This window comes from Bufo gargarizans, chromosome 4 (assembly GCF_014858855.1).
Source record: "Bufo gargarizans isolate SCDJY-AF-19 chromosome 4, ASM1485885v1, whole genome shotgun sequence".
Taxonomy (NCBI): domain Eukaryota; kingdom Metazoa; phylum Chordata; class Amphibia; order Anura; family Bufonidae; genus Bufo; species Bufo gargarizans.
The window spans coordinates 515,344,813-515,921,528 of record NC_058083.1 but is presented as its reverse complement, the minus strand read 5'-3'; the positions used below and the strand labels follow the sequence as shown (position 1 = coordinate 515,921,528).

General features: G+C 45.0%; 5 protein-coding genes and 1 pseudogene across 12 annotated transcripts; all 6 read left to right on the top strand.

Moving 5' to 3' along the window:
* Nucleotides 1–7,221: 7,221 nt before the first annotated feature.
* Nucleotides 7,222–30,613, top strand: LOC122933678 (oocyte zinc finger protein XlCOF8.4-like). Of its 2 annotated transcripts, XM_044288627.1 has the most exons (7): nucleotides 7,222–7,248; nucleotides 13,359–13,507; nucleotides 13,637–13,810; nucleotides 13,938–14,007; nucleotides 14,091–14,161; nucleotides 14,922–15,006; nucleotides 29,692–30,613. In XM_044288627.1, the coding sequence occupies exons 2-7, from the start codon at nucleotides 13,430–13,432 to the stop codon at nucleotides 30,432–30,434; spliced, it is 1,221 nt and encodes a 406-aa protein (XP_044144562.1). In that variant the 5' UTR covers nucleotides 7,222–7,248; nucleotides 13,359–13,429; the 3' UTR covers nucleotides 30,435–30,613. The 2 variants fall into 2 exon arrangements, with proteins under 2 accessions (XP_044144562.1, XP_044144561.1); XM_044288626.1 differs by lacking the exon at nucleotides 7,222–7,248 and having other exon boundaries at nucleotides 13,173–13,507.
* Nucleotides 30,614–104,469: 73,856 nt separating this feature from the next.
* LOC122933679 lies at nucleotides 104,470–138,992 on the top strand (annotated as a pseudogene).
* A 43,573-nt stretch (nucleotides 138,993–182,565) lies between these two features.
* LOC122933673 (gastrula zinc finger protein XlCGF26.1-like) lies at nucleotides 182,566–466,991 on the top strand. Of its 4 annotated transcripts, XM_044288614.1 has the most exons (8): nucleotides 182,566–182,681; nucleotides 204,050–204,199; nucleotides 204,329–204,508; nucleotides 204,591–204,705; nucleotides 432,927–432,967; nucleotides 433,001–433,057; nucleotides 434,119–434,221; nucleotides 463,994–466,991. In XM_044288614.1, exons 2-8 carry the CDS (start codon nucleotides 204,122–204,124, stop codon nucleotides 465,673–465,675), a joined length of 2,256 nt encoding a protein of 751 aa, XP_044144549.1. In that variant the 5' UTR covers nucleotides 182,566–182,681; nucleotides 204,050–204,121; the 3' UTR covers nucleotides 465,676–466,991. The 4 variants fall into 4 exon arrangements, with proteins under 4 accessions (XP_044144549.1, XP_044144548.1, XP_044144551.1 ...); XM_044288613.1 differs by having other exon boundaries at nucleotides 432,927–433,057; XM_044288616.1 differs by lacking the exons at nucleotides 182,566–182,681; nucleotides 204,050–204,199; nucleotides 204,329–204,508; nucleotides 204,591–204,705 and adding an exon at nucleotides 432,796–432,847.
* Nucleotides 182,633–558,909, top strand: LOC122933675 (gastrula zinc finger protein XlCGF57.1-like). Of its 2 annotated transcripts, none has more exons than XM_044288622.1 (2): nucleotides 182,633–182,681; nucleotides 556,930–558,909. In XM_044288622.1, the coding sequence occupies exon 2, from the start codon at nucleotides 556,962–556,964 to the stop codon at nucleotides 558,603–558,605; it is 1,644 nt and encodes a 547-aa protein (XP_044144557.1). In that variant the 5' UTR covers nucleotides 182,633–182,681; nucleotides 556,930–556,961; the 3' UTR covers nucleotides 558,606–558,909. The 2 variants fall into 2 exon arrangements, with proteins under 2 accessions (XP_044144557.1, XP_044144556.1); XM_044288621.1 differs by lacking the exon at nucleotides 182,633–182,681 and adding an exon at nucleotides 511,948–512,052.
* LOC122933680 (oocyte zinc finger protein XlCOF19-like) lies at nucleotides 207,099–217,516 on the top strand. Its single transcript, XM_044288628.1, has 3 exons — nucleotides 207,099–207,488; nucleotides 207,682–207,784; nucleotides 216,676–217,516. The coding sequence occupies exons 1-3, from the start codon at nucleotides 207,444–207,446 to the stop codon at nucleotides 217,431–217,433; spliced, it is 906 nt and encodes a 301-aa protein (XP_044144563.1). The 5' UTR covers nucleotides 207,099–207,443; the 3' UTR covers nucleotides 217,434–217,516.
* Nucleotides 319,279–400,709, top strand: LOC122933674 (gastrula zinc finger protein XlCGF26.1-like). 3 transcript variants are annotated; one of them, XM_044288620.1, is made up of 4 exons: nucleotides 319,279–319,315; nucleotides 335,489–335,604; nucleotides 336,672–336,774; nucleotides 397,429–400,709. In XM_044288620.1, the coding sequence occupies exons 1-4, from the start codon at nucleotides 319,291–319,293 to the stop codon at nucleotides 399,105–399,107; spliced, it is 1,923 nt and encodes a 640-aa protein (XP_044144555.1). In that variant the 5' UTR covers nucleotides 319,279–319,290; the 3' UTR covers nucleotides 399,108–400,709. The 3 variants fall into 3 exon arrangements, with proteins under 3 accessions (XP_044144555.1, XP_044144553.1, XP_044144554.1); XM_044288618.1 differs by having other exon boundaries at nucleotides 397,414–400,709; XM_044288619.1 differs by lacking the exons at nucleotides 319,279–319,315; nucleotides 335,489–335,604 and adding an exon at nucleotides 336,243–336,478.
* Nucleotides 558,910–576,716: the final 17,807 nt, after the last annotated feature.

Here is a 576,716-nt window from a genome sequence, read left to right as displayed (position 1 = left end):
CTTATCTATGGACTGCTGTGGATCTGCAGTCGTGGTTTGGCTGTTGCATTCCAGAAAGGTCGATTAGGCCCATGGGTGCTGCTCTTTACTACTTTTCCCACTCCTAATAAAGTGACTAGAGATGAGCAAATTTCATATTTTGAAATATGCTCACGCTTCGTTTGGTGGTAAAAGCGGAATTGCGTTAAGGATTCTGTTACCACGGACCATAATGCAATTCTATGATGGAATGCATAGCATCATAGAATTTTCCCCATTTTTACCCTCTAAAACCTAGGTGCGTCTTATGGGCAGGTGCGTCTTATAGGGGCGAAAAATACGGTAGCCATATTTCAAGACCTGGCGCCATCTACGCTAGCAAAGCAATGTTCACTTAAGCCACTTACAGATGTTCTATGCCAGAGGCACTTCATATTTCGCTGGCTATTCCCGTTTGGCATCTCCATCTCGGCCAATGGAAAACGCTACACAGCCCGCACGTCAGAAGAAGTGATTCAAGTAGCAGCGGAACAAGACATCCCATTGGACCAGCCACCAGTACTAGAAACAGCACATTCAAACATTGACATACCAACTCTACCGGTGCTGCTGCCATTGGAAACAGTCGAGAAGCCCAAGAACCAAGAAGAAGCCACAAACAACCTCAACTTCATCAAGACGCCTAGAACCAGCGTGACCAGTGGAAATGCACCTCCTGAGAGACTGCTACTAATGTAAGTATTATATTCAACCTTCTTTCTTTGTTAATGTTACTCAGTTTTATGGGTATGCCTGATAGTAACCCACCTACTATGTTACAAACAGTACAAAATGTTTAATTCTATGTTAGTAGACACCATACACATAATACCACTACCAATCACTTCAATGGTAGTACACACCTCACCTCTACATTTGCCTTCCCAACTTTTGCCTCCCATATCACAGAAATCATGTCTCATGCTCAGGTTATTGATTACCACACTCCCAGATGGCTGCTGACATACAAACAACGACTTTCATCTCATATAACGTAAGAGGTCTTAAAGTGGTTATCCCATCTCATTGATCCTATTTTAATTTGTTATAGAAGTGCCTGTGAGCATTTTTGTAATTATGTTCCTATCTTGGAAAAAAAATCTTTCAATCCTACCCCACTGCTGTCTTCTGGTATCCACTAGACACGGCCACCGCTTGTGGGCCGCGCCCGCGTAGAACACATCTTCTGCCCCCGGTTGGGCCGCACATCGCTGTCTTGAATGCGCATATCGCTGTCTTGAATGTGCACGCCGCCGCTCACGCGCAATGGTGACTTCTTCCTGGCCGAGTAGAGTACAGAGACGCGCATGAGCTCTGTATGCAGCGCAGCTCTGTACTGTACTCGGCCAGGAAGAACTCACCATTGCGCATGCGCGGCGGCGTGCGTGTTTGCGGCTCTGTACTATACTGGCCAGGAAGAAGTCACCATGGCGCATGCGTGGCGGCGTGCACGTTCAAGACAAGCCTTCAATCAAGCTCACTAAGCCCGCTTAGCCTCACAAGCCGGAAACCAGGAAATGAACAGCGCAGCTCGCAGCAGGCGAGTATGAAATTGCTAGATGGGACAACCCCTTTAACTCGCCAGTCAAAAGATCTCAGATCTCAGCACACCTTAATAAAAACTAAAAGCAGACATCTTACTATTATAAGAAACTAATCTCATTCAATTCAAATCCCCCACTTTTCACAAATCCTTCTACAATCAGTGGTACCACTCATACTCAACATCTAGGGAGTCGCCATTGCTTTTAACAAACATGTACCGTTCCAACATCAAGATGCCCTTGCAAACGACCAGGGTCGTTATATCTTTATTAAAGGCAAAATAGCCAACACGCTAGTAAGGCCTCTTTCACACGACCGTTTTTTTTTTCCGTTTTGCGGGCCGTTTTTTGCGGTCCGTATACGGTCCGTATACGGAACCATTCATTTCAATGGTTCCGCAAAAAAAACGGAATGTACTCCGTATGCATTCCGTTTCCGTATTTCCGTTTTTCCGTTCCGTTTAAAGATAGAACATGTCCTATATTTGGCCGCAAATCACGTTCCGTGGCTCCATTAAAGTCTATGGGTCCGCAAAAAAACGGAATGCATACGGAAATGCATCCGTATGTCTTCCGTATCCGTTCCGTTTTTTGCGGAACCATCTATTGAAAATGTTATGCCCAGCCCAATTTTTTATATGAAATTACTGTATACTGTATTTGCCATACGGAAAAACGGAACGGAACAACGGAACGGAAACGGAACCACAACGGAAGCAAAAAACGGAACAACGGATCCGTGAAAAACGGACCGCAAAACACTGAAATGGACATACTGTCGTGTGAAAGAGGCCTTACACTGGGAAACATATATGCTCCAAATAAGAATCAGGACGCCTGGATTGCACGCACCATGAAAAAATGCTAACAATTTATAGAAGGAATCTTCCCATAAGGCCCCTTTCACACGGGCGTTGCGGGAAAATGTGCGGGTGCGTTACGGGAACACCCGCTATTTTTCTGCGCGAGTGCAAAACATTGTAATGCGGTTTTTTACTCACGTGAAAAAAATCGCGCATGTTTTGTACCCACTTCACAGAAGTTCGGGCTTGGGATCAGTGTTCTGTAGATTGTATTATTTCCCCTTATAACATGGTTATAAGAGAAAATAATAGCATTCTGAATACAGAATACATAGTACAATAGGGCTGGAGGGGTTAAAAAAATAATAATTATTTAACTCACCTTAGTCAACTTGTTCGCGTAGCCTGGCATCTCCTTCTGTCTCCTTTGCTGAACAGGACCTGGGGTAAGCATTAATTACATCAACAGGACCTGTGGTGACGTCACTCCGGTCATCACATGGTCCGTCACATGATCTTTTACCATGGTGATGGAGCATGTGATGGAACATGTGATGACTGGAGTGACGTCATCACAGGTCCTGTTCATGTAATGAATTCTCACCCCAGGTCCTGTTCAGCAAAGGAGACAGAAGGAGATGCCAGCTACGCGAACAAGTGGACTAAAAGGTGAGTTAAATAATTTTATTTATTTTTTAACCCCTCCAGCGCTATTTTACTATGCATTCTGTATTCAGAATGCTATTATTTTCCCTTATAACCATGTTATATATAAACTTGCTTGCGGATGCTTGCAATTTTCACGCAACCCCATTCATTTCTATGGGGCCTGGGTTACGTGAAAAACGCAGAATATAGAGCATGCTGCGATTTTCACCCAACGCACAAGTGATGCGTGAAAATCACCGCTCGTGTGCACAGCCCCATAGAAATGAATCGGTCGGTATTCAGTGTGGGTGCAATGCGTTCAACTCACGCATCGCATCCGCGCGGAATACTCGCCCGTGTGTAAGGGGCCTTAGGAGGAGACCTTACACCCACACATGGACACATCCACAGGGCACTCAATACTAAACGAACGCTCACCCGAATCCACAAAACCTTGCACTCTGCCCAACTTGAGGACACAGACATATCCACCCAACAGAAAGAGATTACACCCATTTCTTCCCAGCACAACATTCGTACGGGCGTATAGACTACATATTCCCCCCCCCCCACCTTCGCTTTTGACCATCAGAGAAACAACTAGGTCATAAGTACAAATACAAATGGTACACTTGTTATCTCAGGACAATGACATTGATTGTTTTACTGCGATTACTCGCGGTTTATTGAAATCTCAGCCTTTTGATGTAGCTGTACGACGAGAATTAAGGATGGGAATCTCTGGTAGGTAGAATCTTCAAAATGCAGGTAATACAAACAAAAATACCTATACTCTCCCTATACGCCCCTCCCTGAGCCTCAGCCTAGGGACACCCCTTAAAGGTAGGGGTTCCTGTCCTAGTACCTAGCCTAAAAATCTCTGTTTTACCCTATATAACCAATTAAAATGGGCAAAAAGGGGAAATAGGCTATTAAAAACTGCTGAGTGATTGCTACCAGTGTGCCACAAAAATGGCAAAACAAAAAAATAGTGCTAAATCTATACTAGAACAGAAAATCGCGACGCAGCGTTTCCCCAGTCCCTAATACAGAGACCAGTTCGTCAGGGGATTGAGAAAAAAAATATCTACTTAGCTGGAGTCTCAGGGTAAAGACTCTCACAGTGGTGCCTACAATCAGGAGACTTGGGCGAGGATGCAGGCTTCATAATGTCAGGTGTCTCAATGCTACATTCAACATTGGCGCCTTATAAATCACACATCGCATAATAAATAACATTGGATCTTTCTGATCCGATAATTCGAGCTATGGCATCTGTTTCAAATATTAAAGGCTATATCAGACATCCTCAAACTGCGGCCCTCCAGCTGTTGTAAAACTACAACTCCCATAATGCCCTGCTGTAGGCTGATACCTGTAGGCTGTTCAGGCATGCTGGGAGTTGTAGTTTTGCAACAGCTGGAGGGCCGCAGTTTGAGGATGCCTGGGCTATATTGACAGGTGCATAGAGAATAAGTGAAGGTGAAACAGAGCTGAGTAAAAATAAAATGAAGTAAAAAAAAAAAAAAAAGAGATGGAGTACCAGGGATATATACCAGTTTGGTATATATCCCTGATCCCTGGTACTCCATCTCTTTTACCCATTATCCTTATCACACAGACAGCTCTGCTGCATACACATGACACAGAGACAGCTCTGCTGCATACACATGACACAGAGACAGCTCTGCTGCATACACATGACACAGAGACAGCTCTGCTGCATACACATGACACAGAGACAGCTCTGCTGCATACACATGACACAGAGACAGCTCTGCTGCATACACATGACACAGAGACAGCTCTGCTGCATACACATGACAGAGACAGCTCTGCTGCATACACATGACACAGAGACAGCTCTGCTGCATACACATCACACAGAGACAGCTCTGCTGCATACACATCACACAGAGACAGCTCTGCTACATACACATCACACAGAGACAGCTCTGCTACATACACATCTCACAGAAACAGCTCTGCTACATACACATGACACAGAGACAGCTCTGCTACATACACATCTCACAGAAACAGCTCTGCTGCATACACATCACACAGAGACAGCTCTGCTACATACACATCACAGAGACAGATCTACTGCATACACATCACACAGAGACAGATCTACTGCATACACATCACACAGAGACAGCTCTTCTACATACACATCACAGAGACAGATCTACTGCATACACATCACACAGAGACAGCTCTGCTACGCTACATACTCATGACACAGAGACAGCTCTGCTACATACTCATTACACAGAGACAGCTCTGCTACATACTCATTACACAGAGACAGCTCTGCTACATACTCATTACACAGAGACAGCTCCGCTACATACACATCACACAGAGACAGCTCCGCTACATACACGTCACACAGAGACAGCTCCGCTACATACACGTCACACAGAGACAGCTCCGCTACATACACGTCACACAGAGACAGCTCCGCTACATACACGTCACACAGAGACAGCTCCGCTACATACACGTCACACAGAGACAGCTCCGCTACATACACGTCACACAGAGACAGCTCCGCTACATACACGTCACACAGAGACAGCTCCGCTGCATACACATCACACAGAGACAGCTCCGCAACATACACATCACACAGAGACAGCTCCGCTACATACACGTCACACAGAGACAGCTCCGCTACATACACGTCACACAGAGACAGCTCCGCTACATACACGTCACACAGAGACAGCTCCGCTACATACACGTCACACAGAGACAGCTCCGCTACATACACATCACACAGAGACAGCTCCGCTACATACACGTCACACAGAGACAGCTCCGCTGCATACACATCACACAGAGACAGCTCTGCAACATACACATCATACAGAGACAGCTCTGCTACATACACGTCACACAGAGACAGCTCCGCTACATACACGTCACACAGAGACAGCTCCGCTACATACACGTCACACAGAGACAGCTCCGCTACATACACGTCACACAGAGACAGCTCCGCTACATACACGTCACACAGAGACAGCTCCGCTACATACACGTCACACAGAGACAGCTCCGCTACATACACGTCACACAGAGACAGCACCGCTACATACACATCACACAGACAGCTCTGCTACATACACATCACACAGACAGCTCTGCTACATACACATCACACAGACAGCTCTGCTACATACACATCACACAGACAGCTCTGCTACATACACATCACACAGACAGCTCTGCTACATACACATCACACAGACAGCTCTGCTACATACACATCACACAGAGACAGCTCTGCTACATACACATCACACAGAGACAGCTCTGCTACATACACATCACACAGAGACAGCTCCGCTACATACACATCACACAGAGACAGCCCTGCTGCATACACATCACACAGAGACAGCTCCGCTATATACACATCACACAGAGACAGCTCCGCTGCATACACATCACACAGAGACAGCTCCGCTACACACACATCACACAGAGACAGCTCTGCTGCATACACATCACACAGAGACAGCTCTGCTGCATACACATCACACAGAGACAGCTCTGCTGCATACACATCACACAGAGACAGCTCTGCTACACACACATCACACAGAGACAGCTCTGCTGCATACACATCACACAGAGACAGCTCTGCTGCATACACATCACACAGAGACAGCTCTGCTGCATACACATCACACAGAGACAGCTCTGCTACACACACATCACACAGAGACAGCTCTGCTGCATACACATCACACAGAGACAGCTCTGCTGCATACACATTGCAAAGACACAGCAGGACTACATACACATCACACAGAGACAGCTCTGCTACATACACGTTGGAGGAGATTTATCAATACTCTTGTAAAAGAAAACTGGCTTAGTTGCCTATAAGAACCAATCAGATTCCACCTTTCATTTTTCAGCTCTCCTTTGGAAAATAAAAGGAGGAATCAGATTGGTTGCTATGGACAACTAAGCCAGTTTTCCTTTACATCTGTTGGGTAAATCTCCCCTATTGCAATCTCAGCTCATCCAGGGTCAATCACAACCGATACAGTGGTACCTGGTCATGTGATCTTTGACTCCTCCCAGACATGATCACATGGACATGACATCATCATAGGTCCTTTACCTCCTCCAGCTGCATAGCCTGGAGCCTGACTCCTCCCACACAAGATCACATGGTCATGACATCATGAAAGGTCCTGTAACCCAGCATTTAGGTAAGTGTCCTGTGTGTTGGGCTGTGGGACGTTTTCTCTGTGTTCTGTGCGGTCTCCTGTGGGGTTATTAGGTTCAGGCTACTTTCACACTGGCGGTTTGAATTCAGTTTGTGAGATCCGTTCAGGGATGTCACAAACGGTTCAAAACAGATCAGTTCAGCCCCAATGCATTCTGAATGTATAAGGATCCGCTCAGAATACATCAGTTTGGCTGCGTTCCGCCTCCATTCCGCTCTGGATGCAGACCCCCAAGCTGCTTGCAGCGTTTTGGTGTCCGCCTGGCGATGCGGAGCCAAACGGATCCTCAATGGGGAGTGTAATGCCAGCGGCAGCCGCGCAGTGGGGAGGGAGGGACTCCCTCCTTCTCCACTGTGCGGCTCAGGAAAACATGGTCATATCGCGGTCCGGCAATATAGGCGATATGCACAAAATCCATATCGTGGCACAAATTCATATCGCATATCGCCCACCCCTAATAGGCATATTCTCTTAGTGCCGGCAATGTGTGGTCCGCAAAAAGGGGAACGCACATTGCCGCTGTCCGAGTTTTGGGGATCTGTGGATCCGCAAAACACACACGGATTTGTGAATGGACCCGTTTCCAATTGCACCATATTGTGTCAGTGAAAACGGATCCGTCCCCATTGAATATATATTCCCCAAGGAGGCCTGCTAACCTCCACCTGAGGCCTCCGTTTTGGCAGGCATCCCTCCCCCGGGGCGGAGGAGGGGGGGGGGGGGAGACTTCATGTCAGGCCACCTTCTGCTAACTCTTATAGATGCAGCATAAGTGGGTGAGCGCCTTCTGAGGGCTTGGTCCAACTCGCCCCCTTGTTATGGAGAGGCAGGACTTCAAAAGCCATTGGAGTAGCTGTAGGAAAAAGGCTACTCAGCTGAAACATTGCACACGCATTAAGAAGAAAACACACACCCCTGTCTTGCTTTAATCCCCACCAGCTGCCCAATAAGCTCCGCCCCTGCCTTCTGCTTAACCCCTTCCTTGCCTCAGTACTACTGGGCTGAGGAAAGAGCTTATTGGGCTCTCTGCTGAGGCTTACAGTGCTGGTTATAAGTACAGACGGCTGTGGGTGCAGTTCCCCTAGCTCTGTTTTGTTAGACGGAGTAATTGCCCTTGCACTGGATAGCATACGGCCTGTAGCATTACCCTCCTTCCATAGGAGGAGTAATTGCCCTTGCACTGGATAGCATACGGCCTGTAGCATTACCCTCCTTCCATAGACGGAGTAATTGCCCTTGCACTGGATAGCATACGGCCTGTAGCATTACCCTCCTTCCATAGGAGGAGTAATTGCCCTTGCACTGGATAGCATACGGCCTGTAGCATTACCCTCCTTCCATAGGAGGAGTAATTGCCCTTGCGCTGGATAGCATACGGCCTGTAGCATTACCCTCCTTCCATAGACGGAGTAATTGCCCTTGCGCTGGATAGCATACGGCCTGTAGCATTACCCTCCTTCCATAGACGGAGTAATTGCCCTTGCACTGGATAGCATACGGCCTGTAGCATTACCCTCCTTCCATAGACGGAGTAATTGCCCTTGCGCTGGATAGCATACGGCCTGTAGCATTACCCTCCTTCCATAGACGGAGTAATTGCCCTTGCACTGGATAGCATACGGCCTGTAGCATTACCCTCCTTCCATAGACGGAGTAATTGCCCTTGCGCTGGATAGCATACGGCCTGTAGCATTACCCTCCTTCCATAGACGGAGTAATTGCCCTTGCACTGGATAGCATACGGCCTGTAGCATTACCCTCCTTCCATAGACGGAGTAACTGCCCTTGCGCTGGATACCGTACAGCCTGTAGCTTTACCCTCCTTCCACAGGCGGTCTACTTGCTCTACCGCTGGATACTGTACAGCCTGTGCCATTACCCTCCTCCTGTAAGAGTAGTAATTGCACCCCTGCTGGGTTCTGTACGGCCTGTAGCATTGCCCTCTTTCCTTAGGCGGAGTAATTGCACTTCCACTGGGTACTGTACAGCCCGTAGCATTATCCTCTTTCCATGTGCAGAGTAATCCTTTATCGGCGGAGTGTTTACATCCTGTTGGTTCCTATACGTCCGGTAGCATTGCCCTCTTTCCATGGGCGGAATATTTATACAGCCACTGGATACCGTACATCCTGTAGCATTACCCTCCTTCCGTAGTGGGAGTATTTGCACTTACCCTGGGTACTGTACATTCTGTAGCATTACCCCCTTCTATAGAGTAATTGCCCTACCACTGGATCCTGTACAGACTATCGCATTACCCTTCTTCCTTAGATGGAGTTTGCACTTCCACCGGATACTATATGTCCTGTTGAATTGCTCCCTACGCAGGCGGAGTGATTGCAGTAATGCTGGATGTCATCTGTCCTGTTGGTTTTCCCCCTTACATAGGTGGTTTAGTTGCACCACAGTCGCATTCTGTAGATCCCGTAGCATTATCCTGCTTTTATAGAGTAATTGCACTATCACTGGATCCTGTACAGACTGTCGCATTACCCTCCTTCCTTAGGTGGAGTATTGCACTTCCACCGGATACCATACGTCCGGTTGCATTAACCCCTCTGCAGGCGGAGTAATTACTCTTATACTGGATATCATCTGTCCTGTCGGCTTTCCCCCTTCTATTGGGGGATTAGTTGCATCACAATTGCGTGCTATAGATCCTGTAGCATTACCCTCCCCCATTGATGGAGTAGTTGCACAACCAGTAGTACTTGCACTACCAGGGGACCCTGTACATCTTTTCGGTTCCCCTCTTTCCGTCAGCAGAGTAATTCCACTACCACTTGAAACTGTTCCTTCTATTACATTATCCGTATTTCTTAAGTGGAGTAATTGCTTCAGCATTGTCTACCACGACTACTATCATTTGTTCCTTGTTGCATGGCTTCCCGTTCCATAGGTGGCCTATTGGCTAGACACAGTACCTACAACCGCCTTATCCCCCGTCATAAGTGGTGTTTTGGCACTACTGCTGGATACTGTGACTGCTTCTCACTACCCCTTTCCTCAGGTAGTCTTATTTTGGATTGGTGCCTGGTGCCTACGTGGCAGCCTTCGTCTTACAGGTCGGTCTGTAGCTCTAACAGTTTGTTGGTATACCTCATACCTTTCCTCGTGCCTTGAGTCCCTGTGTGGGAAATTCTCATTTGGTAGATTGTAATTGGCACGCCCAGCGTCCACACGCCTTCTGTACGTGGAACGTCTGCTCTGATTGCCAGTTTTCTTCCTTCTCAGGTGGAGTGTTGCGCTAGCACCAATTTTTACTGGCTATTGCTGTTGTCCTCATTTTCAGGTGGAGTCTCTCCTCTGACCCTAGAGGCCATAGTTGCTGCTGCTCCTGTGAGGCAGTATTTGCGCAGCCCATAGATATTCTGGCTACTTCGGTTCCATGGCTACTACTGCGTGAATCCTTCCCAGGGGGAGTTTTTGCGTTCATCCTTACATGACGCATGGGCGGGGGACACTACATTTATGGTTTTCTCCTCATCCCCTTCCTCCGTGTGGAGTATCGGCCCTGGCATTCCGGCGGTATCTACACAGCATTCCTCCTTCTAGGCATGGTGCCTTCTCGCTAGTTGTAGTTGTGATCGTGTCTACATTTCTTTCTTCCACATGGAGCACTTTGCTTATGTTCTGCCATGACACACTGTGGCTGATGAGTTTGCTCACTTCTGCTGGCGTTAGTACGTTTTCTTTACCTGGTATCACCTACCAATTTCTAAAATGCTGGCTTAGCGCCTTGTTGCCTTTACAGGTACCGCATTGCCTCTACAATCTACTGAGGTGACAGCATCAGCGTTCCCTCTGTGTGGAGTTTGGATATGCACTTATTCAGTTTGCATATGTGAGTTGTCTACATGGCTCCCCTCACCGGGTTGAGTGATTGTACTGCCCTTCTTGTCACCCCTAAGTGCTGGTTTTCTACTAAGCGGCATCGGCTGCTTCTACTTCTCCCCTTCCGCAGGGCAAGTAGTTGCGCTCCCGCACATACTGTTACTGCATGCTTGACCAGTGTTCATAGCCATTGGGTTCTTGTATGCCCCCTTTCTGCTGTGGGGTGCCTGTGTGGGTGGTGTTGGTTCTGTTCCAAGTTTTTTTCTGGGACTTTGTGGCATTCGGGGTCCACATTGCCTTCCTGGCAAAATATTTTTCCTATCTCCGGTTCCTGTCTGCAGCTTCCGATTAGGTCTGCCAGTTCAGGCAGCCTTCCATGGAGTATCAGACGGCTTCTCTCCTCTCTTGTTCTGGAATTTTTTCTTGTGGGCCATTCTTATGCCTGACTTCCAGGTTCTCTAGCCCTGACTTGTTCGTCATGGTCCCGCTGGAGTGTTCTTCTCTTCTGGCAGTCCGGTATGGTGTGTGGGGCCTTTGCCTTCGGGCATCCCTACTTCTTCTCCCATTGGGGGGGGGGCGGGGGGGGGCGGGGCAAGTTTTGTCACATCTGCAGTCTTTTGGCCCTTGAAATCCAGACACTATTTTCAGTTTGTCTTCTTCCTCTGGATCCAGGTTACGTATTTCTCTCCTGTATCTTCCGCAATCGCTCCGTTGCTTTGTTGTTTTGGTGACTGTCTTGTCTTCACTCTTGTCCACCTTGTGGATATTTTGTGTGCTCTCCACTTCTTCTGAAGTCTCCTAAACTGTGACTTATATTTACCGGGCTGTTCTTTCTTCTAACCCGCCGGAACCTCTGCATATTCAGCCGCTCTCTGGCTGGCCTTCTGGGGAATGGGTCTTCCTGTCCCTTTTCAGGGTTCCTGGTGTATCTTTCCCCCGCATTTCTGTGCGGGGCCTTATGACCGGCCTTGGATTCGTTCTGTTCTTGTTCCCTCCCCATGGTACTGCTCTTTAAGGTCCCATGGTCTTCTGTGTCCCCCAATGACACAAGTGAGAAAATAGGATTTCTTGTGCTTACCTGTGAAATCCTTTTCTCGCTGAGTTCATTGGGGGACAAAGCTCCCACCCTGTATGTACATTGCTAGGTTCTCCTAGATGGGTCCTTCTGGTTCTTGATGATGACCCATCTATGGTTTTCTTCCTTTTTATTGTGTTCTGTTGGCTTCTCCTGGCTGCTCCTACTGCTTTTGTACAAACCGATTAGCTCAGGGTCTGCAGGAGGGATATAGCTGAAAGGAGGAGCTAACCCTTTTTTTGCTCAGTGTCCCCTCCTAGTGGCAGCAGCTATATCCGTGGTCTTCTGTGTCCCCCAATAAACTTAGCGAGAAAAGGATTTTACAGGTAAGAACAAAAAATCCTATTTTCTGCGACTGGCGCTTAAAGGGATTCTGTCACCAGGTTTCACCCCCTCCAGATAAAAATATGATTATGTTCAGGGAGCTTTAACTATTCCTAATGTGGTCTTATAAATGTAATCTGTAGGCTCATTTTGAAAAAAAAAAACGCTATTACTAACCTGTCAGTCATAAAAATAAGGTGCCCAAGGGGATGTAAATGGATCCAAGCTGCCGCCCGCACCCGCCACCGTTCGTGCCCAGCTCTGCCTTTCCCGACCTTAGCACCCCCTCCTAATCCTCTGTGACGCCTCCGGCTCTCCCTCCCTCCCCCCTTCTCCTGCTGTAACATTGCGATGTTACAGCAGGAGGAGAGGAGAGGAGAGGCGTCACTGCGATGTTACAGCAGGAGGAGGGGGGAGGCGCCACAGCGATGTTACAGCAGGAGGAGGGGGGAGGCGTCACAGCGATGTTATAGCAGGAGGAGGGGGGAGGCGTCACAGCGATGTTACAGCAGGAGGAGGGGGGAGGGAGGGAGAGCCGGAGGCGTCACAGAGGATTAGGAGGCGGCGCTGAGGTCGGGAAAGGCGGAGCCGGGCACGAAACGGCAGGTTAGTAATAGCGTTTTTTTAGCAAAATGAGCCTACAGATTACATTTATAAGACCACATTAGGAATGGTTAAAGCTCCCTGAACATAACCATATTTTTATCTGGATCTTTTTTTCATATTTTATCTTTAATTGTTTACACTGGTAATATGAAGACATGCTTTGATCTGAAATATAGAGTAACATGTTGAGATAATAATGTGTAGGTGTTGAATATCTTCAGTAATTGTGTTTTACATGGGATTTTTCATTCAGGTTCCTACAATATAGGATCCGCTCAGCATATATCTCCTGTATAAGATCATCTCCTGATTGACCCATCAAGGATGGATAGGGATGGGGACAAGATGGCAGAGAGTATAATAAATCTCACCCTAGAGATCCTCCTCCGGCTTACTGGAGAGGTGAGAGATTCTGATTATGTCATGTTACATCATCTTCTCTATGTTACTTACAGATGGACATGGCTGGAGAGGTGAGGGACTCTGGAGATGTATGGAGTGATATTTATTATTGTGTCTCTCCATAACCAGGAATACACAGTAGTGAAGAAGACCTCTAGTGACCACTGTCAGGCCCCTGTGTTTGAAGGATGGAGAAGAACGCCAAGCCCATTCTCTGGGCCAACACCTCACATCCCGATACATGAGGGAAGAGAGAAGATCCTAGAGCTCACCAACAAGATCATTGAGCTGCTGACTGGAGAGGTGACATCACTGTGAATGTCGGGGCATTATACAGTAACACTATGATGGGATCTGGGTGATGACTGTATCATTGTGTTGTCAGGTTCCTATAAGGTGTCAGGATGTCACCGTCTATTTCTCCATGCAGGAGTGGGAGTATTTAGAAGGACACAAAGATCTGTACAAAAACGTCATGATGGAGGATCATTATCTACCAGGTAAAAGACATGACTGAATACACACATCCTCTCATTATTTATATGTAAGGAATTAATTCAGTCACTGGATCTGTTCCCTATAGTTAAAGAAGAGAGAACAACGCCGGAGAGATGTCCTAGTCAACAGGATAATAATGTTCCGCAGTATGATCAGGTAGATGGAGATATGAACCTCATGAAAGGTGCACTATGATCCTTGTATAATGAGAAAGGTGGAGATGGCAGCTGACCATAGACGTTACTTGTCATCTTGATTTTCACACAATTTTCTTGCTATGGAGACAGCTGGTCAGAAAAAGAAGCCAACGGGTTGGATTTATGCAAGAGGCCTGCTGTTATTTAAAGAGGACCTTTCACTAGAATAAAACATCGATTCTAAACTAACTATACAGACATGGAGAGCGGCGCCCATGGATCTCCCTGCACTTACTGTTATACCTGGGCGCCGCTCCGTTCTCCCGTTATTGCCTCTGGTATCTTCATAGTTAGGCTCCACCCAGTTAAACCTGCCGGCGTCTCATTCTCCCATGCTGTAGCGCTGGCCAATCGCAGCTCTCAGCTCATAGCCTGAGAGAAAAAAAAGGCTCTCAGGCTATGAGCTGAGCGCTGCGATTGGCCAGCGCTGCAGCATGGGAGAATGAGACGCCGGCAGGTTCAACTGGGTGGAGCCTAATTATGAAGATTCCGGAGGCTATAACGGGAGAACGGAGCGGCGCCCAGGTATAACAGTAAGTGCAGGGGGGTCCCTGGGAGCCCATGGAGCTCCATTAGGCTCCATGTCTGTATAGTTAGTTTAGATTGTTTATTCTAGTGAAAGGTCCTCTTTAATCACAATAATTAATGATAATTTCTGGTCTTCTAAAACATGCCACACGACTTCTCTACAACTGACCTTTACTATATTTGTTTCACAGCTTTTGAACAATATTAAGGCTGAAGATACATATGTGAGGAGTGATGAGCAGATCATAGAGGATATTCCCACAGATAACCACCCAGGTGAGTAGTAACCACTACATAAAGCAGAGAAGACTCACAGATTCTGCTCCTTCACTGGCTACTGATTACCCTTTCCACTGTCATGTACTGGTGGCAGTTTCGGGGGCAGCTACCTTTGAAATGTTAAGTAGCACACAATTGTTATTGAATTTTTGGGAATTGGAAAGCTCTAAGGCTACTTTCACATCTGCATTTTTGCTGGATCTGTCAGGGATCAGCAAAAACGCTTACATTAGGATAATACAATCGGCTGCATCCGTTATGAATGGATCTAGTTGTATTATCTCTAAAATGGCCAAGACGGATCAGCACTAAAACCATTGTCAATGGGCGCCGGATCTGTTTTATTTTGTGTCAAGGAATCAGTCTTGCTCCACATCCCATGATGCAATCAAAAACCGGGTTTGTTGCGTTTTTATGTCCGGCATGAGAACGCAAACAAGCGGAACGGAATGTATTCTGGAGCATTCTGTTCATTACGTTTTGTTCCTATTGACAATGAACGGAGACAAAACTGAAGCGTTTTCTTCTGGTATTGAGATCTTCTGACGAATCTCAATACCGGAAAGGAAAAACGCTGATGTGAAAGTAGCTTAAGGCCCCATGCACACGGCCGTTGTTTTGGTCCGCATCCGAGCCGCAGTTTTGGCGGTGTGGATGCGAACCCATTTAATTCAATGGGGCTGCAAAAAATGCGGACAGCAGTCCGTGTGCTGTCCTCATCCGTTGCCCCGCAATAAAAATAAAACATGTCCTGAGAGCCGAGTTATTTTGGGGGCGGGGATTGCATTGGCCCCACCCTCACACCAGCGGCAGAGTAGAGGGAAGCACCTGGCGGGACGCTGATGGTGCTTGCTTCTTGGAGGGACACAGGCTGGGTGAGTGTTGTTTGTCCCTTCTTACAGGGCCTAGCCTTTCCCTTTTCCTTATTGGGGTGCCAGGGGTATCATTATGTCTGAACCCAGGCCCCAGGTCCAAAAGCAAGCGGTCCTTTTGGTGAGTCATTTTGCCTGTGCATCATGTCGTGCAAAATTTCCATCCCCTTAGTCAGGCTCCCTCTGCTTTGCTTGTGCTGCACCGCCATCTAGTGGCTCATCTCCGAACCCATTGCTTCCCGCTGCCCAAGCTACGGAAGAACCGGAATGGGCGCGTTCCCTGTCTAGGGTGGTGCAGGATGTCTCCAATACCAAAAAAGCTATTGTGGATATATTGGGACATTTGTCGGCAAGGCAGTCCTCTGACCGGTCCGACTCTGGAGATCATGAGGCTCGTGGCCATCGCAGGCCTCCCCACAAAACAGGCCAGAACTTCCCCAAAAAGGGTTCTGTGTCTCCTGTGTCCTCGGCCTCTCCTTCTCCTGCTAGAAAGTCTCACTCTGATATGTCCTCAGTAGAAGAGGCATGTTCCGAGGAGAGAGGGTCAGATGAGGATGTTGTCTCTCCGGAGGGTCAGTCGTCCAAGCTATCCCGCATGGTGGACAATTTAATTACGCCAGTTATTGAGACGTTGCAAGTTGAGGATCCAGCTCCGTCATCTGCCAGCGTGGGTGTTTCCTTTAGGAAGTCCCATAATTTGCACAAGTGTTTCCCCAGCCACCAGGAGTTTGATTCCTCTCTCTCCAAGGAGTGGAATTTTCCTGATAGACATTTCATGTTGCCAAAACCCTTGAACGTCCTTTATCCTTTCCCGGAGGATTTGACTAAGAAATGGTCGGCTCCACCTGTAGTGGACCCGCCAGTTTCCCACTTGGCTAAACATATTACCTTGCCAATGGCGGATGGGGCTTCTTTTTCTGATATCAAAGATAAGAAGCTGGAAGCGTTTTTAAAATCTGCAGGGCTATGGGGGAGTGGGCAAATAACTTACGTCAGGGTCTTGAGTCGGGAGTCCCCTCAGAGGAACTTGCAGATGTGGCCCTGCAGCTCTCACATGCCAGTGCATATATTTGTGAAGCATCTTTGGACGCAGCCAGGTTTATGGATCGCTCGTCAGCCTTGTTAAGTGTCTTTCCTTTTTGTATTGTGTTTATTTACCTGTCTCTTGGTACCAGACCTGAGGCAGACTCTTGTTCTTTCATCTGGAAGGAACAAGTCGTCTGTGGCCCAATCACTATCTTCAGGGCCTTCTAAGGTGAGCCAAGCTTTGGTTCCTGCGGATGAACAGTCCTACCATTGGGGTCTGTTCATTCTGTTAGCAGTCAGGGCTCAGGTTGGGATTTTATTAGGTGGTGACCTTTCCCCTTTCCCTAGTTTGCAGGCCTGGTACCTTCTCCCTCCCTCTTGTGTTTGGTGTGGAGTTCCCCTCCCACACCACGCCGTGACACAAGGAGCGGAAAAAAGTGGATAGATCTGTCCCATAGAAGTGAATAGGGACTCCATACTTATAATTACACTGCTCGCCGCTGCAATTGCTGCGGCATGCAGGTAAACAGAGCATGGAAGGCATTTGTACAGTAATTGCCTTCTCTTCAAACAGCTGATCAGCGGGGGTCCCATTTGTCGGACCTCCGCCGATCTGATATTGATAACCGATCCTGAGGATAAGTTATTAATAGTTCAAAGCGGACAACCCCTTTAACCACCTCAGCTCCCCTAGCTTAAACCCCCTTAATGACCAGACCACTTTTTACAATTCTGCACTACACTACTTTCACGGTTTATTGCTCGGTCATACAACTTACCACCCAAATGAATTTTACCTCCTTTTCTTCTCACTAATAGAGCTTTCATTTGGTGGTATTTCATTGCTGCTGACATTTTAACTTTTTTTTATATTAATCGAAATTTACCAAAATCTTTGCAAAAAAACATCATTTTTCACTTTCGGTAGTAAAATTTTTCAATTAAAACTACATTTCTATATAAAAAATGCAATAAGTGTATATTTATTGGTTTGGGTAAAAGTTATAGCGTTTACAAACTATGGTGCAAAAATTTGAATTTCCGCATTGTGAAGCAGCTCTGACTTTCTGAGCACCTGTCATGTTTCCTGAGGTTCTACAATGCCCAGACAGTAGAAACACCCCACAAATGACCCCATTTCGGAAAGTAGACACCCTAAGGCAGGGATGTCAAACTCGTGGCCCTCCAGCTGTTGCAAAACTACAACTCCCATCATGCCTGGGCATACTACAGGTATCAGGGAATGATGGGAGTTGTAGTTTTGCAACATCTGGAGGACCATGAGTTGACATCCATGCCCTAAGGTATTCGCTGATGGGCATAGTGAGTTCATTGGAGTTTTTTGTCACAAGCTAGCGGAAAATGCTTTTTTTTTTTTTTTTACAAAGTCTCATATTCCACTAACTTGTGACAAAAAATAAAATTTTACATGAATTAACCATACCCCTCATGGAATACCTTGGGGTGTCTTCTTTCCAAAATGGGGTCACATGTGGGGTATTTATACTGCCCTGGCATTTTAAGGTCCCTAAAGCGTGAGAAGTAATTTGGAATCCAAATTCGTAAAAATGCCCTGTGAAATCATGAAAGTACTCATTGGAAATTGGGCCCCTTTGCGCATCTTGGCTGCATAAAAGTGTCACACATGTGGTATCGCCGTACTCAGAAGAAGTAGGGCAATGTGTTTTGGGGTGTCTTTTTACATATACCCATGCTGGGTGAGAGAAATATCTCTAAAAGACAACTTTTCCCATTTTTTTATACAAAGTTGTCATTTGATAGAGATATTTCTCACACAAAGTTTGGGTATATGTAAAAATACACCCCAAAACACATTGCCCTACTTCTCCTGAGTACGGCGATACCACATGTGTGACACTTTTTTGCAGACTAGGTGCGCAAAGGGGTCCAAATTCCAAAGAGTATCTTTTAGGAGGGCATTTTTAGGCATTTGGATTCTCACGCTTTAGGGCCCCTAAAATGCCAGGGCAGTATAAATACCCCACAAGTGACCCCATTTTGGAAAGAAGACACCCCAAGGTATTCCGTGAGGGGCATGGCGAGTTCCTAGAATATTTTTTTTTTTGGCACAAGTTAGCGGAAAATTATAATTATTATTTTTTTTCTTACAAAGTCTCATATTCCACTAACTTGTGACAAAAAATAAAATTTTACATGAACTCACCATACCCCTCACGGAATACCTTGGGGTGTCTTCTTTCCAAAATGGGGTCACATGTGGGGTATTTATACTGCCCTGGCATTTTAGGGGCCCTAAAACGTGAGAAGAAGTCTGGAATATAAATGTCTAAAAAAATTTACGCATTTGGATTCCGTGAAGGGTATGGTGAGTTCATGTGAGATTTTATTTTTTGTCACAAGTTAGTGGAATATGAGACTTTGTAAGAAAAAATATAAAAAAAAAATCAATTTCCGCTAACTTGTGCCCAAAAAAATAAAATTCTTCTATGAACTCTATGAAAGTGATCTTTTTATAGCGCCGCAGCGATTTTACAGTGTTTTTGCAGTGATCAGAAAAAATAAAATTCTGTCACTGCGGTGGGGCGGACTGAACGCAAGTGTGAGCACAAGATCAGGCCTGATCGGGCGAACACTGCGTTTTTTGTAGAGCCTATAGAACATGTCCTATTCTTGTCTGCAATTGCGGACAAGAAAAGGCATTTTCTATATAGTTCTGGCAATGTGCGGATCCGCAAAATGCGGAAAGCACATTGCCGGTGTCCGTGTTTTGCAGATCCGCGGTGTCCGTGTTTTGCGGATCCGCAAAACACATACGGACGTCTGAATGGAGCCTTACAGGGGGGTGATCAATGACAGGGGGGTGATCAGGGAGTCTATATGGGGTGATCACCCCCCTGTCATTGATCACCCCCCTGTAAGGCTCCATTCAGACGTCCGTATGTGTTTTGCGGATCCGTGGATCCATGGATCCGCAAAACACATACGGACGTCCGAATGGAGCCTTACAGGGGGGTGATCAATGACAGGGGGGTGATCAGGGAGTCTATATGGGGTGATCACCCCCCTGTCATTGATCACCCCCCCTGTAAGGCTCCATTCAGACATCCGTATGTGTTTTGCGGATCCATGGGGTGATCAGGGGTTAATAAGTGACGGGGGGGGGGGGTAGTGTAGTGGTGTTTGGTGCTACTTTACAGAGCTGCCTGTGTCCTCTGGTGGTCGATCCAAGCAAAAGGAACCACCAGAGGACCAGGTAGCAGATAGCAAAACAGCGTCTGATATACCTTTCAAGGGTTAAAAAAATCGCATCTACAGCCTGCCAGCGAACGATCGCCGCTGGCAGGCTGTAGATGCACTCGTTTACCTGCCGTTCCTGTGAACGCGCGCTCTTGTGTGCGCGCGTTCACAGGAAATCTCGCCTCTTGCGAGATGACGCGCCGGCGCGTGAAGGAGGAATAAACCTGCCGCCTTCGGACCGCAATCCTGCATTAGGCGGTCCGGAGGCGGTTAAAGAGGACCTTTCACCGATTATGACACTGTGAACTAAGAATACAGACATGTAGAGCGGCGCCCGGGGATCTCACTGCACTTACTATTATCCCTGGGCACCGCTCCGCTCTCCTGCTATGCCCTCTGGTATCTCCGCTCACTAAGTTATAGTAGGCGGAGTCTGCCCTTGTTCTTCTGTAGCGCTGGCCAATCGCATTGCAGAGCTCACAGCCTGGGAGAAAATAACCTCCCAGGCTGTGAGCTCTGCGCTGCGATTGGCCAGCGCTAGAGCAGAACAAGGCAGACTCCGCCTGCCATAACTTAGTGACTGAAATCTCTGCCTACTCTAACTTAGTGAGCGGAGATACCGGAGGGCATAGCAGGAGAACGGAGCGGCGCCCGGGGATAATAGTAAGTGCAGTGAGATCCCCGGGCGCCGCTCTCCATGTCTGTATACTTAGTTCACATTGTAATAATCGGTGAAAGGTCCTTTTTACGTACTGGTCCTTTGAGAGGTAAGGAGAGTGCACGCAAGCCCTTTAACCCTTAGGATCCATACAATTAATGGATCTAAAAAAAAAGCCTGCTCATTTCTTATGTTTGCCTGCCACCTGCTGGCAAAAATAAGAATTGCAGCTTCAATACCCTGGGTATCTTCCCAGGGTATTGACCCAGCACATTGAAACCAATTACTAGCATCCTCATTGGTCACAGTGGATGCCAGTAAGAAGCGCAAGCTTCTGGGTTTTTCACCCTTTAGATACTGTGATCTCACTGGATCACGGCATCTAAAGATCTTTTACCTCTCCTGACATGTCTGTGTCAATAGTTTCAGGCATCCCCCATGTAATAACAATTCTGGAACATCTATTCTTATGACTCTATGTTGTGCCATTCCTCTATTATTTCTACTACAAGTTATGAATGAATTGCTATTAGCCTTGAGTAAGGGTACAGAGGGGAGGTATCAAGTTGGGGGGGTGTACCTGCACAGACTCACTCTATCCAATAAGTGCTGCCATTTTCAGACTGTGCAGGTACACCCCCCAACTTGTTAATAATTCATTCATAACTTGTAGTAGAAATAATAAAGGAATGGTACAACATAGAGTCATAAGAATAGATGTTACAGAATTGTTATTACATGGGGGGTGCATGAAGCTATTAAAACAGACATGTCAGGAGTGGTGAAAGGTCCTCTTTAACCACCTCCGGACCGCCTAACGCGCCGATGCGTCCGGAAGGTGGTTGCTTTTCTCCTCCTGGACGCATCGGCGCGTCATCTCGCGAGACGCGAGATTTCCTGTGAACGCGCGCACACAGGCGCGCGCGCTCACAGGAACGGAAGGTAAGCGAGTGGATCTCCAGCCTGCCAGCGGCGATCGCTCGCTGGCAGGCTGGAGATCCGAATTTTTTAACCCCTAACAGGTATATTAGACGCTGTTTTCATAACAGCGTCTAATATACCTCCTACCTGGTCCTCTGGTGGTCCCTTTTGTTAGGATCGACCACCAGAGGACTCAGGTAGGTCAGTACAGTCCCACCAAACACCACACTACACTACACTACACCCCCCCCCCCCCCTCCCCCGTCACTTATTAACCCCTTATAAACCCCTGATCACCCCATATAAACTCCCTGATCACCCCCCTGTCATTGATCACCGCCCTGTCATTGATCACCCCCCTGTCAGGCTCCGTTCAGACGTCCGCATGATTTTTACGGATCTGATCCATGTATCCATGGATCCGTAAAAATCATGCGGACGTCTGAATGGAGCCTTACAGGGGGGTGATCAATGACAGGCGGGTGATCACCCATATACACTCCCTGATCACCCCCTGTCATTGATCACCCCCCTGTCAGGCTCCATTCAGACGTCCGCATGATTTTTACGGATCCGATCCATGTATCCATGGATCCGTAAAAATCATGCGGACGTCTGAATGGAGCCTTACAGGGGGGGTGATCAGTGACAGGGGGGTGATCACCCTGATTACCCTGATCACCCCCTGTCATTGATAACCCCCCTGTAAGGCTCCATTCAGACGTCCGCATGCGTTCTGTGGATCCGATCCATGTATCCATGGATCCGTAAAAAATCATGCGGCTGTCTGAATGGAGCCTTACAGGGGGGGTGATCAGTGACAGGGGGGTGATCACCCTGATTACCCTGATCACCCCCTGTCATTGATAACCCCCCTGTAAGGCTCCATTCAGACGTCCGCATGCGTTCTGTGGATCCGATCCATGTATCCATGGATCCGTAAAAAATCATGCGGATGTCTGAATGGAGCCTTACAGGGGGGGTGATCAGTGACAGGGGGGTGATCACCCTGATTACCCTGATCACCCCCTGTCATTGATAACCCCCCTGTAAGGCTCCATTCAGACGTCCGCATGCGTTCTGTGGATCCGATCCATGGATCCATGGATCCGTAAAAAATCATGCGGATGTCTGAATGGAGCCTTACAGGGGGGGTGATCAGTGACAGGGGGGTGATCACCCTGATTACCCTGATCACCCCCGGTCATTGATAACCCCCCTGTAAGGCTCCATTCAGACGTCCGCATGCGTTCTGTGGATCCGATCCATGTATCCATGGATCCGTAAAAAATCATGCGGATGTCTGAATGGAGCCTTACAGGGGGGGTGATCAATGACAGGGGGGTGATCAGGGAGTCTATATGGGTGATCACCCCCCTGTCATTGATCACCCCCCTGTCATTGATCACTCCCCCCCTGGTAAGGCTCCATTCAGCCATTTTTTTGGGCACAAGTTAGCGGAAATTTTTTGTTTGTTTTTGTTTTTTCTTACAAAGTCTCATATTCCACTAACTTGTGCCAAAAAATAAAATCTCACATGGACGCACCATACCCCTCACGGAATCCAAATGCGTAAACATTTTTAGACATTTATATTCCAGACTTCTTCTCACGCTTTAGGGCCCCTAAAAAGCCAGGGCAGTATAAATACCCCACATGTGACCCCATTTCGGAAAGAAGACACCCCAAGGTATTCCGTGAGGGGCATATTGAGTCCATGAAAGATTGAAATTTTTGTCCTAAGTTAGCGGAAAGTGAGACTTTGTGAGAAAAAAAAACAAAAAAAAATCAATATCCGCTAACTTATGCAAAAAAAAAATAAATTCTAGGAACTCGCCATGCCCCTCATTGAATACCTTGGGGTGTCTTCTTTCCAAAGTGGGGTCACATGTGGGGTATTTATACTGCCCTGGCTTTTTAGGGGCCCGAAAGTGTGAGAAGAAGTCTGGGATCCAAATGTCTAAAAATGCCCTCCTAAAAGGAATTTGGGCCCCTTTGCGCATCTAGGCTGCAAAAAAGTGTCACACATGTGGTATCGCCGTACTCAGGAGAAGTTGGGGAATGTGTTTTGGGGTGTCATTTTACATATATCCATGCTGGGTGAGAAAAATATCTTGGTCAAATGCCAACTTTGTATAAAAAAATGGGAAAAGTTGTCTTTTGCCAAGATATTTCTCTCACCCAGCATGGGTATATGTAAAATGACCCCCCAAAACACATTGCCCAACTTCTCCTGAGTACGGCGATACCAGATGTGTCACACTTTTTTGCAGCCAAGGTGGGCAAAGGGGCACCTTTCGGATTTCGCAGGCCATTTTTTACACATTTTGATTTCAAGGTACTTCTTACACATTTGGGCCCCTAAATTGCCAGGGCAGTATAACTACGCCACAAGTGACCCCATTTTGGAAAGAAGACACCCCAAGGTATTCCGTGGGGGGCACGGCGAGTTCCTAGAATTTTTTATTTTTTGTCACAATTTAGCGGAAAATGATGATTTTTCTTTTTTTTTCTTTTTTCCTTACAAAGTCTCATATTCCACTAACTTGCGACAAAAAATAAAAAATTCTAGGAACTCGCCATGCCCCTCACGGAATACCTTGGGGTGTCTTCTTTCCAAAATGGGGTCACTTGTGGCGTAGTTATACTGCCCTGGCAATTTAGGGGCCCAAATGTGTGAGAAGAACTTTGCAATCAAAATGTGTAAAAAATGCCCTGCAAAATCCGAAAGGTGCACTTTGGAATATGTGCCCCTTTGCCCACCTTGGCAGCAAAAAAGTGTGACACATCTGGTATCGCCGTACTCAGGAGAAGTTGGGCAATGTGTTTTGGGGTGTCATTTTACATATACCCATGCTGGGTGAGAAAAATATCTTGGTCAAATGCCAACTTTGTATAAAAAAATGGGAAAAGTTGTCTTTTGCCAAGATATTTCTCTCACCCAGCATGGTTATATGTAAAATGACACCCCAAAACACATTCCCCAACTTCTCCTGAGTACGGCGATACCACATGTGTGACACTTTTTTGATGCCAAGGTGGGCAAAGGGGCACATATTCCAAAGTGCACCTTTCGGATTTCACCGGTCATTTTTTACAGATTTTGATTGCAAAGTACTTCTCACACATATGGGCCCCTAAATTGCCAGGGCAGTATAACTACGCCACAAGTGACCCCATTTTGGAAAGAAGACACCCCAAGGTATTCCGTGAGGGGCATGGCGAGTTCCTAGAATTTTTTTTTTTTGTCGCAAGTTAGTGGAATATGAGACTTTGTAAGGAAAAAAGAGAAAAAAAAAAAAAATCATCATTTTCCGCTAACTTGTGACAAAAAATAAAAAATTCTAGGAACTCGCAGTGCCCCTCACGGAATACCTTAGGGTGTCTTCTTTCCAAAATGGGGTCACTTGTGGCGTAGTTATACTGCCCTGGCAATTTAGGGGCCCAAATGTGTGAGAAGTACCTTGCAATCAAAATGTGTAAAAAATGCCCTGCAAAATCCGAAAGGTGCACTTTGGAATATGTGCCCCTTTGCCCACCTTGGCAGCAAAAAAGTGTGACACATCTGGTATCGCCGTACTCAGGAGAAGTTGGGGAATGTGTTTTGGGGTGTCATTTTACATATACCCATGCTGGGTGAGAAAAATATCTTGGTCAAATGCCAACTTTGTATAAAAAAATGGGAAAAGTTGTCTTTTGCCAAGATATTTCTCTCACCCAGCATGGTTATATGTAAAATGACACCCCAAAACACATTCCCCAACTTCTCCTGAGTACGGCGATACCACATGTGTGACACTTTTTTGCTGCCAAGGTGGGCAAAGGGGCACATATTCCAAAGTGCACCTTTCGGATTTCACCGGTCATTTCTTACACATTTTGATTGCAAAGTTCTTCTCACACATTTGGGCCCCTAAATTGCCAGGGCAGTATAACTACCCCACAAGTGACCCCATTTTGGAAAGAAGACACCCCAAGGTATTCTGTGAGGGGCATGGTGAGTTCCTAGAATTTTTTATTTTTTGTCGCAAGTTAGTGGAATATGAGACTTTGTAAGAAAAAAATAAAAAAATAAAAATCATCATCATTTTCCGCTAACTTGTGACAAAAAATAAAAAGTTCTATGAACTCACTATGCCCATCAGCGAATACCTTAGGGTGTCTACTTTCCGAAATGGGGTCATTTGTGGGGTTTTTCTACTGTTTGGGCATTGTAGAACCTCAGGAAACATGACAGGTGCTCAGAAAATCAGAGCCGTTTCAAAAAGCGGAAATTCACATTTTTGTACCATAGTTTGTAAATGCTATAACTTTTACCCAAACCATTTTTTTTTTTGCCCAAACATTTTTTTTTTATCAAAGACATGTAGAACTATAAATTTAGCGAAAAATTTATATATGGATGTCGTTTTTTTTTGCTAAATTTCACAGCTGAAAGTGAAAAATGTCATTTTTTTGCAAAAAAAATCGTTACATTTTGATTAATAACAAAAAAAGTAAAAATGTCAGCAGCAATAAAATACCACCAAATGAAAGCTCCATTAGTGAGAAGAAAAGGAGGTAAAATTCATTTGGGTGGTAAGTTGCATGACCGAGCGATAAACGGTGAAAGGAGTGTAGTGCCGAAGTGTAAAAAGTGGCCTGGTCATGAAGGGGGTTTCACCTAGCGGGGCTGAAGTGGTTAATGACTGCGATCGGCATTATTGCCAGTCGCGGTCATTAGCCGCGGATCTCTGCTGTTTGAAACAGCGGAGACCCGTCGCCCATGACGCCACTCACACATGGCATGTTTGCCGATCGCTCGAGCGCCATACATATATAGCGCTGGTAGCAATGGGGTTAAAAGCCGGGGAGTGTGCGTGCTCTAGGCACAGAGTAATGAGGCTTCACTGCCAAAGTCAGGCTGCCGCCTGCTGGGTAACAGGCAACTTGAGTGGCTGAGCAGAAAACAGCAGTAGGTCCAGTCCACCAGCGACAGGGAAGCAAAATTAGAGAAGCGGCACCTGTGCCAGCTCAGGAGAGCAGGGCGGTGGCGGGCATGGGTCACCTTCATAACAGTACCCCACCCCCTCTTACCCTCTCTTCATTGGTCTGGACAGTTGCAGGAATTCAGCTCAGCAAAAGCATCAAAGTTCGCACCTGGTTCCCAAGACCTCTCCTAAAATCTTTTCCAAAGGTTTTACTTCTAATCTTCTTCATGCTCAGATTACTCTTAACTTCTTACACATTCTGTTCAGAATCTGTAGTCGGCTTCAGTACCAGTTGGTACCTCAGTACTGAAGCTGACTTTGGATTCCTGTTTTAAAATGTTTTTAAAGTTGTAGAATCGAAGCACGAAGTTATTCATTGGAGTCTTGCGAGACTTTGGACTTAGCAAATTTTGCCTCGCCACAGCACATATATTTTCAGGTCTCCGCACAGCATTAAAATGAAGTTTAGGAACGAATCGTAAAAAATCGGATCTTGGATGCAAAGCTTGATTCGCTCCCCCCTAATGAACACCTTCAAAGGTACAATGAGGCAAGGTTCTAACTTGTATAAAGAAACCTTGAGTCTGATGTTTTTTGAGGAAAGCCAGACTTCGTGCCCAGGAGAAAATTGAGATGGAGCACTGCACCTGCGATCAGCGAACATCTTCACAAAAGGGGAAGCTGGTAGTAGGGGTGTTTTTATTTCTTACCAGATCTGGGTCAAATTGCTGACAGTATACTCAGCTGCCTGAACTCCGTAGGACACAGGTAATAGAAGAGGAACCCTTAAATGACAGCCATTAACTGAAGAAAAGGGGGGAACTTAGAGGTGAACTGTACTCCCAGATCTGACACGATGTGCAGGGACCAACCCCTGAAGCTCCTGGACAGGAGACCAGGTGGAGGCATGAAGTAGGTCATTTTTGAGAATCGATCAAACCACCACCAAGATTACCGTGCAGACAGAGCAAGAAGACAGGTTGGTAATCGAATCCATGGCAATAGGCTACCTCTAAATCTCAATCACTGGCAATAGGAAGAAGGCGTCCTACAAGTCTTTGTTTTGGGGACTTGTTCTGGGTACAGGTAGAGCAGATGTCGTCAAAGTCTAGAACATCTTTAGAAACTGTAGCCACCAGTAATGTTGATGTGCCCAAAACAAGACCTGTTTCTCCTTGGCCACAGGAAGCTTGGCGTGGCTTTAGATAAAGAGATAAATTATGTTCTTGAGGTCAATGATCACAAGTTAATAATCAGTAATATGAAAATTGCGGCACTCAGGTTGTACTTTTGCGTATAAGGTTATTTATTGTTATAGTCCAAACGGACCTTCCTCAGCGGTCTAAGGATCCTTACACCGCTGAGGAAGGTCCGTTTGGACCGAAATGTCCAGTCAAGAATTAAAAAGTGGATATCCATTAATATTTTTTTTTCTGTAACTGGATCATGAACTTTCTTTTTTGGTGTAACAATAAATTACCTTATACGCAAAAGTACAATCTGAGTGCCGCAATTTTTATATTACTGTATATTGACTGTTGAGTCTTTGCTGGCACCAGCTTTAATTTGTGTCCGGTGCTCCACTCTCTAAACCAACAATGATGACAAGTTGGCAGGCATCCTCCTGCAGATGACGCCATTCTTCAAAGGCTAACTTGATTGAGAGCAACTCCCTGTAACTAATGGAATAATTTTGTTCAGCAGAAGATAAACTGCAGATGAGCATCCTGCTGGAAATTCCCTTCTGAGTAAGGACAGTTCCTGCACCCTGTTAGGATGCATCCACCTCATGCAATAACTATTTTGAGACTTTGGGACGGATCAATATCAGTGGATGAGAATGACAGTTTCAGGGACTGAAATGTGGTTTCTGTGTCAGATGTCCACTTGTGGAATTCATGCCCTTCTGAGTCAGAGCTGAAATTGGGGCTGTAAAAGTGCTGAATGATTGTCTTTAATAATGGGCAAAACTCTGTTGAATAGCACTTCGAAATAAGGAAGGAAGAAGTACAATAAAGGGAGATTTCTTACTCAGTCCTGGAATATTTCACTATCTGCAATTGCTTCTGTATGATTATAGAGCTGGGGGACGACACAAAGGAACTGAGAGCTTTCAGTTGGAGGCCGCTCGCAACTTTGTGAAGTATAGCAGAGATACAGTTGAATTCAGAGGGCACCTTTGGCTGCTGTCCAGGTGCATAAGTGCCTGATGCTCCTAATATTAATTAATCCTGAAAGCATCAGACAATTATGTACGTGGCCCCCTGGAAAATTTGGCCAATTCATACCTGAGGACGACTATAAAGGTCTATCATGGAAATTGAATAACCACACTAGGATAATTTTGTATTCACTTAGTCAATGAATTTTAGGACAGTCATCATATAGAACAATGTGAATTTGGAATATGTTCCCTTTGACACAAAAATTAAAAGGGTTATTTAAGATCTATAATGCCCCGGCAGACACACAGGTTGTACTTACCTCTCTCACCAGCACCCGTGTCGCTTCTGATGCCTGCATCTCCCCGTCACGTGGATGAAAAAGCTGGCTTGGGGTGGGAAGGAGCGTTTGGCAGTTTTGGAACAGGTGTAACCAGTCCTACACTGTTTACACTTGTTCCAAAGAGGTGACTTTTTTGTGCATGACCGTACTGCTCCTCTCCTCTGCCGTGTTCTGTGCTACAGTGCATGTAGCCATCAGTGTGTGAGACGGACACCACCTAATAGCACTGACTCACAGACCCCTTCATGATTCTCCACTGAGCATTTCACTAGAAAAGAGAGGTGATGGATACACTGAAATGTGAAGCTATGAAGATGCTGGCTTCAACACAAAAGTGGAAAATACAAGATAACAGCCTGGTGATCTAACATCATCATCTACTGGTCTACTGTGTTTTGCTCCATGTCTTGTAATTTGTATGTCATTTTAAATATATAAATGTTATAAAATAGCAATATAATCCAAAATGTATATTATTTAAAATAATAAAAAGTAGTTTTATTTTTGGCAGATGACTGTACCAGGAGTTCAGAGGAACATCGAACATCTTCAGATTTTAAAGCAGGCGATTATGGTGTCACAGAAGATACACATGAAGCGCATACCATTGTCTCAGGTGTACCCTTGAACTTTAAAAGCAAAGATCTATCATCTGATCTTTTGGATGGGTTCCGATCTTCTGATTCATCACAGACTGTTAAGCAAAGTGTTCAACTTCAAAGAACTGACACAGGGGAGAAGGCTTTTTTATGCTCAGAATGTGGAAAACATTTTAACCATGAATCACATATTGTTATATATCAGAACATTCGCACAGGGGAGAAGACATATCCATGTTCAGAATGTGGAAAGTGTTTTAAACGTAAATCACTTCTTGTTAAGCATCATAAAATTCACACAGGGGTGAAGCCATATTCATGCTCAGAATGTGGGAAATGTTTTATCCGTAAATCACAACTTATTCTACATGAGAGAATTCACACAGGTGAGAAGCCATTTTCATGTTCAGAATGTGGAAAATGTTTTAGTGATAAATCAACACTTGTTGTACATCAGAGAATCCACACAGGGGAGAAGCCATATACTTGTTTAGAATGTGGGAAATGTTTTAACCAGAAATCATCTCTTGTTACACATCAGAGAATTCACACAGGGGAGAAGCCGTATTCATGTTCAGAATGTGAAAAATGTTTTAATCAGAAAGCAGATCTTCTTAAACATATGAGAATTCACAAAGTGAAGAAGTCATTTTAATGTACAGGATGTGGTAAATGCGTTTAACCATTCAAGCAGATCTTGTTACACATCAGAGAAATCACACAGGTGCGAAGCCTCTTCCATGTTCAAAATGTGAGCCAGGTAATAAAATTCAGTCAAGTGTTATCACACATCAGAGAATTCACACTACTGGTGAAGCCATTTTCTCTTCTGGATGTCAGCACTAAATTGCATATCAAAGAAATGATACAGGAAAAAAATTTCATTTCCACAATGTAGGGAATGTTTTATCCACAAATCACATCTTCTTAAACAGTTAAAGGGAGCCTGTCACCAAGAACCTCACTGTTAAATCAGGCATAATGATTGTAGGGCTAGCTCAGCTGAATGTAATGATACCTTTCACTTAGTGATCTGAAAAAGTCATTTTTATTTATATGCAAATTGCACTGCACTGAGGACAGTCCGAAACTGCTCTTCATTCCCCCTGCTTCCTCTGCTAGTCCCTCCCTCTCCTTGATTGACAGGACCAGGAGAGATAACTATGATGGTCCCCAGGCTTGCCCACAGTGTATGCCCTATCATGCTATGTCAGAGACGCAGTCTGATAATGCCTGTTAGTTTAGTATTGACAGTATATAGTACAGTGTACTACATAAATGTGAGTGATCAAAGGATTGCATGTAACAGTTTCCTTGTGGGATTAAAAAGTGCTTAAAAATTTTAAATCCAGTTTAAAAAATCTATGTTAAAAAAATGCACTTTTTCCATTGAAAACATGATTTTCAATGGAAAAAATTGCCAAAATAAAAACACATATCGGGTATCGTCACTTCCGAAATGACCCACACTATAAAATTATCACACAATTTACTTTGGATGGTAAGTGTGAGAGGTAGGTTTTTATATAAAATGTATAAACTATATATTTCTTCTACTTGACCACTAGAGGGCAGCTAATAAGCTATGTAAGGCACATTTTTGTTTGTGTGTTAAACTCACTGTGTGTGGGGGGGGGGAGGATGGAAGTTAGTTTGCAACATTTAAATGCACCAATAAACTCAGGGTTAAAGTTACAGAATCACTCCCACAGGGGCGTTGCTAGGGTCTGAAAAGATCCGGGGCCCAAGCACTAATGCATATGACCCAAGTCTCTAAGTTGAACAACCCCATCCCCCCCTCCTCCTCCCCCCCCCCCCCCCCGCAAACACTAGCACTGAAGACATTTTACTGTACTTGCTATACAGCAGCACCTACCTCTCACATCCAGGGCCTTCCAGGTGACGTCTCCTCTGATGTAGATCTTCACTGTCATCATCTTCTCCATTCGGTCCGGACACTTCTCTCAGCTGCCTTCTCTCTGCAGTTTGACGCACAGACATCTTAGCTTCCTTACTTTTCTGTACCCCCAAATACTATTGTAAAGAAAAATGAGTGCCCCCCATAGTAACAGTACTCCTCATAGTCCCACCAATAGTAATTCCCTTCTAGAATGCTCTCATTAGTAACACTGCCCCCTACTGGACCCAACAGTGATAATACTCGACAAGAGTGTCTCGGATGGTGTTACAGAAAACTAGAAGACACAAATGAAGATCCGACTGACTTGATCCAAAACTAAGGAACAAAAGGGTAAGCCCTGTAACAGCCCTAGCTCTCTCCCTTACTGCTCAGCCTATGCAAAAATCTCAATGGTAGAAAATTGCATATCCCTCGTTCGTCGACTGTATGACACCTGAACACCCTATAATAGTGAGGGGACACAACCACCGTCTCCCTACACTTAATACGGAGGGAGTCAGGGTCACCTAGGATCAAGCCCACAGGAAAACAGAAATAAAGAAACAGACTTACCTTGTCGATGCAGCAGTAACAGCTTCTAGCATCAGCACACTACAGGAAGTATAAACCGCAAGGTAAGGCCGTATGGGGAGGAGATATATAGGGAGGCAATCACTGCTAATAGATGACAGCTGGGAGAGAGAGGAGAGATGTCAAAATGAAAGCAAAACAAAAGATCATGCAGAAGGTACTGAAGAACAGTCTAACAGAACTTCTCAAAGATCTGGTGGTGACAAAGAGTGCCTCCATTAGTAGAGCCCTCAGAGCCCACAGTAGAAATAAGGCCTCCCTATCCCCCCCCCCCCCAGTGGTAATAAAGCTCTCTACAGAGCCTTCAGTAGTAATAAGGCCCCCATAGTGCTCTTAGTAGAAATAATGCAGGATCCCTCCTATAGAGCCCCCAGTAGTATAAGAACGCCTAATGTCCCCTGGATTTAAAATGCCCCCACAGTGCAACCGAGAATTTATATTGCCCCCTACTGTTATAATGCTCGTCCTGAAGTGCCCCAAGTATTTATAATGCTGCCCCCTGTAGTTATATTCCTCCGTTTATTGTCCTCAGAAATTATAATTCCCCAGCATCCTCCTCCATACAGTCCCATGTAAATATCACTATTTACCTCCCTCCGCCATAGACGCCCATATAAATACCATCAAACCATCTCTCCAGCCCCCTCCAATATACAGACCCATGTAAATAACATCCATCTCAATCTACAGCCCCCTCCAAAATACAGTCCCATGTAAATAACATCACACCATCTCTCCTGCCCCTTCCAATATACAGTCCCATGTAAATAATATCTCTCCCTCCCCCAGACACCTTCAACGTACAGTCCCATGTAAATAAAATCACCCCCTCCCCAGCCACCTCCAACATGCAGTCCCATGTAAATAACATTACCCCTTAACTTTCAACCCCATGTAAATAATATCACTCCCTCCCACAGCTGCTTTCAACATATAGCCCCATGTAAATAACATCACCCTGCCCCAGCCCACTCCAACATGCAGTCCCATATAAATAATATTACCCCTCAACAGGTCCTTCAGCTCTTGCCGTTCTGAGGAAGGCAATACAGTTATATCTAACAGGCAGGCAGGACATTCGGGGCCTGGGACAAAACATCAGGGGCCCAGGCCCCCGAATTTTTTGACCTAGCAACGCCCCTGCACTCCCATCTGAGGCCTCATGCAGACATTCGTGGAGCACAGTCCGTGAAATCCTGGCCTGCCGTCCTGCTGAGTGCACAAAGCGCACAGGGTCATAGCAGCTAATAATGCTGTGCACTTTGTGCATTCAGCAGGATGGGATTTCACGGACCGTGCTCCACAGATGTCTGCATGAGGCTTTAAGTCAAGGAGCCAATTACTCTGCCTAAATAACACCTCTTTGGTCTACCTCATACCTACTATAAAAGAGAATGTATCTTGAATAAACTGGGGAAGTTTTTGCATGATACCAGCTTGGTCTCATTGTGAAAGTTGTATGAACACTCATACTTCTAATTGATTTGGCACCACACAAGGAAGACAAAAATCACTAGATTGGCGATAACAAATTGGCATCCCTGGGTGGACAGATTCAACCTAAATAGCATTTGTTCAAAAGAGGAAGAAATACGCTTAAGCGGAACTATTAGACGAGATCATCTGCTAGCAAGGTAAGAAAGCTTTATTTCTCACAAATCTCTAAACTTCCATTTAGGTTGTTTTTAAGTGTTAACAGTACATTTAAGGGTTAAATTATGGCTGATCTGTCCTTTAGAACGAAAGAACCCTATGGATTTCTTCTTTGTGTTGGCTTTTAATGTATTGAAGTGCTGAGTAGAACGGAATGAGTAGCTTTTAGCGAGCATATAGTCGCACTTCCTGTTACGTAGGGTTGGAACCTAGCCAGACTTTGACGAGAGTTCCGAGAGTAGTGAGTTTAGGACTGTGTGTCCCCTATAAGGCTAAATAGCAATAGAACATTTTTAAGACTGTGTGTCCCGTAGGATAGATATCGCTTGAATATTTTTAAGACTGTGTGTCCCATTGGATAAATAACGATTGCATATTTTTAAGACTGTGTATCCCTATAGGTTTAATAGTGAGTTTTGGACTGTGTGTCCCTTAATTGGATAAATAGCAATCAAATATCATTAAGACTGTGTGTCCCGTAGCATAAGTATTGCTTGAATATTTTTAAGACTGTGTGTCCCGAAGAATAAATAACGATTGCATCTTTTTAAGACTGTGTGTCCTGAAGGATAAATAATGATTGCATATTTTTAAGACTGCGTGACCCTATTTGGATAAATGGCAATTAAATATTAATTAAAAATGGGTATTTCTAGTGTCACAGGATGTAATAGCGAATTGTTAATGGCTGCTCAGATAATGGTGGAAAGAGAGGGAAAGGGCTTGGTTAGAAAGTTAAAATCTTTCATGCAAATGGAAGGTATGCCTGGAATTGGTAGACTAAATGAAAATTTGTGGAAAACTATATTGAAGAAGAGAGTTTGGTTAAAGGATATAATAAGCTAGTGTAAGTTGAGTTATGGTGAAAATTGACTATGGAAGTGACTGATAGAAAATTGAAAGACATTGAAAAAGATGGTCATTATTTCTATCACAAGATGGTAAATTCTGATTCTGTGGAGAACAAAGAAATACAGTCAGGCCCAAAAATATTGGGACATCGACACAATTGTAACATTTTTGGCTCTATACACCACTACAATGGATATGAAATGAAACAGACAAGATGTGCTTTACCTGCAGACTGTCAGCTTTAATTTAAGGGGATTTACATCCAAATCAGGTGGACGGTGCAGGAATTACAACAGTTTGCATCTGTGCCTCCCTCTTGTTAAGGGACCAAAAGTAATGGGACAATTGGCTTCTCAGCTGTTCCATGGCCAGATGTGTGTTATTCCCTCATTATCCCAATTACAATGAGCAGTTAAAAGGTCCAGATTTAATTTCAAGTGTGCTATTTGCATTTGGAATCTGTTGCTGTCAACTCTCAAGATGAGATCCAAAGAGCTGTCACTATCAGTGAAGCAAGCCATCATTAGGCTGAAAAAACAAAACAAACCTATCAGAGAGATAGCAAAAACATTAGGCGTGGCCAAAACACTCTCCAGGAGGTAGGTGTATGTGTGTCAAAGTCAACAATCAAGAGAAGACTTCACCAGAGTGAATACAGAGGGTTCACCACAAGATGTAAACCATTGATAAGAGCCTCAAAAACAGGAAGGCCAGATTAGAGTTTGCCAAACGACATCTAAATAAGCCTTCACAGTTCTGGAACAACATCCTATGGACAGATGAGACCAAGATCAACTTGTACCAGAGTGACAGCAAGTGAAGACTATGGAGAAGGAAATGAACTGCTCATGATCCTAAGCATACCACCTCATCAGTGAAGCATGGTGGTGGTAGTGTCATGGCGTGGGTATGTATGGCTACCAATGGAACTGGTTCTCTTGTATTTAATGATGATATGACTGCTGACAAAAGCAGTAGGATGAATTCTGAAGTGTTTCGGGCAATATTATCTGCTCATATTCAGCCAAATGCTTCAGAACTCATTGGACTGCGCTTCACAGTGCAGATGGACAATGACCCAAAGCATACTGCAAAAGCAACCAAAGAGTTTTTTAAGGGAAAGAAGTGGAATGTTATGCAATGGCCAAGTCAATCACCTGAACTGAATCCGATTGAGCATGCATTTCACTTGCTGAAGACAAAACTGAAGGGAAAATTCCCCAAGAACAAGCAGGAACTGAAGACAGTTGCAGTAGAGGCCTGGCAGAGCATCACCAGGGATGAAACCCAGCGTCTGGTGATGTCGATGCGTTCCAGACTTCAGGCTGTAATTGACTGCAAAGGATTTGCAACCAAGTATTAAAAAGTGAAAGTTTGATTTATGATTATTATTCTGCTCCATTACTTTTGGTCCCTTAACAAGTAGGAGGCACATATGCAAACTGCTGAATTCCTGCACCGTTCACCTGATTTGAATGTAAATACCCTCAAATTAAAGCTGACAGTCTGCAGTTAAAGCACATATTGTTCGTTTCATTTCAAATTAATTGTGGTGGTGTATAGAGCCAAAAATGTTAGAATTGTGTAGATGTCCCAATATTTATGGACCTGACTGTAGATAGTATCTTGCCATGTTGTCTTAAAGTAGAAGTTAATACCCATCCCCCAACTGCTTTTACGACTTATCTGGTAACATCTCCTATTTCTTCTCCCTCATCTCCGTATTGTGTTCTTATTGAAACCCCCTTTGGAATTCAACCACATCCATATGGTGAAGGCTGCAGACAAAGGACACATATACTACCATTAGAACTCCTAGGTAAGGCTCAATTCAAGTTATAGGCCCCAGCACTGGATTATATCCAGTAATGTCTACAAATAATCCTTCTGAATGGTATGTTCCACCAGTTTAGAAAAAAAAATATTGCCCGCAGTGATTGCTTCTATGATTCCAACTGGAGGTGCCCTTGTGCAACCTTATCAATCTATTAGACCAACACTTAGTCACTATTAAAATGCAAAAGGCCCTGAGGATACATGGTGCTGATGGTTGTGGAATTGTTAACAGATGGAAATTGGATAGTGTGAAGAAGGAAGATAGCATATCTTCAGGGCTTTGTTCTCTAGCAGAGTATGAAAACTAGATGGATGAAAGTAAGTGATATGGGTTGAGGTATGTAATAACAAGGAGTAGGATAATCCAGTATAATTTGAGATTTATAGATTTGATTTAATGAATTGTCTGTTTTATGTTGGTATTGTGTGTTTATTGTTACATGTTGTGTTATATACTGTAAGTTTTATATATTAAATGTTATAAGTTGGGATATCTGATTAGGACCAGTGCACTGTTAAACAGCAAAGAACTGATTTAGGAAACATGGTACATTTCACCAGACCCCAGGGAGTGCGGAAAAGTGATGTAAAGGGGAGGAAAAAAGGTGGGTTATTGTAATGAGTAAATTCCAAAAGGTGGGGTATTGTAATGAGTGGACTCCTCTCTACTGATACATGATCCTATAGGCAGGAAGAAACCTTATTAGCAACTGTTAGAAAAGATGTTCAAACAGTGTATTGTATCTAACCCAAACCCTGAGATTTCTCCAATGCAGTAAGAATCCTTCTTTACATTTAATGACCTCACATGCAACTATAAGCATATGTCTAATTGAAATTCCCATTAAGAAACTTTCCCTCCTCATTCCTTACAGTTTGATTGCTAGATATTTTACTATGCTGAAGCAGCTGCAACCTGTCCAATTAATAACCCAGATTCTGAGTTTCTTGTAGATGGTTTTAGGTTCTTGGACGACTCGGACAGGATATGCTCCCTCTCCTCAAACTGATGTTGTCAAGTAAGAACCACTCCTTCCAGAATTGGCAGTGTAGAAGGCAGAGCTGAAGACACTTGATGAGGGTAAGACTGATAACCTTAATATAGATTCTAGGTATGCCTTTGGTATCACCCATTGTTATGGTCTAATCTGGAGGAGCAGGGATATTGATGGATCCATGGGTAAGCCCATCAATAATGCATGCTGAGTATGTGAGAGGTGTTTGATGCCCTAGTGCTACCTGAGGAGGTAAAGGTGGTTAAAGTTAACACTAAAGGATTACCTGAAGCCTACTGTAAGCGGAAGACTATGCAACACAGGCTGGTTTAGGGCCATTAAACTTCCAAAAGTTTGAATCTTTTCAGATACAGGCTACAGAGGCTTGAAAGAAAAAAATGATTGAGAATGGACTCTGAAGGTTGGTAAGAAACTCAACTTTCAGAGGGGACTCTACCTAAAGAGGATGGATTTAGAGCATGGGCAAATCAAGAGAGAGAAGGTGTGATTGATTTCAGTGGTGGATGGCTCCTGGGTTCAATAATGCTGCCCTCAGGTTAGTGCAAGGTTGAATGATATGTGCTATAATAATGATGGGGAAACTATGGAAGTTCCAGGAAGGAATATGCCCAGGTCATCTTACCCATTTCAGAGACTGTGGATTGACTGCATTCAGTTACCAAATGTGGCACAGTATGAATATGTCCTTGTCTGTATTGATCTCTATCCAGGATATTTAGAGATCTGGCCTGCAGCAAAGGCAACATAAGATACTGGCTGAGGTGGGCATGCCTACCCCTGGCACTCTTCTCCATCCGGTACACACCAAACCGGATGACAGGCCTAAGTCCTTATGAGATACTCTTTGAGATCGCCCCTTGATTAGGGCTCTGTTTTCCACAACAGCTCCAGATACAGAATAGTAGTCTTTCAAATTATGTTATGTGTCTCACAAACTGATTGTTTAATGTGCATTCCCAAGTTTTAGCTTCTCTTCCAGATCCAGACAGCATGGAGGCAACTCATTCTCTACAACCAGCAGATTGGGTAGTGATGAAATTACATGTACGGAAATACCTAGAGCCACGGGTTAAGGGGTCCACATAAAGTCCTGTTAACCACCGCCACTGCTGTTAAATTAGAAGGACCACCCAATTGGATCCACGCATCACATTGCAAGAAAGTGCTTGAACCTCAAGTGCTAGAATGACTGCAAGGGATGTAATGGTTTTACATGCCTTATTGCTTATGTTATACTCTACAGGGGGGGAAAACACAATCAAATCAGATTCCAACTGTATTGCTTTACCAAGACGAGTCAGGAACTGCTAAATTTGACTTTTGCAGTGTAGTGGGCTGTAGGACAGATAAAAGATAAGACACTTGGATTTGGTCTGATAAATACATCTGTGTGACAGGAACTGACACAGACTATGGTAACTACGCTGTTTTTAGATATAAACATACAGACTGTGGACATTGGGGGCTGGTGGGATGGAACACTAGTCCTAAGTGCTGGGAATATACACCAGTGGAGGCTACTTCTAGAATGAGCAAAGGTGAAAACCTGTTACAAAGAATGACTATCCTAAACACCACCAATCCCTGTAAAATTAATGAGTGCAATCCCCTGTTCCTGTTCATCAAAAATCTAATTTTACAAAATTCCGGAATATACATATTAGGAGCATGGATAAATGGCAAAGATCCCCTAGGCAAATTTGGAATATTGGTACGAGAAAAACCTCAGAGTCCGATTACACCCGTGGCTCCTACATCTGTCCCAATAATTGGAATTAAATATTTGGCCAGTTTAAAATATGAAGATAAATTAGCCTTAGAGACAGGATTTTCTTACACAAATGTATGGATAAAGTGGATCCGCTATACAGTTCTCTCCCAAAAGCGGTCCGACTGCTTGTGCTGCAGCCCGTCCTCACTTAGGAACTGTATCTTTTCTCTTGGATGAGTTTACCGATCTTGAAGTTTTCAAGTGCATCCTTAAAGAGGCTCTGTCACCTGTTTCAAGTATACCATGCTAGATATACACTCACCTAAAGAATTATTAGGAACACCATACTAATACGGTGTTGGACCCCCTTTTGCCTTTAGAACTGCCTTAATTCTACGTGGCATTGATTCAACAAGGTGCTTATAGCATTCTTTAGAAATGTTGGCCCATATTAATAGGATAGCATCTTGCAGTTGATGGAGATTTGAGGGATGCACATCCAGGGCACGAAGCTCCCGTTCCACCACATCCCAAAGATGCTCTATTGGGTTGAGATCTGGTGACTGTGGGGGCCATTTTAGTACAGTGAACTCATTGTCATGTTCAAGAAACCAATTTGAAATGATTCGAGCTATGTGACATGGTGCATTATCCTGCTGGAAGTAGCCATCAGAGGATGGGTACATGGTGGTCATGAAGGGATGGATATGGTCAGAAACAATGCTCAGGTAGCCCGTGGCATTTAAATGATGGCCAATTGGCACTAAGGGGCCTAAAGTGTGCCCAGAAAACATCCCCCACACCATTACACCACCACCACCAGCCTGCACAGTGGTAACAAGGCATGATGGACACATGTTCTCATTCTGTTTACGCCAAATTCGGACTCTACCATTTGAATGTCTCAACAGAAATCGAGACTCATCAGACCAGGCAACATTTTTCCAGTCTTCAACAGTCCAATTTTGGTGAGCTCGTGCAAATTGTAGCCTCTTTTTCCTATTTGTAGTGGAGATGAGTGGTACCTGGTGGGGTCTTCTGCTGTTGTAGCCCATCCGCCTGAAGGTTGTGCGTGTTGTGGCTTCACAAATGCTTTGCTGCATACCTCGGTTGTAACGAGTGGTTATTTCAGTCAACGTTGCTCTTCTATCAGCTTGAATCAGTCGGCCCATTCTCCTCTGACCTTTAGCATCAACAAGGCATTTTCGCCCACAGGACTGCCGCATACTGGATCTTTTTCCCTTTTCACACCATTCTTTGTAAACCCTAGAAATGGTTGTGCGTGAAAATCCCAGTAACTGAGCAGATTGTGAAATACTCAGACCGGCCCGTCTGGCACCAACAACCATGCCACGCTCTCCCATTCTGACATTTATGATGTGTGACGCTGATATCTGTACAGTGTTCATTTTAGGACATGGTCAGATATGAACACTGTACAGATATCAGCGTCACACATCATTTAAATTTATCTCTTATCTAGGGCTTAATAAAATGTTAAAAATGTTTAGAGGCTGAAAGGGGTTTTGAACACCGAAAGCCTGGACGTGGGGCAACGGCATTACCACTGAGCTACCAGCTTGCCTTGTATGAGCTTGGGATTTCTATTCATCTATGTGATGTAGCATACAAAACCACAGTAAACCTAAAATCGTTTGTGACCCTGACAAGTGAAGGAAGTCAGATATCAGCGTCACACATCATTTAAATTTGCCTCTTATCTACGGCTTAATAAAATGTAAACATTTTTAAGCGGCTTAAAGGGGTTTTGAACACAGAAACACTGGGTATGAGCTATCAGCTATGCACTCATATAACACTGTAATGTGTTAGCTTACAGCATTTTAGGCATACAAATACATAGTATATCTATGACTCATTCTCACTTTGACCCTGACCTATGAAGAGTATAAGTCAGGTGTCAGGGTCAGGTGTCACATTGGCATTATTTTGATACTTGACTATGATATCTGACCATGTCCTAAAATGAACACTGTACTGTACAGATCCCCTAGTCAAGTATTACAATTCATCCAAGGATGTATTATATACATATACTGAACCTGGCAAACGTCAGTGAACAAGTAATCCAAGAACTGCTACTAATGCATTATGTTATAAAGACAATGCCAATACCCTATACCCATAAAGAGGGGGGGGGGGGGTGCCAGCAGGAAAGTGGCTGGAGGTCTATTAGACGGTCAATGGATATCAATTTTACTGAAGGCCAGTACAAATAGAGGCTCAAATACATATGTTTAAAAGAACTAAAAATATAAAATTAGATTAAAAACATGGCTAACGAAATCCCTCTCTTGAAAAAAATAACTAATAATAATAGTTGAACAGGTGTTGAATTCCTCCGAGGCTGAAAACATTAGGCATTCAATGGACAGAAAAGGCCTTTTATGCCACTGTATTTACCTAAGACAGGGACCAATATTTGTTCTGGGTGATGGCGGATATTTGTGGGCTGTCATGAGGAAATGCAATTAAACCTGGTTGTCACAGGTGTTGAATTCCTCCGAGATCCATGCTTCATTCATTTTTAGAAATTTGAGGTAGTCCACACTGTCGTGAGCTAGGCAAGTGTTCTTATCGGTCACGGTCCCCCCTGCTGCGCTGAACGTCCTTTCGGACAGGACACTGGACAAGGGGCAAGCCAACAGTTCAATGGCATATTGTGCCAGCTCTGGCCACAGGTCAAGCCTGCACACCCAGTAGTCCAGGGATTCCTCTCTTCTCAGAGCGTCCACATCGGCTGTTAACCCGATGTAGTCGGACACCTGTCGGTCTAGGCGTTCCCTAAGGCTGGATCCGGAGGGCGGCTTTCGATGGGTTGGCTGCAAGAATGATCTCATCCGAAGTGACCAACACATCTTCAAACCGCCCTCTTCTTGCATGCGCTGTTGGATTGGCATCCGCCATTTTGTGTTTGTACCGGGGGTCTAAGTATGTTGCCACCCAGTACTGGTCCTTGTCCTTTATCTTTTTTATACGGGGGTCCCTCTTCAAACACTGGAGCATGAAGGCCCCCATTTGCACTAAACTGGAAGCAGTGGAGTGGCCTGGCTCCTGCTTATTGTCCAGGATAATGTCGTCCTCGGTCTCCTCACCCCAGCCACGGACAACACTAGGGATCCCAGAAAAGTTTATAGCATGCTCTTCTTGCTCCTCCTCCGCCCAGACACCATTCTCCTATGACTCCTCTTCAGACTCCTGTTCACTTGTCTCAGATGGAGTAGCCCCCCCTGGGAATTCTTCCAGCATTGCGACTTCCTCATCTTCCTGCTCCTGCTCCTCTGCGGCTTGATCAATGACACGATGCAATGCACGCTTCAGAATAAAGGCGTAAGGTACGATGTCACTGATGGCGCCCTGGCTGCGACTGACCAGTTTGGTGATCTCATCAAATGGCCACAGAAGTGTGCATGCGTCGCGCATGAGCAGCCACTGGCGCGATGAAAAAAAAACAAAGCTTCCCAGAACCTGTCCTGCCGCATGGTTCGTACAGGTAGTCGTTAACTGCACATTTCTGATGGAGCGGCCTATCAAGCATATACAAGGTGGAATTCCATTGCGTTGGGCAGTCACAAATCAGACATCTGACGGGCAGGTGGTGTTGCCGCTGAACGTCAGCAAGGCGAGCCATGGCCATGTAAGATCTTCTAAAATTGCCAGAGATTTTCCTGGCCTCCCTCAAGACGTGCTGGACCCTGGGGTAATTGGCAACGAATCGCTGCTTGACTAAGTTCAGTACGTGTGCCATGCACGGTATGTGTGTCATTTTGCCCTGTTTCAGCTAGCTCAGCAGATTGGCACCGTTGTCACACACCACTTTAGCAACTGTAAAATTGAGCAAGGTTAGCCACTGATGGGCCTGTGACCGCAAAGCTGAAAGGAGTGCAGGACCAGTGTGGCTCTTGGCTTCCAAGCACAACAGCCACAGCACAGAATGGCAACGTCTCACCTGGCACGTCGAATAGGTTCTGGGGAGCTTGGGGGGCACAGCGGAAGAGGCTGTAGCAGTGGAAAAGGAGGAGTCAGCCGAGGAGGAGACGGAGGATGGAGGAGGAGGAGGAGAAGAAGAAGAGGCAGGCCTGCATGCAATTTGTGGCGGTAACACCAAATTCACACGGGTGCCACGGGTTGCATGCTTGAAGGCTGTCAGAAGGTTCATCCAGTGGGCAGTAAAAGTTATGTACCTTCCCTGCTCGTGTTTGCTAGACCACGTGTCTGTGGTCAGATGTATCTTGGCACCAACACTTTGTGCCAGAGATACATTCACTTGCCGCTGAACGTGGCCATATAGCTTCGGGATGCCCTTCTGGGAGCGGTGTGCCAATGGCCACAAATTTTCTAAAGACCTCCGAGTCCACCAGTTTATATGGCAGTAGTTGGCGGGTTAGCAGTTCCGACAAGCCAGCGGTCACAAGCTTTTTTCACTTGAACATTTGGGCCACGGAAACCTGCCTTTTGCCAGATGAACACGATGACGGCATGGTGGAAGGTGGAGTGGAGGCAGGACGTGGAGCGGCGGGAGTGTGGCTTTGTGGGTTCTGACAGCGTTGCTCCCACTGGGCTCGGTGATGGGAGGCCAGGTGCCTTCTTAAGTGTTGGGCTTACCGCGACTTATGCGTTGACAGCACAGGCTGTAGATGGCAACAATATTGTCAGCAGCGGACACGTTAAAAAAAGCCCACACTGCGGAGCCATGTGCCGGCATCCTGGGAGCGCCAGATTTGACCGTGCATGGTGGATGACTCGCTCCAGATACATTAGCAGTCTGCTTTTTGCCTCCTGTGCACTGTTAGTTCTGCCTGATTCTCATCCTTCTCCTCCCTATCTGCTGCTCAGTCTCTCCTTCTGAACTCCCCTCCTCTTCTTCTCTTAGGGGCACCCACGTGACGTCTATCGACATGTCATCATCGTCATTTTCGCCACCACTGACATTAGAGATCTCGGAGTAGGCAGCAACAGTGGAGACCACCCTCCTTGGGCTGATCTGGGTACTGTCGTCAGACTGCTGGGTCGCGACCATTGATACCTCCTCTTCCTGATCCGATGTCAAAAAATGGCTGTGTATCGGTAAGATCTGGGAATGGATGGGAAAATAATTCCTCTGACTTGAGCGGAGGGGATATGGTGGTGGTGGTGGTGTCTTTGGGGGTGCACACAGCAGAGAGTGAAGAGGGTGCAGATAGAGAGGATGAGGAGGGTGCAGAAGCAGAAGGCTGAGTGAGCCACTCAACCAAGTCTGGTGCATCCTTTGACGTAATCGTACGCACCTTCTGCAACTTCCCACTTATGCTCTGGACTGGTGCACCTGCCCGACCCCTACCACCCCTGCAGAATGGCCTGCCTCTTCCTCTGCCTGTCATTTTCAAAATGACCCTGTGACAAATGTCCCTATAGAAGAGCAGTATTTGTGAAAGAAGATATATCACACCCCTGCCTCAATCAGTTTTTTGGTGGGCAACTGGTATATCACACCAGCAGAAATTATTTGTTCCAATAGCGTTTGTCACTCTGTGTAGCTGAGGTAACGCAGCAAAACCGCAAACAAATGCTGCACTACCCAAATGCACTATATAGAAAGTATATTATTGATATATCACACCCCTGCCTCAATCAGTTTTTTTTGGGGGGGCAACTGGTATATCACACCAGTAGAAATTATTTGTTCCAGCAGCGTTTGTCACTCTGTGAGCTGAGGTAACGCAGCAAAACCGCAAACAAATGCTGCACTACCCAAATGCACTATATAGACAGTGGCGTGCCGACAGGGGGTCCAACGGTCTGGACCCCCCTAGAACCATTTATTTTATCCCTCAGTGCCGCATTGCCAATCGCCACAAGCGGCACGGCCCTGGTTCTAATTGCAGGGTGGTGGTGGGGAGGCAGTAAGAGGTGAGTGCTTCCATTGTGGAAGCGCTCATCTCCATATTAATCTGTATTGCCGTCCTCTGGACAGCGATACAGATGGCTGTGCTGCGGCAGGGGAGGGAGAGGCGTCTCCCTTCCCCGTTCTTCAGATAGGCTGCAGGCACTAATCAGAGGCCGGCTCAGGCGGCGTGATGATCATCACGCCGCCTGAGCCGAACAGCACACAGTGGGGGTCACAGGCCAGAAGAGGCCTGCATCGCATCGCTGCATTAGTGTTTTGTTTTTTTATAGATGGCACATTATAGGAGGCACCTGGTGACACTAGGGCATAGGGCATTTCTTACTGGCCCATTTTTTGGGGAGGGGGGCATCTAGGGGCATTTATTTCTGGCCCATTTTGGGGAGGTAATCTGGGGGCATTTTTTTACTGCCTCATTTTGGGGGAGCACTATGGGGCATCTGGTGGCACTATAGGGGCATTATTTGGGGGCACTATGGGGGAGTGGAGCACTATGGGGGCATCTGGGGGCTCTAAAGGGGCTTTTTTTATTGGTATACGACAAGTGGAGCAATAGTCGATGATTGAAGTACTTAAATAAGGAACCAGATGCTCCTGGAAAGTTTTATAATAATTAGAAACAAAACCATCTGGGCCCGGCGCCCTACCTAATGGGGTGGCTTTGAGTGCAAAAAGAATCTCATCCTCCGAGGTAGATCTGTTTAGAGACGCTAGCTGGTCACCAGTGAGAGAGGGCAAGGAAATCGATGCCAAGAAGGATTGAATACCTTCCTGAGTAGGTTGATGGGTGGAGTCATCGCTATGTAAATTGTACAGACAGGCATAGTATGAGGCAAAGGTGTTTGCGATCTCCTGCGGGTGGCTGACCACTGAGTTATCATAGTGGAGTTTCTCTATTTTAGCCTTCGCTGCTCTACGTCTAAGTCGGCATGCAAGTAGCGCTCCTGCCCTGTCACTCATGTGATAAAAGTTAGTTTTCATCTGCCTCAATGCCCATTCATGTTGGTACAGGAGGAGAGATCTCGGGTGCAACCTGAGGGACTGAACCTCCGCCAACAAAGAGGGAGAAGGCTGAGTCTTATAGAGTCGATTTTCCTCTTCAAGTTTTAATCATGCCTCGGAGAGCTGACGTTCTCTATTGTTTAGAGACGAGCAACTGATTGCAACAGCAACCCCCTCATATACTGTATGCATTATGTGCAAGCCACAAGGTTGTTACAGATACCCCTGGAGTATCATTAAAGCTAAAAACTCTTGAAGGTGAGCACGGTATGCCTCTGCCCTCTCCTCACTCTTAAGTAGGTAAGGATTTAGTCTCCAGTGTGGGGGTAGGGGCCTGGTAACAAATGTTAATCTTTAGGTTAATAGGCGCATGGTCAGACCAAGTAGCGCACCCAATGTCCGACCTGACTACCTTGTGTATTAAATCTCTCGAGACTACAAAGTAGTCAATGCGGGATTGTGATGAATGGGCTGATGAAATATAAGTAAAGTCACGTTCACAGGCTTGTTGGTATCGCCAAATGTCATGAATGATACAGTGTGACAGTCTGCATTCACCGGGATGTTAAAGTCACCACCTATGACCACAGCCTCTTTTGCCACCTTCTTTGCCACCGTCTGTTAAAGAAGGCTATCTGCTGTACATTGGGCGAGTATACAGACACAATAGTATGTTGGACTCCCTCCAATAGACATAGTAAAATAACATAATGCCCCGCAGAGTCTGTAATACATTGTTGTGAGGCGAATGCCACAGAAGATCTGATGCAGATAAAGGTCCCTGCTTTCCGCTTCTTGACAGCTGGTGAATGAAAGATATTTGGAAAGCGGCGGTGCACACACCTATGTAGGTCTGATTGGAATAAATGAGATTCCTGAATCAGGACAACATCGCATTTGGACTTAAGAATATCAGACCAAAGCTGAGAGCGCCTGAACGGTGAATTCAGGCCTCTCACATTATTAGAGTAGACTTTTAACCCCATAATAGGAGAGTAAGTAAGATGTTATACACATGCACCTGTGAGCATATGTGACATATCGACATAAAGGTATATACATGCTCAGGGTAAATTGCTCGGCCCTGAACCTCAAAGAAAAAAAAAGAAAGAAAAAAAAAGTGGGTCCAAAACTAACAAGAAAAAAAATACTCGTTAGGTAAAACTAGTGCAGCTAGAAGCCAACATAGAGACAACAGGTAGTAAAAAGTGCTGTCCATTCCAAGGGGTCTGCTCAGAGGAAAGAACATCTCCTTCACGGAACAGAGCAGATGGTGTGGGGGATATTACAAGTAGTAGTCACTGACTTATCCCGTCCCCCAGGCACCCTACAGGAATGGAGCAGAGATCCAGTGATCTTTCAGGTGACTTCCAATTCAGGACTAATCCTGTCTGGTTTGGAGGAAACATCTTTGAGCGGTTGTTGGAGGTTGAAAGCAACCCCCAGCTGTGAAGACTGCGTGCCATCATCTTGAGGGGTAAGGCAGACATGTTGATTTCCATTGTGGCGAAAATAACCTCGCCACTGGGTTTTGGAAGGGCCTGTTTGCCAACCTCTTTCCTCAGGATTATGGCCCACATACTAACTTTGAAGAAGGTAGACCGGCCAAATGTGACTTCCATGGAATTCGGGAACCCCTGCTCGGATCTGGGTGATTTTTGGATATGTTGTTCACCCAGATCAGAGCTATCCATGGATGTATACATTTGGGGATATGTGGGGTTTTGAGGTGTTTTCTCTGTTTTGGGGAAAAATGTGTGTTTTCTGCCTGTGAGTGATTAAGTTAGCCCATTATGTTTGGTAATTGTATCACAGGCAGAGCCCATTTGTTGATTGCATCAAAGACAATACCTATTCTGTTATTGAGTGCGTCACAGGCAATGCCATTGTGTTTGTTAATTGCGTCACAGACAATGCCATTGTGTTTGTTGAATGTATAGTTTTTGTGTTTAACCACTTGCCGTCACGGTAACGCCGATAGGCGTCCGGACGGCAGTGCTCTCAGGTCTCAGTGGCGCCTATTGGCGTAATCTCGTGAGATCTGAGATTTCCTGTGAACGCGCGCTCACAGGAGAGCGCGTTCACAGGATTGCGCGGTATTCAAGTTTAACTACAGCCTGCCAGCGCTGATCATTGTCTGGCAGGCTGTAGATTTTTAAAAGAACCAATCAATTAGGTATATCAGACTCTATTTTGTAAACAGCTTCTAATATACCTGCTACCTGCTCCTCTGGTGGTCCCTTTTGCTTGGATCGACCACCAGAGGACACAGGCAGCTCTGTAAAGTAGCACTAATCACAACACACATTACACCCCCCCCCCCCCCGGTCACTTATTAACCCCTAATTAACCCCTGATCACCCCATGTAGACTCCCTGATCACCCCCCTGTCACCCCCCGTCATTGATCACCCCCCTGTAAGGGTCCCTTATCACCGCCAGTTAGTTAGCTACTTGTTAGGTAGTTAACGCCCAGCCCACCGCACCGCAGTCACTGATTAGTCGCTGATTAGCGTCATCGCTGTCGCTAATCAGCACTAGTACTATATAGTATCTGTAAGTGATCAAGACTGATCGCAATCAGATCTATATCAGTACATTAGGGTCACCTTAGGCTCTACAAAAAACGCAGTGTTCACCCGATCAGGCCTGATCTTGTGCGCACACTTGTGTTCCGCCCCACCGCAGTGACAGAATTTTTTTTTGGGCACAAGTTTGCGGAATTTTTTTTTTTTTTTTTTTTCTTACAAAGTCTCATATTCCACTAACTTGTGACAAAAAATTGAATCTTACATGAACTCACCATACCCCTCACGGAATACCTTGGGGTGTCTTCTTTCCAAAATGGGGTCACTTGTGGGGTATTTATACTGCCCTGGCATTTTAGGGGCCCTAAAGTGTGAGAAGTAGTTTGGAATCCAAATGCGTAAAAATGCCCTGTGAAATCCGAAAGGTGCTCTTTGGAATGTGGGCCCCTTTGCCCACCTAGGCTGCAAAAAAGTGTCACACATGTGGTATCGCCGTACTCAGAAGAAGTAGGGCAATGTGTTTTGGGGTGTATTTTTACATATACCCATACTGTGTGTGAGAAATATCTCTGTAAATGACAATTTATTTAAAATTTTTATACAAAGTTGTCAATTTACAGAAATATTTCTCTCACCCAGCATGGGTATATGTAAAAATACACCCTAAAACACATTGCCCTACTTCTCCTGAGTACGGCGATACCACAAAAGTGACACTTTTTTGCAGCCTAGGTGCGCAAAGGGGCCGAAAGTCCAACGAGTACCTTTAGGCTTTACAGAGTTGCTCACAATTTAGCCCCGCCCAAAATGCCAGAACAGCAAACACACCCCACAAATGACCCCATTTCGGAAAGTAGACACCCGAAGGTATTCACTGAGGGGCATAGTGAGTCCGTGGGAGGTTTTTATTTTTTTGCCAGAAGTTAGCAGAAATGGAAAGTTTATATATTTTTTTTCCTCAGGAAGTGTCATTTTCCGCTAACTTGTGAAAAAAAATTAAATCATACATGAACTCACCATGCCCCTCCGCGAATACTTTGGGGTGTCTTCTTTCTAAAATGGGGTCATTTGGGGGGTATTTATACTATCCTGGCATTCTAGCACCTCAAGAAACATGACAGGTGCTCAGAAAGTCAGAGCTGCTTCAAAATGCGGAAATTCACATTTTTGTACCATAGTTTGTAAACGCTATAACTTTTGCGCAAACAAATAAATATACACTTATTGGATTTTTTTTTATCAAAGACATGTAGCACAATAAATTCTGACACAAACTTGTATAGAAATGTAATTATATTTGAACAATTTTACCAGAAAAAGTTAAAAATACACTTTTTTGGAGAAAATTGCGGTCTTTTTTGATTAATATCAGAAAAACTAAAAAATCTCAGCAGCAATCAAATACCACCAAAAGAAAGCTGTATTTGTGAGAAGAAAGGAGGTAAAATTCATTTGGGTGCCAAGTTGCATGACCGAGCAATATACCGTTAAAGTTGTGAAGTGCCGATTTGTAAAAAAAAAGGGCCTGGTCACTAGGGGGGTATAAACCTGTGGTCCTTAAGTGGTTAAACTGTAAGGATTGGCTGCTATACTATGTCCTCAGTTCCCAACCAGGTCCACGGGGGTGGTACACTTGTTGGAAAAAGTGTATATAAGTCAATGCTTGTGTGTTCAATAAAGAGTTTTACCCTTCATGTTGAGGCTGGTGTTTGGGTAACTGATCGACACTGGGGATTGCTATATGCTGAAGATTTGCTATACTCCCCTGGCTATAACTACTAGCTCTTGTAAGAGCTGTTCTTGTTAATGGTTCCTGCTCTCTGGATTTAGGAGAGGTTCACCAACTGGAAGTGGGTGGAGGACAGTGAGATCCCGACCAAGCTGCGGCGGTTCGTGGGGTCTGTGGTGGTTATGGTGTCAAGTTGAGTGCTTGGAGCCCTTGGGAAGCACTAGGAGCATCCATGAACAGAGGTACCCAGTCGGGGTGCCAGGAGATCCGTTACATCCATCATAAGAGATCAGGAGCTTGACGGAGAAACTCCAGTGGTATCGAATATGCTGATCCCTTAAAATTTTTGTAATCGGGACGAACTCCCTCCTTTTGGTCAGTGTGGCCGCAGATAGATCGGGAAACACTGAGATACGTTGAAATAAATCAGTGGGGTTCTGCCACATGGCCTTCAGAAACAGCTCATTAACTTGGTAGAAGTGGATTTGCGCCACGATGTCACACGGCAACGAAGAGTCCAAACATTTGGGCTTTGGAATCCGGTGAATATGATCAATAGTTAAGTCCATGTCGGACACAGATGGTATAGCTGCTTTGAGGAGGCATTTGAGGAACGGCTCCAACTCCTCAGTTTCCACCGACTTTGGGACTCCGCATAACCACACGTTATTACGATGGTGGTGGTCCTCCATGTCTTGCACCTTGCTCTTGAGGGCAGCCAAATCCTCTTCAAGCGCTTCGTGAGCATCGATCAAGGCGTTATGGGAGGTGGCGATCTCTACCATCTTCCCTTCAACATGTGAAGTGCACTCTCCTAAGCTCTGAAGTTCGCATGTAAACTCCCTCATGAGGCCCATCATGTCTTTGAGGGAGGAGTGTAGGCTTTCTAGCATGGATCGCATGGCGCCCTGCGTTAATGGGTGAGAAGGCAACCCTGAGAGCAATGGCTCCTCTGTGCCAGAAGTTCCGGTCAACGAAGCGGGGGAAGCTGGGGGTGGAGTGTGCAGCCGGTGGTGACCGGGAGGAGCCTGGAATTGCAGACATCGGTTTGGCAAAAAATTCTGTGAGTTTTTTTGAAGCTTGACGTTTTTTAAGTTTCCCCATCTTGCAGGACACGTCTGCTTGTTCTGGGCACACTGGATCTTCGCTTGGATAGCCGATATGAGCCGATTTTTGGGCGACTGGTGCGGAGCTAGCAAGTTAATCAGCCGGCGCCATTAGCATGCAGGCCACGCCACGTGCAGCTGCTTTATGGTCTGTCCGTCCCTATGGAGCACATGCCATTTTTGATCCGAATGGCTACTAGATGTCCTGCCCCATGTTGAGCGCCGAAGAAAGGAAGCCGGCAGTAGAAGCGCATCCTTTACTCACTGCGCCTGTGCCGAATACTAAACAACGGCGCAGGCGTGGGATATACGGGATGATGAGGAGAACTCGAAAGTCAATCAACTGGACCTGGGCATTCCAAAGGGTGCGTACACTGAGCCTCTAGGTGCTGAAGCAACGCCCTAATAGCACCTAGAGGCTCATTAGCATATTTATAAACGTATTTTAAGAAACCGGCGGCAGGCAGGGAGTTATAAAGCACACTGTTATGTACTGCTGATATTAGCACATCGCTAATGTCCGTCAGCTACATAATGTTATTTCTCATGACAGAAACCCTTTGAGAATTTTATTAGCCAAAGTACATCAGGATTCTTCCCTACCAAGCTATTTCTTCACTTTAAGGGTCCATTCACATGTCCGTAACTGTTTTGCAGATCCGTGAAACACGGACACCAGCAATGTGCGTTCCGCAATTCGCGGACTGCACATCGCCGGCACTATAATAGACAATGCCTTTTCTTGTCTGCAATTGCGGACAAGAATAGGACATGTTCTATTTTTTTCAGGGCCGAAAGTGCGGATCCGGAAATGCGGATGCAGACAGCACATAGTGTGCTGTCCGCATCTGTTCCGGCCCCATTGAAAATGAATGGCTCCGCACCCTTTCCGCAAAGTTGCGGAACGGTTGCGGACCCATCATACGGACGTGTGAATAGACCCTTACTTTCCTAAACTAGTTTCTGAGATGAGAACACAAGACGTCTGCCTAATACAACATGGCCGACCATCTAATCTTGGTTCTCCAGCAGCCAGAGTGAAAGGGGCAGTGCAGGGGCAGTAATCTGCAGGGCACAGAGCAGTCTAACTGAACGGTGTCCACATTGATTAATAGATAAGCAGTTCTGTTAGGGCCTCATTCACAAATTGTCTCACATTCTGTATGTCTTCTCAGTCCATTTAGAAATGTTCTTCATTGTTACCATTGGAACCATTTCTGTGGAGCGTGCAACTTTTTGATCGCTGTTATTCAATGTTTTGGGGGGGAAAGTAAAAAACAATTGGCCTTTTTTTCTTTTTTTCCCGTAATGACAATCAGCACACATTTAAAAAAATTTTTTTTTGAAAGCTCGTACATTTTCTTACGCTGCAATACATAATATGTTTTTTAATTAAAATTATTATATTTTAATATGTAAAATTGGGAGGGGGTGAGATTAGAATTTTAAATTTTTTATTCTCTTTCAGTGATAACTTCTAACCCTCGTAGGGGTCTAGAACCTGAGATCTTCGCATCCCTTGCCCTATTCACCCTATTAGAGATCCATGAGGATGAATGGCATTATACTGCGCTTCCTGCTGAGCTGTGCCTCGAGGAGCGTACCCTGACAGGCCTGGAAAACTTCAGAAGCATCCAGGCTGCCATAGTAACCGATCGTAGCCCCACGATTGACCGCAATTGGCGTTGATTGCGGCATCTGAGGAGTTAAATGATGAGGGAGGAGCGATCGTCGTTCACCATCATTTCAGCCGGCACATGCCACGTATGGAGTGGGGTCACTGCAGCAGCGCACTCCATACTATGAATAGCATTTGTAGATAAGTTAATTCAATGGGCCAGATGTATCATTAGCTCAAGTCAGAATAATGGAGTGAAAAAGTCGCAAATTTTTGCGCAATCACTAAAACTGCGCAAAAATTTGCGACTTTTTTCTGCTCTGCACTATGCTCGCCAGTTTTCTGAAAGTGGGCGTGTTTTCTTATGTAAATTAATCTCTAGACAGATTTACTATTGAGACTATTTAAAAAGTCGCAAAAAAGTCGCAAAAAATTGCGCAATTTCACTCCAGTGAGGACCATGCTTATCTTATGAGACTTTTTAATAGAACATGCGACTTTTTCGTAAAGATGTGCGACTTTTGTAAAGCTGCTTACTGACGGATAAACTGCTACCGTCAAACCATATTTATTACAGTCTTAAAGGGCCGTTCATAAATCTGACTTGGCTAAAACTGACTTTAGCCATATGTGAAAGTGGAGTGAGCTGTCAGAGTCATGATAAATCTGGCCCAATGTGTCTGAATCTAATTTTTTCAAACTTCAGTCATCTCTAATCATCACACATCGTAGAGCCTGACTCCTCCCACACAGGATCACATGGTCATGACATCATCACAGGTCCTTTACCTCCTTTAAAACAGTCTAAAATATGACTCCTTCCACACAAGATCACATGGTCATGACATCATCACAGGTCCTTTACCTCCTTTAGGAGAACAGTCTGAAGCCTGACTCCTCCCACACTAGATCACATGGTCATGACATCATCACAGGTCCTTTACCTCCTTTAGGAGAACAGTCTGGAGCCTGACTCCTCCCACACTAGATCACATGGTCATAACATCATCACAGGTCCTTTACCTCTTCCAGCAGCACAGCCTGGAGCCTGACTCCTCCCACACAGGATAACCTCGGTGACGTAATGTGACTCTGAGATATGCGGTGGTGATAAGTGAGGTTCAGGTAAGTGTCCTGTGTGCTGGGCTGCGGGGCGTCCTCTCCGTGTTCTGTGCGGTCTCCTGTGGGGTCAGGATTAGGGACAGGTTTACAGTCAGGGAGGTTTTGTGGAGAACATTAGTTTTTAGAACAACTTGGGGGCGGGGCTACATCCTCTCAGAAGCCCATACATTCTAGGTGGGTACATGTTGTGTCCAGCAGGGCAGGTAGGTGTGTAGTCACCGCCATTGTCTGTCAGGATTACTGGGGCAGAGGGGGCATTAACCCCCTCACCGCCAGCTCTCTCGGCCAGGCACAGTCAGCCTCCGCCAGCACTCAGCCCACTAGGCACTAGGCTGCCCAGGGACTGACTGAGCTACAGGAGCAGCACCTGGGTCTATCTGAGTGTAATCTGTATGTACAGCGCAGGTATATACATAGTCATCCTCCTGTGTATTATAGTATATACTGTGCTGGTATAACCTGGGTCTATCTGAGTGTAATCTGTATGTACAGTGCAGGTATATACATAGTCATCCTCCTGTGTATTATAGTATAGACTATGCTGGTATAACCTGGGTCTATCTGAGTGTAATCTATATGTACAGTGCAGGTATATACATAGTCATCTTCCTGTGTATTATAGTATAGACTATGCTGGTATAACCTGGGTCTATCTGAGTGTAATCTGTATGTACAGTGCAGGTATATACATAGTCATCCTCCTGTGTATTATAGTATAGACTATGCTGGTATAACCTGGGTCTATCTGAGTGTAATCTATATGTACAGCGCAGGTATATACATAGTCATCCTCCTGTGTATTATAGTATAGACTATGCTGGTATAACCTGGGTCTATCGGAGTGTAATCTATATGTACAGCGCAGGTATATACATAGTCATCCTCCTGTGTATTATAGTATATACTGTGCTGGTATAACCTGGGTCTATCTGAGTGTAATCTATATGTACAGCGCAGGTATATACATAGTCATCCTCCTGTATATTATAGTATAGACCAGTGATGGCTAACCTTGGCACTCCAGCTGTGGTAAAACTACAACTCCCAAGATGCCCCCCTTGCTTGGCTGCTCTCAGAACTGTATAGAAATAAATGGAGCATGCTGGGAGTCGTAGTTTCACCACAGCTGGAGTGCCAAGGTTAGCCATCACTGGTATAGACTATGCTGGTATAACCTGGGTATATCTGAGTATAATTCTATATGTACAGTGCAGGTATATACATTGTCATCTTCCTGTGTATTATAGTATATACTATGCTGGTATAACTACATGATTTTCCTGACCTAGTCTATGACGTAAAGTCATGGTTTTATTAAAGACACAGAGGCTCCTATTGCTATCCCCTTCTTTACTGTCCACCAATAGCAGCAAAAAATACATAATACAAAATTAAGAAAGATATGCAACCATGGTAACAAAGGTCCCTCCCCTGACAGCCCATATATTAGGCAGCTCCTCCTCTGGACCTTCCTCTTTCTTTGTGACCCTGACACCAAGGCCGGAGACACGAACTGGAACCACGAACCGGAACCGTGTACCTGGAGAAATCATCTCGGAACCAACAGGATTCCACAAGGAAGCCAACGTGGCCAAACTGTGCGAAGAAGAACAGATGATGCAGTATTTTGTGACTGGTAGAAACTTCAACCTGAAAAGAGAAAAACAGACAATATAGTGGAAGTAAATAGTGAGTAGACACCAAACTTGTTGGCCAGTCAAAATCATCTGAATGCAGGCATAATAAACAATACAAATACAACGTCCATCAGTTACCAAAAAGGGAGGGAAAACAAGGGCGGGCAATACTCGCCTCCGTGTCTTTAATAAAACAATGACTTTACGTCATAGACTAGGAAAATCATGTAGTTTTACATCAAGACACGGAGGCTCCTATTGCAAGTTCAAAGCTGGTCAATTATGGATGAAAACACATGAGGAGGAGGAGGACGAAAATAAAATTCCCTGAACGTCGTGACCCTAGACCAGTCAGCTAGACGTAAAATGTCCTCCAAACGTGCCCCCGAAATCACCAAAGAGGTGGCAGCCGCACCCCTCGCCGAATGTGCGGTGAAGATGGAAGTATCCACTCCAGCCAGGGACATAACCCACTTCATCCAGCGAGCTAAAGTAGGGATGGAGACTGGGCCGAAAGGGTGGCGAATAGAAAGGAAAAGCTGAGGAACCGTAGGAGACCGATGAGCCCTCCGAGATTCATACTCCCGCAAACAGGCAACCGGACAGAGACCTGGCAAAGTCAGGAAACTGAGATACGATACTGATCTGATGTTGGTCTTAGTGCGTCGGGAAATGTTGAAGGTGACACCTTCAGGAGTAAAGAATCTGGCGTCATGATAGAGAGCCTGAACGTCTGAGACCCTTTTGCAAGAAATAAGGCAAAAGAGAACTAATAACTCGGCCGATACCTGCCGCAAAGAGAGATCTGGATTACTGGGTCATGAAGAAAAGAAGGACAATACGGAAGAAACATCCTAAGTCGTGGAAAAACAAGGCCGGGGAGGGCGAGCCAAACGAGAGCCGCGCAATAAGCGACAAACCGAAGGATGTTGTCCTGCAGGGGTGCCCTCAAAACCCTGATGTGTAGAGGAAATGGCAGCCCTAAAGAGGTTAATAGTTCGATAAGCCTTTCCTGCCTCGAATAAGGAGGTAAGGAACTGCAACAGGTGAGTCACAGGTGCCAAAATGGGATCCAGGTCCCTCTCCAAGCACCAGCTAGCCCAAGATCACCAGGCTGCCCTATAAGATTTTCTGGTGCCGGGAGCCCATGCGTTGTCCAAGAGGCGTCTAGTCATGTCCGAAATGCCCTCGACCTCTCCGGGTGTCCTGAAATCTGGCATGCTAGCAAACTGAAGGGATCCGTCCAGTAGGAGCGGGTGGTGTAGCCCCTGAGGGTCCCGGAGAAGATCTACGTGACTCGGAAGAAGAAGAGGCACATCTATGATGAGTTCCCGAAGAGCCGGGAACCAAGCCTGAGTCCCCCAAAATGGGATCACCACGACCAGATCGGCCAACTGGCGACGTGTCCGCAGCATCCTTGGGATCATCGCAAAAGGTGGAATAGCATAAAGAAAAGAATCGGACCAGTCTTGAAGGAAAGCGTCCACCGCCCCTGCCCTCCTGGTCCGTGCGCCAGCTGAAGAAGCGAGGAAGCTGAGTGTTGTCGCGAGGTGAAAAGGTCTATGAAAAAAGGACCCCAAACGAGTGATATTGCAGAGAAGACTTCCGAGCCAGCTTCCAATCGCTGCCGTCCATGTATCGGGAACTTCAATCCGCTCGACTGTTGTGTAGTCCTGGAAGGTATTCCGCCTGAACCATGATATCCTTGGAGAGGCAATAAGACCAAAATTCCTTCGCCAAACAGAGTGTGTTCCGCCCAAATGGTTGACGTAACGTACAGCCGAGACATTGTCCATGCGTAACCTGATGCACGCGTGGGCAATCCCATTGGTGAAGCTCCGAATGGCAAAAGAGCCGGCCAGAAGTTCCAAGGCATTGATGTGGAGAAGTGCCTCGTCTTCCGACCATCGTCCACCTGTGGAGATCCCGTTGCAGTGAGCCCCCCAGCCTTGGAGGCTCGCATCCGATTCCACTGTGAATTCGGGTTAGAAACCGAAAATTGCCCTGCCATTCCACGCCTCCAGGTTGTCGATCCACCAGGTGAGTTCCTCTCGAGACTCTGAATCCAGGACCAGTGTATCAGCAAACGCAGCACCGGAACAAAGGTGTGCGATCTTCAGTCGCTGAAGGGTGCGGTAATGCAACGGAGCTCTGAACACGGCTTGAATCGGGAGGCCGATAATTCTGGCCAGATGACGCAGAGACAACTGGGGAGCGGACAGAGCGTGTATGAGTTCCTTGCGTATGGAGTGTAACTTTGTCGCAGGGAGATAGAGGGACTCCGCAATCGAGTCCACGGTGAAGCCCAAGAACTCCGTCCTTTGTGACGGGGTAAGGCAGGATTTCTCCAGATTGAGGAGGAAACCGAGGCCTGAGTAACACTGGGGGGAGCACTTTGAGCAGCAAATAAGGCTGCAGCGCCAGCGTCTGGGTATCCTCCCCAGCATGCAGTATTTCCTCAGGGGATGAGGGTGGACTATTTGTGGTGGGTGGCGGGTCAGAGTGGTGCATGAATGCAGGATGTCCACGCCACCAAGGCTTGTTGGGTGCCTAGGAAACAATGGGTAGCCCTGGGGTAGTAGGGAGAGAGAGCAGGCCGCTAATGGGGAATCCTACTGTAATCACCCTGGGAGCGATGCAGCAGGAGCGTGACACCGGGAGACCGAACTTGAAGAGCCGCAATGCAGAAGGGAAGATGGCCGCCGAGATCTCGCAACCGCCGGAGAAGGAGCGTGGGACTGGCAGAGCAAGCGAGAAGAAAAAGGGGAACCAGGACTGAAGAGAGATAAGAGGGGAGCGGTCATCAGTATCTGATTGGTGGGATCTGATACCCGGCAGCCCCGACTATCAGCGGTTGGAAGAGGAGATGATGCTCCAGTGTGAGCGCCGCTTCCTTGTCAGTACACTGCATGTGGTCTCCTGTGGAGCGGTGGCACAGTGTAATTACTGCTACAAGTATGTATTGTAGTATCGGGCATGCTGTAGTATTGAAGTATTATGTGTCACTGTCCCTGGTACAATGTCCTCCTTTATGGGGTTGTGGAAGTGACCGCCCGACGTGTGACGGAGAATTACTAAAAGCTCATTCCCTTTGCTGGTTCTGTACAACGCTGCAGATTTACCGCACAGAAATCCGCAAAGTAAATCTGCAGCTGACCAGTCACGTGTGAACCCCGCCTTATACTGCACTGCGGGCGTTCTCTATGTGCTATATGGCGGAATTATTTCTGTACTGTGCGATGGACACAGCTGAAGGTTTCTTATTCATTAGTTTCTTATTATCATAATTTGTATTTTTCGTGTGTTGTTAATGAATAAAATAAATTGCACTGAGCGTCCTGAGGGGAAATCGGCTGAACGCGGTATGACCACAGAAATGACTGACACACGGCATCAAAGTGGGCATGAGTGTGATTTAAAGGGTTAAATGACTTTGGGCCCCTGACCAGCATAAATGTTCGTATATGGCTGCATTGCTAAGAAAATTGCTATTTTAAACCCTTCTCTACCCGCGGCATACATATACGGCGCAGTATGATGTAACGTGCCATACAGCTACGTTCCAGTGATCGGGCAGGCGAACTGCGATAGAGGGGAGGCGTTTTCGTTGAGTAACACTTGGGGGGGAGCACTTTGAGCAGCAAATAAGGCGGTATAACAGCGAGACAGGACTGAGGTTGGTGAATTTTTTTATTTATTATTTTTAACCCCTCAATAGCCATTTTATTTAGCATTCTGTCTTAAGAATGCTATTATTTTCCGTTATAAACATGTCATAATGGAAAATATTAAAATCACCCGAACTTCAGTGAAAAAGTCCGGGTTCAGATCCGGGTACCCGAACTCGCAAAGTTCGGTACAAACCCGAACTTTGCAATTCGGGTTCACTCAACCCTATTCATGACGGATCTGCCCCCCATTGACTTTCAATAGTGTTCATGACTGATCCGTCTTGGCTATAGAAAAAATAATACAACCGGATCCTCTCATGACGGATGCATGCAGTTGTATTATTGTAACTGAAGCGTTTTTGCAGATCCATGACGCATCTGCAAAATACGCTAGTGTGAAAGTAGCCTTATACTGGTATGACTGTGACCTGTAACTGACTATAGTGGTAATATGAAGGTGTGACAGGCTTTTGACCTGAAATATGGAGGAACTGCCTTGATACACGTTATTATCTCCTCCAGTGTTTCCTCTTCTTATCTCCAGTAATTGTATTTTACATGGGATTTTCTATGATTTTACATCGGTTCATCTTCTTTCCATTCAGGTTCCTACAATATAGGATCCGCTCAGCGTATATCTCCTATATAAGATCATTCTCCTGATTGACCCATCAAGGATGGATATGGATGTGGACAAGATGGCAGAGAGTATAATAAATCTCACCCTAGAGATCCTCCTCCGGCTTACTGGAGAGGTGAGAGATTCTGATGATGTCACATTACATCATCTTCTCTATGTTACTAACAGATGGACATGACTGGAGAGGTGAGGGACTCTGGAGATGTATGGAGTCATATTTATTACTGCATCTCTCCATAATCAGGAATACACAGTAGTGAAGAAGACCTCTAGTGAGCGCTGTCAGGCCCCGGTATCTGAAGGACTAGGAGGAATCCTGAGCCCAATATCCAGGCCTACACCTCACATCCCGATACATGAGAAAGTCAACAGAGAGAAGATCCTAGAGCTTACCAACAAGATTATTGAGCTGCTGACTGGAGAGGTGACATCGCTGGGAATGCCGGGACATTATACAGTAACACTATGAAGGGATCTGGGTGATGACTGTATCATTCTGTTGTCAGGTTCCTATAAGGTGTCAGGATGTCGCTGTCTATTTCTCTATGGAGGAGTCTGAGTATTTAGAAGGACACAAAGATCTGTACAAGAACGTCATGATGGAGGATCACCAGCCACCAAGTAAAAGACATGACTAAATACACACATCCTCTCACTAGTTATATGTAAGAAATTAATTGTCACCGTATGTTTTCCCTACAGTTAAAGAAGAAAGAACAACTTCCATTCCTCTTCTTCTGCAAGAGGAGGGATGTCACAGTCCTCTTCTTCTACAGGATGGTCCAGAAGATAAAAGCATTCCATATGATGATCAGATAGATGGAAATAAGGTCTCATAAAAGGTTCCCTATGATCTGTAGAAGTGCTGTGAAGATCTTGTGTTCAGTCTTGTTTTATAAACCAGTATTATATGTTTTATCCTTGTATAATGAGAAAGGTAGAGATGTCAGGATTACAGCTAACTATAGACCTTACATGTCGTCTGAATCTTCTCACAGTTTTCTGGTCAGTAGAGATTGCTGGTTGGAATAAGGAACCAACTAAATGCAAATATAGAGGAGACCTGCAGATATTTTTGAGTCAGACAATGAAACATGGCACATGTAGATCCACTGTGTCTGTTGAACAGATTTGACATGGTTCTGCTCCAAAGTTATATAAGTGACCCTCTTCCCTCCCATTTTATCCCCTGTACAAGGATCTGGACTTTGTTGCAGGAGAACCACTAGGCTGCTGCACTTGAAGTAGTTTCTGTACAAGTGACTGGTGACACACAGGGTCATGAAAGGCGGAACACATGCAGTCCGATAAATGGTCCGTTGTCAGGGCAAGCAGCTGAGGATCAGAACAGAGATCAGGCAAGGGTCAGGTCAGGCAGCAAAGGGTCCAATCTAGAAGTCAGGCAGAAGTCTGTACACAGAACAGGCAAGCAAGCTTTGCATGAAACTAGAATACTAGAACCTATTGATCAGGCTCCTTTCCATGGCTTGTAGAGATCAGAGTGCGTGCATGCCGGCCCTATAAGAGCCAGAGATAGTGTGTGCACACATGACCTATGGGCAGAGAAGGTCATTATCGGCAGGAAGCAGGCCTCAGCTTGTGTCGGAGGACAGCGTTATTCCAGCAGCCGGGACCACTGGGAAGGGAGAGAGGGATGTCTGTGGGACTGGACCACTGAATCCCTAAAGCTATGGAGCAGGTAAACCAGGCAGCAGACGTGCCCACCAGCTGGAAGGAGAGGAGCTATAGGCATGGACCGCTGCCATAGCAGATAACTCTGCTGTCATTTCATCACTTTTTGTCATTGTAATTAATGATCTTTTCTGGTCACATCAAACATTCCACACGACTTCTCCATCAGTCTGCTGACTTTTACAATTTCTGTTTCACAGCTTTTAAATCCGGGTAAAGATCTGAACAATATTAAGTCTGAAGATACATATGTGAGGGGTGATGAGCAGATCATAGAGGACATTCCCACCGATAACCACCCAGGTGAGTAGTAACCACTACATAAAGCAGAGAAGACTCACAGATTCTGCTCCTTCACTGGCTACTGATGACTCATTGTATAGTCAGGTAGTGGTGGCAGTTTGGGGGTCACATATTGTACTTTCCGACAGGTTTTCCTTTATTAGCACACAATTGTTACCGATACCAGGTGTCCCACAGTATTGATCAGAAGGTTGGGGTTATCACCCATTCTTCTTACTTCTATGAACCCTCTTTCCGTAGTACTTAGAGGCTTTACTGACACTTCAGAATTTTTGGAATTGGGAAAAGCCTTATGGTAGAGCCGAAATAAAAATAACTGAAATAAAGAGCCACCAATGAACAGTAGCAGCTGCCTGTCTGACCATAAAGATCTCACAATGTTCTGCCCTAAAAAAGTAATCATAGGAGGACAAATCCCCAGTGGTCAGTGACAGCTTGCCGGCCATTCTGCTCTCCCCTTCCTGCTGAAGACTTCAGTGCTATACCCCACTCTCCCCAGGGGCTCTGACCAATCCCAGTATATGGGGCCCCAAAATATCTCATGGCAGCTGTTAAATGGTCCCTTGTTGACACCTCAGAGAACAGTCACAGTCCTGGTCTGACAACATATAGGATTATTGTATGTACAGAGTGGTTTTATAGGGGAGCAGTTCTCTATTTGCCTTACACCGTGTGTTATCGGGTTCTAGACACAAATTGTAAACCCAGTGGTGTCCTAGTATCACACCCAAACAGGGAGGGGGGAATTGTGTAATCAATATTGGAGCCACCTATAGACTGTATCTAGTAGTTCAAAAAGTAATAAATTCTTCTCTAAATGTTGGTTTGCATAAAAACTTCATTTTCACTGGAATAATACAATTTTTTTTCATAACTGCTGCGATGCAAATACAGAGCGGCCATTATTAAAAATCCATTAACCCCTTCCCAACATATGACGTAATAGTACATCACGGTGGCAGGTGTGTTCCCGCATTTTTACGTACTTTCACGCCATGGTGATCGGGCGAGCACCGGAGCGGTGCACGCCCAATCACTGCAGGGGCCCAGCAGTCCCTGGTAGCCAGGCCCCTGCTGTATCCGCCGGCATTGCTGTAAAAGCTGATACCGGCGGATTAACCCCTTCCATGCCACGATCAGCGCTGACCGCGGCATAGAAGGGATTTGCGGCGGGTGAGGGAGCGCATCGAGTCCCCGCGCTGCTGTGGCGGGGACCCGAAGGGTGAAAGGCAGCCCGATGCCATACAGAGGCTGCCCAATGCCTTCTACGGCATCGGGGCCTGCCTTCTACGGGTGCCCAGGAGATCTACGGGGTCTCCTAGGCAACCTGTTAGTGTATGACTCAGTGTCATACACTAATAGGCAATGCATTACAATACAGATGTATTGTAATACATTGCAGAGGGGATCAGACCCCCAAAAGTAAAGTCCCAGAGTGGGACAGAAATAAAATTTTACCAAAAAGTAAAAAGATAGTTAAAAAAAAAAAATAATTTAGTTTCAAGTAAAAAAAATGAAAAAAAAGCCCCTTTCCCCTGATTTTATAGAAAAAATATAAGAAACGCACACACACATTCGGTATTGCCGCGTCTGTAACGACCGGTTGTATAAATATATCACATGATCCACCCCGTCTGATAAACACAGCAAAAAAATTAAAATAAAAACTGTACAAAAAAAAGCAATTTTTGTCACCTTACATCAGAAAAAGTGCAAGCGATCAAAAAGGCGTATGCCCCCCAAAATGGTACCAATTAAACCATCACCTCATCCCGCAAAAAAAGAGCCCCTACATAAGACAATCTTAAATAAATAAGAAAAAGTATACATATTAAGTATTGCCACATCCGTAACGATCTGCTCTATAAAAATATCACGTGACCTAACCCCTCAGGTGAACGTTGTAAAAATAAATAAATAAATAAAACTGTGCCAAAACAACCAATTTTTGGGTCACCTTGCCTCATAAAGTGTAATAATGAATAGTCAAAAAATCATATGTACCCAAAAATGGTATGAAAAAAAACCTCAACTTTTTCAGCAAAAAACGAGCCCCTACATAATACGATCGGCAGAAAATAAATAAATATGGAGACACAAAAACACCCTGTGACAATGCCGAGGGGGGTCCTGTGACCCCCCCGTATCGGCGATCGCTGCTGATTAACCCCTTCTATGCCGCGCTCCGCGCTGAGCACAACATAGAAGTTGTTTGTGGTTGAGGGAGCTCATCGAGTCCCTGCGCTGTTGTGGTGGGGACCTCGAAGGGTGAGAAGGCAGCCCGATGTGGTGCAGAGGCTGCCCAATGCCTTGCACGGCATCGGGACCTGCCTTTTACGGGAGCCGAGGAAATCCAGCCTCAGGCTGGTTCAAATAGGCAACCTGTTAGTGTATGACTCATTGTCATACACTAACAGGCAATGTATTACAATAAAGATGTATTGTAGTGCATTGCAGAGGGGATCAAACCCCCAAAAGTTGAAGTCCCAGAGTGGGACAGAAATAAAGTTAAAAAAAAAGTGTATACAATAAAAAAAATACAGTTTCAAGTTAAAAAGATAAAAAACGCCCCTTTCCCCTAATTTTATAATTAAAAAAAACACACATATTAGATATTGCCGCGTCCATAACGGCCGGCTCTATAAATATATCACATGATCCACCCTGTCCGATAGAGACCATAAAAGCATAAAACTAAAAAATAGAAACCGTGTCAAAAAAAGCTATTTTTGTCACCTTACATCACTAAAAGTGCAACACTAAGCGATCAAAAAGGCATATGCCCCCAAAATAGTACCAATCTAACCGTCACCTCATCCCGCAAAAAATGAGCCCCTACATAGGACAATCGCCCCCAAAAAAAAACTATGGCTCTCAGACTATTGAGACAATAAAACATGATTATTTTTTTGTTTCAAAAATTATATTAGTGTAAATAAATAAAAAAGTAGACATATTAGGTATCGCCGCGTCCATAAAAACCTTCTCTATAAAAAATATCACATGACCTAAACCCTCAGATGAACACCGTAAAAAAAATAAAAGTAATAATACGGTGTCAAAAAAGCAATTTTTTGTCACCTTACATCACAAAAAGTGTAATACCAAGCAATCAAAAAGTCATATGCACCCTAAAATAGTACCAATCAAACGTCATCTCATACCGAAAAAAATGAGCCCCTACATAAGACAGTCGCCCAAAAAATAAAAATAAATATGGCTTTCAGAATATGGATACACTAAAAATATTTTTTTTCAAAAATGCTTTATTATATAAAACTGAAACAAACAACAACAAAAAGTAGTTATATTTGGTATTGTCGCATCCGTAACAACCTGCTCTATAACAATAGCTCATGATCTAACCTGTCAGATGAACGTTGTAAATAACAAAAAATAAAAACAGTGCCAAAACAGCAATTTTTTTGTTACCTTTCCTCACAAAAAGTGTAATATAGAGCAACCAAAAATCATCTGTACCCTAAAATCGTACCAACAGAACCGCAACCTTTATCCCATATTTTCCAAAATGGGGTCACTTTTTTGGAGTTTCTACTCTAGGGGTGCAAATGTGACATGGCAAGTTAAAATTATCCCAGTGAAATCTGCCCTCCAAAACCCATATGGTGTTCCTTTCCTTTTGCGCCCTGCCGTGTGCCCGTACAGCCGTTTACGACCACATATGGGGTGTTTCTGTAAACTACATAATCAGGGCAATAAATATAGAGTTTAGTTTGGCTGTTAATTCTTAATTTGTTAGCGGAAAAAAATTATTAAAATTGAAAATCTGCCCAAAAAGTTAAATTCTTAAATTTCATCTCCATTTTCCATTAATTCTTGTGAAACACCTAAAGGGTTAGCAACGTTTATAAAATCAGTTTTTAATACCTTGAGGGGTGTAGTTTCTTAAATGGGGTTATTTTTGCGTGGTTTCTATTATGTAAGCCTCACAAAGTAACTTCAGACCTGAACTGGTCCTTAAAAAGTGGTTTTTGAAATTTTCGGAAAAATTTTAAGATTTGCTTCTAAACTTCTAAGCCTTGTAACGTCCTCAAAAAATAAAATGGCATTCCCAAAATGATCCAAACATGAAGTAGACATATGGGGAATGTAAATTAATAACTATTTTTGGAGGTATTACTATGTATTATAGAAGTAGAGAAATTAAAACTTGGAAATTTGCTAATTTTTCTAAATGTTTGGTAAATTTTGTATTTTTTTTTATAAATAAAAATTATTATTTTTTACTCCATTTTACCAGTGACATAAAGTACAATATGTAACGAAAAAACAGTCTCAGAATATCCTGGATAAGTAAAAGCGTTTTAAAGTTATTCACACATATAGTGACACTGGTCAGATTTGCAAAAAATGGCCTGGTCCTTAAGATGAAAATGAGCCCGCTCCTTAAGGGGTTAAACCTTGTGTCCTGAAGCCATATCTGTGAGGATGATCCCCTGAAAGAAAGCTACCCCTCACAATATATACACACACACTGTATAAGCATGTAATGTGTATGAGTAATGCTCAACATGTGTACAGTATATTCATGTAATTTGTGTGTGTATCTATGTAGTATGTACTTACATGTGTGTAATTTAATGATGGACCTTTATGTGTGTGAGTGAATCTATATGATGCCGGTATCATTTATATGTATGTGGTATATGAGCACTAATATATTTACTACATCTGTGAGATAGATAGAAGGTGGGCTTTCAGCTTCAATTTCTGGTGTGTTTTGTGCTTAAGTGCAGTTGGCGGTCAGTGTGTGAGACGGACACCAGCTTATAGCACTGACTCGCAAATCCCTTGTGAACCTATGAAGATGCTGGCTTCAGCACAAGAGTGGACAATACAAGTGACCAGCCTGGTGTCCTAACATCATCATCTACTGGTCTACTGTCAGATTGTTATCGGTTTTCCCATAGTCAGTTGATATTAGAATTTTGCTCCATGACTAGTAATTTGTATGGATTTTCTTTATATAGAACTGTTAGAAAATATATATGTAATTTTAAGGTTTTATTATTTAAAAATGATAAAACTCAGATTTATTCTTGGCAGATGACTGTACCAGGAGCTCAGAGAAACATGTGATGTTGTCAGATTTTAGAACAGATGATTGTGGTGTCACAGAAGATACACATGAAGAGCATGCCATTATCTCAGATGTACCCTCAGCCTTTCACAGCAAAGATATATCATCTGATCCTTTGGATGGATTTCAATCTTCTGATTCATCACAGACTGTTAAGCAAAAAAAAAGCCACAGAAGAAGTGTTCATCATCAAAGAAGTCATACAGGGGAGAATGCTCTTTCATGCTCAGAATGTGGGAAATGTTGTAAATCTAAATCATATCTTATTAGACATCAGAGAAGTCACACAGGGGAGAAGCCATTTTCTTGTTCAGAATGTGGGAAATGTTTTACTCAGAAATCAACTCTTGTTCAACATCAAAGAAGTCACACAGGGGAGAAGCCATTTTCATGTTCAGAATGTGGGAAATGTTGTAAATCGAAATCAGATCTTACTACACATGAGAGAACTCACACAGGGAAGAAGCCATTTTCATGTTCAGAATGTGAAAAACATTTTAACTCTAAATCAGATCTTACTAGACATGAGAGAACTCATACAGGGGAGAGGCCATTTTCATGTTCAGAATGTGAAAAACATTTTAACTCTAAATCAGATCTTACTAGACATGAGAGAACTCATACAGGGGAGAGGCCATTTTCATGTTCAGAATGTAAAAAATATTTTTACTGTAAATCACATCTTGTTAGACATCAGAGAATTCACACAGGGGAGAATCTATTTTCATGTTCAGAATGTGGGAAATGTTTTCAGCAGAAATCACTTCTTCTTAACCATCAGAGAAGTCACACAGGGGCGAAGCCATTTACTTGTTTAGAATGTGGGAAATGTTTTACTGATAAATCAAATCTAGTTGCACATCAGAGAATTCACACAGGGGTGAAACAGTTTTCTTGCTTAGAATGTGGTAAATGTTTTACTCGCAAAAAAACTCTTGTTAAACATCAGAAAATTCACACAGGGGAGTAGATATTTTCTTGTTTACAATGTGGGAAATCTTTCATACAGAAATCAAATCTCCTTAAACATCAGAGAATTCACACTGGGAAGAAGTAATTTTAATGTTCAGAATGTGATAACTAGAGATGAGCGAACTTTTGAAAAATTCTATTTTGCAGCTTGGTAAAAGTTCAACAAGAAATTTGATTTGTTCCGTTGAGCGCAGGTCCTTCGACAGGTCTTTTTTAGTCAAGAGAGGAGCGGACTGCCTCTACGCGAGCAAGTGGATTAGGAAAAATGATTCGTAATCATGAAGCCCAAAGAAATTCAGCTTCATTTAAAATCAAATTTTTCGACAAATCTGTGCAATCACCATTAGTGATGAGCGTCAGGGACAATATTCAAATTCGTGATATTTCACAAATATTTTGTAAAATATTCATCATATATTCGAGAATTCGAGATTATATTCTTGATTGCTAAAATCGGCAATGTGTTATTCGCGTAATGCGCGCAAAATACCGGCATGGGTCACTTATGCTACATTTTTCCAAGCTGGTATAAGTTTCCTGAGACTGGAGAAAATGTTTGACACGGCGGAACATTAGATTAGCTTTATATGCAGATAGAATGCTCCAATATATTTGCACTTGCGAATTTTTGGCAATTAATGATGCACATTTTTTTTCCGCAATACATGCAACTTGTATAGTAAGGTGCAGGCAACTTTTCTTTTGGTTGCTAGGGATGTTGCTAAGCTGTGACAAAGCTTTCTCATTGGCCCACAAGCTAGAAGAAGGGAGGGATGATCACCTGATGTGTACTGAATATTCGTCATTACGAATATATAGCACTATAGTCTAAATATTCGCGAATTCTCGAAGTGCCGATATTCGCGATATAAATTTGCTTTTCGAATATTCGCGCTCAACACTAATCACCATATGTACTGTAAGATATCTTTTCATGGCTGTACAGTTTCCATGTTTCTCTGTACTTTTATGGTGCCAACATACACTCACCTAAAGAATTATTAGGAACACCTGTTCTATTTCTCATTAATGCTATTATCTAGTCAACCAATCACATGGCAGTTGCTTCAATGCATGTAGGGTTGTGGTCCTGGTCAAGACAATCTCCTGAACTCCAAACTGAATGTCAGAATAGGAAAGAAAGGTGATTTAAGCAATTTTGAGCGTGGCATGGTTGTTGGTGCCAGACGGGCCGGTCTGAGTATTTCACAATCTGCTCAGTTACTGGGATTTTCACGCACAACCAATTCTAGAGTTTACAAAGAATAGTGTGAAAAGGGAAAAACATCCAGTATGCGGCAGTCCTGTGGGCGAAAATGCCTTGTTGATGCTAGAGGTCAGAGGAGAATGGGCCGACTGATTGATTCAAGCTGATAGAACAGCAATGTTGATTGAAATGACCACTCGTTACAACCGAGGTATGCAGCAAAGCATCACAACACGCACAACCTTGAGGCGGATGGGCTACAACAGCAGAAGACCCCACCGGGTACCACTCATCTCCACTACAAATAGGAAAAAGAGGCTACAATTTGCACAAGCTCACTAAAATTGGACTGTTGAAGACTGGTAAAATGTTGCCTGGTCTGATGAGTCTCGATTTCTGTTGAGACATTCAAATGGTAGAGTCCGAATTTGGCGTAAACAGAAGGAGAACATGTATCCATCGTGCCTTGTTACCATTGTGCGAGCTGGTGGTGTAATGGTGTAATTGTGTGGGGGATGTTTTGTGGGCACAATTGGCCATCGTTTAAATGCCACGGGCTACCTGAGCATTGTTTCTGACCATGCCCATCACTTCATGACCACCATGTACCCATCCTCTGATGGCTACTTCCAGGATAATGCACCATGTCACAAAGCTCGAATCATTTCAAATTGGTTTCTTGAACATGACAATGAGTTCACTGTACTAAAATGGCCCCCACAGTCAGCAGATCTCAAGCCAATAAAGCATCTTTGGGATGTGGTGGAACGGGAGCTTCGTGCCCTGGATGTGCATCCCTCATCAACTGCAAGATGCTATCCAATCAATATGGGCTAACATTTCTAAAGAATGCTATCAGCACCTTGTTGAATCAATGCCACGTAGAATTAAGGCAGTTCTGAAGGCAAAAGAGGGTCCAACACCGTATTAGTATGGTGTTCCTAATAATTCTTTAGGTGAGTGTATACAGTGTTATACTTGCTTTGCTAATAAAAAATTTAAAACTAAAATCAAATTTTTCCTAAAATTCAGACTGAATTCCACTTCGGATGGTTTGCTTTGCTGAACACTAACCATAAAGTAGATCTTGTTAGACATCAGAGAATCCACACGGGGAGAAATTATTTTCTGAATGTGGAAAATGAAATAGAATTCAGTCAAGTCTTATCACACATCAGTGAATTCACATAGGGCCGAAGCCACTGTCATGTTCAGGAGGTCATCTGTAATTGCACAGCAGAAAACCTACAGAGGAAAAATGTTTTTCTGCCAAGGGATTTTTTTTAATTTTGTCAACTTGCGTTACAAGGTGTAGTTTTTATGGTGCCATTTTGGGGTACACATGACCTCCTAATTGACTGACTTTTTTTTTTTACTCTTTCTGGGAGAAAGCGTTTTGTGCGGATCTGTCTTGAACCCCTTATTTACATGCACAAATATTATATTAATATTATTACTCACCGGATTCAGATGATACAGGCTGAAGAGCTTGATTGGAGGAAATCTCAGCAGCAGCTGGTCTCGAGGATGAACCTATAAAGGAGCTTTGCAATCTTCTATTCCCGTCTGCGCTGCAGCTTCTAGCAGGAGCGCAGAGCTGGACACAGAGAATTACATAATCGCTGCGCTCTCTCCCCTGCCAGCAAAACGACCCAGGAAAGACAAGAGGTCCTTTTCTCCCCCTCTTTTTTTTCTTCCAGGAACAAAATCAGAAATTATCCTGCGCCATCCAGCGTGAGGAACAACGGCAAGAAGACATTAATAAGTCACTAACGATCATCTTCTTCAACTGACAGGAAAAGGATAGGGGGGGCTCTGGCTACTGAACTCCATGATATGGGGGGCTCTTGTTCCTGACATGATGGTGGGGGGGCTCTTATTACTGGCACATGATTGGGGGGCATCTATGAGGGCACGTAATACTGGCACATTGGGGGCACTTCTTACTGGCACATTATTGGCAGGCACTATAGGGGCATCTACTGAGGCCACAAAGAACTGCTATTTTATATGGGGGCTCTGTATAGGGGCTTTTTTTTATACTGGGACACATTATGGTGGTTACTATGGGGAAGGTGGGAGAGGAGTACTATGCGGTCATTTGCACTGTCACATTATAAGGATAATTATTTCTACTGGGGGGGGGGGGGCATTATGGTGGGCTTTATTACTCCCCCATGGTATGACCCCCTAGTAGCAGCACCAGCCTCTCCCTGCTCTGCTATCCCTCTGCCCCTTCTCCAAATCCTTATTATGAAATCTTTCTCATTAGGATAAAGCACAACATCAGCTCCGCCGAGCCCCCGGCCAAAGTGTTGAAGTGGTGTCCGAGATCCCCAAGGGTCAAGCCAAGTAATTGTAAGTTTTCATATGAAATATGTTTATGTTTTACAGATATAGCCTACACTGTGCCCCACAATATACAGTTTCTTCTGTAAAAATCATCAAGTGTCATGGGGGGGGGGGGGGGGGCCTTATTGTTTTTCGCCCCAGGCTTGTTTCTTTAGATATGGCTTAAGTTATGGTAGTTATTCTCCACCATTCTTAATAGGGGGCTTTATTGCAACATAATACTCTCTTTTAATTTAAATGCTGAGAAAGGGGTGGAACATATGTGATGTCATGATATGGGCAGATCATCTGATAAGGGGGGGGGCGGCAATTTTTATCTTGCCTAGGGCGGCAAAAATCCTTGCACCGACCCTGCTGGTACCAGATGCACATGCAACAGGAATTCCTTGCCCTCATCAGCTGTGGAAGAAAATCTGGACTTAATCAAAGATCTAGTCCAGGTGTCGGCAACCCGTGGCTCTTTTGAACCTTTGCCGCGGCTCCGGGGCGGATGCTAGCGAGGGGAGGAGGCGCACTGTGACACTTACCTGCTCTGGCGTTGCCGCTGCTGACAGGTCGCCGCTCCACACTGCCCGCCCGGTGACAGGCAATAGCGTTGCCGTTGCTAGGTAATGCAACATGGCTGCCTCCATCAGCTCCGCTCCTCAGCTCCGCCTCGCCGCTAGTACAGTGCCTGGTGACGTCAGGCCGCCTGCGTGCGAGGGGGAGGAGTGATGGAGCTGGAGCCAGCCTGAGCCAGCACTGCACGGGAGTGAAGAACACACACACAAAAAAAAAAAGGTAACTTGTTAATTTAACGTTTAGGAGTAATTCTGAGGGGGGTCAAACAAAGAAATTTAAAAATTTAAAAAAAAGTGACAAAAAAGTTATTTTTATAATGACGAGGATGACATTGGGCCCTCATTATTAATATTTACATCAGGCACTGATTATGATTTATGGTACACTGGGGCCCTGATTAATTTTCTCTGGCATTTTGGGGCATTGGTCATTTTCTCTGGCACTTTGGGGCAGTAATTAGTTTTTTATGGCACATTGGGGGCATTGTTATTGGCTGTGTAATGTGCTGTTCAATTGCATTCTTTTTTTTGGTTGGAGTAGGTTGCTGGGAAAGGAAGGGGAGGGGGGTGGCTGGAGCTTGAGGGGGGTGGGCATAGCAAATTTTGCTATGGGGCCCTGTGATTTCTAATTACGTTGCTGTTTTCGACCCCCCGGTAGGCCAGCCATGGATAAAGGCAAGAAGAGAAAAATTTCTGAATCACCGCAATGCAAAGTTAGTTTGGGAAACTATTCTGTGAGTTCAGAGAGGAAAAAACCACATTATCCTTCCCTGTCACTCCCCTGGCGATCGATCCATCCCTATTGAATATGACTGCATTTGCAGGTGTAAGTCAACCTGATCTTGAGATGGAACTGGCCGATATAGCCGACAAAGATATATGGGTGTCCAAGTTCAAATGCTTGACCGCTACTCTTGAGGATGTTGCCTGTCAGAAGGCCATTCTGGCTCAGAATCATAAATGGAGTGATATTGAAAACCTTCCCAAACAGGACAAACTTGTATTCGAAACATGGAATGCCATTCCCAACACTTGGAGTCCTGTCGATCTTCGGCTCCACATATGTATGTGAGCAGGTCTTCTCCAACATGAACTATATTAAAAACAAACATCAATCACGCCTCACAGATGACAGCTGGCAAGCCTGTGTGAAAATGAAGGTGACGTCTTACAGCCCTGATGTGCAGACACTGTGCACTGAGGTTCAGGAGCACAAATCCCATTAACCAGGTAAATTAAATATTTTAATTAGCTATTAATTTGCAAAAATATATTTTACATTGTTAAAGGGTTTCTACCACTTAGGTGTCACATATTTGGCTGTCAGACACTAGCGATCCGCTAGTGTCTGCTCTGGCCAACCATCCTAATATAATTGCTTTTGGGGCGGTGGTTTGGCTAAAAAAACTACTTTTATTAATATGCTAATGAGCCTCTAGGTGCTATGGGGGCGTCATTAGCACCTAAAGGCTCCGTCTACCTTCAGAAACTGCCGCCGCCGAGCGCGTCCCTCCAGCCCGCCCATCTCCTCCTGAATGCGATCCTCGTATGTATTCTGCGCATGCGCAGTGAATGTCTGACCGCTTCCTTGCTCAGACATCTCCACTGCGCCTGCGCGATGACGCCATAGTGCTCCGAGGAACAGGCGCAGTGGAGATGTCTGAGCAGGGAAGCTGTCAGACATTTACTGCGCATGCGCAGAATACATACGAGGATCGCATTCAGGAGGAGATGGGCGGGCTGGAGGGACGCGCTGGGGGCGGCAGTTTCTAAAGGTAGACGGAGCCTCTAGGTGCTAATGACGCCCCCATAGCACCTAGAGGCTCATTAGCATATTAATAAAAGTAGTTTTTTTAGCCAAACCACCGCCCCAAAAGCAATTATATTAGGATGGTTGGCCAGAGCAGACACTAGCGGATCGCTAGTGTCTGACAGCTAAATATGTGACGCCTAAGTGGTAGAAACCCTTTAAGTGAAAAAGTCCTTTTTTCCTTCAGATTGACAGCTGACTGCACGATCCTGTATATAGCATTAAGGTAAGAAACAATATATGCAGTGTTATATTTGTTTTAAATGTCGCAATGGTTTTGCGGCTCCCTTTTTTTTTTTTTCCTTCGGAAACGGGTCCAAGTGGCTCTTTATGTCTTAAAGGTTGCAGACCCCTGATCTAGTTGTTAAATCTTTGGCACCTAATACATGGGCTGCATATGCAGCTGCATGGTACAATTGGAGAACTTTTTGTTCTGCCAACAATATAAAAGTATTAGACAGCATGTTAGTACATAACATCTAATTTGTATTAAATTTATTTAAGAAGGGCCGCAAGGCTGCATACATACAAAAAATATTAGGCGGTTTCATTTTTTCAAAAACATTTTGAATTCTAAACCTTTTGCATCTAGTTTTTTACTCAAACAAATAATTAAAGGGATAAAAAGAGACAACATTAGCATAAATAAAAGTAGGCCGATTTCATTAGATTTACAAAAAAAAATTCCTAGACTGCTTAATAGTGTTGATCGAGCATGCTTGGCCGAACACCAGTTCGGCTCGAGCATCTCGATGCTCAGCACATGGCGGTATTCGGCCAAATACCGCATGTGCTCGAGCGCAATGCTCGAGTCTCTTCCCCGCACATTTGTTGGCTGCTACACAGCCAATAAACGTGCGGGTAAGTACTGCCCTTCACTGTAATGCCGTAGCCATGTTGGTTACTGGCATTACAGTGATTGGCTGGCCGGAACGCATCATCAGGTGCTATATAGCACCCGATGACACCTGTTCGGTTCAGTGTTAGTCAGGGAGAGCTGTGTTGAGGAAGGAAAAAACTTGTCAGAGACCCAAAAGTCCTTTTAAGGACTATTGTGTGTGGCAGCAGCAATATATATTTTTAGTGCAACCTGCACTAAATTGCTAAAGCTTTACAGATCCAAAAGTCCTTTTAAGAACTATTGTGTGTGGCAGCAATATCTATTTTAGCGTGCAATAGTTAGGCCGCTGCAGACAGCGACGTGATCTGCGCTACATCTCCTGTGTAACATGTGCACATCCCAAAAATATCTGTGACATCCAGTGTACTTTTCCGTAGACGGTGTCTGCTGCGGACAGTGACATTACCTGGGGTACATCTCCTTGTGTAACGTTTCCACATCCAAAATACCTGTGACATTCCCTGTAATTTTATATTAGCCGCTGCTGACATCAGCAACATTATCTGCTGTATTTCTTCTGTGTAACGTGTGCGCATCCCAAAAATATCAGTGACATCCAGTCTACTTTTTCCGTAGACGGTGTCCGCTGCGAACAGTGACATTAGCTGCCCTAAATCTCCTGTGTAACGTGTGCACACCCCAAAAATATCTGTGGCATTCAGTGTACTTTTTCCGTAGACGGTGTCCGCTGCGAACAGTGACATTAGCTGCCCTAAATATCCTGTGTAACGTGTGCACACCCCAAAAATATCTGTGGCATTCAGTGTACTTTTTCCATAGACTGTGTCCACTGCGAACAGTGACATTACCTGGGGTACATCTTCTTGTGTAACGTTTCCACATCCAAAATACCTGTGACATTCCCTGTAATTTTATATTAGCCGCTGCTGACATCAGCGACATTATCTGCGGCATTTCTCCTGTGTAACGTGTGCGCATCCTAAATACCTTTTTTTTTTGCACATACACTTACATATCCTACGCTACTGTACGTGTGACATACTTTTAAGCATATATAACATTTAATATGAAGAAGGCGAGTGTCACGGGTAGAGTCACGGGAATCAAGATAGAGCGGAGGTGCACCCCCTGAGCTGCCACCCAGTCCCTTGTCCCTGCCAACTTGCACCACCCGCCCTAGGTGACGGAGCGCAACTGGGCGACAGTCCCTAACCTAATAAGTGCAAGCAGAGAGAAAGAGACAGCAGGGAAGAGGACAGCCACTGAGAAGTTACAATAAGCGAACAAGAGGTAGAACAAAAACGGAAGGCGAGGTAATTATTCATCATTGTTATTCACAGGCTACAACACTTAGCTCAGTATGGCAACGCGTAAAATTACAGACTTTTTTAAAGATCCATCCTCCAGAGAGTCTTGTACCTCTTCACTAGATCATCAAAATTCAAGTGAAGCCCTTTCATTAGTCACAGACAACAGTTCATCTGATCAGATGGCTTTCCCGCTGCCCCCTATGTACAAGAATGCGACTACTATAATACTGCCCACTATGGATAAAAATATCACTACTACCAAAATAAGCCGTACGATCTCTTTGCCACAGGCTTTAATAGCCAGGGCTTTACAATACACAAGAATCGGAATGTACTTGTGATGCGGCTTACCAGATTCTTCCTTGCTGTAACTCGCAAGTTTGGAGAAGCGGGCTTTCCTGTCTGCGCAGGCGAGCAGTGGCAGGCTTTCCTGTCTGCGCAGGCGAGCAGTGGCAGGCTTTCCTGTCTGTGCGGGTGTGCAGTGGCAGGCTTTCCTTCTGTGTGTCAGAGATGGGTCTAGATGAGCTACTAAAGATACTCCCTATGGATAAAGAATATACTATAATATATACAAGAACACTGTTCCTCCTTCACACCCCAGCCATCAATCTTGAGGCTCACCGTACTTCATTACACCGCCTCACTGTTCCTAGACCCCCCACGGCTGACCATTTTAAATTTAAATTCCTCTCTGAGAAGACTGAATTCCTACCTTTCTTGAAATACCAAATCTGTCACATAGGGATTGGAGCGGTAGATTCTGCAAAACTCAATGCAATAAGAATTGAACAGGGACGTCACGTCTGGTCGTTATGGCAGGGAGCACTAGGTTGCTTGGTGGCACTGGGTGGCGGTCTAGGACGAATGCAAAGAGACAGTTTTAGGACAGTCTTATGCACAATTTATTGGACTGTTGCACAGTATAGTATACCCTATAGTCCTCTCTGTGATCTCTGGACAGGAAAATAAACCTCTCAGTGGTCCTGGGTACTTACATAGTAAAACTAACAGCCAACAGGCTAAACAAAACCCTATTTCTGATCCTTATGTTAAAACAAAACTTTCATTTGATTGCTCTGATACCTAAACACAAAGGAGAAAATTGTAAAAACCTGCTGTTTCTCTAGATGACCTTATGTCGATAGTAGTGTTAATAGAGTCTCAAGGGTATATAGAAGTAGGGTACCTGCTTCTATAGATAGAAGCCTGCAGGGCACACTGGGTTTTCTGGTGTGACAGGATGGGCACATGGTCTTCCCACCATGCTGTCCCTGGCACTTCACGAGCAGTCCATAGTGGCGTGTGCTCCCCTGCCCCATGAATGGCATTTCAATTATCGCTGATATATATACTCATTAGACATTTTTTACGGTAGAAAAACTGCTTGTACAGGCATTATTAGGACTAGGGATGAGCAGGTCGACTTTGGATGAAACATCCGGAATCGATTCGCATAAAACATTGTTCCCTAATTGCAACCTCTGCCGCTCACCATGTCCGCGATGCTGCACGCCCTAACCCTGCTGTTCTGTCGAGACTCCACCTGAAGCCCGGCAGGTAACAGCCATATTTTAATGAGGAGCGCAATCGGACCTCTCCTGCACATCAGCCGTACAGTGCATACAAAAATAAGTGTTATGACGGATGGACTAAGTGTAAAAAAAAAAAGGAGGGGTTCCAAAGTCGTTGTCCCAAATTGCTATTTATTACATAACCACAGGTTAGATAAGATGGGGCTACATGATGACTTTGGCAAACATCACAAGGCCAGAGATCACAGTGTAGCAATGCAGCATTGCCACTAGTAAGAGGGGTCATTTGCGACCTGCACATAGTCATGACAGCCTCAATAATGCTGACATCTGTAGGGTTGCAATGCAAACCTGCACTACACTACGATGATTGGTCGTGCCGGCAACAGTGCATTGCTTTCTTTTTATTTAGCACACAAAGTGCACCAGGCCCTGTGACAGAATATTATTGCGTAAACCAGCCATGGAATCCGTTTCCTCTGCAGTTGTGAGGAGGCACAAAGCCCAGCGTTACTCGGCATTGTGTGTGTGGCTGAGCGCACTGCAGCTGTCCACCACCATTGCCCTCTCTTCTCCACCACTTGCTCCATACATGGGGGGCACAGGGCACCCTCAGCACATGGCGCAGTGTAAGCAGAACGCTCGCCTCTGTGCGCCGCTCTTATTGCAGGACTGAAAAACTTGTCTACTTGAGCTAACGTTGTCTATGGAGCATTCGGTAGTGGTGCGCACTCCCCGTTTTCATAACTGAAAAGCAAGCTGCTGCTGTGTTCAGGCGGGAAAAAGGGATGGAGGTGAGAGGAGCAGCCAATGGCAGGGCAGCCCGCGGATACTATGACCAATCAGCAGCCTCCTCACTAATAACAGAGCTCTGCTATTGGATTGCCGTCTGTCTGCTGGATTAAATCCCGATCTTCTTAAAGCGGCAGAGCAGTGGACGGTCTAGGCGCAAATGGCGACAAGACTACAAAGTCTTGTCGGCATTTTGCAATTTTAAGTCGCATTAGCGACCATTTTGGTCGCCATCTGGAGTACTGTAAGGGGAAATGCCCTAGATTACACTGTTATACATTGGGATGGCTCAGTCTTACAGGCCAGCACAGCGCCCCCATAATGGATATTTAACATAGACAGCATCCCTTCCTTATGTGATCCTTTCTGGATCCAGCGGACATTACGCCGACGCCAGTGACACCCAAGATGAGGTAGGAGCGGTTGGTTCTTTAATTTATTGCAAGATGTATGTCACGGCGCGGTCTAGGAGGCGGGGAAGTCCGGAGCTCGCATGCATCATCAGCGCTTCCAGCGTCGCCCGCGCTCCTGATAATACTATGCACGCCCCCCGCGCGTGTATGCGCCTTCATGAGAATGGTTTTAGGGCTGAGCGCCGAGCTGATCACTCGGCTGTGTAGTCTGTGTGGTCATGTGACGCTGGCCACATCACATGACCCCTCTGGCTCCCTATTTAAACAGGCAGTCTGCTGGCCACAGATTGCCTGTTATTTAGGTTCCCCCTGCGACTTTGTCTTTCCTGGCGTACTGACTTCCTGCTGAATTCCTGACGATCCTCTGCCTGCTCCTTGTGTACTTTGCTGCTCTCGTGGTATTCTGACCCCGGCTTCCTCCTGACGATCCTCTACTGACTCCTTTGGTACTTCACGACTTTCCTGGTATTTATGACCCCGGCTTCTCCTGACTATTCTCTGCTTGCTCCATTTGTACTTCGTAGCTTTCCTGGTATAGACTCGGTCCGTTCACATTCTGTTGTTTGTCTGGTCTGTCCTCCCTGCACTTATTCCAAGCTAGGGATTGCCGTCCAGTTGTCCCCGGTTATTAGGACTCACGAGGCAAGTAGGCAGGGCCAGGGGTGAGGGTGGAGGGAAGTGGTCACTTTCCTCCCCCATGTGTGTGTGTGTGTGTACGCGACCGTTACAGTGTATTGGTACCACCTGTGACGATACCGGAACTCACAGCCCCACCTGACGTCACTGGTTACCAAGATGTGACATTACGCCCTCCCTGGGAGTACATAAGGTCAGCTTGGCACAGTTTACACAGACACCTGTCTGCACGGGCACAGGGAGGCACGGGGAGTGTGAGAGGGTTTCAAGGTTATGAGATTATGTGTATGTTTTCATATTGCTTGATTCAAATAATTTCTTTCTTTTCCTTTATTGTAGACATTATCGACTCGCTGATCTGCTATTTTCGATATTGTGAAAATTCTTCTGTTATATGTGTTCTCATACCATAGTGAAACAAAGAAATCGGTTGGTCTATTATTATTTTTTTGTTCCCGACCATAAGTATGTGGATGATGTCACTTTGATTAATTGACGTGTATATATAAGAGTCACTGGGAATTATGACATGTATCTGTTGATGAAGGCTATATGCCAAAACGCGTTATTTTGAAATAATCTCCTGAGCAATAAAGGTTAATATTCGCAACATATTGGCGGCTTGCTGGATTTTCATTGACCTTGTTCACTAGAGTCAGTCTGTATTAGTCCCATCTTTGTGTTATAGTACAGTCGCCCTTTATACACTACAGATTTCCATTCTTCTTTACACACCTGTTCTACTACTTTACACCATGTATCAACTACTTCTTCACATTCATGATCCTTTATCCACCCATCATGGGTCCTTTTGAATCTTTCCCAGACTAGCCTCCCCGGGCCTTCCTCCCTAATTTAGGGTACCACCGTACTAGTACTCCTCCTTCATACCTGCTTTTTCCAACACCTTATCAACATTCTTCAAACCTTCTTTACCTTCTATATTCTCCACCAATTGTTTGGCCGACTTGTACCCCTTAGGTACACTCCCTGAGTTCTCTGTTTCAATAGCTGTTAGCCTAGAATTACTTAATCAGAAAACTATATAAATTCAGACGCCTGTATTTCCCTTATTTATACTGTCAGTACTTCCTTACTACACCCTGTTAGTGTATACTGAACAAAAAGATTCCTCCAGGACAAGTTTTTACCCCTACTCAACAATGTCTAAGATGGTTCGAAGGTTTCTGGTTCTTTTTCATTGCATTTTCAGTAATTCTATATATAATCCAAATAACAACAGCTACATTAATGCAGATGCCCAGCACAAGACCAAAGCGTTCCCAGTCAATTCTAACGTCAATGTCTCATTACCCAGAAATCATAGGAATCATGAGGTTCTTACCTACAAAACAGGCTCGACTGTGAGTAGACTTTTATAACTTCTCCTCAACCTCGAAGGCTGATTTTCAGACAACAGGAGACACAGATGATTGTAAGAAAAAGCTTCTTACCTTTTACAGTGCTGTTTGTTATCTGTGCATCCTTTTCCAAGCCTCCGCGTGGTTTCGATGCCTCGAGGAAGAGTCCACTAGTCGAGCCCCACGTTCGGGCGCCAAGAATTATTAGGGCAACCGGCCCTTCTCTATGATTGTCGAGTCCAACTCAAACTGCAGAGTTTAATGTGCACACAGAGAAAACTGACATAGACACAATGGCTGGATCAAGTAATCTGTTTATTGTTTAAAGAATAAAATCTTATATCAGAATTTTCCTGGCAGACGTCCAACAGCTGTGGGCGTCACATAACTTGAGTGAAAACCACAAAGACAGAGAAGCGAGACAGTTTCTTATCAGAAAAGGATGTGGAACTAGAACAGCAGAAGTTAGCATTTCTGAGAAGAGAGAAGGTGGGGGTCAACTGCTCCCCCGCACCTGCACTATAGCTGACATTTCACTAACCTCTTATTGATCTCTGGTTCAGAGGAACAAGATGGAGTTCTATCTCCCACACAGGCGACAGGAAGTTCTGCATCATTTTGTAGGCCCAAATACCGCTGTACAAATGGTGAGGCCAGAACAAGTAGTGGCAGTATTAGTTTGGATGACTGACAGTGCCTCCAGTTCCTGCACATTGTCTTCTATCCGGTCCCCTGCTGAAAGCGCAGAGTTGGCACCAGCGGCGCATGGGCATCTGTCTTCCACCTCACCACTTGCAAATCAGCCAAGCAATCATGCAGCAGTCACTTATGCTTTTTGATGACACTGCTGGCGGGGGTTCCGTGGGCCATTCACCTAGCCCTTTCTCAGAAATGGAAGAAAATTAGTGCACTGATGCCCAACCACTTATGTTAGAGGATGAGGACGTGGCAGGACTACTGCAGCATGTCTCCTGATAACAAGACACAGGTGTCAACTGCTGTGGTTTTCTGCAGTGTGCAGACCGGGCAGGGGTGAGGAGTGGGTGGAAGATGATGTGGAGGATGAAAGTCCTAGACCCCACATGGAATCAAGATCACCTGAGTGACTTGTTCCGGAGGAAGAGGCATTGGTCACGCAGCTAGCCCCTAGCCAGTATGCCTCCTACTCCTTGGTGTGGCAGTTCTTCAGGCAATGTGCTGATGACAAGACACGAGTGGTTTACATGTTGTGCAGTCAGAGCATGAAGCGAGGCATAAATGTTCCAAACCTGAGCACCACCTGCATGACCAGGCATCTAAATGCAAAGCACGAGCTGCAGTGGAGTAGAAACCTAAAAAACCACAAAAGATCTGAGGCTCCTCCTGCTCCCTCTTCTGCTGTGGTCTTCCTCCCCGTATGGAGCAACAGTACTAACTGGCACTCGCAAAGTGAGGATGTGACAGCATGACCACCAGCAGTGTCATCTCCACACTGTCCCATAGAAGCATTCACCTGTCAATCCCCCCAAACACTTGAGAGAAAGAGGAAGCACCCCCTATCCACCTGCGAGCCCTGACACTGAGCACCCGCATTTTAAAATTCCTGCCCTTTGAAATGCTGCCATTCTGTCTGGTGGAGACGGACAGTTTTAAAAACCTTATGGCGTGGGCTGTCCCACAGTACGTGGTTCCCAGCCGCCACTACTTTTCCAAGCGAGCCATCCCTGCCCTGCACACACAAGTGGCTGACAAAATCAGTGGCAAGGTCCACATAACCACTGACACAAGGATCAGTAAGCACGGGCAGGGACCCTATATCTCCCTAACTGCCCACTGGGTAAATGTAGTGGCAGCTGGGCCTGAGGCAGAAAGCGGTTTGGCGCATGTCCTACCGCCACCGAGGATTGCTGGACGTTTCTCAATGCCTCCTGTTGCCTCCTCCTCCTTTACCGCATCCTCATCCGGTCAGCGTAACACCTGCACCACCAACTTCAGCACAGCCAGGGGGAATTGACAGCAGGCTGATCTGAAACTTATCTGTTTGGGGGGAAAAAACACACCGCGCAGGAGCTGTGGATGGGCATAAAAAAACAGACCGATGAGTGGTTGGATCTGCTGAGCCTCAAACCTGGCTTTTGGTGTGCCATAAAAGGCGAAATCTTGTAGAACCTCCGGGCGTAGCTGGTTTGATGCACATCCCTTACCTGGAGCATTTGGGGAATTTGGAGGTGCAGAGGTTCCTGAAAAATTACCCTGAGATGTCAGAGCTGCTGCAGAAAGTGCAGACAGTCTGTGCGCGCTTTCGATGTTCTCACCCTGCTGCTGCTCGCCTGTCTGCACTGCAGCATAACTTCTGCCTTCCCACTTACTGTCTTATATGCAACGTACCCACAAAGTGGAACTCCACCTTGCACATGCTGGGGAGACTGTGCGAGCAGCAGGCGATCGTGGAGTTTCAGCTGCAGCACGCATGGGTGAGTTACTCTGCGGAACAGCACCACTTCACCACAAACGAGTGGGCCTACATGCGGGACGTGTGTGCCGGGTTGTGCTGTTTCGAGTACTCCACCAACATGGCCAGCGCTAATAACACCATCTTCAGCATTACTATCCCATTTCTATGCCTTCTTGAAAAACGCTTCAGGCGATGATGGATGAATTGGTGGCCCAGGGGAAGAGGAGGAACAGGGATCATTCACACGGTTATTAGGCCAGTCGTTCAAAGGTGGCTTGAAGGGTGGTTTCCTGCATCAACAGCGGCCAGGTACACAACTGTACAGCCAGGGCACAGTTTTGGAGGATGAGGAAGAGGATCCCCGTTCACAGCAGGGTGGCACCCAAATCAGCTCACGGGCATCACTGGTGCGTGGCTGGGGGAATACAGAGGACACAGACGATACAGCTCCCGCCAAGGACAACTTGTCGTTGCGTCTGGGCAGCCTGGCACACATGAGTGACTACATGCTGTAGTGCTGCGCAACAACCGCTGCGTTACCCTGATTGTTACCAGTGCTGATTACTGGGTGATTACTGGTGCCGCCCTTACTTCTGTCACTAAAGCGTGATCGGAAGATGAATACAAGGTCATGCTGCTAGACGCACTACTGACAGCTTTACTACCTGACAGCAGGGGCTCAGTGGAAGCACAAGGAAGAGGAGGGAGTTGCCAAAATGTGAAAAACCTTTGTCAGCATGCCACAACATCCAGCACCACCATCTGATACGGACCGTCTTAGCAGGGGGCAGTGTTTCAGCAACATGGTGGAAGAGTACGTGTCCACATGTCTGCGCGTACTGACTGATGAGTCTGCCCCATTAAACTTCTGGGTCTCCAAATTGGGCACATGGCCTGAGCTTGCCCTTTACGCCTTGGAGGTGCTGGCCTGCCCTGTGGCAAGTGTATTGTCCGAATGTGTGTTTAGCACAGTAGGGTGTGATCACGTACAGGCACATCCACCTGTCTACAGCCAATGTGGAACAGCTCATGTTCATTAGAATGAACCAGGCATCGATTCCATAGGACTTGTCCGTACTTTGGGCTGATTAGACAAGTATAGTGGCCGCACCCAGCCATTGTTATACTCCAGCGCAGTTTGTTTGTTCTGTTTGTCGTTTCCCAATGTCTTGGGGCCTTCCCAAATAAAAAAAAATTAAATTAAAGAGAACGAAAAATGTATTAGCCAAAGTACATCAGGATTCTTCCCTAATCAAGCTATTTCTTTGGTTTAACTTTCCTAAACTCCTTTCCTAAAGCCCCGTAGGGGGCTAGAACCTGAGCTCTTCGCATCCCTTGCCCTATTCACCCTAATAGAGATCCATGAGGATGAATGGCATTATACTGCGCTCCCTGCTGAGCTGTGCCTCGAGGAGCGTACCCTGACAGGCCTGGAAAACTTCAGAAGCATCCAGGCTGCCATAGTAACCGATCGGAGCCCCACGATTTCACTGTGATCTGAGGAGTTAAATGAAGGAGGCAGCGCGATCGTCGTTCACCATCTTTTCAGCCGGCACATGCTGCGTATGGAGTGGGGTCACTGCAGCAGCGCACTCCATACTATGAATAACATTTCTTCACAAGTTAATTCAATGTGTCTGAATCAAATTTTTAGAAACTTTGGTTATCTCTTAGGATACTTTCACACTTGCGTTTTCTTTTCCGGCGCTGAGTTCCGTCACACGGGCTCTATATCGGAAAAGAACTGATCAGGCATATCCCCATGCATTCTGAATGGAGAGTAATCCGTTCAGTCTGCATCAGGATGTCTTCAGTTCAGTCGTTTTGACTGATCAGGCAAAAGAGAAAACCGCAGCATGCTACGGTTTTATCTCCAGCGAAAAAACTGAAGACTTGCCTGAACGCCGGATCCGGCATTTTTTCCCATAGGAATGCATTCAGAATACCGGATCCGTAGACTGAAAAAAAGGTGAAAAAAATAAATGCTGGATCCGTTTTGCCGGATTAAGCCGGAAAGACGGATCCGGCATTTCAATGCATTTTTTCGACTGATCAGGCATTTTTAAGACTGATCAGGATCCTGATCAGTCTTACTAATGCCATCAGTTAGCATACATTTTGCCTGATCCGGTAGGCAGTTCCGGCGACGGTGTGAAAGTACCCTAATCATCACACATAGTGGAGCCTGACTCCTCCCACACTAGATCACATGGTCATGACATCATCACAGGTCCTTTAACTCTTCCAACATCACACCCTGGAGCCTGACTCCTCCCACACAGGTTCACATGGTCATGACATCATCACAGGTCCTTTACCTCTTCCAGCAGCACATCCTGGAGCCTGACTCCTCCCACACAGGATCACATGGTTATGACATCAACACAGGTCCTTTACCTCTTCCAGCAGCACATCCTGGAGCCTGACTCCTCCCACACAGGATCACATGGTCATGACATCATCACAGGTCCTTTACCTCTTCCAGCAGCACATCCTGGAGCCTGACTCCTCCCACACAGGATCACATGGTCATGACATCATCACAGGTCCTTTACCTTTTCCAGCAGCACATCCTGGAGCCTGACTCCTCCCACACAGGATCACATGGTCATGACATCTTCACAGGTCTTTTACCTCTTCCAGCAGCACAGCCTGGAGCCTGACTCCGCCCACACAGGATCACCTCGGTGACGTAATGTGACTCTAAGATATGTGGTGGTGATAAGTGAGGTTCAGGTAAGTGTCCTGTGTGCTGGGCTGCGGGGCGTCCTCTCCGTGTTCTGTGCGGTCTCCTGTGGGGTCAGGATTAGGGACAGGTTTACAGTCAGGGAGGGTTTGTGGAGAACATTAGTTTCTAGAACAACTTGGGGGCGGGGCTACATCCTCTCAGAAGCCCATACATTCTAGGTGGGTACATGTTGTGTCCAGCAGGGCAGGTAGGTGTGTAGTCACCGCCATTGTCTGTCAGGATTACTGGGGCAGAGGGGGCATTAACCCCTTCACCGCCAGCTCTCTCGGCCAGGCACAGTCAGCCTCCGCCAGCACTCAGCCCACTAGGCACTAGGCTGCCCAGGGACTGACTGAGTAAGGGCTCTTTCACACCCGCGTTATGGTCTTCCGGCATAGGGTTCCGTCGTCGGGGCTCTATGCCGGAAGAATCCTGATCAGGATTATCCTAATGCATTCTGAATGGAGTGAAATCCGTTCAGGATGCATCAGGAGGTCTTCAGTTCCGGAACGGAACGTTTTTTGGCCGGAGAAAAAAGCGCAGCATGCTGCACTTTTTGCTCCGGCCAAAAAAACTGAAGACTTGCCGCAAGGCCGGATCCGGAATGAATGGTTTTAGAGTGGTTACCATGGCTGCCGGGACGCTAAAGTCCTGGCAGCCATGGTAAAGTGTAGCGGGGAGCAGCATACTTACCATCTGTGCGGCTCCCGGGGCGCTCCAGAGTGACGTCAGGGCGCCCCAGGCGCATGGATGACGTGATCGCATGGCACGTCATCCATGCGCATGGGGCGCTCTGACGTCATTCTGGAGCGCCCCGGGAGCCGCACGGATGGTAGGTATACCGCTCCCCGCTACTACTATGGCAACCAGGACTTTGATAGCGTCCTGGGTGCCATAGTAACACTGAAAGCATTTTGAAGACGGATCCGGCGTGTAATTCCGGCAAGTGGAGTACACGCCGGATCCGGACAACGCAAGTGTGAAAGAGGCCTTACAGGAGCAGCACCTGGGTCTATCTGAGTGTAATCTATATGTACAGCGCAGGTATATACATAGTCATCCTCCTGTGTATTATAGTATATACTATGCTGGTATAACCTGGGTCTATCTGAGTGTAATCTATATGTACAGCGCAGGTATATACATAGTCATCTCCCTGTGTATTATAGTATATACTGTGCTGGTATAACCTGGGTCTATCTGAGTGTAATCTATATGTACAGCGCAGGTATATACATAGTCATCCTCCTGTGTATTATAGTATAGACTATGCTGGTATAACCTGGGTATATCTGAGTGTAATCTATATGTACAGCGCAGGTATATACATAGTCATCCTCCTGTGTATTATAGTATATACTATGCTGGTATAACCTGGGTCTATCTGAGTGTAATCTATATGTACAGCGCAGGTATATACATAGTCATCTTCCTGTGTATTATAGTATAGACTATGCTGGTATAACCTGGGTCTATCTGAGTATAATTCTATATGTACAGCGCAGGTATATACATAGTCATCCTCCTGTGTATTATAGTATAGACTATGCTGGTATAACCTGGGTCTATCTGAGTGTAATCTATATGTACAGCGCAGGTATATACATAGTCATCCTCCTGTGTATTATAGTATATACTATGCTGGTATAACCTGGGTCTATCTGAGTATAATTCTATATGTACAGCTGGTATAGGTTATACACCTTCTTGTATATAGTGATATGGAGCATGCTGGTATAACCTGGGTATCCCCGGTATATGATTATATACACTACGTGCAGAATTATTAGGCAAATGAGTATTTTAACCACATCATCCTCTTTATGCATGTTGTCTTACTCCAAGCTGTATAGGCTCGAAAGCCTACTACCAATTAAGCATATTAGGTGATGTGCATCTCTGTAATGAGAAGGGGTGTGGTCTAATGACATCAACACCCTATATCAGGTGTGCATAATTATTAGGCAACTTCCTTTCCTTTGGCAAAATGGGTCAAAAGAAGGACTTGACAGGCTCAGAAAAGTCAAAAATAGTGAGATATTTGCAGAGGGATGCAGCACTCTTAAAATTGCAAATCTTCTGAAGCGTGATCATCGAACAATCAAGCGTTTCATTCAAAATAGTCAACAGGGTCGCAAGAAGCGTGTGGAAAAACCAAGGCGCAAAATAACTGCCCATGAACTGAGAAAAGTCAAGCGTGCAGCTGCCAAGATGCCACTTGCCACCAGTTTGGCCATATTTCAGAGCTGCAACATCACTGGAGTGCCCAAAAGCACAAGGTGTGCAATACTCAGAGACATGGCCAAGGTAAGAAAGGCTGAAAGACGACCACCACTGAACAAGACACACAAGCTGAAACGTCAATACTGGGCCAAGAAATATCTCAAGACTGATTTTTCTAAGGTTTTATGGACTGATGAAATGAGAGTGAGTCTTGATGGGCCAGATGGCTGGATTGGTAAAGGGCAGAGAGCTCCAGTCCGACTCAGACGCCAGCAAGGTGGAGGTGGAGTACTAGTTTGGGCTGGTATCATCAAAGATGAGCTTGTGGGGCCTTTTTGGGTTGAGGATGGAGTCAAGCTCAACTCCCAGTCCTACTGCCAGGAAGAAGTCTGCAAGGTAAGAAAAACATGATTTTCATGCAGGACAATGGTCCATCACACGCGTCCAAGTACTCCACAGCGTGGCTGGCAAGAAAGGGTATAAAAGAAGAAAATCTAATGACATGGCCTCCTTGTTCACCTGATCTGAACCCCATTGAGAACCTGTGGTCCATCATCAAATGTGAGATTTACAAGGAGGGAAAACAGTACACCTCTCTGAACAGTGTCTGGGAGGCTGTGGTTGCTGCTGCACGCAATGTTGATGGTGAACAGATCAAAACACTGACAGAATCCATGGAGATTAGACCGATCTCATCTATATTGGGCTCTTTTCTCTATGTGGATATTGACCGGCCGTGCAGATTTATAAATTCTTAGCATGTCAGTTTTTGGTGGGTTTTTTCCGTTCCCCAGAGGCAGTTATAGGTGTTGTCAGACGTTTATATTGATAACCCCGGTTGTCGGGATCGGTCATCAGTATCTGATCGGCGGGATCTGATACCCGGCAGCCCCGACTATCAGCGGTTGGAAGAGGAGATGATGCTCCAGTGTGAGCGCCGCTTCCTCGTCAGTACACCGCACGTGGTCTCCATAGTGTAATTACTGCTACAAGTATGTATTGTAGTATCGGGCATGCTCTAGTATTGAAGTATTATGTGCCACTGTCCCTGGTACAATATCCTCCTTTATGGGGTTGTGGAAGTGACCGCCCGACGTGTGACGGAGAATTACTAAAAGCTCATTCCCTTTGCTGGTTCTGTACAACGCTGCAGATTTACCGCACAGAAATCCGCAAAGTAAATCTGCGGCTGACCAGTCACGTGTGAACCCCGCCTTATACTGCACCGCAGCCGTTCTCTATGTGCTATATGGCGGAATTATTTCTATACTGTGCGATGGACGCAGCTGAAGGTTTCTTATTCATTAGTTTCTTATTCACGTAATTTGTATTTTTCGTGTTTTGTTAATGAATTATGAGAACTTTTCCCAGTGATGAAATAAATTGCACTGAGCGGAAATCAGCTGAACGCGGTATGACCACAGAAATGACTGGCACATGGCATCAAAGTGGGCAGGAGGGTGATCTGACCAACATACATCTTTGTATATGAATCCCTATCAAAAACTACCAGACCGCATGAAGTTATTGATCCATTTTATTAGCAAAATTCATAAGGAAACAATCCATGTATTAAAAACAAGTGCAGGGAAAAGACGGCATCCACCAGAGGCCGTGATTCAAAACATATTTCACAAATAAATACTCATCAAAGTGCAAAAATATTATAAATACATAATGTCAGGAACAGAATGACGGAAAAAGAGAAATAAATGTAACGCACAAGAGTAACTACTGCCCCAAGAGGTGCCCTCAGTCGGGTGGGCTCACCCAGTCCACTCCAAAAAGCAGTAAAATAGAATAAGAATAGCTGGGCACTCTCAGGATATCTGGGCCAGCTGAAATTTATTAGCAGATAAAATAGTTTTTTGTTTCATTGGAACCACCAGGTTCATATCTATATGGGGATGAAAGGGTTTTTACTCAGCTGCAAAGCCAATTTAGAGTATGCTCTCATTTTATATTGTGACTGTGATTTTAAATTTGGAATGGCATGATTTTGACATCAATTTAGCATGTATGTGTATTTATATATTAAAAGTATGTTAGTAATTGGATTTTATATAATATTATGAGGATTTTTATTTTTTTATTTTTATTTTTTATATTTTATTTAGCACTTGAGAAAATATACAGTGTAACCGAACACCAACAGTGGTGTAAATCAGTACCATACACTACTGCATGTAATTATAATGTTGCACAGGAAGTATCTGGGGATAACGGCAGTCACCATCCAATAATTGAGAAAGGCGCGCGCGCTCACAGGAACGGAAGGTAAGCGAGTGGATCTCCAGCCTGCCAGCGGCGATCGTTCGCTGGCAGGCTGGAGATCTGATTTTTTTAACCCCTAACAGGTATATTAGACGCTGTTTTGATAACAGCGCCTAATATACCTGCTACCTGGTCCTCTGGTGGTCCCTTTTGTTAGGATCGACCACCAGAGGACTCAGGTAGCTCAGTACAGTCGCACCAAACACCACACTACACTACACCCCCCCGTCACTTATTAACCCCTGATCACCCATGATCACCCCATATAAACTCCCTGATCACCCCCCTGTCATTGATCACCCCCCTGTCATTGATCACCCCCCTGTCAGGCTCCGTTCAGACGTCCGTATGATTTTTACGGATCCACGGATACATGGATCGGATCCGCAAAACGCATACGGACGTCTGAATGGAGCCTTACAGGGGGGTGATCAATGACAAGTGGGTGATCACGCATATAGACTTCCTGATCACTTCCCTGTCATTGATCACCCCTCTGTCATTGATCACCCCCCTGTAAGGCTCCATTCAGACATCCGCATGATTTTTACGGATCCACTGATACATGGATCGGATCCGCAAAACGCATACGGACGTCTGAATGGAGCCTTACAGGGGGGTGATCAATGACAAGTGGGTGATCACGCATATAGACTTCCTGATCACCCCCTGCATTGATCACCCCTCTGTCATTGATCACCCCCCTGTAAGGCTCCATTCAGACATCCGCATGATTTTTACGGATCCACTGATACATGGATCGGATCCGCAAAACGCATACGGACGTCTGAATGGAGCCTTACAGGGGGGTGATCAATGACAAGTGGGTGATCACGCATATAGACTTCCTGATCACCCCCTGCATTGATCACCCCTCTGTCATTGATCACCCCCCTGTAAGGCTCCATTCAGACATCCGCATGATTTTTACGGATCCACTGATACATGGATCGGATCCGCAAAACACATACGGACGTCTGAATGGAGCCTTACAGGGGGGTGATCAATGACAGGCGGGTGATCACCCATATAGATTCCCTGATCACCCCCTGCATTGATCACCCCTCTGTCATTGATCACCCCCCTGTAAGGCTCCATTCAGACGTCCGCATGATTTTTACGGATCCACTGATACATGGATCAGATCCGCAAAACACATACGGACGTCTGAATGGAGCCTTACAGGGGGGTGATCAATGACAGGCGGGTGATCACCCATATAGATTCCCTGATCACCCCCTGCATTGATCACCCCTCTGTCATTGATCACCCCCCTGTAAGGCTCCATTCAGACGTCCGCATGATTTTTACGGATCCACTGATACATGGATCGGATCCGCAAAACACATGCGGACGTCTGAATGGAGCCTTACAGGGGGGTGATCAATGACAGGGGGTTGATCACCCCATATAGACTCCCTGATCACCCCCCTGTCATTGATCACCCCCCTGTAAGGCTCCATTCAGACGTCCGCATGTGTTTTGCGGATCCGATCCATGTATCCGTGGATCCGTAAAAAATCATACGGACGTCTGAATGGAGCCTTACAGGGGGGTGATCAGGGAGTCTATATGGGTGATCACCCCTCTGTCATTGATCACCCCCCCCCCCTGTAAGGCTCCATTCAGACGTCCGCATGTGTTTTGCGGATCCGATCCATGTATCCGTGGATCCGTAAAAAATCATACGGACGTCTGAATGGAGCCTTACAGGGGGGTGATCAGGGAGTCTATATGGGTGATCACCCCTCTGTCATTGATCACCCCCCCCTGTAAGGCTCCATTCAGACGTCCGCATGTGTTTTGCGGATCCGATCCATGTATCCGTGGATCCGTAAAAAATCATACGGACGTCTGAATGGAGCCTTACAGGGGGGTGATCAGGGAGTCTATATGGGTGATCACCCCTCTGTCATTGATCACCCCCCCCCTGTAAGGCTCCATTCAGACGTCCGCATGTGTTTTGCGGATCCGATCCATGTATCCGTGGATCCGTAAAAAATCATACGGACGTCTGAATGAAGCCTTACAGGGGGGTGATCAGGGAGTCTATATGGGTGATCACCCCTCTGTCATTGATCACCCCCGTAAGGCTCCATTCAGACGTCCGCATGTGTTTTGCGGATCCGATCCATGTATCCATGGATCCGTAAAAATCATACGGACGTCTGAATGGAGCCTTACAGGGGGGGTGATCAGTGACAGGGGGGTGATCACCCTGATCACCCCCTGTCATTGATAACCCCCCTGTAAGGCTCCATTCAGACGTCCGCATGTGTTTTGCGGATCCGATCCATGTATCCATGGATCCGTAAAAATCATACGGACGTCTGAATGGAGCCTTACCAGGGGGGTGATCAGTGACAGGGGGGTGATCAGGGAGTCTATATGGGTGATCACCCCCCCTGTCATTGATCACCCCCTGTCATTGATCACCCCCCTGTCATTGATCACCCCCCTGTCATTGATCACTCCCCCTGTAAGGCTCCATTCAGACATTTTTTTGGCCCAAGTTAGCGGAAATTTTTTGTTTGTTTTTGTTTTTTCTTACAAAGTCTCATATTCCACTAACTTGTGTCAAAAAATAAAATCTCACATGAACTCACCATAAATGTCTAAACATTTTTAGACATTTATATTCCAGACTTCTTCTCACGCTTTAGGGCCCCTAAAAAGCCAGGGCAGTATAAATACCCCACATGTGACCCCATTTCGGAAAGAAGACACCCCAAGGTATTCCGTGAGGGGCATATTGAGTCCATGAAAGATTGAAATTTTTGTCCTAAGTTAGCGGAAAGTGAGACTTTGTGAGAAAAAAACAAAAAAAAATCAATTTCCGCTAACTTATGCAAAAAAAATAAAAATTTCTATGAACTCGCCAGGCCCCTCATTGAATACCTTGGGGTGTCTTCTTTCCAAAGTGGGGTCACATGTGGGGTATTTATACTGCCCTGGCTTTTTAGGGGCCCGAAAGTGTGAGAAGAAGTCTGGGATCCAAATGTCTAAAAATGCCCTCCTAAAAGGAATTTGGGCACCTTTGCGCATCTAGGCTGCAAAAAAGTGTCACACCTCTGGTATCGCCGTACTCAGGAGAAGTTGGGGAATGTGTTTTGGGTGTCATTTTACATATACCCATGCTGGGTGAGAAAAATATCTTGGTCAAATGCCAACTTTGTATAAAAAAATGGGAAAAGTTATCTTTTGCTAAGATATTTCTCTCACCCAGCATGGGTATATGTAAAATGACACCCCAAAACACATTCCCCAACTTCTCCTGAGTACGGCGATACCAGATGTGTGACACTTTTTTGCAGCCAAGGTGGGCAAAGGGGCACATATTCCAAAGAGCACCTTTTGGATTTCGCAGGCTATTTTTTACAGATTTTGATTGCAAAGTACTTCTTACACATTTGGGCCCCTAAATTGCCAGGGCAGTATAACTACGCCACAAGTGACCCCATTTTGGAAAGAAGACACCCCAAGGTATTCCGTGAGGGGCACGGCGAGTTCCTAGAATTTTTTATTTTTTGTCACAAGTTAGCGGAAAATGATGATTTTTCTTTTTTCCTTACAAAGTCTCATATTCCACTAAGTTGCGACAAAAAATAAAAAATTCTAGGAACTCGCCGTGCCCCTCACGGAATACCTTGGGGTGTCTTCTTTCCAAAATGGGGTCACTTGTGGCGTAGTTATACTGCCCTGGCAATTTAGGGGCCCAAATGTGTAAGAAGTACCTTGCAATCAAAATGTGTAAAAAATGGCCTGCAAAATCCGAAAGGTGCACTTTGGAATATGTGCCCCTTTGCCCACCTTGGCAGCAAAAAAGTGTGACACATCTGGTATCGCCGTACTCAGGAGAAGTTGGGGAATGTGTTTTGGGGTGTCATTTTACATATACCCATGCTGGGTGAGAAAAATATCTTGGTCAAATGCCAACTTTGTATAAAAAATGGGCAAAGTTGTCTTTTGCCAAGATATTTCTCTCACCCAGCATGGGTATATGTAAAATGACACCCCAAAACACATTCCCCAACTTCTCCTGAGTACGGCGATACCAGATGTGTGACACTTTTTTGCAGCCAAGGTGGGCAAAGGGGCACATATTCCAAAGTGCACCTTTCGGATTTCACCGGTCATTTTTTACACATTTTGATTGCAAAGTTCTTCTCACACATTTGGGCCCCTAAATTGCCAGGGCAGTATAACTACGCCACAAGTGACCCCATTTTGGAAAGAAGACACCCCAAGGTATTCCGTGAGGGGCATGGCGAGTTCCTAGAATTTTTTATTTTTTGTCGCAAGTTAGTGGAATATGGAACTTTGTAAGAAAAAAAAAAAAAAGAAAAAATCATCATCATTTTCCGCTAACTTGTGACAAAAAATAAAAAGTTCTATGAACTCACTATGCCCATCAGCGAATACCTTAGGGCAGGCATGTCCAAACTGCGGCCCTCCAGCTGTTGCTAAACTACAACTCCCAGCATGCCCTAATAGCTGTAAGCTATCCAGGCATGCTGGGAGTCGTAGTTTAGCAGCAGCTGGAGGGCCGCAGTTTGGACATGCCTGCCTTAGGGTGTCTACTTTCCGAAATGGGGTCATTTGTGGGGGTTTTCTACTGTCTGGGCATTGTAGAACCTCAGGAAACATGACAGGTGCTCAGAAAGTCAGAGCCGTTTCAAAAAGCGGAAATTCACATTTTTGTACCATAGTGTGTAAACGCTATAACTTTTACCCAAACCATTTTTTTTTTGCCCAAACATTTTTTTTTTTATCAAAGACATGTAGAACAAGAAATTTGGCGAAAAATTTATATATGGATGTAGTTTTTTTTTGCAAAATTTTACAGCTGAAAGTGAAAAATGTCATTTTTTTGCAAAAAAATCGTTACATTTTGATTAATAACAAAAAAAGTAAAAATGTCAGCAGCAATAAAATACCACCAAATGAAAGCTCTATTAGTGAGAAGAAAAGGAGGTAAAATTCATTTGGGTGGTAAGTTGCATGACCGAGCGATAAACGGTGAAAGTAGTGTAGTGCCGAAGTGTAAAAAGTGCTCTGGTCATGAAGGGGGTTTCAGCTAGCGGGGCTGAAGTGGTTAAATGAGGCAAATACTGGATCTCCATTTGGGGAGGTCAATTGATGGATGTAGTTGTCTGCTCTTCAAATTTTTATTCTGTTCATGAGGAATTTAGTGGCTTTATCCCCGTGTGCGAAGAACTTAAATTGGGAATTAAGGTAGTATTTAGCCGAATTGTTTTGTAATAGAGCTTTTAATTCAGCACTTGCTTTGGAAAGCTCTTGAAGTTGAGTCTCAGAGAGGGTACGTTTTATGGACAGATTCCAATTTGTGAATGGAAGGGTGCGTAATGTGCTAGTCCCCCAAGAGAGGACACTCACGGTTTTTGGTATCTCCACCCCGTCCAGGAGAGGAGCCGGATCCCCCAGGTCCTGTATATCCCACAGGATGACCAGGTGAGTGTATGTCAGGTACTTAGAACTAAACAAAGGGAAAGGGAAAACAGTGAGAACAACATAAAAAACCACAAAATAAAAAAACACAAAATAACCTAGCTTGTAGATTAATCCACTAGTGTAAAGCATGGGGGATAGATCGGTCGAGGACCAGTAAACATACCGTTCTGCACATAAAATTGCAATCTGAAATTTAGTTTGCATTTGTACGTGCCATCATCGGGATTTTAAGAGAAGGAAAATCTGTTTAAGCCTTCTCAGGGCTGTTGGAGTAGACGGGAGGGCAATAAAAGGAAAATGTTAAAAAATAAAGCAAATTAAAAAGGAGAAAATAAAAGAGGAGGGTGAGAAGCAAGCAAAAGGAGCATGGAAAATGAAGTATAGAGGCAATATTATGGTAAGCTGGACTTAAACCTGGATCCACTAGCAGTATATGAAGCAATCTAAGCAGACATTAGCGATAGTCCCTGTGTGAGGAAGAAGCATATTATCTGGATAGATCCAAGAAGTCCATGAAAAAGAAAAACAGTGCCTCTATGTAGAAATTTTGTAATTGGAAAGTTCCAGAAAGATTAATCTTGAGAAAGTCTCTTAGGTGTTAATTGATGACTTCCTCTTCCCCATTTTGTGGGCCTTAGGGGTATGCTGTAAAGTGAAAGCCTCAACCGTTGGAACTTCAGGAAGAGCATTAAGGTCCTGGAACAAGTCCCAATTTTCGATCGGCATAGGAGGAGCTTGTAGGTGATCAAATACAGCTTCCAAGTCGGCGTAGGTGGTGATATTTATGCGGCGGCCCCCTTGTGAGAAGGAGAGTCCGAAGGGATAATTCCATTTATAAAGGATCCTGTTCGCCCGTAACCATTCCGTCAGAGGCTTGAGGGATTTGCGCTTCCTCAAGGTAGAGGGGGCTAAATCTTGATATATTGATATTTGAGCACCTTCAAATAGGATGTCTTGTTTGTTTCTAGCAGCTTCTTGGACTGCAGTTTTAACTTGGAAGTTGAGAAACTTGCAAATTATATCCCTTGGGGGTTCCTCCGGTTTGGGTTTGGGGCACAGTGCCCTGTGAGCCCTTTCTAGTATAATTTCTAGAGCAAATTCTGGGCCCAGTATTGAGGAGCAGAGGGAGATAACCGCAGCTGGAATGTCACCAGGAAGCACAGACTCTGGGATCCCTCTTATACGCAAGTTGTTTCGGCGCCCCCTATATTCCTGGTCTTCTAGGGCGTTCTGAAGCTGGTTCAGGTAGGAGCCACATTTCTGGAATGAATTGGAGGTGGCCCTCTGGTGATCCAGTATCTGGGCCTGTTGATTCTCAAGCGCCTCAACTCTATCCCCTATGTGACGCATATCTTGGCGCATGGCGGCAAATTCACTTAATAGGGGTTCGAGGGGCTTTGCTCAGGGTGTTTTTTAAGTAATTCCTGGTAATCGGGAGGGCCCCCCTACCTTGCGGTTCTTCATTTCCGCTCTCATCCTCCGATCTGACTTTCTGGTGCTGAGCGGACGCCATCTTGGAATCGCGGGCCACATAAGAAGCGGCCGCTTTTCTCAGAAATTTGTCCATATCTCCTCCAGCGACTTGGCTTTTATTAGTGCTTGTGTGCTCCCCTGCCTTGGGGTTCCCGATTTTGACCATTTTCGGGCGTGATGCAACTGGTAGCTAGTGCATAGAACGGCGTGTGGTACAGAGCTCAGAATCAAGCGGCCATCTCAGACCAAAGCTGGCTCCGCCCCCCTATTATGAGGATTTTGATAAATGGAAATAGATGCAATGAGACAGAGTGGACCAAACAGTTGATCCACTCCAGGTTTTTTGGAATACTTGATCCTGGTTTTGGGAATAGCTCAGCCACTATATAAGAAAGGATTCTTTGGGGGACTGATAGCTACTGAGGAAGGGGTAATGCGATGCCCCGAAACGCGTCTAGCCTAGACAGGACCCCAAAATTCTGGACCACTTGGGAAGCTGGAGAACTGACTGGATTGTCGCAAAGAAGGAATCGTCTGTCACACGAATGATTTACTTGGAATACAACCTGTAAGGCCTGAGTCCATGGGGAAGGCTGAATACACGTGCCAAACAATTGCCAGTGTGCAAAGCTATTGACGAACTATCGGTCTGCAGACTCAGAGGACCATATTATTTCCTTCGTCGACTTATTAAGGGAGACGGTAAGACCGTTCGATTTTATCCAGCTATTTTATCCAGCCATTTAAATCGTATAACTCATATTCCAGTGGGACGCCGCTGGTGAATGCTATAAGCGGGACGCCGCTTAAAGTTTGTGCAGGCTATTGCATATTGGGACTGTAGAATTTTCGGATACCCCTGTTATTTATCGAATGGGACAATAGCAGAGGACACTGTTTTATCGCTACCATTAGTTATGTGACTTTCCCATACGAATATTCGGCTGAATATTCATACGAACATTTTATTATCGATTATTCCATTTTATTCCTCGAATTTTATTATATTTTAGAATTTTATCCAGGTGTTTATAGGGTTGTACTGCATGCTGTGTATTATGATATATTGATAGTTAGTGCTCATCCTCACTGCCAGTATATGCTGGTATTTATTGTTACTCTATGATTTTATATGCTAATACATTTCAACTGGCCCAGATATCCTGAGAGTGCCCAGTTATTCTTATTCTAGGAACAGAATGACGCCAACCCCTACACATGTTTCGGCAAACCTTTGTCTGAGGGTGGCGTCATCACTGAGGGGCAAACATTAAATTCACAGGATTACCAATCGCCACACTCGATACCCAATTATCAGAAATTGTGTTCACCTGATGTACAAGGCTCACAGAAAAAAAGAGAAGGGCCACATCTATATGATGTGTCACATCACATGATGACATCGGCAACCCCGCAATCGTACTAGATACCGGTGGCATCAGATACCTAATTGCGCATGCGCAGGCCCGACGCATCCCCACTGAAAACATAACCACAACAAGATTGACCCAAAAATGATATAATAATATGTAATACTAACACATGATTAGTGCATAAAAAACTGTGATCGACCAAAATAGTATAATAAATAACACACAATTTTTTTTTATAAAACATATGTACACATAATATAGAACATGTGAAAGTGAAAAATAAGTTGAAAAAAAATTAATTGATTGCTTCATTATGTAACCAATACATAATAATATATTGCAAAGAAAAAAATGTGGGGGGTTCAGCCCGCACAACCCTGTATGCATTTGCGTTTTTGCGTTTGTATAATAATATATTGTGAAAAGTGTAAAATGTGAGAATGTAAATGTATGATTTGTGGAATGAAAAAGGAAATACACATAATAAAGTGTGAAATTTTAAAAATGTAATTACATGATTCGTGAAATGAGAAAAGGGGGAAAGAGCCCTTCCTCTTTCTTGCATTTTCTCATTTCACGAATGGAGAACACAGAAGAGTTTGGCCTCGTACTTCATCATACCTCTCGCAGTCCTGACACCGGATTGTGACCTCTTGTCCGGCAGTCACCTCCTCACCTCTCATGTCGGCAGCCGGTTCCGCAGTCAGAAGAATGCCGCCACGCTGCTCTGTAAGTGATCCCATTAGCCCGGTGCAGGGATCAGAGCTCTGCTGTCCGTCCGCCGCTCCTTATCAGCTTGTCCCCAGACATCAGTTTGCCTCCTCACCGGCTGCTCTCCCGTCTCCATGGCTCTTTCCTCGGCCAGACACTACTTGGCCTACACAGTCAGGGATCTGGAGCGGCATGGAGAAGCAGCGCGCCGAAATTGGCCAATGAGCAGCCTCCCTCCCTAATAAAAAGCTCCTTCCTCGCGGCCTACCCTACACCTGCCAGTAAGGAGCTTTGCTATTGGATGCTTTGGGCAACAGCAGTATTACTGTGCTGCCCATGAGATGCACAGCGTGCAGTGCGCTGGTTAGCTACATGAAAAGCCTATTTTCAAAGCTTAAAATGTCCTAAACCGGCATCTATGCCGCTTGTACAGGCGTTTTTGCGACCTCTGATCAGAACCATCTCCCTGTGACCTTCCGGTATGGAACTATGAGCCATAATGGGTTTTGTGGATCTTTGGCTACTAGGACCAGGGAAAGGGAGGGGGATCCTCCCGGGGGAGTGAGGGGCGCGACCCACTGAGGATTACACTGCCTGTGCAGGGCAGAGGCCATGGTCCTTCTCTAAAGGGGGTCACATTGTGTAATGTGTTTGGAGGGACCGTGGACAACCTGCTGATGTCACTGCTCCCGTGTGGCTATAGCATTCATCATCGTAACCCAGAGGATTACTCATCTACCCGGTAACTGACTTTTCATCTGTAACTCTGTTTGTACCATATCATCTGTATTTGCACATCTGACCATTGTATAAATCTGTGTGTATATAGTGTTGTGTCTAGTGCGCCTTTAAGGCAATTAAATATATAAATTAATCTTGCGCTGTTCTGTATCTCGATCACGAATCCCCATGTCCGTGTTTCAGCATAACGTTATAAGCTACCTGGGGTTGGTTCCGACCCGATATAATCCCGTTAACGGACTGGCCTTATATCTAATGAGGAACTGGTGGCAGTCTACCGGGCTGGCAGAGCTCTGCTTCACTGGGGCAGTGAAAAGCTCTCTCAGCTTGTCAGGGTTGTGAGCGAGTGTTGTGTCACGCCGGAGGTTGCGTGGACCACCCTCTATCACTCCCTCCCCGTGACTCCCTGCGCCCGTGTCTGTGTAAACTGTGCCAAGCTGACCTTATTTACTCCCAGGGAGGGCATTACATCACGTCTTGGTAACCAGTGACGATACCGCACCACGTGATCCCGATGTACTGTAGGGTGCATCAGGGGGACTTTAAATGTTACATGGCAACTTAAAATTGTCCCAGTGAAATCTGCCCTCCAAAATTCTTATGTTGCTCCTTCCCTTTTGCGCCCTGTCGTGTGCCCGTACAGCAGTTTACGACCACATAAAAAATATTGAGGTTTATTTTGCTGTTAACCCTTGCTGTGTTGCAGGAAAAATTGATTAACATAAAAAATCGGCAAAATAAATGAAGTTTTAAAGTTGCCTTAATTTTCTTTTAAACTGTTGTGGAACACCTCAAGGGTTAGCAAAGTTTGTAACATCAGTTTTGAATAATTTGAGGGGTTTAGTTTCTAAAATGGGCTCATTTATGGGTGGTTTCTATTATGTAAGCCTGAGGGGCTTTATAACTGAATTGGTGCTTAAAAAGCTATTTTGGAAATTTTCTTAAAAAATTACTTGTAAAATGTTAAACCTTCTAACGTCCTAAAAAAATAAAATGACATTTACAAAATGATGCCGACATAAAGTAGACATATGGGAATGTTGACTGATAACTATTTTACAAGTTTTGTTGTGTTTGTTTTTTAAAGGGAACCTGTCACCGGGATTTTGTATATAGAGCTGAGGACATGGGTTGCTAAAGAGCCGCTAACACAACCGCAATACCCAGTCCCCATAGCTCTGTGGGCTTTTATTGTGTAAAAAAAACGATTTGATACATATGCAAATTAACCTGAGATGGGTCCTCTACGTAAGAGGAGTCAGGGACAGGACTCCTCTCAGGTTAAAGGGGTTCTTCACTTTCATTTAACTGATGATCTATCCTCTGGATAGATCATCAGCTTCTGATCGGCCGGGGTCCGACACCCGGGACCCCCGCCGATCAGCTGTTTGAGAAGGCAGCTGCGCTCCAGCAGCGCCGCGGCCTTCTCACTGTTTACCGCCGGGCCGCCTGCCCACTGACGTCACGACTAGTATCAACTAGAGTGGGCGCGGCTAAGCTCTGTTCACTTGAATGGAGCTTAGCCGCGCCCACTCTAGTTGATACAAGTCGTGACGTCAGTGGGCGGGCGGCCCGGCGGTAAACAGTGAGAAGGCAGCGGCGCTCCTGGAGCGCCGCTGCCTTCTCAAACAGCTGATCGGCGGGGGTCCCGGGTGTCGGACCCCGGCCGATCAGAAGCTGATGATCTATCCAGAGGATAGATCATCAGTTAAATGAAAGTGAAGAACCCCTTTAATTTGGATATGTATCAAATCGTTTTTTTTACACAATAAAAGCACACAGAGCTATGGGGACTGGATATTGCGGATGTGTTAGCGGCTCTTTAGCAACCCATGTCCTCAGCTCTATATGCAAAATCCCGGTGAAAGGTTCCCTTTAAGTAGAGAAATTCAAATTTAGAAAATTTTGAATTTTTCTGAATTTACTATAAATTTAGCATTTTTTTAATAAGTTAAGGATAAGAATATTGACCCAATTTTGCAGCTAACCTGAACTACAATGTGTCACCAGAGAACATTCTCCGAATCGGTTAGATAAGTAAAACTATTCCAAAGTTATTACCACATAAAGTGACACATGTCCGATTTGCAAAAATAGTCCTGGGCAGGAAGGTGAAAACTAGCCTGGGATAGAAAGGGTTAATAGATGCAAATAAGCCTCTGGGAGCAACGGGGGTGTTGCCCTTACACCTAGAGGCTCCTCCTTTCTGCACCTGCCACGCTCATTTCACGGTCATTGACAGGGTCAGGTGTGATTACGTCTTCACTGCCTGGTCCTGTCAATCAAAGTGAAAAGGGCGTGACAGGTGCAGAAAGGAGGAGCCTCTAGGTAAAAAGGCAACACCCCCGTTACTCCTGGAGGTTCATTTGCATATAATAAAACATAATTATCTCAGCAGTGCGGGCACATATCAACATGGGACTAACACAGATGCCTTCAGCTGCCAAGCGCACATGTACCGGGTCAGCCGGTGTCACAGGTACCAATCTGCTGACAGATGCCCTTTATTCTTGTGATTCCAACTGATAGGACGAGGGCAGTCTGAGCTCTAGATCTATGAAGTGATCTACCACATTACAGCTTTAGGCTGCTTTCATACCAGCGTTTTCAATTCCGCTATTGAGATCCGTCATAGGATGAAAACTCTTCAGTTTTGTCTCAATTCATTGTCAATGGGGACAAAACTGAACTGAACGAAACGGAGTCACCAAAATGCTTTCTGTTCTATTTGGTTGCGCTCCCATCGCGGAGAGAATAATGCTGCAAGCAGCACTTTTCTGTCCGATGTTGTGCGGAGCAAGACAGATCCATCCTGACACAATGTAAGTCAATGGGGACAGATCCGTTTTTTCTGACACAATTGAAAACGGAACCACCCCTCCATTGACTTTCAGTGTTGTTCATGACGGATCGGTCTTGGCTATAGAAGACATAATACAAACGGATCCGTTCATGACGGATGCATGCAGTTGTATTAACGGAAGTGTTTTTGCAGATCCATGACTCATCCGCAAAATACGCTGGTGTGAAAGTAGCCTTATACTGGTATTACCGCTGTGACCTGTAACTGACTATAGTGGTAATATGAAGGTGTGACATGCTTTGACCTGAAACATGGAGGAACTGCCTTGATACACTTTATTATCTCCTCCAGTGTTTCCTCTTCTTATCTCCAGTAATTGTATTTTACATGGGATTTTCTATGATTTTACATCGGTTCATCTTCTTTCCATTCAGGTTCCTACAATATAGGATCCGCTCAGCGTATATCTCCTATATAAGATCATTCTCCTGATTTACCCTTCAAGGATGGATAGGAATGGGGACAAGATGGCAGAGAGTATAATAAATCTCACCCTAGAGATCCTCCTCCGGCTTACTGGAGAGGTGAGAGATTCTGATGATGTCACATTACATCATCTTCTCTATGTTACTAACAGATGGACATGACTGGAGAGGTGAGGGACTCTGGAGATGTATGGAGTGATATTTATTACTGCGTCTCTCCATAACCAGGAATACACAGCAGTGAAGAAGACCTCTAGTGAGCATTGTCAGGCCCCGGTATCTGAAGGACGGGGAGAAATCTTGAGCCCAATATCCAGGCTGACACCTCACACCCCGATACATGAGAAAGTCAACAGAGAGAAGATCCTAGAGCTTACCAACAAGATCATTGAGCTGCTGACGGGAGAGGTGACATTGCTGGAAATGCTGGGACATTATACAGTAACACTATGAAGGGATCTGGGTGATGACTGTATCATTGTGTTGTCAGGTTCCTATAAGGTGTCAGGATGTCGCCGTCTATTTCTCCATGGAGGAGTCTGAGTATTTAGAAGGACACAAAGATCTGTACAAGCACGTCATGATGGAGGATCACAAGCCACCAAGTAAAAGACATGACTAAATACACACATCCTCTCACTAGTTATATGTAAGAAATTGTCACTGTATGTTTTTCCTACAGTTAAAGAAGAGAGAACAACTCCCAGTCCTCTTCTACAGGATAAGAGATGTCCCAGTCCTCTTCTTCTACAGGATGGTTCAGAAGAACATCAAAGCATTCCATATGATGATCAGATAGATGGAAATAAGGTCTCATGAAAGGTTCCCTATGATCTGTAGAAGTGCTGTGAAGATCTTGTGTTCAGTCTTGTTTTATAAACCAGTATTATATGTTTTATCCTTGTATAACGAGAAAGGTAGAGATGTCAGGCTTACAGCTAACTTTAGACCTTGCATGTCCCCTGGATCTTCTCACAGTTTTCTGGTTAGTAGAGACTGGTGGTTGGAATAAGGAACCAACTAGATGCATATATACAGGAGACCTGCAGATATTTTTGGGTCAGACAATGAAACATGGCACATGTAGATCCACTGTGTCTCTTGAACGGATTTGACATGGTTCTGCTCCAAAGTGTGTTATATAAGTGAGACCCCCCCTTCCCTCCCATTTTATCCCCTGAACAGGGATCTGGACTTTGTTGCAGGGGAGCCATTAGGCTGCTGCACTTGAAGTAGTTTCTGTACTAGTGACTGGTGACCCACGTGGTCAGGAAAGGCAGAACACATGCAGTCCGATAAATGGTTCGTTGTCAGGGCAAGCAACTCAGGACCAGAACTGAGATCAGGCAAGGGTCAGGTCAGGTCAGACAGCAAAGGGTCCAATCTAGAAGTCAGGTAGAAGTCTGTACACAGAACAAGCTTTGCATGAAACTAGCATACTAGAACCTATTGATCAGGCTCCTTTCCATGGCTTGTAGAGATCAGAGTGCGTGCATGCCGGCCCTATAAGAGCCAGAGATAGTGTGTGTGCACACATGACCTATGGGCAGAGAAGGTCATTATCGGTAGGAAGCAGGCCTCAGCTTGTGTGGGAGGACAGCGTTATTCCAGCAGCCGGGACCACTGGGAAGGGAGAGAGGGATGTCTGTGGGACTGGACCACCGGAGCCCTAAAGCTATGGAGCAGGTAAACCAGGCAGCAGGCGTGCCCACCAGCAGGAAGGAGAGGAGCTATAGGCATGGACCGCTGCCATAGCAGATAACTCTGCTGTCATTTCATCACTTTTTGTCATTGTAATTAATTATCTTTTCTGGTCACATCAAACATTCCACACGACTTCTCCATCAGTCTGCTGACTTTTACAATTTCTGTTTTACAGCTTTTAAATCTGGGTAAAGATCTGACCAATATTAAGGCTGAAGATACATATGTGAGGAGTGATGAGCAGATCATAGAGGACATTCCCACCGATAACCACCCAGGTGAGTAGTAACCACTACATAAAGCAGAGAAGACTCACAGATTCTGCTCCTTCACTGGCTACTGATGACTCATTGTATAGTCAGGTAGTGGTGGCAGTTTGGGGGTCACATATTGTACTTTCTGACAGGTTTTCCTTTATTAGCACACAATTGTTGCCGATACCAGGTGTCCCACAGTATTGATCAGAAGGTTGCAGGTAGAGTTGTTTCGGGTATCGAACTTTCAATACCCAATCGATACTTTTAGCCCGGTATCGATACGATACCGGGATTTGTCTTTTATCAATGCTAGGCTGTGCTACTGCACAGCCCAGTATCGGAGAGTATGGATCGCACGTGCGCCATGTTCCCTCAGCAGCACAGTGAAGATGGAAGCAGTCTCTCCCTCCCCCATGTGCTGCTGCCGCTACCTCCAATGAGAGCGCAGAGGGGCGGAGGAGGGGAGGGGCTGTGGCCACTGCGCCACCAATGATAACTAACGTTTAATTACAAAATGTAGGTGGCAGCAAAAACACATTGCTGTAGCCCTGAAGCCCTAGCTGCCGCAGTCAGCTCCCTGCTGCTGTGTGCACAAAGCAGCAGGGAGAGTGTAAGATCCTATTCACCCTAATAGAGCTCTATTATGGTGAATAGACAAGGGATTAAAAGATCCCAGGTTCTAGCTCCTAAGGGGGGAAACATTTATTAAATAAACTGTAAAAAAACACACCAAAATATTAAGTATAAATCACCCCCTTTCCCAATTTTACATATAAACAAATAAATAAAATATTACATATCGCCACGTCCGAAAAGTCCTAACCATTAAAATATTAAAAATATCTCCTAAGAAAAAGAACTGCGCGATTCAACATTTTTTTTTTTTGTCACATTGTCCCCCCCAAAATAGGATAGGACTGTTCGATTATGGGCCGGACATTCCATAAAATGCGGAATGCACGTGGCTTTTTTTGGCATTTTATTTTTTTCGTGTGGTATCGAATAGTATCGAGTATCGCAATACTTTTTTATGGTATCTAAACCGAATCAAAATTTTGGTATCGAAACAACTTTAGTCTTCTAACTTCTATGAACCCTCTTTCCGTAGTACTTAGAGGCTTTACTGACACTTCTGAATTTTTGGAAATAGGAAATGGTAGAGCTGAAATAAAAAGAGCTGAAATATAAAGAGCCACCAATGAACAGTAGCAGCCGCCTGTCTGACCATAAAGATCTCACAATGTTCTGCCCTAAAGAAGTAATCATAGGAGGACAAATCCCCAGTGGTCAGTGACAGCTTGCCGGCCTTTCTGCTCCCCCCTTTCCTGCTAAAAACTTCAATGCTATACCCCACTCTCCCCAGGGGCTCTGACCAATCCCAGTATATGGGGCCCCAAAATATCTCATGGCAGCTGTTAAATGGTCCCTTGTTGACACCTCAGAGAACAGTCACAGTCCTGGTCTGACAACATATAGGATTATTGTATGTGCAGAGTGGTTTTATAGGGGAGCAGTTTTCTATTTGCCTTAGGCCGAATGCACACTGCCGTGAGCGGTCCGTGGAACCGCGGCCTGGATTCCTGCTGAGAGCAGGAGCGCACAGCGTCATTGGTTGCTATGACGCCGTGCGCTCCCTGCTGCCGCCACAGTACAGTAATACACTGGTATAGATCATACCAGTGTAGCACTGTATTGCGGCGGCAGCAGGGAGCGCACGGCGTCATAGCAACCAATGACGCCATGCGCTCCTGCTCTCAGCAGGAATCCAGGCCGCGGTTCCACGGACCGCTCACGGCAGTGTGCATTCGGCCTTACACCGTGTGTTATCGGGTTCTAGACATAATTTGTAAACCCAGTGGTGTCCTAGTATCACACCCAAACAGGGAGGGGGGGAATTGTGTAATCAATAGTAGAGCCACTTATAGACTGTATCTAGTAGTTCAAAAAGTAATACATTGTTCTCTGAATGTTGGTTTGCAGGAAAACTTCATTTTCACTGGAATAATACAAGTTTTTTTTATAACTGTTTCGATGCAAATACAGATCGACCATTATTAAAAATCCATTAAAGGGAACCTGTCATCAGAAGAGGCCTATTTATTTATTGTATTTATGTTATACATTTATATAGCGCTACTATATTCAGCAGGGCTCTACAGACATTAGGATCACACTGTCCCCAATGGGGCTCGCAATCTAAGTTCCCTATCAGTATGTCTTTTGGAGTGTTATTGACCTATTTACATGTCCCCACTGTACAAGCTGCCGGCTTTCAGAAACAGGTTTTGTTAAATTTGACAATCGGGTTTGTAGGAAAAATCCACTTTTAAAATTTACTTGATGGGCGTGAACAGCAACCACGATGGCTGGACGCAGCTAAAGGGAGCTCCGTGGCCAAAGCTACAGATCGGGACAAATCCTGAGGTTACCACCACCATTTAACAGGCAGTATTCTTCTAACGAAGCCTTGCTAACAGAGGCCGACACCTGAAGTCGGCGAAGTTCACCCGACAGAACGCACACTGAAGCTGCCCCGCAGGGGAACGGAGCAGTACAGGAGCACTCCAGAGCTGAGGGGAGGCAAAGGGGAGCATAGAGAGGCAGCAGGTGAAGTAAAGTCGGTGAAGGCATAAGAGCCGGCCACCATACCAGGCACCTTTGTTTTTCCGCTATTCAGCAATCTTAACTGCTCGCCTGCAGCACGTTGTGAAGGCAGGTGGCTACTGCACTACAAGCATTAAAGTCAGCAGACGGTACAACAACCCTCTTTCATCTTACTGTGCAATCATTGAATTGAACTGCAGACTTCCAGATAACTGACACCGTTCACTGCCCTGCATACTGAAATCTAAAAGAATCCAGTGGAACAACGATCTTTCCACTAGCTAATAGATCTAATGTACAAATAAATACAGTGCTTCCCAGACCCTGCATCTTCTATTACAAGCCCACAGATATTCTGATATAACAATGGGGCCGCAGAAATCGCAGGGTGCTGCCGAGAAATTGCGTGAATTTGCCAGACAACCTTTGCCACATGAAGGAACCCGATCACCATTACGACAGAGAAATGTTCACACCAGGGCAAGTAGAGCATCGGATTTAACAATGCCCGCAGTGCCCACTGAGGAGGACCCAGAAGAACTCACGCTCAAACAAGTAACCGCTCAAGTTCTGGAGGCCATAACAGCGTGTAAGACATCTCTCACAGGGAAACTAGATGAAGTCAAAATTGACCTGGGGCTATTACGCCAAGACCTGCATAACCTGCGGGAGAGAGTTCAGCAAGAACATGGAAGAGCGTGTATCACGCATAGAAGATGTTACAGCTACGGTTCCACGGTCCATATCTGATTTAAAAAACAAAGCGGAGAGTTGGAAACAAAAAGCAGACAACCTAGAAAACAGGCTCCGTAGAAACAACAATCAAATTAATCGGATTGCCAGATAGAGCTTAAGGTCGCACACCTGACGAGTTCATAGAAAAATGGATAAAAGAGCTCTTTGCAGATGCAGAGTTCTCCTCAGCCTACGCAGTAGAACGGGCACATAGAGTACCAGCAAAACTCCCGCCGCCCGGGACACCACCTCCTCCCATGCTTACAAGGTTCCTAAATTGCAAAGACAGGGACAGGATACTTGCTCTGGCCAGAAGACGGCAAGAAATCAAGTATGATAATGCTAGAGTATCCATTTTTCCAGACTTTTCCATAGAACTGCAGAAACAGCGTGCCCCATTTATGGATGTAAGGAGGCACCTGAGAGAAGCAAACATCCTGTACTCCATGAGATATCCAGCAAGGCTCAGAGTGGTAGACTGAGACAGAGCGGTCTTCTTTACATGTCCTGGAGAAATTTCGGAATCGCTGGCCTTTAGGAGAAGATCCCCCAGACACTGAGACTCCCCCAATTCCTAGGGACTAGTCACCAACTGATGGCAATAAACCGGTTTGGTTTACTTAATATATTTTAGACAGTTACACAATTATATCTAGTTCCATGTTAGACAAAGCCATAGGGTGTTATTTTGTATACTTAATTAGTTAAATAGTTATACCATTATTGTAGCCAGCTCCCGCATGCTTCTGCCAATAGTCACCGTAGGCGAAGGCATCCCGGTCTTACTGGGCTATATTCTGGAGTGAGACGTCACTCCGAAGCTATCACTACATGGGAAGATAGCATACCGTTACAGTTTTGTTTGAATTTAAAACAACAATGTTTCATTGGTTAGATGCAGTTATTCCTGTAGTAATGTTGTATAGAATTACACCCGTTGCGCCAAGCTTCACATCTGACAACTCATGTCTGCTGTTGAATCCATTGCCGAGCTAAAAAATCTTATCATGGAATGTCAAGGGATTAGGTACACCACAAAAGAGATCTATGGTATTGGCCTTTATTAGGAATTCAAGCCTGAAAATCCTGTGTCTTCAGGAGATACATTTACAAAAACCCTGGGTCCAGTGGGCCACACATTCTCACCATACCTCTTCTTCACGAGGGGTGTCACTACTAATTCACAAACAACTACGCTGGGAGGTAAAAGACTTTGGCCGTTGATCCAGAAGGCAGATATGTCTTTGTTCACTCTCTAATTAACAATGTACAATATACATTATTAGGTATCTATAACCCCCCTCCCGGATCTATGAAAATATTACATTTAGCAGCTACCTTTGCAGCCACTTACCCACATTCTAGAGAAATTTGCATGGGAGACATAAATATGATGATGGATCCCTCGTTAGACCGGTTTACGGATGCAACCGACCCAATCGGTACAGGGAGCCCCTCGCAACTCAACAGATTCTTGACTGAGTTCAGATGGTTTGACCTCTGGAGGACCAAGCAACCCGGAGATAGGGTGTACTCCTGATATAGCAGTGGGCATAACTCCCTAACCCGAATAGATTATGTACTAGGCAATGAGTCAGCATTATTAAAGAGTTTCTGTCATCAGAATGTGCTAATGTAAGCAAAACATAACTCTATAATTTTTAACTCCCTGCCTGCCGCCGTTCCCTCAAAATAAAAACTTGTATAATATGCTAATGAGCCTCTAGGTGCTAGTGGGACGTTGCTGCAGCACCTAGAGGCTCCGTCTTCTCACCCTTTGGCACGCCCATGTCCAGTTGATTGACGTCCTAGTTCTCTGTGTCCATAAAAACCCACGCCTGCGCCAACCCGTTTAGTATTCGGCACAGTGAGTGAAGGACGCAGAGGAGTACTAGGACGTCAATCAACTGGACATGGGCGTGCCAAAGGGTGAGAAGACAGAGCCTCTAGGTGCTGCAGCAACGTCACACTAGCACCTAGAGGCTCATTAGCATATTATAAAAGTCTTTATTTTGAGGGAACGCCGGCAGGCAGGGAGTTAAAAATCATAGTTATGTTCTGCTGACATTTGCACATCGCTAATGTCAGCCAGATACATAACGATTTTTCTGATGACAGAAACCCTTTAACCCCTTAAGGACTCAGCCCTATTTCACCTTAAGGACTTGGCCATTTTTTGCAAATCTGACCAGTGTCACTTTATGTAGTGATAACTTTAAAACGCTTTTACTTATCCAGGCCATTCTGAGATTGTTTTTTCCTCACATATTGTACTTCATAACACTGGTAAAATGAAGTAAAAAAAAAATCATTTTTATTTATAAAAAAATACCAAATTTACCCAAAATTTGTAAAGAAATTTCAAATTTACAAGTTTCAATTTCTCTACTTCTATAATACATAGTAATACCTCCAAACTTAGCTATTAGTTTACATTCCCCATATGTCTACTTTATGTTTGGATCATTTTGGGAATGCCATATTTTTTTTTGGGGACGTTACAAGGCTTAGAAGTTTAGATGCAAATCTTGAACATTTTCAGAAATTTTCAAAAACCCACTTTTTAGGGACCAGTTCAGGTCTGAAGTCACTTTGTGAGGCTTACATAATAGAAACCACCCAAAAGTGACCCCATTCTAGAAACTACACCCCTCATGGTATTCAAAACTGATTTTACAAACCTTATTAACCCTTTAGGTGTTCCCCAAGAGTTGATGGCAAATGGAGATGAAATTTCTGAATTTCAATTTTTTGCCAAATTTTCCATTTTAATCCATTTTTTCCACTAACAAAGCAAGGGTTAACAGCCAAACAAAACTCTATATTTATTGCCCTGACTCTGCGGTTTACAGAAACGCCCGATATGTGGTCGTACACCACTCTACGGCCCCACGTCAGGGCGTAGAGGGAAAGGAACGCTGTGTAGTTTATTTACACCATGTCCCATTTGAAGCCCCCTGATGCACCCCTAGAGTAGAAACTCCAAAAACGTGACCCCATTTTGGAAACTACGGGACAAGGTGGCAGTTTTTTGGGTACTATTTTAGGTTACATATGATTTTTGGCTGCTCTATATTACACTTTTTGTGAAGCAAAGTAACAAAAAATAGAAATTCAGAAATTTCATCTCCATTTGCCATTGACTCTTGTGGAACACTTAAAGGGTTAACAAAGTTTGTAAAATCAGTTTTGAATACCTTGAGGGTGTAGTTTCTTAAATGGGGTCACTTTTTGGAGTTTCTACTCTAGGGGTGCATCAGGGGGGCTTCAATTGGGACATGGTGTCAAAAAACAAGTCCAGCAAAAACTGCCTTCCAAAATCCATATGGCGGGAAAAAATGGATTAAAATGGAAAATTTGCCAAAAAATACCTGTTTTGGCACCGTTTTTATTTTTTATTATTAACAATTACAACGTTCATCTGACAGATTAGATCATGTACTATTTTTATAGAGAAGGTTGTTACGGATGCAGGGATACCTAATATGTTTACTTTTTTAAATGTATTTAAGTTTTACACAATAATATCATTTTTGAAACAAAAAAAATAATTTTAGTGTCTCCATAGTCTGAGAGCCATAGTTTTTTTTTTTGGCAATTGTCTTAGTTAGGGTCTCATTTTTTGCAGGATGAGATGACTGTTTTAATGGTATGATTTTGGGGTACATACGACTTTTTTGATCACTTTTATTACCTTTTTTTGGAAGTAAGGTGACAAAATTATGGCTTTTTTTTACACCATTTTTTATTTTTTATTTTTATGTTGTTCACCTGAGGGGTTAGATCATGTGATATTTTTATAGAGCAGGTTCTTACGGACACGGCAATACCTAATATGTGTACCTTTTTTTATTTATTAAGGTTTTACACAATAATATCATTTTTTAAACAAAAAAAACTTGTTTTAGTGTCTCCATAGTTTTTTTTATTTTTTGGGCCATTGAGACAATGGGACATGTAGGGGCTAATTTTTTGCGGGATGAGACGACTGTTTGAATGGTACTATTTTGGCGAACATACGACTTTTTTGATCACTTTTATTACCTGTTTTTGGAAGTAAGGTGAGCAAAATTTCAATTTCATCATAGTTTTTTTTTTTTTTTATGGCTTTCACCGTGCGGGAAATGTAACATGACCATTTTATAAATCGGGTCGTTACGGACGAGGTGATATATAACATGTGTAGGGAATGTTTTTTTATTTTTAAGCAGGGATAATTTTTTTTTCTATTTATTATTTTTACTTTTTTTTAAAACTTTTTTTTACTTTTTTTTCCCCCCATACCCACTTGGAAGATCCAGTGGGTCTGATGTCTGTATAATACAGTACAGTACACTATATAGTGTACTGCATTGTATTTCATTCACACTTTGTCTGAACAGATCTCTGCCTTTAGCACAGATCTGTTCAGCACCATGGACAGCAGGATGCCTGAGAAGGCGTCCTGTTGCCATGGGAACCTTCCCCGTCTGCCACAACTGAGCAGACAGGGAAGGGGAAGGAGGGGAGCTCCCTCCCTCTGTCACCCCATTCTGTCCGGGGGCTGCAAAGGCACAGACTGCTGTATGGAAGGGGTTAAAATGGCAGACATCTGCACAGATGTCTGCCGTTTGAATCAGAGTGTCAGCAATGAGCTGACACTCTGATTCAACCGCTCGGCCATCCTGAAAATAAACGGGCGGCGGGAGGAAGATCGCGCACCCGCCCCCCACACTGCCGCACGCCTCCCTCCCGCACCGCCCGCAATCCTCCCCCCCTTCGCTGCGCCCACAGGCACAAAAACACAGAGGGCTGCAGGGGGGGGGGGGGTTTAACATAGAAATATAGGCACTTTGGGGTTTCTGATCCCTGCGGTCACGGACCGCAGGGATCAGAAACTTGCATAAGCGCTAAAAACCGCAGGTCTGAATTGACCTGCGGTTTGTAGCGATTGGCAATGCGGGGGGGGGGGCGGTCACAGGACCCCCCTAGGCATTGTCACAGGGTGCCTGTTCCGATCACTGCCGGCCGTGCGGCAGTGATCAAAACTACACAGGACGTACGGGTACGCCCTGGGTCCTTAAGGACTCGGGAAACGGGGCGTACCGGTACGCCCTAAGTCCCTAAGGGGTTAAAGAGGACCTTTCACCTGAAAATTAAAGTTAAACTAAAGATATAGCCTTACTTACATGCCCCCGGTATTGCTTATTCATTCATTCATTTTTCAATCTCTGCCCCTGTTTGTCTGCGCTGCCCCCCGGAATGTTTGCTGCCTTGTATGCTAATGAGCCATTCGGCTCAACTGGACGGGCCTTCAAAAGTTCTCCTGGGCATGTCATTCTTCTCCCTGGCACGGAGTGCATCCAATCAGCGCGCTCCGCTCTTAGCCAGGGAGAAGACGCTCCAGGTTCTCGCTCCATATCATACTTACCCAGGGGGATATCAGATCATTCACCAATGCTAGGCACTCTAATACAGGGTACTCCCTCAGTAATGTACAGGATGCGCATACATCCGTTCTGGCTGAATGTAATGGGTTCAGCAGATGGGACATCTTGCCAGATAATAGAATTCTTGGAAGTACATGCAGATGAGCCTAATGTAATTTCTTTGTGCACTCCAGCATTTCTTACATTAAAAAAGATACCAAATGCCCGGAGATGAAGATGGAATCTTAATGTAAAATATTTGAGCAGCAATACATCAGTCACCCGACAGACGCTAATAGATATGCATGGCTTCAAGCAGGGTGAGACACAGCGTCATCTGCTCTATCCTGCCCAACTTACTCTCACATAACTCTGCTGACTTCTTGATGTCAGCTTCTGGCAATGGGAAATCTTGCACAGCAGAAGACATTGGCAGGGATCTTGACATCTGCTGACTGTGGTCCCAGCATCTCCTGGGCAAACACAGTGAGTGCTTGAAGTCGGGGTGTATACAGTCGTGGCCAAAAGTTTTGAGAATTACATAAATATTGGAAATTGGAAAAGTTGCTGCTTAAGTTTTTATAATAGCAATTTGCATATACTCCAGAATGTTATGAAGAGTGATCAGATGAATTGCATAGTCCTTCTTTGCAATGAAAATAAACTTAATCCCAAAAAAAACTTTCCACTGCATTTCATTGCTGTCATTAAAGGACCTGCTGAGATCATTTCAGTAATCGTCTTGTTAACTCAGGTGAGAATGTTGACGAGCACAAGGCTGGAGATCATTATGTCAGGCTGATTGGGTTAAAATGGCAGACTTGACCTGTTAAAAGGAGGGTGATGCTTGAAATCATTGTTCTTCCATTGTTAACCATGGTGACCTGCAAAGAAACGCTGCATAAAAATGGCTTCACAGGCAAGGATATTGTGGCTACTAAGATTGCACCTCAATCAACAATTTATAGGATCATCAACTTCAAGGAAATAGGTTCAATTCTTGTTAAGAAGGCTTCAGGGCGTCCAAGAAAGTCCAGCAAGCACCAGGATCGTCTCCTAAAGAGGATTCAGCTGTGGGATCGGAGTGCCACCAGTGCAGAGCTTGCTCAGGAATGGCATCAGGCAGGTGTGAGCCATCTGCACGCACAGTGAGGCAAAGACTTTTGGAAGATGGCCTGGTGTCAAGAAGGGCAGCAAAGAAGCCAAAAAAAAACTCTCCAAAAAAACCCATCAGGGACAGATTGATCTTCTGCAGAAAATATGGTGAATGGACTGTTGATGACTGGGGCAAAGTCATATTCTCCGATGAAGCCTCTTTCCGATTGTTTGGGGCATCAGGAAAAAGGCTTGTCCGGAGAAGAAAAGGTGAGCGCTACCATCAGTCCTGTGTCATGCCAACAGTAAAGCATCCTGAGACCATTCATGTGTGGGGTTGCTTCTCATCCAAGGGAGTGGGCTCCTCACAATTTTGCCCAAAAACACAGCCATGAATAAAGAATGGTACTAAAACACCCTCCAACAGCAACTTCTTCCAACAATCCAACAACAGTTTGGTGAAGAACAATGCATTTTCCAGCACGATGGAGCACCGTGCCATAAGGCAAAAGTGATAACTAAGTGGCTCGGGGACCAAAACGTTGACATTTTGGGTCCATGGACTGGAAACTCCCCAGATCTTAATCCCATTGAGAACTTGAGGTCAATCCTCAAGAGGCGGGTGGAAAAACAAAAACCTACTAATTCTGACACACTCCAAGAAGTGATTATGAAAGAATGGGTTGCTATCAGTCAGGAAATGGCCCAGAAGTTGATTGAGAGCATGCCCAGTCGAATTGCAGAGGTCCTGAAAAAGAAGGGCCAACACTGCAAATTCTGACTCTTTGCATAAATGTCATGTAATTGTAAAAGCCTTTGAAACGTATGAAGTGCATGTAATTATATTTCACTTCATCACAGAAACAACTGAAACAAAGATCTGAAAGCAGTTTAGCAGCAAACTTTGTGAAAACAAATATTTGTGTCATTCTCAAAACTTTTGGCCACGACTGTACATATCTGCGTGCTTCACGTCAGGATCCCGGTGCCGGAACGAGGTCTTCAGTGTCTGCGTGAGATTTCTCACTGCCAGGAGCTGACATCAGGAAGCCAGCGGAGCTCTACAAGAGCAAACTGGGCAGGATAGAGGAGATGACTCTGTTACTTGCCTCATCCAGTGGTACACCCCAGTGACTCATGTTTGATGACCGCAGGTACATTTTAAAAGTGGGTTTTTCCTACAAACAACCTGATTGTCAAATTCAACCAACCCAGTTTCTGAAAGTTGGCAGCTTGTACAGTGGGGACATGTAAAGAGCTCCATAGGCCACTTCTGGTGACAGGTTCCCTTTAATGTATTTTTTAATAACGGCCACCCTTTATTTGCATCAAAACAGTTATAAACCATTTTCACTGGAATAATACAAGTTACGTTTTCATGCAAACCAACATTCACAGAAGAATTACAACTCGATGCAGTCTATAGGTCATTACACAATTTCCCTCTCCCTGATTGGGTGTGAAACCCAGGACACCACTGGTGTATGATTTATGTCTAGAACCCTATAACACATGGTGTAAGGAAGAATGTGAGTTAAACAAATTACTTGAATGTGGACATGACAGCTTCATCAATCTCTGGACTCCAGGATTATGCAATTTTGTAATGTTTGTTCATTTTTTGGCCCCCTGTTTGGGTTTTATTTTTCTTTGTTTAGTAGAGGACCTCATCAGAGGACTGCATCTGGTATTCTAAGTTGATAATATGATGGTGATAGCGGAGGTGGACATCGTGCTTGCTCCTCCATCTGCCCTCCCTTTTCATGGGCATGGTGGGAGAGTGATCATGTGTCCTTTCTTTGCTGTCCCCTTTCCCCAATAGGGGTCACCATTTTATGTTGATAACAGTGGACTGATGATGTCCCGAGATTTGGTGTGAGGATCCATGATACGCGATCTGTGCACCGTATTCCTCTTCCCCTCACTGAGAGTGAGGGTCCCTCTGACTCATCTCGGGGGGACCTCCTCTCCCAGGAGATATTTATCTGCCTTTATATCCCTTTAGATCATCTCGGTTAGCGGCTTTTGTACCTTCACACTTTCTCTTGAGTGTGTGTGTGGGGGGGGGAGGGATTTGTGACACTTGATGGTGCCCCGAGTATTTTTCCCCTCACCCATGACAGTTTCCCTTGCAACTAGGTCCTCCCATGCAGGACAGGGAAGAGAGAAAATGGTTCACACCCCCACCACACCTCAGTTTAGGTTTCTCTTGCTCCCAGCTTGGGTTTACACCCTGGGGCTGGGGAAGGGCTGTGTCTACTCACCGTGAAGGGGCCTATCCCATGTGGCATTAGTCTCCTCAGGTTGCAGTTCACCAAGTCTACCTTCCTTCTGCCTCCTCCCAGCATCTAGGGGATCCGAAGTGGCCTTCTTAAGGTGGCTTCCAATTCAGTCTGGCGCGGTGCATGGCATCCCTTCACAAACATATTGGCTGGAAGCCAATGTGCGTTCTGACTATGCGCTTGGGGACGGGCGGCGGTAAGCTTCCGGCATGATGACGTCACTTCATGTGATGCAATGCCAGAGGAGGAGGCCTAGTCTTAAAAGGAGGCCAAGGCGCGTTATAAATGGCAGCAGGAGAAGGCAGCCAGCTCTATCTTTGCGCACACAGTGCTGTGCTGGATTCGTTGTCTGGTTACAATGTCTGAGCCGGGTGATTCATGACGCGCCGACCCCTTGTAACCCTCGAGGCCCACAATCCCGGTACTGGACCTGAGGCGTGGGGAAGTTACCTCTACATATGGTGAGAGATATCCTCCTAATATTTATGGGTTGTGGTTTGCTTTTGTTGTTAGGTAGCAAAACATCTAAGAAGTCATCTAAATATAAAGAATATAGTGGATGTAGAGTAGCTTTACCAGCATCTTATGTTAGACCACTGTGTCAGGGATGTATGGATACATTGGTTCTGGAAGAGTCACAATGTTTATCCAAAAGTATTAAGGCTTTGGTGAGATCACAAGTTAAATCATCTCTTAAGTCCCTGAAACGAATTCGGCCATGGTCACCAGAAAGGGCTGGTTACAGTAGAAAGACTGATTCTGAAAACTCTGGGGAGGATGATAATTTAAATTCCAGCCACAATATCTCACATGATTTTTCGTCTTCAGAGGGACCTGTTTCCAGCTGAAGATACTGAACTTTTATTAAAGCCTGTTAAAGCTACCATGCAGTTAGAGGACGTAAAACAGCCTAAATCAATAGCTGACCAAGTTTTTCGAGGGACTGGGTCCTAAACATCATAGCGTATTTTCAGTGCATAAAAATATGTTAGCTCTTATTAGAACGGAGTGGAAAAATCCTGATAGGAAATTTTTTATACCAACTACAGTCAAGAGAAAGTATCCCTTTGAAGAATCTGTATGGGATACAACAGTTGCTTAGGCCTGCTATTGCCGCCCCCTGGGTCTCTAGGTCTTTAAGGTTATGGTTGGATCAGCTTGAGTCTCATATTAAGGTCAAGAATCCTAGAGAAGAATTACTTTCTTCTCTTCCTACCTTCCTTAAAGAAGCTGATTTCCTAGCAGATGCGTCCACTGATGCAGTGCGTTTTTTCTGCTAGAGCGGCGGCCATGTCAAATGCTGCCAGAGGAGCTAGCTGGTTAAAGTCATGGAAAGGGGACCAGGGCTCTAAGGCTAGACTTTGTTCAGTCCCCTATGTAGGTTCTAGGCTTTTTGGCCCCTCGTTAGATGATATTCTGGAAAGAGCTTCAGAATAAGAGGGGGTTCCCAGTTCCCCAGAAGCCTACCTTTTTTGTAAACCCCAGTCCAATTTTAGAAAACAAAGGGGAAGGCAGGGTGATAAATGAGAGAGATTTCCCAAAAGATCTAGCTTTTTTTTGTTCCATATCCCAAGAAAGTAGATCTAAGGACAAACAGCAATGACACCAGAAGTCAGGTGGGAGGAAGGTTGTTACAGTTTTTTTTCTGACTGGGGGTCCATTTCCCAGAACAGATGGATTGTAGAGGTTATAAAACATGGGTATCGGATAGAATTCCTTTCTCGTATACTCACCTTTTTCGTTCAAACGATATGCCTCAAGGATCTCCAAAAAATAGATACTTTGGAATTGGAAGTTATGGCTCCGGTACACCCTGTTTCCCGAGTTCTAACTTTAAATCGCAATTGCAGCGTGGCGGGGGTTAATCACAACAGGATGTCCGCTGAAATCATTCAGCGGGCATCCTGTCACAACGTCCGCGGGGGGGGGGGGGGGGGTGTGTGTGTCCTGTGTCGGCGATCACCACAAACCGCAGGTCAATTCAGGTGGCTTTTACCTTATCCGGCGGGCGGCGGTGCCATCGGCTCCCCGTGCGGCTGTAGGGGGGACCCGATGGCATGGAAGGCAGCGCGAATCTGCACTGCCTTCCGGTGACCAGTATGTGAGATCCAGCCCCCTGGATCTCACAGGCCGGGAGCTGTATGAGTAATACACACTGTATTACTCATACAGCCAATACAGAAGTATTGGAATGCATTGTAAAAGGGATTAGACCCCCAAAAGTTGAAATCCCAAAGTGGGACAAAAAAATAAAGTAAAAAAAAGTTGAAAAAATAAAGTTTCCTCCCCCCCAAAATTTTTTTTTAAGTTTCAAGTAAAAATAAACAAAAACGTAATTTTCCCCAAATAAAGTAAAAAAAATTGGTAAAAAATAGAGAAAAAAAAAAGGTATACATATTAGGTATCGCCACGTCCGTATCGACCGGCTCTATAAACCTATCACATGACCTAACCCCTCAGATGAACACCATAAAAAATATAAACTGTGCTAAATAAACAATTTTTTGTCACCTTTCATCACAAAAAGTGTAATAGCAAGCGATCAAAAAGTCATATGCACCCCAAAATAGTGCCAATAAAACCGTCATCTCATCCCGCAAAAATCATACCCTACCCTAAGTAATCGCCCAAAAACGGCAAAAATTATGGCTCTCAGACTATGGAAACACTAAAACATGATTTTTTTTTGCTTAAAAAATGAAATCATTGTGTAAAACTTTCATAAATAAAAAAAAAGTATACATATTAGGTATCACAGCGTCCGTAATAACTTGCTCTATAAAAATATTACATGACCTAACCCCTCAGGTGAATACCATATAAAAAAAAAAACGGTCAAAAAAAAAAGCCAGTTTTTGTCACCTTACATCACAAAAAGTGTAATAGCAAGCGATCAAAAAGTCACACGCACCCCAAAATAGTGCCAATAAAACCGCCATCTCATCCCACAATAATCATACCCTAACCAAGGTAATCGCCCAAAAACTGAAAAAATTATGGCACTCAGACTATGGAAACACTAAAACATGATTTTTTTTTGTTTAAAAAAGAAATCATTATGTAAAACTTACATAAATAGAAAAAAAGTATACATATTAGGTATCGCCGCATCCGTGACAACCTGGTCTATAAAAATATCACATGATCTAACCTGTCAGATGAATTTTGTAAATAACAAAAAATAAAAACGGTGCCAAAACAGCTATGTCTTGTTACCTTACCTCACAAAAAGTGTAATATAGAGCAACCAAAAATCATATGTACCCTAAACTAGTACCAACAAAACTGCCACACTATCCCATAGTTTCTAAAATGGGGTCGCTTTTTTGGAGTTTCTACTCTAGGGGTGCATCAGGGGGGCTTCAAATGGGACATGGTGTCAAAAAAATCAGTCTAGCAAAACCTGCCTTCCAAAAACCGTATGGCATTCCTTTTCCTTCTGCCGTGTGCCCGTACAGCAGTTTACGACCACATATGGGGTGTTTCTGTAAACTACAGAATCGGGGCCATAAATATTAAGCTTGGTTTGGCTGTTAACCCTTGCTTTGTAACTGGAAAAAAATTATTAAAATCGAAAATCGAAACAGAAATTTTTAAATTGTATCTCTATTTACCATTAATTCTTGTGAAACACCTAAAGGATTAACGACGTTTGTAAAATCAGTTTTGAATACCTTGAGGGGTGTAGTTTCTAGAATGGGGTCATTTTTGGGTGGTTTCTATTATGTAAGCCTCGCAAAGTGACTTCACTTTTTTTTTTTTTTTGGGGGGGGGCTTGTTAAAATCGTTATTTAACGACTATTCCCTATATAGGGAACTTACCTTTTGTCTGTGGCTTCTTTTCATCAAAAACGATCTTTTAAAATATGCTAATCACTTCACTACCAGCAAGTAGGGCGTCTACTTGCTGGTAGCCGCCGCAAAAAAACGCCCCCTCCTCTTTTTTATTGACAGGGCCAGCAGCGATCTCCTCCTCCGGCTGGCCCTGTCAGCGCTTCAAAAATCCCGTGCCTGTGTTCGCCTCCTCAGCACTCCCTCAGTGAGCCTGCGCCGATGACGTCACCGAAAGAGAAGACGTCATCGGCGCAGGCGTACTGAGGGAGTGCTGAGGAGGCGAGCCTCCTTATCTCAGAGCGCCTGCACCGAATAAACACAGGCATGGGATTTTTGAAAGGAGGAGATCGCTGCTGGCCCTGTCAATCAACAAGAGGAGGGGGCGGTTTTTTGCGGCGGCTACCAGCAAGCAGACGCCCTACTTGCTGGTAGTGAAGTGATTAGCATAGCACCGGCTTCCTGCACTTAGTACGGACAGAGTCAGGGTCACCTACAATCAAGCCAGCAAGGAAACACAAATAAAGGAAACAGACTTATCTGAGGAATCAGGAGAAGCAGCCTCCAGCAGTGACCACAATCCAGGAAGAAGTAGAAAAAGCAAAGTGAGGCAGTATGGGAGGGAATATAAAGGGAGACAATCTAGTGCAAATAGGTGACATCTGGGAGAAGGAAAGGAGATTGAAAGTGAAACCAAAACAAAGAACATCATACAACAGGTAGAGAAGAACGTCTGCCAGATCTTCTCACATAGCTGGCGGTGACAGTACCCCTCCCTCTACGGGTGGACTCCGGACACTCAGAGCCCACCTTCTCAGGATGAAACCTATGGAAAGCCCTGATGAGACGAGTGGCCTTAATGTCCGCCACTGGGACCCACATCCTCTCCTCAGGACCATAACCCTTCCAATGAACGAGGTACTGGAGAGAACCGCGGATAATGCGAGAATCCACAATCCTAGAGACCTGAAATTCAATATTACCATCAACAACAATCGGAGGAGGAGGCAAAGAGGAGGGTACAGTGGGTTGGACATAAGGTTTTACTAGGGACCTGTGAAAAACATTATGGATCTTCCAAGTCTGAGGAAGATCAAGACGGAATGCAACGGGATTTATGATGGACAAGATCTTGTAAGGCCCAATAAACCTAGGAACCAACTTCCAGGAGGGAACCTTCAGTTTGATATTCTTTGTAGACAACCACACCAGATCCCCCACATTCAGGTCCGGACCAGGCACACATCTCTTATCTGCCACACGCTTATATCTCTCACTCATCCTCTTCAGATTACCCTGAATCTTTTGCCAAATAAATGACAAAGACGAGGAAAATCTCTCCAGACCATGTCCCAAACTGCGGATGAAACCCATATGCACCAAAAAATGGTGACTTATCAGAGGACTCCTGGCGACAGTTATTTAAAGCAAACTCAGCAAGGGACAAAAAAGAATACCAATCCTCCTGATTCTCCGCCACAAAACAGCGCAGATATGTCTCCAGATTCTAATTGACGCATTCTGTCTGACCATTCGACTGCGGGTGAAAAGCAGAAGAGAACGACAACCGAACCCCCAAGCGAGAACAGAAGGCCTTCCAGATTCTGGAAACAAATTGCGTGCCCCTATCTGAAACGATGTCTGAAGGTATGCCATGCAATTTAACAATGTGATCAACAAACGCTTGCGCTAGCGTGTCTTAGCATTGGGTAACCCAGGAAAGGGAATGAAATGCGCCATTTTGCTAAAACGGTCCACTACTACCAGAATCACAGTCTTCCCCAAGGAACGAGGCAGGTCCGTAATGAAGTCTATGGACAGATGCGTCCAAGGTGGGTAAGGAATGGGTAACGGGAGGAGAGAACCCGATGGCCGTGAATGAGGGACCTTGGCACGAACGCAGGTCTCACAGGCTGCCACAAAACCCTCAACAGTCTTATCAAGAGCCGGCCACCAGAATCTCCGAGCAATGAGATCCACTGTGGCTCTGCTCCCCGGGTGCCCAGCAACGACAGTATCGTGGTGCTCCTTAAAAACCTTGTGTCTTAAAGCGAGAGGCACAAACAACCTCCCGGGGGGACAAAGATCAGGAGCCTCTGCCTGGGCTGCCTGAACCTCTGCCTCCAAATCAGGATAAAGAGCAGAGACGACCACCCCTTCAGCCAAAATGGGATCTGGGTTTTCAAAGTTCCCCCTCCCGGAAAACAACGTGACAGGGCATCTGCCTTCACATTTTTAAACCCAGGGCGGAACGTAACAACAGAATTAAACCTAGAAAAGAACAAAGGCCATCTGGCCTGTCTCGGGTTCAGACGCTTGGCCGATTCCAAGTAGGCCAGATTCTTATGGTCTGTAAACACGGTAATAGGGTGTCTGGCTCCCTCTAACCAATGGCGCCATTCCTCAAAAGCTAATTTGATGGCCAACAACTCCCTATCTCCCACATCGTAATTTCTCTCTGCAGAGGAGAGTTTCCTTGAGAAAAAGGCACACGGTCGCCATTTGGCAGGAGAGGGACCCTGAGATAAGACCGCACCCACACCCACCTCAGAAGCGTCCACCTCAACAATAAAAGGTAGAGAGACATCAGGTTGTACCAAAATGGGAGCGGAAGCAAAACTCTCTTTGATACTAGAAAAGGCTTTAAGCGCATCTACCGACCACAAAGAAAAATCTACCCCTTTTTTTAGTCATATCAGTGAGTGGCTTAACAACAGAGGAATAATTCAAAATTAACTTTCTGTAATAATTGGCAAAACCCAAAAACCACATAAGCGCCTTCTGATTCTCAGGAAGCTCCCAATCAAGCACAGCGCGGACCATCTCAGGGTCCATGCGAAAACCAGAAGCAGAGAGAAGAAAACCAAAAAATGTAATCTCTGGAGCCGCAAACACACATTTTTCCAGTTTAACGTACAATTTATTATCCCGCAGAATCAGCAAGACCTGACGTAGGTGGTCTCGATGAGTCTTGAAATCAGGAGAAAAAATCATAATGTCATCCAGATACACCAGTACAAATTTCCCCATTAAATGATGAAAAATGCTGTTCACAAAATGTTTGAAGACGGCCGGAGCATCAAACCAAAGGGCATAACCAAATTCTCGAAATGACCCTCAGGGGTATTGAAGGCCGTCTTCCATTCGTCCCCTTCCCTGACCCTGACTAGGTTGTATGCCCCTCTTAAATCCAACTTAGAAAAAACCTTAGCCCCAACAATCTGGTTAAACAGGTCCGGGATCAGAGGAAGCGGATATGGGTCACAAATCGTGATACGGTTCAGCTCCCTGAAATCCAGACAAGGTCTTAAAGAACCATCTTTTTTCTTAACAAAAAAAACAAACAGCGACAACAGGTGACTTTGAGGGTCGGATGTGTCCCTTTCTCAGGCTCTAATAGATATAAGTACGCATAGCGACTCTTTCAGGTTGGGAGAGATTGTATAAACGTGATTTTGGCAGTTTGGTGCCTGGGATGAGATTAATATGGCAGTCGAACTCCTGGACACCACTCTCGGAAAACACATTCGAAAATTCAGAGAGAAAAGATGGCACAGTCTTGGTAGAAACCTCTGAAAGAGACGCCGTGAGGCAATTCTCTCTGCAAAACTCACTCTAACCATTTATTTGCCTTGCTTGACAATCAATGGTGGGGTTATGTTTTGTGAGCCAGGGTAGCCCCAACACTAGAGGAGTAGGTAATCCGCTTAAGACGAAACATGACATATCCTCAACATGAGCGTCACCCACAGTCAAACGGATATTGTGAACTATGCCCATTAACGATCTTTGAGAAAGTGGAGCGGAATCGATTAGCAAAAACAGGTATATCCTTTTGCAAAGTGCATACCTGGAAACCATGCGTTATTGCAAATTGATTATCAATGAGATTGACAGCTGCTCCACTATGTACAAAAATATCACAAACAATGTTCTTGCTGTCTAGCGCCACCCTGGCAGGTAGGAGAAAACGGGAACTACAAGTAAATGGCAAACCTTCAATTTCCCATCAACCTTGCCAATAGTAGCAAATGGAAAGTTTTTAGAGTTTTTTTTTTCTTTTTGTTTTTCTTTTATTACCCTCAGAAAACTCCATGAATCTCCTAGAGGGGCAAACATTAGCCAAATGATTTATACCCCCACAACAGAAACAAACCCTCCTCTGAAAGCTGAATCCTCTACTATCAGAGGCAAGCAAACCCAGCTGCATGGCCTCCTCCTCAGAGGGGATTGAGAGAGACTGAGACCCCTGCGCACTGAATGAGACAGCCCCACTGTCCTTGGACTGAATATGACAGGAAGTAGTCTCTCTCTCTCTCTCTAAGACGCCTGTCAATACGAACAGCTAGAGACATGGCAGATTCTAACGAGGCTGGTCTCTCATGAAAAGCAAATGCATCTTTCAATCTTTCTGAAAGACCATGGCAAAATTGACTTCGGAGTGCAGCATCATTCCAACCAGTATCAGCTGCCCATCTCCGAAATTCTGAACAATATATCTCTGCTGACTGTTTACCCTGGCATAAAAGACGCAGTTTAGATTTAGTCAGAGTAATACGATCCGGGTCATCATATCTGCCCCAGGGCTACAAAAAATTCATCCACCGATCGGAGGGGCCGTGCCCCGACCGACAACGAAAAGGCCCAAGACTGAGCGTTATCCCTGAGCAGCGAGATGATGATCCCAACCCTCTGCTCCTCATCACCAGAGGAATGGGGAAGTAGGCAAAAATTGAGTTTGCAAGCCTCTTTAAAGTGAACAAAATTCTCACTACCCCCGGAGAACGTATCCGGAAGCGAGATCTTAGGCTCAGAACAAACTCCATGAACGCCAGCAGAACCGGTCACCTGAAACTGAGACACAGTTTTACGGAGATCTGCTACCTCCAGCGAAAGACCTTGCATGCGGTCAATCGAAGCTGAAACCGGATCCATGCTTAAGACGGTTATGGCGGTTTATAATGTCACGGATGGTGTTGCAGAAAGCTGGAACTTATAAATAAACAGCCGACTGGCTTGATCCCAAACTAAGGAGCATATGGGTGAGCCCTATAAAACCCCTAGAGCTCTCCCTGACTGCTATGCCCATGCAAAGGTCTTTATGGTAGACGAGTGCATGCCCACGTACCTTATACTATGTGACACCTGAAAACCCTATAATAGTGAGGGGACACGACCACCGGCTCCCTGAACTTAATACGGACGGAGTCAGGGTCACCTACAATCAAGCCAACAAGGAAACACAAATAAAGGAAACAGACTTATCTGAGGAATCAGGAAAAGCAGCCTCCAGCAGTGAACAACTCATCCAGGAAGAAGTATAAACCGCAAAGTGAGGCAGTATGGGAGGGAATATAAAGGGAGACAATTAGTGTAAATAGGTGACAGCTGGGAGAAGGAAAATAGATGACAAAGTGAAACCAAAACAAAGAACATCATGCAAGAGGTAGCGAAGAACGTCTAACAGACCTTCTCACAGAGCTGGCGGTGACATTGTAGTACTTGTGCTCGTGCTGAGGTGACACATACCCGGCTTTCCGGATCTTTACTTCCGCTGCCCATCCGGTCTAGACCATGGATTTATTTATCCATGGATTTCATCACAGATTTACCTAATTCTTCAGGGAAAACTGTGATTCTGGTTGTTGTTGATCGATTTAGTAAGATGGCGCACTTTATAACATTACCAGGTCTACCCAATGCTAAAACTCATGTGCAGGTGTTTGTCGATAACATCGTGAAATTACATGGTCTTCCCTCTGATGCGGTGTCTGATTGGGGGACTCAGTTTGTTTCCAGATTCTGGAAGGCTATCCGTACTCGTCTGGGGGTACAATTGTCCTTCTCTTTGGCCTTTCATCCTCAGTCGAACGGACAGACTGAATGCACAAATCAGAATTTGGAGATTTACTTGAGATGTTTTGTCTTTGAGAACCAGGAGGAGTGGTCTTCATTCTTGTCTTTGGCCGAGTTTGCCATAAATAACCGTAGACCGGAATCCACTGATAATTCGCAGTTTTTTGGGGCGTATGGGTTCCACCCGCAATTTGTCACATTCTCTGGGACTGAAACTTCTGGTATACCTGAAGAGGAAAGATTTTTGGCAGAAAATTCTAAATAATCTGAAAAAGGTGGGCAAGAAGTATAAATGTATGGCTGACAAGAGACGTATGAATGGTCTAGACCTGAGAGTGGGTGATTCTGTGTGGGTGTCCTTAAGAAACATTAAAGGGTTTTTCCCATCTCAGACAATGGGGGCATATGCCCCCATTGTCTGGTAGGTGCGGTGGACAATAAGGGAGGAGCAGGGAAAAGAACGGAGGGCACACTGCCCATGCGCAGCCGCCCTTCATTCATTTCTATGGGGCCGCCAAAAATAGCCGAGCGCTGCCTCGGCTATTTCCGTCTGCCCCATAGAAAAGAAGGGCAGCATGGGCCGCGCATGCGCGCTGCGCTCCCATTCACTTCTATGGGAGCAGCACATGGTGGTGGACGGACCCCGGGAAATCCGGGGTCCTCCAGCCACAGCGCTCCCCACTTTGTTCTCATTGTATCAGACAATGTGGGTATAAATTAGCGATTTGCCCTCATTGTCTGAGATGGGAATACCCCTTTAAATTAAAAATACCTTCTTGGAAAGTGGGTCCAAGGTTTTTTGGTCCATATAAGATCACTGCCATCGTTAACCCGGTAGCCTTACATCTTGAGCTCCCTCAAGCTTTGAAAATTCATAATGTGTTCCATAAATCATTGTTGAAGATTTATGTTGAACCGTCCTCCTTGCCTCCTGCTCCTGTCATGGTGGACGGTAATTTGGAATTTCTAATCACCCGGATAATTGACTCCTGTATTCTCTGTAGATCTCTCCACTATCTCGTTCACTGGAAGGGTTATGAACCTGAAGAGAGGATGTGGGTCCCAGTGGCTGACGTTAATGCCAAGCGTCTGGTGAAAGCCTTTCACAGAGCTCATCCTGATAAAGTCGGTCCTGGGTCTCCAGGGTCCACCCTTAGAAGGGGGGGGGGTACTGTCACACCCTTGACAGGTGTGAGAAGATCTGAGAGACTGGCCTCACGTGAGTGATCTGACAGTCCCTTTTGGTTTCACTTTTGCTTCAGGTGTTAGCCATAGGGATCATTACTACTCCCTATTTAGGGCTTGTTCACACGAGCCCGTGCTGTGGTCCGCAATGGACGGGCGCCGCCCATGGGGTAGCAGCATGGGGATCACAGACCCATTCACTTGAATGGGTCCGTGAGTCTTCCATTACGCAAAAAGATATAGCATGTTCTACCTTTTTGCGGTATGGATGCACAGAACGGAACCCCAGGAAGCGCTCTGTTGTGCTTCCGTAGTGTCCCGTTCCGCATCTCCGAATTTGCAGAGCCATTGAAGTGAATGGGTCTGCATCCGTGATGCGGAATGCACACTGAAAGGTGCCTGTGTATTGCGGGTCCGCAATACGGCAATGGGCAGAAAACATTCGTGTAAATGAGCCCTTAGGCTGGTTTTACCCACCACTCCTTGCGGTTGATTTTTCCATTCTGGTTGTGGATTGTGTGGTGTCTGGATCTCTGCTGTGTTCCTGCCTATCCATTTAAGTGTTCTTCCTTATTTTGTATTGTGTTGATTTCCCTGTCTTTTGGTATCACACCTGAGGTAGACTCCTGTTTCTTCAGCTGAGAAGAAACAGGTCATCTGTCGCCCTGTTTTTATCTTTAGGGTCTTCTAGGGTGAATTAGGCTTTTAGGTTCCTGCGGATGAACAGTCCTACCATTGAGGTCTGTTCATTCTGTTAGCAGTCTAGGCTTGATTTAGGACTTCTTTAGGTGGTGATTTTCCTGTTTTCAGCACACAATGTGCTGTCCGCATCCGCATATCCGGAGCGCAGCCCCGATCTTCCGATCTGCCGCTCCGGAAAAAAATAGAACATGGCTGGGTTGTTATGAAAACCTGGAGTAAAACTGTGTTTAAGGGCCTGCCAGCTTCTATTGGCTGATAAGGGATATGTGACCGTGTGTATTGCAGTTGGGATATGAAGAGAAAGATTTGCAGGCTTATATTGTCTAATGCAGGTAATTTTTTTGTAATATCTCACGAACGGTACGTCCTAGAGAGCTGAGACTTGGTCTAAAACCTTCCTGGACACCTGATGTACCTGTGTGCCAAATTTGGTAAAGATCGGTCCAGTCGTTTGGTCGTGCATAAAAAACAGACAGACAAACGTCCAGACAGACAAACTTTTATATATATGAGATACACACACACACACACACACACATACACTGTATAAGCATGCAATGTGTATGAATAATGCTCAACATGTGTACAGTATATTCATGTAATTTGTGTATGTCCACAGTGCCCGCCGCTTTAACAGTGATCTCCACAGTGCCTGCCCCTCTAACTGTGACCATCATAGCGACCTGCCCCTTTAATATTGACCTCTACAGCAGCTTCCCCTTTAAGGCTAGGGCTATGTGACGACAAGTGTCACGCGACATTTTGTCGTACCAATGTCGCAGTGTGTCTATCTAGTATGTACTTACAGGTGTGTAATTTAATGATGGACCTTTATATGTGAGTGAATCTATCTTATATAGGCTGGGATCATATAATGATTGCGATATATGTTTAGTTTGTGCATTGGGAAAACTGCCAACATAAAAGGTAAATGTGTCCAGAGGCTTTTGGTCTCCATCTGGCTTCTATACATCAGTATTCCATACAACTACAGTTGCAAGACAAAGTATGTGATCCCTTTGGAATGATATGGATTTCTGTACAAATTGGTCATAAAATGTGATCTGATCTTCATCTAAGTCACAACAATAGACACTAACAGTCTGCTTAAACTAATAACACACACAGAATTAAATGTTACCATGTTTTTATTGAACACACCATGTAAACATTCACAGTGCAGGTGGAAAAAGTATGTGAACCCCTAGACTAATGACATCTCCAAGAGCTAATTGGAGTGAGGTGTCAGCCAACTGGAGTCCAATCAATGAGATGAGATTGGAGGTGTTGGTTACAGTTGCCCTGCCCTATAAAAAACGCACATCAGTTTTGGGTTTGCTTTTCACAAGAAGCATTGCCTGATGTGAATAATGCCTTGCACAAAAGAGCTCTCAGAAGACCTATGATTAAGAATTGTTGACTTGCATAAAGCTGGAAAGGGTTATAAAAGTATCTCCAAAAGCCTTGCTGTTCATCAGTCCATGGTAAGACAAATTGTCTATAAATGGAGAAAGTTCAGCACTGCTGCTACTCTCCCTAGGAGTGGCCGTCCTGTAAAGATGACTGCAAGAGCACAGCGCAACTGCTCAATGAGGTGAAGAAGAATCCTAGAGTGTCAGCTAAAGACTTACAAAAGTCTTTGGCATATGCTAACATCCCTGTTAGCGAATCTACGATACCTAAAACACTAAACAAGAATGGATTTCATTGGAGGATACCACAGAGGAAGCCACTGCTGTCCAAAAAAAAACATTGCTGTATGTTTACAGTTTGCACAAGAGCACCTGGATGTTCCACAGCAGTATTGGCAAAATATTCTGTGGACAGATGAAACCAAAGTTGAGTTGTTTGGAAGAAACACACAACACTGTGTGTGGAGAAAAAGAGGCACAGCAGACCAACATCAAAACCTCATCCCAACTGTGAAGTATGGTGGTGGGGGCATCATGGTTTAGGGCTGCTTTGCTGCGTCAGGGCCTGGGAGGATTGCTATCATCGAAGGAAAAATGAATTCCCAAGTTTATCAAGACATTTTGCAGGAGAACTTAAGGCCATCTGTCCACCAGCTGAAGCTCAACAGAAGATGGGTGTTGCAACAGGACAACGACCCAAAGCATAGAAGTAAATTAACAACAGAATGGCTTAAACAGAAGAAAATACGCCTTCTGGAGTGGCCCAGTCAGAGTCCTGACCTCAACCCGATTGAGATGCTGTGGCATGACCTCAATAAAGCGATTCACACCAGACATCCCAAGAATATTGCTGAACTAAAAAAGTTCTGTAAAGAGGAATGGTCAAGAATTACTTCTGACCATTGTGCATGTCTGATCTGCAACTACAGGAAACGTTTGGTTGAAGTTATTGCTGCCAAAGGAGGTTCAACCAGTGTTTAAATCCAAGGGTTCACATACTTTTTCTACCTGCACTGTGAATGTTTACATGGTGTGTTCAATAAAAACATAGTAACATTTAATTCTTTGTGTGTTATTAGTTTAAGCAGACTGTGATTGTCTATTGTTGTGACTTGGATGAAGATCAGATCACATTTTATGACCAATTTGTGCAGAAATCCATATCGTTCCAAAGGGTTCACATACTTTTTCTTGCAACTGTATATCCAATAAAAAATTAATTTAAAAAAAGTTAAATGTCACTGTATGGTATCTGTCATACACATCAATTCAATGTATACATTCTGGGTGTATATGTTAGAGCCCATAAATGTGATATGAACAGACCATTATATGTACAGTACATGCTGGTATTATTTATATGTATGTGGTATATGAGCAATATTATATTTACTACATCTGTGAGATACAGTGGGATGCGAAAGTTTGGGCAACCTTGTTAATCGTCATGTATAAATCGTTGGTTGTTACGATAAAAATTGTGAGTTAAATATATCATATAGGAGACACACACAGTTATATTTGAGAAGTGAAATGAAGTTTATTGGATTTACAGTAAGTGTGCTATAATTGTTTAAACAAAATTGGGCAGGTGCATAAATTTGGGCACTGTTGTCATTTTATTGATTCCAAAACCTTTAGAACTAATTATTGGAACTCAAATTGGCTTGGTAAGCTCAGTGACCCCTGACCTACATACACAGGTGAATACAATTATGAGAAAGAGTATTTAAGGGGGTCAATTGTAAGTTTCCCTCCTCTTTTAATTTTCTCTGAAGAGTAGCAACATGGCGGTCCAAAAACAACTCTCAAATGACCTGAAGACAAAGATTGTTCACCATCATGGTTTAGGGGAAGGATACAGAGCTGTCTCAGAGATTTCAGCTGTCTGTTTCCACAGTTAGGAACATATTGAGGAAATGGAAAGACCACAGGCTCAGTTCAAGTTTAGGCTCGAAGTGGCAGACCAAGAAAAATCTCAGATAGATAGAAGCGACGAATGGTGAGAACAGTCAGAGTCAACCCACAGACCAGCACCAAAGACCTACAACATCATCTTGCTGCAGATGGAGTCACTGTGCATCGTTCAACCATTCGGCACACTTTACACAAGGAGATGCTGTATGTGAGAGTGATGCAGAGGAAGCCTTTTCTCCGCCCACAGCACAAAAAGTGCCGCTTGAGGTGGGCTAAAGCACATTTGGACAAGCCAGCTTCATTTTGGAATAAGGTGCTGTGGACTGATTAAACTAAAATTGAGTTATTTGGCCATAACAAGGGGCGTTATGCATGGAGGAAAAAGAACACAGCATTCTAAGAAAAACACCTGCTACCTACAGTAAAATATGGTGGTGGTTCCATCATGCTGTGGGGCTGTGTGGCCAGTGCAGGGACTGGGAATCTTGTCAAAGTTGAGGGACGCATGGATTGCACTCAGTATCAGCAGATTCTGGAGACCAATGTCCAGGAATCGGCGACAAAGCCGAAGCTGCGTCGGGGCTGGATCTTTCAACAAGACAACGACCCTAAACACTGCTCAAAATCCACTTAGGCATTTATGCAGAGGAACAAGTACAACGTTCTGGAATGGCCATCTCAGTCCCCAGACCTGAATATAATTGAAAATCTGTGGTGTGACTTAAAGAGAGCTGTCCATGCTCGGACGCCATCAAACCTGAATGAACTAAAGATGTTTTGTAAAGAGGAATAGGTCCAAAATACCTTCAACCAGAATCCAGACTCTCATTGGAACCTACAGGAAGCGTTTAGAGGCTGTAATTTCTGCAAAAGGAGGATCTACTAAATATTGATTTAATTTCTTTTTTGTGGTGCCCAAATTTATGCACCTGCCTAATTTTGTTTAAACAATTATAGCACACTTTCTGTAAATCCAATAAACTTCATTTCTTTTCTCCAATATCACTGTGTGTGTCTCATATATGATATATTTAACTGACATTTTTTATCGTAACAACCAATGATTTATACAGGAAAATCATGACGATTAACAAGGTTGCCCAAACTTTCGCATCCCACTGTAGATAGAAGATGGGCTTTAAGCTTAAGTGCAGTTAGCGGTCAGTGTGTAAGACAGACACCAGCTTATAGCACTGACTCACAGATCCCTTGTGAACCTATGAAGATGCTGGCTTCAGCACAAGAAAATCCAAGTGACCAGCCTGGTGACGTAACCTCATCATCTAGTGTCAGTCCAGGGATGGCACTGCCGCAGCCAGACACTTCCTCTGCCAGTCAGGGGAATGTCAGCTCCGGTAAGCAGGGGACCAGGAGAGGAGGGCAGGTCAGACAGGTGCTGGTAGTGGGAGACTCAATTATTAGGGGAACAGATGGGGAAATCTGTCACAAAGACCGTGATTGCCGAACAGTGTGCTGTCTTCCTGGCGCTAGAGTTCGACACATCGCGGATCGGGTTGACAGATTACTGGGAGGGGCTGGAGAAGATCCAGCGGTCATGGTCCATATCGGAACCAATGACAAAGTTAGGGGTAGGTGGAGAGTCCTTAAAAATGATTTCAGGGATTTAGGTCAAAAGCTTAGGGCAAGGACCTCAAAGGTAGTATTTTCCGAAATACTATCTGTACCACGGGCCACACAAGAAAGGCAGTGGGAGATTAGGGAGATTAACAAGTGGCTCAAGAACTCGTGTAGGAAGGAGGGGTTTGGGTTCCTGGAGAACTGGGCCGACTTCTCTATCGGCTACAGGCTTGATATGGCTCTATCGTAGGGACGGGCTGCACCTCAATGGGGAAGGGGCAGCTGTGTTGTGAAAGAAGATGGCTAGAAGGTTGGAGGAGTGTTTAAACTAGGGACTGGGGGGAGGGTAATTATGTTATAGGATGGGAAGATAGTGCAGATAGAGACCGGGGGCAAGGTAGTGAGACTGGGGGAGGAATGGAAGGAGGGACTAGAACAGTTCAGAAGGAAAGGTGTAGGGTAACAAATATACATAAACCTCTCAAATGTATGTATACTAATGCCAGAAGCCTGACTAATAAAACTGGTGAACTGGAATTAGTGATGTGTGAGGAGGACTATGACATAGTGGGAATAACTGAGACATGGCTGGATGATAGTTATGACTGGGCAGTTAATGTACAGGGTTACAGTCTGTTTAGAAAGGATCGTCAAAACCGAAGAGGAAGAGGGGTCTGCCTTTATGTAAAGTCCGGTCTAAAGCCCACACTCCGTGAAGATATAAGTGAGGGACATGAACATGTGGAGTCACTGTGGGTAAAGATATATGGCGCTAAAAACAATAATAAATTACTAACAGGAGTTTACTATAAACCACCTAATATACCAGAGTCCACAGAAAATCTACTGCTAAATGAGATTGACAAGGCGGCAAATCATAATGAGGTGGTTATTATGGGGGACTTCAACTACCCAGATATAGACTGGGAAACTGAAACTTGTATATCTCATAAAGGAAACAGGTTCTTGGCAGTAACCAAAGACAATTGCCTCTCCCAACTGGTTCAGGACCCGACTAGAGGGACGGCCATACTGGACTTAGTATTAACCAATAGGCCTGACAGAACCACAGACGTGCAGGTTGGGGGACACCTGGGAAATAGTGACCACAAAGTAATAACCTTCCAATTATCATTCAAGAGAGCGTTTCTACAGGGAGGAACAAAAATACCAGACTTCAAAAAAGCTAAATTTAGCCAACTAAGAGAGGCCATAGGCCTAACTAAATGGGATAAAGTCCTCACAAATAAAAATACAGCCACAAAATGGGATATCTTTAAAATCATCCTAAAATCTCATTGTGAGAGGTACATACCGTATGGGAATAAAAGGTTAAGGAACAAAAAGAAACCAATGTGGATAAACAGAACTGTAAAGAAAAGCAATAAATGACAAAAAGAAAGCATATAAAACACTAAAACAGGAAGGTAGCACGGAAGCACTGAAAAACTATAAGGAAAAAAAATAGAACATGTAAAAAACAAATAAAAGCGGCCAAACTAGAGACCGAGAGATTAATTGCCAAAGAGAGTAAAACTAACCCTAAAATGTTCTTCAATTATATAAATGTTAAAAAGTATAAATCTGAAGGTGTTGGCCCGTTAAAGAGTAATGAGGGGGAAGTCGCAGAGAGCGACGAGGAGAAAGCAAAGCTGTTAAATATTTTTGTCTCCAATGTATTCACTGAGGAAAATAAACTGTCAGATGACATGCAGAATGCAAAAATAAATTCCCCATTAAAAGTGTCCTGTCTGACCCAGGAAGAAGTACAACAGCGACTTAAAAAGATTAAAATAGACAAATCGCCAGGACCGGATGGCATACACCCCCGTATCCTAAGGGAATTAAGTAATGTCATAGCCACACCCTTATTTCTGATATTTGCAGATTCTATATTGACAGGGAATGTCCCACAGGATTGGCGCATGGCAAATGTGGTGCCAATATTCAAAAAGGGTCCAAAAACAGAGCCTGGAAACTATAGGCCAGTAAGTTTAACATCTGTTGTGGGTAAACTGTTTGAAGGTTTTCTGAGAGATGCTATGTTAGAGCATCTTAACGGAAATAAGCAAATAACGCCATATCAGCATGGCTTCGTGAGGGATCGGTCATGTCAAACAAATTTAATCAGTTTCTATGAGGAGGTAAGTTCTAGACTTGACAGCGGCAAATCAATGGATGTCGTGTATCTGGACTTCTCAAGCATTTGACACTGTACCACATAAAAAGGTTAGTATATAAAATGAGAATGCTCGGACTGGGAGAAAACGTCTGTAAGTGGGTAAGTAACTGGCTCAGTGATAGAAAACAGAGGGTGGTTATTAATGGTACACACTCAGATTGGGTCACTGTCACTAGTGGAGTACCTCAGGGGTCAGTATTGGGCCCTATTCTCTTCAATATATTTATTAATGATCTTGTAGAAGGCTTTCATAGTAAAATATAAATTTTCGCAGATGACACTAAACTGTGTAAAGTAATTAACACGGAAGAGGACAGTATACTACTACAGAGCCATCTGGATAGATTGGAGGCTTGGGCAGATAAGTGGCAGATGAGGTTTAACACTGACAAATGTAAAGTTATGCACATGGGAAGGAATAATGCAAGTCACCCGTACTTATTAAATGGTAAAACACTCGGTAACACTGACATGGAAAAGGATCTAGGAATTTTAATAAACGGCAAACTAAGCTGCAAAAACCAGTGTCAGGCAGCTGCTGCCAAGGCCAATAAGATAATGGGTTGCATCAAAAGGGGCATAGATGCCCGTGATGAGAACATAGTTTTACCACTTTACAAATCGCTAGTCAGACCACACATGGAGTACTGTGTACAGTTCTGGGCTCCTGTAAACAAGGCAGACATAGCAGAGCTGGAGAGGGTCCAGAGGAGGGCAACTAAAGTAATAACTGGAATGGGGCAACTACAGTACCCTGAAAGATTATCAAAATTAGGGTTATTCACTTTAGAAAAAAGACGACTGAGAGGAGATCTAATTAATATGTATAAATATATCAGGGGACAGTACAGAGATCTATCCCATCATCTATTCATTCCCAGGACTGTGACTGTGACGAGGGGACATCCTCTGCGTCTGGAGGAAAGAAGGTTTGTACACAAACATAGAAGAGGATTCTTTACGGTAAGAGCAGTGAGACTATGGAACTCTCTGCCTGAGGAGGTGGTGATGGTGAGTACAATAAAGGAATTCAAGAGGGGCCTGGATGTATTTCTGGAGTGTAATAATATTACAGGATATAGCTACTAGAGAGAGGATCGTTGATCCAGGGATTTTTATGATTGCCTGATTGGAGTCGGGAAGGAATTTTTATTCCCCTAAAGTGAGGAAAATTGGCTTCTACCTCACAGGGTTTTTTTGCCTTCCTCTGGATCAACTTGTAGGATGACAGGCCGAACTGGATGGACAAATGTCTTTTTTCGGCCTTATGTACTATGTTACTATAGTGGTCCAAGCTACTGGTCTACTGTCAGATTGTTATCTGTTTTTCCATAGTCAGTTGATATTAGAATTTTACTCCATGACTTGTAATTGTATGGATTTTCTTTATATAGAACTGTTATAAAATATATATAATTTTAAGGTTCTATTATTTAAAAATTATAAAACTCAGATTTATTCTTGGCAGATGACTGTACCAGGAGTTCAGAGAAACATGTGATGTCAGATTTTAGAACAGATGATTGTGGTGTCACAGAAGATACACATGAAGAGCATGCCATTATCTTAGATGTATCCTCAGCCTTTCACAGCAAAGATCTATCATCTGATCCTTTGGATGGATTTCAATCTTCTGATTCATCACAGACTGTTAAGCAAAATAAAAGCCACAGAAGAAGTGTTCATCATCGAAGAAGTCATACAGGGGAGAATGCTCTTTCATGCTCAGAATGTGGGAAATGTTGTGAATCTAACTCAGATCTTATTAGACATCAGAGAACTCACATAGGGGAGAAGCCATTTTCATGTTCAGAATGTGGGAAATCTTTTCAGCGGAAATCATATCTTCTTAACCATCAGAGAATTCACACAGGGGAGAAGCCATTTTCTTGTTTAGAATGTGGGAAATCTTTTCAGCGGAAATCATATCTTCTTAACCATCAGAGAATTCACACAGGGGCGAAGCCATTTTCTTGTTTAGAATGTGGGAAATGTTTTACTGATAAATCAAATCAAGTTGCACATCAGAGAATTCACACAGGGGTGAAGCCATTTTCTTGTTTAGAATGTGGGAAATGTTTTACTGATAAATCAAGTCTAGTTGCACATCAGAGAATTCACACAGGGGGCAAAGCCATTTTCTTGTTTAGAATGTGGGAAATGTTTTACTGATAAATCATGTCTTGTTAAACATGAGAGAAGTCACACAGGGGAGAAGCCATTTATTTGTTTAGAATGTGGGAAATGTTTTGCTGATAAATCAAATCTAGTTGCACATCAGAGAATTCACATAGGGGAGAAGCCATTTTCTTGTTTACAATGTGGGAAATCTTTCATACAGAAATCAAATCTTGTTAAACATCAGAGAATTCACACCGGAAAGAAGCGATTTTAACCGCCTCCGGACCGCCTAACGCAGGATCGCGGTCCGGAGGCGGCTGTCCCAGGCAGAGTCACGCGTCGGTGCGTCATCTCGGCCGGTAAGAGACAGGATCTACAGCCTGCCAGCGAACGATCACCCATGCTGGGTGAGATAAATATCTTGGCAAAAGACAACTTTTCCCATTTTTTTATACAAAGTTGGCATTTGACCAAGATATTTATCTCACCCAGCATGGGTATATGTAAAATGACACCCCAAAACACATTCCCCAATTTCTCCTGAGTACGGCGATACCACATGTGTGACACTTTTTTGCAGCCTAGGTGGGCAAAGGGGCCCACATTCCAAAGAGCAGCTTTCGGATTTCACCGGCCATTTTTTACAGATTTTGATTTCAAACTACTTTGCACGCATTTGGGCCCCTAGAATGCCAGGGCAGTATAACTACCCCACAAGTGACCCCATTTTGGAAAGAAGACACCCCAAGGTATTTCATGATGGGCATAGTGAGTTCATGGAAGTTTTTATTTTTTGTCACAAGTTAGTGGAATATGAGACTTTGTAAGGAAATTAAAAAAAATTAAAAAAATTCATCATTTTCCGCTAACTTGTGACAAAAAATAAAAAGTTCTATGAACTCACTATGCCCATCAGCGAATTCCTTAGGGTGTCTACTTTCCGAAATGGGGTCATTTGTGGGGGGTTTCTACTGTCTGGGCATTGTAGAACCTCAGGAAACATGACAGGTGCTCAGAAAGTCAGAGCTGCTTCAAAAAGCGGAAATTCACATTTTTGTACCATAGTTTGTAAACGCTGTAACTTTTACCCAAACCATTTTTTTTTTTTTACCCAAACATTTTTTTTTATAAAAGACATGTAAAACAATAAATTTAGGGAAAAATTTATATATAGATGTAATTTTTTTTGAAAAAGTTTACAACTGAAAGTGAAAAATAAAATTTTTTTGCAAAAATTTCTAACAGCCATTAAGAACGGTAATACGCTAGTTTTTTGGGGTACACATGACCTCCTAATTAACCATTTTAAATCCTTTTTGGAGAAAGATGGGGAAAAACATCAATACTGTTTTTACACTATAAAATTTGCAGAGTTTATTTTTTGGTACAAATGACATAATTACTTTATTATTTGATTATAGTGATACCAAATACATAGTTTTTTTTAAAGTTATACTACTGTTGCACAATAATAACCTTATTCTTTTTAAAGTAGAAACTTTTTTTTTTCTTTTTCTTTTTCTTTCCATTGTCCTGTATGAAGGCTTGATTTTTGCGGGATGACTTAGTAGTAGTAGGTAGTTTTCATTGGTTTCCTTTTGGGGTACACATTGACTTAAATGGGCCTGCAATCCGTAAGATATGTCAAAAGATAGGACATGTCCTATTTTTTGCGGAGCAGCGTCACGGATTGGTAGCCCACGGAAACACTCAAAAGCTCGTCCAAGGACTTTGGAGTCTGTGCCTCCACACCGTAAAAGATTGGACATGTCTATCTTTTGATGTAATTTTCGGATCTCAGACCCATTCATGTCAATGGGTCTGAACCGCCCAACGGACTTCACACGGCCAGTACCCATATTTTGCGGACCGCTATTTGCAGTTTGCAACAGGGGCACGGCAACCATACGTTTGCGTGAATGAGCCCTAACATCAGGACCTGAGCTCTAGAGTCCACTAAATGTAATGCACGCACTCTCAGGTCCTGAGTAATTTTAAGTAAAGTACTGCATGAAACAAAGTAAATGACCCTGCACTGTAATCAGGCGATCCGTCACATGATTCTCTTAGACTTTATATAACTGTGTCAAACATGTTACCATTTGTTAATAAATATCTGCATTTTGGGCCTGTCTCTTTATTCTTTTAGATGATAAGATATGGCCCCAGAACATATGGAGTTAAGGAATAGTTGGTGGTCACTGTGTGTGCAAATGGTGAGGGGAGACTTCCACCATGAATCCCAGACTTTGTGGAATTTTTTAGGACACTTCGAGGGTCATTTATCGAAGAATTTTTTTTATATCCGGTCGTTGATAGCCGTTACACTGTCGAAGGATGTGCCTAATTTATCACAAAACATACAATTCATCATAACTTAGGCGTATACTCTGGCAGTGTGTGTCTGAAGTGAAATTCTACTCCACTCCCTGAGTGGAGTAAATTTTAGACAACTTTTACACCCCAAATGAGTTAAATGTGCCAGGGCCAATTTGCCAGCCCCACCAGTGGCGACAAGAGTGAAAAAATGTCTAAGTGATAAAGTATTGTCACACGGGCTTGGGCCTTGCGACCTTCTATACTTCAAAATCTGGCATGTAAGTAAATGACGCCATTTCTTATATTACACCACCGAACCAAGCAAGGGAGTCTATTTCCATCCATCTCATCACTATACTTTGCTTTGCTAAGAAAAATGTTTTACAATTCACAGTTTGATTCCCATGCACCACTCAAAATGCTCCATGTTTAACTTGGAAAGGTCTTCCACCAAAGCGTGCAATACTCTCAAGAGCAATCAGTGTAAGGCAGAGGAGCCTATCATTAGAACTTCCCAGGCAGATCTGCATAGGGAAACGTACCTGCGCACCAGCTGCCTTGCTCGGGTCCCCACTGTCAATATCCACTTTGACCCCACTGCTGCCCTTGAATCGTGGCAATTGGGTACATAATGCAAGATGAGCAGATTAACACTGTGTCTAGCAATTTGCTGCAAAGCGGCTATTTGTAGCAAGGCAGCTAAGGCCAGGGAGTAAAAGAGTCGGGACCAAGTACTGGGGAGCAGGTAAGTGTGCTCCCCTTTGCAGGTCTGCTTAGAAGAGGGGGCTGCCAAAAACAAAAAAGATGCACAACCTTTTTAAAACCATCAACATTTCAGCCACAAAAGGCTGTTTTGGTTGTGCCATGAGGATGAACAAGGAAAGCAACTCAAACACCAGTTTTGTCAAAAATGTATTTTCTTTTACTTAAACATGGTCATGAACGCAACCACTGATGCTGGTTACACACAATTTACATACTACTCTGAAAGGGCCATACGGTGGGCATAACTACTGTGAAGGGGCCACAAGTAGGCCTGAGCAAACCCGAACTGTAAAGTTCGGGTTCGTACCGAACTTTAGGATTTTTGGACCCAGGACCTGAACCTAAACTTTTCAGTAAAAGTTCGGGTTCGGTGTTCGGCGAGTCAATGGCGCTTTTTGAAAGGCTGCAGAGCAGCCAATCAACAAGCGTTTAACTCGTGTGCCCTTAGAAGCCTACTAATGGCATGGCTGTGATTGGCCAGTGCAGTATGTGACCCAGCCTCTATATAAGCTGGAGTCACGTAGCTCTGCATGTCACTCTGCTCTTATTAGTGTAGGGATAGGATGCTACTGCTGTGAGGGAGAGAATAGGAAAGAATCAATTATCTGAAGTGCTTGTTAACTCAGCGATCTACAGCGATTTTGTTTTGTGGGTGCAGTGCACAATTTTTTTACCCTGCTCTGAGCCCAGTGACACAGAAAAATAACTTTTATCCGTCTATTAGGTGGGCGTCGGCGGCCGTTTTATGCAAGTTCAGTGCACCAGCAAAGCATATTTGCATTTCTGACCGTGAAATACAAGCTTGAAATACTGCAATTATATTCTGGGTTTAAAAAAAACACACATTTTTTGCAATAGTCTACATCTGGGGCCTTAGCTGCATTTGTCACAGTGAAATACAAGCTTGAAATACTGCAATTATATTCTGGGTTTAAAAAAACACCCTTTTTTTTGCAATACCCTACATCTGGTGCCTTTGCTGCATTTGTCACAGTGAAATACAAGCGTTAGTGCTGTTATATTCTTGTTTTAAAAAAAATACCCATTTTGGGCAAGATAATAAATTTGCGGCCTTTGCTGCATTTGTGACAGTCAAATACAAACTTTAAATACTGCTGTTATATTCTGGGTTTAAAAAAACAATTATTTGCAAGACCTTACATCTGTCACAGTCAAATACAACCAGTCAACACTGCAGTTTCATTGTTGGTTGACAAATTAACATTTTTTTGTGACCGTGAAGTAATTGTATAAAATTCACCTGTCACACTATTGTGTGACCTCAAGAAATATTTCCTCTTTATGACACCGGCACTGCCCTACTCTCAGTTAACTTAATTGTTGACTGGTGGTGGTTACACCGTCGCCTGACAAAAACAATCTGTTAGTTTGGTGGGTGAACGCAAAGAATGAGGAGAGCGTCAAATAAGGGACATGGCCCCGGTCGTGGTGCTGCTGGTGGAGCTCCTGTTGCAGGGAGAGGACGTGGTCGATCTGTGCCAGCTACACGCACAAGTGAAACACCTTCCTCAGGTGCGAGTAGGCGACAGAATCTTCAGCATTATTTGGTAGGGCCGAATGCGGCTCTACTAATGGTGAGGCCAAAACAAGTACAGGCGATAGTAGATTGGGTGGTTAACAGTGCCTCCAGTTCCTTCACATTGTCTCCCACCCAGTCTCCTGCTGAAAGATGACAGTTGGCACCTGCAGCCCATGTCCATCAGTCCTTCACCTCACCCCCTTGCAAATCAGCCAAGCAGTCTGAGCCCCAAGTCATGGAGCAGTCTCTTGTGCTTTTTGATAACTCTGCTAGCAGGGTTTCCCAAGGCCAGCCACATAGCCCTGCCCCAGAAGTGGAAGAGAGTGGAGTGCACCGATGCCCAACCACTTATGTTTCAGGACGATGAGGTCCTCGACCCCACATGGAATCAGGGTCATGCGAGTGACCTGTGTAGTTCGGAGGAAGAGACGGTGGTCGCACAGAGCCACCAACACAGCAAAAGAGGGAGCAGGGTGCAAAAGCGAAGCGGCCATTCCCTAGACAGTACGCCTGCTACTGCCCACCACAGCAAGGGACCAAGCACACCAAAGCCAGCTCCAAGGAGTTCCCTGGTGTGGCAGTTCTTCAGACAATGTGCTGATGACAAGACACGAGTGGTTTGCACGCTGTGCAATCAGAGGCCGAGGCGAGGCATAAACATTCTCAACCTGAGCACAACCTGCATGACCAGGCATCTAAGTGCTAAGCATGAGCTGCAGTGGAGTAGACACCTCAAAAACAAAGAAATGTCTCTGGCTCCTCCTGCTGCCGTCTCGGCCTCTTCATCCACCTCTGGAGTGACAGTGGCACCTGCTACCCCCCAAACAGAGGATGTGGCAGCAACGCCACCACCTGGGTCACCAAGCATCTCCACAATGTCCCATGGAAGCGTTCAACTCTCTATCTCCCAAACACTGGAGTGAAAAAGGAAGTACCCCCCTACCCACCCGCGATCCCTAGCCCTGAATGCCAGCATTTCAAAATTACTGGCCTTTAAAATGCTGTCATTCCGTCTGGTGGAGACAGAGAGTTTTAAAAGCCTTATGGCGGTGGCTGTCCCACAGTACGTCGTGCCCAGCAGCCACTACTTTTCCAGACGAGCCACCCCTTTCCTGCACAACTAAGTGGGGGACTCAATCAGGTGTGCACTGCGCAACGCCATCTGTGGCAAGGTCCACCTAACTACGGATACGTGGACCAGTAAGCACGGTCAGGGACGTTATATCTCCCTAACAGCACACTGGGTAAATGCAGTGGTGGTTGGGCCTGAGGCGGATAGCAGTTTGGCGCATGTCCTTCCACCACCGAGGATTGCAGGGCGCTTCTCTTTGCCTCCTGTCGCTTCCTCATCCTCCACTGCCTCCTCATCCAGTCAGCATAACACCTTCACCACCAACTTCAGCACAGCCAGGGGTAAACGACAGCAGGCAGTTTTAAAACTTATCTGTTTGGGGGACAAACACCACACTGTGCAGGAGCTGTGGATGGGCATGGAACAACAGACCGATGAGTGGTTGGTGCCAGTGAGCCTCAAGCCCGGCCTGGTGGTGTGCGATAATGGGCGAAATCTAGTAGCAGCTCTGGGCCTAGCCGGTTTGATGCACATCCCTTGCCTGGCGCATGTGCTGAATTTGGTGGTGCATAAATTCCTTAAAAATTCCCCCTATATGTCAGAGCTGCTGCAGAAAGTGCGGGCTGTCTGTGCACGCTTTCGGCGTTCTCACCCTGCCTGTGAGCGATGCAGCGTAACTTCGGCCTTCCCGCTCACCGCCTCATATGCGACGTGCCCACAAGGTGGAACTCCACTTTCCACATGCTGGCTAGACTGTGCGAGCAGCAGCAGGCGATAGTGGAGTTTCAGCTGAAGCATGCACGGGTGAGTCGCTCTGCGGAACAGCACCACTTCACCACCAATGAGGCCTCCATGCGAGACCTGTGTGCCTTGTTGCGCTGTTTTGAGTAGTCCACCAACATGGCCAGTGCCAATGACGCCGTTCTCAGCGTTGCTATCCCACTTCTATGACTCGTTGCAAAAACGCTTCGGGCGATGATGGAAGAGGATGTGGCACAGGAGGAGGAAGAGGGATCATTTCCAAGGGTTTCAGGCTAGTCATTCACAAGTGGCTCCGAGGGTGGGTTCCTGCACCCACAAACGCCAGGTAGACAATTGTCTAGCAAGGGCACAGTTCTGGAGGATGGCGAGGTGGAGGAGGAGTAACTGTGTTCATAGCAGGGTGGCACCCAAACCAGCTCATGGCCATCACTAGTGCGTGGCTGGGCGAATACAGAGGACACAGACGATATACCTCCCACAGAGGACAGCTTGTCGTTTCCTCTGGGCAACCTGGCACACATGAGCGATTACATGCTGCAGTGTCTCCACAACAACCGCCGAGTTGCCCACATTCTAACTTGTGCTGATTACTGGGTGGCCACGCTGCTGGATCCCTGTTACAAGGACAACGTACCGTCCTTAATTCCGTCACTGGAGCGTGATCGTAAAGTGTGCGAGTACAAGCGCACGCTGGTAGACGCGATGCTGGTGGCATTCCCATCTGACAGCGGGGGCACTGTGGAAGCACAAGGCAAAGGAGGAGGAAGAGGTTGCCAACGCAGCTGGGGCACTACCAGCACCTCAGAAGGCAGGGTTAGCATGGCCGAAATGTGGAAAAGCTTTGTCAGCACGCCACAACAACCAGCACCACCAGCTGATATGGAATGTCTTAGCAGGAGGCAGCATTTCAGCAAATTATCTGAACGTGTGTTTAGCACGGCAGGGGGCGTTATCACAGACAAGCGCAGCCGCCTGTCCACAGCCAATGTGGACAAGCTCACGTTCATTAAAATGAACCAGGCATGGATCCCACAGGACTTGTCCGTACCTTGTGCAGAATAGACATGTATACCGGCCTTACCCAGCCATTGTTATACTACAGCACAATTGATCATTGTTGTATTTTTGATATTTCCCACTCTTTTGGGGTGTACCCTAATTTAAACAAAAATAAATAAAAAAATAAAAAAACAGTGTTGGCTACCTCGTCCTCCTCCACCGCCGCTTCCACCTACACCGCTACGTCCACCGCCTCCTCAACCTCCTACTCCATATGGACCTCCAACTCATAGATCAAGATTATTTATTTTTTATTTTTACGTATTTTATTTTAAGTCATTTTACTAATTTGTCTGATACATTGTTGGGGTACATATCCCAAATTTTGGGCTGTGATATACCCCTGGACAGGTTAATAAATTTCACTAATTTGTCTGTTACATTGTCGGGTGAAATTCACCCATTTTTGGCTGTGATATACCCCTGCTCTACCTAGTGGACAGGTTAATAAATTTCACTAATTTCTTTGTTACATAGTTGGGTGACATTCACCAATTTTTGGCTGTGATATATCCCTGCTCTACCTAGTGGATAAGCAAGTACATTTCACTAATTCGTCTGTTACATTCTTGGGTAACATTTTACGATTTTTGCCGTGAATAAACCCCTGCTCTGCATCGGTGACAGGGACCTAAATTTCAAAAAATCGTCTGTTACATTGTCAGGTGACATTTTACCAATTTTGCCGTATACAAACCCCTGCTCTGCATAGGTGACAGGGACCTCATTTTTGTAAAATTAGCTGTTCAATTGGTTGGTGACATGAACACAGTTTTGCCGTGAATAAACCCCTGCTCTACATAGTTGACAGGGCCCGAATTTTTAAAAAATCATCTGTTCCATTGGTGGGTGACATTAACCCATTTTTGCCGATGAAAAACCTGTGCTCTGCATAAGTGACAGGGACTTAAATTTCTAAAATTTGTCTTTAATTGGCCCTTTCATTTGATCCTTCCGCTTTAATAACTTGTCCCACATTTCAGCTTGATCACATTGATCTCCCTTGGATGTGGTATCCCTTTCTCACGCTCCCTCTCCGGCGTGGTACCCTGATTCACCGCTAACCGTGATCAACATGGTAGGCGCAGAAAAGAACATCAAAAATGGATAGAGCTGATATCCAATTGGATCGTGGACATCATGGGGACGGTGGAGCAGTATGTGTGCACGCGCCTACACGTACTGACTGATGGGTCTGCCTCCTACAACTTCTAGGTCTCCAAATTGGCACATTTCCTGAGCATGCCCTTTACCCCTTGGAGGTGCTGGCCTGCCCTGCAGCCAGTGTATTGTCTGAACATTTGTTTAGCGTGGCTGGAGGGGGTTATCACAGGTCATATTTCCCAATGTTTTGGGGTGTACCCTAATTTAAACAAAAGAAAAAAAATAATTAAACCAAAAAAACAGTGTTGGCTACCTCCTCCACTGCCGCTTCCACCTACACCGCCACATCCACCGCCTCCTCCACCTCCTACTCTATATGGACCACGTCCTCCTAGATCAAGATTATTATTATTTTTTTATGTATTTTATGTTATTTTAAGTCATTTCCCTATCCACATTTGTTTGCAGAGCACATGTCATGCTCTTAACCACATTTTTCTGCCATTTGCAGCCCTCTAGCCCTTTCCATGACTTTTTTAAAGTAATTTTAGTGCTCAAAAGTTTGGGTCATCATTGACTTCAATGCGGTTCGGGGTCAAGTTCTGGTCCCTAACTTGAACTTTTTTGTGAAGTTCGTCCGAACCTGTCGAACCTGAACATCCAGGTGTCCGCTCAACTCTAGTTATTAATAAATATATATTTTTGTTTACAACTGGGTTCTTTTTTCTTTAATTCAGCGCAGAATAAAGAGCTCTACTTAGCTCTTGTTTTGTTTATGAAAATAAGTTGGAATCTCCTTGATAATAGATCCTGACTTGTTTACATCAATAAAAGACTGTTTTTCAGAAGCAGTATAAATATTTAGAGGCACTGCTGAGATCTGCTTGTAATTGAAACAAAAATTTGTTGTGCAAAATATATATTTTATTATTTATTAATTGGATTGAGTTTAGTGCCAATTGAAATGTCTGAGGGTAATAGTGAGGCTAGGCAAGACATGCAGGCTGCTGTAGTAGTTAAGACTGATATGCATGGTAGAGAAACTCAAGAATTAGTAAAATATCATGTGATGTCGTTTCTTCAAGATAGATTGGATATTAAGAGCAGATAATGAATTGGGCAGTTGATCTGGAAAAGAAAGCTGCAGAATATGCAGATGTTTGGTCTGATGAATCGAGTTTTGCTGATTATCTTTGTCACATTACTCAAGCTAAACATAAAAAAGATAAGGATTTATTAATACTTCAATCTTGGCCTGAATTTGTGTATTTGATTTGTGAATTGGCCAACCAATTAGAAAAGGCAAAACATAAAAATGGTCAACAGGCTGATAAAATTTATAAATTACACAAAGAGATAGATGAGATAATAATTAAGGCGCCACGGTTTCTTGTGAATTAGCACAATAGTCTATTAAATGATCAGAGTATTATGACAGAGATAACCAGAATAGAGAAATGAGCAAGGATTTTGAAAGGAAATTAATTTAAAGAGGACCTTTCACCTAAAAAAATTTTTAACCAGTTCTCTGAAGTCTCGCGAGAACTGGAGCGTCTTCTCCCTGGCTAAGAGCGGAGCGCGCTGATTGGATGCGCTCCGTGCCAGGGAGAAGATGGAAGGCACGCCGGGGAGAACTTTTAAAGCCAGCCCATTTGAGGCTGGCTCATTAGCATAAACGGCGGGAAGTATTCCGGGGGGCATAGCGGACAAACGGGGGCACAGAATGAAAAAAGAATTAACGATCAAGAAATCATGGGGGCATGTAAGTAACGCTATGGTCTTAGTTAAAAAATTTTTTAGGTGAAAGGTCCTCTTTAAGCCTCTAGTGAAGTATCAGAATGGAAAAAGTTAAAATCTGATCTAGAAAAAGAATGCGAAATATTATATAATGACAATAAAAGATTGCGAAAAGAGATAGAAAGCCGGGATCCAGACCATCTGCAATTCAGACAGCCAAAATCTGCCAATAGATTAAAGGTAAAACCTTCCAGGGGAAAATCAGATGTAGGAAGTGATAATGGTAGCCTCTCTGAAGAAGAACAGATCTTATATCAAGAAACGTTCTCTTTCTAAATTAAAACCCATCTTTCCTCCTAAGCCCTCCAAATGTTTGTCCCATAAGAGTGATATGAAGGTCTATCAGCCTACGGTGGATATGACCAAAGTCATAACATTTTTAAAAGAGACTGTGGGGTTCTTTACCAAAAAAGGATTGCCTTCTATAATTAGTCATATAGAAACTTATGAAGAGGCGATTAAAACATTACACTTAGAACATGGCAAACAGAAAATGTTATTTATTTCATGGGTATTTGAACCAAAACACAGGTATTTCTTAAATTCCCTCTGTGATATGGGCATAGATACCTGGTCTGAGGTTGTGTCAGAGTTAAAGACAGAGTTTGGTCCTTATACATCAGCTACTGTTTCAAGGAGATACATGTTCACTCTGAAATGCAGGCCGAATCAGAGTCCCATGGAATTTTGGTTAGTTCTTAAAAATGCCTATAGCCTAGCTGAGAAAGATCCTACCGTATTCTTTTGCCCCATAAGACGCACTTTTTCCCCCCTGCGTCTTATGGTACGAATACTAATGAGCGCTTCCATTATGGAAGCGCTCATTAGTACCGGAGGACCAGGAAGTGGTGAAGGCTTTGTACTCACCGCTTCTTGGTCCTTGGCCGTCGGCTGTGCAGCGCTGCGCACAGCATGAGGGAGCTCTGCAACCTCACGCTGTCACACCGGTTCACAGAGCACAGCCGACGGAGGATGAAGACAGAGCGCAGGCAGTGAGCAGCGTCCAGGAGCAGGAGAGGTAAATTATTTATTTCTTTGTGATCTGAGGCTGGGGTCTGCTGAAACATGGCTGGGGGTTGATCAAACATGGCTAGGGGCAAAGAAATATGGCTGGGGGTTATGAGATATAGCAGGGGGCTGATTTTAGGCATGGGGTCTCATCTGAAATCTGAATGGGGGTCTTCTTTATATTGGGCTCTGATCTGAGGTCTGATTGGGGTCTTATTAACATTGGAGTCTGATCTGAGGTGTGATTGAGAGTCTTATTAACTTTGGGGGTCTGATTGGGGCTGTAAGCTGAAGTCTGATTAAAATTGGGGGTCTGATTGGTTTTCTGACCTCAGGTGTAATGAAAATTTTTTTTTCTTATTTTCCTTCTCTAAAACCTAGGTACGGTCATTTTGAAAGCCATGAATTTATCCATTTGTTTTATGACGCTTTGCCCAATAAAATCAAATTTATTCTGGCCAGGGATTACCATCCCAGAAAAACTGGGTTGCTTACAGAGAGCACAACCCTTTATGCCGCATTATAAAATAGCGAGAAGTCTCAAGATAGGAGATTTAAAAAACCGAATGAAGAAATTGCTGAGACTCACATAAAAAGAGATCAGGGACAGTTTGAGGCTCGTAACAAATTAGATAATTGTGGGCGACCACTTGAATCAAACAGAAGAATATGAAATAGTGGTCAGAATTAAAACTTAACATTTAATACGAAAATTTTAGAAAATAAGTCCCATGATAATTGAATACAAAACATAAACAAAAAGAAGCAACGTGGCGGTTTGCCACACAGGTAATAGTGGTGCACAATTCTAGTCACAAAAATAAAGAAAAAGTGCTCGGCGGCACAATAAAATAACCAGGTGGTCCTACCGCTCAGATGAGACGCTCCTTGAAACAACGATTGTCTAGCAGGCGTTAATAGATGAGCACACCGTTGCTAGCGGCAGTTGTTTAGACACAGGGTAGTATGTAGTGCTGGCTGGCCCTAGTGATACCCTAGAGCCCTACAATGGCCTACGTGACCGGATAACGGAAAACCGCAACCAGTCACCTACAGGAACCTCACCCTGGAATTTGTGCGCCCTAGAAAACCCTCGCCTACCTGGTCCCTACACGCATGTTTCGCTAGAGGAGATGAGGGAAAAAAGCTCATCAGGGGAAACAGCTTGGGCTGTGCATGTGCAAGGCGCACTGACAATGATGTCAGATGTGCGCTCAGCACAGAAGCAAAGTATGACCACGATCCTGATATGGATCAAAGTGGGCAGACTAGCTATAGGGGAAGAGGGGAAATCAGATATATGACCCCTCTCCTGATAACAGACTCTGGCGCATGGGCTGATGTAGCCTAGGTAGCGCAGAGAAACGCTACCTTTTAAAAGGAGAGCCAGCCCCAGATTGAGGCTTGGCTAAGACACTCCTACTTCCCTCAGAGTGTGCGGTGCACGCCTGCGCATGCGCAGAGCGGCGAATCGCATAGAGAGAGGGAGGTCAGTGAGCGGACGCAAGTGGTAGAGATGACATCACCGGGTCCTATCTCGCTGATACACGCGAGACGACGCAACGGTTGCCAGGCAAACGGGACGCTGTTTCCAGGCACCGTCGGACAGCGCAGCTCCAGATATGTGGCTGTGCTCAATATATATATGGTATTTAATGGCAACACAAGACGAAAATAGTAGAATCTTGAATATGTTGGCGGTATATGGACACATATGATGAGGGAAAGAGAGGATAGTATCAGAAAGGAGGGGCAAGGGGGGGCGAGGAAAGAAAAAGGCATTAAAGGGGACAGCAAGAGAAAAATATTGAATTGAAAAGTAAATGCAGGTTGGCTAAATGAAACAGCTATAGTTGAGCTGTTCATTAAGGCCCGTGGGTGAGACTGTTCCTAGTGTGTAAATCCAGCGGGATTCTCTCTGGAGTAACACACGGTCCCAATCTCCACCACGGGTTGAACGCACAACTTTTTTGATTCCCATTGCCTTCAGGCAGTTGGGGTTCCCCTGATGGTAGTTGTGGACGTGCCTCGACACTGCTGTGTCCCTATTGTTGGCAATGTCGCCAAGATGTTCACCTGCGCAGCTCTCGTCTGGTTTTTCCCACATACTCTAAACCGCAGACGCAGGTGATCTTGTAAATAACGCCCTGCGTCTTGCAATTGATAAAATCCTTAATGGGAAATGTTTTTTTCAGGTTGGAGCTAAAAAAAGTTTTACCTGTTTGAATAAGACCACAGGCTACACAACCACTACACCTAAAACAGCCCATGGGCCTACGGTCAAGCCAGGTGCCCTGGCTCGGTACCGGTGTGAAGTGGCTGTGCACGAGGAGGTCCTTCAGATTGCTACCCCTTCTGAAAGTTATCTGGGGGTAGTCATGTATGACTCCCTTGATATCCGGATCCATCATTAAGATGGGCCAGTGCTTACTGAGGATCCCTCGTATTCTGTCGGCACACCCATCAAAGGTAGCTAGCAATCGGATCTTCTGGTCCCCAGGTGATTTCACCCTAGGAACCAGGAGGTCCGAGCGGGCTGTGTCGGCCGCCCTGTGGTACGCCTGCCTGAGTACATTGTCAGGGTACCCCCTATTGAGGAACCTAGTCCTTTTCCTGAACTCTGGTCCCTCGGAGCAGTTACGCCTAAGGCGTAAGTATTGGCCACACGGAATACCCCTCTTAAGGGGGGTAGGGTGGCTACTGCTCCAATGGAGGACCGAATTAGTAGATGTGGGCTTTCTGAAGATAGTTGTTGAGAGTTCATCAATACCTTTTTTAGATATGGAGATATGAAGGAAAGGGAGGCTCACTGCATCAGATTCATGAGAGAATTTCAGACCTATGTAATTACAGCTCAATTTGTTGACAAAGTCAGAGAAAGATGATTTGGAATCATTCCAGATGATAAAAATGTTGTCGATGTAACGGGCACACAAGCCTATGGGCCCGGTACTCGACGACAACTCCTCAGAGAACACACTAGTTGCCTCCCACCAGCCCAGGAGCAAATTTGCGTAGGCCGGCGCACAGGAACAGCCCATCGCCGTGCCCCTGAGCTGGTGGTAGAGCTTCGTGCCAAAATAGAAGAAGTTGTGTGTCAGTAGATACTCAAGGAGTCTCAGTACAAAGGCATTGTGCTGAGAGAATTGACAACCCCTCATGCTCAAAAAATGACCCACTGCCTTGAGGCCGGCTGGATGAGGAATGGACGAGTATAGCGCCTCTACATCAATACTGCCCAAAATAGCCTGTGGTTCAATGCTTACGCCATCAGGTCTTTTGAGTAGGTCCATAGTGTCCCTGACATAAGATGGCAGGGACACTACGAAGGGCATGAGGACTTTGTCAATGTATATACCCAGATTTTGGCTAATACAGCCAACACCTGAAACGATAGGCCTACCTTTAAGGGGAGTTGTCCCCTTATGGACCTTTGGTAGGCAATAACCGGGTGTTTAGGATACAAAAAGTCCAGTTCTTCCGCGGAAATTAACTTTTTGGTCTTAGAGTCCTGTAAGATATCCCTGAGTTCTACTAGGTATGAGTCTGTTGGGTTATGTGACAGAACTTTATAGCTTTTCTTATCCTGAAGGATCTGTTCACACATAACCCTATAGTCGGCCGTATCCAGGATCACCGTGTTGCCCCCTTTGTCCGAGGGCTTCACGGTGATCGAGGAGTCATTTTTTAATGAAGTAATGGCTTCCCATTCTTCCCTTGTGCAGTTATTACAGGGGGGAAGAGATGTTATTTGTTTAAGGTCTGCTGACACAAGTTGGAGAAAAATATCCAGGCATGATACATCACTCGAAGGGGGTATCTTGGTGCTTTTATTCCTTAGGGACGTAAATGGACCCAGACCAGTTAAGCCTCCATCAGATTCCTCCAAACTGTGCAGCAACCTAACATCAGAAAGAATACTCAAGGGTATCCCCAGTTCTTGACACTGTCGCTCATCCTTATGTATAAAGAATTTGCGCCACCTAAGTTTCCTGATGAACAGATGTAAATCCTTTGTCCAGGTAAAGGCGTCAAAGCGGCGTGTGGGAACAAAAGATAAACCCTTGCTAAGGACTGCCATTTCAATGTTGTTAAGTGTTCTCTGAGATAAATGTATTACTTGGGGGCCTGCTGGTCCCGTGTCCTCGACCTGTTTCTCAACGGATAGCGGATAGCCTGATCTAAAAAACTCTGAGGTTGGCCTCTCCCTCTACCTCCCCGTCCCCTGCCCCCTCTATACTGATTCTTCCTCCTTGATACTGTGCTTACTTGCTTGCGTTCACTATCAGAGAGGTCAGTCTTCGTGGTGGATAAATCAGAGGCCGCCTCCCTGACAGTGACTTTATCTTTAAGGACAGAATATGCTTTATTCTCCTTAAACTCAGCAAGGTCCTTAGTGAACTGCCGGTGCTTCCCGGTTTGAGGCTCCCAGAAGAAGCTATGCTGAGGTTGTAAAAAGCTCTAGGCCTCCCCATTCAAATCAAGTGAAACCTAGACCAGAAGATAATAAGGTGCCAAAGGTTGGTAAAAAAAAAAAACTGATAAAAAGAATAATTTTGCAAATAGGCGATTTCCTCCCTATAAAAGAAATCAGAGAGGGTATTACAGGAGATTCCAATGTGGACCAGAAAGGGGTCAAATGGTTCTGAATCAGAAAGTTCTGGTAGGTCTCAAGGGTCTAAATTCCCAAATCAACCTCCAAAATTTTATGGGAAAAAAAGAGTTAATATCCATGATCAAATGGATCAGATCCAGAGCCAGTTTGGAATAATGATGCAACGGATGGAAGAATTATCCAAAGCTATCACTGTTAACCTCAAAAATCCTTTTTTACTCCTGTAGAAAGCCATCCCCAATTATAAATGAGGAGGAGCAGGTAAGTGTGTCAAATACTGCAAATGCTGAGGATTTAAATGTATGCAAGAATGAGCTAACTAACACAAATGTTTTTTTCCCTGAAAAGAATTTAACCCCTCCAAAGCCACATGGCAAGGGGGAGGGGCGACATGTTTGTGATTCTATCTTACAGCCCACAAAGTCTCCAGCTATGCAGAAAATGACGTGCAATCCGGAAGGTACAGAAATGAAAGGGGGGTCAAGGGTGAGAATTACAGGTAAGTGACCTAGGTAGTACTAAAAGGGCAAACTTAATTTACGCCAAGAAAACAGTTATATTAGTAGGGACCTACTAAAACAATTGGCCAATCCCAAGGTAATTAGGTATCAAAATCCTCAGGATAATTGGATCCACGATTTGGATGATGACTCTGATCAGTCATAACATAATTGCAAAATGTATGTTATCCATTTCCATTGGAAATAAATCAGCCACTCATTTATTCTTGGTACTCAATGAACCCCGATATCCCATTTACATTTGCAACGATATATTACATTGTTTTCCAATCCACATGGATATGGGGAATTCCACATTGTGGACTAAATTAAAAGGAAATCCTGATAGTTACATGAATGAACATGAAGCCCTCAAATCGTCCCAGATACTGCCATATACAGTCAGTGATTAGTACCAGAAGATGTCATTATCCCTCCAGGTACTAATAATTACTTGTTACCCAGTCAGGTATCAATATAAAATACAACAATTAGGTATTTCAGTAAATCCTACACCTATGGTGAATTTACAACACTTTAAAACCAAAATAATTGTTAATAATTGTATGCCAAATTAAGTCCATTTGTCTAAAGACACTATAATTGGCATGACCTTAGATCAGTGTTTCTCAAATAGTGGGGCGCGCCCCCCAGGGGGGGCACCAGTCTCCGTAAAAGGGGGCGCACAATGTAATATGCGGCAGGGAGATGAGCGCTTCCATTGTGGAAGCGCTCATCTCCCTTCCGCTGATCAGAGGCCGGCGCAGGCGCTGAGGGACTGGGAGGAGGAGCTGGGGGCCGGGAATAGCGGCGGGGCGGTGCAGTCAGTGTACTATAGCCCCGCCGCTCCGGTATAGCATTATAAAATATCTTATTCAATTAAAATGTATTAGATATGCCCCCTCAGTCCTAAATTCCTATTCCTAGGTTCTGTAATGCCGGCAGGTCGGGCGGGCGGCAGCGTAACTCCCTGGTGTCACGTGCCTGCGCCGCCTACTTTATGAATGAAGCAGGCGGCGCAGGCAAGTGACGTCAGTGTGACGCGCCGGCCGCCCGCCCGGCCTGCCGCAATTGTACAGAACCTAGGAATAGGATGTAAGGTCCTATTAGGAATTTAGGAGTGAGGGGGCATATCTAATACATTTTAATTGAATAAGACATTTTATATTTGAATACTGGGGGGCGGCGGTCTGTGGATGGCACTGTTATGGGCTGGGGGGGGCACTGTGGATGGCACTGTTATGGGGTGGGGGGGTCTGTGGGTGGCACATATATAACAGTGCCAGCCACAGATCCCCCTGTAACAGTGCCAGCCACAGATCCCCCCCATAAGTGTCCGTCATCCACAGATCCCACCATAGGTGTCCGTCATCCACAGATCCCACCATAGGTGTCCGTCATCCACAGATCCCCCCATAAGTGCCGTCATCCACAGATCCCCCATAAGTGTGTGTCCGTCATCCACTGATCCCCCATAAGTGTCCGTCATCCACAGATCCCCCCATAAGTGTCCGTCATCCACAGATCCCCCCATAAGTGTCCGTCATCCACAGATCCCTCCATAAGTGTCCGGACACTTATGGAGGGATCTGTGGATGACGGACACTTATGGGGGGATCCACAGATCTGTGGACGGACACAGATCCCCCCATAAGTGTCCGTCATCCACAGATCCCCCCATAAGTGTCCGTCATCCACAGATCCTCCCATAAGTATCCGTCATCCACAGATCCCCCCATAAGTGTCCGTCATCCACAGATCCCTCCATAAGTGTCCGTCATCCACAGATCCCCCCCATAAGTGTCCGTCATCCACAGATCCCTCCATAAGTGTCCGTCATCCACAGATCCCTCCATAAGTGTCCGTCATCCACAGATCCCTCCATAAGTGTCCGTCATCCACAGATCCCTCCATAAGTGTCCGTCATCCACAGATCCCCCCATAAGTGTGTGTCCGTCATCCACAGATCCCCCCCTCAGTTGCGCCCTCTTCTCTTTGTAGACACGAAGTGTAGCAGACCCTCAAGTGACATCATGAAAAAAAATTTATGATGAGAAGACAGGCGGAGAGAGAAGGAGAGAAGGAGATAAAAGAAAGTCTTCCGAAGGCTAAGACGAGGAAATATGACGAGACGTATGTAGCGCTTGGCTTCACTGTGACTATGGTGGGAGACGAGGAAAGACCGGTGTGCTTACTATGTCTAAAAATGTTGGCAGCGGACAGCATGAAGCCAAATAAATTAAGTCGTCACTTAAAGACATTACACCCCAATCACGCTAATAAGCCGCTTGAGTTTTTTCTGCGAAAACGTGTCGAATATTGCAAACAATCATCCCGCTTTCTGACTGCTACTTCAGTAAACCAGCGAGCATTGTTGGCATCATATAAGGTGGCGTACCAAATTGCTCAGTGCAAAAAACCCCACACCATAGCAGAAGAGCTGATACTACCTGCAGCATTAGACATGGTCTCTGTCATGCTGGATGACGCAAGTGCTGCAAAAATAAAAACTATCCCTCTGTCAAATGACACCGTTGCTAGACGTATAAATGACATTGCTGACGATCTTAACGAACAGCTGGTAGATAAACTCAAGGATAAACGTTTTGCCTTACAATTTGATGAAGCAACTGACAGCAACAAAGACTGTTTGTTTATCGCTTATGCACGTTTTGAAATGGCAAATTCCCTGTGTGAGGATCTACTTTTTTGTAAATATGTCAAAGACAGAGCCACTGCTGAAGAGCTATTCAAAATGCTAGACTGCTTCCTGACTGAGAATGGGCTAAAGTGGGAGAATTGCATGGGTGTTTGCAGTGATGGTGCACAGACCATGGCAGGGATGAGAAAAGGACTTCGGACACTCATCAAGAAGGCCTCACCTAATGCTGAGTGGACACACTGTATTTTACATAGAGAAGCACTGGCATCAAGGCACCTTTCCTCTGAATTAAATGAGGTTATGACTGACATTATAGGAGTAGTCAATTTCATAAAGACCAGACCTCTGCTATCTGTGAGGAGATGGGAGCTGAACATCAAGCTGTGCTGTTTCACAGTGAAGCAAGGTGGCTGTCACGAGGAAAAGTGTTGTCCCGAGTTTTTGAGCTCAGAGAGGAGCTAAGAATGTTTTTGGAGCAGGAGCACAAGTATGACGTTGCAAGAAAGTTTAGTGATGTGAACTTTCTGATGAAACTTGCTTACCTGAGTGACATATTTGGAAAGCTCAATGAACTAAATCTACAGCTTCAGGGGAAAAATCAACACCTCCCTCAGGCCACAGACAAGATCAACTCTTTCACTCGAAAGCTTGCAATGTGGGGCAGGCGACTTGATGAAGGAAGTACCGTGTCATTTGAGAACTTGCAGGAATTTGTTGACAATACTACTACTGACTATGATGCCACCTCAGTGATTCCATATTTTAAGCAGCATATTGCATCACTGATAGGATTCTTTACAAAGTACTTCCCTGAAAACAGTTCCCAGTATGACTGGGTGAGAGATCCTTTTAATGCACCAGCTCCTACTGGTTTCAGTCTTGCAGAGGAGGAGCAGTTCATAGAAATCACATCTGACTCCATATTGAGACTAAGTTTCACATCCCAGACACTGAGTGAATTCTGGCTGAGTGTGGAGAAGCAATATCCACTCTTAGGACAAAGAGCTGTGCACATTCTTCTTCCATTTGCAACTTCTTACTTGTGTGAGATTGGCTTCTCTGCTGTTGCTGCTCTGAAAAGCAAATACAGGTCTCGGCTACACATTGAGAAGGAGCTGAGAGTTGCTGTGTCCTGCTTCAAACCCCGCTTCGAAAAGCTATTTATGGCAAAACGTGCTCATTGTAGCCATTAATCCAGACATCACCTCTGATTAAAAAAATCTGTGCTCCTTTAAATCTTTTCTGCTACAGTTAATAAAGCTATTCTTTGTTGTAAATTGATCCACATTTCTTTCTTTTTTTATTCTCTTATACGTTAATAAAGATACAGTGTTATGCAGAGGTGTACTTATTAATTATAACAATTTTATAGACAAATGATACTATTTACAGTCGCGCGGGGGGGGCGTGAAATGTTTTCTTCTTCCTAGGGGGGGCATGACAGAAAATAATTGAGAAGCACTGCACTAGAGGAAGGGTGATTCCTCTTTACTGAGAGCATCTCCACCCTGAATTTGTCAATTCAGTGCGCCACATATTCATTGCACAGGTAGTAAAAATTGCTGTTTATTCCAAGGGGTCTGCTCAGAGGAAAGAACATCTCCTCCACGGAACAAAGCAGATAGTGTCGGGGATATTACAAGTAGTAGTCACTTACTTGTCCTGTTCTCCAGGCACCCTACAGGAACAGAGCAGAGATCCAGTGATCTTTCAGGTGACTTCCCATTCGGGGGCGATCCTGTCTAGTTTGGAGGAAACCTCTTTGAGCGGTTGTGGTAGGTTGGAAAGTAACCCCCAGCTGTAAAGACTGCGTGCCTCATCTTGTGGGGTGAGGCAGACATGTGGATTTCCATCATAAGAAAATCAGGAGCTTGAAGGGGTATCGAATATGCTGATCCCTCAGAATTTTAATAATCGGGATGAACTCCCTCCTTTTGGCCAATGTGGCTGCAGATAGAGCAGCACAACTCCTCAAAGTAGACCTTGGCTTAATATGTTAAAACATAACTTTTACTAATTGTGGTTAAAAAAAAACTTCCCACAAAGTGCTCAAAACAACGGTGAATAAAAAAGTGTTTAAACCACACTCAATAAAGTAGATAATACCCAGTAATAAATGGAATAATCTTACCAGTTCCCTGATGATATATTCTGGTGGGTATCTACCTTTCAACCGTCCTAGGTGGTCGGGCGATTGCCAAATAAAGGAGCAGGGTCCGTATCAGTGCTATGATTCTTCAGGTCCCTACCTAGCAAAATTATGGAGCACCTGCCCCGATACTTTGTTCAGTGTTGTTTAAATACTTTTTAATTCACTGTTGTTTTGAGCACTTTGTGGGACGTTTTTTAACTACAATTAGTAAAAGTTATGTTTTAACATATTAAGCCAAGGACTACTTTGAGGAATTGTGTAGTATTTACAGGGCTTAACCTTTAATCTATACGCAGTTATCGTGTATACAGTAGATGTTTTTTCACAGATAGATCAGGAAACACAAAGATTCCTTGAAATAAATCAGTGGGAGTGGGGTCCTGCCGCAGGGCCTTCAGAAACAGCTCCTTAACTTGGTAGAAGTGTATTTGCGCCACAATGTCACGCGGCAGCGAGGAGTCCAAACCTTTGGGCTTCAGAATCCAGTGAATACGATCAATAGTTAAAGAGGACCTTTCACTAGAATAGAAAATCTAAACTAAGCATACAGACATGGAGAGCAGCGCCCAGGGATCTCCCTGCACTTACTATTATCCCTGGGCACCGCTCCGTTCTCTCGGTATAGGCTCCGGTGTCTTCATATGTTCGGCTCAACTGGGTGGAGCCTGCCGGCCTCTCCTTCTCCCAGGCTGTAGCGCTGGCCAATCGCAGCGCTCACCTCACAGATTGTATAGTCGCTTTGAGGAGGCTTTTTTTTTTTTTTTTTTATTCAACATTTTATTCGATTTTCATGAAGTAAAAACCAGTGTACAATATTCAAGATGATACAGAGAAAATAATTACTTAACACCCTTCCCTCCCCACACCCCAAACACCTTCCCCATCTGGATACGACTCACCCTCATAAATTTTAATTTTCTATGTAGAATTGGTAACCAACTTTGTTTCTACTCCACTTTCAACCTCCCCAATGTCCCTTTTAGGTCCTTTAATAAATACCATTCTGTGTGTTTAAAGTTTGACATTAGCAAGTTAATATCCTCTGTAGATAGATGTCTGGAGATAAAAGCAGTCCACTTATCTAAAAATCTAGTTGACTTCTGATTTTTATGTGCCTCTGCTTCCAGCTGATCCATTAGAAGATAATGCCTCATTTGACCTTGAAAGGCGTAGTCAGACAGGTAAAAGATCAGGGCAGGCGGCACAGGTACAGGTCAGGCAATCCAGATCGGCAACAGGAGAGTTAAGGCAAGCAGGCAGGGATAAGATGGTTAGCAGAATCCAGGAACGAAGTCAGGAACACTTGTGAGTATCAGGAGCTTAGCAAGCACAAGGACTTTGACACTAAGACATCTGGGAAGGGCGCTGAGCCACTTAAATATATGCTCCAGAGGAGAAAGTTTCCCACGACGCAAAGGACCAGCCAGATTTCAAACCAGAATTCAACGCGTTTCAGGGATTTACTCCCCTTCATCAGTTAAAAATAGACTGCACATACATATCAGGATACTAACAAACATTTATAAAGGAAAGAAAACACCTAAAAGGGGTCAAAGGGTAAAAGGGGGGTGGAATATAGGGTGATTGATGTCACCCCATGGCAGTAAAACTTGCAGATTTTATTAAAAATTCTGTGTTACAATGTAAGGATGACCATGTGAAGGAAGATGGGGTTAATGGGAAGGCTGATGTGAAGAAAATGTGATAACTAAAATTGAGGGGCTCGTCCGGAGCTTCAGCGGTGCCCCGTGAGCGCTGAAAGAGAAGGAACTCAGTCACATGACCGGGGCCAGCGTATGTGAGGATAGTTGCCCTGCAACGAGGACGTTGGGGGTCGGAGAATCAGAGGAGGTGGTGTCCCGCTGCTAAGCAGAGGAATTAGAAGCGGCCAAGGAGTTGAGCAGCAGGGGAAGAGGGGTGTGGTTAGGAGACGTCCCGTTGCCACCCAACCAGGAATGAAGAGCGGTCCAGGCTGTGCCAAGGCTTTGGGGCATTACATTACAATTTCCATTACAGGACGCTCCTGTATCTCTATGGACGACCTGTTTGATCTACAGACCATTTCCAATTGCGCACCTCTGAATCTCCCACCTACATCCTTCTCCTCCAATAGTACAGTTCCAGAACCATCGAATCAGTCGCCCTCACCCTCACCATCAACTCCAGCTGATTTGGAACTCTAATCACTCATTACGGTCCATGCCATTTCTCCTTCCCAAACCCATAATAATTTGTCCCACCAGACTCTCAGCACTAGCCGGGACCATCAGAAACACTAAATGCCACTTCTTTCCTGGGCCCCAACTCTTTTTCATCCCTTCCACCCATCCTCACGCCCACCACATTATACCCAATAATGAAGAGTCCCAACACGGTGGCTGTCACAGATTTTTTCCACCCTTTGGGGAAAAGACCAGTAAAAAGAAAAAAAATACAGAAGAGTGCGCAGAGGAGGCAAAAGCAAAAATAAAAATTTTGTACATGTGAAATCACAGAAACAAGAAATAAAAACCTTCAACCTATCCACATACAAACTCAATATAGAAGAAACCTCCCTGTTATCAAGAGGCCTCTCCTTTTGTCCATCTTCTAATACCAAGGGCTTTGACCTATTCCTGGATTTACACAATTTTGTCAGAAAACGAATGCTTAAGAGACACTTTAGTATTTTGGAGAAATCGAACAAGCAAAACACTGGAGGTAAATCCGAGGATGCACCAACTTCAGAAGCGATACAGTACTTCTCGACTGGTTTAAAACCTCCCTCTAACTTTTACCCCACTCATCACAAAGGTAATTTCATAGATACCTTCTACAATTTAGTCATGGAGGATCTCCGCTCAATCCAACAGAAACCAATTCTGAACTATAATCTTAACCCCATACCACACTGGCGGTAAAAAGATTACAAGACAACACTACAATAGTAATCCGCAGTGCAGATAAAGGTGGAGGTGTGGTAATCCAAAACAGGGACGATTATGTTAGAGAAGCCCTCCACATTCTTTCCGATACTATTACCTCCCTTTAAGCGAGGATCCATCAGCTGAACACAAATCAGCCTTCAAGACACTTATTGAATCTGCTAAACACATCGAAAAAGAACAAGAATATATCTTTAATTCTGATCCTGCAATAGCGACTTTTTATCACCTACCCAAAATGCATAAGAACATCACAAATCCCCCAGGCCGTCCAATAATTTCAGGGATATTCTCTTTGATATGCAATCTGTTCCATTATGTGGATGTCCTTCTACAAAAATACGTCACCGACCTACCTTCATACCTTAAAGACTCCACTTCCCTAATCCAATCGCTGAAGGGCATAGGATGGGAAGAAACATATCCATCAATACCTAACGACCAGAATTGTTTTATCTTGGAGTCCATCAGATTCATTCTCACACATAATACATTTTGTTTTGAGGATAAGCTATACCTCCAGACTAAAAGGGACTGCAATGGGTACGCAATTCGTGTCCAGCTTCGCGAACCTCTTTATGGGGGCATTTGAGGACAAATTCATCTACGGGTCCACATTCTGGACTGAAAATATTTTATCGGCGCTATATCGATGATTTACTATTGATTTTGAATGGGGACAAGGATTCTATTGAGCACTTCCTGAGACATCTTAACACCTCCAAATGGGGCATAACTTTTTCCGGAACACACGACCGCTCCAAAGTGGAATTCCTCGATCTTGAATTAAACAGTATTAATAATAAAATAGAAACCTGCACCTTTTTAAAAAAAATAAGTTGACTGCAATAGTTATGTAGATTATTCCAGCTCACACTACAAGAAGTGGAAGACCAACATCCCCTTTGGACAATTCTTTGGACGAGGACTTAATCTCACAAAGCAGAAAGGGTATCCTCGAGAGATTATTAAAGCAGCGTTTAACAGAGCTAGAGCCCTCACACAGGAGAACTGTCTGTCCATAAATAATAAGAATAAAAATTAAGATAAGCAGAAAATGTGGAGCACCAATTTTATTACGACATATAGTAGCAACCCTAACGATGTCAGAGATATCCTGTCCAAGCATTAGCACATCCTCAGAAAAGATCCGTATATAGGGAAATCACTCCCCACTCGTCCTCCCATAACCTATAGAAGAGTGAAGACACTGAAGAACCTGCTAGCTCCTAGCAAGCTACGGGCACATACAGAAATATGTGGGACGCACCATACAAACCTTAAGCAACAGGCTCAATAAACATCGATCAAACATCAAGAAGAAATTCCTGCAACACAGCGTCGCAAGACATGTTACAGATCGCCACCGGGGCACCTTTTCAGACATTACCATCACACCCATTGAACAGGTCAAGACAGACTGCCGTAACATTATGCAGACAATCAAAAGGCGCGAGATGTTCTGGATCTACAAACTGAATTGCCTGAATCCCGATGGACTAAATGAGGCATTCAAAATTAACCTCTAACCACCCGCCGCAATTTTATTGTCCCATTCCCATTCATGTCCCATTTTTTTGCATTTATTTATATTCTTTTTCTTTTCCCCCTCCCCCTCCCCTTTTTTTTCCGCACCATTCAGTACTTCTCATTTAGCCCTCGCCAGTCCCCATACGTATTTTTGGATACCCCGCCTTAAAGGGTTTCTACCACTTCGTTTTCACATAATTAGGTGTCAGACACTAGCGATCCGCTAGTGTCTGCTCTGCCAAACAATCCTAATGGAGCACTATGATGTCATCGGCGCAGGCGCAGTGGAGATGTCTGAGCAGAGAAGCGGTCGGACATTCACTGCGCATGCGCCGAATACAGACGCGCACGGCGCATGTGCGAGAAGTCATCCGCTTGATCGCATTCCGGAGGAGATGGGCGGGCTGGAGGGACGCGCTGGGCGGCGGCATCTTGTGACGGTAGACCGATCCTCTAGGTGCTAATGACGCCCCCATAGCACCTAGAGGGTCATTAGCATATCAATATAAGTTCTTTTTTTAGCGATACCGCTGCCCCAAAAGCTATTATATTAGGATTGTTTGGCAGAGCAGACACTAGCGGATCGCTAGTGTCTGACACCTAATTATGTGAAAACGAAGTGGTAGAAACCCTTTAACAAGCGATCATTACAAAAATAAATTGCATTATTGTTCTATTGCCTGCAGTAAAACATATGCCTGTCCCAGCGGAACACTCATCCCTTCATTTATTATCATTCATTATTTATCATTAATTTTATCATTCATCTATTATTTATTTGCTATCCATTCATTCATTCTTTAGCTGTTAGTCGCTTTTTAATCATTGTGTTTTTCCCACGTCCCATGTGTCACTTTTATTCATATTCATTATTAGTTGTATCTTTTAGCATGTGTTCTTTTTTATACTTTTTTATTCATGTGGCTTATCATGCCCGTACAATTATTTTGTATTTATATTTATTCTCTGCACCTTGAGCGCCCCTCTCTTTATTTTCTTCCAAGTGGGTCACGTCCCTCCTTGTTTTCCTCTATAACAGTCCTTTATGCTTCCCCCAGTGCCCCAAAGCCTCGGCACAGCCTGGACCGCTCTTGATTCCTGGTTGGGCGGCAACGGGACGTCTCCTAACCATACCCCCTTCCCCTGCTGCACAACTCTTTGGCCGCTTCTCATTCCTCTGCACAGCCTAAAGTCTGTGGTGTCCCGAAGCCGCGCAGCTTCTAGGGGCTGCCTGTCCGTCAGCCCTGGTTGCTTGGCAGCAGGACACCACATTCTCCGGCCCCCAGCGTCCTCATTTGCGGGGCAACTATCCTCACACACGCCGGCCCCGATCACATGATCGGGAGGCCGGTCATGTGACTGAGTTCCTTCTCTTTCAGCGCTCACGGGGCACCGCTGAAGCTCCGGACGAGCCCCTCAATTTTAGTTATCACATTTTCTTCACATCAGCCTTCCCATTAACCCCATCTTCCTTTACATGGTCATCCTTACATTGTAACACAGAATTTTTTTATAAAATCTGCAAGTTTTACTGCCATGGGGTGACATCAATCACCCTATATGCCACCCCCCTTTTACCCTTTGACCCCTTTTAGGCAGGTTTTTTCCTTTATAAATGTTTGTTAGTGTCCTGATATGTATGTGCAGCCTATTTTTACCTGATGAAGGGGAGTAAATCCCCGAAACGCGTTGTATTGCTGCAATAATGAAAAAAATTACTGAACCAAGATCTGCTTTGAAATCTGGCTGGTCCTTTGTGCCGTGGGAAACTTTCTCCTCTGGAACTCTGCATCTTCTTGGGGACCCCAGACATCTCCGTAAAGAAGACCCTCCACCCGTGGCTGCAGACCAACCAGTAACCGAGTTCTCAGTATCAACTTTTATGAGCATTTACCAGTGTTGTACCTACAGACAGCACAACCTATCAAGGTGAGCCTTGCATCTGTATTTCCAGTTGTGTATCTCAAACAGTATTACCCTATGGTGCGCCCTTCTGTTTAAATACAGCACAAACCAAGCCTGTGCACCGGATACTTAAATATATGCAGGAGAGTCAGGGTTGGTAAGCGAGGTCATATGACCCAACCCATACAGCCCAGGGAGTGACATGCGCCACCCTACGGGAGTGTAGCAAGAAACCAGCAGCAAGAATGCTGTGGCCAGGGGTGAGAGGAAACTGTGGAGCGGAATCCTCAGAACCACAGCACCGACAAAGCCCCAGACTATAAAGGTGGACAGAAAGGATCAGCGCTGAGCATGGCGCCCAGAACCACGGCTGTAAGCGGGGAAACAGCGGCGTACAGCGGCCGCTGTTACAGTCGCAAACCAACCTCTGATGTAATGCGGTGTCCTAATAGTTCTGAAGTTGAGTGAGCCGGCTTGAGGTCAAGACACAGAGAAACACACAAGATGTGTTTCTCATAATGGCCTTCTTTATTGTAATGAGCAGTTCACCTATTTATAAACAGACTAACGCAATAAAAGTGTCCTAGTGTAGACAAGCTTTGAGTTACTATGTTTGGTTTGAGATAAGAAAATGAATGGTCAGCATGGATGGATTAGGGGCCCACCATGGACTTTGTACTTCTGCCTTCCAAGGCTAAATCCCCCTCCTATCTAAGTGCAGGTTATACATAGATATAAAATCAATACATATACAAAATGGACGCCTTTATGCTTACCCTCACAACAGACAGGGCACAGTTTTCGAGGATGAGGAGGAGGATCCCTGTTCACAGCCGGGTGGCACCCAAATCAGCTCACAGGCATCACTGGAGCGTGGCTGGGGGAATACAGAGGACACAGACGATACAGCTCCCACCAAGGACAACTTGTTGTTGCGTCTGGGCAGCCTGGCACACATGAGCGACTACATGCTGTAGTGCCTGCGCAACGACCGCTGAGTTGCCCTGATTGTTACCAGTGCTGATTACTGGGTAATTACTGGTGCCGCCCTTACTTCCATCACTGGAGCGTGATCGTGTTGGCTACCTCCTCCTCTTCCACCTACACCGCCTCCTCAACCTCTACTCTACTAGGATCTCCGCCTCCTGTTTCGAGATTATTATTTTTTGTATAATACATTATTTCAAGTAATTTCCCTCTCCACATTTGTTTGCAGGGCAATTGTCCTGCTCTTACCCATTTTGCATCCTTTTGCAGCCCTCTAGCCCTTACTACGACTATTTTACAGCACCAAAGTTCGGGTCCCCATTGACTTCTATGAGGTTTGGGTTCAACTTCAGGTACCCGAACTGAACTTTGAACTAAAGTTCGGCCGAACCCGTCGAACCAGAACATCCACGGGTCCGCTCATCCCTAATCATGACTCATTTCATTGATTACTTAAGAATTTTATTAGCCAAAGTACATCAGGATTCTTCCCTAACCAAGCTATTTCTTCACTTTAAGGGGGTTGTCCACTCACCATGTATTTGCTACTACTGTGTGGGAAGCAGGGAATACATTAATTTGCTAATATATGTCATTAAGCAGATCTGCCTGTTTTTTCTATAATCTGAAGCCACGCCCCCTGAGTCCGCTCTGCCCTGCAGCCGAATTGGTCCATGGCTGCACCCGACATGGAGGAGCTTCACAACAAGCTCGTCCATGCCAGATGATCTGTGCAGTCTATCTGCGCCTGCACTCTTCTCCCTTACCTGTCAGAGCAGAGCATGTACAGTCTGCTCCCATCAGTGGTGCCCTCCGAGTCTAAAAGAAATCAGCAGCTAGTGGAGAAGGAGCATGTGCTTCCCTGAAGTTCCCTGCAAGAAAACCCTCCTGAGACCCATATACAGTAAGCATTTGTATAGATTTGTAATTTTGTATATATATATATGTAGAAATAGGGAACTGTGGCATTGCATTGACATAAAAATTTGCGCTGATCCGACCCGAAAATGGGTGAGGTTAACAGAAAGTGTGCGGAGCCTAGATTTTACCAACTGAAACATTGGCAAGTATGATATATATATATATATATATCCACTTAATAGTAAGTATTGGGATCATGTATTTGACCCTGTTCACCTAGTCTTAGTGCATTTAGTAATGTGCTGCTACTTTTTTCAGGTTTTTATACATTGTTGCCTTGGTAGCTTGCACCTGCGATTCTGTCTGGAGGTGCTGTTCTTTTCTTTGGTTATATGTATATATAGTAGAGGAATAGGCGTCCTCTGTGGAACTTAGCACTCCCCGCCCACCCCTTGGTGCTTTTAATCAGAGTAACAATGGAGCTGGATATTCCGTGTAAGAGTAGGTCCCATCTGATGAGAAGCTACCTTGTCGTCTGGTAGATGGGCCCGACATATTTTTGATCAATTATATGCGCTAAGAGCTTCTACCCTGCTTAATAGTAAGTATTGGCATCATGTACTTGACCCTGTTCACACGATCACCTGTTCACCCAGTGCATTTAGTAGTATGCTGCAACTTTTTTCGTGTTTTTATACATTGTTGCCTTGGTAGCTTGCACCTGCGATTCTGTCTGGAGGTGCTGTTCTTTTCCTTGGTTATATATATATATATATATATATATATACATATATACACACAGTATATAAATATATGTTTATATTTACAGTATATACAGTCATGTGAAAAAATTAGGACACCCTTTGAAAGCATGTGGTTTTTTGTAACATTTTTAATAAAAGGTTATTTCATCTCCGTTTCAACAATACAGAGAGATTAAAGTAATCCGACTAAACAAAGAAAACTGAAGAAAAGTCTTTTCAAGATCTTCTGTAAATGTCATTCTACAAAAATGCCTATTCTAACTGAGGAAAAAGATAGGACACCCTTGCCCCTAATAGCGAGTGTTACCTCCTTTGGCTGAAATAACTGCAGTGAGACGGTTCTTGTAGCCATCTACCAGTCTTCGACATCGGTCTGAGGAAATTTTACCCCACTCCTCAATGCAGAACTTTTTCAGCTGTGAGATGTTTGAGGGGTTTCTTGCACGTACAGCCCTTTTCAAGTCACCCCACAGCATCTCAATGGGATTCAAATCTGGACTTTGACTTGGCCATTCCAGGACTCTCCATTTCTTCTTTTTCAGCCAATCTTTGGTTGATTTACTAGTATGTTTTGGGTCATTGTCATGTTGCATGGTCCAGTTCCGCTTCAGCTTTAATTTTCTAACTGATGGTCTCACATGTTCTTCAAGCACCTTCTGATACACAGTAGAATTCATCGTGGATTCTATGATGGTGAGCTGACCAGGTCCTGCTGCAGCAAAGCAGCCCCAAACCATGACACTTCCACCTCCATGCTTCACAGTTGGTATGAGGTTCTTTTCTTGGAATGCTGTGTTTGGTTTACGCCAAACATGTCCTCTGCTGTTGTGTCCAAATAATTCAATTTTGGACTCATCTGTCCAAAGAACATTATTCCAGAAGTCCTGGTCTTTGTCAACTTTATCTCTGGCAAATGTCAGTCTGGCCTCGATGTTTCTCTTGGAAAGCAAAGGTTTCCTCCTTGCACACCTCCCATGCAAGTTAAACTTGTACAGTCTCTTTCTGATTGTAGAGGCATGTACTTCTACATCAACAGTAGCCAGAGCCTGCTGTAGTTCTCGAGATGACACTTTAGGGTTTTTGGAGACCTCTTTTAGCATCTTGCGGTCTGCTCTTGGGGTGAACTTGCTGGGGCGACCAGTCCTGGGCATGTTGGCAGTTGTTTTGAAAGCCCTCCACTTGTAGACTATCTTCCGGACAGTGGAATGGCTGATTTCAAAATCTTTTGAGATCTTTTTAAATCCCTTCCCAGACTCATAGGCTGCTACAATCTTTTTTCTGAAGTCCTCTGACAGCTCTTTTGCTCTCACCATGGTGCTCACTCTCACTTCAACAGTCAGGAGCACACCAAACTAAATGTCTGAGGTTTAAATAGGGCAAGCCTCATTCAACATGCAGAGTAACGATCTACTAATTATGTGCACCTGGTGTGATATACCTGTGTGAGATCTGAGCCAATTTAAGAGGGAATACATGTGAGGGTGTCCTATCTTTTTCCTCAGTTAGAATAGGCATTTTTGTAGAATGACATTTACAGAAGATCTTGAAAAGACTTTTCTTCAGTTTTCTTTGTTTAGTTGGATTACTTTAATCTCTCTGTATTGTTGAAACGGAGATGAAATAACCTTTTATTAAAAATGTTACAAAAAACCACATGCTTTCAAAGGGTGTCCTAATTTTTTCACATGACTGTACATTATATATGTGTATATATACCACATACTGTATATGTATATACAGTGAGGAACAGAAGGGTTTGAACACCCTGCAATTTTGCAAGTTCTCCCACTTTGAAATCATGGATGGGTTTGAAATTCACATTGTAGGCGCTTTCCCACTTTGAGAGACAGAATAAAAAAATAAGGAAATCACATTGTATGATTTTTTTTAATAATGTATTTGTCTTGCACTGCTGAAAATAAGTATTTGAACACCTGAGAAAATCAGTGTTAGTATTTGGTACAGAAGCCTTTGTTTGCAATTACAGAGATCAAACGTTTCCTGTAGTTCTTGACCAGGTTTGCACACACTGCAACGCAACAGTCTCCTCCACACAGATCTCCTCTAGATCTGTCAGGTTTCGGGGCTGTCGCTGAGCAACACAGAGTTTCAGCTCCCTCCAAAGATGTTCTATTGGATTTAGGTCTAAAGACTGGCTATGCCACTCCAGAACCTTGATATGCTTTGTACGGAGCCACTCCTTGGTTATCCTGGCTGTGTGCTTCGGGTCGTTGTCATGTTGGATAACCCAGCCACAAACCATCTTCAATGCTCTGACTGAGGGAAGGAGGTTGTTGCTCAAAATCTCACACATAACTATATATAAAAATGAAAATACGCATATTTTTTCAGAATTATATATATATATATATTGTAAGAAGGTACCTGGAATCACTGTGGTTGGATGGTATGTGTCACCGAGGTTCCTGGCCTCGGTGATGTAAGAGCCAGTATTTTATGTGTCAGCAACAGCGATTGCTAATTGACACCTTGAGAGTTAGCAAGGCTGTCATAACTGATCCGGGACGGCTCTTACTGGGAGTAGTCAAAGTGCTGGGTGGGTGACTACTCCCCATATCCCAGGCCGGGTTTTGCCAGGCATAAAAAACAGCCAGCACTGCCAGGTGTGTGGATTTACCTCCCTCTGCCAGTGGAGCTTAGGAGTCTGTGTGCTGTGAACTGAGGGCAGTGCTGGGATTTGAGGTTTTAGACGGGCTGGAGGTCTCAGGCCCCTCTAAACGCAAACAGCCCGCCTATGGACTTGATGAGGCTGAACTGCTAACAGGGTGTGAATTAACACCCATGAGAAAAGGTGACTTTTATTGTTTATGGACTTTCCTTGTATGTGAACAAACACCAAGCCACCTGCGTTTTGTTATACACCAATGTGTGAATAAACACTGCCGTTTGATTCAAGAACTGTGTACTTTGCCTCTATACTGCATCCACTAGTCCTAACTACCATAGCGAATTCCCACTATATATATATATATATAGTCACGGTAGTGTCACAGTAGGTACGATAAGGGAAGGAAATGGCAAAGCAAACAAAACTGACTAGGCCCCAAAAGCTAGGGAACAAAGGGGTCACCTCCTAGCAATCCCTAAAAGACTTTCCCTTCACTGCTATGCCCATGTGCATATCTCGATGGTAGATATGCACATGCCCACGTGCCTAAGCTGAAACACACTGGACAAAACCCTCAGCAGTAGGGAAAAGGGAAAGAGACTACCAGCTCCTTCAACCACCAAAGAAGCTAGCATCACTCTAGGGGCCTAGTAAAAACAGACACAGAAGGAAAAAGGGAAAAGGACTTATCTTTAGATGAGTTGAAGCAGACAATCCACCAAAACTTCCAGCACACAAGCAAGGAAGAACTATAACCCGCAAAGGCTATAGGGAGAGGGAGGAATAAATAGCCTCCCCAATGACCAAACAAACCACAACTGATAGGAGGTGGGAATCTGTTCAACCCCAAAACAAACTGTCAGATCGAGTCACGTGCAGCAACTCTGACAGATCGTCTCAGAACACCCACAGGGCAGGGCGTGACAATATATATATATATATATATATTTTTTTTAAATATGTTTAAAGGGATTGTCCTGCCAGATTTATTGATGACATATTCTCAGGATAGGTCCTCACTATCTGAATGGTGGGGGCCTGAAACCCGACATCCCCCCCAATAAGCTGGGTGAAGAAGAGGCAGTGCTCCATGCGAGCACTGCTTCCTCTTCATTACACTGCTTGTCATCCCGCAAGTGCCGTGTAATAAAAGTACTCACTCCATTCAGGTGAATGGAGCCAGTGCTTGTAATTATACTTCGTCTTCTTTGATGATCATGAATGTATATGGCAGGACAACCCCTTTAACCCCTTCAGGACCAGGCCATTTTCCATTTTTCTACTTTTGGCCTTCCCGGAGACATAACATAATTTTCCATTATAGCTGTATGAGGGTTTTTTTTTTTTTTTTTTGCAGGATAATCGTTAATTTCTAACGATAATTTGTTTTCCCTTAGTCCTAACAGCAGCACAGATGGGGTTAACTGCCCCTGTGGACTGGTAGGACCGGCGGAATTTTAATGAGCCCAAGAACCAATAAACGATCTTCAGCTCCCTGAAAGGGAGGAGATCACCCCCCAGCCCACCGTGTCTTTAACAAGTATGATGTAAGTTAGGGAGGGATATTTGTGTGCTGCTGTTAGGACTAAGGGAAAACAAATTATCGTTAGAAATTAACGATTCCCTTACGTCCTACCAGCAGCACAGATGGGGAGATAGCAAGATAAAACCCCTAGGGAGGGTCCTCATGCCTGGCAGAAGTAAGAACTGTCTGCCCGAAAGCCGAAAACTCTGCCATCCTAGCATCTATCCTATAATGGGAGATGAAGGTTGACTCAGAGCTCCAGGAGGCCGCCTTACAGATCAACTCTAAGGGGAGAAGGCTTCTTTCCGCAACCGAGGTGGAGACCGCCCTAGTAGAATGGGCTCTCACAAACTCGGGAGGATCTAAGGTTTGGGAGACAAAGGCTTCCTTAATGGCCTCCTTGATCCAGCGACTAATGGTGGCTTTAGACGCTTTACGGCCTTTAGACTTACCGGCAAACAGGATAAGGAGATTCTCATCTATCCTGAACTCTCTGGATCTATCCACATAGATCTGGAGGCATCTAGAAATGTCCAGCGGATCTCTGGCTGGAGTATCAGAGGAGGAGGCTGTAAACAAAACTGGTAAGGAGATTACCTGGTTGATATTTTGAAAAGTAGGCACCTTAGGTCTGAAGTATGGTAAAAACTTCAGGAGTACTCTGTCCTGTAAGAAAATAATATATGGATGAATTGCAGAGAAAGCCTGCAATTCAGAGACTCTTTTGGCTGAGGCTATAGCCAGAAGAAAGACCATCTTTAGAGTTAAATATTTGAAATCAACCTCCTCCAAAGGCTCAAAGGGGGGAGATGCTAGACCCCTGAGCACTACTGAAAGATCCCACTGGGGAATGGGTTTCAGTATAGTAGGCTTTAGTCTTTCCGCTCCCTTCAAGAAGCGTCTGATGAGTGGGTCCCGAGAGTATGGCCTGTTGAGACAGGCCGAGATGGCACACATTTGTACCTTCAAGGTAGCTGGAGATAGGCCTCTATCTAATCCGTCCTGAAGGAAATGTAGTATCGCAGGAAGGGGCGGATCTGCAGACGCCACCTGTTTGGAATCACACCATGCCACGAAGATTCTCATGATCCTGGAGTAGGCCTTGTTTGTAGACTCTGCTCGGGAATGCGACAAAGTTCTCAGGACCGACTCGGAGAGCCCTTCTATGTTGGGAAGGGGCTGATCAACCTCCAGGCTGTCAGGTTGAACCTGTGCAGATCTGGGCAGAGGTGAGTGTCCCACGACACCAGGGTCTGCTCCGGGGGGAGTCTCCAGTATTGTCCCCGACTCATCTGAATGAGCTGGGTAAACCAGGATCTTTTGGGCCAAAACGGTATGATGGCTATTACCGAGGCCTGATCCTGACGGATTTTCATCAATACCCTCGGTATCATGGAAAAGGGAGGGAAGATGTAAGCCAGCCTGAACCTCCACGGTATCGACAGAGCATCTATCGCCAGGGGGTTGTCTTCCCGGTACAGGGAACAGAACCTCAGCACCTTGGTGTTGAACCTGGTTGCCATGAGGTCCACCTCTGGCATACCCCAACTGTGAACTAGCTGCCTGAAGACCTCCGGATGCAGAGACCACTCCATGGTCGGTAATCCTCGACTTAAGCGGTCTGCTATCATATTGAGGGAACCTCGGATATGAACGGCAGATAGATGGGAAAGGTTCAGCTCTGCCCACCGAAGGATCACCCCGATCTCTGATAGAAGGGGTAATGACCTTGTGCCTCCCTGCTTGTTTATATAGAGAACCGCAGTCATATTGTCTGACTGGACTTTCACCGCTTTGCCCCGAATCTGAGGGGCGAAGTGAAGGAGGGCTAGCCGGATAGCTCGCATCTCGCGAAGATTGGAGGAAAGATGCCGCTCCAGGGGGGACCAAGATCCCTGCACTTGGGATCCGTCCAGGTGAGCGCCCCAGCCTACAAGGGACGCGTCTGTAGTCAATATGACCCAAACTGGTTGGGTCATAGACTTCCCTGCTGGCAGTCGAAACCACCATCTGAGGGAATTCCGGGTTTGACCGGACAGGGAGCACAGGGAATCTAGCCCCGCAGGGCTGCCGTTCCATAAGTGTAAGACCTCCGACTGAAGAGGACGGAGGTGCCATAGCGCCCAAGGGACTGCGTCCGCAGCCGCTGACATGAGCCCCACCATCTTCATGAGAGTCCGAATAGAGACTCGACGAGGGACATGAAGGACCTTTGCCAGGTCCTGAATCCATGCTTTCCTTTCTTGAGTCAACCGGAGGGACATCTCCACAGAGTCGACCACGAATCCTAAATATTGGATTGAAGATGATGGGCTCACATTCGACTTCTGCCAGTTGATGATCCAGCCTAGGCGGAGAAGAAAGGAGATTGCGATCTGAAGATGGTGGGTAAGGATCGGAACTGAAGAGGCTATGAAAAGCCAATCGTCCAGATAAGGAATGATAGTCAGCCCTTGGAGTCTCAATGCTGCCACCACCGATACCACCACCTTGGTGAAGATAAGGGGGGCAGAAGAGATTCCGAAGGGGAGCGCGGTGAACTGAAAGTGCCTGCGAACCCCTGAAATCTGGACCGCGATCCTGAGAAATTTCCGGAAGGCGGAATGGATCGGAATGTGAAGATAAGCATCTTTGAGGTCCAGAGTAGCCATGACATCCCCGAGGTTGAGGATATGGGTGACTGACCTTATGGTTTCCATGCGAAACCTTGTTTTCCTTATAAATCGATTGAGAAATCTCAAATCGATGATAATCCGGAGGTCTCCCGTCTTTTTGGGAACCAGGAACACTGGTGAGTAAATACCTAGGCCTCTCTCCCCTGCCGGCACCTCCTCTAGGGCTCCCTTGGAGATATAATCCTGGATGTAAGATTCCAGGACCATTTGTTTGGCCGGCCCGAAGTTTCGTGTAGCGACGAATCTTTCTGGGGGGAGAGAGAGAAAGTCTACCCGGTACCCGACGGAGACTAAGTTCAGAACCCAAGGGTCTGCGATCAACTGACTCCAGGAGTCTTTGAAATGGGAGAGACGGCCCCCCACGGGCGTTTGGGGGAGTGGTGTGGGAAAGTCTAGAGGAGACACTGCAGGGACAGCAGGGCTTATCCAAGAGCCTCGAAGAGGCCCATAGTCAGGAGGGATTTGCCTCCTTAGCGGGTTTACGGGAGCGCCTCGAATACTTACGAGACGGTCCCCCCCAATCTCTGCGCCTAGATTGCTGCCCCGGACGTCCTTCGCGCTTCTTTCCCTGCCTGGGGCGTCCCCGAAAGGGCTGCTGGGGGAGGCTCTTCCCCTTTTTGTCGGAGAGCCCCTCCATGATTTTATCCAATTCGGACCCAAACAGCCTGTCTGGTTCGAAGGGGAGCCCACAAAGATTAAACTTGGACGCGTTGTCCGCGACCCAAGGTTTCAGCCAGAGTGGTCTGCGGGCAGCCGAAACTAAAGCCATGGTTTTGGCGGCCAGCTTCAACTGCATCTGGGTGGAGTCGACTAAGAAATCCATAGCCAGGTTGGCTGACTTGAAAGCTGCTAAGATGTCATCCCTGGATACGCTCTGGTCCACATCTGTCTGGATCTGATTGAGCCTAGAGCGTAGATAAGTGGCCACTTCAGTGGCCGCAATTGAAGTTGATGCGGAGGCAGCGGCCGCCGCATAACTCCTTCTGAGGGTGCACTCTGCCCTCCGATCTAGAGGGTCCTGCAGGCTAGACCCATCATCTGCAGGGACTAGAGTGCGCCGGGACAACTTGGCTATCGCCATGTCCACCTTGGGAATGGAACCCCACGATTCCACCAAGGGTTTAGCCATCGGGTACATGAGCTTGAACTTCCTAGTGAGAACTGGGCCTTTCTCAGGCTTTCGCCATTCTGTGCGCATCACAGAAAGAAGGGTCTCATCCGCTCTGAAGACACGCTGTGTCCGTACGGCGGGATCGGAGGACTCCCCAATGTCAACATCATGGTCCCCCGACCTGATGGACTTAAGTAACTTCTGCGTCTTTTCTGGAGGGAAAAAGCAAGAAGTGATCTCTTCTTCCTCAGAAGAAGACCCCACCGAACAGGGGGTGGGTCTTTCGGGTGGTGCGGCTGAAGCGGCCACATCCATGGGAGTCTGAGAGGGTCCTGGTAACCTCTCATTCAATAAGCGCACCACTCCCTTAATGGAATCATCCACATATGTCTTCGTCCACTGAAACATCTCCTGCATCGTGGGATCCGTGGACGCCGTGCGACAACTCTCACACCTAGAATAGGGACAGCCGTCGTCTAAGGGCGTGTTACAATCAAAGCACGCCAAATGCTTCCTCTTGGTCCCGGATTTTCGCTGATCCGGATCGTTGGGGGAAGCCATAGTCTGTAATTGGAAACAAAAAAGACAGGTCATAACACCAACAAAAAAATTGGAGGTGGAGAAACGAGACCTTAAGGGGGCCCACCAGCACTAGAGAAATATAGAGCTGCAGAAGGAACACACAAACCCACGGTCAAGTAATATAAGGATATTACAAGGCACAGGGAACTCTGGAGCTAGCTTGTCAAAGCAATGCAACCAGAGCACTGAATGACAGGCTCTGGGCGCTTAAAAGGAAGAAGCCCCGCCCCCTGGGCGGGTCCCAATCGTAAATATCTTAAGGTATAAGAGGGCTAACAAAACCAGCTCAGCATGCTCTGGATAGCTGCCCCAGGTCATCCTGGATCACAGGATATCTATAGGTAAATAATTCTTAAAAAAGGGGGGAGGATAGGACCTCAGCCGCTGCGGAAAAAAAAACCAGGAAGTGACGTAGCGCAGCTAGTGCGCGTCACTTCCGGAAGATGGCGGCGCCCATAGCGCCACGTGTGTGTGGCGATGGGGGAACGGGAGACCAGGAGAAAACTGAGAAGAAGAGGGGAGGGGGACACCCCGCTCCCCGCGGTCCCCAGGTATAGCAAATCGCCGCGATCCGCCTGAAAATAAAGGCAAAAGAGAGAGCCATGTAAAAAAATCGGGGTGATCCTTTACATTAGAAAGAAAAAAGGATCCCCTAACTCTCAGCTCCAAAAGGGAGCGATACGCCAGTCCAACCTGTCCAAAGGACAGAAAAAAACACGGTGGGCTGGGGGGTGATCTCCTCCCTTTCAGGGAGCTGAAGATCGTTTATTGGTTCTTGGGCTCATTAAAATTCCGCCGGTCCTACCAGTCCACAGGGGCAGTTAACCCCATCTGTGCTGCTGGTAGGACGTAAGGGAAATTGTATTTTTTATTGACACCATCTACTTTTGAATTTGATGTGGTGTGAAGCTGTAAAAAAAATCGAGATGGGGTGGAATGTAAAAAAATAAATAAAAATCTGCCACAGTATAATTACAGTAATACCACATTTGCTATTTTTTTCTTTTAATACTGAAAAAGATAATAAAAAAAAATATATATATTCTTTTCTTTGCATCTCCATATTCTGATCCCCATTTCTGTTTTAGAATTATGTCTACATTGATGACTGAGGGCTCATTTTTTGCGTTGTGATCTGTAGTTTTATTATTTATACGACTTTGGAGTGTGTGGGTGAGTGGGTTTTTGATCACTTTTTATTCATTTTTTTCAGTTATACCGTTATACCTATTGAAGTGAATGGGTCCACATCTGCAAACTACCAGTGCATTGTGGACCACTATTTGTGGTGCAGCACTCTTGGGTAAAGCCACCTCAGGTGCCATGGTTACAAAAGTCCATGGCATCTGAGGATTAAAGGGGTTCTCCGGGAATTAAGAAGATGAAAATAATTATATATTACTTTATTATAAATATATTCCCATATACCATTCAGTAGTTATAATGGCTTGTTTAGTCTCTTGTGCAATCATTAGGAGAAATAAAATGGCCGCAGTCCTATTAATACAAACAAAACCGGTCCTAGTCACACAGCAGGACAAGTTACTTCAGAGCAGCGAGCTGCCTCATCCGCCTCTCTGCTCTGCTTGTCAGGGATTATAACCCTGAATACAGATGATAAGATCTTTAGCTGAATCTCTGTAGGAATGGAGTTCATGAGAAGACATGAGAGGAGGGTGAGGATGTGGATAATGAGCAGCAGCTCTTGTATGCAGTCTACATTACCACAGTCTGTCCTGTCCGTCCTCTCTGTACTTCATGTCTCCTCATTAACTCCATTCCTACAGGGATTCAGCTGAAGATCTTATCATCTGTATTGAGGATCATAATCTCTGCCAAGTAGAGCAGAGAGGAGGATGAGGCAGCTCTTTAGCAAAGTGTTGTGAAGTAACTTGTCCTGCTGTGTGATTAGGACAGGTTCTGTGTGTACTAATAGGACAGCAGACATTTTATTTCTCTTACCCTAAGTTCACACCTGAGCATTTTACAGCGCGTTTAAACGCGCTGTAAAACGCTCAACACATGAAAACCAATGCTTCCCTATGGGAATGGTTCTCACCTGGGCGTTTTACAGCGCGTACGATCGCGCTGTAAAACGCCCGACGCATAATCAAGTACTTGAGCTTCTTTGGGGCGTTTTGACGTGCGTTTGTGGCCATAGGACACTGCAGTCAATCACACAAACGCGCGTCAAACGCGCGTTTACTATTACAAAAAACGTGCATAAAAACGCACGACAAAAACGCGCGTAAAACGCGCATTTGAGAAACGCTCAGGTGTGAAAGCAGGGTAAATGATTGCTCCCCAGACAAAATGAGCCATTATAACTAATGAAAGGTATTTGGGAATATATTTATAATAAAGTAATATTTAGGTATTTTCATTTTTTTAATTCCCGGAGAGCCCATCTAATTTCTGCTATCAGCATTATGGTCAATCACAGACATTAGCCCTGGGTCTCTTCCCTTAACCCATTCACTACCAGAGTTTTTATTTTATTTTTGCATTTTCATTTTTCTTCCCTATCATCCCTGAGCCATAGCTTTTTTATATTTCCGTTCACATAGCTGGATGAGGGCTTATTTTTTGCGGGAAAAGTTCAACTTTCTAATGTCACCATTAATTATGGCGTACAATGTAATGGGAAGCGGTAAGAAAATTCCAAATGGGCGGAATTGGAAAAACAACGCAATTCCTCCACTATTTTACGGGTTTTGTTCCCGCGGCATTAGCAGAAAAACTGAACCATGCCCTTCATTCTCTGGGTCAGTACGATTACAACATGGGACCAAGCTGTTCCGTTCTTCAAAATACGGAATTCACACGGACGCCATCCGTATTTTTTGTGGATCTGTTTTTTGCGCTGATAGCGAATGGGTTAAAACTTTCAATTTGCAGCTGCTCCGCCCACACATACATATGTTTTTTGTATTAAAATAATATTAAAATTTTAAATATATAAAATTAGAAGGGGGGTGAGATTTGAACTTTTAATATAAATTTTCTTTTTCAGTGATAACTTCTAACCCTGTAGGGGGCTAGAACCTGAGATCTTTGGATCCCTTGCCCTATTCACCCTAATAGAGATCCATGAGGATGAATGGCATTATACTGCGCTCCCTGCTGAGCTGTGCCTCGTGCACGGTGTACCATGGAGCATATAGTCGTCGCCACAAGGGGGCAAGGGGGGGAATAGCCCCCCCCCCGGGTTATTCCTTGCCCCCCTGCGTGCCCCCCAGCTGATGCTGGCTGACACCCGCGTGACGGTCTGTTCTAGTAACAGTAGTTAGGGTGGCCACGGCGACTTTAAGTATACTCACATGATCCGAAGTCACTGTGCAGAGACGTCACACGCTGCCTGCAGATTCGTGCCACTCAATTCTGGTTTGCAGGCGCAGCGGCAAGTAGAAGGAGGAACAAACAACAGACTCTGCGGAGCAGCAGCTGCGCTGAGGTAGTCAAGGCTGCTGCTCCAGTGCTCCTACTGGTCTGAGTCTCTGAGACTGAAAAACTTTGCTGTGGCCGCCTTGTGGCTGTCATCATGTTGCAGCATTGTCCCACCAGGAGGGTAACTTTGGTTTCCATCTGGTCTGGATTAATCCCATGTTCCATCTTCCCAGATCAACAGTAAAGAAGATAATGGTGTGTTGGTGGGAAATTGCCAAGGGACTGCTGAAACTGAAAGGGGGGGAGTTTGTTTATTGGGGGGGGGGGGGGGGGGGGACTGTCACTGTAATAACTAGGAGGGATATTATGTACTAACTGGTCTGTGCTGTGGGCCGCCGGGAATTGCTGAAATGGGTTAATAAATTATGGGGGACTGCTGAGGGGTTAATAACTCTTGTGAAAGGCCCCATTCACAGTTTTTCTTAACCCCTCAGGGGACTGCTGTAAAGGGTTAATAAATACTGTGAAGAGGGGACTGGCTGGCTCCAGTACACCCCCTGTGCCTCCACAAGTTCTTCTCTTTCCTCCCCCCTTTACCCCCTCCCATAAAAGTGTCATCCACAGATGCCCATAACAGCGTCCTCCACAGATGCCCAAATGAGAGACAGAAAGAAGGGGAAAGAGTCCGAGGAAGCAAGCAGAGGACGGCACAGCAGACGACTGAATAGCTTCTTTTGTAAGTAAATTGTTTTATTATAAATGTTGTTTAATATCTGTTTTTGTCTTTTATTATATTCTGGCTTTTGCTTAAAGGGACAGTAAAAAATATATATATTTTTTTTAGTTATGTATGATACTTTTTGATAATAAATACATGTAAATGTAGTGGTGCTATAATGTGGACCCCAGGCCTCTCTGATGTCCTGCAGGCTGGGCTGGCGCTGTGGCAGCATACGGTTATTAGTGCCCCCTGATTTTGGACTGTGGTATCTTATGTGCCCCCCTATATATTGTTCCTAGAGTCGCCACTGATGGAGCATACAGTGACAGGCCTGGAAAACTTCAGAATCATCCAGGCTGCCATAGTAACCGATCAAAACCCCCTGATTTCACTGCGATCAGCGTTGATTGCGGAATCTGAGGAGTTAAATGTGGGGTCACTGCAGCAGCGCACGCCATACTATGAACAGCATTTCTTGACAAGTTAATTCCATGTGTCTGAATCGAATTTTTAGAAACTTCAGTCATCTCTAATCATCACACATCGTAGAGCCTGACTCCTCCCACACAGGTTCACATGGTCATGACATCATCACAGGTCCTTTACCTCCTTTAGGAGCAGTCTGAAGCATGACTCCTCCCACACTAGATCGCATGGTCATGACATCATCACAGGTCCTTTACCTCCTTTAGGAGCAGTCTGAAGCATGACTCCTCCCACACTAGATCGCATGGTCATGACATCATCACAGGTCCTTTACCTCCTCTAGGAGCATAGTCTGAAACATAGGTCCTCCCACACAGGATCACATGGTCATGACATCATCACAGGTCCTTTACCTCTTCCAGCAGCACAGCCTGGAGCCTGACTCCTCCCACACAGGATCACCTTGGTGACGTAATGTGACTCTGAGATAGGTGGTGGTGATAAGTGAGGTTCAGGTAAGTGTCCTGTGTGTTGGGCTGTGGGACGTCCTCTCCATGTTCTGTGCGGTCTCCTGTGGGGGTCAGGATTAGGGACAGGTTTACAGTCAGGGAGGTTTTGTGGAGAACATTAGATTTTAGAACTTGGGGGCGGGGCTACATCCTCTCAGAAGCCCATACATTCTAGGTGGGTACATGTGTCCAGCAGGGCAGGTAGGTGTGTAGTCACCGCCATTGTCTGTCAGGATTACTGGGGCAGAGGGGGCATTAACCCCTTCACCGCCAGCTCTCTCGGCCAGGCACAGTCAGCCTCCGCCAGCACTCAGCCCACTAGGCACTAGGCTGCCCAGGGACTGACTGAGCTACAGGAGCAGCACCTGGGTCTATCTGAGTGTAATCTATATGTACAGCGCAGGTATATACATAGTCATCCTCCTGTGTATTATAGTATAGACTATGCTGGTATAACCTGGGTATATCTGAGTGTAATCTATATGTACAGCGCAGGTATATACATAGTCATCCTTCTGTGTATTATAGTATATACTGTGCTGGTATAACCTGGGTCTATCTGAGTGTAATCTATATGTACAGCGCAGGTATATACATAGTCACCCTCCTGTGTAATATAGTATATACTATGCTGGTATAACCTGGGTCTATCTGAGTGTAATCTATATGTACAGCGCAGGTATATACATAGTCATCCTCCTGTGTATTATACTATATACTGTGCTGGTATAACCTGGGTCTATCTGAGTGTAATCTATATGTACAGCGCAGGTATATACATAGTCATCCTCCTGTGTATTATAGTATATACTATGCTGGTATAACCTGGGTCTATCTGAGTGTAATCTATATGTACAGTGCAGGTATATACATAGTCATCCTCCTGTGTATTATAGTATATACTGTGCTGGTATAACCTGGGTCTATCTGAGTGTAATCTATATGTACAGCGCAGGTATATACATAGTCATCTTCCTGTGTATTATAGTATAGACTATGCTGGTATAACCTGGGTCTATCTGAGTGTAATCTATATGTACAGCGCAGGTATATACATAGTCATCCTCCTGTGTATTATAGTATAGACTATGCTGGTATAACCTGGGTCTATCTGAGTGTAATCTATATGTACAGCGCAGGTATATACATAGTCATCCTCCTGTGTATTATAGTATACTATGCTGGTATAACCTGGGTCTATCTGAGTGTAATCTATATGTACAGCGCAGGTATATACATAGTCATCTTCCTGTGTATTATAGTATAGACTATGCTGGTATAACCTGGGTCTATCTGAGTGTAATCTATATGTACAGCGCAGGTATATACATAGTCATCCTCCTGTGTATTATAGTATATACTATGCTGGTATAACCTGGGTCTATCTGAGTGTAATCTATATGTACAGTGCAGGTATATACATAGTCATCCTCCTGTGTATTATAGTATAGACTATGCTGGTATAACCTGGGTCTATCTGAGTGTAATCTATATGTACAGCGCAGGTATATACATAGTCATCTTCCTGTGTATTATAGTATAGACTATGCTGGTATAACTAGGTGATTTTCCTAGTCTATGACGGAAAGTCATGGTTTTATTAAAGACACGGAGGCGAGTATTGCTATCTCCTTCTTTACTGTCCACCAATAGCAGCAAAGAAAAATTTTTACATCACATAACGTAACCATAGCAACATCACCCTCCCCTCACAGTCCATATAACAGACGGCTCCTCCTCTCAATCCTCCTCTTTCTTTACGAGCCTGACACCATGACCGGAACCACCGAACACGAAACCGGAACCTGGAAACGGGAAACGACCAGCACGGAACCACCGGAACATCCCAACGAAAACCAGCAACTCGGAGCACCGGATCTTCTTGTCAACGAAAGCCAACATGGCTATAACTGGAACAGGTCAATGGAGACCCGAAGCAAATCAACTTCCTCCTGAAAGCAATAAACAGGTTAAGTAATGGGCAGAATAAAACATCGCAAGTCAAACGCGATCCTGCCAGAGTAAACATCTCGAGTCGACACAGCATACATAGCATGCAAATCATACTGCAAACCACAGAAATACATAGTAAGGGAGGGAAACCCAGGGCGGGCAATACTCGCCTCCGTGTCTTTAATAAAACCATGACTTTCCGTCATAGACTAGGAAAATCACCTAGTTTTACAGCAAGACACGGAGGCTCCTATTGCTAAGTTTAAAGTTGAGCAATAACAGCAGAAAACAAATGTGGAGGCGGTCTAAAATAATACTCCCTGAATGTTGACGCCGAAGACCAGTCCGCCAGACGTAGGATATCCTCCAAACGAGCACCCGAAACAGCCAAAGCGGTAGCCGACGCGCCTCTAGCGGAATGAGCAGTAAATATGGAAGTATCAATTCCTGCTAACGACATAACCCACTTCATCCAGCGAGCCAAAGTAGGGCTGGAGACAGGACCAAACGGATGCCGAATGGACAAGAAAAGCTGAGGAACTGAAGACGACCGGTAAGCACGCGTCCGGGACTCGTACTCCTTCAAACAAGCCACCGGGCAAAGAGCCGGCGAAGAAGGAAAAGACGGATAAGACACCGACCTAATGTTGGTCTTCGTACGTCTGGAAATATTGAAGGTGACCCCCTCCGGAGTAAAGGACCTGGCGTCGTGATCAAGCGCTCGAACATCGGAGACCCGCTTGCAGGAAATAAGGCAAAAAAGAACCAATAACTTGGCCGACAACTGCCTCAAAGTGAGATCAGGGTTACCAGGCCAGTTGGACAAAAAGGACAAGACGACCGACACGTCCCAGGTCGTGGTGAAGCGAGGCCGGGGAGGACGAGACATGCGGGAACCGCGAAGCAAACGGCACACAGAAGGATGCTGTCCCGCAGGGACGCCCTCAAAACCCTGATGCGTGGACGAAATCGCGGACCTGAACAAATTAATCGTCCGATAGGCCTTCCCCGCCTCGAAAAGAGAAGTAAGAAAGTCCAAAAGATGAATCACAGGGGCCGAAACGGGATCCAAGTCCCGTTCCACGCACCAAACAGCCCAAGATCGCCAGGCTGCCCGATAAGATTTTCTGGTGCCGGGAGCCCACGCGTTGTCCAAAAGGCGTCTAGTTGCTTCAGAAATATCGACGACCTCTCCAGGCGTCCTGAGATTCGGCATGCCACCAGGCGCAGGGACCCGTCCGACAGAAGAGGGTGGTGAAAACCCTGAGGGTCCTGGAGGAGATCCGCCCGAGTCGGAAGAAGAAGAGGAACATCGATCAGGAGACCCAGGAGAGACGGGAACCAAGCCTGAGTCCCCCAAAAGGGGACCACCACCACCAACTCGGCCAGCTGACGACGCACCTGCAACAGCATCCTCGGGATCATCGCGAACGGGGGGAATGCGTACATCAGGAACCCGGACCAGGACTGGAGAAACGCGTCCACTGCCTCCGCCGCCGGATCCGGACGCCAGCTGAAAAAACGCGGGAGTTGGGTATTGAGGCGTGAGGCAAACAGGTCGATCCCAAACGGACCCCAGTATCCGGACAACACGGAGAAGGTCTCTGGCGCCAGCATCCAATCGCTGCTGTCCTTCAGGTAGCGAGAGCCCCAATCGGCTCGGCCGTTGTGAAGGCCAGGGAGATATTCCGCCTGAACCATGACCTCCCGGGAGAGACAAAACGACCAGAAGTCCTTCGCCAACCGGGCCAAAGTCGCCGAGCGTGTTCCTCCCAATCGGTTGATGTATCGCACTGCAGAGACATTGTCCATCCGCAAACGAATGCACGCGTGAGCCATACCACTGGTGAAACTCCGAATGGCAAACGAACCGGCCAGGAGCTCCAACGCGTTGATATGCATCCGAGTCTCGTCCACAGACCACCGACCGCCTGTGGAGATTCCATTGCAGTGGGCCCCCCAGCCGTGGAGACTGGCGTCTGACTCGATCGTGAGTTCTGGCTGGAGACCGAAAATCGCCCTGCCGTTCCACGCCCTCAGGTTGTCGATCCACCACACGAGCTCCTCCCTTGATTCTGGGTCCAGGATCAGAGTGTCTGCGAAGGAAGCGCCAGCACGGAGGTGCGCGATCTTCAACCGTTGAAGAGCCCTGTAATGAAGAGGGGCCGGAAACACCGCTTGGATCGAGGAGGCAAGGAGGCCGATGATCCTGGCCAAATGGCGGAGGGATAATTGCGGTATGGCGAGGGCACGTCTGAGTTCCTTGCGAATGGAGACTAATTTCGACGTGGGTAGAGAGAGGGAGGTCAGTACGGAGTCCACCGTAAAGCCCAAGAACTCCATCCTCTGAGACGGGGTCAAACACGATTTCTCGTGGTTGATCAGGAACCCAAGACGGGAGAGCAGGTCCGTCGTCCAGCGCAGGTGGACCAGTAAGGTCGGGGCCGATTGATGCATGAGAAGCATGTCGTCCAGGTAGATTATGAGGCGGACCCCGCGACTGCGGAGCCATGCCACTACCGGACGCATCAACTTCGTAAAACACCACGGGGCCGAGGACAGGCCAAACGGGAGACACGTGAATCGCCAGATCTCCCCGTTCCACAGGAAACGCAGTAAGTCCCTGGAAGGAGCGGCAATAGGAACCGTCAAGTAAGCGTCCTTGAGGTCCAGCTTCACAAACCAGTCGCCCGGCAGGAGAAGATCCCGAAGTAGATGGATGCCCTCCATCTTGAAGTGGCGATATCGGACAATCGCATTCAGAGCCCGCAGGTTGATGACCGGGCGCATCTGACCCCCCTTCTTCTGGACCAAGAACATGGAGCTGAGCACCCCCCGTGAACCCCGCGGGGCCCTTTCGATGGCCTGCTTGTGGTAGAGGGAAAGGAGCTCCAGATCCACCTGGGCGGTGCCGGGGTGGGAGAAACGGGAGGTGGGAGGTGGGGCAATGAGGTCTGGAGAGCCCACCAGTTCCACGTGGAAACCTTCCACCGTGGACAACACCCAAGGGTCGGACGTTATCTCCGCCCAAGCGGGGGAAAAACGACGGAGTCTGCCCCCTATGCAATGATCCAAAGAATCCCCCGAGGGGGGAGGACTTACCGTAAGGGCGTCGTGAAGATTGATTTCCTCGATAGGATCTGCCACGCCATTGTCCACCTCTGGCCGGGAAGAAGGGGGATGGGAACTTCTGTTCCTGAAATGCGGGACGTTGATGGTAGGAGCCTCTGCCCGCATTACGGGCTTGGAAATTGGAACGGCCGGACAGACGGCCCCTAGTACTGCCGGCCCTGGTGGAGACCCGTCCCTGAAACACTCTCCTAATGGAGGACTGGGCCTTATCTAGGGCCGTAAAAGCACCTACGAAGCGGCTCAGATCCTTAATAAAGGAGTCGCCGAACAGATGACCCTGGGCGTCTGCGCCGGACTCAGTAAGAGCCAGGTTGGCCAATTTGGGATCCACCTTAAAAGGATGGACTTGCGTCTCTCTATTGATAGAGAAGTGTTGGTATTCCCAGCGATGCAGATCGCACGCTGAACCCAGCCCCTCATCTCTTCCGGGTCAATCTGGGACCCATCCGATCTGGCGCTCTCCGCCAATTCAAACAACTTGGCCAGGGGACCAAAGATATCCAGGAGCTTATCCTGGACAGCTACGGAGAGCTGAGTCCAGACCCTTGCGGGGGTTCCAGCCCGACTTGGCCAGAAATTGGGTGACTTTGGGGTCAACCACGGGTGTGTCACACACCTTGTTAGGCACGATAGGCCTGGGGCATTCAGCCCTCATCTTATTGCGCGCCTCCTTACTAAGGGGGCGGCGGACCCAATACTCCAGATATTTCCCCACATGATCTGCAGGAAGCCATTCCGCCGATCTGGGATGGTGGAGGACGTCAGGGTCAAACATGGGTTCTCCCAACGGGTCAATAAGGGAAGATGCAGGAACGGCTACAGAAGAGGCATCCTTCACTTGGGAAGTAGAAGGGGTGGGGCAAGGGGCGTTACTGGGCCCCGAATGAGCCTCTTCCTCTGAACCTGCACTAGCTCCAGCAAATGCCTCCTCATCTGACCCAAGTTCGGCGTCAGAATCACTCATCAATTGCGCTCTAGCGCTTTTCCAAGACCGCGCCCGTTCTGCCTGGCGTGGATAGGCCCTTTTACGCGATCTATGCGCGTGTTCATGGGTGGCCGGAGGCGCACCAGTCAATTGGTCCTGTGGCACAGGAGGGTTCATAACTGGAGGTTGCTGAGCTAAAGGAGCCGCAGGCAGCACAGGCCCTGAAGCAGGGTGGCCAGCCAGTGCCTGTGCTATCGACTGCGACAGCACAGAGGACATTGAGTCCATCGCAGCAGAAATTGCGGCAGAGACAGAGCGCTGCAGCGCTACTGCCTGGGTGTCATCCATAATCTGAATATCCCTCACAGGGGATGAAGGAGCTGCAGCCTCAGGGGTAGGGTCTGAGAGCGGCATGGTAGGGATGTAGTAATATATATAGGGTAACATGCAGGGGACCGCTAACTAGCCTCAGGGTCTAGGAGGGAGCAGGGGCAAGAAGCTGAGTGTAGGTAAGCTAATGGGCCGACAGCAGGGCAAGGAAGTAGGGTTAGTCACCCGTCAAACCGGAGCTCCGGAACGATGCGACCGCACAGCCGGAGGAAAGCGATGAAAGAAAATGGCCGCCGAAGTCTCGCGAGACCCGGCGGCAAGCACTGACTAAAACCAAAATGGCCGCCGAAATCCCACGAGAACAAGCGGGAGGCGGCCGAAAAGGGGTACCAAGATGGCCGCCGAGATCTCGCGAGATCTCGCGGCCATAGAGAAGACGGTAGCGCGGGAACGAAGCGCCCGAACAGGTAAAAATCCACTGGAAGGGGGACAGAGGGAGAACGGAGACACCGCAAGCGGCACAAAAGAGGGGGAGACCAAAGGATCAATCCATACACGATAAATAAGATAAATAGGGTAAATACCCCCAGAAATAAAACGGCCCCAGGGTAAGAAAACCCTCAAGAGGCCACAACACAATAACTGCACAGGGAACGTGCAGAAAATCCCAAACACGTTAAAATAAGCCAAATCTATAGAACAGGCACAATTAGATTAAACATAAATGAGCTGCCATAAAAAACATGTACTTATCTTGGTGGCAGCAGCAAAGAAAGAGGAGGATTGAGAGGAGGAGCCGTCTGTTATATGGACTGTGAGGGGAGGGTGATGTTGCTATGGTTACGTTATGTGATGTAAAAATTTTTCTTTGCTGCTATTGGTGGACAGTAAAGAAGGAGATAGCAATAGGAGCCTCCGTGTCTTGCTGTAAAACCTGGGTCTATCTGAGTGTAATCTATATGTACAGCGCAGGTATATACATAGTCATCCTCCTGTGTATTATAGTATATACTGTGCTGGTATAACCTGGGTCTATCTGAGTGTAATCTATATGTACAGCGCAGGTATATACATAGTCATCCTCCTGTGTATTATAGTATATACTGTGCTGGTATAACCTGGGTCTATCTGAGTGTAATCTATATGTACAGCGCAGGTATATACATAGTCATCCTCCTGTGTATTATAGTATATACTATGCTGGTATAACCTGGGTCTATCTGAGTGTAATCTATATGTACAGCGCAGGTATATACATAGTCATCTCCTGTGTATTATAGTATAGACTATGCTGGTATAACCTGGGTCTATCTGAGTGTAATCTATATGTACAGCGCAGGTATATACATAGTCATCCTCCTGTGTATTATAGTATATACTGTGCTGGTATAACCTGGGTCTATCTGAGTGTAATCTATATGTACAGCGCAGGTATATACATAGTCATCCTCCTGTGTATTATAGTATATACTGTGCTGGTATAACCTGGGGTCTATCTGAGTGTAATCTATATGTACAGCGCAGGTATATACATAGTCATCCTCCTGTGTATTATAGTATATACTATGCTGGTATAACCTGGGTCTATCTGAGTGTAATCTATATGTACAGCGCAGGTATATACATAGTCATCCTCCTGTGTATTATAGTATAGACTATGCTGGTATAACCTGGGTATCCCCGGTATATAATTATATATGTACAGCTGGTTGCACATCTTCTGTATATACATGAAGGACATAATCAAAGCTTTTGTGGAAACCCAAACTGTCCTGTATTTCGCTCGCGCTCCGGTTTTTCCGTGTATAATCCACAGCTGATTCCATACGGTTTTCCATGTGGAGAAGCCCAGCCCGAGTGTAATCCAGAACCAGCAGTGTATGAGATTAGACCGATCTCATCTATATTGGGCTCTTTTCTCTATGTGGATATTGACCGGCCGTGCAGATTTATAAATTCTTAGCATGTCAGTTTTTGGTGGGGTTTTCTCCAGTTCCCCAGAGGCAGTTATAGGTGTTGTCGGCCGTTTATATTGATAAGCGGTTGTCAGGATCGGTCATCAGTATCTGATCGGCGGGATCTGATACCCGGCAGCCCCGACTATCAGCGGTTGGAAGAGGAGATGATGCTCCAGTGTGAGCGCCGCTTCCTCGTCAGTACACCGCACGTTGTCTCCTGTGGAGCGGTGGCACAGTGTAATTACTGCTACAAGTATGTATTGTAGTATCGGGCATGCTGTAGTATTGAAGTATTATGTGCCACTGTCCCTGGTACAATGTCCTCCTTTATGGGGTTGTGGAAGTGACCGCCCGACGTGTGACTGAGAATTACTAAAAGCTCATTCCCTTTGCTGGTTCTGTACAACGCTGCAGATTTACCGCACAGAAATCCGTAAAGTAAATCTGCAGCTGACCCGTCACGTGTGAACCCCGCCTTATACTGCACCGCAGCCGTTCTTTATGTGCTATATGGCGGAATTATTCCTGTACTGTGCGATGGACGCGGCTGAAGGTTTCTTATTCATTAGTTTCTTATTATCATAATTTGTATTTTTCGTGTTTTGTTAATGAATAAAATAAATTGCGCTGAGCGGTCCTGAGGGGAAATCAGCTGAACGCGGTATGACCACAGAAATGACTGACACACGGCATCAAAGTGGGCAGGAGTGTGATTTAAAGGGTTAAATGACTTTGGGCCACTGACCAGCATACATGTTCGTATATGGCTGCATTGCTAATAAAAATTATATTTTAACCTCTTCTCGACCAGTGGCGTACATTTACAGCGCAGCGTGACATAACGTGCCATACAGCTACGTCCTGGTGATGGGGGGGTGCAGTATCTGCACCCTCCCGATCAGTGGCACAGACCCAGCTGACAGCCCAGATCCTGCTGTATACTCCAGTATCAGTGAATACACTGATGCTGATGTATTAACCCCTTCTATGCCTCGGTCAACGCTGACAGTGTCCTCTTTTTGGTTTGCGGCTTTCATGCTGCGGTGACGGGGACCAGATGGCTGGGAAGGCAGCCTGATGTCTTACACAGGCCTCAGAGCCTGCCAGCACGGAAGATTATAAGACCCAACCTAGGGGATCAGACCCCCAAAAGTTAAAGTCCCACAGTGGTATAAAAATAAAAACAAATTGTTTTCAGAATAAAAAGAAATTGTTTAGAGTAAACAAAACGTTAGAAAGCTTTCAGAAAATTTCCAAAACCCACTTTTTAAGGACCATTTTTGGTCTGGAGTCACTTTGTGAGGCTTACATAATAGAAACCACACAAAAATGACCCCATTTTAGAAACTACACCCCTCAAGGTATTCAAATAAAATTTCTGAATTTCGCTTTTTTGTCCGATTTTCCATTTTAATAATTTTTTTAGGCTAACAAAGCAACGGTTAACAGCCAAATTAAACTCAATATTTATTGCCCTGATTCTGTAGTTTACAGAAACACTCCATATGTGGTTGTAAACTGCTGTACGGGCACACGACAGGGCGCAGAAGGAAAGGAATGCCATATGGTTTTGGGAAGGCAGATTTCACTGGGATAATTTTGAGCTGCTATGTCACATTTGAAGACCCCTGATGCACCCCTACAGTAGAACCTGCTGAAATCCTCTGCCGCAAGTGTTAAAGTACCCTAAGGTAGCAGTTTTGTTGGTACTATTTTAGGGTACATATGATTTTTGGTTGTTCTATATTACACTTTTTGTGAGGCAAGGTAACAAAAAATAGCTGTTGTGTCACGGTTTTTATTTTTTGTTATTTACAATGTTCATCTGACAGGTTAGGTCATGTGGTATTTTTATAGAGAAGGTTGTTACGGACGCGACAATACCAAATATGACTTTTTTTGGTTGTTTGTTTCAGTTTTATATGATAAAGCATTTTTGAATGATTTTTTTAGTGTATCCATATTCTGAAAGCCATATTTTTTTTGGGCGACTGTCTTATGTAGGGGCTAATTTTTTTCGGTATGAGATGATGGTTTGATTGGTACTATTTTAGTGCTCATATGAATTTTTGATCACTTGCTATTACACTTTTTGTGATGTAAGGTGGCAAAAAAGTTCTTTTTTGGCAGTTTCTGTTTTTTTATGGTGTTCGGCCAAGGGGTTAGGTCATGTGATATTTTTATAGAGCAGGTTGTTACAGACTCAGCAATACCTAATATGTCTACTTATTTATTTTTTATTTCACTTTAACACAATAAAAGCATTTTAGAAAAAAAAAAAACATGTTTTAGTGTCTCCATAGTCTGAGAGCAATATTTTTTATTTTATTTTTTTGGGCGATTGTCTCATGTAGGGGCTCATTTTTTGCGGGAGGAGGTGACAGTTTGATCGGCACCATTTTAGGGTACATGCGACTTTTTTGATCACTTTTATGTTTCAAAGAACATTTATTGGTTTATCAGTATAAGTAAGCAAAAAAAAAAACTTACAGTGGTAATTAGCGGGTATGTTATATAGAACAATTACATTTCTTGGAGGTATGCATATTAGTGATCACATTTTTCCATACATTAAAATAACAGTGATCTACTTCCTAACATGAGGAATAAAAACATTAAAGGAAACCTGTCACCATGATTTTGCGCATAGAGCTGGGGACATGGGCTGCTAGATGGCCACTAGCACATCTGCAATAAATACCCAGGTCCCATAGCTCTCTGCGCTTTTAGGCTACTTTCACACTAGCGTTCGGGTGTCCGCTTGTGAGCTCCGTTTGAAGGGGCTCACAAGCGGACCCGAACACTTCCGTCCAGCACTAATGCATTCTGAGTGGACGCGGATCCGCTCAGAATGCATCAGTCTGGCAGCGTTCAGCCTCCGCTCCGCTCAGCAGGCGGACACCTGAACGCTGCTTGCAGCATTCGGGTGTCCGTCTGGCCGTGCGGAGGCGAGCGGATCCGTCCAGACTTACAATGTAAGTCAATGGGGACGGATCCGTTTGAAGATGAGACACTATGGCTCAATCTTCAAACGGATCCGTCCCCCCATTGACTTTACATTGAAAGTCTGGACGGATCCGTCTGAGGCTATTTTCACACTTAGAAATATTTTAACAATATAATGCAGACGGATCCGCTCGGAACGCAAGTGTGAAAGTAGCCTTATTGTGTTAAAAAAAAACGTTTTGATTGATATGCAAATTACCGGAGATGAGTCAAGCGGAAAGGAGCCCAGCACCGCCCTGCGTCCTCCGAATCTCCTCCTTGCTGGCTGACGTCACAGAGCTGGAGCGCCGAAATCTTGCGATGCGCGAGCTAGCGCATGCGTAGTTCGTTCCCTGTGCTGATGCCAGTACAGGGAATGAACATGATGCCGACACTGCGCATGCGCTAGCTCGCGCATCGCAAGATTTCGGCGCTCCAGCTCTGTGATGTCAGCCAGCAAGGAGGAGATTCGGAGGACGCGGGGCGGTGCTGGGCTCCTTTCCGCTTGACTCCTCTCCGGCTACAGGACTCATATCAGGTAATTTGCATATGGATCAAAACTTTTTTTTTTAACACAATAAAAGCGCAGAGAGCTATGGGACCTGGGTACTGCAGATGTGCTAGCGGCCATCTAGCAGCCCATGTCCCCAGCTCTATGCACAATATCATGGTGACAGGTTTCCTTTAATCAGAGCTGCAATAGATCATGATATTGAGACTTGACTTATAGAGAAATACTATAACGTAAATCTGAGGAATGGGAGGAAGACAGCCAAGGTTCCCGCACCCTTTCAAAGGTAGAGAATGTGTCAGTGCGAATAGCTGACATCTTTTCACATAGGAGAATTTTATTAATCCTGTCCAGTACTGCTTGGAAGTTGAGCGATTTAGAGCGTCATTTAAAAGCAATGTGGATTCTGGCTGCTAGTAGTATGAATTGGGATAGTTTGAATCTGGCATAGGTCAACCAGTAGGGTTTATCCCCTAGAAGACATAAAGGTAATGTCAATGGATAGTTACAATCTAGTACTGATGATATCCAGATTGTTATTTGAGCCCAAAAGCGTTTGACAATAGGGCATGACCACCAGATATGTAGCATTGACCCTTCATCATTACAACCCCTAAAGCATCTAGAAGATACTTCTGGGTATATACGGTGAAGTTGGGCAGGGACCATGTATTTTCTGTGGAGAATCTTAATTGATGACTCCGCTAGTGTAACTTGCCACAATCCTTTCGTAAGGGTCTGGGAACGTTGATACCATCTAGAAGATGAGTATTAGTATTGAGTGCTCCATGTATCGTAGACAACAATCCTTGTCTATATAGTGAGTAAGTAATAGAACGTTCAAACGGGGTAAATTCTACAGTTCGATCAGGTGTTTGTATAGCTCTTATGAAAGAAAACACTTGGTTCATATTAAAGTATTCCCTGACAGGAGGTGAGTATTTTTCTTTAAAGTCTGCAAGGGAGATCAGTTTACCTCTAATTAAGAATCTGTGTAATATACAAAGACGGTTGGATAACCACCAAGTAAAGTTGGAATGTTGGAGGCCTGGGGGGAATGCAGAATTTCCTAAAAAATGCACCAAGGAGAAGGTTTGGATTGTAGTGTAAATTTGAATCTGACCGATCTCCAAAGTATCAATGAGTAGTATGACAGAAGGGAATTAGTGCGTATGGTGTGGGGAATAGGGTCAGTATTCCAAATCAGGGCTTTCCAAGTATAGGGGCGTAATATTGGAGTGTTCTATTGCAATCCAAAGAGGGTGTGTTTGTGGGTCCAAGTGAGTTAGGAACATTTGGGCCTGATAGTCCTCCTTGCGACTTGTGTCTGCACATGGTTACTTTAGAAATACGTTGACGCTTGTTTGCCGAAATGAACCTAAGCTAATTTTTCTGAATGTATCTCGGATCCTTTATGGGAATTGGTACCGGTAGAGCCCTAAACAAATAAAGGAGTCTCGGGAGGATTACCATTCTGATAATATTTATCCTGCCCACCCATGAGGTCTGCAAAGATTGCCAGGAACTCAAATCTTGACGTATCTTTCGGTACATTGGTAAGTAGTTCGTTTTATAAACCTCACCAAGTATATTTGGTAGTAATACCCCCAGGTAAGAGATGTATTGAGGTTTATATTGGAAAGGGAATTTTTGTAGTAATAGTGATCTGGTTGTAGTGGTGATGTTACATAGAAGCAGGGCAGACTTGATATGATTTATTGAGAGGCCCGAGGTTTTAGTAAAGCAGTCTAGTAGTTTTAAGATGGAAGGGAAGGAGATGATGGGATTGGTAATTGATAATAGTAAGTCATCTGCAAAGAGACTCAATTTTAATTTGGTTCCCCAACCGATAATCCTTTGATGTCAATGTGGGACCTTATGTGGATTGCTAGTGGCTCAATAGCTAATGAAAATAATGCTGGAGAAAGTGGGCATCCCTGCCTCGTTCCTCTTCTAATTGGAATAGGAGAGGCCAGTGTGGTAGGAAGTTTAAGACAGGCTTCTGGTTTGGAATAGAGTGCTTGAATAGCCATCAGAAAGGGTCCTCTAATTCCCATAGTTGAGAGGACTTTGTAGAGGTAAGGCCACGTGACAGTGTCAAAAGCCTTCTCAATATCCAGGGCCAGTAGTGCTAGTGGAGTCTTAGTTTTATTAGAGATTTGTATGATGTTCAAGATTTTTCTAATATTGTCAGGTGCCTCTCTTCCCGGTATAAATCCAACCTGATCTTTGTGGATAAGATCTGAGAGTAGTCTATTGAGCCGACTTGCTAAAATAGAGGTAAAAAGTTTGTTGTCTATATTTAGTAATGATATTCGCCTATAGTTAGATGGGAGTAAAGGGTCTTTGTTAGGCTTGGGAATAACCGTAATTGTGGCCTTAAGGAATTCCTCTAGGGGCGCAGATCCGTGCATCAATTGGTTGCAGTAATTTGTAATATGGGGGATAAGCAAGGGGGCAAATTTTTTATAGTAAAGAGCAGAGTAATCATCTGGGCCTGGGGCTTTTTCTAATTTTTGGGACTTAATGGTGTGTTCCACTTCCTCCACTGACACTGGTTTACTTAATTCTGACTGAGATTCTGAGGTCAATACTGGTATATGTATTGACGATAGGAAATCATTCTCCTGTAATCCAGAGTCTTCTCTAGGGGCAGAATAGAGTTGTTTGTAGTATTTTTGAAATGTTTTATAGATTGTATCCAGGTTAGAGGTGATTTGACCTGATCGCGTACGTATTTAGAAAATGCGGTTAATCCGTTGTTTAGCTTTGAGTTGGCTAGCTAGTAGTTTGTCTGGTTTGTTGGCGCATCTATAATAGAAGGAGCCTGTCTAGTGGAGGGATTTTTCCGTATTATTAGTGAGAATCATATTTAGTTGCTGTTTAACATCTATTATAGCTTTAAGGAGATACAACAGCGGGGTTCGTTGATGGGCCCATACTAACTTACTCAATTTGGTTTCTAGGCCAACCTGGGCCTGGGTTCGTTCCCGTTTTTGTCTGGAGGCTACACTTATCAATTTACCCCTCATGTATGCTTTATGGGTTAACCACAATATAATTGGGTCAACTTCAGAGGTTGTATTATCTGTGAAGAAGTTTGAGAGGTCGTCCTGGAGTTGGGTGAGCAAGGCAGGATGAGTCAGGAGGGACTCATTTAGCCTCCAAGAGAACGGAGTGCAACCTTGATTGGGAGCTGTAAAATCAGAGATGACCATATCATGGTCTGACCATGAAGACACAACATGTCTGGAGTAAGACAAATAGTGGAGGAGATTTGTGGATGCTAGAATCATGTCAATACGGAGTACAATTGATGAGCTGACGAGTAATATATATAACTTCTTTGTGGGCTGTTGTGTTCCCTCCAAGTATCAGCTAAGGAGAGTGATTGTAGGACGCGTTTAATCTTGTTTACCTGAGCTATAGGACGTGGGGTTGTGGGGGGAGCTGAACGATCTAGTACAGGATGAAAAACAAAGTTGAAGTCCCCACACCAAATTAATTTGTGGATTAAATGTGGTTCAATTACCCCGTTCATGCTTTCAAAAAAGGTAATGGGGTCATCAGTAGGAGCGTAAGCGTTAATCAAACATAAGGATTCCTCCCTGTAAGTCCCCACAATAATAACATATGTTCCATTTGGATCAATATATGACTGAGTGACAGTTAAAGGAAAATAGTTTCTCAACAGGGTAATCACCCCTCTGCATTTTGATGTAAAAGTAGATTAATAAAAGTTTATATACTGTGGATGGAAGTATTTTGGGTGGGAGGTAGGGATAAAATGCGTTTCCTGCAAACATATGACGTCTGGCATGTGTTTAAGAAATATAGAAAAAGCTGTCTTTCTCTTTCTGGGGGAATTTAAACCTTTCATATTATGAGATAATAGTTTACACATGGTGAAGATGTGGGAGCATACTCTTACTATTGAGAAAACGCCAGACGTCATCTGTTCTTAGGCCCGCCTCCAACCCAATGTTCCAATCTGCCACATTACTCCTGGTGTTGGTCATAAGCATATTCTACAAGAAAAAAACAACAATACAGATGAACATTGAAAGGACAGAAGTATACATAAAATGATATAATGAGCTGTTAAACCCAGAACAAATAACAGTTGTAGATGGGATAGGTGAGGAGAGAATTAGCCATACAATAGCCAACAATACATTAACACATAAACCCAGGATTGAGGTCAACATGAAAATCCGCGTTGTCGATTCCCTGTAATAATAGAACTGGCCCTATAAACATTTCTAGGACATATTACAAGAAACCCTTTAAATACGGATTATAATAGAGTTGAACGACACCATTACCACACTGGATATAATGTAGAAAGTACCGATGATTCAGGTGATCTTTGATCTGTTCAGACCATTAGAAGCTGCAGGAACTTTGGTCCAAACTCTAGCTGGTCGTTGCGGCATTGGCGGAGAGGATGACGAAGTTTGGTGTTCGCAGGGGATCCCTGCACGTTGTAATGCCTCAAGTCCCTCTGACGGTCAGTGGACCGTATGAAAGCGGGAATTCAATTGAAAAGTTAAGTTGAAGGGGAATCCCCATCTGTACCTTATTTGCGCTTTCTGCAAGGCTTGTGTGACTGGCCTCATCTCTCTTCGCCTTCAGAGCGTGGAAGGAGCTAAGTCTGCGTAGAGGTGGACAGAAGCAGGTAGTCCAGGTAAATTAGAAAGTCCTCTTGTTGCAGCTAAAAATGTATCCCTCATTTCTGGGTGATGGAACTTGAGGATTATATCTCTTGGGAGATCCGAGTTGCGAGATCTCCCCAGAGCTCTGTGAACCCGGTCCATCTTCAGGAGACTTAACTCCGTTTGTGGCATTAAAGTTGCAAACCGGGTGGATAGGGTGGACTGTATATCAAGATACAACTCAGGGAGTCCTCTGACCCGCAAATTTCCTCTCCAGGACATGTTTTCAAGGTCTTCTATTTTAAGTTCCAAGGCTGTCAGCTGGGTCTCATGGGCATTAATGTCTTTTTTTGCAGGTGATATGCGACAGAACGCGTTTTCGGCTATATTAGCCTTCATCAGACACATTGCCGCTGGAGATGAGAGGGAAAGACACACAAGTAGATCAGGTGCTGTCAGCACCAGTGGTTTGAGGTGCTGACAGCACCTGATCTACTTGTGTGTCTTTCCCTCTCATCTCCAGCGGCAATGTGTCTGATGAAGGCTAATATAGCCGAAAACGCGTTCTGTCGCATATCACCTGCAAAAAATAAAATTGCAACCAAAGTATACCTCTCACTGCTGTGAGTTTGCCTGGTCTGCCGGAATAGCTCTGGTAAAGTCTGTGAGGGAGCTGGAGTATCCGGTAATTTAGGTCTCCCCTTGGTGCGGGTCATCTTCGGGGTCCCTTGCATTCGTTTCAAGGCTTAGTGGAGCCCGGTAAAAGGCGCTAAGATCAGGGTTAGCTCGACTTGCGGAGCGGAGCGGAGCTCACTGCGCGCATTTTTGATCTCTTTTAATACCTTTTCTTGGGAAGTGAGGTGGGCAAAATTTCAATTCCATCATAGTTTTTCTTTTTTGTTTTGATGGCGTTCACCGTGCGGGGAAACTAACATAAGCCTTTCATAGATCAGGTCATTACGGACGCGGTGACATGAAACATGTGTAGTGTGTGTGTATATATATATATATATATATATATATATATATATTTTTTTTTTTTATTAATGTGCAGCTATAAGAAGAAATTCATTTTTTCTTTTCACTTTTTTTTTTACATTTATTTGACCCAGACCCACTTGGCTCTTGAAGATCCAGCGGGTCTGATGCCTCTATAATGCACTGCAGTACGCTATACAGTGTACTGCAGTGTATTGTGACTTTACACTTTTTCCGTTTGCCATGGTAACCATCGGACGCTTCCACAACAGCGCAGTGCTTGATGGGGGAGGGAGCCCCCTCCCTCTGTGAACCCATAGGTTGCTGCATCGGCACATCAGCGCCCAATGGGAGAGGGAGGGCGCTCCCTCCCTGTTAACCCTTTCCATACAGCGGTCCCTATGGACTGCAGCATGGAAGGGGTTAAACGGCTGCCATCGGTGCCAGCACCAATGTCGGCCATTTCAAGCAAAGTGTCAGCTGTATGCTGACACTCTGCTTACTGCTTGGCCATCCTGAAAATGAGGGAGGGGGGCAGCGGATTGCGTGCCGCCTTGCCATCCTGAAATGGCGCACTTAAAGACGTGTCTGTTCTATGGACTTTTCATTGTGTGAATTAACACCAAGACTGTAATGAGTCGTTTTTCTTTTGCCTTTTGTGTGAATAAACATTGACATTTTGATTTACGAACTTGTTTTGCCTCTGTACTGCGTCCGCTTACCCTGCCTACCAGAGCAAATACTCACAGGGGTTAAAAAGTGGGTTTTTGGAAATTCTTAGAAGTTTAGAAGCAAGTCTTAACATTTTTAAGCCTTAACGTCCCAAAAAAGAAAATGTAATTTACAAAATGATCCAAACAGGAAGTAGACATATGGGACATGTAAAGTATTTTGACTCAAATTTACCACTGTCATGAAGTACAATATGTGACGAGAAAACAATCTCAGAATGGCCTGGATAAGTAAAACGTTCCTAAGTTATTACCACATAAAGTGACGTGTCAGATTAGCAAAATTAGGCCTGGACAGAAGGGGGGGTAAATGGCCCGGATGCAAAGTGGTTAAACTGCTGTGGAACACCCCAAGGGTTAGCAAAGTTTGTAACATCAGTTTTGAATAATGTGAGGGGTTTAGTTTTTTAAAATGGGGTCATTTATGGGTTTCTATTATGTAAGCCCCTCAAAATCACTCTATAACTGAATTGGTGCTTAAAAAAGCTAATTACTTTTAAACCTTCTAACGTCCTAAAAAAGTAAAATGAGATTTACAAAATGATGCCAACGTAAAGTAGACACGGGGAATGTTGACTGATAACTATTTTACGAGTTTTGTTTTATTTATGTCTTTTTTTAATAAAGAAATTCAGATTTAGAAAATTGTGATTTATTTTTTTTCTACATTTTCTGTAAACTTAGATTTTTTTTTAAATTAGTTATCCACTTCCCGTCCGCCCATAGGATATAAACGTCCTATGGGTGGATGTTTATCTCTGAATGGACGTTTCTGAATGTCCATTCAGAGATCACAGCTGCACGCTAATCGTGCAGCTGCTGTGTCAGGGGCCTGCGGTCAGTGACAGCAGAGCACCCCAGGGAGAAGGCAGAGGACAGTTCCCAGGTGGCCCTGCCTTCTAGAAAGCTGTATACACAGCACTCAACGAGCGCTGTGTATACAGATCAGGAAGCGCTATGCTAGTGCAGGACCTGTTGGGTTTTCTACAGACCTCGATCAGCCCTGCATTGAGGCTGTACAGGCACTGTATTCTGCAACACCAAGCGATCAAAAAATAGTGCCAATCAAACCGTCACCTCATTCTGCAAACAATGAGACCCTAACTAAGACAATCGGTCAAAAACTAAAAAAGCTATGGCTCTCAGGCTTTAATTTCAAAAATGCTATTATTGTGTAAAACTTAAGTAAATAAAAAAAAGTATGCATATTAGGTATTGCCACGTCTGTAACTATCTGCTCTATAAAAATGTCACATGACCTAACCCCTCAGGTGAACGCTGTAAATAATAAATAAATAAAAACTCTGCTAAAACAACCAATTTTTGGGTCACCTTGCCCCATAAAGTGCAGTAATGAATGATCAAAAACTCATATGTACCAAAAAATGGTACCAATAAAAACATCAACTCGTCCTGTAAAAAACGAGCCCCTGCACAAGACAAATTTTTAAAAATATGGCGTCGAAAATGGAGACACAAAAACATTTTATTTTTTTCAAAAAATGCTTTATTATATAAAACTGAAACAAACAAACAAAGAAAGTAGACCAGTGGCGTAACTACCGGGGAAGCAGCTGCTACGGGGCCCAGCGCCCCGGCAGCGTGTGTGACAGGTTATTTTCAAGTTAGTTAAATATCGTGTTCAGGGCCCCCTCACAGCAGCAGCCATCCACAGATCCCCCCATAAAAGCGCCATCCACAGATCCCCCCATAACAGCACCATCCACAGATCCCCCCATAACAGCACCATCCACAGATCCCCCCATAACAGCGCCATCCACAGATCCCCTCATAACAGCGCCATCCACAGATCCCCTTCATAACAGTTCTATCCACAGATCCCCTCTATAACAGTGTCATCCACAGATCCCCTCCATAACAGTGTCATCCACAGATCCCCCTCCATAACAGTGTTATCCACAGATCCCCTCCATAACAGTGTCATCCACAGATCCCCTCCATAACCGTGTCCTCCACAGATCCCCTCCATAACAGTGTCCTCCACAGATCCCCTCCATAACAGTGTCATCCACAGATCCCCTCCATAACAGTGTCATCCACAGATCCCCTCCATAACAGTGTCATCCACAGATCCCCTCCATAACAGTGTCATCCACAGATCCCCTCCATAACAGGGTCATCCACAGATCCCCTCCATAACAGGGTCATCCACAGATCCCCTCCATAAAAGTGTCATCCACAGATCCCCTCCATAACAGTGCCATCCACAGATCCCCTCCATAACAGTGCCATCCACAGATCCCCTCCATAACAGTGCCATCCACAGATCCCCTCCATAACAGTGCCATCCACAGATCCCCTCCATAACAGTGCCATCCACAGATCCCCTCCATAACAGTGCCATCCACAGATCCCCTCCATAACAGTGCCATCCACAGATCACTTTCTTTCTTACACCGTTCACACAATTCTTATGTACAGGATTCGTAGGATTCGAGATTCAAAAGATTCAATATATTCGAGAACCTTTTTGGATTCAAATTTTTAAAAAAATTGATTCGGCCCACCTGGGCAGGAAGGTGAAAAGTGGCCTGGGGTAGAAAGGGTTAATATATGTTAATAATCCTCTGGGAGCAACGGGGGTGTTGCCCTTACACCTAGAGGCTCCTCCTTTCTGCACCCGCCACGTCCATTTCACTTCCATTGACAGGGTCAGGTGTGATTATGTCTTCACTGCCTGGTCCTGTCAACCAAAGTGAAAAGGGCGTGGCAGGTGCAGAAAGGAGGAGCCTCTAGGTAAAAAGGCAACACCCCCGTTACTCCTAGAGGTTCATTTGCATATAATAAAACATAATTTTCTCAGCAGTGCGGGCACATATCCACATGGGACTAACACAGATGTCTTTAGCTGCCAAGCGCACATGTACCAGGTCAGCCGGTGTCACGGGTACCAATCTGCTGACAGATGCCCTTTAATTTTTGTGATTCCATGAACTGATAGGACCAGGGCAGTCTGAGCTCTAGATCTATGAAGTGATCTACCAGATTACAGCTTTATACAGGGATTACCGCTGTGACCTGTAACTGACTATAGTGGTAATATGAAGATGTGACAGGCTTTTGACCTGAAACATGGAGGAACTGCCTTGATGCACTTTATTATCTCCTCCAGTGTTTCCTCTTCTTATCTCCAGTAATTGTATTTTACATGGGATTTTCTATGATTTTACATCGGTTCATCTTCTTTCCATTCAGGTTCCTACAATATAAGATCCGCTCAGCGTATATCTCCTATATAAGATCATTCTCCTGTTTGACCCATCAAGGATGGATATGGATGTGGACAAGATGGCAGAGAGTATAATAAATCTCACCCTAGAGATCCTCCTCTGGCTTACTGGAGAGGTGAGAGATTCTGATGATGTCACATTCCATCATCTTCTCTATGTTACTAACAGATGGACATGACTGGAGAGGTGAGGGACTCTGGAGATGTATGGAGTGATATTTATTACTGCGTCTCTCCATAATCAGGAATACATAGTAATGAAGAAGACCTCTAGTGAGCATTGTCAGGCCCCGGTATCTGAAAGACGCGGAGGAATCCTGAGCCCAATATCCAGGCCGACACCTCACATCCCGATACATGAGAAAGTCAACAGAGAGAAGATCCTAGAGCTCACCAACAAGATTATTGAGCTGCTGACTGGAGAGGTGACATCGCTGGGAATGCCGGGACATTATACAGTAACACTATGAAGGGATCTGGGTGATGACTATATCATTGTGTTGTCAGGTTCCTATAAGGTGTCAGGATGTCGCCATCTTTTTCTCCATGGAGGAGTCTGAGTATTTAGAAGGACACAAAGATCTGTACAAGAACGTTATGATGGAGGATAACCAGCCACCAAGTAAAAGACATGACTAAATACACACATCCTCTCACTAGTTATATGTAAGAAATTAATTGTCACCGTATGTTTTTCCTACAGTTAATAAAGAGAGAACAACTCCCAGTCCTCTTCTTCTACAGGATGAGAGATGTCCCAGCCCTATTCTTCTACAGGATGAGAGATGTCCCAGTTTTCTTCTACAGGATGAGAGATGTCCCAGTCCTCTTCTTCTACATGATGAGAGATGTCACAGTCCTCTTCTTCTACAGGATGGTTCAGAAGAACATCAAAGCATTCCATATGATAATCAGATAGATGGAAAAAAGGTCTAATGAAAGGTTCCCTATGATCTGTAGAAGTGCTGTGAAGATCTTGTGTTCAGTCTTGTTTTATAAACCAGTATTATACAGTTGCAAGAAAAAGTATGTGAACCCTTTGGAATGATATGGATTTCTGCACAAATTGGTCATCAAAATGTGATCTGATCTTCATCTAAGTCACAACAATAGACAATCACAGTCTGCTTAAACTAATAACACACTAATAATTAAATTGTACCATGTTTTTATTCAATGCCACGTAAACATTTACAGTGCAGGTGGAAAAAATATGTGAACCCTTGGATTTAATAACTGGTTGAACCTCCTTTGGCAGCAATAACTTCAACCAAACGTTTCCTGTAGTAGCCGATCAGAAGTGCACAACAGTCAGGAGTAATTCTTGACCATTCCTCTTTACAGAACTGTTTCAGTTCAGCAATATTCTTGGGATGTCTGGTGTGAATCGCTTTCTCAGCATCCCAATCGAGTTGAGGTCAGGACTCTGACTAGGCCACTCCAGAAGGCGTATTTTCTTCTGTTTAAGCCATTCTGTTGTTGATTTACTTCTATGCTTTGGGTCGTTGTCCTGTTGCAACACCCATCTTCTGTTGAGCTTCAGCTGGTGGACAGATGGCCTTAAGTTCTCCTGCAAAATGTCTTGATAAACTTGGGAATTCATTTTTCCTTCGATGATAGCAATCCGTCCAGGCCCTGACGCAGCAAAGCAGCACCAAACCCTGATGCCCCCACCACCATACTTCACAGTTGGGATAAGGTTTTGATGTTGGTATGCTGTGCCTCTTTTTCTCCACACATAGTATTGTGTGTTTCCCCCTAAACAACTTAACTTTGGTTTCATCTGTCCACAGAATATTTTGCCAGTACTGCTGTAGAACATCCAGGTGCTCTTGTGCAAACTGTAAACGTGCAGCAATGTTTTTTTGGACATCAGTGGCTTCCTCTGTGGTATCCGCCCATGAAATCCATTCTTGTTTAGTGTTTTATGTATCGTAGATTCACTAACAGGGATCTTAGCATATGCCAGAGACTTTTGTAAGTCTTTAGCTGACACTCTAGGATTCTTCTTCACCTCATTGAGCAGTCTGTGCTGTGCTCTGGCAGTCATCTTTACAGGACGGCCACTCCTGTAAAGGGAGAGTAGCAGCAGTGCTGAACTTTCTCAATTTTTAGAGAATTTGTCTTACCATGGACTGATGAACAGCAAGGCTTTTAGAGATACTTTTATAACCCTTTCCAGCTTTATGCAAGTCAACAATTCTTAATCGTAGGTCTTCTGAGAGCTCTTTTGTGTGAGGCATCATTTACATCAGGCAATGCTTCTTGTGAAAAGCAAACCCAGAACTGGTGTGTGTTTTTTTTATAGGGCAGGGCAGCTGTAACCAACACCTCCAATCTCATATCATTGATTGGACTCCAGTTTGCTGACACCTTACTCCAATTAGCTCTTGGCGTTGTCATTAGTCTAGGGGTTCACATACCTTTTCCAGCTGCACTGTGAATGTTTACATGCTGTGTTCAATAAAAACATGGTAACATTTAATTCTTTGTGTGTTATTAGGTTAAGCAGACTGTGATTGTCTATTGTTGTGACTTAGATGAAGATCAGATCATATTTTATGACCAATTTGTGCAGAAATCCATATCATTCCAAATGGTTCACATACTTTTTCTTGCAACTGTATGTTTTATCCTTGTATAATGAGAAAGGTAAAGATGGCAGGATTACAGCTAACTATAGACCTTACATGTCATCTGGATCTTCTCACAGTTTTCTGGTCGGTAGAGACTGCTGGTTGGAATAAGGAACCAACTAGATGCATATATACAGGAGACCTGCAGATATTTTCGGGTCAGACAATGAAACCTGGCACATGCAGATCCACTGTGTCTCTTGAATAGATTTGACATGGTTCTGCTCCAAAGTGTGTTATCTACGTGAGCCCCACTTCCCTCCACTTTATCCCCTCTACAGGGATCTGGACTTTGTTGCAGGGGAACCACTAGGCTGCTGCACTTGAAGTACTTTCTGTACAAGTGACTGGTGACCCACGGGGTCAGGAAAGGCAGAATTACACACAGTCTGATAAATGGTCCGTTGTCAGGGCAAGCAGCTCAGGATCAGAATGGAGATCAGGCAAGGGTCAAGTCAGACAGGAAAGTGTCCAATCTAGAAGTCTGTACACAGAACAGGCAAGCTTTGCATGAAACTAGCATACTAGAACCTATTAATCAGGCTCCTTTCCATGGCTTGTAGAGATTAGAGTGCGTGCATGATGGCCCTACAAGAGCCAGAGATAGTGTGTGAACACATGACCTATGGACAGAGAAGGTCATTATCGGCAGGAAGCAGGCCTCAGCTTGTGAGGGAGGACAGCGTTATTCCAGCAGCCGGGACCACTGGGAAGGGAGAGAGGGATGTCTGTGGGACTGGACCACTGGATCCCTAAAGCTATGGAGCAGGTTAACCAGGCAGCAGGCGTGCCCACCAGCAGGAAGGAGAGGAGCTATAGGCATGGACCGCTGCCATAGCAGATAACTCTGCTGTCATTTCATCACTTATTGTCATTGTAATTAATGATCTTTTCTGGTCACATCAAACATTCCACACGACTTCTCCATCAGTCTGCTGACTTTTACAATTTCTGTTTCACAGCTTTTAAATCTGGGTAAAGATCTGAACAATATTAAGGCTGAAGATACATATGTGAGGGGTGATGAGCAGATCATAGAGGACATTCCCACCGATAACCACCCAGGTGAGTAGTAACCACTACATAAAGCAGAGAAGACTTACAGATTCTGCTCCTTCACTGGCTACTGATGACTCATTGTATAGTCAGGTAGAGGTGGCAGTTTGGGGGTCACAAATTGTACTTTCTGACAGGTTTTCCTTTATTAGCACACAATTGTTACCGATACCAGGTGTCCCACAGCAGTGATGGCCAGTTCGCATTGTTCGCCCCCGAACATATGCGGGCTGCCATCTTTTTTCACAAGTCCGGCGAGGCACAGGTAAGCCCTTACCTGTGCCTGTGCGCGAGCCGGTCTGAAAACAAGGGCGGTCAGCGGGAGCAGGCAGTTCCGAGAACAGCCACCTGGGTCTATTTACATGTCCCCATTATACAAGCTGCCAGCTTTCAGAAACAGGTTTTGTTAAATTTGACAATCAGGTTGTTTGTAGGAAAAATCCACTTTTAAAATGTACCTGATGTCATCAAACATAGCTCAGGTAGTCACTGGGGCGTACTGCTGGATGAGGCGAGACACAGCGTCATCTCCTCTATCCTGCCCAACTTACTCGCACAGAGCTCTGCTGGCTTCTTGATGTCCGCTCCTGGCAATGGGAAATCTCGCACAGCAGAAGACATTGGCATGGACCTTGACATCTGCTGACTGTGGTCCCAGCATCTCCTGGGCAAACACAGTGAGTGCTTGAAGCCAGGGTGTATACATATTGTGACGCTTTGCGATCCACAGCGATACTAGGAAATCACAAATGCGCCATATTTCTCAATCACAAAGACAAAAGAGCCTTCACTAAGAATCTTCTCTTTCACTAAAGGAGTAACTCACAGATCAGAGGTACAATTAGCACCTTCTTGCCAAAGAATCTTCCTGCCCCATGCCAGGTTGAGTACCCATCAATCTGGTATTCTCTTGACAGAACCTCATAAAAACTTCCTTTCTGCAGCCATAGTGTCTCCAATACCAGCAGGGGTCTCACACCTTTAGCCTGGGCAGCGAGCTTAAGAAGAAAAGGACAGATCCTTATCACACAGCTGGTTGGTACAGGAAGGAAGATGACCTGAAAGTCCTCTTCAATCCATAAGCTTCATATTTTTCCCATATTTTCCTAATATTTCATGGGTTATGGAAATGTGAAAGGAACCATCTTTTCAGAGATGGTTTTGGTTCTCCTAACCCACCTTCTAGGAAACCCGCGGACAAATCAGAGATTCCCGCTCTGAGATATAAAGGTTCTCAGGCACCCTGTATTATCTTCTAGTCGTATTTGTTATCAGATGATGCGTAAAATTGTACTGATTATCAATATCAACTATATTTCTTGATTGGACTTACGGGATATGGAGAAATGGGCAAAGCAAAGATGCTGCAAGGTTTTCTCCCTTTGGGGCAAAGGACTGCCCCTGTTCCAATTACCCAAGGCTGGACCTGAACGTGTCATAACCACTCCCCACTTCAGAGTAGGTAAAAACAGTGACACACTCAGGTCCTGCGTCCTTCACCTACCATCTGACGTCGTCTAACATCTCGACCGCCCGCAGGGACACGGGCACCCCACCATCTTGGATTATTATTTCAAAGACTTTGCCTATTACTAGACACTACCACGGTAATTCTGAACTTACAGACATTCTATTCCCTTCCACCTCTTACCTATTTCTATCCAAACCAATCTGTTCACTGGCCGGTATATTTATCTGTCAGCTTTAATATATATATTTTTGTGTATAGTTTTAGAATAAAAACTAGCGATTTCATCGTTCCAGTTTTGCCCTTGTTACTTGATGACCTGATCTATGCTAAGAACTCTGTCCTCAGAAGACATACTACCAAATTGTGTTATTTTTATAAATTGTTAATGTACTAGCTAGGTTGCAAATAACCGTTTCGTCCCTTAAGGATTAGCTAGCCGGGGTCTCTTCGCCCCAATTCAATACGAAGAGTGGTGGCAGCAAATTAATTAGATTTCCAGCGTGAAATCAGTAATTTTATTTTTACCGATTGTACATCCAATCGCGATTGCATCCTGTCTGGGCCCACCAACCAATCTTAAACGTCTTCAGTGCTCACAGTGGATTCGCCTCCAGAAGTCTCTAGTGGAGACCTGTATGGCAACTGTGGCTTAGTACGACGGGATTGGCGGGTGGTCGTCACACATATCTGCCCGCTTCACATGTCAGGATCCCGGTGCCGGAACGAGGTCTTCTGTGTCTGCGTGAGCTTTTTCACTTCCAGGAGCTGACATCAGGAAGCCAGCAAAGGTCTGCAAGAGCAAACTGGGCAAGATAGAGGAGATGACTCCATTACTCGCCTCATCCAGCGGTACGCCCCAGTGACTCCTGTTTGATGACATCAGGTACATTTTAAAAGTGGGTTTTTCCTACAAACAACCTGATTGTCAGATTCAACAAAACCAGTTTCTGAAAGTTGGAAGCTTGTACAGTGGGGACATGTAAAGAGCTCCATAGGCCACTTCTGGTGACAAGTTCCCTTTAATGGGTTTTTAATAACGGCCGCTCTATATTTGTATAGAAACAGTTATAAACTTCTGGAATTACTACTGGATGCTGTCTATAGGTGGCTGCCATATTCATTACACAATTTCCCTCTCCCTGATTGGGTGTGAAACCCAGGACACCACCGGTGTAGGATTTATGTCTAGAACCGCGATAACACACGGTGTAAGGAAGAATGTGAACTAAACAAATTACTTGAATGTGGACATGACTTCTTCATCAATCTCTGGACTCCAGGATTATGCAATTTTTTTTCATTTTTGGCACTATATTTGAGTTTTATTCTTCTTTGTTTAGTGGAGGACCTCACCAGAGGACTGCATCTGGTATTCTTGGTTGATAATATGATAGTGATAGCCGATGTGGACATCGTGCTTGCTCCTCCCTCTGCCCTCCTTTTTCATGGGTATGGTGGGGGAGTGATCATATGTCCTTTCTCTGCTGTCCCCTTTCCCCTATTGGGGTCACCATTTTATGTTGATAGCAGTGGACTGATGATGTCGCAAGATATGGGGTGAGGATCCATGATACCCGATCTGTGCACTTGATTCCTCTTCCCCTATCTGGGAGTGAGGGTCCCTCTAACTCATCCCGGGGGGACCTCCTCTCCCAGGGGATATTCGTCTGCCTTTATATCCCTTTAGATCATCATGGTTAGCGGCTCATGTACCTTTTATCCTCCTCTTGATTGTATGTGTGTGTGTGTGTGTGGGGGGGGTGGCGTGGATACTTGACAGTGCCCAAGTACTTTTCCCCCTCACCCATGACAGCACCCATGCGACTAGGTCCTCCCATCCAGGACAGGGAACCTGAAGAGATAAAATGGTTAACACCCCCACCACTCTTCAGTTCAGGTTTCCTGTCCTCCGGATAGGATGTACCTATGGAGCTCTTGCTCCCAGCTTGGGTTCACACCGTACTGCTGGGGAAGGGCCAGGTCTACGCACCATGAAGGGGCCTATCCCATGCGGCGTTAGTCTCCTCAGGGAGCAGTTTGCCAACTCTACCTTTCTCCTGAGTCCTCCCAGCATCTAGGGGAGCTGCTGTGGCCATGTTCAGGCAGCTTCCAATTCAGTCTGGCAGGGTGCACGGCATCCCTTCTCAAAGATGGCGGCTGGGAGCCAATGCGCGTTCTGAGCATGCGCTTGGGGACGGGCGGCGGTACGATTCCGGCACCATGGAGTCTTTTCCTGTGATGTGACGCTGGAGGAGGAGGCACCTTTTGCCGGCTGGATTAGGCATTTTGGCCTAGTGTTAAAAGGAGGCCAAGGAGTGTTGTAAATGGCAGCAGAAGAAGGCAGCCAGCTCTATCTTTGCGCACACAGTTCTGTGCTGGATTCGGTGTCTGGATACAATGTTGGAGCCAGGTGATTCAGGATGCGCCGACCCCTTGGAACCCTCGAGGCCCACAAGCCCGGTATTGGACCTGAGGAGTTGGAAAGTTACCTCTACATGTGGTGAGATATATCCTCTCCTAATATTTATGGATTGTTGTTTGCTTTTGGTGTTATGGGTAGCAAAAACACCTAAGAACTCATCTAAGCATAAAGAATGTAGTGGATGTAGAGTAGCTTTACCAGCATCTTATGTTAGACCACTATGTCAGGATGTGTGGATAAATTGGTTCTGGAAGAGTCACAATCTTTATCCAAAAGTATTAAGGCTTTGGTGAGATCAAAAGTTAAATCATCTCTTAAGTCCCCAGAAACTAAATCGGCCACGGTCACCAGAAAATTGCCAGTTACAGTAGAAAGACTGATTCTGAAAACTCTGGGCCACAATATCTCAGATGATTTTTCGTCTTTGGAGGGCCCTGTTTCCGGCTGAAGATACTGAACTTTTATTAAAGCCTGTTAAAGCTACCATGCAGTAAGAGGCCTTATAAAGAGGGAATCAATCAGGGAGCAGATTTTGTAAATTTTTCACTCCTACCTGTGTACTTTCAGAGAAGCAATGGCTGTGTTGGGTCATATGACGCCCACTATTGCAGCAGTAACATATGCACAGATTCACTCCAGAGAGCTGCAGACGGATATTCTGAGATCCTTTGACTGCTTCCCTTACTCTTTGGACCGAAATTCCACCTTTCATCAAAGGCCATGTGTTCCCTGTTATGATGGACAATATCGAAGACTCTGTCTGCGGGAGTCCCATGGTCTTTCAAAGATCAGATAGTGGTTACCACAGACCCCAGTCTCTGTGTTTGGCAGGCTCACTCTCAGAACAGGTACTGGCAAGGGAGGTGGGACCTAAACTCAAGGAAAGCCTCCTCCAACTTCAAGGAACTAAAAGCAGTAAAGATGGCCCTAGAATTAGCAGTTCCAGAGGAAAGGAGCAAGAAAATATATTTTTTATTCAGACAATTCAACAACAGTGGCCTACATAAATCGTCAGGGGGGAACAAAAGTTCCACATCTTTTGCTTTTGTCCCAAGAGATTTTTCGTATAGCGGAAGAAAGAATGCTTTTCCTTTCTATCTAAAGGTGAAGGAAAACATAATAGCAGACTTTCTAAGTCGTACATCCATCAAGCAGGGGGAATGGTGTCTGAACAATGAAGTTTTTTTGGAAATAGTCCAAAAATATGGTCTTCCCACAGTAGATTGCTTCCAGAGCTGAACGAAAGGTGGAAAGGTTCTTCTCCCTCAATCCTTTGGATAGTCCTCTTGCAATAGATGGGTTAGCGCAAGACTGGAGTCAGGAGCTGGGCTATGCCTTCCCTAATTTTTGCCTTATTCCCCGAGTGTTGAGCAAAATAGAGGAAGAGGGAGCCTCAGAATTTTTGTAGCTCTAAAGTGGCCAAATAGATCCTGGTACACAAACCTTCTGAGGTTAGCAGTAGTGCCTCCTTGGACCTTACCAACAAGAAGAGATCTACTTTACCAGGGGCCTCTATTGCATCCCAATCCAGAAACACTTCATCTCTCAGTATGGAAATTGATAGGGAAATCTGGTCTAGGAGAGGTTTATCAGACAGAGTAGTTTCCGCAATGTAACCTCTAAAAAATACATTAGGGTGTGATATATTTTTTCTACCTTCCTAGGCTACAGTTCAGATCCTTTAAAAGTTCCCATTGTGCCAAAAGTTCTAGATTTTTTTACAAGCAGGTCTAGATAAAAATCTAAAAGCATACAGATTGCGGTTCTATTTTTTTAAGGCCTCTTGCACACTAACCTTTTTTTTTTTTATTTACATTCCGTTTTTTGCGGACCATATACGGAACCATTTATTTCAATGGATCCGCAAAAAAAACAGAAGGTACTCCATATGCGTTCCGTTTTCATTTTTCCGTTCGGTTCAAAGATAGAGAATATCCTATTATTGTCCGCATATACGGACAAGGATAGTACTGTTCTATCAGGGGCCAGCTGTTCTGTTCCGCAAAAAATGGAATGCACTCGGACGTCATCCATAGTTTTTGCGGATCCGTTTTTTGCGGACCGCAAAATACTGAAAAAGCCATACGGTCTTGTCTGCAGCTTCTAGATTACATCCCCCATTAAGACCCTTATTTTCCCCTTGGGATCTAAACACGGTCCTTTCAACCGGCTAATAATATCTCCATTAAGATTGCTTACCTGCGAGATGGCTTTTCTGATTGCAGTTACTTCAGCTAGAAGGGTCTTGGATGTTTAAACATTCTCAGCTTTTCCCCCTTACATTACTGTGTTGGAGGATAAAATAATCGTTTTGCCCAAATCCTGTGAATCTGTTAGAGTAAAAATTCCACTGTCTGGATGTCAGAAGATGTTTGTTATATTACGGTACTTAGATTCCTCGGCATCCTGGAGAATAGATGAGAAGCTATTAATACAATTCCATGGTAGTTTCAAGGGTCACAAGGCTTCTACTAGTGCCATTGCTAGATGGGTCAAAAATGCCATTTCCCTTGCCTATTCTTCTTTGAACTTGTCTGCCCCCAACTGGGTTTGGGGCATATTCAATAAGAGCAATTGCTGCCTCTTGGGCAGAAAAGGCGGATGCTTCACTGGCCCAAATCTGTAATCCCCCCTAAACAGTTTATTCTCGCATGGGTGCTGTTATGGGTAAGGAAAAAACAAAAATGACTCTTACCGGTAATTGTTTTTCTTGAAACCAGCACCCCAAATTTTTGCCAATTGGGCAGATAGATGCATGACATTGAATAGGGATATAATGTACCGAACTGGTTCCCTTTTTTGTATTTTCTCTTTTCTTATTTCAAGTCTATTCTTTGGTGGTTGGCATGGTTTTGAAGAAAAACAATTACAATACAATAATAGTAAGAGTAATTTTTGTTTTCCACCTACACAAGGCGGAAATGGCTGGGAACCCTGGGTTTCTCCCCCTTGGTGGATTATTCAATAATTTGGCGATTATCATGGCCACCATTAAGTGACATTATGTCCCTTCTTTATATGTTTCAGCGCTTACTGAAGCTATGCGAAGGAGCGCTTATGTAGTTTATTTGGTTGCCTAAGAGCTTCAGCTCCATGTTTCTTATGAAAGAAGCGCAGGCGCAAACTGTAATGGCAATTCACATGCGCAGTGACTATTAGAATGCAGGCGGCCATCTTTGATGTGGTTCTCTATCTGTATATGCAGCTCACGCTGTGATGTGTATACATCTTGGTGGGTCATGAGCAGTGAAAATACAGGGACGGCAGCAGCATGATAGATCCACATGGAGTCCGGGGCAGGGGGAGCCATGTTTTTATTAATCAGCACAGATGCACTTTATGTATTACCACTAATCATGTAATTTACCCATATACTGAGATAACAAGATTAAGATATGAATTTCACTGAATTATGGACAATGATATGTCTGTATAGTTTGTACACTGAATCATGATGATGTTTGTTACTGTACTATTCTTACAGCACTTTATTAACCCCTTAAAGACCTGCTTTTATTTTTGCATTTTTAATTCTTCCTTCCTACGTTCCATTAGCCATAACTTTTTTTATTTTTTCATTCACATAGCCTATTTTTTGCGGGACAAGATACCTTTTTTGATGCCACCTATGTGTTGTATTGGCAAATAGGAAAAAATTTCTTTGTGGGGTGAAATTGAAAAGAAAAACAACAGAATTCCGCTAAGGTTTTGGGGGTTTTGACATCACGGCGTTCCCTGTGCACTAAAAATTACCTGATGTCCTTATTCTAAATAAATGTAAATGTGGCTTCTATACATCAGTAATCCATACAACTATATCTAGTAAAAAAAAAAAAAAAGTTAAATGTCACTGTATGGTATCTGTCATACACATCAATTTAATGTATACCTCCTGGGAGTATATGTTAGAGCCCATAAATGTGATATGAACAGAGCATTTATATGTACAGTACATGCCGGTATTATTTATATGTATGTGGTGTATGAGCAATAATATATTTACTACGTCTGTAAGGTAGATAGAAGGTGGGCTTTCAGCTTCAATTTCTGGTGTGTTTTGTGCTTAAAGGGATTCTGTCATGACATTTTAGGCCTATAACCTAAACATATGGCCAGGTCCGTCCAAATAGCATGAATCTGAAACTGTACTTATTAAATGTGCCTGTGGCTCTATTAGCACATAAAAAAGGTTTTTATAACCTGTCATTCGCCTACCTAAGGTGCCCAAGGGGACGTCGCTTCATACAGGGTGCCTGGCTGCACCAATCTCCGTCTGGTGCCCAGCGCCGCCTTCCCAGTTGAAATCGCCGCCTTCCTCACCTCAGCCCGGCCTCCGCAATCGTCCGGTCCCTCTGCCAGATCCCGCGCGTGCGCACTAGGCATAACCTGAGGGACCGGACGATTGCGGAGGCGGGGCAGGGCTGAGGTGAGGAAGGCGGCACTATAGACAGGGAGGGCTGGGCACCAGACGGAGATGGCTGCAGCAGGGCACCCTGTATGAAGCGACGTCCCCTTGGGCACCTTAGGTAGGTGAATAACAGGTTATAAAAACCTGTTTTATGTGCTAATAGAGCCACAGGCACATTTAATAAGTACAGTTTCAGATTCATGCTATTTGGACGGACCTGGCCATATGTTTAGGTTATAGGCCTAAAATGTCATGACAGAATCCCTTTAAGTGCAGTTAGCGGTCAGTGTGTGAGACGGACACCAGCTTATAGCACTGACTCACAAATCCCTTGTGAACCAATCAAGATGCTGGCTTCAGCACAAGAGTAGAAAATACAAGTGACCAGCCTGTGACCTAACATCATCATCATCTCCTGGTCCAGGCTACAGGTCTACTGTCAGATTGTTATCTGTTTGCCCATAGTCAGTTGAAAATTGAAATTTGCTCCACGACTTGTAATTTGTATGGATTTTCTTTATATAGAACTGTTATAAAATGTATATAATTTTAAGGTTCTATTATTAAAAAAATGTAAAACTCGGATTTATTCTTGGCAGATGACTGTACCAGGAGCTCTGAGAAACATGTGATGTCAGATTTTAGAAGAGATGATTGTGGTGTCACAGAAGATATACATGAAGAGCATGCCATTATCTCAGATGTATCCTCAGCCTTTCACAGCAAAAATCTATCATCTGATCCTTTGGATGGATTTCAATCTTCTAATTCATCACAGACTGTTAAGCAAAATAAAATCCACAGAAGAAGTGTTCAACATCAAAGAAGTCATACAGGGGAGAATGCTCTTTCATGCTCAGAATGTGGGAAATGTTGTAAATCTAAATCAGATCTTATTAGACATCAGAGAACTCACACAGGGGAGAAGCCATTTTCATGTTCAGAATGTGAAAAACATTTTAACTCTAAATCACATCTTGTTAGACATCAGAGAATTCACACAGGGGAGAAGCCATTTTCATGTTCAGAATGTGGAAAATTGTTTACTGATAAATCAACTATTCGTAAACATCAGAGAATTCACACAGGGGAGAAGCCATTTTCTTGTTTAGAATGTGGGAAATGTTTTACTGATAAATCAACAATTCGTAAACATCAGAGAATTCACACAGGGGAGAAACCATTTTCTTGTTTAGAATGTGGGAAATCTTACACACAGAAATCATATCTTACTATACATCAGAGAACTCACACGGGGGAGAAGCCATTTTCTTGTTTACAATGTGGGAAAGCTTACACAGAGAAATCAAATCTTGTTAAACATCAGAGAATTCACACTGGAAAGAAGCGATTTTAATGTTCAGAATGTGATAACTAGAGATGAGCGAACTTTTGAAGAATTAATTTCTGCAGCTTGGTCAGAGTTCAACAAGAAATTTGATTTGTTATGAATTAATTTGTCACGAATTACTATGTTAAAACTCCATTTAGCCTATCAATCAATGAGACGAGTACAGAACGCCTTCCAAAATCTGGAAACAAACCGAGTCTACCTATTCAACACCATATCAGAGGGAATGCCATGTAGTTTCACTATGTTATCGACAAACACCTGTGCAAGAGTATCAGCATTAGGTAGAGCTGAAACGATCAACAACCACCAGAATCACATTTTGTTCCAGAAGAGTTCGATAAATCCATGATAAAATCCATGGACAAATGAGTCCAAGGTCTGGACAGTATGGGTAATGGAAGAAAAGATCCGGAAGGCTGAGTATGTGTCACCTTAGCACGTGCACAGGTAGCACTGGCTGACACATAGTCCTCAACATACCTACGCAACCCTGGCCACCAAAATTTACAAGAGATTAAATCAACAGTTGAGCTACTCCCAGGGTGTCCAGCAAGTACCGTACAGTGATGTTCCTCGAATACCTTGTGACGTAATTCGGAAGGAACAAACAAGTTCCCCGGAGGACAAGAGTCAGGTGCCTCTTCCTGGGTCTCTAACAACTTTGCCTCAAAGTCAAGATATAGGGCGGATATAACTACCCCTTCAGACAAAATAGCACTAGGATCTTCAGATTCACCCCCCACCCCCAGGAAAGCTGCGCGACAGAGCATCCGCCTTGACGTTCTTAACCCCAGGGCGGTAGGTGACAATGAAGTTAAATCTGGTGAAAAACAGCGAACATCTGGCCTGTCTTGGGTTCAGTCATTTAGCCGACTCCAGATAAGCCAGATTTTTGTGATCGGTAATCACCGTAATACAGTGATGCCCTCCAGCTGTTGTAAAACTACAACTCCCACCCTACCCTGATGTAGGCTGATAGCTGTAGGCTGTCTGAGCATGCTGGGAATTGTAGTTTTGCAACAGCTGGAGGGCCGCAGGTTGGGCATCCCTGCCGTGATAAGATGAATTGCTCCTTCCAACCAATGACGCCATTCCTCAAAAGCCAACTTAATGGCCAGAAATTCTCTTACCCACATCATAATTTATTTCGGCAGTCGAGAGTTTTTTAGAGAAAAAAGCACATGGTCGCCATCTACTAGGTGTAGGACCCTGTGACAAAACTGTTCCTACCCCTACCTCGGACACGTCAACCTTTACAATAAATGGCTGAGACACGTGTGGTTGCACCAGAATAGGGGCCGAAGCGAAACATTTCTTCACAGCAGATAAGGCTTATAATGCTGCATCAGACCAGTTAGATATATCAGCACCCTTCCTAGTCACGTCAGTTAAAGGTTTAACCACAGTAGAATAGTTCAAGATAAATTTACGGTAGTTGGTGAACCCCAAAAACCGCATAAGCACTTTCAGATTTTCTGGTCGATCCCAGTCCAACATGGCACGGACTTTCTCTGGATCCATACGAAAACCTGAGTATGAGAGCAGGTAACCCAGGAATTGCACTTCCTGAACAGCAAATACACACTTTTCCAATTTAGCATACAACTTATTCTCTCTTAGGATCTGTAACCCCTGTCTTACATGATCTTGATGAGTCTCCATATCTGGGCAATAAATTAGTATGTCATCCAGATATACAACAACAAACCTCCCCACCAGATGATAAGCGATGTCATTGACAAAGTGTTGAAAAACCACAGGAGCATTAGTGAAGCCAAAAGGCATGACCGGATTTTCAAAATGACCCTCTGGGGTATTGAAAGCCGTCTTCCATTTGTCCCCCTCCTTGATCCTTACCAGATTATATGCCCCCTCAGATCCAATTTGGAGGACACCTTGGCACCGACAATCTGATTAAACAAATCCAGAATCAAAGGAAGAGGGTAAGGATCATGGACAGTAATATGGTTGAGCTCACAAAAGTCCAGACATGGCCTAAGAGTACCATCCTTCTTTTTTACAAAGAAAAACCCAGCAGCCACTGGGGACTTGGACGGCCTAATATGTCCTTTAGCCAAACTCTCGGTGATATACTCCCTCATGGCCTTTCTTACGGGTTGCGAAAGGTTATACAACCGAGATTTAGGCAGTTTAGCTCCGGTAATAAGATTGACGGGACAATCATACTCCCAGTGCAGAGGTAACTCCCGGTTACCACTCTCAGAAAATACATCAGAAAATTCGGAAATAAACGAGGGTACAGTTTTAGTGGTGACCACAGAGAATGAAGTATTAAGACAGTTGTCAATGCAAAAATCACTCCAATCAAAAATCTGTCTTGCTTGCCAGTCGATGGTAGGGTTATGTTTGCTTAAACATGGTAAGCCCAAAACCAACAGAGCAGGCAGACCCTCCAATACATAACAAGAGATAGATACCTGATGAAAATCACCCACTCTTAAATGGATGTCCTGCACCACCTGCGACAAGCATTTTTGTGCAAGAGGTGCAGAATCGATTGCAAACACGGAAATGCTCTTCTCTAATGCACTGGTAGTCAACCCATGCATACAGACAAGCTGCCCATCAACCTGCCCCACTTTCGATAAACACCTAAATTTTCACAGATTTGGACTCTAGCACCACCTCGGCCAACAGGAGAAATCTGGTACTAGCAGTAAATTACAAAAGTAAGTTTTCCGGGTCCCTACCCACACCACGAATAGTTATTTGGGGATTAAACTTTTTTTTTTTGTTTTCACCTTGGTGCAGGACGTACAGACATATATTCACAAAATGTCTTTTTTTACCAGAACAAAAATGGACTCCCTTCATATGACCAAAGCTCTTGCCAGTAGTTCCCGGAGTAGCTCCCCCTAACTGCATAGGCTCATTACAAGGCGTAACCACAGTAGTCTCTCCACCATAAGTGTCAAAGGAAGTTGCCACATTATTTGACAGCACGTCTTAAGGGGCAGGACCCCTAGATCTCTCTTTCAGGCGTCTATCAAGACGTACAGCAAGAAACATAGCTGTCTCCAATGACTCAGGATTTTCATGAAAGTCCAATGCGTTTTTAAGCCTCTCTGGCTATGGAGAGCAGGATTATTTCATTTAGTATCAGTAGCCCATCTCCTAAATTCAGAGCAATAGATCTTTCTGCCGTAAATCACGTAACTTGGTCTTGGCCTTGGAGATCCGATTCGGATCATCGTAAATAGACCCAAGGCTCTAAAAAAATTAATCTACCGACTGGAGGGAAGGTGATCCGGTCAGCAGAGAAAAAGCCTGGGCATCACCTTTTAGCAATGAAATGATCATACCCATACGTTGACTCTCATCCCCAGAAGAGTATGGACGCAGCTTAAAGTACAATTTACACGACTCCCTGAACCAAATAAAATTGTCACCACCCCCGGAAAACCTGTCAGGGAGAACCACCTTCGGTTCAGGACAGGCCTGGTACCCACCACTGGAACCAGCCGCCTGAGGTCTCTGGATCTGCAAGACGGTCGCACGGAGGTCAGCTACTTCCAAAGACAGACCCTGACCAGTGCAGACATAGAATCCATAACTGCACTGACCTGAACAAAAAATGGTCTTGGCGCTGGATAATGTCACAGATGTGGTAAGAGAAAACACCAAACAGACAACAGGAGGGAAAGGAAGAGTTATTAGGCCTTGATGCTAGTGAAAGGGAAAAGGGGCCACCTCCTATAAAACCCTGCTCTGGCCTTGACTCCTATCTGTATGGGCACACCTTGAAGGTAGGAGTGCCCATACACTGGAACCTGGAATCCCTGGAGACCCAGCAGTGCTCTATAGATATTGACAGGGCTGAGACGACCGGTTTATTCCCAGCTGAAAAAAACTGTGTCTCCCTGAGGCCTAGTAACTACCAACAAGGGGAGGGAAAAGAAAACACTTCTCTCTGTAGAGAGATGGACCAGCAGCAACACCAGGGAAGACAAGCACACCAGCTCTTCCAAAACTCAAATGAAGCTATCCAGCCCACGGTTAGGAGGGTGGGGTCAGACTAAATAGGAGAGGAGTAAGATCATTAGGCTGCACCTGAAACAAGGGGTGTGGACATAAACAACAACACAGAATCAAGAGTAGTCAAAGAGGCTGTTAGATTCTTCCACGCTCAGTCAGTCTCCTTGATCTCCTGACATCTGTCACGTGCGGGAGCATGACAGCCTAAGTGATAAAGTATTGTCACAAAGGCTTGGCCCTTGCGACTTTCTTTACTCCAAAATCTGGCATGTAAGTAAATGACCCTAATTCTGTTTTTGAAAATGATCCTTTAATATTAACAATATTACACCACCAAGCCAAGCGAGGGAGTCTCCTTCCATCTATCTCATTGCTATATTTTGCTTTGCTAAGAAAAATGTTTTACAATTCACATTTTGATTCCCATGCACAACTCCAAATGCTCCGCGTTTGACTTGGGAAGGTCTTCCACCAAAGCGTGCAATACTCACAAGAGGAATCCTATACCACGAGCCACACAAGAAAGGCAGCAGGAGATTAGGGAGGTTAACAAATGGCTCAAGAACTGGTGTAGGAAGGAGGGGTTTGAGTTCCTGGAGAACTGGGCCGACTTCTCTGTCGGCTACAGGCTCTATCGTAGGGATGGGCTGCACCTCAATGGGGAAAGGGCAGCTGTGTTGGGGGAGAAGATGGCTAGAAGGTTGGAGGAGTGTTTAAACTAGGGACTGGGGGAGGGTAATTACGTTATAGGATGGGAAGATAGTGCAGATAGAGACCAGGGGCAATGTAATGGGACTGGGGGAGGAATGGAAGAAGGGACTAGAACAGTTCAGAAGGAAAAGTGTAGGGTTAAAAATATACATAAACCTCTTAAATGTATGTATACTAATACAAGAAGCCTGACTAATAAAACTGGGGACCTGGAACTAGTGATATGTGAGGAGGACTATGACATAGTGGGAATAACTGAGACATGGCTGGATGATAGCTATGACTGGGCAGTTAATGTACAGGTTTACAGTCTGTTTAGAAAGGATTGTCAAAACCGGAGAGGGGGAGGGGGTCTGCCTTTATGTAAAGTCCTGTCTAAAGCCCATAGTCCGAGAAGATATAAGTGAGGGACATGAACATGTGGAGTCACTGTGGGTAGAAATACATAAAGGCAAAAACAATAATAAATTACTAATAGGAGTTTATTATAAAAATAATATACTAGATAATATCCACAGAAAATCTACTACTAAACAAGATAGACGAGGCAGCATAATGAGGTTGTTATTATGGGGGACTTCAACTACTCAGATATAGACTGGAAAACTGATACCTGTATATCACATAAAGGAAACAGGTTCTTGGCAATAATCAAAAACAATTACCTTTCCCAAATGGGTCAAGACCCGACTAGAGGGATGGTCATACTGGACTTAGTATTAACCAATAGACCTGACAGAACAACAGATGTGCAGGCTGTGGGACACCTGGGAAATAGTGACCATAAAGTAATAACCTTCCAATTATTATTCAAAAGAGTGTTTCTTCAGGGAGGAACAAAAATACCAAACTTGAAAAAAAACTAAATTTAGCCAACTAAGAGAGGCCATAGGCCTAACTAACTGGGACAAACTCCTCAAAAATAAAAATACAGCCACAAAATGGGATATTTTAAAAAACATCCTAAAATCTAATTGTGAGAGGTACATACTGTACCTTATGGGAAAAAAAAGGTTAAGGAACATGGAAAAAACAATGTGGATAAATAGAACTTTAACCCCTTAAGGACACAGGGCGTACAGGTACGCCCTTGTGCCCTGGTACTTAAGGACACAGGGCGTACATGTACGCCCTGTGCATTTTCGATCACTGCCGTGCGGCTGGCAGTGATCGGAACCCGGCGCCTGCTCAAATCATTGAGCAGGCACCTAGGCTAAATGCGCGGGGGGGTCCCGTGACCCCCCCATGTCGGCGATCGCGGCAAACCGCAGGTCAATTCAGACCTGCGGTTTGCTGCGATTTCTGCAGTTTCTGATCCCCGCGGTCCCTGACCGCGGGGATCAGAAACTTTAGGATTAAAAATTGTTTCCTGTATCCCTCCCCCCTGCACCCCTGAGTTGTTCGAGCACGGTGGGAGGTGCAGGGGGAGGGTTGCAGGCGGTGCGGGAGGCGGGCGGTGCGGTAGGCGGGATCGCGATCCCCCGCCCGCCTCCCATTGCGTAATCGTTGGCGTCTAGTGGGTATACCAGGGTGCCAGCACATTGCTGGCACCCTGGTATAAACGGCTGACATCGGTGATGCGATGTCAGCCGTTTAACCCTTTCCATACAGCGGTCCGTACGGACCGCTGTATGGAAAAGGTTAACAGTAAGAGGGAGCTCCCTCCCTCTCCGATCGGGGGGCTGCTGTGCCTTTGCAGTCCCCCGAATGGAGAGGGAGAGAGCTTCCAGGCAGCCCCCCAAGCCCCGTCCTTACCCTTCCCCGTCTGCGCAGTTCTGGCCACTACTGAGCAGACGGGGAAGGTTCCCATGGCAACAGGACGCCTTCTCAGGCGTCCTGCTGTCCATGGTTCTGAACAGATCTGTGCTGAAAGCATAGATCTGTTCAGACAAAGTGTAAGTAAAATACAGTACAGTACAATATATATTGTACTGTACTGTATTATGCAGACATCAGACCCACTGGATCTTCAAGAACCAAGTGGGTCTGGGTCAAAAAAAAAAGTGAAAAAAGTGAAAAATAAAGTAAAAATCAAAAAACACATTTATCACTGATTAAAAATGAAAAAAATAAAATTCCCTACACATGTTTGGTATCGCCGCGTCCGTAACGACCTGATCTATAAAACGGTAATGTTACTTTACCCGAACGGTGAACGCCATAAAAATAAAAAATTAAAAACTATGATGAAATTGGAATTTTGCCCACCTTACTTCCCAAAAAAGGTAATAAAAGTGATCAAAAAAGTCGCATCTACGCCAAAATTGTAACAATCAAACCGTTATCTCATCCCGCAAAAATCATACCCTACCCATGATAATCGCCCAAAAACTGAAAAAGTTATGGCTCTTAGACTATGGAAACACTAAAACATGATTTCTTTTGTTTCAAAAATGAAATCATTGTGTAAAACTTACATAAATAAAAAAAAAGTATACATATTAGGTATCGCCGCGTCCGTATTGACCGGCTCTATAAAAATATCACATGACCTAACCCCTCAGATGACCACCGTAAAAAAATAAAAATAAAAACGGTGTAAAAAAAGCCATTTTTTGTCATCTTCCGTCACAAAAAGTGTAATAGCAAGCAATCAAAAAGTCATGTGCACCCCAAAATAGTGCCAATCAAACCGTCATCTGATCCCACAAAAAATGAGACCCTACATAAGATAATCGCCCAAAAATTTAAAAAACTATGGCTCTTAGACTATGGAGACACTAAAACATTTTTTTTTGTTTTAAAAATGAAATTATTGTGTAAAACGTACATAAATAAAAAAAATTGTATACATATTGGGTATCACCGCGTCCGTGACAACCTGCTCTATAAAATTACCACATGATCTAACCTGTCAGATGAATGGTGTAAATAACAAAAAAAAAACGGTGCCAAAAAAGCAATTTCTTGTTACCTTGCCGCACAAAAAGTGTAATATAGAGCAACCAAAAATCATATGTACCCTAAACTTGTACCAACAAAACTGCCACCCTATCCCGTAGTTTCTAAAATGGGGTCACTTTTTTGGAGTTTCTACTCTAGGGGTGCATCAGGGGGCTTCAAATGGGACATGGTGTCAAAAAAACCAGTCCAGCAAAATCTGCCTTCCAAAAACCGTATGGCATTCCTTTCCTTCTGCGCCCTGCCGTGTGACCGTACAGCGGTTTACGACCACATATGGGGTGTTTCTGTAAACTACAGAATTAGGGCCATGAATAATGAGTTTTTTTTGGCTGTTAACCCTTGCTTTGTAACTGGAAAAAAAATATTAAAATGGAAAATCTGCCAAAAAAGTGAAATTTTTAAATTGTATCTCTATTTTCCATTAAATCTTGTGCAACACCTAAAGGGTTAACAAAGTTTGAAAAATCTGTTTTGTATACCTTGAGGGGTGTAGTTTCTTAGATGGGGTCACTTTTTTGGAGTTTCTACTCTAGGGGTGCATCAGGGGGGCTTCAAATGGGACATGGTGTCAAAAAAACTGTCCAGCAAAACATGCCTTCCAAAAACCAAACGGCGCACCTTTCACTCTAGGCCCCGCTGTGTGGCCGTACAGTAGTTTACGGCCACATATGGCGTGTTTCTGTAAACGGCAGAGTCAGGGCAATAAAGATACAGTCTTGTTTGGCTGTTAACCCTTGCTTTGTTAGTGGAAAAAATGGGTTAAAATGGAAAATTAGGCAAAAAAATGAAATTCTCAAATTTCATCCCCATTTGCCAATAACTCTTGTGCAACACCTAAAGGGTTAACAAAGTTTGTAAAATCAGTTTTGAATACCTTGAGGGGTGTAGTTTCTTAGATGGGGTCACTTTTATGGAGTTTCTACTCTAGGGGTGCATCAGGGGGCTTCAAATGGGACATGGTGTCAAAAAACCAGTCCAGCAAAACCTGCCTTCCAAAAACCAAACGGCGCACCTTTCACTCTACGCCCCGCTGTGTGGCCGTACAGTAGTTTACGGCCACATATGGCGTGTTTCTGTAAACGGAAGAGTCAGGGCAATAAAGATACAGTCTTGTTTGGCTGTTAACCCTTGCTTTGTTAGTGGAAAAAATTGGTTAAAATGGAAAATTAGGCAATAAAATGAAATTCTCAAATTTCATCCCCATTTGCCAATAACTCTTGTGCAACACCTAAAAGGTTAACAAAGTTTGTAAAATCAGTTTTGAATACCTTGAGGGGTGTAGTTTATAGAATGGGGTCATTTTTGGGTGGTTTCTATTATGTAAGCCTCGCAAAGTGACTTCAGAGCTGTAGTGGTCCCTAAAAATTGGGTTTTTGTAAATTTCTGAAAAATTTCAAGATTTGCTTCTAAACTTCTAAGCCTTGTAACATCCCCAAAAAATAAAATATCATTCCCAAAATAATTCAAACATGAAGTAGACATATGGGTAATGTAAAGTCATCACAATTTTTAAGGGTATTACTATGTATTACAGAAGTAGAGAAACTGAAACTTTGAAATTTGCTAATTTTTCCCAATTTTTGGTAAATTTGACATTTTTTTATGCAAAAAAAAATATTTTTTTTAACTTTATTTTACCAGTGTCATGAAGTACAATATGTGACGAAAAAACAATCTCAGAATGGCCTGGATAAGTCAAAACGTTTTAAAGTTATCATCACTTAAAGTGACACTGGTCAGATTTTCAAAAAATGGCCTGGTCCTAAGGTGTAAAAAGGCTGTGTCCCTAAGGGGTTAAAAAAAAGCAATAAATGACAAAAAGAAAGCTTTTAAATCACTAAAACAGGAGGAGATTAGAGAGGAAGCACTGAAAAAATATAAGGAAAAATATTGAATATGTAAAAGCAGCCAAACTAGAAACCGAGAGATGAATTGCCAGAGAGCAAACCTAAACCTAAAATGTTCTTCAATTATATAAATGGTAAAATATATAAATCTGAAGGTGTCGGTCCACTACAGAGTAATGAGGGGGGAGTTGCAGAGAGCGATGAGAAAAAAGCAAAGCTATTTAATATTTTTTTCTCCACTGTATTCACTAAGGAAAATAAACCGTCAGAAGAAATGCAGAATGTAAAAGTAAATTCCCCATTAAAAGTGCCCTATCTGACCCAGAAAGAAGTACAGTGGCGTCTTAAAAATATTAAAATAGACAAATTGCCAGATGGCATACACCCCCGTATCCTAAGAGAATTAAGTAATGTCATAGCCAGACCTTTATTTCTGATATTTAAGGACTCTATACTGACAGGGAGTGTTCCACAGGATTGGTGCATAGGAAATGTGGTGCCAATATTCAATAAGGGTCCAAAAACAGAGCCTGGAAACTATAGGCCAGTAAGTTTAACATCTGTCGTGGGTAAACTGTTTGAAGGTTTTCTAAGAGATGCTATCTTGGAGCACCTCAATGAAAAAAGGCAAACGCCATATCAGCATGGCTTCATGAGGGATCGGTCATGTCAAACTAATTTAATTAGTTTCTTTGAGGAGGTAAGTTCTAGACTTGACAACGGCGAATCAATGGATGTCGTATATCTGGACTTCTCCAAAGGATTTGACACTGTACCCCATAAAATGTTAGTATATAAAATGAGAATGCTAGGACTGGGAGAAAATGTCTGTATGTGGGTAAGTAAGTGGCTCAGTGATAGAAAACAGAGTGTGGTTATTAACGGTACATACTCAGATTGGGTCACTGTCAATAGTGGAGTACCTCAGGGGTCAGTACTGGAGGGGTCACTGTCACTAGTGGAGTACCTCAGGGGTCAGTTTTGGGCCCTATTCTCTTCAATATATTTATTAATGATCTTGTAGAAGGTTTGCACAGTAAAATATAAACTTTTGTAGATGACACTAAACTGTGTAAAGTAATTGACACGGAAGAGCACAGTATACTGCTACAGATGGATCTGGATAGATTGGAGGCTTGGGCAGAGAAGTGGCAGGTGAGGTTTAACACTGACAAATGTAAGGTTATGCACATAGGAAGGAATAATGCAAGTCACCCGTACATACTAAATGGTAAAACACTGGGTAACACTTCCAGCACATCACAACCTTGTCGGAATATTTATGCTGTCTCCGATTGACAGTCTAAATTATTTATGTGAATAAATTAAAATCTGTAATGAAGGAGATTCTAATTTATTATCATAAATATCAAGCTAAAACAAGCTTGTGATCCGCGTTGAATTGAAGACAAAACCCAGTTACAGACAAAATATATATGTAATTTATTAATACAATTTATAGTGCAAAATAATATATAATAAAATTGGTGATAATAAAATTCAATCAATGATATGCAAAATAGTGAGAAAGTAAAAAATAATTGAGAATATATATACACAATTATGCCTTATTATAATGATACTCCTCAATTATATTTTAAATCAATTAAATACTTGATTTCTCTCAGCCGACAAATGTCTGATTAAACCCAAATCTGGTTTATCTTTTATCTATACAGATATTTATATATATATATATATATATATATATATATATATATATATATATATATATATAATCAACCGTACCAGTCTAGAACTGAATTCAATTCCTTGGAGATAATACCGTGTTTTCACTAGTATATTTTCAATCTCCCTGTATTGGATTAATTTTTGGGATGATGCTGCAGGTACACCCCAATCTTATTCCAAAACAGATACTATACACAAGGTATGGTTAATTGAATATATATATAGATGTGTCTTATATTAATTAATTATCCTATAAAATATAGGTAAGGTTATACTATACCAAAATGTCAGCTAGCAGAAATCAGTTTCAATGGTTCAAAACCTTGAGGAGATCTTGAATAGACAATGACTTTTGTATTTAGTCAAACACCTCGCATAGCCCTTAATCTTTTGACCAGACCTAATTAAATCAAGATACACATGACCATACTCAAGTCATTGTTCTGGGGAAAAGACAGGGTTTGTTTATGATCACCTGTGTCGACATTTCTCCATTCAAGAAACCTTCAGGAAAGCGATCATTAACTTGTGTTTTACACTGAGAGAGATTCTAAAAATGACAGAGGAATTTGTACCTCATTTCTAACCTTAAAACTGAATATATCTATCAGGACCACACTCATATATACTATATATACAGCACACGTATTTAAATTGATGATATAAAAATCAATCTACTCATACATTGATTAATATAAAAACCCCAAAGAAAGATTAGAGTCTTTCTATTCACTGAAAATCATCAAAACTCAGCACATTTCTAATACATTGTCTTATCTAGGCAATTACTTTTCATTAGACCTTGGGACATCTCCTTCTCACAAACCCAACAGACTTGGGTAAACACTTTGGTACATATTGTAAATCTTAGGTTAGTAATTCTGAGTTAAAACCCTGAACTCACCCTGCACTTTTAAAATAAGACAAAATGGTTGTCCTTTAGGCTCATGTCCATACATCTTATATAGGCCTTATACTTATGGACTTTATTTATACCCAATAGTTCTGACAACCTGGACGCCCCACGTGCTGGACACGTGGAGCAGCGCGTCCCATTGCAGCAGCATCCTCACAGGTAATTCCCATATCGCCCTTCACCTTTGGGTTTCTTCCTCTCAGTGCCACCATTTGTAGTGATTTCTCCACAGATCAACTTCCAATTTAATTTCCATTTTTATGGGTTTAATCATAACAGCAACATTACACTAGTGACACCACACTAGTGATACTACAGTAACACTATACCACCCCATCTGTGACCTCCATATTGATTATTCACATGAATTGACCAATTGTTATGGGTACGCGTAACTATATTGTTCAATATATCCTGTTTGTGAAAAGTTAACTTTATATGAACATATATTTTAATTAAACTATAGAGGAGCTATAGATATCAATTTTATGTACCAGCTTTTACCTTTCATCTAAATATGGCGCTGTTTTTTATCTTTTTATCTATTCATGTTTTGTTTGAATGATTTTTCATTTTATCGTCCAATTATTTATTTATTATCCCTTTCATTGCCTTTCCTGACATTTTCAGATATGCAGACAAAAAAGCTAAACATTTTTATTGTCATTTCTGTTACAGCCATGAGCTGACATTGCATTTTCGCCTTTCCAATTTCCTCGTACCCGTCCTTTAGTCTGTTTTATGTTTATTGTATGCATATCTTCTAGACTTGAAAAAGGGGTCCACAGAACCCCGAAACGTGTTGTCTCAATAAAACCCACTGTATTAAAAATCTCTGGTTGCCATCTTGCGCCTATGGTCCACCCCTCTACTTGACTCCTCAGTCCAGCGGAAGTTTACTATATAGTTCTGCTTAGAAGAGGGGGCTGCCAAAAAAAAAAAAAGATGCACAACCTTTTTAAAACCATCAACATTTCAGCCAGTAAAGCAACTCAAACACTAGTTTTGCCAAAAATGTATTTTTTTACTTAAACGTGCTGGATACACAAAAATAAATTTATACACCACTATGAAAGGGCCACAAGGTGGGCATAACTACTGTGAAGGCGCGACAAGGTGGGCATTAGTACTATGTGGTTGCACTACGGGAAATGCCCTAGAAATTGGGATGGCTCAGTCTTACAGGCCAGCACAGCGCCCCATAATAAATATTTAACATGGACAGTTAGCATCCCTTTCTTATATGATCATTCTTTTTTTCTCTACCTTTACCGATTACCTTTTCCGTATCCAGTGGACATCACACCGGATCCACTGACACCCAAGATGAGGTAAGACCAGTTGGTTCTTTAATTTATTGCAAGGTATTTTGGTACCTTTTAAAAGTCACGTTCTCTAGTCGATTACATTTATTTTGGTACCACCTGTGACGATACCGCACCTCACGGCCCAGTCTGACATCACTGTACGTCACTGGTTACCAAGAGGTGACGTTACGCCCTCCCTGGGAGTACTTAAGGTCAGCTTGGCACAGTTTACACAGACACCTTCTGTCTGCACGGGCACAGGGAGTAAGAGAGGGTGGTCCACGCTACCTTCAGGGTGACACACTTGCTCACAACCCTGACAAGCTGAGAGAGCCTTTTCACTTCCCCAATGAAACAGAGCCCTGCCAGCCCGGTAGACTGCCACCTGTTAACAGGGTTATATCGGGTCAGAAACCAACCCCAGGTAGCGTATAACATTATGCCGAGACACGGATTTGTGGATCAAGATACAGAACAGCACAAGAATAATTTATATAGTTAATTCCCTTAAGGGGCACACTAGACACAACACTATATATATATATATATATATATATATATACACAGATATATACAATGGTCCGATATGCAAATACAGATGGTGGTATGTTAAAGGGGAATATTAATCACCAATATTTATGCAAATATCAATAATTCATATTCATAAATGGGCGCGAATCGTCTAGTGATGACACCGCCTATTTATACCTAAATCATATATAAATACCTAGCTAGGTTAACTAGCTAACTACCTCTGTTACCTATACACTACACTGAACTACACTACGTGCGACTTACTATCACTATACTAGGGCGGCGACTAGTAAAAACACCATACACTGTATTATGAACAATAAGGAATATTTATTACACAATACAATTATACAAGTCGAACAATACGCTATATCAATATATATTTATAGATCAATGGATATGAATATATATACATATAGAAGTACACACCGCAGTATAGAAACGGTACTACAATAAACACAATACAAACCTAACTACACTACACAGCACAATCCCAAATTCCACCCCACACTCTAGCTATACTTACAATAATACACTTACATACATACAATTATCGGTAATCCACTCGCCTGGCTACTCACTGTCCCTACGGGGGTACAAGAGGGTTAATCACACAATTGTGGCACTGCAGGGGTTAATACCTGCAGGCCAAGGAACACAGGGTAATGAGTTATCAGGGCAGCGGTAGCAGGGATCAGGCATTGAAGGGGTTAATGGTCAGGACTCTGCAGGGACAGGGCAATGCAGAGGTTAATGCTCTGCAGGGATTTATTCACATACTATATGTCACAGTCTAATATTTGCTTATAATTATATATATCTATATCAATGGAATAGATCCAGGGGTTATTACGGACACTGTTGCTGCTGGGGGTAAGCAGGAGACACAGGGGCAACACCAGTGTAACAGGGGATATGAGGGATCTACAATCCTGGGGGAACACAGGGGATATTAGGATTATAGGGGGACTCAGGGCAGGAGAGGTTAAGGGTAACCAAGGGTTATACAGGGGAAGGTGAGGGTTATAGAGGGATTTGGGGTAAGATCACCAGGGTTATAAGGGGGTGACTGGGCTGCTTCCAGGGTACAGGCTCATCAGGGATTAATGCTGAAACATGAGGTCAGCAGCCAGGGGTTAAGGGATGGTTGGTACTCAGCAATTTCCAGGAGCATGTGGCCGCATGTGGCCTCTCTTCCTTCAGGGAGCTGTTCCTATCCCATGTGTCTCTGATTGATGTTCCAGATGCAAGAGACCCTTGTTCCTGGTTTCAGGCTCCTATATCAGCCTCAGAAACAGCCCACCTCCCCCCTCCTCAGGGATGTGACATCATAGTGTGACTGTGACGTATGCCTGCCAGCAGGGGCGGATTAAGTGCATGATAGGCCCGGGGCTGTCTACCCAACTTGGGCCCCCCCTTCCCCCTCCATTTTAGTTTAGTTTTTAGTTTTTTTTTGTATGAAGAGGCTGCAGTGCTTTATGAGCGCCACAGTCTCTTCTTAGGCCATATGACATCTTCAGACAAAAAAAAAATACCCCAAATTGGGTCCTAAACTGAAAAATTTGGTAGTCAAATTTAAAATACATATAATTGTAATAAAAAAGACATGGAGGAGAATACAGCACCACATACCTGTTACATCCAGTGACATGTCCTGTCATGTAGACCTTCTATTTCCTCTTCTCCTCCATTTGACCCAGACCACCATGGCAAATTCTTTTAGCCGCATCTCGTCTCTACAGTTTGTAACACAGACACGTTAGATTTCTCAATTTTTCCATCAACCTCCTCATCCTGGTGTCCCCACAGTGTCATCCTGCCACCCCCAATACTGTGTCCGTTGTGCTCCCCAATGCCCCAGGAACTATACTGCTGAAAAAATTGTGACCCTGATAGATATAATTGGGATAATTTATCAAACTTATGTAAAGTAGAACTGGATTTCCAAAAGAGCTGTCAAATATGAAAGGTGGAATCTGATTGGCTGCTATGGGCAACTAAGCCAGTTCTGCATTACACCAGTTTGATAAATTACCCCAAATGTCCCTATAGTGTTCACAGCAGCTATAATGTCCCCTAGACCCCCAGTAATAATACCACCCTCTATTGTGCTCCAGGCAATAATCCCTGTATAGTGTCCCCAGAAATAATAGAATTGCCCCTATAGTGCCTCCCCAATAGCAACACCCCCATATGGTAATTTCCACCACACTGCCCCCACATAGTATTCCCCCCATAGTAATTTGCCCCCACACAGTGATTTCCCCCACACTGCCCCCACATAGTAATTTCCCCCAAACTGCCCCCATATAGTAGTTTGCCCCCACACTGTAATTTGCCCCCACACTGCCCCCATATAGTAGTTTGCCCCCACACAGTAATTTGCCCCACACTGCCCCACATAGTAATTTGCCCCACACTGCCCCCACATAGTAATTTGCCCCACACTGCCCCCACATAGTAATTTACTCCACACTGCCCCCACATAGTAATTTCCTCCACACTGCCCCCACAAAGTAGTTTCCACCACACTGCCCCCACATAGTAATTTCCCCCACACTGCCCCCACATAGTAATTTCCACCACACTGCCCCCACATAGTATTTTGCCCCCACATAGCAATTTTCCCACATAGCAATTACCCCACACTGTCCCCACATAGAAATTACCCCACACTGTCCCCACATTGCAATTTCCCCCACACAATAGTTTCCCCCACATAGTAATTTGCCCCCACACTGCCCCATATAGTAATTTGTCCCCACATAGCAATTTCCCCACACTGCCCCCACATAGCAATTTGCCCCCACACTGCCCCATCTAGTAATTTGCCCCCACACTGCCCCATCTAGTAATTTGCCCCCACACTGCCCCATCGAGTAATTTGCTCCCACATAGTAGTCCCTCTCATAATAATTTGCCCCCACATAGTAATTTGCCCCACATAGCAATTACCCCACACTGTCCCCACATAGAAATTACCCCACACTGTCCCCACATAGAAATTACCCCACACTGTCCCCACATAACAATTACCCCACACTGTCCCCACATGGCAATTTCCCCCACACTGCCCCCACACAATAGTTTCCCCCACATAGTAATTTGCCCCACATAGTAATTTGCCCCCACATAGCAATTACCCCACACTGTCCCCACATAGAAATTACCCCACACTGTCCCCACATAGCAATTACCCCACACTGTCCCCACATGGCAATTTCCCCCACACTTCCCCCCCACAATAGTTTCCCCCACAAAGTAATTTGCCCCCACATAGTCCCCACATAGCAATTACCCCCACACAATAGTTTCCCCCACACTACCCCAGATAGAAATTTGCCCCCACATAGTAGTCCCTCCCATAATAATTTGCCCCCACACAGCAATTTGCCCCCACACAATAGTTTCCCCCACACTGCCCCATCTAGTAATTTGCCCCCACATAGTAGTCCCTCTCATAATAATTTGCCCCCACATAGTAATTTGCCCCCACATAGAATTCCCTCATAATAATTTGCCCCCACACTGCCCCATCTAGTAATTTGCCCCCACATAGTATTCCCTCCCATAATAATTTGGCCCCATACAGCCCCCACATTCCCCCCCATTCCCTAATAAGTCCTCCTGTGTCCCCCCCAAGTAGGCAAATGAAATAAAAAATAAAAAATGAGCAAAAAATGAAAAAATAAATACTCACCTATGTCCAGGGCCAGGCGCTTGCTCGCAGAGAAAGGCGGGCGGGATGAGTCAGGCGCGTCACAGTGCTGCGTCCCGGCACAGGCGCGCAATGACGTCATCACGCACGCCTGCGCCGGGATTTCACTACCGCATAGGCCTCAGGCCTACAAGGCCTGAGGCCTATGCGGTGAATGCCGGTGATCGGCGATGGGACAGGGAGCTATGCGCTCCCGTGCCCCGCCGCAGTATGTGGGCGTTCGGGTCAGCGTTGGGCCCCCCAGCGGTGCTGGGCCCGGGGCTGCCGACCCGAACGTCCCTATTGTAATCCGCCACTGCCTGCCAGTTGGCCCCCTGAGGCTAGCAGCACCACACGCCCAGCCATGTCACAAACACAAGGTGGGCAGAGCATAGTAACTAGGCTGATAAACTCAACAAAAGGCCAGATCAATTGATCCCTTAGCCTTTGAAGTCACCAGCCACCTGGAGACATATCCACCCCCCTGCAGGAACTGGCTGAACGCCATACCTATGGGGGAAAATTTAAGTATATATATATATATATATATGTATATAGATACTTGGGGCGCATCTATATACATATATATATATTCATTATAAACCTGGGGCATACATGGGCAATTATAGGCCCATATATATATACCTGGGGGAGAGCCATGGCAGATACACATATATAGATGTTTGGGGCACATCTACCTGCATGTACATATACACAATATAAAAGGGCCAATATACATGCATATATGTAAGGGCATATATACATAAATATTTAAATCCAAACTTCCCTCAACATGGTACAATCAGAGTTAGCAAATAAAAGTCAGTTACCGGATAAAGGCGTAACCCTTTAGCTGTGATGGTGAATGCCATAGCCCCCCGGGAGGCAGTGACATAAGCAGGTTTCACAAGGTTCCTCCAAATACATTACCCTTCAGAAAAAGACCATGCCCGGTGCCCTACACGGGCATTTTAATTCTTAGTCGGTCACGCCCCTCTCTTCCCCTGGGAGGATTCCACTCCCACTTCCTGGTCCTGGTAGCCAAAAATCCACAAAACCCATTATGGCTCATCGCCTCTCACAGGAAGGTCATAGGGAGATACCAATGAATCCACCTGGACTGTTAGAGCATGTGGAGATCAAGCACATCATGGATATTTGGTTCCAATTAGAAGTTCTCCGTATCTCCCATTGCCCGTGTCCCACACGCAAACGAAAACTGGGAGACTGTCCGTCTCGGTCCCAGAGTTGCAGAAATGTAAACGATTTATTTCTGAGATGTGCGGTTAGTTCAGAATTTCTTATGAACTTCTGGTTCCATGATGTCTTGGTAGTTTTTTTGTTCTTTATGTGATCAGTGATTAGCTCAGCCCCCCACCCCCATCCCAAAGGGGGGGGGGGGGGGTTTCTGGCAGAGGTGCTTGCTTCCAGTTTGGCTGAGGAGAGTGTGAAATGTAAACACTAGATCTTATATGAGGCAGGGACACCTGTGTTGCCCGATTTCATCTGCCCAACTACCCCTCATCCTGAGCAAATGGGCAGGAATTAAATCATAACTCCACATATTCCTCACACCACCGTGTGCCCTATGATAGATTTTACTGGGCGCTAACGATCTGTTCAAAAAGAGAATACTGGCCGCAGCAAAACAAAACTTCTTGAAGCAACTTCTTCTTTGAGAAGATTCTTTCATTTACATCATGACTAGGGATGATCGAACCCAGACCGCAATGTTCGGGTTCGTACCCGATCAGCGTAACACCTGCACCACCAACTTCAGCACAGCCAGGGGGAAATGACAGCAGGCTGTTCTGAAACGTATCTGTTTGGGACAAAAACCCCATACTGCGGAGGAGCTGCGGACGGGCATCGAAGGACAGACCAAAGAGTGGTTGGTGCCACTGAGCCTCAAGCCTGGCTCGTGGTGTGCGATAATGGGTGAAATTTCATAGAAACTCCGGGCATAGCTGATTGATGCACATCCCTTGCCTGGAACATTTGCTGAATTTGGGTGAGTATGTCAGAGCTGCTGCAGAAAGTGTGGGCAGTCTGTGCATGCTTTTGGTGTTCTCACCATGCTGCTGCTCGCCTGTCTGCACTGCAGCATAACATCTGCCTTCCCGCTCATCGCCTCATATGCAACGTACCCACAAAGTGGAACTCCACCTTGCACTTACTGGAAAGACTGTGTGAGCAGCAGCAGCAGGCGATAGTGGGGTTTAAGCTGCAGCACGCATGGGTGAGTTACTGTCACGCTGGACAGGATACAAGATACAACAGAAATCCACAACAAGTGTCTAGGCCAGAAGCTGGGGATAAAGGTCACCTCCTAACAAATCTCTACCAGCTCTCCCTAGACTTCTGTGCCCACGTTCAGATCCTAGAGGTGGGAATAAACGTGCCCCCGTGCCTAAGGCTGAAGATTCCCTAAAATCCTTAAGATGGTGACAGGGAGGAAGAGACAGCTTGCTTCCTCAGACCTGGAGGAGGCAGGCATCTCTCTAACAGCCTAGACAGAAAACACACAAGAAAACAAAACCAACTTATCTTGTCACAGAGCAGATACAGCAAATCCTTCTTTCCTTTCTTCCACTGAGCAAGATAGAAGCTATTACCCGCACAGGACACTGGGAAGGGGCGTAATTTAAACTCATACAAACAACCCCACCCAGTGCACCTGAAGGGAGGCGGATACAGCTCAACTCCAAAACAAAAACAAAAAACTACACACGTGCTGCTAACCTCCGCACATAACCTGAGCAGGGCATGACAGTTACTCTGCGGAACAGCAACACTTCACCACCAACGAGTGGGCCTACATGCGGGACGTGTGTGCCGTGTTGCGATGTTTCAAGTACTCCACCAACATGGCCAGCGCTAATGACACCATCATCAGCATTACTATCCCATTTCTATGCCTCCTTGAAAAATGCTTCAGGCGATGATGGATGAAAACGCTTCAGTTTTGTACCTATTCATTGTAAATGGGGACAAAACTGAATTGAACAGAACGGAATGCTCCAAAATGCATTCCGTTCTGTTTAGTTGCATTCCCATACCGGAGAGCAAACCGCAGCATGTTGTAGTTTGCTTTCCGTCCTGGGATGCGGAGCAAGACAGATCCGGCATGACCCATAATGCAAGTCAATAGGGATGGATCCGTTTTCTCTGCCACAATCTGTCACAATAGAAAACGGATCCCTCCCCCATTGACTTTCAATGGAGTTCATGACGGATCGTCTTGTCAACGTTAAAGATAATACAACCAGATCCATTTATAACGGATGCAGATGGTTGTATTATCAGACACGGAAGCATTTTTGCTGAACCCAGTCGGATCCAGTAAAAACGGTAGTGTGAAAGTAGACTTATCAGGCCAGTCATTCACAGGTGGCTCGGAGGGTGGGTTCCTGCACCAACAGCGGACAGGTACACAACTGTACAGCCAGGGCACAGATTCGGAGGATAAGTAGGAGGATCCCCGTTCATAGCAGGGTGGCACCCAAATCAGCTCACGGGCATCACTAGAGCATGGCTGGGGGAATACAGAGGACACAGACGATACAGCTCCCACCAAGGACAGCTTGTCGTTGCATTTGGGCAGCCTAGCACACATGAGTGACTACATGCGGTGACTGCTGAGTTTCCCTGATTGTTACCATTACTGGGTGATTACTGGTGTCGCCCTTACTTAAGATGCATGAATTCAAGTGCATGCTGCTGGACGCACTACTGACGGCTTTCCCACCTGCCAGCAGGGGCTCAGTGTAAGCACGAGGAGGAGGAGGGAGTCGCCAACGCAGCGGGGGAAGCTGCACCACCTCAGAAGGGAATGTTAGCATGGCCGAAATGTGAAAAACCTTCGTCAGCATGCCACAACATCTAGCACCATCATCTGATACGGACTTAGCAGGGGGCAGTGTTTCAGCAACATGGTGGAAGAGTACATGTCCACATGTCTGCACGTACTGACTGATGCGTCTGCCCCATTTAACTTCTGGTCTCCAAATTGGGCATATGGCCTGAGCTTGCCCTTTACGCCTTGGAGGTGCTGGCCTGCCCTGTGGCAAGTGTATTGTCCGAACGTGTGTTTAGCACAGCAGGGTGTGATCACGTACAGGCACATCCACCTCTCAACAGCCAAGGTGGACAAGCAGATGTTCATTAGAATGAACCAGGCATGGATCCAATAGGGCTTGTCCGTACTTTGAGCTGGTTAGATAAGTATACCAGCCGCACTCAGCCATTGTTATACTCCAGCAGTTTGTTTGTTCTGCTTGCAATTTCCCAATGTCTTGGGGCTTTCCCAAGTTAAAAAAAATAAATGAATAAAACAAAACAAAAAAAAAAAAACACAGTGTTGGCTACTTCCTCCTCTTCCACCTACATCGCCACATCCACCGCCTCCTCAACCTCTACGCCACTTGGATCTCCGCCTCCTCGTTCAAGATCATTATTTTAAATTTTTTTGTATTCTACATTATTTTAAGTCATTTCCCTCTCCATATTTGTTTGCAGGGCAATTTTCCTACTCTTACCCATTTTGCTTCCTTTTGCAGCCCTCTAGCCCTTACTACGACTATTTTACAGCACCAAAGTTTAGGTCCCCATTAACTTCTATGGGGTTCGGGTTCCCAAACTGAACTTTGAACTAATGTTCGGCTGAACCCGTCAAACCCCAACATCCACGGGTCCGCTCATCCCTAATCACGACCCTTTTAATTGATTACTTAAGATTTTTATTAGCCAAAGTACACGATTCTTCCCTAACCAAGCTATTTCTTCACTTTAAGGCCTCATGCACACGGCCGTATGTATTTTGTGGTCTGTATTTCACGGATCCGTTGTTATATTTTTTGTATCTGTAGTGTTTCCGTTCTGTTTCGTATTTCCGCAAAAAAATCTCTATGTGGTTTCCGTATGCCATCCGTTTTCTGTAGATCGCAAACGGAAACAGGAACTTGGTAATCATTTTTGGACACATCCCCTTTTTTACTCCCCCTATATAACTTGGTCATGTGATTGTTGTTACTCCATTGTATACAGCTTGTTGCAGCATTGAGAGCTTAGTTGCAATCCTGTGTTTGGCAGACATTGGTTTCTGGCTACTGTTATCTGTTGTATCATGGCGGACGATTCGGAGGAACTGGTTCTCTTCTGCTGGCTGCTTTCTCGGCAACAGGAACAGCAGTTAACTATGCTGAATGTGGAACCGAGGAGGAGGCATTGGGTTCACCCAATTGTCTCTCAGCGGCGCAGGAAAGGTCATTTCCACATGCTGTACATGGATGCTGTACATGGAGCTGTTAACAGCTTTGACTTGTTAACAACTCTGCGCCCTGACCTCACATACTAGGACAAAAATATGAGGCACTGCATTTTCCCTGAGGAACGGCTCATTGTGACGTTTAAATCTATTAACTCTTACTATATTAGCTATTTGTAATATGTGTGATAGTGTAGCTACAATGTGTTAAAGATTTGGTGTGAGATTATTTGTTTATTGCATTTATGTTTTTTAGGTTGTTTTTCTTCTAGTTTTTTGCCAAATGGGAATTAATTTGCATCTCTGCATTTTGAGTTTCTACTGGGAGTCTCAACTATTTCTCGGATAGTTCGTCAAACCTGTGATTTTATTTGGCAGCAACTCCGGGAAGCGGTGATGCCAGAGCCCAAGGCGGAGGGTTGGATCCGAATTTCTGAGGGTTTTTATGTGGATGCGCAGTTTCCAAACTGCATTGGGGCACTGGAGGGCAAACACATACGTGTTAACAAGCCACCTCACTCAGGGTCCCGGTACTACAATTATAAACAATATTTTTCTTTAGTGCTTTTGGCCTTGGCTGACAGTACTTACAAGTTTATAATTGGATATTGGGGCCTATGGAAGCACTGCAGATGTGTGCATTTTCAGTTCTTCTAGAATGTGTGAGATTTCAAGCCAACCAACTAGCCCTCCCAGAACCCAGAAGACTGCCAGGTTCTGCAGGACCACCGGCTCCATTTGTAATTGTGGCTGATGAAGGGTTTGCTTTGGCATCACATGTCATGTGCCCCTTCCCGAGACGCAACCTGGATGACAGCAGACGTATCTTCAACTATCGGCTGAGTAGAGCCCATTGGTATGTTGAGTGTGCGTTTGGAATACAAGTGGAGAGTATTACTGTCATCCTTACAGCTGTCACCAGAGAATGCCACCCTGGTTATTCAAGCATGTGTGATGCTGAATAACTTTGTCAGGATTCATGATGCTCCCTCAGAAGTTGATTTATTAGAACATGGTACATCTTCTTCATCTGGAGGATTGGACCAGACCCTTCTTGGACGAGCTGGAAGTGCAGGGCTAGCAGTTTGGGATCTCTATGAAGAATATTTTTTAAGTCCTAAGGGTGCATTGCAGTGGCGGACGTAGTTCATGGCAGACTATGAAGTGATCTGGACTCTGGTCATCATAGTTTTTGTTGTTTTCTAGTGAGTTATTTTTTTATTTTGGTGAGGGGGGTTATATGTAGATAGTGTAGGGACTCAAGACAAAGAGGACCCTTGATGAAGGCTTGTGGGCTGCGGTTAAACTGTAGCGAATACTTAAAAACATCTGTCTCTGTTACTTCATGCACATTTTTCAAATGTGCATGAGTATGTTATGTTTTTTTTGTCTACAAAAACCCTCTAATACCTCTTTATAATTATATGTTTTGGACCTATTTAACCCTTTCTACCCTGGGCCAGTTTTCACCTTCCTGCCCAGGCCATTTTTTGCTAATCTGACATATGTCACTTTAACTTTTACTTATCCAGGCCATACTGAGAATGTTTTTTAGTGACACATTGTACTTCACAACAGTGCTAAATTTGAGTCAATATATTTATCCTTTATTTATAAAAAAAATCCCAAATTTACAAAAAATTTCTACATTTGAATTTCTCTACTTTTAAGACAGACAGTAATACCTCATAAAATAGCTGCCAGTCATCATTCCCCATATGTCTGCTTTATGTTGGCATCATTATATAAATGTCATTAATTTTTTTTAGGACGTTAGAAGGCTTAGAGGTTTAGAAGCCATTTTTTAAATTTTCAACAAAATTTCCAAAACCCCATTTTAGTAACTACACCCCTCAAATTATTCAAAACTGATGTTACAAACTTTGTTAACCCTTTAGGTGTTCAACAAGAATTAAAGGAAAATGTGGCGAAATTTCTAAATTTATTTTTTTTATGCAGATTTTTCATGTTAATCAATTTTTTCTTGCAACACAGCAAGGGTCAACAGCAAACTAAACCTCAATATGCAATTCTCTGATTCTGCAGTTTACAGAAATACCCCACATGTGGTGGTAAACTGCTCTATGGGCACACAGCAGTGGTTAGAAAGAAAGGAGCGCCATATGGATTTTGGAGGCAGATTTTGCTAAAATTTTGCCATTTTGTATTTGAAGAGACCCTGACGTAACCCTACAGTGGAAACCCTCAAAAAGTCACCCCATTTTGAAAACTACACCCTTCAAAGAATACATTAAGGGCGGTACTGAGCACTTTGACCCCCTAAGCGGTTTACAGAATTTTTCATTTTCACAAGGGGTAACAGGAGAAAAAGTACCCCACAATTTGTTATCCATTTTCTTCTGAATACGGCAACACCCCATATATGGTGGTAAACTGCTGTGGGGGCACATGGCAGGATTCAGAATGGAAGGAGTGCCATATGGCTTTTGCAGCGCAGATTTTGATAGATTGGTTTATGGGCGCCATTGGTTTTTATTTTTTGAGTGATTGACTTATGTGGGGGCACATTTTTGATGAGGTGACTTTTTCATTGGTACCATTTTAGGGTACATAAGACTTTTTTGATTGCTTGGTATTGCACTTTTTGTGAGGCAAGGTGAAAAAAAAGGCTGTTTTGGCGTAGTTTTCTAAAACAAATTTTACAGTATTCACCTGAGGTAGCATATAATGTGATATTTTTATAGAGCAGGTTGTTACGGATGTGGCGATACCCAATATGTCTTATTTTTATTTTTGTTAAGTTTTACTAAATAAATGCTTTTTTTAACAGAATGAAATCTTGTTTTGTGTTGCCATTTTCTGACTGCCCTATTTTTTGGGGGAGGCAATTGTCCTAGGTAGGGGCTCATTTTTTACGGCATTTTGAGGTACATAAGACATTTTGATCGCTTGGTATTACACATATTGTTAGGCAAGATGACAAAAAATGTCTGTTTTGGCATAGTTTTTATTTTTACAGCATTCACCTGAGTGGGCATTTAATGTGATATTTTTATAGAGCCGGTTGTTACGGACGCGGTGATACCTAATATGTCTATCATTTTTATTTTTAAGTTTTACACACTTTTGAACAGAATAAAATCTTGTTTTTGTGTTGCCATTATCTGAGAGCCCTATTTTTTTTATTTTTTGGGGAGATTGTCTTAGGTAGGTGCTCATTTTTTGCAGGATGAGATGGCGGTTTGATTGGTACCATTTTGGGGTACATAAGCCTTTTTGATCTCTTGGTATTACACTTTTTGTGAGGCAAGGTGACCAGAAAATGGCTTTTTTGCCACAGTTTTTTTTTGTTTTGTTTTTTACAGCGTTTATCTGGCGGAGTGGATCATGTGATATTTTTATAGAGCCAGTCAATACGGACGCAGCAATACCCCATATGTCTACTTTTCTTTTTTTCCCTATTTAAAAAAAAAATCTTTATTTTGGGAAAAGGACGCTTTTTTTTGTAAAACTTTATTTTTTTTATTCACAACTTTTGGGGGGCTGATCCACTTTACAATACTTCTGTATTGTTATGCATTGGCTGTAAGTGTATTACCAGTGTAATACAGTTACGGCCTTCTTCCTGGGGGGCTGGATCTCACAGGCTCTCCTAGAAGGCAGCCACGATGCTGGTCGGGAAGTCACGTCCCGCAGTGCTGTACTATTACGGCGCTGGTCGGGAAGGGGTTAATGTTAGATGAAGTGCCCACCTGTTTGGATAGTTTTAACAACATTTTTTCCTTAGGCATGCAGAACACTTTAAGATGCTGTCCAAGGTCCCGACTTTGGAGGTTATCCCAGCACTTAGAACATTTGGAAAATCCTTTGGCATATGTATGGTTGTCTTCAAGTATATGCACAGCCCTAGTTGTAATTAATAAAATAAAGTAAGCTAAACTATGTGTATTATTATTGTACTGTTTGCATTTCAATAAAAAAGTAAATGGTGTTTTTGTTTAAATATTATCACATCTATATACAGTATATATTATGAAGGACGTTTATATGTGTGTGTGTGTGTATGTAGGTATGTTCCACGATCACTCAAAAACACAACCATCGATAAAAAATAAAAAAACTTAGTATACACATCCTTTGCTACCTGGAAATAAATCTTGTGGGGGTCATATTCCCCTACACAGCCGCTGCATGGAGTTTGTATACTCCAACTGTTTTTGCTACACACATATTACTCTGTAACTCAAACTCATCGATCAATTTCTACTAAACTCGGTGCACATATCACTTACTATCTGGGAAAGAATACTGTGGAGGTAACATGCCAGTACACAGCATCTGCATGGAGTTGGTATGTTCCACCAGTTTGTTGCTCCACACAACTAAACTTGCTATACATATCACTAACTATCTCAGAAATAATACTGTTGATGCTGCTTACTACACCCCTGTGCCCTTCTACTTAGGATGCTGTGTGTTCCCAGATATTGCTGCTCATTGCTTGTAGATTCACACAGGTCATGGCAGAAATTTCACACAAATATTTCCTGCTATAGGTCAACTTAAAAGGGGCAGGGTGCTGTGGATGACACTGTTAAGGGAGCAGAGTGCTGTGGAGGTCATAGTTAAGGGGACAGTCCGCTGTTGAAGGGGTGGACCGCTGTGGAGGTCACTGTTAAGGGAGCGGGATGCTATGGAGGTCACTGTTAAAGGGGCGGACGCTGTGGAGCTCTCTGTTAAGAGGGCAGAGAACGATGGAGGTCACAGTTAAGGGGACAGGATGTTGTAGAAATCACTGTTAACGAGACGGGGTACTGTGGAGGTCACTAATCAGGTATCAATCTGGGCTCCAGTATTTGAGGCAGAAATAGGAATGTCTCGAGCCCCCCTTCTCCGCCGTGGCTGTCTCCTGGGTCGTTCTGGGCTAGATGGAAGAGCAGCAGCTCCCTCCAAAGCCGAATACTCCTCCTGTTTCTCAGGACGAACCAGCTGCTCAACACTTTCGGCCTCTTCAACCACAGGACGAGGGGACTCCAGGGGACCAACAGCTTGCTCTTCCTCGGTAGAGGTGGACGCATCAACCCTTGTTCCTCCAGGCTGACAACGGTGCTGTAAATGAGAGATCATTTTGAATAAACAATGTGTGTATAATAAAGGGTATGACCATATAAAACACATTTAAAGGGTTTCTACAATCATAATTATGTAGCTGACTGACATTAGTGATGTGCTAATGTCAGCACTACATAACAGTGTGTTTTTTACATTTGTCCCTGCGGCCGTTCTGCTAGAATACACACTTTTACAATATGCTAATGAGCCTCTAGGTGCTATGTGGGCGTAGATTCAGCACCTAGAGGCTCGACGAAAAACCAACCATTTATCCCGCCCAGGTCCTCCATTCTGCCCGCCCCGCTCCTCTTGATTGATATCCAAGTTCCATGCATCATTGAGAAAATACCGCACCTGCGCCGTTCACTTCTGTATTTGGCGCAGGCGCAATGAGTGAAGGCCGCGCTCCTGGTGCCGGCTTCCTCACTGCGCCCCCGTGTCACTACCAGAGCTTTGAGACGTTCTCACAGCTCTGTTTCTCCACCCCTGTGATGATGTCACTACTAGAGCTTGGAGGAGTTCCCTCTGCCCTGTTTCTCCGCCCCTGTGATGAGGTCTTTACTTTCGGTTTCCTTCCTCCCAGCTGTCTCTCCTGTGTTTGATTTCGCTGCCTTTAAATCACCCCTCCTCCTTTGTAGAGGTGCGGATTATACTTTTCATTTGAGCTGTATCTCTCGCTTGAGTAGCTTCACCTGTGTGATATCTTTTCACTGGATCTGTGTTCTGCTGAAGCAAGTACTTCGGATATTGTCTGCTGACTTTGGATCTGTTTTCACTGCAGCCGCAGCTCCTTCAGATAAGTGTTCAGACATTGTGTGTTTCTGTTTCTTTGCTGACTGGATCCGAGGCGACCCCGGTTCCGTCCATATACTGAGCAGGGCACCGGTGGCCGTGCCCCTTCCACTATTGTAGGGGTTTCAGTGGTCATCAGCCTGAGATACGCGGGCATGTCTCGATCCACCATATGGATCTGGACATGTGCATAGCAGCTTAGGGAGAGCTTTTAGGGTCTGACAGGGGTCACCCTTTATCCTCCCTAGTTTGGGTCCGGTCAGTTGCTATTTACTGTGTGTTGCTCACTTACAGCCGTGACACCCCGCTGACTACAATCACAGTGAGGAAGCCGGCGGAAGTCAGTGTCTACCATAGTGTGGACAAGGACAGTGCACAGCTCCTCCCCCCACAGTATACAGTATATGCACAGCTCCTCCACCTACAGTATATACACAGCTCCTCCACCCACAGTATACAGTATATGCACAGCTCCTCCACCCACAGTATATGCACAGCTTCCTCTACCAACAGTATACAGTATATGCACAGCTCCTCCACCCACAGTATACAGTATATGCACAGCGCCCCCACCCACAGTATACAGTATATGCACAGCTCCTCCACCCACAGTATACAGTATATGCACAGCTCCTCTACCAACAATATACTGTATATGCACAGCTCCTCCACCTGCCCCCTACTGGTCTGGCGTCATTGTCTCTCTGTCTTGGTATTGGGATTAAAGAGAAAACCTCGGCCTCTTCCACCTTTTGGGTAGCTCCACCTCCCCGTCTTCCCTTTACTCCTGGGAGCGTTTTGGAAACTGCTGGCCGGCTTATGAAAGGGCAAAGGTTTCTTGCTTTTCTCCTCCAGGAACCCTTTCTTTTTGTCCGCTGTCTTTTCCAGAATATCATCTAGTACTGGGCCAAAGAGGTGGGAACCTTTTAAGGGGTATAGCGCACAGCTTATTTTTAGAGGCTATATCCCCTGATTTTAGCCACAATGCTCTCCTAGCCATATTAGTTAGTGAATCTGCTTTTGCTGCAAACCTTATGGACTCCGCCGAGGCGCCTGCCATAAAGGATGCGGCCATCTTAAATAGAGGTAATGATGCCAGGATTTATTCCCTAGGGGTGTCCTGCTTAAGATGTTCCTCCAGCTGGTTCACCCATAAATACATAGATCTGGCTACAGAGGTAGCAGCAATATTAGTATTTATATTATTGGCTGAAACCTCCCATGCTCTTTTGAGTAATCTGTCAATTTTCTGATCCATTGGCTTTTTTAACTGGGCCGAATCTTCATAAGGTAGTGTGGTTCTCCTAACCACCTTTGCTACCTGAATATCCACCTTAGGGACCACATCCCATAGTTTTGTATCTTCAGGGTTGAACAGCAATCTGTTTTTAAATTCACGCGGTATATATAATTATCAGCATACGCCCACTCGTCAATTACTAAATCCTTTAAGTTTTCGTTTACTGGAAACAACTTCTTTTTCTTTGCTTTTAACCTGCCAAACATTTCATCCTGCACTGAGCGAGTCTGTTCCTCTTCCTCAATATCCATGGTTTGCCTTACGGCTGACAGAAGGGGATCTAAATCTTCTTGAGAAAAAAGATATCTTCTCTGATCGTCAGCCATATAAGACGAACCCTGATCATCATCCACCTTTGAGGTTTCCCCCTCTGAGAGATATAATCCCTCTTCTTCGGATTCTGACTCCCTTAGTATTCGGGGTCTTTTGGGGGGAGGAGAACCAGCACATGGTTTTTGAACCATACTGGAGCTGGCCGCCTGGATCTCCTCTTTCACAATCACTCTCAAGTCTGCTAGGAGAGAAGATTGTTCATCTTTGAGAATCTTCGCCAGACAGTCACTACATAGGGCTTTTTTATATGACTCCGGCAATTTCTTAGAACACAAAGCACATCTTTTGGCTTTCTTTTTTGGTTCTCCCATAGCTTTAACTGTGGCATCTTTCTCTCCCTAATAGGAAGAGAGAGAGACCGTTAGCTGTATTGCATAAAAAAAAAAGAGGAAACCCGGAATATGAGCCCCCCTGTAGGCACTTACATGACCCAGGATAGGGATGTCTGCGCTAGTGTCCTGCATAGCTGACATCTGGACCTCCATACCTCACTCAGACAAAAAACAGACTCTCAATTTATGTCCTACCTGGTCCATCCTGCTGCCGCGCGGCTCCGCCTCCTCATTTCCTGGCGGGGGGACTCATTCAAACGAAGAGTCAACCCCCCCTGCATGCTTTCGCCGTCCGGGATTAGCGTTCCCTGGGCGCCGCCATCTTCTTCCGACCATGTGACCTCGACTTCCGGTCACATGGTCTGCACGCCGAACGGGAGGAGCGCCGGAGCGCAAGAGCCGCAGCCGAGCCCAGAGCTCCCACCCGGAAGAAGCGGCCTCGGCTTCCCACAATACCGCGGCCAAAGGCGGAAAAAAAAGGAGGTATCGGGGATAGCTAGGGGACCTCTACTCAGAGAGGTGCTAGCATTTTTTAGGCCCTCAGAGTCTGTAAAAGAGAGGCAGAACCCCCCGACCAGACTCGGCCCAAATCATTTACATTCCCAGAGCAGGGAACGACTTCTCTCTGCTCCTATCCCTGTAGGGACAGGAAGAACACTGGAGAGTGGGAGGGGAGGGGGCCTTTTAATCTCTCTCGCTTCCTGTCCCTACAGAGACCAATAGGACAACCTCCATGGGTGCTGTCATGGAGGGACGTCCTGGAAATATAAATGGTTTATTATACAATAGTTTAAAATACAATCAAAAATTATTCAACATAAATTTCAATAATATACAATGATATGAAGTACCCAGAATTCACCACTATATGATACCAACAAAACACTACTCAACCAACACAAGAATATTATGCAATACAGCTTTAAATTTGTGAGAGATATACAATCAATGGATTATGCGGAAAACTCAATCAAGAAGATGACAGATACGAGCCCTTGCTCTGCCCAAAAATGATGACCAATCTTCAGATAATGGTAGTATTGCAATAAAACGTATAAATTATTGGCTTGATATCAAACTAGGGAATACAACGATTCCCAACAGAGAGTTTCTCCAATATTGTCCCCTTTATTCAGTTATATGCATCGTAACTGAAATCAGAGAAAATACTGATGTAGCAACTAACGTTACACGTCCGCAAATGAGCGGGTATCTGGCTAATTATCAAGCCAATTAATTTAGATCAATACTACATAAAACAAAAATATACATTACCCAAGGGTCAAGTGATGTGCAGAGTCTTGGGGCAGGCAGCTCTCAAGAGTTTTTCCCGATAATCCAAATGATTCTCCAGAGATCTATATGTTTCCAAATTCCAAGTTTGGAACTTTCCAATCATTGTTGGATGGGTGTGTGCATTGATAAGGAGCATGACGTCATAATACTACCCAGAAGGCACTTTTGCTACTGATGTAGTATTAACTGCTCATATCTAGGTGGCACTGTTGTATAAGCAATAAGCATCATACCATTAAGGGTTAACTCATACATGCCTGATATTTTCAATACTTCACACCTCTGACATCCGGAGGCCTTGTCTCACGGCCGAGGGACAAACTTTGATACATGAATATATAGTTTGAGGAACATCTAGACAATTCTCACACTGTGGAATTCATGTTCAGATAGGAAAAACAATGAATCCTCAGAATCTGCAGGTGCGGTGTATCTTCTAACTTTCTAAATGTATAATATATTGTTACTATAACACTAGCTTTTGAACGTCACAGAAATCTTCTCATGGACTTACTTTGGCCTACATGAAAATCCATACAAAACAGTGAATATAAATCAACATTGCTCTTAAAGGCAATGAATACTCATTATAACTAAAATAAGTAGATATAACTGATTGCACTTATGAAAAAGCACAACAAATCCCCCTTCATTACAATGTAATCCAATAGAGAAGTTGGACTACATTGGAATGTCACAAAGGGCTTTTCATTCAGATTCTTCAGAGACATTAGTTCTTGTTTAAACTGTTTATGACTCTCATGAAGATTTTTTGAATGAGTCAATAATTTTAAGTGTAAGTCGGTGGTAACGACAGTATCCTCTACAACGGAATATAAATCCGATAAATGTTTTTTCTGATTCTCCATCTCTGCATGAATACTCATTAGGTTCCTTTTCAGTGAACCAATCTCAGGTTCCAATGTCTTAATTCCATCTCTATTAACAGCTGATACACTGGTGGCAATGACAGTGCCCACTACGGCAAATATTATGGCGGCTGTAATTGCAGAAATGAACCGCTTTGGTCGTCGACTTGTTGAAAATTGTTCTCTGGTCATGGTTTTCCTCGTCTGTTCCAGGATCTATGTAATCCTTTCTTGGGAATAGCCGATGTGCATTTGATACCAAATCTTTATCTCCGGAGACGAAATCTCAGAAATGTTGAACTGTGGATCCAAACTGACGTAGATCTTTTGGTATAGAATCCTCTTATTCGTCAAGATGAATCCCGTGGTATCCTGTAGCATGATCCCAGATGAAGGGCCTGGTACAGCAATCAGCTCGGCCTGGAACTCCTTCCCCAAGATCAGGACGATATAGATAACGGCAACAACACTCAATGCCATCCTGCGCCTGAAATATATTGTATGACAAATATAAGTACATACATCTTCCACTTTTTATCACTACCATACATCTTTGATTTGGCATCGTTTCTTTTCTTGGACAGAGCAAGTTCTTGATACAAAAGTGAGTCAAGAGATAATTAGTTACAGAGGGAAATACATGAGGATAGGTTAGTACATTTGTATGTTTATACTATACCAATCCTGGTTTTCCGTCTTTAGCTGGAACCTTGATATCTCTTCACTCTTCATCATCCGGCAATCCTTCCATTTGGCGAAGTTGTGACCTAGGATGACAAACATGTAATTGATTAACATGCACCCATTTCTCTATAAATTCATCCCCCTTAGGAATTTTGATCTTGTAGACCACAGGTGACAATTTGTCAGTGACGACATAGGGTCCCTTCCAGGAAGGCAGGAACTTCCTTTCCTTCACCTGATCCCAGGCGGAGTTATAGAGATAAACCTGATCGGAAATTTGGTACTCCTTTTGAGAAGTCTTCAGATCATAGTAGGTTTTGGCGCTTATGGCTGCTTTCTCCAGATTCTTCTGGGCAAATGCAAATGCATGTTGAAGGTGCTTACGTAGATTCTCTATGTATTGATGGGCTGTTGAAGCATTTATCAAATTTTGGTCTGTTTTCCGGTAGAGTAAATGCTGGGGTAACACCATCTTCCTTCCTGTGATCATTTCGAAGGGAGAAAGTTTGGTTGCTGCGCTTGGAGTGGCCCTGATGGCCATGAGAACCAGAGGCAACTTTACATCCCAGTCTTTACCGGATTCGCTAACAAATTTCTTTAGAATGTTGACAATTGTTTGGTTGTAGCATTCCACTCCACCTACTAGAGGCTGGCCGGTAAGCTATATGTAACTTCCTTTTTACTCCCAGTATCTCCCACGTTTTTGTCATCACCTCACTAGTGAAATGACTTCCGCGATCGGACTCAATGTGTTGGGGAAGACCGAACCTGGAAAACATGTGGTTAATGAGTAGAGACGCACACACACTTGAACTGCAAGTCTTGCAAGGCAAACATTCTACCCATTTTGTGAATAGACAAGTCACGGTTAACATATATCTGTTGCCTTTTGATGAAGTTGTTACTGGTCCAATAAAGTCAATCTGGATGTCGGACTATGGCACTGGACATCCCCCTTTTCATCAGCGGTGCCCGATGAGTGGGTGCTTGCGGCTGGAATTGCGGGCATATTAAACATCCTTGACAATATGTGCGAACGTCTTGCAACATATGAGGCCAATAAGCGTAATCTCGTAATAATTCATACGTTAACTTCTCACCTCGATGACCAGCCATTGGGGCGTCTTGTAACATCAACCCTCGGTATGCTGTGGGTACTACCCATTGTGAGATACCATTCTTTGAGGTTCTTACCAACAATCCATCCTGTAACGAGAATTGGGACTTACCCTTCATCAAAATTCGTAACTCTTCTTTGCCTCCACAGTCTTCCATAGTGACGGGACAATTCTGTGGAACTTCAATGTGGTTGTAAAACATACCGATAACTGGATCCCCCTTTTGACTTGCGATAAGGTCCTCACTAGAGGAATCTTGGCTTCATTGGGCCACATTGGCTTCGATTTCCTTTTGGGCCTGTCTTCTTGTCATTGCATCCACTTGGATAGTTCCCATGAGGTCATCCACGTCCAACACTTCTCCATTAATGGCTGCTTGTTTAGCGAGGGAATCTGCCAAATCAGTCCCCTCCTTATCTATACCTGGAGATTTTGAGTGACCTCTTACCTTTTTCCAGTAAATGGTGAGATCATGGGTGGTAACCATCGCGTCGATCTTGCAAAACATTTTACCATGCTTGACAGGCTTATTGTTACTTCTTGCCATATTAGACCTTTTCCATCCAGGGAAGTACTCCACGAAGCTACTGCGAACATAATTAGAATCTGTGATTATAACAAACTCTTTAAGACCAGAATCAATAGCCATTTGTACAGCTTTATACACAGCGGTGAGCTCCGCGAACTGGCTACTTTTGGAACCAATTCTGTATCCGACGGACATATCTGGGAATGTGTTATTCCATATGATTCCGATACCTGCAACCAATGTGCGTTCAGTTCCTATATCGGTATGGAAAGAACAGCCATCAACATATACACATGGTAAGGATTTGCAGTATTCTTCTTCATAAGACTTGTATGGAGACGAAGATTGCTCTTCCAGGAAATCATTTTGTGGTGATTCACCTTTATGTCCTGAATTGGAACAATCATGCAGTTCGGCTAATCCTTGAGCAACTGGATTCTTATTATTTAGTTTGTACCTGATTTCCAATGGCCATCCCATTAAGGACATCGTCCAGGCGGTTATCCTGCTGTTTGATAAATTCCCATCCTTGATTTTATCACTCTGCAAATATTGCAGGGGTTGGTGCGCGGTTTCCACAATGAGCTTTTCGCCTTGGATAAAACTCCTGAAATATTGCAAAGCCCACACAGTTGACAGTAATGCTTTTTCACAGTCATTAAACTTTACCTCAACTGGTGACAAGGACTTGCTGGCATAGGCAATGATTTTGTTCAGGTTGTCCTGTTTTTGGAAAAGGACTGAACTCACGCTTTTGTCTGTGAAGCCTGTTTCAATGTAAAAGGGTTTTCCACCTTCTGGATAGGCAAGGCATGGGGCCTGGATAAGTCTGGTTTTGAGCTCATTCACGGCTTGCGCGTGACGTTCACTCCATTCCCATTCTACTCCTTTCTTCAGCAACTGCAAAAGAGGTTTTGTAATCTCGGCATAATTATCTATGAACTTACGTAAATAGTTCATCATGCCTAGGAAGGATCTCAACTCCTTGGTATTTGTAGGTGACTTTGTGTTGATCACTGCTTCCACTTTCTTCTTCTGTGGGTTAATTCCATCGGCAGTGATTTCGTGAAAATTTGACTTTGGTACGACACCATTGAGCCTTCTGTAAAGAAAGTTTTACACTAGCGTTTCTTAGTTGGGTTAGTACATGCCTCAGTTCCGCAATATGCTCCTCAAAAGTTGTGCTTTTGATTAGGATGTCATCCACATAGGATAAGGTACCTCGTTCAGTGGCATCAGGCATTGCCTTATGCATGAACACAGCAAACTCATGACCCGCATTTATGTACTCGAAAGGTAATCGGGTCCATGCATATTGTTGCTTTCCAAATGTAAAGGCCAGTTTGTATTGATCCCTCTCGTCCACTTTAATTGTCCAATATCCTTGCGCACAATCCAGAGCAGTAAAAATTTTGGATCCCTGTATTTGCGCCAAACTCTGGTCAATATACGGCATGGGCCATCCGGACATGTATACACGTTTGTTTAACTGCCTTAGGTCCGAACAGAGACGGAATTGACCATTGGGTTTGAGAATCCCAAGCACAGGATGGTTGAACGAGCTGTGCACTGGACGGATGATCCCCGCTTCTCCAAGTTTTTGACGATTTCCGATAGCGACTCATATGCCGCCAGCGGAAGTCGGTACTGTTCAACATATACAGGGGGTGCATTGGGATCCGTTTGGATTCTTGCAACGTGTAGGTTAGTTTCCCCACAGTCATAAGAATCCTTAGCAAACATGTCCTGGAATTCGGCGAAGAGCCCCTTTAGCTGTTGACGCTCCGACTCCTCAGAACATGCGTCAGCTATACAGATTTGCTCTTCCACCCGTTCCTTAAATTCTAGAAATTCTAGAAAGATTTTAGGCTGACTTAACTTGTAAGCTTCTTCAAGCTCACTAGTTAAATCGTAGTGCGTACCTTTCCTTGTTGGCATGACTCGTACTCCTTCTCATCGATCTCGTGGTTGAAAACCAGTGATGATTCTTCTATGTGGCATGTACCTTCTTCAGAACTGAAGGGGTAAACAGAGTGGATATTGAATAACCCCTCAGGTGTTGAGGAAAAATGCTGTTCCACTACCTGCTCTTCTGTCAAGTATTCATCAGGTATAAGTCCAAAGATATCATTTTGGAAACCAAAAGTATAATACTCCAAATCCATAGCCAGACCAATTATGGTGTCTTTTTGTAGAGATATACTAAGGGGAGCCATATTATGAATTACCATATGCAATGGGTCCTGATGGATATTTATCATCGCAGTGGGCTTTACCTTTAGCCCGAGTTGCTGCATCCAGTTGGACAAACAGATCAAAGCATCTGCATTCTTCAGTCTTTGCCCCTTCTTTACTTGAATGGGAAGAAGAAATGGTTTACATCCTTCAGGGATTTTAACCTCATCTGCAACCATGATACTCACGGCATAGGGCATCTGTTGTCCCCATCTCAAGGCTTGCTCTTCATCCAGGAATCCCTCCGGGTTCCCAGGTAATCTGGACCATAGAGTATTGTTGACCAGATCAATCTGCATGGCAAATCGGTGTAGAAGGTCATTACCTATGTACAGCTGGTACCGTGGTTCATTCAACACGATGAATAAATGTTCTGTGGTTTTATCTCCTATGGAAATAGACAAAAGACATCTTGCAATCACATTATGACTCTGGGAATCTCCATCCAGATCATAAACCCATTGGTCCTGTGGAGAGGAAACTTTAATCATTTTAGGATTAGCGATCTGTTTCAATAGACTTAGGCTTATGTAACTGGCTTCGGATTTCAGATCCAGCTTGGCGTATTTCACCCGGGCCATATTGTTCACCTGTACGGGAATCAATAAGTTATCATTAACCTTCTCAATCAGTACCATGGATTGAGTATGCCTGGTCAGGTCCGCGACTTTGTAACTTCTCCCTTTAAGAGAAATAGTAAATGCATCCCCATCCAGGGTTACCTTTTCAATTCTGTCCTTCTGGATGGTTATGGTATGTGCGGCACTGCTGACGGCTTCCTCGGGCTTACCATTTTTCAGGATCGTGACATCCGGCGTTTGATTGTTCCTAAAATGAACTTCAGAGTTAAACCTTTCCTCAATCACATGACAATTACGTTGGGATTGTGCATTGCAAGAGTACTCATAGGCAATGGGTGCCTTCACCTGAGTCCAGACAGCTTCATTGATGAAGTCTACTATGGAACTCAATCTTCTCAGGAGGTCAATTCCTATGATCATCCGATCATAGGGAAGGTCCACGATCAGTGTGGGATGTCTAATTATCTTCTTGCCAATTTTGAATTTTAACCATGATGTACCTTTTACCTGCAAAGTGTCTCCGCCGACACTTATCAAAGAGCCATCAAACGATTTCCGTTTCGGCTTCTTTGCTGTCACCTCCAATACCTGTTGGAAATAACTAGAGTTGAGCGAACACCTGGATGTTCGGGTTCGAGAAGTTCGGCCGAACTTCCCGAAAATGTTCGGGTTCGGGATCCGAACCCGATCCGAACTTCGTCCCGAACCCGAACCCCATTGAAGTCAATGGGGACCCGAACTTTTCGGCACTAAAAAGGCTGTAAAACAGCCCAGGAAAGGGCTAGAGGGCTGCAAAAGGCAGCAACATGTAGGTAAATCCCCTGCAAACAAATATGGATAAAGAAATGAATTAAAATAAAAATTAAATAAATAAAAATTAACCAAAATCAATTGGAGAGAGGTCCCATAGCAGAGAATCTGGCTTCCCGTCACCCACCACTGGAACAGTCCATTCTCAGATATTTAGGCCCCGGAACCCAGGCAGAGGAGAGAGGTCCCGTAACAGACAATCTGGCTTCATGTCAGCAGAGAATCAGTCTTCATGTCATAGCAGAGAATCAGGCTTCACGTCACCCACCACTGTAAGATCCATTTTCATAAATTTAGGCCCAGCACCCAGGCAGAGGAGAGAGGTCCCGTAACAGAGAATCTGGCTTCATGTCAGCAGAGAATCAGTCTGCATGTCATAGCAGAGAATCAGGCTTCACGTCAGCCACCACTGCAACAGTCCATTGGCATATATTTAGGCCCAGCACCCAGGCAGAGGAGAGAGGTCCCGTAACAGACAATCTGGCTTCATGTCAGCAGAGAATCAGTCTTCATGTCATAGCAGAGAATCAGGCTTCATGTCACCCACCACTGTAAGAGTCCATTTTCATAAATTTAGGCCCAGCACCCAGGCAGAGGAGAGAGGTCCCGTAACAGAGGATCTGGCTTCATGTCAGCAGAGAATTAGTCTGCATGTCATAGCAGAGAATCAGGCTTCACGTCAGCCACCACTGCAACAGTCCATTGGCATATATTTAGGCCCAGCACCCAGGCAGAGGAGAGAGGTCCCGTAACAGACAATCTGGCTTCATGTCAGCAGAGAATCAGTCTTCATGTCATAGCAGAGAATCAGGCTTCACGTCAGCCACCACTGCAACAGTCCATTGTCATAAATTTAGGCCCAGCACCCAGGCAGAGGAGAGAGGTCCCGTAACAGAGGATCTGGCTTCATGTCAGCAGAGAATTAGTCTGCATGTCATAGCAGAGAATGAGGCTTCACGTCAGCCACCACTGCAACAGTCCATTGGCATATATTTAGGCCCAGCACCCAGGCAGAGGAGAGAGGTCCCGTAACAGACAATCTGGCTTCATGTCAGCAGAGAATCAGTCTGCATGTCATAGCAGAGAATCAGGCTTCACGTCACCCACCACTGCAACAGTCCATTGTCATAAATTTAGGCCCAGCACCCAGGCAGAGGAGAGAGGTCCCGTAACAGACAATCTGGCTTCATGTCAGCAGAGAATTAGTCTGCATGTCATAGCAGAGAATCAGGCTTCACGTCAGCCACCACTGCAACAGTCCATTGGCATATATTTAGGCCCAGCACACAGGCAGAGGAGAGAGGTCCCGTAACAGACAATCTGGCTTCATGTCAGCAGAGAATCAGTCTTCATGTCATAGCAGAGAATGAGGCTTCACGTCAGCCACCACTGCAACAGTCCATTGGCGTGTGTGTGAAGTTATTCTGAATGACCCTATGTGCACCTTGAATATTATATACCCTTTTAGGGATAGATTTCAAATAGCTCTGATATAGCAGGAACCACTAAATTATGAAATTGCTAAATTGGGAATTGTATTTCAACCCAGAACAAAAAATGTGCTTTGACGGACACTAAATAACTTTCCCAGCCACAACAGGACAGCGGTAACGAGAGATTTAGCGGGATATAAATTTGAGGCCTAGTATTTAGGCGCTGGGTGACCGGTATGGATTTACTAACAGAATTAGACTTGGAAATGCACAGTAGCGTGTGTGTGAAGTTATTCTGAATGACCCTATGTGCACCTTGAATATTATATACCCTTTTAGGGATAGATTTCAAATAGCTCTGATACAGCAGAAACCACTAAATTATGAAATTGCTAAATTGGGAATTGTATTTCAACCCAGAACAAAAAATGTGCTTTGATGGACACTAAATAACTTTCCCAGCCACAACAGGACAGCGGTAACGAGAGATTTAGCGGGATATAAATTTGAGGCCTAGTATTTAGGCGCTGGGTGACCGGTATGGATTTAGTGACAGAATTAGACTGGGATATGGCCAAAAAATAACCACACTATTGCTGGTTAAATGCACTTGGTGACGGGCGCAGCTTGCCCCTGATGTAGTATATGGCCAAAAAATGAACAGACTATTGCTGGTTAAATGCACTTGGTGTCATAGCTTGACGAACCACACTACTGAGGGTTAAATGCACTTGGGGACGGGCGCAGCTTGCCCCTGATGTAGTATATGGCCAAAAAATGAACAGACTATTGCTGGTTAAATGCACTTGGTGTCACAGCTTGACCAACCACACTACTGAGGGTTAAATGCACTTGGTGACGGGCGCAGCTTGCCCCTGATGTAGTATATGGCCAAAAAATGAACAGACTATTGCTGGTTAAATGCACTTGGTGTCACAGCTTGACCAACCACACTACTGAGGGTTAAATGCACTTGGTGACGGGCGCAGCTTGCCCCTGATGTAGTATATGGCCGAAAAATGAACAGACTATTGCTGGTTAAATGCACTTGGTGTCACAGCTTGACCAACCACACTACTGAGGGTTAAATGCACTTGGTGACGGGTGCAGCTTGCCCCTGATGTAGTATATGGCCAAAAAATGAACAGACTATTGCTGGTTAAATGCACTTGGTGTCACAGCTTGACCAACCACACTACTGAGGGTTAAATGCACTTGGTGACGGGCGCAGCTTGCCCCTGATGTAGTATATGGCCAAAAAATGAACAGACTATTGCTGGTTAAATGCACTTGGTGTCACAGCTTGACCAACCACACTACTGAGGGTTAAATGCACTTGGTGACGGGCGCAGCTTGCCCCTGATGTAGTATATGGCCAAAAAATGAACAGACTATTGCTGGTTAAATGCACTTGGTGTCACAGCTTGACCAACCACACTACTGAGGGTTAAATGCACTTGGTGACGGGCGCAGCTTGCCCCTGATGTAGTATATGGCCAAAAAATGAACAGACTATTGCTGGTTAAATGCACTTGGTGTGATAGCTTGACCAACCACACTACTGAGGGTTAAATGCACTTGGTGACGGGCGCAGCTTGCCCCTGATGTAGTATATGGCCAAAAAATAAACAGACTATTGCTGGTTAAATGCACTTGGTGTGACAGCTTCACCCTGATGTAGGCTTTAACCAAAAAACAACCACACCATTGAGGGTTAAATGCACTTGGTCGCAGCTTGTGCTGGCGCACCACAAGACACAAAATGGCCGCCGATCACCCCAGAAAAATGTGACTGACAAACGGTCTGGGCAGCCTAAAAACAGTGAGCAATTGAATTTCAGCAGCTCAATGATCCACAGCTGCAGATCGATCGATTAATCAAGTCCTTTGGAGGAGTTAATCTGCCTAATCTCGCCCTACTGTCGCAGCCGCAACCTCTCCCTACGCTAATCACAGCAGAGTGACGGGCGGCGCTATGTGACTCCAGCTTAAATAGAGGCTGGGTCACATGGTGCTCTGGCCAATCACAGCCATGCCAATAGTAGGCATGGCTGTGACGGCCTCTTGGGGCAAGTAGTATGACGCTTGTTGATTGGCTGCTTTGCAGCCTTTCAAAAAGCGCCAAGAAAGCGTCACAAAAGCGCCAAGAAAGCGACGAACACCGAACCCGAACCCGGACTTTTACGAAAATGTCCGGGTTCGGGTCCGTGTCACGGACACCCCAAAATTCGGTACGAACCCGAACTATACAGTTCGAGTTCGCTCATCCCTAGAAATAACTATATGACAATATAGTGGCTTGTGATCCTGTGTCAAGTAAACCCCTGATTGGTCCGATGAGTTCATCTTGGAGATAGGAATCAAGAAAATATCGGCCTTCTATCTGTAACAAATCACATAAACAATTAGGGTGATCACTTATTTGACATTTGTTAAGGATTTGACCTTTCTGCAGCGTCGCGACCTCTGTTGAATTCTTGGAATTCCCGCTGCTCGCGGCAGCAGCCCCCACCTTCGGAGAACACTGGATCACATCACAGCTTACAGACGGCAGCTCGCAGGTTGACGCTGAGATGATAAGATCACTCACTGGAGAAGACACATTAGTGCAGGAATCATCATGATTAGACTGTAATATAGACAACATGTTAGACATCTCCTCCTTGGCCTCAATTTTAGGGACAAGAACACTGCAAGGCAAAGTAGGATTAGAAATCACATTAGATCCTTTTACAACCATCTCAGTAGCCTTGCAGCGTCCTGAGCTCTGACCCTGCCCTGCCTGCATTATGGGACGGAGCTGGGTCCTGCAGTTGCCCCTAAAAAAGACTCTGTTTTCCAGTTGACATCTGGGACATTTTACTAACGATCTCCTGTAATTTGGCCACTTGATCTGCCAACTGATCCAAAAGATTGTTTGGTTTGTGCACAGTTTGGACTTCTGGTGTGCCCTTATTAGAAGTGGGTGACCGACTTCTAGGTGAGGTAGGGGATTCAGTCCTATTTTCCTTCTGTTGTCTGGGCCTGTAATTCCAGCGCCTGTATCCTTGGGGACCCCTATTGTAATATTGGGGATGGTAATTAGACCTCCCAGCACTGGAGTTATCCCCCTCTGGCCCCTTGGGGCTCTGAGGTCTTGTTTGCTTGGGTCCTACCTGTTGTTGCTGGGTTTGTTGGACAGGTCCTGTAGACTGAGGGTATTTACGTGGCTGTGTTTCAAATTTGAAGCTAGGGTTTACCTTAGCTTCTGCTATGCTTTGTTCTGGGGACTTTTTATATCTCCTCTCACCTGTAGCATGGCATTCACTGATGTTATACAGTGAGGTGGCAGCCGTCACCAACCTGTCCAAGGGACCTTTGAGATCAAGATCTCTAGCCAAGCTAAGTTTAATTTGCATGGGCATTGCATCATAAAACAGCTGTTTGAACTCCTCAGACTCCCAGTTTGGGGATCTATACGCCAACCCATAGGCATTTTTAACCCTTTAGGGACCCATGACGTATCGGTACGGCATGTTTCCCGAATCCTTAAGGACCCATGACGTACCGGTACGTCATGGCTTTAATTCGCGATTCCGGCGCCGCGGGGGTTAATCGGAACGGGATGCCGGCTGAAATCATCCAGCCGGCATCCCGTAACAACGCAGGGGGGGGTCATTTGACCCCCCCGTATAGACGATCGCAGAAAACCGCAGGTCCATTCAGACCTGCGGTTTTCTGCGTTTCCGGTCCATTCGGGTGTGCTGTGACCCGATGAACCGGAAAAAGACTGCGATCGGTGGCGTAATTTTACACCACCAATCGCAGTCCGAGGATTTGAGGAGGCGGTGCTGGCCCTGGTGCTGAACACTGCTGTCCAGGGTGCTGATTGGTGCAGGGGAGAGAGGCGCGAGATTCAAACTTCCTGCTCTCCTCTCTCCCCTCCTCTTCCTGTCCAGCACCCTGACCGTGCAGCATCGTCCAGCACCAGCTCCTGTGTCCCCCTAATCGGCATCCATCACCCTCCTGCACCCATCGCCACTCAGGTAGGTTAGGGTCAGTGAGGGAGAGGCACCATTAGGAAGGGAAAGAAGGGAAAAGTTAGTTAGGAAAAAAAAAAAAAAAGAACTTTTACACAAAACTTTTTTGATCCATCTATCAGACCCCAGAGCCCCCCCTGCCACTTGCCCCCCCCTACCAGCCCCCCACAACCACCAGCCCCCCCCCCACCCCCCCACCCATCCCCCCACCAGCCCCCCCCCAGCCGCCCCCCTCACCACTAGCCCCCTTACCACCACTTTTTTTTTATTTTTCTGCGTTCGCTGACTGGTCGGCACTTTAGCGTCCGTCCACTGTTAGCGCATCGCCCGCCCCACCGCTGATCAGCGTTGTACCGCTGATCAGCAACTTTGAACTTTTTTTTTTTTTTTTTCTTAAAACTTGCCCTTTTATTTTCCTTTTTTTAGTACGCGAACACCCGTTGCCCCCACACACACGCACATATAATAAAGGTTTCCACACACGCACACCTACACGCACACACACCCATGGCCCGCCGGGTGTTCTCGGCCGAGGAGGCATACGCCCAGATTGCCTCCGACTCCGAGAGCCCCAGTGAGGATAAGGATGACCCCACGTTCCTTTTGTCATCTGCATCCTCCTCATCATCATCGGATGACGATGAGCCACCAAGGCGGCGGAGACGCCGCCAGGCGGAGCCAGGGGCCACACATGCTAGGGATCCTGTGGCCCACCCTAGTACGAGCCGCCCTGGGGTTCGTACTGGTTTCCCGGCCCACCAAATAAGTTCACCGGAGCCCCCTGCCGATGAACTTAGCTGGTGTCCCCCAGTGGACTTTGAGCCTGAGATTCCGGATTTTGCTGGCAATCCTGGAATCCAGATTCCCACAGTGGGGTTTACTGAAATAGACTTTTTTAGTTTTTTTTTCAGTAACCCACTGGTGAATTTGATGGTGGAGCAGACGAATCTGTACGCCCAACAGTTCGTCGCTCAAAACCCAGGCTCATTTTTGGCTAGACCCGGTGGCTGGACGCCGGTCAGTGCAGCCGAAATGAGGACATTTTGGGGCCTCGTGCTGCATATGGGTCTAGTCCAAAAACCCAGTGTCAGGCAATACTGGAGTGGGGACGTCCTATACCAGACCCCACTGTACAGTATGGCCATGACACGTCCCCGGTTTGAGGCCATCCGGAAATGTCTGCATTATTCCGATAATGCAGCATGTCCACCCCGAGGTGATCCTGCCTATGACCGGCTGTATAAGATACGGCCGGTCATCGATCACTTTGGGGCCACATTTCAGCAGGCCTACGTACCTGGAAGGGAGGTCGCGGTTGATGAGTCTCTCGTTGCGTTCAAGGGGAGACTCAGTTTCCGCCAATACATTCCCACAAAGCGGGCGAGGTATGGCGTGAAGCTATACAAAATTTGTGAGAGTACCTCAGGGTACACTTACAAATTTCGTGTGTACGAGGGGCGAGATTCCCGTATTCAACCCCCAGAATGTCCCCCCACTCTGGGTGTTAGCGGGAAACTCGTGTGGGACCTTATGCACCCACTGCTGGATAAGGGTTACCACTTGTACGTGGATAACTTTTATACCAGCATTCCCTTGTTCTGGTCCCTTGCCGCCAGATCCACGTTCGCTTGTGGGACCGTGCGGAAAAATCAGCGCGGCCTCCCTGCCCACCCCCTCCAGGTACCTATCCCCAGGGGTGAGACCCGTGCACTTACCAGTGGAAACCTGTTGCTGGTCAGGTATAAGGACAAGAGGGATGTCCTTATGCTGTCCACAATCCACGGTAACAGCACCACCCCAGTCTCTGTGCGAGGTACCACGGCAACGGTCCTCAAGCCCGATTGTATCGTCGACTACAATCGGTATATGGGAGGAGTTGATCTCTCTGATCAAGTCCTCACGCCATATAATGCCATGCGCAAAACCCGGGCATGGTACAAAAAAGTTACGGTCTACATGGTGCAGGTTGCCATGTACAACTCTTTTGTACTATCCCGAAGCGCTGGCAGCACAGGGACATTCCTCCAATTCTATGAGGCAGTCCTCAAAGACCTGATCTTTTCGGACTGGGAAAGAGCAGGCCGGAGTACCTCGGGAACTGGAGGCGCCCGGATCGTCCCTGGCCAACACTTTCCAGGTGTGGTCCCCCATACTGGAAAGAAGGGACGAACCCAAAAAAGATGCAGAGTGTGTCACAAGAGGGGGATACGGAAGGACACCACCACTCAATGTGACACGTGCCCTGATCATCCGGGCCTCTGCGTTATCGATTGCTTCAGGGAGTATCACACTTCCATGGAGTACTACATTTTTATAATCCCCAACAGTCCACTAGAGAACATAAAACACTATGGCTCTTAGACTTTGGAGACACAGAAACAATTTTTTTTCCCCAAAAAAATATTAGTTTTAGAGCAGGCATCCTCAAACTGCGGCCCTCCAGATGTTGTAAAACTATAACTCCCAGCATGCCCAGACAACCTACAGCCATCAGCAGGGCATGGTGGGAATTGTAGTTTTGCAACATCTGGAGGGCCGCAGTTTTTAGGATGCCTGCTTAGTGTCTCCAAAGTCTGAGAGCCATACATATTGGGCATCGTCGCGTGCGTAAAAGTCGTCGCTATAAAAATAACATTTGACCAAACGCCTCGAATGAACGGTGTTAAAAATATAAAACAAAAACGGTGCCAAAACACCCATTTTTGGGCAAAATTTCAATTTGAATCCCTTTTATGTTAACTATGTTAACCCTTTAGGTGTTCCACAAAACTAAATAGCGAATGTAGAAACATTTTTAGAATTTAATTTTTTTGTTACATTGCCTCAAAAAAGAGTAATATAGAGCAACCAAAAATCATATTTACCCCTAAAATAGTCCCAAAACAACAACCACCTTATCCTGTAGTTTCCTAGATGGGGTCACTTTTATGGAGTTTCTACTCTAGGGGTGCATCAGGGGGCTTGAAAGGGTACATGGTGTAAATAAACCAGTCCAGCAAAATCTGCCTTCCAAAAACCATATGACGTTCCCCTCCTTCTATGTCCTGCCGTTTGGCCAAACAGTAGTTTACGACCACATATGGGGTGTTTCTGCAAACTACAGAATCAGGGCAACCCATTTTGAGTTTTGTTTGGCAGTTAACCCTTGTTTTACTCCTGGAAAAAATTGATTATATTGGAAAATTTTCCAAAAAATAGACATTTCTAAATTGTTTCTCCATCTGCCATTAACTCTTGTGGAACACCTAAAGGGTTAACAAAGTTTGTAAACCCAGTTTTGAATACCTTGAGGGGTGTACTTTCTTAGATGGAGTCACTTTTTTGAAATTTCTATTCTAGGGGTGCAACAGGGGGCTTCAAATGGGACATGGTATAAACAAAACCAGTCCTGCAAAATCTGCCTTCCAAAACCCATATGGTGTTCCCCTCCTTCTATGTCCTCCCGTTTGGCCAAACAGTAGTTTACGACCACATATGGGGTGTTTCTGCAAACTACAGAATCAGGGCAACCCATTTTGAGTTTTGTTTGGCAGTTAACCCTTGTTTTACTCCTGGAAAAAATTGATTATATTGGAAAATTTTCAAAAAAATAGAAATTTCTAAATTGTTTCTCCATCTGCCATTAACTCTTGTGGAACACCTAAAGGGTTAACAAAGTTTGTAAACCCAGTTTTGAATACCTTGAGGGGTGTACTTTCTTAGATGGAGTCACTTTTTTGAAATTTCTATTCTAGGGGTGCAACAGGGGGCTTCAAATGGGACATGGTATAAACAAAACCAGTCCTGCAAAATCTGCCTTCCAAAACCCATATGGTGTTCCCCTCCTTCTATGTCCTGCCGTTTGGCCAAACAGTAGTTTACGACCACATATGGGGTGTTTCTGCAAACTACAGAATCAGGGCAACCCATTTTGAGTTTTGTTTGGCAGTTAACCCTTGTTTTACTCCAGGAAAAAATTTATTATATTGGAAAATTTTCCCAAAAATAGAAATTTCTAAATTGTTTCTCCATCTGCCATTAACTCTTGTGGAAGACCTAAAGGGTTAATAAAGTTTGAAAAAAACAGTTTTGAATACCTCGAGGGGTGTAGTTTCTAGAATGGGGTCATTTTTGGGAGGTTTCTATTATCTAAGCCTCACAATATGACTGCAAACCTGGTCCATAAAAAGTGGGATTTTGAAGATTTCTGAAAAATTTCAAAATTTGCTTCTAAACTTCTAAGCCTTGTAACATCCCCAAAAAATAAAATATCATTCCCAAAATGCTACACACATGAAGTAGACATATGGGGAATGTAAAGCCATCACAATTTTTGGGGGTATTACTATGTATTACAGAAGTAGAGAAACTGAAACTTTGAAATTTGCTAATTTTTCAAAAAAATTGGTAAAATTTTTATTTTTTGGTGCAAAAAAATTAACTTTTTTGACCCAATTTTAGCAGTGTCATGAAGTACAATATGTGACGAAAAAACAATCTCAGAACGGCCTGGGTAAGTCAAAGCGTTTTAAAGTTATGAGCACTTAAAGGGACACTGGTCAGATTTGCAAAAAATGGCCAAGTCCTTAAGGTGAAATAGGGCTGAGTCCTTAAGGGGTTAAGGATAGGGAGGAATTCCCGGGGACTCTGATTGGGTCTACATGTGAGTTTATAGATATCACGTTTTGCAGCAGTCACAGTACGGTAAGGTCCAAATTCTAATTTGACCTCATGCAAAACATCCTGCCAATCCTGAATTCCCTTCTCCCTAAATGAAATAAAGTAGTGGCGAGATTTACCATCAAATGCCCATGGTAGGAATCTGATCCTGTCCGCATCAGAATACAATTTTAAAGAATCCATGGTGGACTGGTACAGTTCTAAGTGATTGGCAATTTCAGGAGAACCCTTTTTAGAGAATTTGGGCACAGTGACATTTAAAAACTTAATAATACTCGAGGAGTTCTGATCCTTTTCTGAACACTGAGTATTTTTCTTTCTAGAGACCACCTCAGCATATGTTGGTCGTCTGAAAATCTCATCCCCCTGATTGGCAATCTTATGCCTGCATGGTAGGGAATGGATCACACGCTTTCCCACATCACTGTCACAATCACTCATGCTCCGCTCACTTCCATCAGAACCACTTGGCACAGGTGACAACCCTAACTTTCCTCCCCAGAGGAGTACGTGGAGGTGCACTTCTGTGGCCTTTTGCGTCGCTAGCGCCTAGTAAGACGGTTACAGCTTGACATGCCTGACTTAATTGGGTTAAGGCCTCCTGTTTAATCATGCCATCACCCTCAGGGGGCTTAAGGTCTCGGATGGATTGCGCTTTAAGAGCATGTGATGATGACATATTTACATTTTGGGGTGTGAGAATTGGAGGGTCTGGAGATCCCTCATGATCAGACAGATCACTTTGAACATTAGCTACAGTTTGGCTTAGTTCATTTTTTTGCTGCAGACTGCTATAACGGATGTGCAGCTCCTCTGCCTCACTTTTTAATTTGTGATAGGCAGCATGGCTGTGATCGAGCTCACATTTTAAGTCCTCAATCGATGCATTTGCAGATTCTAATCTTTCTTCCATATGGGATATATATGCTTTCATTTTCGTTATATGCATATTTTCTCTGAGAAAATGCTGACCTCTAATAATGCATACAAAATTGATGGCAACATCTTTAAGAGGTGTTGGTTTTTACTGGCGGTATTTTTAAGCACATCAGGATAAGTTAGGGCTCTTTCACACTTGCGTTGTCCGGATCCTTCGTGTGCTCCATTTGCCGGAATTACACGCCGGATCCGGAAAAACGCAAGTGAACTGAAAGCATTTGAAGACGGATCCGTCTTTAAAATGGGTTCAGTGTTACTATGGCAGCCAGGACGCTATTAAAGTCCTGGTTGCCATAGTAGTAGTGGGGAGCGAGGGAGCAGTATACTTACAGTCCGTGCGGCTCCCGGGGTGCTCCAGAATGACGTCAGAGCGCCCCATGCGCATGGATGACGTGACTCTGAAGTGCCCCGGGAGCCGCACGGACGGTAAGTATACTGCTCCCCCGGTAAGTATACTGCTCCCCCGCTCCCCACTACACTTTACCATGGCTACCAGGACTTTAGCGTCCCGGCAGCCATGGTAACCATTCAGAAAAAGCTCAACGTCGGATCCGGCAATGCGCCGAAACGACGTTTAGCTTAAGGCCGGATCTGGATTAATGCCTTTCAATGGGCATTAATTCCGGATCCGGCCTTGCGGCAAGTGTTCAGGATTTTTGGCCGGAGCAAAAAGCGCAGCATGCTGCAGTATTTTCTCCGGCCAAAAAACGTTCCGGTCCTGAACTGAAGACATCCTGATGCATCCTGAACGGATTTCTCTCCATTCAGAATGCATTAGGATAAAACTGATCAGGATTCTTCCGACATAGAGCCCGACGACGGAACTCTATGCCGGAAGAAAAGAAAGCAAGTGTGAAAGAGCCCTTAGTTGTCTCCTGACTGTGCCAAGTGGCGTCCATTCATCCACACATTCTCTCTTGGCTTCTGCCTGCAACTCACTTATCCATGCAGCCACATCATGATCCAAATCTAAATGTGAATTTACATATTCAACAACGTTATGGATTAACTGCTCCAGGCTAGATGGACAATCTCCTGTTGCAACATCACAATCGGCTTCACTACCGGGTGCACTCATTTTCTTACAATAAAGTTATACACAGATCTATGAATAATCTGGTTAGCCAAGAAATGTATGGAACGGTTTACTATTCGCACAAATAATCAAAGAATTAACTCGATCTTGCTACTGGGGCCTCCATTTTATGTCGGGTATAATATGCAAATGCTTTATATAAATATAAAAAAAAAAAATTATCGGGTCAAAAGAAAAATTATGCAAACTATATTGACCCGTGAGATGGGCATAAACATCTCAAAAAGAGTTCAATCGAGAACCTGATTATTTTGCGCAATCAGTAAAACAGGATACAAGCGTCTATGCAAAAATATAAATGGTTTATTATACAATAGTTTGAAATACAATCAAAAATTATTCAACATAAATTTCAATAATATACAATGATATGCAGTACCCAGAATTCACCACTATATGATACCAACCAAACACTACTCAACCAACACAAGAATATTATGCAATACAGCTTTAAATTTGTGAGAGATATACAATCAATGGATTATGCGGAAAACGCAATCAAGAAGATGACAGACACAAGCCCTTGCTCCGCCCAAAAATGATGACCAATCTTCAGATCATGGTAGTATTGCAATAAAACGTATAAATGATTGGCTTGATATCAAACTAGGGAATACAACGATTCCCAACAGAGAGTTTCTCCAATATTGTCCCCTTTATTCAGTTATATGCATCGTAACTGAAATCAGAGAAAATACTAATGTAGCAACTAACGTTACACGTCCGCAAATGAGCGGGTATCTGGCTAAGTATCAAGCCAATTAATTTAGATCAATACAACATAAAACAAAAATATACATTACCCAAGGGTCAAGTGATGTGCAGAGTCTTGGGGCAGCCAGCTCTCAAGAGTTTTTCCCGATAATCCAAATGATTCTCCAGAGATCTATAATCCAAATGTTTTTTTTTTTCTTTCTCTTTTTCCTTCCTCCACCTTTTTTTCTTTCTTTCTGGTAACGGGTTTCTTAACCCAAAACTTATCAGATGAACACGTAATCCGAGTTGGATGGGTGTGTGCATTGATAAGGAGCATGACGTCATAATACTACCCAGAAGGCACTTTTGCTACTGATGTAGTATTAACTGCTCATATCTAGGTGGCACTGTTGTATAAGCAATAAGCATCATACCATTAAGGGTTAACTCCTATACTCAGTCCTTGGAGGCTCATATTGTGGTGCTCCCTAAAGAGGGGAAGGACCCATCTCTTCCTTCCAGTTATCACCCCATCTCGCTGCTTAATGCAGACACTAAATTATGGGCTAAGATTCTTGCTCATAGAATTAACCCCCTCCTTCAAAGATTAATACACTTGGACTAGGCGGGTTTTGTAGGGGGGCGGGAGTGTAGGGACGGCACAGTAAGGGTATTACATGCCATTGAATACGCTCTAGCTAACAACACACAACTCACCCTTCTCAGCACTGATGCTGAGAAGGCGTTTGATCGAGTGGATGGGAAGTTTATGGAGGCATCTTTGCTTAAATTTGGCTTTCCTCCCTCCTTTGTCCGTGCGGTGCTGTCCCTCTACTCCTCGCCTCGTGCGCGGGTCAGGATCAATGGGACTCTATCCTCCTCTTTCTCCATTTCCAATGGTACTAGGCAGGGGTGCCCCCTCTCCCCCTCTCTATTTATTTTGTGTTTGGAGACGTTACTTCAGGCGATTAGGCAAAAAGATGACATTGCGGGTATAAAAGTGGGACCTTTGACCCATAAAGTAGCGGCATTTGCCGATGACATGTTACTTCTTCTGCCTGACCCTACTAAAGAGTTCCCTATTGTGCTTAGCCTATTTGAATCATTTGGACAAATCTCCAACTTCAAAATAAACCTTTCTAAATGCACAGCCCAGGGAATTGGTGTCCCCGATTCTACTATTTCTTTCCTGTCCCGTGCTTTTCCTTTTTTGTGGGCGACCTCACACATCTCTTATTTGGGAGTGAACATATCTGCCCATATCGACCAGGCCTATTCTCTGAACTACTCCCCCCTACTCACTAACATTAAAGACCAATTAAAAAACTTAATTCCCTTTGTTTCTTGGATGGGACGTAAGAACATTGTCAAGACGTATATCTTACCCAAAGTATTATTCCTTCTCCAAACACTGCCCATTTACCTACCGGATTCTTTCTTTATGTCCCTTCGTAAGATTATATCAGGCTTCGTTTGGAAGCAAGCTCGTCCGAGACTATCACATGCCCAGCTGATACTCCCTAAACATAAAGGAGGTCTCGGTATACCTGACGTAAAACTTTATTACCAGGTAATCCAATTGCATTTGTTAATAGAATTGAAAAACCCCAATGTCTCGAAATTAGCTTGCCAGATAGCTCGTCTCTCTCTCAAACCATCTGAGTTAGCTCGGCTATGGTCGGTAAAGTCTGATCGTGCACTGGATTTAGATTTTTCCCCCTTACTTAAGGGTCAACTCTACTCTTGGCGCATGCTAGCCTCCAAATTTAAATTCGCTACTAGCCCCTCCCCTGTCATGCCTTTGCACCTGCTGCCGTACTGTCTTGGCCTGAGGTACTGTGACGATTTGGGTATTTGGGATTCCTTCGGAAACACTCCTTTGGCTGATATACTCGCAGGGAGACGGATTCCCACCTTATCCGACCTTCAGACCTCGACACAGTTCAAGAGATGGATCCCCTTGCATTACGCTCACTTCTCTTTCATATGTAAGCTTTATTTGGGATCTGCCAATAAACACTTCGTCCCCTCGTGGTATGATATACTTGTAGTCTCCCCCAGTCCGACAAAGAAATTAGTCTCTTTGCTTTACAATAAGTTACTACTGGAGGGCATACAATGCCCCTTATTGGGCAGTGGGAGAAAGAGCTTGGGATTTCCCTCTCAGATGGGGAGGTGTCATTGGCCCTGAGGAATTCTCATGGATTTTCTAGGTGCATCCGAATCCAGGAGAACTCCTTCAAATTGTTTACAAAATGGTACCGCTCTCCAGATATGATGCATAGAATTGATATGAGTATTCCCCCGATTTGTTGGAGATGTCACAAGGCAGACGGCACACTATCTCACATTTGGTGGTCGTGCGAAGGCATTTCTCCTTTCTGGTCCGAGCTTGGTGGGCTTCGCCAACAGATCATTCCTCTAGGTCCCAGGCTCTCTCCTTCTCTGGTTCTCCTTAATGTTCCCTCAACAGATTCTTCCCTCCACAAGGGCTCTTTGTTAGCCCATTTACTGGCTGCGGCCAAATTACTGGTTCCCTTGAATTGGTTGTCCGACAGAGCCCCTTCCACTGCTGACTGGATACTTAAAGCAAACGAGATCTGTAGGTTTGAAGAATTGTCAAGCTGGGAGACTCTCTCACATGATAAATTTCTGGTGACATGGGGCCCCTGGATGGACTGGTGTCGGTCGAGATCTGGTTGAGATCACCTTGTATTAATGCCTTCTTTATGGGGTTTACCTCCGTATTGTTTATTTCCATATTTAGGAGCCAACAATTTTTGCCGTTATTTATGCCTCCTGGTCAGTCAACAATGAGCTTGCACTTTCCATTGTATGTACTTAGTGCTTTAAAGTCCCTGAGCCTTACCTAGTTGTTGATATGCTGCCTCTCCTGTAATATGGCCTATCAGAAAGCCTGTTCCTATGTATGTTGTCCAACAGACTCATTTTTCCATGTATGCGTTGTAATTTGAACGCTTCCTCGATTTTTGGGCTTGTTGCCCTTATGTTATTGTTACATATCATTATGCTGGCAATAATAATAAAATAAAGACATGAAAAAAATAAAAAATAAATAAAAAAAAGGCAGAGGGACAAACTTTGATACATGAATATATACTTTGAGGAACATCTAGACCATTCTCACACTGTGGAATTCATGTTCAGATAGGAAAAACAATGAAGCCTCAGAATCTGCAGGTGCGGTGTATCTTCTAACTTTCTAAATGTATAATATATTGTTACTATAACACTAGCTTTGAACGGCACAGAAATCTTCTCATGGACTTACTTTGGCCTACATGAAACTTCATACAAAACAGTGAATATAAATCAACATTGCTCTTAAAGGCAATGAATACCCATTATAACTAAAATAAGTAGATATAACTGTTTACACTTATGAAAAAGCACAACAATGCACAGCTCCTCCACCCACAGTATACAGTATATGCACAGCTCCTCCACCCACAGTATACATTATATGCACAGCTCCTCCACCCACAGTATCTGCACAGCTCCTCCACCCACAGTATACAGTATATGTGCACAGCTCCTCCACCCACAGTATACAGTATATGTGCACAGCTCCTCCACCCACAGTATCTGCACAGCTCCTCCACCCACAGTATCTGCACAGCTCCTCCACCCACAGTATACAGTATATGTGCACAGCTCCTCCACCCACAGTATCTGCACAGCTCCTCCACCCACAGTATCTGCACAGCTCCTCCACCCACAGTATACAGTATATGTGCACAGCTCCTCTACCAACAATATACAGTACATGCACAGCTCCTCCTCCCACAGTATATGCACAGCTCCTCCACCCACAGTATACATTATATGCACAGCTCCTCCACCCACAGTATATGCACAGCTCCTCTACCAACAGTATACAGTATATGCACAGCTCCTCCACCCACAGTATACAGTATATACACAGCTCCTCCACCCACAGGATATGCACAGCTCCTCTACCAACAGTATATGCACAGCTCCTCCACCCACAGTATACAGTATATACACAGCTCCTCCACCCACAGTATACAGTATATGCACAGCTCCTCCACCCACAGTATACAGTATATGCACAGCTCCTCCACCCACAGTATACAGTATATGCACAGCTCCTCCACCCACAGTATATGCACAGCTCCTCCACCCACAGTATATGTGCACAGCTCCTCCACCCACAGTATACAGTATATGCACAGCTCCTCCACCCACAGTATACAGTATATGTGCACAGCTCCTCCACCCACAGTATACGCACAGCTCCTCTACCAACAATATACAGTATATGCACAACGCCTCCACCCACAGTATACAGTATATGCACAGCTCCTCCACCCACAGTATATGCACAGCTCCTCCAGCAACAGTATACAGTATATGTGCACAGCCCCTCCACCCACAGTATACAGTATATACACAGCTCCTCCACCCACAGTATACAGTATATGCACAGCTCCTCCACCCACAGTATATACACAGCTCCTCCACCCACAGTATACAGTATATGCACAGCTCCTCCACCCACAGTATATGCACAGATCCTCCACCCACAGTATACAGTATATGCACAGCTCCTCCACCCACAGTATACAGTATATGCACAGCTCTTCCACCCACAGTATACAGTATATGCACAGCTCCTCCACCCACAGTATATGTGCACAGCTCCTCCACCCACAGTATACAGTATATGCACAGCTCCTCCACCCACAGTATACAGTATATGTGCACAGCTCCTCCACCCACAGTATACGCACAGCTCCTCTACCAACAATATACAGTATATGCACAACGCCTCCACCCACAGTATACAGTATATGCACAGCTCCTCCACCCACAGTATATGCACAGCTCCTCCAGCAACAGTATACAGTATATGTGCACAGCTCCTCCACCCACAGTATACAGTATAGGCACAGCTCCTCCACCCACAGTATACAGTATATGTGCACAGCTCCTCCACCCACAGTATACAGTATATGTGCACAGTTCCTCCACCCACAGTATACAGTATATATGCACAGCTCCTCCACCCACAGTATACAGTATATGTGCACAGCTCCTCCACCCACAGTATACAGTATATATGCACAGCCCCTCCACCTACAGTATACAGTATATACACAGCTCCTCCACCCACAGTATACAGTATATGTGCACAGCCCCTCCACCCACAGTATACAGTATATACACAGCTCCTCCACCCACAGTATACAGTATATGCACAGCTCCTCCACCCACAGTATATACACAGCTCCTCCACCCACAGTATACAGTATATGCACAGCTCCTCCACCCACAGTATATGCACAGATCCTCCACCCACAGTATACAGTATATGCACAGCTCCTCCACCCACAGTATACAGTATATGCACAGCTCTTCCACCCACAGTATACAGTATATGCACAGCTCCTCCACCCACAATATACAGTATATGCACAGCTCCTCCACCCACAGTATACAGTATATGCACAGCTCCTCTACCAACAATATACATTATATGCACAGCTCCTCCACCCACAGTATATGCACAGCTCCTCTACCAACAGTATACCGTATATGCACAGCTCCTCCACCCACAGTATACAGTATATGCACAGCTCCTCCACCCACAGTATACAGTATATGCACAGCTCCTCTACCAACAGTATACAGTATATGCACAGCTCCTCTACCAACAGTATACAGTATGTGCACAGCTCCTCTACCAACAGTATACAGTATGTGCACAGCTCCTCCACCCACAGTATACAGTATATGCACAGCTCCTCCACCCACAGTATATGTTCACAGCCCCTCCACCCACAGTATACAGTATATGTGCACAGCCCCTCCACCCACAGTATACAGTATATGCACAGCTCCTCCACCCACAGTATACAGTATAGGCACAGCTCCTCCACCCACAGTATACAGTATAGGCACAGCTCCTCCACCCACAGTATACAGTATAGGCACAGCTCCTCCACCCACAGTATACAGTATAGGCACAGCTCCTCCACCCACAGTATACAGTATAGGCACAGCTCCTCCACCCACAGTATACAGTATAAGCACAGATCCTCCACCCACAGCATACAGTATATGTGCACAGCTCCTCCACCCACAGTATACAGTATATGCACAGCTCCTCCACCCACAGTATATGCACAGCTCCTCCACCCACAGTATACAGTATATGCACAGCTCTTCCACCCACAGTATACAGTATATGTGCACAGCTCCTCCACCCACAGTATACAGTATATGCACAGCTCCACTACCAACAATATACAGTATATGCACAGCTCCTCCACCCACAGTATACAGTATATGCACAGCTCCTCCACCCACAGTATATGTGCACAGCCCCTCCACCCACAGTATACAGTATATACACAGCTCCTCCACGCACAGTATACAGTATATGCACAGCTCCTTCACCCACAGTATATGCACAGATCCTCCACCCACAGTATATGCACAGCTCCTCCACCCACAGTATATGCACAGATCCTCCACCCACAGTATACAGTATATGTGCACAGCCCCTCCACCCACAGTATACAGTATATGCACAGCTCCTTCACCCACAGTATATGCACAGATCCTCCACCCACAGTATATGCACAGCTCCTCCACCCACAGTATATGCACAGCTCCTCCACCCACAGTATACAGTATATACACAGCTCCTCCACCCACAGTATACAGTATATGCACAGCTACTTCACCCACAGTATATGCACAGCTCCTCCACCCACAGTATACAGTATATACACAGCTCCTCCACCCACAATATACAGTATATGCACAGCTCCTCCACCCACAGTATATGCACAGCTCCTCCACCCACAGTATACAGTATATACACAGCTCCTCCACCCACAGTATACAGTATATGCACAGCTTCTTCACCCACAGTATATGCACAGATCCTCCACCCACAGTATATGCACAGCTCCTCCACCCACAGTATACAGTATATGTGCACAGCCCCTCCACCCACAGTATACAGTATATACACAGCTCCTCCACCCACAGTGAACAGTATATGCACAGCTCCTTCACCCACAGTATATGCACAGATCCTCCACCCACAGTATACGTGCACAGCCCCTCCACCCACAGTATACAGTATATGCACAGCTCCTTCACACACAGTATACAGTATATGCACAGATCCTCAACCCACAGTATACGTGCACAGCCCCTCCACCCACAGTATACAGTATATACACAGCTCCTCCACCCACAGTATACAGTATATGCACAGATCCTCCACCCACAGTATATGCACAGCTCCTCCACCCACAGTATATGCACAGCTCCTTCACCCACAGTATATGCACAGCTCCTTCACCCACAGTATATGCACAGCTCCTCCACCCACAGTATACAGTATATGCACAGCTCCTTCACCCACAGTATATGCACAGCTCCTTCACCCACAGTATATGCACAGCTCCTCCACCCACAGTATACAGTATATGCACAGCTCCTTCACCCACAGTATATGCACAGCTCCTCCACCCACAGTATACAGTATATGCACAGCTCCTTCACCCACAGTATATGCACAGCTCCTCCACCCACAGTATACAGTATATGCACAGCTCTTCCACCCACAGTATATGCACAGCTCTTCCACCCACAGTATACAGTATATGCCCAGCTCTTCCACCCACAGTATACAGTATATGCACAGCTCCTCCACCCACAGTATACAGTATATGCACAGCTCTTCCACCCACAGTATATGCACAGCTCCTCCACCCACAGTATACAGTATATGCACAGCTCCTTCACCCACAGTATATGCACAGCTCCTCCACCTACAGTATACAGTATATGCATAGCTCCTTCACCCACAGTATATGCACAGCTCCTTCACCCACAGTATATGCACAGCTCCTCCACCCACAGTATACAGTATATGCACAGCTCCTCCACCCACAGTATACAGTATATGCACAGCTCCTTCACCCACAGTATATGCACAGCTCCTCCACCCACAGTATACAGTATATGCACAGCTCTTCCACCCACAGTATATGCACAGCTCTTCCACCCACAGTATACAGTATATGCCCAGCTCTTCCACCCACAGTATACAGTATATGCACAGCTCCTCCACCCACAGTATATGCACAGCTCCTCTACCAACAGTATACAGTATACGCACAGCTCCTCCACCCACAGTATATGCACAGCTCCTCTACCAACAGTATATGCACAGCTCCTCCACCCACAGTATACAGTATATGCACAGCTCTTCCACCCACAGTATACAGTATATGCACAGCTCCTCCACTCACAGTATACAGTATATGCACAGCTCTTCCACCCACAGTATACAGTATATGCACAGCTCCTCCACCCACAGTATACAGTATATGCACAGCTCCTTCACCCACAGTATACAGTATATGCACAGCTCCTCCACCCACAGTATACAGTATATGCACAGCTCCTTCACCCACAGTATACAGTATATGCACAGCTCCTTCACCCACAGTATACAGTATATGCACAGCTCCTCCACTCACAGTACACAGTATATGCACAGCTCCTCCACCCACAGTATACAGTATATGCACAGCTCCTTCACCCACAGTATACAGTATATGCACAGCTCCTTCACCCACAGTATACAGTATTTGTGCACAGCTCCTAGAAGCAGTTTATAGTGTAACACACTGATGGGCCCATAAACAGACATGGATGAAAGTGGACTTACATGGAGCTTCCCTGTCTTGCTTGCACTTCTTTGTGCTCCTTCACACTGGCACTGGTTGCTGCTGAGCTGGAAGAGGCAATTTACACATCCCTTTTACTGGTACCAGCACTGGTGAGGACAGGACACAGCAGCTCTGTAATCTCCTTGTCCTGTCTGGGATGCGGTGCTCAGCTGCTAGACCTGCTTAAGGGCCCAGGATAACTATAGGACGTTCTTCATAGACCCTTACTGAGCCACCAGTGCGGGGCTGCGGGCTCATTCACCTACACTAGACTGGCAGTAAATGGAGCTGCTAATTATATACACTGGTGGCTCAGTGCAGAGCAATGGAGAAAGTGCTGGTCAGTGGTTCGGGGCAAAATGCTTGTATTCCGGGACCTAGGCCCCAGATCTAGGTGCCTAGCGACGCCGCTGGTGGAAGATGACAAGGATTATAACTATTTTATTGCATCCTCGGGATGCCCCTTCACAAAAAATGTCCTCATTTCCCTGCTTCCCCTATATATATAGGCCAGCGCATCAAAGGTAGACATAAACAACATCCGCATGGGTTGGCTTACCTAATTTCCGCCGTTTGGTAGGATTCCCCTTCTCCCACTCTCTGGCCAGCATCCCGCGAGTGACCTCCTCCCATGCCCGCTCCTTAGTAAGCCGCTCATGATATGCATCTGTGTCCCACAGCTCCTCCACCCACAGTATACATTATATGCACAGCTCTTCCACCCACAGTATATGCACAGCTCCTCCACCCACAGTATACAGTATATGCACAGATCCTCCACCCACAGTATACAGTATATGCACAGCTCTTCCACCCACAGTATATGCACAGCTCCTCCACCCACAGTATACAGTATATGCACAGATCCTCCACCCACAGTATACAGTATATGCACAGTTCCTCCACCCACAGTATACAGTATATGTGCACAGCTCCTCCACCCACAGTATACAGTATATGCACAGCTCCTCCACCCACAGTATACAGTACATGCACAGATCCTCCACCCACAGTATACAGTATATGTGCACAGCTCCTCCACCCACAGTATACAGTATATGCACAGATCCTCCACCCACAGTATACAGTATATGCACAGATCCTCCACCCACAGTATACAGTATATGTGCACAGCTCCTCCACCCACAGTATACAGTATAGGCACAGCTCCTCCACCCACAGTATACAGTATATGTGCACAGCTCCTCCACCCACAGTATACAGTATATGCACAGCTCCTCCACCCACAGTATACAGTATATGCACAGCTCCTCCACCCACAGTATATGCACAGCTCCTCCACCCACAGTATACAGTATATGCACAGCTCTTTCACCCACAGTATACAGTATATACACAGCTCCTCCACCCACAGTATACAGTATATGCACAGCTCCTCCACCCACAGTATATGCACAGCTCCTCCTCCCACAGTATATGCACAGCTCCTCCACCCACATTATACAGTATATGCACAGCTCCTTCACCCACAGTATACAGTATATGCACAGCTCCTCCACCCACAGTATACAGTATATGCACAGCTCCTCCTCCCACAGTATATGCACAGCTCCTCCACCCACAGTATACAGTATATGCACAGCTCCTCCTCCCACAGTATATGCACAGCTCCTCCACCCACAGTATATGCACAGCTCTTCCACCCACAGTATACAGTATATGCACAGCTCCTCCACCCACAGTATATGCACAGCTCTTCCACCCACAGTATACAGTATATGCACAGCTCCTTCACGCACCATATACAGTATATGCACAGCTCCTCTACCAACAGTATATGCCCAGCTCTTCCACCCACAGTATACAGTATATGCACCGCTCCTTCACCCACAGTATACAGTATATGCACAGCTCTTCCACCCACAGTATATGCACAGCTCCTCCACCCACAGTATACAGTATATGCACAGATCCTCCACCCACAGTATACAGTATATGCACAGTTCCTCCACCCACAGTATACAGTATATGTGCACAGCTCCTCCACCCACAGTATACAGTATATGCACAGCTCCTCCACCCACAGTATACAGTACATGCACAGATCCTCCACCCACAGTATACAGTATATGTGCACAGCTCCTCCACCCACAGTATACAGTATATGCACAGATCCTCCACCCACAGTATACAGTATATGTGCACAGCTCCTCCACCCACAGTATACAGTATAGGCACAGCTCCTCCACCCACAGTATACAGTATATGCACAGCTCCTCCACCCACAGTATACAGTATATGCACAGATCCTCCACCCACAGTATATGTGCACAGCTCCTCCACCCACAGTATATGCACAGCTCCTCCACCCACAGTATACAGTATATGTGCACAGCTCCTCCACCCACAGTATACAGTATATGCACAGCTCCTCCACCCACAGTATACAGTATATGCACAGCTCCTCCACCCACAGTATATGCACAGCTCCTCCACCCACAGTATACAGTATATGCACAGCTCTTCCACCCACAGTATACAGTATATGCACAGCTCCTACACCCACAGTATACAGTATATGCACAGCTCCTCCACCCACAGTATACAGTATATGCACAGCTCCTCCACCCACAGTATATGCACAGCTCCTCCACCCACAGTATACAGTATATGCACAGCTCTTTCACCCACAGTATACAGTATATACACAGCTCCTCCACCCACAGTATACAGTATATGCACAGCTCCTCCACCCACAGTATATGCACAGCTCCTCCTCCCACAGTATATGCACAGCTCCTCCACCCACATTATACAGTATATGCACAGCTCCTCAACCCACAGTATATGCACAGATCCTCCACCCACAGTATACAGTATATGCACAGCTCCTCCTCCCACAGTATATGCACAGCTCCTCCACCCACAGTATATGCACAGCTCTTCCACCCACAGTATACAGTATATGCACAGCTCCTCCACCCACAGTATACATTATATGCACAGCTCCTCCACCCACAGTATATGTGCACAGCTCCTCCACCCACAGTATACAGTATAGGCACAGCTCCTCCACCCACAGTATACAGTATATGTGCACAGCTCCTCCACCCACAGTATACAGTATATGCACAGCTCCTCCACCCACAGTATACAGTATATGCACAGCTCCTCCACCCACAGTATATGCACAGCTCCTCTACCCACAGTATACAGTATACAGTCATGTGAAAAAATTAGGACACCCTTTGAAAGCATGTGGTTTTTTGTAACATTTTTAATAAAAGGTTATTTCATCTCCGTTTCAACAATACAGAGAGATTAAAGTAATCCGACTAAACAAAGAAAACTGAAGAAAAGTCTTTTCAAGATCTTCTGTAAATGTCATTCTACAAAAATGCCTATTCTAACTGAGGAAAAAGATAGGACACCCTTGCCCCTAATAGCGAGTGTTACCTCCTTTGGCTGAAATAACTGCAGTGAGACGGTTCTTGTAGCCATCTACCAGTCTTCGACATCGGTCTGAGGAAATTTTACCCCACTCCTCAATGCAGAACTTTTTCAGCTGTGAGATGTTTGAGGGGTTTCTTGCACGTACAGCCCTTTTCAAGTCACCCCACAGCATCTCAATGGGATTCAAATCTGGACTTTGACTTGGCCATTCCAGGACTCTCCATTTCTTCTTTTTCAGCCAATCTTTGGTTGATTTACTAGTATGTTTTGGGTCATTGTCATGTTGCATGGTCCAGTTCCGCTTCAGCTTTAATTTTCTAACTGATGGTCTCACATGTTCTTCAAGCACCTTCTGATACACAGTAGAATTCATCGTGGATTCTATGATGGTGAGCTGACCAGGTCCTGCTGCAGCAAAGCAGCCCCAAACCATGACACTTCCACCTCCATGCTTCACAGTTGGTATGAGGTTCTTTTCTTGGAATGCTGTGTTTGGTTTACGCCAAACATGTCCTCTGCTGTTGTGTCCAAATAATTCAATTTTGGACTCATCTGTCCAAAGAACATTATTCCAGAAGTCCTGGTCTTTGTCAACTTTATCTCTGGCAAATGTCAGTCTGGCCTCGATGTTTCTCTTGGAAAGCAAAGGTTTCCTCCTTGCACACCTCCCATGCAAGTTAAACTTGTACAGTCTCTTTCTGATTGTAGAGGCATGTACTTCTACATCAACAGTAGCCAGAGCCTGCTGTAGTTCTCGAGATGACACTTTAGGGTTTTTGGAGACCTCTTTTAGCATCTTGCGGTCTGCTCTTGGGGTGAACTTGCTGGGGCGACCAGTCCTGGGCATGTTGGCAGTTGTTTTGAAAGCCCTCCACTTGTAGACTATCTTCCGGACAGTGGAATGGCTGATTTCAAAATCTTTTGAGATCTTTTTAAATCCCTTCCCAGACTCATAGGCTGCTACAATCTTTTTTCTGAAGTCCTCTGACAGCTCTTTTGCTCTCACCATGGTGCTCACTCTCACTTCAACAGTCAGGAGCACACCAAACTAAATGTCTGAGGTTTAAATAGGGCAAGCCTCATTCAACATGCAGAGTAACGATCTACTAATTATGTGCACCTGGTGTGATATACCTGTGTGAGATCTGAGCCAATTTAAGAGGGAATACATGTGAGGGTGTCCTATCTTTTTCCTCAGTTAGAATAGGCATTTTTGTAGAATGACATTTACAGAAGATCTTGAAAAGACTTTTCTTCAGTTTTCTTTGTTTAGTTGGATTACTTTAATCTCTCTGTATTGTTGAAACGGAGATGAAATAACCTTTTATTAAAAATGTTACAAAAAACCACATGCTTTCAAAGGGTGTCCTAATTTTTTCACATGACTGTATGCACAGCTCTTCCACCCACAGTATACAGTATATGCACAGCTCCTCCACCCACAGTATACAGTATATGCACAGCTCCTCCACCCACAGTATACAGTATATGCACAGCTCCTCCACCCACAGTATATGCACAGCTCCTCCACCCACAGTATACAGTATATGCACAGCTCTTTCACCCACAGTATACAGTATATACACAGCTCCTCCACCCACAGTATACAGTATATGCACAGCTCCTCCACCCACAGTATATGCACAGCTCCTCCTCCCACAGTATATGCACAGCTCCTCCACCCACAGTATATGCACAGCTCCTCCACCCACATTATACAGTATATGCACAGCTCCTTCACCCACAGTATACAGTATATGCACAGCTCCTCCACCCACAGTATACAGTATATGCACAGCTCCTCCTCCCACAGTATATGCACAGCTCCTCCACCCACAGTATACAGTATATGCACAGCTCCTCCTCCCACAGTATATGCACAGCTCCTCCACCCACAGTATATGCACAGCTCTTCCACCCACAGTATACAGTATATGCACAGCTCCTCCACCCACAGTATACATTATCTGAACATCTTTCCCACCCACAGTATATGCACAGCTCCTTCACCCACAGTATACAGTATATGCACAGCTCCTCCACCCACAGTATATGCACAGCTCTTCCACCCACAGTATACAGTATATGCACAGCTCCTCCACTCACAGTATACAGTATATGCACAGCTCCTTCACGCACCATATACAGTATATGCACAGCTCCTCTACCAACAGTATATGCCCAGCTCTTCCACCCACAGTATACAGTATATGCACCGCTCCTTCACCCACAGTATACAGTATATGCACAGCTCTTCCACCCACAGTATATGCACAGCTCCTCCACCCACAGTATACAGTATATGCACAGATCCTCCACCCACAGTATACAGTATATGCACAGTTCCTCCACCCACAGTATACAGTATATGTGCACAGCTCCTCCACCCACAGTATACAGTATATGCACAGCTCCTCCACCCACAGTATACAGTACATGCACAGATCCTCCACCCACAGTATACAGTATATGTGCACAGCTCCTCCACCCACAGTATACAGTATATGCACAGATCCTCCACCCACAGTATACAGTATATGTGCACAGCTCCTCCACCCACAGTATACAGTATAGGCACAGCTCCTCCACCCACAGTATACAGTATATGCACAGCTCCTCCACCCACAGTATACAGTATATGCACAGATCCTCCACCCACAGTATACAGTATATGTGCACAGCTCCTCCACCCACAGTATATGCACAGCTCCTCCACCCACAGTATACAGTATATGCAGAGCTCTTCCACCCACAGTATACAGTATATGCACAGCTCCTCCACCCACAGTATACAGTATATGCACAGCTCCTCCACCCACAGTATACAGTATATGCACAGCTCCTCCACCCACAGTATACAGTATATGCACAGCTCTTTCACCCACAGTATACAGTATATACACAGCTCCTCCACCCACAGTATACAGTATATGCACAGCTCCTCAACCCACAGTATATGCACAGATCCTCCACCCACAGTATACAGTATATGCACAGCTCCTCCTCCCACAGTATATGCACAGCTCCTCCACCCACAGTATATGCACAGCTCTTCCACCCACAGTATACAGTATATGCACAGCTCCTCCACCCACAGTATACATTATCTGAACATCTTTCCCACCCACAGTATATGCACAGCTCCTTCACCCACAGTATACAGTATATGCACAGCTCCTTCACGCACCATATACAGTATATGCACAGCTCCTCTACCAACAGTATATGCACAGCTCCTCCACCCACAGTATACAGTATATGCACCGCTCCTTCACCCACAGTATTCAGTATTTGTGCACAGCTCCTCCACCCACAGTATACAGTATATGCACAGCTCCTTCACCCACAGTATACAGTATATGCACAGCTCCTCCACCCACAGTATACAGTATATGCACAGCTCCTTCACCCACAGTATACAGTATATGCACAGGTCCTCCACTCACAGTATACAGTATATGCACAGGTCCTCCACCCACAGTATACAGTATATGCACAGCTCCTTCACCCACAGTATACAGTATATGCACAGCTCCTTCACCCACAGTATACAGTATATGCACAGCTCCTTCACCCACAGTATACAGTATATGCACAGCTCCTCCACCCACAGTATACAGTATATACACAGCTCCTTCACCCACAGTATACAGTATATGCACAGCTCCTTCACCCACAGTATACAGTATATGCACAGCTCCTTCACCCACAGTATACAGTATATGTACACAGCTCCTTCACCCACAGTATACAGTATTTGTGCACAGCTCCTCCACCCACAGTATACAGTATATGCACAGCTCCTTCACCCACAGTATACAGTATTTGTGCACAGCTCCTAGAAGCAGTTTATAGTGTAACACACTGATGGGCCCATAAACAGACATGGATGAAAGTGGACTTACATGGAGCTTCCCTGTCTTGCTTGCACTTCTTTGTGCTCCTTCACACTGGCACTGGTTGCTGCTGAGCTGGAAGAGGCAATTTACACATCCCTTTTACTGGTACCAGCACTGGTGAGGACAGGGCACAGCAGCTCTGTAATCTCCTTGTCCTGTCTGGGATGCGGTGCTCAGCTGCTAGACCTGCTTAAGGGCCCAGGATAACTATAGGACGTTCTTCATATACCCTTACTGAGCCACCAGTGCGGGGCTGCGGGCTCATTCACCTACACTAGACTGGCAGTAAATGGAGCTGCTAATTATATACACTGGTGGCTCAGTGCAGAGCAATGGAGAAAGTGCTGGTCAGTGGTTCGGGGCAAAATGCTTGTATTCCGGGACCTAGGCCCCAGATCTAGGTGCCTAGCGACGCCGCTGGTGGAAGATGACAAGGATTATAACTATTTTATTGCATCCTCGGGATGCCCCTTCACAAAAAATGTCCTCATTTCCCTGCTTCCCCTATATATATAGGCCAGCGCATCAAAGGTAGACATAAACAACATCCGCATGGGTTGGCTTACCTAATTTCCGCCGTTTGGTAGAATTCCCCTTCTCCCACTCTCTGGCCAGCATCCCGCGAGTGACCTCCTCCCATGCCCGCTCCTTAGTAAGCCGCTCATGATATGCATCGGTGTCCCACAGCTGGGGACGCTCTTCTATAAGTAAAAGCCTCTCCACATCCATTTTGGCTTTGTCTTCTCAGCCTATTCAGACGACTCGGGGCCTGGTTCAGCACCTGCACATGTGCTCAGCTAATGTCTGTAAACACCAAACACGCGGCAAAGTGGGCCGGGCCTAGCATTTCTACAGCATGGATCTGCAAAATACGGATGACATGCGGATGGGTTCTGTATGCATTCCGTATTTTTTGCGGACCTGTTAATGAAGCCATGGAACGTTATTTGCGGACAATAATAGGACACGTTCTATCTTTTTGATGAACGGATATATGGAAACGGAATGCAGACGGATTGACTTTTGTTTTTTCTGCGGACCCATTGAAATGAATGGTTCAGTTTACGGACCGCAAAAAAAACAGAACGGAAACGTAAATAAAATATGTTCGTGTGCATGAGGCCTAACTCTTTCCTAAACTAGTTTCTGAGATGAGAACACAAGATGTCTGCCTAATACAACATGGCCGACCATCAGATCTAATCTTGATTCTCCAACAGCCAGAGTGAAAGGGGCAGTGCAGGGACAGTAATCTGAAGCTGCAGGGGACACACAAACACTGCTATTTTTCTGAACAGTCTATTATTCCATTTTCTTTTTTTTTTTAAATTGAGGAACAACACAAATTTGATATATTTTTCTTCATGTTTTGATTTGGAATACAATGTGTAGTGTTCCCAATGCATTTGTGTGTATGGAAATAAAAGCTATTAGAAGGATTTTGAACTTTATTCAATTTTTTAAACACACTGCTATTATTTTGAACACAAATGTATGTTGAGTCTAGTTTCAACTTACGATGGGTCAGAAAAAGCCATTGTATGTTGAAAATATTGTATCCTGACTTAGGCCATTGTATCTTGACGGACCACTGTAGTCTGTTCTGTACGGTGCAGGCTGGAATGGATGGACAAAAAGAGGTCCTACTGTATTTGCTGTCACTTTTATTATAAGATATGTTATACAAAGATGTCAATAAATATTAAACAAAATTAAAAATAATTTGACATATTTAACCCTTTATAACCTGGCCGGTTTTAGTGTTTCTATTTTCTACCTTCTTCCATAATGTATTCTGTGTAGAGCAGACTAGAATGGAGTGGGAAAAAGTAACCAAGCCAGTTAAGTGTTAAAGCCTCATCCACACAAACATATCCGTTTTGCGCTATGCAAAGAGTGGAACCTTAAATTACGTATGAGAACCGTTTGCATTTTTTTTTTTTGCAGACCCATTGACTTGGATGGTTCCACGGTATGCATTTTGAGGACATTTTGAAACACGGACGTGGGGATTCGCGATCGAGATACAAGACAGCACAAGATTAAATTATATATTTAATTGCCTTAAGGGCGCACTAGATATAACACTATACACACAGAATATATACAGTGGTCTGAGGATACAAATACAGGTAATATGGTACAAACAGGATTACACAGAGTACAAGTCAGTTACCGGGTAGATGAATGTTCCTTTGGGTTATGGTTAGTCCTTTGCTGTATTCACATGGAGGGCAGTGATGTCAGCTGGTTGCAGGTCCCTCTAAACACATGGCACGTTGTGACCCTCCTTCAGAGAAAAGACACTCCCCCTTGCTGGCACAAGCCTTTTACACTTTAGCCGGCCCCTCCTTTGGGAAGGGTCCACTCCCTCTCTTCTGGGCCGGCATTAAATTACCCATAAAACCTTTTAGGTTTCATAGCTCCAAACCAGAATGTACCTCCTGGGTACAAGTAGAGTCCAAACATGGTACCGTTATATGGTTTCCGTGGGGAGATATATATATCTCCCTTTTCTGGCATCCCACCACCAAACTAAGACCATAGGCATGTTCATCCTGGCCACCGGGACACAAATATGCATCCGGTTTGCGCCTGTGATGGCCGGGCGATTCATAATTCGTTATAAGTCGCCGGTTCCATGCTGTCTGCTAGATTTGATTGAACTGGGGAATGGCTTAGACCCCTAGAGGGAGGTTTTCCTGCAGGATCCATGCTGTCAGAATGCTGTGTGGAATTGTAAACAAAGGTGGCCTGCAAGAAGTTCTTTGCCATATGGCTGAGGCTTTGAAGCAGCGCCCTCCTGTGGAGTTCACTACCTCTGCTATCTTTCAGCAAATGGTGGGTGTGGGGACATGGCTGACAGTAAATATTAATCCATATTCCTCACATCCGTATTTTGCGGACCTTCAATTTCAGATTGCAAAATATATACGGTCATATGCATGAGGCCTTAAAAGGAGGTCCTTGTTCTGGAGTCCTGAACATAGCCTGTGCAGTGGTTAGGAGATCCAGCAGTTATTAGAATGAAGTCCTCCTTCTGGATTCTGCAATCTAGTCTGTTCAGTGTAGAGCAGGCTGGAATGGAGTGGGCAAAAGGAGTTACCCTAGTCAGAGGCTAGAATGAATTGTCCTCTTTAATATACCATATGCAGTTGTTGGAATAAGGTCCTCCTTCTAGAGTCCATAATATAAGCTGTGCAGTTCTTATAACGAGGTCCTACTTCTGGAGTCCGTAGTATACCCTATGTAGTTGTTAGAATGAGGTCCTCCTTCTGAAGTCCATAATATAACCTGAGCTGGCTAGAATGGAGCGTGCACTCCTATTTTTGGGGTGACATCTTACAATCATGATATTCTTAGGTAGACTCTTACATATATTTTTAATATAAATTAAAACTGAATGGCAGTATTAAAGGCTTAAACCTGGGACAGTTAAAGGGTTTCCGTAATCAGATTTAACCCTATTAAGCTAGCTGACATTAGCGATGTGCTAATGTCAGCTGAACCTAACTAGCCTATTCCTACTTTTATCTATGCCCCCGTTACGCCAGAAATCTAATTTTTATATTATGCTAATTAGCCTCTAGGAGCAGGGGGGGGCGTTGTTCCTGCTCCTAGAGGCTCCGTTCTCCCACCTTTGTCGCCCCCTTCCAAGTCCTGATTTACAGGGCCAGGCAGCGCTCGCATCTGTCTGCCAGCCCTGTGCTCTGGGGAAATCTCGCGCCGTTCAACATTTGGCGCAGTGAGGGAAAAATGCTCGCAGGCTGCCAGCTTCCTCGCCGAATACTGAATGGCGCGAGATTTAACCAGATCACAGGCCGCCGCCCCTGCTCCTAGAGGCTAATTAGCATCAGGGGCGTATCTAGAGCATTTGGCACCCGGGGCGAACCCTTTGTTTGGCACCCCCCGCCCGCCCAAGAAAGTTTTCAATAATATTTATTACAAATTACACCCCCTCCCTCCCCACCTTAATTACACCCCCTCCCTTAATAACACCCCCCCTTAATTACACCCCCACCTTAATTACACCCCCCCTTAATTACATGCACACCCCCTTAATTAGACCCCCTCTCTTCTCCCCTTAATTACACCTCCTCCCTTAATTACACCCCCCCTTAATTACACACTCCCCCCCCTTAATTACACCCCCTCCCTCCCCACCTTACCCCTCCCTTAATTACACACACACATCCCTTAATTACACCCCCCCCTTAATTACAAACCCCCACTTAATTACGCACACACACACCCCTTAATTACACAATTATTTACTCACATTTTGATGATGCCTCAGGCTCCGTCCGACCGCTGGTAATGGATCCTTCCGTAAATGACCCCCTCCTTCTGTAGTGAATGACCCCCTCCTCCTGTAGTGATGACCCCCTCCTCCTGTAGTAAATGACCCCCTCCTCCTGTAGTAAATGACCCCCTCCTCCTGTAGTAAATGACCCCCTCCTCCTGTAGTGAATGATCCCTCCTTCTGTAGTCACTATCCACCTACTCTTGTAGTGAATGACCCCCTTCTCCTGTAGTGAATGGTCGATCCCCTTCTCGGCCCCGCCCCCCGCCACCTCCTCCCCCTCCATTCCCAAGCTCCAGCCTGTAACACCCTATCAGCGGCTGCCGGAGGCGACCCCGCCCCTTCTCCTACCTCCACCAATCAGCGCAGCTTCCCGGAGCATTCCGCCTCTGCTATTGGCTGGCTATATTAAGAAAGCCGGCACGCAGCGCGGACAAGACTCACAGAAGCCGGAGAACAGACGGGAGAGCGTCCGCCTGAGTGACCGCCACATCCCGCAGTGCTCCTCCCCGTCGCAGGGCGCTACAGCCACCATTCAGCAGTGGATGGAGGGGTGACTCCATCATGGCACCCCCCTTGTGAGTGGCACCCGGGGCGGGCGGCCCCCCCTTGGTACGCCACTGATTAGCATATTATAAATATATTGATTTCTGGCGTAACGGGGGCATAGATAAAAGTAGGCTAGTTAGGTTTAGCTGACATTAGCACATCGCTAATGTCAGCTAGCTTAATAGGGTTAAATCTGGTGACAGAATCCCTTTAAATAGATTTTACAGTGAGACGGGCACAATGCTGCGAATGTCTTGCTATATGTTTTGTAAATGGCAAATGTATTCATAGAACTGTAATTACCACAGCAGAGCTCTAAGGGGTGTGTGGAATAGCATAGGGTAAGCTTTAAGTTTATACAATTGTATTTAGTCAAGTGCAGACTCACGATAGGTCCTTTTGGAAAGATTTCTGGTGGGATGATTTCTTGGGGGCCACCCAAGCTCTCCTCATGGCAGATGGACAGATACACAATGACCTGACCCTTAAAGGGAACCTGTCACCATGTTTTCACATATAAAACTGAATTTACCTTCAAGCTTGTCTACCTTGATAGTTACCAGCGATCTATCCATAACCTTCTCAGGACTAACATGTCCTATTATATCACCCTCTAAAGCTTTCCCGCCATTATGCTCATTTGCATAAATAATTCCTTCCCATCACACCATCAGAGCCTATTTCCCTCCCTCCAGACTTTGATTGACAGCGAATCTTCTAGATTTTATCTATAGGGGGGTTTCTTAGGTGGAGCTGAGGAGCTTGACTCAAATATGACTATTCTCTGGTCACACAAGTAAGATATGACTCTTATGTTAATTTGCATAAAAGGCGGGAAGTACAAAAATGCATAATACTTATTTAATTTGGCTGCAGATGACATTAACCCCTTCTACCCTGGGCCAGTTTTTGCTCTTCTGCCCCGGCCATTTTTTCCAAATCTGACATGTGTCACTTTATGTGGTAATAGCTTTGGAACACTTTTACTTATCCAAGCCATTCTGAGACTGTTTTCTCATGACACATTGTACTTCATGATAGTCATAAATTTGAGTCAATATATTTCACCTTTATTTTTGAAAAAATCCCAAATTTACCAAACATTTAGAAAAATTCCCAAATTTCAATTTCTCTACTTTTATAATATATAGTGATACCTCATATAATAGTTATTACTTTACATTCCCCATATGTCTACTTCATGTTTGGATCCTTTTGAAAATGAAATTTTATTTTTTGGGGACGTTAGAAGGCTTAGAAGTTTAGAAGCAAATCTTATAAGTTTTCAGATTTTTCTCCAAAACACACTTTTTAAGGACCAGTTCTGGTCTGAAGTCACTTTTTGGGGCTTACATAATAGAAACAACCCACAAATTACCCTATTTTAGAAACTACACCCCTCAAGGTATTCAAAACTGATTTTACAAACTTTGTTAACCCTTTAGGTGTTCCACAAGAATTAATGGAAAATGCAGATGAAATTTCAGAATTTCACTTTTTGGGCAGTTTTACATTTTAATCCATTTTTTCCAGTAACAAAGCAAGGGTTAACAGCCAAACAAAACTAAATATTTGTTACCCTGATTCTGCGGTTTATAGAAACACCTCACATGTGGTCATAAACTGCTGTATGGCCACACGGCAGGGTGCAAAAGGGAAGGAACGCTATATGGTTTTTGGAAGGCAGATTTAGGCTATTTTCACACTAGCGGCAGGACGGATCGGACAGGCTGTTCACCCTGTCGGATCCGTCCTGCCGCTTTTTCGCCGGACCACCGCTCCGTCCCCATTGACTATAATGGGGACGGGGCGGAACTCCGGCGCAGCACATGGCGAGAGGCCGCCGGACTAAAAGTACTGCATGTCCGACTTTTTAGTCCGGCGGCCTCTCACTTCGAACTGCTGTGCTGCGCCGGAGCTCCGCCCCCATTATGATCAATGAGGACGGAGCGGCGGTCCGGCAGCACAGCGAAATAGCGTCAGGACGGATCCGACAGGGTGAACAGTAACAAGTGCCTCTCCATGCCGCCCATGTGCCACTAACAAGTGCCTCTCCATGCCCCCCATGTGCCAGTAACAAGTGCCTCTCCATGCCCCCCATGTGCCAATAACAAGTGCCAACCCCCCCATGTGCCAGTATAAAGTGCCAAACCCACCTATGTGCCAGTATCAAGTGCCAAACCCCCCATGTGCCAGTATAAAGTGCCAAACCCACCTATGTGCCAGTATCAAGTGCCAAACCTATCCATGTGCCAGTATCAAGTGCCAAACCCCCCTATGTGCCAGTATCAAGTGCCAAACCCCCCCATGTGCCAGTATCAAATGCCAAACCCCCCCCCCCCATGTGGCAGTAACAGATAGTCCCGTATAAAAAAACAAAACAAAAAAAACTTATACTTACCTCCATCACACAGCGATGCGCTGAACGGCTCAGGAGGTGCGTCATCGCGCCGCCTGCACCGGCCTTTGATAGGCTGCCGGCACAAGGCCCACAGCCTATGAGAGAAACAGGGAAGGGAGACGCCTCTCCCTCCCCTGCCCCACAGCACAGCAATCTTTATCGCTGTCCTGAGGATGGCGATACAGTTGACTATGGAGATGAACGCTTCCACAATGAAAGCGTTCATCTCCCTGTGACCGGCCGTTAGTTGGGGGACGGAGCCGATGTCAGGTGGTGGGCTTGGGGGCCCCTAAGGACTCGGGGGCCCGGGGGAATTACCCCCCTTGCCTATATGGAAGCGCCGGCCCTGCTCTGTTATTACTACTTTCTGAGCCAATTCAAGCAGACAAGTGTGCCAGGATTTACCTTCCCCCCCCCCCCTTTTCTTTATTTACTATTGTTAATTTTTCTTTTTCACTGTTTGATGGTATAAGGTATCTTTAATGTGTCATCCATGCGCAGCATTTCTCCATATCCACCATTGAAAACAGAAGTACCAGGTTGCAGCATCCATGTGGATGCCCTGATACTATTGCATAACGGAATGTAAAATTGAATAGTTGTATGTTAACTGTAAGTTACTTACGTTATGTGCTTTTACACATGGCTGCATCCATAAAACTATGTCTTATTTCATTGTAATTACAATAAAAATTATTGTTTAAAAAAAAATAATTACACTTTGTGGGGCCTAGTGACCAAAAAATTGGTTGTTTTGGCGCAGTCTTTATTTAGTTTTACAGCGTTTACCTGAGGGATTAGGTCACGTGACTTTTTTATAGAGCAGATTGTTACAAACGTGGCCATACCTAATATTTCAACTTTTTCTTATTTATTTAAGTTTTACACAATAATAGCATTTTTGTCTGTGAAGGTTCTCATTTATCCAGGTCATGGTATATCTGTAAAGAATAAATCAAGGCAACTGGACTTACTGTAGATTTCTTGAAAACGTTTCACTCGTTCTTCCAACGAGCTTTCTCAATTCTGAGTGACTGTACAAGAATTCTCTGGGAATAAATATGTAACTGAATCCACATCTGGTAATTATACCCAGCATGGGGTCAGAAGTCATTATACCCAGCATGGGGTAAAAGGTGTTGATTCCATTATCCATGTCAGTAGGTGATAATGACCTCCCAGAAAAAGGTGTCAAGACAGCATTGTATGTGGCGGGAAGATATGCAGAACAACAAACTGGCGTTTCTGGACTGTCTTATAACAGTGGAAGAGGGAAGGAAGCTGGGAATAGAGGTCTATCAAAAACCAACACACACAGACCAGTACCTGCCATTTGATTCCCACCATCCTCTAGGCCACAAACTGGGAGTCATCCAGACTCTACACCACCAGCACAGAGGCCAAGGCGAAGGAACTCAAACACCTTAGAGGGGCACTTAAAACTTGTGGGTATCCAGATTGGGCCTTTGTCAAAACAGAAGGAAGGAGAAGAAAGAGCACCAAAACTACCAGTGAGGGCGAGAAGTAGGGGTGGGCGGTATGGCCTAAAATCTATATTGCGATATCATTTTAAGCATGTGCGATATGCGATATATATCGCGATATATTGTTTTCTATATTTGAGGGGGTTTAAACTTATTAAATAAAAAGTAAAAAAAATAAAAATAACTATTAGCCCTCTTAAGGGCTAGAACCCTTGTCATATTCACCCTAATAGAGCTCTATTAGGGTGAATAGGCCTTTACACTCTCCCTGCTGCCCTGTACTTTGTGCACACAACAGCAGGGAGCTGACCATGGCAGCCAGCCTCTGATCCGCCCCCCAGCCTCTGATCTGCCCCCCAGTCTCTGATGTGCCCCCTAGCTCCTCTGGTAACTCAAACCCCCCCCCCCTCCCCAGTATTAATCATTGGTGGCAGTGGCCACAGGGTCCCCCCCCCATCATTGGTGGCAGTGGGCAATGCGCCACCCCCTTCCCTCCCCAGCATTGATAATTGGTGGCAGGGGCCCCCTTCCCCCCCCACATCATTGGTGGCAGCAGCAGTTCCGATCGGAGTCCCAGCAGTGTAATGATGGGGCTCCGATCGGTTACCATGGCAGCAGGACGCTACTGAAGTCCTGGCTGCCATGACATGTCAGTGAGCAGCATTATACTCACGTGCGCCGTGGCCGCCGGGCGCTCCTTCTTGTCTGTGCGGCGCATTGCTAATGCTTATAGCTCACGTGCGCCGTGGCCGCCGGGCGCTCCTTCTTCTGTCTGTGCGGCGCATTGCTAATAGCTCACGTGCGCCGTGGCCGCCGGGCGCTCCTTCTTCTGCTTATAGCTTTAGCAATGCACCACACAGACCTATGAGAAGAAGGAGAGCCCGGCGGCCACGGCGCACGTGAGCTATAAGCATTAGCAATGCGCCGCACAGACAGAAGAAGGAGCGCCCGGCGGCCACGGCGCACGTGAGTATAATGCTGCTCACTGACATATCATGGCAGCCAGGACTTCAGTAGCGTCCTGCTGCCATGGTAACCGAGCATTACACTGCTGGGACTTTGATCGGAACTGCCGCTCCGTGGTCATATCGCAGTCCGGCGGTATAGGCGATATGCACAAAATCCATATCGTGGCCCAAATTTTTATCGCATATCGCCTATACCGCCCACCCCTAGCGAGAAGCATGACAGACGCAAGAATATGTTTATCCCATATGTAGCTGGGGTGTCTGAGAAACTCAAAAGGATTTTTAATAAACATTACATCCCTGTCTGCTTTAAACCCAGCAACACACTGGCGCCGAATGCCCAGAATTCACAAAATGCAATCTGTTACAGTCCTTATACTGACAAATCTCCCCCTTATGGGCACCCTTTTCTGTGTGGATCAAACTAGTGTAAAGTAGAACTGGCTTAGTTGTCCATACCAACCAATCAGATTGCACCTTTTATTTTTCACAACGCCTTTTGAAAATCAAAGGTGCATTCTGATTGGTTGCAATGGGCAACTAAGGCAGTTTTACTTTACACCAGTTTAATAAATCTTCCCCACTATTCCTATAGTGCATTGTATTTTAATGTCAGTGCTATACAGTGAGGAGAAGCCTGCTATGAAACACTAAAGGCAGGCTTGGGGCCTATACTAGGTCCTGGCCTGGAATACTGTACACACATCAGCACCCCGCAATCTCATTTGCAGGGTCCAATGGGAAACAGAGGGAGTCCGCTCCCTCTGTAACTGCTTACATGTGGCGAGTGTCATTGCTTGCGGCATGTTAGAGGTTAAACAGCCCGGATAGGCGCTCTTGCTGGTCCAGGCTGTTAGTGCAGGAACACAGCAGCCATGAGAGACCTGTGGAGCGTTTAGACTGGGCTGCTGTGAAAAGGCTGTGGCCCCTTAGTGACAGGTGGTAGGCAATTAAAGAGTGCCGTGTTTGTGTGAGAGGAGGCGGGGCTTTAATTATTTAAACCTGGCTCTCCTGCCCCCACTTGTCGGTTCGAATGCTTTCGAATCGGCTCGTGGGTTGGTGCCAGAGAAGTGCGTGCGTCACTGGAGAATCGGGTGGTCGGCTGCGTCGGGCTCGTCGCTTCGGTGATTAGGTAGGCAGGGTGGCTGCACACCCGTCTCGCTATGTATAACATGGGGGGCTGCCGAGCGTGCCGCCGGGCCCCAGCCGCGCTGGCGACTGCCCGCACTCCCGATCGCTTCCGGCACCCCGATACAGGCACCCCGATCCGCTCCGGGCCCCGCGCCAAGAACCCCCGCTCCCACGTGCAGCGTCCCCCAGGCGGGCACCCCTCATCTGTGGCTCAGCAGCGACAGGTCACACGTCCTTCACATACCCAGAGCAGCGGTCACGCCGGCCGTCGGCTCCTCAGCGCAGCTCACTGGCTTGCTGCGCTCCAGCAGGCCCTGGCTTGATAGAGGTACTGCAGTCCAGGTACAGGGCTCCTTGCTCAGGCACAAGTGGCTAGGTACTAAGGCAGGACAAACAAAAAAAAAATAAAAAAATTATATATTTGGGATATGTTTTAAGGATCAAATATAAAGAGGGCTCCAAAGAGGGGGGCTGGCCACGTCACTTGGCGCACGCAGCCGGGCCGCCCGCAAGCCCATACGGCGAGTCAGGGGGTTGGTTCGGGCGCAGTCGCAATAATCCGGTGGACAGCAAAGGAGCGGTGACAGGAGTGAAGGGTCACCCAGCCACCGTGCGCTCACTCACATGTCTGTCCTTGTTTATTCAGGTCCACAGGTGGTTGGCTAACTTACGATACTGTGGGGTTTGTGGCTGTCATGGCCGCCAGGTGAGTCAGGGGTGGTGCAGGCGTGGGCCAACCCCCTCCTTTTCTCCTGCATAGGCTTGGGGGACGGGGGATGGTGGACTATTATGGCCAGGCCTCTGGCGCATCTCTTACAGGGTGGCGCCTACAGTCGTGGCCTTTGGAATGTTGCTTTGCCAGGTCTGTCACGACTACAGACTCCTTATAAAGCCCTGCCACGACTGCAGGCATCAGTCTGTCACGATTACAGACCCGCTCTAAAGCCCTGCCACGACTGCAGGCATCAGTCTGTCACGACTACAGACTCGTTATAAAGTCCTGCCACGACTGCAGGCATCAGTCTGTCACGACTACAGACCCGTTATAAAGCCCTGCCACGACTGCAGGCATCAGTCTGTCACGACTACAGACTCGTTATAAAGTCCTGCCACGACTGCAGGCATCAGTCTGTCACGACTACAGACCCGTTATAAAGCCCTGCCACGACTGCAGGCATCAGTCTGTCACGACTACAGACTCGTTATAAAGTCCTGCCACGACTGCAGGCATCAGTCTGTCACGACTACAGACCCGTTATAAAGCCCTGCCACGACTGCAGGCATCAGTCTGTCACGACTACAGACCCGCTCTAAAGCCCTGCCACGACTGCAGGCACAAATCCGTTACGACTACAGACTCGTTATAAAGCCCTGCCACAACTGCAGGCATTAGTCTCATGTCAACAGACTCGTGAGGTAATACTACCATGTCTACAGGCGATGGTCCGTTACCGCTACTCCCGAGGTAGGGTCCCCTCACGACTACAGGGGCCAGTCGGTCACATCCACAGACTCGGTCGCACTCCCGTTGACTACAGGCACTGGGTGGGCATCTACAGGTAGTTGCGTCACGTCTACGCACGCGGGTCAGCCACGGCCTGGGGGGTCAGCCTTCACGGTCACAGGTAGGTCCGGTCAGGCCTCAGTCTCCCAGCGGGTTCCAGTCACAATAACCAGCCCCTAGGGGGGGCACTCCCGCGCCGGCGCATAATGCCAGGGAGCTATGCGGCTCCCCACGCGGCACACGATTCAAACCGGCGGGGGCCGGGGCTCACGGTAAAGGAAGGGCTCCCTCTGATCCGGTGCACATCGCCAGGGAGCGGCGCTGCTCCCCACGCGGTACGAGTGTCCAGCCGGCGGTGGGTCGGCCCTGGCTGAGGGGGGGGGGGGCTCCCCCGCACGGGTGCACTCTGCCAGGGAGCAGCGTGAGCTCCCCACGCGGCTGGGGGTAAAGGTGCAGGACACCGTTTCCCCGCTCCTCATCTTCAATAAAGTCTGGCACGGGCCGCCGTGCCGTTAGGTAGGCAGGGATCGGGGGAAGGAGTACCAGGCTCGGTCAGGGGGAGCAGATCATAGGCGGTGGCTGGCTTCCTGCTGCCGGCCGTACAGAAGGTTCCAAGGGGGTCATTTAGGCACAGGATGTTAGTTAGTCTGTGCAGGTGACCTGCGTTATACCATGCTCTTCGTGCTCGTACACAGAGCTGTGCCCATACTGGAGCTGCGTAAGTGGTTTATAGTTTAAAAAAAATTAAATAAATAAAAAATTTCAAACCACAATTAGAGTCTTTCACGCATGGCTTCTCCGTTTTAGGTGTACACATATGACTCCACCATTAGAGTCTCTCACACATGGCTTCTCCGTTTTAGGTTTACACATATAGTCCGCCATTAGAGTCTTTCACCCATGGCTTCTCCGTTTTAGGTTTACACATATGACTCCGCCGTTAGAGGCTCTCACGCATGGCTTCTCCGTTTTAGGTTTACACATACGACTCCTCTATTAGAGTCTCTCACGCATGGCTTCTCCGTTTTAGGTTTACACATATGACTCCGCCGTTAGAGGCTCTCACGCATGGCTTCTCCGTTTTAGGTTTACACATATGACTCCGCCATTAGAGTCTCTCATGCATGGCTTCTCCGTTTTAGGTGTACACATATGACTCCACCATTAGAGTCTCTCACGCATGGCTTCTCCGTTTTAGGTTTACACATATGACTCCGCCGTTAGAGGCTCTCACGCATGGCTTCTCCGTTTAGGTTACACATATGACTCCGCCATTAGAGTCTCTCATGCATGGCTTCTCCGTTTTAGGTGTACACATATGACTCCACCATTAGAGTCTCTCACGCATGGCTTCTCCGTTTTAGGTTTACACATATGACTCCGCCATTAGAGTCTCTCACGCATGGCTTCTCCGTTTTAGTTACACATATGACTCCGCCATCTGAGTCTCACGCATGGCTTCTCCGTTTTAGTTTTACACATATGACTTCGTCATTAGAGTCTCTCGCGCATAGCTCCGCCATTAGTCTATCGCGCATGGCTTCTCCGCTTTAGGTTTACACAGATGACTCTTCCATTAGAGTCTCTCACGCACGACTTCTCCGTTTAGGTTTACACATATGACTCCGCCATTAGTCTCTCATGCACGACTTCTCTGTTTAGGTTTACACATATGACTCCGCCATTAGAGTCTCTCGCGCATGGCTTCTCAGTTTTAGGTTTACACATATGACTCTGCCATTAGAGTCTCACGCATGGCTTCTCCGTTAAAAAAAAAAAAATTAATAAATAAATAAATGTTTCCACTTTTTCTTTCAGGTTTGTCCAGGGGCAGATCGGTTGCCAATGCCAATTCCTCACCAGGCCCAGCTGCGCTGGGACTAGTCTCTCATCTCACCATAGCTAACAGACTGATGGCCAATTCCTTGGCCAGTAATACCCTGAGGGCTTACAAGACAGCTTGGCGCCTGTTTCAGAAATATGAACACCTACCCGGCTGCTGGCCGGTGGGACTATCACTCACCTATTGGGCTTCGTCAGGTTTTTTGCCACTCTCAATTAAACCTGTCCTATAGCACTGTTAACTATACCTGGCAGGTATTCAGCACATTCGGGTTTAGTTAACAGGTTCAGGGGTCGATCCTCTCTCGATCACAGGACATTCCTTTCACAGGGGCGCAGCAGCTGCGGCGTCCATGCATAAGGTACCAGTACATGTAATCAAACGGTTGGGTCGTTGGAGTTCCGCGTGTTCCATGCGTTATATCCCGGATCCTTAATACAAAATGTCACTGGCTTTCCGAGTTTTGGTTTTGTAGTTTCTGTTATCAAAGTCTTTCAAAACTCCTATGCATGGTTCTTTTGGCCCCTTTAGGGCCGCTTCACACGAGCGGATGCCTTGCGTGGCATCCGCTCCGTGACAGAGTGCCAAGACCCGCTGCAGACTGCAGAGGCACGGGGCAGTAACATGACTGTTAATGCTCCGTGCCTCTCTGTGATCTCTTTACTACGAAATCACAGTTGTCACGGAGCATTAACAGTCATGTTACTGCCCCGTGCCTCTGCAGTCTGCAGCGGGTCTTGGCACTCTGTCACGGAGCGGATGCCACGCAAGGCATCCGCTCGTGTGAAGCGGCCCTTAGGCTGAGTTCACACGAGCGTGACAGATTTGGTCCGGATGCGTTCAGGGTGCGTTCAGTTAAACTCGCACCATTTTGCAAGCAAGTTCAGTCAGTTTTGTCTGCGATTGCGTTTAGTTGTTCAGTTTTTTCCGCGCGGGTGCAATGCGTTTTGATGCGTTTTTCACGCGCGTGATAAAAAACGGAAGGTTTACAAACAACATCTCCTAGCAACCATCAGTGAAAAACGCATTGCATCCGCACTTGCTTGCAGATGCAATGCGTTATTAACGCAGCCCCATTCACTTCTATGGAGCCAGGGCTGCGTGAAAAACGCAGAATATAGAACATGCTGCGATTTTAAAGCATTGCAGAAGTGATACATGAAAAAAAATGCTCATGTGCACAGCCCCATTGAAATGAATGGGTCAGGATTCAGTGCAGGTGCAATGCGTTCACCTACTGCATTGCACCCGCGCGGAAATCTCGCCCGTGTGAACTCAGCCTTAGACCCCCTTCACACGAGAGAGTTTTCCGCGCGGGTGCAATGCGTGAAGTGAACGCATAGCACCCGCACTGAATCCTGACCCATTCATTTCAATGGGGCTGTGTACATGAGCGTTGTTTTCACGCATCAGTTCTGCGTTGCGTGAAAATCGCAGCATGTTCTATATTCTGCGTTTTTCACGCAGCCCTGGCTCCATAGAAGTGAATGGGGCTGCGTGAAAAACGCATTGCATCCGCAAGCTAGTGCGGGTGCGATGCGTTTTTCACTGATGGTTGCTAAGAGATGTTGTTTGTAAACCTTCAGTGTTTTATCACGCGCATGAAAAATGCATCAAAACGCATTGAACCCGCGCGGAAAAAACTGAACAACTGAACGCAATCGCAGACAAAACTGACTGAATTGCTTGAAAAATGGTGCGAGTTTCACTGAACGCATCCCGACCTAATCCGTCACGCTCGTGTGAAAGAGGCCTTAGGCTACCCTTCGATAAGCAGTTCCGGCATAACTCTGCTGCTTCTAGGTAGGGGGGGGGGAATATAGGCTTAGGTAGGGGACCCTCTCGTAATGAGCCGATCCGAGCACAAGTGGTAGGCAATTAAAGAGTGCCGTGTTTGTGTGAGAGGAGGCGGGGCTTTAATTATTTAAACCTGGCTCTCCTGCCCCCACTTGTCGGTTCGAATGCTTTCGACCCACCCAGAAGCCCTCCCTTCTTCTCAGGACTCATCATTGGTGTGGCCCCCTTTAGGCTACCCTTCGATAAGCAGTTCCGGCATAACTCTGCTGCTTCTAGGTAGGGGGGGGGGGAATATAGGCTTAGGTAGGGGACCCTCTCGTAATGAGCCGATCCGAGCACAACTGGAGAAATGCGTATTGGTTTTAAAAGTCAAATAAAACAACTATGCAAAAGAAAGATGTTTTTTTTTCCAAGACAACAAATTTGGAAATCAGATATTCCTCATAGTCTGCAGCAGCTTTCATGACGTTCTGTACTGAATCGAATCTCTGCAAGGGGGGAGCTGCAATTTAGGCTGTAAATTGTATGGCTGTGCTGTGACGTGTAGGCATCTGTGTGCACTGCAGGCATATTTATATCTCCACTATTCTAAGTGGCTACATATTACCGGGCCTTTTTTATTCTCAGGAGGGCTCTGTAAGCCTTGTTTAATCCTTTTTAACCCTATCTAATCCTTTTCCGTGCTTGGCGCTCCACTGGCTTCCTTTTTTCCGTACACCGTCTAGTTGTCGCAGCCTCACAAGTCACCCTCTCTTCCATTGGTTTTGACTTTAGGTATCCCTTGGCGCCCTTCTCTTCTTTTCCTCCTCTCACCTTCCCCCATCTTATCTCCCCAACCTTCCCCCCCCCTCCTTTCTTTTTTCCCCCTATGGACCCTTGAGTCCCTTAACCTTTCAATTTTGCATTTTGTTCTGCATTTACGTTTCCCTTTTTTTCTATTTTGCTTGATGGAGCAAGGGAAAGCCAGACCCCGGATCCGACCCCGAGCCTGATAAAAGTAAGCGGATCCATGAAAAAATAAATATATAAAAGTAAGTTCTGCCGGAAAACCCCAGAGGGTCTCCCAGCACCTCTCTGAACTTCCTTCCCTGGCAGGACAGGAAAAACCCTGGTGATGGAGGGAATGTAAACCTCTCTGTGTTTTTCCTGTCCTATCAGAGGAAAGTCAGTCTCAGGATGCGCTGTCATTGAGACGACTGAGGAAAACTACAATCCAAAGACACTGGACTGACATATCCGGCTCAGAGACTCAACCACCCAGCCCTATACATCCTGTTATCACACATGGCCTCTGTCTGTACAGTAGTGTAGTGCTCCTCTCCGCCTGTACAGGACCCAGCGCAGGAGCGCCCCTCTCCGCCTGTACAGGACCCAGCGCAGGAGCGCCCCTCTCCGCCTGTACAGGACCCAGCGCAGGAGCGCCCCTCTCCGCCTGTACAGGACCCAGCGCAGGAGCGCCCCTCTCCGCCTGTACAGGACCCAGCGCAAGAGCGCCCCTCTCCGCCTGTACAGGACCCAGCGCAGGAGCGCCCCTCTCCGCCTGTACAGGACCCAGCGCAGGAGCGCCCCTCTCCGCCTGTACAGGACCCAGCGCAGGAGCGCCCCTCTCCGCCTGTACAGGACCCAGCGCAGGAGCGCCCCTCTCCGCCTGTACAGGACCCAGCGCAGGAGCGCCCCTCTCCGCCTGTACAGGACCCAGCGCAGGAGCGCCCCTCTCTGCCTGTACAGGACCCAGCGCAGGAGCGCCCCTCTCCGCCTGTACAGGACCCAGCGCAGGAGCGCCCCTCTCCGCCTGTACAGGACCCAGCGCAGGAGCGCCCCTCTCGCCTGTACAGGACCCAGCGCAGGAGCGCCCCTCTCCGCCTGTACAGGACCCAGCGCAGGAGCGCCCCTCTCCGCCTGTACAGGACCCAGCGCAGGAGCGCCCCTCTCCGCCTGTACAGGACCCAGCGCAGGAGCGCCCCTCTCCGCCTGTACAGGACCCAGCGCAGGAGCGCCCCTCTCCGCCTGTACAGGACCCAGCGCAGGAGCGCCCCTCTCCGCCTGTACAGGACCCAGCGCAGGAGCGCCCCTCTCCGCCTGTACAGGACCCAGCGCAGGAGCGCCCCTCTCCGCCTGTACAGGACCCAGCGCAGGAGCGCCCCTCTCCGCCTGTACAGGACCCAGCGCAGGAGCGCCCCTCTCCGCCTGTACAGGACCCAGCGCAGGAGCGCCCCTCTCCGCCTGTACAGGACCCAGCGCAGGAGCGCCCCTCTCCGCCTGTACAGGACCCAGCGCAGGAGCGCCCCTCTCCGCCTGTACAGGACGCAGCGCAGGAGCGCCCCTCTCCGCCTGTACAGGACGCAGCGCAGGAGCGCCCCTCTCCGCCTGTACAGGACCCAGCGCAGGAGCGCCTCTCTCCGCCTGTACAGGACCCAGCTCTCCGCCTGTACAGGACCCAGCGCAGGAGCGCCCCTCTCCGACCTGTACAGGACCCAGCGCAGGAGCGCCCCTCTCCGCCTGTACAGGACCCAGCGCAGGAGCGCCCCTCTCCGCCTGTACAGGACCCAGCGCAGGAGCGCCCCTCTCCGCCTGTACAGGACCCAGCGCAGGAGCGCCCCTCTCCGCCTGTGCAGGACCCAGCGCAGGAGCGCCTCTCTCTGCCTGTACAGGACCCAGCGCAGGAGCGCCCCTCTCCGCCTGTACAGGACCCAGCGCAGGAGTGCCCCTCTCCGCCTGTACAGGACCCAGCGCAGGAGCGCCCCTCTCCGACCTGTACAGGACCCAGCGCAGGAGCGCCCCTCTCCGACCTGTACAGGACCCAGCGCAGGAGCGCCCCTCTCCGCCTGTACAGGACCCAGCGCAGGAGAGCCTCTCTCCGCCTGTACAGGACCCAGCGCAGGAGCGCCCCTCTCTGCCTGTTGAGCTAATTCACAGCAACACCCCCTACTCCAGACGGTGTCGTTCCTATACCCCATAAACATACTACAACAGACGGCCCCTGACTTTACAGACTACACTAAAAAGTCCTAGGCCGGCTCCTCATGCCACCCTACTGTAGCTAACAGCAGGACAAGTATACCCACCCCCATCCCATATACCCACTGACCCCCACATTGCCAGAACCACTCATCATGCCCCCCCTTTCCCACAGACAGCAGCACGAGATCCCCTTGTCTGATCTTAATGGCTGCCACACGATACTCCCTGCTGACCCCATAGGCCCCAAGACCAGGGACTGCACCCCGGACACCCCATCTGGCTAGACTGCTCCCCCAGTACTACTGTCTGATCAGGTGTCCTACAGACACACAATTCTCACCATGTGCCCCTTCTCTCACACAGACCGGACATCAGATCTACAGACCATTGTCTGCACCCTGCACCCACCGACTGCTGCTCGAGCCCCTCCAGCGAACTGGTCCCAAGGTACAAACTGTACTAACCACCAAACAGGTCGCCATCACTGCCCCCTCCCCATCTGTGCCCACTACACATAGCTCTCCCCAACATGCGACCGTGTGTAGTAGCGAAGTTATGTGACCACTGACCTCAAACCTTATTAAAACCCCCGTCTACAGATCTGCATCCTCCTGTCCCCCAAAAAATCACTACACACCCACCCCCAGATTTACAGCCCATAAATCCCCCCTCCCCTGCACCCTCATAGCCCCCAGATTAGAGCCGGTTCTGTACTGTAACCCCCTGTAATTGCACCAGATCCCCCTGCCCCTCATATATGAGCTGCATATGCCGCCGCTCCCCATGAAGCTCTGTACTCCAGGACTGCACCACATCCTGGCACACACAGCCCCTCCCCCTGGCACACACAGACCCTCCCCCTGGCACACACAGCCCCTCCCCCTTCCACAAGCTCCTGCAGTCCGGGTTTATCAGCACTTCCCACATTTAGTCATGTGACCACGAAGGCGCATGTGACGTCACTGACCTCCTTCTGACAACTCCGTTCTTGCATCTACCTTTGGTGACATAATGTGACTCTGAGATATGCGGTGATAAGTGAGGTTCAGGTAAGTGTCCTGTGTGCTGGGCTGCGGGGCGTCCTCTCCGTGTTCTGTGCGGTCTCCTGTGGGGTCAGGATTAGGGACAGGTTTACAGTCAGGGAGGTTTTGTGGAGAACATTAAAGGGATCGTCAGCATCTGATCAGCGGGGGTCCGATCAGCTGTTCTCACTGTTTACCTCATGCCCAGTGACGTCACTATCCTGGGCGGGGCTAAGCTCCATCTATGTTGTGTCCAGCAGGGCAGGTAGGTGTGTAGTCACCGCCATTGTCTGTCAGGATGACTGGGGCAGAGGGGGCATTAACCCCTTCACCGCCAGCTCTCTCGGCCAGGCACAGTCAGCCTCCGCCAGCACTCAGCCCACTAGGCACTAGGCTGCCCAGGGACTGACTGAGCTACAGGAGCAGCACCGGGGTCTATCTGAGTGTAATCTATATGTACAGCGCAGGTATATACATAGTCATCTCCTGTGTATTATAGTATATACTATGCTGGTATAACCTGGGTCTATCTGAGTGTAATCTATATGTACAGCGCAGGTATATACATAGTCATCCTCCTGTGTATTATAGTATATACTATGCTGGTATAACCTGGGTCTATCTGAGTGTAATCTATATGTACAGCGCAGGTATATACATAGTCATCCTCCTGTGTATTATAGTATATACTATGCTGGTATAACCTGGGTCTATCTGAGTGTAATCTGTATGTACAGCGCAGGTATATACATAGTCATCTTCCTGTGTATTATAGTATATACTATGCTGGTATAACCTGGGTCTATCTGAGTGTAATCTATATGTACAGCGCAGGTATATACATAGTCATCCTCCTGTGTATTATAGTATAGACTATTCTGGTATAACCTGGGTCTATCTGAGTGTAATCTATATGTACAGCGCAGGTATATACATAGTCATCCTCCTGTGTATTATAGTATATACTGTGCTGGTATAACCTGGGTCTATCTGAGTGTAATCTATATGTACAGGGCAGGTATATACATAGTCATCCTCCTGTGTATTATAGTATATACTATGCTGGTATAACCTGGGTCTATCTGAGTGTAATCTATATGTACAGCGCAGGTATATACATAGTCATCCTCCTGTGTATTATAGTATATACTGTGCTGGTATAACCTGGGTCTATCTGAGTGTAATCTATATGTACAGCGCAGGTATATACATAGTCATCCTCCTGTGTATTATAGTATATACTATGCTGGTATAACCTGGGTCTATCTGAGTGTAATCTATATGTACAGCGCAGGTATATACATAGTCATCTTCCTGTGTATTATAGTATATACTATGCTGGTATAACCTGGGTCTATCTGAGTGTAATCTATATGTACAGCTCAGGTATATACATAGTCATCCTCCTGTGTATTATAGTATATACTATGCTGTTATAACCTGGGTCTATCTGAGTGTAATCTATATGTACAGCGCAGGTATATACATAGTCATCCTCCTGTGTATTATAGTATATACTATGCTGGTATAACCTGGGTCTATCTGAGTGTAATCTATATGTACAGCACAGGTATATACATAGTCATCCTCCTGTGTATTATAGTATATACTATGCTGGTATAACCTGGGTATATCTGAGTGTAATCTATATGTACAGCGCAGGTATATACATAGTCATCTCCTGTGTATTATAGTATATACTATGCTGGTATAACCTGGGTATATCTGAGTGTAATCTATATGTACAGCGCAGGTATATACATAGTCATCTCCTGTGTATTATAGTATAGACTATGCTGGTATAACCTGGGTCTATCTGAGTGTAATCTATATGTACAGCGCAGGTATATACATAGTCATCTTCCTGTGTATTATAGTATATACTATGCTGGTATAACCTGGGTCTATCTGAGTGTAATCTGTATGTACAGCGCAGGTATATACATAGTCATCCTCCTGTGTATTATAGTATATACTATGCTGGTATAACCTGGGTATATCTGAGTGTAATCTATATGTACAGCGCAGGTATATACATAGTCATCCTCCTGTGTATTATAGTATAGACTAGGCTGGTATAACCTGGGTCTACCTGAGTGTAATCTATATGTACAGCGCAGGTATATACATAGTCATCTTCCTGTGTATTATAGTATAGACTATGCTGGTATAACCTGGGTCTATCTGAGTGTAATCTATATGTACAGCGCAGGTATATACATAGTCATCTTCCTGTGTATTATAGTATAGACTATGCTGGTATAACCTGGGTCTATCTGAGTGTAATCTATATGTACAGCGCAGGTATATACATAGTCATCCTCCTGTGTATTATAGTATAGACTAGGCTGGTATAACCTGGGTATATCTGAGTGTAATCTATATGTACAGCGCAGGTATATACATAGTCATCCTCCTGTGTATTATAGTATAGACTAGGCTGGTATAACCTGGGTCTACCTGAGTGTAATCTATATGTACAGCTAGGGCTGCAACGATTAATCGATGTAATCGATTATATTCGATAACTGGATTCGTTGTCGACGAATCCAGTTATCGAATAATCGCCGATTCCTTGCTATGCGGGCGGGCGGGCGGTCGCTGCATCTTTATTTTACCTTTTTACAATGACGCTCTTGTAACAGCCAGGCAGAGCGGACGGCGGCGTAACGTCACTCACTCACGTGACACGCCTGCTCCGCCTCCTTCATTCATGAGGTGGGCGGAGCAGGTGCGTCACGTGAGTGAGTGACGTTGCGCCGCCGTCCGCTCTGCCTGGCTGTTACAGGAGCGTCATTGTAAAAAGGTAAAATAAAGATGCAGTGATTAGTCCGACTTATAAGCATCGGGGCCGGGGCTGTTATGGGGAGGGGGGAGGATCTGTCTATGGCACTGCTATGGGGAGGGGGGTCTGTGTATGGCACTGCTATGGGGAGGGGGATCTGTGCACTGTTATGAGGAAAGGGATCTGTGCACTGTTATGCCCATAACAGTTCACATATCCCCCTCTCCATAACAGCGCCACCCACAGATCCCCCTCTCCATAACAGCGCCACCCACAGATCCCCCTCTCCATAACAGCGCCACCCACAGATCCCCCTCTCCATAACAGCGCCGCCCACAGATCCCCCTCTCCATAACTGCGCCGCCCACAGATCCCCCTCTCCATAACTGCGCCGCCCACAGATCCCCCTCTCCATAACTGCGCCGCCCACAGATCCCCCTCTCCATAACTGCGCCGCCCACAGATCCCCCTCTCCATAACTGCGCCGCCCACAGATCCCCCTCTCCATAACTGCGCCGCCCACAGATCCCCCTCTCCATAACTGCGCCGCCCACAGATCCCCCTCTCCATAACTGCGCCGCCCACAGATCCCCCTCTCCATAACTGCGCCACCCACAGATCCCCCTCTCCATAACTGCGCCACCCACAGATCCCCCTCTCCATAACTGCGCCACCCACAGATCCCCCTCTCCATAACTGCGCCACCCACAGATCCCCCTCTCCATAACTACGCCACCCACAGATCCCCCTCTCCATAACTACGCCACCCACAGATCCCCCTCTCCATAACTGCGCCACCCACAGATCCCCCTCTCCATAACTGCGCCACCCACAGATCCCCCTCTCCATAACTACGCCACCCACAGATCCCCCTCTCCATAACTACGCCACCCACAGATCCCCCTCTCCATAACTACGCCACCCACAGATCCCCCTCTCCATAACTGCGCCGTCCACAGATCCCCCTCTCCATAACTACGCCACCCACAGATCCCCCTCTCCATAACTGCGCCACCCACAGATCCCCCTCTCCATAACTACGCCACCCACAGATCCCCCTCTCCATAACTACGCCACCCACAGATCCCCCTCTCCATAACTACGCCACCCACAGATCCCCCTCTCCATAACTACGCCGTCCACAGATCCCCCATAAGTGTCGCCCACAGATCCCCCATAATAGTGTCGTCCACAGATCCCCCATAATAGTGTCGTCCACAGATCCCCCATAATAGTGTCGTCCACAGATCCCCCATAATAGTGTCGTCCACAATTTGTTTTAATATGGCCTTTAAACATAATTTTTCAAGTAAGATCATATAAACCTCTGTTTTGTAATTTTGTCGTTTTTCCCGATTAATCGATTAATCGTAGAAATTAATCGGCAACTAATCGATTATTCAAATAATCGTTAGCTGCAGCCCTATGTACAGCGCAGGTATATACAGTACAGACCAAAAGTTTGGACACACCTTCTCATTCAAAGAGTTTTCTTTATTTTCATGACTATGAAAATTGTAGATTCACACTGAAGGCATCAAAACTATGAATTAACACATGTGGAATTATATACATAACAAACAAGTGTGAAACAACTGAAAATATGTCATATTCTAGGTTCTTGAAAGTAGCCACCTTTTGCTTTGATTACTGCTTTGCACACTCTTGGCATTCTCTTGATTAGCTTCAAGAGGTAGTCACCTGAAATGGTCTTCCAACAGTCTTGAAGGAGTTCCCAGAGATGCTTAGCACTTGTTGGCCCTTTTGCCTTCACTCTGCGGTCCAGCTCACCCCAAACCATCTCGATTGGGTTCAGGTCCGGTGACTGTGGAGGCCAGGTCATCTGGCGCAGCACCCCATCACTCTCCTTCATGGTCAAATAGCCCTTACACAGCCTGGAGGTGTGTTTGGGGTCATTGTCCTGTTGAAAAATAAATGATGGTCCAACTAAACTCAAACCGGATGGAATAGCATGCCGCTGCAAGATGCTGTGGTAGCCATGCTGGTTCAGTATGCCTTCAATTTTGAATAAATCCCCAACAGTGTCACCAGCAAAGCACCCTCCCCCCACACCATCACACCTCCTCCTCCATGCTTCACGGTGGGAACCAGGCATGTAGAGTCCATCCGTTCACCTTTTCTGCGTCGCACAAAGACACGGTGGTTGGAACCAAAGATCTCAAATTTGGACTCATCAGACCAAAGCACAGATTTCCACTGGTCTAATGTCCATTCCTTGTGTTCTTTAGCCCATACAAGTCTCTTCTGCTTGTTGCCTGTCCTTAGCAGTGGTTTCCTAGCAGATATTCTACCATGAAGGCCTGATTCACACAGTCTCCTCTTAACAGTTGTTCTAGAGATGTGTCTGCTGCTAGAACTCTGTGTGGCATTGACCTGGTCTCTAATCTGAGCTGCTGTTAACCTGCGATTTCTGAGGCTGGTGACTCAGATGAACTTATCCTCCGCAGCAGAGGTGACTCTTGGTTTTCCTTTCCTGGGGCGGTCCGCATGTGAGACAGTTTCTTTGTAGCGCTTGATGGTTTTTGTGACTGCACTTGGGGACACTTTCAAAGTTTTCCCAATTTTTCAGACTGACTGACCTTCATTTCTTAAAGTAATGATGGCCACTCGTTTTTCTTTACTTAGCTGCTTTTTTCTTGCCATAATACAAATTCTAACAGTCTATTCAGTAGGACTATAAGCTGTGTATCCACCTGACTTCTCCACAACGCAACTGATGGTCCCAACCCCATTTATAAGGCAAGAAATCCCACTTATTAAACCTGACAGGGCACACCTGTGAAGTGAAAACCATTTCAGGTGACTACCTCTTGAAGCTCATCAAGAGAATGCCAAGAGTGTGCAAAGCAGTAATCAAAGCAAAAGGTGGCTACTTTGAAGAACCTAGAATATGACATATTTTCAGTTGTTTCACCCTTTTTTGTTATGTATATAATTCCACATGTGTTAATTCATAGTTTTGATGCCTTCAGTGTGAATCTACAATTTTCAGTCATGAAAATAAAGAAAACTCTTTGAATGAGAAGGTGTGTCCAAACCTTTGGTCTGTACTGTACATAGTCATCTTCCTGTGTATTATAGTATATACTGTGCTGGTATAACCTGGGTCTATCTGAGTGTAATCTATATGTACAGCGCAGGTATATACATAGTCATCTTCCTGTGTATTATAGTATAGGCTATGCTGGTATAACCTGGGTACATCTGAGTGTAATCTATATGTACAGCGCAGGTATATACATAGTCATCCTCCTGTGTATTATAGTATATACTATGCGGGTATAACCTGGGTCTATCTGAGTGTAATCTATATGTACAGCGCAGGTATATACATAGTCATCCTCCTGTGTATTATAGTATATACTGTGCTGGTATAACCTGGGTCTATCTGAGTGTAATCTATATGTACAGCGCAGGTATATACATAGTCATCCTCCTGTGTATTATAGTATATACTGTGCTGGTATAACCTGGGTACATCTGAGTGTAATCTATATGTACAGCGCAGGTATATACATAGTCATCCTCCTGTGTATTATAGTATATACTACGCTGGTATAACCTGGGTCTATCTGAGTGTAATCTATATGTACAGCGCAGGTATATACATAGTCATCCTCCTGTGTATTATAGTATATACTATGCTGGTATAACCTGGGTATATCTGAGTGTAATCTATATGTACAGCGCAGGTATATACATAGTCATCTCCCTGTGTATTATAGTATAGACTATGCTGGTATAACCTGGGTCTATCTGAGTGTAATCTATATGTACAGCGCAGGTATATACATAGTCATCCTCCTGTGTATTATAGTATATACTATGCTGGTATAACCTGGGTCTATCTGAGTGTAATCTATATGTACAGCGCAGGTATATACATAGTCATCCTCCTGTGTATTATAGTATATACTGTGCTGGTATAACCTGGGTATATCTGAGTGTAATCTATATGTACAGCGCAGGTATATACATAGTCATCCTCCTGTGTATTATAGTATAGACTATGCTGGTATAACCTGGGTATCCCCGGTATATAATTATATATGTACAGCTGGTTGTACATCTTCTGTATATACATGGAGGACATAATCAAAGCTTTTGTGGAAACCCAAACTGTCCTGTATTTCGCTCGCGCTCCGGTTTTCCATGTGTAATCCACAGCCGATTCCATACGGTTTTCCATGTGAAGAAGCCCAGCCTGAGTGTAATCCAGAACCAGCAGTGTATGAGATTAGACCGATCTCATCTATATTGGGCTCTTTTCTCTATGTGGATATTGACCGGCCGTGCAGATTTATAAATTCTTAGCATGTCAGTTTTTGGTGGGGTTTTTTCCATTCCCCAGAGGCAGTTATAGGTGTTGTCGGCCGTTTATATTGATAACCGGTTGTCAGGATCGGTCATCAGTATCTGATCGGCGGGATCTGATACCCGGCAGCCCCGACTATCAGCGGTTGGAAGAGGAGATGATGCTCCAGTGTGAGGCCTCATGCACATGACCGTTGTGTGCGTCCGTGGCCGTTGTGCCGTTTTCCGTTTTTTTTCGCGGACCCATTGACTTTCAATGGGTCCGTGGAAAAATCGGAAAATGCACCGTTTTGCAGCCGAGACCATGATCCGTGTTTCCTGTCCGTCAAAAAAATACGACCTGTCCTATTTTTTTGACGGACAACGTTTCACGGACCCATTCAAGTCAATGGGTCCGTGAAAGAACACGGATGCACACAAGATTGGCATCAGTGTCCGTGATCCGTGGCCGTAGGTTACTTTCATACAGACGGATCCGAAGATCCGTCTGCATAAAAGCTTTTTCAGAGGTGAGTTTTCACTTCGTGAAAACTCAGATCCGACAGTATATTCTAACACAGAGGCGTTCCCATGGTGATGGGGACGCTTCAGGCTAGAATATACTGAAAAACTGTGTACATGACTGCCCCCCCCCCCTCCCTCCCCTGTAGTTAACTCATTGGTGTCCAGTGGGCCCCCCCTCCCTCCCCTGTACTTAACTCATTGGTGTCCAGTGGGCCCCCCCCTCCCTCCCCTGTAGTTAACTCGTTGGTGGCCAGTGGGCCCTCTCCCCTCCCCTGTAGTTAACTTGTTGGTAGCCAGTGGGCTCCCCCCTCTCCCCTGTAGTTAACTCATTGGTGGCCGGTGGGCCCCCCCTCCCTCCCCTGTAGTTAACTTGTTGGTAGCCAGCCCCCCCTCCCTCCCCTGTAGTTAACTCATTGGTGTCCAGTGGGCCCCCCCTGTTGTTAACTCATTGGTGTCCAGTGGGCCCTCTCCCCTCCCTCCCCCTCCTAATTAAAATCGCCCCCCCTATCATTGGTGGCAGTGGAGAGTACCGATCGGAGTCTCAGTGTAATCGCTGGGGCTCCGATCGGTAACCATGGCAACCGGGACGCTACTGCAGTCCCGGTTGCCATGGTAGCTTAGTAATTTGTAGAAGCTTCATACTTACCTGCGAGCTGCGATGTCTGTGACCGGCCGGGAGCTCCTCCTACTGGTAAGTGACAGATCATTAGGCAATGCACCGCACAGACCTGTCACTTACCAGTAGGAGGAGCTCCCGGCCGGTCACAGACATCGCAGCTCTTCAGGTAAGTATGAAGCTTCTACAAATTGCTAAGCAACCATGGCAACCGGGACTGCAGTAGCGTCCCGGTTGCCATGGTTACCGATCGGAGCCCCAGCGATTACACTGGGACTCCGATCGGTACTCACCACTGCCACCAATGATAGAAGGGGCGATTTTAATTAGGAGGGGGAGGGAGGGGAGAGGGCCCACTGGCCACCAACGAGTTAACTACAGGGGAGGGAGGGGGGGCCCACTGGACACCAATGAGTTAACTACAGGGGAGGGAGGGGGGGCCCACTGGACACCAATGAGTTAACTACAGGAGAGGGAGGGGGGCGGCCGCACTGGCCACCAATGAGTTAAAAACAGGGGGGGGGGGGGGTCTGCCCCCTGCTGCCTGGCAGCACCTGTCAGGCAGCAGGGGGCAGTCATGTACACAGTTTTTCAGTATATTCTAACCTAAAGCGTCCCCATCACCATGGGAACGCCTCTGTGTTAGAATATACTGTCGGATCTGAGTTTCACGATGTAGCTCATATCCGACAGTATATTCTAACATAGAGGCGTTCCCATGGTGATGGGGGCGCTTCAAGTTAAAATATACCATCGGATTGGAGAAAACTCCAATCCGATGGTATAAAAGAACTCCAGACTTTACATTGAAAGTCAATGGGGACGGATCCGTTTGAAATGGCACCATATTGTGTCAACGTCAAACGGATCCGTCCCCATTGACTTGCATTGTAATTCAGGACGGATCCGTTTGGCTCCGCACGGCCAGGCGGACACCAAAATGACTTTTTTTTCATGTCTGTGGATCCTCCAAAAATCAAGGAAGACCCACGGACGAAAAAACGGTCACGGATCACGGACCTACGGACCCCGTTTTTGCGGATCGTGAAAAAATACTGTCGTGTTCATGAGGCCTGAGCGCCGCTTCCTCGTCAGTACACCGCACGTTGTCTCCTGTGGAGCGGTGGCGTAGTGTAATTGCTGCTACAAGTATGTATTGTAGTATCGGGCATGCTGTAGTATTGAAGTATTATGTGCCACTGTCCCTGGTACAATGTCCTCCTTTATGAGGTTGTGGAAGTGACGCCCGACGTGTGACTGAGAATTACTAAAAGCTCATTCCCTTTGCTGGTTCTGTACAACGCTGCAGATTTACCGCACAGAAATCCGCAAAGTAAATCTGCAGCTGACCAGTCACGTGTGAACCCCGCCTTATACTGCACCGCAGCCGTTCTCTATGTGCTATATGGCGGAATTATCTCTGTACTGTGCGATGGACGCAGCTGAAGGTTTCTTATTCATTAGTTTATTATCATAATTTGTATTTTTCATGTTTTGTTAATGAATTATGAGAACTTTTCCCAGTTTCCCATAAATTGCACTGAGCGGAAATCGGCTGAACGCGGTATGACCACAGAAATGACTGGCACACGGGATCAAAGTGGGCAGGAGTGTGATTTAAATGGTTAAATGACTTTGGGCCCTTGACCAGCATACATGTCCGTATATGGCTGCATTGCTAAGAAAAATTATCTTTTAACCCCTTCTCAACCAGCGGCGTACATGTACAGCGTGACGTAACGTGCCATACAGCTACGTTCCGGTGATCTGGCAGGCGAACTGCGATAGAGGGGAGGAGTCTTCGCCGAGTAACGCGCGGGGGGGGGGGGGGGGGGGGGCACTTTGAGCAGCAAACCCCGTTTCCATATGGCGTAAACTTCATTTTTGGAACATTGCAGCTACAGAAGGGGCAGAAAAAGGTCCCGTGTGTTATCTGTGTGTGACCTACAAGGCGGTATAACAGCGAGACAGGACTGAGGCCGGTGACAGACGGCCTGTAAGAGTTTGCTGTCCTCCTTTATGAGGTTGTGGAAGTGACGCCCGACGTGTGACTGAGAATTACTAAAAGCTCATTCCCTTTGCTGGTTCTGTACAACGCTGCAGATTTACCGCACAGAAATCCGCAAAGTAAATCTGCAGCTGACCAGTCACGTGTGAACCCCGCCTTATACTGCACCGCAGCCGTTCTCTATGTGCTATATGGCGGAATTATCTCTGTACTGTGCGATGGACGCAGCTGAAGGTTTCTTATTCATTAGTTTCTTATTATCATAATTTGTATTTTTCATGTTTTGTTAATGAATTATGAGAACTTTTCCCAGTGATAACATAAATTGCACTGAGCGGAAATCAGCTGAACGCGGTATGACCACAGAAATGACTGGCACATGGCATCAAAGTGGGCAGGAGTGTGATTTAAATGGTTAAATGACTTTGGGCCCCTGACCAGCATACATGTCCGTATATGGCTGCATTGCTAAGAAAAATTATCTTTTAACCCCTTCTCAACCAGCGGCGTACATGTACAGCGTGACGTAACGTGCCATACAGCTACGTTCCGGTGATCTGGCAGGCGAACTGCAATAGAGGGGAGGAGTCTTCGCCGAGTAACGCTGGGGGGGGGGGGCACTTTGAGCAGCAAACCCCGTTTCCATATGGCGTAAACTTCATTTTTGGAACATTGCAGCTACAGAAGTGGCAGAAAAAGGTCCCGTGTGTTATCTGTGTGTGACCTACAAGGCGGTATAACAGCGAGACAGGACTGAGGCCGGTGACAGACGGCCTGTAAGAGTTTGCTGTTTATGCCGGAAACCGTCACCAGTCTACTCTAGAATTGGTATTTATTCTATACATAAATAGCAAATTTACACAATTTTACATTTCTAACTTTTATGCAATTTAATAACGCATGTTTTCTGTCATATTTAAAATATAACTTAGCCAAAATGGCGCATTATCAGCGCTCTGCATCTCCAGTATTACATTGGCCGATCAGCACAATGTTCTGCTGATAGATCCAGGGCCCACATAGAAGATAACAGAGCAGCGCAGGAATATCTGCTGGGATAGTGCTGAGGGGGCAAACAATCCAGGATACACAGAGCCCTGATAAACGTGACATAGACTGATAGGTGGCAAATACACTGACTCACTGACAGCACTTATTCAGAGAGTTCGGAAAAGCCGCCTGTCAGTCACAGGGAAGGGGGCATGTTTAGAAAACGCGCCGGCGGGGGATAAAATAACGTTTTAGAAAGCTTTTGCCGCATCTGCCGTCAGGAACAAAACAATCACCAGAAACACACTGCTGGCTCCTCTCAGGTACTGCTGGTGGCTTCAGGTGGTTTTTGTAGGTGACAGGTTCCCTTTAAGACCAATATATAAATTAATCTTGCGCTGTTCTGTATCTCGATCACGAATCCCCACATCTGTGTTTCAGCATGACGCTATAAGCTACCTGGGGTTGGTTCCGACCCAATATTATCCCGTTAACGGGCCGGGCTTATATCTGACGAGGAATTGCTGGCAGTCTACCGCGCTGGCACAGCTCTGCTTCACTGGGACAGTGAAAGGCTCTCTCAGCTTGTCAGGGTTGTGAGCGAGTGTTGTGTCACTCCGGAGTTTGCGTGGACCACCCTCTATCACTCCCGGTGCCTCCCTGCGCCCGTTCGGACAGGAGGCATCTGTGTAAACTGTGCTAAGCTGACCTTATGTACTCCCAGGGAAGGCGTAACGTCACGTCTTGGTAATCAGTGACAAAACCGTACCACGTGATCCCGATGTACAGTGTCAGTGGGCGGGGCTGCGAGGTGCGGTATCGTCACATATTGGTGTCACTTTTAGTTTTTTTTACTGTAGGGGTGCATCAGGGGGACTTCAAATGTTACATGGCAACTTAAAATTGTCCCAGTGAAATCTGCTTCTTATGTTGCTCCTTCCCTTTTGCGCCCTGCAGTGTGCCCGTACAGCAGTTTACGACCACATAAAAAATATTGAGGTCTATTTTGCTGTTAACTCTTGCTGTGTTGCAGGAAAAATGGATTAACATAAAAAATCTGCAAAAATAAAAATGAAATTACCTTCATTTTCTTTTAAACAGTTGTGGAACACCTCAAGGGTTAGCAAAGTTTGTAACATCAGTTATTACCACATAAAGTGACACATGTCCGATTTGCAAAAATAGGCCTGGGCAGGAAGGTGAAAACTGGCCGGGGGTACAAAAGGTTAATATATGCAAATAAGCCTCTGGGAGCAATGGGGGTGTTGCCCTTACACCTAGAGGCTCCTCCTTTCTGCACCTGCCACGTCCATTTCACTGTCATTGTCAGGGTCAGGTGTAATTACGTCTTCACTGCCTGGTCCTGTCAATCAAAGTGAAAAGGGGCGTGGCAGGTGCAGAGAGGAGGAGCCTCTAGGTAAAAAGGCAACACCCCTGTTACTCCTGGAGGTTCATTTGCATATAATAAAACATAATTATCTCAGCAGTGCGGGCACATATCAACATGGGACTAACGCAGATGCCTTCAGCTGTCACAGGTACCAATCTGCTGACAGATGCCCTTTATTCTTGTGATTCCAACTGATAGGACGAGGGCAGTCTGAGCTCTAGATCTATGAAGTGATCTACCAGATTACAGCTTTAGGCTGCTTTCATACCAGCGTTTTCAATTCCGCTATTGAGATTCGTCATAGGATGAAAACGCTTCAGTTTTGTCAACATTCATTGTCAATGGGGACAAAACTGAACTGAGCGAAACTGAGTCACCAAAATGCTTTCTGTTCCGTTTGGTTGCTTTCCCATTGCGGACAGAATAACACTGCAAGCAGCGTTTTTCTGTCCGCGATGTGGTGTGGAGCAAGACGGATCCGTCCTGACACACAATGTAAGTCCACGGGGACGGATCCGTTTTCTCTGACACAACAGAAAACGGATCCGTCCCCCATTGACTTTCAATAGTGTTCATGACGGATCCGTCATGGCTATAGAAGACATAATACAACCAGATCCGCTCATGACGGATGCATGCAGTTGTATTATTGTAAGGGAAGTGTTTTTGCAGATCCATGACGGATACGGATCCGCAAAAAACGCTAGCGTGAAAGTAGCCTTATACTGGTATTACCGCTGTGACCTGTAACTGACTATAGTGGTAATATGAAGGTGAGACATGCTTTGACCTGAAACATGGAGGAGCTGCCTTGATACACTTTATTATCTCCTCCAGTGTTTCCTCTTCTTATCTCCAGTAATTGTATTTTACATGGGATTTTCTATGATTTTACATCGGTTCATCTTCTTTCAATTCAGGTTCCTACAATATAGGATCCGCTCAGCGTATATCTCCTATATAAGATCATTCTTCTGATTGACCCATCAAGGATGGATATGGATGTGGACAAGATGGCAGAGAGTATAATAAATCTCGCCCTAGAGATCCTCCTCCGGCTTACTGGAGAGGTGAGAGATTCTGATGATGTCACATTGCATCATCTTCTCTATGTTACTAACAGATGGACATGACTGGAGAGGTGAGGGACTCTGGAGATGTATGGAGTGATATTTATTACTGCGTCTCTCCATAACCAGGAATACACAGTAATGAAGAAGACCTCTAGTGAGCATTGTCAGGCCCCGGTATCTGAAGGACGGGGAGGAATCCTGAGCCCAATATCCAGGCCGACACCTCACATCCCGATACATGAGAAAGTCAACAGAGAGAAGATCCTAGAGCTCACCAACAAGATTATTGAGCTTCTGACTGGAGAGGTGACATCGCTGGGAATGCCGGGACATTATACAGTAACACTATATAGGGATCTGGGTGATGACTGTATCATTGTGTTGTCAGGTTCCTATAAGGTGTCAGGATGTCGCCGTCTATTTCTCCATGGAGGAGTCTGAGTATATAGAAGGACACAAAGATCTGTACAAGAACATCATGATGGAGGATCACCAGCCACCAAGTAAAAGACATGACTAAATACTGTCGGGTATATAAAGCAAATGCTTTATATAAATATAAAAAAATATATATCGGGTCAAAAAAAAAAATTAGGCAAACTATATTAACCCGTGAGATGGACATAAACATCTCAAAAAGAGTTCAATCGAGAACCTGATTATTTTGTGCAATCAGTAAAACAGGGTACAAGCGTCTATGCAAAAATATAAATGGTTTATTATACGATAGTTTAAAATACAATCAAAAATTAATCAACATAAATTTCAATAGTATACAATGATATGCAGTACCAAGAATTCACCACTATATGATACCAACAAAACACTACTCAACCAACACAAGAATATGATGCAATACAGCCATAACTTTGTGAGAGATATACAATCAATGGATTATGCAGAAAACTCAATCAAGAAGATGACAGATACGAGCCCTTGCTCCGCCCAAAAATGATGACCAATCTTCAGATAATGGTAGTATTGCAACAAAACGTATAAATTATTGGTTTGATATCAAACTAGGGAATACAAAGATTCCCAACATAGAGTTTCTCCAATATTATCCCCTTTTTTCAGTTATATGCATCGTAACTGAAATCAGAGAAAATACTGATGTAGCAACTAACGTTACACGTCCGAAAATGAGCGGGTATCTGGCTAAGTATCAAGCCAATTAATTTAGATCAATACTCCAAAAAAACAAAATATACATTACCCAAGGGTCAAGTGATGTGCAGAGTCTTGGGGCAGCCAACTCTCAAGAATATTTCCCCATAATCCAAATGATTCTCCAGATATCTATAATCCAAATGTTTGTTTTTTCTTTCTCTTTCTTTTTTTCTTTCTGGTAACTGGTTTCTTAACCCAAAACTTATCAGATGAACACGCCCTCCGAATTTGGAACTTTCCAATCATTGTTGGATGGGTGTGTGCATTGATAAGGAGCATGACGTCATAATACTACCCAGAAGGCACTTTTGCTACTGATGTAGTATTAACTGCTCATATCTAGGTGGCACTGTTGTATAAGCTATAAGCATCATACCATTAAGGGTTAACTCATACATGCCTAATATTTTCAATAATTCACACCTCTGACATCTGGAGGCAGGGCTCCAGATGGCGACCAAAATGGTCGCCAGTGCGACTTAGAATTTACAAATGGCGGCAAGACTTTTTAGTCTTGTCGCCATTTGCGACTAGACCCGCCGCCGCAGCTCTGCAGTTGAATACAGCGGCAGGCACAGGAGCTGATAGTTCCCTGCCCGCCGCCGATGTTCTTCTCAGCAGCGCAGAGAAGAAGGAGTCTCTCCCTCCCCCTGTGCTGCTGCCGCCGCCTCCGCCAATAAGAAGAGACGGGAGGAGGAGGGGAGGGGCTGTGGCCACTGCGCCACCAATGAAGAAAACTGACCTGTAATACAAACACAGGAGGCGGGTGCGGTACCTGACCTCTATGACAGGGAGCTGCGATCAGCGGCAGTTGAGTTAACCCTTCAGGTACCTGAGGGGTTAACTGCAGCTGATCGCAGCTCCCTGTCACAAAGGTCGGGTGCCAGCTATTTGATTCCGGCACCCGCCTCCTGTATTTGTATAAGAAACATTGGTGGCACAGTGTGCCCCCCCAACACCCCAGTATAAGAAACATTGGTGGCACAGTGGGAAGTGCCAATGAGGGTTAAAAAAAAAATAAAAAAATTAACTCACCTCCTCCAGTTGATCGCGTTGCTGACGGTCTCCTGTTCTTTCTTCACGACCTGTGGTGACGTCACTGAGCTCATCACATGGTCCATTACCATGGTGATGGTCAGGTCATGAGCACAGTGATGTCACCACAGGTCCTTTGACAGGTCCTGAAGAAAGAACAGGAGATGATCAATTGGAGGAGGTGAGTTAATTATTTTTTTATTTTTTAACCCTCATTGGCACTGCCCACTGTGCCACCAATGTTTATTATATTGAGGGGGGTGCACTGCGCCACCAATGTTTATCATGTTGGGGGGGGGTGCGCACTGCCACTATATTGACCTTCTACTATGCATTCTGTATTAAAGAATGCTATTATTTTCCCTTACAGCCATGTTATAAGGGAAAATAATACAGTGAATAGACTTTCATCCCAGCAACCATGCGTGAAAATCGCACCGCATCCGTACTTGCTTGCGATTTTCACGCAGCCCCATTAACTTTATGGGGCCTGCGTTGCGTGAAAAACGCACAATATAGAACATGCTGCGATTTTCACGCAACGCAAAAGTGATGAGTGAAAATCACCGCTCATGTGCACAGCCCCATAGAAGTGAATGGGTCCGGATTTAGTGCGGGTGCATTCCGGTATTTTAAATGCCAGATCCGGCACTAATACATTCCTATGGGGAAAAATGCCGGATCCGGCATTCAGGCAAATCTTCAGTTTTTTTTCGCCGGAGATAAAACCGTAGCATGCTGCAGTTTTATCTTTTGCCTGATCAGTCAAAATGACTGAACTGAAGACATCCTGATGCATCCTGAACGGATTACTCTCCATTTAGAATGCATAGGGATATGGCTGATCAGTTCTTTAATGATATAGAGCCCCTAGGACGGAACTCTATGCCGGAAAAGAAAAACGCTAGTGTGAAAGTACCCTAAAATATTAAGTTTAAATCCCCCCCTTTCCCAATTTTACATATAAAATATATAAACAATAAATAAATAAACATATTACATAGCGCTGTCCAAACTATTAGTCACCTTGTCACCCCAAAAAATAGGATACGACTGTTCTATTATGGGCCGAATGTTTCATAAAATGCGAAATGCAGCTTTTTTTAGTCTTTGTTTTTTTTGCGCGGTATTAAGTATCGCAATACTTTTTTATGGTGACAAAAGCGAATAAAAATTTTGATTCGGTTTTGATTTGGCTCCTAAATTTTTCAGTTCAGGAGCCAATGGCTACTAGGTAGAGTTGAGCGAACACCTGGATGTTCGGGTTCGAGAAGTTCGGCCGAACATCCCGGAAATGTTCGGGTTCGGGATCCGAACCCGATCCGAACTTCGTCCCGAACCCGAACCCCATTGAAGTCAATGGGGACCCGAACTTTTCGGCACTAAAACGGCTGTAAAACAGCCCAGGAAAGGGCTAGAGGGCTGCAAAAGGCAGCAACATGTAGGTAAATCCCCTGCAAACAAATGTGGATAGGGAAATTAATTAAAATAAAAATTAAATAAATAAAAATTAACCAAAATCAATTGGAGAGAGGTTCCATAGCAGAGAATCTGGCTTCCCGTCACCCACCACTGGAACAGTCCATTCTCAGATATTTAGGCCCCGGCACCCAGGCAGAGGAGAGAGGTCCCGTAACAGAGAATCTGTCTTCATGTCAGCAGAGAATTAGTCTGCATGTCATAGCAGAGAATGAGGCTTCACGTCAGCCACCACTGCAACAGTCCATTGGCATATATTTAGGCCTAGCACACAGGCAGAGGAGAGAGGTCCCGTAACAGAGAATCTGGCTTCATGTCAGCAGAGAATCAGTCTGCATGTCATAGCAGAGAATGAGGCTTCACGTCAGCCACCACTGCAACAGTCCATTGGCATATATTTAGGCCCAGCACACACACAGGCAGAGGAGAGAGGTCCCGTAACAGAGAATCTGTCTTCATGTCAGCAGAGAATTAGTCTGCATGTCATAGCAGAGAATGAGGCTTCACGTCACCCACCACTGCAACAGTCCATTGGCATATATTTAGGCCTAGCACACAGGCAGAGCAGAGAGGTCCCGTAACAGACAATCTGGCTTCATGACAGCAGAGAATCAGTCTGCATGTCATAGCAGAGAATGAGGCTTCACGTCACCCACCACTGCAACAGTCCATTGGCATATATTTAGGCCTAGCACACAGGCAGAGGAGAGAGGTCCCGTAACAGAGAATCTGTCTTCATGTCAGCAGAGAATCAGTCTGCATGTCATAGCAGAGAATGAGGCTTCACGTCAGCCACCACTGCAACAGTCCATTGGCATATATTTAGGCCCAGCACCCAGGCAGAGGAGGGAGGTCCCGTAACAGAGAATCTGTCTTCATGTCAGCAGAGAATTAGTCTGCATGTCATAGCAGAGAATGAGGCTTCACGTCAGCCACCACTGCAACAGTCCATTGGCATATATTTAGGCCCAGCACACACACAGGCAGAGGAGAGAGGTCCCGTAACAGAGAATCTGGCTTCATGTCAGCAGAGAATCAGTCTGCATGTCATAGCAGAGAATGAGGCTTCACGTCAGCCACCACTGCAACAGTCCATTGGCATATATTTAGGCCCAGCACACACACAGGCAGAGGAGAGAGGTCCCGTAACAGAGAATCTGGCTTCATGTCAGCAGAGAATCAGTCTGCATGTCATAGCAGAGAATGAGGCTTCACGTCAGCCACCACTGCAACAGTCCATTGGCATATATTTAGGCCCAGCACCCAGGCAGAGGAGGGAGGTCCCGTAACAGAGAATCTGTCTTCATGTCAGCAGAGAATTAGTCTGCATGTCATAGCAGAGAATGAGGCTTCACGTCAGCCACCACTGCAACAGTCCATTGGCATATATTTAGGCCCAGCACACACACAGGCAGAGGAGAGAGGTCCCGTAACAGAGAATCTGGCTTCATGTCAGCAGAGAATCAGTCTGCATGTCATAGCAGAGAATGAGGCTTCACGTCAGCCACCACTGCAACAGTCCATTGGCATATATTTAGGCCCAGCACACACACAGGCAGAGGAGAGAGGTCCCGTAACAGAGAATCTGGCTTCATGTCAGCAGAGAATCAGTCTGCATGTCATAGCAGAGAATGAGGCTTCACGTCAGCCACCACTGCAACAGTCCATTGGCATATATTTAGGCCCAGCACACACACAGGCAGAGGAGAGAGGTCCCGTAACAGAGAATCTGGCTTCATGTCAGCAGAGAATCAGTCTGCATGTCATAGCAGAGAATGAGGCTTCACGTCAGCCACCACTGCAACAGTCCATTGGCATATATTTAGGCCCAGCACACACACAGGCAGAGGAGAGAGGTCCCGTAACAGAGAATCTGTCTTCATGTCAGCAGAGAATTAGTCTGCATGTCATAGCAGAGAATGAGGCTTCACGTCACCCACCACTGCAACAGTCCATTGGCATATATTTAGGCCTAGCACACAGGCAGAGCAGAGAGGTCCCGTAACAGACAATCTGGCTTCATGACAGCAGAGAATCAGTCTGCATGTCATAGCAGAGAATGAGGCTTCACGTCACCCACCACTGCAACAGTCCATTGGCATATATTTAGGCCTAGCACACAGGCAGAGCAGAGAGGTCCCGTAACAGACAATCTGGCTTCATGTCAGCAGAGAATCAGTCTGCATGTCATAGCAGAGAATGAGGCTTCACGTCACCCACCACTGCAACAGTCCATTGGCATATATTTAGGCCTAGCACACAGGCAGAGCAGAGAGGTCCCGTAACAGACAATCTGGCTTCATGACAGCAGAGAATCAGTCTGCATGTCATAGCAGAGAATGAGGCTTCACGTCACCCACCACTGCAACAGTCCATTGGCATATATTTAGGCCTAGCACACAGGCAGAGCAGAGAGGTCCCGTAACAGACAATCTGGCTTCATGTCAGCAGAGAATCAGTCTGCATGTCATAGCAGAGAATGAGGCTTCACGTCACCCACCACTGCAACAGTCCATTGGCATATATTTAGGCCTAGCACACAGGCAGAGCAGAGAGGTCCCGTAACAGACGATCTGGCTTCATGTCAGCAGAGAATCAGTCTGCATGTCATAGCAGAGAATCAGGCTTCACGTCAGCCACCACTGCAACAGTCCATTGTCATAAATTTAGGCCCAGCACCCAGGCAGAGGAGAGAGGTCCCGTAACAGACAATCTGGCTTCATGTCAGCAGAGAATTAGTCTGCATGTCATAGCAGAGAATCAGGCTTCATGTCAGCCACCACTGCAACAGTCCATTGGCATATATTTAGGCCTAGCACACAGGCAGAGGAGAGGTTCATTCAACTTTGGGTAGCATCGCAATATAATGGTAAAATGAAAATAAAAATAGGATTGAATGAGGAAGTGCCCTGGAGTCCAATAATATATGGTTATGGGGAGGTAGTTAATGTCTAATCTGGACAAGGGACGGACAGGTCCTGTGGGATCCATGCCTGGTTCATTTTTATGAACGTCAGCTTGTCCACATTGGCTGTAGACAGGCGGCTGCGTTTGTCTGTAATGACGCCCCCTGCCGTGCTGAATACACGTTCAGACAAAACGCTGGCTGCCGGGCAGGCCAGCACCTCCAAGGCATAAAAGGCTAGCTCTGGCCACGTGGACAATTTAGAGACCCAGAAGTTGAATGGGGCCGAACCATCAGTCAGTACGTGGAGGGGTGTGCACACGTACTGTTCCACCATGTTAGTGAAATGTTGCCTCCTGCTAACACGTTGCGTATCAGGTGGTGGTGCAGTTAGCTGTGGCGTGTTGACAAAAGTTTTCCACATCTCTGCCATGCTAACCCTGCCCTCAGAGGAGCTGGCCGTGACACAGCTGCCTTGGCGACCTCTTGCTCCTCCTCTGCCTTGGCCTTGGGCTTCCACTTGTTCCCCTGTGACATTTGGGAATGCTCTCAGTAGCGCGTCTACCAACGTGCGCTTGTACTCGCGCATCTTCCTATCACGCTCCAGTGCAGGAAGTAAGGTGGGCACATTGTCTTTGTAGCGTGGATCCAGCAGGGTGGCAACCCAGTAGTCCGCACAGGTTAAAATGTGGGCAACTCTGCTGTCGTTGCGCAGGCACTGCAGCATGTAGTCGCTCATGTGTGCCAGGCTGCCCAGGGGTAAGGACAAGCTGTCCTCTGTGGGAGGCGTATCGTCATCGTCCTGCCTTTCCCCCCAGCCACGCACCAGTGATGGACCCGAGCTGCGTTGGGTGCCACCCCGCTGTGACCATGCTTCATCCTCATCCTCCTCCACCTCCTCCTCATCCTCGTCCTCCTCGTCCTCCAGTAGTGGGCCCTGGCTGGCCACATTTGTACCTGGCCTCTGCTGTTGCCAAAAACCTCCCTCTGAGTCACTTCGAAGAGACTGGCCTGAAAGTGCTAAAAATGACCCCTCTTCCTCATCCTCCTCCTCCTCCTCCTGGGCCACCTCCTGTTCCATCATCGCCCTAAGTGTTTTCTCAAGGAGACATAGAAGTGGTATTGTAACGCTGATAACGGTGTCATCGCCACTGGCCATGTTGGTGGAGTACTCGAAACAGCGCAACAGGGCACACAGGTCTCGCATGGAGGCCCAGTCATTGGTGGTGAAGTGGTGCTGTTCTGTAGTGCGACTGACCCGTGCGTGCTGCAGCTGAAACTCCACTATGGCCTGCTGCTGCTCGCACAGTCTGTCCAGCATGTGCAAGGTGGAGTTCCACCTGGTGGGCACGTCGCATATGAGGCGGTGAGCGGGAAGGCCGAAGTTACGCTGTAGCGCAGACAGGCGAGCAGCGGCAGGATGTGAACGCCGGAAGCGCGAACAGACGGCCCGCACTTTATGCAGCAGCTCTGACATGTCGGGGTAGTTGTGAATGAACTTCTGCACCACCAAATTCAGCACATGCGCCAAGCAAGGGATGTGCGTCAAATTGGCTAGTCCCAGAGCTGCAACGAGATTTCGCCCATTATCACACACCACCAGGCCGGGCTTGAGGCTCACCGGCAGCAACCACTCGTCGGTCTGTTGTTCAATACCCCGCCACAACTCCTGTGCGGTGTGGGGCCTGTCCCCCAAACATATGAGTTTCAGAATGGCCTGCTGACGTTTACCCCGGGCTGTGCTGAAGTTGGTGGTGAAGGTGTGTGGCTGACTGGATGAGCAGGTGGAAGAAGAGGAGGAGGAAGCCGAGAAGGAGGAGGTGGCAACAGGAGGCAAAGAATGTTGCCCTGCGATCCTTGGCGGCGGCAGGACGTGCGCCAAACAGCTCTCCGCCTGGGGCCCAGCTGCCACTACATTTACCCAGTGTGCAGTTAGGGAGATATAGCGTCCCTGGCCGTGCTTACTGGTCCACGTATCTGTGGTTAGGTGGACCTTGCTACAGATGGCGTTGCGCAGTGCACACTTGATTTTATCGGATACTTGGTTGTGCAGGGAAGGCACGGCTCTCTTGGAGAAGTAGTGCCGGCTGGGAACAACATACTGTGGGACAGCAAGCGACATGAGCTGTTTGAAGCTGTCTGTGTCCACCAGCCTAAATGACAGCATTTCATAGGCCAGTAGTTTAGAAATGCTGGCATTCAGGGCCAGGGATCGAGGGTGGCTAGGTGGGAATTTACGCTTTCTATCAAATGTTTGTGAGATGGAGAGCTGAACGCTGGCGTGTGACATGGTTGAGACGCTTGGTGACGGAGGTGGTGGTGGTGGTGTTGGTGGTACATCCCCTGTTTGCTGGGCGGCAGGTGCCAACGTTCCTCCAGAGGCGGAGGAAGAGGCCGAGGCGGCAGCAGCAGAATAGGCCGAGGCGGCAGCAGCAGAAGAGGTAGCAGGGGGAGCCTGAGTGACTTCCTTGGTTTTAAGGTGTTTACTCCACTGCAGTTCATGCTTTGCATGCAGGTGCCTGGTCATGCAGGTTGTGCTCAGGTTCAGAACGTTAATGCCTCGCTTCAGGCTCTGATGGCACAGCGTGCAAACCACTCGGGTCTTGTCGTCAGCACATTGTTTGAAGAAGTGCCATGCCAGGGAACTCCTTGAAGCTGCCTTTGGGGTGCTCGGTCCCAGATGGCGGCGGTCAGTAGCAGGCGGAGTCTCTTGGCGGCGGGTGTTCTGCTTTTGCCCACTGCTCCCTCTTTTGCTACGCTGTTGGCTCGGTCTCACCACTGCCTCTTCCTCCGAACTGTGAAAGTCAGTGGCACGACCTTCATTCCATGTGGGGTCTAGGACCTCATCGTCCCCTGCATCGTCTTCCACCCAGTCTTGATCCCTGACCTCCTGTTCAGTCTGCACACTGCAGAAAGACGCAGCAGTTGGCACCTGTGTTTCGTCATCATCAGAGACATGCTGAGGTGGTATTCCCATGTCCTCATCATCAGGAAACATAAGTGGTTGTGCGTCAGTGCATTCTATGTCTTTCACCGCTGGGGAAGGGCTAGGTGGATGCCCTTGGGAAACCCTGCCAGCGGAGTCTTCAAACAGCATAAGAGACTGCTGCATAACTTGAGGCTGAGACAGTTTCCCTGGTATGCATGGGGGTGATGTGACAGACTGATGGGGTTGGTTTTCAGGCGCCATCTGTGCGCTTTCTGCAGAAGACTGGGTGGGAGATAATGTGAACGTGCTGGATCCACTGTCGGCCACCCAATTGACTAATGCCTGTACCTGCTCAGGCCTTACCATCCTTAGAACGGCATTGGGCCCCACCATATATCGCTGTAAATTCTGGCGGCTACTGGGACCTGAGGTAGTTGGTACACTAGGACGTGTGGATGTGGCAGAACGGCCACGTCCTCTCCCAGCACCAGAGGGTCCACTAACACCACCACGACCATGTCCACGTCCGCGTCCCTTACTAGATGTTTTTCTCATTGTTATGGTTCACCACAACAACAAATATATTATTTGGCCCAATGTATTGTATTCAAATTCAGCGGGATATAAATTTGAGGCCTAGTATTTAGGCGCTGGGTGACCGGTATGGATTTAGTGACAGAATTAGACTTGGAAATGCACAGAAGCGTGTGTGTGAAGTTATTCTGAATGACCCAATGTGCACCTTGAATATTATATACCCTTTTTGGGATAGATTTCAAATAGCTCTGATATAGCAGGAACCACTAAATTATGAAATTGCTAAATTGGGAATTGTACTTCAACCCAGAACAAAAAATGTGCTTTGACGGGCACTAAATAACTTTCCCAGCTACAACAGTACAGCGGTAACGAGAGATTTAGAGGGATTTAAATTTGAGGCCTAGTATTTAGGCGCTGGGTGACAGGTATGGGTTTAGTGACAGAATTAGACTTGGAAATACACAGTAGCGGGTGTGTGTGAAGTTATTCTGAATGACCCAATGTGCACCTTCAATATTATATACCCTTTTTGGGATAGATTTCAAATAGCTCTGATATAGCAGGAACCACTAAATTATGAAATTGCTAAATTGGGAATTGTACTTCAACCCAGAACAAAAAATGTGCTTTGACGGACACTAAATATCTTGCCCAGCAACAACAGTACAGCGGTGGGTAACGAGAGATTTAGAGGGATTTAAATTTGAGGCCTAGTATTTAGGCGCTGGGTCACCGGTATGGATTTAGTGACAGAATTAGACTTGGAAATGCACAGAAGCGTGTGTGTGAAGTTATTCTGAATGACCCTATGTGCACCTTCAATATTATATACCCTTTTAGGGATAGATTTCAAATAGCTCTGATATAGCAGAAACCACTAAATTATGAAATTGCTAAATTGGGAATTGTACTTCAACCCAGAACAAAAAATGTGCTTTGACGGACACTAAATATCTTGCCCAGCAACAACAGTACAGCGGTGGGTAACGAGAGATTTAGAGGGATTTAAATTTGAGGCCTAGTATTTAGGCGCTGGGTCACCGGTATGGATTTAGTGACAGAATTAGACTTGGAAATGCACAGAAGCGTGTGTGTGAAGTTATTCTGAATGACCCTATGTGCACCTTCAATATTATATACCCTTTTAGGGATAGATTTCAAATAGCTCTGATATAGCAGAAACCACTAAATTATGAAATTGCTAAATTGGGAATTGTACTTCAACCCAGAACAAAAAATGTGCTTTGACGGACACTAAATATCTTGCCCAGCAACAACAGTACAGCGGTGGGTAACGAGAGATTTAGAGGGATTTAAATTTGAGGCCTAGTATTTAGGCGCTGGGTCACCGGTATGGATTTAGTGACAGAATTAGACTTGGAAATGCACAGAAGCGTGTGTGTGAAGTTATTCTGAATGACCCTATGTGCACCTTCAATATTATATACCCTTTTAGGGATAGATTTCAAATAGCTCTGATATAGCAGAAACCACTAAATTATGAAATTGCTAAATTGGGAATTGTACTTCAACCCAGAACAAAAATGTGCTTTGACGGACACTAAATATCTTGCCCAGCAACAACAGTACAGCGGTGGTAACGAGAGATTTAGAGGGATTTAAATTTGAGGCCTAGTATTTAGGCGCTGGGTGACAGGTATGGGTTTAGTGACAGAATTAGACTTGGAAATACACAGTAGCGGGTGTGTGTGAAGTTATTCTGAATGACCCAATGTGCACCTTCAATATTATATACCCTTTTTGGGATAGATTTCAAATAGCTCTGATATAGCAGGAACCACTAAATTATGAAATTGCTAAATTGGGAATTGTACTTCAACCCAGAACAAAAATGTGCTTTGACGGACACTAAATATCTTGCCCAGCAACAACAGTACAGTGGTGGGTAACGAGAGATTTAGAGGGATTTAAATTTGAGGCCTAGTATTTAGGCGCTGGGTCACCGGTATGGATTTAGTGACAGAATTAGACTTGGAAATGCACAGAAGCGTGTTTGTGAAGTTATTCTGAATGACCCTATGTGCACCTTCAATATTATATACCCTTTTAGGGATAGATTTCAAATAGCTCTGATATAGCAGAAACCACTAAATTATGAAATTGCTAAATTGGGAATTGTACTTCAACCCAGAACAAAAAATGTGCTTTGACGGACACTAAATATCTTGCCCAGCAACAACAGTACAGCGGTGGGTAACGAGAGATTTAGAGGGATTTAAATTTGAGGCCTAGTATTTAGGCGCTGGGTCACCGGTATGGATTTAGTGACAGAATTAGACTTGGAAATGCACAGAAGCGTGTGTGTGAAGTTATTCTGAATGACCCTATGTGCACCTTCAATATTATATACCCTTTTAGGGATAGATTTCAAATAGCTCTGATATAGCAGAAACCACTAAATTATGAAATTGCTAAATTGGGAATTGTACTTCAACCCAGAACAAAAAATGTGCTTTGACGGACACTAAATATCTTGCCCAGCAACAACAGTACAGCGGTGGGTAACGAGAGATTTAGAGGGATTTAAATTTGAGGCCTAGTATTTAGGCGCTGGGTGACAGGTATGGGTTTAGTGACAGAATTAGACTTGGAAATACACAGTAGCGGGTGTGTGTGAAGTTATTCTGAATGACCCAATGTGCACCTTCAATATTATATACCCTTTTTGGGATAGATTTCAAATAGCTCTGATATAGCAGGAACCACTAAATTATGAAATTGCTAAATTGGGAATTGTACTTCAACCCAGAACAAAAAATGTGCTTTGACGGACACTAAATATCTTGCCCAGCAACAACAGTACAGCGGTGGGTAACGAGAGATTTAGAGGGATTTAAATTTGAGGCCTAGTATTTAGGCGCTGGGTCACCGGTATGGATTTAGTGACAGAATTAGACTTGGAAATGCACAGAAGCGTGTGTGTGAAGTTATTCTGAATGACCCTATGTGCACCTTCAATATTATATACCCTTTTAGGGATAGATTTCAAATAGCTCTGATATAGCAGAAACCACTAAATTATGAAATTGCTAAATTGGGAATTGTACTTCAACCCAGAACAAAAAATGTGCTTTGACGGACACTAAATATCTTGCCCAGCAACAACAGTACAGCGGTGGGTAACGAGAGATTTAGAGGGATTTAAATTTGAGGCCTAGTATTTAGGCGCTGGGTCACCGGTATGGATTTAGTGACAGAATTAGACTTGGAAATGCACAGAAGCGTGTGTGTGAAGTTATTCTGAATGACCCTATGTGCACCTTCAATATTATATACCCTTTTAGGGATAGATTTCAAATAGCTCTGATATAGCAGAAACCACTAAATTATGAAATTGCTAAATTGGGAATTGTACTTCAACCCAGAACAAAAAATGTGCTTTGACGGACACTAAATATCTTGCCCAGCAACAACAGTACAGCGGTGGGTAACGAGAGATTTAGAGGGATTTAAATTTGAGGCCTAGTATTTAGGCGCTGGGTGACAGGTATGGGTTTAGTGACAGAATTAGACTTGGAAATGCACAGAAGCGTGTGTGTGAAGTTATTCTGAATGACCCAATGTGCACCTTGAATATTATATACCCTTTTTGGGATAGATTTCAAATAGCTCTGATATAGCAGGAACCACTAAATTATGAAATTGCTAAATTGGGAATTGTACTTCAACCCAGAACAAAAAATGTGCTTTGACGGGCACTAAATAACTTTCCCAGCTACAACAGTACAGCGGTAACGAGAGATTTAGAGGGATTTAAATTTGAGGCCTAGTATTTAGGCGCTGGGTGACAGGTATGGGTTTAGTGACAGAATTAGACTTGGAAATACACAGTAGCGGGTGTGTGTGAAGTTATTCTGAATGACCCAATGTGCACCTTCAATATTATATACCCTTTTTGGGATAGATTTCAAATAGCTCTGATATAGCAGGAACCACTAAATTATGAAATTGCTAAATTGGGAATTGTACTTCAACCCAGAACAAAAAATGTGCTTTGACGGACACTAAATATCTTGCCCAGCAACAACAGTACAGCGGTAACGAGAGATTTAGCAGGATATAAATTTGAGGCCTAGTATTTAGGCGCTGGGTGACAGGTATGGGTTTAGTGACAGAATTAGACTTGAAAATACACAGTAGCGGGTGTGTGTGAAGTTATTCTGAATGACCCAATGTGCACCTTGAATATTATATACCCTTTTAGGGATAGATTTCAAATAGCTCTGATATAGCAGAAACCACTAAATTATGAAATTGCTAAATTGGGAATTGTACTTCAACCCAGAACAAAAAATGTGCTTTGACGGACACTAAATATCTTTCCAAGCAACAACAGTACAGCGGTAACGAGAGATTTAGCAGGATATAAATTTGAGGCCTAGTATTTAGGCGCTGGGTGACAGGTATGGGTTTAGTGACAGAATTAGACTTGGAAATACACAGTAGCGGGTGTGTGTGAAGTTATTCTGAATGACCCAATGTGCACCTTGAATATTATATACCCTTTTAGGGATAGATTTCAAATAGCTCTGATATAGCAGAAACCACTAAATTATGAAATTGCTAAATTGGGAATTGTACTTCAACCCAGAACAAAAAATGTGCTTTGACGGACACTAAATAACTTTCCCAGCTACAACAGGACAGCGGTAACGAGAGATTTAGCGGGATATAAATTTGAGGCCTAGTATTTAGGCGCTGGGTGACAGGTATGGGTTTAGTGACAGAATTAGACTTGGAAATACACAGTAGCGGGTGTGTGTGAAGTTATTCTGAATGACCCTATGTGCACCTTCAATATGATCTACCCTTTTAGGGATAGATTTCAAATAGCTCTGATATAGCAGAAACCACTAAATTATGAAATTGCTAAATTGGGAATTGTATTTCAACCCAGAAGAAAAAATGTGCTTTGACGGACACTAAATAACTTTCCCAGCTACAACAGGACAGCGGTAACGAGAGATTTAGCTGGATATAAATTTGAGGCCTAGTATTTAGGCGCTGGGTGACCGGTATGGATTTAGTGACAGAATTAGACTGGGATATGGCCAAAAAATGAACAGACTATTGCTGGTTAAATGCACTTGGTGTGACAGCTTCACCCTGATGTAGGCTTTAGCCAAAAAACAACCACACCATTGAGGGTTAAATGCACTTGGTGACAGGCGCAGCTTGCCCCTGATTTTGTATATGGCCAAAAAATGAACAGACTATTGCTGGTTAAATGCACTTGGTGTGACAGCTTCACCCTGATGTAGGCTTTAGCCAAAAAACAACCACACCATTGAGGGTTAAATGCACTTGGTGACAGGCGCAGCTTGCCCCTGATTTTGTATATGGCCAAAAAATGAACAGACTATTGCTGGTTAAATGCACTTGGTGTGACAGCTTCACCCTGATGTAGGCTTTAGCCAAAAAACAACCACACCATTGAGGGTTAAATGCACTTGGTGACAGGCGCAGCTTGCCCCTGATTTTGTATATGGCCAAAAAATGAACAGACTATTGCTGGTTAAATGCACTTGGTGTGACAGCTTCACCCTGATGTAGGCTTTAGCCAAAAAACAACCACACCATTGAGGGTTAAATGCACTTGGTCGCAGCTTGTGCTGGCGCACCACAAGACACAAAATGGCCGCCGATCACCCCAGAAAAATGAGACTGACAAACGGTCTGTGCAGCCTAAAAACAGTGAGCAATTGAGGATCAGCAGCTCAATGATCCACAGCTGCAGATCGATCAGTTAATCAAGTCCTTTGGAGGAGTTAATCTGCCTAATCTCGCCCTACTGTCGCAGCCGCAACCTCTCCCTACGCTAATCAGAGCAGAGTGACGGGCGGCGCTATGTGACTCCAGCTTAAATAGAGGCTGGGTCACATGGTGCTCTGGCCAATCACAGCCATGCCAATAGTAGGCATGGCTGTGATGGCCTCTTGGGGCAAGTAGTATGACGCTTGTTGATTGGCTGCTTTGCAGCCTTTCAAAAAGCGCCAAGAAAGCGTCACAAAAGCGCGAAGAAAGCGACGAACACCGAACCCGAACCCGGACTTTTACGAAAATGTCCGGGTTCGGGTCCGTGTCACGGACACCCCAAAATTCGGTACGAACCCGAACTATACAGTTCGAGTTCGCTCATCCCTACTACTAGGTATTTTTTTTAGTCTGGAGCACTGGGAGGCCTTGTCTCAGGGCTGAGGGACAAACTTTGATACATGAATATATACTTTGAGGAACATCTAGACAATTCTCACACTGTGGAATTCATGTTCAGATAGGAAAAACAATGAAGCCTCAGAATCTGCAGGTGCGGTGTATCTTCTAACTTTCTAAATGTATAATACATTGTTACTATAACACTAGCTTTTGAACGGCACAGAAATCTTCTCATGGACTTACTTTGGCCTACATGAAACTTCATACAAAACAGTGAATATAAATCAATAAATCAACATTGCTCTTAAAGGCAATGAATACCCATTATAACTAAAATAAGTAGATATAACTGTTTACACTTATGAAAAAGCACAACAAATCACACATCCTCTCACTAGTTATATGAAAGAAATTAATTGTCACCCTATGTTTTTCCTACAGTTAAAGAGAGAACAACTCCCAGTCCTCTTCTTCTACAGGATGAGAGATGTCCTAATCTTCTTCTTCTACAAGAACATCAAAGCATTCCATATGATCATCAGATAGTTGGAAATAAGGTCTCATAAAAGGTTCCCTATGATCTGTAGAAGTGCTGTGAAGATCTTGTGTTCAGTCTTGTTTTATAAACCAGTATTATATGTTTTATTCTTGTATAATGAGAAAGGTAGAGATGTCAGGATTACAGCTAACTATAGACCTTGCATGTCGCCTTGATCTTCTCACAGTTTTCTGGTCAGTAGAGACTGCTGGTTGGAATAAGGAACCAGCTAGATGCATATATACAGGAGACCTGCAGATATTTTTGGGTCAGACAATGAAACATGACACATGTAGATCCACTGTGTCTCTTGAACAGATTTGACATGGTTCTGCTCCAAAGTGTATTATATAAGTGAGACCCCCCCTTCCCTCCCATTTTATCCCATGTACAGGGGTCTGGACTTTGTTGCAGGGGACCACTAGGCTGCTGCACTTGAAGTAGTTTCTCTACAAGTGACTGGTGACCCACGGGGTCAGGAAAGGAAGAATACATGTAGTCCGATAAATGGTCCGTTGTCAGGGCAAAGCAGCTGAGGATCAGAACAGAGATCAGGCAAGGGTCAGGTCAGGTCAGACAGCAAAGGGTCAAATCTAGAAGTCAGGCAGAAGTCTGTACACAGAACAAGCTTTGCATGAAACTAGCATAGTAGAACCTACTGATCAGGCTCCTTTCCATGGCTTGTAGAGATCAGAGTGCGTGCATGCCGGCCCTATAAGAGCCAGAGATAGTGTGTGCACACATGACCTATGGGCAGAGAAGGTCATTATCGGCAGGAAGCAGGCCTCAGCTTGTGTGGGAGGACAGCGTTATTCCAGCAGCCGGGACCACTGGGAAGGGAGAGAGGGATGTCTGTGGGACTGGACCACTGGAGCCCTAAAGCTATGGAGCAGGTAAACCAGGCAGCAGGCGTGCCCACCAGGAGGAAGGAGAGGAGCTATAGGCATGGACCGCTGCCATAGCAGATAACTCTGCTGTCATTTCATCACTTTTTGTCATTGTAATTAATGATCTTTTCTGATCACATCAAACCTTCCACACGACTTCTCCATCAGTCTGCTGACTTTTACAATTTCTGTTTCACAGCTTTTAAATCTGGATAAAGATCTGACCAATATTACGTCTGAAGATACATATGTGAGGGGCGATGAGCAGATCATAGAGGACATTCCCACCGATAACCACCCAGGTGAGTAGTAACCACTACATAAAGCAGAGAAGACTCACAGATTCTGCTCCTTCACTGCCTACTGATGACTCCTTGTATAGTCAGGTAGTGGTGGCAGTTTGGGGGTCACATATTGTACTTTCTGACAGGTTTTCCTTTATTAGCACACAATTGTTACCGATACCAGGTGTCCCACAGTATTGATCAGAAGGTTGGGGTTATCACCCATTCTTCTACCTTCTATGAACCCTCTTTCCGTAGTACTTAGAGGCTTTACTGATACTTCAGAATTTTTGGAAATAGGAAAAGCCTTATGGTAGAGCTGAAATAAAAAGGGCTGAAATAAAAGAGCCTCCAATGAACAGTAGCAGCCGCCTGTCTGACCATAAAGATTCCACAATGTTCTGTCCTTAAGAAGTAATCATAGGAGGACAAATCCCCAGTGGTCAGTGACAGCTTGCCGGCCATTCTGCTCACCCCTTCCTGCTAAAGACTTCAATGCTATATCCCACTCTCCCCAGGGGCTCTGACCAATCCGAGTATATGGGGCCCCAAAATATCTCATGGCAGCTGTTAAAAGGCCCCTTGTTGACACCTCAGAGAACAGTCACAGTCATGGTTTGAAGACATATAGGATTATTGTATGTGCAGAGAGGTTTTATAGGGGAGCAGTTCTCTATTTGCCTTACACCGTGTGTTATCAGGTTCTAGACACAAATTGTAAACCCAGTGGTGTCCTAGTATCACACCCAAACAGGGAGGGGGGAATTGTGTAATCAATATTGGATCCACCTATAGACTGTATCTAGTAGTTCTAAAAGTAACACATTCATCTCAGAAATTTGGTTTGCATGAAAACTTTATTTTTCCCTTTCATCCTCCATGATGGCATACCATGCGTGATGACCCACCTCCTACCAGGTAGGGACAGAAAGAATAAATTTTACCTTCCTCCGGCTCCTCCTCAGTGTCTTCCTGACCCTCCAGGTGTGAGATGGATTATCCTCATGGCACTTGCTGTGAGTCCGTTTTCTGTGTAAGGCAGGCAGAGGCGGCGGAATAGAAGAATCGAAAATGCCTTTACCACATGAGGGAAGCAGGCAGCACCTGTGCCCTAGTTGAGTATTGAGGTGCTGGTAAGCTGATGGAGATCCCTGCTCTTTATTTTCCGCTCTGCGCGTCGGGCTTGGAGGTCCATGTGCGGACCAGACACTCAGGGAGTTCCTCTGGTTGTATAGGAATCTCTTCATCGCAACCCGATACTTTCGGCGTTCGCGATGACGCCACCGGAAGTCAACCCTATGTGCTTTGCAAGAGGTATTTCCGATCTGTGGAATGCATGCAAATGGGCGGAGCTAAAATTCGCACGCAAGATTAAGGCGGATGTCGCCCTCTGATCTGAGGTCCGCAGGTAAGAGATTTTAAGGGGACTGAGGTTCAGAGGCCGGATAGTATGTCTGAACTGGGAACAAGCCAGATAGAGAGCTCTCTAAGGCCTACTGTTGTAAGTTTCTTCCCCTTGGGAGGAATGCTGTATAAATGTACTTATACTAACCCCCTTTTTACCTCTGTCTCCCTCTCTGCCTGTATGCGTGGAGAGTGATAAGGATGGGGCTCAGAGAGCTAAATCTAGTCCTAAAAATAGAAAATGTGTGAAATTACCAGATACAGACAAGAAATTCTGCAAGAAATATACTGCCAATATGGCAAAACACTTGGTTTCCTCTATAAGAGAGGAGTAAGGAAAGTAATCAGAGAGTGCGTTCGGCCCCATCTGAAAATCCTATAGCAGTCCTTGGGCCCACTACTTCAAAGCGTAGGGAACCTAAAATGCTCTATTCTAATTCTCATCCTCAGAGCAGGACTCAGAGTTAGAATGTCTTGACTCCTCTGGAGTTGATACAGAATTAAAAGCTTTCCTTTTTCCTCAGAGGATACAAAATAATTAATTAAAACTGTCAGGGCAACCACGGACCTCTCAGATGAGAAAGCCCAAAGGTCAATCCATGACGAGATGTTTACTGGACTGGTTGAAGACCCCCAGATAGGGAGTTATTTATTGCTAAAACAATAAGTTGTAGACTTCTCTTTAGTGAACAAGATGAAGTCTTGTTAACCTCTTGTCCAAAAGTAGAAGTGTCCTTTTCAAAGTTGGTTTAAGGGTATAATACCCTTCCCCTTGAGGACATAGGGGCCCTAAAAGAACCCGCCAATCGGCGCGCCACGCAATCCCCTTTTAATCCTTCCAATCCAAAAGATCTGACAGAGAAGAACAGTGTTCCAGGGGGGAAGGTCAAAAGATTGAGAGAGGCCCCCAAAGTCCTGAAACTTCCAAGCAATAACGCCAGTCTTCAGGTGGGAGGAAGACTATGGCCCCTATCACACGGGCTAGTTTTCCGTGCGGGTGCGATGCGTGCGGTGAACGTATTGCACCCGCACTGAATCCTGACCCATTCATTTTTATGGGGCTGTTCACATGAGCGGTGATTTTCACACATGCAGGCCCCATAGAAGTGAATGGGAAGCGTGAAAATCGCATAGCATCCGCAAGCAAGTACGGATGCGGTGCGATTTTCACGCACGATTGCTAGGAGACGATCGGGATGGAGACCCGATCATTATTATTTTCCCTTATAACATGGTTATAAGGGAAAATATTAGCATTCTGAATACAGAATGCATAGTAAAACAGCGCTAGAGGGGTTAAAAAAATAATAAATGTAACTCACCTTAGTCCACTTGATCGCGAAGCCCGGCATCTCCTTGTGTCTCCTCTGTTGAACAGGACCTAGGGTGAGCTGCTGCATTAAATAGAGGTTAAGGACCTTTGATGACGTCACTCCGGTCATAACATGGTGTCACATGATCTTTTACCATGGTGATTCTGTCCGCTTGATGAAACTGAGCAAAACGGCTCTGGCACAATAGAAAACGGATCCGTCCCCCTTTGACTTTCAATGGATTTCATAACTGATCCGTCTTGTCTATAGAAGACATAATACAATCGAATCTGTTCATGACAGATGCATGCAGTTGTATTATTGTAGCAGATCCGCAAAAAACGCTAGTGTGAAAGTAGCCTAAGTCAGATAACAGAAAAATGGGCAGAGGCTCATTTAAAGTCCCTGTCGGCAGTACACCTAAAAGGATCCCCAAATACAAAAGTGGATTTCTTAAGCAAGGTATTGCTGAGGTAAACGTAATGGAGCCTAGAAAAAGTTTTTTTCTCCAGATAGCAGACTTGTGGGGTACTTCCCAGGTGGATCTGTTTGCCTCCACAGTCTACACAAAGCTGGTGAAGTTTTTTTTTCCTAAAACCCTTCGACAGGAACATAGGGGTAGACGCGCTGTCCCCAAAAAATGCGAATTTCAGTTGGCATATGCCTTCCTCCCCTTCTGCTAGATCCTAGGGTGCTAAAAAAGATCCATTAAGACAGAGCCCATATGATGTTAATAGCTCTATTGTGGCCGATAAAGTCGTGGTTGCCTCTTCTAAAGCTCCTGTCAGTTCAGAGCCCATGGATTCTATTGTCTCAGGGACCGGTTCACCATCCAAGGTAGAAAAATTACATCTGGCTTCTAGAAATTGAGAAGGTGACATTGAGATCCAAGGGCTTATCTGATGCCATAATTAATACCATGGAGGCTAGCAGGGAAGGGGTTACTTCCAAGATTTATTCTAAGGTCTGCAAAAGGTTCTGTGGCTGGTGCTCACAGTCTAAAAATTCCTCACTGAAGTTTTCAATTCAAGCTATTTTGGCATTCTTGCAATCAGGATTTAAGAAAGGGCTGCGTCAAAATACCTTAAGAGTCCATATATCTGCATTAAGTTCAGAAGTTTTGATAAAAAATATTGTGGACCACCTGTGGGTCATACAGTTTTGGAAAGGGGCAGATAGATTAAGGCCTTTCTAAGACCTTCGGGTTCTCCCTGGGATCTTAACTTAGTCTTGTCTGGTTTGACTATATCCCCCCTGTGAGCCTCTGTTAGAAGCCTCTCTAAAATATATTTAGTTAAAAATCTTATTTTGGTGGCAATTAACTCGGCAAGTAGGGTAAGCAAGGTTCAGGCTCTAAAAAAGGTTTGAACCATTTTTTACAGTAATTCCTAACAATTGTTTTTAGATTGGATGATTCCTTCCTTCCTAAAGTCGTATCCAAATCCACAGTCAAGAGGAAATTATACTCGCCTCATTCTGCTCAGATCAAAAATCTGAGTGGGAAGAAAAATTTCACAAAGTGGACATGCGTAGGGCCATCTTGTCTATCTAGCGGCCACAAAACCTTCAGGAGGTCGAATTACTAGTTTTACAATTCCTAGGGGCGTATAAAGGTAAAAAAGCCACAAAGAATTTCCTGTCCAGATGGATATAAATGGCTATATCTGAGACCAGGGGCGTACACAAAAATCATTGGGCCCCATAGCAAGAATCAGAATTGGGCCCCCTAACTCTGCCCATTACCCACCCCTGGCCCTGGCTCCTCCGCTGCCACACCCATTTGCTAATAAGTAAAGAAATACAATGTATAAATAACGGTTACGGATAAATATTTTTTTTATTATTAGAGGGAACCACATTCCTCCGCCTTCACTCACAGGTGCCGTGATCAGCATTGATCGTGGCACCTGGGGGGTTAAATGATGGGGCTGTGCACTGTCCAGAGACATTACATCCTATGTGACTGATATTAGCCGCTCCTCTTATAACACTCCAGCGCTGATATAACCTCCAGAGACATTACATCCTATGTGACTGATATCAGTCATTCCTCTTATAATACTCCAGCGCTGATATATCTTTCAGAGATATTACATCATATGTGACTGATATCAGCCACGACCTTGCTTCTATGCACTCCGGCCCCCCCCCCCCCCCCCACGGGCCCCATAGCAGCTGCGTGGTGCCTATATTGACAGTATGCCACTGTCTGAGACCTATAAATCCTTGGGAGTACCTCCACCTAAGACTCTGACCGCTGACCCACGAGATCTGTCTCAACATCCTGGGCTGAGAAAGCAAACGCATCCATAGAGCAAATCTGTAGGGCAGAAACATGGTCAATACTCATACATTTGTCAAACATTACAGGGTGGAGACTAGGGCAAGTCGGGAGCTTTCTTTGGTACAAAGGTGCTGCAGGCTATAGTCCCTCCCTAAATAAGAATTAATCTGTTATATCTCATGGTATGCCGTCATGGAGGATGAAAGGGAAAAACCATATTACTTACCGGTAATTTCCTTTTCATGAATGACTTTTACAATATGCTAATGAGCCTCTAGGTGCTAGTGGGGCCTTGAGGCTCCGTCTTCTCACCTTTTGGCACCACCATGTCCAGTTGATTGACGTCCTAGTTCTCCTCTGTTCCCGTAAAATCCCGCGCCTGCGCCCTCCCCTTTAGTATTCGGCGCAGACGCAGTGAGTGAAGCCGGCAGCAGGAGAGCGTCCTTCACTCACTGCACCTGCGCCGAATAATAAACAGGAGGGCGCAGGCGCGGGATTTTACGGGGCACAGAGGAAAACTAGGACGTCAATCAACTGGACATGGTGGTGCCAAAGGGTGAGAAGACGGAGCCTCAAGGCCCCACTAGCACCTAGAGCAGTGGTCCCCAACCTTTTTTGCACCAAGGACCAGTTTCATGTAAGACAATTTTTCCAGGGACCGGGTGGGGTGGGGGGGTTCTGGGGCGGGGCTTATGAGGGTGCTGGTCGGCGCTGACTGATTCACGCGCACGACAAAACACAAGGTGCATATTAAGCTATATAACACTATATAACTATTACATTTATTATTTAAATGTGACTCCCCAAAAAAGTATTGCAACACCAATTCAATACCATGAAGAAAACAAATACTCACACGTTAACCACATGTTGCATGGGGTTAACGTGTGAGTATTTTTTAATTTTTTAATATAGGGAATGTCGCACTAAGATGAGAAGGGGATCCAGAAGAGGTGCCACTAACCCACTAACAGACAACACCCAGTCTGATAGAGATAAATGAATAAAAAATGGAAGTGGGGCACTAACTAAAAGTATAGGGATCTTTATTATAACAGCAAAGCACAATATGAATACAATAAGCACAATAAGATATCAGCATTAAAATAACAGGAGAGCAAATAAAATTGATACTGGTGATGAGATGAATAATAACATATGACAATAAAAGAGCGATAAAAGAAAATTAAATTCGATACTAATTAAATTGATGAATAAGATCCCGATGTGTGTGATTAAGAATAAGATAGTGAATTTAAATGTCAACCATAGGGATATTCACTAGTTAGATTCTGAAGAATGATTCCATGTAAGGTAATCCACTCCGACAACCAGTCTTTGTAGTAGGTCTCTCGGAAGAAAAGACCAAAGTCCCAAGCGTATGCAGCTATGATCTTAAACTGAGTAACAGTTTGGCTGCTAATACGCACAGCGGCGTCCCGCTGTGTTAGTCTAATGCGATCGCTTTTGGGTGGGATATGCAAGTGCTTACCCGAGGCTCCTTTGCACTGGATAATAATCCCTCGACTCGGCGTATTGATGTACAGCTCCGGTCTCAAGGGTTGATGTCCTGATTTGAATTTGGCGCCAGTGGAAATGTTTGTTGCACGTGGTTTGGCAACACCGATGTATTCCGGTAATTACTCTGGCTCACAAAGTGTAACCTCCAGGCAGCAGTGTAACAAAGTGTAACCTCCAGTGTAACCTCAGTAGGGAAGGGGTCTGTCTTGTAAATCCCCGAAACGCGTCTGGTATCCCCCCCCCCACCAGGAGGAGTGGGTCTGCAAGTCCGAGGAGCCTGGAGGTTACACTTTGTGAGCCAGAGTAATTACCGGAATACATCGGTGTTGCCAAACCACGTGCAACAAACATTTCCACTGGCGCCAAATTCAAATCAGGACATCAACCCTTGAGACCGGAGCTGTACATCAATACGTCGAGTCGAGGGATTATTATCCAGTGCAAAGGAGCCTCGGGTAAGCACTTGCATATCCCACCCAAAAGCGATCGCATTAGACTAACACAGCGGGACGCCGCTGTGCGTATTAGCAGCCAAACTGTTACTCAGTTTAAGATCATAGCTGCATACGCTTGGGACTTTGGTCTTTTCTTCCCTGAGAGACCTACTACAAAGACTGGTTGTCGGAGTGGATTACCTTACATGGAATCATTCTTCAGAATCTAACTAGTGAATATCCCTATGGTTGACATTTAAATTCACTACCTTATTCTTAATCACACACATCGGGATCTTATTCATCAATTTAATTAGTATTGAATTTTAATTTTCTTTTATCGCTCTATTATTGTCATATTTTATTATTCATATCATCACCAGTATCAATTTTATTTGCTCTCCTGTTATTTTAATGCTGATATCTTATTGTGCTTATTGTATTCATATTGTGCTTTGCTGTTATAATAAAGATCCCTATACTTTTAGTGAGTGCCCCACTTCCATTTTTTTTTTTTTTTTTTGCAAAGTATCAATTGCCCATTATGTGAGGAGGTACTTGATGGGGTCACTTACTATTAATGTGAAGCAAATAGAGGTCTAAATAGATAAAGCCTTGTGCCTCATATTAATAGTAACACCAGCGAGTACTTCCTAACATAATAGACATTGAGCAGCATGGGGTTAATGTGTAGGCTGGTGTTGGGTACCACAGTATGATAAGGTTACTGGCTATTAATGTGAGGCACATGGAGTATAAATTGATGAAACCATGTGCCACATATTAATAGCAACCTCGTCAAGTACCCTGCTTAACATAATGGACAACATGGGGTTAATCGCATCAGGTACATGCTGTTAATATGAGGCACATTGTTTTATCAATTTGGACATGCATGTGCCTCACATTAATAGTAGGAAACTTTATTATGTGTACCTCATATTAATGGTTAACCCAATGTTGCCCATTATTTGATGAGGTGCTTGGGGGCCACATACTTTTAATCTGAGGTACATGGGGGTACTAATGTAATAGCACCATGTACCTCAGATTAATAATAGGTGACCCCATCTGTGGGACAGTGTGTGGGTACCAGCGCTTTCCAGATCACTATTGGCTGGGGACTGGTCTGAGAACACAAGAGTCAGGAGGAGGAGGAGGCTGCCGAGTGCACTAGCTGAGACGGTGCAGCGGTAAACGCTCCCCGGTCCCTCCTCCTACTTTAATATTAGACATATTCATTGGTGGCAGTAGTGCGGCGCCTCAGAGCCCGCTCATTGTATTGGGCTCTGCAGCGGCCGCGTCATGGGAGGCAGAGGCGTAACTAGAGTTCTATGGGCCCGGGGCAAACTTTTAATTGGCCCCCCCCACCGGTCCCGACCCCCCCAGTCAAACACAGGGGACTGGCATAGCAGCAAATCCTTCATAGGGGCCCAGCCTCGGGGGCAAAATCATGAAATATATACAGAGCGGGCAAAAAATTTAATATATACACAGGAGACAAATGTAATATATACAGAGGGGGCAAAATGTATATATATATACACCCTCTGCGACTGCGATCGTTACGCCTGTCTTTTTATAAATCCATTTTGCCCCCTCTGTATATATTACATTTGTCCCCTGTGTATATATATTACATTTTTTGCCTGCTCTGTATATATATATATTTTTTCTTTTTCACTTTGCCCCTATATCTGTCATGATTTTGTCCCCCAGGCTGGGCCCTTCTGTGAGTTATGAAGCCAGCGGTGTGTGCACATTTACACACCTTCTCTGAGGAGACTGCTCCACTCCCGTCATCCAGTGTGCGCCGCGAGCCTGAGTGATCCGGCGACTCGCGGCGAGATAACACTAAGAAAGCAGTGCCGGATTGGTGGAGGCGGGGCCGGGGGTGGGGCGCGATGTAATTAGCTGTGAGAGCGCAGTGCTGTGCTGCCGGTCAGGCACGACCTGACTGGCCATTATTAAAGTAAGATTTGAAATCACTTGCGTGCGGGGCTGTGGAGACCGCGATCATTAGGACGTCTACACTAATGTTGGCAAGATGAACGTGTTGGCCGCGCATGCGCCTGTCGTCTGCGCTCCTCTCTCCTCTGCGGACCGGCAACATATCTCCCAGGGCCCGGTCCTGGGCCGCGGCCCGGCGGTTGGGGACCGCTGACCTAGAGGATACTCAGCCTTCCCCTTAGAACTCAAGAAGAGTGTTTTACCTAAAGACACAGTGGAGAGAAATGAATCATCTACCCTTTCTTATCTCAAAATACCTTTCCCCATGGAGCCTCCCGGAAATTTTGATCAGGCTTATTAAAAAAACCTTTTCTGAAATGGCAAATTAATGGTGTCCTAACTGTAAATGATGTGTAAGACAAGCAAAAATTACAATATTGCACATTTCCAGATATATGTACCCTATACTAGCACTACTTAGCTTATCACCAAATATTGGGATTTTTAAAAAGGGAACAACAAACACCAAAAGCAAAACACACATATTATATAACATATTTTTATTAAAAAATTACACCACATATAATCAATAATTAAAATTAGCAGCAATGTGAGAAGTATTGTAACATCAGATGTCCCCCTTGAACCCACCAGGTCATACATGACATCAAAGGACATATATCATATCCAATTATTAGTACAAGGTACATTATCCCATGATTGGCAAATGTCCAAACCCAGCAATATATTCCATACACAATAACCATATAGTGCTAATTCAATGAAACCAGGTCTAAGTCCACTAAAGGACCGACCATCAATATACTATAATGTAGAGTAAAAAATAACCACCTAAAGAGAAGTATAGAATTGCAAAGTAAAGCTGGAGCGTCATACAGACCAGGAGTACAACAGGGAACACCACCCCGACGCGCGTTTCGCTGACACTTCCTCCTGGGGGTGTCTCACCGTCGAACTTGCATACTATTTATATACCTCATAATTGAACAAATACCGCAATTCTCATAGTGAAATTGGTTGCACCCGAAAAGCAGGGACGTTTATTGGTTAGAAGAATCTCAAAGGTGATTGTCGGTATCGCGAGACAAATCGCATCACATGATCAAATGGTCACGTGTCCGATCACACAACAGAAACCAAAGCATAAGTATTACCCAAAAGCCATTGCCAACCCGGAAGTAACGGAGCCACATATCACAAGAGTGATCGATCATGTGATCGTAGATCACAGGAATTGGTATATAATCAGGAAAGCCGATCATATGATCACATATTTACGCGAACTCTGGCACATCAGAGAAAATACTTAAAAGCTAGCAGGAGCAAAGTAACTGTAAGACTGAAAATAGGGTGTTATACACCCTAGGGATTAATGTTATGCCATCTTCCATAATCATCTATAGCATACTAGAGGCACAGAAATCACCTTTTAGTAGAGGGCAATCATCCAGACATTAGGAAAAAAGCTACTCCTTATCGTCATAATACCAACTACTGCAGGAGATAAAAAATGGTCAATAAAATATACAGTCGTGGCCAAAGGTTTTGAGAATTACATAAATATTGGAAATTGGAAAAGTTGCTGCTTAAGTTTTTATAATAGCAATTTGCATATACTCCAGAATGTTATGAAGAGTGATCAGATGAATTGCATAGTCCTTCTTTGCCATGAAAATTAACTTAATCCCCAAAAACCTTTCCACTGCATTTCATTGCTGTCATTAAAGGACCTGCTGAGATCATTTCAGTAATAGTCTTGTTAACTCAGGTGAGAATGTTGACGAGCACAAGGCTGGAGATCATTATGTCAGGCTAATTGGGTTAAAATGGCAGACTTTACCTGTAAAAAGGAGGGTGATGCTTGAAATCATTGTTCTTCCATTGTTAACCATGGTGACCTGCAAAGAAACGCGTGCAGCCATCATTGCGTTGCATAAAAATGGCTTCACAGGCAAGGATATTGTGGCTACTAAGATTGCACCTCAATCAACAATTTATAGGATCATCAAGAACTTCAAGGAAAGAGGTTCAATTCTTGTTAAGAAGGTTTCAGGGCGTCCAAGAAAGTCCAGCAAGTGCCAGGATCGTCTCCTAAAGAGGATTCAGCTGCGGGATTGGAGTGCCACCAGTGCAGAGCTTGCTCAGGAATGGCAGCAGGCAGGTGTGAGCGCTTCTGAGGCGAAGACTTTTGGAAGATGGCCTGATGTCAAGAAGGGCAGCAAAGAAGCATTGATCTTCTGCAGAAAATATGGTGAATGGACTGCTGAGGACTGGGGCAAAGTCATATTCTCCGATGAAGCCTCTTTCCGATTGTTTGGGGCATCAGGAAAATTACTTGTCCGGAGAAGAAAAGGTGAGCTCTACCAACAGTCCTGTGTCATGCCAACAGTAAAACATCCTGAGACCATTCATGTGTGGGGTTGCTTCTCATCCAAGGGAGTGGGCCCACTCATAATTTTGCCCCAAAACACAGCCATGAATAAAGAATGGTACCAAAACACCCTCCAACAGCAACTTCTTCCAACAATCCAACAACAGTTTAGTGAAGAACAATGCATTTTCCAGCACGATGGAGCATCGTGCCATAAGGCAAAAGTGATAACTAAGTGGCTCGGGGACCAAAACATTGAAAACTTTGGGTCCATGGCCTGGAAACTCCCCAGATCTTAATCCCATTGAGAACTTGTGGTCAATCCTCAAGAGGCGGGTGGACAAACAAAAACCCACTAATTCTGACAAACTCCAAGAAGTGATTATGAAAGAATGGGTTGCTATCAGTCAGGAATTGGCCCAGAAGTTGATTGAGAGCATGCCCAGTCGAATTGCAGAGGTCCTGAAAAAGAAGGGCCAACACTGCAAATACTGACTCTTTGCATAAATGTCCTGTAATTGTCGATAAAAGCCTTTGAAACGTATGAAGTGCGTGTAATTATATTTCACTACATCACAGAAACAACTGAAACAAAGATCTAAAAGCAGTTTAGCAGCAAACTTTGTGAAAACTAATATTTGTTTCATTCTCAAAACTTTTGGCCACGACTGTATATATGAAGATAGCCCATTATAATCTTAAATAAAATCCATGGGACATACCTATAGGTATATAAATAAATAAAAATAAAAAGTAACCTTCCATATACCTAAAACAGTGTGACTCCACAACAATTGTCATTAAGGATAGAATAATGTACAAAAATCTGTATCAAGTGAAATATGGAGGGAAACCCATTTTAAACATACACAAAGCAATATATGGATTTAACATTAAAATTAGCAAAAACATATCTAGCAAGGAAAGACAAAATTTTGCCCCAAATGTAAACTCCCGGAAGCTGATCTATACCACTGTATCTGGGAATGCCCACAAATAGCAGATTTATGGGAAAGAGTGGTACAGGAATTAAACAATAAACTACGGACGAACTTAGTGAAAACTCCTGAAAAACTCCTTTTACACAGAACAACTTTTCAAACTCTGTTAGGCTACTTTCACACTAGCGTTGTTTAAATCCGGCGTTCAATTCTGACACCGGAACTGCCCGCCGGATCCGGAAAAACATGTGAAAACGGATTACCGTACATTTGAATCCTGATCAGGATTTTGATCACAATGTAAAAATGCATTGGAAAAAAACGGATCCGCCATTTATGGACTTTAACTTTTTTTTCACATTTTTCTGGTTTAACATGCAAAAGCCGGATCCGGTTTGACTGAACACACGGCGCCGGATCCGGCGTTAATGCAAGTCAATGGGAAAAAGGTATTTTAGCAGAAAGAAAAGGAGACCAAGCACAGAAAGCATATCGCACAAAATGGCTAGAATATATCCAAGCATTTTATTCCACTGAGCAAGCAAATGAGCTGATATAAACAAAAAATATTAGAGGATTTAGACATAAAACATACAAACCATCATCATTCATTCCATCAGATAGAGGATTATATGACTTCGATAGTAGTTACTACTAGGATTTAAATTGAGAACTCGTAAACATAAACCTAGAAAAGGAAAATTCAAGCTGCATCATAGTTTGGAGGGGTGACGGGGGCAGAGGTAGGGGTTGGTGTATTTGAATGTTTTATGTATTATTCTTATGCACTTTGTAAACAAGAAATCTATATCTTGTAATTGTTCTGAAGCATACAATAGAATGTATTGTACACCTTGTTGGAAAAATTAATAAAATATATATAAAAAAAAAAAGTTACGTTTTCATGCAAACCATTACTACTGGATGCAGTCTATAGGTGGCTGCAATATTCATTACACAATTTGTGACACTTGATGTTGCCCCGATTTTTATTTTTCCCCTCACCCATGACAGCATCCATGCGACTAGGTACTCCCATCTAGGACAGGGAAGAGAGAAAATGGTTCACACCCCCACCACAGTTCAGGTTTCCTGTCCTCAAGATAGGATGTACCTAGGGAGCTCTTTCTCCTAGCTTGGGTTCACACCCTGGGGCTGGGGAAGGGCTGGGTCTATTTACAGTAAAGGGGCCTTTCCCATGCGGGGTTAGTCTTCTCAGGGAGCAGTTTGCCAAGTCTACATTCCTCCTGCCTCCTCCCAGCATCTAGGGGAGCCTCAGTGGCCATGTTCAGACGGCTTCCAATTCAGTCTGGCGGGGGGAACTGCCGGCTATCTCACTGCGCCGAATACTGAACGGGACGGCGTAGGCGTGAGATTTACACGGCAGATTGGGCCAGCAGGAGAACCAACGCTGGCCTGGCCCTGTCAATCAATACAGAAGGGCATGGAAATGAGGTGGGCGAATGGAGCCTCTAGGAGCAGGTGCAACGCCCTGCTCCTAGAGGCTCATTTGCATATAATACAAGTTAAAATTACACGAAAACGGGGGCATACTTAACCGCCTCCGGACCGCCTAACGCAGGATCGCGTTCCGGAGGCGGCTGTCCCAGGCACAGTCACGCATATACGCGTCATCTCGCGAGACGCGAGATTTCCTGTGAACGCACGCACACAGGCTCGGAAGGTAAGCGAGTGGATCTACAGCCTGCCAGCGGCGATCGCTCGCTGGCAGGCTGGAGATGCAATTTTTTTAACCCCTAACAGATATATTAGACGCTGTTTTGATAACAGCGTCTAATATACCTGCTACCTGGTCCTCTGGTGGTCCCTTTTGCTTGGATCGACCACCAGAGGACACAGGTAGCTCTGTAATGTAGCACCAAACACCACTACACTACACTACACCCCCCCCTGTCACTTATTAACCCCTGATCACCCCATATAGACTCCCTGATCACCCCCCTGTCATTGATCACCCCCCTGTAAGGCTCCATTCAGACGTCCGTATGCGTTTTGCGGATCCGTGGATCCGCAAAACACGACACCGCGGATCCGCAAAACACGACACCGCGGATCCGCAAAAACACATACGGACGTCTGAATGGAGCCTTACAGGGGGGTGATCAATGACAGGGTGGTGATCAATGACAGGGTGGTGATCACCCTATATAGACTCCCTGATCACCCCCCTGTCATTGATCACCCCCCTGTAAGGCTCCATTCAGAAATGTTTTGGGCACAAGTTAGCGGAAATTTTTTGAATTTTTCTTTTCTTACAGAGTCTCATATTCCACAAAGGCTCCATTCACACGTCCGTGATGTGTTGCGGACCCGCAAATTGCGGGTCCGCAACACACCAGCCCGGCACCCCCATAGAAATGCCTATTCTTGTCCGCAAGCTGTTCTATCTTTTGCGGAGCTGTGGACCCGAAGATCGGGGACGCACTCCGCAATTGCGGATGAAGACAGCACACTGTGTGCTGTCCGCATCCATTCCGTCCCCATAGAGAATGAATGGGTCCGCACCCGTTCCGCAAAATTGCGGAATGGATGCGGACACATTCTGCGGACGTGTGAATGGAGCTGTCACGGCCACGGTTATGGCCATGACTCCTGGGGAGCCGCATACAGTTGCCCGCGGTTTGGGTTGTTGTGTCAACCGCAGCTGAGGCATAATGTTGTTTGGCCTCAGTGCGGTTGCCGCGGACAACAGCATTGTGTGCGGTTCCCTGGGAGTTGTGTGCATGTGTGTATGCACTTTTGGTATGTCTGTGTGCACGGTGTTTTGTGGTGTGCACTGACATCCTTCCCCGCACTGTGGTTGCCCGTGGCAACGTTTGTTGTAGTCTGTACATGTAGTGGCACTGTCTCGGCCTTCGGGCTGACTCCTTGGACAAGGTTGCCACCCATGTCGTTGCCAGCGGCAACAGCCACAGTGTGTGATGCAGTTGGACACTTTCCCCTATATGTGTGTTTTCCCTTCTGTGGTGCTGGAAGGGTTAACTCCCTTCCCAGTGTGTGTGTGTGTGTGTGATGTCACTGGGTGTGTCCGACTGTGGGGTGTGGCTTCTTTGCCTATATAGCCTGAGTGTCTGGCATGGCTCAGTAGGTTGCTTCTGTCATCCTTGGCTGGAGCAGCCTCCTGTGCTTATGATCTGCCAGTGAGAGCCACCCCTGTGGTCATAAAAATAATTGTCATTATGTTTGATGTCTTTATGCGTGTGTGGTTGTATGTTGTTCTGTTGGGACCTTCTTATGTTTGGTGCAGCTCACGGTTCTGGTTTCCTGTCTGCTCAGGGATCCAGTCAGCAAGGCTGTGGCAGGTTGGTGGAACTGGGTGTTCGCCTGCCATTCCCGTGAGGCTGTTCATGTCCCCCTTTTCCCAACAGCTTGGCCATTGAGACTCCTGCTCCTCCGTGCCAAGGAGGAGTAGGTCGTCTTACCCAGCTCCTAGCTCAGGGATCTGCGGAGGGTAAGACAGGGCTCCGAGGTTCCTGCGCATGGGTCCTCCTACCTCAAAGGTCGGCCCATGCAGGTTAGGAGTTAGGGTCAGGGTAGGGATGCGTGAGGAGGTGACCTGCTCCCTATCCTGTTCTCATGGCCGAGTAGCCACTACACCACCTGGCATTGCACGGCTGAGGGTTTCCCCCATCCTCAGCCGTGACAGGAGCCTAACTTGTGTCAAAAAATAAAATCTCACATGAACTCAGCATACCCCTCACGGAATCCAAAAGCGTAAAATGTTTTAACATTTATATTCCAGACCTCTTCTCACGCTTTAGGGCCCCTAAAATGCCAGGGCAGTATAAATACCCCACATGTGACCCCATTTCGGAAAGAAGACACCCCAAGGTATTCTGTGAGGGGCATATTGAGGCCATGAAAGATTGAAATTTTTGTCCCAAGTTAGCAGAAAGGGAGACTTTGTGAGAAAAAAAAATAAAAATAAAGAATTTCCGCTATCTTGTGCCCAAAATCTTTTTTTTTCTATGAACTCGCCATGCCCCTCATTGAATACCTTGGGGTGTCTTCTTTCCAAAATGGGGTCACATGTGGGGTATTTATACTGCCCTGGCATTTTAGGGGCCTGAAAGCGTGAGAAGAAGTCTGGGATCCAAATGTCTAAAAATGCCCTCCTAAAAGGAATTTGGGCCCCTTTGCGCATCTAGGCTGCAAAAAAGTGTGACACATCTGGTATCGCCGTACTCAGGAGAAGTTGGGCAATGTGTTTTTGGGTGTCATTTGACATATACCCATGCTGGGTGAGATAAATATCTTGGTCAATTGCCAACTTTGTATAAAAAAATGGGAAAAGTTGTCTTTTGCCGAGATATTTCTCTCACCCAGCATGGGTATATGTAAAATGACACCCCAAAACACATTGCCCAACTTCTCCTGAGTACGGCAATACCACATGTGTGACACTTTTTTGCAGCCAAGGTGGGCAAAGGGGCCCACATTCCAAAGAGCACCTTTCGGATTTCACAGGCCATTTTTTACAGATTTTGATTTCAAACTACTTCTCACGCATTAGGGCCCCTAAAATGCCAGGGCAGTATAACTACCCCACAAGTGACCCCATTTTGGAAAGAAGACACGCCAATGTATTTCATGATGGGCATAGTGAGTTCATGGAAGTTTTTATTTTTTGTCACAAGTTAGTGGAATATGAGACTTTGTAAGGAAAAAAAAAAAAAGAGAAAAAAATTCATCATTTTCCGCTAACTTGTGACAAAAAATAAAAAGTTCTATGAACTCACTATGCCCATCAGCGAATACCTTAGGGTGTCTACTTTCCGTAATGGGGTTATTTGTGGGGTTTTTCTACTGTCTGGGCATTGTAGAACCTCAGGAAACATGACAGGTGCTCAGAAAGTAAGAGCTGCTTCAAAAAGCGGAAATTCACATTTTTGTACCATAGTTTGTAAACGCTATAACTTTTACCCAAACTATTTTTTTTTTTTACCCAAACATTTTTTTTTATCAAAGACATGTAGAACAATACATTTTGAGAAAAATTTATATATAGATGTCTTTTTTTTTGAAAAATTTTACAACTAAAAGTGAAAAATGTCATTTTTTTGCATAAAATTCGTTAAATTTCGATTAATAACAAGAAAAAGTAAAAATGTCAGCAGCAATGAAACACCACCAAATGAAAGCTCTATTAGCGAGAAGAAAAGGAGGTAAAATTAATTTGGATGGTAAGTTGCATGACCGAGCAATAAACGGTGAAAGTAGTGTAGTGCAGAATTGTAAAAAGTGGCCTGGTCATTGAGGGTGTTTAAGCTAGGGGGCTGAGGTGGTTAAATAAAAGAAATACAGAGTTAAATTCAGGTGACATTTTCACATCTATAATGTCAGCCTGTTTAACCCCTTAGGGACGCATGACGTACCGGTACGGCATGTTTCCCGAGTCCTTAAGGGCAGTGATCGGAACACGGTGCCGGCTCAAATCATTGAGCAGGCACCACTGCTAAATGTGCGGGGTGTCCCGTGACCCCCCAATTCAGACCTGCGGTTTGCGGCTTTCTATTGTGCGGGCGACAGTAGTCGGTGGTGCCATCGGGTCCCCATGGGGCTGGGGGTGAATCCGATGGCATGGAAGGCAGCGCGATGCCTAAGGAAGGCATCGCGCTGCCTTCCGGTGAAGAGCCTGTGAGATCCAGCCCCCTGGATCTCACAAGCCGGAAGCTGTATGAGTAATACACACAGTATTACTCATACAGCCAATGCATTCCAATACAGAAGTATTGGAATGCATTGTTCGTATCGACCGGCTCTATAAAAATATCACATGACCTAACCCCTCAGATGAACACCGTAAAAAATAAAAACTGTGCTAAATAAACAATTTTTTGTCACCTTACATCACAAAAAGTGTAATAGCAAGTAGTGTTGAGCGCGAATATTCGAATCGCGAATTTTTTTCGCGAATATCGGCACTTCGCTAATTCGCGAATATTTCGAATATAGTGCTATAAATTCGCAATTTCGAATATTCTTTTTTTTTTTTTTTTAATTGTTATATTTTTTCCTTTCCCACTTCCCTAAAGTTGTTCTTACCTGTCCTTTGGATTCCTGGCTTCCTGGCTGCTCCAGTCAGTGCCCATTGCCGCTTCTGCCGCCTTCCGTGCTCATGGAGCGTCCCCATCTCCATGGGAACGTCTCCATATACTAGAATGTACTGTCGGATTTGAGAATTACGTTGAAATCGCAATTGCGATTAATATAACACGAAATAATCGCATTTGCGATTTCAACGTAATTCTCAAATCCGACAGTACATTCTAGTATATGGAGACGTTCCCATGAGCATGGAATATAGCATTACTAAGTTAAAATCGCAAATGCGATTATTTCGTGTTATATTAATCGCATTTGCGATTTTTTTTTTTTTTTTTTACTATGGTTGGCTTCAATGGTAGAATTAGCGAATATGACGAATATATTCGTTATATTCCACAAAACGAATATACGAATATATTCGTTATATTCCACAAAACGAAGATAACGAAGTATTCTGCATCTCAGTTATATCTACCTATTCATCAACTTCGCTAATTCTAGCAATCATATAGGACAGTTTACTATAGAGACAGCTAAGTATAATTCGCTATGCGATTATATGACTGCTTTTTTTTTATATAAATAGAATAATTATAATACCTGATAATTATTATAATCTATTTATATAAAAAAGCAAGCAATTATACTTATCTGTCTCTATAGTAAACTGTCCTATATGATTGCTAGAATTAGCGAAGTTGATGAATAGGTAGATATAACTGAGATGCAGAATACTTCGTTATCTTCGTTTTGTGGAATATAACGAATATATTCGTCATATTCGCTAATTCTACCATTGAAGCCAACCATAGTAAAAAAAAAATAAAAAAATAAAAAAAAAAAAAAATCGCAAATGCGATTAATATAACACGAAATAATCGCATTTGCGATTTTTACTTAATGCTATATTCCAGGGATCAGCAACCTCCGGCACTCCAGCTGTTGTCAAACTACGACTCCCAGCATGCTCCATTCACTTCTTTGGGAGTCCTGAGAACAGCCATGGAGGTGTGCATGCTGAGAGTTGTAGTTGCACCACAGCTGGAGTGCCGAAGGTTGCTGATCCCTGCTATATGCCATGCTCATGGAGCGTCCCCATCACCATGGTAACGTCTCCATATACTAGAATGTACTGTCGGATTTGAGAATTACGTTGAAATCGCAAATGCGATTATTTCGTGTTATATTAATCGCATTTGCGATTTCAATAGGAGAGTAGCCTTTAAGTTTAAAAAAAAAAAAAAAAAAATTTAAAAAAAGTTTAAAAAATCGCATATGCGATTTTTTAAATCGCATATTATTCGCGATAACTAGCATAATGACGAATATTCGATTTCGACGAATATAAAACGAATATTCTATCGAATATTCGCGAATTTCGTCGAAATCGAATATGGCACCTGCCGCTCATCACTAATAGCAAGCGATCAAAAATCATATGTACCCTAAACTAGTACCAACAATACTGCCACCCTATCCCATAGTTTCTAAAATGGGGCAATTTTTTGGGAGTTTCTACTCTAGGGGTGCATCAGGGGGGGCTTCAAATGGGACATGGTGTCAAAAAAAACAGTCCAGCAAAATCTGCCTTCCAAAAACCGTATGGCATTTCTTTCATTCTGCGCCCTGCCGTGTGCCCGTACAGCAGTTTACGACCACATATGGGGTGTTTCTGTAAACTACAGAATCAGGGCCATAAATTTAGAATTTTGTTTGGCTCTTAACCCTTGCTTTGTAACTGGAAAAAAAATATTAAAATGGAAAATCTGCCCAAAAAAGTTACATTTTGAAATTGTATCTCTATTTTCCATGAATTCTTGTGGAACACCTAAAGAGTTAATGACATTTGTAAAATCAGTTTTGAATACCTTGAGGGGTGTAGTTTCTTAGATGGGGTCACTTTTATGGAGTTTCTACTCTAGGGTTGCATCAGGGGGGCTTCAAATGGGACATGGTGTAAAAAAAAACAGTCTAGCAAAATCTGCCTTCCAAAAACCGTATGGCATTCCTTTCTTTCTGCGCCCTGCCGTGTGCCCATCCAGCAGTTTACGGCCACATATGGGGTGTTTCTGTAAACTACAGAATCGGGGCCATAAATATTTAGTTTGGTTTGGCTGTTAACCCTTGCTTTGTAACTGGAAAAAAAAATATTAAAATGGAAAATCTGCCAATTTCTTTTTAAAATTGTATCTATTTTCCATTAATTCTTGTGGAACACCTAAAGGGTTAACAAAGTTTGTAAAATCAGTTTTGAATACCTTGAGGGGTGTCGTTTATAGAATGGGGTCATTTTTGGGCGTTTCTATTATGTAAGCCTCGCAAAGTGACTTCAGACCTGAACTGGTCCCTAAAAATTGGGTTTTTGAAAATTTCTGAAAAATTTCAAGATTTGCTTCTAAACTTCTAAGCCTTGTAACATCCCCAAAAAATAAAATATCATTCCCAAAATGATCCAAACATGAAGTAGACATATGGGGAATGTAAAGTAATAACTATTTTTGGAGGTATTACTATGTATTATAGTAGAGAAATTGAAACTTGGAAATTTGCTATTTTTTCAAAAATTTTGGTAAATTTGGTATTTTTTTTTGCCAAAAAATTAACTTTTTTGACCCAATTTTAGCAGTGTCATGAAGTACAATATGTGACGAAAAAACAATCTCAGAATGGCCTGGATAAGTCAAAGCGTTTTAAAGTTATCACCACTTAAAGTGACACTGGTCAGATTTGCAAAAAATGGCCAAGTCCTTAAGGTGAAATAGGGCTGAGTCCTTAAGGGGTTAATAGCGAAAATTCGGGTGACAGAAACCCTTTAAGGTTATGGTTAGATCAGCTTGAGTCTCATATTAAGGACAAGACTCCTAGAGAAAAATTACCGTATTTTTTCTGCCCTATTAGACGTCCCCCCCCCCCCTCCAAAAGTGGGTGGAAAATGGCAGTGTGTCTTATGGGGCGAATGCTGCCGTTTACACTGATACACCGCCGACCACATGTTGCACAGCTCGGAGGGAGGAGGGGCTGGGGGCCGGCACCTTGTTTTGTAATGGCAGCGGGGCCCGGTGCAGTCATTGTATTCTATTGCACCTGGCCCCGCTTACTGTACTAATTGTATCTAACTGCAGGCAATGTTTAACTATAGAATATCTTCAATCCAGCAGCCTGTACTTACGTCCATAGCAGGCAGAAGGCAGAAGACTGGGCGGGTGGGCGGGCACTGGCAGCGTAATTCACTAGTCACGTGCCTGCTCCGCCCGCTTTAAGAATAAAGCAGGCGGCGCAGGCACGTGACTACTTAATTACGCTGCCAAATTTGGTAGCAGAGATAGCGGCCTTTGTAAGACTAGGAGGTGTACCTTTAGAACCTTTATCTAGATTATTTTCTGTTGATTTCCCATTCAAAGGAAGAGTTGGAGAGAGATATAGATCTTCTATTTTCCACCTTTGGAGATTTGGGTTGGAAAATAAATTGGGAAAAATCTAACTTTGTTCCCTCTCAGATTTGTGTGTTTTCAGGACTCCAGTTGGATTCCTGCCAACAAAAGAATTTCCTTCTCCTCATAAAGAGGGAATCAATCAGGGAGCAGATTTTGTCAATTTTTAACTCCTACCTTTGTACTTTTTGAGAAGCAATGGCTGTGTTGGGTCATATGACGTCCACTATTCCAGCAGTAACATATGCACAGATTCACTCCAGAGAGCTGCAGACGGATATTCTGAGATCCTGGGACGGCTCCCCTTACTCTTTGGACTGAAAATTCCACCTTTCATCAAAGGCCAGGTGTTGCTTGATATGGTGGACAATACCAAAGAATCTGTCCCATGGTCTTTCAAAGATTAGATAGTGGTTACCACAGTCCCTGGGGTTGGGGAGCTCCCTCTCAGAACAGGTACTGGCAAGGGAGGTGGGACCTAAACTCAAAGAAAGCCTCCAACTTCAAGGAACTAAAACCTGTAAAGATGGCCCTAGAATTAGCAGTTCCAGAGAAAAGGAGCAAGAAAATAATTGTTTTATTCAGACAATTCAACAACAGTGGCCTACAAAAATTGATGTATGCAATATATCAAATAGGTACTGCGCGACGTGCTCCCTGTCTACTTACCCTACCTGTCGGCACTCAAAAATCCGCAGTATACAGTAATACAGAAACCCACAGATTGGTAAATACCTGATCCTGGGTGTTCATCTGTTTTGGCTACTTTTCCTGCGTCTTTTTCGGTTTTCTTTTTCTTCTTCTTTGGTGCCGCCCGGATGAAGGGAAGTACAGGAGGCTGGACCCTATTGTTTTTTGTTTAATATGGTGCTTGCCCCAGCCGGTGGGACAGTACGGAGCGCTGCGTGACGTCACGGTAGAAGCTACGGTAGGCTAGGAGGATCAAAATTACTCCAGTTGGATTCCTGCCAACAAAAGAATTTCCTTCTCCTCATAAAGCTGCGTGACGTCACGGTAGAGGACCAAAATTACTCCAACAACGCGTTTCGAATAGTACGCTATTCTTCGTCAGGGATGCTTCTTCTGGCTCCTGGTACTACTTTTAAAGGTCCGTATCTCCTCCCTTATTTAACCCCTTCACCCCTCGTGCATTGGTTTTATGTCATTCAAAGGCAAATAATTCACTCTCTGAATTTAACCCTGAAGGTACCAGGGTGTTTAGATGAAATATCCAGCGGCTTTCTGCTCTGGACATTTTTTTTATAAAATCTCCTCCCCTTTTGTCTTTTTTGACAATTTCTATTCCACAAAATGTGGTACCACTGTTGTTTCCCCCATGTTTATCCTTATATAGTGTCTAGAAAGAGGATGACCCTCATATTTTCTTCCTATGTTGTAAATGTGCTCCCCTATTCTTTTACTTATAGTTCTTTTTGTACGTCCTATATATGTTTTTTTACATGGACATGTTATGGCGTATTTTACGCCTTGGCTTCTACAGGTCATATGGTCCTTGATTTTGTATGTTGCTGTGTCCCCTGTCCATTCATTTTTTATTTGCATATTTGTGTGCTGTTTTTTTATTTATTTTTAGTTTTTTGCAGACCTCGCAGCAACCGCACGGGAAGAAGCCTCCCTGCGGTTTTTCTCCTATGTTCACACTTGTTGTTTGATAACTCCTGTCTGTCCAGTTTTCCTACCAGCTCTTTCTGTATTAGTAATTTGTCTTTGTTGTAGCCTCTCTGCTCGAATTTCTTCTGCATTTTGTCTGTAATCATCCTCCTTTGTGCAGTTGCGTTTTATTCTCATGAATTGACCTTTTGGGATGTTTTCCAGCCACTGTGGGAGGTGGCAGATCTCACGGGAGATGAAGCTATTTACATCCGTTGGTTTATTGTACGTCTTTGTTTGTATGCTTCCATCCTCTATGTAAATAGTGAGATCCAGAAAGTTGATTGTGCTAGCACTAAATGTTGGTGTAAATTCCAGATAAAATTCATTTTTATTGATTTCCTTAAAAAATGTGTTTAATTCTTCTTGCCCAGATGAATATGACATCATCTATGAAACGTTTCCATAGGGCGAGATTCGACCGGAGCTGGCCATGGGGGTGGATAACCTGATGTTCCCACTGGCCTACATATATATTTGCGAACCCCGGTGCGAATCTCGTCCCCATCGCGGTACCCCACTGCTGTATATAAAATGTGTCCTTGAATAAAAAATAATTTCTTTTTCAAATGAACATAATGCATTCTCCAATAAAATCAATTTGTTTTTCTGCAAGAATTCCCTGGTTTTGTAGACATGTTTTTACTGCATCGTGTCCTTTTTCATTTTCAATGATGGTGTATAGGGATTTTACATCCAGGGTCCCTAGGATGTAATTTGGTTCCCATTTCACCTGATTTAGTATATTCAGGATATGTTGGGTATCTTTCAGGTGTGTTGGTAGCAGGTTTACACATGGTTGTAAGAAGCAATCTATGTATTTGGATAAGTTGCTTGTCAGGCATTCCACTCCTGACACTATTGGTCTTCCCGGGGGGTCTATTGTACGCGGCAATTCTTGGTTGTTTGATTTCTACGTATTTTCTTTTGTGTTTAGGATGGCTTCTATTTTGCCCTTCTTGACTAGTTCACTCAATTCCTTCTTGAACCTTTCTGTGGGGTCATTCTTCAGTATTTTGTATGTTTTCTTGTCTCCTAGTAGTTTGTATGCTTCCTGTAGGTATTTGTCTTTGTCCAATATTACGATTCCCCCGCCCTTGTCAGCAGGTCTTAGAATGAGTATTTTTTTTCTGTATTACTGTATACTGTGGATTTTTGAGTGCCGACAGGTAGGGTAAGTAGACAGGGAGCACGTTGCGCAGTACCTATTTGATATATTGCATACATCATTTCTTTAATTCTCAGCGGTGGCGATACCGTTGCGGTACCGCAGCGTCAGGTTAAACCAGTGTAAGCGCCGGTGTATGACAAGTTAGAAGGGCCTACAAAAATTGTCATGGGGGAACAAAAGTTCCACATCTTTTGCTTTTGTCCCAAGAGATTTTCCGTATAGCGGAAGAAAATACTTTTCCTTTCAGCAGTCCATCTAAAGCACGGGTGTCAAACACAAGGCCCGCGGGCCGAATCTGGCCCGCCAGACCTCGTCATGTGGCCCGCGTAGCCTAGGGTTGCCACCCGTCCGGGATTGACCCGGACAGTCCGGGTTTGTAATCCTGTGCCCGGGTACAAGACTTTCTTAGACCCGGGCACATGATTATTCATTCAAACTGCAGACAGTGTGGATGTCCGACCAAGAGTGCTGTGAGACAGACTCCGATCGCATAAGCTTAGCTGCTGTCACTCACTGCGGCAGCCGGGGCCGGGTGATCAGCTGAGCGCAGCCAGCACTCCTCCCGAGCCTCCCCGAGTCCCTCCCCTCCCTCCTCTAGTCTACACAATCACTACAGTGTAACAGTGAATGATGCCAGGCGGCGCAGCTGCTCACTCACTGTGTTCAATCAGTCTCCGGTCTCCAGTCTTCGCTCCTCCTTGCTCCTCCCCTGCCTCCCAGACTAGTCCCTCCCTCCTTCTCTCTGATAAGGAAGTCAGGTCCACACAGGAAGTGACATCAGAGAGAGAGAGGCAGGGAGGGAGAATTGAAATCATTCTTCTTCTCCTCTCCAGTCCAGCTCCAGCGCCCAAGTAGTGCCCAGCCCAGTGCCCACTGTGCCCTGCCTGCAGACAGTGCAGCAGTGGTTTTTCAACCTGACCAAGACAGTCCTGACACCAGATAATCACTTCTAAAAAGGTATAAATATAAAACATTTGAAGTGTAATGTAACAGTGTTTAACCACCTCAGGACCGCCGTACGCAGGATTGCGTCCTGCCGGCGGTCCTGCTCTTCTGGGTGGACGCATATACGCGTCCTCCCGCGAGAGCCGAGATTTCCTGTGAACGCGCGCACACAGGCGCGCGCGCTCACAGGAACGGAAGGTAAGCGAGTGGATCTCCAGCATGGCAGCGGCGATCGTTCGCTGGCAGGCTGGAGATCCGAATTTTTTAACCCCTAACAGGTATATTAGACGCTGTTTTCATAACAGCGTCTAATATACCTCCTACCTGGTCCTCTGGTGGTCCCTTTTGTTAGGATCGACCACCAGAGGACTCAGGTAGGTCAGTACAGTCACACCCAACACCACACTACACTACACCCCCCCCCCCCGTCACTTATTAACCCCTTATAAACCCCCGATCACCCATGATCACCCCATATAAACTCCCTGATCACCCCCCTGTCATTGATCACCGCCCTGTCATTGATCACCCCCCTGTCAGGCTCCGTTCAGACGTCCGTATGATTTTTACGGATCCACGGATACATGGATCGGATCCGCAAAAAGCATACGGACGTCTGAATGGAGCCTTACAGGGGGGTGATCAATGACAGGCGGGTGATCACCCATATACACTCCCTGATCACCCCCTGTCATTGATCACCCCCCTGTCACTGATCACCCCCCCTGTAAGGCTCCATTCAGACATCCGCATGATTTTTACGGATCCATGGATACATGGATCGGATCCGCAAAACACATGCGGACGTCTGAATGGAGGGTGATCAATGACAGGCGGGTGATCACCCATATACACTCCCTGATCACCCCCTGTCATTGATAACCCCCCTGTAAGGCTCCATTCAGACGTCCGCATGCGTTCTGTGGATCCGATCCATGTATCCATGGATCCGTAAAAAATCATGCGGATGTCTGAATGGAGCCTTACAGGGGGGGTGATCAGTGACAGGGGGGTGATCACCCTGATTACCCTGATCACCCCCTGTCATTGATAACCCCCCTGTAAGGCTCCATTCAGACGTCCGCATGCGTTCTGTGGATCCGATCCATGTATCCATGGATCCGTAAAAAAATCATGCGGACGTCTGAATGGAGCCTTACAGGGGGGGTGATCAGTGACAGGGGGGTGATCACCCTGATTACCCTGATCACCCCCTGTCATTGATAACCCCCCTGTAAGGCTCCATTCAGACGTCCGCATGCGTTCTGTGGATCCGATCCATGTATCCATGGATCCGTAAAAAATCATGCGGATGTCTGAATGGAGCCTTACAGGGGGGGTGATCAGTGACAGGGGGGTGATCACCCTGATTACCCTGATCACCCCCTGTCATTGATAACCCCCCTGTAAGGCTCCATTCAGACGTCCGCATGCGTTCTGTGGATCCGATCCATGTATCCATGGATCCGTAAAAAATCATGCGGATGTCTGAATGGAGCCTTACAGGGGGGGTGATCAGTGACAGGGGGGTGATCACCCTGATTACCCTGATCACCCCCTGTCATTGATAACCCCCCTGTAAGGCTCCATTCAGACGTCCGCATGCGTTCTGTGGATCCGATCCATGTATCCATGGATCCGTAAAAAATCATGCGGATGTCTGAATGGAGCCTTACAGGGGGGGTGATCAGTGACAGGGGGGTGATCACCCTGATCACCCCCTGTCATTGATAACCCCCCTGTAAGGCTCCATTCAGACGTCCGCATGCGTTCTGTGGATCCGATCCATGTATCCATGGATCCGTAAAAAATCATGCGGATGTCTGAATGGAGCCTTACAGGGGGGGTGATCAGTGACAGGGGGGTGATCACCCCGATTACCCTGATCACCCCCTGTCATTGATAACCCCCCTGTAAGGCTCCATTCAGACGTCCGCATGCGTTCTGTGGATCCGATCCATGTATCCATGGATCCGTAAAAAATCATGCGGATGTCTGAATGGAGCCTTACAGGGGGGGTGATCAGTGACAGGGGGGTGATCACCCTGATTACCCTGATCACCCCCTGTCATTGATCACCCCCCTGTAAGGCTCCATTCAGACGTCCGCATGCGTTCTGTGGATCCGATCCATGTATCCATGGATCCGTAAAAAATCATGCGGATGTCTGAATGGAGCCTTACAGGGGGGGTGATCAGTGACAGGGGGGTGATCACCCTGATTACCCTGATCACCCCCTGTCATTGATCACCCCCCTGTAAGGCTCCATTCAGACGTCCGCATGCGTTCTGTGGATCCGATCCATGTATCCATGGATCCGTAAAAAATCATGCGGATGTCTGAATGGAGCCTTACAGGGGGGGTGATCAGTGACAGGGGGGTGATCACCCTGATTACCCTGATCACCCCCTGTCATTGATCACCCCCCTGTAAGGCTCCATTCAGACGTCCGCATGCGTTCTGTGGATCCGATCCATGTATCCATGGATCCGTAAAAAATCATGCGGATGTCTGAATGGAGCCTTACAGGGGGGGTGATCAGTGACAGGGGGGTGATCACCCTGATTACCCTGATCACCCCCTGTCATTGATCACCCCCCTGTAAGGCTCCATTCAGACGTCCGCATGCGTTCTGTGGATCCGATCCATGTATCCATGGATCCGTAAAAAATCATGCGGATGTCTGAATGGAGCCTTACAGGGGGGTGATCAATGACAGGGGGGTGATCAGGGAGTCTATATGGGTGATCACCCCCCTGTCATTGATCACCCCCCCCCCCCCCTGGTAAGGCTCCATTCAGACATTTTTTTTGGCACAAGTTAGCGGAAATTTTTTGTTTGTTTTTGTTTTTTCTTACAAAGTCTCATATTCCACTAACTTGTGTCAAAAAATAAAATCTCACATGAACTCACCATACCCCTCACGGAATCCAAATGCGTAAACATTTTTAGACATTTATATTCCAGACTTCTCACGCTTTAGGGCCCCTAAAAAGCCAGGGCAGTATAAATACCCCACACGTGACCCCATTTCGGAAAGAAGACACCCCAAGGTATTCCGTGAGGGGCATATTGAGTCCATGAAAGATTGAAATTTTTGTCCTAAGTTAGCGGAAAGTGAGACTTTGTGAGAAAAAAACAACAACAAAAATCAATATCCGCTAACTTATGCAAAAAAATAAAAATTCTAGGAACTCGCCATGCCCCTCATTGAATACCTTGGGGTGTCTTCTTTCCAAAGTGGGGTCACATGTGGGGTATTTATACTGCCCTGGCTTTTTAGGGGCCCGAAAGTGTGAGAAGAAGTCTGGGATCCAAATGTCTAAAAATGCCCTCCTAAAAGGAATTTGGGCCCCTTTGCCCACCTTAGGCTGCAAAAAAGTGTCACACATGTGGTATCGCCGTACTCAGGAGAAGTTGGGGAATGTGTTTTGGGGTGTCATTTTACATATACCCATGCTGGGTGAGAGAAATATCTTGGTCAAATGCCAACTTTGTATAAAAAAATGGGAAAAGTTGTCTTTTGCCAAGATATTTCTCTCACCCAGCATGGGTATATGTAAAATGACACCCCAAAACACATTCCCCAACTTCTCCTGAGTACGGCGATACCACATGTGTGACACTTTTTTGCAGCCAAGGTGGGCAAAGGGGCACCTTTCGGATTTCGCAGGCCATTTTTTACACATTTTGATTGCAAGGTACTTCTTACACATTTGGGCCCCTAAATTGCCAGGGCAGTATAACTACGCCACAAGTGACCCCATTTTGGAAAGAAGACACCCCAAGGTATTCCGTGAGGGGCACGGCGAGTTCCTAGAATTTTTTATTTTTTGTCACAAGTTAGCGGAAAATGATGATTTTTCTTTTTTTTTCTTTTTTCCTTACAAAGTCTCATATTCCACTAACTTGCGACAAAAAATAAAAAATTCTAGGAACTCGCCATGCCCCTCACGGAATACCTTGGGGTGTCTTCTTTCCAAAATGGGGTCACTTGTGGGGTAGTTATACTGCCCTGGCAATTTAGGGGCCCAAATGTGTGAGAAGAACTTTGCAATCAAAATGTGTAAAAAATGCCCTGCAAAATCCGAAAGGTGCACTTTGGAATATGTGCCCCTTTGCCCACCTTGGCAGCAAAAAAGTGTGACACATCTGGTATCGCCGTACTCAGGAGAAGTTGGGCAATGTGTTTTGGGGTGTCATTTTACATATACCCATGCTGGGTGAGAAAAATATCTTGGTCAAATGCCAACTTTGTATAAAAAAATGGGAAAAGTTGTCTTTTGCCAAGATATTTCTCTCACCCAGCATGGGTATATGTAAAATGACACCCCAAAACACATTCCCCAACTTCTCCTGAGTACGGCGATACCAGATGTGTCACACTTTTTTGCTGCCAAGGTGGGCAAAGGGGCGCATATTCCAAAGTGCACCTTTCGGATTTCGCAGGCCATTTTTTACACATTTTGATTGCAAGGTACTTCTACACATTTGGGCCCCTAAATTGCCAGGGCAGTATAACTACGCCACAAGTGACCCCATTTTGGAAAGAAGACACCCCAAGGTATTCCGTGAGGGGCACGACGAGTTCCTAGAATTTTTTATTTTTTGTCGCAAGTTAGTGGAATATGAGACTTTGTAAGGAAAAAAGAAAAAAAAAGAAAAATCATCATTTTCCGCTAACTTGTGACAAAAAATAAAAAATTCTAGGAACTCGCCATGCCCCTCACGGAATACCTTGGGGTGTCTTCTTTCCAAAATGGGGTCACTTGTGGCGTAGTTATACTGCCCTGGCAATTTAGGGGCCCAAATGTGTGAGAAGTACCTTGCAATCAAAATGTGTAAAAAATGGCCTGCGAAATCCGAAAGGTGCACTTTGGAATATGCGCCCCTTTGCCCACCTTGGCAGCAAAAAAGTGTGACACATCTGGTATCGCCGTACTCAGGAGAAGTTGGGGAATGTGTTTTGGGGTGTCATTTTACATATACCCATGCTGGATGAGAGAAATATCTTGGCAAAAGACAACTTTTCCCATTTTTTTATACAAAGTTGGCATTTGACCAAGATATTTTTCTCACCCAGCATGGGTATATGTAAAATGACACCCCAAAACACATTCCCCAACTTCTCCTGAGTACGGCGATACCAGATGTGTCACACTTTTTTGCTGCCAAGGTGGGCAAAGGGGCACATATTCCAAAGTGCACCTTTTGGATTTCACCGGTCATTTTTTACACATTTTGATTGCAAAGTTCTTCTCACACATTTGGGCCCCTAAATTGCCAGGGCAGTATAACTACGCCACAAGTGACCCCATTTTGGAAAGAAGACACCCCAAGGTATTCTGTGAGGGGCATGGTGAGTTCCTAGAATTTTTTATTTTTTGTCGCAAGTTAGTGGAATATGAGACTTTGTAAGAAAAAATAAAAAAAATAAAATCATCATCATTTTCCGCTAACTTGTGACAAAAAATAAAAAGTTCTATGAACTCACTATGCCCATCAGCGAATACCTTAGGGTGTCTACTTTCCGAAATGGGGTCATTTGTGGGGTAGTTATACTGTTTGGGCATTGTAGAACCTCAGGAAACATGACAGGTGCTCAGAAAGTCAGAGCTGTTTCAAAAAGCGGAAATTCACATTTTTGTACCATAGTTTGTAAATGCTATAACTTTTACCCAAACCATTTTTTTTTTGCCCAAACATTTTTTTTTTATCAAAGACATGTAGAACAATAAATTTGGCGAAAAATTTATATATGGATGTCGTTTTTTTTGCAAAATTTTACAGCTGAAAGTGAAAAATGTCATTTTTTTTGCAAAAAAATCGTTACATTTTGATTAATAACAAAAAAAGTAAAAATGCCAGCAGCAATGAAATACCACCAAATGAAAGCTCTATTAGTGAGAAGAAAAGGAGGTAAAATTCATTTGGGTGGTAAGTTGCATGACCGAGCGATAAACGGTGAAAGGAGTGTAGTGCCGAAGTGTAAAAAGTGCTCTGGTCATGAAGGGGGTTTCACCTAGCGGGGCTGAAGTGGTTAAAGGGCTTCTGTCACCCCACTAAAGTCTTTTATTTATTTTTTTGGCTACTTATAATCCCTATACTGCGATTTATCAATACATAATGTTATATATCATTTTGGTTCAGTAGATTCTCCTAAAAACGTACTTTTATCATATGCAAATCACCTGTCTACCAGCGAGCAGGGCGGTTACTTGCTGGTAGCAGCCGCATCCTCCTGTCATATAGACGCCCCCTCCTCATGTTGATTGACAGGGCAGCGAGCGCACTTGTTCTCTGGCTCGCCCTGTCTGCATTGAAAATCTGGCGCCTGCGCCATACCTGTCTTCAGTCGGCGCAGGCGCCGGGTGTAGATGTGACGTCATCGGCGCAGGCACATTGAGGATGGAGCGGCCGAGCGAGCGTCCTCCTCTCAGTGCGCCTGCGCCGACTGAAGACAGGTACGGCGCAGGCGCCAGATTTTGAATGCGCCCCCTCCTCATGTTGATTGACAGGGCGACCCAGAGAACAAGCGCGTTCGCTGCCCTGTCAATCAACATGAGGAGGGGGAGTCTCCATGACAGGAGGATGCGGCTGCTACCAACAAGTAACCGCCCTACTCGCTGGTAGACAGGTAATTTGCATATGATAAAAGTACATTTTTTGCATTATCTACTGAACCAAAATGATTAATAACATTATGTATTGATATATCGCAGTATAGGGATTATAAGTAGCCAAAAAAAAAAAAAGGTTTCTGAATCTGTCAATCATCAGAAAAAACGTTACGTTATGTAGCTGACTGACATTAGCGATGGGCTAATGTCAGCAGTACATAACAGTGTGTTTTATAACTCCCTGCCGGCAGCTGCCGCCGTTCTCTTAAAAGAAAGACTTATAATATTCAAATTAACCTCTGCAGTGACAATAATTTATGATAATAAAGAGTGGACACATAGTCCTACAGATACAACCGGCCCTTTGAGGGTGACCAAACTGCTGATGCGGCCCCCGATGAATTTGAGTTTGACACCCCTGATCTAAAGGGAAAGAAAAACTTGATAGCAGACTTTCTAAATCGTACATCCATCAAGCAGGGGGAATGGTGTCTGAACAAGGACATCTTTTTGGAAATATGGTCTTCCCACAGTAGATCTTTTTGCTTCCAGAGACAACAGAAAGTTGGAAAGGTTCTTCTCCCTCAATCCTTTGGACAGTCCTCTTGCAATAGATGGTTTAGCGCAAGTCTGGAGTCGGGAGCTGGGTTATGCCTCCCCCCCCCTTTTTTTTTGCCTTATCCCCATGTATTGAGGAAAATAGAGGAAGAGGGAGCCTCAGTAATCTTTGTAGCTCTGAAGTGGCCAAAGATACTGGTACATAAACCTTCAGAGGTTAGCAGTAGAGCCTCCTTGGACCTTACCAGTGAGGAGAGATCTACTTTACCAGGGGCCTCTATTGCATCCCAATCCAGAGTTACTTCATCTCTCAGTATCGAAATTGAAAGGGAAATCTGGTCTAGGAGAGGATTATCAGACAGAGTAGTTTCCACAATGTTGGAAAGTAAAAAGTTTTTACTAGTGTTGATCGTCAAAATTCTAATCACTAATTTTTATTGCAAATATTGGCACTTCGAGAATTTTTAAATACCTAGAATATAGTGCTATATCTTTGGAACTGCGATTATTCTTTTTTTTTTTCATGAGTACCCATGATCCCTCACTGCTTCTTGCTTGTGGGCCAGTGCGAAGACTGCAATATCTTTGACTTTAGGAGTAGTGTTGATCGCGAATTTTTATATCGTAATTTTTTTATTGAGAATTTTACGATTGCCAATTTTCGCAATCAAGAAAATAATAACTGGAGATCACAAATTCTCGAATACATGATGAATATTCGCCCAAATATTCATAAATTATCACGAATTATAATATTGCCTTTGCCGCTTATCACTGCTAGTCACCTCTAAAAGGTACATTATGGCGTGGAATATTTTTCTACCTTCCTAGGTTACAGTCCAGATCCTTTAAACGTCCCGGATGTGCCAAAAGTTGTAGATTTTTTACAAGCAGGTCTAGATAAAAATCTAAAAGCACACAGGTTGCGGCTCTGAGTCCTTTTTTTGCCACTAAGTTAGCAGAACATCAGTGGACTAAAAGATTTCTCTGTCACGAGTTGGAGGTCCCAGGAGAGACCACCGCGTCGTCAAGCAATAAACAAACAGAAATCAGGTACAGACACACAAGAGTTTATTGCACAAACAAAAACCAGGGAAGGCAGCACAGACAAAACATGAGCTCTATGTACCGTCAGCACAGTGGGAGCAAACCCCCACTGCGCCACTGTCTAGTAATACTCCAGAGGGGCGTGACTAAGCAACTCCTGGTATTCACTAGGGCCCCAGATGGTAGGGTTAGGCTTTGCAGCAGGAAGTTGCCAGGGTCCACTCTGGAGCGTGAACTAGACAGTGACAGCAGGAACGAATAGACAACGGGTACCAGAAGGTACCGACGGCACATAGGCATACATAACATAGACAGGCAAATACAAACAGGGCAACTAATAACACAAGCAGGAGTTCATAGCAAGGAAACAGGAGTGACAATGAGCAGAGAAGGACTTGCTCCACCAGTAGTAAACTGCATGGCCCTACCCATGGTACTCTGCTGCAAAGAAAGGTGCAGCAAGGGCTTGCTGAACAGAGAAAAATAAATACACAAGGTAACTCAAACATAACAGATAACAAAACACAGGAAAGAGGACAGGAATGAACAAGTAGGAAACCCACAGAGCACAGACAGACAGACACAGATCCCATGGGTCAGCAGCATGGGAGAGTGGGTACAAACTAGGAGCAGGACAAGACAACACACACCAGGAGAGCTGACACAGAACTGAGGAAACCTCAGCCTTAGGCCTCATGCACACGACCGTTTTTTTTTAAGGTCCGCAAAAACGGGGTCCGTAGGTTCGTGATCCGTGACAGTTTTTTCGTCCGTAGGTCTTCCTTGTTTTTTGGAGGATCCACGGACATGAAAATTGAAAAAAAAATCTATGTCAAGTTTGCCATTGAAATGATAGGAAAAAACGGACACGGATCACAGACACGGATGCGGAAGACAATCTTGTGTGCATCCGTGATTTTTCACGGACCCATTGACTTGAATGGGTCCGTGAACCGTTGGCCGTGAAAAAAATAGGACAGGTCATATTTTTTCCACGGCCAGGAAACACGGATCACGGATGCGGCTGCCAAACGGTGCATTTTCCGATTTTTCCACGGACCCATTGAAAGTCAATGGGTCAGCGAAAAAAAAACTGAAAACGGCACAACGGCCACGGATGCACACAACGGGCGTGTGCATGAGGCCTTAGGCTAGGTCTACACGACGACATTTGTCGCGCGACATTTTGTTGCACCAATGTCGCGCGACAATTTTTATAATGGCAGTCTATGGTGTCGCACTGCAACATGCGACATGCTGCGACTGCGACGCGACAGTCGCAGAAAATCCATTCAAGATGGATTTTTCTGCGACTGTCGCGTCGCAGTCGCAACATGTCGCATGTTGCAGTGCGACACCATAGACTGCCATTATAAAAATTGTCGCGCGACATTGATGCAACAAAATGTCGCGCGACAACTGTTGCGCCCTATCTGTCGCGCGACTTTTTGTAGCGCGACAAATGTCGTCGTGTAGACCTAGCCTTATATACAGGTTCCATGGGTGCAGCAGAGAGGCCACACCCATGGAGCAGACAGAGAGGATTAACTCCTAATAGGAACACAGGGGAGTTAACCCATACAGAACCACAAATAACACAGAAACGAAACTTCAGCGAGGAGCGCCGAACGAGCAAGGACAGAAGGTCACAGCCAGAGATAGTGGCTGTGACATTCTCTCTGCATCTTCTGCATTACATCCCTCATTAAGACCCCTATCTCCCCCTTGGGATCTAAACACTGTCCTTTCGGCTCTATCTCAAGGGACGTTTCAACCAGTTAATAGTATCTCAGTTAAAATTGCTTACCTTCAAGATGGCTTTTCTGATTGCAGTTACTTCAGCTAGAATGGTCTCGGAAATTCAAACTTTCTCAGCTTTTCCCCCTTACACTACTGTGTTGGAGGATAAAATAATTAGGCCCATTCCATCTTTCCAGCCTAAAGTAGTCTCAGATTTCCATGGATGTGGTGTTGCCATCTTTTTGTCAAAATCCTGCAAATCCTAAAAATTCCACTGTCTGGATGTCAGAAGTAGAGATGTCCCGAACTATTCGCCGGCGAACATAGCTTGTTCGCGTTCGCCGCAGCGGGCGAACATATGCGATGTTCGGTCCGCCCCCTATACATCATTGAATAAACTTTGACCCTGTACCTCACAGTCAGCAGACACATTCCAGCCAATCAGCAGCAGACCCTCCCACCTCCTGGACAGCATCCATTTTAGATTCATTCGGAAGCTGCATTCTTATTGAGAGGCAAGTGTATTCAGTGTCCACTGCAGTCCTGAAGGACTCATCTGATCTCTGCTGTAAGGACGACACCCCAAAAAGCCCTTTTTAGGGCTAGAACATCAGTCAGATTTTTTTTTTTTCCTGTGTAATCAAATTGCAGTTGCCTGCCTGCCAGCGTGTGTGTCAGGCTCACCGCCCTGCAAGTGCATAGTGTCACCAGCGCAACTCATATCTGCTGTCACATTCGATTACATTTAAAGAAAAACAACAATTTTGACTATAAATAACTAGCAGTCAGTTGCACACACATGTTTGTGTTGTAAGGGATCGTCTCTTTTCAGGGGGTCACACTCAGATATCTCACCAGACAGTGGATTTTCATGTCCAAACTGTGCATTTATTTTTTACACTCTTCACACAAAGGATAGTCCAGTTATACATCACTGGGTGGGGTGAGGTTCCCGCAACGCCAACACTTAAAACACAAATAAACTCCTGCCCGTCTAGGCGCTACCTAAACACAATACGTCCCTATCTCACTTATAGAGCTCAGTTCACACATGGACAACATATGCTGCTTTCCTCAGCCAACATCAATACTGCAGCCTCAAGGCTGTGGCAACTCCAGTACCTTTTGGGGGAGTGTGGCCCAGTAGTCCTCCAGACGCTGGGTGTGCAACCCTCGTTCTCTAGGTGTCGCTAGGTCCTCCAAACCTCAGGCTATTCAAAGCCTTGTGGCCAGGGGTCGAGTGGAGGGGGAACGCATGGGAACGGCGTTCCTGCACTATTTTCATGGCGCCGTTCCCTTTCAGCCTCAAGTCAGGAGAACACGGCTGAATCAGATTCACAGGGGGAGACGGAGCGCACTGTGCAGGGCAGGCTAAGGGAGAAGGGGCGGCTTCAGTTGAGAGGAAGCTGTCTGTGCCGCTGCCTGCGACTCCTCTCATGGCGCCCCGCCCCCTAATGACATCATCTCCTTCACTACGAGATCATTCATTTAGAAAAGTTTGTCCTAGGATTCGAACTCACGACCTCTACACATCAGAGGAAGGCATTTAACCTCACAGCCATGAAAGCTGTCTAGGTAGTTGCTTAAAAAAAAAAATATAAGACTTCTACTTATACCTAGTGTACTGATACCTAGTGTACAACCATACACATGACAGCTGCCCACTGTGTATGGATGTAGCAGAGCTGGGTGTGTTGGGGCAGCTGTCATGTGTATGGTTGTACACTAGGTATCAGTACACTAGGCATAAGTAGAAGTCTTATTTTTTTTTTTTTAAACAGCTACCTAGATAGCTTTTATGGCTGTGAGGGTAAATGCCTTGCCTCTGATGTGTAGAGGTCATGAGTTCGAATCCCAAGACAAACTTTTCTAAAAGTGTTTTTTTTTTTTTTTTATAAGACTTCTACTGATACCTAGTTTACTGATACCTAGTGTACAACCATACACATGACAGCTGCCCACTGTGTATGGATGTAGCAGAGCTGGGTGTGTTGGGGCAGCTGTCATGTGTATGGTTGTACACTAGGTATCAGTACACTAGGTATAAGTAGAAGTCTTAGTTTTTTTTTTTTAAGCAGCTACCTAGACAGCTTTTATGGCTGTGAGGGTAAATGCCTTGCCTCTGATGTGTAGAGGTCATGAGTTCGAATCCCAAGACAAACTTTTCTAAAAGTGTTTTTTTTTTTATAAGACTTCTACTGATACCTAGTTTACTGATACCTAGTGTACAACCATACACATGACAGCTGCCCACTGTGTATGGATGTAGCAGAGCTGGGTGTGTTGGGGCAGCTGTCATGTGTATGGTTGTACACTAGGTATCAGTACACTAGGTATAAGTAGAAGTCTTAGTTTTTTTTTTTTTAAGCAACTACCTCAACAGCTTTTATGGCTGTGAGGGTAAATGCCTTGCCTGTAATGTGTAGAGGTCATGAGTTCGAATCCCAGGACAAACTTTTCTAAAAGTGTTTTTTTTTTCTTTTTCTGATACTTCTACTGATACCTAGTGTACTGATACCTAGTGTACAACCATACACATGACAGCTGCCCCAACACACCCAGCTCTGCTACATCCATACACAGTGGGCAAAGTTACCTACAGTAGAAGTCTTATATTTTTTTTTTTTTTAAAGTAACAAGCTAGACAGCTTTCATAGCTGTGAGGGTATATGCCTGGCTTCTCCTGTGTAGAGGTCATGAGATCGAATCCCAGGACAAACTTTTCTAAAAGTGTTATTTTTTTTATTTATTTTTTTAGTCCGCAGCGGCACAAATTACAGCATGCTAGATTTTCTGTGCTTTTTTATTTTTTGGAGGGGGGGGGGGGGGGGTTGCAGTGGATCTTGGGTGAGTTCCCACACTTTTTTTCCCAGGACTTGACCCCTGCTTGTGGCCCCCCCAGTCCTCCTGACTGAGACCACACACAGAGCCTCTGCTTCACAAAACAGTCTTGCTCTCCCTCCCCAGACTGACCTACTCTGAGGCGCTTTATGCAAGCCTGATTACAGCAAGCCTCACCTGCGATCACCTCAGGTAGAAAGGAAAACCCATACTGGAAGGGTGTGGACTGGGAACTCCCTTTACCAAGCCTAACCACCAGTCCAAGTAAAATCCAGCCCAGAAAATGTATACAAAAATGTCTCAGCAAACTATGCTTTGCTGAGACTACAGCCACTCTCTGGATTTTATCTGTCTCACATATCTGAGATACCTGAAGTGGGACAACACACCTTCCAGCACTGTTCACATTACCACATATCCCCCCCCCCCCTCTTCTTCAGACCGGAGGTCTGGGGATTTTCCCACATCGTAGTATGCCCTCTGGAAGATGTGGTCAGTGTCACATATTTCTCTCTATTCTGCCACCCCCAGGCTAGCAGAGCTCGGTTTTTCATAAACACTGACTTTCTACCTAGCAGACAGTGTCTAATGGACTCCTCCTTCTCCTCTTTGCTGGAGATTTTTTTTTTTAGCTTTCTGGCTTGCTCCTTTTCCAGATTTCTTCTTAGGTCCACGACCTCTAACTTCTGCAATCTTTACAGCCGTGTTTTCTATGAGGAGCTCCCGCCTCCTCCTTTTGTTGGAGATCCGGCTGGTCAGTTTTATACCACCCTTTAGCCGCTCTGGTGTCACCTGGTCACACTCTCTTTGTTTCTCTCTTCTATCAACAGATAACACTTTTTTCTTTACTCCCCACAGGGTTTAGCTCAGGTTTGGCTTCAGTTTCAGAGTCTTCTGTTTCTTCAGTAGCTCTGCCCACTTCGGCAGACTCTTCTTCAGCCTTATCTTTGGTCTGTGGTAAATCTGAGAATTTCTCCCACTCATCGGCCTTAGCTTCTTCAGCCTTTGAGTCTCCCTTGGAGTCTTCATTCCCTTTGTTGGCCTTCTCATCTTTCTCAGACACGGCATATACTTGCATTCATAACCCCTCCTCTTTCTCATCAAGGTTGGAGGTACTGGAGACACCAGGGTCCTCATCAGACTCTTCATCTTCTGGCATTCCCTCCAGAGGGTCACCCAGGATATTGTTCTCCTTTCGGGCAGGCTCTAGGAGAGCCATCTCACAGTAGTAGACAACATCTGTATACTGGCCGTCTGTCTCCTCATATTTCTTCCCCAGCAGACTGCTGGCTTTCTGGAAGGCATTGACGGCAGAGGGGACATCTTTAATGACCCGGTCCTGGCTACTCATTGCCATGAGTCTCTTGACTTCTGCCTCCACATCAGCTTCATCAACTTGTTCAGAAGAAACTTCTTCCATCTTCTCTGCCTCAGCCGGCAGTGCAGTGCCACCATCTTCAGGCCCATTCTTAACAGGCTCTGACTTCTTGGCATCTTTCAGAGAATGCTCCTCTTCAGGTTTCTCATTTTCCTTTGATTCAGCCAACCTGTCATCTCGAGAAGCTCTTGCCTCTAACTCGTCAAGCTTAGTCTTCTCCAACTCATAGACGTTTTTCCCAACATCATAGTTTGAGCTCATGAGATCCTCCATCTCTGCTCTGGGTTGCTTGTCTAGCCTCTCACATTCACCTCGCTCCTCAAGCGCTTCTTCAAGGGCTCTAACCAAGGAGAGGGCCTTGGTCACCTTCACCGGAGCATCAGCCTCAGCTCGGTCACATTTTTCGTCATATCGGGCCGAGCCGTATTTCTCTATATGAGACATAATTTGCCTCTGGTGGTCCAGGTCAACCATCAGATCATCCAATTCTCGCTGAAGTTTGTTCTTGGTTTTGCGCACAAACGTGAAGGAAGCGCCCCGCTCTTTGGCTTCCTGTTCCAGCTGCTCCCCGCTTTGCTCTGCTGCAGCAGCATATGTGGGAGTACCACCATTCTCTTTTGGACACCCTGTGGGGGTTCTACCCAGAGTCTTTTTAAGCACATTGTCCATGTCTACCGGAGTTTTCGGTGCTTCTTTGGAACCTTTACTCTTCACCTGGATATCAGGCATTAGATCCTTCAGCTCACTCATCTCTTTCTGATTGCAGCTGTACTGACACGTCTGGTCATCTACCACTGCCTGGGTATAGGTCTCAGTCACTAGGCTGACATCTCCCCACTTAACTCCCGTCACGTCAGGTATTACTATTGTCTGGTGACTACTAGCAACTACTTTAATTTCGCAAGACCTTGACTTTCTTTCTCTGAGTTGCTATCGGCTACGGCACATGCGTCACCTATATTACTTGTCACGGCGGACAGGAACTCAGATACACAAACAACCAAATACACAAGTGTCTAGGCTAGATGCTGGGGACAGGTCACCTCCTAGCACATCCCTGACTTCTCTCCCTATGCTGCTAAGCCCACTTTCAGACCTTGATGGTAGGTAAGAAGTGTCCTCGTGCCTGGGCTGCAAACACCCTAGAATCCCTAAGATGGTGAAAGGGGAGAAGGGGCAGAAGACACACAAATAGCCTAGACCGCAAACAACACAAACAGAAATGAAACTTATCTGAGCTGGAACAGACAATCCTTCCTTCCTGAATCCAAGACCAGAATGAATACTATAACCCGCACGGCCCTCTGGGATAGAAGACAATTTAAGCCAATGACCCCACCCAGAGCACCTGAAGGAAGGCGGATCCAGCATGATTCCAAAACAAACTAAAAGGTTAGACACGTGCTGCCAATCTGACAGACCTCCGCACACCGTCTGAGCAAGGCATGACAGTACCCCCCCCCCCCTCCTTCTACGGGTGACCTCCGGGCACCCCGGACCCACCTTATCCAGATGGGCTCTGTGAAAAGCCCTAACCAGTCGGCTGGCGTTGACCTCCAGTGCCGGAACCCACATCCTCTCCTCGGGGCCGTATCCCCTCCAGAGTACCAGGTACTGAAGGGAACCCCGAAGAACTCTAGAATCAAGAATCCTGGAGATCTCGAACTCTAAATTCCCATCGACCAGAACAGGAGGATGGGGCAATGGCGATGGTTCCACTGGTCTCACATATTTTTTCAATAAAGATCTATGGAACACATCATGGAACCTCCAAGTCTGCGAAAGATCCAGTCAAAACGCTACTGGATTGATCAGCGCAGATATTTTGAACGGGCCAATAAATCTTGGAGCCAGTTTCCAAGATGGCACTCTAAATTTTATGTTTTTAGTGGACAACCACACCAGATCACCCACACACAGGTCCGGACCAGTCACACGTCTCCTGTCAGCCATTTGCTTATATCTTTCACCCATTGTCTCCAAATTCACTTGTATCCTCTGCCAGATAGAGGATAAGGTAGAAGAAAATCTTTCCTCCACTGGCATCCCAGAGGAACTAGTCCCAGAAAAGGTACCAAACTGAGGATGAAAACCATATGCGCCAAAAAATGGCGACTTACCTGTGGATTCCTGTCTATGGTTATTCAAAGCAAACTCTGCTAAGGGCAGGAATGAGGACCAGTCCTCCTGATTCTCCGCCACAAAGAACCTCAAGTAGGTCTCCAGGTTCTGATTAGTACGCTCAGTCTGTCCATTCGACTGCGGATGGAAAGCCGAAGAGAACGAAAGTTGAATGTCAAGCCAAGAGCAGAACGCCCTCCAGAACCTGGAGACAAACTGCGTGCCCCTATCAGAAACCACATCTGAAGGAATACCATGCAATCTCACGATATTGTCAACAAAAATTTGCGCAAGAGTCTTGGCATTAGGCAGACTAGTTAACGATATAAAATGAGTCATCTTGCTAAAACGATCAACTACCACCAAAATCACTGTTTTCCCTGAGGAACTCGGCAGATCCGTAATAAAGTCCATGGACAAGTGCGTCCAAGGACGAGACGGAATAGATAAAGGAAGGAGTGAACCAGCCGGTCGAGTATGAGCAACCTTAGATCATGCACAGGTCTCACACGCTGCCACGTAATCCTCAATGCTTCTATGTAACCCGGGCCACCAGAACCTCCGAGACACAAGGTCACTGGTGGACTTACCACCAGGATGTCCAGCAAGGACAGTATCGTGATGTTCCTTGAAAACCTTGTATCGCAGTTCTTCGGGAACAAACAACCTCCCTGGGGGACAGAAACCAGGAGCCCCCTCCTGGGCTCCCAACACCTCCATCTCCAATTCGGGATACAGAGCGGAAACCACAACCCCGTCAGCCAAAATCGGAGCAGGATCCTCTGAATCACCTCCCCCAGGAAAACTGCGAGACAACGCATCTGCCTTGATACTTTTCGTCCGGGGGTTAAAAACAACAACAAAATTGAACCTGGTAAAAAACATGTGACCATCTGGCCTGTCTAGGGTTCAGACGCTTGGCAGATTGCAGGTAAGCCAAATTCTTATGATCCGTATAAACAATAACGGGGTGAGAAGCCCCCTCCAACCAGTGACGCCATTCCTCAAAGGCCAACTTTATAGCCAGCAACTCTCTATCTCCCACATCATAGTTCCTCTCGGCAACCGAGAGCTTCTTGGAAAAGAAAGCACACGGGACCCATTTGCCAGGAGAAGAACCCAGCACCGCTCCCACCCCCACTTCTGATGCATCCACCTCCACCACGAATGGTTGAGACACATCGGGCTGCACCAGAATGGGAGCAGACGCAAAACACTCCTTAATAGTCGAAAAGGCCTGCAATGCCTCCTCCGACCAAACAGAGACGTCAGTGCCCTTCTTTGTCATATAGAAACATAGAATGTGTCGGCAGATAAGAACCATTTGGCCCATCTAGTCTGCCCAATATACTAAGTACTATGGATAGCCCCTGGCCCTATCTTATTTGAAGGATTGCCTTATGCCTATCCCATGCATGCTTAAACTCCTTCACTGTATTTGCAGCTACCACTTCTGCAGGAAGGCTATTCCATGCATCCACTACTCTCTCAGTGAAGTAATACTTCCTGATATTACTTTTAAACCTTTGCCCCGCTAATTTAAAACTATGTCCTCTTGTAGCAGTTTTTCTTCTTTTAAATATTCTCTCCTCTTTTACCTTGTTGATTCCCTTTATGTATTTAAAAGTTTCTATCAAATCCCCTCTGTCTCGTCTTTCTTCCAAGCTATACATGTTAAGGTCCTTTAATCTTTCCTGGTAAGTTTTATCCTGCAATCCATGTACCAGTTTAGTAGCTCTTCTCTGAACTCTCTCCAAAGTATCAATATCCTTCTGGAGATATGGTCTCCAGTACTGAGCACAATACTCCAAATAAGGTCTCACTAGTGCTCTGTAGAGCGGCATGAGCACCTCCCTCTTTCTACTAGTAATGCCTCTCCCTATACACCCCAGCATTCTGCTAGCATTTCCTGCTGCTCTATGACATTGTCTGCCTACCTTTAAGTCTTCTGAAATAATGACCCCTAAATCCCTTTCCTCAGATACTGAGGTTAGGACTGTATCACTGATTTTATATTCTGCTCTTGGGTTTTTACGCCCCAGGTGCATTATTTTGCACTTATCCACATTAAATTTTAGTTGCCAGATTTTTGACCATTCCTCTAGTTTTCCTAAATCCTTTTCCATTTGGTGTATTCCTCCAGGAACATCAACTCTGTTACAAATCTTTGTGTCATCAGCAAAAAGACACACCTTACCATCGAGGCCTTCTGCAATTTCGCTGATAAAGATATTAAACAATATGGGTCCCAGAACAGATCCCTGAGGTACCCCACTGGTAACAAGACCTTGGTCTGAATATACTCCATTGACTACAACCCTCTGTTGCCTGTCCCTCAGCCACTGCCTAATCCATTCAACAATATGGGAGTCCAAGCCCAAAGACTGCAATTTATTGATAAGCCTTCTGTGTGGGACAGTATCGAAAGCCTTACTGAAGTCTAGATAAGCGATGTCTACTGCACCTCCGCCATCTATTGTTTTAGTCACCCAATCAAAAAAATCAATAAGATTAGTTTGACATGATCTCCCTGAAGTAAACCCATGCTGTTTTTCATCTTTTAATCCATGGGATTTTAGATGTTCCACAATCCTCTCCTTAAGTATGGTTTCCATTAATTTCCCCACTATTGATGTCAGGCTTACTGGCCTATAGTTGCCCGATTCCTCCCTACTACCTTTCTTGTGAATCGGCACAACATTTGCTAATTTCCAATCTTCTGGGACGACTCCTGTTGCCAGTGATTGGTTAAATAAATCTGTTAATGGTTTTGCTAGTTCACCGCTGAGCTCTTTTAATAGCTTTGGGTGTATCCCATCAGGCCCCTGTGACTTATTTGTATTTTTTAGACAGCTGACTTAGAACCTCTTCCTCTGTAAAGACACATGCATCAAAAGATTCATTAGTCTTCTTTCCTAACTGAGGTCCTTTTCCTTCATTTTCCTTTGTAAAGACTGAACAGAAGTATTCATTGAGGCAGTCAGCTAGTTTTTTTTTATCTTCTTCCATATACCTTCCTTCTTTTGTTTTTAATTTAGTAATTTCTTGTTTTAGTTTCCTTTTTTCATTTATGTATCTGAAGAATGCCTTATCGCCTTTTTTCCCTGACTGAGCTAATTTCTCTTCTGCCTGTGCTTTAGAAGCTCTTAAAACTTGTTTGGCCTCTCTCTGCCTAATCTTGTAAATTAACCTGTCATCCTCCATTTCCTTTTTTTTGCTTTTACTGACTAGCCTAATGCAATTTTCTGTTGCCTTCAATAGTGCCTCTTTTAAGTAGTCCCATTTCTCCTGGACTCCAATGAAACTGTTCCAATCTGATAGGGACTCGTATACCACTAATCTAATTTTAGAAAAGTCAGTTTTTCTAAAATCTAAAACTTTTGTTTTTGTGTGGTGTGACTCAGTCACTGTACTTATAGTAAACCACACTGACTGGTGATCACTAGATCCCAAGCTTTCCCCTACAGTAATATCATATACCAAATTCCCATTTGTGAATACTAAATCTAAAATGGCCTCCTTCCGGGTTGGCTCCTCAACTACTTGTTGTAGAGATAATCCCAGTAGGGAATTTAGAATATCTGTACTCCTGGCAGAACTAGCTATTTTGGTTTTCCAGTTTACATCAGGAAGATTGAAGTCTCCCATAATGATAACTTCCCCCTTCAAGGTAATTTTAGCTATTTCCTCAACTAGTAGATCATCTAATTCTTTGACTTGGCTAGGTGGTCTATATATCACACCTACACGAGTTACCTGATGATTATCAAGCTGCAAGGTAACCCAAACTGACTCTAAATTGTTCTCGCTAACTTGTATAAAATTAGATTTTATATCAGTCAGAGGTTTAACGATAGTGGAATAGTTTAGAATAAATTTTCTATAATAGTTAGCAAACCCCAAAAACCGCATCAAAGCTTTCTGATTCTCTGGTCGGTCCCATTCCAGAACCGCCCAGACTTTTTCGGGGTCCATACGAAAGCCGGAAAGCAGATATCCCAAAAACGGAAGCTCCTGCATAGAAAACACACATTTTTCCAATTTGGCATATAACTTACTCTCCTGAAGGATCGTCAAAACCTGTCTCACATGATCCTGATGGGTCTTCAGATCAGGAGAGTAAATTAAAATGTCATCTAAGTAAACTACCATGAACCTCCCCACCAAGTAATGAAAAATGTCATTGACGAATCGCTGAAATACCGCTGGCGCGTTCATCAACCCAAAAGGCATAACCAGATTCTCAAAATGACCCTCGTGCGTATTGAAGGCCGTCTTCCACTCATCCCCCTCCTTGATTCTGATCAGATTGTAGGTCCCTCTCAAATCCAACTTGGAGAACACCCTGGCACCAACAATCTGATCAAAAAGGTCGGAGATCAAGGGAAGGGGATACGGATCCCAGACCGTAATACGGTTCAATAAAAAAAATCCAAGCACGGTCTCAGTGATCCATCCTTTTTCTTGACAAAGAAAAAACCTACTGCCACCGGAGACTTAGATGGCCTAATATGACCTTTTGCCAAACTCTCGGCAATATACTTTCGCATGACCTCTCTTTCAGGTTGGGAAAGATTGTAAAGGCGAGACTTTGGCAACTTAGCTCCTGGGATGAGATTAACTGGACAATCATAGTCACGGTGAGGGGGCAATTCCTGGGTCCCACCCTCCGAAAAGAGAACCGCAAAGTCTAAGAGATATTGAGGTAGAACCGCAGTGGACACCCCAGAGATAGATGTGCCAAGACAATTCTCCGAACAAAATTCTCCCCAACCAATAATTTGTCTTGCTTGCCAGTCAATAATTGGATTATGTTTTGTCAACCACAGTAAACCTAGGACTATAGGAGCAGGCAAATCCCTCATGACAAAACAAGCTATAAACTCTACATGTGAATCACCCACCCTCAACTGAATACCATGTGCAATATGAGTGAGACTCCTTTGAGAAAGAGGTGAAGAATCTATAGCAAACACCGGAATCTCCCTTTCTAAAGTGCACGTACTTAGACCCAGATTTTGAAGAAAGAGAAAGTCAATAAGGTTTAACCCTGCACCACAGTCAATGAATACCTCCACAGAAAATTTTCTTGAGTCTAGCGCCACCATAGCTGGAAGGAGAAAACGAGAATTACTGGGAGCTTGCATACCTGCTTGTTCCACTATTCCAGTCACGCTACCAAGAGTCAGGACGTTTTTTTTTTTCTTTCATATCATGCGGTTTAACAAAAGGACAAGCAAAAACAAAATGGTCACTTTTTCCACAGTAGTAACATAGTTTATGTAATCTCCTAAAGTTTTTCCTATCAGAACGAAAAGATATCTGACCCAACTGCATGGGTTCCTCCCCTACCCCAGAGTTATAAGTAATATCACCCTGGGCAGCAGGTGAGACAAAACCACACGCAGAAGGGATCCCTTGCGCGGAGGGACCCTTACACCTCTCTCTCTGTTACGTCTATCCAACCGTATAGCCAAAGACATGGCATTCTCTAGAGTATCCGGGTACTCATGAAAAGCCAGGGCATCTTTCAACCTCTCAGATAACCCCTGACAAAACTGACTACGTAACGCAGGGTCGTTCCAAGCTGACTCAGTAGCCCATCTCCTAAACTCCACGCAGTAAACCTCTTGCAGTATGTTCACCCTGTAATAAGTTACGCAATTTAGATTCTGCCATCGAGACCCGATCTGGGTCATCATAAATCAATCCCAGGGCTTTAAAAAATTCCTCCACCGACCGGAGGGCCAGAGAACCGGGCGGCAGAGAAAAAGCCCAGGATTGCGCGTCCCCTTTAAGCAGAGACATGAGGATACCAACCCTCTGACTTTCATCACCTGACGAAAATGGACGCAGTCGAAAATACAGTTTGCATGACTCTTTAAAGCGGATAAAATCATCCACACCCCCTGTAAATTTCTCGGGAAGAGCGACTTTAGGCTCCCCACCAATTTGACCTGCACCTGATGCCAGAACACTCTGACACTGTGTGACCGAACTACGCAGATCCGCAACCTCCAGGGATAATCCCTGCATGCGGTCAACCAGTGCATCAATTGACACCATCACAAAACCACTGAGTAATGGCAGTCACAGTATGGCGGGTTATAATGTGACGGCGGACAGGAACTGAGATACACAAACAACCAAATACACAAGTGTCTAGGCTAGATGCTGGGGACAGGTCACCTCCTAGCACATCCCTGACTTCTCTCCCTATGCTGCTAAGCCCACTTTCAGACCTTGATGGTAGGTAAGAAGTGTCCTCGTGCCTGGGCTGCAAACACCCTAGAATCCCTGAGATGGTGAAAGGGGAGAAGGGGCAGAAGACACACAAATAGCCTAGACCACAAACAACACAAACAGAAATGAAACTTATCTGAGCTGGAACAGACAATCCTTCCTTCCTGAATCAAAGACCAGAATGAATACTATAACCCGCACGGCCCTCTGGGATAGAAGACAATTTAAGCCAATGACCCCACCCAGAGCACCTGAGGGAAGGCGGATCCAGCATGATTTAAAAAAAAATAATAATAAAGTTGAGACACGCGCTGCCAATCTGACAGACCTCCGCACACCGTCCGAGCAAGGCATGACATTACTTGTGTCATTAACAGTTCTGACCTCTAGGGGCACCAATGCGCTAATCCCCTCATTGGACACTTCCCCAGCAACCATCAAACCCTGTGGGTACTGCATATCCACCCCTGGTACGTGTGGTACAACCTCTGGGCTCACAACATTAACCAGCATTTTTGTATCACATACATTTTTACCAGGAGGGGGCACTTCTCTCCTGATCACATCCTGAAAGGGAAAAAGCATGTCAACATCATATACTTCACATGACCTCACATTTTCATTTTTCACTTCAACTACATAACTGTTTTCAATGGTCCTTTCCCTTAAAAGTTCACTTAAAGGGACAGGTACAAGTTCTGCAGGAGTTTTTGCACTCTCTGCAGAAGTGTCGCCATTACTCCACAACTCCCAAAACAAGGGGAAATCACGGCCCAAAGCTACATCATGCGCAAGCTTGTTTGCAACCCCAAACTTATAAGTCCCAGTTCCAGCTGGAGTCTCACACTCAGTGAGAGCCAGTGGATAGTCCTTACTATCCGCATAATTGTTCCGCACATAGTCCCCAGCAACCAAGCTTGCATGTACCAGGCTCACTTGGCACCTTGCGTCCAACAATGCCTGGACTGAACTGCCATTCACCACAATGTTGCACATTTTCGGCGCAGTCTCTAGTCCCAGTGTCTCAACACCTCCTGGCCCAGCATATAGCAACTGCCGCCAGCTCACACCACAGTTCACGGTCTCTGAGGTACCAGGGCCCCGGTCAGTCACATGCCAAACCTCCAGAGCCGTGCTCACTGTCACGTGGTCTGCTACACCAGCAATTACAGGAACGATCTTACCCATTGTCGCCTCGGGTTCGTCCCTCTCACGTGCGATATGTCCATCTCCACAGTAGACATCATCCTTTTCCGGGATGTTGGGAACATCCCATCTTGGATTCCTGGTCATAGGACAACCAGGTGCACACCTTCCCACTTGGCGACATCTCCAGCAGCACTCTCTCTGTTGTCGGACAGCTGCATGCCCTCGAGGTTGGTTGCTCTTAGCAACAGCATTACGGCATCTTCGCACATCCTCTCTAGGACTCTGTACACCTTGGCAGAAAACACTTGAACTCTTGAGAGCCGCACTGCTCTCCATCTCACTCTCCTCCCGTCGGTTGCCCTTGGCAACGGCATACAACACCTCTGCATCCAACCGCATCCCGAGAACCTGCAGTTCTTGGTTCCTGGTCACGAGGTCACTGCCCAGTTCCTCCGCACAGCGGTTACTATGGGAAACGCCTTGGGTTAGGACGTCTCTTGGTTTGTCCAACCCGCACATGAGCTTTTCCTGCTCCTGTTGCCATATCATTTGCCTTTGGCTAGCCTTCAGATTGGCCCGCATCAGCTGCTTGGTGAAATCCTCCATCCACCCCATAGCAACAGATAGTCCTCTCTAGTAACACAGGTCAGTCTTTTTTCTGGGCTTCTGGCCCTTTAAATTTCTGCACCACAGCAAAAATAGTCCACAATAGCATGAGCAGCCCTTGCTCCACCGAATAAACAGGCTTCCAGCCCTTTAAACTCCAGCACAGCAGGATTCAGCAGCACCTGCTTTTTCTCTTGTTGCCCCTAGCAACCGACCGTTGCCCTTCTCTCATGGACAACTTGCCCGCATTCTCCACCATATGTAAGGGATCGTCTCTTTTCAGAGGGTCACACTCACAGATATCTCACCAGACAACGGATTTTCATGTCCAAACTGTGCATTTATTTTGACACTCTTCTCACAAAGGATAGTCCAGTTATACATCACTGGGTGGGGTGAGGTTCCCGCACCGCCAACACTTAAAACACAAATAAACTCCTGCCCGTCTAGGCGCTACCTAAACACAATACGTCCCTATCTCACTAATAGAGCTCAGTTCACACATGGACAACATGTGCGGCTTTCTTCAGCCAACATCAATACTGCAGCCTCAAGGCTGTGGCAACTCCAGTACCTTTTGGGGGAGTGTGGCCCAGTAGTCCTCCAGATGCTGGGTGTGCAACCCTCGTTCTCTAGGTGTCGCTAGGTCCTCCAAACCTCAGGCTATTCAAAGCCTTGTGGGCCCCCCAGTCCTCCTGATTGAGACCACACACAGAGCCTCTGCTTTACAAAACAGTCTTGCTTCCCTCCCCAGACTGACCTACTCTGAGGCGCTTTATGCAAGCCTGATTACAGCAAGCCTCACCTGCGATCACCTCAGGTAGAAAGGAAAACCCATACTGGAAGGGTGTGGACTGGGAACTCCCTTTACCAAGCCTAGCCACCAGTCCAAGTAAAATCCAGCCCAGAAAATGTATACAAAAATGTCTCAGCAATCTATTTTCCTAGAATAAGCACCTGGCCCAGAACCAACGGGAATTATAAATGCGGCAGCAAAAAATGTATCTGCTGTCAACATATGCATATCTCAAAAGAGGTTACATCTATGGCTAATAATAAAAAATATATGCTAAAACAATATATTAATTGTAATACAGATCATGTAGTATATGTTATAACATGCAGTATATGTAATCTACAATATGTGGGGTGCACCACGAATAATTTAAAGGTACGCATAAGAAAGCATTTGAGTGATGTCCCTCATTATATGTCTCGCAATGTCTCAGCGGCAACAAGGCATTTTGCCACTGTTCACATGGGCGATACCTCTGCGTTTTCTGTACAGGGGGTGGAAGTTGTCTCCGCACCTGTCAGAGGAGGTGATCGCAAACAAAAGCTTCTAAGTAGGGAAACATATTGGATGTTCATTTTGGATACATGTATACCGATGGGTTTGAACAGAAAGCATGATTTAACCTTGCAGTATATGTAGTGCACCAGTATATGTCTCTGAATGTTAAATTTTTTGAATTGCTGCGTCCCCACCCACGTGTTCCTGGAGGGGTTTTCCCAATCTGGGAACACCTGGGTCTGGGACACAACCTTCATCCAATTAGAGAAGGAGGAGGAACCCATTTGTGTTGTATATAAAGCTTTTGTTTTTAGTACACTTTGTATTGTCTTGATGAAGGGCTCAATACTATAGCCCGAAACGCGTCACAATCTGTGTCTCTCCATGTGACATTTGTTGGATCTTAATACTACAAGCCGAATAAAGAATACCTTTTATACGTCAAAAGCTGGAATCAACCCCCTTGTTTTTTGGACATTTCAAGTGTGGCTAGGTTCAAGTCACTTTCCTTCCGTGCTTCACGCAGGTGGTTAGAGGTGAGAGCTGCTAAAAAATTTCTCTCTTTGCACATGCTTTGCTGAGACTACTGCCACTCTCTGGATTTTTTGTGGATTTTATCTGTCTCACATATCTGAGATACCTGAAGTGGGACAATACACCTTCCAGCACTGTTCACATTACCACAGTGTGTTTAAGGCCCAGTGCAGTGCATAGTGTCACTTCAGCGCCATTCATATCTGGTGTCACATTCGATTCCACGCATAGTACAATTTAACTAATCTAAAAAAAAATGACAGGCAGAGGCAGGCCACCCTGCAGGGGCCGTCGTGGTCGTGGTGCTGTGATTCCCTTTGGCCCTAGACTAGTGGCCAGTGTTCAGAGGCCACGTACCCTGAACTCGAAAAGTTCAGAGGACATAGTTGACTGGCTAACACAGGACACCTAATCTTCTACAGCTTCCGCTTGGAACCTTGACGCACCATCCTCCTCCAGCTCAGCTTCGGGCACCTCTCAAGTTACCACTCGCCCGCCTGCCGCCACCACCAACACTAGCACCACACCCGCTTCACTTGATCTGTCGGAGGAGTTATTTACACATCAGTTGGAAGAAATGAGTGATGCGTAACCATTATTGCCAGAGGATGTAGATAACAGGGATATGTCTCAGTCAGGCAGCATTACACACATGGACGTACGGTGTGATGATGATGATGATGTTGTACCCGCTGCTGCTTACTTTGCTGAGTTGTCAGATACAAGTGAAGCGGTTGATGATGACGATGTGTCCGTGGATGTCACGTGGGTGCCCGCTCGAAGAGAAGAATAACAGGGGGAAAGTTCAGATGGGGAGACAGAGAGGAGGAGGAGACGAGTTGGAAGCAGGGGGAGGTCGTCGCAAGGAGCTAGTGGCACAGTCAGACAGCATGTATCGGCATCCGTGGTCAGCCAGACAGCACGCCAATCAACGCATGCTGTTGCCACGACCAGAATGCCATCATTGCAAAGCTCAGCAGTGTGGCATTTTTTTGTGTGTCTGCCTCTGATAACAGCGATTCCATTTGCAACCTGTGCCAAAAGAAACTGAGTAGTGGGAAGTCCAACACCCACCTAGGTACAACCGCTTTGCGAAGGCACATGATCTCACATCACAAACGCCTATAGGATCAACACATGAGTAAAAGCAGCACACAAACTCAAAGCCACCATCCTCCTCCTGGTCCAGCATCTTCAGCTACGTCAACCACTGCTGTCCTCCTTGCCCCCTCTCAACCACCCGCCACTCTGCCTTGAGCAGTTCCTGCTCATCTGCCCACAGTCAGGTGTCTGTCAAGGACATGTTTGAGCGTAAGAAGCCAATGTCACAAAGTCACCCCCATGCCCGGCGTCTGACAGCTGGCTTGTCTGAACTCTTAGCCCGCCAGCTTTTACCATACAAGCTGGTGGAGTCTGAGGCCTTCAAAAAATGTGTAGCTATTGGGACACCGCAGTGGAAGGTACCAGGCCGAAATTTCTTTGCACAAAAGGCAATCCCCAACCTGTACTCGATTGTGCAAAAGTAAGTCATGGCATGTCTGGCACACAGTGTTGGGGCAAGGGTCCATCTGACCACTGATACCTGGTCTGCAAAGCACGGTCAGGGCAGGTATATCACCCACACTGCGCATTGGGTAAACCTGCTCACGGCTGCCAAGCATGGAATGCGTGGTTCTGCAGAGGAGTTGGTGACACTGCCACGACTTACAGGCAGGCCTGCTGCCACCTCCTCTAGTCCTCCTACTCTATCCTCTTCCATAACCTCCTCGGCTGAGTCCTCTTCTGCTGCTGCGTCTTGCTCCACATCAATGGCACCCCCCAGCTCCCCAGGGGCTATTCCACATCCCGGATATGACAGTGCCACGCCGTCTTGGCGTTGACTTGCCTGAAAGCAGAGAGTCACACCGGACCAGCACTCCTGTCCGCCCTGAACGCACAGGCGGATCAGTGGCTGACTCCGCACCAACTGGAGATCGGCAAAGTGGTGTGTGACAACGGAAGCAATTTGTTGGCGGCATTGAATTTGGGAAAGTTGAAACATGTGCCGTGCATGGCACATGTGTGTAATCTGATCATACAACGCTTTGTGCATAAGTACCCAGGCTTACAGGACGTCCTCAAGCAGGCCAGGAAGGTGTGTGGCCATTTCAGGCGTTCCTATACGGCCATGGCGCACTTTTCAGACATTCAGCGCCGAAACAACATGCCAGTGAGGCGCTTGATTTGCGACAGCCCGACATGTTGGAATTCAACACTCCTAATGTTCGACTGCCTGCTCCAACAAGAAAAAGCCGTCAACGAGTATTTGTATGACCGGGGTGCTAGGACAGCCTCTGCGGAGCTGGGAATTTTTTTGCCACGTTATTGGACGCTCATGCGCAATGCCTGTAGGCTCATGCGTCCTTTTAAGGAGGTGACAAACCTAGTCAGTCGCACCAAAGGCACCATCAGCGACATCATCCCATTTGTTTTCTTCTTGGAGCGTGCCCTGCGAAGACTGCTGGATCAGGCCCTAGATGAGCGTGAAGAGGAAGAGTTGTGGTCACCATCATCACCACCAGAAACAGCCTTATCAGCATTGCTTGCTGGACCTGCGGCAACGCTGCAAGAGGAGTCTGAGGAAGAGGAGTCAGAGGAGGAATGTGGCTTTGAGGAGGAGGAAGACCAACCACAGCAGACATCCTAGGGTGCTCGTTGTCACCTATCTGGTACCCATGGTGTTGTACGTGGCTGGGGGGAAGAACAGACCTTCAGTGAGATCAGTGAGGACGAGGAACGGGACATGATTAGCTCGGCATCCAACCTTGTGCAAATTGGGTCTTTCATGCTGTCGTGCCTGTTGAGGGACCCTCATATAAAAAGGCTGAAGGAGAACGACCTGTACTGGGTGGCCACGCTACTAGAGCCCCGGTATAAGCAGAAAGTGCCTGAAATGTTACCGAATTACCAGAAGTCGGAAAGGATGCAGCAGTTCCAAAATAAATTAAAAAGTATGCTTTACACAGCGTATAAGGGTGATGTCACAGCACAACGGGAATCTAACAGGGGAAGAGGTGAAAGTAATCCTCCTCCTACCACGACCACGCCGGCAAGGACAGGATGCTTTACAGACGTGTTGTTGATGGAGGACATGCAGAGCTTTTTAACTCCTACGCATCGCCACAGCCCTTCGAGGTCCACCCTCAGAGAACGACTTGACCGACATGTAGCAGACTACCTTGCCGGATGACTTGCGTGACTTATCCGCCACCAACAGGAGTTCAAGCCGCAATGTTTTAGGGCACTTTCTGCCTGGGAAACATCAATTTTTCTGGCCGCTGCTACAGCAGCGGCTGCAACAATACCTGGGTTTTCAGGCAAGTGTACATGATTAATTTTTCTGGCCTCTGGTGCTGCACTGTGGCTTCAAAAACCAAACCAAGAAAAAGGCACATACATGTGTCAATTCCCCTTCGTGATCGTTACCTTGTTGTGGTGAAGGGGCTTGCATATTACAATGAAGCGACCACCTCTATGAGTGTGTTGGCAATGGCAATGTTGGCACACCCCAGATGATAAGGTCGTTGCTTCATTGTGAACAGACCAAAAGTGATCGGCTGGATAATTTTGCATAGAAAAAACATTAATTTTCTTTGTGATCATCTAAGGTGATCATTAAAGCCTACTAGGCCAACAATGGGCCCACATTGCAGAATGATTGTTTTCTGGGTCACTTAACTGTCACTGAACTACCTCAGCACAACCATAGGCTTTGAAAACCCCCATCACCTGCAATCTCCCAAACGTGCGCACGAGCACAGTCATCACTACACCAAGATTAACGCATAAAGGAATACAATTTATGTCATGAGTGTGTCAACTATTGACAACTCTTTGTGGTTGTCTAAAATCTATTCCATACACGTCCCCTGATAGGGGACGTAACAGGGATTAAACTGATAGGAATAGTACTACTTAACACATATTGGGATTGCACAGTACATTACACAGCGCACGCGCTATGCCCCAAATTGGAATTAAGAGGACCGACCAAGCATCTTTTTTCATCTCCCGGTTCCTAAAATCGATGCCATATACACGTCCCCTGATAGGGGACGTAACAGGGATTAAACTGATAAAAATAGTACTACTTAACACGCCTCTCATATCTGGTGGCACATTCGATTGCACGCGCAGTGCCCCAAATTTGGAGTAGGAGGACCGATCAAGCATCTTTTTCCATCTCCCGGTTCCTAAAATCGATGCCATATACATACGTTCCCTGATAGGGGATGTAACAGGGATTAAACTGATAGGAATAGTACTATTTAACACACCTTATAATAACGCAGAGAGAGGAGTCTGAAGAAGAGGAGTCAGAGGAGGAAGGTGGCTTTGAGGAGGTGGAAGACCAAACACAGCAGGCGTCCCAGGGGGCTTGTTGTCACCTTTCGGGGACCCTTGGTGTTGTACGTGGCTGGGTGGAGGAAGAGACCTTCAATGACATCAGTGAGGACAAGGAACGGGACATTGCTAGCTTGGTATCCAACCTTGTGCAAATGGGGAGTTTGTGGTTGTGCAAATGGACTGTTTGCGGTGCGTTAAACAGGGAGTTTGGTCTGTCACTGTGAAGCGGGCGTAACCGTTACACTACCTGATCGATACAACATCATACCTGATGTTTTAAAGCACGTTATTCCAAACAATTTAGGAATGTTAGGTGATTTATGCCCTTTATGGATTTAAACCAGACTCTGCGTCAACTACGTAATTTTCCATGGGAGTTTTGCCATGGATCCCCCTCCGGCATGCCACAGTCCAGGTGTTAGTCCCCTTGAAACAACTTTTCCATCACTATTGTGGCCAGAAAGAGTCCCTGTGGGTTTTAAAATTCGCCTGCCCATTGAAGTCAATGGCGGTTCGCCCGTTCGCGAACATTTGCGAAAATTTGCGCTTTCTGCTCGCGAACGGAAAATTTTATGTTCGCAACATCTCTAGTCAGAAGATGTTTAAGTTACTTAAATTGGAGAATAGATGAGAATCTAAAGATTCAAGGGTCACAAGGCTTCTACTAGTGCCATTGCTAGATGGGTCAAAAATGCTATTTCCCTTGCCTATTCTTCTTTGAACTTGTCTCCCCCAACTGGGTTTGAGGCATATTCAATAAGAGAAGTTGCTGCCTCTTTGGCAAAAAAGGTGGATGCTTCACTGGCCCAAATCTGCAGAGCAGCCACTTGGAGTTCTCCTCATACCTTTTTTAGACACTATAGGCTGCATCTAAATTCAGATGCAGTCTTCGGGAAGAAAGTACTACAGGCTTGTTTTTCTTGAAACCCATGACAGCACCAGCATCCCAAAATTTCCCACCCTTAACTTAATTTAAAATGTAAAAAATAAAAGGGGGGAAATTTGCCAATTGGGCATATAGATGCATGATATTGAATAAGAATATAATGTACCGAACTGGTTCCCTTTTTTTATATTGTCTTTTTTCTTATTTCAAGCCTATTCTTTGGTGGTTGGCACGCCTCCGGAGGTTTGGTTATTATAATCACTGAGGTGTAGTGGGAGTGTGAACCATTTTATCTCTTCAGATTTGCTGTCCTGGAGGACATAGTCGCATGGGTGCTCTCATGGGTTTGAAGAAAAACAATTACCAGTAAGAGTCATTTTTGTTTTCCACCTACACAAGGCGGAAATGACTGGGAACCCTGGGTTTCTCCCTCTTGGTGGAGTATTCAATAATTTGGCGATTATCATGGCCACCAATAAGTAACATTATGTCCCTTGTTTATATGTTTCATCGCTTACTGAAGCTATGCGCAGGCGCTCTGATGAAGTTTACTTGGTTGCCTAAGAGCTTCAGCTCCATGTTTCTTATGAAAGAAGCGCAGGCGCAAACTGTAATGGCAATTCACATGCTCAGTAACTATTAGGATGCAGGCGGCCATCTTTCATGTTGTTCTCTATCTGTATAGGCAGCTCACGCTGTCATGTGTATACATCGTGGTTGGGCATGCGCAGTGAAAATACAGGGACGGCAGCAGCGTGATAGAGCCACATGGAGTCAGGGGCAGGGGGAGCCATGTACATGATTGTGTTTATTAATCAGCACAGATGCACATTATGTATTACCACTAATCATGCAATTTACGCATATATTGAGATGACAAGATCAAGAAATCAATTTCACGGAATTATGGACAATGATATATGTCTGTATAGTTTGTACACTGATTTAATCATGATGACGTTTGTTACTGTACTATTCTTACAGCACTTTATTAACCCCTTAAAGACCTATTTTTATTTGTATATTGAATTTTTCCTCCCGACGTTCCAACGGCCATAACTTTTTTATTTTTACGTTCACATAGCCTATGAAATGCTGCAATAGCATGGGCAAATAAAAACTCTACATTTTTCACTATTTTGGAGTGCTGCCTCTTTTTCTATTTTTATCACATTTTGGATTCTGGTCAATGATCCTGAGAGGGATTGTGCCTTCCACTTTTGATTTGTGCTGCTTTCCTTCTTTTCTTTATACTTTATGTATGAGTGTGTGTATATATACAGTTGCAAGAAAAAGTATGTGAACCCTTTGGAATGATATGGATTTCTGTACAGATCGGTCATAAAATGTGATCTGATCTTCATCTAAGTCACAACAATAGACAATCACAGTCTGCTTAAACTAATAACACACAAAGAATTACGTTACCATGTTTTTATTGAACACACCATGTAAACATTCACAGTGCAGGTGGACAAAGTATGTGAACCCCTAGACTAATGACATCTCCAAGAGCTAATTGGAGTGAGGTGTCAGCCAACTGGAGTTCAATCAGTGAGATGAGATTGGAGGTGTTGGTTACAGCTGCCCTGCCCTACGATACGTAAAACACTAAACAAGAATGGATTTCATGGGAGGATACCACAGAGCAAGCCACTGCTGTCCAAAAAAAACATTGCTGCACGTTTACAGTTTGCACAAGAGCACCTGGATGTTCCACAGCAGTACTGGCAAAATATTCTGTGGACAGATGAAACCAAAGTTGAGTTGTTTGGAAGAAACACAACACTACGTGTGGAGAAAAAGAGGCACAGCACACCAACATCAACTCACACCTGACTTTTCTAAATTGTTCCGAGAACATTTTCTTCCCTTACGTAAATGACTAGAAGACTTAATACATTCATGGGACATCCCCTTTGTGTCATGGTTTGGGCAACGAACTCTTCTCAAAACCATCTTGCTCCCCACAGCATTGTATTATTTACAAGCACTACCTATACCCATTCGCATATCTTACTTTACAAGAATAAGATCCATCTTTACCAGGTTTCTCTGGGGTAGAAAGAGGGCCCGATCACAATATAAACAAGTTATTCGTCCGCCCACGGCTGGGGGTCTGGGAATCCCAGATCTCTACACATATCATAAGGCAATACTGTGTTCCAGATGTTTAGAATGGTTGAGACCGTTTGGGAACATGCTGGATCTACAAGTAGAGGAGAGTTCGTCTCCAGCTCCACCTCATCCCAACTGTGAAGTATGGTAATGGGGGCATCATGGTTTGAGGCTGCTTTGCTGCCTCAGGGTCTGGACGGATCGCTATCATCGAAGGAAAAATGAATTCCCAAGTTTAGCAAGACATTTTGCAGGGGAACTTAAGGCCATCTGTCCACCAGCTGAAGCTTAACAGAAGATGGGTGTTGCAACAGAACGACCCAAATCATAGAAGTAAATCAACAACAGAATGACTTAAACAGAAAATACGCCTTCTGGACTGGCCCAGTCAAAGTCCTGACCTCAACCCGATTGAGATGCTGTGGCATGACCTCAAGAAAGCGATTCACACCAGACATCCCAAGAATATTGCTGGACTGAAACAGTTCTGTAAAGAGGAATGGTCAAGAATTACTCCTGACCGTTGTGCACGTCTGATCTGCAACTACAGGAAACGTTTGGTTGAAGTTATTGCTGCCAAAGGAGGTTCAACCAGTTATTAAATCCAAGGGTTCACATACTTTTTCCACCTACAATGTCAATGTTTACATGGTGTGTTCAATAAAAGCATGGTAACATTTAATTATTTGTGTGTTATTAGTTTAAGCAGACTGTGATTGTCTATTGTTGTGACTTAGATGACGATCAGATCAAATTTTATGACCAATTTGTGCAGTAATCCATATCATTCCAAAGGGTTCACATACTTTATTTTTTTTGCAACTGTTTATACGTGTACATGTAGTATGTACTTACATGTGTGTAATTTAATGATGGAATTTTATATGTGTGAGTGACTATGTTCTTATATAGGCTGGGATCATATCATGATTAAAATATATGTTTAGTTTGTACATTGGGAAAACTGCGAACATAAAAGGTAAATGTGTCCAGAGGCTTTTGGTCTCCATCTGGCTTCTATACATCAGTATTCCATACAACTATATCCAGTAAATAAAGTTAAATGTCGATTATATGCCATACACCATGTGTATATGACATACACTTCAATTCAATGTATACATCCTGGGTGTATATGTTAGAGCCCATAAATGTGATATGAACAGAGCATTATATGTACAGTACATGCCGGTATTCTTTATATGTATGTGGTATATGAGCAATAATATATTTACGACATCTGTAAGGTAGATAGAAGGTGGGCTTTCAGCTTCAATTTTTGGTGTGTTTTGTGCTTGAGTGCAGTTAGCGGTCAGTGTGTGAGACGGACACCAGCTTATAACACTGACTCACAGATCCCTTGTGAACCTATGAAGATGCTGGCTTCAGCACAAGAGTGGACAATACAAGTGAACAGCCTGGTGACCTAACATCATCATCTACTGGTCCAGGCTACTGGTCTACTGTCAGATTGTGATCTGTTTTCCCATAGTCAGTTTATAATAGAATTTTTCTCCATAACTTGTAGTTTGTATGGATTTTTTAATATAATTTTTTTTATAAAATTGCAATATAATTTTAAGGTTCTATTTAAAAATTATAAAACTCAGATTTATTCTTGGCAGATGACTGTACCAGGAGCTCAGAGAAACATGTGTTGTCAGCTTTTAGAACAGATGATTGTGGTGTCCCAGAAGATATACATGAAGAGCATGCCATTATCTCAGATGTATCCTCAGCCGTTACCAGCAAAAATCTATCATCTGATCCTTTAGATGGATTTCAATCTTCTGATTCATCACAGACTGTTATGCAAAATAAACGCCACAGAAGAAGTGTTCAACATCAAAGAAGTCATAAAGGGGATAATGCTCTTACATGTTCAAAATGTGAGAAATGTTATAAATATAAATCAGATCTTATTAGACATCAGATAACTCACACAGAGGACAAGCCATTTTCATGTTCAGAATGTGAAAAACATTTTAAATCTAAATCATATCTTGTTATACATCAGAGAATTCACACAGGGGAGAAGCCATTTTCATGTTCAGAATGTGGGAAATGTTTTACTTATAAATCAACTCTTGTTATACATCAGAGAAATCACACAGGGGAGAAGCCATTTTCATGTTCAGAATGTGAAAAACATTTTAAATCTAAATCACATCTTGTTATACATCAGAGAATTCACACAGGGGAGAAGCCATTTTCATATTCAGAATGTGGGAAATGTAATTCTAAATCAGTTCTTACTAAACATGAGAGAACTGACAAAGGGGAGAAGCCATTTTCATGTTCAGAATGTGGGAAATGTTTTCAGCATATATCAATTCTTCTTAACCATCAGAGAATTCACACAGGGGTGAAGGCATTTTCATGTTCAGAATGTGGGAAATCTTTTGCTTATAAATCAACTCTTGTTAGCCATCAAAGAATTCACACAGGGGAGAAGCCGTTTTCTTGTTTAGAATGTAGGAAATGTTTTACTGAAAAATCAGCTCTTGCAAAACATCAGAGAAGGCACACAGGGGAGAAGCCATTTTCATGTTCAGAATGTGAGAAATGTTTTCAGCATAAATCGGCTCTTGTTTACCATCAAAGAGTTCACACAGGGGAGAAGCTATTTTCATGTGCAGAATGTGGTAAATGTTTTCAGCATAAATCATTTCTTCTTTGCCATCAGAGAATTCACACAGGGGAGAAGCCATTTTCATGTTTAGAATGTGGGAAATGTTTTCAGCAGAAATCGGTTCTTGTTAACCATCAAAGAGTTCACACAGGGGAGAAGCCATTTTCTTGTTTAGAATGTGGGAAATGTTTTACTGATAAATCAGCTCTTGCAAAACATCAGAGAAGACACTCAGGGGAGAAGCCATTTTCATGTTCAGAATGTGGGAAATGTTTTGTAGATAAATCAATTCTTCTTAACCATCAGTTAATTCACACAGGGGAGAAGCCATTTTCATGTTCAGAATGTGAAAAATATTTTAACCGTAAATCACATCTTGTTAGACATCAGAGAATTCACACACGGGTGACGCCATTTTCATGTTCAGAATGTGGGAAATGTTTTCAGCATAAATCGCTTCTTCTTTCCCATCAGAGAATTCACACAGGAGAGATGCCATTTTCATGTTCAGAATGTGAGAAATGTTTTAAGTATAAATCACTTCTCCTTTCCCATCATAGAACTCACACAGGGGAGAGGCCATTTACTTGTTTAGAATGTGGGAAATCTTTCATAACTAAATCAAATCTTGTTAAACATCAGAGAATTCACACTGGAAAGAAGCAATTTTAATGTTCAGAATGTGGTAACTAGAGATGATCGAACTTTTAAAAAATTCAATGCTGCAGCTTGGTCAAAGTTCAACAAGAAATTTTGGTTCGTTCCAAATTAATTTGTCACGAATCATTATGTTAAAACCCCATTCAGCTTATCAGTCAATAAGACCATTTTTAACGGCCCTTTAGACCGAAGTGCACTCATCTAACAGCCATTAAAAATGATAATACGCTTGTGCAATATGGCCTTTTGGATTAAAACAAATAAATAAATCACTCACTTCACAGGGGCTGTCAACTCCTCTCTTCATTGAAAAAGACCTGCTGAAGGACCTGCGCTTAGCATGATGGCTTCACCATGTGATCATGCTGGGAGAGCACAGTGACATCATCACACTGAGTGCAGGTCCTTCGACAGGTCTTTCTTAGCCAAGAGAGGAGCGGACTGCCTCTACGAATTAGGAAAAAATGATTCGTAATCATGAAGCTGAAGGAAATTCGGCTTCAGTTAAAATCAAATTTTTCCTAAAATTCAGACTGAATTCCACTTCAGATGGTTCGCTTCGCTGAACACTAGTAATGACCATAAAGCAGATCTTATCACGCATCAGTGAATTCACACAGGGCCGAAGCCACTGTCATGTTCGGGATCTCATCTGTAACTGCACAGCAGAGAGCTTAAATTTTTCTAATAATTTTTCTAACAAGGGATTTTTTTAAATTTTTATTTGTAAACTTCCAAGAGCTATAAGTTTGATTAACTTTATGTAGCAGTATGAGGGCTTGTTTTTTGCGTTATAAGTTGTAGTTTTTATGGTGCTATTTTGTGGTACACATGACCTTCTAATTAACTTTTTTTTAACTTTTTCTGGGAGAAAGATGGGGAAAAACATCAATACTGTTTTTACGCTATAAAATTTGCAGCTTTTATTTTTGACAAAATGACATAATAGCTTTAATTCATTATTGGATTATAGTGATGTCAAATACATCTTTTTTTTACGTTTTACTACTATCGCACAATAAAAACCTTTATTTTTTTAAAGTAGAAAATGTTTTTGCATCGCCAAATCCTTCTTTCCAGGGAGTTGTATGAAGGCTTGATTTTTGCGGGATGACTTGTAGTTTTCATTGGTTTCCTTTTGGGTTACACATTGACTTGAATGGGCCTGCAATCCGTAAGATATATCAAAAGATAGGACAAGTCCTATTTTTTGCAGAGCAGAGTGATGGATTGGAAGCCCATGGAAACACTCAGAAGCTCGTCCAAGGGCTTTGGGGTCTGTGCCTCCACACCGTTAAAGACCGGACATGTCCTATCTTTTGATGTATTTTGCGGATCTTGAATGGGTCCAAACTGACTTCACACGGCCGCGACCCATGTTTTACGGGCCGCAACCATACGTTCATGTGAATGAGCCCTAAAATCAGGACCTGAGCTCTAGAGTCCACTAAATGTAATGCACGCACTCTCAGGTCCTGAGTAATTTTAAGTGAAGAACTGTGTGAAACAAAGTAAATGACCCTGTGCTGTAATCAGGCGATCCGTCACATGATTCCCTTAGACTTTATATAACTGTTTCAAACATGTTGTTAATAAATATAATAAATATCTGCATTTTGGGTCTATGTCTCTTTATTCTTTTGATGATAAGATATGGCCCCAGAACCTACAGAGTTAAGGATGACTTGGTGGTCACTGTGTGTGCAAATGGTGAGGGGAGACTTCCACCATGGATCCAAGACTTTGTGGAATTTTTTAGGACACTTCGAGGGTCGTTTATCAAAGAGACTTTTTACTCTGGTCTTTGATAGACGCTACACTGCTGAAGGATGTGCCTAATTTATCACAAAACATACAATTCATAATAACTTAGGCGTATACTCTGGCACTGTGCGTCTGACGTGAAATTCTACTCCACTGCCTGAGTGGAGTAAATTCTAGACAACTTTTACACCTGAAATTGGTTAAATATTTGTCAATGTGCCAGGGCCAATTTGCCAGCCCCGCCATTCCCTAGTGGCGAGAAGAGTGAAAAAATGTCTGAGTGATAAAGTATTGTCACACAGGCTTGGGCCTTGCAACTTTCTATACTCCAAAATCTGGCATGTAAGTAAATGACCCCATTTCTGTTTTTGAAAATGATCCTTTAATATTACACCACCGAGCCAAGCACGGGAGTCTCCTTCCATCCATCTCATCGCTATATTTTGCTTTGCAGGCACCGTTCCGTGTGCATTCCGCATCCCGGATGCGGACCCATTCACTTTAATGGGTCCGCAAATCCAGAGATGCGGAACGGAATCACAGAACGGAACACTACGGAAGCACTACAAAGTGCTTCCGTGGGGTTCCATAACGTAATTCTGTTCCGCAAAAAGATAGAACTTGCTCTATCTTTTTGCGGAACAGACAAATGCAGACTCATTCAAGTTGAATGGGTTTGGATTCATCCCGGCGGCCATACGGAGGTTGCCCGTGCATTGCGGTCCCCAATGCATGGAACAGACCACCTACAGCCGTGTGAATGAGCCCATAGACCCCCGATCACATAGGCAGTCTGGTAGGAGTTAGACTCCGATCACATAGGCAGTCTGGTAGGAGTTAGACTCCGATCACATAGGCAGTCTGGTAGGAGTTAGACTCCGGTCACATAGGCAGTCTGGTAGGAGTTAGACTCCGTTCACATAGGCAGTCTGGTAGGAGTTAGACTCCGATCACATAGGCAGTCTGGTAGGAGTTAGACTCTGGTCACAGATATTAGAGAGATAACGCCCCAGTTCTGATGTGCTACCAACAGAAATCTATAGTAAATATTATTGGCTCCCCATTTATTAAATGTTTCCATATTCATGGGGGTCCCCGGTCACATTATAATGTGTCACAATAGTGGTTTTGATAGAGTTTAGAGGTTCCTTTCTCCTGATCCGATGGAGCAGTAGGTCGGCCATGTGCCCTGCGCTCTATTCATTCTCTATGGAGCCGCCTGAAATTGCCCAGTGTTGTACTCGACTATCCCCGGCCGTCTCAAAGAAAATGACTGACTTCCTGACGGACCTGCTGCTCCATCACTCCTATCACAAGTGCATGGGACTCCACACAGAAAAAACATGAAAATTCTGCAACGTGTGCAGACAACATGGCGTTCTTAGTGACAGAGTGAAAGTACATAGCCAACCAAACATATTTAAAGGGGTTGTCCGGTTTTAGGAAGAAACCAGCTACCTCTGATAGATGACTCCACTACTCTTTATTAGAGGTCAATCTTCTAACTCAGGGGGGGCGTGGCTAACTGCCGACATGAGCGGCCGCATCTGATCTGAGCTCCGGCTCCCGATTAGCATCCTGAATAATCCTGAGCATTGACACGGTCTACATACTCGCAGAATTGACGGGTGACATTACGAGACCCTACAGAATTCCATTATGGGTCCCAGCAAAGCTCAAGCAGCCTGAAAGAATATGCACGCCAAGACTCCCAACATGGCGCCGCAACGACTAGTACGCCCCGCACTCAACATACTCGCGGCCAGGCGGCTCAGCAGGCGATCGACGAAGAGCTTGATACCCCAGAGCTCTCGCCGAAGGAGGCGCATGAACAGCTTCTGTCAGCAATTCTGGCCTGTCAAACCTCCCTCACCACCAAGATTGACGAGGTGCGTGTGGATGTAGGCCTCCTTAGACAAGATGTTCAGCAGCTCAGGGAGCGAGTGAAGGGAGCGGAGGAGAGGATCTCAGACCTGGAGGATCTCACCCGCCCCATGCCAGCCAAGATTCATGCCCTGGAGGACTCGGTCTCCTTGTGGAGGCAAAAGTGTGATGATCTGGAGAACCGAGCCAGAAGAAATAATGTGCGCATTTTGGGCCTGCCGGAGCGCTCGGAGGGGCCTGACCCTGCCACTTTCCTGGAAGCCTGGTTTAAATCTACCTTTCCGGAGGCGGCCTTCTCCATGGCGTACGCAGTAGAGAGGGCCCATAGGGTTCCAGCTCGCCCACCGCCACCTGGGGCTCCACCTAGACCGCTGCTGGCGCGTATGCTGAATTGGAGGGATCGTGACCTTATCCTTACGCAGGCGAGGAAGAAGCAGACCATCATGTATGAGAACACCAAAGTGTCCTTGTTTCCAGATTTTTCCGCCGAGCTTCAGAAAAAGCGTGCGACCTTCGTCTCGGTCAAGAGGAGGCTTCGGGACATGAACTTACCTTACTCCATGGCATACCCAGCCAGGCTGAGAGTGGTGGATGGGGAGAAATCGCACTTCTTTACTGATCCTAGAGAAGCGGATGATTGGGTCGCAAGGAAATCGCGCAGGGTGGCGCCATCTTGAGGTGCGATATGGCTTTGATACCTCTACCTCTCTCCCGCTTTTTTCCTGTACTGGGACTTTGTCAGCGGGTCTTGTTGCTCTCTGAGGGTGGTGTGTGGATACTTATGCTTTGTGGACATGTTTAGTCCTGGACTTTACAGCGCTCGTAACATCCACCCCGGAGTGAGTTTTGCTTTTACCTTGTTATGTCATTTGTTATATGTCACTATGCTATACATTATTATGGGGGCTGGTCAGATACCTGCATGGTTTTGCTACCACCTTGTACTATGCGGGTCCCTGATTTTGCTGCCACAGGGAAATCAATTTCCCAATCTGGGCGAAATGCACGTTATTGCAATATTTGTTTTTGGCATATCCAGTTTTGCCTTATGTTTGTATACTCAGTTTGGGCATTAAGTGGTACACCATCTAGTACAATTTGGAAAGAGGGTGCGATTAGTGAAGTGGTGGGTGGAGGCTGTTCGACTTTGCAGCAGGAGTGTAGATCCGTGTTGATGTATGTGGTGCGAATGCTATGGCCGCCTTAAATTTAATGTCCTGGAACGTGAGAGGGCTTGGGGATGCGGGTAAAAGGTTGTCTGTTTTTACACATGTCCGTCGATATGCTCCTCACATACTTAGTCTTCAGGAGACCCACTTGACACCTGATACTGACACTAGGCTGCGGAAACCGTGGGTTCAATGCGCATATCACTCATATGGTACTTCTCATTCCAGGGGCGTGTCTCTGTTAATCAACCGTTCTGTCCGTTAGGAGCTACACACGACTGTGAGCGATACGGAGGGTAGATATGTGTTTGCTTACGCGCATGTGAATGGTGCTCCGTTTGTGATCCTGAGCGTTTATTGTCCCCCCCCTGCTGACCTAACCATTCTACAAACTGCACTTTTGTTTGCAGCTCAATTTCCGCATGCAAAACGTTTGTGTGTGGGGGACATTAATATGGTCATGAATTCACAGAGGGACCGCTTCCGTGCTTCCCTGACCTCGCCGGTTCGTAGCCCCTCTACTTTGCTGGCGGCTTGGGCTGGAGAGGTGGGCTGGCTGGACTTTTGGAGGGAGAAACACCCAGATCTAGTAGAATATTCCTGTTTTACTCCTTCCCAGGGAGCTTTGTCTAGAATAGACTATATGTTTGGTTCCCCTGAAGCTTACTTGGAGTTGTCCAACGTTTTTTATGGCCCTCAAAATGTGTCTGATCATGCGCCCTTGATTGCGCAGTTTAATGTCGCACAGGGAATGACTCCCCGTTTGAAAATGAGAATTCATCCATTTTGGTTGACCCTATTGAAGGAGCAGGATAGGATACCGGACCAACTGCAGGTTTTCCTGGGGGTGCATGATGCTGAGACGGATGCCCTCCTTCTATGGGAAACGATGAAGGCATATTTGAGGGGATGTCTTAAATCATCGATTTCTTTTATCAAGAGGGATTCTAGGAAACAGGAGGACTCCCTTAATGCCTGCGTTAGGGAAGCTGAGGCTAGGTTCCTGTCAGATCCCTCGGAGACACATAGGCAGGATTGGCTGTTGAAAGGCAGGATGTACTTAGTTCACCTGCATGAAAAGAGTAATCGCAGGTTATTCTTTTATAAGCAGCAGGCCTTTGAGGTAGGAAATAAGGCGGGGAGACTTCTGGCTCAAATAGTGCATAGAAACACTTCTGCACCACCGGTTTTACGTATTCAGGCTCTGGATGGAGTGATTAAAGACTCTGTACCGGACATAGTGGCGTGTTTTGCTGACTTCTATCGTGAGCTATATCAATCACGAGTGTCTTACTCAGAGACCGAACTTGAGCATTACCTGGATGAGATATCTTGTCCATCACTCTCAATGGAAGACAGCAACCTACTGGAGGACGACATTACTCTGGAGGAGATACAAGCCGCAATAGCTGGTTTGGCAAATGGGAAATCTCCTGGCCCTGACGGGCTTCCTCTGGAGGTATACTCCAGGTATGTTGACATCCTTGGTCCTCAACTGAGAGAGATGTTAAAGGAAGCGTGGCGTCTTGGTAAACTTCCGGACTCTCTATATGAAGCGTCCATAGTGGTGATTCTCAAACCGGAAAAAGTGCCGACGGACTGTGCCTCCTATCGGCCGATATCTTTGCTGAATCTGGATTACAAAATCCTGACAAAGATCTTGGCCAATAGGTTGAACAAAGTGGTATCTAGCATAATCCACTGTGATCAAACTGGGTTCATACCGGGAAGGTCTACTTTTAGCAACATCCGCAGAGCGCAAATCATAGCCCAAATTGGTTGCCTGCCAGGGGAGACAGTGGGCGATGGCCTCGCTAGACACGGCCAAGGCCTTCGACTCGCTGGAGTGGCCGTACCTGCTGAGGGTGTTGGGGAGGTTTGGCTTCGGTCCTAAGTTCTTACAATGGATTCGGATATTATACAATAATCCGAGAGCTAGTATCTTAGTTAATGGCACGGCCTCCCCCTGCTTCCCACTGCAGAGGGGCACGAGGCAGGGCTGTCCTCTCTCTCCCCTTTTATTTGCAATTGCCATCGAACACTTGGCTTTGCGTATCCGCTTTGACTCAACATTTAAAGGGGTTGGGTTGGGGGGGAGAGAGGACAGAGTAGGCCTGTATGCAGACGACCTTATACTGTATATGAGTGATATGGATACCTCCTTACCTCGAGCGATCATGATTATAGAGCAATTCAGTCATTTCTCTGGGTTGCACATTAATTGGGCTAAGTCTGCCCTGATGCCTTTATGGCGATCCGATTGGCCTGCAGTTCATCATAACCTTAGGGTAGTAGACCACTTTAAATATCTAGGGATTGTCATTACCAGAGTACCAGGGGACTCTTACTCCAGGAACGTTGTCCCCCTGGAGGCCATATTCACTGAGAAGTTCAAGGTGTGGAAAACTCTTCCTCTGTCTGTTATGGGCAGGATTAATCTGATCAAAATGGTCTTGTTGCCTAAAGGGCTGTATGTTTTGGAACATGCGTGCACCCCTGTACCACGGAATCTATTGGACCGGCTTCATTCCTCAATGATTCAATTCATCTGGGGCAGAGCCAGGCACAAACTTGCCATGAATACATTACAGAGGCCCAAAGCGCAGGGGGGGGGGGGGGGGGGCGTCGCTGCCGAATTTCCATCTGTACTTTCTGGCAGGACAACTAAGGTTCTTGGCCGGATGGGTCAACGGGAAGCCCTTGCAGAACATGGAATACTACTTACAGCAACACCTGGACATATCTAACTTGTGGCCAGTGCTGGAGAAGGCTGGCTCCTTGTCGAGACGGTTATTACCGATACATAGGTTGGCACAACAAGTCTGGAGGGATGCTAAACTGAGGCAGTACCAAGACTGGCCTGACACCATACCTTTATGGGATAACCCTTTATTCCCCCACCTGCAAGGGATAGCGGGTACACACGCTTGGGCAGAGGCCGGAATTATAGCTTTGCGGGATTTGTATAGTGGAGGCGTCCTACGCTCCTTCTCTCAAATCCAAGAACGATATGGTTTAGCACGCACCCAATTCTTTAAATATCTACAGATTAGGCATGCTCTGCAAGAACAGTTTAGGGATAGAAACAGGGCCATCTCTTCTTACCCCCTTATAGGAGTTATTAAATCTCAGGGACCCCGGGGCGTAATATCTGTGCTTTACACCCATCTCCTAGAGAATCACATATCTACGCAACCTATACTGGCTGAGGCAAGGTGGAAAGGGAATATCCCGCTTCTTTCGGCGGAGGATTGGTCAGAGGCGTTGGAAGCGGTAACTAGGGTATCTCCCTCGATCAATAATAGGTTGATTCAGTTATTTATGTTACACCGCAGCTACTTAACCCCCACTAGGTTGCACAGGATGGGGAGACTTCCCCATTCCATCTGCTTGAGGTGTTCTCATGATAACGCAGATTTTTGGCATATGATGTGGGACTGTGTTCACATTAAGTTATATTGGCAGGCGGTACTGGGAGTGCTTTCATCATTGGGCCTAGGTCCTGTTCCACTATGTCCCAAGGTGTGTCTGTTGGGTATCCTAGACAATGATGGCTGGACTCATTATAACAAGATATTTTTAAGTGAATCCCTGTTTTTGGCCCGTAAGGTTATTGCCCTCAAATGGATGGCGGATGATTTCCCGACTTTGGGGATATGGAAAAGGTTGGTTAACCAGGTGATCCCCTTTGAGAAAGTGATCTATGTCAGTAGAAAGTGTCCGGATAAGTTCCAGAAAGTGTGGGGTTTATGGTGTGACTCGCACTCAACAACCTCAATGGGATCTGCAGTCTCTATTGGTCCTGGATAGGATCGATATATATTTTCTTTTTTCCGTTTTGTCATACTTGGTTTAGTGTATCTCTGATGAATAAGCCCTGAAATGATGCATCTTCTCTTCACTTACCTAATTGATTGTGTATGTATCTATGCCTTTTTCATGTGACCGGATCTGTACTATGTTTTGGTATCTTGTCTATGCAATGTACCACTGATATGCCTTGTTACTCTTTTTCAATAAAACGAGTTTAAAAAAAATCTTCTAACTCAGTGGTGCCCAACCATTTTTCATCTGAGGGCCGCACTAGACATGGTATACATTTTGCGGGCCAGAACCAGGTAGCTTTGCCAGAAAGAAATGCAAACACTGAAGGGACACGTGTGAGCATTACTAAATGACATAATACGTAGGCCTTCAAATCATTGGAGGCTGCGTTTGTTGCTGATTCTGTCAAAAGACCAGACAAAAAAGCCTTATATGCAGCATGTTTGTGTCCGGTAAAGACAGAAAAAAAACTGAACGACTCCCATCATAGTTGGTGGTGTTTGTTCAGCTTCTTCCCTGTGGGGTGACAGGAGGAGGGGGGAGCAGAGTCACCGGTGACCAGTCACATGAGTCCACGGCTCCTTACCTCTCCAGTGGCCCTGTCATGTTTCCCAAGGTCCTCGGCCTCGCTTTCCTTACAACCACCCGTGTAGCCGGCCCCTCCTCCTTCCAGCTCCCGCCAGCTTCCTTTGCTGCAGGACCTGTATCGCTCCGGCGTGCGCCTATACCAACCAATAACAAAGCTCCTTGTTGTAAGGAGCATTGCTATTGGTCATTTCAGGCACAGGAAGCATTGCTGCGCTGCCTGTGCCGATTACTGCACTGATGAATGTGGGGGAAAGTCTAAGGTGTATTGGTACGCCTTAGAATTTTTCCAGGGAGTAAAATAACCTGAACAAGTGTCTATGACGCTTGTACAGGCGTTATTGCGACCATTGTTCCACGGACCGCATGACACAGCTGTCCCGTGGGCCGTAGGTTGGGCATTACTGTTCTAACTGGTTTAAAGTAGAACTGGCTTAGCTGCCAACAGCAACCAATCAGATTCCACCTTTCATATTCTAAAGGTGCTGTCAAAAATGAAAGGTGGAATCTGATTGGTTGCTATAGTAAACTAAGCCAGTTCTATTTTACACCAGTTTGATAAATGACCCCATAAATGATTACTTACCTGAAAGATCCCTGTCTAGTTTATTATAGTTAATGGGGCTGGCAGTGCTGGATCCGGAGAACACCCGCAGTGGTGGATCCGGAGAACACCCGCAGTGCTGGATAGGTAGATCTGTGGTGGTCCGACAACCAGGACTCTGCCAATCGGCTGTTAAAATATGCTGGTGGTCCGTGAGTGCCGCAGCCTCTTCCTAGGCCAATGACATTCAAGTCAATGGGCCTGAGCTGCAATACCAAGGAGGAGAAGGTGAAGTGGTGCTCCGCGGGGATAGGCCTGCCTCCCAGTGCTCTGAGCACCTCATTTGCAAAATGAAAGATTTTGCTACAACCACACATGAGATTGCAGTAACATAGGGCTTGTATAATTCACCTTGGTCAACCCTACTAGGCAGTATGTAAGGTAAAGAAATCTGTCGGCAAGATCTTGGACTATGAAGTGCAGCAATACGTGAGTAGTACTGCAGAGAAGGACTCCAGATCACCAGTTTTTTATAATGCTCCCCATTATGGCACTGAGCGCTCAAATCTGCCCTGAAATACACACCCTGGACTGCACTGCTAATCGAGAGGACTCCTGTTCGGGTCAGCACGGCCGCCTGGACTCTGTATTTCAGTGCAGCTCTGAGCGCTGACAGCGGAGGAACCAAGGGTAGTAGGAAAAAAAAGATCTGGACTCTTTGCAGGACTCCTCATATATTACTGCAGATAACAGTCCAAGACCGCGGTGACACATTTCTTTTAGGGGGAGGCGCTCTTGGAAGAGGCACAGTTTTAATTATGTTAGGCAACGCTACATAGTGATGGACGAACATCAGCCGGGGGGATTCGCGATCGCATGAACGCTATTAAATGTTCACGAACTGCAAGTTTGCGGCGGACCCCATTCACTTTAATGGCAGGTGAACCTGAAAAACCTTCAGGTCATATTTGCAGCCGAAAAATACTTACTATAAATGCACAAGTAGTCCCATAACATGGACAGTGACATACCAGAGGGGGATCAATGGCAAAAATTCCCACCAAAAATATGTATTTTAATCATGGGCCATGTTTATGCTTCTTAAAGTGAAACTCTCAAAAATGTAGATAGATGTGTCCATCTATCTAGCTGCGGTATCACAGCAAAACCGCACACAACTGCTGCACAATACAAATGCACTATAATATACTTTCTACTATGTTAGAAAGTATATTATAGGAATATCACACTCCTGAATTAGTTTTTTTATGGGGAAGGGGGGGCAACAGGTATATCACACCAGTTGCAATTAGTCGTTCCAATAGCGTTTGTCCCTCTGTATACCTGCGGTATCGCAGCAGAACCGCACACAACTGCTACACAATACAAATGCACTATCATATACTTTCCATGTTAGGTATATTCTAGGTATATCACACCCCTCAATACATTTATTTATTTTTTTGGGGGGAGGAACAGGTATATCACACCAGTTGCAATTAGTTATTCCAATAGCGTTTGTCCCTCTATCTAGCTGCGGTATCGCAGCAGAACCGCACACAACTGCTGGCAGTGCTGGATGTGGAGAACTCCGGCAGTGCTGGATCCGGAGAACACCGGCAGTGCTGGATCCGGAGAACACCCGCAGTGCTGGATAGGTAGATCTGTGGTGGTCCGACAACCAGGACTCTGCCAATCGGCTGTTAAAATATGCTGGTGGTCCGTGAGTGCTGCAGCCTCTTCCTAGGCCAATGACATTCAAGTCAATGGGCCTGAGCTGCAATACCAAGGAGGAGAAGGTGAAGTGGTGCTCCGCGGGGATAGGCCTGCCTCCCAGTGCTCTGAGCGCCTCATTTGCAAAATGAAAGATTTTGCTACAACCACACATGAGATTGCAGTAACATAGGGCTCATATAATTTACCTTGGTCAACCCTACTAGGCAGTATGTAAGGTAAAGAAATCTGTCGGCAAGATCTTGGACTATGAAGTGCAGCAATACGTGAGTAGTACTGCAGAGAAGGACTCCAGATCACCAGTTTTTTCTAATGCTCCCCATTATGGCACTGAGCGCTCAAATCTGCCCTGAAACTGCCCTGGACTGCACTGCTAATCGAGAGGACTCCTGTTCGGGTCAGCACGGCCGCCTGGACTCTGTATTTCAGTGCAGCTCTGAGCGCTGACAGCGGAGGAACCAAGGGTAGTAGGAAAAAAAAGATCTGGACTCTTTGCAGGACTCCTCATATATTACTGCAGATAACAGTCCAAGACCGCGGTGACACATTTCTTTTAGGGGGAGGCGCTCTTGGAAGAGGCACAGTTTTAATTATGTTAGGCAACGCTACATAGTGATGGACGAACATCGGCCGGGGCGATTCGCGATCGCATGAACGCTATTAAATGTTCACGAACTGCAAGTTTGCGGCGGACCCCAGTCACTTTAATGGCAGGTGAACCTGAAAAACCTTCAGGTCATATTTGTAGCCGAAAAATACTTACTATAAATGCACAAGTAGTCCCATAACATGGACAGTGACATACCAGAGGGGGATCAATGGCAAAAATTCCCACCAAAAATATGTATTTTAATCATGGGCCATGTTTATGCGTCTTAAAGTGAAACTCTCAAAAATGTAGATAGATGTGTCCATCTATCTAGCTGCGGTATCACAGCAAAACCGCACACAACTGCTGCACAATACAAATGCACTATAATATACTTTCTACTATGTTAGAAAGTATATTATAGGAATATCACACTCCTGAATTAGTTTTTTTTATGGGGAAGGGGGGGCAACAGGTATATCACACCAGTTGCAATTAGTCGTTCCAATAGCGTTTGTCCCTCTGTATAGCTGCGGTATCGCAGCAGAACCGCACACAACTGCTGCACAATACAAATGCACTATCATATACTTTCCATGTTAGGTATATTCTAGGTATATCACACCCCTCAATAAAAATTTTTTTTTTTTGGGGGGGGAACAGGTATATCACACCAGTTGCAATTAGTTATTCCAATAGCGTTTGTCCCTCTATCTAGCTGCGGTATCGCAGCAGAACCGCACACAACTGCTGCACAATACAAATCTTCTATAATATACTTTCTATGTTAGAAAGTATATTATAAGTATAAAACACCCTCAGTATCGATAGCAGACCTATACCAGTCGTTAAAAGGACTTTTGTGGCCCTATTAGCTAGCGTTTGGTGTTCCTAACAGCCTGTCCCTGCTTAATAAAGCAACCTCTCCCTACACTGACAAAAGACAGAATGTAAAATGGCTGCCAGATCAGTTTTTTTTTAGGGTAGGGGTGTGTCCATGTGCTGAAACATCTCTATTGGCTATTCTTTACCACCTGACGGGTGGGTCAAAGTTGGGCGCAATGCAAAAGAATATGGCGCCGGCGGACATTTCCATACGTCCGTCTGTTCGATTAACATCGAACAAGCAAGGTTCACCGCCAAACAACCGCCGGGCGAACCACAAGGCCATCTCTAACCCTACATTGCATTGCCATGGGTTACATATAGTAAAAGTATTATAGTAGGTTGGGATGGCTCACCCTCCAACTGACAAGGTAAAGGGTGCTCCCCCTAAAAAAAGATACCCTAATCTTATAAAGGAATGCGAAGTGTAAAAAGATAGTGGGGCACACCTACATCCGGAGATGACACAGAACACTAGCTGGTAATGCTGCTATAGTATTTATTGCATAAAAACATAAAAATATCAGAGGTTAATAAACATCAATAAAAATATCAATAAAAATACAGCTAAATATATGTAATAATCTAGAAATATATACGCAAGATAGCAAAAAATTTTAACCAGTCTGTAGGTATTAAATAGGTGCTCCTAATGATTCCGTGGTTAACCACGGAATCATTAGGAGCACCTATTTAATACCTACAGACTGGTTAAAATTTTTTGCTATCTTGCGTATATATTTCTAGATTATTACATATATTTAGCTGTATTTTTATTGATATGTTTATTAACCTCTTATATTTTTATGCATAAATACTATAGCAGCATTACCAGTTAGTGCTCTGTGTCATCTCCGGATGTAGGTGTGCCCCACTATCTTTTTACACTTCGCATATAGTAAAAGTAGGTGACATTCTCTTCAATAGGGTTGATCCTGGTGACAGCTGCTCTTTAACAGTCTTAGGCCTCTTTCACACTTGCGTTGTCCGGATCCGGCGTGTACTCCACTTGCCGGAATTACACGCCGGATCCGGAAAAACGCAAGTGAACTGAAAGCATTTGAAGACGGATCCGTCTTCAAAATGCGTTCAGTGTTACTATGGCAGCCAGGACGCTATTAAAGTCCTGGTTGCCATAGTAGGAGCGGGGGAGCAGTATACTTACCGTCCGTGCGGCTCCCGGGGCGCTCCAGAATGACGTCAGAGCGCCCTGCGCATGGATGACGTGCCATGTGATCAGTGGCGTCTCTAGCTTTCAAATTTTGGGGGGGCACACTGGGGGCCAGGACAAAAGTAGGGAGGCAGCTATAACAACGATACATTTACACAAGTAGCGATACTTTACCCAATACCTAAAACCGCAACAGGGAAGAAAAGTCCAGCTGCCTGTGGATGACACTTTTATAGGGAGGGGGATCTGTGGATGACACTGCTATGGGGGGGGGGGGGGGGATCTGTGGATGCCACATACCGTATATAGCATCTTATGCTATATGTGTCATCGTCATTTCCCCCTCCATAACAGTGTCATCCACAGATCTCCCTCCCCGCCTCTCACAGGAGTGTACATTTGACATTTCTAAACTGTAATCCATATCCTGCAGTAACTTTAACTTTAAATCAGGATTCAGCGGCCGCTCATCTCTACTAGTACCTTAACCTTACACCACTCGGCTAGCTTCGGAAACAGGGACCAGGCTACAGCCTACAGGTCCTGCCTGTTAGTTGTTACCGAGCGAGTGCTGATTTCTGCAGGTCAGAGGATACAGATTACAGTTTAGAAGAAATGTACACTCCTGTGAGCGGTCCAGACCAGTGGCGGATCCAGAGCCTGGTCTCGGGAGGGGCACTTCCAGATTATTTTCTGTTCGCCGCCACAGAACAAGGGTGCTTATAGAACAGACTACACAGTGTAGAGGTATACTGTGTGGCACAGTGTAGAGGTATACTGTGTGGCACAGTGTAGAGGTATACTGTATATTGTGTGGCACAGTGTAGAGGTATACTGTATATTGTGTGGCACAGTGTAGAGGTATACTGTGTGGCACAGTGTAGAGGTATACTGTATATTGTGGGGCACAGTGTAGCGGTATACTGTATATTGTGTGGCACAGTGTAGAGGTATACTGTATATTGTGTGGCACAGTGTAGAGGTATACTGTGTGGCACAGTGTAGAGGTATACTGTGTGGCACAGTGTAGAGGTATACTGTGTGGCACAGTGTAGAGGTATACTGTGTGGCACAGTGTAGAGGTATACTGTATATTGTGGGGCACAGTGTAGCGGTATACTGTATATTGTGTGGCACAGTGTAGAGGTATACTGTATATTGTGTGGCACAGTGTAGAGGTATACTGTGTGGCACAGTGTAGAGGTATACTGTGTGGCACAGTGTAGCGGTATACTGTATATTGTGGGGCACAGTGTAGGCTATATGTCTATAACATAAACATATTTCACATGAACACTCACAGTTACTTGGCTTGGCCCTTGGGGGTCTCGGACGCCACTTCCACACTTGGCCGGGGGCTCGGCGGAGCTGATGTGCTTTATCCTAATGAGAAAGATTTCATAATAAGGATTTGGAGAAGGGGCAGAGGGATAGCAGAGCAGGGAGAGGCCGGTGCTGCTACTAGGGGGTCATACCATGGGGGAGTAATAAAGCCCACCATAATGCCCCCCAGTAGAAATAATTCTCCTTATAATGTAACAATGCAAAAAATACCCCCTTATGCCGCCAGTTGAGCTAATGTCCCCCATAATGTGCCAATATAAAATACCCCTATATAGTGCCCCCAGTAAATGCCCCCATAGTGCTCCTCTCCCCCTTCCTCCTAGTGCCCCCCATAATGTACCAGTATAAAATGCCCCAGTAGATGCCCTGTGTCCCCCATAATTTGCAAGTATAAATTACCCCTTCTTAGTGCCCCCGTAGATGACCCCATAGTACTCCTCTCCCCCCTTCCCCATAGTACCCACTATTATGTGTCCCAGTATAAAATGCTACTGTACAGAGCCCCCATATAAAACACCCCTTCTTTGTGGCCTCAGTAGATGCCCCTATAGTGCCCACCAATAATGTGCCAGTAATAAGCCCCCCCATTACGTGCCAATAATAAATAAGCCCCCCATTACATGCCAGTAATAAGCCCCCCCATTACGTGCCAGTAATAAGCCCCCCCATTACGTGCCAGTAATAAGCCCCCATTACGTGCCAGTATTAGGTCCCCCATCATGTGCCAGTATTAGGTCCCCCCATCATGTGCCAGTATTAGGTCCCCCCCATCATGTGCCAGTATTAGGTCCCCCCCATCATGTGCCAGTATTAGCCCCCCCATCATGTGCCAGCCCAGTATTAAGTCCCCCCCATCATGTGCCAGCCCAGTATTAAGTCCCCCCAATCATGTGCCAGCCTAGTATTAAGTCGTCGTCCCCATCATGTGCCAGCCCAGTATTAAGTCCCCCCCATCATGTGCCAGCCCAGTATTAAGTCCCCCCCATCATGTGCCAGCCCAGTATTAAGTCCCCCCCATCATGTGCCAGCCCAGTATTAAGTCCCCCCATCATGTGCCAGCCCAGTATTAAGTCCCCCCCCCATCATGTGCCAGCCCAGTATTAAGTCCCCCCATCATGTGCCAGCCCAGTATTAAGTCCCCCCCCCCAATGTGCCAGTATCACTATTGTAAAAAACAAACAAAAAACACTTATACTTACCTCCATGTCAGCGATGCGATGCAGGCCTCTTCTGGCCTGTGTCCCACGCTGTATGGCTCAGACGGCGCGATGACGTCATCGCGCCGCCTGCGCCGGCCTCTGATAGGCTGCCGGCCTAGTGCCGGCAGCCTATCAGAGGAAGGGACACGCCTCTCCCTCCCCTGCACCACCGCCGCTGGCACAGGCAGATTACTAAGGAGATGAGCGCAATGGAAGCGCTCATCTCCCTGTGCCCGGCGGCGGCGGCTCACTTTGGGGGGTGGGGGCGCATTTTAGTTGGGGGGGCACAGCATGATGTAGGGGGATCCGTGGCCCCCTCTGGCCCCCCCCCCTGGCGACGCCACTGCATGTGATCACGTGATCCATGCGCTTGGGGCGCCCTGACGTCACTCTGGAGCGCCCCGGGAGCCGCACGGACGGTAAGTATGCTGCTCCCCCGCTCCCCACTACACTTGACCATGGCTGCCAGGACTTTAGCGTCCCGGCAGCCATGGTAACTATTCAGAAAAAGCTAAACGTCGGATCCGGCAATGTGCCAAAAATACGTTTAGCTTAAGGCCGGATCCGGATCAATGCCTTTCAATGGGCATTAATTCCGGATCCGGCCTTGCGGCAAGTCTTCAGGATTTTTGGCCGGAGCAAAAAGCACAGCATCCTGCGGTATTTTCTCCGGCCAAAAAACGTTCCGGTCCTGAACTGAAGACATCCTGAACGGATTTCACTCCATTCAGAATGCATTAAGATAATCCTGATCAGGATTCTTCCGGCATAGAGCCCCGACGACGGAACTCTATGCCGGAAGAAAAGAACGCAGGTGTGAAAGAGCCCTAAATCTTTAAACTGAAGCCACTTTTTTAATTAAATTAGTGACAGTGAAAGTAATATTACAACCACAGGGGGAGGGGGACAATGCTGGCCTTTTAATACAGGGGGGATGCTGGGGCTGCTGTCCAGTGAATACACGTGTCAAGTTCTCATCAAATTCACCGACCACTTCTCCAAGCTCTTGGGCAGCGGGGGGCGCTGTAACAATGCTGAGTGTTCATAGGCTGGGCGCAAAAAAAAAAAAGACTTCATTAATAAAAATGGAGAAAGTCACAATTAGGGTACATTCACATGACTGTAAGTGTTTTGCGATCTGAAAATAGCAGATCCGCAAAACACGGATACCAGCCGTATGCTTTTCACAATTTGCGGGCCGCACATGGCCAGCGCTATCTAGAGAATGCCTAAGCTTGTCCGCGGTTGCGGACAAGAATAGGACATGCTCTATCTTTTTTGCTGGGCCACAGAACGAAACAACGGATGCGGACAGCACATTGAAATGATCGGGTCCACACCCGTTCCGCAAATTTGCGGAACGGATGCGGATCCATTTATACGGCCGTGTGAATGCACCCTTATCTGACACCTATCTCAGATGATGGCGATAAATAAAAAAAAGCCGATATACTGTATGGGGGCCACAAGGAGACAGTATACTGTATGGGGGCCACAAGGAGACAGTATACTGAATGGGGGCCACAAGGAGACAGTATACTGAATGGGGGCCACAAGGAGACAGTATACTGTATGGGGGCCACAAGGAGACAGTATACTGAATGGGGGCCACAAGGAGACAGTATACTGAATGGGGGCCACAAGGAGACAGTATACTGTATGGGGGCCACAAGGAGACAGTACACTGTATGGGGGCCACAAGGAGACAGTACACTGTATGGGGGCCACAAGGAGACAATACACTGTATGGGGACCACAAGGAGACAGTACACTGTATGGGGGCCACAAGGAGACAGTACACTGTATGGGGGCCACAAGGAGACAGTACACTGTATGGGGGCCACAAGGAGACAGTACACTGTATGGGGGCCACAAGGAGACAGTACACTGTATGGGGGCCACAAGGAGACAGTACACTGTATGGGGGCCACAAGGAGACAGTACACTGTATGGGGGCCACAAGGAGACAGTACACTGAATGGGCTTATACAGTTAAATATCTGTGGCCCCCATACAGTATAGTAACGTCTCTTTGTGGCCCCCCTGTATGCGCCTACACTGCGCCCGTTTTAGAAGCGTTCAGAGCTATAAAGTACAACCGCTCCTATTACGTCACTCGGGGCCTGTCTGCTGCCTGAGGCAAAAATTTTAATGGTGCCCCCCAAATTCTCAATCCACCCCTCCTCCCAGCCCTACTATTAGACCTCAGCCACATAAGTAGAACATTTAAGATGAGCCAGTAAACCCCAGACCACATGAAGCCCAAACCTAGGAGCCGCACTCCAGACATACATGCCAGTACAACTCCCTGTAACTGCCTTGAGCTAAATCACAGCAACACCCCCTACTCCAGACGGTGTAGTTCCTATACCCCATAAACATACTGCAACAGACGGCCCCTAACTTTACAGACTACACTAAAAAGTCCTAGGACCTCTCCCCATGCCACCCTACTGTAGCTAACAGCAGGACAAGTATACCCACCCCCATCCCATATACCCACTGACCCCCACATTGCCAGAACCACTCATCATGCCCCCCCTTTCCCACAGACAGCAGCACGAGATCCCCTTGTCTGATCTTAATGGCTCCCACACAATACTCCCTGCTGACCTCATAGGCCCCAAGACCAGGGACTGCACCCCCGGACACCCCATGTGGCTAGACTGCTCCCCCAGTACTACTGTCTGATCAGGTGTCCTACAGACACACAATTCTCACCATGTGCCCCTTCTCTCACACAGAGCGGACATCAGATCTACAGACCATTGTCTGCACCCTGCACCCACCGACTGCTGCTCGAGCCCCTCCAGCGAACTGTTCCCAAGGTACAAACTGTACCAACCACCAAACAGGTCGCCATCTGTGCCCTTTACCTATAGCTCTCCACAATGTGTGAGTAGTAGCGAAGTCACGTGACCACTGACATCACACCTTACTAAAGCCTAAGCCCCCCTCTACAGATCTGCACGCTCACGGCCCCAGATTAGAGCCGGTTCTGTACTGTAACCCCTGTAATTGCACCAGATTCCACTCCATGACCCCCACTGCCCCTGAGTGCTTCCCCTGCCCCTCATATATGAGCTGCATATGCCGCCCCTCCCCCGCTCCCCATGAAGCTCTGTGTACTCCAGGACTGCACCACATCCTGGCACGCACAGCCCCTCCCCCTGGCACACACAGCCCCTCCCTCTTCCACAAGCTCCTGCAGTCCGGGTTTGTCAGCACCGCCCACATTTGGTCATGTGACCATGAAGGAGCACGTGACCAGTGACGTCACTGACCTCCTTCTAACAGCTCCGTTTTAGCGTCTACCCTTGCAGAGATAATGTGACTCTGAGACATGGGGTGGTGATGATAAGTGAGGTTCAGGTAAGTGTCCTGTGTGCTGCGCTGCGGGGCGTCCTCTCCGTGTTCTGTGCGGTCTCCTGTGGGGTCAGGATTAGGGACAGGTTTACAGTCAGGGAGGTTTTGTGGAGAACATTAGTTTCTAGAACAACTTGGGGGCGGGGCTCCATCCTCTCAGAAGCCCATACATTCTAGGTGGGTACATGTTGTGTCCAGCAGGGCAGGTAGGTGTGTAGTCACCGCCATTGTCTGCCAGGATTACTGGGGCAGAGGGGGCATTAACCCCTTCACCGCCAGCTCTCTCGGCCAGGCACAGTCAGCCTCCGCCAGCACTCAGCCCACTAGGCACTAGGCTGCCCAGGGACTGACTGAGCTACAGGAGCAGCACCGGGGTCTATCTGAGTGTAATCTATATGTACAGCGCAGGTATATACATAGTCATCCTCCTGTGTATTATAGTATAGTACTATGCTGGTATAACCTGGGTCTATCTGAGTGTAATCTATATGTACAGCGCAGGTATATACATAGTCATCCTCCTGTGTATTATAGTATATACTGTGCTGGTATAACCTGGGTCTATCTGAGTGTAATCTATATGTACAGCGCAGGTATATACATAGTCATCCTCCTGTGTATTATAGTATATACTATGCTGGTATAACCTGGGTCTATCTGAGTGTAATCTATATGTACAGCGCAGGTATATACATAGTCATCCTCCTGTGTATTATAGTATAGACTATGCTGGTATAACCTGGGTCTATCTGAGTGTAATCTATATGTACAGCGCAGGTATATACATAGTCATCCTCCTGTGTATTATAGTATATACTATGCTGGTATAACCTGGGTCTATCTGAGTGTAATCTATATGTACAGCGCAGGTATATACATAGTCATCCTCCTGTGTATTATAGTATATACTGTGCTGGTATAACCTGGGTCTATCTGAGTGTAATCTATATGTACAGCGCAGGTATATACATAGTCATCCTCCTGTGTATTATAGTATATACTGTGCTGGTATAACCTGGGTCTATCTGAGTGTAATCTATATGTACAGCGCAGGTATATACATAGTCATCCTCCTGTGTATTATAGTATATACTGTGCTGGTATAACCTGGGTCTATCTGAGTGTAATCTATATGTACAGCGCAGGTATATACATAGTCATCCTCCTGTGTATTATAGTATATACTATGCTGGTATAACCTGGGTCTATCTGAGTGTAATCTATATGTACAGCGCAGGTATATACATAGTCATCCTCCTGTGTATTATAGTATAGACTATGCTGGTATAACCTGGGTCTATCTGAGTGTAATCTATATGTACAGCGCAGGTATATACATAGTCATCCTCCTGTGTATTATAGTATATACTATGCTGGTATAACCTGGGTCTATCTGAGTGTAATCTATATGTACAGCGCAGGTATATACATAGTCATCCTCCTGTGTATTATAGTATATACTATGCTGGTATAACCTGGGTCTATCTGAGTGTAATCTATATGTACAGCGCAGGTATATACATAGTCATCCTCCTGTGTATTATAGTATATACTGTGCTGGTATAACCTGGGTCTATCTGAGTGTAATCTATATGTACAGCGCAGGTATATACATAGTCATCCTCCTGTGTATTATAGTATAGACTATGCTGGTATAACCTGGGTATATCTGAGTGTAATCTATATGTACAGCGCAGGTATATACATAGTCATCCTCCTGTGTATTATAGTATATACTATGCTGGTATAACCTGGGTATCCCCATTATATAATTATATATGTACAGCTGGTTGTACATCTTCTGTATATACATGAAGGACATAATCAAAGCTTTTGTGGAAACCCAAACTGTCCTGTATTTCGCTCGCGCTCCGGTTTTGCCGTGTGTAATCCACAGCTGATTCCATACGGTTTTCCTTGTGGAGAAGCCCAGCCTGAGTGTAATACAGAACCAGCAGTGTATGAGATTAGACCGATCTCATCTATATTAGGCTCTTTTCTCTATGTGGATATTGACCGGCCGTGCAAATGTATAACTTCTTAGCATGTCAGTTTTTGGTGTTTTTTTTTCCCGTTCCCCAGAGGCAGTTATAGGTGTTGTCGGCCGTTTATATTGATAACCGGTTGTCAGGATCGGTCATCAGTATCTGATCGGTGGGATCTGATACCCGGCAGCCCCGACTATCAGCGGTTGGAAGAGGAGATGATGCTCCAGTGTGAGCGCCGCTTCCTCGTCAGTACACCGCACGTGGTCTCCTGTGGAGCGGTGGCATCGTGTAATTACTGCTACAAGTATGTATTGTAGTATCGGGCATGCTGTAGTATTGAAGTATTATGTGCCACTGTCCCTGGTACAATGTCCTCCTTTATGGGGTTGTAGCAGTGACCGCCCGACGTGTGACGGAGAATTACTAAAAGCTCATTCCCTTTGCTGGTTCTGTACAACGCTGCAGATTTACCGCACAGAAATCCCCAAACTAAGGCCTCATGCACGCGACCGTAGTTGGTAGTCCACATCCGAGCCGCAGTTTGCAGTGTGCTGTCCGCATCCGTTGCTCCGTTCTGAGGCCCCGGAAAAAAATATATAACATGTCCTATTCTTGTCTGTTTTGCGGACAAGAATAGGCATGTCTACAATGGGCTGCCCATTCTGTTCCGCAAATTGCGGAAGGCACACGGCGGCTTCCGTTTTTTGTGGACCCGCGGTTTGCAGACCGCAAAAAAATGTCACGGTCGTGTGCATGAGGCCTAAATCTGCAGCTAACCAGTCACGTGTGAACCCCGCCTTATACTGCACTGCAGCCGTTCTCTATGTGCTATATGGCGGAATTATTTCTGTACTGTGCTATGGACGCGGCTGAAGGTTTCTTATTCATTAGTTTCTTATTCACATAATTTGTATTTTTCGTGTTTTGTTAATGAATTATGAGAACTTTTCCCAGTGATAAAATAAATTGCACTTAGCGGAAATCAGCTGAACGCGGTATGACCACAGAAATGACTGGCACACGGCATTAAAGTGGGCAGGAGTGTGATTAAAAGGGTTAAATGACTTTGGGCCCCTGACCAGCATATATGTTTGTATATGGCTGCATTGCTAAGGCCTCTTTCACACTTGCGTTGTCCGGATCCGGCGTGTACTCCACTTGCCGGAATTACACGCCGGATCCGGAAAAACGCAAGTGTACTGAAAGCATTTGAAGACGGATCCGTCTTCAAAATGCTTTCAGTGTTACTATGGCACCCAGGACGCTATTAAAGTCCTGGTTGCCATAGTAGGAGCGGGGGAGCGGTATACTTACAGTCCGTGCGGCTCCCGGGGCGCTCCAGAATGACGTCAGAGCGCCCCATGCGCATGGATCATGTGATCCATGCGATCACGTCATCCATGCGCCTGGGGCGCCCTGACGTCACTCTGGAGCGCCCCGGGAGCCGCACGGACGGTAAGTATGCTGCTCCCCGCTCCCCACTACAGTTTACCATGGCTGCCAGGACTTTAGCGTCCCGGCAGCCATGGTAACCATTGAGAAAAAGCTAAACGTCGCATCCGGCAATGCGCCGAAACGACGTTTAGCTTAAGGCCGGATCCGGATCAATGCCTTTCAATGGGCATTCATTCCGGATCCGGCCTTGCGGCAAGTGTTCCGGATTTTTGGCCGGAGCAAAAAGCGCAGCATGCTGCGCTATTTGCTGCGGCCAAAAAACGTTCCGTTCCGGAATGGAAGACATCCTGATGCATCCTGAAGGACGGACTGTCCATTCAGAATGCATTAGGATAATCCTGATCAGTATTCTTCCGGCATAGAGCCCCGACGACGGAACTCTATGCCGGAAGACTATAACGCAGGTGTGAAAGGGCCCTAAGGAAAATTATATTTTCCAAACGCCCCCCCCCCAGAGGCACGACAGAATGATACCCTGCCTCCCCAGGGACAGGAAACAACGTGGAGATCTTCAAATACTCCCCTCCCCTTACCTGCTCCAGTTGTTTCCTGTCCCTCTGGGACTAGCGTGGGGATCCACCTGTGGGAGTCCTTTTTCCTACAGAAGAAACGCCGGCAGTTCGATCGGGGGAGCAGTATCGCGGGGTTGCGGTGCGGCCCTCCCTGTCTCTCAGGCGCAAGTCCTCCGGTGGAGGCAGCCTGGGAAGCGCTTCCTGAATACAACTCTCGCGAGAGGAGGCGCGGGTCACGTGAGCGCAAGCTCACAGGCGCAGAATAGTGACGTCTTTTCCCCTAGACAATGAGCATTTAAAAAATTGCGTGAATCGGCAGCGTCCTGGGATATGGCCTACAACATGTCGGCATCAGGAGAGGACGCAATGCGCAGACCCACGGATCCATCCAAGACCGGCCGCCCGGTAAGGTACCCTTCTCTGGAGGGAGATGAAAAATGCTTGAGGTAGCCTGTGTCACTGAGGGGCAGATTCTTACCTTCTTTACTGCACTGGATAAGGGACTGTACCTCTCCCTTTTTTTTTAATAAACTAGGCAGCCCCCTTTATTAAACAAGCACTCTGACTTATATCTATAGGTCAGGGAAGCTCAGAAGTCCACGGAATCTCAGCGAGTCAAAAAATGCTCCATTTGTAAAAAAAAAGCCTTACCGTCAGGTTATAAGAAACCCCTCTGTTCAAAGTGTATGAAGAAAATAGTTTGGGAGGAGTCCCCTTCATTATTGGACAACATTGGAAATATAGTAAAGGAGGAAGTAAGCAGCGCTGTGGATCAAAAACTAGCCACCACGGCCCAAAAACCTTCTACTTCCATGACCGAGATGTCCGCTACTTTAGAGTCTGAATGTCAGGAAGAGAATTTAGATGAAGGGGGGCTCCTCTCGGGGTCTGAGTCACTTTCCTCAGAGGACGAATCAGGGAGACCACTCTGCTCCATAGAGGACACCGAAGCCTTGTTGAAAACTATTAGAGCAACCTTAAACTTGGAGAAGTCTAAGCAATCCAAAACTATACAGGATGTGATGTTTAAAGGCTTAGGAGGAAAAGGGTGTTTCCCCTCCTTTTTCTTCCCGGTGGCATTCGGGAAGAGGGCGAGGTTTTTTGTTCAACCCCTCAGACTCCTCCGAAAAGTCATCAAAACAATGACACCAGAAGCAAGGTAGGAGGAAGGCTAAAATATTTCCTCCCAGCCTAGGAGAATATTTCCAACTCCCCTTCGGTGTTGGACATAGTCTCATCAAGTCCTAAAACTGGAATTCTCCCCTCCTCCCCAGGACGTGTTCCACATTACCAAAAAAGCCAATCCAGTTCAATCGTTAATCCTAGATCAGATAAAGATCCTTTTACAAAAGGATAGTGTTAGTTCCCCCAGAAGAGCAAGGAATAGGTTATTATTCTCCTATATTTTTAGTCAGAAAACCAAGCGGCTCGTACAGAGCCATTATAAACTTAAAAGGACTGAACCAACATCCACTTTACAAACGCTTCAAGATGGAGAGCATAAAATTCACGATAAGTCTATTACAAAAAAACATCTTTATGGCAACCCTAGATCTCACCGACGCGTACTACCATAATCCGATCTGCAGAAAACACCGGAGATTCCTCAGATTTGCAGTACAACAAAACTCGGTAGTACACCATTTTCAATTCCAAGTCCTTCCTTTCTGCATTACGTCAGCACCAAGGGTCTTCTCCAAAGTGATGGCAGAGGTGATAGCAGACCTTCATCTAAAAGGTATATTAGTTGTCCCTTACTTAGACGACTTCCTGATAGCAGCAGGATCAGAGAGTCTTCTGTTAGAACACATAGAGTTAGTGAAACACAACCTAACGGATCTGGGATGGCTAATAAATATGGAAAAATCAGACCTCTGTCCAGGATCTTTTTAGGAATGCTGCTGGACTCAGGACTCATGAGGACCTTCCTCCCACCAGAGAAAATTCAAACTATCAAGCAGGAATTTACTCTATTCCGCAGCAGATCGAGAGTGACAATCAACTATCCCGGCAGTGAAGTGGGATCACGCTCACTCGCGAACTCTTCAGTCTTTCATGCTCAGAAGGTGGAACAAGAGCATAGCATCACTAGAGCTGAAGTTAAAAGTCCCTCAGTATGTAGGAGATTCCTTAAATTGGTGGTTAATCAACAAAAATCTAAACGCAGGCGTCCCGTGGCAACAAACAAATGTAGTCACTATTACTACAGATGCCAGCAAAAATGGCTGGGGAGCCTTTACAGACAGATCTGTAGTACAGGGTGGCTGGCAAGGACATCTAAACCTAGCCTCTTCCAACCTGAGGGAGTTAACCGCAATCTGGGAAGCCTTAAAGGCCCTTCACTCAGAGATCTGCGGAAAAGAAATTAGAATTCTCTCAGACAATACCACAGCTGTGGCCTATCTGAACAGGCAGGGGGGCACAAGAAGCCCATCCCTAGCGAAGGTCACAAGAAAATTTTTCCAGTGGGCAGAAAGGAGCATACTGTCAATATCAGCGGTTCACATAAGGGGAGAAGACAACACAGTCTCAGACTTTCTCAGCAGGGATGTCTTAAAGGAAGGAGAATGATCCTTAAACCCAATAATATTCCATCAGATAACACAAAGATGGTTCCTTCCAGAAGTAGATCTGTTCGCCATGCGTCAAAACAGACAAACAGAAAAGTTCGACTCTCTAGCCTATACAGATCACCCACTCATAGTGGACTCTCTCTCCCACCCGTGGCCAAAAGTAAACTTGTATGCCTTCCCTCCTTTTGCGTTAATCCCCAGAGTGCTGCAAAAGGTGCTACAGGAGAACCACAGGCTGATCCTAATAGCACCTTACTGGCACACGAGATCGTGGTTCCCTCTCCTAGTGAGGTTGTCAACAGGAGACGTGTGGCTACTACCAGACATCCCCGATCTCCTTCATCAAGGCCTAGTATGGCATCCCAGGACAACGCAACTTCAATTAGCAGCATGGAGACTGAGCGGGAGATATTAAAGGAAAAGGGCCTCTCGGACGCTGTAATTTCCACAATTCTTTATAGCCGCAAAAAGGTGACATCTAAGATTTTGACAGAATCTGGCAGTCTTTCAGAAAATTTACAGGTGGTGATACCAGAGGTCCCCTTGTATTCACTAAGGTCCTAGATTTTCTCCAGTCAGGACTACAGAAGGGGCTAAGAGTCGGCACTATAAAGGTCCACATATCAGCTTTGAGTGCCTTACTTGATATAAAATTGGCAGAGGTAGACCTTGTTAAGAGATTTGTGAGAGGGGCTCGAAGAAAACAACCAATAGTGAGGCCCACTGTCCCCCCTTGGGACTTGAATCTAGTATTGGCTGCCTTATCAGACAGTCCTTTTGAGCCCTTATCTGAAATATCGCTAAAGTTACTTACCTTTTAAGACGGTTTTCTTAATAGCTATCACCACGGCTAGAAGGGTGGGGGAAATCCAGGCCTTTTCGTGCAGACCTCCCTACCTATCCATCAAGGATGATAGGATAGTAGTGAAGAATTCTCCCTCTTTTTTGCCTAAGGTGGTCTCAAAGTTCCACTGTCTACAGGAAGTGTCCCTCCCTTCCTTTGGGTCCCCATCAGGCAGTCAGGAGCAAAGACGGTTCCATAACCTGGATGTGAGAAGAGCGGTACTTGCCTACCTAAAGACTACGGAAGATCTCAGAAAAACGGACAGACTGTTTATTCAATTTGCAGGTCCAAATAAGGGGAACGCGGCAAGCAAAACATCTGTTAGTCAGTGGATCAGATCTGCAATCTTGACTTGTTATGACTTAAAAGAGGTTCCTCCTCCGGCGGGCCCACTCAACCCGATCTGTAGCAGCTTCTTGGGCTGAATCAGCGGATGTTCCGTTAGAACAGATTTGACAGGCAGCCACCTGGTCGTCACCTTCCACTTTCTTTAGACATTATCAGTTAGACGTGTTAAAGAACAGGGAGTTATCATTTGCTCGAAGGGTATTATCTGCGGTTGTCTGTCCCGTCCCGTCCCGCCCCCCCCCCCCCCCCGATATAGGATTCCTCTGTTATTCCTCCTGTCGTGCCGCTGGGGGGGGGCGTTTGGAAAGATTTCAATTACTTACCGGTAATTGTTTTTTTTCCTCTAGCCCCCACAGCGGCACGGGGAATTTCCCACCCAGAAGAAATTCAAACTTTTGTTAAAAAAAAATATATATATATATTTTTTTTTGTCATTTCTCCAGTATCCTTGTCTAATTTCAATAACACAACGATTAATATTGTCGCATCCATTCCAGAGTTTCTCGTTATTTACTGGAGCAGGTAAGGGGAGGGGAGTTTTTGAAGATCTCCACGTTGTTTCCTGTCCCTGGAGAGGCAGGGTATCCTGTCGTGCCGCTGTGGGGGCTAGAGGAAAATCCCCGTTTCCATATGTTGGAAACTTCATTTTTGGAACATTGCAGCTACAGAAGGGGAAGAAAAAGGTCCCGTGTGTTATCTGTGTGTGACCTACAAGGCGGTATAACAGCGAGACAGGACTGAGGCCGGTGACAGACGGCCTGTAAGAGTTTGCTGTTTGTGCAGGAAACCGTCACCAGTCGACTCTAGAATTGGTATTTATTCTATACATAAATAGCAAATTTACACAATTTTAAATGTATAACTTTTATTTAAATTAATAACTTATGTTTTCTGTCATATTTACAATATAACGCAGCCAATATGGCGCATTATCAGCGCTCTGCATCTCCAGTATTACATTGGCCGATCAGCACCATGATTATCAGCACAATGTTCTGCTGATAAAACATGCAATGCAACAGCTCACTGCAAACCAAATAAAGTACAAAATTGCATCATAATTGTAAATGCTATACTAATAAGTTAGAGATGCTTGGCAAATCGTTTTGTACAAAATCATCATCTGTATTTGCACATCTGACCTCTGTATATATCTGTGTGTATATAGTGTTGTCTAGTATGCCCTTAAAGGGAACCTGTCACCTCCAAAAACCATCTGAAGCCGCCAGCAGTACCTGAGAGGAGCCAGCAGTGTGTTTCTGACGATTGTTTTGTTCCTGACGGCAGATGCGGCAAAAGCTTTGAAAACATTACTTTATCCGCCGCCGGCGCGCTTTTCTAAACATGCTTCAAGTCAAGGTAACCACGCCCCCCTCCGTGTGACTGACAGCGCTTATGCAGAGAGTTCGGCAAAGCCAGCCGAAATGCCGTCTGTCAGTCACAGGGAAAGGGTCGTGGTTACCTTGACTTGAAGCATGTTTAGAAAAGCGCGCCGGCGGGGGATAAAGTAACGTTTTCAAAGCTTTTGCCGCATCTGCCGTCAGGAACAAAACAATCGCCAGAAACACACTGCTGGCGGCTTCAGATGGTTTTTGGAGGTGACAGGTTCCCTTTAAGGCAATTAAATATATAACTTAATCTTGCGCTTTTCTGTATCTCGATCACAATTCCCCACGTCCGTGTTTCAGCATAAAGCTATAAGCTACCTGGGGTTGGTTCCGACCCGATATAATCCCGTTAACGGATCGGGCTTATATCTAACGAGGAACTAGTGGCAGTCTCCCGGGCTGGCAGAGCTCTGCTTGTCAGGGTTGTGAGCGAGTGTTGTGTCAGGCTGAAGGTTGCGTGGAGAACCCTCTATCACTCCCCGTGCCTCCCTGCGCCCCTTCGGACAGGAGGTAAACTGTGTCAAGCTGACCTTATGTACTCCCAGGGAGGACGTGACGTCTTGGTAACCAGTGACAAAACCGTACCACGTGATCCCGATGTACAGTGTCAGTGGGCGGAGGGCGGCGTGCGAGGTGCGGTATGGACACATTGGTGTCATAAATTTTTTTTTACTGTAGGGGTGCATCAGGGGGACTTCAAATGTTACATGGCAACTTAAAATTGTCCCAGTGAAATCTGCCTCTTATGTTGCTCCTTTCCTTTTGCGCCCTGCAGTGTGCCCATACAGCAGTTTACGACCACATAAAAAATATTGAGGTTTATTTTGCTGTTAACCGTTGCTGTGTTGCAGGAAAAATGGATTAATATAAAAAATCTGCAAAGACATAAAATGAAATTACTTTCATTTTCTTTTAAACTGCTGTAGAACACCTCAAGGGTTAGCAAAGTTTGAAACATCAGTTTTGAATAATTTGAGGGGTTTGTTTTCTAAAATGGGATCATTTATTGGCGATTTCTACTATGTAAGCCCCTCAGAATCACTTTAGAACTGAATTAGTGCTTATAAAAACTATTTTAGAAATGTTATTGAAAATGTGAAAAATTACTTCTAAAATTTTGAAACCTTCTAACGTCCTAAAAATATAAAATGACATTTACAAAATGATGCCAACATAAAGTAGACACATGGGGAATCTTGGCTGATAACTATTTTACCAGTTTTTTTAAGTAGAGAAATTAAAATTTAGTTAAGGAAAAAAATATTGACCCAATTTTGCCGCTAACCTGAAGTACAATGTGTCACCAGAAAACATTCTCAGAATCGGTTAAATAAGTAAAACTATTACAAAGTTATTACCACATAAAGTGACACATGTCTGATTTGCAAAAATAGGCCTGGGCAGGAAGGTGAAAACTGGCCTGGGGTAGGAAGGGTTAATGTAGCCAAATAAGCCTCTGGGAGCAACGGGGGTGTTGCCCTTACACCTAGAGGCTCCTCCTTTCTGCACCCGCCACGCCCATTTCACTTTCATTGACAGGGTCAGGTGTGATTACGTCTTCACTGCCTGGTCCTGTCAATCAAAGTGAAAAGGGCGTGGCAGGTGCAGAAAGGAGGAGCCTCTAGGTAAAAAGGCAACACCCCCTTACTCCTGGAGGTTCATTTGCATATAATAAAACATAATTATCTCAGCAGTGCGGGCACATATCAACATGGGACTAACACAGATGCCTTCAGCTGCCAAGTGCACATGTACCAGGTCAGCCGGTGTCACAGGCACCAATCTGCTGACAGATGCCCGTTATTCTTGTGATTCCATCTGATAGGACGAGGGCAGTCTGAGCTCTAGATCTATGAAGTGATCTACTAGATTACAGCTTGTCAATGGGGCAAAACTGAACTGAACGAAACTGAGTCGCCAAAATGCTTTCTGTTCCGTTTGGTTGCTCTCCCATCGCGGACAGAATAACACTGCAAGCAGCGTTTTTGTGTCTGCAATGTGGTGCGGAGCAAGACGGATCCGTCCTGACACACAATGTAAGTCAATGGGGACAGATCCGTTTTCTTTGACACAATAGAAATGGATCCGTCCCCCATTGACTTTGAATAGTGTTCATGACTGATTCGTCTTGGCTATAGAAGATATAATACAACCGGATCCTCTCATGACGGATGCATGCAGTTGTATTATTGGAACGGAAGCATTTTTGCAGATCCATGATGGAATTAGGGTTGGACGATATCAAAAATATTCCAACGATATTAATAAATTTATCGCAATAACAATATATATCGCGATAAATGCCCATTTAGAAGAAAAAAAACACTTGGGGCCACAAGGAGACGTTATACTTTATGGGGGCAGCCACAAGGAGACGTTATACTGTATGGGGGCAGCCACAAGGAGACGTTACACTGTATGGGGGCGGCCACAAGGAGACCTTATACTGTATGGGGCAGCCACAAGGAGACGTTACACTGTATGGGGCAGCCACAAGGAGACGTTATACTGTATGGGGCAGCCACAAGGAGACGTTATACTGTATGGGGCAGCCACAAGGAGACGTTATACTGTATGGGGCAGCCACAAGGAGACGTTATACTGTATGGGGCAGCCACAAGGAGACGTTATACTGTATGGGGGCAGCCACAAGGAGACCTTATACTGTATGGGGCAGCCACAAGGAGACCTTATACTGTATGGGGCGGCCACAAGGAGACCTTATACTGTATGGGAACAGCCACAAGGTGACGTTACACTGTATGGGAACAGCCAGAAGGAGACGTTACACTGTATGGGAACAGCCAGAAGGAGACGTTACACTGTATGGGAACAGCCACAAGGTGACGTTACACTGTATGGGAACAGCCACAAGGTGACGTTATACTGTATGGGAACAGCCACAAGGTGACGTTAGACTGTATGGGGGCAGCCACAAGGAGACGTTATACTGTATGGGGGCAGCCACAAGGAGACCTTATACTGTATGGGGGCGGCCACAAGGAGACCTTATACTGTATGGGGCGGCCACAAGGAGACCTTATACTGTATGGGGGCGGCCACAAGGAGACCTTATACTGTATGGGGCGGCCACAAGGAGACGTTATACTGTATGGGGGCAGCAAGGCAGCCACAAGGAGATGTTAATTGTTATACTTTTATATGTCATTTTTCATCATTTCGGGTATCTGTAACTAGTCAATTGACTTCTAGTAACAACAAAAACATTGCAGGGTTAATTCTGTACCAGAACGAGTGGTTTATCGTAGGGATGTCCCAATACCATTTTTTTTAGACCGAGTACCGATACTCTTATTTAAGTACTCACCTATACCAATTACCGACAAATTGAAACAAATTATAGCAATTAAATAAATAACACATTTGTTTTGTGACCACTGACCAACCAAAAGTCCAAAAAAGAGCACCCAGCCTCTCATGTGCCCCCCAGCCTCCCCCTCTTATCAGCCCCCTCTGGTAACTCAACCCCCCCAGTATTAATCATTGGTGGCAGTGGCCACAGGGTCCCCCCCCATCATTGGTGGCAGTGGGCAGTTCCGATCGGAGTCACAGCAGTGTAATGCTGGGGCTCCGATCGGTTACCATGGCTGACAGGACGCTACTGAAGTCCTGGCTGCCATGGTATGTTAGTGAGCAGCATTATACTCACATGCGCCGTGGCCGGTGGGCGCTCCTTCTTCTTTCTGTGCGGCGCATTGCTAATGCTTATTGCTAATGTATTGCCGCTGTGACCTGTAACTGACTATAGTGGTAATATGAAGGTGTGACATGCTTTGACCTGAAACATGGAGGATCTGCCTTGATACACTTTATTATCTCCTCCAGTGTTTCCTCTTCTTATCTCCAGTAATTGCATTTTACATGGGATTTTCTATGATTTTACATCGGTTCGTCTTCTTTCCATTCAGGTTCCTACAATATAGGATCCGCTCAGCGTATATCTCCTGTATAAGATCATTCTCCTGATTGACCCATCAAGGATGGATAGGGATGGGGACAAGATGGCAGAGTGTATAATAAATCTCACCCTAGAGATCCTCCTCCGGCTTATTGGAGAGGTGAGAGATTCTGATGATGTCCCATTACATCATCTTCTCTGTGTTACTAACAGATGGACATGACTGGAGAGGTGAGGGAGTCTGGAGATGTATGGAGTGATATTTATTACTGCGTCTCTCCATACCCAGGAATACACAGTAGTGAAGAAGACCTCTAGTGAGCATTGTCAGGCCCCGGTATCTGAAGGACGGGGAGGAATCCTGAGCCCAGTATCCAGGCCGACACCTCACATTCCTATACATGAGAAAGTCAACAGAGAGAAGGTCCTAGAGCTCACTAACAAGATCATTGAGCTGCTGACTGGAGAGGTGACATCGCTGGGAATGCCGGGACATTATACAGTAACACTATGAAGGGATCTGGGTGATGACTGTATCATTGTGTTGTCAGGTTCCTATAAGGTGTCAGGATGTCGCCGTCTATTTCTCCATGGAGGAGTCTGAGTATTTAGAAGGACACAAAGATCTGTACAAGAACATTATGATGGAGGATCACCAGCCACCAAGTAAGACATGACTAAATACACACATCCTCTTACTAGTTATATGTCAGAAATTAATTGTCACCGTATGTTTTTCCTACAGTTAAAGAAGAGAGAACAACTCCCAGTCCTCTTCTTCTACAGGAGGAGAGATTTCCTAGTCCTCTTCTTCTACAGGATGGTTCAGAAGAACATCAAAGCATTCCATATGATGATCAGATAGATGGAAATAAGGTCTCGTGAAAGGTTCCCTATGATCTGTAGAAGTGCTGTAAAGATCTTGTGTTCAGTCTTGTTTTATAAACCAGTATTATATGTTTTATCCTTGTATAATGAGAAAGGTAGAGATGGCAGGATTACAGCTAACTATAGACCTTACATGTCGTCTGGATCTTCTCACAGTTTTCTGGTCTGTAGAGACTGTTGGTTGGAATAATGAACCAACTGGGTGCATATATAGAGGAGACCTGCATATATTTTTAGGCCAGACAATGAAACCTGGCACATGTAGATCCACTGTGTCTCTTCAACAGATTTGACATAGTACGTTTTATAAGTGGACCCCCCCCCCCCCCCCCCCCCTCTGCTTCCACTTTATCCACTGTAAAGGGATCTGGACTTTGTTGCAGGGGAACCACTAGGCTGCTGCACTTGAAGTAGTTTCTGTACAAGTGACTGGTGACCCACGTGGCAGGAAAGGCAGAATACATGCAGTCCGATAAATGGTCCGTTGTCAGGGCAAGCAGCTCAGGATCAGAACGGAGATCAGGCAAAGGTCAGGTCAGACAGCAAAGGGTCCAATCTAGAAGTCAGGCAGAAGTCTGTACACAGAACAAGCTTTGCACGAAACTAGCATACTAGAACCTACTGATCAGGCTCCTTTCCATGGCTTGTAGATATTAGAGTGCGTGAATGCCGGCCCTATAAGAGCCAGATATAGTGTGTGCACACATGACCTATGGGCAGAGAAGGTCATTATCGGCAGGAAGCAGGCCTCAGCTTGTGTGGGAGGACAGCGTTATTCCAGCAGCCGGGACCACTGGGAAGGGAGAGAGGGATGTCTGTGGGACTGGACCACTGGAGCCCTAAAGCTATGGAGCAGGTAAACCTGGCAGCAGGCGTGCCCACCAGCAGGAAGGAGAGGAGCTATAGGCATGGACCGCTGCCATAGCAGATAACTCTGCTGTCATTTCATCACTTATTGTCATTGTAATTAATGACCTTTTCTGGTCACATCAAACATTCCACACGACTTCTCCATCAGTCTGCTGACTTTTACCATTTCTGTTTCACAGCTTTTAATTCTGGGTAAAGATCTGACCAATATTAAGGCTGAAGATACATATGTGAGGGGTGATGAGCAGATCATAGAGGACATTCCCACCGATAACCACCCAGGTGAGTAGTAACCACTACATAAAGCAGAGAAGACTCACAGATTCTGCTCCTTCACTGGCTACTGATGACTCATTGTATAGTCAGGTAGTGGTGGCAGTTTGAGGGTCACATATTGTACTTTCTGACAGGTTTTCCTTTATTGACACACAATTGTTACCGATACCAGGTGTCCCACAGTATTGATCAGAAGGTTGGCGTTATCACCCATTCTTCTAACTTCTATGAACCCTCTTTCTATAGTACTTAGAGGCTTTACTGACACTTCTGAACTTTTGGAAATAGGAAAAGTCTTATGGTAGAGCGGAAATAAAGAGCCACCAATGAACAGTAGCAGCTGCCTGTCTGACCATAAAGATTTCACAATATTCTGCCCTAAAGAAGTAATCATAGGAGGACAAATCCCCAGTGGTCAGTGACAGCTTGCCGGCCATTCTGCTCACCCCTTCCTGCTGAAGACTTCAATGCTATACCCCACTCTCCCTAGGGGCTCTGACCAATCCCAGTATATGGGGCCCCAAAATATCTCATGGCAGCTGTTAAATGGTCCCTTGTTGACACCTCATTCCTGGTCTGACAACATATAGGATTATTGTATGTGCAGAGAGGTTTTATAGGGGAGCAGTTCTCTATTTTGCTTACATCGTGTGTTATCGGGTTCTAGACACAAATTGTAAACCCGGTGGTGTCCTAGTATCACATCCAGACAGGGAGGGGGAGAATTGTGTAATCAATATTGGAGCCACCTATAGACTGTTTCTAGTAGTTCTATAAATAATACATTCTTCTGTGAATGTTGGTTTGCAGGAAAACTTAATTTTCCCCTTTCATTCTCCATGACGGCAAACCATGTGAGATGACCCGCCTTCAACCAGGTAGGGTCAGGAAGAATAAATTTGAGTGAATAAATCAGTGTCTTCCTCACCCTCCAGGTGCGAGATGGATTATCCTCATGGCACTTGCTGTGAGTCCGCTTTCTGTGTAAGGCAGGCAAAAGGGCGGCTGAATAGAAGATTCTGAATGCCTTTTACCACATGAGGGAAGCAGGGAGCTCCCGTGCCCTAGTTGAGTATTGAGCTGATGGAGATCCCTGCTCCTTACCTTCCGCTCTGTGCGTTGTGCTTTGGAGGTCCATGTGCGGACCAGACACTCAGGGAGTTCCTCCGATCGTATAGGAAGCTCTTCATCGCAACCTGATACTTTCGGCGTTCGCTATGACGCCACCGGAAGTCAACTCCATGTGCGTTTCAAGAGGTATTTCTGATCGGTGGAACGCACGTAAAGGGGGCAGAGCTAAAATTGGCGCTCAAGATCAAGGCGGATGTCGCCCTCTGATCTGAGGTCTGCAGGTAAGAGATTTTAAGGGGACTGAGATTCTAAGTCCGGATAGTATGTCTGAACTGGGAACAAGCCAGATAGAGAGCTCCTTGGGGCCTACTGTTGTAAGTTTCTTCCCCTTGGGAGGAATGCTGTATAAATGTACTTATACTAACCCCCTTTTTACCTCTGTCTCCCTCTCTGCCTGTATGCGTGGAGAGTGATAAGGATGGGGCTCAGAGAGCTAAATCTAGTTCTAAAAATAGGAAATGTGTGATGTGTTCTGTAAAATTACCAGATACATACAAGAAATTCTGCAAGAAATATACTGCCAATATGGTAAAACACTTTTTCCCTCTATCAGAGAGGAGTAAGGGAGGTAATCAGAGAGTGCGTTCGGCCCCATCTGAAAATCCTATAGCCATCCTTGGTCCCACTACTTCAAAGCGTAGGGAACCTAAAATGCTCTATTCTAATTCTCATCCTCAGAGCAGGACTCAGAGTTAGAGACTCAGTTAGAATGTATTGACTCTATTGATTCCTCTGGAGTTGATACAGAATTAAAAGCTTTCGTTTTTCCTCCGAGGATACAAAAGAATTAATTAAAACTGTCAGGGAAACCACGGACCTCTCAGATGAGAAAGCCCATAAGTCGGTCCATGACGAGATGTTTAGTGGACTGGTTTAAGACCCCAGATAGGGAGTTATTTATTCCAAAAACAATCAGTCGTAGACTTCTCTTTAGTGAACAAGATGAAGTTACCCTCTTGTCAAAAAGTATGTGTCCCTTTCCAAGTTGGTTTAAGGGTATAATACCCTTTCCCTTGAGGACATAGGCTCCCTAAAAGACCTTGTGGATTCAGTTCTAAAGAAAACCTTGGAATTCAGCCCCCTCTTCAAATCAAATCTAGCCACCACATCTGTCGCCAGATCCCTTAAAAGATGGTTACAGCAGTCAGAATCCCTTATGAAAGAAGGTTCCCCTTATGACTCATTAAAAGACACTTTCCCCCGTTTTACTGAAGGCATTGGATTTCTTGTCAGATTCCACTGCGGAGTCGGTCAGGATGGCGGCAAAAAACACTGGGTTGGCGGTCATGGCTAGAAGGGCACTATGGTTAAAGTCTTGGACAGATGACTTCAGTTCTAAGATGAAACTATGTAGTCTCCCTTTCACAGTAACATAATGTTTGGACTAGGGTTGTTTTTCGGGTATCGAAATTTCGATCCCCAATCGATACTTTTTGTCCCGGTATCGGTTCGGTATGGGAATTCCCTTTTTTTTTTTTTTAATAGTGGGCTGCGCAGTCTAGAATCACAGAATGAGCGCGCTAATGTCAGTATGCTCCATGTTTCCTCAGCAGCATAGGGGAGAAGGAGTCACTCCCTCCCCCCCGTGCCACCGCTGCCACTAATGAGAAGAGACGGAAGGAGGAGGGGCGGACACACTGCACCACCAATGAACATTAACGTCTAATACAAATACAGGAGGCGGGTGTTGGCAGGGAGCTGCGATCAGCAGCAGATAACCTCTCAGGTGCCGCATCCGCCTCCTGTATTTTAATGTTAATTATCATTGGTGACGCAGTGTGTGTGCCCTTCCCCCCCAGTATTAAAATCATTGGTGGCGCAGTGTGCTATTCCCCCACCCTCCCAGTATTAAAATCATTGGTGGATCCCCTCCCCCCCTCCTCATTGGTGGCAGTGGCAGCTTTTGATCGGAGCCCCAGCAGTGTATATCTTTTATATAAAATATAAATATCTTATATAAGAGATAAAATATGGAAATCAGTCAGGAAATCCTCTAGGCGGACATAAAAATGCCTTTTCTTTTATCTTGAGGCTCTAAATTTAATTTATGCAATTAATGGAAAAAAAGGGGCAATCAATTATGTAAAATATATGTAATAATTTATTTATAAATGAGTAAAAATCCAATGTAAAACAGACATAAGATCAATTGATAGATAAATTGACGCAGTACCAACAAACCACCACTAGATGTTGGTGTAATCCACTATCACTTTCTCACAGCACAGAATTATTTAAAGTTACATATGATAAGATATAAATGCTATATCTTTATCAAACAGACCAATAATTAATATATCAAGAGAAACTCAGGATTTTCTGTTTACCAACAGGTTATATAACATGACAAAAACACAGATTAATACAGGAACAATAAATGTTGTCCCTTGACTCTGTCTTTGCCTATGAAAATCAAAAATATATATATATATATGCTATTAATATGATATTATATCCCACTCGGCAATCAGACTATGGAAATATAATTTCCCCGAGTTTTACCTCTACTCAGACAATGTCTAATCCCCCATTAGCAATATGCATCTTTGCTAAGAGGACAACTAGCATTTAGGGAGGTGTTTAACACTATACATTCCCACAGTATGGGAACTTTTGACTATATGTTGAGAGGAATATCTTATTAATATCACAAGCAATAAATAATATACGCTACCAAATCAAGGATGGACAGAGTTTCGGATGGGACCAGTTCTCAGGAGTTTCCTAGTGGTCAAAATATCATTCAAGTTTCTTTCGATATCCTTTATGGATCCTTTCATTCTTATGAGGATCCTGTTTCTTGTGATCTGATGGTTTGATCTCCTCTGATGATCTCCTATGTTCCTATCCAGCAATACTTATCCTCCCTGATATCTTACGTTACCTCCTCCTGGATTATGATCTCCCAGTCAACTGAGGAGGGTGTAACGTATGTTAATACTACTATGATGTAATCTTAACCCTTGCTATGTTATAGAAAACAAGTTATAAAATAATGTACTATTGTCCATCTGCCTCTAGATGGCACTGTGGTATTGCAGATGAATGTCACAACTTTAACAATTAATTCTAAATACCTAATAAACCTTTTTAACCTCTCCAATATGCATCAGTATTAAGGGTTTCTTCCTGACATTTTACTTATCAATAATCTAGACATGTTGGAGTCACTATCCTCTACTGTTTCTTTAGGGACAATGGACAATGGGCCCTTTTACTTGACATCCGGGTTCATTAACTTGCCCACATGGCTGGCTAATAATATTCAGCTCTCATCATGAAAACCAATTAGTAGGAAGATAATTTCGATACTTTCTAAACCTCCTAAGGGTATATCCAGTCAGTGAAATATACATGGCATAAAATATATATTCTAAAATATATATATATATATATATATATGTCGACACACTGTTACACATAGATGACATATTATATAATTCATTGGTTAAGATATGTTGCAAATCTAAATACACCACACAGGAATATATAGAATATAATTATGAAGACATGAATGAGACATTCACACACCCAATGCTTCCTATAAGGTAGACTTTCTTAATGACTTTGTAATGAAGTAAAATAATACATTGCTATTTAAATGGTTCTCTCTCACAGACACATGTCTGTAGGACCCATTATAGTATTAACAGATACACTACATCTGATCACAATAATTTTATAAGAGACAATACACTCTATATCCGTTACAAACATGTTAACCAAATTGAACTCAGCATGAACTCATCTTGGCCTATTTCAATTCTATAGAGAAATATTAGACTCTTGGTTCAGTCTGACTTCACTCTTAAAGGCAATAATATTTAGTTTATAATATCTTCAGATAAGATTGTACACTTATGAAAATGCATGACAGTTACCGTGGCAGCCAGGATGCTACTAAATCCCTGGCTGCCATGGTAAGCTGCCTGCTGCTATGTATACTATGCACAGGGCAGCAGAGAGAGTGTGAAGTCCTATTCACGCTAATAGAGCTCTATTAGGGTGAATGGGACAAGGGATAAAAAGATCCCAGGTTCTAGCCCCTACGGGGGGAAATAGTTATTAAATAAAAAGTAAAAAGAAAAGTTTAAAAAAAATAAACACCAAAATATTAAGTAAAAGTTGCCTCCTTTCCCAACTTTACATATAAATTATACAAACAATAAATAAACATATCATATATTGCCATGTCCGAATATTCCAAACTATTAAAATATTTAAAAAATCTCCTATGGGGTGAACGCCATAAATGGAAAAAAAAATAAAAAATGCGCGATTCGTCAAATTTTATTTTTTTGGTCACCTTGTTCCCCCCCAAAAATAGGATAGGGCCGTTCGATTATTGGCTCGACGTTCCATAAAATGCGGAATGCATGCAGCTTTTTTTTCCGCATGGTATCGAGTATCGCAATACTCTTTTATGGTATCGAAACTGAATCAAAATTTTGGTATCCAAGCAACCCTAGTTTGGACAGGATTTGGAAACAAATTTAGAGAAGATGTCTGATTCAAAAAAAATAATATCCTTTCTCCGTGATGCAAATAAAAGGAAGCTTCCCTTTCAGACGTTAAAAAAGGTAGTGAAAAGGGATGCGTGCGGCCGCTTCCCGGTAACCTGAGTTGTTCCATCCCCACGGAGTCCCCCGTGCGATGGCGCATCTTCTCCGCAGTGGCACATGGTTACCCAAACACCCTTGGCAGGCGTCCACCCTGGACCTCTCTGCGCACAGACGGTTCCTCGCCGACCGGTGCGGCCGCGCGATCACCTTTAAATCCTTCCAATAAAAAAGATCTAACGGATAAGAACTGTGGTCCAGAGGGGAAGGTCAGAAGATTGGGAGAGGCCCCCAAAGTCCTGAAACTTCCAAGCAATAATGCCAGTCTTCAGGTGGGAGGAAGACTAAAGCTTTCAAATGAAGGGGAAGAAATTACCAAGAACCCTTGGGTTCTGAACATTATATCAAAGATTACGATATTTCTCTTTGTCTTCCTCCACCCATAAACATTATCAAACTAAACCCAATTCAAAAATTGGTTCTTCTACAATAAAAACTAGAAGAAGGCATCTTGAATCGTATGGTTCAAAAGGTTATTATCTCGGTTCCTCCCCTTCAGCAAAGGTCAGGGTTTAAAAAATGGGCAATCCGTCTGATGATAAACTTAAGAGGCTCAACAGATTCATAAAATACGAAAAATTCAAGATGGAATCCATAAAATCCACCATATACCTGTTAAAAGGCCTTTGGGCTTCAATGGATTGAGAGATGCTTACCATGTTCCGGTATGCAAGAGAGCTCAAAAATTCCTTCATATAGCAGTTTGTCTGGGGAAAAATCTACATCTTAATAATGCCCTACCTAGACCTACAGTGGATATAAAAAAAGTCTACACACCCCTCTTAAAATGTCAAGTTTCTGTGATGTAAAAAAAAATGAGACAAAGATAAATCATTTCAGAACTTTTTCCACCTTTTAATGTGACCTTTTTAAAGAGGACCTTTCACTTGTATAAACTATGTGAACTGAGTATGCTTCCATATAGAGCGGCGCCCGGGGATCTCACTGCACTTACTATTATCCCCGGGCGCCGCTCCGTTCTCCCGTTATAGGCTCCGGTACCTTTGCTCCTTAAGTTATAGTAGGCGGGTCTTCCCTTGTCCTGTGGGCGTCTCCTTCTCCCAGGCTGCAGCGCTGGCCAATCACAGCGCACAGCTCACAGCCTGGGAGAAAAAACCTCCCAGGCTGTGAGCTGTGCGCTGCGATTGGCCAGCGCTGCAGCCTAGGAGAAGGAGACGCCCACAGGACAAGGGAAGACCCACCTACTATAACTTAAGGAGCAAAGGTACCGGAGCCTATAACGGGAGAACGGAGCGGCGCCCGGGGATAATAGTAAGTGCAGTGAGATCCCCGGGCGCCGCTTTATATGGCAGCATACTCAGTTCACATAGTTAATACAAGTGAAAGGTTCTCTTTAAACTGTACAACTCAATTGAAAAACAAACTAAAATCTTTTAGGTAGAGGGAAGAAAAAATATAAAAATAAAACAATATGGTTGCATAAGTGTGCGCACCCTTAAACTAATACTTTGTTGAAGCACCTTTTAATTTTATTACAGCACTCAGTCTTTTTGGGTATGAGTCTATCAGCATGGCACATTTTGACTTGGCAAGATTTGCCCACTCTTCTTTGCAAAAACACTCCAAATCTGTCAGATTGCGAGGGCATCTCCTGTGCACAGCCCTCTTCACCCCACAGATTTTCAATCGGATTCAGGTCTGGGCTCTGGCTGGGCCATTCCAAAACGTTAATCTTTTTCTGGTGAAGCCATTTCTTTGTTGATTTGGATGTATGCTTTGGGTCGTTGTCATGCTGAAAGATGTCATTCAGCTTTCTAGCAGAAGCCTGAAGGTTTTGTGCCAATATTGACTGGTATTTGGAACTGTTCATAATTCCCTCTAGCTTAACTAAGGCCCCAGTTCCAGCTGAAGAAAAACAGCCCCAAAGCATGATGCTGCCACCACCATGCTTCACTGTGGGTATGGTGTTCTTTTGGTGATGTGCAGTGTTGTTTTTGCGCCAAACATATCTTTTGGAATTATGGCCAAAAAGTTCAACCTTGGTTTCATCAGACCATAACACCTTTCCCCACATGCTTTTGGGAGACTTCAGATGTGTTTTTGCAAAATGTAGCCTGGCTTGGATGTTTTTCTTCGTAAGAAAAGGCTTTCGTCTTGCCACTCTACCTCTATAGCCCAGACATATGAAGAATACGGGAGATTGTTGTTACATGTACCACATAGCCAGTACATGTCAGAGATTCCTGCAGCTCCTTTAATGTTGCTGTAGGCCTCTTCGTCCCTCCCAGACCAGTTTTATTCTCGTCTTTTCATAAATTTTGGAGGGACGTTCAGTTCTTGGTAATGTCACTGTTGTGCCATATTTTCTCCACTTGATGATGACTGTCTTCGCTGTGTTCCATGGTATATCTAATGCCTTGGAAATTCTTTTGTACCCGTCTCCTGACTGATACATTTTAACAATGAGATCCCTCTGATTCTTTGGAAGCTCGCTGTGGACCATGGCTTTTGCTGTGGGATGCGACTAAGAAAATTTCAGGCAAGACCAACTAGAGCAGCTGAACTTTATTTGGGGTTAATCCAGGGCTCGAGTCCTGTGGGAACGGCGTTCCTGTACTTTTTTCATAGCAGGAACGCCGTTCCCTTTCAGGGCCGCCCGTCTTTAACGCCGGGCAAAAGGACCAGGAGGCGGTGAAGGCTTTGTACTCACCGCTTCCTGGTCCTCTGCTGTCGGCTGTGCAGGGATGCGCACAGGCATGAGGGCTGAGGCGCTCTGTGACGTTACGCTGTGCGCAGCCTTCACAGCACAGCCGACAGCAGGATCATCGCGTAGGAGGAGAGGAGTGGCGCCGGCGTCCAGGAGCAGGAGAGGGTAAGTGTATTTTTTATTTTATGAGGTGGCTGATGAAGAGGCACTGACTCGGGGGCATGGGGGCTGATGGAGAGGCACTGACTAGGGGGCCTGGGGGCTGATGGAGAGGCACTGACTGGGGCCTGGGGGCTGATGGAGAGGCACTGACTGGGGGCCTGGGGGCTGATGGAGAGGCACTGACTGGGGGGCCTGGGGGCTGATGGAGAGGCACTGACTGGGGGGCATGGGGGCTGATGGAGAGGCACTGACTAGGGGGCCTGGGGGCTGATGGAGAGGCACTGACTGGGGAGCCTGAGGGCTGATGGAGAGGCACTAGGGGGGCCGCTGGTGAGAGGTACTAGGGGGGCCGCTGGTGAGAGGCCCTGGGGGCTGATGGACTGGCCCTGGGGGCTGCTATGAGGCTACTTGGGGCTGCTATGAGGCATGGGGCTCTTATCTGCGGTCTGATTGGGGGTCATTCATATTGGGGTCTGAGCTGAGGTGTGATCTAAGGTCTTATTGGGGTCTTATTAACACCGGGGATCTTGTTGGGGCTGTCAGCTGAGGTCTGGTTAACATTGGGGGTCTGACCTGAGGTGTAATTAATTTTTTTTTTCTGGAGCAGGTTGGAGAAAAAAGGCCTTGCAGTCTCCCATACTCCTTTTGCCCAGCCAAGCCTGCCAGCACCCCTGAGGCCAAGCCTGCCAGCACCCCTGAGTCTTCAGAACTGTAAGTAAATTATATATAAGGAGAGCTTATAATATGAAAGAGACTAATTACGCCTGAACAGACATATAGCGCAAATTCCAGTTTTTGTTTACCTTTTATATTGCACTGAATTTTCTGCTAAATATATATATATATATATATATTTTTTTTTGGGGGGAGGGGGGTGGCAGTGGATATTGGGTGAGTTCCCACACTTTTTTTCCCCAGGACTTGACCCCTGGGTTAAACAGAGGCACTTTAAATAATGGCAGGTGTATGCTGACTCCTATTTAACCTGATTTTGAATGTGATTTCTTAATTCTGAACACAGCTACATCCCCAGTTATGCAACCACATTATTTTAGTTTTTTTTGTTTTCTTCCCTCCACCTAAAAGATTTCTGTTTGTTTTTTCAATTGAGTTGTACAGTTTATAGGTGACATTAAAAGTGGAAAAAGTTCTGAAATGATTTATCTTTGTCTCATTTTTTTAAATCACAGAAACCTGACATTTTAACAGGGGTGTGTAGACTTTTTATATCCACTGTACCTAATCGTAGAAAGCTCAAAAGAAAGTCTAGAACTGTCAGATGCTTTTATCAGACCTGGCCAGGGTGATACATTGGGAAAAATCAAACCCCTGTCCATCCCAATGTTTAACCTTTTTTAGAGCTTCGCTTAGATTCCACTCTTCAGAAAACTTTTCTTCCTCCCCAAAAAGTGACATGGGTAATGGAGAAAGTTTCATGATTCCAGGGACATTCAGCTTGTACGATCAGGGAAGCTATGAAACTCCTGGGAACACTAACATCATGCACCCCATCGGTAAGATGGGTCCAGTTCCATACTCGGGTGCTTCAGCAGTGGTTACTACGGAGTTGGGACAGAAGTCAGGACTCGCTAGAGCCAACGATTCAAATTCCCTTATAGTAAATCAATCTTTGCAGTGGTGGCTAAATCCAGAACATCTGAGGAAAGGGGTTTCCTGGAGCCCCAGACTCCTACATGTGGAACAACGGATGCAAGCCTTTGGGGGTGGGGAGCTCTGCTCTCTTTTCTCTTTCAGGGACAATGGTCCGAGAATTGGATATCTCTCTCGTCAAACCAGAGGGAATATAACGTGGTTTGGGAAGCTCTGAAGCTTATAAGAAGAGGACATTCAAGTAAGGTCTTATAACAAGACGGGGGTAGCCTATCTTAACCATCAAAGAGGATCAAGAAGTGTAGGCTAATGATCAATTCATATCTATCAAGATTTAGTCTTAGGCTACTATCACACTTGCGTTTTGGCTTTCAGTTTGTGAAATCCGTCATGGGCTCTCACAAGCAGTCTGAAACTGATCAGTTTTGCCCTAATGCATTCTGAATGGAAAAAGGATTCACTCAGAACGCATCAGTTTGTCTCCATTCAGTCACCATTCCGCTCTGGAGGCGGACACCAAATGTTGCCTGCAGCGTTTTGCTGTCCGCTTGACGAAACTGAGCCAAACTGATCCATCCTGGCACACAATGTAAGGCATCATGCGCACGACCGTTGTTTGGGTCTGCATCCGAGCCACCGTTTTGGAGGCTCGGATGTTGACCCATTCACTTCAATAGGGCCGCAAAAGATGCGGACAGCACGGTCCGCATCCGTTGCTCTGCTAAAATAAAACAACATGTCCTATTCTTGTCCACGCTTTGCGGACAAGAATAGGCATTTATATTGCCGGTTTCCTGTTCCGCAAATTGCGGAAGGCAACACGGATGGCTTCTGTTTTTTGCGGATCTGCGGTTTGCGGACCGCAAAATACGGCACTGTCGTGTGCATGAGGCCTAAGTCAATGGGGACGGATCCATTTTCTCTGACCCAATCTGGCACAATAGAAAACGGATCCATCCCCCATTGACTTTCAATGGAGTTCATGACGGATCCGTCTTGGCTATAGAAGACATAATACAACCGGATCCGTTCATGACGAATGCATGCTGTTGTATTATTGTAACAGAAGCATTTTTGCAGATCCATGACGGATCCGCAAAAAACGCTAGTGTGAAAGTAGCCTAAGTCGGATAACAGAAAAAATATTTCCTGGGTAGAGGCTCATTTAAAGTCCCTATCGGCAGTACACCCAAAATGATCCCTAAATACAAAAGTCGACGTAATGGAGCCTAGAAAAAGGTTTTTTCTCCAGATAGCAGACTTGTGGGGTACTTCCCAGGTGGATCTGTTTGCCTTCACAGTGAAACACGAAGCTGGTGAAGTTTTTTTTTTTTCCCTAAACCCCTTCAACGGGAACATAGGGGTAGACGCGCTGTCCCCCAAAAATGCGAATTTCAGTTGGTCTTCCTCCCCTTCTGCTAGATCCCAGGGTGCTAAAAAAAGATCCATTAAGACAGAGCCCATCGGATGTTAATAGCTCTATTGTGGCCGATTAAAGTCGTGGTTGCCTCTTCTAAAGCTCCTGTCAGTTCAGAGCCCATGGATTCTATTGTCTCAGGGACTGGTTCACCATCCAAGGTAGAAAAATTACATCTGGCTGCTTGGAATTGAGAAGGTGACATTGAGATCCAAGGGCTTATCGGATGCCATAATTAATACCATGGCGGCTAGCAGGGAAGAGGTTCCTTCCAAGATTTATTCTAAGGTCTGCAAAAGGTTCTGTGGCTGGTGCTCACAATCTAAAAATTCCTCACTGAAGTTTTCCATTCAAGCTATTTTGGGCATTCTTGCAATCAGGATTTAAGAAAGGGTTGCGTCAAAATACCTTAAGAGTCCATATATCCGCATTAAGTTCAGTGTTTTGTTAAAAAATATTGCGGACCACCTGTGGGTCATACAGTTTTGGAAAGGGGCAGATAGATTAAGGCCTTCCTAAGACCTTCGGTTTCTCCCTGGGATCTTAACTTAGTCCTGTCTGGTTTGACTATATCCCCCCTGTGAGCCTCTGTTAGAAGCCTCCCTAGAATATATTTAGTTAAAAACCTTATTTTGGTGGCAATTAACTCGGCAAGTAGGGTAAGCAAGGTTCAGGCTCTAAAAAAGGTTTGAACCATTTTTTACAGTATTGGATGATTCCTTCCTTCCTAAAGTCGTATCCAAATCCACAGGCAAGAGGAAATTATACTCTCCTCATTCTGCTCAGATCAGAAATCTGAGTGGGAAGAAAAATTTCACAAAGTGGACATGCGTAGGGCCATCTTGTTCTATCTAGCGGCCACAAAACCTTCAGGAGGTCGAATTACTAGTTTTACAATTCCTAGGGGCGCATAAAGGTCAAAAAGCCACAAAAAATTCCATGTCCAGATGGATATAAATGGCTATATCTGAGACCTATAAATCCTTGGGAGTACCTCCACCTAAAACTTTGACGGCCCACTCTACGAGATCTGTCTCAACATCCCGGGCTGAGAAAGCAAACGCATCCATAGAGAAAATCTGTAGGGCAGAAACATGGTCAAGCTCTCATACATTTATCAAACATTACAGGGTGGAGACTAGGGGAGCTTTCTTTGGTAGAAAGGTGCTGCAGGCTATAGTCCCTCCCTGTCATATATCTTCATATTAAAGAGAGGATAAAAAAAAAATATGTATGTATCAAAAAAAAATTATATGATCCTTTGGGCGGACATAAACGCCTCTAAGTTCTTTTTATCGAGTATCTTAATTTGATTTGTGCAAGCAGTGAAACGGAGACAATTGTATATGCAAAATATATATATTGTTTATTATAAAAACAAAGAATATAAAATCAATACAATTGCAAAACAAACGAGGAAGTTACAAAATAATACCCAAACACGCCACACGGTGGTGCTAACACACCCCTATCTCACCAGCATAGTATAACTTAGTGATTTATGACAACCAGTGTCATACCTTTAACAAACAGACTCATAAACCAAGAGAAACTTAGGATCTTCTGTTTATCAAACAGGCTATAGCAATAAAACACGGATTATACAGGAAAATATACGTTATCCCTTGACTTTGTTTTCCTATGACCAATCAAAAATATATGCTATTAATATGATAAAATATTCAGCTCGGCAATCAGACTATGGAAAAATAACTTTCCAAGGGTTTAGTCCTCTTTTCAAATAATGTCAGATCTTCCATTAACAATATGCATCTTTGCTAAGAGAATAATCAGCATTATGGAGGCACCTAACACTATATATTCCCACAGTATGGGGATTCTTGGCTATATACTGAGAAAAATATCTTATTAATATCAGGAGCAGTAAACACAATATACGTTACCGGGTCAAAGGTAGACAGAGTTCAGATGGGACCAGTTCTCAAGAACTTTCCTAGTAGTCCCAAAAAAATAATCCAACTTTTTTAGTTTTTCTTTTGGTCTTGATTGAATGGATGGATCTATGGATCTCCCTTGATGTTCTGCACACGAGTAATTATTCCCCACCTTATCTAAGAATCACCCCCTTTAGATTAGGGATTTCCAATCAGGTAAGGGGGGTGTATTTGCATGCTAATAACACAATTATGTCATATTAACCCTTGATATGGTATAAAAAATAATTATAAAATAATATAATATTGTCCATCTGCCTCCAGATAGCACTGTGGTACTGCAGATAAATATCACAACCTTAAACATTAATTCTAAATACCTAATAATATATTCACATGACCTTCTTAACCTTTTTAATATACATCTTTGAGGAAGGTCTTTTCCTGACACTTTTAATTACCTATATCCTAGACTTGTTGGAGTCACTGTCTTCTCCTATCTTTTTGAATATATGTTAACTTGATAAAAAAAATGTATATAACGGCCTTGATACTCGACATCAGAACTTGTATATTTTACTTATCTACATCCGTGAATAACTATCGTTTTGAAATAACTTTTAACTCTTCTCAGAAATCCAATTAACAGAAACTCACTTCAGTGTCTCTGTATCTTCTACATGATACATTCTAAATGATACATACAGGGTATAATATCGATACATTGCTACACATAGACAACACATTATATGAATTATTGGTTAAAATATGTTGTAAACTAAATATACCATACAGAAATATATATAATATAATTATGAATATATGAATTGAACCTCCTACAGCTTCAAGGATATGAATTCTCATCTCGTCATGGCTTATCCATGAAACAACCTTGTTCCCTTCAGACAGACATGTCTGAGGAAGCTAATGTACTCCCCATAGATAAACACATATCTTTTAGCAATAACTTTCAAAATATAATGTCCGTTCATGTTCACAATTATTTTTATATAAACTGAACATGCCATGAACTCATCTATCTTGGCCTCTTCAGCCACATAACAGAACTTTGGTTCAAGCTGATTTTATTTTTAAAGGCAATGAGCATTCATTTTGGCTATAATATCATTAGATAATATTGTATACTTATGAAAATGCACAAGGAGCCAGAGGAGGGTCGAATTTATACTTCCTGTCCCTACCTAGTTGGAGTAGGGTCATCTCTCATGGTATGCCCTCATGGAGGATTCATGAAAAGGAAATTACCAGTAAGTAATACGGTTTTCACTGATGCAAATACAGAGCGACCATTATTAAAAATCCATTAAAGGGAACCTGTCATCAGAAGTGGCCTATTTATTATATTTATGGTATACATTTATATAGCGCTACTATATTCAGCAGCACTATACAGACATTAGGATCACACTGTCCCCAATGGGGCTTGCAGTCTAAGTTCCCTATCAGTAAGTCTTTAGGAGAGTGTTATTGACCTATTTACATGTCCCTATTGTTCAAGCTGCCAGCTTTCAGAAACAGGTTTTGTTAAATTTGGCAATCAGGTTGTTTGTAGGAAAAATCCACTTTAAAAATATACCTGATGCGCAAAGGGGCCCAAATTCCTTTTAGGAGGGCATTTTTAGACATTTGGATTCCAGACTTCTTCTCACGCTTTAGGGCCCCTCTAAAATGCCAGGGCAGTATAAATACCTCACATGTGACCCCATTTTGGAAAGAAGACACCCCAAGGTATTCAATGAGGGGCATGGCAAGTTCATAGATTTTTTTAAGTGGGCACAAGTTAGCAGAAATTGATTTTTTTTTATTTATTTTTTCTCACAAAGTCTCCCTTTCCGCTAACTTAGGACAAAAAGTTAAATCTTTCATGGACTCAATATGCCCGTCAGCGAATAACTTGGGGTGTCTTCTTTCCGAAATGGAGTCACATGTGGGGTATTTATACTGCCCTGGCATTTTAGGGGCCCTAAAGCGTGAGAAGAAGTCTGGAATATAAATGTCTAAAAAATTTTACGCATTTGGATTCCGTGAGGGGTATGGTGAGTTCATGTGAGATTTTATTTTTTGACACAAGTTAGTGGAATATGAGACTTTTGTCAGAAAAAATATGTGTATATGGGGTGATCACCCCCCTGTCAGGCTCCATTCAGACGTCCGTATGTGTTTTGCGGATCCGATCCATGGATGCGTGGATCTGTAAAGCACATACGGACGTCTGAATGGAGCCTTACAGGGGGGTGATCACCCCATATAGACTCCCTGATCACCCCCCTGTCATTGATCACCCCCCTGTAAGGCTCCATTCAGACGTCCGTATGTGTTTTGCGGATCCGATCCATGGATGCGTGGATCCGTAAAACACATACGGACGTCTGAATGGAGCCTTACAGGGGGGTGATCAATGACGGGGGGTGATCAGGGAGTCTATATGGGGTGATCACCACCCTGTAAGGCTCCATTCAGACGTCCGTATGTGTTTTGCGGATCCCATCCGTGGATCCGTAAAACACATACGGACATCTGAATGGAGCCTGACAGGGGGGTGATCAATGACAGGGGGGTGATCAGGGGTTAATAAGTGACAGGGGGGTGTAGTGTGGTGCTTGGTGCTACTTTACACAGCTACCTGTGTCCTCTGGTGGTCGATCCAAGCAAAAGAGACCACCAGAGGACCAGGTAGCAGATATATTAGATGCTGTTATCAAAACAGCGTCTAATATACCTGTTAGGGGTTAAAAATAATCGCATCTACAGCCTGCCAGCGAACGATCGCCGCTGGCAGGCTGTAGATCCACTCTCTTACCTTCCGATCCTGTGAACGTGCCCGCCTGTGTGTGCGCGTTCACAGGAAGTCTCGCGAGATGATGCATATATGCGTGACTCTGCCTGGGACAGCCGCCTCCGGACCGTGATCCTGCATTAGGCGGTCCGGAGGCGGTTAAGGAAGGAAAGCAGCAAATGTTGTACATGCTGGTTACAGTGCATTTCTCTCTGAAATTCTGAGGAAAATGGGTCGTTCCAGACATTATTCAGAAAAACAGCGTACCTTGATTAAAAAGTCGATTGGAGAGGGGAAAACATATAATGAAGTGCAGAAAATGATAGGCTGTTCAGCTAAAATGATTGCAAATGCTTTAAAATGTCAACCAGAACCTGAAAGACGTGGAAGAAAGCGAAAAACTACCATTCAAATGGATAGAAGAATATGCCAAATGGCAAGGACTCGGCCAACAATCAGCTCCAAGAAGATCAAAGAAGGTCTGAAGTGACCTTTTGAGGTACTGTTACAATTAGAAGACTCCTATGTGAAGCCAAGCTATCTGCAAGAAGCCCCCGCAAAGTCCCACTGTTGAAAAAAAGACATGTGCTGAAGAGGTTATAATTTGCCAAAGAGCACATTGACTGGCCTAAATAGACATTTTGTGGACTGATGAAAGTAAGATTGTTCTTTTTGGGTCTAGTGGCCGGAGACAGTTTGTCAGACGACCCCCAAACACTGAATTCAAGCCACAGTACACTGTGAAGACAGTGAAGCATGGTGGCGCAAGCATCATGATATGGTGTTGGGTCTATTTATCACATACCAGGGATCATGGATCAGTTTGAATACATCAGAATACTTGAAGAGGTAATGCTGCCTTATGCTGAAGATGAAATTTCCTTGAAATGGGTGTTCCAACAAGACAACGACCCCAAACACACCAGTAAACGTGCAACATCTTGGTTCCAGACCAACAAGATTGACGTTATGGAGTGGCCAGCCCAATCCCCAGATCTTAATCCAATAGAAAACTTGTGGGGGTGACACAAAAAATGCAGTTTTTGAGGCAAAACCAAGAAATGGAGAAGAACTGTGGAATGTGGTCCAATCATCCACTGCTGGAATACCTGTTCATAGGTGCCAGAAGTTGGTTGACTCCATGCAACACAGATATACAGCAGTTCTCAAACAGCGGTTATACAACTAAGTATTAGTTAAGTGATTCAAAGGAAATGTTTGAGTTTGTAAAGAAGAATACAAACACTGCTATTTTTTTTTTGAACAGTCTAATATTCACTTTTCTTCAATTTTTGTTAGAGGAACAACACACATTTGCTATATTTTTTTCATGTTTGGAATAGAATGTGTAGTGTTCCCAATGCATTTGTGTGTATGGAAATAAAATCTATTAGAAGGATTTTGAGCTTTATTAACTTTTTTAAACACACTGCTATTATTTTGAACACATATGTAGCTCAGGTAGTCACTGGGGCATACCGCTGGATGAGGCGAGACACAGCGTCATCTCCTCTATGCTGCCCAACTTACTCTCACAGAGCTCTGCTGGCTTCTGGATGTCAGCTCCTGGCAATGTGAAATCTCGCACAGCAGAAGACATTGGCAGGGACATTGACATCTGCTGACTCTGGTCCCAGCATCTCCTGGGCGAACAAAGTGAGTGCTTGAAGTCGGGGTGTATACATATCTGCACGCTTCACATGTCAATATCCCGGTGCCGGAACGAGCTCTTCTGTGTCTGCGTGAGATTTCTCACTGCCAGGAGCTGACATCAGGAAGCCAGCAGAGGTCTGCAAGAGCAAACTGGGCAGGATAGAGGAGATGACTCCGTTACTCGCCTCATCCAGCGGTACGCCCCAGTGACTCATTTTTGATGACATCAGGTACATTTTAAAAGTTGGTCTTTCCTACAAACAACCTGATTTTCAAATTCAACAAAAACATTTTCTGAAAGTTGGCAGCTTGTACATGTAAAGAGCTCCATAGGCCACTTCTAATGACAAGTTCCCTTTTAATGGATTTTTAATAACGGCCGCCCTTTATTTGCATAGAAATTGTTATAAACCATTTTGACTGGAATAATAAAAGTTAAGTTTTGGACTTTCGGTTCCGGCGCCAACATGGTGAGACGCACCTAGAAGGAGCTCCGTGAGCTCAAAGCTTTACACTCTAAATTCCCCCTACTAACCGCAGAAACACCGGAACAATCAATACCACCAGGCTGGTGGTCACATATGGAACGATTCCTTCTAAATATGGGGAGCAGGAACAAATCAGAAGGTCAGAGCAAGCTGACAAAGCCCGCAGCATGGGAAACAGAAATGGAGGAAGAATCAATACTTTCACAGTCACAAACACCCAGCGTTAGAGAAGATCCTACATACCTTACATGATAATCTGGGAGAAGACTTGCAAATAGATTATAAACAACTAACAATTGAAGTAGCAAACCGAATATTACTGGATCTACAGGAATCTCTGGCTAGCACAGTGGGATCAACTCTTCAAACCCTCCAAGTCACTGCAGTAGAACATGGAGCCAGAATAGAAATCGTTGAGCACAGAGTCCAAACACTGGAAGACTCCTGCTCTAAAATAAAGTCACACCTTGAGACAGCTCTTCGTGACAACAAGGCATTAAAAGAAAAAGTAGATGTCTTTGAAAATCGCTCACGTAGGAACAATCTGCGAATCATCGGCATCATGAAATCGATTCCTGCCCAAGACCTCATATGCATCTGCGAACATGAGATACCAGTGGCGTGGGGACACTAGGGGCAGTGCAAGGTGGCACTCAGAAGAGGCCTAGACCTGAGATCTGGAAAAGATAACAACCTAAAGGCTCCAAGCGCATTAACAAGGCGTCCCAGACCAGTGATAGTAAAATACTTGGACTTTACCGATAAAACAGCAATACTATGTTCTCATAAGCTAAATAGGACAGCGATCGAGATCAAAGGCCAGAGAATGCAAATTTTTGGAGACTACTGAGCAGAAGTGCAAAGGGAATTTTCAGTCTTGTGCTCAGAACTATATGAAATACATACTAGATTTGCCCTTCTGTACCCAGCACTCCTAAAAGTCTTCCATGCAGATGGAACCTCCACTACCTTCACTTCTATTAAAGAAGCGCAAAACAGCCTGGGTTTAAATATACCAGAGCAACAGCATCAAGGACCATCATCAATGCGGCGGGAAAGACCACTCGCTGGAGGATATGCAGACAAGCCAGTTACCTCGGAAGATGCATCACACCAATAAGGCGAGGCATCCAGAATGGATACAGTAAGCTAGAACACCAGTTGGCCCTCAGAATTAACATGACAGATCCTGGCCTAGCGGGCAACCACTATCAAAAAGCCGCTGCAGCCAGATATAATGGGATGTATCCTTCAGATGTGGGACATTGCACACAGGGTGCTGTGGGGGTAAGATAACTGGGAAGAGATGTCGGATCCGGCATTCAGGCAAGTATTCCGTTTTTTTGTCCGGCGATAAAACCGTAGCATGCTCTGTCCTGATCAGTCACAAAGACTGAGCTGAAGACATCCTGAATGGATTTCTCTCCATTCAGAATGCATGGGGATAAAACTGATCCGTTCTTTTCCGGTATAGAGCCCCTGTGACGGAACTCTATGCCAGAAAAGAAAAACGCTAGTGTGAAAGTACCCTTACCAACACCTACCAAACCCTCAAACTAAAGATAAATGGATCACAGCCAAAACAAAGTATGAACAAAGTGTGTGTTTATGTCCGCTAAAGTAATCCGCACAGTTGCATTTACAATCGCGAAATTTGGCACACGGTTACATCAGGTGTCCGGGAAGGTTTTAGACCGGGTCCCGGCTCTCTAGGACGTACCATTCCTGAGATATTCCCCAAAAATGCATTAGCCAATAGAAGCTTGGTCACATGACCCTTATCAGCCAATAGAAGCTCGCAGGCCGTTAGCCTCCACATACACAGTTTTACTCCAGGTTTCCATAACAACCCACCCATTTATCTTCGCTGCTGTAGGAGAGCTTTAAAAGAAATCTGTCACCAGGATAATCGCTATTTAAGTAAAGCCATGGCCTAATAGCACTTAGTACCTTATTTCAAGATGTGCCTTTGTTCCAGCAATAGATGGTTTTATCCTCTGAAAATGAAAATCCAGTTTATTTGGTAAGCAAATGAGCCAGTAAGGTGCCCAGAGGGCGTCACTCTTGCAGAAAGGAGCCAGACACGCCCCCTGCCACAATGTGTCCACCCTCAAAAGATGAACTTAAAACCCCGCCCCCAGGTCCAGCTAAGCCACACCCCGATCTGGTTAGGCCACGCCCGCCCCAATCCTCAGCCGACAGGGATTGAAAAAATTAGCTTAAAAATCAACTTCTGCGAGCTGCAGGGGTGGGAGGGAGCGCTGTGCTGTCTGAGAGTGAACTGTTCAAAAGGACATTCTTGTGTCCATCCACTCTCTACGCCAGATGGGAGTCTGAAAGCCGGACTGTCCGGCCTAAAACTGGACCTCTGGCCTCCCTAGAGGCAGGTTGCTGTGGAGGTCACAGTTAAGGGGATGGTTTGCTATGGAGGTCAGTGTTAAGGGGTAGATTGCTGTAAAGGCCACTGTTAAGGGGGCAGGCCCCTGTGGAGGTCACTGTCAAGGCGGTGGTGTGCTGTGAAACTCACTGTTAAAGGGGAAGGCTGCTGTAAACGTCAAAGTTAGGGGGGTGGGCTGCTGTGGAGGTCCAATTTTAAGGGAGGGGTCAGTGTTAAGGGGTGGGGGGCTGTGAAGGTCACTGTTAAGGGGGCGGGTGCTGTAGATGTCACTGTTATAGTGGATAGTGTTGAAATCTTTTAACGACACATACAAACATTAAATGAAATAGATTAAATATACCCGAGCGAAGCCGGGTCCTTCAGCTAGTCCCTTTTATAAACGTGGATATAAAAATTATGTCCAAAATCTTGGCGATCAGACTAGCTAAATTAATGCCTGAAATCTTGTAACCAGCACATGCAGGATTTACGCAAAAAAGAGTAACAAATATCAGAAAAGTATTAGCGGTATTAGATGATATTAAAATATGTCCGAGAATAGAGCAGACCCCGGCCATATTGGCTATCGATGCAGAAAAAACCTTTGACAACGTGGCCTGGAACTGGCTAAATAAAGTGTTGGACTCAGTGGGACTAGCAGGTCCATTTCGCCAATATATTAACAGCTTTATATATGGTACAAGTAATACACCCCTGGCCATTTATCCCCCAGATTTGTACTACAAAAGGGCACCCATCAAGGATGTCCTTTATCCCCCCCGCTCTTCAATCTGACCATTGAACCACTGAAGCTGAAGTCAAACATGCATTATTTGCAGATGACTTATTAGTGTTCCTGGCTCATCCACAAGCGGACCTGGCAAAAATATTAGAAATTCTTACCCTATTTGGTTTATTCTCGGGCTTCATCTCTAAATGTGAAATGTTATGTCTGTCACAATGAAAAATCCCAAGTCTTGGGAATCACTTCCAGTTCAGATAGGTTCTCAATCCATCGAATATCTGGGAATACACATGGGCAAAACCCCTGAATCCTTATATCACCTAAACTATCCTGAACTAATCAAACGCATTATATCAGACATATGGAAACGTCTCCCTCTATCATTACTAGGCAGATGTCATTTTAAAATGATTTGCTTCCGAAAACTATTATAATCAGCTACAGACACTTTTGAAACACAGACATAAACTCCCTCCAATCAGCTTTTCGCCACTATATATCCCCCTTGAACCCACCATGCATGCATCAAAGGACATATATCATATCCAATTATTAGTACAAGGTACATTATCCCATGATTGGCAAATGTCCAAACGCAGCAAGTCCACTAAAGGACCGACCACCAATATACTATAATGTAGAGTAAAAAATAGCCACCTAAAGAGAAGTATACAATTGCAAAGTAAAGCTGGAGCGTCATACAGACCAGGAGTACAACAGGGAACACCACCCCGACGCGCGTTTCGCTGACACTTCCTCCTGGGGGCGCGTCTCACCGTCGAACTTGCATCCTATTTATATACCTCATAATTGAACAAATACCGCAATTCTCATAGTGAAATTGGTTGCACCCGAAAAGCAAGGATGTTTATTGGTTAGAAGAATCTCAAAGGTGATTGCCGGTATCGCGAGACAAATCGCATCACATGATCAAATGGTCACGTGATCTGTCCGATCACACAAAAAGAAACCAAAGCATAAGTATTACCCAAAACCCATTGCCAACCCGGAAGACGGGGCCGTGAGGAAGTGGATAGCGAAACGATCGTTGGGCGGCACGCTCCAGGCTGGGTCAGTTCTTATTATCATTCCACAGTATAGGCTCTGTATTAGGTTGTCGCCGTTCCCTACTGTGCACAGTGATGGGCGGTGTATTTGGATAACATGTGTGCATGATTTGCCACCTTCAGCCATAATATATTATGCAAATACGTGTAATGTCCCTTATGTTTGGAGTGTTTTTATGTTCGTCACATTCCAGCTTCTCCATATTGCTGCTATATGTATTTTATTACTTTTGATTATTGTTATGTATGTACTGTATGTGGATTTGCCAATAAATTATGAATTTCTCTATCTTGTTGCGTGGAAGTTTTTGACCTTGATAGGTGTTGTACAGATGATTCCATCCAAAATATATATGGTGTTGTTGATATTTTGGTGTTTAGCTAATGCCCACAAATAGCAGATTTATGGGAAAGAGTGGTACAGGAATTAAACAATAAACTACGGACAAACTTGGTGAAAACTCCTGAAAAACTCCTTTTACGCATAACAACTTTTCAAACTCCGTTAATGATGCATGTGATCTTGATGGCCACAAAAAGATGCATTCTTAAACGCTGGTTAACACCTGTGATACCGTCAATGAAGGAGATCATAGATCATACTAAACTGTCTTTTAGCAGAAAGAAAAGGAGACCAAGCACAGAAAGCATATCGCACAAAATGGCTAAAATATATCCAAGCATTTTATTCCACTGAGAAAGCAAATGAGCTGATATAAACAAAAAATATTAGAGGATTTAGACATAAAACATACAAACCATCATCATTCATTCCATCAGATAGAGGATTATATGACTTCGATAGTAGTTACTACTAGGATTCACAATTGAGAACTCGTAAACATAAATAAACCTAGAAAGGGAAAATTCAAGCTGCATCATAGTTTGGAGGGGAGACGGGGCAGAGGTAGGGGTTGGTGTATTTGAATGTTTTATGTATTAATATTATGCACTTTGTAAACAAGAAATCTATATCTTGCAATTGTTCTGAAGCATACAATAGAATGTATTGTACACCTTGTTTGAAAAATGTATAAAATATATATATATATATATATATATATATATATAATTTTTATTTATTTTTTTACGTTTTCATGCAAACCAACATTCAGAGAAGTATTACTACTGGATGCAGTCTATAGGTGGCTGCAATATTCATTACACAATTTGTGACACTTGATGTTGCCCCGATTTTATTTTTCCCCTCACCCATGACAGCATCCATGCGACTAGGTCCTCCCATCCAGGACAGGGAAGAAAGAAAATGGTTCACACTCCCACCACACCACAATTCAGGTTTTCTGTCCTCCAGATAGGATGTACCTAGGGAGCTCTTTCTCCTAGCTTGAGTTCACACCCTGGGGCTGGGGAAGGGCTGGGTCTATTTACAGTAAAGGGGACTTTCCCATGTGGGGTTAGTCTTCTCAGGGAGCAGTTTGCCAAGTCTACCTTCCTCCTGCCTCCTCCCAGCATCTAGGGGAATCACAGTGGCCATGTTCAGGAGGCTTCCAATTCAGTCTGGCGGGGTGCATGGCTCCCTCGGCAAAGATATCGGCTGGGAGCCAATGCGCGTTCTAAGCATGCGCTTGGGGAAGGGCGGTGGTAAGCTTCTGGCGTCACCTTCATGTGATGTAACGCCAGAGGAGGAGCCTAATCCAGCAGGCAAAAGGCATTTGGGCCTAGTGTTTAAAGGAGGCCAAGGCGCGTTATAAATGGCAGCAGGAGAAGGCAGCCAACTCTATCTTTGTGTACACAGTATCCTTCAGCTGATTGTTGTTTGCTTTTGGTGTTATGGGTAGCAAAAACGCCTAAGAAGTCATCTAAGCATAAAGAATGTAGTGGATGTAGAGTAGTTTTACCAGCATCTTATGTTAGACCACTTTGTCAGGGATGTGTGGATAAATTGGTTCTGGAAGAGTCACAATCTTTAAAAGTATTAAGGCTTTGGTGAGATCACAAGTTAAATCATCTCTTAAGTTCCTGAAACGAAATCGGCCACGGTCACCAGAAAGGGCCGGTTACAGTAGAAAGACTGATTCTGAAAACTCTGGGGAGGATGATGTTTTAAATTCCAGCCACAATATCTCAGATGATTTTTTGTGTTCGGAGGGCCCTGTTTCTGGCTGAAGATACTGAACTTTAACTACCATGCAGTTAGAGGACGTAAAACAGCCTAAATCAATAACTGACCAAGTTTTTGAGGAACTGGGCCCTAAACATCATAGAGTATTTTCAGTGCATAAAAATATAGAAGCTCTTATTAGAACGGAGTGTAAAATCCTGATAGAAATTTAATATTTTTATACCAACTACAGTCAAGAGAGAGTATCCATTTAAAGAATCTGAGGTATGGGATAGCGCCCACACAGTGGATGCACCAGTTGCAACGACCTGGGATGCCTTGGAGATCCGTTGGATAAAAAAAAGCTGACATTTATCTTAAAGTGCTTCTGTCACCCCACTGAAGTCTTTTTTTTGGCTACTAATAATCCTTATACTGCGATATATAAATCTATAATGCTATTACTCATTTTGGTTCAGTAGTTAATAAAAAAAACTGAGTTTTATAATATGCAAATTACCTGTCTACCAGCAAGTAGGGCGGCTACTTGCTGGTAGACAGCCGCATCCTCCTATCATAAAGACGCCCCCTCCTCATGTTGATTGACAGGGCCAGCAAACGCGCTCGTCCTCTGCTGGCCCTGTCTGCATTCAAAATCTGGCGCCTGCGCCGTACCTGCCTTCAGTCGGCGCAGGCGCACTGAGAGGAGGACACTCGCTCGGCCGCTGTGTCCTCCATGCGCCGATGACGTCACATCTACACCCGGCGCAGGCGCACTGAGGAAGGAGCGGCGGAGCGAGCGTCCTCCTCTCAGTGCGCCTGCGCCGACTAAAGACAGGTACGGCGCAGGCGTCAGATTTTTAATGCAGACAGGGACAGCAGAGGACGAGCGCGTTCGCTGGCCCTGTCAATCAACATGAGGAGGGGGCGTCTTTATGATAGGAGGATGCGGCTGTCTACCAGCAAGTAGCCGCCCTACTTGCTGGTAGACAGGTAATTTGCATATTATAAAACTCAGTTTTGTGAATTAACTACTGAACCAAAATGAGTAATAGCATTATAGATTTATATATCGCAGTATAGGGATTATAAGTAGCAAAAAAAAAAAAACTTTTGTGGGGTGACAGAAGCCCTTTAAAAGAAATTGGGAATCCGCATCCACTAGTTCTAGGCCTGCTATTGCCGCCTCCTTAGTCTCTAGGTCTTTTAAGGGGTTCTGCAGTTATTTTAAACTTATGATCTATACTCTGTCCAAATCCTGCAAATCCGAAAAATTCCACTGTCTGGATGTCAGAAGATGTTTGAGTTACTTAGATTCCACAGCATCCCGGAGAATAGATGAGAATCTATTAAAGATTCACGGGTCACAAGGCTTCTACTAGTGCCATTGCTAGATGGGTCAAAAATGCCATTTCCCTTGCCTATTCTTCTTTCAACTTGTCTCCCCCAACTGGGTTTGAGGCACATTCAACAAGAGCAGTTGCTGCCTCTTTGGCAAAAAAGGCGGATGCTTTACCGGCCCAAATCTTCAGAGCAGCCACTTGGAGTTCTCCTCATGACAGCACCAGCATCCCAAAATTTCCCACCCTTAACTTAATTTAATCTTTAAAAAATAAAAGGGGGGAAATTTGCTAATTGGGCAGATAGATGCATGATATTGAATAGGAATATAATGTAACAAACTGGTTCCCTTTTTTTGTATTGTCTCTTTTCTTATTTCAAGCCTATTCTTTGGTGGTTGGCACGCCTCCGGAGGTTTGGTTATTATAATCACTGAGGTGTGGTGGAGGGTGTGAACCATTTTATCTCTTTAGGTTTCCTGTTCTGCATTTTGAAGAAAAACCATTACCTGTAAGAGTAATTTTTGTTTTCCACCTACACAAGACGGTAATGTCTGGGAACCCTGGGTTTCTCCCCCTTGGTGGAGTATTCAATAATTTGGCGATTGTCATGGCCACCATTAAGTAACATTATGTCCCTTGTTTATATGTTTCAGCGCATACTGAAGCTATGCGCAGGCGCTCTGATGAAGTTTACTTGGTTGCCTAAGAGCTTCAGCTCCATGTTTCTTATGATAGAAGCGCAGGCGCAAACTGTAATGGCAATTCACATGCGCAGTAACTATTAGGATGAAGGCGTCCATTTTTCATGTTGTTCTCTATCTGTATATGCCGCTCACGCTGTGGTGGGGCATGCGCAGTGAAAATACAGGGACGGCAGCAGCGTGCTAGAGCCACATGGAGTCTGGGGCAGGGGGAGCCATGTACATGATTTATTTTATTAATCAGCACAGATGCACTTTATGTATTACCATTAATCATGTAATTTACCCATACATTGAGATGACAAGCTCAAGATATGAATTTCACTGAATTAATGACTGATATATGTCTGTATAGTTTGTACACTGATTGAATCATGATGACGTTTGTCACTGTACTATTCTTACAAAACTTTATTAACCCCTTAAAGACTGGTCCTATTTTTATTTTTGTACTTAGAATTTTTCCTCCTGACGTTCCAACAGCCATAACTTTTTTATTTTTACATTCACATAGCCTATGAAATTTTGCAATAGCATGGGCAAATAAAAACTCCACATTTTTCACTATTTTGGAGTGCTGCCTCTTTTTTCTATTTTTATCAAACTTTGGATTCTGGTCAATGATCCTGAGAGGTATTGTGCCTTCCACTTTAGATTTGTGCTGCTTTCCTTCTTTTCTTTATAGCACATACTCACCTAAAGAATTATTAGGAACACCTGTTCTATTTCTCATTAATGCGATTATCTAGACAACCAATCACATGGCAGTTGCTTCAGTGCATGTAGGGTTGTGGTCCTGGTCAAGACAATCTCCTGAACTCCAAACTGAACGTCAGAATGGGAAAGAAAGGTGGGCTACAACAGCAGAAGACCCCACAGGGTACCACTCATCTCCACTACAAATGGGAAAAAAAGGCTACAATTTGCACGAGCTCACCAAAATTGGACTGTTGAAGACTGGAAAAATGTTGCCTGGTCTGATGAGTCTCGATTTCTGTTGAGACATTCAAATGGTAGAGTCTGAATTTGGCGTAAACAGAATGAGAACATGTATCCATCATGCCTTGTTACCACTGTGCAGGCTGGTGGTGGTGGTGTAATGGTGTGGGGGATGTTTTCTGGGCACACTTTAGCCCCCTTAGTGCCAATTGGCCATCGTTTAAATGCCACGGGCTACCTGAGCATTGTTTCTGACCATGTCCATCCCTTCATGACCACCATGTACCCATCCTCTGATGGCTACTTCCAGCAGGATAATGCACCATGTCACAAAGCTCAAATCATTTCAAATTGGTTTCTTGAACACGACAATGAGTTCACTGTACTAAAATGGCCCCCACAGTCACCAGATCTAAACCCAATAGAGCATCTTTGGGATGTGCTGGAACGGGAGCTTCGTGCCCTGAATGTGCATCCCTCAAATCTCCATCAACTGCAAGATGCTATCCTATCAATATGGGCCAACATTTCTAAAGAAAGCTATCAGCACCTTGTTGAATTAATGCCACGTAGAATTAAGGCAGTTCTGAAGGCAAAAGGGGGTCCAACACCGTATTAGTATGGTGTTCCTAATAATTCTTTAGGTGAGTGTATATAGATCTCATATTTGGACTCATCAGACCAAAGCACAGATTTCCACTGTTCTAATGTCCATTCCTTGTGTTCTTTAGCCCAAACAAGTCTCTTCTGCTTGTTGCCTGTCCTTAGCAGTGGTTTCCTAGCAGATATTCTACCATGAAGGCCTGATTCACACAGTCTCCTCTTAACAGTTGTTCTAGAGATGTGTCTGCTGCTAGAACTCTATGTGGCATTGACCTGGTCTCTAATCTGAGCTGCTGTTAACCTGCGATTTCTGAGGCTGGTGACTCGGATTAACTTATCCTCCGCAGCAGAGGTGACTTTTGGTCTTCCTTTCCTGGGGAGGTCCGCATGTGAGCCAGTTTCTTTGTAGCGCTTGATGGTTTTTGTGACTGCACTTGGGGACACTTTCAACGTTTTCCCAATTTTTCGGACTGACTGACCTTAATTTCTTAAAGTAATGATGGCCCCTCGTTTTTCTTTACTTAGCTGCTTTTTTCTTGCCATAATACAAATTCTAACAGTCTATTCAGTAGGACTATCAGCTGTGTATCCACCTGACTTCTCCACAACGCAACTGATGGTCCCAACCCCATTTATAAGGCAAGAAATCCCACTTATTAAACCTGACAGGGCACACCTGTGAAGTGAAAACCATTTCATGTGACTACCTCTTGAAGCTCATCAAGAGAATGCCAAGAGTGTGCAAAGCAGTAATCAAAGCAAAAGGTGGCTACTTTGAAGAACCTAGAATATGACCGATTTTCAGTTTCACACTTTGTTATGTATATAATTCCACATGTGTTAATTCATAGTTTTGATGCCTTCAGTGTGACTCTACAATTTTCATAGTCATGAAAATAAAGAAAACTCTTTGAATGAGAAGGTGTGTCCAAACTATTGGTCTGTACTGTATATCCAGTGAAAAAAAGTTAAAGGTCACTGTATGGTATCTGTCATACACATCAATTCAATGTATACATCCTGGGTGTATATGTTAGAGCCTATAAATGTGATATGAACAGAGCATTATATGTACAGTACATGCCGGTATTCTTTATATGTATGTGGTATATGAGCAATAATATATTTACTACATCTGTGAGATAGATAGAAGGTGGGCTTTCAGCTTCAATTTCTGCCGTGTTTTGTGCTTAAGTGCAGTTAGCGGTCAGTGTGTGAGATGGACACCAGCTTATAGCACTGACTCACAGATCCCTTGTGAACCTATGAAGATGCTGGTTTTATTTAAAATTCAAGTGACCAGCCTGGTGACCTAACATCATCATCTACTGGTCTACCATCAGATTGTGATCTGTTTTCCCATAGTCAGTTTATAATTGAATTTTGCTCTATAACTTGTAGTTTGTATGGATTTTTTAATTTAGAAATGTTATAAAATTGCAATATAATTTAAAGGTTCTATTTAAAAATTATAAAACTCAGATTTATTCTTGGCAGATGACTGTACCAGGAGCTCAGAGAAACATGTGATATCAGCTTTTAGAACAGATGATTGTGGTGTCACAGAAGATATACATGAAGAGCATGCCATTATCTCAGATGTATCCTCAGCCGTTACCAGCAAAGATCTATCATCTGATCCTTTAGATGGATTTCAATCTTCTGATTCATCACAGACTGTTATGCAAAATAAACGCCACAGAAGAAGTGTTCAACATCAAAGAAGTAATAAAGGGGATAATGCTCTTTCATGTTCAGAATGTGGGAAATGTTATAAATATAAATCAGATCTTATTAGACATCAGAGAACTCACATAGGAGAGAAGCCATTTTCATGTTCAGAATGTGAAAAACATTTTAAGTCTAAATCACATCTTGTTATACATCAGACAAATCACACAGGGGAGAAGCCATTTTCATGTTCAGAATGTGGGAAATGGTTTTTTTATAAATCAGCTCTTGTTATACATCAGAGAATTCACACAGGAGAGAAGCCATTTTCATGTTCAGAATGTGGGAAATGTTTTATTTATAAATCAGCTCTTGTTGTACATCAGAGAATTCACACAGGGGAGAAGCCATTTTCATGTTCAGAATGTGGGAAATGTTGTAAATCTAAATCAGTTCTTACTACACATGAGAGAACTCACAAAGGGGAGAAGCCATTTTCATGTTCAGAATGTGGGAAATGTTTTCAGCATATATCACCTCTTCTTAACCATCAGAGAATTCACACAGGGGTGAAGCCATTTTCATGTTCAGAATGTGGGAAATGTTTTGCTTATAAATCAACTCTTGTTCGCCATCAAAGAATTCACACAGGGGAGAAGCCATTTTCTTGTTTAGAATGTGGGAAATGTTTTACTGATAAATCAACTCTTGTAAAACATCAGAGAACACACACAGGGGAGAAGCCATTTTCTTGTTTAGAATGTGGGCAATGTTTTACTGATAAATCAGCACTTGTAAGACATCAAAGAATTCACACAGGGGAGAAGCCATTTTCATGTTTAGAATGTGGGAAATGTTTTCAGCATGGCTCATATCTTCTTTGCCATCAGAGAATTCACACAGGGGAGAAGCCATTTTCATGTTCAGAATGTGGCAAATGTTTTAAGCATAAATGTGTTCTTGTTAGCCATCAAAGAGTTCACACAGGGGAGAAGCCATTTTCTTGTTTAGAATGTGGGAAATGTTTTACTGATCAATCAGCTCTTGCAAGACATCATAGAATTCACACAGGGGAGAAGCCATTTTCATGTTCAGAATGTGGGAAATGTTTTCAGCATAAATCGCTTCTTCTTTCCCATCAGAGAACTCACACAGGGGAGAAGCCATTTTCTTGTTTAGAATGTGGGAAATGTTTTACTGATCAATCAGCTCTTGCAAAACATCATAGAATTCACACAGGGGAGAAGCCATTTTCATGTTCAGAATGTGGGAAATGTTTTAAGCATAAATCGCTTCTTCTTTCCCATCAGAGAATTCACACAGGAGAGATGCCATTTTCATGTTCAGAATGTGAGAAATGTTTTAAGCATAAATCACTTCTTCTTTCTCATCAGAGAACTCACACAGGGGACAAGCCATTTACTTGTTTAGAATGTGGGAAATCTTTCATAACTAAATCAAATCTTGTTAAACATCAGAGAATTCACACTGGAAAGAAGCAATTTTAATGTTCAGAATGTGGTAACTAGAGATGAGCGAACTTTTGAAAAATTCAATTCTGCAGCTTGATCAAAGTTCAACAATAAATTTTGGTTCATTCTGAATTAATTTGTCACGAATCATTATGTTAAAACCCCATTCAGCCTATCGGTCAATAAGACAATTTTTAACGGCCCCTTAGACCGAAGTGCACTCATCTAACAGCCATTAAAAAAGATAATACGCTAGTGCAATATGGCCTTTTGGATTAAAACAAATAAATAAATCACTCACCTCATCCATTTGCTCGCACAGGGGCTTTCCACTCCTGTCTTGATTGAAAAAGACCTGCTGAAGGACCTGCGCTTAGCGTGATGGCTTCACCATGTGATCATGCTGGGAGAGCACAGTGACATCATCACACTGAGTGCAGGTCCTTCGACACATTTTTTTTTTTTTTTTTTTTTAGCCAAGAGAGGAGCAGACTGCCTCTACGGATTAGGATAAAATTATTCGTAATCATGAAGCCCAAGGAAATTTGGCTTCAGTTAAAATCAAAATTTTCCTAAAATTCCGGCTGAATTCCACTTCAGATGGTTCACTTCACTGAACACTAGTAATGACCATAAAGCAGATCTTGTTAGATATCGGAGAATCCACATGGGGAGAAATTATTTTCATGCTCTGAATGTGGAAAATGAAATAGAATTCAGTCAAGTCTTATCACACACCAGTGAATTCACACAGGGCCGAAGCCACTGTCATGTTCAGGATGTCATCTATAACTGCACCCCAGAGAGCTAACAGAGAAAAATGTTTTTTCTAACAAGGGATTTTTTTAAATTTTAATTTGTCACCTTCCAAGAGCTATAACTTTGATTAACTCTATGTAGCAGTATGAGTTGTAGTTTTTATGGTGCTATTTTGGGGTACACATGACCTAATTAACTTTTTTTAAACTATTTCTGGGAGAAAGATGGGAATAAACATCAATACTGTTTTTACGCTATAAAATTTGCAGCTTTTATTTTTTGGCACAAATGACATAATAACTTTATTCATTATTTGATATAGTGATACCAAATACATTTTTTATTTTTTTTTAAGTTTTACTACTATCGCACAATAAAAACCTTTATTTTTTTTAAAGTAGAAAATGTTTTTGCATCGCCAAATCCTAAGACACAACTTTTTTTTTCTTCTTCTTTCCAAAGAGCTGTACGAAAGCTAGATTTTTGCAGGATGACTTGTAGTTTCCTTTTGTGGTACACATTGACTTGAATGGGCCTGCAATCCGTAAGATATATCAAAAGATAGGACATGTCTTATTTTTTGCGGAGCAGAGTCACGGATTGGAAGCCCACGGAAACACTCAGAAGCTCGTCCAAGGACTTTGGGGTCTGTGCCTCTACACCGTAAAAGATTGGACATGTCCTATCTTTTGATGTATTTTGCGGATCTTGAATAGTTCCAAACCGCCAAACTGACTTCACACGGCCGCGACCCATGTTTTACGGACCGTAACCATACGTTTGTGTAAATGAGCCCTAAAATCAGGACCTGAGCTCTAGAGTCCACTAAATGTAATGCACCCACTCTCAGGTTCTGAGTAATTTTAAGTAAAGTAAATGACCCTGCACTGTGATCAGGCTATCCGTCACATGATTCCCTTAGACTTTATATAACTGTGTCAAACATGTTAATAAATATAATAAATATCTGCATTTTGGGCCTATGTCTTTATTCTTTAGATGATAAGATATGGCCCCAGAACCTACGGAGTTAAGGAAGACTTGGTGGTCACTGTATGTGCAAATTGTGAGGGGAGACTTCCACCATGGATCCCAGACTTTGTGGAATTTTTTAGGACACTTCGAGGGTCGTTTATCACAGAGACTTTTTACTCTGGTCTTTGATAGCCGCTACCCTGACGAAGGATGTTCCTAATTTATCACAAAACATACAATTCGTCATAACTTAGGTGTATACTCTGGCAGTGTGCGTCTGACATGAAATTCTACTCCACACCCTTAGTGGAGTAAATTTTAGACAACTTTTACACCTGAAATTGGTTAAATATTTGTCAATGTGCCAGGGCCAATTTGCCAGCCCCGCCATTTCCTAGTGGCGAGAAGAGTGAAAAAATGTCTGAGTGATAAAGTATTGTCACACAGGCTTGGGCCTTGCAACTTTCTGTACTCCAAAATCTGGCATGTAAGTAAATGACTCCATTTCTGTTTTTGAAAATGATCCTTTAATATTACTCCACCGAGCCAAGCGACTGAGTTTCCTTCCATCCATCTCATCACTATATTTTGCTTTGCTAAGAAAAATGTTTTAACATTAACAGTTTGATTCCCATGCTCCACTCCAAATGCTCAGTGTTTGACTTGGGAAGGTCTTCCACCAAAGCGTGCAATACTCACAAGAGTAATCGGTGCAAGGCAGCGGAGACTATCATTAGAACTTCCCAGGCAGATCTGCATAGGGAAACGTACCTGCGCACCAGCTGCCTTGCTCCGGTCCCGCTGTCAATACACATTTTGACCCCACTGCCTGCCGCAGTGGTGACCTACTGCCTTTGCATCATGGCAATTGGGCACATGATGCAAGATGAGTAGATCAACGCTATTGGCTAGCAATTTGCTGCAAAGTGGCTATTGGCAGCAGGGGACCAGAGCAAGGCAGCTAAGGCCAGGGAGTAAAAGATTTGGGACCCAGTACCGGGGAGCAGGTAAGTGTGCTCCTCCTTGCGGGTCTGCCAATAACAAAAAAGGTGCCTTTTTAAAACCATCAACATTTCAGCCACAAAAGGCTGTTTTGGTTTTGCCATGAGGACGAACAAGGAAAGCAACTCAAACACCAGCTTTGCCAAAAATTTATGTTTTTACTACTTTGAATGGGCCACAAGGTGGGCATAACTACTTTGAAGGGGCCACAAGGTGGGCATTAGTACTATGTGGTTGCACTAAGGGGAAATGCCCTAGATTACACTGTTATACATTGGGATGGTTCAGTCTTACAGGCCAGCACAGCGCCCCATAATAGATATTTAACATAGACAGCATCCTTTCCTTATGCAATAATTCTTTTCTTCTCTATCACTGCAGTTACCTTTTCCGGATCCAGTGACACCCAAGATGAGGTAGGACCAGTTGGTTCTTTAATTTATTGCAAGGTGTATTGGTATCACCTGAGACGATATCGCACCTCACAGCCCGGCCTGACATCACTATACGTCACTGGTTATTAAGACGTGAGTTAGCAAATGAAAGTCATTTACCGGATTATGGTGTACCCCTTTAGCTGTGATAGTAAATGCCATAGTTCCCTGTGAGGCAGTGATATAAGCAGGTTTTCCAAGGTTCCTCCAAACACGTTACACGATGTGACCCCCTTCAGAAAAAGACCATGGCCTGTTCCCTTCACGGGGATTTTAACTTTTATTCGGTCACACCCCTCTTTATCCCTAGGAGGATTCCATTCCCCCTTCCGGGCCCTGGTAGGCAAAAATTAGCAAAACCCATTATGGCTCATCGCTCTTCACCGGAAGGTCATAGGGAGATGGTTCTAGTAACAACGGATCCGCTTGGAGCATGTGGAGACCAAACACATCATGGATATTTGATTTCAATTAGGAGTTCCCCGTATTAACCCTTCCCTACATCCCACACGCAAACGAGGACCGGGAGAATGTCTGTCTTGGTCCCAGGGTCGCAGAGACATAAATGGTTTATTTCTGAGATTTGCGGTTAGTTAATAGTTTCTTATGAACTCCTTGTTCCATGATGTCTAGGTAGTTATTTTGTTCTATATGTGATCAGTGATTAGCTCAGCCCCCCTCCCCCGAAGAGGGCTTTTCCTGGCATAGGTACTTGCTTCTAGTTTGGCTGTGAGGCAGGGACCCCCGTGTTGCCTGATTTTCTTTGCCCAACTACCCCTCATCCTAAGCAAATGGGCAGGAATTAAATCATAATTTCGCAAACTACTCTACCCTATGATAGATTTTATTAGGTGGGACTGGGTGAGTATAGTTATGTATTGGGCACAGTTAGAGGAGTAGCTTAGTGTAAAAAATTTGCCACTGGTCGCTGATAATCTGTTCAAAAAGAGAATACTGGCCGCAGCAAAACAAAACTTCTTGAAGCAACTTCTTTGAGAAGATTCTTTCATTTACTCAGAGACAAAGGCAGCAAGACAGCATAGAAATAAATATATTTAACTTCTGGGTCTCCAAATTGTGCACATGGCCTGAGCTTGTCCTTTATGCCTTGGGGGTGCTGGCCTGCCCTGTGGCAAGTGTATTGTCCTAATGTGTGTTTAGCATGCCAGGGGAAGTGATCATGGACAGGCACATCCGCCTGCCCACAGCCAAATGTGGAAAAGCTCACGTTCATTAAAATGAACCAGGTTATGGATCCCACAGGACTTGTCCGTATCTTGGGCTGATTAGACAAGTATACCAGCCGCACCCAGCCATTGTTATACTCCAGCCCAGTTTGTTCGTTCTGTTTGTCATTTCCAAATGTTTTAGAGCCTGCCCAAATAAATAAATAATATATTCTGTGATAACTTCTAACCCCCTTAGGGGGCTAGAACCTGAGATCTTTGGATCCCTTGCCCTATTCATCCTAATAGAGATCTATGAGGATGAATGGAATTATACTGCGCTCCCTGCTGAGCTGTGCCTCGTGCGCAGCGTACCATGGAGCGTACCGTAAGAGGCCTGGAAAAGTTCAGAAGCATCCAGGCTGCCATAGTAACCGATCAGAGCCCCTCGATTTCACTGCTATCTGCGTTGATTGCGGCATCTGAGAAGTTAAATGATGGAGGCAGCGTGATCGTCGTTTACCATCATTGCAGCCGGCACATGCCGCGTATGGAGTGGGCTTTTTTGGAATTTTTGGAAACTTCGGGTCATCTCTAATCATCACATATTGTAGAGCCTGACTCCTCCCACACAGGATCACATGGTCATGACCTCATCATCACAAGTCCTTTACCTCCTCTAGGAGCGTAGTCTGAAGCATGACTCCTTCCACACAGGATCAGATGGTCATGACATCATCACAGGTCCTTTACCTCTTCCGGCAACACAGCCTGGAGCCTGACTCCTCCCACAGAGGAACACCTTGGTGTTGTAATGTGACTCTGAGATAGGTGGTGGTGAAAGGTAAGGTTGCGTCTAGACTGGCCGGCAGGGCTGTGGAGTCGGAGTCGAGGAGTCGGAGTCAATTTTGGGTACCTGGAGTCGGAGTCGGCAAAAAATGAACCGACTCCGACTCCGACTCCTACTAAATTTAAATTGGAATAAAAAAATAAAAAAGCAAGTTTAAATGTCCGAATTCATAAACAGTTATAATTAATGACTTCTCTACTGTAAGAATAAAGGCCAATGCATGCAGTGCCTCATGTAACCTCAAAACAAACGCGTTCAGTGATGTGAAGAAGCATGCTTTTCATATGCTTCACTATATGGCACGCAATGCACAATTAGGAGTGGCAATACATATACTTTCCATTGTGTTGTGTTCTGATGTTACAGGGAACACAATGCCCATGGTTTACCTAGCCTCTCACTGATAAGGGATTAAGTAAATATGTGTTTTGCAGGACTAGAGACACTTGTATAAGTGAAGGGAATGGAGGGTCAATAGTTCAAGACTGAAGCTGTAAACCATGGATGTCAAACTCATGGCCCTCCAGATGTTGCAAAACTACAACTCCTATCATTCCCTGATAGCTGTAGTATGCCCAGGCATGATGGGAGTTGTAGTTTTGCAACAGCTGGAGGGCCACGAGTTTGACATCCCTGCTGTAAACCATTGGAAAAACTGCTGTCATTCAGCTAAGGCTATAAAACGTGTAAACTCAGAATGTTATCTTAAACTTTAAACATGACTATGGGATTCTTCTCGGGAAATCATGTTTTAAAATAAATGTCCCTTCTTGGATCCTCCCACTGCCCTGTCTTCAGCAGAAGATCAGCACACAAAGGAGAAGGCAGCAGCTTCTGCCCAACTACCTCTCTGTGCTAGAAGAGCTTAGAAGAACTTCTTTCTTTCCTTCAAGGAATGTATAAAATACATTCGCATATTAAATACAGAGGAGTCGGAGTCGGGGAGTCGGAGTCGGAAGTACAAAAAACTGAGGAGTCGGAGCATTTATCTACCGACTCCACAGCCCTGCTGGCCAGTCCTCCCTACAGAAACTCCACTCTAGACACTTCACTGGTGAGTTGACAGGAATAGAGTTGTTGGAGGCAGGATCTACCAGGAGTAACACCAATCTAGACGGATCACTGCTGACAGGACTAGAATGGAGTTGCTGGCAGGATCTGCTCATAGAAACTCCATTCTAATTGTTTCTCTACAGAACAGACTAAATTGGAGTTTCTGTATGGAGGATGCTGATGAAATGAGAAAATGAAGCATTTATGAGTATTGCACATGCACAGTGAAGCACGTTTATCAGTATTTATCAGTTTATTAATGGTGTAAGGGCTTGTCTGTTTTCAGGGGGTCATTCTCACAGATATCTTCGCCAGACACCAAGTTTAAGGTCCAAACATCGCTTTTATTTGGCACCAGCATAAACATAAACTAACATTTTGCTTGTATGGGCTCTACCTAAACAAAAAACATTGCTACCTCACTAGTAGACCACAGTTCACACATGGACATCACATGCGGCTTTGGGGGAGAGTGGCCGTGCAAACCTCATTCTCTAGGCGTCACTAGGTCCCCCAAACTTCAGGCTGTCTCAAAGCCTTGTGGCCCCTCAGTCCTCCTGACTGAGACCACTCACAGATCCTCTGCTCCAGGATCACACACACTTCTCCCAGACTGACTTACTGGGAGGTACTTTATGCCAGCCTGATTACAGCAGGCCTCACCTGCGATCACCTCAGGTGAAAGGTAATACCTGTGCCAGAAGGGTGTGGACTGGCAGATCCCGCTACCAAACCTATCCGCCAGTCCAAGTAAAATCCAGCCCAGAATTAATAAACAAAACTCTCTCTGGATTTTAGTTGTCTCACCCATCTGAGGTACCTAGTGGGACAAACACACCTTCCAGCACTGTTTACATTACCACATAGGGTATTAATTATATAGCTATATGTATTTCTTACATATAATCAGAATTTTATCATTTCTTTCTGGTTTACATGAATTTTATTTAAAGCAAATGTTTTGTTTTTGTGTTTTCATTTTTTACTTCCTGCCTGATTTTTTTTAGATATATATACCGTATTTTTCACTTTATAAGACGCACCTGATGATAAGACACACCTACGTTTTTGAAGAGGAAAATAAGAAAAAAAATATTTTGAACCAAAGGGTATGCTTTTGGTGGGTTTTGAATTAATGGTGGTCTGTGGATGACGCACTGTTATGTGGGATCTGTGGATGACACTGTTATGGGGGATCTAGGGATGACACACTATTATGGGGGATCTGTGGATGACACACTGTTATGGGGGATCTGTGGATGACACACTGTTATGGGGGATCTAGGGATGACATACTTATGGGGGATCTGTGGATGACGCACTGTTATGTGGGATCTGTGGATGACACTGTTATGGGGGATCTAGGGATGACACACTATTATGGGGGATCTGTGGATGACACACTGTTATGGGGGATCTGTGGATGACACACTGTTATGGGGGATCTAGGGATGACATACTTATGGGGGATCTGTGGATGACACACTGTTATGGGGGATCTAGGGATGACATACTTATGGGGGATCTGTGGATGATGCACTGTTATGGGGGATCTGTGGATGACGCACTGTTATGGGGGATCTGTGGATGACGTACTGTTATGGGGGATCTGTGGATGACGTACTGTTATGGGGGACCTGTGGATGACACTCTTAAGGGGAATCTGTGGATCACACACTGTTATGGGGGGGATGTGTGGATGACACAGTGTTATGGGGGAATCTGTGGATGACACTATTATGGGGAATATGTGGATGACGCTGTTATGTGATTATAACCCCCATCATCCTAAAGAATACACTGATGTACTGTACATTGGTGTATTCTTAAGGATGAGGGAAGTTATATTCACATTAATTATGAACACTGTCCAGGGACTGTACCTATATTACCGTAGCTTACGGTAACTGATATGACTACCTTATAACCCCCCTCATCTATAGGAATCCACCCATATACTTCAGTACATGGGTGCATTCCTATGGATGAGGGGGATTATAGTCATATTTAATATAGACACATGCCAATTAGAGAACAGTGTTTATTTTAAATATGACTATAACCCCCACATCCATAGGAATCCACCCATATACTGCAGTACATGGGTGGATTCCTATGAATGAGGGGGTTTATTGTCATTTTAATATAGACATATAGGTAGCTGATTGGTGGATGTGGAGGTGGGGAGCAGGACGCGCTCCCCACCAATCAGTTGGATGCCGGCAGCACAGAGGAGAAAGGGATCCTCCTGCTGCGCTGTGGTGAGTGAAGGACGTGCGGGCTGGCGGCAGTACAGCGCATACAGAGAAGCCAGCCCACCCAATGATAGTATAGATGGAAACGCGGGCTGCCGGCATCATTCAGCATTTAGTGAAGCCACCAGCCCGCCCATCAGGTGACTTTTTCCCTCCACTTTATATATTTTTCCTCCATATATATATATATATATATACGGTGTGTGTGTGTGTATATATATATATATATATACACACACCTAAAAAATTATTAGGAACACCTGTTCTATTTCTCATTAATGCGATTATCTAGTAAACCAATCACATGGCAGTTGCTTCAATGCATGTAGGGTTGTGGTCCTGGTCAAGACAATCTCCTGAACTCCAAACTGAATGTCAGAATGGGAAAGAAAGGTGATTTAAGCAATTTTGAGCGTGGCATGGTTGTTGGTGCCAGACGGGCCGGTCTGAGTATTTCACAATCTGCTCAGTTACTGGGATTTTCACGCACAACCATTTCTAGGGTTTACAAAGAATGGTGTGAAAAGGGAAAAACATCCAGTATGCGGCAGTCCTGTGGGCAAAAATGCCTTGTTGATGCTAGAGGTCAGAGGAGAATGGGCCGACTGATTCAAGCTGATAGAGGAGCAACGTTGACTGAAATAACCACTCGTTACAACCGAGGTATGCAGCAAAGCATTTGTGAAGCCACAACACGCACAACCTTGAGGTGGATGGGCTACAACAGCAGAAGACCCCTACAAATAGGAAAAAGAGGCTACAATTTGCACGAGCTCACCAAAATTGGACTGTTGAAGACTGGAAAAATGTTGCCTGGTCTGATGAGTCTCGATTTCTGTTGAGACATTCAAATGGTAGAGTCCAGATTTGGCGTAAACAGAATAAGAACATGTATCCATCATGCCTTGTTACCACTGTGCAGGCTGGTGGTGGTGGTGGTGTAATGGTGTGGGGGATGTTTTCTGAGCACACTTTAGGCCCCTTAGTGCCAATTGGCCATCGTTTAAATGCCACGGGCTACCTGAGCATTGTTTCTGACCATGTCCATCCCTTCATGACCACCATGTACCCATCCTCTGATGGCTACTTCCAGCAGGATAATGCACCATGTCACAAAGCTCAAATCATTTCAAATTGGTTTCTTGAACATGACAATGAGTTCACTGTATTAAAATGGCCCCCACAGTCACCAGATCTCAACCCAATAGAGCATCTTTGGGATAGGGTGGAACGGGAGCTTCGTGCCTTGGATGTGCATCCCTCAAATCTCCATCAACTGCAAGATGCTATACTATCAATATGGGTCAACATTTCTAAAGAATGCTATCAGCACCTTGTTGAATCAATGTCACGTAGCATTAAGGCAGTTCTGAAGGCAAAAGGGGGTCCAACACCGTATTAGTATGGTGTTCCTAATAATTATTTAGGTCAGTGTATATATATATATATATATATATATATACAGTACAGACCAAAAGTTTGGACACACCTTCTCATTCAAAGAGTTTTCTTTATTTTCATGACTATGAAAATTGTAGATTCACGCTAAAGGCATCAAAACTATGAATTAACACATGTGGAATTATATACATAACAAAAAAGTGTGAAACAACTGAAAATATGTCATATTCTAGGTTCTTCAAAGTAGCCACCTTTTGCTTTGATTACTGCTTTGCACACAATTGGCATTCTCTTCATGAGCTTCAAGAGGTAGTCACCTGAAATGGTCTTCCAACAGTCTTGAAGGAGTTCCCAGAGATGCTTAGCACTTGTTGGCCCTTTTGCCTTCACTCTGCGGTCCAGCTCACCCCCAAACCATCTCAATTGGGTTCAGGTCCGGTGACTGTGGAGGCCAGGTCATCTGGCGCAGCACCCCATCACTCTCCTTCATGGTCAAATAGCCCTTACACAGCCTGGAGGTGTGTTTGGGGTCATTGTCCTGTTGAAAAATAAATGATGGTCCAACTAAACGCAAACCGGATGGAATAGCATGCCGCTGCAAGATGCTGTGGTAGCCATGCTGGTTCAGTATGCCTTCAATTTAGAAGAAATCCCCAACAGTGTCACCAGCAAAGCACCCCCACACCATCACACCTCTTCCTCCATGCTTCACGGTGGGAACCAGGCATGTAGAGTCCATCCGTTCACCTTTTCTGCGTCACACAAAGACACGGTGGTTGGAACCAAAGATCTCAAATTTGGACTCATCAGACCAAAGCACAGATTTCCACTGGTTTAATGTCCATTCCTTGTGTTCTTTAGCCCAAACAAGTCTCTTCTGCTTGTTGCCTGTCCTTAGCAGTGGTTTCCTAGCAGATATTCTACGATGAAGGCCTGATTCACACGGTCTCCTCTTAACAGTTGTTCTAGAGATGTGTCTGCTGCTAGAATTCTGTGTGGCATTGACCTGGTCTCTAATCTGAGCTGCTGTTAACCTGCGATTTCTGAGGCTGGTGACTCGGATGAACTTATCCTCCGCAGCAGAGGTGACTCTTGGTCTTCCTTTCCTGGGGCAGTCCGCATGTGAGCCAGTTTCTTTGTAGCACTTGATGGTTTTTGTGACTGCACTTGGGGACACTTTCAAAGTTTTCACCATTTTTCGGACTTTCCTAAAGTAATGATGGCCACTCGTTTTTCTTTACTTAGCTGCTTTTTTCTTGCCATACTACTAATTCTAACAGTCTATTCAGTAGGACTATCAGCTGTGTATCCACCTGACTTCTCCACAATGCAACTGATGGTCCCAACCCTATTTATAAGGCAAGAAATCCCACTTATTAAACCTGACAGGGCACACCTGTGAAGTCAAAACCATTTCATGTGACTACCTCTTAAAGCTCATCAAGAGAATGCCAAGAGTGTGCAAAGCAGTAATCAAAGCAAAAGGTGGCTACTTTGAAGAACCTAGAATATGACATATTTTCAGTTGTTTCACACTTTTTTGTTATGTATATAATTCCACATGTGTTAATTCATAGTTTTGATGCCTTCAGTGTGAATCTACAATTTTCATAGTCATGAAAATAAAGAAAACTCTTTGAATGAGAAGGTGTGTCCAAACTTTTGGTCTGTACTGTATATATATATATATATAAGTGATGAAACTCAGCACTCCTTGAAAAGTGAAAAAAAAAATGCTATTTATTCACACATGTCATATAGCAACGTTTCGGTTCTCTCTCAGAACCTTTCTCAAGCCAAGTGGAGAGAGAACAGGAACGTTGCTATATGACATGTGTGAATAAATAATTTTATTAGAGTGCTGTGGAGTTTCATTACTTGTTTATCATCCTGAATCGAGGGATTACCACGGGCACCCATTTTTCAATTTACAAGAAGGAGTGCTGCCTGGCTTTTTATGGATATATACATATATATATACATGGAAAGGGTCAGGCAGCACTCCCTCGAATGCAGATGTAACTGTGTGGGTGCCCGCGGTGGTCCCTCGATATGGGACAGATTCAATAGAGTTGAGTCCCGAGATTGAAAAGATAGTGAGGCGACATTGGGGTTTATTGAGTAGTGGACACCCCAATATTGCTGCCTTTAAAAATTCGCCGATGATGGCATACAGAAGAGCAGGCAACATCAGGGATAAGGTAGTACACTCCAAAGTACCAGACAAAGGACAATTGAGACAGACGTTTCTCAAAACAAGGCGCACGGGCTCTTTCCCGTGTCTGGGATGTGTGAATTGTAAACAGATGGTCAAGGGATCGACGTTCGCACATCCAGACACGGGCGAGACCTTTGACATAAGACATTATCTCACCTGTGATTCGTCATGGGTGATATATGTACTATGGTGCCCTTGTAAAAAATTATATGTTGGTGAAACCACTTGCGATCTGAAAACTAGGTTGAATAACCATAGACAATCCATTAGGAACAAAAGAAGAGATTTGCCCGTATCAAAGCATTTTGCTGAAAAAAACCATAAAGAAAGCGATTTGAAATTTATGATTATAGACCACGTTAAACCATTGGATAGAGGAGGTGATCGACTAAGCAAACGAAAAAAAACTGAGTTAAGGTGGATTTTTCGGCTGGATACCCTAAAACCCAAAGGGTTAAATGTAGAATTTAGGGTGACAGGAGGAATGGTTAGCTAGATACCCAGTTTACATGACCTATGGTCTGATGTTGTCTGCTCTCTGTATACGGTGAATTAAATGGAAGCTACAATGATCTGTTTGAGCTAAATATATATTTGTATGCTGACTTTTGCCTGTGCCGGGCATTGGATGGGGACGAGATAAATATGGGGTTATATGGAGGCATAATACTATTGCCCAAAAATAGTGCCTGAAGTAAGATGGTGGATATGGATTCGTGGAGGGGCGCGGACGATTTGTCTATGTGCTGGCGCACACTCTGTATGTGCGCGGCGCTTGGGCATGATTGTCCGTGCGTCATCACGTTTGTTTTCCCCCTAGAGGCGACGCATGACTATTAGAGGCTGCATCAATAGAAGGGGGTTGAATACATGCGCAGTTAGGAGCAGTGGACGCGGATGAGTGGCGCGCTTCGATACAAGCAGAGACGCCTTCTCCTCAAACTATTTCGGTCCTCTATCAAGCCTACGGCACGGTAATACAGTCAAGGTCTTTTTAAACTGCACGGTTCACTTTATTATATGCACTTGTTTACACATATGATGGTGGATTATCATTGAATGTATCACTGACATGCCCCGATTGACGTTGGTGTGTATGATAACAGATGGAGTTAATTATATGAATTGTAGCCCACCCATGAATGGGAGTGCACTAGTACTCTATTGGCCGATAATGGATTGTGTCATGTTGTAGAGATGTATTTATTTTTGCACTATGCACTTTTTTGTTCACTTGACTTGAAAAAGGTCCTGCGAGAGGACCGAAACGTTGTCTGACATGTGTGAATAAATTACACACTTTTTTTACTTGAAGGAGTGCTGCGGATTTTCTTTCTCTACATATATATATATATATATATATATATATATACAGTGCTGCCCATAATTATTCATACCCCTGGCAAATTTTGACTTAAAGGGGTTGTTCGAGTTATTTTTTTGTTCTTTCTATGTTCCTAACTAGGCAAATATAACAACTTTATAATTAACTCACTTTATCTGCAGGGTTTGTCAGATTTGACTGAGGGTCACATGACCTGTGATGTCAGCTTCTCTCCCTGCTCTGATAAAGTTCATTTACAAGCCTGTAAATGAGAGTCACTGTGCTGGCCACGTCCCCCTTCACTTCCGGGCTGTCTGCTCTCTCCTAGGATTCTTAACCCCTTCAGCTGCACAGACTGGATAGCTGCAGGCAGTGAGGAGACAATGCTGGGCACTGGAGCTGAAAGACTAGAGAGAGCATTGCACAAGAAGGTAGGGGGAAGATCCTGTGTGTATTAACAGTGTCATTATACAGCTGGGACTTATAGTTCTACACTTACAAGTTGCTGTTGTTTCTCCCAGCACTCAGGGCAGCTCTTGTATCCACTCCCTTAGCAGTGTCATTATATATCTGGGACTTGTAGTCCTACACATACAACATGCTTCTGATTCTCCCAGCAGGCAGACATGTCACTCAGAGCAGCTCTTGTAGCCACTCCCTTAGCAGAGCAGTGGGAGAGGCAGAGATTGTTTTTATTGCATGTAAACAAGGACCAGAAAAGAACCAGGGAAATAAGGAAATATATATTTTCTGGGGCATAATTGTTAATATTTATATATTTTTTAAGTCATTCTTTTTATTTATTTTTAAACCATCATTTTTATTTGTATTTTTTGATAATAATCATATACAATAGATTATGCAAATACATATCTGGTACATATCAGGTAATGTCAATCTTCTAACCGTAGACATGGAATGATATTAGAGCAAAGATAAATCCATTAAAGTATAATTTTCCTTCTATATCCAATTACAGGTCATAAGTCATAATTAATAACTAAACAAAGCAAACTAAAACTCCCTCCCCTACTCTCCTTTTCCTGTCTATCTTACTCCTTGCCCGCCTAGCATCCAAGATCGCCCCTTGTTCTTAATAGAATATCTTAGGGTCTGTTACTTTTATTTTCCAAGTATATGTGTAACATTATTAAGAGAAAAGTGTGTGCCAAGGATCTGATGGTTTCAATTTTAGAAACCTGCTGAAAAGGTCGTACAATTTCCAGAATCTCCCCTGTCTTGAGGAAGGATGAAACATATGGTCTCCATCTTCCAAAAAAAAAGATTTAGTTAATTTTAGATTTGCAGTATTCAGCTTCTATTTTCTCCAAGATTAAACATCTTGTGGTCAATTAAAGTGTCTCAGAAATTTGTGGGACACCTGAGTTTAGCCAGTGCTTCAACAGACTTCTTTTGGCCACTAGCAGAATCATGTGAAATACTGATGGAAACTTGACCTTATATGTTTCTGTCTGCGTATGGAACAGAAATAATATCGGGTCTAAAGGGAGTGCTATATAAGTTTTAGTTTCGATCAAAGCTATAAGAGTATTCCTGAAATCTTTGACCTTAGGACAAGACTATAAACCATGCCTCATATCCGTGTTCGGCGTTTGACATTTCAGGCAATGGATTATTTTATATTCATCAACTGCCCTGGGATCTCTAGAAACATGGAAACCATATAACCCTGTGCATAACTTTGAATAGCGTCTCCCTCCAGATTTCATTTTCTACATGTTTGCGAACTCGCTCCCATCCCTCCTATATATCATCTGGAATGGACAGTTTCGGGAACTCCTTGTGCCAACATTTGAACAAACCCACATCTCCTTTTTTTGACATTACATCATTCATATAGCGATAAATGTAGGCCAAAGAGTTTGTCGTCCCACCCGAGGTGATAAGGGAATCAAACAAATTTGCTCCACATTCATTGGATAAATCTTGCACTCTAGGTCTTAAAAAAGCAAGGAGATGTTGATAAGCAAGAAAATGGGAACTTGGGATGTTATACATGTCTTGGACTTCTCTAAAAGTAAAATATATTTTTTCCGTCTGATTCAACATGTGTTTGACTTCCCTAATCCCCAATTCTGCCCAGTGAGAAAATTGTTTATTTATCGATAGGGCCCGAAATTCGGGGTGTTTCCATAGCTTCATGTGTTTAGACAACTGCGCCGGGAGATTATAAAATTTCCTGACCGCTTTCCAAGTAGCTATTGTGTCGCATATCAGAACACTGAGTTTCAGCAACCGGGGTAGCAAGGAGTACTTTGTGTGTAAACTGGCATTCATTTAGGCTCCAAGGGCTAGCTTATTCCACTTCAATGGGCAGTACAGAATAGTATGAGGTGTCCTGTAACCAGTCTAAGCAGTGTCTCATCAGACTTGCTAGATTGTATCGTCTGATGTCTGGGAACCCGACTCCTCCCCTAAAGTTAAGCGATATTCGATATTCCAATACGTATCCCTAAATATTTTATGAAGAGTGGTGCAATGGAAACTGGGGTATCTCTTAAATCAACTTTGTTGAGAGTTTGGGCCGGGGACAAATCTAGTATTTTGCATTTAGTTAAGTTTACTTTGAAGCCGGATAATTTCTCGAAGCGCGAGAGTAGTTGAAAAACTGGTGGAAGTTCTACTTGAGGTTGTGACAAGAATATAAGCAGATCATCTGTGAATAGGGCATGTGTAAGCGCAAGATTTCCTATTTTGATCCCTGGTATGAAATCAGATTTTCGAAATCTGTTTGGAAAGCGGTTCGAGGGCTAAATTAAAGAGTAGAGGCGACAATGGACAACCCTGTCTTGTACCGTTCTGCAAGTTAAAGAGCTGTGATAGGTGACCTGGGATAGCAATCCTAGCCGTAGGGGACGGGTATTATACAGAGAGGAAATATAGGTCCTAAGTGGCCTGTAAATCCCATGGCATCTAGTACCCTGTTGAGCCCTAACCAGCTAACGTTGTTGAAAGCTTTCTCTGTGTCTATAGCGAGTAAAGCAGGGGATGGATGAAGATGTGGAGATATTCTAATGGCATCTAAGATCGCCAGCACCTTTCTTATGTTGTATACTGCCGATCTACCCTTAATAAAACCTATCTGATGGTTTGACATAATTTTGGGCATGATCACTGATAGTATGTCTGCCATTATCTTTGAGAGGTATTTACGATCGTTGTCAATTAGCGAGATCGGGCGATATGATGACGGCAAGGTACTATCTGTGCCTGTCTTCGGTAATTCTTTGATATAAGCTGTGTTCATATCCAAGGGTATCGGGAGTCCCTGTAGGATTTGGTTATAAAAAATGTAAGGATTGGGGAAACTTTGTGAGCTAATATTTAGTCAAATTCATTTGTATACCCATCCGGGCCTGGAGCTTTAACGTTTTTCGAGTGACGTATGATATTCAGGACTTCTTCTTCCTTAATGGGACGATTTAGTATCGTCAAATCTTTCTGTGATACTCGCGATAATGACATTAGATATTGATGTGAGTCTATCGTTTGCGCATCTGAGGTGTTAGTGGTGTAAAGGGACTTATAAAAATCTCTTATTATTTCCACTATCTCCTTTGGGTTATGACATGTTTTTCCTTGGGGATTTTTTAGGGTGGAAATCATAGAAGTATGTTTATGTCCCTTTGCCAAGGAAGCTAGGAGTTTACCCAATTTATTCCCAAATTTGAACAAATGGGCTTCTCTTTTCAAACAATAGAACTCCTCTTTTTGTTTTAGCCAGCTTTCATATTCTGACTTTGTTGCTACCCACTGTTGTTTATTTAAGGAGGAAGGGTGCATTTGAAATTGGGTATAAGCATTTTACAATGCTTTCGATAATTCTTGTATCTTGATTTGAATGGACTTTTTTAGACCTCTAGTGTATGCCAGTATCTGGCCCCGTAACACCGCTTTCCCCGCCCTCCAGAGCAATTGGGGATCACCACTCTGCGAATTAGTATCCCAATACTCAATCCACCAGTGTAAGAGCTTCTCAGAAAATTGCTCATTTTTAGACATGTCAGATGGAAACCTCCATAAAAAATCGAGACCTCTCGGAACTGAGCCTAGGAGGTCCATTATGACTGGAGAGTGATCAGAAATGACTAAATCCCTTATGTCTATGGAAGCTGTTTTCCGTAATATTTCTTCTGAAACAAAGAAATAGTCAAGCCTCGACCAAGAATTGTGTGATGAGGAGAAATGTGTAAACTCCCTCCCTTATGGATTAAAGCTACGCCATACATCGATCAAACCCAAACCCGACATCACTGTCTGCATTGTTTTGTCTCTATGTCTGGAAGCTATAGTTTTGTTTATGTTTAAGCAACGATCTTCTGCATGTGACATTACCGTATTCATGTCTCCTACAATGATTTTGTTAGCCATCGTATCTTTGAGTAGCATCTCCCTCAACTCTCCAAAAACTCAGTATTGGCGTCATTAGGACCATAAATGTCATATATACTCCAAGATCCCTCCCTTACTTCTGAGTGTTGAACCTTCATATGGGCAAGCTTTTTATGTATTAAAACCAAAACCCCACCTTTCCCTGCGGCAGGAGAGCCCAAAACCCTTCCCACCCATAACCTTTGCATACAAGTATAATCTTGCATGAAGATGCGTTTCCTATAATAAAGCGATATCTGCCCTAAGTCGCTTTAGATGTCTCAATACCATCAGTCGCTTCTGCGGAGATTTCAGGCCCTTTACGTTCCACTTGACTAACCTCGGCATTTGAGAAACTCAATAGGGCACTTGTATAGGACCAATCTCACATAACCATGCAGGCTGAGTGTTTTTTGTGCAAGGCAGACAATTTCCCCACAACATACTAAGTTAAACTCACTAAAATAACTACAATATAACAAAATAAAGTCCCTATTGGGACGAAATTCACTGACTTCACTTCTTCCCAGCATGACCTCCCAATCTACCCCTCAGTACACACTTTAATGAGAGTACCCGGCTGTCTTGCTCTGACTGGGAGAATGTTGGGAATCGGCATGTCATAATATATTTTGAAAAAAACCTCTTACTAAGTATGATGCATTATAGCATCCAATTTAAACATTTTGCAAAAAAGTGGTGAGTATGGTGAATATGAATATACACTACCACATGTGACATTCAAAGTTCATGTTCCCGCTGAATTCTTTTGCCTTTTGCGGTATTCCCTGGAAGCTTGGTCATCAATTGCGGTACCTCTCGGCGTGGGAGTCGAGGAAGACGGGTTTGATAAAGATCTGCGCCGGTTGTTTCCTCGTTGTCTCGAACATTCCCCCATGAGAACGCCATCTTGGATCGCTGCTTTGGCCTCTTGTGGAGAGTGATAAGTAGAATAGGATCCATCTGAGGTGTATACCCATAAAATGGTGGGAAATAGCAGAGCAAACTTAACTTGCGAGTGAAAAAGATCAGACCAAATGACAAAGTGGCTGAAAAGTCTTCAAAAAGTAGCACTCAGTGGCCCCTGATCTCCAGTGGACTCTGATGGCGTTTATAGGCCCTAAGAATCGCAGCCTTATTGGAGAAGTCCAGGTATCTGGTAATTATTTGCCAGGGACGCGGTCTGAGTGCTGGATGGGAAGTGGTATCCAATTCCCCGCGATTTTGTGCGGCCAGAGGTGCACCAATTCTGTGTGCTCTTTCCACCTTGCATGCGGAAGGGAGATTAAGCGCCTCAGGGATGTCCTTTTCGCATATGATCTTTAGGTCTTGCAGTGGAATAGACTCTGGTAGTCCCACCAGCCCTAAATTATTTAGCCAAGAGCGATTTTCAAGATCATCTAGTTTATCGCTCTTTCTCTTATTCTCTTTGAGCAGGGTATCATTGGCGCATACGAGGTGGTATTCATCTTCCAATTTAGTAATTCTGTCCTCTACCTCAGTTAAACGCCGACTATGTTCTGTCAGTTCCTTTTGCAAGTTTGATAAGGAGTCAGACACGGTGCTAGATAAAGAGTATTGTAGATCAGGAAAGATTCTAGCTGCAACCTCCAGCACCAGCCGTTTGTAGTCCACACTCACAGAGTCATTAAAAAGCTTGCAGTTCTCCAGGTCTTCCTGGTTTTCCTGCGACCCTTGAGGTACACGGTCTGGGTCTGTCGGAGGGACGGGGTCCATCATCTTAGGTGGTAACGTGGTTGCGTCTGCTGATCTATGTCGAATTCCCTTGGCGTGTACTGCTCCCCATACGTGTAATGTACCGGTCCATACAGTCCGGCATCTGTGAGTTTTGCCTACCAGTGCTGGTTAGATGGGAGCGAAGTTTTTCGCAAGTCAGTGTAGAGGAGCTCTAGCAAGCATGACGCTCATGCTGGCGCCGGAACCGGAAGTCCTAAAGTAATTTTTTTAGGAGACCTGTACTGCGATTTTCTGATCTCTGGAACTAGGATTGTGACAGGCTGCAGATAGAGCTGTGTCTCAGGTTAAGGCCATATTCACACAAATGTGTGCCGGCCGTGTCCGTGCTGTGGACCGTAATTTGCGGTCCGCAACGCACAGGCATCATCTGTGTACTCAACATCTGCAGATGCGGACCCGTTCACTTGAATGCAGTCCGTCGTCCGCATCTAGGTTCCACAATGCAAAAAAGTAACACATGCACTACTTATTTATGTTGTGGAAGCATGTAGAGAAATCCCACAGAAACACTCTGTAGTGCATCTGTGGGTTTTCAATCTGTCCCTCCATTCTGGAACCATTGAAGTGACACAGCCATTGCTGTTTTTGTGGTTTGCAAATTGCAGATCTACAAAATGCGGATACCAGACGTGTGCATTCCGCAATTTGTAGAAGTGTTCTATCTTTGTCGGTAATGCAGACAAGAATATGGCATGTTCTATTTTGTTAAGGGGCTGCAAATGTGCTGTCCACATCTTTTCCGCATCCAACCCACAAAAATTGCGGTTGCGATACCGACCAAAAATACGTTCTCATGTGCATGAGCCCTACGCCTCGGAGGTCCCCCATAGAGCAAGTCGAATCTAGCTGGTTCACTACTAAAATGACTGGAACAGAGTTGGTGAAGGCAGGTTCATCAATTCTGGGCAGGCGGTAGTTACTACAGGGAGGTCCTCCATACAGCAACTCCAATCTAGATGGTTCACTACTCAAATGACTAGAATGGAGTTGCTGCAGGGAGGTTCTATATGCCAGTGCTATAAAAAGTCCCTTCCATACATCTCCTTTGTTAACCATCAAGTTGAATGGTTCTGGATTCATCCCAGCGGCCATACGGACGTTGCCCGTGCATTGGGGATTGCAAATTGGGGTCCACAATGCACGGAACAGACCACTTACAGCCGTGTGAATGAGCCTTTAGACTCCGATCACATAGGCAGTCTGGTAGGAGTTAGTCTCTGGTCACATAAGAGGTATCAGAGGGGTAACGCCCCAGTTCTGATGTGCTACCAACAGAAATCTAAAATAAATACTATTGGCTCCACATTTATTAAGTTTCCATATTCATGGGGGACCCCGCCACATTATAATGTGTCACAATAGTGGTTTTGAAAGAGTTTGTGTAAGTTACTCACAAGATGGGGATAACTGACTAATCGATGGAGGCTGGGACTCCACTGATCCTGAGAACTGGGATCCCCTTCCCCAAATCCACAGGGGATAACTAGCTCATTGGTGGAGGTCCGACTGCTGGGACCCCCCACTGATTCAAGAATGGAGGTTCCCTTCACCTGATCCAATGGAGCAGTAGGTTGGCGCTCCATTCATTCTCTATGGAGCCGCCTGAAATTGCTTAGTGTTGTACTCGACTATCCCCAGCTATCTCAAAGAAAATGACTGACTTCCTGCCCGACCTGCTGCTCCATCACTCCTATCACAAGTGCATGGGAATCCACGCAGAAAAAACATGACAATTTTGCAACTTGTGCAGGTGCCCTAAACATGGTGACAGAGTGGAAGTACATAGCCAACTAAACCTATTTAAAGGGGTTGTCCGGTTTTAATAAAGAAATATAGAGGGTGGTCCCTCAGGGGAGAAAAAGGTGCAGTGACACCCACCCCCGATACTGCTCGGCAGTTAAGACTATATGAAACAAAGGGGGCAGTAACGTGTTAAAACCTAACTTTTATTGTCAAAAATTAAGATCCCTAAAATGGGAAAAAGGGACCCCTTACAAACAAACAATACAGACAACGGCAAGGAACCTGGTGTACCAGGTAACCTTTTTGGTCAAGTCCGCGGTGCCGCCTCTAATCAGGGCGGAAATGGGACTAATAGACCAATGAACATAAATAAAGTTAAGACCACGGCAATGTGCCTAGAGGTCTGTGGACATGCCAATAGGCAAAGAAAAGGGTAGGTCTTACCAGTGGAGGACAGTCTGCACCTTCTCGTGCGGTACACAAGCAGAGGTGTTTCTCAAGCTTGAACGAGTCCTCCAGTGGGTGGTTACTTTGTGCTGGAGGGCCACAGGGAGAATCTATCCCTGTTTATGCCCTACTTGGCCTGTTGTGCCCTAAAGTAAACCTCCTAACACGGGGTCCTATCCCTGCAAGGGGTGGCCCCGTCCGGAACCTAACCCTAGATAAATTACCCTATGTGACCCTGTCAGGGACAGGGAAAGTGGCCCTATTAGGGGCAGAGAACATGAACCCAGGGTATGTCAAGAGGTAGAGGTGGTGAAAAGCTTATGTGAAGATATACTCGACGTCCCTACGCGTTTCATATGGGAATATATCTATATCTAAAGAGAATGACCTCTAGCTATGAAAGACCCCATAACTCATCAGGGGACAAGGGTCTTGGGTAGAGGAAAAGCCCCCACTCCCAAAGCAACTGTATGGTTAAAACAGAGGGGAAGGGGGGGAGATTGAAATTTAGTGGCGCAGACATAGAGGGACGTTGTTGCTGCACAATGATGGTATCACAATGTCTTGGGACCTGTGAAAAGTGGTGACCACTTTTGGTAAAAAAAAAAAAAAAAAAAAAAAAAAATTGGATCTAGTTTGAAGACTAACTTATCTTCAAAAACTCTTAGAAAAGATTGTTGGATGGAAAGAGCTTTGAGCTCACAGACCCATCTAGCTGAAGATATGGCTACTAGGAAAATGGTCTTAAGTGTGAGCCATTTGATGGATAGAGATTCTGAAGGCTCGATAGGAGAAGATAGAACAGCTAATAAAACTGTGTTTAAATTCCAAGGCTCTACCAGATTTTTTACTGTAGGCCTAATCCTATCAGCTGCCTTTAAAAATCTGGCTACCCAAGGCACGTCAGTGAGACAAGTGTTGTACATGGCATCCAGAGCTGAGACCTGAACTTTAAGGGTAATTGGTGCTAGACCGAAGTCTAGACCCTCCTGCAGGAATTTCAGGATGAGAGGGATATTAAGCGATGACTGATAAAAAATCTCTCTGCGTTCCAAGAAGCAAACTTTTCCCATACTTTTAAGTAGGCTTTTGATGTAGTAGTTTTCCTGCTAAGTAGAAGGGTCTTCACTACCTTCTCAGATAAGCCTAATCTTAGTAGAATAGATTCCTCAGAACCCATGCTGGAAATTTTAGGATCCTCAGATGTGTATGGCAAATTGGACCCTGAGTCAACAGGTTATGGCTCTGGGGCAGAAGAAAGGGATCCTCCTGGCTTAGGGATCTCAGAAGCCTCTCCTGAGCCAATAACGCACAAGTAGGATTAGGATACATCTTTCTGTTTGAAATTTTTGCTGAACTGGGAATTAGTCGAAATGGAGGGAACGCACACAAGATTTGTAGACCAATTGTGACTGAAAGCATCCACAGCCATGGGAAAATCACTGGGATTGAGGGAGAAAAATAAGGGCATTTTGTGATTTTCTTTCCAGGCACACAAGTCCATAGTCGGGGTTCCCCACTGATCCGTGATCAATTTGAAGGCTTCTTGAGAGAGGGACCATTCGACTGGATTCAGACTCCATCTCTTGAGAAAATCTTCCTTTGTATTTAGTGATCCCTTCAGATGTACTGCTGAAAGGGATGTTAAATTCTTTTCTGCCCAATAGAAGATCTGGTGGGACAGGTTTTCCAGATGGCTGTGTCTTGTTCCACTGATTCTGAATGAATGCCACTGCTGTTGAATTGTCTGAATGGATTAGGACATGTCGGTATTTTAAGTGACTTTGTGCTACTTTGAAGGCTTCCCAAATTGCTCTTCATTTCTTGTAATTGGATGAAAGAGGTCTTATGGAGTTGGTCCAGATTCCATGAAAAACTTCTTGGTCTATGTGATTTCCCCAGCCTCAAGAGCTTGCATCTGACTTCTGTTCCAAAAATACTCTGTTTTCCAGGTTCTTGTTCTGACGCCACCAATTCAGAGACTTTGACTTCCTTGGTCAGGATAATCTTTTGTTCAAGAGTCACCTGAGACCTGTTCCAACTTTTGTGGATAAATTGCTCAAGGGTTCTCATATGGAACTGGGCCCAAGCTACAGCAGGTAAACATGAGGACAGGGTTCCTAAAATCTTCATGCCTTCCCTGATTGTGCATACTGGCATTTTCTGGAATTGGTGTATTTTGTTCTCCCCCCCCCCCCCCCCCTTTGCATAGCTCCACCAATTCCTTTCCCTTGTTTTTCATCACAATGGTATTGTTTGCCACGAAAAAATTTCGTCTTGGAGCGAGATCTGCCCTCTGGAGACCCCATTTTTTTTTCTATCAGTGGCATTTTTCAACATCTTGTCATAGTCTGGACTGAACACATATTGACCGTGGAAGGGTAGGGAAAGATGATAATTACTCTTACCGGTAATCAGATTTTCCGTATAGCCTCCACAACGGCACTTCAGCAGGAGGGTACCCCGCCCCCAGGGACAGTAAACGACATAGAAAGCAGAAGTTTAAATGCCCCCTCCCCATTACCTTCTCCAGTAAGTACCAAAGGAACCAGGATGATGCTGAAGAAGTAACCTTTTATTTGTAGGGAGATTTGAATCAAGTTATAATAGACAAAAGAATACAAGCAAAAAACCCAGTGCCGTTGTGGAGGCTATACGGAAAATCCAATTACCGGTAAGAGTAATTATCATCTTTTCCGTACGCCTCCCACAACGGCACTTCAGCAGGAGGAATAACAAAGGAATCCATTGGGTGGGGGGGGGGGGCTGCCGCTGACAGGACTTTTCGTCCGAACGACAAATCTGAATTGGACTGAACGTCCAACCTATAGTGGTTAAAAAAAGGTGGAAGGATTTGACCATGTAGCGGCTTGGCAGATCTGAGACAAGGAGGCGGATTCTGCCCAAGAGGTGGAAATCGTTCTGGTTGAATGGGCTTTTAAACCCTCTGGAGGAGTAAGACCCTTAACTGTATAGGCCATTGCAATGGTCATTCTTATCCAGCGGGCTATAGTAATTTTTGATGCTGCCTTCCCCCTATTTTGGCCTGCATACTGGACCAGAAGACGGTCGGATTTTCACAGTCCTTTTGTGGCTTCCAGATAGACAAGTATGCATCTGCGTACATCCAGATGGTGGAAACGTCTTTCTTTTGAAGATTTTGCCCCTGCGCAGAAGGTGGGTAAGGAAATCTCCTGTTATCAGTGGAATTTTAAGAATACCTTTGGTAAGAAGGAGGGTTCATGTCTCAATATAATTCTGTCGTCAAGGATGGATAGGTATGGAGGTCTCCATGAAAGAGCCTGGATCTCTCCTACTCTCCTAGCTGAGGTGATAGCTATGAGAAAAGCGGATTTAAAGGACAGCAACCTTAGGGGGATTGACTCAAGAGGTTCAAAGGACGGAAAGGACCAAATTAAGGTCCCAAGGTGGAACCATAGATCTAATAACTGGGTGAAGTCTGCTGGCTCCCTTTATGAACCTCTTGACCACATCCAAATATGCCAATCTCATATCCAAGAAGGCACTAAGGGCTGAAATCTGGACCTTGATGGTACTGAAATGAAGACCTTTATCTAGCCCCTTCTGAAGGAAGTCTAGGATTACCCTCATATCTGGGGGAAGAGTGGGATTCCAGGATTCCTTGGCAAATGAAAGGAATGTTTTCCAAGTTCTCCAGTAGATATTGGAAGTTACTTGCTTTCTGCTAGTGAGCAGGGTGGAGATAACTGTATCAGAGAAGCCCTTGGACTTAAAAATGGAGCGCTCAAATTCCACGCTGTCAATTTTAGTCGGCAGATTGCCGGATGCCAAGCTGGGCCCTGATGGAGGAGGTCCGGAGACTGTGGAAGGGTCCAGAAGTCCCCCTTGGAGAGGTTCAGAAGGAGGGAGAACCAAGGCCTTTTGGGTCAGTATGGTGCCACTAGGATGACATGGGCTCGTTCCTCTATTATCTTTGCCAGAACCTTTGGTATGAGCTGGAAAGGGGGGAATGCATAGAGCAGACCCAACGGCCATGGACCCGCTAAGGCATCCACTCTCACCGGATGGTCCTTTGCCGAGAGGGAATAGAAAAGGTCCACCTGTTTGTTCTTTTGGGAAGAAAAAAGGTCTATTATTGGGACTCCCCATTTTCTGCAGATGTTCTGGAACACCGCTTTTTTTGAGGCTCCACTCCCCTGGCCAAATTCTTTTCCTGCTCAGGAAGTCTGCCAGTGTGTTCTCGTCCCCCTTTAGATGGACAGCGGTTATGGACTGGATGTTTGACTCTGCCCAAGAAAAGATCCGAGATGCAATCTGACAAAGGGAACTGCTTCTTGTGCCCCCTTGCTTGTTGAGATATACCACCGTGGTGGAGTTGTCAGAGAGGATTTTTACGTTTTGTCCTCGGATGACTGGAGCCAGGGCTTTTAGGGCCATATACACGGTCAGTAGCTCTTTGGCGTTTGAAGAAAGGGGAAGGGTTTCTGCATCCCAGGACCCCTGTAACAGCTGACCCTGACAATGGGCTCCCCAGCCTGCCCCGCTTGCGTCTGTTGTTACCACTATCTGATTTGAGAGCTTCCAAGGGACCCCCTTGACTAAGTTTCTTTCGTTCAGTTTCCTCGAAGTCATGAGTCCCAGAATTTTCATAATTATTCGGAATGTGACCTCTCTCTGGCGTAAAAAGATGGAAATTTTTGATTTGATGTCCCGAATCTTTTGTTCTGGAAGAAAATAGGTCATCTGGCTGGAATCCAGAAGAATACCTAGAAAGGTCATCTTTCGGCTGGCTGATAGACTTGATTTTTCCAGATTTAATTTCCAACCTAGGGATCTTAAGGTCTCCAGGACAAACTTCACTTGTAACTGCAACTAAGTCTGCTGTAACGAGAAAATCGTCCAAATAGGGTATGAAGTTTATCCCCTTCTGGTGGAAAAAAGCAGTAATCTTTGTGAATACTCTGGGTGCTGAGGCCAGGCCAAAAGGTAACACCTGAAACTGGAGATGGAGAAGATGCTCTCCCCTGAAAATGGCGAAACGTAGATATTTTTGATGATTCTGATGGATCAGAACATGGTAATATGCGTCCGCCGGGTCGAGTGTTACCATGGAGCAGTTTTGTGTTAAAAGGTTCACTGTAGATCTTACCGTCGCCATTTTAAAAATTTTGTATTTTATATACTTGTTGAGGAGCCTAAGATTGATTATTGCTCTGAAGGAGCCATTAGTTTTTTTATGAGAAAAATTGGGGAGTAGAATCACCTTCCTTCCTGGTCTGCTGGAACTGGAACCACCGCTCTTTTTTCAGACAAAAAGGGAAATCTGAGATCTGTGATCTGACTTCAATTTTTGGTTTAATACAAATCTGTCTGGAGGGGGAGTGCAAAATTCCAGCTGGTATCCCTGATGGATTACGTCTAGGACCTAGGCTGAGTTTGAGATCTTTTCCCAGGAAGGGACAAACTGTTTCAACCTCCCCCCACCGGGCCCATGGCGTCATTGGGAGGATTATTTTGTAGACTTATCCTGGCTAAAGAGGAAATTCCTACCTCTCCCCTTTGAGGACTGCCAAGAACTAGAGGGATCCTTTTTTCTACGGTCCTGTCCACCTTTTTTTGGCGGGCGAAAGGAACAGCCTCAACATAGCGGTATTGGAATCCCTTTTTTAATAAGCCGACATCTTCAAAAGGCAAGGCTGCCTTTTTGGAGATTCGCGCAACAGGGTGTTTTGTCCCAAAGAGCCGAATCTTCCTCGCTAAAGGGATATTTCCTTTTAAAGTTTTTTGAAGTACCGGCCCTATTTTCTGGGTCCTTCCACTCGTCCCATATAAGCTTTCGGATTCTGTCATGGATGGGGAACACTCTCCTCTTCCTATCACCCAGCCCTTTGAAGATCTGATCCTGAACCGACTGTGACTGTCTAGTTTCCTCAATATTCAGAGTTGATCTTAAAGCCTTCAAGAGACCATCAGTGTCTTCTAATATACGGACCGCTGACTTCCTCATTAAAGGAGGATCCTGAGTCTGACGAATCATTAAAATCGTCGTCCTCCATATCCCATTCTATCTGGGGTTCCGTGCCCATTTTAGAAGTGGAAGGTTTTTGGGGAAAAGACGCCATTTTTGCTTCCACTGCTGAACTCACACTTCTTCTCTTTATAATGGATCGTAAATTTTCCACTAGAGAAGGGGGAATCTTCAGCCATTATTTTGTCAGTACACTTTTGGCAGATAGGTTTTTTGCTATGTCCTGCCAGATGCTTTTTGCAAATAGCACATTTTATCTTCTGTGCAGATTCCCCAATCCTTCCGGTTTCTCTATTCTGTAAGTACAAAAAGAGAGCAGGGGCTCTTCTTTAGTGCAGGGGAAGGAGTGGGGTAGGCGTCACCAGGATTACAAAAAACTAAATCCCACAGGTGATAGTATATATAAACTACTCCAGAAGAGGAGGCTTACCGGATTGGGGGCATTAGGGGCATCAGAAGGCTTCTCCTGCTGCAGCTGGAGACACTCTGCAGCGTTTTTGCAGCTTCCCGCCGCCAAATTTGAATCACTTCCTGGTCCCATGACTTGCCGGCGCATCATGTGGTCCGGCTGACGTCACATGACCGGACCTCGCGAGACCTTGGCCCAGAGATCCCGCTCGCCTTCTGGCCCTGCAACTGGCTTCCCCTGAACCCGTGCACTGTCCGGGGGCTGCCTGGGGGCACTGGACTGGGGGCATTAGGGGCATCAGAAGGCTTCTCCTGCTGCAGAGACATGATGAGGCATCCACTCTGCTCTGCTGGAGACACTCTGCGGCGTTTTTGCAGCTTCCCGCCGACAAATTTGAATCACTTCCTGGTCACATGACTTGCCAGCGCGTCATGTGGTCCGGCTGAGGTCACGTGACCGGACCTCGCGAGACCTCGGCCCAGAGATCCCACTCGCCTTCTGGCCCTGCAACTGGCTTCCCCTGAGCCCGTGCACCGTCCGGGGGCTGCCTGAACTCAGGACTTACGCCACAAGCATGCGGTGGGAGCCGTATCTCGTCCCCAGCGCCCGCCGCTCTGCCACAGCCCTCCTGACAAGCAGGGAATACTCACCGCAGGCTGGGCGCATGGAACTTCGGCAGGAGGGAGCCTGCCAGCTTTCCACTCATCCCAAGGGACAGGAAAGGACTGGAGAAGGTAATGGGGAGGAGGCATTTAAACTTCTGCTTTCTACGTCGTTTTCTGTTCCAGGGGGTGGGGTACCCTCCTGCTGAAACGGTTGTGGGAGGCGTACGGAAAATTAGCTTATTTTTAGACGCCATGTGCCCCGACCAGGCCTTGGTATTGGATAGTACTGCCGTGTGGACAGAAAGACGAACAGACTCCGCTGAGGCATCTGCTAAAAAACTGGTCGCCATCTTTAGTAGTGGAAGGCTACCTAATATCTGATCCCTCGGGGGTCTTATTTACTAGATGAAGCAACTGTTCTAGCCAGACATTTAGAGTGCGGGCTACTGAAGTCGCAGGAGGAGGACAAATAGATGTTGCTAGGGTACCAAAGGAAAAAAAAAGAAAAAAAGATTTTTTTAAACAGAGAACATGTGCTAGTACAGGTGCCATTTTAATGTGCTTTTGGTGTCGTTTGGAGCTGTGTAAGAAACCTCTGCTTGGCTGGCATAGTTTTCTACCGTTTTCTCAGCGATCATCATGGCAGAAGAACTAATGGATAATGTACTACTCCACTGGCTTATTTCTCAGCGATTCGGACGGCAATCAGCAATGCTGGACGAAAAACAGGGGAGGAAGAGGAGACGGCAGTGGGTCCATCCGATAGTTGCTCAGCACCTACAGAAAGGACAATTGCACACCTTGTTTAATGATCTGCGACAGGACCCCAATAAGTTCAAAACTTACTGCCGGATGTCCATGGAAACATTCGACCATCTCCTGGTCTCTCTTCACCCTGACCTCAGTTTCCGGGAAACTAGTATGCGGTGCTGCATCTCTCCTGAGCAAAGGTTGATAGTCACCTTGAGGTAAGTGAATTTTTTCCATGTGAAACACTATATATTGCTTAATAATATATGAAAATGATTGTTAAAAAATTAAATACTCTTTCTTTTCTTTTTATATTTTTCAGATTCCTTGCTACTGGGAACTTCCTTGCATTTTGAGTTTCTCCTTGGAATCTCTACAATCTCTGGGATTGTCTGCCATACCTGCAAAGTTATATGGCAGCGTCTCAGAGAAGCGCTGATGCCCACCCCCAAGGCGGAAGAATGGCTACGTATCGCTGAGGCATTTTACCAATCTGCTTAGTTTCCGAACTGCATTGGGGCACTGGACGGTAAGCATATCCGTATAAAGATGCCGCCACACTCAGGGTCCCGGTACTTCAATTACAAACAATATTTTTCTGTAGTGCTGATGGCCCTTGCTGACAGTAACTACAGGTTTGTAATTGTGGATATCGGGGCCTATGGGAGCACTTCAGACGCCCGCATCTTTAGTGCTTCCAGAATGGGTGAACGGCTTCAGACAAACCAGCTTGCCCTGCCTGAGCCCAGTAGACTTCCCGGATCTGCAGGTCCGCCGGCTCCATTTGTGATCGTGGCAGACGAAGGATTCGCATTGTCACCCCACATGATGCGGCCCTTCCCTAGACGCGATCTGGATGACAGGAAGCACATCTTCAACTATCGTTTGACTCGCGTCCATCGGTATGTGGAGTGCGTTTTCGGAATACTGTCCACTAAGTGGAGAGTATTCTTGTCATCTATACAGATGAATCAGGAGAATGCCACCCTGGTGATACAGGCTTGTGTACTACTACACAACTTCACCAGGATCCACGATGCCTCCACAGATGCAGAATTGGGCCTAAATATGACATCTCCTGTCAGTTTAGACCTGAGCCGGCCTGGACGACCTGGAACAGCTGGACTAGCTGTTTGGGAACTCTATGCCGACTACTTCTGCAGCCCTGAGGGGGCATTGTCGTGGCAGTTGGATGCCATCCGTGGAAGACGTTGATTTCAGCTGAAATCTGGTTTAAATTAAAAAAATATATATAAAAAAAATCTTAGTTAAGTTAGATCCCCTGTTGTTAGTGTAGATTAGGGACTCGCAAGAGAATGAGGATCCTTGACGTGGGCTTGCGGGCTGAGGTATTTTGTAAAATCAAAATTTTGGGTGAAAATACCTTATAATACCTCATTTATAATTACGTCTTAATAAAAATAAAAAAAATTATGATTTTTATTTAAAATTACTTGTTGTCCAGGTTCAGAGCTGAACTCAAATATGTCCCATATCTAATAATTTTTTAATGGGATATGTCTGGGTTCATCTCTGAAGTTGAACAACACATGACGTAATCCGACCCGCAATCCACAAATAATTAACTTCAATGCAGACTAGGTAAGTATAGAACATCAGCATTTAAAGGGGACAGCACATGATGATTTTTATTGCTTATAGTAAGCAAAATTTAAAGCAGATATTTCATCTAGAATTAATTAAAAATTTTATATTTCATTTTATGTTATTGACCTACACAAATAGTAGTTCATTATAAAAAAAAAAATTAAAAAAAAATTAAAAATCTGCATGTTCCGTTCTTGGAACAGCCAGCCAATTCCGTGCTGAATCTATACAACTTTTCTGCTCCAGCCCCATTCACTGTAATGGAATTGTGCAGGAGTGAAGGGGGCCAGTGCAGAAATCAAACACCACATTGATCTACCTGAATGGATCGTGAAGGCTGATCCCCCGCAGGAACACAGATCCTGCTCACGCCATTGTGAAAGTTTTATAATTAAAAAAAAAAACTTTTTTAAAAGACGTTCAATATCATCTGTAAATTTTTTTATAAACATTTAACATTAACAATATATTAATTTAAGATAATAATATTATCTGAAAATATAAATGATTTTTTAATAAAACTATTTTAAAAATATAAAAAAATTCCCTGGTAAAAGGAACCGGTGTATGGATAACAGGGGATTCTGGCCTATTCAACCTGTATACTGGCGTCTCGATATTGAGATGCTGGTCTCGTAAAAGCTCCATTCGATGTACTATGTCAAAAGGTTCGCTGTGATCCATTAATAAGCAAAGTGATGAGAGACAACGTGTTTGCCGATCTTCAGGCACACGACCGAGACTTGATGTAAGACTTCCTATTGTTCTCTCTTCTATACTGTCCGACCGATTCTGATTTAGAAATTATAGAACCCGAGCATCAATCAAGTTACTAACCTCTAAATGAGAATCGGCCGCGTGTCTGCGCCGTCGTCTGCCTGAAGAAGGGCGAACAGGTTGTTCTTGAACCGGAGTAGTAAGCACGTTTGCCGAAATTTCCGAAGATGTTGTTATCATCAGTTCACTAGTATTCTCCGGAATTTCCTCTCTGGTATCTTCTAGCGGTGCTTGAGAGGCCTCTTGTGAAAGATTCCCTGTCGCTTCCGGATTTGGAGTGGAATCCGATGAAAGATTGTCAACAGTTCTATAAAGAAAAAAATAAATATAATTTAATTCTATATAAATATACATATAAATCATTTCAAATAACGTGCTAAAATTGAACAGTAGTAGAACCGCTACTTGACTGGACGGTGCATAGCGCGCGCACAATGAAATAATCTAAACAAACTTAAGAAACCTGAAAAAAAAAAAAGATGGCAAACTATAATTAAAAAATGATGTAAATAACAGTGAAGCTCTATTCTTAATCATTTTCTGCCTCTGCAGCAGTGGTCTTCCTATAGGGCAGTCATGTCCAACCTGCGGCCCTCCTGCTACAGTAAAACTACAACTCCCAGCTTTCCTAGATAGCTTACAGCTATTAGGGCATGCTTGGAGTTGTAGTTTGGCTGCAGTTGGAGTGGCGCAGGTTGGACATGACTGCTATAGGGGCTTTTTGGTATATACGGGTAGTCAGGCTGCTGACACCCTGCTATTGTGTGGCCCTGTTCACATATCAGTTTTTTGATCACTTATTTCTATATTAAGCCAAAACCAGTTGTGGGTTCCAAACTCAGAGCAGGTGCAGTTCTTTTCATTATTCCTAAGCTCTGAGTAGCCTCCACTCCAGGTTTTGGCTCACAAAAAAAGTTGAAAATAAATGATCAATTTAATGACGTCTGAACAAGGCCTGTCTGAAGCGCTATGTCCGTATAGGTCGCCCGCCATGCAAGACCAGTGCAAAACCGGGTACACACACACGGACACAGCGCTATCACACAGAAATTTAATTACATTGGATATATAATTAAACATAAAAACTCTTACCTCCTTAAATACATAATGGGTTTATAAATTATATATAAATGTTTTTTTCTTAAAATGACCCATCGCCACTGCGTAGCTTAAGATTTTGTTCTCGGCGATATTGGTCTCAGCAAGAGTACTTTTTTTGTAAAAAAATAAATAAAAAAATACATTTTATTAATAATTTTATAAGAGACTAGCACAATCCATGCAGCTGCCACAATCAATTCAAAACCAATTTTGCTATAATGCATCCATGAGCCATCTGGATAAATAACAAAGTCCATATGACCCTATCAGCGCCTATACCACATATGTCCAACCTGTGGCTCTCCTGCTGGAGAAAAACGACTACTCCCATCATTGCCGGATAGCCTACAGCTATCCGCCTACAGAAGGGCATGGTGGGAGTAGTAGTTTTACAACTGCTGGATGTTGGCCAGCAATAACCAATACTATCACACACATCATTCTATATAAATCCTGAAAAAGGACTATATTAAAATTAATTTTATATCCAAAATTTTGATGTATGCTATATAAAGGAGTTAAGGGATTTGAGAATAATTTAGACCACGGTTGCTAGGCAACTTCAGGTTTTAATGCATTGCACACAAGGAAAAACCAATGTATGCAAAGCGATAAAGACTAGGCCTTGTACAATAAAAGCTAAACCAGGGATGTTCAACCTGTGTTCCTCCAGCTTTTGCAAAACTACTACACCCATCATTGCCGGATAGCCGACAGCTATCAGCCTACAGAGGGGCATGGTGGGAGTAGAAGTTTTACAACAACTGGAGATCCGCAGGTTGAACATCTCTGATCTACAAATGGCTGTGATTGTCCATGTCCAGAAGCAGCATAAAAAAATGTTCTGATGAGCCCCCAAATATCACTGACCCTCAAATGTACACTTATCTATGGTGTTCTAGGACAGATAGGGCACAAAAAAACGGACCTTACATCGAATCTGTACACAAAAATTACACATTACATATTATAATATATAATACTCACTAATTTTATCACGTTTTGCGATATTAGCGGACTCCCAGGCAGAGGTCATCAATTCTTTTGCGATCTCCTCCCAATGCACGGTCTTGATATTGTCCCACAAGGATGGGCGCTCCTGGATCATGACGATCAACTTTTCTACCTCATGTGCCATTTTTGTGGCCGATTTTTTACTGAGGAGACACTCAGCAGAGCAGACAGGATACAGCTTTCCTTGGTACTGAAAGCACATGGCACGAGGGGCTGGCCTTTTTTTTATTTATTTCCTGTCAACGGATCCGCAAATGCGGATAACATGCGGATGCTTTTAGCATGTCTTCCGCATTTTTTGTGGATCCATTGACTACAATGGGATGACGAAACGGAAATTCGGACAAATAGTAAGACAAAGTATATATTTTTATCCGCATGCACGGAACCCACGGATGCGGAGAGCACGTGAGTGCTGTCCGCATATTTGCGGAGCCCATTGAAAAGGAATGGATCCGCATGACGTTTCGCATTTTTGGGGAACAGATGCGGAATACAAATATGGACGTGTGAATGGACCCTAAAAGTTCTGCCCGAAAACCCCAGAGGGTCTCCCAGCACCTCTCTGAACTTCCTTCCCTGGCAGGACAGGAAAAACACAGGTGATGGAGGGAATGTAAACCTCTCTGTGTTTTTCCTGTCCTATCAGAGGAAAGTCAGTCTCAGGATGCGCTGTCATTGAGACGACTGAGGAAAACTACAATCCAAAGACACTGGACTGACATATCCGGCTCAGAGACTCAACCACCCAGCCCTATACATCCTGTTATCACACATGGCCTCTGTCTGTACAGCAGTGTAGCGCTCCTCTCCGCCTGTACAGGACCCAGCGCAGGAGCGCCCCTCTCCGCCTGTACAGGACCCAGCGCAGGAGCGCCCCTCTCCGCCTGTACAGGACCCAGCGCAGGAGCGCCCCTCTCCGCCTGTACAGGACCCAGCGCAGGAGCGCCCCTCTCCGCCTGTACAGGACCCAGCGCAGGAGCGCTCCTCTCCGCCTGTACAGGACCCAGCGCAGGAGCGCCCCTCTCCGCCTGTACAGGACCCAGCGCAGGAGCGCTCCTCTCCGCCTGTACAGGACCAAGCGCAGGAGCGCCTCTCTCCGCCTGTACAGGACCCAGCGCAGGAGCGCTCCTCTCCGCCTGTACAGGACCCAGCGCAGGAGTGCCTCTCTCCGCCTGTACAGGACCCAGCGCAGGAGCGCCCCTCTCCGCCTGTACAAGATCCAGCGCAGGAGCGCCCCTCTCCACCTGTACAAGACCCAGCGCAGGAGCGCCTCTCTCCGCCTGTACAGGACCCAGCGCAGGAGCGCTCCCCTCCGCCTGTGCAGGACTCAGCGAAGGAGCGCCCCTCTCCGCCTGTACAGGACCCAGCGCAGGAGTGCCCCTCTCCGCCTGTACAGGACCCAGCGCAGGAGCGCCTCTCTCCAACCTGTACAGGACCCAGCGCAGGAGCGTCCCTCTCCGCCTGTACAGGACCAAGCGCAGGAGTGCCCCTCTCTCCGCCTGTACAGGATCCAGCGCAGGAGAGCCTCTCTCCGACCTGTACAGGACCCAGCGCAGGAGCGTCCCTCTCCGCCTGTACAGGACCAAGCGCAGGAGTGCCCCTCTCTCCTCCTGTACAGGACCCAGTGCAGGAGCGTCCCTCTCCGCCTGTACAGGACCAAGCGCAGGAGTGCCCCTCTCTCCGCCTGTACAGGACCCAGCGCAGGAGCGCCTCTCTCCGACCTGTACAGGACCCAGCGCAGGAGCGTCCCTCTCCGCCTGTACAGGACCAAGCGCAGGAGTGCCCCTCTCTCCTCCTGTACAGGACCCAGTGCAGGAGCGCCCCTCTCCTCCTGTACAGGACCCAGCGTAGGAGCACTTCTCTCACTTCGTTTTAATGACTGGACACCCCTCTCTTGTGCCATTCAGCTCCCAGGAATAAGATCTATGGGGTGCAAAAACACAAACATGTCACCACACAGCCACATAAGTAGAACATTTAAGATGAACCAGTGAACCCCAGACCACATGAAGCCCAAACCTAGGAGCCGCACTCCATACAAATCCCTGTAACTGCCTTGAGCGAGTTCACAGCAACACCCCCTACTCCAGACGGTGTCGTTCCTATACCCCATAAACATACTACAACAGACGGCCCCCTGAGTTTACAGACTACACTAAAAAGTCCTAGGACCGCTCCTCATGCCACCCTACTGTAGCTAACAGCAGGACTAGTATACCCACCCCCATCCCATATACCCACACATTGCCAGGGCCACTCGTCATGCCCCCCCCTTTCCCACAGACAGCAGCACGAGATCCCCTTGTTTGATCTGCATGGGTCCCTATCTAGCTAGACTGCTCCCCCAGTACTACTGTCTGATCAGGTGTCCTACAGAAAACACAATTGTGGTCGGGGTTACAACTGGAACAGGAATCCTAACTAAATAATTACCTGAATAAGCGGTTTGATTTGTGGCGTAACTGCAACGTTGTAGGGATGACTGAAGGAGGCCAAAAGAAACGACATATAACCAGAAAACGTTATACAATTCGCACTTACCACACCACACAAGTTCTGAAAGGCAAGAGACATCTCAACGTTAGGACTGCCACCGCCCTAGTTTCCTGATGGTTATTCAAGATATGACCGCAGCGTTTGTAGGAAACGAATAATACCATATGACCGGTCCATTTGTGACCCCAAACACGAGCGGCTGCAACTATGGGGTAAATCTCATAGGAAGCTGAAGACTGTAGAAACCCCAGCAGTGTCTTGACCTCGTTAGGCCACTCGTTCGCTAGCCAGTGTGTGCCAAAAATGGCTGCGAACCCAAAAGTGGGAGCGGCATCGGCCTGGAGAGAGAACAAAAAAGATACTTAAATGGATAAGGAAACGGCGATAAATGACTTGTAACGTGAATGAGATTGATGAGTATACGAGCCTGCTATGCGTAGTCTGTTGCGGTATGAAATGGACTAACGTGATAATTTCATATCTGAAAATGACTGAACACGATCTCGTGAGATGAGAATGGAGAACCTCGCTATAACCATTGTACGTGTATATATATCATTATTTTTTTTTATGTAAACATATATTTTTTTCCAAACATATAAATGAGTATATATTTTATTTATTTATTTTTAAACATATAAAAGCAAGCACTCTTTGGGGTAGATGAGGGGGAGGGGGGCAGGGAGGAGGCTGAGGAAAGTGAGGTAGCTAGCCGGGTAACAGTTAGAAAGCGGGGTAGAGGGAAGAGTGCCAGGGAGGCTAGCCCTGATCTGATACACCCCAACAAGTTTGCACGTTTGGCAAATGAGGGGGATGTCAGTCCAGGGATGGCACTGCCGCAGCCAGACACTTCCTCTGCCAGTCAGGGGAATGCCAGCTCCGGTAAGCAGGGGACCAGGAGAGCAGGGCAGGCCAGACAGGTGCTGGTAGTGGGAGACTCAATTATTAGGGGAACAGATAGGGAAATCTGTCACAAAGACCGTGATCGCCGAACAGTGTACTGTCTTCCTGGCGCTAGAGTTCGACACATCGCGGATCGGGTTGACAGATTACTGGGAGGGGCTAGAGAAGATCCAGCGGTCATGGTCCATATCGGAACCAATGACAAAGTTAGGGGTAGGTGGAGAGTCCTTAAAAATGATTTCAGGGACTTAGGTCAAAAGCTGAGGGCAAGGACCTCAAAGGTAGTATTTTCCAAAATACTACCTGTACCACGGTCCACACAAGAGAGGCAGCGGGAGATTAGGGAAATTAACAAGTGGCTCAAGAACTGGTGTAGGAAGGAGGGGTTTGGGTTCCTGGAGAACTGGGCCGACTTCTCTATCGGCTACAGGCTCTATCGTAGGGACGGGCTGCACCTCAATGGGGAAGGGGCAGCTGTGTTGGGGAAGAAGATGGCTAGAAGGTTGGAGGAGTGTTTAAACTAGGGACTGGGGGGGAGGGTAATTATGTTATAGAATGGGAAGATAGTGCAGATAGAGACCGGGGGCAAGGTAGTGAGACTGGGGGAGGAACGGAAGGAGGGACTAGAACAGTTCAGAAGGAAAGGTGTAGAGTAAAAAATATACATAAACCTCTCAAATGTATGTATACTAATGCCAGAAGCCTGAATAATAAAACTGGTGAACTGGAATTAGTGATGTGTGAGGAGGACTATGACATAGTGGTAATAACTGAGACATGGCTGGATGATAGCTATGACTGGGCAGTTAATGTACAAGGTTACAGTCTGTTTAGAAAGGATCGTCAAAACCGGAGAGGGGGAGGGGTCTGCCTTTATGTAAAGTCCGGTCTAAAGCCCACACTCCGGGAAGATATAAGTGAGGGACATGAACATGTGGAGTCACTGTGGGTAGAGATACATGGCGCTAAAAACAATAATAAATTACTAATAGGAGTTTACTATAAACCACCTAATATACCAGAGTCCACAGAAAATCTACTACTAAACGAGATAGACGAGGCAGCAAATCATAATGAGGTGGTTATTATGGGGGACTTCAACTACCCAGATATAGACTGGGAAACTGAAACTTGTATACCTCATAAAGGAAACAGGTTCTTGGCAATAACCAAAGACAATTACCTCTCCCAACTGGTTCAGGACCCGACTAGAGGGATGGCCATACTGGACTTAGTATTAACCAATAGGCCTGACAGAACAACAGACGTGCAGGTTGGGGGACACCTGGGAAATAGTGATCACAAAGTAATAACCTTCCAATTATCATTCAAAAGAGCGTTTCTACAGGGAGGAACAAAAATACCAAACTTCAAAAAAGCTAAATTTAGCCAACTAAGAGAGGCCATAGGCCGAACTAACTGGGACAAAGTCCTCAAAAATAAAAATACAGCCACAAAATGGGATATCTTTAAAAGCATCCTAAAATCTCACTGTGAGAGGTACATACCGTATGGTAATAAAAGGTTAAGGAACAAAAAGAAACCAATGTGGATAAATAGAACTGTAAAGAAAGCAATAAATGACAAAAAGAAAGCATATAAAACACTAAAACAGGAAGGTAGCACGGAAGCACTGAAAAACTATAAGGAAAAAAATAGAACATGTAAAAAACAAATAAAAGCGGCCAAACTAGAGACCAAGAGATTAGTTGCCAAAGAGAGTAAAACTAACCCTAAAATGTTCTTCAATTATATAAATTTAAAAAAGTATAAATCTGAAGGTGTCGGCCCGTTAAAGAGTAATGAGGGGGGAGTCGCAGAGAGCGACGAGGAGAAAGCAAAGCTGTTAAATATTTTTTTCTCCACTGTATTCACTGAGGAAAATAAACTGTCATATGAAATGCAGAATGTTGAAATAAATTCCCCATTAAAAGTGTCCTGTCTGACCCAGGAAGAAGTGCAACAGGGACTTAAAAAGATTAAAATAGACAAATCGCCAGGACCGGATGGCATACACCCCCGTATCCTAAGGGAATTAAGTAATGTCATAGCCAGACCCTTATTTCTGATATTTGCAGATTCTATACTGACAGGGAATGTCCCACAGGATTGGCGCATGGCAAATGTGGTGCCAATATTCAAAAAGGGTCCAAAAACAGATCCTGGAAACTATAGGCCGGTAAGTTTAACATCTGTTGTGGGTAAACAGTTTGAAGGTTTTCTGAGAGATGCTATATTAGAGCATCTCAACGGAAATAAGCAAATAACGCCATATCAGCATGGCTTCGTGAGGGATCGGTCATGGCAAACTAATTTAATCAGTTTCTATGAGGAGGTAAGTTCTAGACTTGACAGCAGCAAATCAATGGATGTCGTATATCTGGACTTCTCTAAAGCATTTGACACTGTACCACATAAAAGGTTAGTATATAAAATGAGAATGCTCGGACTGGGAGAAAACGTCTGTATGTGGGTAAGTAACTGGCTCAGTGATAGAAAACAGAGGGTGGTTATTAACTGGTACACACTCAGATTGGGTCACTGTCACTAGTGGAGTACCTCAAGGGTCAGTATTGGGCCCTATTCTCTTCAATATATTTATTAATGATCTTGTAGAAGGCTTGCATAGTAAAATATCAATTTTCGCAGATGACAATAAACTGTGTAAAGTAATTTACACTGATGAGGACAGTATACTACTACAGAGGGATCTGGATAGACTGGAGGCTTGGGCAGATAAGTGGCAGATGAGGTTTAACACTGACAAATGTAAAGTTATGCACATGGGAAGGAATAATGCAAGTCACCCGTACTTATTAAATGGTAAAACACTCGGTAACACTGACATGGAAAAAGATCTAGGAATTTTAATAAACAGCAAACTAAGCTGCAAAAAACAGTGTCAGGCAGCTGCTGCCAAGCCCAATAAGATAATGGGTTGCACCAGAAGGGCCATAGATGCCCGTGATGAGAACATAGTCCTACCACTTTACAAATCGCTAGTCAGACCACACATGGAGTACTGTGTACAGTTCTGGGCTCCAGTGAACAAAGCAGATATAGCAGAGCTGGAGAAGGTCCAGAGGAGGGCAACTAAAGTAATAACTGGAATGGGGCAACTACAGTACCCTGAAAGATTATCAAAATTAGGGTTATTCACTTTAGAAAAAAGACGACTGAGGAGAGATCTAATTAATATGTATAAATATATCAGGGGTCAGTACAGAGATCTCTCCCATCATCTATTCATTCCCAGGACTGTGACTGTGACGAGGGGACATCCTCTGCGTCTGGAGGAAAGAAGGTTTGTACACAAACATAGAAGAGGATTCTTTACGGTAAGAGCAGTGAGACTATGGAACTCTCTGCCTGAGGAGGTGGTGATGGTGAGTACAATAAAGGAATTCAAGAGGGGCCTGGATGTATTTCTGGAGCATAATAATATTACAGGCTATCGCTACTAGAGAGGGGTCGTTGATCCAGGGATTTATTCTGATTGCCTGATTGGAGTCAGGAAGGAATTTTTACTCCCCTAAAGTAAGGAAAATTGGCTTCTACCTCACAGGGGTTTTTTGCCTTCCTCTGTATCAACTTGCAGGATGACAGGCCGAACTGGATGGACAAATGTCTTTTTTTGGCCTTATGTACTATGTTACTATGTATGTATACATTATTTAAAATTTTTTATATGCAATAGCAGGAATGAACACCAGAGGGCGCCAGTATCCTAGCCTGCAACAATGCTGGCTTGCGAACCCCTGGCCTGCATACCCAGCTGTGGCCACTAGGGGCGCAAGAACCCAGACAGGATCGATGCCAAGACACCGCGCGGGAGACTGGGAGCGAGCAAGCCAGCTGAAACAGGAGAGGGGACAAAAGACCATAAAAGAAATCCCTGCCTCACTACTGGCACAGCGGCCCATGCCAAACATTAAGCCGAGCGACGAACTCAGGATCACGCTGACCCCTGCATCCTACTTACACTGCCGCGTGGGAGCCGGTGCTGCCAGGTGCAGTGTGACTCCCCTTACCTAGGGAGCCAGCGCTGCTGACCGGACTGAAGCAACGGGGCCGCTGACTGAGGCGGCTACTTACCTGGTTTGCGGGGCGCAGTCCGGAGACACACAAAGGGCAGTGTGGGAATGTTTGTAGCGCTGTAGTCTGCTGTAGCCACGTTCTATGCTGAAACTGACGTACAAAGTGGGGGGGGGGGTGACCCTATAATAGCGGGGCAGAGCCCCTCCCACAAATACAGGCCAATAAATCGGCCTTAATACTTCTCACCATGTGCCCCTTCTTTCACACAGACCGGACATCAGATCTACAGACCATTGTCTGCACCCTGCACCCACCGACTGCTGCTCGAGCCTCTCCAGCGAACTGTTCCTAAGGAAAAGACAGTACCCTGAACAGGTCGCCATCTGTGCCCGCTACCCATAGCTCTCCCCAATGTGTGAGTAGTAGCGAAGTCATGTGACCACTGACATCACACCCCAACTTCACACGTAGACCCTCACCAAAGATCTACGCCTTATGTCCCCTCCTCACAGATTCAAACCCAATAAAGGGACCTACTAAAAGGAATCCCAGAATGGAATGCCTATAGACTTTAACAGGAAAGTGGAATGCCCATAGAGAATAATGGACCAGAGTGGAATGCCCATAGAGAATAATGGACCGGAGTGGAATGCCCATAGAGAATAATGGACCAGAGTGGAATGCCCATAGAGAATAATGGACCGGAGTGGAATGCCCATAGAGAATAATGGACCGGAGTGGAATGCCCATAGAGAATAATGGACCGGAGTGGAATGCCCATAGAGAATAATGGACCAGAGTGGAATGCCCATAGAGAATAATGGACCGGAGTGGAATGCCCATAGAGAATAATGGACCGGAGTGGAATGCCCATAGAGAATAATGGACCGGAGTGGAATGCCCATAGAGAATAATGGACCGGAGTGGAATGCCCATAGAGAATAATGGACCAGAGTGGAATGCCCATAGAGAATAATGGACCGGAGTGGAATGCCCATAGAGAATAATGGACCGGAGTGGAATGCCCATAGAGAATAATGGACCGGAGTGGAATGCCCATAGAGAATAATGGACCGGAGTGGAATGCCCATAGAGAATAATGGACCGGAGTGGAATGCCCATAGAGAATAATGGACCGGAGTGGAATGCCATAGAGAATAATGGACCGGAGTGGAATGCCCATAGAGAATAATGGACCGGAGTGGAATGCCCATAGAGAATAATGGACCGGAGTGGAATGCCCATAGAGAATAATGGACCGGAGTGGAATGCCCATAGAGAATAATGGACCGGAGTGGAATGCCCATAGAGAATAATGGACCAGAGTGGAATGCCCATAGAGAATAATGAACCAAAGTGGAATGCCCATAGAGAATAATGGACCAGAGTGGAATGCCTATAGAGAATAATGAACCAGAGTGGAATGCCCATAGAGAATAATGGACCAGAGTGGAATGCCCATAGAGAATAATGGACCGGAGTGGAATGCCCATAGAGAATAATGGACCGGAGTGGAATACCCATAGAGAATAATGGACCGGAGTGGAATGCCCATAGAGAATAATGGACCGGAGTGGGATGCCCATAGAGAATAATGGACCGGAGTGGAATGGCCATAGAGAATAATGGACCGGAGTGGAATGCCCATAGAGAATAATGGACCAGTGGAATGCCCATAGAGAATAATGGACCGGAGTGGAATACCCATAGAGAATAATGGACCAGTGGAATACCCATAGAGAATAATGGACCGGAGTGGAATGCCCATAGAGAATAATGGACCGGAGTGGAATGCCCATAGAGAATAATGGACCGGAGTGGAATGCCCATAGAGAATAATGGACCAGTGGAATACCCATAGAGAATAATGAACCGGAGTGGAATGCCCATAGAGAATAATGGACCGGAGTGGAATGCCCATAGAGAATAATGGACCGGAGTGGAATGCCCATAGAGAATAATGGACCGGAGTGGAATGCCCATAGAGAATAATGGACCGGAGTGGAATGCCCATAGAGAATAATGGACCGGAGTGGAATGCCCATAGAGAATAATGGACCGGAGTGGAATGCCCATAGAGAATAATGGACCGGAGTGGAATGCCCATAGAGAATAATGGACCGGAGTGGAATGCCCATAGAGAATAATGGACCGGAGTGGAATGCCCATAGAGAATAATGGACCGGAGTGGAATGCCCATAGAGAATAATGGACCGGAGTGGAATGCCCATAGAGAATAATGGACCGGAGTGGAATGCCCATAGAGAATAATGGACCGGAGTGGAATGCCCATAGAGAATAATGGACCGGAGTGGAATACCCTTAGAGAATAATGGACCGGAGTGGAATGCCCATAGAGAATAATGGACCGGAGTGGAATACCCTTAGAGAATAATGGACCGGAGTGGAATGCCCATAGAGAATAATGGACCGGAGTGGAATGCCCATAGAGAATAATGGACCGGAGTGGAATACCCATAGAGAATAATGGACCAGAGTGGAATGCCCATAGAGAATAATGGACCGGAGTGGAATGCCCATAGAGAATAATGGACCAGAGTGGAATGCCCATAGAGAATAATGGACCGGAGTGGAATGCCCATAGAGAATAATGGACCGGAGTGGAATACCCTTAGAGAATAATGGACCGGAGTGGAATGCCCATAGAGAATAATGGACCGGAGTGGAATACCCTTAGAGAATAATGGACCGGAGTGGAATGCCCATAGAGAATAATGGACCGGAGTGGAATGGCCATAGAGAATAATGGACCGGAGTGGAATACCCATAGAGAATAATGGACCGGAGTGGAATGCCCATAGAGAATAATGGAAAGTAAACTATGAGCTCATTTGCAGGTAAATCTGTGTCATGTAGGACATTAACCTCTACCACAAGTGTTCCCTGGGTAGAGTAGCACATTGTAAAATGAAAATTACCTTGGATTATAACCGTTTTCAATAGAACGCAAAGGGGATGGAATGCCCATAGGCCAGTGGTGGAGAACCTATGGCACGGGTGCCAGAGGTGGCACGCAGAGCCCTCTTTGTGGGCACCCACTTCCTAATTTTCTAAGTGTGTGACCCGTGCCCGTGCTGCAAATTGCGGGCCGCAATGCACGATCGCTGGCCGTGGGTCAGCCGTATCGGATCGCGGACCCATTCACTTTAATGGGTCTGCGATCCGCCCATTCCGCAAAAAGATAGGACCTGTTCTATCTTTTTGCAGAACGGAAGTACGGGACGCAACCCCACGGAAGCACTCTGTAGTGCTTCCGAGGGGTCCCGTTCCGTGCGGCCGTTCCGCAATTCCGGATTTGCGGACCCATTGAAGTGAATGGGTCCGCATCCGTGATGCGGAATGCACACAGAACTGTGGCCGTGTATTGTGGCCCGCAATACGGCCACGGATCACATACTCGGCCACTCATCAGCGCAGGACGTGCTATGAATGGCACAAGCAGCGCACTGAATGCAGGCAGGTTATTATAGCCAAATGATAAAGTACAGGGAAGATAGACTGTATTGTTATCCAGGTTGGCACTTTTGTGATAAATATGTGGGCTTTGGGTTACAGTCTGGACACTCAGACCATAAACCGTTCGTCATCACTGCCATAGGCTATAATGGGAAGTAAAACGTGACTTGGTGCCTGAACCATTCAACATATCTAATGAATCTGTAGCAGGCTAACTCTTCAAGTCCAGTGGGATTATCATGTCAATGTCCTACAGAACACAGATTACCTGCAAATGAGATCAGAGTTTACTTCCCATTACAGTCTATGGGAATTCCATTGTGTCATTCCATAGAAACCAATGATATAATTTGAAATAATCCCACGAGTTTGGAGAGTAAGGCTACTTTCACACTAGCGTTCGGGGCTCCACTTGTGAGTTCCGTTTGAAGGCTCTCACAAGAGGCCCCGAACGCATCCGTACGGCCCTAATGCATTCTGAGTGGACGCGGATCCGCTCAGAATGCATCAGTCTGGCAGCGTTCAGGCTCCGCTCCGCTCAGCAGGTGGACACCTGAACGCTGCTTGCAGGTGTCCGCCTGGCTGTGCGGAGGCAAACGGATCCGTCCAGATTTACAATGTAAGTCAATGGGGACGGATCCGTTTGAAGTTGACACAATATGGCTCAATTTCAAACGGATCCGTCCCCCATTGACTTTCAATGTAAAGTCTGGACGGATCCGTCTGAAGCTACTTTCACACTTAGAATTTTTTCTAAAATATAGTGCAGACGGATCCGTTCTGAACGCAAGTGTGAAAGTAGCCTTAGCCTGCTAAATGTTTATTAGATATGTCAAATGGCTTTGTCTCTAATTCAAATATTACATTTCCATTATAGTCTATGGGCATTCCATTTTGGCATTCCTTTTAGTAGGTCCCCCAATAAATCCCCCCACCTGCACCCTCATGGCCCCCAGATTACAGCCAGTTCTGTACTGTAACCCCTGTAATTGCACCAGATTCCACTCCATGACCCCCACTGCCCCTGAGTGCTCCCCCTGCCCCTCATATATGAGCTCCATATGCCGCCCCTCCCCCGCTCCCCATGAAGCTCTGTGTACTCCAGGACTGCACCGCATCCTGACACACACAGCCCCTCCCCCGGTACACACAGCCCCTCCCCCGGCACACACAGCCCCTCCCCCTGACACACAGCCCCTCCCCCTGACACACACAGCCCCTCCCACTGGCACACACAGCCCCTCCCCCGGCACACACAGCCCCTCCCTCTTCCACAAGCTCCTGCAGTCCGGGTTTGTCAGCACTTCCCACATTTGGTCATGTGACCACAAAGGAGCATGTGACCAGTGACGTCACTGAACTCCTTCTGACAGCTCCGTTCTATCATCTACCTTTGGTGACGTAATGTGACTCTGAGATGGGTGATGGTGATAAGTGAGGTTCAGGTAAGTGTCCTGTGTGCTGGGCTGCGGGGCGTCCTCTCCGTGTTCTGTGCGGTCTCCTGTGGGGTCAGGATTAGGGACAGGTTTACAGTCAGGGAGGTTTTTAGAACAACTTGGGGGCGGGGCTACATCCTCTCAGAAGCCCATACATTCTAGGTGGGTACATGTTGTGTCCAGCAGGGCAGGTAGGTGTGTAGTCACCGCCATTGTCTGTCAGGATTACTGGGGCAGAGGGGGCATTAACCCCTTCACCGCCAGCTCTCTCGGCCAGGCACAGTCAGCCTCCGCCAGCACTCAGCCCACTAGGCACTAGGCTGCCCAGGGACTGACTGAGCTACAGGAGCAGCACCTGGGTCTATCTGAGTGTAATCTATATGTACAGCGCAGGTATATACATAGTCATCCTCCTGTGTATTATAGTATATACTGTGCTGGTATAACCGGGGTCTATCTGAGTGTAATCTATATGTACAGCGCAGGTATATACATAGTCACCCTCCTGTGTATTATAGTATATACTGTGCTGGTATAACCGGGGTCTATCTGAGTGTAATCTATATGTACAGCACAGGTATATACATAGTCATCCTCCTGTGTATTATAGTATAGACTATGCTGGTATAACCTGGGTCTATCTGAGTGTAATCTATATGTACAGCGCAGGTATATACATAGTCATCCTCCTGTGTATTATAGTATATACTGTGCTGGTATAACCTGGGTCTATCTGAGTGTAATCTATATGTACAGCGCAGGTATATACATAGTCATCTTCAGAGGTCGCGCTACATTTTTTCTGGAAGAGTAAAAATACTCCTCTTACCATTTTTGAGGAGTATTTTTAGCCGATGAGGAGTATGAAAGTTACAGTAATTCAAATAGTTAATACGAAGGCCTACATAACATTAAGGGGTTGCTATTTATGCAGGGAAACCATTACTAGTATCTAGAACTGTCTTCCATGCATAAATGGCAAATTTAGACAATTTTTTATTTAGCTTGGGTCACTGTTGCTCTGAGGGGGTCGGTACCACTGAGGTCACTGTTGCTCTGAGGGGTCGGTACCACTGAGGTCACTGTTGCTCTGAGGGGTCGGTACCACTGAGGACACTGTTGCTCTGAGGGGTCGGTACCACTGAGGACACTGTTGCTCTGAGGGGTCGGTACCACTGAGGACACTGTTGCTCTGAGGGGTCGGTACCACTGAGGTCACTGTTGCTCTGAGGGGTCGGTACCACTGAGGACACTGTTGCTCTGAGGGGTCGGTACCACTGAGGACACTGTTGCTCTGAGGGGTCGGTACCACTGAGGTCACTGTTGCTCTGAGGGGTCGGTACCACTGAGGACACTGTTGCTCTGAGGGGTCGGTACCACTGAGGACACTGTTGCTCTGAGGGGTCGGTACCACTGAGGACACTGTTGCTCTGAGGGGTCGGTACCACTGAGGACACTGTTGCTCTGAGGGGTCGGTACCACTGAGGTCACTGTTGCTCTGAGGGGTCGGTACCACTGAGGTCACTGTTGCTCTGAGGGGTCGGTACCACTGAGGTCACTGTTGCTCTGAGGGGTCGGTACCACTGAGGACACTGTTGCTCTGAGGGGTCGGTACCACTGAGGACACTGTTGCTCTGAGGGGTCGGTACCACTGAGGACACTGTTGCTCTGAGGGGTCGGTACCACTGAGGTCACTGTTGCTCTGAGGGGTCGGTACCACTGAGGACACTGTTGCTCTGAGGGGTCGGTACCACTGAGGACACTGTTGCTCTGAGGGGTCGGTACCACTGAGGTCACTGTTGCTCTGAGGGGTCGGTACCACTGAGGACACTGTTGCTCTGAGGGGTCGGTACCACTGAGGACACTGTTGCTCTGAGGGGTCGGTACCACTGAGGACACTGTTGCTCTGAGGGGTCGGTACCACTGAGGACACTGTTGCTCTGAGGGGTCGGTACCACTGAGGTCACTGTTGCTCTGAGGGGTCGGTACCACTGAGGTCACTGTTGCTCTGAGGGGTCGGTACCACTGAGGTCACTGTTGCTCTGAGGGGTCGGTACCACTGAGGACACTGTTGCAGTGATTTTATGAGGTTTATTGGGTTTGTCCTAAGATCGCTATTTATCATCTGTTGTTAAAGAGGACCCCTCACCTCTCCTGACTTGTCTGTTTTAGTAACTACTTAGTAACTACTTGCACCCCCCCCCCCCCCCCCCCCATGTAATAACAATCCTGGAGCATCTATTCTTATGACCTTATATTGCACAATTCCTCTGTTATTCCTGTTATTAGTAATGAATGACTTGCTGGCAGTTTGCAGTGAAGGTCCAGATGGGGGGTCCCTGCACAGCCTGACATTATTCAATCAGTGCTGTCAACTGGTAACATCCATCTCGGCCTCTATTGCAGACTACTAGCAATTCGTTCATAAGTTCTAGTAGGATTAATAAAGGAGGGGTTAGGTCATGTGATATTTTTATAGAGCCGGTCGATACGGACATGGCGATACCTAATATGTATACTTATTTATTTTTTTTTTATGTAAGTTTTACACAATAATATCATTTTTTAAACAAAAAAAATTATGTTTTAGTGTCTCCATATTCTGAGCCATATTTTTTTTATTTTTTGGGCGATTGTCTCAGGTAGGGGCTAGTTTTTGCGGGATGAGATGACGGTTAGATTGGTACTATTTTGGTGGGCATACGCCTTTTTAATCGCTTGCTGTTGTACTTTTTGTGATGTAAGGTGACAAAAAAATTGTTTATTTAGCACAGTTTTTATTTTTTAATTTTTACGGTGTTCATCTGAGGGGTTAGGTCATGTGATATGTTTATAGAGCCGGTCGATACGGACGCGGAGATACCTAATATGTATACTTTATTTATTTTTTCCCCTATTTTTTTTTTTACTTTTATTTGGGGAAAATGACGTTTATTTTTTATTTTTACTTGAAACTTTTAATTTTTCGGAGGGAAAACCATATTTAAAAAAAAAAAAATTTAACTTTATTTTTTGTCCCACTTTGGGACTTCAACTTTTGGGGGTCTAATCCCCTTTACTATGCATTCCGATACTTCTGTTTTGGAATGCATTGGCTGTATGAGTAATACTGTGTGTATTACTCATACAGCTTCCGGCTTGTAAGGTCCAGGGGGCTGGATCTCACAGGCTCGTCACCGGAAGGCATCGCGCTGCCTTCCATGCCATCGGGTCCCCCCTACAGCCGCATGGGCACCCGATGGCACGCCCGATCGCCGCCGCAAACCTCAGGTAAAGCCGCAAATTATTTTGGAGGAGGGTGAGATAGGGTTTTTTTTTTGTTTCTTCCCCCTCTGCTAGATGATTAGATTTGTTTCACTAAATGTGAGAGGTTTGCGCGAAAGGATAAAAAGCAATGCTGTCTTTGAGTGGATTAGGAGGTTCCTGCCGGCCGTCATTTGCCTCCAAGAGACGCACCTAGTCAAAGAATCACTTATGTGGATGGAAAAGAGATGGATAGGGGCTGCGTACCATTCGGTACACACTACCTATTCCAGAGGGGTCTCAATTTTGGTACACAAAAAAAGATTAAATTCGAGTGTCTTGCATGTGAGGTGGACGGCAATAGCGGGTATCTCTTTATACATTGTAACATAGAAGGAGTTAAAATGGTAATCGCAAATATATATATCCCTCTGCCGTATAAGTCAGACGTGGTGTATGAACTGTACAGATTTATGTTGAATAGGCAGGAATGTATAATGATTGCGATAGGAGATTATAATGCTGTAATGGACCCACTCAGAGACAGAATGTCTGGCAGAGGGGGAAGAATACAAAATGTAGATTTATTTAAATTGGCCTTGGAGTTCAACTGGATTGACGTCTGGCGTTATTTAAACCCAGAAGAAACAATGTATTCATGTCACTCCAAAACACACCAGACGTGGTCAAGAATAGATATGGTATTGGGAAATAAAAATGTAATGACTCAAGATAGGATCAAGATAAAGTACTTGCCTATGGCGCTATCCGATCATAGTGCCGTGGTAATGGACTTGGATTTGAGCAGAAAGCAAAGTTTGCCAATGTTCAAATTCAACTCCCATTGGTTATCGCTTATCCCGGATAAAAAAAGTATATTGCTGGAGTTAAAAAATGCAAGATTATTTTATATAATGAACCCCAATGGAGATAACAGGAAGAAATGGGAAGAGGAACAAGAAAATGTAAAAACATATTATATGGATAAAATCAAGAAGGAACTGTTCTTCCAGGGGTTTCAGTTAGCCGCAGAGGGAGAAAAGGTTGAGCGATATTTTGTGAGGCCCAAAAAATAGGCGACTTACCAGATTCAATGAAAGAAGCAATTATTACATTGATTCCAAAAAAGGGCAAAGAACAATTATACCCGGGTTCATATAGACCTATATCACTGTTGAATACTGACATTAAGATATTGGCCAAAGTCTTGGCAGGTAGACTCTCTAGGGTGATTAAAGGTATAATCGAAGAAGATCAGACAGGTTTTATAACCGGAAGAATAATATACTAAAATATTAGAAGGCTGTACCTCCAATATTGAAGCTAATAAAACTGAAGCTGGCGAAAAAGCTATACTCTCACTGGATGCCCAAAAGGCGTTTGATTGCATCGAGTGGGAGTATTTATGGGCAGTTTTAAAAAGGGTTGGTATAAGGGAGGGATTTATAAGATGGATTAAACTTATATATACTAACCCAAGATCTAGGGTAATGGTGGATGGGAGCTTGTCCCTGCCTTTTGCCCTTTATAGGGGCACTAGGCAGGGATGCCCTCTCTCCCCGTTATTATTTGCTATTGCAGTAGAACCTCTGGCATCTATGATTAGGAATAAGGGGGAGTGCACAGGCTTTTAAAATATGCACGGAAATGATAAACCATTAATGTACGCGGACGATATTTTATTATTTTTACAGAACAGTGGGGAGGAGTTTAACAGAGTAATAGATATAATAGATAAGTTTGGTTATTATTCTGGTTTAAACATCAATTGGGGGAAATCTCACATGATGTTATTAGGAAAAGGGCTATTACAGAATTTCTCAAGGGTGCATGTGCTTGAGCAACACAAGAGTTTTAAATATTTAGGTATTGAAATTTCTAGAAATATAGAAGATTATGAAAGGTTAAATGTACTCCCTCTAATAAAAGAACTCAGAGCTAAAATACACATTTGGAAAAAACTACCAATCTCAATGCCGGGTCGGGTGAATTTAATAAAAATGATTTTCCTTCCTAAAATATTATACGTATTACAAAATGCCCCAATATGGTTGCCAAAGAAAATTTTTGGGCTATTGGATAGTTTAATAGGGGAATTTATTTGGAAGGGTGATACCCCAAGGATAAGAAGAGAAGTTCTTCAGCTCCCAGTAAGAGAAGGTGGACTTGCAGTTCCGAATTGTTTTTTTTATTAATAACTCAATATAGTCAGATAAAAGGAAGTTTAAAAGGATTGGTGGGGAGGGAAGAATTAATAAAAATAGGCTGGAGTGGGGTTATAAATCACTTAGAGGTGTTGGAATCAGGAATATTAGGGAGAAAAAAAGTCCAGTGAAAAAAACACTGGATATTAAAGGGTACTTGAAGTATACACCTATTTGGAAAAATAAGAATTTACAGGAAGTGCAAAAGATCAGCTCTTATATAGATTGGGATAAAAAAGGAATAAAATATTTAGCTCAAATATTCGAGAGAGATAAACTGAAGAACTTCGCTACCCTAGTAAAGGAGTTTGGGATCTCCCAAAAAGATAGCTACAAATATTTACAGCTTAAAAATGCTGTTAAGATATCAGTTAATTCAAACAAATATAGAAAAGAAGAATCAAATAGAATATATAAATTTAGTAATGATGAAGAAAAAAAATGAATTACGACAAAAAGATATGGGATACTGATGGAGGCAAAAAAAGAACGAATAATATTACTAGCCAGAGGAAAGTGGGAAATAGAGATCCCAGACTTCACTGAAGAAAAATGGAAAGATGCCCTCACAAGTTATATTAAGGTATCGGAAAGGGCCTCACATAAAATTTCCCAATTCTTTATAGTTCATAGGCTGCATCGAACTCCTTGGGTGTTAAAAAAAAAATGGGGGTTAGGACTTCAGATAAGTGCCCAAGGTGTGGGGGTGAGAGGGCAGACTTCATACATTGTTTTTGGAGATGTCCCAAACTGATAACATACTGGAAAGAGATTGTAGAGACTACATCTGTATTTTTGGGTATTCGAGTGGTGGAAGACCCTTTAGTTTGTATTTTAGGGGCTACAGCACACCTTAAACTAAATAAAGCATCACAATCGGTCTTGAATAAAGTACTATTTCAGGCTAGATTGATTATATTAAGGAAGTGGATCAATAAAGATCCTCCCACACCGGGACAGTGGCAGGAAGCAGTTCTTAACTTGATTAAATTGGAAAGGGCATCGGAGTGATATGATGTAGATAGGTTTAGAAAAACGGATAAAATATGGAAGAAATGGTTGAACCAGGGCCGCGGTGTTTAGTAAAAAATCCCCCCCCCTATTGCCCTTCTTTTCTCCAATTGGGTGGGGGGTGGGTATAAGGGGTAAAATGTTACTATAATGCTGTCTTTTGTAATTGGGACCTTTCGGATGGTCTGATGTATATTTTTTTGTTTGTAAGTTTGATAATAAAAGAATAAAAAAAAAAAAAAAAGGGGGCCGACATGGGGGGGGGGGGGGGGGGACCCTCCCGGCATTGTGACAGGATACCCACTGAATGATTTCAGCTGACATTCTGTTGCGATTGACCCCCGCCACGCCTCAATCGCGATTTAAACTTAGGACGTACCGGTACGCCCTGAGTCCTTAAGGACTCGGGAAATAGGGCGTACCGGTACGCCCTAAGTCCTTATGGGGTTAAAAATGATTTCAGGGATTTTGTCACGGACGGTGTACAGGAAACAAGACAAAGCAACATGCATATATGACTGAGTGGATCCAAAGCTAAGGAACCAAAAGGGAGACCCCTGCACAAGACCTGAGACTTTCCCTGGCTGCTCAGCCTATGCAAAGATCCGAAAGGTGGAAGGTTGCATATCCACGTACCTCGACTATATAACCCCTGAACACCCTACAATAGTGAGGGGACACGACAACCGGCTCCCTACACCAGACACGGAGGGAGTCAGGGTCACCGAGGATCCAGCAAACAGAAAATAACAGATAAATGTTCAGCACTTAACTTTGTAGCAGACTGGAAAACAAGATCAGCATGCACACACACTCCAGGAAGTAGTATAAGCCGCCCAGTAATGCATTATGGGGCGGAATTTAAAGGGATGCAATCAGTCCAACTCCATGACAGCTGAGAGAGGCTAACGAGATGAGGAACTGAACAGCACAACAAAGAGAACTCAAGGAGGAGGTTCTGAAAGGCCTCTGTCAGAGCTTCTCAGCTGTCTGGTTGTGACAGTACCCCTCCCTCTACGAGTGGACTCCGGACACTCAGAGCCCACCTTCTCAGGATGGGACCTATGGAAAGCCCTGATGAGACGAGAGGCCTTAATGTCCGTCACTGGGACCCACATCCTCTCCTCAGGACCATAACCCTCCTAATGAACAAGGTACTGAAGAGAACCGCGGACAAGACGAGAATCCACAATCCTAGAGACCTGAAATTCAAGATTCCCATCAACCATAATCGGAGGAGGAGGCAAAGGCGAGGGTACAATGGGTTGAACATAAGGTTTCAATAAGGACTTATGAAAAACATTATGGATCTTCCAAGTCTGAGGAAGATCAAGACGGTAGGCAACAGGATTGATGACAGACAGGATTTTGTAAGGCCTAATAAACCTAGGACCCAACTTCCAGGAGGGAACCTTCAATTTGATATTCTTGGTAGACAACCACACCAGATCACCAACATTCAGGTCCGGACCAAGCACACGTCTCTTATCTGCCACACGCTTATATCTCTCACTCATGCTCTTTAGATTATCCTGAATCTTTTGCCAAATAGATGACAAAGACGAGGAGAATCTGTCCTCATCAGGTAAACCAGAAGACCCCTCTCCCGAGAAAGTCCCAAACTGCGGATGAAACCCATATGCACCAAAAAATGGTGACTTATCAGAGGACTCCTGACGACGGTTATTTAAAGCAAACTCAGCAAGGGACAAAAAAGAACACCAATCCTCTTGATTCTCCGCCACAAAACAGCGCAGATATGTCTCCAGATTCTGATTGACGCGCTCTGTCTGGCCATTCGACTGCGGGTGGAAAGCAGAAGAGAATGACAACCGAACCCCCAAGCGAGAACAGAAAGCCTTCCAGAATCTGGAAACAAACTGCGTGCCCCTATCAGAGACTATGTCTGAAGGAATACCGTGCAATTTGACAATGTGATCAATAAATGCCTGCGCCAGCGTCTTAGCATTGGGCAAACCAGGAAAAGGGATGAAATGCACCATTTTGCTAAAACGGTCCACCACCACCAGAATCACAGTCTTCCCCGAGGAACGAGGCAGGTCCGTTATAAAGTCCATGGACAGATGTGTCCAAGGACGGGAAGGAATGGGTAAGGGAAGGAGAGGACCCGATGGCCGTGAATGAGGGACTTTGGCACGAGCGCAAGTCTCGCAGGCTGCCACAAAACCCTCAACCGACTTACGAAGCGCAGGCCACCAGAATCTCCGAGCGATGAGATCCAGTGTGGCTCTTGCCCCCGGGTGCCCAGCAAGGACCGTATCGTGGTGTTCCTTAAAAATCTTGTGTCTTAAAGCGAGAGGCACAAACAACCTCCCAGGAGGACAAAGATCAGGAGCCTCTGACTGGGCTGCCTGCACCTCTGCCTCCAATTCAGGAAAAAGAGCAGAGACCACCACACCTTCAGCCAAAATGGGACCCGGGTCTTCAAAATTCCCGCCTCCCGGAAAACAACGTGACAGGGCATCTGCCTTCACATTCTTAACTCCAGGGCGGAACGTGACCACAAAATTAAACCTAGAAAAGAACAAAGACCATCTGGCCTGTCTCGGGTTCAGACTCCAAGTAGGCCAGATTTTTATGGTCAGTAAATACGGTAATAGGGTGTCTGGCTCCCTCTAGCCAATGGCGCCATTCCTCAAAAGCCAACTTGATGGCCAACAATTCCCTATCTCCCACATCGTAATTTCTCTCTGCGGAGGTGAGTTTTTTTGAGAAAAAGGCACACGGTCGCCATTTGGCAGGAGAGGAACCCTGAGACAAGACCGCCCCCACACCCACCTCAGAAGCATCAACCTCAACTATGAAGGGTAAAGAAATATCAGGTTGCACCAAGATGGGAGCGGAAGCAAAACTCTCCTTGATATTAGAAAAAGCCTTACGCGCCTCTACTGACCAAGAAGAAAAATCTACCCCCTTTCTGGTCATATCAGTGAGTGGTTTAACAATAGAGGAATAATTCAAAATAAACTTCCTGTAATAATTGGCAAACCCCAAAAACCGCATCAGCGCCTTCTGATTCTCAGGAAGCTCCCACTCAAGCACAGCGTGGACCTTCTCGGGGTCCATGCGAAAACCAGAAGCGGAGAGAAGGAAGCCCAGAAATTGAATTTCTGGAACCGCAAACACACATTTTTCCAGTTTCGCATATAATTTATTCTCCCGCAGGATGAGCAAGACCTGACGTAAATGTTCCTTATGAGTTTTGAAATCAGGAGAAAAAATCAAAATGTCATCCAAATACACTAATACAAATTTTCCCATCAAATGATAAAAAATGCTGTTCACGAAATGCTGAAAAACGGCTGGGGCATTCATCATCTGTATCCTCTCCCCCCTTCTCCTTTTCCCCCCCTATACTTACTTACATATCCAAGACATAGAGGGAGATAGCAGGCGGGTTTTGCCATTCCAGCGCTGGTGTCTCACGTCACCTTCGGGTGATATAACCATCCCTTATATCTTAAATTCCAAGGAGGACAACAGCTCCTTTCTGACACCCAGCCGCGGAATCAGCCAGGCCTGGCTGATTTTTGCAGACCCACAGGCCGGGAGCGCAAGGAGGTCTATTTCTTACTATAGATCATTTCACTGCTTTTTGTTGTAACCCCCTTGCAGCACACCACTATCCCCCAACATGAGTGAACTATGGAATGATAGGAGAGATAGAATCTTCTTCGTCCAGTCATTTTTTAATAATAAAAAGGAAAAACCGAACCAATATAACCAACATTGGAAAGAAAATAAAACAGAAATCATCAGTTATGTGAAAAGATTAGAACAGCTATTAATCACCGAGATGCGGGACTTATGGGAAGTTTCTTCCCTAGAACAATACCTAGAAAATGATGCAGTACCTAAGGGTTTAAAAGTATCAAAACCGCTCAATGGTGATCTAGGGGATTCAATGACCTTAACCTTCCTAGCGGTATTCCCGAGCGTGACTCGGGGTTAATTTTCGCTGCCAGGAGCGGTAACCCCGAGTCACGCTCGGGGTAACATTGAAAAGTTGTCAGCGGAGTCCCCTTACCTTCTCCGCTGTGATCGCAGGCGAGAGCGCCGGCTGGCATCTGACTTCCTGGTTCCGTTCCCTGCGAGCACCTGCGGCGCATGGGAGCGGAACTGGGCGGGAAATTCTAAATTATAAAGTGACACACACACATAAAAGAGGTAATACATTGTAATCTGAGAGAATTGCACTGTATCACCTCAGATCTGACAGTTGATTACTGTAAAGTGTCCTTTGCCTGCCATTTTACTGCCATTTGTGCTTATTTATAACATACAATACATAACACCAAATTTCCATGCAAAAAATGGTACCACTTTTGGTACAAAATTCCTGACATAATCATACCGCCAGGGAGGTTAAAAGAATGGGACTTATTATTCCATGATTTCTCTAAACAAGCAGTAGGCTTTATTATAGATAAAAGAAAGGAAAGTCTAAGAAGAAACAACCAGGAGATTCTAGAAATATTTGACAAAATAAGACCATACAAGGAGGAGGAGGATTTGATCAGGATTTCTAGGTCAGTGAAGAATAGAATTAAAAGCAAAGAAGATGCTATTATAGTTTAAAAAAAAACTAAAAATTTAAGAGAGACATAGGAGAGACAGATAAACTAATTAATATAGACGCAATACAAGAAGAAGCCAGTCTGGTGTCAGAGGGGGAGTTTGACACTATTGATAACACATGGTGTGACTGTACCCTTAATAATCTCTCAGTCTATGAGGAAAGTCTAGACAAGGAATCAGCCACCAACAATATACATAGTGATAGGACTAATACACCTTCACTATCTAAAACCGAACCAAGTAGCGCCAAAGATCTAATAAAACAACAGGAAAATGGCTCCATAATATCTCCAAATAGGTACGCAATTCTGGAAAGAATAGAAGAAGACCCCATAACCGAGGTCACACCATCAAGGATCAGCACCATCAAACATAAAACACCCCAAAACAAACAACCCAGTTATGCTGCCGTGACAAAAGGTGGTAACAATACACCAACAAAAACAACAAAAAATAACTCCAAACAAACTAAACCCAGGAATACTATCACCAGTAAGGAGCCAAACAACAAAAAAAAGAAAAAAACCAAAAGAGGTAGAGGAATGACCAAAATTACACTCCAACAAAAACGCATAGGAGAAGGTATATTTAACTTAAGCAGTTATAATTTGAGCAAAGAAGAACTCACCCTTCTCCATAAAGGTTTAAAATTTGCCCCCACATCCAAATTTAACCCCTTTGATGCTTTTATAGGAGTAAAAAATTCTTACGAAAACTAGCACTAAAAAAATTCTTTATTAAAAAGGAGAAATTTATAATATAAAAAAACAACCAACCATGGATCTGAGTGAAATTACCAACAATTTAACAAAAGGAGTTATGGGAACCACTATTGGAGTCGTGCAATCATGCCCTAATAAAACATCCCAGGAACCAAACACTAGACTGGTAAGGACTGACACAAATAACCATTTGACCTTTCAGGAAAAATTCACCCACACTGATTTAAAACCAGTTTCCAAATTTAATCCTGCCTCAGAATACTCAGACTCCATCATTACTTTCCAATCATTGGTTATTAGGGATCTACTTCGCACTAACCCAAAAAAGAGGAGAGGGCCCCATAATCTATCCAAGGGTGAAATCAGAGCCATTAAATCACTACAAATCAATCAATCTATCACTATCAGACCAGCGGACAAAGGAGGTGGATTAGTTATACTGAACCACAGCGATTATCATAAAGAATCTCTCAGACTCCTCTCTGATGATAAAACATATAAAAAAACTCACCCTAGATCCCACTGAGATGTACAAACGTAAACTGAATCTACTAATCCAAAAAGGTAAAAACATGGGAGCACTCTCAAAGGAAGAAATGCTTTTCACTAATAACCAAAGTCCTAAGATCCCTATATTTTACTACCTGCCAAAAATTCACAAAAATCAAACCAGTCCCCGTGGCAGACCAATAATTTCAGGCATCGACAGTCTCACCTCTAATTTATCCAAGTATGTCGATGTCCTACTACAAGAAAAAGTTTTATTACTACCAGCATATTTGAGGGACACAAAACATATTTTGCAAATTCTAGAAGGGATCCGATGGGAGTCTAATTTTATTTTGGACACGTTAGATGTGACCGCTCTATATACCGTCATTGAAAAGAAAAAAGGCCGTGAGGCTGCAGAGCATTTTTTAAGAAAGGACAAAAATATGTCACAAGAACAGATTAATTTTATTGGAGACTGCATTACGTTCATCCTGGAACATAATTATTTTAAATATGGATCGAAATTTTACCTTCAGACGTGGGGGACCGCGATGGGGACCTGATTCGCACCGAGCTTCGCAAATCTGTATATGGGCAGATGGGAGGAGTCTACCATATTTCCCAGTGGCGAGCTCGGTGCGGGTCTGGTCCTCTGGAGAAGATTTATCGATGATGTTGTTTTTATATGGAGAGGGGACGTACCATCCCTCAATAATTTTTTTACCAATTTGAATAAAAATGAATTTTATCTAGACTTTACTCCAACTTTTGATAAAAAACAAATCAATTTTCTTGATCTAACCATATTCATCGAAAACGGGAAAATACAGACTAAAACATATCACAAACCGACGGATACCAGCAGTTTCATCCCCCTGGAAAGCTGCCATCTACCTACATGGCTTAATAACATCCCTTTCAGTCAGTACATAAGAGCCCGTAGAAACTGCACTACTAATACAGATTATCACAAAGAAGTAGACATATTAAACTAAAAAATCATTGAGAAGGGCTATAAGGAAGAATCATTGATCCCCATCACTCAAACAGTGAGTGACATTGATAGGAATAAATTACTTAAAGAAAAAATAATACAAAAAGAACAACATATAAGTGATGACACCCATAATATCAAAGTACCCATCATCACCACATACAGTGCAGGGGCCAATCACTTTAAGAAAATTATTCATAAATACTGGGACATCTTAAAATACGATAAAATACCGTATTTATCGGCGTATAACACGCACTTTTTCCCCCTGAAAATAGGGGGCAAATGATGTATGCGTGTTATACGCCGATTAGGAGGCCAGAGAGGCAGGACTGAGCCGGCCGGCACAGCGGAGGGAGGAGGAAGGAGGAGGGAGTCCCTCCCTCCCCACTGTGCGCGGCTGCCGCTGAACACCAATGAGGACAGAGTAGGAGGGGAGGGACTGTGGCCACTGCGCCACCAATGAATGTGCCGGCCATATCCCACAGGGTCCCCCTCCTCCCCCCATCATTGGTGGCAGTTTGCAGTTCCGATCGGAGCCCCAGCAGTGTAATGCTGGGGCTCCGATCGGTTACCATGGCAGCCAGGAGTCACGCTACTGAAGTCCTGGCTGCCATGGTATGTTAGTGAGCAGAGAGCAGCGCATTATACTCACGTGCGCTGTGGCCGCCGGTTGCTCCTTCTGTCTGTGCGGCGGATTGCTAATGCTTACAGGAGGGGGACCCTGTGGCCACTGCCACCAATGATTAATACTGGGGAGGGAGGGGGGGGGGGGGGTTTGCGTTACCAGAGGGGGCAGATCAGAGGCTTTATTTGAAATTTAATTTTTTTCCCTGAAATTTCCCTCTTAAAATGAAGGTGCGTGTTATACGCCTGTGCGTGTTATACGCCGATAAATACGGTAATTGGGGACAAGATCTTCCCCAATCCAACATTAATTTTCAAAAAAATCTGCAAACCTAGCTAATCTTGTAGCCCCATCTATCAAAAGGAATATAGTGATGAAGAAATCTAATGTCAAAAAAGGTTTCCACCCATGCAGATTATGCAAAAATTGTAAAATATCTAGATTTCAAACCAAATCAGTACTGGAATTTGATACCCCACAGGGCAAATTCACAATCAAGGACTACATTTCCTGCAACACCAAGGGGGTTATTTACGCTATTAGGTGTCCTTGCGAAAAAATCTATGTAGGACGCACCAAAAGAGAGCTGAAAACCAGAATTAGGGAGCATGTTAATAATATACATAAAAAGGCAGACCATCACCCGCTATCACGACACTACGCTGAATTCCATCAGGGCAAATTTCTGGGATCCACCTTTGTAGGAATTGAAAAAATAAAACAGGATAGCAGGGGAGGGGATTATATCAAATTGATGTCCAGGATAGAAAGTAAATGGATTTTCAAATGTAACAGTCTGGCACCAAACGGGTTACATCAAGAAATCGAACTTTTTGCTTTCCAATAATAATGAACCACTATCATATCTGTAATGAATCCAGCCAACAAAACATCCAAGGAATCTCCTATATCTTCCCATTATCAGAATAAACAGTATTCACTGCATCCCCTGGAAAACCTTAGGAACTGTTCAGCAGTATATATATATATATATATACCACACTTGCATGTATGATTTAGACTATATCTGTAATAAACATAACGTCCCCTCATCTACATATCCGCTTGATATAAGCAGATACCTGTTGTCATGGAAACCGGATTAACTACTTAAACCTCCATGGACAATGTGTTGACCAGCCCTGACGAAGAAGCCCGACAGACTCCGAAACGCGTTGGAGGTTTTTGTCCCACGGAGGCTACGGTATCCACAGAGGTGACGTCACCGAAGCGGTTTCCAGGACGACCGTAACAACAAGCTCCCTCGCACCACGCTTGCTTCCGGCCGGGGCAGCGTCCGTGCTAGCAGGTGAGCAAGGAGGACGGACTTATTGCAGTACATTTACAGGAACGGAAAAAGGAAAAAAGAAATTGAAAAAGACACATCCCCGAATTTTGTAAAGCAGGAACATACCAGGTACACATTAAACTCTATATTGCACACTGGATACTTGCGCTATCACTTGATTGTACTTGCCTTCTCTGCATCCTTAGCACAGACAGCGAGCGCTACGGACTGCCCATTTTTTGGCCTTGGTTTTGTCATCTGTATCCTCTCCCCCCTTCTCCTTTCCCCCCCCCTATACTTACTTACATATCCAAGACATAGAGGGAGATAGCAGGCGGGTTTTGCCATTCCAGCGCTGGTGTCTCACGTCACCTTCGGGTGATATAACTACCCCTTATATCTTAAATTCCAAGGAGGACAACAGCTCCTCTCTAACACCCAGCCGCGGAATCAGCCAGGCCTGGCTGATTTTTGCAGACCCACAGGCTGGGAGCGCAAGGAGGTCTATTTCTTACTATAGATCATTCATCAAACCAAAAGGCATAACCAAATTCTCAAAATGGCCCTCTTCCATTCGCCTCCTTCTCTGACCCTGACCAGGTTGTATGCCCCTCTTAGATCTAATTTGGAAAATACTTTAGCCCCAACAACCTGGTTAAACAGGTCCGGGATCAGAGGAAGCGGATAAGGGTCACGAATAGTGATACTGTTCAGCTCCCTGAAATCCAGACAAGGTCTTAAAGAACCATCTTTTTTCTTAACAAAGAAAAAACCAGCGGCAACAGGTGACTTCGAGGGTCGTATGTGTCCTTTTCTCAGACTCTCAGAGATATAAGCACGCATAGCGATCCTCTCAGGTTGGGAAAGATTGTATAAACGAGATTTAGGCAGTTTGGAGCCTGGGTAGAGATTAATAAGGCAATCGTACTCCCTGTGCGGGGGCAAATCCTGAACTCCACTCTCAGAGAAGACATCCGAAAATTCAGAGAGAAAAGATGGTACAGTCTTAGTAGCAACCTCAGAAACAGATGTTGTGAGGCAATTCTCTCTGCAAAAGTCACTCCAACCATTTATTTGCCTCGCTTGCCAATCAATGGTGGGGTTATGTTTAGTGAGCCAGGGTAGCCCCAACACTAGAGGAGTAGGCAAACCGCTAAGGACGAAACATGACACATCCTCAACATGAGCATCACTCACAATTAAACGGATATTGTGAACTATGCCCTTTAATGATTTCTGAGAAAGTGGAGCAAAATCAATAGCAAAAACCGGAATATCCTTTCCCAAAGTGCGCACCTGGAAACCATGAGTTATCGCAAATTGATTATCAATGAGATTGACCGCTGCTCCACTATCCACAAAAATCTCACAAAAAATGTTCTTGCTCTCTAGCGCCACCCTAGCCGGCAGGACAAAACGGGAACTACAAGCAAACGGAAAACCTTCAATTTCCGCCTCAACCCTGCCAATAGTAACAGACGGAACATTTTTAAAAGTTTTTTTCCTGTTTGTTTCTTTATTACTCCCAGAAAACTGCCTGAATCTCCTAGAGGGACAAATATTTGCCAAATGATTTATACCTCCACAACAAAAACAAACCCTCCCATGCGAGCTGAATCTTCTATTGTCCGAAGCAATCAACCCCAGCTGCATGGGCTCCTGCTCAGAAGGGGCTGACAGCGACTGAGACCCCTGCGCACAGAATGGGACCGCTGCACAGTCCTGGGACCGAGTATGACATGAAGGAGAGATCTCTCCTCTCTCTCTAAGACGCCTGTCAATACGAACGGCCCGAGACATAGCAGAGTCCAAAGAAATAGGCCTCTCATGAAAGGCAAATGCATCTTTCAATCCCTCTGAAAGACCATGGCAAAATTGACTTCGGAGTGCAGCATCATTCCAACCAGTATCAACTGCCCATCTCCGAAATTCTGAGCAGTATATTTCTGCGGATTGTTTACCCTGGCATAATAGACGTAGTCTAGACTCAGCCAGAGCAATACGATCCGGATCATCATATATCTGACCCAGGGCTAAAAAGAATTCATCCACTGAACGGAGAGGCCGTGCCCCCTCCGGCAGCGAAAAGGCCCAGGACTGAGCGTTACCCCTGAGCAGCGATATAATGATCCCCACCCTCCGTTCCTCATCACCAGAGGAATGGGGAAGAAGGCGAAAATGGAGTTTGCAAGCCTCTCTAAAACGCACAAAATTCTCACTACCCCCGGAGAACGTATCCGGGAGCGAGATCTTAGGCTCAGAACAAACTCCATGAACGCAAGCTGAACCGGTCACTTGAAGCTGAGAAAAAGTCTTATGGAGATCAGCTACCTCCAATGAAAGACCCTGGAAGCGGTCAGCCAAAAGTGAAACCAGATCCATGCTTGAGACGGTTTTGGGCGGCTTATAATGTCACAGGAAACAAGACAAAGCAACATGCATATATGACTGAGTGGATCCAAAGCTAAGGAACCAAAAGGGAGACCCCTGCACAAGACCTGAGACTTTCCCTGGCTGCTCAGCCTATGCAAAGATCCGAAAGGTGGAAGGTTGCATATCCACGTACCTCGACTATATAACCCCTGAACACCCTACAATAGTGAGGGGACACGACCACCGGCTCCCTACACCAGACACGGAGGGAGTCAGGGTCACCTGGGATCCAGCAAACAGAAAATAACAGATAAATGTTCAGCACTTAACTTTGTAGCAGACTGGAAAACAAGATCAGCATGCACACACACTCCAGGAAGTAGTATAAGCCGCCCAGTAATGCATTATGGGGAGGAATTTAAAGGGAAGCAATCAGTCCAACTACATGACAGCTGAGAGAGGATAACGAGATGAGGAACTGAACATCACAACAAAGAAACTCAAGGAGGAGGTTCTGAAAGGCTTCTGTCAGAGCTTCTCGGCTGTCTGGTTGTGACAATATGCAGTTCACGCTGTGGTGGGTCATGAGCAGTGAAAATACAGGGACGGAAGCAGCGTGATAGATCCACATGGAGTCCGGGACAGGGGGAGCCATGTACATGATTGCTTTTATTAATCAGCACAGATGCACTTTATGTATTGCCACTAATCATACAATTTACCCATACATTGAGATATGAATTTCACGGAATTATGGACAATGATATATGTCTGTATAGTTTGTACACTGATTAAATCATGATGACGTTTGTTACTGTACTATTCTTACAACACTTTGTTAACCCCTTAACTCCTTAAGGACACAGCCTTATTTCACCTTAAGGACCATGCCATTTTTTGCAAATCTGATCAGTGTCACTTTAAGTGGTGATAACTTTAAAACGCTTTTACTTATCCAGGCCATTCTGAGATTGTTTTTTCGTCACATATTGTACTTCATGACAGTGGTAAAATGAAGTTAAAAGAATTCATTTTTATTTATAAAAATATACAAAATTTACCCAAAATTTGGAAAAAATTGCAAATTTCCAAGTTTCAATTCAAACTCCAAAAATAGTTATTACTTTACATTCCCCATATGTCTACTTCATGTTTGGATCATTTTGGAAATGACATTTTAGTTTTTGGGGACGTTCAAGGCTTAGAAGTTTAAAAGCAAATCTTGAAATTTTTCTGAAATTTTCAAAAACCCAATTCTTAGGGACCAGTTCAGGTCTGAAGTAGGGCTGAAACGATTATTCGAATAACTCGATTAAATCGAGTCAAAAATTCATCGATGCAGTTTCCCTCCATCGAGGAATCGTTTAAATCACGTGATCACGGAGCGGGAGTGAAATTAAGCGTCTCACTCACCGCTTCCGTGTCCTCCGGAGGCCAGAGAGGCAGGACTGAGCGGCCGGCACAGCGAAGGGAGGAGGAGGAGGGAGGCCCTCCCTCCCCACTGTGCGCGGCTGCCGCTGAACACCAATGAGGACAGAGTAGGAGGAGGAGGGGAGGGACTGTGGCCACTGCACTACCAATGAATCTGCCGGCCATATCCCACAGGGTCCCCCTCCTCCCCCCCCCCCACATCATTGGTGGCAGTTTGCAGTTCCGATCGGAGCCCCAGCAGTGTAATGCTGGGGCTCCGATCGGTTACCATTGGCAGCCAGGACGCTACTGAAGTCCTGGCTGTCATGGTATGTTAGTGAGCAGAGAGCAGCACATTATACTCACGTGCGTTGTGGCCGCCGGTCGCTCCTTCTGTCTGTGCGGCGGATTGCTAATGCTTACAGCATTAGCAATGCGCCGCACAGACCTATGAGAAGGAGCGACCGCCGGCCACAGCGCACGTGAGTATAATGCGCTGCTCTCTGCTCACTAACATAACATGACAGCCAGGACTTCAGTAGCGTGACTCCTGGCTGCCATGGTAACCGATCGGAGCCCCAGCATTACACTGCTGGGGCTCCGATCGGAACTGACACTGCCACCAATGATGGGGGGGGAGGAGGGGGACCCTGTGGCCACTGCCACCAATGCTTAATACTGGGGGGGGAGGGGGGGTTGCGTTACCAGAGGGGGCAGGCAGATCAGAGGCTGGGGGGAGGCTGGAGGGGGGGAGGCAGATCAGAGGCTGGAGGGGGGGGAGGCAGATCAGAGGCTGGGGAGGCTGGAGGGGAGGCAGATCAGAGGCTGGAGGGGGGAGGCAGATCAGAGGCTGGAGGGGGGGAGACAGATCAGAGGCTGGAGGGGGAGGCAGATCAGAGGCTGGGGGGGAGGCAGATCAGAGGCTGGGGGAGGCTGGAGGGGGGAGGCAGATCAGAGGCTGCTGGGGGGGAGGCAGATCAGAGGCTGGAGGGGGGGAGGCAGATCAGAGGCTGGAGGGGGGGAGGCAGATCAGAGGCTGGAGGGGGAGGCAGATCAGAGGCTGGAGGGGGGGAGGCAGATCAGAGGCTGGAGGGGGGAGGCAGATCAGAGGCTGGAGGGGGGGAGGCAGATCAGAGGCTGGAGGGGGGAGGCAGATCAGAGGCTGGAGGGGGGAGGCAGATCAGAGGCTGGAGGGGGGGAGGCAGATCAGAGGCTGGAGGGGGGAGGCAGATCAGAGGCTGGAGGGGGGAGGCAGATCAGAGGCTGGAGGGGGGAGGCAGATCAGAGGCTGGGGGAGGCAGATCAGAGGCTGGGGGGGAGGCAGATCAGAGGCTGGGGGGGCGGCAGATCAGAGGCTGGGGGGGAGGCAGATCAGAGGCTGGGGGGGAGGCTGGAGGGGGGGAGGCAGATCAGAGGCTGGAGGGGGGAGGCAGATCAGAGGCTGGAGGGGGGAGGCAGATCAGAGGCTGGGGGGGAGGCAGATCAGAGGCTGGGGGGAGGCAGATCAGAGGCTGGGGGGGAGGCAGATCAGAGGCTGGAGGGGGAGGCAGATCAGAGGCTGGGGGGGAGGCAGATCAGAGGCTGGGGGGGAGGCAGATCAAGGCTGGAGGGGGGAGGCAGATCAGAGGCTGGGGGGAGGCAGATCAGAGGCTGGGGGGGAGGCAGATGGAGAGAGAGTGGTTAATGGAGGCTGCAGGCACCACCTTGGTATGTATAAAGTTATTGGTTTAGAGAGGGGTTAATGAAGGCACCTCCAAGGTGCTTCCATTAACCTCTTCAAACCAATAACTTTATACATGCCTAATGCCAAGGTGCTTCCATTAACCCCTCCAAACCCAATGGGCATGTATAAAGTTATTGGTTTGGAGGGGTTAATGGAAGCACCTTGGAGGTGCCTTCATTAACCCCTCTCTAAACCAATAACTTTATACATACCTAATTACGTACGTTATTTTAAGTAGCTTTTTCTTATTAGATTACTCGATGAATCGAGAAATATAATCGATAGAATACTCGATTACAAAAATATTCGTTTACTGCAGCCCTAGTCTGAAGTCACTTTGTGAGGCTTACATAATAGAAACCACCCAAAAATGGCCCAATTCTAGAAACTACACCCCTCAAGGTATTCAAAACTGATTTTACAAACTTTGTTAGCCCTTTAGGTGTTGCACAAGAGTTATTGGCAAATGGGAATGAAATTTGAGAATTTAAATTTTTTGGCAAATTTTCCATTTTAATAAATTTTTTCCAGTAACAAAGCAAGTGTTAACAGCCAAACAAAATGCTATATTTATTGCCCGATTCTGTAGTTTGTAGAAGCACCCCATATGTAGCCGTAAACTACTGTACAGGCACACAGTAGGGCGTAGAGGGAAACCAAATGGTAATACCTTGATACAGACCCTCTGGCGTGATGTAAGCCTTTTTTTCCATGGCAGCCTCCGTCAAGGATATCTGCGAGTACCCTTTGGTGAGGTCCAACACAGAAAAATGCCGGGCTTGACCCAACTTCTCAATAAGCTCATCCACTCGGGGCATGGGATATGCATCAAACTTGGACACCTCATTCAGTTTGCGGAACTCCGTTACAGAACCGCAATGTCCCGTCCGGCTTGGGTATTAAGACTAGTGGACTGGCCCATTCACTTCAATATCATACAATAACACCTAGCTGGAGCATTAGCTGCACTTCCTCCGCGATGGCTTGTTGCCGAGCCTCGGGTACCCGGTATAGTTTTAACCAGACTTTTGCCTGAGGCTCAGTGATAATGTCATGTCGGACTATGGAAGTGTGTCCAGGAAGGTCTGAGAACACATCGGTGTTCCGACTAGTGAACTCCCTTGCTTCCTGAGCCTGTTTAGAGGAAAGGCTGTCAGCAATTTTCACTGTGGCAGCCGCTTCCCTTGCTTCAGACAGAGGGGCCGAAACCGCCTTCCCTAGGAACCCTGGTTGTGGGCTGTCTTCTGTACAGGTTTCCCTATCTTTCCAGGGTTTGAGCAGATTCACATGGTACAACTGCTCTGGCTTTCGCCTCCCTGGCTGGTGTACCTTGTATTCTACCCCTCCCATTTTTTAAAGCACCTCGTAGGGCCCCTGCCACCTAGCTAGGAACTTACTGTCTATGGTTGGTACCAGAACCAATACCCGATCACCCGGGTTAAAGGTCTGGACCCGAGCCTGACTATTATAGATCCTACTCTGGGCTCGCTGCGCTGCCTCTATATGCTCCCTAACCAGAGGTAAAACTGTTTCCACCCGTCCTTGCATCTGGGTGATGTACTCAACAACACTTCTGTGCGGTGTTGGTTGTTCCCACGCCTCTTTGGCCACATCCAACAGACCGCGAGGGTGTCTGCCGTATAGCAGTTCAAAGGGCGAGACCCCAATAGAGGCCTGGGGCACCTCTCGCACTGCGAACATGAGAAAGGGCAGAAGAAGGTCCCAGTCCCTCCCATCCTTAGAGACCACTCTTTGTAGCATATTTTTTAATGTTTGATTAAACCTCTCTACGAGGCCATCCGTTTGCGGATGGTACACGGATGTCCGTAGCTGTTTTATGTGGAGCAACTTACAGAGTTCCCTCATGACCTTGGACATAAATGGGGTCCCTTGGTCAGTCAGAACCTCCTTAGGCAGACCCACGCGAAAAAACATCTCCATTATCTCCTTAGCTATAAGTTTGGCTGATGTATGCCGCAGTGGCACCACCTCTGAGTACCGAGTGGCGTAGTCGAGGACGACCAACATGTATTGGTGTCCTCTAGCAGACTTTGGTACTGGGTGTAACGGATCACCTGGCACCCCGACTAAGTACCTCCGCTGCTGGATGCTCCTAGCGTTTTCCTGAGGTTTCCAAGCACTCTGGCAGACACCACCATCACCGAACCGAAGCAGCATATAAGTCCTCTTCAAGCATATGAATGCTGTAGGCAGTTGAATAGGAACCATACAAATAGGTTTTCACTCCTAGCAGTCAAACTGGGACAGCATACCATAAATCCTCCCCCAAGAATGAGACGACACTTCACCTTGAGGGTTTAAAACAGGAACTCCCTTTATTTTAACACAAGCATTGATTTATACATATCTTCCAACAAGGTACCACCCACAGGCTCTGCAAAACAGCCAATCATATGTATCTACAGTATTTAAACCTTCCCAGCAATTGTACACAAAATCCCCTTCCCTCTATCTGTAACGCAATAAACCAAACACAATGAGCATTGTCTGAGATGTAATTAACCAACACAATAGCATTGTCTCAGACGCAATCCACAAAATACAATTATCAAACGTAATGGACTAACTTGAACCCTGGCATACACAGATACAATGTAACAGAACACATAATAACATGCATAGTATTTAAGACAGCCTGAATGCAATCTGCTACACAGTCTTAAAGGGGCATTGCTCCTAAAAGTCAGACATGTCCACGGATGGCCATTAAAGGGCCAGTAGCAGCAATATAAAATAGCACATGCCCAAATATTGCATTCAAACGTACCAAATCACCAGGGGCCATAGTCAGCAGGTAGGAGGCGGGTAGCCAGTCCTCTCCAATGCCCAGTGGCGAGGCGGGTTCCGCCACATTTCTCCCCTTTCCCATTTAGACTATCCAGACTCCAGACCTCCAGGCGGTCTGGGGCTCTGATAGTCAGCCGGCCTTTCTCCAAGGGTGTAGTTGTCCCTATGGCCCCCTGCCACTTGTGCCCAGTTGTAGATCCATGACTTGGGGGGAAGGTAACCAGGGTGCCCTCTCCCCTGGTTGAACAAAGCTGTTGCTGGGGGGAAGGGGTAACAGGCTCCTCTCTCTGCGACACCCTCCCTTGTTGTAGGGGAAAACAGACTGCCTCTCCTTCCAATACAGTGTCCTGTTGTTGTGGACCCGGACAGACTGTCCATATCTCCAGTGGTGCAGGTACAGAGACTACGGTCCCATCTGCACTGTTGTGGGGCTTGCTGTCTCCCCTTGGTGTGCTAGGCAAACTGCTGGGGCTACTTGGGGAACAGCGGCCAGCGGTGTTCTGCACTGAGGCCAGCAATTCTGCTGGGGCGAGGGGGGTACAAGCCAGCCCTGTAACAAGGGGGTCGGTGGAGCAGAGGCTAGCGGCTCTCTGCCCTGATGCCAGCTCTTCTGCTGGAGGGACTGGAGTAGTAAGGGGACAAGTAGGGCAGAGGTCAGCGGCGCTCTGCCCAGATGCCAGCTCTTCTACTGGGAGGGGGCCAGAGGGGGCTAACGACTCCTCTACTGACCCCAGTACCTGGTTTGGAGTTGGCTGTGGAGGGGAGGGGTTGCTTACCTCCTCCTCCTGGTACTGCTGCTGGAGTTGGAGATCTGGGCCGGCTGCCCAGTATCCCTGTAGGGCCGGTAGAGAGATCTCGGTCCCATCTCCACCTGCCATCTGTGGGTCTTCCCAGGACCAGTCTGTGAGGTCCCTCAACATTTGCGAGTAAGGACCACCTGCGTCCACACCTGGCAACTTCGGCTGCTGCTGAGGGTCTGGGCCAGCTGCCCAGCATCCCGGTGGAGAGACCTCGGTCCCGTCTCCACCTGCCTGTTGTGGTTCCTCACAGGACCAGTCTATGAGGACCCCTACTTCGGGTTCCTCTGGCCGCCTCAAGGGGAAACGGCTTACCTCCTCGGATGCAGCCTCTGCTCGGCTGCTGTAACACTCCTTCGGCTGGGCAATTTCTCTCTCTTTCGCCAGTCGGAATTCTCGTTCCATCCTTGCGTGTCGCTTGGCTGTGACCTGGTTCCAGATGGCCTGGCATATATCCATGGACACATTATCTCCATACTGGTCCACTCGCTGCCTCACCTCGGCCAGCCAGTCATCTTCAGAGCCTTCCATACTTGTCTGCTCCAAGTCGCTGGATACCTCTGCTCCCAGGGGCGCTGCACGAGTGCTAGCGTTTGCCCTCAATTTGTAACTCTACACGTTACCGGTGTCTCTGAGCTGCTTCTCCTCGCACTAGGACGCCATCCCACCGCTTGCCACCAATGTAACGGATCACCTGGCACCCCGACTAAGTACCTCCGCTGCTGGATGCTCCTAGCGTTTTCCTGAGGTTTCCAAGCACTCTGGCAGACACCACCATCACCGAACCGAAGCAGCATATAAGTCCTCTTCAAGCATATGAATGCTGTAGGCAGTTGAATAGGAACCATACAAATAGGTTTTCACTCCTAGCAGTCAAACTGGGACAGCATACCATAAATCCTCCCCCAAGAATGAGACGACACTTCACCTTGAGGGTTTAAAACAGGAACTCCCTTTATTTTAACACAAGCATTGATTTATACATATTTTCCAACAAGGTACCACCCACAGGCTCTGCAAAACAGCCAATCATATGTATCTACAGTATTTAAACCTTCCCAGCAATTGTACACAAAATCCCCTTCCCTCTATCTGTAACGCAATAAACCAAACACAATGAGCATTGTCTGAGATGTAATTAACCAACACAATAGCATTGTCTCAGACGCAATCCACAAAATACAATTATCAAACGTAATGGACTAACTTGAACCCTGGCATACACAGATACAATGTAACAGAACACATAATAACATGCATAGTATTTAAGACAGCCTGAATGCAATCTGCTACACAGTCTTAAAGGGGCATTGCTCCTAAAAGTCAGACATGTCCACGGATGGCCATTAAAGGGCCAGTAGCAGCAATATAAAATAGCACATGCCCAAATATTGCATTCAAACGTACCAAATCACCAGGGGCCATAGTCAGCAGGTAGGAGGCGGGTAGCCAGTCCTCTCCAATGCCCAGTGGCGAGGCGGGTTCCGCCACACTGGGCCTACGAGATCCATAGCGATTCGCTCGAACGGGACCTCGATAATCGGGAGGGGTACCAGGGGACTACGGAAATGTGGCTGGGGGCTCGTTATCTGGCAGGTTGGACAAGATTTACAATATTCTTCTACCTCTCTGAACACACTGGGCCAGTAAAACCGCTGTAGAATCCGGTCCTGCTTTTTTTGTATTCCTAGATGACCCCCGAGAACATGCTAGTGGGCTAACTCTAACACGATGAACCACAAAATGGGGAAACATCAACTCTTCCCCAGGTTGTTGTGGTTCCCCATCTATTAATAATACATTTTCCCAGGCTCGGGATAGAGTTGGGTCCCGGTGTTATGCAGTACCAAAATTATCCCCGGAGACATTGAGGTCGGCTAGCTCCAGACCTGGCGGCAAGTCCTCCCTGTCTCCCACCATCACACTTAGCGGGGATGTCTCCCCCTCTTCACCGAAGTGGCGGTCACCCCTACCACTGGCACTTCGGACTCAGGTTCCCAGGGTTCTGGTTTCCCCCCTGCCACTCTGCTAGGGTTACATCTGTTTCACGGGTATCAGTAACTTTGGTATCCGGCCATAGTGCCGGGAAACCGGGAAAGTCTCTCCCAATCTTTCGTTCATACGGTAATTTTATAGCGACGGCCACCTCATGAGTCAACCTGCTTGCCACCGTTGATAGAGAGACCAGGGCGGTGGGATAGTCCCCATGAATGCACACAACGCCGACCTTCCGGCCAGTATACTGAAAGAGCCGCACCAGGGTAGCTCTTACCAGGGACACCAGGCTCCCTGAATCCAGCAGTGCTACCACCAGAGTGTCCCCCACTTCCACCTGACACAGGTGGCTATTGTCTACAGTCTCAGAGGTACCTGTGGCACACAGCTTCCTGGCATACAATGAGTGGCGGTAGCCATAGTTGGTATCCATGAGTTCACCCCGATGGGGACAGTCGGCCCTTATGTGTCCAGGCTCGTGACACCACCAGCAAACCACCGGGGCTGGGTCTGCAGGGGATACGTCCCAGGTGGGTTTGGCTGGCACCGGCCTCCGGGTCTGGGGTGGAGCTTTCCGGAGTTTGACTGGCCCCCTCCCAAAAGAACCCCCTTGCAGATGTCTGGTGGCCTCGTAGCACTCCACCAGGTTGACCATCTCTAAGGCATTACCAGGAGACACCTGGCCGATTCAGTGCTGGAGAGGGTACGGCAAAGCCCTCCAAAACACATCCGCCAACAGACGGTCCAGCATAGCAGTGGGAGTCACTGCAGCCATTTCTGCAACTGGTGTAGCAGGTCATAATATTGTGGTCTGGCGGGTTCAGCCGAGTTAAATTCCCACTGGTGCACCTGCTGAGCCCGGACCAATACATTCACCCCCAGTCTCACCAGGATCTCACCTTTTACGGTCGGGTAGTCGGCCGCTTGATCATCGGGGAAATCAAAAAAACACTTGCTGGGGTCCAGACGCCAGGAATGGAGTGACGACCTCAGCCCACTGGTCTCGGGGTAACTTTTTCCTTACGGCTATCTTTTCAAACATCGCCAGATAGGTCTCGACATCATCCGAGGGGGACATCTTAGGGATCTCCGCACGGACAGCTTTCCTGGTATCGTGGACGTTCTGGGACGCTCCAGTCACTTGAAACGCCATTACATGTTGTAATAGCAGCTGGTTAGTTTCCTGCTGCTGCTTGTTAGCCTCCCGCTGCTGCAAGTTAGCCTCTACGAGGGCTTTCACGACTGCCACCATTTTGTCAGGCGACATAGGTCGTAACCTTGCCGACTTAATTTAGGACATGCACTTGTGCCCGGGAAAAACTAAAAACTTTTCGGCCTTCAGGCCTGCCTCACTGCTTTTGCCCACATCCGACACCAATTGTGGGGATTCGCTCTAGTAGGCAGATTAGCGGACGAAGTACAGAGGCAAAAACAAAGTCTTTAACTTAAACAGTTCAGTGTTTATTCATACATAAACAAAATTACAGTTTGCCGTCTTGGTGTTCATTCACACCATGGCAAGTCCACAGAACAAAAAACATTCACCTTGTCAGCGGTTTTGTCAGCAGCAGTCCACAACAGGCTTTAGGGGCCTGCTTTCCAGCAATGCAGCTCTCAGCCCTTTAGCACGGCACACATCCTTAGATCTCAAAGCACAGAGACTTCACAGCTTCCCTATCAGATGGAGAATAATCCACACCTAGCTAAGACTGCTGGCCGGGTTTTTATATAGGCCATAAAGACCCGGCCTGGAAAGTGGGGAACAGCCACCCACACAACTCCCAGTAAGAGTCGGCCCGGATCGGCTTTAGAGCCATTCTAACAACAACCAGTGTCAATCAGCACTAGCTGCCGCTGACAATTAAAACTACCGTCTCTTACCTCACTGAGGCCAGGAACCTCGGTTACAAATACCTTCCATCAATGATGGCCCCTTATACATATATATATATATATATATATATATATACACACAGTACAGACCAAAAGTTTGGACACACCTTCTCATTCAAAGAGTTTTCTTTATTTTCATGACTATAAAAATTGTAGATTCACACTGAAGGCATCAAAACTATGAATTAACACATGTGGAATTATATACATAACAAAAAAGTGTGAAACAACTGAAAATATGTCATATTCTAGGTTCTTCGAAGTAGCCACCTTTTGCTTTGATTACTGCTTTGCACACTCCTGGCATTCTCTTGATGAGCTTCAAGAGGTAGTCACCTGAAATGGTCTTCCAACAGTCTTGAAGGAGTTCCCAGAGATGCTTAGCACTTGTTGGCCCTTTTGCCTTCACTCTGCGGTCCAGCTCACCCCAAACCATCTCGAATGGGTTCAGGTCCGGTGACTGTGGAGGCCAGGTCATCTGGCGCAGCACCCCATCATTCTCCTTCATGGTCAAATAGCCCTTACACACCCTGGAGGTGTGTTTGGGGTCATTGTCCTGTTGAAAAATAAATGATGGTCCAGCTAAACGCAAACCGGATGGAATAGCATGCCGCTGCAAGATGCTGTAGTAGCAATGCTGGTTCAGTATGCCTTCAATTTTGAATAAATCCCCAACAGTGTCAACAGCAAAGCACCCCACACCATCACACCTCCTCCTTCATGCTTCACGGTGGGAACCAGGCATGTAGAGTCCATTCGTTCACCTTTTCTGCGTCGCACAAAGACACGGTGGTTGGAACCAAAGATCTCAAATTTGGACTCCTCAGACCAAAGCACAGATTTCCACTGGTCTAATGTCCATTCCTTGTGTTCTGTAGCCTAAACAAGTCTCTTCTGCTTGTTGCCTGTCCTTAGCAGTGGTTTCCTAGCAGATATTCTACCATGAAGGCCTGATTCACACAGTCTCCTCTTAACAGTTGTTCTAGAGATGTGTCTGCTGCTAGAACTCTGTGCGGCATTGACCTGGTCTCTAATCTGAGCTGCTGTTAACCTGCGATTTCTGAGGCTGGTGACTCGGATGAACTTATCCTCCGCAGCAGAGGTGACTCTTGGTCTTCCTTTCCTGGGGCGGGCCGCATGTGAGCCGAGACAGTTTCTTTGTAGCGCTTGATGGTTTTTGTGACTGCACTTGGGGACACTTTCAAAGTTTTGACTGACTGACCTTCATTTCTTAAAGTAATGATGGCCACTCGTTTTTCTTTACTTAGCTGCTTTTTTCTTGCCATAATACAAATTCTAACTGTCTATTCAGTAGGACTATCAGCTGTGTATCCACCTGACTTCTCTACAACGCAACTGATGGTCCCAACCCCACTTATAAGGCAAGAAATCCCACTTATTAAACCTGACAGGGCACACCTGTGAAGTGAAAACCATTTCAGGTGACTACCTCTTGAAGCTCATCAAGAGAATGCCAGGAGTGTGCAAACAGTAATCAAAGCAAAAGGTGGCTACTTTGAAGAACCTAAAATATGACATATTTTCAGTTGTTTCACACTTTTTTGTTATGTATATAATTCCACATGTGTTAATTCATAGTTTTGATGCCTTCAGTGTGAATCTACAATTTTCAGTCATGAAAATAAAGAAAACTCTTTGAATAAGAAGGTGTGTCCAAACTTTTGGTCTGTACTGTGTATATATATATATATATATATATATATATATATAAAAGAGAAAGTCCAATGGGAGCACCAACCTGAGAATGGGTGCAAAGTCCAAAAGAGGGTGACGGCAATCCCCAATAGTATAAAAGAGAAAAAAGAGGACTGCACTCCAAATTGTGATGAAAATCCAAGCTGTTTTATTCACCCATAGTATGGAAAATCTTGCGACGTTTCAGCTCGAGGAAGGCTCGTATGAGCTGAAACGTCGCAAGATTTGCCATACTATGGGTGAATAAAACAGCTTGGATTTTCATCACAATTTGGAGTGCAGTCCTCTTTTTTTCTCATATATATATATATATATATATATATATATATATACACTCACCTAAAGAATTATTAGGAACACCATACTAATATGGTGTTGGACCCCCTTTTGCCTTCAGAACTGCCTTAATTCTACGTGGCATTGATTCAACAAGGTGCTGATAGCATTCTTTAGAAATGTTGGCCCATATTGATAGGATAGCATCTTGCAGTTGATGGAGATTTGAAGGATGCACATCCAGGGCACAAAGCTCCTGTTCCACCACATCCCAAAGATGCTCTATTGGGTTGAGATCTGGTGACTGTGGGGGCCATTTTAGTACAGTGAACTCATTGTCATGTTCAAGAAACCAATTTGAAATAATTTGAGCTTTGTGACATGGTGCATTATCGTGCTGGAAGTAACCATCAGAGGATGGGTACATGGTGGTCATGAAGGGATGGACATGGTCAGAAACAATGCTCAGGTAGCCCGTGGCATTTAAACGATGGCCAATTGGCACTAAGGTGCCTAAAGTGTGCCCAGAAAACATCCCCCACACCATTACACCACCAGCCTGCACAGTGGTAACAAGGCATGATGGATACATGTTCTCATTCTGTTTATGCCAAATTCGGACTCTACCATTTGAATGTCTCAACTGACGATGTCCATTAGCCTTTGAAACGTGGCGGGAGCGCCATGTAGACCAAATTGTAATACCTTGATACAGACCCTCTGGCGTGATGTAAGCCTTTTTTTCCATGGCAGCCTCCGTCAAGGATATCTGCGAGTACCCTTTGGTGAGGTCCAACACAGAAAAATGCCGGGCTTGACCCAACTTCTCAATAAGCTCATCCACTCGGGGCATGGGATATGCATCAAACTTGGACACCTCATTCAGTTTGCGGAACTCCGTTACAGAACCGCAATGTCCCGTCCGGCTTGGGTATTAAGACTAGTGGACTGGCCCATTCACTTCAATATCATACAATAACACCTAGCTGGAGCATTAGCTGCACTTCCTCCGCGATGGCTTGTTGCCGAGCCTCGGGTACCCGGTATAGTTTTAACCAGACTTTTGCCTGAGGCTCAGTGATAATGTCATGTCGGACTATGGAAGTGTGTCCAGGAAGGTCTGAGAACACATCGGTGTTCCGACTAGTGAACTCCCTTGCTTCCTGAGCCTGTTTAGAGGAAAGGCTGTCAGCAATTTTCACTGTGGCAGCCGCTTCCCTTGCTTCAGACAGAGGGGCCGAAACCGCCTTCCCTAGGAACCCTGGTTGTGGGCTGTCTTCTGTACAGGTTTCCCTATCTTTCCAGGGTTTGAGCAGATTCACATGGTACAACTGCTCTGGCTTTCGCCTCCCTGGCTGGTGTACCTTGTATTCTACCCCTCCCATTTTTTAAAGCACCTCGTAGGGCCCCTGCCACCTAGCTAGGAACTTACTGTCTATGGTTGGTACCAGAACCAATACCCGATCACCCGGGTTAAAGGTCTGGACCCGAGCCTGACTATTATAGATCCTACTCTGGGCTCGCTGCGCTGCCTCTATATGCTCCCTAACCAGAGGTAAAACTGTTTCCACCCGTCCTTGCATCTGGGTGATGTACTCAACAACACTTCTGTGCGGTGTTGGTTGTTCCCACGCCTCTTTGGCCACATCCAACAGACCGCGAGGGTGTCTGCCGTATAGCAGTTCAAAGGGCGAGACCCCAATAGAGGCCTGGGGCACCTCTCGCACTGCGAACATGAGAAAGGGCAGAAGAAGGTCCCAGTCCCTCCCATCCTTAGAGACCACTCTTTGTAGCATATTTTTTAATGTTTGATTAAACCTCTCTACGAGGCCATCCGTTTGCGGATGGTACACGGATGTCCGTAGCTGTTTTATGTGGAGCAACTTACAGAGTTCCCTCATGACCTTGGACATAAATGGGGTCCCTTGGTCAGTCAGAACCTCCTTAGGCAGACCCACGCGAAAAAACATCTCCATTATCTCCTTAGCTATAAGTTTGGCTGATGTATGCCGCAGTGGCACCACCTCTGAGTACCGAGTGGCGTAGTCGAGGACGACCAACATGTATTGGTGTCCTCTAGCAGACTTTGGTACTGGGCCTACGAGATCCATAGCGATTCGCTCGAACGGGACCTCGATAATCGGGAGGGGTACCAGGGGACTACGGAAATGTGGCTGGGGGCTCGTTATCTGGCAGGTTGGACAAGATTTACAATATTCTTCTACCTCTCTGAACACACTGGGCCAGTAAAACCGCTGTAGAATCCGGTCCTGCTTTTTTTGTATTCCTAGATGACCCCCGAGAACATGCTAGTGGGCTAACTCTAACACGATGAACCACAAAATGGGGAAACATCAACTCTTCCCCAGGTTGTTGTGGTTCCCCATCTATTAATAATACATTTTCCCAGGCTCGGGATAGAGTTGGGTCCCGGTGTTATGCAGTACCAAAATTATCCCCGGAGACATTGAGGTCGGCTAGCTCCAGACCTGGCGGCAAGTCCTCCCTGTCTCCCACCATCACACTTAGCGGGGATGTCTCCCCCTCTTCACCGAAGTGGCGGTCACCCCTACCACTGGCACTTCGGACTCAGGTTCCCAGGGTTCTGGTTTCCCCCCTGCCACTCTGCTAGGGTTACATCTGTTTCACGGGTATCAGTAACTTTGGTATCCGGCCATAGTGCCGGGAAACCGGGAAAGTCTCTCCCAATCTTTCGTTCATACGGTAATTTTATAGCGACGGCCACCTCATGAGTCAACCTGCTTGCCACCGTTGATAGAGAGACCAGGGCGGTGGGATAGTCCCCATGAATGCACACAACGCCGACCTTCCGGCCAGTATACTGAAAGAGCCGCACCAGGGTAGCTCTTACCAGGGACACCAGGCTCCCTGAATCCAGCAGTGCTACCACCAGAGTGTCCCCCACTTCCACCTGACACAGGTGGCTATTGTCTACAGTCTCAGAGGTACCTGTGGCACACAGCTTCCTGGCATACAATGAGTGGCGGTAGCCATAGTTGGTATCCATGAGTTCACCCCGATGGGGACAGTCGGCCCTTATGTGTCCAGGCTCGTGACACCACCAGCAAACCACCGGGGCTGGGTCTGCAGGGGATACGTCCCAGGCGGGTTTGGCTGGCACCGGCCTCCGGGTCTGGGGTGGAGCTTTCCGGAGTTTGACTGGCCCCCTCCCAAAAGAACCCCCTTGCAGATGTCTGGTGGCCTCGTAGCACTCCACCAGGTTGACCATCTCTAAGGCATTACCAGGAGACACCTGGCCGATTCAGTGCTGGAGAGGGTACGGCAAAGCCCTCCAAAACACATCCGCCAACAGACGGTCCAGCATAGCAGTGGGAGTCACTGCAGCCATTTCTGCAACTGGTGTAGCAGGTCATAATATTGTGGTCTGGCGGGTTCAGCCGAGTTAAATTCCCACTGGTGCACCTGCTGAGCCCGGACCAATACATTCACCCCCAGTCTCACCAGGATCTCACCTTTTACGGTCGGGTAGTCGGCCGCTTGATCATCGGGGAAATCAAAAAAACACTTGCTGGGGTCCAGACGCCAGGAATGGAGTGACGACCTCAGCCCACTGGTCTCGGGGTAACTTTTTCCTTACGGCTACCTTTTCAAACATCGCCAGATAGGTCTCGACATCATCCGAGGGGGACATCTTAGGGATCTCCGCACGGACAGCTTTCCTGGTATCGTGGACGTTCTGGGACGCTCCAGTCACTTGAAACGCCATTACATGTTGTAATAGCAGCTGGTTAGTTTCCTGCTGCTGCTTGTTAGCCTCCCGCTGCTGCAAGTTAGCCTCTACGAGGGCTTTCACGACTGCCACCATTTTGTCAGGCGACATAGGTCGTAACCTTGCCGACTTAATTTAGGACATGCACTTGTGCCCGGGAAAAACTAAAAACTTTTCGGCCTTCAGGCCTGCCTCACTGCTTTTGCCCACATCCGACACCAATTGTGGGGATTCGCTCTAGTAGGCAGATTAGCGGACGAAGTACAGAGGCAAAAACAAAGTCTTTAACTTAAACAGTTCAGTGTTTATTCATACATAAACAAAATTACAGTTTGCCGTCTTGGTGTTCATTCACACCATGGCAAGTCCACAGAACAAAAAACATTCACCTTGTCAGCGGTTTTGTCAGCAGCAGTCCACAACAGGCTTTAGGGGCCTGCTTTCCAGCAATGCAGCTCTCAGCCCTTTAGCACGGCACACATCCTTAGATCTCAAAGCACAGAGACTTCACAGCTTCCCTATCAGATGGAGAATAATCCACACCTAGCTAAGACTGCTGGCTGGGTTTTTATATAGGCCAAGTGGGGAACAGCCACCCACACAACTCCCAGTAAGAGTCGGCCCGGATCGGCTTTAGAGCCATTCTAACAACAACCAGTGTCAATCAGCACTAGCTGCCGCTGACAATTAAAACTACCGTCTCTTACCTCACTGAGGCCAGGAACCTCGGTTACAAATACCTTCCATCAATGATGGCCCCTTATACATATATATATATATATATATATATATATATATATATACACACAGTACAGACCAAAAGTTTGGACACACCTTCTCATTCAAAGAGTTTTCTTTATTTTCATGACTATAAAAATTGTAGATTCACACTGAAGGCATCAAAACTATGAATTAACACATGTGGAATTATATACATAACAAAAAAGTGTGAAACAACTGAAAATATGTCATATTCTAGGTTCTTCGAAGTAGCCACCTTTTGCTTTGATTACTGCTTTGCACACTCCTGGCATTCTCTTGATGAGCTTCAAGAGGTAGTCACCTGAAATGGTCTTCCAACAGTCTTTAAGGAGTTCCCAGAGATGCTTAGCACTTGTTGGCCCTTTTGCCTTCACTCTGCGGTCCAGCTCACCCCAAACCATCTCGAATGGGTTCAGGTCCGGTGACTGTGAAGGCCAGGTCATCTGGCGCAGCACCCCATCATTCTCCTTCATGGTCAAATAGCCCTTACACACCCTGGAGGTGTGTTTGGGGTCATTGTCCTGTTGAAAAATAAATGATGGTCCAGCTAAACGCAAACCGGATGGAATAGCATGCCGCTGCAAGATGCTGTAGTAGCAATGCTGGTTCAGTATGCCTTCAATTTTGAATAAATCCCCAACAGTGTCAACAGCAAAGCACCCCACACCATCACACCTCCTCCTTCATGCTTCACGGTGGGAACCAGGCATGTAGAGTCCATTCGTTCACCTTTTCTGCGTCGCACAAAGACACGGTGGTTGGAACCAAAGATCTCAAATTTGGACTCCTCAGACCAAAGCACAGATTTCCACTGGTCTAATGTCCATTCCTTGTGTTCTGTAGCCTAAACAAGTCTCTTCTGCTTGTTGCCTGTCCTTAGCAGTGGTTTCCTAGCAGATATTCTACCATGAAGGCCTGATTCACACAGTCTCCTCTTAACAGTTGTTCTAGAGATGTGTCTGCTGCTAGAACTCTGTGCGGCATTGACCTGGTCTCTAATCTGAGCTGCTGTTAACCTGCGATTTCTGAGGCTGGTGACTCGGATGAACTTATCCTCCGCAGCAGAGGTGACTCTTGGTCTTCCTTTCCTGGGGCGGGCCGCATGTGAGCCGAGACAGTTTCTTTGTAGCGCTTGATGGTTTTTGTGACTGCACTTGGGGACACTTTCAAAGTTTTGACTGACTGACCTTCATTTCTTAAAGTAATGATGGCCACTCGTTTTTCTTTACTTAGCTGCTTTTTTCTTGCCATAATACAAATTCTAACTGTCTATTCAGTAGGACTATCAGCTGTGTATCCACCTGACTTCTCTACAACGCAACTGATGGTCCCAACCCCACTTATAAGGCAAGAAATCCCACTTATTAAACCTGACAGGGCACACCTGTGAAGTGAAAACCATTTCAGGTGACTACCTCTTGAAGCTCATCAAGAGAATGCCAGGAGTGTGCAAACAGTAATCAAAGCAAAAGGTGGCTACTTTGAAGAACCTAAAATATGACATATTTTCAGTTGTTTCACACTTTTTTGTTATGTATATAATTCCACATGTGTTAATTCATAGTTTTGATGCCTTCAGTGTGAATCTACAATTTTCAGTCATGAAAATAAAGAAAACTCTTTGAATAAGAAGGTGTGTCCAAACTTTTGGTCTGTACTGTGTATATATATATATATATATATATATATATATATAAAAGAGAAAGTCCAATGGGAGCACCAACCTGAGAATGGGTGCAAAGTCCAAAAGAGGGTGACGGCAATCCCCAATAGTATAAAAGAGAAAAAAGAGGACTGCACTCCAAATTGTGATGAAAATCCAAGCTGTTTTATTCACCCATAGTATGGAAAATCTTGCGACGTTTCAGCTCGAGGAAGGCTCGTATGAGCTGAAACGTCGCAAGATTTGCCATACTATGGGTGAATAAAACAGCTTGGATTTTCATCACAATTTGGAGTGCAGTCCTCTTTTTTTCTCATATATATATATATATATATATATATATATATATACACACTCACCTAAAGAATTATTAGGAACACCATACTAATATGGTGTTGGACCCCCTTTTGCCTTCAGAACTGCCTTAATTCTACGTGGCATTGATTCAACAAGGTGCTGATAGCATTCTTTAGAAATGTTGGCCCATATTGATAGGATAGCATCTTGCAGTTGATGGAGATTTGAAGGATGCACATCCAGGGCACAAAGCTCCTGTTCCACCACATCCCAAAGATGCTCTATTGGGTTGAGATCTGGTGACTGTGGGGGCCATTTTAGTACAGTGAACTCATTGTCATGTTCAAGAAACCAATTTCAAATAATTTGAGCTTTGTGACATGGTGCATTATCGTGCTGGAAGTAACCATCAGAGGATGGGTACATGGTGGTCATGAAGGGATGGACATGGTCAGAAACAATGCTCAGGTAGCCCGTGGCATTTAAACGATGGCCAATTGGCACTAAGGTGCCTAAAGTGTGCCCAGAAAACATCCCCCACACCATTACACCACCAGCCTGCACAGTGGTAACAAGGCATGATGGATACATGTTCTCATTCTGTTTATGCCAAATTCGGACTCTACCATTTGAATGTCTCAACTGACGATGTCCATTAGCCTTTGAAACGTGGCGGGAGCGCCATGTAGACCAAATGGTAATACCTTGATACAGACCCTCTGGCGTGATGTAAGCCTTTTTTTCCATGGCAGCCTCCGTCAAGGATATCTGCGAGTACCCTTTGGTGAGGTCCAACACAGAAAAATGCCGGGCTTGACCCAACTTCTCAATAAGCTCATCCACTCGGGGCATGGGATATGCATCAAACTTGGACACCTCATTCAGTTTGCGGAACTCCGTTACAGAACCGCAATGTCCCGTCCGGCTTGGGTATTAAGACTAGTGGACTGGCCCATTCACTTCAATATCATACAATAACACCTAGCTGGAGCATTAGCTGCACTTCCTCCGCGATGGCTTGTTGCCGAGCCTCGGGTACCCGGTATAGTTTTAACCAGACTTTTGCCTGAGGCTCAGTGATAATGTCATGTCGGACTATGGAAGTGTGTCCAGGAAGGTCTGAGAACACATCGGTGTTCCGACTAGTGAACTCCCTTGCTTCCTGAGCCTGTTTAGAGGAAAGGCTGTCAGCAATTTTCACTGTGGCAGCCGCTTCCCTTGCTTCAGACAGAGGGGCCGAAACCGCCTTCCCTAGGAACCCTGGTTGTGGGCTGTCTTCTGTACAGGTTTCCCTATCTTTCCAGGGTTTGAGCAGATTCACATGGTACAACTGCTCTGGCTTTCGCCTCCCTGGCTGGTGTACCTTGTATTCTACCCCTCCCATTTTTTAAAGCACCTCGTAGGGCCCCTGCCACCTAGCTAGGAACTTACTGTCTATGGTTGGTACCAGAACCAATACCCGATCACCCGGGTTAAAGGTCTGGACCCGAGCCTGACTATTATAGATCCTACTCTGGGCTCGCTGCGCTGCCTCTATATGCTCCCTAACCAGAGGTAAAACTGTTTCCACCCGTCCTTGCATCTGGGTGATGTACTCAACAACACTTCTGTGCGGTGTTGGTTGTTCCCACGCCTCTTTGGCCACATCCAACAGACCGCGAGGGTGTCTGCCGTATAGCAGTTCAAAGGGCGAGACCCCAATAGAGGCCTGGGGCACCTCTCGCACTGCGAACATGAGAAAGGGCAGAAGAAGGTCCCAGTCCCTCCCATCCTTAGAGACCACTCTTTGTAGCATATTTTTTAATGTTTGATTAAACCTCTCTACGAGGCCATCCGTTTGCGGATGGTACACGGATGTCCGTAGCTGTTTTATGTGGAGCAACTTACAGAGTTCCCTCATGACCTTGGACATAAATGGGGTCCCTTGGTCAGTCAGAACCTCCTTAGGCAGACCCACGCGAAAAAAACATCTCCATTATCTCCTTAGCTATAAGTTTGGCTGATGTATGCCGCAGTGGCACCACCTCTGAGTACCGAGTGGCGTAGTCGAGGACGACCAACATGTATTGGTGTCCTCTAGCAGACTTTGGTACTGGGCCTACGAGATCCATAGCGATTCGCTCGAACGGGACCTCGATAATCGGGAGGGGTACCAGGGGACTACGGAAATGTGGCTGGGGGCTCGTTATCTGGCAGGTTGGACAAGATTTACAATATTCTTCTACCTCTCTGAACACACTGGGCCAGTAAAACCGCTGTAGAATCCGGTCCTGCTTTTTTTGTATTCCTAGATGACCCCCGAGAACATGCTAGTGGGCTAACTCTAACACGATGAACCACAAAATGGGGAAACATCAACTCTTCCCCAGGTTGTTGTGGTTCCCCATCTATTAATAATACATTTTCCCAGGCTCGGGATAGAGTTGGGTCCCGGTGTTATGCAGTACCAAAATTATCCCCGGAGATATTGAGGTCGGCTAGCTCCAGACCTGGCGGCAAGTCCTCCCTGTCTCCCACCATCACACTTAGCGGGGATGTCTCCCCCTCTTCACCGAAGTGGCGGTCACCCCTACCACTGGCACTTCGGACTCAGGTTCCCAGGGTTCTGGTTTCCCCCCTGCCACTCTGCTAGGGTTACATCTGTTTCACGGGTATCAGTAACTTTGGTATCCGGCCATAGTGCCGGGAAACCGGGGAAAGTCTCTCCCAATCTTTCGTTCATACGGTAATTTTATAGCGACGGCCACCTCATGAGTCAACCTGCTTGCCACCGTTGATAGAGAGACCAGGGCGGTGGGATAGTCCCCATGAATGCACACAACGCCGACCTTCCGGCCAGTATACTGAAAGAGCCGCACCAGGGTAGCTCTTACCAGGGACACCAGGCTCCCTGAATCCAGCAGTGCTACCACCAGAGTGTCCCCCACTTCCACCTGACACAGGTGGCTATTGTCTACAGTCTCAGAGGTACCTGTGGCACACAGCTTCCTGGCATACAATGAGTGGCGGTAGCCATAGTTGGTATCCATGAGTTCACCCCGATGGGGACAGTCGGCCCTTATGTGTCCAGGCTCGTGACACCACCAGCAAACCACCGGGGCTGGGTCTGCAGGGGATACGTCCCAGGCGGGTTTGGCTGGCACCGGCCTCCGGGTCTGGGGTGGAGCTTTCCGGAGTTTGACTGGCCCCCTCCCAAAAGAACCCCCTTGCAGATGTCTGGTGGCCTCGTAGCACTCCACCAGGTTGACCATCTCTAAGGCATTACCAGGAGACACCTGGCCGATTCAGTGCTGGAGAGGGTACGGCAAAGCCCTCCAAAACACATCCGCCAACAGACGGTCCAGCATAGCAGTGGGAGTCACTGCAGCCATTTCTGCAACTGGTGTAGCAGGTCATAATATTGTGGTCTGGCGGGTTCAGCCGAGTTAAATTCCCACTGGTGCACCTGCTGAGCCCGGACCAATACATTCACCCCCAGTCTCACCAGGATCTCACCTTTTACGGTCGGGTAGTCGGCCGCTTGATCATCGGGGAAATCAAAAAAACACTTGCTGGGGTCCAGACGCCAGGAATGGAGTGACGACCTCAGCCCACTGGTCTCGGGGTAACTTTTTCCTTACGGCTACCTTTTCAAACATCGCCAGATAGGTCTCGACATCATCCGAGGGGGACATCTTAGGGATCTCCGCACGGACAGCTTTCCTGGTATCGTGGACGTTCTGGGACGCTCCAGTCACTTGAAACGCCATTACATGTTGTAATAGCAGCTGGTTAGTTTCCTGCTGCTGCTTGTTAGCCTCCCGCTGCTGCAAGTTAGCCTCTACGAGGGCTTTCACGACTGCCACCATTTTGTCAGGCGACATAGGTCGTAACCTTGCCGACTTAATTTAGGACATGCACTTGTGCCCGGGAAAAACTAAAAACTTTTCGGCCTTCAGGCCTGCCTCACTGCTTTTGCCCACATCCGACACCAATTGTGGGGATTCGCTCTAGTAGGCAGATTAGCGGACGAAGTACAGAGGCAAAAACAAAGTCTTTAACTTAAACAGTTCAGTGTTTATTCATACATAAACAAAATTACAGTTTGCCGTCTTGGTGTTCATTCACACCATGGCAAGTCCACAGAACAAAAAACATTCACCTTGTCAGCGGTTTTGTCAGCAGCAGTCCACAACAGGCTTTAGGGGCCTGCTTTCCAGCAATGCAGCTCTCAGCCCTTTAGCACGGCACACATCCTTAGATCTCAAAGCACAGAGACTTCACAGCTTCCCTATCAGATGGAGAATAATCCACACCTAGCTAAGACTGCTGGCTGGGTTTTTATATAGGCCATAAAGACCCGGCCTGGAAAGTGGGGAACAGCCACCCACACAACTCCCAGTAAGAGTCGGCCCGGATCGGCTTTAGAGCCATTCTAACAACAACCAGTGTCAATCAGCACTAGCTGCCGCTGACAATTAAAACTACCGTCTCTTACCTCACTGAGGCCAGGAACCTCGGTTACAAATACCTTCCATCAATGATGGCCCCTTATACATATATATATATATATATATATATATATATATATATACACAGTACAGACCAAAAGTTTGGACACACCTTCTCATTCAAAGAGTTTTCTTTATTTTCATGACTATAAAAATTGTAGATTCACACTGAAGGCATCAAAACTATGAATTAACACATGTGGAATTATATACATAACAAAAAAGTGTGAAACAACTGAAAATATGTCATATTCTAGGTTCTTCGAAGTAGCCACCTTTTGCTTTGATTACTGCTTTGCACACTCCTGGCATTCTCTTGATGAGCTTCAAGAGGTAGTCACCTGAAATGGTCTTCCAACAGTCTTGAAGGAGTTCCCAGAGATGCTTAGCACTTGTTGGCCCTTTTGCCTTCACTCTGCGGTCCAGCTCACCCCAAACCATCTCGAATGGGTTCAGGTCCGGTGACTGTGGAGGCCAGGTCATCTGGCGCAGCACCCCATCATTCTCCTTTATGGTCAAATAGCCCTTACACACCCTGGAGGTGTGTTTGGGGTCATTGTCCTGTTGAAAAATAAATGATGGTCCAGCTAAACGCAAACCGGATGGAATAGCATGCCGCTGCAAGATGCTGTGGTAGCAATGCTGGTTCAGTATGCCTTCAATTTTGAATAAATCCCCAACAGTGTCAACAGCAAAGCACCCCACACCATCACACCTCCTCCTTCATGCTTCACGGTGGGAACCAGGCATGTAGAGTCCATCCGTTCACCTTTTCTGCGTCGCACAAAGACACGGTGGTTGGAACCAAAGATCTCAAATTTGGACTCCTCAGACCAAAGCACAGATTTCCACTGGTCTAATGTCCATTCCTTGTGTTCTGTAGCCTAAACAAGTCTCTTCTGCTTGTTGCCTGTCCTTAGCAGTGGTTTCCTAGCAGATATTCTACCATGAAGGCCTGATTCACACAGTCTCCTCTTAACAGTTGTTCTAGAGATGTGTCTGCTGCTAGAACTCTGTGCGGCATTGACCTGGTCTCTAATCTGAGCTGCTGTTAACCTGCGATTTCTGAGGCTGGTGACTCGGATGAACTTATCCTCCGCAGCAGAGGTGACTCTTGGTCTTCCTTTCCTGGGGCGGGCCGCATGTGAGCCGAGACAGTTTCTTTGTAGCGCTTGATGGTTTTTGTGACTGCACTTGGGGACACTTTCAAAGTTTTGACTGACTGACCTTCATTTCTTAAAGTAATGATGGCCACTCGTTTTTCTTTACTTAGCTGCTTTTTTCTTGCCATAATACAAATTCTAACTGTCTATTCAGTAGGACTATCAGCTGTGTATCCACCTGACTTCTCTACAACGCAACTGATGGTCCCAATCCCACTTATAAGGCAAGAAATCCCACTTATTAAACCTGACAGGGCACACCTGTGAAGTGAAAACCATTTCAGGTGACTACCTCTTGAAGCTCATCAAGAGAATGCCAGGAGTGTGCTAACAGTAATCAAAGCAAAAGGTGGCTACTTTGAAGAACCTAAAATATGACATATTTTCAGTTGTTTCACACTTTTTTGTTATGTATATAATTCCACATGTGTTAATTCATAGTTTTGATGCCTTCAGTGTGAATCTACAATTTTCAGTCATGAAAATAAAGAAAACTCTTTGAATAAGAAGGTGTGTCCAAACTTTTGGTCTGTACTGTGTGTATATATATATATATATATATATATATATATATATAAAAGAGAAAGTCCAATGGGAGCACCAACCTGAGAATGGGTGCAAAGTCCAAAAGAGGGTGACGGCAATCCCCAATAGTATAAAAGAGAAAAAAGAGGACTGCACTCCAAATTGTGATGAAAATCCAAGCTGTTTTATTCACCCATAGTATGGAAAATCTTGCGACGTTTCAGCTCGAGGAAGGCTCGTATGAGCTGAAACGTCGCAAGATTTGCCATACTATGGGTGAATAAAACAGCTTGGATTTTCATCACAATTTGGAGTGCAGTCCTCTTTTTTTCTCATATATATATATATATATATACACTCACCTAAAGAATTATTAGGAACACCATACTAATATGGTGTTGGACCCCCTTTTGCCTTCAGAACTGCCTTAATTCTACGTGGCATTGATTCAACAAGGTGCTGATAGCATTCTTTAGAAATGTTGGCCCATATTGATAGGATAGCATCTTGCAGTTGATGGAGATTTGAGGGATGCACATCCAGGGCACAAAGCTCCTGTTCCACCACATCCCAAAGATGCTCTATTGGGTTGAGATCTGGTGACTGTGGGGGCCATTTTAGTACAGTGAACTCATTGTCATGTTCAAGAAACCAATTTGAAATAATTTGAGCTTTGTGACATGGTGCATTATCGTGCTGGAAGTAACCATCAGAGGATGGGTACATGGTGGTCATGAAGGGATGGACATGGTCAGAAACAATGCTCAGGTAGCCCGTGGCATTTAAACGATGGCCAATTGGCACTAAGGTGCCTAAAGTGTGCCCAGAAAACATCCCCCACACCATTACACCACCAGCCTGCACAGTGGTAACAAGGCATGATGGATACATGTTCTCATTCTGTTTATGCCAAATTCGGACTCTACCATTTGAATGTCTCAACAGAAATCGAGACTCATCAGACCAGGCAACATTTTTCCAGTTTTCAACAGTCCAATTTTGGTGAGCTCGTGCAAATTGTAGCCTCTTTTTCCTATTTGTAGTGAGTGGTACCCGGTGGGGTCTTCTGCTGTTGTAGCCCACCTTTCTTTCCTATTTTGACATTCAGTTTGGAGTTCAGGAGATTGTCTTGACCAGGACCACAACCCTACATGCATTGAAGCAACTGCCATGTGATTGGTTGACTAGATAATTAATGAGAACTAGAATAGGTGTTCCTAATAATTCTTTAGGTGAGTGTATATACTGTATAAGCAAGTAATGTGTATCAGTAATGCTCAACATGTGTACAGTATAGTCATGTAATTTGTGTGTGTATCTAGTATGTACTTATATGTGTGTAATTTAATGATGGACCTTTATGTCTGTGAGTGAATCTTATTATATAGGCTGGGATCACATCATGATTGCGATTATATGTTTAGTTTGTACGTTGGGAAAACTGATAACATAAAAGGTAAATGTGTCCAGAGGCTTTTGGTCTCTGTGGCTTCTATACATCAGTAATCCATACAATCCATAAAAAAAAGTTAAATGTCACTGTATGGTATCTGTCATACACATCAATTCAATGTTTACATCCTGGGTGTATATGTTAGAGCCCATAAATGTGATCTGAACAGAGCATTATATGTACAGTACATGCCGGTATTATTTATATGAATGTGGTATATGAGCAATAATATATTTACTACATTTGTGATATAGATAGAAGGTGGGCTTTTCAACTTAAATTGTTTGCATGTTTTGTGCTTAAGTGCAGTTAGCGGTCAGTGTTTGAGACGGACACCAGCTTATAGCACTGACTCACAGGTGAACCTATGAAGATGCTGGCTTCAGAACAAGAGTGGAAAATACAAGTGAACAGCCTGGTGACCTAACATCATCATCTACTTGTCTACTGTCAGATTGTGATCTGTTTTCCCATAGTCAGTTGATATTTGAATTTTGCTACATGACTTGTAATTTTTATGGATTTTCTTTATATAGAACTGTTATAAAATATATATAATTTTAAGGTTCTATTATTTAAAAATGATAAAACTCAGATTTATTCTTGGCAGATGACTGTACCAGGAGCTCTGAGAAACACGTGATGTCAGATTTTAGAACAGATGATTGTGGTGTCACAGAAGAGACACATGAAGAGCATGCCATTATCTCAGATGTATCCTCAGCCTTTCACAGCAAAGATCTATCATCAGATCCTTTAGATGGATTTCAATCTTCTGATTCATCACAGACTGTCAAGCAAAATAAAAGCCACAGAAGAAGTGTTCATCATCAAAGAAGTCATACAAGGGAGAATGCTCTTTCATGCTCAGAATGTGGGAAATGTTTTAAATCTAAATCAGATCTTACTAGACATGAGAGAACTCACACAGGGGAGAAGCCATTTTCATGTTCAGAATGTGAAAAATATTTTTACCGTAAATCACATCTTATTATACACAAGAGAACTCACACAGGGGAGAAGCCATTTCCATGTTCAGAATGTGGGAAATATTTTAACTGTAAATCAGAGCTTGTTATACATGAGAGAACTCATACAGGGGAGAAGCCATTTTCATGTTCAGAATGTAAAAAACATTTTAACCGTAAATCACATCTTGTTAGACATCAGAGAATTCACACAGGGGAAAAGCCATTTTCATGTTCAGAATGTGAAAAATATTTTAGCTGTAAATCACATCTTGTTCGACATCAGAGAATTCACACAGGGGAGAAGCCATTTTCATGTTCAGAATGTGAAAAACATTTTAACTGTAAATCACATCTTGTTAGTCATCAGAGAACTCACACAGGGGAGAAGCCATTTTCATGTTCAGAATGTGGGAAATGTTTTAAGGAGAAATCAAAACTTCTTTACCATCAGACAATTCACACAGGGGCAAAGCCATGTTCTTGTTTAGAATGTGGGAAATGTTTTATTGATAAATCAAGTCTTATTAAACATCAAAGAAGTCACACAGGGGAGAAGCCATTTACATGCTCAGAATGTGGAAAATGTTTTACTGATAAATCAATTCTTGTTATACATGAGAGAAGTCACACAGGGGAGAAGCCATTTTTTTGTTTAGAATGTGGGAAATGTTTTACATATAAATCACGTCTAGTTGTACATCAGAGAATTCACACAGGGGAAAAGCCATTTTCTTGTTTAGAATGTGGGAAATGTTTTATAGCTAAATCAATTCTTTTTAAACATCAGAGAATTCACACAGGGGAGAAGCCATTTTCATGTTCAGAATGTGAAAAACATTTTAACTCTAAATCAAATCTTGTTATACATGAGAGAACTCACACAGGGGAGAAGCCATTTTCATGTTCAGCATGTGGGAAATGTTTTCAACAGAAATCACATCTTCTTAACCATCAGATAATTCATACAGTGGCGAAGCCATTTTCCTGTTTAGAATGTCGGAAATATTTTGCTTATAAATCAAGTCTTGTTAAACATCAGAGAAGTCACACAGAGAAGAAGCCATTCTCATGCTCAGAATGTGGGAAATCTTACGCACAGAAAGCATATCTTGTTATACATGAGAGAACTCACACAGGGGAGAAGCCATTTTCTTGCTTACAATGTGGGAAATCTTACACACAGAAACCATGTCTTGTTATACATGAGAGAACTCACACAGGGGAGAAGCCATTTTCTTGTTTACAATGTGGGAAATCTTTCATACAGAAATCAAATCTTGTTAGACATCAGAGAATTCATACTGGAAAGAAGTGATTTTAATGTTCAGAATTTGATAACTAGAGATGAGCGAACTATTGAAAAATAAAATTCTGCAGCTTCTTCAAAGTTCAACAAGAAATTTGATTTGTTCCGAATTAATTTGTCACGAATTACTATGTTAAAACCCCATTTAGCCTATAAATCAATGAGACCATTTTTAACGGCCCCTTAGACCGAAGTGCACCTAACAGCCATTAAAAATGGTCATACGCTCATATACACATATGGCCTTTTGGGTTAAAAAAAATCACTCACCTCATGTAGCTGGCCAGCTAGGACCTGTCCTAGGTTGCTAGTGTAGCTTATATGTGTATACAGCTAAACCTGCCAATAGCCTTAATAGAGTTCCTATGTTTATGTGTTAAAGACAAAAGCAGAGTTATTTACTGTGACATCATGTTTTGGATGTCATATAACTGTTATATTTTGTGTTCACAGAAGCAGAAAAAGATAATATGCTTTTAAGATTCATTTTGTAATGTAAGATAAACTCAGTGACACAGCAGAAACAACAGAAAGCATAGTGTTTATCTGTTGTTGCTAGGCAGAAGTCTAGACCAATCAAAGCCAGCTTCTCACACAGCAAGAGTTTTTACCAATCACAGACAGCCTGCTACTAGAATCATTATTCACCAGAGACAGGAGCTGAACAAACATTCACTCCAATGAGAGCTGAGTTTTATGGGAACAAGAGGCCAATATAAGTATTTAAAACTTGTTATATAATGTTTATATTGTTAGTATTGTGTTTAGAACTGTATACTGAACTAGATATATATGTGTTTACTTAGGCCTCTTTCACACGGGCGAGTATTCCGCGCGGATGCGATGTGTGAGTTGAACGCATTGTAGCCGCACTGAATCCCGACCCATTCATTTCTATGGGTCTGTTCACATGAGCGGTGATTTTCACGCATCACTTATGCGTTGCGAGAAAATCGCAGCATGCTCCTCTTTGTGCGTTTTTCACGTAACGCAGGCCCCATAGAAATGAGGATGCGGTGCGATTTTCACGCACGGTTGCTAGGAGACGATCGGGATGGAGACCCGATCATTATTATTTTCCCTTATAACATGGTTATAAGGGAAAATAATAGCATTCTGAATACAGAGTGCATAGTAAAATAGCGCTGGAGGGGTTAAAAAATTAATAAAACATAATTTAACTCCCCTTAGTCCACTTGATCGCGCAGCCCGGCTTCTCTCCTGTCTCCTTCTTTGCTGATTGCAGTAACAGGACCTGTGGTGACGTCACTCCGGTCATCACATGATCCATCACATGATCTTTTACCATGGTGATGGATCATGTGATGACTGGAGTGACGTCACCACAGGTCCTGTTACTGCAATCAGCAAAGAAGGAGACAGGAGAGAAGCCGGGCTGCGTGATCAAGTAGACTAAGGTGAGTTAAATTATGTTTTATTTCTTTTTTAACCCCTCCAGCGCTATTTTACTATGCATTCTGTATTCAGAATGCTATTATTTTCCCTTATAACCATGTTATAAGGGAAAATAATACAATCTACAGAACACCGATCCTAAGCCCAAACATCTGTGAAGAAGTTCGGGTTTGGGTACCAAACATGCGCGATTTTTCTCACGCGAGTGCAAAACGCATTACAATGTTTTGCACTCGCACGGAAAAATCGTGCGTGTTCCCGCAACGCACCTGCACATTTTCCCGCAACGCCCGTGTGAAAGAGGCCTTACAGTTCCACCAATTGCAAACATACAAATTAAATTGCAAGTTTCAAATTGCAAGCATACAATTGCAAACTACAATTGCAACCATACCAGATCATACTCAACCAATCTGCAAATAGTCACTGCTAACTGCATACTGTAAGTGAACTATTAGTTAGACCTCAGATATACCTCTCAGAGAGATCATAAAGTGGTTAAATAACTTAAAGTGAGAGTACAGATACTCAGGAGAGAAATATATCCACCATTTTATGTTGAATGACAAGCTTGAACAGTTGAACCACCATTTTATGTATACCGCCATTTTGTGATATCTTTTCAACACGTGTTTTGTACATGGACCATCTGCTACAGAGGCGGCAGTGTTATATATGAAGAAAAGTTGACGTTAATAAAGAAGTTATTTTCAAGCATTTGCTGTGCTCTTTAAACCTACTGTTTCCATAGAACGGCGCTAGAGGAATTACAGATTAGCAGACAGTCTGGTTAGACTAAAAGTCCTACATATCAAAATTCTCCTAATGCCACAACGCAAAAAGGCACTTCATAGTGCTGCGCCTGCCACAGTGGAATTATAGCCCTCAGAGGGCAAAGTGATAGCGCTCCTCAACTTGCACAGAAAAGAGCGCATTAGAGCAGCGGAGCGCCAGCATATACTGCCGTGCAGCAACTGTTCCCTGAGTGAGTAAGCAAAGACACCTCAGAGGAGCTACCAAAAAGGCCATACAACGTGTGCATTAGTCAAACTGCAGCCGGCTCTTAAAGTGGCAGAACGGCAAAGGCAAGATAGTCAGAGAAAGAACACCAACCCTCCTGAAATCCCTAGAGAGAGAAAGAGACGCATGGTGAGAGGCCAAAGTCTAGAGCTAGAGTGCCTGCACTGCTATCCACGGAGAGAAAACGTACTGCAGTCAGCTAGTTTCCCGACAAAGCCTACAGCAGTGTATCCAAGCCAGCGTATCGCAAGTCTGCACAGGGCATCGCAAGTCATCACAGAGCAGCGCAAGTCAGTGCAGAGCATCACATCAAGAAAAGACAAGTCTCCTTTAAGACATTTGTTGCAGCAACCTTCAGATTGCAGTATCCTGCTCTACAGAATAAGTTCAGAGCTTTCCTTTTATTATTTAAAAAAGGAATTAGCTGAACAACTTGCTGTCAAAAAAGCTGAAATTGAGATGGAAGCTGCCATCGATGTGCAGCGCCAACGAATAGCTGAAAGGGATGCACAACGCCATCAGATGGAAGCTAAAATCGAGGCACAGCGCCAACAGATGAAAAGTCTTGAAAGGCAGAAAGAAGTTAAGATCATAGAAGCCAGACTCAGAGTACATAAGGAGGATATGAGTCAGAGTAGTCATAGGTTCAAATCTGTACTAAGTGAAGAAACAGATTCCTACTTTCCTTCATATGCCCAGGAGAATGGAAGGAAATCTCCAGCATGTAGTGAAGAAATAAGCTATTATAATTCCATCCCTGCTCATAAAAACAAAGAGAGGCCTAGTCCAGTGTTAGTGTGAAAAGATGAAGAAAAGGACTCACCTAATTCAGAACTAAGTGAGAAAATAGAACCGGATGATTCTATTCCTAGATGCCATGGCAATGCTCAGGAGAGTGTTACAACCATTGTCCCAGCAAGACCACAGAGAACAGTCCTAGCTAGACTTCCCGTTCCGGAACTTACTATATTTTCAGGAGATGTACTGAAGTTCATAGAGTGGAAGGCAAGTTTTGAAATGTTCATTGAGCATCATTGCTTCAGTCCAGTTGACAAATTATTCTACCTTCAGAGATATGTTGGTGGAGAAGCCAAGAAAGTTCTTGAAGGTAACTTCTATAGAAAAGACGAAGAAGCCTACAAACAAGCTTGGGAAAAATTGAACGCAAGATATGGTCATTCTTTCTTAGTACAAAGAGCCTTTAGAGAGAAACTGAATAACTGGCTTAAAATAGGTCCTAAAGAACACTTCAAACTACAAAAGTATGGTGACTTCCTGCAAGCATGCAGCAATGCTATCCACCACACGTTCAAGGACTGGAAGTACTGAACGACTATCTAGAAAACCACAGGATGCTAACTAAGCTACCGGAAGAAGTGGCTTCTAGATGCAATCGCTATGTGACTGAACAGTTAGGTCTAGGTAAGGACTTTCCAAGTTTTAAAGTAAATTGACATCAATTCATACCATGAAAGTGCCATGTGCGACAAATAAAATCAAAGGAAGAGGAAGGATAAAGGATGAAATGTGAGCATACTGACCAGAAGTAATGCGGCCTCATGTAAAGATAACGCTGAACCTGGCTTGTCTATGATCACATCGCGCATGCCCAAAGTCGCGTTTATGACAGCTTAAGTCACCTGACCTGGATGCGTCTGCGGTGCATGCGCAGTGAAGCATTCCAGCAGTTCCAGTGGCCATGTTGAAGGAGGGCAAAGGGTCATATGTTCCCCAGCACGTCCCTCAGTCATCAACATGCCGAATTGCCAAACTGCACATCCATAATCGGCCATAATATATGTAAAAAACAGGAGCAAAAAAGGTATATGGACATTAAGGCAAAAGTGTACACCGTCAATTATACACTATTGGCCACTGGGGAACATAAGGTAGAGTCACGCGAGAACTCCGCCAATATGTCCCAGAAGTCCAACCCTGTAACACCCCAAAGGGTTCTCCTCAAGTTATCATAGTCTGCACATATGGACCAACATTATATGATACTATCCCTTACAGTCATGACGCAACTTGGGCATGTTCTAGATAAAAAAATGATTATAAATTACTAAAATAAGTCTCATTTACTGCCTTTGACCCCCTAAGTAGTTTACAGAAATTGAAAACACTTGGCTGTGAAAATGAAAAGTTTCATTTCTTCCAATAAAATGTTGCTTTAGCCCCAAATTTTTCATTTTCACAAGGGGTAACAGGAAAAAAAGCACCCCATCATTTGCTACCCATTTTCTCCTGAATACGGCAACACCCCATATGTGGTGATAAACTGCTGTGGGGGCACATGGCAGGACTCAGAACGTAACGAGCGCCATATGGCTTTTTGCAGTGCAGATTTTGACGGATTGGCTTATGGGCGCCATTGCTTTTTATTTTTTGAGTAATTGTCTTATGCGGGGGCTCATTTTTTGTGGGATGAGATGATGGTTTGATTGGTACCATTTTAGGGTACATAAGACTTTTTGATCGCTTGGTATTACACTTTTTGTGAGGCAAGGTGAAAAAAAGGTTTTGGCATAGTTTAAAAAAATATGTTTTTACAGTATTCACCTGAGGTGGCATATAATGTGATATTTTTATAGAGCAGGTTGTTACAGACGCGGCGATATTTTAGAAAAATGTTTTTATAGTATTCACCTGAAGTGGCATATAATGTTATATTTTTTTAGAGCAGGTTGTTTCAGATCCGGCGATACCCAATATATTTATTATTTTTATTTTTGCTAAGTTTTACACAGTAAATTTTTGAACAGAATGAAATCTTGTTTTTGTGATGCCATTTTCTGACTGCCCTATTTTTTTATTTTTTGTCTTAGGTAGGGGCTCATTGTTTGCGGGATGAGATGGCGGTTTGGTTGGTACTATTTTGGGTTACATAAGACATTTTGATCACTTGGTATTACACTTTTTGTGTGGCAAGGTGACAAAAAATGGCAGTTTTTTTGTAATTTATTTTACAGCATTCACAGGGGGCATATAATGTGATATTTTTATATTTTTACACTGTGTAATACTCTTACAGCTTCCTGCCTGTGAGATTCAGGGGCTGGATCTCACAGGCTGTCACAGAAGGCAGCCACGATGCCTAAGAGAGGCATCGGGCTGCCTTCCCTGCCATCAGGTCCCCGTCACAGCAGCGTGGGGACCCAATGGCTGCTCCCTCCCTGCACGGACATCACACCGCGGCAGATCAAAGGTTAATGCGCCGTCATCTGTGATTTCACCGATGCCAGCGCATACAGAAGGGGTCCGGATAACGGGAACAGCCGATCCCCTGCAGCTTACGCAGCTCCTGCACCCGCCCAATCAGCACGTCGTAATAGAACTGCTCTGGGTGGCAAGTCACGTCCCGGTGCACCGTACTATTGCGGTGCTGGTCGGGAAGGGGTTAAACATATAAAACCATCTCATACAAAGACAGCTAAATCATTTTCATCATTAAGTCCCAGGGGACCCATTGCATTGGTTCTGATAATCCATGCAGCTTCTCTTTGCAGCAAAATACGTTTTTTCTCCTCCACAATTGGACATCTGTACGACCTCTATACCTGCACATTTCAAAACCTCACCGTTACCCTCATGTTCATCGTGTATATGTTCTATTAATCTCGTTACTTTTGTTTCTATCGATTTCCTGTGTTCTTTAAATCTCACATATATGGATCTAAAGGTTTTACCTATATTAAATCTCCCACAAGGACAGAAAATGACATACACTACGAACTGTGTTTTACAAAAAATGTAATGTTCAAAGGGAACCTGTCACCGAGATTTGATGTATAGAGCTGAGGACAGTGGGTTGCTAGATGGCCGCTAGCACATCTGCAATACCCAGTCCCCATAGCTATGTGTGCTTTTATTGTGGAAAAAAACTATTTGATCCATATGCAAATTACCCTGAGATGTGTCCAGTACGTGAGATGAGTCCAGCGTGAAGGAGGCCAGCACCACCCCGCCTCCTCAGAATCTCCTCCTTGCTCCCCGATGTCAGAAAGCCAGAGCGCCGTAATCTCGCAATGCGCAAGCTAGCGCATGCGCAGTGTCGTCATAGTGTTCCTTCCCTGTGCTGGCATCAGCCTCAGGGAAGGAACTGCGCACTGCGAGATCAATTTGCATATGGATCAAATCATTTTTTTTATACAATAAAAGCACACAGAGCTATGAGGACTATGTATTGCAGATGTGCTAGCGGTCATCTAGCAACCCATGTCCTCAGCTTTATACACCAAATCCTGGTGACAGGTCCCCATTAACTACATGCTCAACCCCTTCTATCCTGAGGAACTTAAGTTTTAGCATGAAGCGACACATGGAGCAATGGCCAGGTGTGAAATTACCATGCGGGGTGCACTTTCCTAGCCAATTCATATAATCTTCCTTCAGATTGCTTCTGACAACTGCATCCCCAATGGTCCTACTCCTTCTGAAGCTGATAATAGGTTTCAATTATGTTTTCTCCTTCAGTGAGTGATCATGTGCCAAAATATGCCAATTACTCAAAATTGCCTTTTTAATCAATGGAGCCATAGGGGTGTAATTAAATGTGAACACAGGTCTATTGCTTTTACTATTGTAGTGTTTATCCCTCTTATTGCGATTCAGTAAATCTCTCTGTTTTCGCATGGAGGCTTTTGTATAAACTGTATCTATCACTTTTTCTGGATACCCCCTCTGGAGGAAACACCTCCAAAGCTCTTTTGATTGCTCCACATACTTTTTTTCTTCTGTAATAATTCTCCTCAAGCGCTTAAACTGCCCATTTGGTACTGTGGGCTGGGTAGAAGCCATCATGATGCAACAGTTAATTTGTGGCCATAGGTTTTCTATATACCGTAGTATGCAATTTCCTTCTCTGACCCCTACTTTAAAGGGGTATTCCCATCTTAGACAATGGGGACCTATCGCTAGTATATGCCACCATTGTCTGAAAGGTGCAAGTCCCACAGCTGGGACCCGCACCTATATCGAGAATGGAGCGGGGAGCGCTGTGGTTGGAGGCCCCTAGAATTCCTGAGGTCCGTCCACCACCAAGCGCTAATCCCCGCCTCTCCCATAGAAGTGAATGGTAGCGTGCCGCGCATGTGCGGCCAATGCTCCCATTCATTTCTATGGGGCAGACGGCAATAGCCAAGCCAGCGCTCGGCTATTTTCGGCGGCCCCATAGAAATTAATGGAGGGCGCATGCGCAGTGCGCCCTCCTTTACTTTCGGGGCTCCGTTCTCGATATAGGTGGGACCCGCACCTATAAGACAATGGGGGAAAATCCTAGCGATATGCCCCCATTGTCTGAGATGAGTAAACCCCTTTAACATCTAAAAATTCCAGTTCTTCGTTATCTATTTTGCAAGTAAACCGCAAATTTATATCATTACCTTGGTTCAGATATTCCACAAGTTCACTAAATTGCACCACGGTACCCGTCCACACCATTTATGTATTTTAATTTTAAATGTTGGGACATCGACACAATTCTAACATTTTTGGCTCTATACACCACCACAATGGATTTAAAATGAAACGAACAGGATGTCCTTTAACTGCAGACTGTCAGCTTTAATTTGAGAGTATTTACATCCAAATCATGTGAACGGTGTAGGAATTACAACCGTTTGCATATTCTCATTTTCTTGTTTAGAATGTATGAAATCTTATACAAAAAAATCATGTCTTGTTAAACATTAGAGAAGTCGCACAGGGGAGAAGCCTTTTTTTTGTTTAGAATGTGGGAAATGTTTTAATGATAAATCAACTCTTGTTACACATAAGAAAATTCACACAGGGGAGAAGCCATTTTCTTGTTTAGAATGTGGGAAATCTTTTGCACAGAAATCAGATCTTGGTATACATGAGAGAATTCACACAGGGGAGAAAACATTTTCTTGTTTAGAATGTGGGAAATCTTTTGCACAGAAATCAGATCTTGGTATACATGAGAGAATTCACACAGGGGAGAAGCCATTATGTTGTTTAGAATGTGGGAAATCTTTTGCACAGAAATTATCTCTTGTTATACATGAGCGAAATCACACTGGAAAGAAGCTATTTTAATGTTCAGAATATGGTAACTAGAGATGAGCGAACTTTTGAAAAATTCAATTCTGCAGCTTGATCAAAGTTCAACAAGAAATTTGTTTCTTTCCGAATTAATTAATTGTTTTTAATTGTTAAAACCCCATTTTTAATGGCCCCTTAGACCAAAGTGCACCCATCTAACAGCCATTAAAAAAAGTAATACACTAGTGCAATATGGCCTTTTGGGTTAAAAAAATAAATAAATCACTCACCTCATCCATTTGCTCGCTCCTCTCTTGATTGAAAAAGACCTACTGAAGGACCTGAGCTTGGCATGATGACTTCAGCAAGTGATCATGCTGGGAGAGCACGGTGACATCTTCACATTAAGCACAGGTCTTTTTTAGTCGAGAGAGGAGCGGACTGCCTCTGCGCAAGCAAGTGGATGAGGTATTTTTTCTGTTTTGTCTAAGACAACTCCAGCCGCCATTTTACGAAAAAGGATTTGTAATCATGAAGCCCAAGGAAATTTGACTTCATTTAAATTCAAATTTTTCCTAAAATTCTGACGGAATTCCACTTCAGATAGTTTGCTTCGCTGAACACTAGTGATAACCATAAAGCAGATCTTGTTAGACATCGGAGAATCCACACGGGGAGAATTTTTTTTTATGTTCTGAATGTGGAAAATGAAATAGAATGCAGTCAAGTCTTATCACACACCAGTGAATTCACATAGGGCCAAAGCCACTGTCATGTTCAGGATGTCATCTGTAATTGCACAGCAGAGAGCCTACAAAAGGAAAAATGTTTTTCTACCAAGGGATTTTTTTATTTTATTTTGTCAACTGGTGCTACAAGTTGTAGTTTTTTATGGTGCTATTTTGGGGTACACATGACCTCCTAATTAACCTTTTTTAAACTCTTTCTAGGAGAATGATGGGGGAAAACATAAATACTGTTTTTACTCTATAAAATTTGAAGTGTTTATTTTTTGGCACATATGACATAATAACTTCATACATTATTTGATTATAGTGATACCAAATACATCGTTTGTTTGTTTTTTAAGCTTTACTACTGTTGCACAATAAAAACCGTATTTTTTTTAAAGTAGAAAATGTTTTTGCATCGCCAAATCCCAAGACACACAACTTTTTTATTTTTTTTATTTTCATGGAGCTGTGTGAAGGCTTGATTTTTGCGGGATGACTTGTAGTTTTCATTGGTTTCCTTTTGGAGTACACATTGACTTGAATAGGCCTGCAATCCGTAAGATATGTCAAAAGATAGGACATGTCCTATTTTTTGCGGAGCAGAGTCACGGATTGGAAGCCCACGGAAACACTCAGAAGCTCGTCCAAGGACTTTGGGGTCTGTGCCTCCACACCGTAAAAGATTGGACATGTCCTATCTTTTGATGTATTTTGCGGATCTTGGGCCCATTCAATTCAGTGGGTCCGAACAGTCAGTGGGACTTCACACAGCCGGTATCCATGTTTTGCGGACCGCTATTTGCAGTCCGCAACAGGGGCACTGCAACCATACGTTTGTGTGAATGAGCTCTAGAGTCCACTAAATGTAATCCACGCGCTCTCAGGTCCTGAGTAATTTTAAGTGTAGTACTGCATGAAACAAAGTAAATGATCCTAAGCTGTAATCAGGCGATCTGTCTCATGATTCCCTTAGACTTTATATAACTGTGTCAAAGATGTTGTTACCATTTGTTAATAAATATCTGCATTTTGGGCCTATGTCTCTTTATTCTTTAGATAATAAGATATGGCCCCAGAACCTACAGAGTTAAGGAAGAGTTGGTGGTCAATGTGTGTGCAAATGGTGAGGGGAGACTTACACCATGGATGCAAGACTTTGTGGAATTTTTTAGGACACTTCGAGGGTCATTTATCAAAGACACTCTTTTTACTCTGGTCTTTGATAGCAGCTACAGTGCCGAAGGATGTGCCTAATTTATCACAAAACATACAATTCATCATAACTTAGGCGTATACTCTGGCAGTGTGCGTCTGACGTGAAATTCTACTCCACTGCCTGAGTGGAGTAAATTTTAGACAACTTTTACACCTGAAATTGGTTAAATGTTTGTGAATGTGCCAGGGCCAATTTGCTAGCCCCCCCTGGCCCATTCCCTAGTGGCGAGAAGAGTGAAAAAATGTCTGAGTGATAAAGTATTGTCACACAGGCTTGGGCCTTGCGACTTTCTATACTCCAAAATCTGGCATGTAAGTAAATGACCCCATTTCTGTTTTTGACTTCTACGACTATTTGATGAGCTCACCAAACTGGTCAGTCGCAGCCAGGGCACCATCAGTGACATCGTACCTTACTCCTTCTTTCTGGAGCGTGAATTGCGTCGTGTCATTGATCAAGCCGTCGAGGAGCAGGAGCTGGAAGATGAGGAAGTCGCAATGCTTAATGAATTCCCAGGGGGGCTACTCCATCTGAGACAAGTCAGCAGGAGTCTGAAGAGGAGGATGGTGGCGGGGGGAAGAGGAGGAGCAATAAGAGCAAGCTTTAAGGGGGACTTTAAACTTTTCGGGGATCCCTGGTGTTGTTCGTGACTGGGGGGAGGAGACCGAGGACGACATTCTCCTGGACGATAAGCAGGAGCCAGGGCGCTCCACTGCTTCCAATTTAGTGCAAATGGGGGCCTTCATGCTCCAGTGTTTGAAGAGGGACCCCCGTATAAAAAGCATAAAGGGCAAGGACCAGTACTGGGTGGCAACGTACTTAGACTCCCGATACAAACACAAAATGGCGGACATGTTACCAGCATCATAGAGGGCTGTCAGAATGCAGCATTTCCAGGCCTTGCTTCTTGAGATGCTGCATTCTGCTGTTGCGGGCGCTGGCAGAGGAATTTCCACCCACAGCGAAACAGGTGCTGGTGCCAATCCTACCACGCCTGCAAGAAGAGGGCGGTTTTAAGAGGCGTTGGTCACTTCGGGATATGAGATCATTCTTGCAGCCAACCCATCGATAGCCACCCTCCAGATCCAGCCTCAGGGAGCGTGTAATCCAACAGGTGTGCGACTACATCGGGTTAACGGCCGATGTAGATGCTCTGAGAAGCGAGGAACCCCTGGACTACCGGGTGTGCAGGCTTGACACAATTTGCCATGGAACTCTTGGCTTGCCCCTTGTCCAGTGTCCTGTCCGAAAGGACGTTCAGCGCAGCAGGAGGGATCGTGACCGATAAGCGCACTCGCCTAGCTCACGACAGTGTGGACTACCTCACATTTCTAAAAATTAATGAGGAATGGATCTCGGAGGAATATAACACCTGTGATGACCACGTTTAATTGAATTTCCTCATGCCAGTCCACACATATCCGCCACCACCGAGAACAAAGACTGGTCCCTGTCTTATGTAAATACGTTAGCCATGTTTTTAATCCAATTTTATATTTTTAGTTCTTTTAAAAATATGTATTTGAACTGTCCTACAGTAGCATTTTTATCCAGCGACCGCCTAATGTACCTCGAGCCACATAATCACCAAATGTTTGGTGCCTGCACTCCACTGGCCTGCAGTAAAATTGTTATCCAATGACCGTCTAATATACCTCCAGCCACATAATCACTTGATAGATTCTGTCCGGTGAATGCCTAATGTTTGGGGGCTGTACTCCACTGGCCTGCAGTAAAATTGATATCCAATGACCGTCTTATATACCTCCAGCCACATAATCACTTGATCTTTTCTGTCCGGTGAATGCATAATTTTTGGGTCCTGTAATCTAACTGGCCTACAGCAAAATTGTCATCCAGTGATCGCCTAATGTACCTCTAGCCACATAATCACTTGTTCTTTTCTGTACGGTGAATGCCTAATGTTTGGGGCCTGTACTCCACTGGCCTGCAGTACAATTGATATCCAATGACCGTCTAATATACCTCCAGCCATATAATCACTTGAACTTTTCTGTTTGGTGAATACCTAATTGTTGGGGCCTCGGAGGAATTCAACACCTGTGATGACCACGAGTTATCGAATTCAACCTATTATCATTTGGGGTTTATTCAAGAGGGGGGATCTTGTTAGCCATGTTTTTATTATAATTTTATATTTTTAGTTATTTTATGTATGTTTATGTATTTGACATGTATTTGTACTGTCCTACAGTACATGTATTTGTACTGTCCTAAATTTTTATCCAACGACCACATAATGTACCTCGAGCCACATAATAACTTGTTTTTTTTCTGTCTGGTGAATGCCTAATGTTTGGGGCCTGTACTTCACTGGACTGCAGTAAAATTGTTATCCAATGACCGTCTAACACCTCCAGCCACATAATCCCTTGATCTTTTCTGTACAGTGAATGCATAATTTTTTGGGCCTGTAATCTAACTGGCCAACAGTAAAATTGTTATACGGTGACCGCCTAATGTACCTCCAGCCACATAATCACTTGTTCTTTTCTGTACGGTGAATGCCTAATGTTTGGGGCCTGTACTCCTCTAGCCTGCAGTAAGATTGATACCCAATGACCGTCTTATATACCTCCACCCACATAATCCCTTGATCTTTTCTGTACGGTGAATGCATAATTTTTGGGGCCTGTAATCTAACTGGCCAACAGTAAAATTGTTATACGGTGACCGCCTAATGTATCTCCAGCCACATAATCACTTGTTCTTTTCTGTATGGTAAATGCCTAATGTTTGGGGCGTGTACTCCTCTGGCCTGCAGTAAAATTGTTATCCAATGACCGTCTAATATACCTCCAGGCACATAATCACTTGATCTTTTCTGTACGGTGAATGCCTAATGTTTGGGGCCTGTACTCCAGTGGCCTACAGTAAAATGTATATCCATTGACCCCCATCATGTACCTCGAGCCACATAATCACGATTTCTTTTATGTCATGTGAATGCCTAATTTTTAAGGCCCGTACTCCCGTGGCCTAAATAAAAAATTTCTAGGCTCCCTCAGGACACATTATTGAGAATTTCCCTTTAAGACGCATAAAAATGTCCCCTGATTAAAATACATATTTTTTGTCATTGATTTCCCCTCTAGTATGTCACTGGTGTGGGACTATTTGTGCACTTCTAGTAAGTATTTGGTGGCTGCAAATATGACCTGAAGGTTTTTCAGGTTTGCCATTAAAGTGAATAGGGCCTGCCGCGAACTTGCGGTTCGCGAACATTTGATTGCGGTCGCGCGAATCACATTCGCGAATTGTCCCGGCCGATGTTCGTCCATCACTATTCAAGATTATTATTTTTTATTTTTTTGTATAATACATTATTTTAAGTCATTTTCCTGCCCACATTTGTTTGCAAGGCAATTTTCCTGCCCTTACCCATATTGCATCCTTTTGCAGCCCTCTAGCCCTTACTACAACTATTTTTTAGCCATTTTAGAGCACCAGAATTCGTGTCCCTATTGACTACTATGGGGTTCGGGTTCAACTTCGGGTACCCGAACCGAACTTTGTACTAAAGTTTGTCTGAACCCATCGAACCAGAACATCCACAGGTCTGCTCATCCTTAATCATGACCCTTTTAATTGATTACTTAAGAATTTTATTAGCCAAAGTACATCAGGATTCTTCCCTAACTAAGCTATTTCTTCACTTTAACTTTCCTAAACTATTTTTTGAGATGAGAACACAAGATGTCTGCCTAATACAACATGGCTGATCATCAGATCTAATCTTGATTCTCCAACAGCCAGAATGAAAGGGACAGTGCAGGGACAGTAATCCGAAGCTGCAGGGCACAGAGCAGTCTAATTGAACATTGATTAATAGATAAGCAATTCTATTAAGGCCTCATTCACAAATTGGGGTGCTACACCTGTCTCACATTCTGTATGTCTTCTCAGTCATTCTGAAATGTTCTTCATTGTTTACTATTGGTACCATTTTTGTAGAACGTACAACATTTTGATCGCCATTATTCAATGTTTTGGGGGAAAAGTTGATGAACAAAGAATAGACTTAAAAAAATAAAAATCCTGTGATCAGCACACATTTTTTTTAAAATATTTTAAAAGCTCATACATTTTCTTACGCTGCGATACATAATATGCTTTTTTTTAACTAAAATTATTATATTTTATTTTATGTAAAATTGGGAGGGGTGAGATATGAACTTTTTCGATTTTTTTTTCTTTTACAGTGATAACTTATAACCCCCGTGGGGGGCTAGAACCTGAGATCTTCGCATCCCTTGCCCTATTCACCCTAATAGAGATACATGAGGATGAATGGCATTATACTGCGCTCCCTGCTGAGCTGTGCATCATGCACAGCGTACCATGGAGCATACCGTGACAGGCCTGGAAAACTTTAGAAGCATCCAGGCTGCCATAGTAACTGATCGGAGCCCTGTGATTTCACTGTGATCGGCATTGATTGCAGCATCTCAGGAGTTAAATGATGGCGGAGGAGTGATCGTCGTTCACCATCATTTCAGCCAGCACATGCCGCGTATGGAGTGGGCTCACTCATGGGTGTAGGAACCCCCAAAAATCGGGGGGTGGGGGGGCAGCATTTTTGCTCGCCAGGTATATTCTTATTCAGTAAACTGTGTGTGTGAAAAATATTTTTCTGGCTCAACAAAATGATGCCTGACTGGTGATTCAGTGATCTCTTTTTGTTGACATGCTTCTGAGCTTGATGAGGATGTATTTGCTTTACTAGGCTTTGTAAAAAACTTGCGGATATCCATTCTGACTTTCTTCACTCAAACTGACTTTTAAGCATAAAGCTAAGGTTCCAGAAAAGACAAAATTTAAAAGAATGATAATACTGAATGATCACAAAAGATTTAGATTCCTAACCTGGGGGCAGTGGCCTAGGGTATTTGGCACCCGGGGAGGGTACTTTTTCTGGCATCCCCCCCCCTCCCCGCCGAAACAATAATCTCCCCTTATATATAATTTACTTACAGTTCTGAAGACTCAGGGGTGCTGGCTGGCTTGCCTGAGGTGCTGGCTGGCTTGGCCGGGCAGAAGGAGTGTGGGAGACTGTGAGGCCTTTTTCTCCAAGCTGCTTCGGATCAGTGCTCTGGGCAGCTGGGCTGCGCAGTTGCACGGGTGTCCCACAACGCATCCAGCCCCAATCCGCAACGCCCATGTGAAACCAGCCTAAGGCCTCTTTACACTAGCGTGACGGATTAGGTCCGGATGCGTTCAGGGAAACGCACACCATTTTGTAAGCAAGTTCAGTCAGTTTTGTCTGCAATTGCATTCAGTTCAGTTTTTTCCACGCGAGTGCAAAGCGTTTTGATGCGTTTTTCACAGCACGTGATAAAAAACTGAAGGTTTACAAACAACATCTCCTAGCAACCATCAGTGAAAAACGCATTGCATCCGCAGCTGCTCCCGGATGCAATGCGTTTTTCACTGAAGCCCCATTCACTTCTATGGGGACTACGCTGCATGAAAAAGTTTTTTCACACAATGCAGAACTGATGCTGTGAAAAAAACGCTCATGTACACAGCCCCATTGAAATTAATGGGTCAGCATTCAGTACGGGTGCAATGCATTCCCATCACGCATTGCTCCCGCATGGGAAAACTCGCTCGTGTTAAAGGGGCCTTAGAAAAACTGTTAACACTTCGTGACAGAACGGCTCAATATTTTTTAACAAAAGGCCAATTGAAAATATGATTTTTAGCCAAACAGAGTAGAAATCATAAAAAAAAGACCTTTAAGTACAATGTTTGTCATTCAACCAACCTTTCTGTTAGGGCTCATGCACATGAGCGTTTTTTTTGCGTTCCGTATAAGGTCCTTATACGTAAGCATTCATTTCAATGGGTACCCAAAAAAAAATACGGAATGTACTCAATATGCATTCCATTTCTGTATTTTCATTCCGCAACATTTTGAGTCAGATCCTATTATTGCCCGCATATCTTGTTCCATGGCTCCATTCAAGTCAATGGAGACGCAAAAAAAGTGCGTATGTCTTCCGTATCCGTTCCATTTTTGTGGAAGCATCTATTGAAAATGTTATGCCCAGTCCAATTTTTCAATGCACTTACTGTTAAAACATTATTGTATGCTTCCATTTCGGAACGGAAACACTACTGAAACTAAAAACGTAACAACAGATCCGTTGAAAATGGACCATGGATGATCTCTATAGTCCAAGAGCCATAGTATTTTTATTTTTTGGGCGATTGTCTTAGGTAGGGGCTCATTTTTTGTGGGATGATATTAGATTGGTACTATTTTGGGGGGCATACGTCTTTTTGATCATATGGTGTTGCACTTTTAGTGATGTAAGTTTTTTAGCACAGTTTTTATTTTATTTTTTTAACGATGTTCACCTGAGGGGTTAGGTCATGTGATATTTTTATAGAGCCGGTCGATATGGACGCAGTGATACGTAATATGTATACTTTTTTTTTATTTTTAGTCCCACTCTGGGACTTCAACATTACAGGGTCTGATCCCTGTTTTAATGCAGTACAATCAGTGTATTGCACAGTGTAATACACTGATAGTTTGCCTATGAGACCCTGCCTGGGCCTCATAGGTCTCTGTACATGCCGGACGCCAGAGCCTTGGAATGACTTGGGGCTGCCATGGCAACCATCGGGTCCCCGTCACCGCAGCGCGGGGAGCCGATGGCTAAGGAGAGGGAGCGCAAACCTCCCATATGCCGTGGTCAGCACTGACCGCGGCATATGAGTGGTTAACCCACCGGCATCAGCGTTATCATTGATGCTGGTGGATGCAGCAGGGATCCGGCTGTCAGTAACAGCTGGATCTCTGCCGCTGATCGCAGCACCGCACGTGGGGGGAGGAAGGACTGCAGGACGAGAATGTTCATCCTAGTGCGCAAAGTACCGGTCCTTTAGGACAAGCATTCTCGTCCAAGGTCCTGAGGTTGCTAAACAAAGATTTATGTTAAATGAGTTATCCAATTCTTATAATGCTCTTCCCCACCGCCAATACCCAGGCCCTCCTATAGATCATACTTACCGGGTGCTGGTTAGGTATGATCTATAGGAGGGGCCTAGGCATTTTTTTTTTGGGGGGGGGGGGGGGGGATTATTGGATAACTCTTTTAAGTGTAACTGTCATTTTTTTTTTGCTAGTTTATTACAGCTAGGCATGTATATGTAACTTAGTCTGTCAATGATTATCAAAAGATGTGTAATGTCCCCTGTCCCTTTCCATTGGTCCCTTAATAGAGTGTTGCTATATCTTGCCTGTATTTAGCTCAATGTAAACAGAAGACAGAGGGGCGCTCCTTCACACTGCATGCCTGCATTAAGCCTCATTCACACATCCGTGAGCAGGTGGTCAGTGATGCATCTGTGAAGGATCCGATTTTTGCTGTCCGTATCCCATCCGTGTTTTACTGACACTGAATAGCTGAAAATTAATTTTCAAAGCATCTCTTCTTAATGATCCGTGAAACACGGATGCAACACGGATGGCATCTGTGGTTTTCACGGACCCATAGACTATAATGGACGTGATGGATCCGTGAACAGACAAGATAGAGCATGCATCCGTGCTAAAACACTGATGTCTGAATACACACTTTAAAATGAATGGGGACGTGTGCTGTCCATTAAACACTGACGGGGGAATGAGGCTCTAGGCTTCAGAGTTAGGAGGCGTGTCTTTCAGTAATCCAATCTGATCGGCAGGCAGGAAGC

What these genes read in the sequence shown, in the direction of transcription:
- LOC122933678 (XM_044288627.1), top strand. Translation starts at nt 13,430, where the DNA reads ATGGATAGGGATGGGGACAAGATGGCAGAGAGTATAATAAATCTCACC. An exon ending in GGAGGATCATTATCTACCAG is followed by an intron (nt 14,008 to 14,090) that starts GTAAAAGACATG and finishes TGTTCCCTATAG; the next exon opens with TTAAAGAAGAGAGAACAACG. An exon ending in TCCCACAGATAACCACCCAG is followed by an intron (nt 15,007 to 29,691) that starts GTGAGTAGTAAC and finishes TATTTTTGGCAG; the next exon opens with ATGACTGTACCAGGAGTTCA.
- LOC122933673 (XM_044288613.1), top strand. Translation starts at nt 204,122, where the DNA reads ATGGATATGGATGTGGACAAGATGGCAGAGAGTATAATAAATCTCACC. An exon ending in TCCTCTGGCTTACTGGAGAG is followed by an intron (nt 204,200 to 204,328) that starts GTGAGAGATTCT and finishes CTCCATAATCAG; the next exon opens with GAATACATAGTAATGAAGAA. An exon ending in ATCAGATAGATGGAAATAAG is followed by an intron (nt 433,058 to 434,118) that starts GTCTCGTGAAAG and finishes TCTGTTTCACAG; the next exon opens with CTTTTAATTCTGGGTAAAGA.
- LOC122933680 (XM_044288628.1), top strand. Translation starts at nt 207,444, where the DNA reads ATGTCTGTGGGACTGGACCACTGGATCCCTAAAGCTATGGAGCAG. An exon ending in TCCCTAAAGCTATGGAGCAG is followed by an intron (nt 207,489 to 207,681) that starts GTTAACCAGGCA and finishes TCTGTTTCACAG; the next exon opens with CTTTTAAATCTGGGTAAAGA. An exon ending in TCCCACCGATAACCACCCAG is followed by an intron (nt 207,785 to 216,675) that starts GTGAGTAGTAAC and finishes TATTCTTGGCAG; the next exon opens with ATGACTGTACCAGGAGCTCT.
- LOC122933674 (XM_044288618.1), top strand. Translation starts at nt 319,291, where the DNA reads ATGATGGAGGATCACCAGCCACCAA. An exon ending in GGAGGATCACCAGCCACCAA is followed by an intron (nt 319,316 to 335,488) that starts GTAAAAGACATG and finishes TTTTTCCTACAG; the next exon opens with TTAAAGAGAGAACAACTCCC. An exon ending in TCCCACCGATAACCACCCAG is followed by an intron (nt 336,775 to 397,413) that starts GTGAGTAGTAAC and finishes TATAAAACTCAG; the next exon opens with ATTTATTCTTGGCAGATGAC.
- LOC122933675 (XM_044288622.1), top strand. Translation starts at nt 556,962, where the DNA reads ATGTCAGATTTTAGAACAGATGATTGTGGTGTCACAGAAGAGACACAT.